This window comes from Pelophylax lessonae (assembly GCF_965119305.1).
Source record: "Pelophylax lessonae genome assembly, chromosome: 6".
Classification (NCBI taxonomy): domain Eukaryota; kingdom Metazoa; phylum Chordata; class Amphibia; order Anura; family Ranidae; genus Pelophylax; species Pelophylax lessonae.
The window spans coordinates 232,847,616-233,348,241 of NC_138773.1; the positions used below are offsets into that span (position 1 = coordinate 232,847,616).

Below are 500,626 nucleotides of genomic sequence, written 5' to 3' on the forward strand. Positions count from 1 at the left end.
TACGTGTGCTGGGGATCTTTGGCAGCCGTAGGTCTGGGGGGCAAGTCCAGTTAAGTGGCCCATTGAACCATTCGCCAGTGCAGCCCAATCAGTGCCTGCCATTGCAGCCCATTTAGTGCCCATGGGATGTAGGGGTCATCTGGTGTGTCAGGATCTGTCTCACCTCCGTCTTGATTGAACAACCTCTTCGGGGGGGATGATGCCAACCTCCTCCAAGCTGCCTCTGCTCTGTGCTCTGTCCCGTCTCCCGCTCTCTCTCTCCCACGAGCCAGCGCCTGACGTTCACTGCCCATAAGTCACCACGCAAGTCATGTCCAGCCGCCGGCCCCTCCCACATGCCCTGGCTGCCTCTGAGTCCTGGGAGGTGGGAGTGGTAGTCCGGCTGCACTGTTCGGTTCCTCTCACCGCCAGGAGCTTGATTGCGGCCGGACTAGAATTCCCATGATCCAGCGCTTCAGCCGGCCAGCCAATCGGCGGCCGCCGCCCCCTCTCCCTCTTCATCCAATGATAGGCCGGCTGCCGAACCGTGCGTCTCTTATGTTGGAAAAAAAAGAAGTAACGGACGGACAGCGGCAAAAACACCCGGCGGGCCAGGATAAATGTCCTTGGCGGGCCGTATGTGGCCCGCGGGCCGTATTTTGAGCACCCCTGGTTTATGTAGTAAAGCCGTCCATTCATGAATCGAAGTTCGACCAGTTTGTAAGAGACCAGTAGGGATCCATGTATGGACACCCTGGTGTACATAGCTGGCAACACTAATCATTATATTCTGCCAGCAGGGAAGGCTCCGTGCCTGCAGCCTGTTAGGTCCTGAATTATTAGTGCCGCCAGCTATAGCTGGCAACACTAATCATTGTACTCTGCCAGCAGGGAAGGCTCCCCGTCTGCAGAACACAGTAGCGCTTCATGGTGGAAGGAAAGAAAATTGCACAATCTTTGGCCTGCAAAAAGGAGCAGATATCGGTGTTTTTAAACACTGAATGAGTGGTGGCTCTGAGAATTAAAGTCCTGCTGCTGCCTATTTAATCACAATTGGGTTATTTTTATTATTTTTTGCTATATAAAAAGGCTGAAAATTTGGGGGGGGGGGGGTGGGAGAGAAAAAAAAAATTTTTTTCTTACTTTGTTATAACATTTTGCAAATAAATGATCTTTCTTCATAAATTTCTTTCCTAAAAATAACCCAGTTCAGTGTATATTATTTAGACTGTGTGAAAGTTATATGTGTATATACGAGGGGCCTTCATGTCAAACCAGACTTTTAAATTTACAGGTATAAAAAGGGATGGCAGTGTGGCAGCACTACAGGATGTAGTAAGTGGCAAGTGTGTCCTATTACTGATAGGCGGCGCACATGTAGCGGGCCAGTTCAGAGAATGTTAATCAAGATGGCAGACAACCAGGGGTCAAGTCCTGGGAAAAAAAGTGTGGGAACTCACCCAGGATCCCCCCTCGACATTGCAAAAAAAGTACCTAAAATGCCCGTATTCTGTGGTAAACAGTGCAAATAACAATATTTTAAATTATAAACATGCAGATAGTACTATTAGCAATGTGTTTAAGTTAAACAAAACTCAAAAGCCTTATTTCTCCATTTACAAGAAGGTCAGGTTAATATAACTCAGCCAACAAAGAACATCAGAGTCTGCAGGATTCCCCCTTACAATGCAAGGGAACTCTGACATAAAGAGGAATTCTGCAGATCATGCTCTAAAAGGGAACTCTGGTACAAGGGGGGAGGGGGGGATCTGGTGACCAGAGACCACCTTATATCAGAGTCCACTGCATTCCCCTTTACATTAGAGTTCCCACTTACATCAGGGTCTGCAGCATTGCCCTTCACATCAGCGTCCACAGAGTTCCCCCTTGCACTGTAAGGGGGAATCCTGCAGACTGATGTAAAGGGGAATACCGGGAACTCTGATGTAGGGGGGGGCTCTGGTGACCAGAGAACACCTTCCGCAGAGCGAATGCACTAAGGAAGGGGGGTGGGTCCTGATATAAGGAGGAACCTTTGTAGGTGGTGCAGGTTTTTAAGGATTAAATTAGATGGTGAGGAGGCATCATAACGCTTCCTTGCCACCTAGCAAACACCCTCTGAAAAGTGATCCATTGTGGTTCACTCTTCAGAGGGCAACACTAGTGTACCCTAATTTACAGCAATGCCCCTCAGATGTGTCACTCCAAATGTGCTTGGTATTAGTCCCAGTTCACATATATGCAATGCGGGAACCCTGCAAATCTACTGCGGGGTCCCGCATCGCATTCAACTCGCAGGCAGTTCACACTGCCATATACAAATTGCTGGGGCTGTCAATACAAAGTTAACCACACCCCCAGATCAGTTCGCATATCACAGTGCGAACTGTCAGTTCCAACATGAATCGGATCGCATGGGTGTGAACACCCATGCGATCCGATCCTGGTGCGGACTCAAAAAAGGGTCCTGTGCGAGTTGTGTCCCAATGCGATGCAAATTCAGCCATGCAATCTGTATGGCTGAATTTGCATCGCACACACATCACAAGCGATTTGCACAGCAGTGCACTGCACATCACATGTGAGGTCTGTCATTGCATATATGTGATATGTCAGAGACTGATGATGTGAAACAAAAGATGGCCAGAGACTGCAGACATGATAGAAGATAGAGGAGCACAAGGGGGCCAGGGAAAGCAGAGAACACTGGAGGAGCTGAAGGGCACAGGAGGGGGGGGGGCTGGAGAGAATTAAGGGGGTTTGGAAAGCATTGCAGGGGGGTTGGAAGGTGCAGGGAGTGGAGAGCACTGGGGGGGGGGGGGCAGGGAAAACCAGGGGGATGGAGAGCACTTTGGGAGGGGGGGAACTGGAGAGCACTGGGGGGGACTGGAGGAGCCAGAGAGCATGGGGGGAGATGAAAAGCACTGGGGAGGTTAATGAGCACTGGGGTGGTTAAGAGCACTGAGGAATTGATCTTTCCATATTCCTCCTGCAGCCGCCAAATGCCTGCAGGAGGGAGAAGAGGAGAATCAGGCATTCAACGGCTGCTGGAGGAATATGGAAAGATCAATTCCTCTTTATGCAGCTGCCCCATCCCCCTCCTATCCAGCACACAGGAGGCTGCACAGCATGACAGCAGGCACTTACCTTCTTTCCGCCGCATACCCCCACCCCCAGCGTGGACTGAAGGAGCTGTCACAGTGGCACTGCAGCTTCCTTCACACAGAGAGGCGGCCTGGCGCCGCCGTGCATGGCACCGGCCTGACACACGCCACCCCCCCCCCCCCCCCGCCGCCGCTGGTACGCCACTGCCAACAGCGCCGGCCAGGCTCCCCTGTGTTCCATGGGAGCTGGTAAAGTCAGTGGACTATATTATCAGTTTCGGGTAGGCGGATTTATGCGCCACAGCTTTCCCAGCCTGTCACCATCTATTCACATTGAAGGCAGGTGACCAGGCTGGAGTTGAACAGCGCGCTGCGGCAGATTAATCCGCCTACCGGGAACTGATAAAATAGTCCACTGACTTTACCCGCTCCCGTGGAACGCAGGGGGCCCGGAGACATTTTTTTCTACATAGCTGCAGAGTGGGGGATTGTGGTTCCCCCTTGACAGCGGCCCTGCCTGCAGGACGCTGCTGGCAATGGGAACAGCGTTCCTGCTGTGAAAAAAGTACGGGGACGCCGTTCCCATGCGTTCTGTAGGACTCGAGCCCTGCAGACAACCGTGTTAGTGCGTGCATGGAACAGCGCGTAGTGATGTTACTTGTGAAAAAAGACTTAAAACCTGCGGATATCTACAGAAGACTTCAAGCACAGTATTGTAATAAGACGCTCAGCCGCAGTAAGACATTTGAATGGTGTAAATGTTTCAAAGATAGCCGTACGTCTGTCAGGGAGTGGTTCCCAGCCCACAGCCATCATTCCTGTGAACATTCAGCACGTGGATCACCTGTTCCTGGATATTTGACACCTGTGGTGAATCTTTCGGAGGTCAGCATTTCAGCACTGATGAAGAAGTAAAGCAGGTTGCCCTAGAATGGATCAGGCATACAGACAAATCTTTCTGTGCTGAAGCTGTCCAGGCATTAAACGCTAAGATAAGTGTATAAAAGTAGCAGGGGAGCATGTCAGTAAATAAATGCAGTTTCCACTCCTTGAAATTTTGTTTGTTTTATTCTATAAACTCAACAGTCCCAGTTTGACTTAAACGCCCCTCGTATATTTAAAAATTGAACAGTGCTGACTGATTATCTTATTTCTTGAGGTGCTAAAATGCCAGGAGAGTACAAATACCCCAAATGACCCCTTTTTTGGAAAGTGGACAGTCCGAGGTATTCAGAAAGAGGCATGGGGTTTTTTTTTTGTCACTTTTTAGGGGAAAATTAAGAAATTAAAGTTGCAATTTTAAGTTATTTCTCTTACACCGCATAGGCATACTTTCATATTACGGGTAGAAGAGAAAAGGTGCTTCAGCCTAGCGTTTTATGTGTGCCACATCCCTAATAGTGTTAGGCAAGAAATGGGGGTCCCCTTGTGGGATTTTTCAGGCACATAAAATATAATATATATGAAAATATATGATAGAGGTAATAGAAAAAATTATTTTATTATAAACACAAAAATATAATAATTAAAAACAGTACAGGCAAAGAAGAGGAACAGGTAAATCAACCACAGTAGTCTGAACAGACACCCAACATGTTTCGAAGCCAAAGAGAAATTTTGCTTCTTCTTCAGGGGATGGTTCAAACGGTACTCTAATGAATAAGAAAATATGAAAAATATATAAAAACCAAAGAATTCTTTATGGTCTTTTAGGAAAAAAACATTCCAAAATAACTCTTTAGAGTTTTACATAGTAATTTTTGATGACATTTAGCGAGTACTCACAGGGTTGAAAAAATAGCTGTGCTCAGGTAGCCTGCACGATTAAAACCATCTGGTGGGTACGAGTGTCCTTGCGACCAAATGCAGTAGATAAGATGGTAGATGAGTGTACTGGTCAGTAAACCGACAGCTGTTCAGCTCAGGTGTGTGGCCCACAATCAGTGGACGTCTGAAGTCCTTATTTAGGAGAAGCCAGGAACAGCCTTAAACACAATGATAAATGGCAAGGATGTAAGTAATGCCGATCTGAAGAGTAGACAGATCAGGACTAAATACATTAATATATCTAATCAAAAAAGCAAAGGGAAAGAAATGTATAATGATGGATGTCGACATGTGAAATAGCCACATGTTTGTATATATTATAGTGAATATGTAAAAAACACTATATCAAAAAATGTGCCAAAAAAGGTAGCCCAACAAAAGGGGGCAATAGGGTCACATAAAATATGTCACTGCATATACATATACAAGGCCGATCAAAAAAGGATTTTTTTATCTTTTAAAAGGAATAGGCAGGAAATTGGATGGAAGATAAATACCTGGATGTTAAATGATGGTAGAGCCAAACGGCGACCTCTCAGCACCACGGCCAGCAAACAAATGCGCTGGCTGCGTGTTGCGAGAGGTGCACTATAAGAGTGCTGGCCGATTAGCACAAGACGTGTATCAGCTGGCTTCAGGGAAGGGCTTCCCGGAACGCCGGTGCCGAGCCCGCCCCCAACCAACATGCGTCACACATGACGCAACGTGGGCGGGATCGGCGTCTGCGCTCCACCGACACGGGGGTCAGAGCCAGAAGTGCGGGTGCACTACGGCTACTGATTGGTCCGGGCTGAACCGCAAGGGGACAGAGGATGGAAATAGGACCAAGTTACCACGCAAGCGCGGTATATGTCTCCCCGTGCCGGGACGCCCACTGGAGGAGGGGCACCACCCGGAGTAAACATGGACAGCTGAAAGGGGTTTACAAAAACCAAATTAAAAAAATATAATGCAAGAGGAATATGAAAAATATCATTGTATCAATCAAAGATAATTTAAGATTGTAATTGTTGCATATGGATATCAGCAAGGACACGACCCACAGATGTAACGATTGCAGACACTGGAATACAAAAATGACAAGGTCAACATACAGGGAACAGAAAAAATATACAATGTATGACAATAACAATGCAATATACATCAACATATGCATATATAATTATACAAAATATTTCCAACACATATAATTTTGGTATTAGAGAGAATTGCATGTTAGCACAGTGTGGTACAATATACTTGAGGCCAAAACAATAGAATATGTAAATATATGGACACTGAGAATGTTGTATGGGAGCCATAGATATAACTAAAGGTAGATGGCCATCTGGTTAAGGCGGAGAGGATTAGATCTCCATTCCTCCAGAATTAAAGCCCTCAAGAAAGGGCTTGAACGACAGGGATCCATTAAGTCCTGGGGGCTCGGTGGCCTTAAGCAAAAAGATCCACCTTAGTTCGAGTTGGAGGAGGGACTTATTCCAGTCCCCTCCTCTAGGGGCGGGGTGAACTCGGTCAAGGATCAGAAACTTAACCTTAGGCATTTTTCCGGCGTGTACAGTAGCCACATGTCTACCCAAGGGTAGCTCGGGGTCTGCTTTCCTCATACTTAAAAGATGGCGGTATGCGCGCTGCCAAAACTCCTGCTTGGTCTTGCCAATGTAAAAACACTGGCAAGAACAAAGCAGGAGATAAACCACGCCTATCGTGCGGCAATTGGCAAAATGCCTAGGTTGATAGACATCTCCATTAGGCAATATGGGAGATCTTTGTGTGAACATGTAGCCACAATATTTGCAATTGCCGCACATGTATGTCCCTCTATATTTGCAACAGGTGGACATATCAGTGTCGCGAAACTCGCTACGAACTATTTTGTCTCTCAATGCTGGGGCCCTTTTGTAGGTGAAGTTAGGTGTATCTGACACATATTGGCCCAATACAGGATCCGAGGCCAATAGGTGCCAGTGTTTAGAGACAATGCGTCTAATTTTTTGATGCTGTTGGTTATAAGGAGTTATAATCCTTATTGTATCTTCCTTTTTGGGACCCGCTGATGTTTTTGGAGCCAATAGTGTATCTCTATCACTCTTAAGGGCTCGTTGATAAGCCTGTTTTAGAGATTTCTTAGAATAACCCCTACGTAATAGGCGTTTTTGGAGGGCGTCAGCAGCCGCTTGGAATAGTTTGAGGTCTGAACAATTTCGTCTTAACCTTAAGTACTGACTCGTGGGAATTGATCTAAGTAGGGGAGTAGGGTGAAAACTTGATCCATGCAATATTGTGTTTCCCGCGGTGGGTAAAGTCAGTGGACTATATTATCAGTTTCGGGTAGGCGGATTTATGCGCCACAGCTTTCCCAGCCTGTCACCATCTATTCACATTGAAGGCAGGTGACCAGGCTGGAGTTGAACAGCGCGCTGCGGCAGATTAATCCGCCTACCGGGAACTGATAAAATAGTCCACTGACTTTACCCGCTCCCGTGGAACGCAGGGGGCCCGGAGACATTTTTTTCTACATAGCTGCAGAGTGGGGGATTGTGGTTCCCCCTTGACAGCGGCCCTGCCTGCAGGACGCTGCTGGCAATGGGAACAGCGTTCCTGCTGTGAAAAAAGTACGGGGACGCCGTTCCCATGCGTTCTGTAGGACTCGAGCCCTGCAGACAACCGTGTTAGTGCGTGCATGGAACAGCGCGTAGTGATGTTACTTGTGAACAAAGACTTAAAACCTGCGGATATCTACAGAAGACTTCAAGCACAGTATTGTAATAAGACGCTCAGCCGCAGTAAGACATTTGAATGGTGTAAATGTTTCAAAGATAGCCGTACGTCTGTCAGGGAGTGGTTCCCAGCCCACAGCCATCATTCCTGTGAACATTCAGCACGTGGATCACCTGTTCCTGGATATTTGACACCTGTGGTGAATCTTTCGGAGGTCAGCATTTCAGCACTGATGAAGAAGTAAAGCAGGTTGCCCTAGAATGGATCAGGCATACAGACAAATCTTTCTGTGCTGAAGCTGTCCAGGCATTAAACGCTAAGATAAGTGTATAAAAGTAGCAGGGGAGCATGTCAGTAAATAAATGCAGTTTCCACTCCTTGAAATTTTGTTTGTTTTATTCTATAAACTCAACAGTCCCAGTTTGACTTAAACGCCCCTCGTATATTTAAAAATTGAACAGTGCTGACTGATTATCTTATTTCTTGAGGTGCTAAAATGCCAGGAGAGTACAAATACCCCAAATGACCCCTTTTTTGGAAAGTGGACAGTCCGAGGTATTCAGAAAGAGGCATGGGGTTTTTTTTTTGTCACTTTTTAGGGGAAAATTAAGAAATTAAAGTTGCAATTTTAAGTTATTTCTCTTACACCGCATAGGCATACTTTCATATTACACCACAAAAAATATACTGCTATGCCTCCCAAGTATGGGGAATACCAAGTTTGAGACTTTCACAGCATAGCCACACAGAGGGACTAATTTTATTGACTACCTATTACAGTTTTGCAAACACCCACAAAAAAAACCCCATTTGGAAAGCATGGTATTTTCTGAAAGGCATAATGAAACTTTTGACAGTTGTCATTCTTGCCACAAGTTTTTTGGAAAATGCAGGAGAAAAAAAAAAAAAAAGCATTTTTATTTTTTTTTAATAAGATATTTCTAACCCACGTCATAGGCATACTTAGAATTACACCCCAAAACACTTTCTGCTACTTCTCCCAAGTATGGTGACACCACATGCTTGGTACTTTTACACCCTAGCCACATAGTGGAGCACCTTCATGCTTTCTAGGGGCATAAATTACGAATCAAATTTCCTGACTACCCATCACATTTTTGGAGGCCCTGGAGCACAGTGGAAGCACCCACATTTTGGAGAGTAAACACCCCAAGGTATGTTTTCGTTTTTTGAAGACCTTTTTTTTTTTTTTTTTACACAAGTTTTTGGAAAACATGGAAAGGAAATGGAAATTTAATTTTCTGTTCTGTTCATTGACGGACACAGTGCTCCATATTCAGAACCATAGGGTTATATTGCCCCCTACAGAAGTAGGACATGGCAGAAAAAGACTTGGCTATGCCTACAGGCAGTCCTAGCTGGTATACACCCCCCTCTCAGCTGTAGGCCTTCAGTTTTTTTTTTCTACCTAGTCAGGAGTAAGAATCTGAGTCCCTGTTGGGATCTTTGGTTCTGGGAATTATTTCCTTTTTAAATGGCATTTTTTTCACCTGTTTTTTTTTTTTTTTGCCTGTGAGATCTAAAATCAACTGCTGGGCTGGGCGACAGGCTAGATAGCTAGATCTGGGGGTCCCCCCAGTCTCTCCAGCCAGCGCGCACAGCCCCACTGGACTAGGGGCTTGCCTACAAGTTTAACGCCTTGTGATCTTGCTTACGACCGGATCTTGGCCCGAGTCGCAGTGTTTCTCCTGGCTGCCACCTCTTCTCTATTTCGATGGTGAGGGGTTCTGTCTGGAGGTGGTGCCTGCCTGGTTCCGTGGGATGGTAAGATGTCTCCCCTCTTCCCCTGGATTTGCTGTGGGGTGGACGTGGGCACTCCCCTGTGACGGTTGGACCTGCGGGATCCCAAGGCCCCCCCTCTGTTTTGTGTGGTCCCTGTGGGCCATCTTTGTACCCCCCCTTCGGGATAGCGTGGCAGGTTTTCAGGTGGATGGGGCTGGTGTGCAGCACTGTACCGGTGCGGGGGGCATGCCGCCGGCAGGACAGATTTTCCTGCTGGGGTGGGCGCTGACGGTCTTTTGTGGTACTGTGCTAGGGTCCCCCCCTTCCACTGTAGATGTGGCGTGGGGTCTCTTCTGGTTCCTGGGAGCCATTTTGCTGTGGTCAGCACTATTGCTTTGGGGCCTGTGTTTTTCTCGATACCGACGGCCATGTTTGGTTGGTCCGGCGTGCAGAGAACGCGGCAGCCATGATAGTGGAGCCTCTGGGCAGTAATTATGGCTGTGGGGACTCCTCCCTTCCCTCATGGGTTTCCTTTTCCCCTGGACACCACATGTGGATGCTGGCTATCTCTGGTGTAGACTGGCGCTCCTTTGGTGGGGTGGTAAGTTCTGGTGGGGTCCCTCCCTCTCTCCTGCAGGCTGTGGAGTGCTCTGCTTTCGGATGCCCTTGTGGTGATACAGTAGAGGTGCCTTTTGTGGGTAGTCCCCTAGCGATGCTAGACATTCTTTGCTAGTGGGTTAAACTTTTAACTTATGGAGTCTTAGGAGCATGTTTCCTCACCTGACCAACCTCTCTGAGGCAGCAGGTCCCTCTGGGTCCCAGCCATCTATTGATTCACGGACGGCGGTCCTAGAGTCCTTGGTTTCCCTGGTGGGGGTGGCCTCTGAGCTGCAGGCTAACAGAAAGCGGCCCCTTGCCCTCCCCTGCCTTATCTGTCTCGCCAGATCCTAAAACTGGCTCTGCCGCCGCGGACGTGGCCCACCCTGCGGGGTTTGTAGCCATGCACCCTGATCTCTGATTACATCCATGCGGGAGACTTTCAAGATGGAGGATGCAGCTGAAGCTGGTGCGGAAGTGGCCGTCCCTTTTGGCACTCTCAAACCATCTCGCACGGCAAAAGTGTTCCCTTATCCCTCCTTGACAAGTTTGTCTACAAAGATTGGGAGCGGCCAGATTGTCCCTTTTGTGGTTCCTAAACGCTTTACGGTGAGGTACCCCTTTGAACAGTCACTCCTCAAGAAGTGGACTGTCCCACCAGTGGTGGACCCTCCTGTCTCCAGATTAAACAAGGCAACCATGATTCGGGTAGAGGAATCCCCCGTCTTTATGGATCCTGCTGACAAAGTCTGTGGCCTGCAATATGTTCACTATTGCTGGTTCGGCGCTGAGGCCTGTCCTGGTCCTGGCCCCTGCCTTGGTGTCGCAAACACTAACTGAATGGGCTAAAATTTTGTGCCATGATCTGGGGGGTGAGCAGATTCCCCCTGCCTTTTTGTTGAGTTGGTGGACCAGTTGGTCCAGGGGCTGCAATTTGTCTGTGATGTCTGTCTGTCTGGACGCATCTCCCTTGATTTCTAAGCTATTGGTTTCAGCAGTGGTGCTTAGATATGTGTTGTGCTTAGATGTTAATCTGCGGACCAGACTTCTAAAAAATCTCTGACGGATTTACCCTTTCAAAGGGATCGCCTGTTTGGGGCTACCCTGAATGACATCCTTTAAGAGTCTCACAAGGGGAGGAAGAGCAACTTTCTTCCACAGTCTGGGTAGCAAAAAAGAACCTTGTCCCTCAGGGTCCACTGACAAAGGGTTCAAAACCTTTCAAGTTGCCCTCGGGAGGTTCCAGGCGGTGCTGGTCTGGCAAGCTGAGTGGGATTCTCTAGACCCATGGGCAAGGCTCCTTCAGCATGCCTGGGATGGGGGGGGACGTCTTAGTTGGCTTTTGGGCCAGTGAACCTCCTTGGTAAACGACAAAGGGGTCCATGAAGTGATTCTGTCCGGTTACAAGATAAGTTTCATTCTTGCCCTCCGGAAAGGTTCTTTCCTTCCAATGTACGTCTGTCCCCGAATTGCTTGCAAGCTCTCTTCGGGGAGGTGCAGGACCTGTTACTTCAGGGAGTAATTGTCCCTGTTTCGGTATCGGAACGGTTTTAAGGTTTTTATTCAAACCTGTTTACTGTCCCCAAGAAGGAGGGCAAGGTTCATCCGATCTGGACCTCAAGGCCCTGAACTGCTTTGTGCAGGTACAGAAATTAGGAATGGAGTCCATTCGCACGGTGGTGGCATCCCTACATCATGGGGGATTTTCTTGCCTCTATCGACATAAAAGATACTTACTTGCACATTCTAATATGTGCCCGTCGCCAGCGTTTCCTCAGTTTTTGCTGTGGGAGAGGAGCACTACCAGTTCGTGGCATTACCTTTTGGTCTCTCCTCCACTATTCGGGTTTTCACGAAAGTGTTGGCCCCGGTTCTGGCATTGCTATGTCAGCGTGGGATTGCTGTACTGGGCTACCTGGACAACTTCCTCTTGCGAGTGGAGTCCTCTTCTACTTTGGACGACGTGGAGACCACTATACAGACTTTGAAGGAGTTTGGTTGGCTTCTAAACTACCAGACATCTGCCCTGATTCCCTCCAGAAGATTGGATTATCTGGGTCTGACTCTGAGTTCAGCTTTAGCCAGAGTGTTCTTTCCTCTGGACAAACTCCAGAAGTTGCATTCTGCGATTCATCTATTGCTGTCCAGCAGGTGATTCTTCCTCTGGACTTGCATGCGGGTGCTGGGCCTGATGGTGTCCACTTCGAGGTGGTTCCGTTTGCACAGCTCCATATGAGGTCCCTCCAAAGGGAGATCCTGAGGAAATGGGACAAGTGTCCAATGTCTCTGGACAATCAGATTTGGCTGAGCCAGGACACCAGGGGTTCCCTGGGCTGGTGGCTTCGCTCTCCCGACTCTTCGACATGGCAAATCTTTTCTCCCCTTGTATTGGACAGTGGTCACGATGGATGCGAGTCTGTCCGGGTGGGGAGTTCAGCTCAGGTTTGTTGGATGCTGGAGGAATCCAGACTATGCGATCAGGCTGTGCCTGGATCCCTGGACAGATCTGCTCCGGGGGCTCCTGGTACAGGTCCAGTAGGACAATGCCACAGTGGTAGCTTATGTCAATCACCAGGGCGGAACAAAAAGTGTGTTGGCGGCTCTGGAAGTAGCCGGCATTCTCCAGTGGGCAGAATGCTTCGTACCAGCCCTCTCCGCTGTACACATTCCAGGAGTGGGAAATTTGCAGGCAGACTATCACAGTCGGCAGGCATTGGACCAAGGGGAGTGGTCCCTTCATCCGGACGTGTTTCATCTGATATGTCTGCAGTCCCCCCTGAGGTGGATCTGTTGGCTTCTAGGCTCAACAGAGAGGTACCAAGGTTTGTGGCAATGTCACAGGATCCTCTTGCAGATACCTCCAGATGCTCTGGTAGCCCAAGCTCCTTCTGTGGCTCCTGCGAAGGATTGCGACTGAAGGGGGTTCCGGTCATTCTGGTGGCCCGGATTGGCCCTACCAGTCTTTGTACCCTGACCTGGTGCGGTTGGTCTCCGACGTCCCTTGGAGACTGCCTCTCAGGGGGGACCTGCTGTCCCAAGGGCCGATCTTCCATCCTGCTTTACTATCGCTGGCTTTGACGGCCTGGCTGTTGAAAGCCAGGTGCTTAAGAATAGAGGTGTGCTTGGGTCAGTGCTTATGACACTGCTGAAGGCTAGGAACTTTACCCCCTAGAAAGATTTACTATCGTATGTGGAAAGCGTACATTTTGTGGTGTGAGTCGATCGGTGTTCACCCTTGTGTTTTTTTTTCCGGTGGCTCGGATTTTGACCTTCCTTCAATGAGGTGTTGAGCAGAAGTTGGCTTGGAGTACCATCAAGGTCCAGGTGTCTGCCTTGGCGGTGTTCTTTCAATGACCCTTGGCCACGCATCCATTGATGCGTACTTTTATTCAAGGGGTTCGACACCTGACTCCACCAGTGTGGTCTCCTCTACCGCTGTGCGATTTGAACTTGGTGCTCTCAGTTCTCCAGAAGCCCTCCTTTGAAAATATTCAGGAGATTCCCCTGTCTCAGAAGTTGGCCTTTTTTGGTGGCTTCGTCCATGTCCATCGTTCCTACCTAAGGTGGTCTCTAACTTCCAATTGAATGAAGACGTGTTTCCTTCTTTGTGTCCCAGGCCCGCTCATCCAAAGGAATTTGCGTTACATGCCCTGGATGTGGATCAGGCGATTCGGGTGTATCTGACAGCCATGGAGTCTTTTCAGAGATCAGACTCACTGTTTGTGCTCACGGATGGGGCCAAGAAAAGGGCTAAGTACCTCTTCTGTGTCCATTTCCAGATAAAACAGACAGACGGTGACTCCTTTCCCTGTATCGGTGCACTCTACTTGGGTGCTTAGTTCTTCTTGGGCATTCCGTCTTTAGGCATCAGTGCCACAGGTTTGCAAGGCGGCCACATGGTCGCTGTGCACAGTTTCACTAAATTCTACAAAGTGGATGTTTTGGAGGATGCTTCCCTTGTTGGCAAGGTTTTGCAGGCTGCTGTTTAGAGGGTCTGTTCCCTCTTTGGGGGTGTGCTGTTCAGGTGGGCTACAGTTGTTTTTTTGTTGAGCTCCTGTTACCTGGTTGGCTTCTTGTGTTTAGGCTTGGGATTTTTTTTTGTTGTCCCACCCCTCATGTTTTGCACTGCTTGGGGACGTCCCTATGGTTCTGAATATGGAGTGCTGTGTCCGTCAATGAATGAAAGGAGAAAATAGGATTTTTATGCTTGCCGTAAAATCCCTTTCTCTTAGTTCATTGACAGACACAACACCAAATAACAAATCCACCAATTGTGTCAAAACCAATGTACTGTAATGTACTCCCCTGTATGAGTGGTTAGGTAATATAGCTTGGTGTTGCATCACCTATGGCAGTCTCTGTTCCTATAAGCCTAGCCTACTTTTACTTGGCTGCCGCCAGGAATGTCATGTTTGTTGGTCAGAAAGTACAGGAACTTGAAGAAAGGAAGAACAAAAGCATTCTGTTCCCTGAATGCAGTAGTTGGCAGGGGATGGCTGGGAACTAGTGTCTTGCAAAAATGTAGGTAGTGGAATGTGTAAATGGGTCAGTTCTGGTCATGGGCAGAGATATGGTCAGCAAACAGGCAAAGGATTGATTCAGGCAGCAGGCAGAAATGTGGTCAATAAACAGGCTAGGGTCAGTACAGGCAGCAGGCGGAGGCAACACTGCACTGGTATTATGGTAAACAGGAACACTGTTGCTGCCTGCACTGGTCTGGAGACTAGTGTGGCAGCAATCGGGAATACTGCTACAGACTTGCACTGGGATTGGTGTGGCGACAATCTGAGACACTTGCTGGCTTACACTGAACTGGACTGCACTATTAGGGCTCGTTCACATGAGCTCAGATGGGTGGTAAAACCTTGCAGTTGAACCTCCCCTCAAGCGCTATCCATTTAGCTGCAGAGGCAGTGGCCCACCAATCATGACTTATTCAAGTGAACGGGAGCACTTGTGCAGGGTCCAAGGGATTAAAGCAGGTGGTAAGGAGATGATACAACGCTTTCTCACAGCCTGTCAAATGCTTTTTGAAGAGTGATCTGAACAGATGGATCTTCAGAGAGCATTGCGCATGTGAACAAGTACTTATTGCAACACTATGACTTGTGGCAGTGCACAGGGACACTGGGCCTGGTATGGCAGTGACTAAGGACATTGTGAGTGGGTGGTGGGGATTGGGGATACTGACTGGCAGCACTGGTTTGGTGACATTGTGGCGGTGATCAGAGACAGTGGCTGGCGGCACTCATAAACCGTCATATCAGAGCAGCCAGCCATGATCAGTTCCACAGTAGTACAATGTCACTATAGTGACTGTATTTGCTGTTGTGACAGCATGCACCAGAGCAGTGCAATGTCACCATACTGCATTGGGGGGGGGTGAGCAGGTTTTTTTTTTTTTTTTTTTTTACATGGAGCAGCCACGATCACTGTATCATTTCTTGGCATGTTTGGTATCATTCATTTGCCCTGTACCATGTGATCACTGTTCACACACAGTAATCCTAGTCAGCAGTAGTAAACAAGGAAGTAATTCAGCAGTAGTAAACAAGGAAGTCATTCATAATTTCATTGTTTACTACTGTGATAGCTGTGATTGGTTACAGCTATCTCATGCCCCCTTAATGCAGACATGAGAAATGAGGATCAGGAGGAACAGACAGTATTACGCTATGTGCCTTGTCTATCTATCATCCCTTGGTATACGGCTATGAGCTATATCTGGCGGACCTCTCGGACCATCCCCAGCCTATAGGAGAATAGTAGGATCCACTAATACCCCAGGGATACCTCCAGCTAGGACCCCAGGGACCACTTCAGGGACCCATCGACCCAGGAGGAGGGGAGACACCGAGACCCTTGATCCTTATACACCCGCCTTATACCCCTGTGTGGGGTGGGTGCTTCTGGTAAGCGAGCTTTGTTCACCAGAAAGGACCACGCAGCACCCTACCACACGGCACGGGGTCACCCTTTTGAATACAGTGATTGTCACCTACCACCCATATATAAAAAATTTTTTTTCCTGCACAATATACTCAGTCACTGGACTACAAAAATTCCATCATTGGGACTATTCACATATTGGTTGCACACCAGCACTATTTGGATTGTGTTGGGACTATTCACAGATTGGTTGCACACCAGCACCATTTGGATTGTGTTTCCTTTTAGTATATTCTATTTGTACACCAACACCATTCTGATTGTGTTTTCATTTTATTATATTTCTTTGGTATTTGTATACTTATCCTTTGTATATTAGTTCTTTCTCCAGCTCTTTACAGCACTTTCCATATACTATATGATATAGTTGGGATTTCTTTGCACGTGCACTACAACACTTTATTTGATAAGCACTTTATCTGCTAAGCATTTTTATTTAGATTAGCACTCATTTGTATTGAGTTATGTTTTAGCATGCAATATTTACGCTAAATTATTTGTCACTGTCACTTTATTGCATTTACAGTTTGTACATTTCTACTGTTTTTTAAATAGGCAGCGCCAACACCCTATCTTTTATCCATTTTATATTTAGTCCCCGGACTAATATTCAGGGAGGCTGCAGCCTACACTTATACACATTATCTATATATTATATTTACCCCACACACTTGTCACTGGGACATATTTTCTTTGCAGAATTTCTGGGCATATCCCACTAGAGTCCTTTTGCGCGGAGTTTTATATATCTCACACAGTAATCCTAGTCAGCAGTAGTAAACAAGGAAGTAATTCAGCAGTAGTAAACAAGGAAGTCATTCATAATTTCATTGTTTACTACTGTGATAGCTGTGATTGGTTACAGCTATCTCATGCCACAGGGCTGTGATTGGCCCTGTAAAATGTGAGCGCTGTGACAAATTACAGAGATCACATAGTAGAAAACAATGGTGTCATGAATGACAGCCTTGTTTACTACTGCTATAATTGCTGTGATTGGTCACCGGGATCACATGATACAGAGAAAAATCACAATGGCCCTGTTTCCAGATCTGTGATTTGCTTTGTCTGGTGAACAAAACATCACGGATTGCGCAGCTGAACGGCTCTGACATTGTGCATGAGCACCCATTTTGGGAGGATGTACGGGTCCTCACAGAACTATGCTTGTCCCGCCTGCCCATATATTTGCAGTGGCTGGGCAGGAAGCGGTTAAAGGACAGCTTGGACTTCCTTGTGCAAGGGGCACTTGGCTACAGCTGTGAATTCCAGGAGCTGTGTCATCACCCATAGGCTCCCATGGCCCAGCCATTGATTGCGCTCCTTCCACTCACCTGCAGCAGCTGCTCACAGACACAGGGGAGCCAGAGCTGCAGGATTGTGTAACCAGAGTGGTAAATGCACAGATCTTTTTTTTACATAGGGTATACAGGATAGGAGGGGGAGGGAATGTTTTTTTATAAATCGTAATAAGGTTTTCTTCCACTTTCAGCTACCTGTAGAACTCTGTAGGGTGATTGGTACAGGAGCTATCCAGCTGCTAACACATAATTTTATTAACAATGTTTCTATAATGGACATTTTTAAATCTACATATTCATGCCAAGGGAATGGGAAGGGGGTTGAAGGACTTCTTAACGTTAAGAGGGAAGAGACAAGAAAGTGTTTGCAAAAGTTGCTGAGTATCCATTGACCAATGATATTATATTCAATACCTTATGTCTGGGGCATGTTGGACAGACTTCTGGACTTATATGTGCACCTAATATAGGGTGGCAGTTATAATTTATTATTTCTAGTTGTATATTCATTCTACTGTTGTTTTTTTTATTTTTTTCCCCTCCAAAAGGCACTGTAATGGTATACCCCAGACTTTGGGCATTACTGCAGGATTTTATTCTGGTGTGGAGTGCCCCATGCAGCCCCCTTCTGCTTTTTTTTTTTTTTCCCCTCCTCTTTATTATTGGCTATTGCTAACTCCCCAAAGTTGCTACTTTTCCTTGGAGGGTGAGGGAGTCAGTAAAGCAAGCCATGTTATGGTTTAATATTTAGCTCATCTTGTCAGATTTATGTAAGTTTAATTCTGAAACTTGGTGTAAAGGGAGGAAAGCACCTAAAGCAACTTAACCTGCATCTTGAACAATCATACGTTTTAATGTAGTTCTCAGGATCCATCCAATACACTCTTTATTCGACAACACTAAGCCCTGATGATGGGAGGGACCTTTGAAACCCTGAAACATGTTGGTTAAATCTGGGCATCCTATTTTCTGCTTTTGGCACTTTCCATCTTGCACACCTAGGGGGAGAATTTTTGAAACTGGAGTGTGCAAAATCTGGTGCAGCTCTGCATAGAAACCAATCAGCTTCCAGGTTTTATTCTCAAAACCTAATTTGAACAAGCTGAAGTTAGTTGATTGGGTACCATGCACAGCTGCACCAGATTCTGAGTGCTCCAGTTTTAGTAAATCTCCCCCAAGTCCCTGCATGATTTAAGAGCTGACTTGGTTACCACTCCAGTGACAGCTGCTTAACCACTTCTGGACCGGAAGATTTTCCCCCTTAATGACCAGGTCATATTTTGTGATTTGGCACTGCGTTACAACTATATAACATTCTCAAAAAAAAAATGTAAAAATCAAAATTTTTTAACATTTTAGGCCAATTTGTTTTCTGCTACATATTTTTGGTAAAAAAAAAATCGCAATAAGCTTATTTTGATTGGTTTGCGCAAAAGTTATCGCGTCTACTAACGACGGGAAAGATTTGTCATTTTTATTGTTTTTTTTTCACTAGTAATGGGGGCGATCTGCGATTTATTTATTTATTTTTTTTTTTTAATGGGACTGCAACATTGCGGCGGACAGATTGGATCCCTATCTGACATTTTTTTACACTTTTGGGGAGACCAGTGACATTACTACATTAATCAGTGCTAAAAATATGCACTGTTATTGTAATAATGACACTGGCAGGGAAGGGGGTAACCCTATGGGTGATCAAGGGGTTAAATGTGAGCCTAGGGTAGTGATTCTAACTGTGTGGGGGGGGCGTGGCTTCTTAAACGACCTTAGAGACCTGTGATCATTCCAGAGAGAAGAACGGTCAGCTGTGTTTACAACAGCTGACCGTTCTTCTCTCTCAGCGGGGAGCGATCGCGGGTGTTAGGTGGCAATTGAAGTTGCCTGCCCCGTGCATTGGAGTCCCTGCTGCCGAGTGAGGGCGGGAGTGCGCCGTTGGCGGCTCGCACTTGCCCCCTAGCTGCAAGCGCACGACCGACGTATGTCTACGTAGTTTCGCGCAGGAGGGCTGCCCTCTTGCAGGCGGTCTGGAAGAGGTTAATCATTACCTCTACACTGCTTAAGCTCTGACTAAAAATACCCAGTGCTCTAAGAGATTCCCACACCAAATGCTGAATCTTTATCTGCTCCTTGGACGCATGCCCTACTGCTTTATCTGCCCCTTGGATGCATGCCCTACTGCTTTATCTGCCCCTTGGACGCATGCCCTACTCTTTATCTGCCCCTTGGACGCATGCCCTACTGCTGCTCTTAGAAGCAACCCTGCCATTTTTTGTTTCCTGTGTCTCCCTATTTGTGGACCCCCTGCGGGTTTACCTTGGAAATTTGTTAGCTGCATTAAATTGGATTTGTTTGCACAACGCTGAATTCGAGTTGTCAGATTCTTGTAGTCATAGCTCTTGTTTTCCTTGCATGGAATGCACAGAGAGAATCTCAGTGACACTTAAAGTAGATCTAAAGGCAAAAACAATTTTCTCTTACTTTCACTTCCAAATGATAATTTGTATTATTAACCACTTAAGCCCCGGAAGATTTTACCCCCATTCCGACCAGGGTATATTATGCGATTCGGCACTGCGTGACTTTAACGGACAATTGCGCGGTCGTGCGACGCTGTACCAAAACGAATTTGGCGTCCTTTTTTTCCCACAAACAGAGATTTCTTTTGGTGGTATTTGATCACCTGTGCGATTTTTTTGATCACGCGCTATAAACAAAAAAAGAGCGTCAATTTTGCAAAAATAGCAATATTTTTCACATTTTTTTATATGAAATTCCCCAAAAAAAAATTTAAAAATCAAAATTTTTTTACTTTTTCGGCCAATTTGTTTTATGCTACCTATGTTTGGTAAAAAAAATCGCAAAAAGCGTATTTTGATTGGTTTGCGCAAAAGTTATCGCGTTTACTAACAAAGGGAAAGATTTCTGTCATTTTTGTTGTTTTTTTTTTTTTTAACGTGTAATGGCGGCGATCTGCGATTTTTTTTTTTGCGGTACTGCGACATTGGGGCGGACAGATCGGACCCTTGACTGACATTTTTGACACTTTTGGGGTTACCAGTGACATTTCTACAGTAATCAGTGCTATATATATGCACTGTTACTGTAAAAATACACTGGTAGTGAAGGGGTTAACTTTATTTGGGAGGGAGGGGCTGTGTGTATCCCTAGGGGCGTGCTTTCTACTGTGATTGGCTGGGGCTTGAGCTGTATGGACACTGATCAACGGATCTACATACTAGGTCTGAGTGATCAGTATCCTAACAGCAAGGAGAATGACAGGTGGCTTGTTTACACAAGCTGCCTGACATTCTCCCTCTCCCCCGCCGATCGCCGAGTGACCGGCGGACATCGGGTCCGCCGGTCACACGCGCGGGGGGGTCCGTGACCACGCGGGAGCGCGCCTCCGGGGGCGCGCGCTCGCTCCCTACACCCTCACAAGCTAGTGACGTAGCCCTACGTCACTTTGCCTGTGAGGGGCTGACTGCCGACGTAGATCGGCGTTAGGCAGTCGGCAAGTGGTTAATATGTAGTCACAACCCTTTAGCACCTGATAGTTTAAATACATGTACAAGCTATTAGGATTTGAGCACAGGTATATCTTTTCTCTGTTCACCGGTTCAGGTTTGATTCAGGTCCCAATCCCAATGTTTGCCTGAAATCGCACCCGAGCAGGACCCAAACACGCACAGGAGCTTTTTCAATCTGCTCCGTGGCCTCCCCAGATCTGTGTGAATCATCTCCATTGAGAGCAGGTCACACTCGCCTGTCCTGCAAATTGGATGCATCCAATTTGCATATAAATGCGAACCCAGCCTCAAGGTGGATGGAGGAATCCTCCCTGCTGCGCTATTATAGTGGGGAGACTCCTCTGCTGTCAGAATACACAGATCAGAACTACACCCTCTAATCAAGCAGCCTTTATCCGACAGGGCAAGTGAACAGAAATCAATTGGTAGATTGACTTCTGTTCGACTACAGCGGTCACATATGAATCAAAAATCGTCTGGTCCCTGCTTGACCAGCTGAATTTTGATCTATCTGTGGCCACATTTACATCAAGAAATGTTGGGGCTGGCCAACTATTGGTGATGGAGGGGTTTGAAGATCCTCTTGCGGCCTCACCACAACCACAATCTCCGTTCATTTACCACATCACTCCATGGGGAAACATGACTGGTTACACAAACTATTGTTTTTATGTGGATTGGTCAATGAACTAGAATCTCTAAATTCTGCACCAAATTATGTGTAGTGACATAGCCATTATTAATGTCTGAAGATAAACAAGTACTGTTATATTAGAAATACTAAGTGCCGGTTCACACTGAAGCGGCACGACTTCGGGGGCGACCTGTGAAGTTGCGTGCACCGCGACTTCGGCGCGACTTGCACGGACTTCATATAATGAATGTCTATGCAAGTCACTCCAGGTTGCCCCGAAGTAGTACAGGAACCTTTTTCTAAGTCGGAGCGACTTGTGTCGCTCCTATTAGAACGGTTCCTGTAGCACACAACGGACCGCGACTTGTCAGGCTGACAAGTCGCGGTAGTGTAAATGGACACTAAAAGTAATGTTTTAACTATACAAAATTTACACTTTAAAATAAGCTTTCTGAAATGATGGTAAAAAAACAACAACAAAAAAAAACAATTCTGCACGCCCCACCATTGTAACCATCTTAAAATATATGATGTGGTAATGGTGACTCAGTTCAGTTATCATTTGCCTGTTTTTAAATGTACAGAATCTAATAGCAAAAAGTGTTTCCTACTGCTGGCACTGATTAGCAGGGAAAAGGAAGTCTGAAGCATGAATAGTGAATTAGATAACCTTTCTATATTACCTCATTGAAAAAATTATGATAAGTTGGGTTTTATGACTCTTAATAAATAGGGATTTTGTGGTATGAACAAAGCAGGCCTGGTGATATGATGTTGCCTCCTGCTTGCAAATGCTGTGTAAAGTAAGTTCATAGTGTTGCTTTAAAATGTTAATTTAAAGCCAGCCATAGACGGTACGTTTTTTTTTTTCGTGCAAACACAGTTGATGGAGGAATCCTTCCATGGAGCTATTGTGTTCTCCTGGCAGGGAGAACACAGTGATAACCACTGGCAATAATCTCATGAAAAATCCAATAGGCTGTATTAAAGGGGTTGTAAAGGCAGTTGTTTTTTTTTTTTTATCTTAATACACTCTTTGCATTGATAAAAAGCCTTCTGTGTGCAGCAGCCCCCCTCAGACGCCCTAACACTTACCTGAGGTCCCTCTCTGTCCAGCGATGCCCACGAGTGTCTCAGCAGACTGAGATTGTCCTTTTTAATTCTCTGAGACACAGCAGTGGTGCCATTGGCTTCCGGTGCTGTCAAAGTCTGCTAGCCATTCAGGGAAGAAAGGGGGCGGGCCGGATTGGCTCCTTGTCTGAATGGACACAGGGAGCTGTGACTCGGCTCGGGTGCCCCCATAGTAAGCGGCTTGCTGTGGTAGCACTGAACAGGAGGGAGGGGACAGAAGATGGATCCGAGAAGAGGAGGATCTGGGCTGGTATGTTCAAATCCACTGCAACAGAGCAGGTAAGTATAACATGTTTAATATTTTTATAGGAAAAAAAAAAACTAGACTTTACAATCACTTTAATCAACTTGGGTACAACCAACCTGCCCATACATGGTTCAAATATTGGGTGGTTACTGCTGAACTGGCCAAAATTCAAACCATGGCCAGATTAAGGCTGTAGATAGACAGTTTTTCTGTAATCGTCCTAATCTCTATAGTGCTACTAGGATACCTCAAGGTTCCTAAGCACCTACTTATTGTCTATAGGTCCGTATTTCTCTATACACATTCCAATATATCAGTGCTTGGTCTTGATGATAAATCCCTCTGATCCTAGCATGGTAGGATGGGATGTTGAGCTGCCATATAATAGATATAGGATTCCTGCAACATAACAGCCTTTAATCACTTTAAAGGTTCATGTTAAATTGTATCAGTTTTTGCCACATATATGGTGACTTGTGTGCTTTTCAAGTCTGTAGGAAGTTAAGGTTGGCCTGTATGTTGGCCATGCACATTTTTTCATGCAATCTACGGATCATTTTATTCAACTGGATAACAAGCCCAAAAATCAGATTGTTTTCAAAAAGCCCCGTTACACGCACAGATTGTTGGCCAACTGATCGGCCAACTTTTGTCCAGTGTTGTTTGTTGGTTGAAATGTGCTCTAGACTTGCACTGGACTTTTTTTGGCCAACAAAAACCAACTTCAGAAGTGATGTCATGTTCTGGTTGACTTTCCCTGTGTTTTTTCTTCTCTGAGCATGCCCAGTCTTGCTCATCTGATTTTTGTCTGCCGAAATCTGTACTGACTGAGGAACAATCGGCCGTTCTTTGTTGGCCAACAAAAATTTTATAGCATGCACACCAGATTTTTTTTGGCCGAAAATTCGCAGTTGGTTGTCGGAAGCATCATACTAACAAGCCTACAATCGGCAGATCGGACGTTGGCCAACAATTTACGGCCAACAATCTGTGCGTGTGTACGGGGCTTAAGTAAAGAAAAAAACAGAGCCAATCATTTCAGAATCCGTTGCTCTATAAACACAACTGGCTTAAAAACAGTCTGAATTTTTCATCTCATCCAGACTTTCATCTGCAAGTCAGCCTTTTAGAAATGGTCTAAAAGAAAGCCAAAAGGCAGAGGAAATAGACTATTAATTTGATGGACTTTTCCAATTATCAATCAGTTTATTAAACTATTAATTTGATGGACTTTTCCAATTATCAATCAGTTTATTAAACTATCGGGATGCTTGGAAATATCCTGGTGTACACAGATGCTGCTGGTCTGTATGAAAGCCAGGGCACATTTTCTTTTCTTTTTAATTATTTGTGAGCTCCAAAGGTCATTGTACCGTCCTAATCAACTCCTTCTGGCTGTGCAAGAAGCATGTGAAGATTAGGAAATCTCCCTGTTAATTCCATTCTCTTATCGTCTACTTGTGTTTATAAAGTCCAAATGGTGTTGCAGCCATGCTTTGGCTAAAGCTATTGGAAGTGCTTCTTTTTTATGTTTTTCTAAAGCCAAGAGAAGTAAATAGAGATTCGTATTGCAGGTCTACCAGAAGGTTTTTATCTTGTTCACTCCTCTATGAAATGCATTCCAATGATGGAGCTAATTATTGGTTCTGGATACAATTGGCTGACTTAAGCGTATGCTTTTCCCAATTGCCCTCGCTATAAAGAAAGACCACGCCACACATTAATCCTAGGAAGTATTTATAGACATGAACTTGAAACATCCACAGGCTTGATTTTCTTCTTTAAAATACAAAGATTATGGTAGACGACTTCCATCTGTTTCCTGTCTTAAAATATTCTAAAAGCATTTAAAAAAATAAAGATTTTTTAGCACCTTTTAGACAAATGAGGGATATGCATGTTCACTGGTGACTTACTAGCATCAAACACCTATGTGCATTCCCAGCTGCACAAGACTTACAATTAATGCGTACACTGCTAAGGCACTCTAACAACCAGATTGCAGCCCTTAAACACATACAGTACATACAGCCAACAGCAAAGAGGTCTTGAAATGCAGCACCTTGCTTTAAATACAGGTAACAATGCATTTTAAAGGCTAGGTTCACTCTATTATAAAAACCTAGATGTGGGAGGAAGTCAACAGAAAAAAATGAATGAATTCTTCATTCTTAAAGGTTCTTTACCAACCAAACAACCTGGGTTATGCCATTGTTTTTTTAGGGTTGTCACGGCCCCTCCCCTTACCTGACTGTAAACAGCAAAACCTTCATGGCCCTAAATATGGTCTATCTTACAGAGATGGCTTTTGCGAACACTAGATGTATCACAATAACCATAGGTCTTATACAGGTAAATTTAAACATAATGCAGGATAAATGAGAATCCATTAAGGTTCAAAAGAATCTGCTCATCAGAGAAACACAGAGGCTGCAATTGCTGCCTCCTCAATTTGAAAATGCAAGTTGCCTGGCTCACTCTTCTTGCCTCCATACTTTTAGTCCACCCAAAATAAGTATTGAGATAAAGACTTCTGACTTTCTTGATCTTCATACTTTTTCTTGATCAGTTACTTAACATATTGAAATCAGTAGGTCAGGTTAACAGCCAGGTAACTATCATTTTCAGAAAGAGTAATGGAAGCTCTTAGATTCTTTGTAGACATTTTAATGATAAGTTCACCTTTCATAACATGTTATGTGTTACACCCATATTCAGGGTGTAACATGTTACGAAAGGACCAGCCCCCGCTCCCGCTTTGACAGCTAGCAGGGGATCTTCTCTACCCACTAGCTGTCGCAATTTTTAAAATGCACAGACTCGGGGGATCAGCACACCTTGCCGCTTCACTCATTTACAGTACTCTGTAAATTGGAAAATACAGGCTTGTAGTTCTTAATGAACTACCATGGCACTGTTGAGTGCTCTGCTAGTTCATTCATTCTCCCTGTCAGTGTGTATCTGCCTGACCGTACGAGGTACGACCAGACAGATACACTTGACAGGTCTGCAGGAGTCCTGCATACAATTTTTTTTCCAGACTCCTAAAACAAAAAATAATGAATGAACCCTTTTTTATCTGCAAAAAAGGTAAACTAATCCTTTAAACTTGTTTTCTGACAGACCTTAAAGGGCAACACCTCACAAACCTAATCTCTGCTATTCTATGTACCTTTTAGAATCTATGTCTTTTTCTAGCCTTGTCGGAGAGTAGAAGGCATTAAAATAATTGGTGTGGCATTGTTTTATTACAGCTGGTTATCTGCAGGTGTACTAATGCAGTCACCTTGTAAACAGTGACAGCACTGATAGTTGGTCTTGCTCTGTAATGGAAAGAAAGTAATTGAACTGGTTTAGTGCACACAATAAAGGGCATGTACTCATGGGTGCTTTACCTGGACTAGTGTTACTTTTGCACTGGAAAGGTTTTAGCAAAACTGACCTAAAAATTAAAGTGTTACTTGCAGCTAACGCCAGCAGTGTTACTTGCAGCTAACGGCAGGATTATTGAGGTATGATGGCTCCTCCTAGTGGTTAAATGTGGTAGTGCAGCAAAAGTTTGTTTCAGAAATTAGGCTCAATGCACAAAATGAGGGCAGAACGATAGGTATAGCAGAATATGCAAAGTCTATGGGGCCTGGATGCACACAAGGGCCCAGACCTAGCTGGCTACAGAGTGATGTATGCGGGTAGCATTAGCACCTGGGAAATTAATTTGGATAAAATGATTGTTTCTATTCTAAAACTACTATGTAAGCTATTAGTAGTGTGAATCACAGCAGACTGTGCCTTTGAGGTGCAGGGAGGCCCCTTTTGCCATGAGGTCCCATAGCACAGCTTTGGCCAAAACATTCTTTGTTTTTTTACAATTATCATCAGCGATGACAGCTGAAGCTAACAGTCCCAGTTATTATGGCAAATAACACCTATGGGGTATAGCTTAGTGAATTGAGCCTAATTTGCAAAATACTACCTAATTTTATTAAGGGGCCAAGTATATGTAAACTCATATTTTTTTCCTGGTTTGGATAGAGTAGAGAAAGTAATAAGAACCAGATAGAGGTTCTACCCTGTTTGTGTCTCCACTAGAGAGAGTAAACCCTATTTTTTTGGTAACCACTGGGAAAGAAAATGGTGGGAATCCAAAATTTTGGCTTGCCAATGGAACAGTAATAGAAGGGAATCTTCCAGTGGGGACACTTATGATGTCTGAGAGGGGATTGCTCTTGCATCAGAGAGATTTCCCTTCACTTCCTGCTGTGGCTACAGGACAGGAAGTGAGGAAAGACCTCCCCAATGGAACAGATGACAAAAAAAAATAAAAAAATACAGGGGTTTTAACTAATCCCTGCTCTATCCATACCAATTGTTTTTTTTCCTTGTAGAGCTGGGAAATCTCAGGCTAACGTGCTTCTCTTTCTATTCATCTCATTCTGAAACATGTTTAAGAAAATATATATAACAGTGATTTCCAACACATACATCCTGAATAACAAATAGAAAGGTCCAAAGTACCCTCATCGGGCTACATAGGTCAAGTATAGAGCAGCCTCCGTATAGTTAAAACAGCATTTACTGCCATAACCAACCTAAAGACAACACTCTGAAGCACTTTTATGTCTGAAGGCTGCTCAGTAAATACTGGGTCCTGTAGGTACACAACCATAAAAGTTTTCCTAGGAAGCTGTACTCTAATAAATATAGTGGTAATCACCAGATGTTCGACATAGTGAGCCCTAGGAAACAGACATTCACAAGAGATTAATGAAGGGATATGCATGTGTCTCTGTAACTACAAGTGGTTAAATATTACAGAATAAAATAAAGGCTATTCCAACATGGATGCGTCAATGAGCTCTGCATCCGTTATATGTATGCTCTCAGGCCGGTTCTTCTTAGGACAGTTTTTTTACAGGCCGCCACTGGCTCTGGGCAAGATGGGGCTTTCAGTAGAAAGGGCACAGATAGGGTCAATGTTTTATCAGCTGTTTTGGATTTGCAGCCTCTTTCAGGATGAAAAAACTGGAAATTTCTTAAAAGTTCTGTTGTCAAGCTGAGGCAGGGAATAGCTCAGACAGTGTATCCTAGTGATGTGGCCTCATGAAGCCAGGGGACAGTAACGCTGCACATAAATGTTCACAGAAGAGCAGCTTCACACACTCTTTGGTCTCTGGACGCAAGAAGGAATCTCAGGAAGTCCGCGTGCAGCCTCTGTCAGCATCAGCACCACTCTGACTGCTCAGCGTGCTCCTACTTCTGGCCGGCGGGCATGAAGCTGTTTTCAATGCACAAGACAATGAAGTTCTTAGTGCAGCTCTGAGGACGCTGCTCTAGGAGTTTCCCGTTTGTGACAGAGGAAGCCTGACCAGTGACTATGCCTTCATCTGTGCGCCAGGTCTCACAGTAGCTCTCTGTTAGACGCCGACCCTTGGCGTCGGATCCATGCCAGATCATCTTCTGTGGCCTAGTGTTTAAGAACAAGAAATTTGATACTTAATGTAGATGCAAATCCTAAGTAAATGACATATAGCATGTGTAACATAAACCATAGCTGTTTTTTTTTTTTTTTTTTTAAATAAAATACTTGTTTTCATTAAGTTTCTATCCTATGTCAGTTCAGCTGATCTCCTGCATTTGTAGCCAATTTCTGTCTACAAGCACTCCAGCGATAACTCCATGACCTATTTCAGAGTGGTTTTCCTAAAGGTGATAACGGTGGATTATGCCTGCTTAATGTATATTAAGATGGCCACTTGTAGTCTTTATCAGAAGACTCAGTGACAACACACAGAGGCAGGGCACTGGCACCTCATTACAGGAAGTGCCTGCTTTATGGCAGGATCATTAGGTATTAAAGTCTGGAGATTTAAAACATTTTGAAAATTACTCTTGAAAAAGCATCAACATATGAACGCCTATCTGAGATGTAATGCTTGATTTTACAAATACATGAATGCCTAGAAGCAAGGAACATGAAATGATAGAACATCTATTAATGACTGCAAGTTAACTTACACTAAGTAAAATCAACAATTAATTGAATTGTGTCCGCCCTTTGCCCTTGAAACAGCATCAGCTCTGCTAGGTAAACCTGCACACAGCTTTTTTAATAGCTTGATGGGTAGGTTGTTATATTGTTGCATAGTTTATAAGGTTAAAAAAAAATGCATCCTGAGGAAGACATTTAAATGTTTTTTTTGTCTACGCTTTCAGCTAGTACCCCTTACTGTATAGAAGGGAGTTCCGCATTTCTACTGCATTACCGGGAAATAACCTTTTCGCCAATCTAAGGTTAAACCTCCTTTCTTCTAACCCCAAATAGTGGCCGTATGTCCTCTTCAGGAAACTTTAGAGCAAACAGCTACAGAATTAATTGATATATATATATATTTTTTTAATTAATTGATATATTTGTAAATTGTAATAATATCCCCTCTTAATGCCTCTTTCCTTTCCATCACCAATTTTGTCAAGGTCTTCCTGTAATGATGTTATATCCTGTGCTGAAGTCATTTCCTGGCATATTTTGTGAAATACTGAAACTGAGATCTTGATTTCAACCTCTACATATTAAAAGAGAAGTAAGGGTTCTTTAAAAAAAAGAATTAAGTTCACCTAGGAGGATGCAGCACCAATCCGATCCTACATCTGTCCCCCCTCTGAGAGGTTGAGCCAGCTGTACTAGTATCTGGGTATATCCCAACTGTAAAGTTGGGATCAATCCAGAGCCTGGAGCCGCTGAGCGATGTCAGCCAACAGCGGGCTTTAGCCTGGGATCCATTGAGAAAGTAGGGCCAAAAAAGCTTTGGTCATACTTCTCCTAATAAACACAATATTAACCTCAAAACTGAACCCTGGAGCAGAGAATGTGTTATTTACCACTACTCTCTAACCCTGTTCATGTAACCAGTTTCCTAATAACCACATTTTTTTTCTGGACTATAGATGGATGTACCAGGGTCCCACTGGTTTCTGCCAAGTCTAAGTTGATGGCACCACTTGACATCCTCCAATTGTGAAGAAAGGTTAGCATGATGTGTCCTTCATCTGCTGCACTGTTTCCTGTGCTTTAGGTCATCAACATTGCATGTTTTTTATGTTTCTGAAAAAGAGCTTAGACATTACATGTGAAAGCACCCATCTTCCTTGACATTTCTGCCTGTGAAAGACCTTGTTGATGCACCAGGACTACCCTGTGTCTTGTTGCTGTGCTCAGTCATTGTGTAAGATGCTGAACTGTCTTTAGTGAACCTCAATTTGTAAGTAGAGCATGGCTTTTCCTCATGCAGTTTCGATCCTCCTACACAGCTGATTTGATTTAACGACTGAATTTGTTATCTTGTTGATGTTTAGCACCTGTTTGGTGTAATTGTTTAATCATGCACTGGACTATGTGCCTGCACAACCCTTAGGCTCCATTGGCTCCTGAGCATATGGATTTACTTGCATTTTTTAAAGCTTTTTTTGCAGCTTTTTGTAAAGCTTTTCGTATTAGAAGTGTATCACAAGGGGGCCAAAAACTTAAAATCTGCCAAAAAGAAGTTCGTGTACTTTTTTGAGCTTCAAGTGTTTTGCCTCAGCCAACAGAATGTTCAGATGTGAACAGGGGCTATTGAAAAAAATGGGATTTGGTTTGTTGAGGTGTGAACGGGGCCTTCTAAAGTGCTTGAAAAAAGCTGAAAAAAAGCTTAAAAAATGCCAGATAAACACCAGTAAGTTGATACACTCAGATGTGAATGAAGCCTTACGGCCCCTTGCACTTGGGACCATCTAGCTACTGTGCATCCCTCTTGGCATTTTAGTGTACCGGGATGGGACAGGGGCAGCATCCAGCCCCACGGCCCGCGACCTGTCCAAGTCTATGGCAGGCTGTGACTGGATGGGGCTAAACACAGTACCAAGTGCCACTTGCACCTTCAGGAACGAATGCCCAGAACACAGGTATTTTGCGTTAGGAAATAGGTGTTTGACTTACCAAGTAGAATCTGTTGCAACATCCCTTCCTTCAAATGAGTAAATGCGAGCTCCAGGATTCATCTGTCCCTCTGAGCCAGAGAAAAGGGCCTCCCAGTTGTCAAATAGAGGTTCATCCTAAATTAAACAAACATGGGTCACATAATATTAAAAAAAGGGTATGTAGACAAGTAAATGTTTCACGTAAAGGAAAGCAATATAGAGAATACAAACTGAAGTCTATGTCAGGCCCAGAAAGAAATATTCTTACATCTCTGCAATATATGCACATTTCCTCAAGCTTTATCCCTTTAAAATACTGCAAGTACAAACGACCTGCTGATTTGCCAGGAAATGAGTGTGCGCCTAACTTCTTATTTGGCCTGAAACCCCCTACAGAAACGACATCCTACCGGGCCAACACTCAGCCCCACGAGAGCCTTACAACATTTCAATACACGTTTTGCATTCCCATCATTTTTTATAGTGTATGTATAAGCTTTATTTTTTTATTTGATTTTTTTACTGTTACGGCCTGAGAGGTTTTGGATAAATTTAACAGGCCTTGGTCTCAAAAAGGTTGAGAACCATGGCTCTAGAAAAAGAGAGAGGAAGTTTTAAGTAATACCTGGGCATTCCCTTTAATTATCCTCCCTTGTCTTTTAATGTGAAATTTAGAGAGGTACAGTTATGCTTGAGCTGTCACTACATAAAAAAGTTTGCTTTGCTACCATGAAATTCATGGGCTGCAACCACGTACAGCCAGACTTACCCTGAGATTAACGATTGGCACAGACAGCCTGTCAGCTTTGCGAACAATACTGTACAGATCCTGAAGACGCGAAGAAAGGAACGCTCGGAATGTCCCGTGAAGTCCAGCTTTGCGGGCTTGTTCAAAGCACTGGAAGTCCACGCCGCGTATGGAGCGCATGCTACCAGTTAGCGGTGCATTCAGAGCCACTAAGTGTAGCTGCAATGGGAAATAAGACATGTAAATATGCAAACCAAAAAAAAAAAGAACTGAATAGAATGTGATAGTTTCCAGCTTGTGCTTACCGCTGCCTGGTACTCCTGGTGTGTATGTACAGGAGCAATGCCTTCAGGCTCTGGCTTGGGGAACACTGGAGGTGGTGGCTGCGGAGGACGGGGATTAACTGGTGGTGGTCTTTCATTCCTGGAAGGCTCATACTCATCTGTAGACTGATAGGATCCTGAGTCTCTGTTACCAGAAGGATAAATGACCACAGGAGGCTCTTTCACAGCAATTTCATTACCCTGTAAGAAAAACCTTTTACTCACTAACCAATCACAGATAACTAAAGAATGAGCAACTAACATGAAAGGAGTGAGACCTACCTGACCATTGCCGGTTACATATTCTCCAAGCTAGAAAAGACAAATTTAAATGTTAATATTAACGTCTAAAATACCATATTCATATTCCCAGAATAAATAAAAATGCATATTTCCAAATACTGTACTGTAATTCATGTACAGACAAGAAAGTGGTTTACACAAGATACATGTTCTTGGAATCAAAGAAATGCATGAAATTGCTGGTCTGTTTAGAAAACCTGAATTGACTTCACATTATAGACAATTACCAATTGCATCAAGAAAGTAAGAAACTCCACGACCCCTAATAGCAGAAATCCTCTGGCTGTGTATTATTTACTCAAAAGTACATTTTTACCTGCATTAGCTTTTTTATATATATATTTGTGTCTAGTCAGATTATATTTGGAGTAAATGGCAGTTTACAGTGGATTTTCCATATTGTCACAAAAGAGAGCTGCTTTTGTTGGCCCTAACAGCCAATCAGATTCTTTTTAATTCTCCCATAATACACTGGAACAATGAAGATTTCTATAGGCAATAAGCGCAGTTCCTTCTCAAACCATTGTTTAATATCTATGGGCGGGTTTACCTGAAAGTGGCTTTTCTGGCACTATTAATATCTGTGTGTTGTAGTAACATGCAGTTATATGTCTGTTTTACCGCATGTTGCTGTAAAGAATGTAACTTTGTGTGGTGCCCTTAATTTTGACCACACTGTTGATAGTGGGGCAGTGCATTAAAAGAAAAGAAGATGCAGGCTCATTAAAAATCCCATTGCAGTGTGTTGACAGCCTATTCAAAATTAATTGGGTTCCTTAACGAAATTCACATTAGCATGCAAATATGTGTCTGGCAATATATCACAAGTATGTGAATATTTAAGCATTTACATTTTTCAAAAACTAGAGAGAAATTATTGCCAATTGGTCTCTGTTTCTTCAGAATGTCTATACTTCAATTCAACATAGATAGGATTTGGTTAAAGGATGGTAAATAAACACTCCCAACATTTGATTTTAACACAGAACGTTAATACTTACAAGAATCTTTCTGAAGCCATCTCTGACCCGTACATACAAGTCTGCTTGTTCTAGCACTAGTACAATGGTTCCTTCCTGCAAGGACTGCCGCAGATTAATCATTGTCTGATACGTCTGCAATACTGTGGCCTAATGGAACAAGAAAGAGGGCATTTAAAAACAAATAGCACATCGTTATTTCTATATATTAGACATAGCTCAATATGTAGGCATTGGGTGTTAATGTCTTAACAATTGTGGCACATATAGATGCGGATTAAAGGGCTGTGTTCAATCAGTTCCAAAGCTCCAAATGTCATCTTACCAACACAATAGGCCATAATTGGTGTGCGAGTAACAAGAACTACCGATCAATGGGATTAAAGGGCTGTCTGTCAAAACAGGTAACAAGATATTTTATATCCTGTGCAGTGGAGAATAAATCCTTTTGCCAAGACAGTCTGACTATGCCCGCCCTTTCTGCCCAGCTGCTATAAATGGACCCTATAAATGGAGGACGGGAGGATGATTTATAAGTCAACCCCCTCTATTCATAGATCACATTTCATTCATAAAAACTGTAGTACAGGTTCAATGAATGGTGGAACTATGCAAAAAACGTGGGCATGGTCAGGCTAATTTGATGAGGACCTGTGACAGCCCCTTAGTTGTATTAACCCCTGTTTCACTGGAAAATTATGGTGGTAGGGGGGTTTATATCAACTAAAATAAAAGACATCAGCACCAAGGAGCCCATCCTACTGACTGTAATTTATATCCCTTGTGATGATTTTTTGTTTTTTTGTTTTGGCTACTCTTAGGCTTTCATTTCACACATAGAAATGATCTTTGTATAAACTAATGACTGACTGATTGCTATTTGCTTTCAATAGGTTACAACACTTTTTCTACCATAACTGATGTCAAATATAAAATTTCCATTTTAAGTCAAATAACTGTTTTATGAGATCAATGGTGATGCAGTTTTTAATTCTCACCGAAGAATATCCTCCTGATCCTCCTGGGGGTCCGGGTGGCCCAGGGGGTCCTTGTGGGCCCGGAACGCTTAGAACTGCAATAAATGAAAACAATATTTTGCATTACTGCGCTAATTTGTGTTGCTTGTAAAGTTACAGTTCCTCATCCGTAAATCAAATAGCCAAAGTTTTATTGTACTTGTTCAATACTAACCTGGTCTATTGGGTCCAGGTCCAGGGTATACCTGTTGTGCAGGAGGACCTGGAGGTCCTGGTGGCCCAGGTGGTCCTTGTCTTCCTTCATATCCTGTGCCAGGAGCTCCTGGTGGGCCACGTGGGCCAGGAGGACCTTGAATGCTGTCTCCTTTAGCACCCTGCACAGAGAATGTGTGAGAAATAATGAATACAGTGAAATCATGCTAGATATATGAAATGTAACATACCACATACATAAAAACACAAACTGTGATAATGTATTTGATGAATGTGGATGTTAATATGCTGCTGCGAACATCTTTCAAATCTAAAATTGAAATATTATAATTTATATTCCAGAAGCATCCATATTTAGCCATTATCTGCCCATAATATTGCCAAAGCTACAACTGCTTGTGTGAATTCTCCTTTTTGGGACTGTCTGCCAAATCAGGGGCATATGGCAAGTATAGGTAACACATAATAGAGTCCACACTGTTCACTTACTGGCAGTCCAGGATATCCAGGGTTGCCGGGAGGTCCTTGAACTCCTCGTCCATCGCCAGCGCCAGGTTCTCCTTTTTGTCCTTTCTCCGCCTTAGTAAAGGAAGCAAAAATATTTTATAACAGAGGCCAAAATACACATTTACTTGCTATAGGGCCTCTAAAATGACTATTCAGCCATTTAATAAAGCTACAACAAAGCAGTAAATTAAAGTTCTCCTCAAACATCAAATAAGGTCAAATAGAAGTAAAAAACCACAGACAGTCCAACTGACTGGATGAAACAAACACACATTACTTTGCAAAAATATATTAATAGATTCATTTATGCACAAAACCTACACTAGTAGCTGAATAATGAAATGCAATGTCTACTAGAGTTATTGCCTTTTTGATAGGGTATCCCATTTTAACAAGCAATATGTACCCCTTAGTTCCAATTAGATACTAACCATTTCACAAATGCCAACAGCTAATACTCAAAATCAAGACCCTTCATCCAAGCTGCATTAATAGATTGTTCTAGACAGGTATTTACTAACACATACTCCAACTATACTCACCCTTCCAAAAGTGCTGAAATCATACGGGAATGTTCCTGAAAACAAAGATTTAATTTTGGTGAGTGAAATCCAAATTTTTTTCCATCACATCTTATAAAGACATTTCAGTAAAAAATATTCACAATGGCCACTTCCTATGACAAAGATCTGCTTTTGTGTAGCTAGTCTTTGCGACCCATAGGGGTGACTATGGGTCCCAAATGCAGTATGGGTGCTTTGCTGTGAAGTTCAAGAATCAGGTTCCCATAAGTTATTGCTCTTAGGCTGGAGAATCTGAAATGAACCTTCACACATGTACCTAAAGTTGTCTTGACTATATCTGGGTTCTGTAATAATATACTACCAGAGTTGCAAACACAAAACACTGCAGGTCTAATTTGTTTCAACTGCTCCTTTTCTGATCTTTTTTTCTCCTTTCAACAGAAAAATCAGGGGTCCTTCTAGCAGTCTGATCTGAAATTTCAACTGGTGTGCAGATAATAAGGGAAATGTTACCATTACAAAATAAACATATACAATATAAGGACTGAGTGGACATTTTATACATTCACCTGTAATTTTTTCAAAAAAATTCAGTAGTTCTGATTCAATGACACTGATATTCCATACCGTGCTTGTCCCCAAGTTGTTGGTAAAGTATAACTTAAGGCAAAACATTTTTTCAGTTTTGGACAGAGATTAGAACATCTGTCAGGTTTTATAGCTGTCTTTGCCTGCGTTAGGGAGGTTCACCCGCTCTATTTGTCCTGTTTATCATTATCATCAAAAGTAAAAGAAAATCCCAAATTGTGGGGTATCCCCAGAACCGCAATAGAAGGGAAAACCTCCAATGTAGACACTAGGTCTGGTGACCTGGGAGGAGGATTCCCTTAATTTGCAGGATTTCCTATAATTTCCTGTTTTGGCTATGGGACAGGAAGTGAAGGCAAATTTACCCAATGAGACACAGATTGGAAAAAAACTCTATCCAAAATGGAAAAAAAGTTTAACGTATAGCTCTACTTTTTTTGTTTCCTAGTTACAGGAATAAACTTCTAAGGGAACCTGTGGTCTCAACACTGCAAGCCAAGTAACACAGACATTGTACTGCAGGCACTATAAGGCACCTGATCCTAACATAATAGCATCACTGCCATCTCAAATCAGAAAACGTCTACATTCCTAATGCACGACGTGTGGCCTTTCACACAGCCCTCAAGAACCTTACATACATTAATGTTTTCCAAATGCGTAAAAAAGCAGTGATCTCTATCAGTCTCATGTGTTTCCAGTCTATGACAACTTCCTGAAGCATGTCCCCAGTTTCCAACAACTAATATAGCATGTTCATAGTCTCTACAGGCCCTTTAGCACGCTAGCGCACCCAAAGCCGCCTATATCAAGAACGTTGACCAACACTATTATACACTGCTACATACATGTACAAAATGTACAAGGCAATTCATGGTGTTTGGGCCACCTTCTGAAACAGGCCCAATCACTATCACTTTGCGGGTTGAGCAAGGTGCATATATAGCCCTATATGCAAAGGAATCTGGGATGTTAGATATGGGCTATTGCGAAGGCAAAAGTGGATACATTGGTGTTTTATTTACTAAAGCTGTAGAGTGCAAAATCTGGTGCAGCTGTGCATAGTAGCCAATCAGCTTTTTACCTTTGACAAAAAAAAAAAAAAACTGGAAACTGATTGGTTTCTATGCAAAGCTGCACCAGCTTTTGTGTGCACCAGTTTTAGTAAATCAACCCCAAAGTCTGTAATTTTGCCTCCTAGGATGATAGTATTGTATATTTTAAGCTGGCAAATTTTAACAAAAAAAAGTGACATTATATTTCACACCAATTTATCCATGCCCAGTTGCCATAGAAGTAATCAATCACAGCTTTTTTTTTAAGATACGTCTAATGAGACTTTAAAATTACACAGCTAAAACAAACTTTTTTTTTTTTTTATCCCCATCCCCATGGTAAAGCGAATTGAAAAATCTTCTCATCTTGAAGAATAATCATTCTCCACACTCCATTCATCAACTGATGCCTTGTTGCTGCTTACTTCAGGTGTCTCACTACACCTTTGTTTTATTTGAATTTATGTACCCTGTACGGTTTCTCATTGTGTATTGCTATGCTAGTTTTAATCCTGCTCTGCTGATCTCAATGTACCATCAGCCTAAGTCTGTCTTGCACAGCTTGGTCTAATATGGACATTGGCTTTTTCCTCTTTGCTTAAAAAAAACAGATTTTATTCAGTGTTTTGCTAAGATTTTACTTTATTTAAACTCTTCCATCCAGCTGCTCAGTGCCTTTGCCAACTCATATTCCTAGCATAAAAATCAACCCCCTTTTTTCACACTAGTATCACAATCCAGACAAAGGGATTGGGAAATGGCATAGAGGAATCCATCGTTCTGTACACTTAGTACATTGCCCAATGACACCAGAAGAGTAGAAAAAGTGACTAGGAAAAACATAATCCTTGCTTGCAGACCACAGTTTGAGAATCACTGGTCAACACTAGTCTAGAAAACAATAAGCTTGTGTTTAAAAAAACACCATTCTCTCACTGTTAAAGCAGGGGAATCACTTGAATGTCATCTATGATCACTTTTCACTAAGAATGCTTTAGCTCCAATACGATGCCATTGTTCATTTTTTTACAGCTTCCATGGGCTGAAATTTAAGATTCTGTCTTTCTCACAGTTGTTAATACTGTTTGTTATTACCTGGTGGTCCAGCAGGGCCAACATCTCCTTGATCACCTTTTGATCCTGGAAGTCCTCTTTCGCCTTTCTGACCTATAATAACAACAATTAACTCTATTAAATAAAGGTTAACGCTTTAAAAGAAGGAATTAACCTGTAGTAACACAATGCAGTAATGTCAGGTACAGTAAATGTAAAATGACAAACCTGGATATCCTTGAGGCCCAACAGCACGTGGATCACCATACACCTGCAAAAAAGTTTTAATAATGAAAATTAATGTACATGTATACTATATATTTAGCAACTGGTTCAAGGCTTGTCTGTGCTGCAGATGTCACAAACAAATCAACCTATGCATTGATAGTTTTATTAAAACTTCAGAGATAATTGAAGGGGGCTTAGATTTAGCTCAAAACCTTGAGGTGTCATTATATAGAATGGACAGCCACTTTAAAGAGATTCATAACAAGACACTAAACCATATTCCCTTCCTATGTTTCATATTGTATTGGGCTTATAATATATGTATTACTACCAAAATGATATTATTGTGCAACCATATAATATTACATATTCCTGTGAGAACCATCACAATTCAACGATCAGACTTTTGAGCATCATACATTATAAATAACAGCAAGCAAAGTCAAAGGCTGGGATAGGCAATTTACATGTTTCTTGGAAATTCCCTCTAACTCTGGATGTCTTACAATATAGTAGGGTAACATAATACCAAAACTTACCGCTTGCCCTGGAGGACCAGGCGGGCCGGGAGGACCTGGTGGCCCCTAAATTTAAAAAAAAAAAAGGAATTTTTTATGAAAAATGAAACTGGTTCAAGTAAATCAAATAGTCTTTATTAATTGCCTCATCAATATAGAAAACTTACCCTAACTCCATAGCCAGTAGGATCAGGAGCTTCTCCCTTCTCTCCCTTAAGTCCATTCACACCCGGACGACCCTTAAAAACAAAAAGCATAAATAACTTGTGTCTTTTTTTTGTCTGTATTAGACAGTAGGAGGACAATACCATATAAGAAAGCATAAAGTGCAAACACAGACACTTAGTAAATCAGCGCATAAGAAATATTCAAAAGCATTATTTTAGTGGAGATGGGGCAATTATTTGTTTTGTCCGTTGGTCTAATCCGGGGACATGCTCCAGAAGTATATCTTATAAAATCCATTTGGAATTGTTATTACTTAGGGTTGAGTTTATGTTGAGGCTTTTTCTAATGCTTTATGAACTTTAAGAGGTTGGTCTAACATTCTTAAAAGACATAAGCTGGCAACTCAATAGTTTCTTAATGAAAAAGTTTCTTAATGCACTACAGCAACATCAGAATTTGAACAGATGCTAGTAGTGCATCAATACACTTTTTAATTTGGAAGCTATTGAATTGCCGGCTTATGTCTCTTATGGATCTGCAGTGAATGCCCCAGCACCGACACTCTGCTCATATACTCTTCAACACAGTGGTAGAGCTTGGGTAAGTCTTTGTGTTTTCATTGGTCGAACATTAACTTTAATAACTATCTTAAGCTTATATTTAACTACTTGCCTTCTGTGCACTTAAACACCCTTCCCATCCAGGCCAATTTTCAGCTTTCAGCGCTCTCACACTTTGACTGACAATTGCGCGGTCATGCTACACTGTACCCATATGAAATTTTTATCATTTTTTTCACACAAATAGAGCTTTCTATTGGTGGTATGTAATCACCTCTGCGATTTTTATTTTTTACAAAAAAAAAGAATAAATACAGAAAATTTTGAAAAAAAAAAAAGTTTTTCTTATTTTCTGCGAGTAAATTTTGAAAATAAATGTTTCTCCTTCACTGATGTGCGCTGATGAGGCGGCACTGATGGGCACTGATAGGCTGCACTGATGGGCACTTATGAGGTGGCACTTATGGGCACTGATGAGGTGGCACTTATGGGCACTGATGAGGTGGCACTTATGGGCACTGATGAGGAGGTACTAATATGCCGCACTAATGAGCACTGATAGGCGGCACTGATAGGCGGCACTGATGAGCACTGATAGGCGGCACTGATGAGCACTGAGAGGTGGCACTGCTGGGCACTGATAAGTGGCACTGCTGGGCACTGAGAGGTGGCACTGCTGGGCACTGAGAGGTGGCACTGCTGGGCACTGACAGGTGGCACTGCTGGGCACTGAGAGGCGGCACTGAGAGGCGGAACTGACGGGCGGCACTGATGGGCACTGATAGGCGGCACTGATGGGCACTGGCGGATGGCACTGGACACTGACGGGTGGCACTGATGAGCGGCACTGATGGGCAGCACCATCAGTGCCCACACTCAGTGCCCATAGTGCTGCCAGTCAGTGCTCATCAGTGCCTAGATGAGCAGGCACTGATGGGCACTGACTAGCAGCACTATGGGCACTGATTGTGGGCATTGATGGGGGGCACTGATGGCGGGCACTGTGGGCACTGATGGGGGGGCACTGTGTGTGTATTTTTACCTTTAGTAATCAGGGCACTGGTGATCTGTGCCCTGATTACATTCTCCTGTGTCCCCGGCGCTGTGAGGCTCCCCCTCCTTCCTCACACTGCAGGCTCCGTGTGAGGAAGGAGCGCCGGCGATGAGAGATGATCTCATATGTTTACATATGAGATCATCGCTCATTGGACGGCCCGATCACGTGGTGAATGGCCGCTGTGATTGGCCATTCACCACGATCTGTGATCGGCCGTGTCCAAGGGACACGGCCGACACAGATTTTCCCCGCAGCGCGCTCGCGGGAGCGCGCTGGGGGCGTGTCACTGGGATGCCTCCCGAAAATTCAAGTCCGCGCTGCAGTCGTATATAGGCTGTAGCGCGGATGGGGGGTGGTTAATGACAATAGCTTTTAACTAACATTTGTAAAAAGGGGATTGATTAAAGAATGTGTAAAGAGGGAACAAAAGAGGATAAGCAAATAAATAAGCAGCAGAACTAGAGAAAATTTGGTGTAGAAGATATAATGAAGAGCATTAAAAAAATAGAGTAGCTAGGAAAATTGACAGCAGAAAAAAGGAATTACGGGTGGAAAAGGAGAACGGAGAAAGGAATAAAAAACAGAGGTGATGGACTGAAAAAACAGAAATGAGAGGCCAAGGGCTACAAAAAGGGTGTAAGCAAAACAGAAAGGAAATTAAGGCAGAATAGAGATTGTGGAGTAAGGTGGACCATGTGATAGAAAAAAAGATAATCATTAAGAGAGGGTAACTATGTTTTTATTGAATTAAAGAACATTATTGATATGAAAAGTTAATGAAAGAAAAAATATATAGGCATTAGAAAAGGAAAGTTGAAAACATATGCTTGGCAAGAACCAAGACTAAAAGGTATAAATACTGTGTTGCATATTATACTCACAGGTCTTCCGGGTAATCCAATTTCTCCTTTCTTTCCAGCAGGTCCCTGGTGACACAAGAATGTTTTATAGAGATTATGAGCCTACTGTTTCTTCTTCCAACCACCACTCTTTTTCCTATGTTTAGGATATATGCACTTACCACTGGTCCCATAGGTCCAACAGGGCCTCTTGGTCCCATATCACCCTGGAATACAAGCACAAGTTTATATATTAAAGTATGGGCTAACTTGTGTTATTACTGTACATATATTCAGAGCATCTATTTGGATATATACTGCAAACAGATATTATGCACGTGAATAATTTAAAAACATTGAAGAAATCAAGCATATAAATATCCTAATGTGTGACTGTAGAAGAGACATTACACTGTAAGTTTCACTGGGATTGCAATAAATGACTAATGTCTCTGAAATTTGCCATGACATTTAACAGTCTCCAGATAATTTGCCTTATTTGCACTGAAGGCCAAGGGAGAAACTCTTAGATCACGTGATTGCTATGAACCCCAGAAGGCCAGGGGGTACAGAACTGTTTGGATACACAGTGATTTATACAGGAAGCAATAGCACTTTGCAAACAATTTTGTATAAAATGAATATATAACTAAGGGTTTTGTTTTGAGGCCTTGATCACACACAGTTCGGACCTCGCTTAAGGCTGTCTTTACCTACTCTCACTTTTGTTCCCTTTTCTATAATGCATAACTCTCTGGCTTACACAATCCAACTCCATCTTACCTTCTCTCCTCCAGTAAGTAGTGTACCATCAGGGCCCAGGATCTTTCCCGCCTCTCCCTTCTCTCCCTAGAGTAAAAGGATTAGTTTAATATTTCTTTTCCAACTAATACCATCTATTACCATGACTGCAACATGATAAAAACACAACATTTATTTGGAAAGTAGTAGTAAAAATGTTGCATAAGTTACACCAACCGCATGCGCTTCTTGATATGAGAAATGTATTTTGTATTATTTGTTACAAGATTTCCATTGAATGCATTGTTTTTAGTTTTTTGGGGGTACCATTTCATTAGAAATTACTGTTTAATGATGGCCACCCACAATCTCATTTTGTGTATTGTATTAACTTTTATAAAACAAATAACAGGGTGTTAGTTTGTATTGACTTGGATGAGCTATTTCCACACATAACTTTATTTTTGTCTTTTTATGCAACTATGGTAGGTTTACCGATCACCCTTTTCGATCTGGGTTGAATATGGAGTTCATTCTGGTTCTGCCCGTGGCAGACTGAATTTAGAAAGATGATGAACAGAGATATACATTTTATATTTTAGGCTGTTTCCAATCACTCAGCTCTATAATCTACCGTACATAAATCAAGTGTCTTTGATTAGAGGCATAGTACAAACAGTTATATATTAAAATTAAGGTACTACACAAAAACCCAGGCACTTAGCTTCAGCTAGTTCCAACATCTGACCAGAGTCATGGCAATGTTTACATCCCCCACTCTGGCTTGCCCCAGCATCTGCCATAGAGCCTAATTTGCTAGGGCAAATTTGGAGAATTCAGTTGTAGGCTGTCATTTTTTGCTTTTTCTTAATTAGCAAATTTTTGCTCAATCATGTATAAAAAGAAAATTGCCTATTCTTAAATAAATGCTCACCTTCAGTCCAGGCAGTCCTGGGTAACCTTGTTCTCCTGGCTCTCCTTTGTATGCTCTACCACCCTGCAAACATAGTAAATCCACAATCAGAAGAGATATGATCAATGGATATTGTGTAACATGCATAATGGATGTGTATGAAATCTATCTGAAACTAAGTTGGCTTGCTGTCTCGTTCCTGAAACTGCAGAAACAGAATTTACGATAAGAAATGTAGACTCTCGCAACTGTTTCTACTGTGTAGCATAAATGTGTTACTTTTAATTAAATGTTTTTGTTTTAGGCCAATCTAGACCAGAGTACCAGGGTATCCCAGGGGTTACTTCTAATGGCGTTCAGAAGGTACGTCTGCTTTTAGAGTAAATGTATCATAAAAGTTGTGTTAGCTAATATAAATCATCCAATAGAGGAAACTAAAACCCAATTCCAGGAAACCTTAATATTATCCCTTGCAGTGGGGATGTTTAGGTCTCAGGGATAGAAAAAAAATATATATATATTTCCCGATGCTCTACTAGACTGGTCCCAACAGTTTCTTCTCTCTCACACTCCAGCGATCTAGGGTCCTGATGTCATCAAGACCAAAGCGGGGCCTATAGTCCTGCATTAGATGAGATGACTCCAAGGGACAGTCCACTGCCGGAGTGGGGGGGGGGGGAGGGGGTGCCATCAGCTGGGTGCTCTCCCCTAGACAAAACGAGCAGTGAGCCCTTGCAGTGTGGATGCAGCCCCACTGCTAGGGATAATTTTAGTTTCCCAGACTTGGGCTTTAGGTATTTCAATTATTTAAAAACATATTGGAGTGTTTGGAACACATCTATGTGGCTTTGGTATGATCTGTTTTGCCACTAAAATTCCAAAGGCCACACACTTGAAGTTAATTTTTGTTTTAAATTTTTTACGCCACTTCATGTAAATGGAATGAAACCACTTAATGTGGCTTAGTAGTATGTACTCCTCCCTATGTACCATGCAAAAGTTACATTTCAGAAATCCTTACCTGTCCTATTCCACCAATGATATCCTGGAATGGAAGACAGAACATGAAGTCACTTGATAAACATATACATTAGTAGTACAAACATAACTATAAGTAGGTAGAAACAAGATACGTGCATATTATACATTATAAATCACAATGTAATCAAACAAATCTGCTTACTGTGCCTTCAGATGATCTATAAATGATTTGTCCAGGAGGTCCAGGTGGTCCAGGAATTCCAATTCCATCACGGCCTGGCTCTCCCTACAACAAGCATTGTAACAAGTTAGTGTAACCAAAACCTTCCAGTCATCTGAAAAAGATAACACTAAATTCTACTGCATTTGCACTATGGGGGACAATGAAGGTTACTCCCATTTTCATTCTTCTGTAGTAGTCATCAAGCTGTGGCTCAAAGCTCTTGGATCCCTATAATGTTGCTCTGTTGCAACCAGTCTGAACACTTGCGTCTTTAGACATCTCCAATAACCATGGAGCGTTCTATAAATCCATTCAAATATTTAGGTATTATTAACAAAGACATTCCAGTGTCCCAAATACACTTAATGCAGTTTATCATTTCATCGTGACCCAGGAGCACAGTAATTAAGGATCTCTTTTCTACAGCTGGAAGATGTATGCATCCTACTGCTTCTTATGTGTATTGCCCACATTTGCTGCACACTAAACTTTAAAGTATAACTAAAGACAATTTTTTTTTTAGTTTTGGATAAAGTGGAGGGGTATTAGGACACTGGTCAGTTTTTATGGCGGTCTGTGCAAACATTATGGTGATTTACCCTCTGTTTACCAATAGCATTGAAAGATTTTGGGTTTGGTATCAGAAAAGTAATAGAGAGGAAATCTTCCAATGGGGACACTAGTTCTAGTGGTTTCCAAGGGATTCCCTTAATTTAAGGGATTTCCTCTCACTTCCTGTTTTGGCTATGACACAGGAAGTGAAGGAAAATTTCCCCAGTGGCACACAGATGCCAAAAAATAAACCAGACGAAATGAAAAAAGTAAGTTTTGCCTATAATTCTAATTTAAAGCTAAAGTCTAATATTAAACTGTGAGCAGGCAGGCAATGTCTCTTCTGCAATAAAATATACCTGTCTGCCTACTCACAGTCTTCTATAGAATGTACACTGAGATGAGCATGCTTAGTTTACATTCTGGAACAGTGCCTTTGTTCCAGAATGACTGCACTTCTGCTCCTGCATGGGAGTGATGTCATCCTGCACTGGCCAATGAAAGTGGCCAAAGACTGGCACCCACAAGAAGCTGGTGTCAGAAGGGGGTTGTCAGGCATCAGCCAGCTGAAGTAAAGGTAAGTATTGAGTAGTTTAGTTACGCCTTAAAATGAACCCATACTCGAAAAGTGAAGATTTGCTGTCTTATGTCTAATATCTAGTAAGGGTAATTGTGACACTGTCTCAGCACTGCTCTTCCCCTACCCTCATAGCTGTATATCTATAGTATGAGCTCATCTAAGGCATACATAACCTGCCCACTTCTGCCTCTTAATATTACTGTTCATGGGATTTGGAGTGTCTGTCGGTTGGTCATGTCACCAATATCATTCAGTTCTTCTGAATTGAAGACCTGCTGGAGAGTAAACTCCAGTGCAAACATCCCCCTGCCCTCTACCTCATTCATTTTGTGGATCTGTTTTTCCTCCATCACTCCTGCTGCCTGTCAATGCTACTGCTGTTTGTGGATCCTCCACTTCTTCTGCCATCAGATGATGCTTTCCACCACCACCATCAGTTCATCAATCATTGGGATGGGGTGGGGGTGGTCTGACATGAAGATGAAGAGGCGAACCCATCTTCGCTGCCAATATGGCTACTACCACTTGCAAAATGCGGCTCAAACCGTCCTGCATGGATCCCATAGGCAACATTGGTTATTAGCCCCTATCTTGACTTTTTGTGGACAGTTTCCACTTTACAGACCCGCTTTAAGAACCCCTATTTTTGTTACTTGTTTAGCTAGGCTTAAAAGAAAATAGATCTGCTGATCCTTACCCGTTCTCCTTGATCACCTTTGTCTCCCCTTTGACCCTATGAAGAAATAATATGTTATTGAAATTGAAGTTCTTTAAGTAGTTAATAGGTTTAAATTGGTGAATTTAACTAATGCCTCGTTTCCACTGAGTGGTACGGTACAGTTCGGTACGGTTCGGAACGGTACACCTTGCGTTTCCACTGCCAAGAGTACCCTTTCATGATAGGCGTGGTGTAGCAGGAAAGCTTTGATAGACAATTCTCTGTCAACCAATCAAAGTTCTGCAGGGTGTAGCTCCACCCTGTTGGTACGGTACTAATGTGCTTGGTACCCCAAAGAAAGGGTCCCAAAAAAGTGGTACGGTACAGTTCGGAATTAGGGTACCATTCACAATGGAAACGGCATAAATAGCGTACCGAACCGTACCTGAAAGCTCAGTGGAAACGAGCCATAAGACTGGGGATATAACATTCCAAGGAGGAAATAGCAAATCTACATTTATTGATATGATACAAATGAAGAAGAAATGTCTGTAGCAGACAACATGAAAGTTTGTAAGAAAATTAATGCAAGAGGAAAAGGCAGGTATGAGCACGTGAAAACCCAAGAATAAATAAAATAAAAAAATAAAATAAAATAGGAGATAGAAAATGAACTGAGGAATAGAATGTGATGAGCAGCAGCATATATGTCCTTTTGATTCTTGGCATCTTTTTTACATTAATGTTACAAAGAGACAAATTACTTTCACAAAGGTCTCCACTGTGACAGAATCACCGCTGATAAAGATACTGAAGAACATAGAAAAGGAGGTAGATTTCGGTAATGATATTTTAGCATTTACCTCCGGACCAGGGAATCCATCCAATCCAGGTCTTCCATCCAAACCAGGTATTCCTCGATCCCCCTGATACAAGCAAGAGTTACACCTCATTAAAAGCAAGCACCAATACATTACTTATTATCATATGACTCCATTTCTCATCAACTTCCATACAATGGCCATGCTAATAAAGCCCTGAACCATCAGGAAAGGATGACACAAATGACATTGCTCTATTGATTAATGATTTAGAATTATTCACTCAGATTTTGATGCGTTCACTACTTTTCCCCAATAACACCAGCCTGGAATGAGCATTTTAAAGCAAAACTCCAGCCAAAGGTATAAAGATAAAAATAAATAGCCCAATAAAGATAAAATAACACAACCAGCTTTTGCTGCAATATTCAGTACAAACCAGAAATATCTGCCAAAGTACCTTTTGCTGCCACTAGATGTCCTCAGTCAGACAGACAGCATCATTCAACTCATGTCCAGTAAGCTCAGGTCATCCTGGCTGGATGTACACTTTAGGACAGGGGTTTTCAAACTATGGCACCCCAGTTGTTCAGGAACTACAATTCCCATCATGCCTAGTAATGTCTGTGAATGTCAGAGTTTTACAATGCCTCATGGGATGTGTAGTTCCACAACAGATGGAGGGCCGTAGTTTGAGAATCCATGCTTTAGAACCTTACCTTCAGCCTTTTACTGCACAATGTGAGCTCTGCATAGTGTGCATTAAAAGCTTCAGTTTGTCAGACAGAGCTTGACTCATTTCCTGACTGCAGAATCCCTAGCATCATCTAGCTCTTTCCTCCCCAGGATTTCAGTTCTTTCAACCATTGAGGATCAGCATCACATGTGGGCATTATCTATGGCTGTCTGTATGCAAATACAGTCTGCCTAGAATGCCCGCTCCTCCAGACTGACATGCACCCATTAAGGCATTTTGATATTTGCATAACTCTTCTCAAGAGCCTGCCCAATGCTTGCATCAGGACCAGGGCTGAGACAAGGGGTGGGCAGGAGGGACAGCTGCCCTGGGCGCAGTGAAACAAGGGGGCAAAGAATGGACGTAGGGTGGTACAGCATGTATTTACAGTAGGGGAAGGGGGCTCAATTCTGAATCCTTGCCCTGGGTGCTGGAAAACCCTGTCCTAGTACTGCTCAGGGCTTCATGGGATCAGAACTGTGGTAGGATGCTGTGATGTTTTCAGGAAGCTACCTACAGCACGTTGCCCGCCAGCCATAATCTGCCTGCATTGCATATGGAAGCACAGTGACCCATTGATGGCAACACTAAGGCCTCTTTCACACTTGTGTGACCTTAAAGTTGCATGATTTTACCGCAATTTTTTTGTTGCGATTTTAATTGGACTTGAAGCAATACCTATTTTTTTGGACCTCAAAACGCATTACAATCGGCCCAAAGCAATGCAGGGACTACTTTGAAGTCGTTGTGACTTGAAGTCGTACAGATATGAGCGGTACTCATTGGAAATCATGGAGTACGACTTATCATGCGACTTTGCAGTCCCAAATCGCACAAGTGTGAAGGAAGCCTAAAGCAGGCCATAAATGAGTTGTTTTTCTTTCCTTCTGCCATCGATTTCCCCACCAAAACATTCAGTGCTGATGGAGGAATGCCTCCCGCAACACTATGGTGTTCTGTCGGCAGGGGGCGCAGAGAGCCTTACCGGCATGCAGAACACATTGATTACTGCCAAGAATCCAACAGGCTGATCGATCGATGGACCAACTTGGGTACAATAAGCCTGCCCATACATAGATTTCAGTTCAGTACAGGCTGAATTTCTATGCAAGTATGGCCGATTTGCGTCTAGAAAAAGGTATGTAAAAAATGTCATTGGCAGAGTAATGAAGAGGGACGGAGGAACCCGGGAGGGCAAATATAAGCAGAATAAACCGGAGCTTTAACAGTTTATATGTATGACAAAAACAAAACAGAAATAGTCACTATCTTCTAATAATATGTTGTGATAATGAGCTACCTTTGGTCCTGGAAGTCCTGGAAATCCTGCATCTCCCTGTGGGAAAAAGAGCATAAGAATGACTCCCTTATTATGTATTTTCCCAATAAAGATCATTGCTATGAATCGCGTATCACGCTCACGTCACCCTGCCCTGCGGATTCGGCCTTGATCAATAGTAAACATATTGAACTTTGAAAAAGCAGCTGTGTGCAGTCAAATTTAACACGGACAGGCCAAATCACTCCCCGCAATGTTCACACATTCCTTACACACTGAGTAATGAGAAAATAATTCTGACCTTTTCCCCAGGAATTCCAGGCCTTCCCTGATAAATGAAAGTTAGAGAAGCGTGTTAGATCATATGAAGAATAAAACACGGCTTATCAAAAAATTGTATCATCATTTTCCAACATATCTTCATCAAAGTGGAATTCCACTCAATGCAAAAAGTTGAATTTAAATTGAAAGAAAACCTATCCTGGGATATATACAGGGCCTGCCACTGCTGACAGCTTCTCCTGAAAATGCTAGCTGCCTGACTGTATTTGATTTCAGTCCATTCTGTGTCACCAAACTCGGAGCAAGCATGCAGCCAGGAGTGAAAACTCCTTATATGTTTTCCAGTTCCAGGTTAGTGTCCTAGAAAGTAATGTGGATAGGGAATCAGTATCAAAGCCAAGGGGCAACAGGAACATTCAGGGCCAGTTCACAGCACATGCGGTCCAGTGCGATTTTTTATGCACCAAATACGCATGGATAGGAGGTTTTTAATAGCATAGTTCACAAAAGTGCGGTCAGTTCCACTGCGTTCCTGTTCCAGAAAAAAAAAGTATAACATGCTGCATTTTTTCTGCACTGAACTGTACTGGAACGCAGTAAAACGCATCAAAAACGCACCTAAATGCACCAAAAGTACCCACATGTCCTTATTTAACCACTTGCCAACCGCCCCACGCAGTTACTGCGGCAGGGGGGCTTGGCTGCGCATAATAACGTAGATCTACGTGATTATGTGCACGCGGATTTGGCGGCGCGCGCGCTTCCGCTGTGATTAGACATAGTGGGAGGCAGACCGCGAGAAGAGCGGGCTAGACTGCCGCCAGCCTACCGCAATATTCTGCAAAACTGACAGGAGATCCGTCTGGAATGTAAACAATGCAAGACGGCTCTCCTGTCAGAGAAGAAGGGAAAGATTGTGTGATTCACCTAAGCTAAGCTGAATCAATGATCTCTCTGTGCCTCTGTTCAATCCATCCCCCACACAGTTAGTAAGCACATCTAGGGAACAAATTTAACCCCTTGATCACCTCTAGTGTTACCCCTTACCTGCCAGTGTCATTTTATAGTAACAGAGCATATTATTTAGCACTGATCACTGTATTAATGTCACTGGTCCCCAAAAAGTGTCACTTAGTGTCAGATTTGTCCGCCGCAATGTCGCAGTCCCGATAAAAATTGCTGATCATCGCCATTAATATTAAAAGATAAAAAGTCCATAAATCTATCCCGTAGTTTGTAAATGCTATAACTTTTGTGCAAACCAATTATTATACGCTTTTTGGGATTTTTTTTTTTTTTACCAAAAATATGAAGCAGAATACAAATTGGCCTAAACTGATAAAAAAATTAGATTTTTTAAATTTTTTTACTGGGAATGTTTTATAGCAGAAAGTAGAAAATATTGGTGTTTTTTCAAAATTGACGTTCTTTTTATTGTTTATAGCGCAAAAACGAAAAACTGCAGAGGTGATCAAATACCATCAAAAGAAAGCTCTATTTGTGGAAAAAAAAGGACATCAATTGTCTTTGGGTACGGCTTTGCACGACCGCGCAATTGCCAGTTAAAGCAACGCAATGCCGAATTGTAAAAAATGGCCTGGTTATTAAGGGGGTAAAACCTTCCGGGGCTGAAGTGGTTAAGGTGAAGAAAAAAAAGAGGGAAAAAACACACCGGAATGCATCAAAAACTAACCGGAATGCATCAAAAACGCACCAGAATGCATGCAAAAAAGCCTCCAGAGACGCACCCGGAATGCATTTCTGTGGTGTGAACTGGCCCTAAGAAGGAAAGGTTAGCTATGGCAGATCCCCATATTTCTCAACAACAGACAAAATAAAAGTTGCACTAGAAAATAGAAGTCAAGTATTCAAAATAATTTCTGCTGCTGACAACAGCCAGTCAGATAGCAGCTCTCATTTTTCCACTGCAGCTTAGGAAATGATAAGAAAGATGTGAATGGGCATTAAAGATGTTTTCCTTTTAGACGCTTTGGACATGCAAGGCCTACATGCAGTAAACAATCATATACAAAATCTTATTAGGTCAAATAAATTCTTAGTAGGTCTAAGGAAATAAATTGCGACAGTTGCCCAATCTTTAGAACCCCTGTCCGTATTTATTGCTGTCTGTGTCTCCATTAGGGCGGTTCACCCTCTCTATGACTTGGTGACCATTATCACCAAGAGTGAAAGTGAACAAAAAATCTAAATTTGGACTTGTCACCAGAACAGGGATAAAGGGGAAATCTTCTGATGGGGACAACCAGGAAGTCCCTCACTTTTGAGGGATTTTCTCTCATTTCCCGCTGTGGCTATAGGACATGAAATGAAGGGAAATCTCCCCAACAGAACACAGATGGCAAGAAAATGACAGGGGTTATAACCTCTTTCACTCAATTCAAAAAAAGTTTGGCTTTATTCCTACTTTAAACATTTTTTATTGTTTTTAAGTCTTTATGAATCTGCAGATTCCATATCACTTTCCCTTCTAATAATATTATAGCATTTAGATTCAATTACAATCTCTCTAAAGCATTCATTATGCATGAAAGGCAGGAGCAATGAGGACAATCTGGCCTGCAAATAATACCAATTAGCGATGGAAGCTAATAAATAGATAATATGCACTGAGGACGCACCCATTTACTAAGCATATTTATATGGCTGTTAATCTGACATTCCCCATACATTCTCTGCAGGTGAATCTTCCAGGCGCATGCATTTTAAAGTGGTTGCAAACCTCTGAAATTAAAATGAACTGAGCATATCCCTCTATGGTGTGAACTTGCCTCAATTTAAAGCACCAAGTGCGATCTCTGTCTTTTCCCTTTTCACTATGAGACTGTGTAGAGGGGTCCTCTCTGCTCAGGTCTCAGATTACACTAAGCTCCTGCTCTATGAAGTGCAGTGTGTGACATCAAATTCCCACACCCCTGCCTTGTGTAGCTGAGATAAAGCCTTTGATCTCTGTGTATTTGGAGGCTGGAGAGAAGAGAATGCTGCAGATAAACAGGTACAACTTATGTAGGAGGATTTGTTTTATCTATGTGTATCATCTGATTTTTGTTACTTCAGTGGGTTTATGTGAGTGTTTACAACCACTTTAAATTACACTGATTAATTCACCACCCTTGGGATTAAAGTATTCTGAATCTGAATGTTTTCTGAAAGTCACTTCCACTGCTTAGGGTCTAGTTATAAAGACGCAGACTGTACCTCCATTTATAGATGTCCAATTCCTAAAGGTACCACCTTTAAAATTTGCAGCTGGCAATCCTAGTCCTGAAATTGCCACATTAGGGTGTACGTTTATGAAAGGGTGAATTTTTTTCTCTGTTCGCTTCTCTGCAGTTCTCCAGGGAAAATTATCTCCTCTGGCACCCTTTTTATAAAGCGGAGAACCTCAGTTCTCCCAGGGTGATCAGAGGAGAAGTGTTTTCTCTGAGAACTGCAGAGATCTGTATAGAAGTGAATGGGAGCGCCTGTAATCTCGTGAGACAAAGCGAGATTACCGTAGTATGAAAATCACTGGCGCTCTTTAACAAGCAGTACACGATCCCCACTAATGTTAATAAATAATAGTCCCTTTACATAAATATATATACAGTATATATACACTGAATACGCACACGCATACATTTTATATATATACACATTAAATATATATCTACATGTATGTGTGTATATATATACATGTATATATATATACATAAATATGGCAGGGGGACATGATTACTGTGTTGGGGGGTCTGAACGAGGAAGAAGGAAGTCGATAATCTTCGTTTTTCCCCCTCAGTTCTCCCCCGATTCTGTCTTCACTTCCCGATTCACAAGCTCCAGGCTGGTGAATCTGGGAGTGTGAATTCTGGCACAGATCGCCAGTGAAGTGCGGAGATCGCAGCTTCATAGCCTGGCTGTTTCTGTGTCAGGCAATGACAGATTCTCCATGTGTAGAGATGATCAGCGGAGAGTTCTCCCCCGATCATTTCTGTTTCATAAACTGAGAATGATCGGAAATGAGCTGTGATCAGCAGGATCACTGCTCATCTCCGTTTCATAAAAGGACACCTAGATTGTGAGAGTTTTTGTTGTAAGATACAACTAGTTTAGTATATGTTGTGCAATGTATCAGGGAAATTAGACACCACTGGTGCCCAAAGTGATCAGTATGATAAAGCATTCTCAGATAATGAAAGACCTAGTCCAAAAAGAAATACTGGAAGTAAGCCTCTCACTTTTTTGAGGTGTTTAAAGTGTATATTCAGACAATTTTGTTTTTTTTTTCGATTTGAGGTATAGTAGAGAAAAATTTCAGCTGCTTTTATGTTTTTATTGCTGTCTATGTCCCTGCAGGGTATATTAATCTTTCTATTTGTCCTGGTGATCATTCTTAATGAAAAAGACAAGTAGATATCCCCTGCGCTCAAAAAGTGCATGTAGGCCAGAGAGGCATTGGCTGTATCATAAGCATCAAAGGTCCTGCTGCCCTCTCGGGATGATGGGTATCCACAGAAACTAAAAGCAAAAAGACAAGAGAAGGGTGCAATACCATAAGATATTTATTGACAAATAGTTAAAACAACATATATTCTCAGAGCCGGCTCTGAGGAAGAGGGTTCTCCCTCGAAACCCATTAGCCATATGGACATCTTCAAGCTTGTCGGTCACAACTAAGCATCACAGGCCTGTGGTCTATGGACAGCTGAAGGGACTCTTTCTTTTTCGCTTGTTTATAGCGTACTCGTGTGAGTAGAATATATGTTGTTTTAACTATTTGTCAATGAATATCTTATGGTGTTGCACTAGGTCGTGCGCCCTTCTCTTGTCTGATCATTCTCAATGAGGCAGAAAGCCATTGAACAACCAAAATGTTAGGGTTGTCACCAGAACAAGAGGTGGGGGTAAATCCTTCACACCAGATCCAGTGCCAACTGTCTAAAGCTGGACATCCATGGATCAAAATTTGTTTGTTTCAGCAAAGACTGGACAAAGTTTGTTCCATGAATGGGTAGGGTGTTTGTACAGAAGTCAATCTATAAATCCACGAGATGTCTGGATGGCTGCACTCCAAAAAATCACTTTAATTTTAATACAAGAAGCATAAAAAAACGACATACAGCAAGCAAGGGAATAATATACAGCAGGCAATACAGCTAACGCATTTCACACAATTCTTGTTGTTTAATCATAGCCCTGTCGGGTTTTTGCTGCTCGATTAGCACCACCGGCTGTAGCTGGGAGTGCTGATGAGTGTATTCTGAAGGCACTTTCTATTTTTTCTGTAGTGTTCCCAATTACAACTGCATCTGGCCCTTTCTAGTGTTCATTGAACTTTATAAGAGGATTACTTAATGCCATTAACAACTATAGAGATTGGATTACCTGTATGGCTCGGCCACTGAAAACAATACCTGAACCTTCCATGTCATCCTAGACAAAAGATAAGTAACAAGGCTAAGTAAGGCAAGAAAAGAAGTACTACAAAATGGTAAAAGTCAATACAACTTACAATTACAATATAATGCCAAATAAAGAAAAAAAATTCCAAAAGATTTGGAGGAGCTCAGCCCGGTATCGCACAGATAAAATCTTTGCACGTAATTTTGTCCAAGCCCCAGATAATAATATTATATTATGATGTTATTTGATCATGGGTGCAATGCGTTGCAGGCTCCTGGGGGGAAAACATTTTTTTCTGCAAAAATATGTGCATTCATTATTTGTTCTTCAAATGTGAAATTGGTCTTTTACATAATTTACAGATGTACAGCACAAATCTTTGCATCAATAACAAAGCACTTAAACAAAAAAAAAAACTTACAAATCCATCAGCAGTTCCACGTCCAGAAGGACCAGGTGGACCTGGGGGTCCAGGCAATCCACGGGGTCCGACTGGTCCAGGAAGTCCAGCTAATCCAGTTTCTCCAGGAATTCCAGGAATACCAGCATCTCCCGTGCTTCCCTGTAGTTAGGAGAAATCAAATATAATACATTATATTCTTATGAAGTCCAAGCTCGGACACAAGTTATGTTATGGTGGTAATTGTATACACATAAAAGTGGACTAGGGCACCAAATCCAAAAAGAATATACAGGACGTATTTCTCCACAACCCTCTTTATGTTGCATTTATCACTTCTTAGGTTGATGACTAAAAAGAAAATTCATATTTTTATAACTGATGCTCTTGTATACAGACTGTAAAATAGTTTTATTTAGTGCTATATTTACCTGGCATCCTAAACATTTAATGTAACAATTAAAGTGGCAGGAGGAACCAAGGCTCCTTTGCAAATATCCACCATTCCCCAATACCAATTCAACACTGGGGATTGGTGTTTGAAAGGGCTAAATTACTAATATCATATAAGGTCTACTGTGTAAATAATGGGATTCTTGAAGCTACTTATAAATTAATATTATTGGATGCTTTATACATATTTATAGCTTCAAAAGTTACAACTTTATTAGACATGACATAGACAGATGAATTTAGATAATCACAAAAATAATTTATTATGTTGTGATCTGGGTCAGCTTTAGTATACCTAAAGAGGAGTTCTGCCTAGGGAAAAAAAATTTAGAGTCAGCAGCTACAAATACTGTAGCTGCTGACTTTTAATATATAGACACTTACCTGTCCAGGGAATCGGCAATGTCGGATTTTCAGGTTAAGTGCAGTCATATATATACCTTAGTTTATATAACACTTGGTGAAATAAATGGATCCACTAGCCCAATGTAGATGAGACACTGTATGCTAAGAGGCTGTAGTACATAGTGGAGAGTGCTGTATTTAATTATTTTATTGTATTAATTGATTTGGGTTAATTTTTTAGAATTTAAATGTTTACATGTTTCTACACAGATGTTTTATCAGCTGTTTTACTGTAGGTTTTAGAGCCCATTCACATTGAGGCGACACGACTTCGGGGGGCGACCTGTGAAGTCGCGTGCACCGCGACTTCAGCGCGACTTGCAGAGACTTCACATAATGGAAGTCAATGCAAGTCACTCCGAGGTCGCCCCAAAGTAGTACAGGACCCTTTTTCTAAGTCGGAGCGACTATTAGAACGGGTCCTGTATTACTCAATGGACCGCGACATACCACGTCTTGTCAGGCTGACAAGTCGCCTGACAAGTCGCGCTAATGTGAATGGGCTCTTAAGGGTTTTTTTAACCAAAAAAATACTTTAAAGCCTCGTACGCATGATGAGAATATCTGACGAATAATAAATATATTATTATATAGGAATAATAAAAGGTCTGTTTTATTTTTTGTTTTTTTTTGCATGCTAGTCTCATATTTGACAGCCAAATGGATCAGTGAGGAATGGAAGGAAAGGTAATTGTAATCAGCTGGTGGGGCCACTAATTAAGAGAACGTTACTACCCAGTATGAGCAGAGCACGGGTTTGCTGTAAACTCTGGAAATTACAACTTTTTTTTTCTTTAAATTAAGCCTTATGCCCCATACACACGTGCAGATTATCTGCAGACTTTTGTCTGCAGACTTACCTTTTCTATGTAGTGCAAGGGCCTGCCGGATTGCATACAAATTGAAAGTGTTTAGGTTTGACCTCATATTATATGGTTTTGGTAAGTCTGCAGACAAAAGTCTGCAGATAATCTGCATGTGTGTATGGGGCATAAAGCTTCACCTTCTGGCTGACAAAATGCAAAACATCCATTTGCAATATTCCATATTCACCTGACTAAATAAAAATATAGGTTTCTACTGTATCATACATGCATACATCATGCACACATCTGCCATGAAAAAAGGCATGAATCCAAAAATAAGTAAACCTTTTGGAGAGATGTCATGATTGAGTCCTGGACAGCGGGAACGTGTCCCCCCCCCCCTCCCATTTTGGTTGTGGTCCCTTTAAGGATGGGGGGGGCATGGGAACACATGTTTGAGTACTTAAGGGTTCTCATCCATGCAGGGTGAGAGGTTTCAAGATAGTCTGGTTGGAAAGGAGAGGACTGACTTTACAGTGCTCACAGGGTTAGTAAAGCCCCGTACACACGTACGGATCGTCGTCATACAAACGTCGGCGGACGAAAGATCTGCCGATTGTACGCGTGTTAGTATGGTGCCTCCGACAGCTGTCTGCGCACAATCCGCGGACAAGAGTCTTTCTTGCAAACATGAAAATTTTTGTCTGCGGACACCAGAACGGACAATTGTTCGCCTGTCAGTACAGAAATCAGCCGACAGACCGCAGATTTGCAAGACTGGGCATGCTCAGAAAATAAAAAACACAGGGAAAGTTAACCATTACATGACATCACTTCTGCAGTCAGCTGAAGTCTGCGGACAAAATTCTTGTGCTGTCCTTGTGCTGTCTTTGCACTTTTCAACAGACACCGACATCCCGGGGAGAAAAGACGAACATTTGTATGACGACGATCCGTACGTGTGTACGGGGCTTAAGTCCTCATGTGGGACTCAGAATTTCGTGGCTCAGAGAGACGTTGGTTGGGAAAGAGCTTCCCACCCTGATTACAGAGACTTTCATCCCAAAAAAGTTAACCTGCTTGCATTGGAGTCCTGAAAAAGGTCAGGAAGGATTCAGTACCTGTCTAAGAGGTGGACTGTGAGGTAGATCACAGCAGCTGTGAGAAAGTGTTGACTGTCTGACGGCTGTTTGCTGAGCTCATGCAGTCTTTGTGGCCCCCCCTGAAGCAGACGGGAACCCTAAAACCCTGGTGTAGGACGGGTTAACTGATGGTGAGCCAATGTGTTCTTTTTCAGTATTTGGACTGTTTGATGTTGATCAAAATTTGGACTGTTTGTTGTTGATGTACTAAAGGCAAATAGACACTTTGCGCTCCAGAGCTTAGTAAAGAAATTAAAGCTTCACTTTGCAAAAATACCAAATCATGTGCAAGGAAAATAAAAAACAAAAAAAACAAAAACAGCTTTTTTGCTTGCAAGTGATTGGATGATGGAAATCAGCAGAGCTTCTGCTCGTTTTCTAAGCTCTGGAGCAACTGCTTTTGCAGAGTGCAACTGCAGTTTGAAAGGGCACAGTGTATTTGCCTTTAGTAAATCAAGGCATTTATGTTCACTTTAGCTAAAGAAAGCTGTTTGCCTGATTTAGGAAAACAAGACTATTTTACCATTACAAGTGTCTGGCTGGTGATCTAAGGCTTCCCATATTACAATCTATAACCATCTATTTCTAACTAGTTCCTAACCACTTAAAATAAGAGCCCAACAATAAAAACCTGTCATATACATACATTTTTTTTTTTTTTTTAAGTATTTTACAACATGGGAAGGAGGATGTACTTTGCTATAAATTATACACTTTCTAGACTTCCTTGTAGGAAATATCTTTCATCTTTTTAACTATTTTATGAGACCTTTTCATCAGAAATGGTTTATTTTTCCCCATGGCTAGCACTAGCATGCAATGCATTGTGTAAAGTGTTTCTGCATAAGAAAATATTAGAAGTCCAATTGGACATTACTTTTCCAATCCATGCTGTAAAAACATATAACCACTCCCTCTGTATCACACACAAATACAGGCCATTCCTGAAGGGACCACATTACAAACAACAATATACAGTACTGCACTACATATTATGGAAGACAAAGACTGCACTGCACTCCTTTTCAACGCATGCTTTGTGACAGACTTATTCATTAAATACTAAAGAATAGTGATGATGTACAACATGCATAACCAATCAGAAATCACTGCTTAACTGATCTGATTGCAGTGAAGTACAACTGGATTGGCTGCTAAAGGTCATCACAGTTTGCACATCATACAGTATTTGTCCTTTGTGACTCTCAATTGTATAAGTCTGTCTTTGTCATACTTAAAATGGAACTAAAGGCTAACATAAAAAAAAAAAAAAAATTGTGAACAAGCATACTCTTTATTGCAGATTTGTTTTTATTTTTGTTTCCTGTTCACAATCCTCTGTAGAGTGTACATGGAGCTGTGCATGGGCAGCTCCATTTACAGTATCTCACAAAAGTGAGTACACCCCTCACATTTTTGTAAATATTTTATTATATCTTTGCATGTGACAACACTGAAGAAATTACACTTTGCTACAATGTAAAGTAGTGTATGTACAGCTTGTATAACAGTGTAAATTTGCTGTCCCCTCAAAATAACTCAACACACAGCCATTAATGTCTAATGTGGGATACTGTACATTTCCAGCACAGAGCCAGTGTACTGGGATGAATGTGTAATGTGAATGCACAGAAGTGACATCATCCCAAACTGGCCAATCTAGGTGGCCAAAGCCCGACACCCGGAAGAAGCTGGGAAGAAGATCCCAGAACCAACGAGGGACCTAGTGGGCATCCAACCATTGTAGCAAAGGTGAGTATTCCTGCCTTTAGTTCCACTTTAACACAGTAACAACACTGGTCTTTAGCAATGTACACCAGAGGTTTTTTTTTTTTTTACATGCTCGGTAAGCATTGAGTTCAGTTTCCTACACTACATGCTGGTACAGCCAAACACAGCATCATTTTCCAATGCATGCTGGGAGTTTGCCAGTTGTTACCTGCGATACTACATCATAGGAGATACGAGACAGAATCTCCCTCAAATAGGAGGGGATTGGAGATAAAGTGCTCTGCGAGACAGTGAAATTATTTCTGAGAACATGTTTTAAAGAAACATTATTAATAGAAAAAACAAAAGTTTAACTTACTTTAGGCCCAGGAGCTCCTGGAAGTCCGATATCACCATCAGTACCCTAAACAATGGAAATTGAAATCAGTAAGGCATGCGTTTCATTCCTTCTGTGAGTATGTCTGATACTTTTTGATAAAAATTATATTTAGCGTTGGACAAAAGGCGAAGAGTTACAACCTCCGTATTATTTTTTTATTACTATCTATGTTCCTAATAATGAGATTTTCCTTAATTTCCTGCAAGGAGAGGAAGTGATGGGAAATCTCTCCAATTGGACATCAAGAAAAACAACAAAACATTTTTAGCAGAAAAGAGAAACGTTAATATTTTATTGCTATTTATGCCATCCCTTCCCAATAACTTCCCTATGTGCTTCCATTTGTCTTCTGTATGAAAGGAATTATATTTATATTTGACTCTGCCTGTCTACCTAATGCAACTGTCATTTTTGACATGTGTAACCCTCCCCTTTTTTCCCTTTCTGTACACTTCTCCTGCACTTCAAATGTTAAAGAATTTACCAAAAAATACAAAATAATGTTAATGATTTACCTTGCAACTAGGCTTTAAAGGTGTACTCAAAATATGTATGTTTTAGGTAGACGTAAGAAGACTATCCACCAGTTTATTGTCTCTTAAAAAATAATATGGCATAAAAATGTACTAAAATTGAAGATTTTATCAAAAATATATTTCTCACCCTCTCTCCTGGGAGTCCAGAGGTCCCTGGGTTTCCATCTTTTCCAGAGGGACCCTGCAGAAAAAAAGTTAATGCTTTCAAACATTCTTTTAAAATAAGCTCCTAAATTACAGATAAGCTAGTAAATGAGTAAAAATGTATCATTTTTGCATTTGTAAATTGAATTTCAAGTTTTAAAAATAAAAATGATTATTTATTCTAAAATATAACCTCCGGTAATGGGCTGCCCATAGGTAATTTGAGAACTAAATTATGAAAACACTAATGAATTTATTTATTAAACTTGTAAACAGTAAGGACTGCACAAAGTGTAGAAAACCGATTTCTGTTTAATGTCAAATCAGCAAAAGATGAATTGTTCTGGGTTACTACACTTTGCTTGTTTCACTAAATCCAACTAAATAATCAATCAGAATGGCAACAATCTAAGTATGATATAACCTATATAGGTTTAATAAAAGGAAATAGACTGTTTATTTTGCAAGGAAAGTTAGACTTTGCAATTATCCCCAGAGCTTAATGAACGTGGAGGAATTTCACTTTGCAGAATACCCAATTATGTGCAAGGAAAATCAAAGAAAAAAGTTTTTTGCTTGCACATGATTGGATGAAGGAAGTCAGCAGAGCTTCCATAGTGAAAAGCATATTTGCCTAGTAAACAAACTCTTATGTTTCAGTCTGGAACAATGTAGAACATGCAAATCTGAAAGTGGTTAAAATGCACCTGTTGGAACAAACAGAAAAAAAGCCGCTCAGGTGCAAGTTCCGAGCCTGGTGCAGGTCAGATCTGTCATCCAAAGTAGTAGAAATCCAAAGTTTGAGACCGCACTCAAGGCAATTAGTTGAAATCAATTAATTATTTTATTCTTTATAGATGAAACATACAGACAGTGCACAAACAGACGTGTCGGGTTGACGCGTTTCACGATACAACAGATCGCTTACTCATAACCACACCTTATGGTTATGGGTGGTTTGAGTAAGCGATCTGTTGTATCGTGAAACGCATCAACCCGACACGTCTGTTTGTGCACTGTCTGTATGTTTCATCTATGAGAAATAAAAGAATTCATTGATTTCAACTAATTGCCTTGAGTGCAGTCTCAAACTTTGGATTTCTAAAGTGCACTTGTTACCCTTGTTACTACCGTTAGCTAGGCCTCCATGTCAAGGGGTACAGCTTAACAGTATACTAGGAACTAGGGATATCACAATGTTGTCAGTAACTGCCAGAAAAACAAATAGCTTTATATTGGTCTAGTCCAAAAATGGGTATCAAATTAAGTATCAAGCTTGTGTTTCTTTTCATTGTTGCCTTATGTATGAATAATAGCTACTCAGCCACAAATCAGCTGATTTGCTCTATGTGATAGCTGTTTAAGACCCTCCTGTCTCCATTTGGCTCAATTAAACTCTATTTACAATGTACACTTTTTCAAGTCCCGTGCCTCATTCTTAAGAAATGCAGACTGCCCTATAACAACAGGGTCATTTAGAAGATTTACCTGATGCCCACACAAAGGGCAAACATCTGCCCAGCTGTACAGACCACAACACAACCAGCAAAATATCAAAACATTATATAACCTTACCGGTGGGCCAGGGGGTCCAGCCTGTCCATCTTGTCCAGGCCTACCAGGCAGACCAGGGGGTCCTGGGATTCCAGTGCTGTTTCCACCAAAGGTTCCTGGTACTCCTGGTAATCCAGGTACTCCAGGAGGGCCAGGTGGACCAGGCAAACCAGGTGGTCCCTGTGCATCAGATATAAAAGAAGATATGTTTAGGACCATTTCAGGACTTGCTTTTAGTTGTTTTCAACTTACATAGACATAACATATATTTAAAAATTTTCATATGGCTACATGCTAACTCAAAATCAGATATCTATGACTTTGTCCAACAAACTTAGGGTAGCCATAGATATGAGTTGACAGCATGATTTTCAGTCATTTTTTATTATTGATGCATAAGCCTACATGTTCACACTGGCTGAGTGTGGATGTTTACGCACTGTGCACATGTTTAAAGTATTGGTCTTATCTTGGGATAAAAACAGCTCTGACACTCTGCAAGCCTTCACAAGTCTGTAGGCTACTCTCTATCTTTGACTTCCATAGGGGGGTAACTGAATGTCTGGAGGAGTCCTACAATGCCTGTCACTTTTTGGGTGGAGATAATAAGGTGTGTTTTAGTGCTTGTTAAACTTTGTGGGGTGTGATTATATTCTGTCCTGTACTGTACTCTGTTTTGTAGCTAGCAAAGATGAATGAGAGTCTGATTGGTGGAACAGTTTAACCTTGCAGCCATACCTAGAGTGACGAAGATTACGAATATTACATGGAACAAAACAGCCAGATAACTAGAAATTGTGGATATCAGCAATGGTAAGATCCATGTTTCTCATAGTCATTTTTTTGTGTTATTACAAACAGCAATGATCACATAAAAAATAACAACCAATCTGTTTTCAGGCTACTGTACTAGTAGCACCGAATGATTATTTCTGATTGGCCGCTATGCATTACTTTGATTTGAATGTTTTTTTTTACCTTTCTAAATAAGCCTCTTAGCATTCACATGGAAATACAAATTGATTTGTTGTGACCTGAATGATAACTTACTCTTAAGTTTTCCAAATCTGGGCCATAGCCAGAACCCTCCATATCAATGAATGTCTGAAATACAAGAAAAAGATCATTCAGATACACACATATAAATAGAAAACATGTATGACATTTCAAAACTATATTTTATGAAAACTAATAAATTAATTAATAAAAAAAAACAATTATTCATGAAGTCTTTTCTTATCAAGTTGTGTGACAGTTTAGTTTTATGGCAAAGTAATGGCTGTTAAAGGAAAAACCTTTATACACTGCTCAACAAAATTAACTAACAATTTGAAAACACATCAGATCCGAATGGGGAAAAATCTCATGCTGGATATCTATACTGATCTGGACTGGGTAATGTGTTGGGAATGAAAGGATGCCACATCTTTTGATGAAAATTAAAATGATCAACTCACAGAGGGCTGACTTCAAAGACACCCGAAAATCAAAGTGAAAAAACAATGCAGAAGGCTAGTCCATTTTGCTGAAATTTCATTGCCACAACTCAAAATGGTACTCAATAGTACTTGTATGCAGGGCTGGTGCTTCCACTAGGCAAACTAGGCAGCCGCCTAAGGCGCATTGACACCTAGGGGAGCAGCCACGAGTCGGCACTCTCCTTTATTAATGATCTCTGTGAGCTGAGGGGAGGGGCAGCAGTGGGGGAGGAAGAAGGGTCAGAGGAAGATGCTAGGTGTCTGGGGCAGTGGCGGAACTACCAAGCCTTGGCTTTCCACCAATGTTGGGGGGGGCCCCAAGAGGCAGGAAGGGAGCCCACCGGAGTGCTGCCTGCATGATAATCCTCTTCGGCTGGAGCTGTAGTGAGCACTGTGGTCCAGGAGAGGAGTGTCCTAGGAAAAGGAATCACAGTGAAGGAGGACAGAGCTCGGGCCACTCTCTTCATACCACTCAGTGAGCATCCCCAGAACAGGGGATCGGGGTCCCTGGGTGTGACATGGAGGATCCCTGGTGTGAAAGGGAATCGGGGTCACCAGGTGTGTCATGGGGAATCGGAGTCACCAGGTGTGACATGGGGGATAGGGGTCACCGGGTGTAACAGGGATTCGGGGTCACAGGGGGGCCATGAGGAATTAGGGTTCCTGGGTGTGCCATGGAGGATTGAGGTCCCCAGGTGTGACATGGAGGAACATCAGGGTCCCCAGGTGTGACATGAAGGAACATCAGGGTCCCCAGGTGTGACATGGAAAAACATCAGGGTCTCTCCAGGTATGACATGGAGGAACATCAGGGACCCCTGGTGTGACATATAGGAACATTGGGGTCACTGGGTATGACAGCATGACATGGAGGAACATGGGGTTCCCTGGGTGTGACATGGAGGAACATCGGGGTCAGTAGGTATGACAGCAAAACATGAAGGAATATTTGGGTCCCAGAATGTGACATGGAAAAACATCAGGGTCCCTGGGTGTGACATAGAATGACATCAGGGTCCCCAGGTGTGACATGGAGGAATATGGGGGTCACTGGGTACGACAGCATAACATGGAGGAACCATCAGATCAGGGTCACTGGGTATGACATAGAGAAGTTTTTAACCCCTACCCTTTTTTTTTTTGGGGGGGGGGGGGCGCAAATAGCTGGTCTTGCCTAGGGCATAAAATAGTCTAGCACCGGTCCTGCTTGTATGCATGCCTGATGCATGTATGCATGACCAATGTCGTGGCATGCTCCTAATGAGACGACGGATGGTGTCTGAGCCCCTGAACAGAATGAGGTGCAACCTGGCGGCGTCCAATGGACGGAAACCTAATGTCCCAGAGGTGTTCTATTGGATTTAAGTCAGGCGAGCGTGGGGGCCATTCAATGGTATCAATTTCCTCATTATCCAGGAACTGGCTGCATACTCTCATCACTTTAAGCCTGGCATTGTTGTGCACCAAGAGAAACCCAGGACCTACTGCACTAGTGTAGAGTCTGACAATGGATCCAAAGGCTTCATCCCAATACCTAATGGCAGTCAGAGTGCCGTTGTCTAGCCTGTAGAGGTCTGTGCGTCCCTCTATGAATATGCCTCTCCAGACCATCACTGACCCACCAACAAACCGGTCATGCTGAACGATGTTACAGGCAGCATAACGTTCTCCTGGGCTTTTTCAGACCCTTTCATGTCTGTCACATGTGCTCACAGTGAACCTGGTCTCATCTGTGAAAAGCACAGGGTGCCAATGACAGACCTGCCAATTCTGGTGTTCAATGGCAAATGCCAATTGAGCTCCATGGTGCCAGTCAGTGAGCACGAGGCCCACTAGAGGACGTTGGGCCCTCAGGCCACCATCATGAAGTCTGTTTCTGATTGTTTCACACCATGATGGAGGTCATTTTGTAGGGCTCTGGCAGTGCTCATCCTGTTCCTCCTTGCACAAAGGAGCAGATACCGATCCTCCTGATAGGTTAAGGACCTTCTTTGGCCCTGTCCAGCTGTCCTAGAGTAACTGCCTGTCTCCTGGAATCTTCTCTATGCTCTTGAGACTGAGGTGGAAGACACAGCAAACCTTCTGGCAATCGTACGTATTGATGTGCCATCCTGAAAGAGTTGGACTGGTTGTGCAACCTCTATAGGGTCCAGGTATTGCCTCATGCTACCAGTAGTGACACTGACCCTAACAAAATGCAAAACTAGTGAAAAACAGTCAGAAAAGATGAGAAGGGAAAATAAATATTAGTGGCCTCCACATGTAAACCCATTCTGTTTTGGAGATTGTCTCACTGTTGCCCATCTTGTGCCCCCCTGTTGTAAATTTCATTAACACCAGAGCAGCTGAAACTGATTAACAACTCCCTCTGCTATCAACCTGACCAGATTAATATTCCAGGAGTTTAATTGACTTTAAGCTATTCTCTGATTAAAAAGTGTTCCTTTAATTTTTTTGGAGCAGTATATATATATATATATATATATATATATATATATATATATATAAATAGAACAAGCTTAAATGTCTAAACATGCCATTGTGAAATTCGATGTTACTAACATCTAATGATAATATGATAATATATAATTACCTTTTCCCTAGAGTAATAATATAAATAATAATAATATAATAATATAAATATCTATAGACCAGAAGCAGGAAAGTTGACATGGTTGCCGTAGCAGGGTTTAGCCACCCCAAAATAGTAGCATTACTTAAAATGAAAGGATGTAGAAATTGACCTAAAACATTCATATATGTAGATAGGGAACATGTGTCTGTCGTGCTCCTTACCAATTTGTCCATTTTGGTACCTGGGCCAGGTGGGCCTGGGGGTCCAGGTAGGCCTGGAGGTCCTCTAAGTCCAACTCCTGGATCACCCTGAGAAAAAGAGGAACACATATGTTTATTATTGCTTGTACTTCTTAGGATTATTCGCAGATCAAAGAAGATGGGTATAGTGCAATAATCTATGCCAGTCTTTTATTGGGTTGGAACTGACAAAAAATGCAAGGTGGTTTCTTACTGGTTGTTAATTTTACCTTTTGCAAAAAAATAATAAATGAACCCATATTGATTAATAAAAAGTGGTGCAATGCTGATGGATCCTGCAGAGCAGCTGCAGGTTTGTACCAAGGTATGGACATTTAGTTACAGGGCTTAAAGAAGGATCAATGGACTTGCAAGTGCGGTGGTGTCATCCCACTTTTGTTCAATTAGGAACTATGAATCCCTCTGCTGAAGAGGCAGATGAGAGTTAATAGCTTTTTGTTATTCACAGATTCCTGTGTGGGCGGATTGTGACCATGTGAAAATATGGGTGTAACACAAAACATGGTGAGAAATATGGATTTACCATTTAAGGATTTAAATGCTATGCTTTTCACCAAGAAAATTCACGGTCAAGGAAAATGCTGATGGCAAAACTAGAAAAGTAATGCAAAATGCTTTTTTCAGCAATATATAATAAAGTTTTCTATAAGCACGATTGCTGTGCAGAAACAAATCCCCCTGGCACTGACAAAAAAGAAGCCCACTCTTTTCACATAAATGAGCAAATAAATTGGCTTTCGTCCCATCTAATGTATTTGCATTTATAAGAATGTATTCAGCTAGATGTATTATATTCTTTAAAACCTACATTTAGACAAATAAAAAAAAAAAAAAACAAAAAAAAAAAAAAAACAGCGGGGCGGGGGAGGGGCTTTCTAAGAAAAACACCATCCTGCCTGCATGTCTGAGCTAAGGGCAGATGGATTCCAGAAAGTAAATGCTACATGAATCATCTGCCCTTACTCAAGATGGCTGAAGCTAGATATTATACAAGATGTTTTTCTCAACAAAATAAAGTATGGTGACATAGAGGGATGGGTGAATTTATTTTGAATATTAAAAATGAATTAAATAGTGTTTTCAGTTTGTGGTGATCAGATACAGTTTAGTTCTATTTAAGCACCAGTGTGGGCCAAACGAAACTCAGAGCATATGTATCCTATGCAAAAAGAAAAGGCCTGTGTGTAAAGTACAATTATAATCATCACACTTTCAAATGACACACGTGCGGGGAATATACTATAAAGTCTAAGTAGTGTTACAAAATAACCCGTGTTTACTTTGACGTATTTTGCTGGAATAAACCTGCGAATAATTCCTGCAAATAATGTCCTGATTAAAGCAGCACAAAAATGAAAATACCTTATCTCCTTTCTGTCCTGGATCACCGGGGGTTCCTGGAAATCCTTGAGGTCCAACGTCCCCCTGAAGGTAACAGTTAGAAAATGATTAAGCCAGTATTGCATAAACATATTTTAAGATACACCATTACCATCTGTTTATCAGTTATGGGAAGAAGACATATAAAGATTGGAAATGAATATAAAAAAACTAAACAAAAAAAGTAGTGCTATTTTATGGACAGCTCATGGAATGCTATATACTTTATATTGTAATATATATATATATATATATATATATATATATATATATATATATATATATATATATAAGCAAATAATGCCTGCTGTTGACTTAATGTTTGTGCATATAACTATAGTATTCTATAAAAAAAAAGAATAAATTCTCAGATAAGTTCCTGGAATAGCTTGGTAGGCCTGGTAGGCCTTGCTTGGGCGTTATGTCATCTAATTGGCCAGAATTGTTTGGTAGGCCTGGTAGGCCTTGCTTGGGCGTTATGTCATCTAATTGGCCAGAATTGTTTGGTAGGCCTGGTAGACCTTGCTTGGGCGTTATATCATCTTCACACGTCTACACTTTTTTTTCTGCCAAAACAAGATTCTCGGCTGCCCGGGACTCTCCTTCTTTATTGGGAGAAACAGCAGGGCGGCACCATTGGCTCCCGTCAATCAAAGTCAGTGAGCCAATGAGGAGAGTGACGGGGCGGGGCCGAACCGCAGCTCCATGTCTGAATGGATACAAAGAGCAGTGGCTCAGCTCGGGTGCCCCCATAGCAAGCTGCTTGTTGTGGAGGCACGCAACAGGAGGGAGGGGCCAGGAGCAGGGAAGAGGGATCTGAGAAGAGGAGGATCTGCTCTGTGCAAAACCATTGTAAGTATTATATATAATGTTTGTTATTTTTAAAGAAAAAAAAAAAAACCTGAGATCACTTTAACTTTTAGTGAGTAGAGTAGATGTGTGAAAGGAAGTAGCAAGCTATTCTTTGTATAAAAAAAAAAAAAGCAACAGGTATAGATAAAATATATAGAGAAACATTATAGACTTACAGCTTTGCCATCTTCACCAGGATCACCCTGAAATAAAAAAGAACTGGTAATACGAAGCCTGTGATGGTAAGAATATGGAATTACATGGTTTTCTAACTATCAAACAGCGACTTATAAACCTAAAATATTCTTTACTAAAAGTTATACAAATATACATGATATACTGCGATGTCTAATATAATTGGTTGGGCAGTTATAAAAAAAAAAAAGATTATCATTATATTAAAGTGGAGTTCCAGCCTCAAAATTAACTTTGGCCCATCCGCTTGCTCTAAATTACCTGAAAAAGAATTGGATGATCACAATTTTTTTTTTTTTATTCACTTACCTTGTTTTTAAAGAAAAGATACTTACCTTTCTTCCTCTTCCTCCCTCTGCGGCCGGGCCCGCTCCGTCACTTCCTGCTTGCATTGACTCCTGGGAGATGAACGTCATCACTCCCAGGAGTCAATGCGCCTGCACCAACCCTGCTCGTTACTTCCGGTGCAGGCGCGTTATTCCCTGCTGATTGCTGAACAGCTTCTGGGCATGCCCGATGCGTTGCGATTTTTTGAATATATAATATTTGTATATCTGTGATCTGTTTGTGATTTGTTTTTCACTTCTGTTGAATTACACATGGGATTCATTTATCACTGTGCTCATTTTGCATGATATGCACTTTATATATATATATATATATATATATATATATATATATATATATCATTGTATGTTCACATTTGAACATTTTATGCATTTCTTACATTTCACATTGGTTTTGATTTTTATGCTATAGTGCCGATTTATTATTTTACTAATTAATCACTGTTTTTTTTGTATGTGGTGACCCTACAGAGATTGGCTGCTTATGCTTGTTTTACCCTAATATTTTTAGGGATTTGTGCTTTTTTCCCCTTTATACCTGCTTACATTGGTAGCACATTGGTCCTTATATACTACTGTTTACCAGGCCATACATTATGCAACTATGAGATGAAGAAAAGAAAATTGTTCAATTCCCCCATCAACACACATCCCTTTCACTACGCCTCACTACACCAATGTATTCTTACAATAGGAGGTTTCCCAGCTGTCCAAATACAATGATCACTGCCGGCAGCTGTAGCTGCCAGCTGCGATTAACCAAAAAACTCTACAGGCTGGTTATATTGAAGTCGATTGATAGATCGACTTTCAAACAGTTAGTCTTCCCATAGATAAATTGGAATTTGTCAAGTTCAAGTGGCCTTTTATGGCCACCTTTAGAGAGATGAATCCTGCCCTAAGCTATCCAAAATTAATAGTTTTGGCTGAAGTTGGGTTCTTGTCTTTTATCCTATTTTTTACAATATTTTTTAACCTTATATTTTATTTAACCTCCCAAAATGTCTTGCTACTCAAAGCATCTAAGGCCAGTTTAATACCAGTTCATTGCATCTATTACTTACAGGCTCTCCTTCTTTTCCTGGGGGCCCTTCAGGACCTGGGGGGCCCCGTGGTCCTGTAACCTGCTGCACAGTTGTGCCATCAGCTTTCTGGACAACAGATGGCCCAGAGGGTCCAGGTGGTCCTGGTGGTCCAAGTAATCCTTGTTCTCCTTTCTGTCCTTTAGGACCAGTATATCCAAACCCAGTACTGCCCTAAAGAGACATTGATATGTATTACATGTAGAGTGGACAACCAATCTGCAGAATTTAAATCACAAGCACATCCAACAATATGTATACAGCTGTTACTCACTTTGTCTCCAACCTCTCCTTTCTGGCCCTAAGTTAATATAAATTAAAAGCACAGATATTAATAATAATGTCAAACAAATGGAATCACAAAATAGTCCAAAAGGTAGAAAGCCAATTTATGCAAAGGTGTAAAAAACGACAACAGTTAAATACACAACTAAAACACCTACATGGGTAGTAATAGTAATGCTAAACAGTATCGGTGGTAATGCCCCAGATGATGTCATTTATAACGAAATGCGTTTGGTTGAGTCCATGTCCGTGAGGTACAACGCACACCACTGTATACTGGTCAATCGACTTCTAAGATGTCTTGGATCTATATGTTAATTTTATACTGGATTTCTGTAAGTGTTTAGCACTGATTTCTTTTAATAACCTGTCAAGCAGTTTTACACTATGTTTTATCTTTCCTTCATAGGCCCTAGTATGGAGTAAACTTTACCATCAGCCTTGATAGTACCACTACCTGAAATACAATATAGGCAGCTCATTGGATCTTCTGTACTTTTATATCATGCTTGTCTAGGCTCTTATAATTTGGAGTCTGGACCTCTGGTAAGGCGGCAGTTTATATCAATATCAATGGAGGTGCACTTGGGTGATCAAAACCAACGTCAATTATACTCACTGTTACTGGTTGTTTATCAAGGAATTCACCTGCATTATTTGGAAGAGCACCAGTTGTTCACACTTTACGAACACTTGTTTATTTATTATCTATGTTTAACGTGGCAATTTTTTTATTGTTAGTACCGCTGGTAAGCCTCCGCTGCTCCAGGTGCTGGTCCTCTCCACGAGCATGTGCCACTCCACACATGAATATGTTCAAATGACCAAATAAGCCTTATCGGGTGAAATGCGTAAAAGGATGGGACCAATGGGAAGGGACTGAGCTGAAGCCAGATCCTATTCTTTGTTTAACCACTTGCCGACCGCCGCACGACTACTTACTGCGGCGGTCAGCCCCTCACAGGCAAAGCGACGTAGGGCTACGTCGCTAGCCTGTGAGGCTCTAGGGAGCGAGCGGGCGCCGCCGGAGGCGCGCTCCCGCTCGGTCACGGACCCCCCCGCGTGTGTGCCCGGCGGACCCGATGTCCGCTGGGCACTCGCGATCGTCCGTTACACCGGAAGAAAGGCAGGCGGCTAATGTAAACAAAGCCACCTGTCATTCTTCCTTGTGTAAGAATGGAGATCATACGGTTCTGCTATGTAGAACCGTTGATCTCTGTTCTTACACATCAAGCCACATCCAATCACAGTAAGCAACACACCCCTAGGGACACACTTAACCCTTCCCTCTCAAAAAAGTTAACCCCTTCACTGCCAGTGTCATTTTTACAGTAACAGCGCATATGTATAGCACTGATTACTGTAGTAATGTCACTGGTAAAAAAAATCGCAGATCGCCACCATTACTCGTTAAAAAAAAAACAACAAAAATGACAAAAATCTTTCCCTTAGTTAGTAAACGCAATAACTTTTGCGCAAACCAATCAAAATACGTTTTTTGCGATTTTTTTTACCAAACATATGTAGCATAAAACAAATTGACCTAAAATGTTAAAAAATTTTGATTTTTACATTTTTGTTTTTGTGAATTTCATATAAAAAAATGTGAAAAATATTGTTATTTTTGCAAAATTGACGCTCTTTTTTTGTTTATAGCGCATGATCAAAAAATCGTACAGGTGATCAAATACCACCAAAAGAAAGCTCTGTTTGTGGGGAAAAAAAGGACGTCAAATTAGTTTAGGTACAGCGTCGCACGACCACGCAATTGTCCGTTAAAGTCACGCAGTCTATGCCAGTGTGTGGCTTCCTACATGTATAGAGTTTACCAGCCAAACTATCTGAATTTCTGTTCAGCTAGCCTTGTAATTTTAGCCAGTCACACTGTATAGACAGGTGTGGACACCACTAGTCACTACTGCAGCTCTGCAACTTTCTGCATCCCCTTTTACTCTCACTGTAAGTCTGGTTACACACCTTCACTCCCGGCAATACTGGCTAAAGCAAGCTGGGAGGCCGGCTGACTAACACATACCCTCTGACTGCTGTGAAATATAGGAAGCTAAATAAAGGCATTAGAATGTAATTGTTAAATTGTAAAGATGTGAGATTGTAAGCTCTCTTGAGCAGGGCCCCCCTAACCCTCGTGTTGTGAATCGCATTGTATCTGTACTGTCTCTCTTTATTTCTAAAATTCTGTGCAAACTGTTGCCTCTATATAAATCCTGTAATATAGTAATAATAATAGCTCATTTTGTTAAAGAATATGTTTTTTTGATTTCTGAATGAATGTCTAACCAAACTGAAGGATAGTATTTTAATTATGCCCAAAGTTCCACTTTTTTTTTTAACATATTAGAATGAGTTTTAAAAGTAGATTATCTTTATATCAGCGAGAGAGAGAGAGAGAACACAGCGCCTTCTAAGTGCAGCAGAAAGTTAATTTATTGGAGGTATATAAAAAAACTTACTCACAAGGGTAAGCTTGTTAAAAGAATGTAGTTTAAATTGAGTCCTGGGGGTCCTTGGTGGCGGTTTACCCAGGTCTTAGGCCTGAAGAAGGAGCGCATGCTCCACAATGCGTTGCTGTTTACGTCCCCACATCGCGACCAGGAATTGACGTCACAGTCTGCTGGAACTGACTCCCCGTGCGTTCCACGGACCCAAGAAACTGCGGCAACCACCGAGAAATCCCCACATTGTGAGAGCCAGAAGGGATACCGCCAGCAAGGACCCCCAGGATTGCGATATCCAACGACCCAATTTAAACAACGTACTTTTAAGAAGCTTACCCTTGTAAGTAAGTTTTTTTTATACCTCCATTAAATTACCTTTCTGCTGCACTTAGAAGGCGCTGTGCTCTCTCTCTCTCCTTGTTCCTCCAGAGCTACTTCTACCTCCTCCACTAGCAGCCACTACAGTGAGCAGAATCCACACTGACTGGCTGTATCTCCCTATGCAGTTGTCCCCTTTTATCCACAGCCTGTTGAAGTGAGAACAGTGAACTCTCTTTGCACCAATCGCCTTGTTTATCTTTATATCAGCTCCTACCATGTGCCCTGTAGTCCGACTGCAGACCATCACACTGTTTATAATTTTAGATTAGTGTAGCCACCCCCCTTTGACAAAGTTGGAAGTGACGAAACGCGTCATGGCTACACGGCAGATCGGAACAGGTGATCGGGTGAGCGGCAGCGGGGTTCGCAGGTCTGACATACCGCCGCGGAGGTAGAGAAGACTGGGTGAGCATACCGAACCCTCGCAATGCGTGATTTTAAGCATCTGTTTTTTTTAAATATGTGAGTGCAATCATGATGGGAGCTGTACTTTGTAGCATCCAATAAAATGTTTAAAAACGTTATTGCACTAGTGGGCTGTTTTTCTCTCTTACATGTGGAGGAGGAGCTGACAAAGGAGTGCATATGGGAGGCAGAATTTGTTTACAGCGCTGTTTGCCTTAACCATATTTATGGTGGGCCATATTGTGGGGTGAGTTTCCTGGCTGAAGGGGAGTGAATAACAGTGGTGGTGGAACCCCCAGGTGACCCTTTACACAGCACAGAAGTTATTAACACAGGATCACTGATTTATGTTTCCAAGCACATGTTATGTATTATGGACTTGATTTATATGTGTGCACTTTTTATGTGATATTGATTATTACCATAGTTTATGCACATTTATTGATTTGATAATTTAGTAATCTTCATTGATTTATTTATCTGGCTATTATTCATTTTGCACCTGGTGCACAGGGTGTGCGCAGTTGGTGTGGCTTGATTTACACTTTACTTATATTGATTTATTTATACAACTGCAGCAATATTTGAGTGGGATTTTTTATTTTTTCACTTAAAATTTTTATTATTTATTTTTTATTATTTTCATATGCACTAAGCGCGAGAGCTTCTTCTTAATATCTATAATTTTAGATTGTCACAAAACAGGGTTTAAAGCGATCGTTCTTGCCGTAGGTCCCAAAACATTTATGCATCAACAGGACCATTTATAAAATGTATAAGTACAGAGAATGCTGAATTAAATGTTGTCATGGATGGCACTCTTGTCAAGCTTATCTCATCAGAAGCTGTTCCCCCTAATCAGAGTAGAATCTCAGTTCTAAAGTTATTAAAGATAAATATAAGCATGATGTTATCTGTGACACCTTATTAAAATTTATGTGAATGTATTAAGGTATTAAGGTAAAAAAAAAGAATGTATTAAGGTAAAAAAACCTTTAGTATGCCGTACCCCAACCCAACCCCCCCCCCCAGCCCCCCTTATACTTACCTGAGTCCAATCACATCCAGGCTCCCTCTCCCTCCTCATTGGCTCAGACACAGCAGCAGGTCAGTCACAGCCAGTGAGCGGGGGGCAGAGAGCCGGCTCAGGAGCGAGCATGCATGAGTGTCCCCTTCAGCAAGCGACTTGCTATGGGGGCACTCTGTGGGGGGGAGGAGCCAGGAGTGCTGGCGGGGGACCCAATAAGAGGAGGATTGGGGCTGCTCTGTGCAAAACCACCGCACAGAGTAAGGTAAGTATGAAATGTTTGTTTTTGTTTTTAATTTGAACATTTACAATCACTTTAACTTCAGTTTATGAAAGGAATAGCTTAAAGGGCTCCGATAGAGGAACTCTCCAGACTGTAAATACTGGCAGATTTTACAAGACCAATCTTGCTACACTGCAGTTCAATAGTGGTTTTTGAGTGGACAATGATGGTTTGAAGCTGAACTAACAGCTAAATATACAGAATATTTACACTATATTACCAAAAGTATTGAGACACCTGCTTTTACACACACATGAACTTTAATGGCATCCCAGTCTTAGTCCATAGGGTTCAATATTGAGTTTGCCCACCCTTTGCAGTGAGAACAGCTTCAACTCTTCTGGGAAGGCTGCCCACAAGGTTTAGGAGTGTGTCTATGGGAATGTTAGACCATTCTTGCAGAAAGGCATTTGTGAGGTCAGGCACTGATGTTGGATGAGAAGGTCTGGCTCACAGGCTCTGCGCTAATTCATCCCAAAGGTGTTCTATCAGGTTAAGGTCAGGACTCTGTGCAGGTCAGTCAAGTTCCTCCACCCAAAACTCACTTATCCATGTCTTTATGGCCCTTGCTTTGTGCACTCGTCCAAATCATTTGGTGGAGGGGGGATTATGGTGTGGGGTTGTTTTTCAGGGGTTGGGCTTGGCCCCTTAATTGCAGTGAAGGGAACATTTAAGGCTTAAGCATACCAAGACATTTTGGACAATTTAATGCTCACAACTTTGTGGGAACAGTTTGGGGACGGTCCCTTCCTGTTCCAACATGACTGCGCACCAGTGCACAAACAAGGTCCATAAAGACATGGATGAGTCCAGTTTGGGGTGGAGGAACTTAACCGGTCTGCCCAGAGTCCTGACCTCAACCCAATAGAACACCTTTGGGATGAATTAGAGCGGAGACTGCGAGCCAGGGCGTCTCATCCAACGTCAGTGCCTGACCTCACAAATGCGCATCTAGAAGAATGGTCAAACATTCCCATAGACACACTCCTAAACCTTGTGGACAGCCTTCCCAGAAGAGTTGAAGCTGTTATAGCTGCAAAGTGTGGGCCAACTCAATATTGAACCCTACAGACTAAGACTGGGATGCCATTAAAGTTTATGTGCGTGTAAAGACAGGCGCCCCAATACTTTTGACAATATAGTGTGTGTGTACAAATATATATATATACACAGTATATATATATATATATATATGTATTGTTATATTCACACACACATATATATTATTGAATACAGAGTAAAAGCTCCATCCAATCCAATAACCTGTGTCTTTTAAATCTGCCCGGAGCTCTTTAAATCACCCAATCACGCTCTGGTATCTCTTTCAGAGCCACTAATAAGATTTTATCTTTTGCTCTTGAGCTATAATTATTTGTTTGCTCTACATATGAGAAAAAGAATCAGGTAAAGACCTTTGTCATCATTATATGGCTTTGAAATGGTTATGACAGTTAGGTGAAAACAGACATTGTGATGGCGATACCTAGTCACTTAGGTTCCTGGCAGGTATAGGACCATAGGTTTGTGCACAGGGTGTGCCAGGTGTGCCTGGGCACACCCTAATCACTTAGTGCGCATTAGCATTATCACTCTTTGTAGCAGCGCGGAGATGGGAAAGATCTCCCTTTTACTGGCTCTGCTCTAAGAGAAGTGCTTACACACGTGTGCCAGGGCCATGTATATAGACACACAAACACACACATGTGTGTTTGAGCTCCGGGGTGCACAATGCAATAGGCTGCACACACCTATGTATAGGACAAAAATCATTCAAACCCGAATAATCTATTTCAGGCTGTGTTAAATTGTAACGGTCATTGGACTTACCTTATCACCTTTAGGGCCAATGCCCGCACTATTACTGTCACCAGAGTCTCCTTTAGGCCCAGCTGGTCCGATTACACCCTTCTGACCAGAATCGCCTCTGTCTCCTTTCTCTCCTTTCTGTCCGGGCTTGCCTGTAACAAGAGGTTCTACAATGATTTAGGGCTGTGACCCATTTCCGGTGATCTTAAAGAAAAACTGCATTGAGGAAGTATATATCCAGCTAAAACAGACCTTTCCTTCTAAAAATGCCCATTACCTGGCTATCAAACGGGTCTAGTGGCTTCAGTGCTTTCCGAGTCACTGGCCCAGAACAAGTATACAGAATAAAAATTCTGACTCAGAATTCCCACATCTGTAGGTTTGTTACAGGATAGCCACAAAAAATACTTTGTAGCTTTTTATGAATCTGCTTTTCAACTGCTTTTTGCTCCAGTATAATACCATATTGTATATTATATATATATATATATATATATATATATATATATATATATATAGCAGTATTATTTTTTTTTTATTCTAACTTTATTTAATTTTTTGTTTCTAATACAGATAGAAGTGTTCCTATTTGGGAACTCAAGATCATAAAGTGATTTACAAGGCCACATATACCGTGACATAAAATACAACAGTGTTAGGGAACATCCGCAGTATTGATTGTATATAACAGCTTTCTTTTATATATGACAGTCCCACCTCTATAGTAATTTCTGTAGTAAACATTAGGTTACTATGATTTATTTAGTAATTTGTGAAGGAAGCCAAGAAAGCCTGAACTACTAAACGTAACTGATAGGATGAGGGTTCAAAGCAAAGACAATCAATCCATCTACGGTATGTCCTCTCTAGTCCAGCCTCGCTTCCACTAAACACAACTGTCATTACACCAGTTGACCAGCAGGGGTCCCCTTTACTGTGAAGTTGAATGACAGCTGAATGGCACCCCTCTTATTGCAGGTACCAGGAAATCTCCTCCATGGCTTTCCAGTTTTATGCTACCTAAGCTTTGCTTCGTTCTTATAGAAATGTGCATTGGAGCAGAAAAATAGGCACAATTTTAACATAAACAAATCTGCAGCAAAAAATAAAAAATAAAACATTTTGAAAACAGTATTCTTGTATGTGATTTTGTACAAGGCAATGTATCCTTTTCTATACCTGAAACTTCAACTCTCTGTATAGTCTCTTGAACCTCCTTTATGATCACAGGCTCATTTTCCACAGATGGTCTCTGTATGGGGGGTACTGTAATAGGAGCCAGTTTCATTACTTTTGGAGCTCGAGTCACCTGAATAATAGAATAGAAGCCATTATTAAACATATGCAAATCTTCAGAAACCCCACTAGTGCCAACAGAGTGTCTGAAATAGTTTTCGCAGAGCAGCTACTCGACCATGTGATATCACCATAGTAATTGCAAATACAAAACAACAAAGCCGCGCTTGTGCAATGTAAAAAATAAGTTAAATAAACATTCAGTAAAATAAAATATGGATATAGAAGAAATGTGCAGCGCTCATAGATAACTGACATGTTATCTATGAGTGCCCTTTTCGTGAATACTAAGGTGAATCGACTGACGGCTATAATTCCTAGAAGGCCAGCTAGAACATCGCCTCTCTGGGGGTCTTCCAAACAACGTGGGAGGTGAAGGTGGACCCTAACAAGGCTCTCGAAGACGTGCAACTGGCAGCTTTGCAGGTCTTTCTTCACAGAAACAAAGTTAAATGTGTGAAATAGTTTAAGTTCTTAAAAAGTTGAAGTTATTATTGTTGGCCATGTTGTGGACCCTTTTTTTTTTTGAAGATTCTCTTCGACCTTTATGAAGATTTCTAGTCTATTCTTATCATTGTGACCCGTCATGTGACCATGTCCTATCCTGAAGCTTCCTCTCTCGACAGTTACGATTATTCATCTTGAGGGCTGCATTCTCTGCATTCATTTGGATTACTGATGGTTAATGGGATTTTTCCAACTCAAGAAAATGTAAAGGTGATTGGTGTGAAGGGCCACTCGTTGTCTTCCCTGGCATATTGGGTGTATATTACACCAACGTATAAAACAATTCTCCTGTGCTCGAGTGATGTATGATGGGGGGAAGAAAAATGCTTCAGGTGGACTTAGGTAGATATGACTTATGGTCTTGCTGCCCCCTCAGGATCAAGGGTATCCGAAACACACTGGAAGACAAAAACAAGGAGACGGGCGCACCGACCTAGTGCATTACCACTGTTGACCTTCCCCCTTGTGGGGCAGGCCGGGTGCGGGTGGAGCCAGCCTCCATCAATTTTTAATCTAACCCATGCAAACTGTGGGTACAGACACACCAGAGTCCCCTAGTGTGCTGCAGGAGCCACTAAACTAGGGGGATCCTAAAATGCAAATATAGACAATGAATAAAAAGGCATGGAATGCCCCCTGGGCTCCTTATTGGCCCATCCATAAGAAGGGATGCCTAACTGAGATATATAGAAAGAAACTAGGGGTGTAGGGCTAAATATGTAAGTGAATGATTTCACTCACCTATATGCATCAACAACGAATATATTCATGTTGCGTGACCCATTGTGAAGCCAGGAATACAACAAAAAATCAAGTTGAGAGAAGAAAACACTACACTACACTGTACTATAATACAGAATATGTAACTTTATAGCAATGACAGATGCTTTCTTCATCGGTTTCACAATTATATAATAGTCTAGTTGTGATGCAAAAGTGGCACTAGCAAAAAAAAAAAAAGGAAGGAATGGCTCCCGTAACAGTGAAAAAGAGGCAGTAAGACGCCCATAGAATAAATGCAGTCCTGGGTTCAATTCCCAGCAGGTGCATTGTTCCAGGTCTCTGTAAGTTCTGCAATCCATGAACACGCTGGTTATTTTATAATCATAGATCTACCTGACACTGGTCCTTGAGAACACACATACTTGTAAGATTGATAATAGTGAATTATATAGTGAACCTGTCACTCATGCAATGCAATGGAAACTCTGAGGTTTGGATCTTTAATTTAAATCTTTAATACATTCACAAAGAGAATTTAAGGTTAAATTGTAACATTAAAGGGTTACTAAACCCAGAATAGTAATATCAGTCTGTATATGCAGTAAAGCATGCTTGTTATACTCATTGTGAAAAAAGGCTGTTTGAACCTGGCTCTGTTCCTCCCCTTCTTTCACTGCCCAGAATCCATCTCCTGATAAGACAGAGCCTTTGGAGTCATTCTGCTCATGCTCAGTTTTGTGTGTATTGCTAGAGGTTTTTTTTTTTTTTTTTGGGAGAGTGCATGTGATCAGCACAGGGCCAATCAGCACTGTCCAGACAGAGGGTCAGGGAGTCCTGCAGCCTTATAGGACAGTCAGAGGAGAATGGAAACTCCTGCAAGCTTTAACCAGACACTGATAAATGATAGACTGCTCTAACTGCTGATGAGAAAAGGTATTTAGCAGTTTATATTTACTAAAACTATTGCATTTCCATGTTCTATGTACTGTGGGAGAACAAATATAGTGAATGCAGGCTCCTGGGTTTAGTAACACTTTAAGACCAATGCCACACTAGTCACTGGTGGTAGTTAACTAGTGACAAGATCATTAGGACAGCACTCACTTGATGCTATAGTGCCATTTCTTTACTGCACCCTTACTGGTGAAGGAGATTATGCAGCTTTTCAACCAGTGAAAAAGCAATGCCATAGCAGTAGATGTGTACATTCTTTAGCCATCCTTTTACTGGTAGGTTTCCTCCAGAGCCAGGATGACTAATGTATCATGGTGCTAGAAGTGTAAGTATATGGGGCTGCTGTCTTCTTGAGATCAGGTTCACTACCTGCTGACCTGGAGCAAATATGAAACCAATAAAGTCTGATGCTTGTTCCACATTGTGACTCCAATATTTCTATAACAAAGAAATACACTTTACATTGTTTGATTATTGAACAGATGCAACACAAAGTGGCCTTTATCTTGGTCTATTCTTATCTATTCCATTTTGGACATTTTTATATGTGTTCCTCAAATGATTAATGTAATCTGTAAAATCCAACCAAATCTTTTGGTGTTATACCAAAAACTCACTAATCGCGATTCTCTATTTATAGCCCTGTTACCCATCAATTTGTTAGATGCTCCAATCTGTGCCTTACCTCAACTACTTCCTCTTCTGGAAGGCCGCTGCCAAAGTCTCCAGATGACTGTATCAATAAAAAACAATATATATATAAAATTACAAAAAGAAAGACATTCAGCTTCTAAAAGTTCAATATAACAGCTTGTTGGTTCAGCAGCATCAAGCTGCCACTAGGTGGTGCTATCACAGGATATTCTTTATATATATAAATGTATAAAGAATATCCTGACATTTACTTTGCATATTTTCTAAATGCTGAACACTACCACCAGATGGCAGCATTGTACAATACACATTCATTTCCATTTATCACATACTGTAAATTTCAAGATTCTTTATGTGAGTTTATTGCTTGTACTATGTACCTTTATATGTCTTATCATTATAATATGAATTTGGTTTATTACTATATGAAACTATTCCTACGTCAGCTCTTTTTTTTTTAACATATGTCTGTATTATATTTGGAAATTTATTGAATATACTTATGTAAATCATGGAATGTGTTACTTTTACTACTTTTAATAAATTTGTACTTTAATAAGTGACCTGCCTCATTTAAAGTCCCATTACCATTACATGACTTTTAATATTAGGACACTTACATGTCCTGGAGTCCAGCGATGTCGGCACCGCAGCGGATGTTTCCATCGGGTGTCGGGTGCTGCCACCGCCATTGCTGGTAAGGGAACCCGGCAGTTAAGCCTTGCAGCTTCATGGGCGGGTCCCTACTGCGCATACGCAAAGCGCGCTGCACATTCGGATTGGCACAGCGGCGGGGGTAGAAGGAGGGGGCCAAACTTCCATGGGACAGCGCCGCGGTGCCGTCTTCCGGAAGTGGGGAAGGGTACCTGTCAAAAATAGGTACCAGTTTCCCCCTCCCCCCTATAAGGTGCCAAATGTGGCACCAGAGGGGGGGGGGAGGAAGCAAATGAGCCGAAGTTCCACTTTTGGGTGAAAACTCCGCTTTAACCTAACCTCTATTGGTAACTTTAAAGTGAACCTGTGCTTTGCCCATAAAGGACAAAGGGTTATTGTAATGATGTCCCGCTAGCTGCGCTTACTTTCTCCAGCAGTCCACTCAACCACCAGAGGTCAAAAGTGGAAGCCTCATGTAAGTCGTGACACTTTACAATCACCCGCCAAAGATATACTGCGTCAGGGCAGCCGCTCTGCGCCAGATCATGTACCTAGTACATAATCTGACAGTTCCGGGTCTGGGGCGCGCACGCACGCAGCTGGCAACCTGCTCCTGCTGTGATCACACACAGCGGGAGCCCAGCGGTGGGTGCCATGGACTGGATGTCCACCAGCACCTGCCGATTGTTGAGCACAGAGGCAGAACGGAGATCTGCCTATATAAATGAGGCAAAGTGCCGTTCTGCCAGTAGGAAAGGCACTGATCTTGTGTCTCTGCAAAGCAGGAACATGAATCAATGCCTTCCCATAGTAAAAGCACCTCCCCCACAGTAACCAAGCATAGGCTAGGCATACAGTTAACCAGGGCTTTTCTTCTCAGAGAATAGGTTCAGGAACTCTTCTCTTTTAAGTCACCCTTCGCCTCTGCCCCTTACCCACCTCCAAGAACCGTTCCTTGGTTCCACCCCTTACCCACCTCCCAATACCGCCCCTTTTAGACAATATAGACCCAAGTATTATTTTGTGCAGCTAAGTATTTTGTATGGAATTTGTTAATGATAACAAGAAAGACAGAAAAATAGATCTAGCAACAATGGACACTCCAACGACAATAGATCCACCCCAGCAACAATAGACTCCCAACAGCCATCATTAATAGACCCTCCAGCTGCAAGCAACAAAGACCCCTCCCTCAACAGTACGTCCCTCCCAGCAACAATTGACCCCCTGCAACATAAGATTCACCCCCAGCAACAATAGATCCCTACCAGCAGCAATAGACCCCCACTTCAAAAATAGATCCCTTCCAGCAACAAAAGGTTCCTCAGTAGCCAGCTACAATAGACCCCTTCCTCTACAGTACCTCCCTCCCAGCAACATAACATTATATACATACATTCAGTTCTAGAGGTGCCGGAACTGCGTTCCCCCGCGTTCCCGCTGAAAAAAAGCCCTGCAGTTAACCCTTTGCTTGTAACTGGTGTTAACCCCTTCACAGCCAGTGTCATTAGTACAGTGACAGTGCATATTTTTTTTAGCACTGATCACTGTATTAGTGTCACTGGTCCCCAAAAAGTGTCAAAAGTGTTAGTGTCAGATTTGTCCGCTGCAATATCGCAGTCCCGCTATAAGTCGCTGATCGCCGCCATTACTAGTAAAATAAAATAAATAAATACAAACAACTCTTAGTATGCAGACGCTATAACGTTTGCGCAAACCAATCAGTATGCGCTTATTGGAATTTTTTTTAACCTAAAATATGTAGCAGAATACAAATTGGCCTAAACTGATGAAGAAATTTGATCTTTTACATTTTTTTTATTGGATGTGTTTTATAGCAGAATGTAAAAATTATTGTTTTTTTTTTTTTCAAATCTGTCAGTTTTGTTTTGTTTATAGCGCAAAAAATAAAAACTGCAGAGGTGATCAGATATCACCGAAGAAAACCTCTATTTGTGGGGAAAAAATACATAAATTGTATTTGGGTACAGTGTCACATTCTCAGTTAAATTAACGCAGTGCCGTATCGCAAAAAATGGCCTGATCATGAAGGGGGGTAAATCTTCTGGAGCTGAAGTGGTTGAAGCATGATCAGCCAATTATCAAGCACAAGGGCTGTCATGTGGGAAGTAGGGAAGTGAATTGTGTGATCCACAAACCCAACGGCGCCAAACAGAGTGGAGGGAGAATGCAGTTGCAGGGTGTTTGTGATGTTTCCCCATTCACTTGAAGGGGTCACATTCGGCAGACTTACTGCCCCCTGAATGAGTCAGATGCAATAATATTTGTGCAGGCGGGAATCAAAGTATTGTGATTGCGGCATGTGAAAACTCCAATACGCTGCCTTTGCAGCCTACGAGGGTGCAGTTGGGGGGGGGGGCGATAAAAAGGTGGCTCATTTTCACACTTTTAATGCTCCCTCAACTGTAAGTATAAACGAGCCCTAATTTTATTCAGTTGTAAAAGGGTGTGAATTCTTGGTGAAAGTTATATGAATCCTATGTTATAAATGTTTATAAATACAGCTCTTAAAGGAGAGGTCGAGCCACAAAATTCGTGTTATATTAGGTAGAAGGGAATGGGTTTGAACCCCTGTCCATAGAAAATCTCTTATTTGACCTGTTCTTGTGACTAGTGAAATTCAAAGAAAGACAAAAAAAGACAAAAATGACCAAAGAGAGACAAAAAAACATTAAAAAACAGTAAATCATGGGCAGAGGTTCTAACCCCTGGTGCCCATCCTGTGGCCTGAGGGCAAAATGGGGCACCCTTGGCACTCACTGAATGGCCCTCAGAGCTGCTGCAGATTAATCAGAAAATTACTCTTTTGAGTAGTTATCAGTTTTGTTTCATATTATTTATCTTTTTCTGTGCTGTCCATTGCATTTTCCTTTTATGTTTTTTTTGTGTTATCCCTCTGATCTTGTATAACAGATTTTGCTAAGAGAGACTTCAAATGTGAAAGTCATTTTTAGTAGAGAGAATGGAAAGGGAGGGATTGGACCCAGTATTAAAATTGTATACTTTATTAAAGGATTCACAAGAGCATATAAGACAAAATACACAAAAGAAAAAGGTAAAAAGGCCAACATATAATGTACATATAATGCAATGAGGCGATAAAGCCTAAAAACAGTATACAAATCGCATAGCCTTTCAAATATTAATGTATGTAACAACAGTCACATATAATAATCACAAATGTTACAAAATACCCTATGTTCATAAGGCGGCCAAAGAGAGGAATGGTACCCGTCTCTAACGGTCGTCTTGTACAGAGTAGATAAATATTAGATTGAATCCCAGCTGCCCTACATGTTTCGCTTAGTTTAATAAGCTTCTTCTGGGGCATGTGGTGAGAAAGGACATCTGAGAAGAATTTTCAGGTCATCAGACCTTGTAAAAAACCAAGCCTGGTAAGTTAAAATGATAACGAGGGGGTCGGTACGCTGTAGTAGGAGCAGACTGCCTAACACAATTACCGGTGTAAGCATGAGACAAAGTAATTTAATATAACATGGGTACAAGGCCTAACAAGGGCTCAATGTCATGGAATTCCAGTCGTTTCAAAATCGTTTAAGTAGGGAGGCCGGAGAGATGGAGAGCCCCGACCTGAAAAACCAACCAGGGGCAGGCGAGGTAAGTATACCTCATATGCCTAAGACCCAGGTGTGTTAGGTGTAGGTGTGCTGCCGACAGAGCGACCAGATGAAACCCCCCCCGGATGGGGATACCGCCATGGCGGGGGGGGTTTCATCTGGTCGCTCTGTCGGCAGCACACCTACACCTAACACACCTGGGTCTTAGGCATATGAGGTATACTTACCTCGCCTGCCCCTGGTTGGTTTTTCAGGTCGGGGCTCTCCATCTCTCCGGCCTCCCTACTTAAACGATTTTGAAACGACTGGAATTCCATGACATTGAGCCCTTGTTAGGCCTTGTACCCATGTTATATGAATTACTTTGTCTCATGCTTACACCGGTAATTGTGTTAGGCAGTCTGCTCCTACTACAGCGTACCGACCCCCTCGTTATCATTTTAACTTACCAGGCTTGGTTTTTTACAAGGTCTGATGACCTGAAAATTCTTCTCAGATGTCCTTTCTCACCACATGCCCCAGAAGAAGCTTATTAAACTAAGCGAAACATGTAGGGCAGCTGGGATTCAATCTAATATTTATCTACTCTGTACAAGACGACCGTTAAAGACGGGTACCATTCCTCTCTTTGGCCGCCTTATGAACATAGGGTATTTTGTAACATTTGTAATTATTATATGTGACTGTTGTTACATACATTAATATTTGAAAGGCTATGCGATTTGTATACTGTTTTTAGGCTTTATCGCCTCATTGCATTATATGTACATTATATGTTGGCCTTTTTACCTTTTTCTTTTGTGTATTTTGTCTTATATGCTCTTGTGAATCCTTTAATAAAGTATACAATTTTAATACTGGTGCCTATAAAGTCCAATCCCTCCCTTTCCATTCTCTCTACTACTAATTTAGGATGTGGCACCCTTAACTCTACTTTCCCCCCCCCTTTTGTGCGCCTGGACATCCTGCGACCCAGGAGCGCACATACCAAACATTTGAAAGTCATTTTTAAGCATGCTGTAGAAAGCACTAAATTGGAAGCGTTGACTTGTCAATGGGCTGTAATAGCAGCGATCTCATGGAACATGTCTGTGAATGAATATTTGGGTTAGAATGCATTTCCTTTAAAGTAGAACTATAGGCAAAACTTTTTTCGTTTTTTGGATAGAGTAAGAAAGGGTTATAACCCCTGTAAGATTTACTTTTGCCATCTTTGTCCCATTGGGGACATTTACCTTCACTTCCTGTCTCAGTCAAACAGGAAGTGAGGTAAAATCCCAGAAAATTAAGGGAATTCCTTGAAGACCCCCAGATCACCAGAACTAGTGTCCCCACTGGAAGATTTCCCCTGTATTAATTTTCTGGGGACCACCCAAAATGTGAGATTTTCATTAATTTCCCTTTCAATGATAATGGTAAACAGGACAAATAGAGAGGGTGAATCTCCCTAATGGGGACACAGACAGCAATAAAAACCTGACAGAGGTTCTAATCCCTCTCCACTCTGTCCAAAACTAAACAAAATAGATTTTGCCTTTAGTTATACTTTAAAGTAGAGCTTTAGGCAAAACTTTTTTTAATTTTTTGATGAGTAAGGAAGGGTTATAACTTATAACCCCTGTAAGGTAAATTTTTGCCATCTTTGTCCCAAAGGGGAGATTTCCCTTTACTTCCTGTCTCATCGTCAAACAGGAAGATCACCAGAACTAGTGTCCCCACTGGAAGATTTCCCCTCTATTACTTTTCTGGGGACAAACTAAAATCTGGGATTTTCTTTACTTTTACTTTCAGTAATAATGGTAAACAGGACAAATAGAGAGGATGAATCTCCTTAACGAGGGCACAGACAGCAATAAAAACTGACAGATGTTCTACTCCCCCTCTACTCTATCCAAAACTAAAAAAAAAGTTTTACCTTCAGTTATACTTTAACATAATGGCACACTCAGTACCAGGCAGGAAAGGTTTTAAAGAGGTTGTAAACCCATTCATATCTTTTTTTTTTTTCACCCTGAAAGAGAAAGACATAATGAGCTGGAATGCATCGCATACTAGCTCATTATAAAGTACTTACCTTAGAATGAGCCCCCGCCGTGCCGCCCGCTTACCTGTATGATGGGCGACATGTTCAGTTGCCCGTCTTCCGGGATCGCGCCATCCGGCCATCTGATTGGCTGGAGCCGCGATGACGTCACTCCCGCGCGCGGGAGCCGACGGTCACGGCACGGGACTCTGAAGGAACGGCACCAGCGGCCGTTCCTTCAGAGCGCATGAGCCAGTGATGTCACTGGCTGCACTTAAGGTAAATATCTCCTAAATGGTACATGTTTAGGAGATATTTACAGTACCTATAGGTAAGCCTTATCATAGGCTTACCTATAGGTACAACTTGCAGAGGAGGGTTTACTTCCTCTTTAAGCCATGCTTAGTAACACTGGGGTAGAGACAATTGAGTGCTATCCATGATACTTTTTTTATTTGCACTAACGTACAATTTTTCAAGACATGCTTTTGGGGAATGTCCCCTTCATTAAGGTCCAAGCTAACACTGGGATGGAAATATGTGATAACCCAGTCAATGGTAAACTTACCCCATCAGAATCGTCCCCTTCCTCTTCACACTGAAGCTCTGCAGCTCTGGGGTCGCTCTTAACTTTTAATTCTGCTATTACACCCTGAAAGAGAAATATATAAAATATTACATAACATTATCTTTCCATATAACATACTGAGACAGATTTAAAAGAAATGTACAGAATAAAAGTTATTTCTGATTATAACCTATCAGCGAGGGTAATTGTTACAAACTTTTCAGGTCTGAATTGGCTTTTTGGCCATTTATAGATATAAAAAAAACTGTTATAACTGTCTAAACACCCAAAACTGGACAGACATGAGGAATGATGGCAACAAATTATCCTCTTGTACATTATAAAGAATTTTTATATAGCGCCAACAGTTTACACAGTGCTTTACAATATAAAGGGGGACAGTATGATTACAATACAGTTCAATGCAGAAGGAATAGGAGGGCCCTGTTCATGGAGCTTACAATCTAAAGGGAGGGGGAGGTGGTACAAAAGGTAATAGCTGCATGGGATGATCTGATGTAGGTGACTCAGGTACTATTCTTAGGTGGAGGTGGGATATGCTTCCCTGAATAAATGAGTTTTCAAGGATCGCCTAAAGGCGGACAGGGTAGGAGCTGACCAGACATACTGGGGCAGGGAGTTCCAGAGGATGGGAGAGGCTCTTGAGAAGTCCTAGAGGTGAGCATGGGAGGAGGTAACAAGGAACCTAGAAAGCAGGAGGTCTTGAGAGGAGCGGGGAGGATGATTTGAGCGATATCTGCAGATGAGGTTGGTGATGTAGCTGGGAGCGATGTTGTGGATGGCCTTGTATGTTGTGGTTAGTATTTTGAATTTTATACAGCGGGATAGGGAAAAATTAGTGAAGAGATTGGCAGAGAGGGGCAGCAGTCATGGATGCTGGAATGAGTTCCCTGCATCCCATAACTGGCCATACATTAGACTGTTATATAAGCTTTCTATCCACTTTTACAGGATTTTTTTGCTTTAGAATAAAAAAAGATATTGTACTTACCTTCTCTGTGCAATGATATTTCACAGAGTGGTCCCTTACCTCTTCTTTGGACTCCTCCGCTGGTGCTGTCAGCTCCTCCCTCCTCCAAGAGCCTCTTCAGCAAGCCGTGTGCTAAGGGGGCAACATGTGGGCACGCTTTCGAGCTGGGCTATGTGCGTCCATAGACACACACAGCGCCAGTAAGCCCCGCCCCAACTCTCTCCTCACAGGAGTTTGACCGACCGCAGCAGGAGCCTATGGTTGCCATTGCTCTTAGTTATGTGGGACTAGGAAGAAAGGAGAGTGGTGCTGCAGATGGGACAGCTGGGGAGCATTTTTTACCGTATACAGAGAATGCATTAAGGTAAAAAATGTTTTTGTTTTTTTTTATTTTAGAACCATTCTACCCACATCATTCTAGTACCTGATTAACAATCTACAGATGGATCAAAGCAAATGCAATGCCAAATAAAAGTAATTTTTCACTGAATTTTGCCCCAATTTTGATCATTTGCAGCTCGAAACTAAGAAACAGCTGAAAATGTTAGAAGTATATTTATGCGAATTCTCCAATTTCAGGAAGTTGAGTTTTCAAATAAAAACGAATATGAAGATCCCAACGTTGGTAAGTGTATGGTTGTGACAAGTATTGAATACCCGGTACAGGGGAAAATTTGCTGCTAGATATTTCCATGCTTGGCTTCTTACAGGAAACCCTATTTACTGCTAAAAAAAAATAAATAAACTACTATATATTGCATAAAAGGACACCTTTATACCAAGGAAATATGGAATGCGCTATCCCTGAAAAAAAAAGTTGGTCTGGATCTTTGCAGTTTAGGTGATACTTTTGGTTGGCTATTTCATGTTATTATTTCCTGAGGATAGAACCCAATGAGTTCAAAAACCTTGCATCTGTAAGTAAGTCAATAATGCGTATCACTTAAATTCCAAACATTCTGCATTAATTAATAGCTAACACAGGACAAAGCTCTACTACTGCTAAAAAGTTATCTAAGAACATAAAAGCACGCCTCTAAATTCCAAAACATGGAAGAGATGACCTGAAGTGACGCGCCAATATCATATCTACTAACCCACAGCAGTCACACTTTCCCCTTTCCTGCATGGTTTAATTCTAGTATTAACTTGCCTATTTGAAAATATTTCACTGCATGATGACTGCTTTTTAATATTTGTTTATGATACATGTGACCCACATAATTCATAATTCATGCAGAAAAGCAGTTTGGAAAATATGAGCGGTAATTATTTTGATGGACACCAGAGGGCAGTGTTGAGTTCATATTTTGCCTGGTAACTGCTGAAGAAAGTTAGTACAGTAAATGAATGGACGGCATTTTACGTTCATTTTTGTACTGCTGAATACACTGTCATACTAAAAGTGATGCATGATCTAAAGCATTAAAAATTACACATATTCATTGTGAATAATGCCCAATTCCAATCTACCCAAAACAGTTTTTGGGTAGTAGGGAAGAGTTAGAAACGTTGCCAGGTTTTTTACTGCTCTCTGCACCTCATTTCTGTCTTTATGACATCTTGTGTGTGTCTTGTTGTAACAATGTCACATGGACAGCAAGTGATGGGGAAACTCTGCAGGACGGACACAAGCAGTCGTAAAATTCCATTATTACCCTTCCCTGATCTATCTAAAATGAAAAAAATATTTTGGCTTGAGGTGTGGTGTTCTTGGTGGGACTTACTTCTAAAAAATAAAAATACATGAGCCTAAACCCTATTATCAATTTAGGAGTGGGGGTATTCCAATCACCGCTTCATCCATATAGGACTGGGTACCTCCACAACCTGAGTAACGTCTTGTGGAAAAAGAAGCACCGGAAGAACCCCAAGAGAAAAAAAGGGGGGGGTGACTCAGAGAAGATAGTTGGACCAACAGCAGTGTAAAAATGCAAAAAATGCTAATCTTTATTGAAAAAATAGGTAGCACAGATTTGAAGGAAATATCATTACCCAGACACCCAAAGTTAAAAACACCCAAGCAGCGTTATCACAGAAGGCACATACCCCAGGGCCACATTCACTCCAACTGACATTGTTGTTCTTGGTGGGGTCTTGGGAGACCCAGGCATCATGCTATTTGGTTTCCCTTACGCTCGGACCTGGCTGTCCTATCACCCATGCTAAGGTGGTTATGATATCCCATTCCCGGTGTTGCTTGAGCTATCAGACCTCAGACCTTCTGCCTTGTAGCCAGGAGTTTGTTTTAGATTCTCCCAGCTAGGCAGAACCTTTTGGGAACCTGAGGCATCGGATGCACACTTTTTATGGTCTCCCCTTACCTGGGACACATCCAATGATGTTTGTTCTTTGCTTTTCCCCCATGCTTATTACATTGGTGAAACACATGCGGCAGTAAAGCCCTGAGGAAGCTGAATGGTCCTACCGTGAAACATGTTGGCTTATTTATCTGCTGAATTATCTCTTTTTGATGTATCAATGCTACAGAGATTCTCTTACCACTGTGACCCTACTTTGGATTAGGTCATGTATATGTTTTTTATATGTTCATTAAAAATATAAAGGTTTGTACTTGTTAATCAATATATTTGTATTGGTCTTATATACCATTTGGGAGTTACCTTTTAAAGGCCCATTTTTCGAGGGGATATGGGGAGAAAGGGAACAAAGCTTTCCCTTTCTTTCTATTCTTCCCCTCTTTTTCTTCACAGTTTACATATTTAGGGCTGGAATAAAAACAAATTTATGCAGCGCTAGCTATAAATAATTTATTCATTTATTCTAAGAATTTTCTTAGTGTTTGCAGCAGCTGCACACTTTCACAGTTCATCACTAATAATTTATCACTATTTTGCAGCGCGGGTTTAAATTTGCTTTTTTATATTTAGGGCTGGGTTTCTCCCAAAAATGTTTTGACTCATATTTCTATACCGAAAAAAATATATATATATATATTGTGGTTGTAATTTGCCTTAATAAAATAAAATACAAATTGTAAAAATATAAATTTTATTAAAGGCAAGATAGTAAAAACATCATACGAGAATACAGTATCTAAAAGGTGTATTGTAGCACATCCTGTAATCTACGCGTTTCGCCCACACTTTGGGCTTCTTTAGGATCCAGATGTGTCGCAGGCTTTCTCAAAGTATATTCTATCTATCTATCTATCTATCTATCTATCTATCTATCTATCTATCTATCTATCTATCTATCTATCTATCTATCTATCTATCTATCTATCTATCTATCTATCTATCTATCTATCTATCTATCTATCTATACACCCTCAATAGAAACACCAAACTAAAATTCAACGGCCATGCCATACAGCCTATATTGATATTGTCAAAAATGTACACAGCGTATGCGCAGGGAGAAGGAGCTCACAGGCCCCCAAATGAAAATAAATACCAATAGACCATAAGTGCATAAGAGCTACCAAGAATCATCTCTGGTTAGAGCTAGATGTCAAATAGAAGGAATATGTTCATATAAAGGAAACACACTGTTCAGCATCCATGCTGACAGCAAGCTGGCCAAGAATCCCTCGAAAACAAATACAAATAGCTGTTGACCCTGCCAGTGAACTCCACCTAATACAGCTTCCTATGATGGTGTGGCAACAATGCTGCACCACTCATGAATTCCAAGCCGAGTTGCCACCCTCATATAGACTGTGCCTGCTTGCACTACAGTGGGATGCAATGTTACAGGAGGCGTGGTTAGCAGCATTGTCTCTGCTGATCCATAAGCTTGTAGCTTGTCAATTGGCATCCGAACACACCTAGTCCTGCCCACCGCTTTCTGGATTGACAACAGTGCCTCACCCCTCCCACTGTGAGCTGCAGTATCTTGGAGGGGAGCGTCTGAGATGCCAGCGAATGATTTGGCTCAGTCAGGGAAGGTAAATGTTTACTCTTTGAGGCTTGCACATCACAAAGTTATGGATTTGGTATCTGTTAAGGCCGTCATACAGAAAAATGTAGTTGTAATCCCCCCACCTCGATTGATTGTTGTGACGTGTGTGCTGAGGTCTTCATGAATTAAAAACTATCATTCTATCCTACTTAAAACTGGCAGGATCGGGCAAGGATGACATAATGCCTACGGGTACCTTTAATCAGGACATACTGATTTAATTTCAGACCTTATGTTTGTCGTTCAGTTAATTTGTAAACCTGTATTCTTGCCAAAAGCGTGGATCTCTCTTGCAGAATGTTAAGAAAATAAGGCTTAGCTCCAAATTCCGCTTGGACAACAAAGATATAACAAGGGTGAATAACGCAGCTGTTACACAAAAACAGGATCTATTAATTAAATGCAGAGGTTCAAAAGACAATCTGCTTATTATCTTGTAATTAGACTTATTAAAGAAAAGTCCGGATACAAAAAATCCAAGGAGAACTCTTCAAGACCAGAGACTCATTTAACCTCTTGCCGACCAGCCGTCGCACTTTTACTGTGGCAGGTCGGATCTATTGCGCAAAACAACGTACCTGTACGTCGTTTCATGTAACAGCCAGTGGGGGCGCGCGTGCGCTGATTGGCCAGAGGGGGAGCCAATCAGTGGGTCTTGTGGATGTGATGTCTGCTGGCCACCCGCGATCGCTCCCCATAGAGACAGAACAGCGGTCTGCCGATGTAAACAAGACAGACCACCATTCTGTCACAGATAAACAGACCTTGTGTTCCTGCTATTTAGAAACATGGATCTTTGTGTTCATCTAATCAGTCCATCCCCCACACAGTTAGAAAGCACCCTCTAGGCACACACTTATCTCTTTGACCGCCCCTGATGTTAACCCCTTCCCTGCCAGTGTCATTAGTAGAATAACAGTGCATATTTTTAGCATTGATCACTGTAGTAATGTCACTGGTCCCTTCAAAAGTGTCAGTTAGGTGTCCGATCTGTCCAGCGCAATGTCGCAGTCCCGCTAAAAATCGCAGATTGCCGCCATTACTAGTAAAAAAAATAAATAAAAATTGTAGACTCTATAACTTTTGCGCAAACCAATCAATATACACTTATTGGGATTTTTTTTACCAAAAATATGTGGCAGAATACAAATTGGCCAAAATTGATGAAAAAAATTAGGATTTTTTTTTTAATCTGTGTTTTATAGCAGAAAGATTAAAAATACTGTGGTTTTTTTTTTTTTTTTTCAGAGTTGTCGCTCTTTTTTTGTTTATAGTGCAAAAAAAACCCCAAAAAAAGCAGAGGTAAATAAATACCACCAAAAGAAAGCTCTATTTGTGGTAAAAAATGGACATCAATTTTATTTGGGTACAGCGTCGCACGACTGCGCAACTGTCAGTAAAATTATTGCAGTGACGTATCGCAAAAAATGGACCTGGTCATTAAGCGGGTAAAACCTTCTGCTCCTTAAGTGGTTAAAGGGAAAGAAGAACATATTTCTAGTAAACGCATATTTTATATAAATAAAGTATTTACCTCAAAGTAACTTTTATATGACTTTCTCATTGACATGCCTGCTCTTTTATTTTTTGTTATTGCTTGGTACTAAGCTGGTCATATACAGTTAGATTCCTCTTGTTCAGCCCAGTGGAGTGCCAACAGGGCCAACCTCTGATTGAAATCAACTCAATGTATGGCCAGCTCAGTCTACCTCTCTGCCTAACAACTAAAGATGAAACAACAGCACACAGGGAGAGTATTATACACTATACATTCCCTTTAAATAAAAGAGAGCTGGCAATTCTACATTTAGACTGTAACAGGTTTCTTTACTAAGCTAACACACAATGAGCAAAGAGAAGCAACCCATAACAACCCGCCATTGCTGAGCATCTGAAAGGAGCACAATGTCGCTTTCTATGGGGCAAGGATGAAAAGCCAAAGAGATTGTAAAGCTATAGGCTAAACTGAACTATAAAAATGATTCAATTAGACTCTTATAAAACAACAGAAACAAGTGGAGTTCCTTTAATCCAAACCCTTAGCTAGTATAAACCCAGTTCTAATAAAGTTCTGCACAGATGGCCCTGATTGTACACCCCTGAAGGATACACACCCTCACACACCTACACAACTTAAATATACATTTTTTTGGGGGAAAAACCTTTGGGTCTCCGCTCAGGCTCTGACAGTCCTGTTCAATAAATCACACTGTGGGTGAAAGCTAGATGGAAGTCCATCCTAAGTGCCGGTTCACACATATGCGATGCGGGAACCCTGCAAATCAACTGTAGGTTCCCGCATCGCTCCCGACTTGCAGGCAGTTCACACTGCCATATGCAAACTACTGGGAGTGTCAATACAAAGTTAATGACACCCCCAGATCAGATCGCATATCGCAGTGAGAACTGTCAGTTCGGACATGAGTCAGACCGCGTAGGTGTGAACACTCGTGCGACCCAATTCTGGTGCGGACCAAAAAAAGGGTCCTGCACAACTTTGGTCTGAATGCAATGCAAATTCAGCCATACAATCTATATGGCTATATTCGCACCGCACAGACACCGCATCCGATTTGTACAGCAGTGCGCTGGGAATCACATGTGATGCCTGACATCGCTATAATGTGAACCACCACTTAAAGCGGAGTTCCACCCTAAAATTATACTTACCTCCATCTTCTTGCTCCGGGTCACCTGAAAAACAAATGGATAATCGCAATTTTTTTTTTTTCACTTACCTTGTTTAGAAGAAAATATACTTACCTTACTTCCTCTTCCTCCCCTCGGCGGCCACGACGATTTGTCACTTCCTGGCTTGCAATGATTCCTGGGAGCTGAATGTCATCGCTCCCAGGAATCAATGCGCCTGCACCGGCCCCGACGTCAGTTCCGGTGCAGGCGCCGTCATGCCTTGCTAAACAGCTTCTGGGCATGCCCAGAAGCTGTGCAGGGATGACGCTGTGGCACCAGAAGTGATGGCGGGGCCGGTGCAGTGCATCGTGGGACCGAAGAAGACAGAAGAAGACGCAGAAGAGGATCGCGCTGGCTTCAAGCTGCCCACACCTGAGATGGCAGCGCTGGACAATACATTTTCAAGGTATGTATTTCTTCTAAAAGGTGAGTGCAACCCGGGACAGATCAGAGGCTATCCATTGTGGAATGCACTAGCCCTGACTGTCCCGGGGGTATTTTTATTAAAAAAAACTTTCCCAGGGCGGAACTCCACTTTAAGGATAATAGCAGCCTCAGCAAATAGCAAGCCACACCCCAAGGCGTTTTTTCACGCCTCAGGGCTTACTTATGGAGGTCATGATTAAGCCCCGAGTCATGGTAAAACATGTTGGGGGCGTGGCTTTGATGGAGTTTGTTGAGACTGCTATTATCCTTACAACATGGTGTGCGGCAATTGAAACACTTTAAATGATCTTACATTAAAAAAATTCTTATTGGTCTACATTTTTTATAAATCATTTTCAATTAAAAGTTTAAATAAACTCAATATTTTAAAATAATAATGTAATAAATTTAATAATTTGAGTATTTTTTTTATCATTTTAGATATTATTTGGTTTTAAATTATTTATTTTTGACCTGAATTGTCTTCTGCACAGTCATTCAATACCATATGTGATTTGACAATTTTTTTTATCATTTTAGATATTATTTGGTTTTAAATTATTTATTTTTGACCTGAATTGTCTTCTGCACAGTCATTCAATACCATATGTGATTTGACAAATTTTAATGGTTGTTGGTTGAGCCATTCTAGATTTTAACTAGATAGCAGTTTTGAATGCTAGAAGAACTCATTGTCACACAAAATATTTCTGTAGTATTACTACTGGAAAACCTCTTTGTGACCAGATATCAAACATTTTCTTTTCTACGAAAAGTTGGAAAACCAGCTTTTACTGTACTTGTGTGCCTGTTGGCCATGTCAGAAATGGAGAGGAGGTTGACCAGTGGGTGTGAGAACCAGATTGTGACGAGAGTCACTTTGGGTGGGGGGCTTGTGGAACCCAGATTACCTTAGAGAGGTTGAGAAACTCCTTATCCAGTTCCCCCGGCCCCTTCTATGTGTAAGTCACCCTTTGTCTATTAGGGGCACAGGGTGACCAAGAACAACAGTTGGGTCTGCACCAATCAGACTCACTGTACAACCACACCGGACTCAGCATTTCTTTTTACCCCTGTTATCTTGTATGTGTGGTTTGGGTTGAAAGAATATTGTCTCATAGACCATGACTATTTTGAGGTGGGGTGGGGTTTGTTATTGTTAAGTGCCTGTATCCCATTGCTCTATTGTTTCTGTCTGCATTGGGATCAACCTATTATGGGATGTATATGTATGTGGATTAGCTGCTAAAGGGGAGGGGGGATTGTCCCAGAGTGTATATCTCTTGTGCCTGTGTTTGAATAGACAGTCTTATGCTTCTTACCACCCTACACTGATGTTTCCACAAGTGACTGGGTGGGCTAAGGTATCTTATATTGTGCTGGTATCAGGCAAGGGAAGCTTATACGGCAGACATACCCTTCTTGAGTAAGGCCGTTCCGTTACACAGATGACGCGACCTCTTGTTGGGTATCTACAGCCAACTAGAAAAGTGTTGAGTTCCGCTTCAACAGTACAGGTTCCTCAACACATAGATGTTCTAGCAGGAAGATTCTCTAATGTAGTGGTTACGAGAGGAAGAAATCTCTTCCTAATTGTGACAGCACGGGATTAGAACATTAGATATATGTAAAACTATCCTTCCTTAAAAGCTTTTTTAAGTGACTTTTAAAACTCCATTATTTATCTGAGGTTTATCTAATGCTATTATAAGGGATTATTATATTTCCTAAATCTATCAAGACCAATAAATTTCATCCTTGCTACATCCACAAGGTTTGTATGTTCTTGCCGACCCTCTTTGTACTGTGCAGCTTGCCAGGGCAGGAACACTGACCTCCCTTATCCTGTTGGCAAAGACATCTCCCTACATGAAGTCACACACAACCATCCGACTTGTCATTCCTTCAGCTGTTCTACATCCCATCACTAGCTCCCACCCCCCCACCCGTACAGTAATCATCATTTATCACACACATATCCTTCCATTCTCAGCACTCAATTTCCCCTTTGTCTCAGCATCCCCTCAATTTCCAGGGGAAGAAAACGCCTGCTTTGTTCACACACTGCGGACAGCAGATTCCAAGCATATTACTCAGATCTGGTCTATGTACACCCCCAGGACAACAGTCTGAAAACCAACATAGCAGACAGAAGGACAGAAAGCCAGTCAGTAATAGAAAATGATGACAGGGAAGAAGGAACAAAAAAAGGAATTCGGAATCTGCAGTATACAGATACTGTCTGTGAATGTCACTATTCTCTGCCTTTGATCTAATATGCAGTAATTATGCTATTATCTTACTGATGCATATCTGCCAAGTGTTACCGATATCTAAGGACCATCCCACCCACACGTTTAAAGTTTTTTTCTACTTCCATAAATGCTTTTTTCCTTTATATTAGATTGATTTTCCTTAAAAAGAGTCAAGTAAATAACAGTTAAAGCATAGCGGACATTTCCCAAATTACATCTTAACGTGTATCTTGAGTCAAAACTTTTTCTTTAGTGTAGATATTCTGAGCGGGGCCCTCTTAATCCTTTTGTATTTTATTGTATTCTAACTGTATTGTCTCCCTTTTATATTGTAAAGCACTAAGTAAACTTTTGGCACTATATAAATCTCGAAATAAGAAACAACTGCGCTAGTATACAATATAAATCTCGTATTATAATAATAGTAATAATAATAATAATAATAGATTTGGGAATAGTCAGAACATGTCAGGTTTCTTTTAGCAACGTTGTCACCAGGACAGGGAGGGAGGGGAAATAGGGACAAAACATAATGAAATATTTTTTATCTGTAGGATAAGGGGAAGGCGAGAACTTCAACTTTTTTTTCCTGTCCCTATTGGAGATTCTGCACAGTGACAACACTGTCAACAGTACAGGAAGTGAAGAGAATTTTCCCAATGGAACATAGACTGAAAAAAAGAATGGTGGTTTCTTATATAAGCAAAGAAATTAAAAAGAAATACATTCTATACACCTTGGGATGGCGTCAATCATAATTGCAGCTGTAAGACCACAAATCAACTAAACAAAAAATGAAAGTAGGCACTGTTACACAATATTAGTAATCATCAGTGATGCTCACCATTCCTGTGAGCATGTTAAAAAATAATAAATAGGTATCATACTCCATAAGCGTTAAATGACAGATGTATCTTATTATGCCATAGATACACCTTCCCAATATGGTGAATAATGCAGATATGACAGCTTCCTCCCCTCAGATATACAAAGTCAATAGGAATGGAAGACAAATAACAAAATAAAAGCGCAGAACCATTTATTAAAGAGGAAGTAAACCCTCCTCTGACACTTTTACCTATAGGTAAGCCTATGATAAGGCTTACCTATAGGTACTGTAAATATCTCCTAAACATGTACCGTTTAGGAGATATTTACCTTACATGCAGCCAGCGTGCGCGGGAGTGACGTCACCGCGGCTCCGGCCAATCAGATGGCCGGATGCCGCGATCCCGGAAGACGGGCGACTGGACATGTCGCCCGTCATAGAGGTGAGCGGACGGCACGGCGGGGGCTCGTTCTAAGGTAAGTATTTCATAATGAGCTAGTATGCGATGCATACTAGCTCATTATGTGCTTCTCTTTCAGCTTGTAGAAAAAAAAAAAATTGAAATGAGTTTACAACCTCTTTAAAACCCGTCAGATAAAAAATAACTCCGCAATAGTTGCCCCTACATTAAAAAGTGCCCCGACCGGCACCAGCTCTGTGCCTTGACCGGGACTGACTTTCTGATGATGACAGATAGGCATCATCAGGAAATCCCTGATGATGCCTATCTGGCGAAAACATAGAAATCGAGTTGCTGCCTCTAGCTTCTGTGGATAACCATTGGACATCACTTCCGGGAGCGGTGGAACGCACGCCAGCTGAGGAGCTGCAGTCTGGTGCGGGAAAGAGTGAGTTCCCAATACATCCCACAGTGGCCTTAGGGCATTTATAAGCTCATAGAGCTGGTGCAGGTCGGGGGACTTTTTAATGTAAGGGAAACTACTGCAGAGTTGTTTTTATCGGACGAGTTTTAATAAACGGTGTTGCGCTATTATTTTGTTATTTGTCTTCCATTCCTATTGATATCGTATATCTGAAGGGAGGAAGCTGTCATATCTGCATTATTCACCATATTGGGAAGGTGTATCTATGGCATTTAACACGATATGGTCCCAGGGGCTCTGCTGAGTGCATTACTTTTTATTTGGAAAAAGCACGTTTTTCGTACGGATATGGATACATGGATCTAGATACCATCACTATTTTTTTCCTTTTTGGACTGTCACTCTATATACTGGACTACTACTCACAAATTTAATCGGTTTTACTGATATAGATATTTATGTTATAATATATTTTATATGTTTAGTATTCACATAGATACATAATTGAGATATTATTTTGGCACACAAACCACTGGCACATGTGTGTTTATAAGAAAATATTTGTTGTTATTTATGGTATTTTTAGCACATTGTATATGATTGTGTGGAGTATGATTTAAATTTATTATTTTTTAGTATGCTCAATGGAATGGTGAGGATCACTGATGGTTACTAATATTGTGTAACAGCGCCTACTTTCATTTTTTGTTTTAATGGAAAAACATTTAATGAGAAAAAGGAAGCATGTTCTTCACTCACTGACTATTCATACTGTACAAGAGGTCCTTTCTCCCACAGATGTATGGGATCACTTACACCAACTTCCAATATAAGAAGGCACTTTCCACTGACCACTAATGTGAGTGGCACTACAATTTTCACCATTGCTTTTACTTCTCTGGCCATTATTATTGTTTGTTCCATTTCTTGATTGTTAGGCCCTTTTCACACCTGAGCATTTTTCAGCTCGTAAAACTCTCATCTCTAAAGTCTCAAAACGCCCAATAATCCTATTAATTTCAATGGCCCCTGTTCACATATGAGCGTTTTGTCGCCTGAAGCTCAAAAAAATACATGAGCTTCTTTTTTGGCAGATTGCAAGCGTTTTATCTCAATGCCTGCCTCCAAACACCTGCAAAAAACACCTGAAAAAAGCCCAAAAAAAGCCTGAACAAACGCCTGAAAAAAGCCCAAAAAAAAACGCCTGAAAAAAGCCCCAAAAAAACACCTGAAAACGATACACAATAAAATAACTTTCTGCTCTAGGTGTCGAACATGCTAGACATACGTTCTACTACAGTCTTTGTTCTTTTATTTATTATTATAGTTACAATTTTCTGACCACACAAATGTGCCGTTAGCTAGAGGTGTAATATTTAGCAGGAGTTCCCCGAGAAATGAAAATCATTATAAGGGTTCCTTTGTATAAAAAATTGTAAAATGCTGCACTGCATACTTGATAGTAGATCTAGAGAGAATTGTGGTATCAGATCCTATAGTGTACGGTCTCCTTTACAGTGCACACCATGTTTTAGGTGTTCCTCTCTGCAGGTAATCAGTGGGTAAGCATGAAAATATCTCAAGGGGTTTGATTTGACTATTACTGGTGCTTTTCAGTTTGGTACAAATGAAATGCAAATAGAGTTCATAAAAGATACCTGGTTTATAGCCATGAAAAAGAAGCTCTTATGGTTGAGCCATTTTTTCCACCCAACTATCATCATACTGTACATGTAAGCATAACTTCAGGCAATAAAAAAATATATCCAGTACTTTAACATTAACACTTTATAACTATCTCCTTTCCTGCAACACATTAACATTCTACACATAGTAAAAACATGGCCATGCATCAAGAATTCTTGGCTTTACTAACTACAAATGATTAGTTCATAAACACCCTGGCACAACCACTGTTGCAATCTGACAAGTAATCTACCATACATAATTCTGCTGTTAACAGATGACCGCCTCATGACCTTATTCTAAAAAGACTTTTACCTGGTAACGGTCGGGATCAGCCCCTCCAGCCTGAGCCACGAAAAGCCCAGATCCATCCTCCAGCTCCATCTCATCAGGTGATCTCTCAAAACGGACCCTCTTTAGTTCATTACACTCCATGTACAGGGCAACCTCCTCTTCTTCCACACTAAGGGCAAAGCGTGTCCATTGGTTTGTCAGTGCTGGGACGCTGAAGGTGGCGGCAGGGAAGGACACCGTGGACCCAGGCTCGGTGTAGAAGAAAATGATCTGCTGCTTACCATCTTTGACTTCTGACAGCTTCACTCCAATGTACACAATAGACTGTGAAGCATCTGTGATGGAGAACAGCATTCCGGCCTTGGTAGTGGTAGGCTGTATGTGGAACAGAATAGAAAAGTCCCTAAACATGGGGCTAGGAAGGTGGTACTGTGCCACCTGTCCAGTGTTGGCATCTTCTCCAAATACATAGCCAGGAGTCTTATCAGGGCCGAATATTTTAGTGATCTGTTCTGGCGGTGGATCTCCAATGAGCTGAAGGAGGCCAACCTCTACATTTACCCGATCTGTGAAAATGACAAAAAGAAGAAAAAGAGAGACCTGTTAGCAATCAAAAGACACTGGCAATGGGCATACAATTTAATTCACACTATAATAAATATCAATTTCAAAGCAAAGCATGATCACAAGTAGATAAACAGCATCTTTATTTTACAAAAAAAATGTCCCTCGCTTTTGTTGGCTGTTGATTAATAATCTAAAGAGTATTCATTACCTATCATGTTCCAATATGTTTGCATAGGATCATGAAGTATAAATTGTACCCATGGGAAGCTTTCACACTTGTGCCAACTGCAGACACACAAAGATGTTGTATTTATTCAAACACTTCAAAGTCAGCTGTAGTTACCTAAAGACAAATCTCCATCACAGCAGATAAAATTTGCACATTTTCTACACAAGCATACTTGGACACAATTAGAATAATTAGACAGTCAGGGCCGTCTTTTCCACTGGGCATGCCCGGCGGTTGCCCGGGGGCCCCACTTGCCAAGGGGCCCCACATAGATGGTGGCATGTCCCTGGTGGTCTAGGGCCCCCCCTGTTCCATTGTCCGCCGGCCCGGGCACCCCCCCTTGTTGTTTTCCGCCCGCCGGCGGCGGCTGTGGCTCGAGTCTGCACTGCACAGACACTGGTTGCTAAGGCCAGCCCGATTAGCATCTAGCAACCAGTGACGTTAGCAGAGCAGACCCATGATGCACAGCGCCGCAGCGGAGGACTCGGAGGAGGATCCTCCTCCTCGTCGGCTCGTCCTCCTCTCCTCTCCGTCGGTCTCCGCGCCTAGAAAGACTTTCTACGCCTCCGCCTCCACCCACCTCCTCCCATGTGCAGCCGTTGTAAAGGTAAGGCAGCCAGCCCAGCTGCCAGGCTGCTTGATTATTGATATTCTTTTTTTAACTCTCTCATGGCATGATGATGATCGACGACACAAGAGACAGACAACTACCTGTCCTGGAGGATATACCTTACTATATATTGGTCCCTGTAATATGTATATAGTAAGGTATATATCCTCCAGGTAGTAGTTGTACTCTCTTGTAGTATAGTGTTCCCTGTAATGTGTATATAGTCTATATACACATTACAGGGAACACTATATACTACAAGAGAGTACAATTACTACCTGGAGTATATACCTTACTATATACATATTACAGGGACCAATATATACAACAAGAGACAACTACCTGGAGGATATACCTTACTATATACATATTACATGGAACACAATATACTACAAGAGGTTTCCTGCAACCTGTTTCTTCCTTTGTCTATAGGCCGGCTAGTGATGGTGCAACTCCTGTGCATGTGATATGAAATCGCACCATCTTGGCACTCGGGAACATACATTGCAATACGCCTACAGGAATTAAAAACGAAATAGTAAAAAGGAAAAGGGTTTTTTTGTTGCAGAAGCGACACGCAAACCTCTACAAAAAACCTTCACCCACTAGCAAATTTTTATTTCTAGTCTACCATTTTTCTTTAATAATATTCGATTATTGTCTTATTAATAAATATCACCTTGCTAGAGAGATCTTCCCAAGACATCCCCCCCCCCCTCTCCCTCCTGTTGAATCTGGGTGCATTTAAAGAATAACTGCACTAAAAGCACAATTCTCTGATAACTTTTTTCAAATTACAAGTCTCTGATGTTATACTTCTATATTGCTAAGCTTATACAAAATATAGACGGATCATGCACACTTTTCAGAGTCCACTATTCATCAGTTCACAGTGTGAACAGTGCAGATTGGGTGCTGGTTGGTTGCTATGAGTTATAGAGATTTGCACGCTACTCTTTGCCTTGGTAAGTAAGTCCATGTGTCTGGCAGCTTTATTATATGGGCAGCCCCCAGCCAACAAAAACTGACATGGCACAACTGTTAGAAATTAAGCCATTTGTTACAACCATGAATGTATGTCTTCTGGAGTGTTCAAATATGTTTTCCGTTAGGTATAGTGTCTCAAGCAATTCTAATCAGGAATGAAAATGGCAGCAGAAAAATGTCTACAGATGCTTCTTTTCCCAGTACGATTTTTCCTCGACTTCTTTCCATTTGTCCCAGGAGATATGCCATTTATGGGGTCTTCATGGGAAAATTCCCTAGCAAGAGGAACAGCTGACGCTTTAGGGGCTCTTAGAACTCAATGCAACTTAAGTTGCATATAAAGGGCCCTTTAGTTAGGCAGATGTGCTTTTTATGGTACATCCGCAGCTAATCGTAATATGCTCTCTGTAATCACTTAGTAATTTACTAATCACTGCCAAATCCCTCACTGCTCACCAGTACTTGTTTCTTCTCAGGGAATTAATGTCATGTCTGTAAGCTTAAAGATGTAAGCTCACTCGAAACTCACCTTTCAATTCTGGATGGTGGTTGGTGTATTGAACTCATGGGGTCTCCTTGGGGAAATACATACACCTTGATTTTTAGCATGCTGACTTGCCTATTCAGGAGACTCACACCCACCTTCAGGTTTTCTATTTATTTGAGATTGTGGACAGTTCAGCTAGAGGGGTGAGACTATCCTCACCCCTCTAGCAAGGGCAACACAAATAATTAGGGGAATGGAGGACATCAGCTACCAGGAAAGACTACAAGCATTGAACTTATTCTCTCTGGAGAAGAGACCCTTGAGAGGGGATATGATATCAATGTACAAATACTGTACTGGTGACCCTAGCATAAGGAACAAATTTTTCAGAGAAAAGGAATACAATAAGACATGTGGCCACTCACTAAAACTAGAGGAAAGGCGGTTTAACCTTAAACTGCGTAAGGGGTACTTTACTGTCAGAGCAGTAAGGATGTGGAATTCTCTTCCACAAGCAGTGGTATCTGCAGGGAGCATCGATAGTTTCAAAAAACTATTAGATGGGCACCTTAAAGACCACAACATAAAGGGGTATACAATGTATGGTTAACAGCAAACAGACACATTATGGGTTGAACTGGATGGACTGATGTCTTTTTTCAACCTCATTATGTAACTATATCCTGATGTAGCAGTAGATGTAATACTCCACGGTGGCTGAGAGTAGGATATCAGCAGGGAGGTCTCCCCACAGAAGTCCTTTAAATATTGGTTAAGTTGGTGAGTGACTCAGCACATACCAGTCAGTCCACCCACAAGTAAAATAAAAAAAATTCAGGTAGTGTGACTTTTGATCCAGAGGGCTTTTGGGTGTCAACATGGCTATTTTGTTAGAACAATTGTTCCCAAGCCCTCTACTTCCTCCAATGACTTCCTTTCATCTCACAATGCTGACAGCAAGAAGTATGAGTGGAACTACAGGACTTTGTACACCCAATGATGTATAACACAACAACATGCATGCACATAAGACATTATTTGGTTTTCAATAGAGGTGATCACCAATGGGGTGCTTAGCGGTACTCCATTATATTAATCACTAACTGAAATAAAATCCTTAATACATATAAAGTGCACAAGTCAATGTGACCTTTACATGGGGCTTCAAAAGTAAATACACTGGCTGTTTCACCTCTACTCACAAATAAATAAGTCAACTACCTGGCCTTCTTCCTTCCAGTTTCTAAAGCTAGCTAGAATTTTTTTTAGAAAATATTCATTTTCTAAACGTTCAATTTTCTAATGGTAAATTAGGACAAATCAAAAGTTGTTTCTCACTGTAGTGTTGAGAAAAATAGAAGGCGAAGAATGGAAATTTGTTTTTTATCTGAATGAAAAAAATTCCAATGTGGTCCCCGTTGGTGGAAAGCATACTTATTTTAGCGTGCCTGTGCTAGAAAAAAGTTTAATCCAGAATCATAACGTTCATGGTCACTAATATTTAATCTTTTAAATGAATATGTATGGTATAAGGTTGTATGACAGAACAATACAAACAAAAGTTTATGTATAGTGTTTTTATTGGATTTATAGGTAGACTCTACCTACAACCCCATTGACTAATGAACATATAATGTACTGTATATATAAATATACTTCTAAATATGCTATATGGCCCTCTGATTCCTCCTGTTTTGAATTGTTCTGTAACTGTATTGTCTTCCCCCACACTGTAAAGCGCTGCACAAACTGTTGGCGCTATATAAATCCTGTATAATAATAATAATAATATACTTAAGCATTTAAATAAACTTTGCTTTACATTATTTTTCCTTGATTTCAGCAAAAAGAAACCTGTTTAATACATCTGGGAATCCATTCAAGTAGCAGGTCTATCGCAAATTTTTAAAGAAGAACTGCTAGTTTTTGTCTATGGGGATTGCAGAGCGGAAATATAATTACCTAATCCGCCGATCTTCCGAGCACAAGACTGGTCCCTGCTGCTCCTGTCCTTCCCCCACCCCCGGAACCTAACCGTTTTGTTAATGGACTGTTCCTGATATCATCACGCCCATAGGCTGGTTCTGGACATGAGGAAGCCAGGAACAGTCCACCCCTGGACGCAGGGAGCACCGTTTTCTAGGGGATCGAAGGATCGGGTAAGTATAGCCTTTTGGTTCACCCCTAGACAAAACAAGCAGTTAACGCATGCAGTGCAGACACAGCCCCACTGCATGAGAGAAACATTTTATTTTCATGGAATTTTGCTTTAAGGGCTTTTGAATGAAATTAGTTGATTGAATGATGGAATTATCATTATGTATGGTTAGCTTAAGCCTTAGAATTGGTATGTCACTGGAATAGGCACCCTCACTCACCAATAGGAGCTTGGAGGGGTGCGGACAAGCTCTGAACCAGGGAGGTTGGGTCCAAATTTATATACCAGAGCACCCAAAGATATGGGCCATCCAGGTCATCATTAGGACAACTGTCCTGACATACAGGCACCCTGAGGTACTAGTACAGCTCTGGGTACTTTCTATGAAAACAAAAGAAAAGAAAACTCTCCAGTAAAAGTGTCCATAGTACCCAATCTTATGTCTTATTTTCTTCCCTGAGAAAATAAAATATCTAACGGATATTGGAAAATGTGACTTCTGACTCAGATTCGCATCATTTTATTGAATCTGGCAATCAGTGGCCAACAGAGACTTTTTATTACACAAACAAGACAGTTCTGCCAATAATTCAGGATGTATGCTAAGCAGCACAGAGCATGACTCTGTCAGAACATACCCTCCGCTGGATAATAGATCACACGGTATGCCCATCTACATGACTGAAATAGTATAGTGATGGAAAACATCTGGAGATGGAGCAGGTACATGTTGACAGCTAAAGCATCAAGTAAATCATACTACCCCATCCTCCACACATACCATCTATATGTGCTCCTATCCTTTCCCACAAGATAAATTGAACAGATTTCACATCATAAATCACAGTAATGGAAAATATATACCATATTGAGGAAATATTTTAATTTGCTTTTTCTCTATATACAACTCACCAATATCGAGCCCTATGTTGACAGAATCTTAGTGAATTTATATTACACTTAGACCTTGGAATCTATAAGTTATGCCGTTATGTCTAGAAGAAAGTTTGGTGTAAACCTAAACCATAGTTCAAGTCTGGAAGACACAAATAAAGTGCTATTTGTATCTTCCATTTTTGCTATAGCTCAGGTATTGGCTAAAATTGTGTTTGCCAGCTGTTTGAGGGCATATAGATTGCTATTGAAGATAGCGTGAGAGTTTTACATTACACCATAGTTCAAGTCTAATATTTAAAGAGCAGCTCCAAACTCTAAACTGATATTTTGGGTTAAATCACCTGCCTGATCTTTACATCTTGCAGGGACTCCACCGGCATTTGTCTTTCTGCATCTGTATTCCACTGAAAACAATGGACACTATAAGAGCCTATGTCACTGGGATTTTGTTCACATAACATGGGTTTTGCATTTCTATACAAGTCTATGGAAATACAAAACCCACTTGAAGTAGGTTAATTGCAGAAAAGAAGGAGGTCCACACAGGTCAAATGCACCTGTTAATGAATTCTGAATGATCTTAGAAGTACCTCAAACTGACACCATTAATACAAAACCAAAGGCCCAAGGTGTTACCATCTTGATGCTGGATTCCCTATTACCGCTTTAAAGGGGTGCTATCACAGAATATAGCTTTTTTTTTTTTTTTGGCAGCTCTGCACCATTTAAGAAAAATGATCTTACTTCTTGTCCTTTGAACACAACAGAAAGTGGGAGAAAAAATCTCCAAAGTGAGGTAAATCTCCGAAAATAGAACACATGCCTGCATTGCAAGATTTCCCTTATATTTTCTCTATATCTGCTCTGGAAACTCAATTTTTTATCTTCTCCCTTACTATCAATCAGTCTCAATATCAGGGCTAAAAAGGACAAAAGCAAGAACATAGACAGCATTAAAAACCTGACAGATATTCTAACCCCTAACCACCCTGTCCACAAAAAAAAAAAAACACACACACACAAAAATAATTTAGGTTTACTTTGTTATCTTCTGAGCTGCTCAGGATCCACTAAATCTGTCTTCACTAGGTAACAAGGAAGCCTTAATTCAGGATCTTTGGTAATCCCCCTTACTAATAATGGTCTCTAGTGTCCTTTACCAGTGCATACTTGCCAACTGTCCCATTTTTGCAGGGACAGTCCCGGCAAATAGGAGCCTGTCCTGGGTAATTTACATTATCCCGGCAATGTACTTATTTACACTTTGCACTTTCTTAGGCTGCATTCACATGTCAGCTTATAATCGCGGGCAGAACCGCCGCGGTTCCCGCCCGCGATTCGGAGATTTATTGCAAATCGCGGGACGCCTAGAGTTGCCCGTTGATTTGCAATAGCCCCCAAACGCCAAGCGATGTTGCCGCGATTTACGCCCGCCGAATCGCGGCAACATCGCGCAAACAAAATCGCGGGACGCAATACGCTCCAAAAAAGTACAAGAGCTTCTTTGGAGCGTATTGCGTCCCGCGATTTTGTTTACGCGATGTTGCCGCGATTCGGCGGGCGTAAATTGCGGCAACATCGCTCGGCGTTTGGGGGGCTATTGCAAATCAACGGGCAACGCTAGGCGTCCCGCGATTTGCAATAAATCTCCGAATCGCGGGCGGAACCGCGGCGGTTCTGCCCGCGATTATAAGCTGACATGTGAATGCAGCCTTAATGTACTTATTTACACTTTGCACTTTATTTATATTTACATAATAAATTTTTTGTATTGTCACACCTCAGCACATTTGACACTTTAGAATTGCAGGGAATTGTGATGAGAATTTAGGCAGAAGTAGTGCAGCTGAATGGGAGAATTATTCCAACTCTGCTACTTTGGCCTCAAGTTTAAAATTCCTTTTTCAATTTCCTGTAATTCTCTCTTTATTGAGTAGACCCTATAATCTGATGATAAATAGGCGGAGATTAATTATGTGGAGTGGGCGTAGCTTCAGGGAAGTGGGTGTGGTAAGTAATTGATAGCTGTGCTGCAAAGTGTCCCTGGAAATTTTTTTCAAATGTTGGCAACTATGCCAGTGTGATGACATATGGTGTGCAAAAACCTTAATTTACACGAAATTGAGTCCTGCTTCTTACTGAATGTAGTGGGTTCAGGGCAACCTGGGCTGCAGAGAATTTCATTCAGACCCAGTTACAGGTACAAGGGGGCATTATAAGGTGGTTGCACTCAATCTGACCTTGTCTAGGATGTTTCTCAAGTAAAAACAGTACTGGAGTGCAGAAACATTGTGGTACCTGCAACACCTATACATCCATCAGAATGATCCCTGTGCCCATGTTGGATTTTTTTATCTGGGCTGTACAGGGGGCCTTAACTTCGGCCTAAGTTGAGAATCCTTTTGGTAATAAGCTCCTGCCAGTCAACTGCCAAATGCCAGAGACTTGACTGTTTATTGAAGCTGCCTTAAAGAGGAAGTAAACCCTCCTCTGCAACTTGTACCTATAGGTAAGCCTATGTTAAGGCTTACCTATAGGTACTGTAAATATCTCCTAAACATGTACCGTTTAGGAGATATTTACCTTACATGCAGCCAGTGACGTCACTGGCGCATGCGCTCTGAAGGAACGGCCGCTGGTGCCGTTCCTTCCGAGCCCCGTGCCGTGAACGTCGGCTCCTGCGCGCGTGCGCGGGAGTGACGTCACCGCGGCTCCGGCCAATCAGATGGTCGGATGCCGCGATCCCGGAAGATGGGCGACTGGACATGTCGCCCGTCATACTGCGCTAAAGCATCAACTCATTTTACCTTCACCTGCTGTATTCCACTGCAGAAAGAATCCTGAAATCACCTTACAGAGTATTAGAGAAGGCACCTAATAAAGGCCTGTTCTTTGTAACTTGCTCTGTCTGTGCTTATTGTATCACCAATTGACTTCTAAGGAAGCTTTAAATACAATCAGTGCCTGTGAGAAACTTCTTACTTGATTTATTTTGCACTAGGCTTTCTATGTGGAAGAAACAGCAAGGAGTCTGTGGTGGGCGTGTTTGGGAATAACTCTCCTGCATTACAAGAGGGGTTCTCAGAACACCAGATTACAGGCAGGACTGAGATGGACAAAAGTGCTAGAACTAAAGACTGAAATACAGAACAAGTTGTGGTCACTGCAAGCCTTTCAAGTGTTAATGTCCAATTTTGGAAATTTAACTTTAATTGACCTTTTTCTGACGACCGATATCAAAGCATATAACAAAAATGTGGTTATTGTAACATTTATGGTGTTAACTTGAGTGCAAAGTGGTCTGATTTGACCATACCCCCCCCCCCCCCTGCCCTGATTTAACCCTATATGAATGTCATCAGCAGCGGCAACTGTGCATGGAAATGTTTAGAACTAATTTGCATGATTTTGCATGCATTAACAAAAAAAGAAAAAAATTAGACATAAAAGACAAGCAGCTTGTATTCATAATCCTCAATTTAAATTCTGTGATGCTTCTATATTCACTTGATAATGACTCATCTTCTAGGAGAGTATCACATCACCCTGCATCTGTATAAATTCAGCAACGCGGCTGAGAAAGCCCTTATCATTCCCTGGCTGAGCGCTCAGAATTCACACTCTTCAATGTAGATCAACAGATTTCAGACCACAATGCTGCTCTGTCCAACCTGGTGTACTGTACACATGGCATCAGCACAAGATGGCTATTCCCAGAGGAAGAACTCCCAGCACATACCAGCCATATCACTAACTCAACTAATTTGCCATGGATAGGAAAGACAGCTGCCCTGGATGGGAGGACAAAGATGCTTAGCATGGAAACAAGTGTTCGCAACTGGATGGAGTCTATCTACAGCCAGCGATTGAGGACCTGAATAGTGCATGGTTCCAAATGAGAGGTACAGTATGAGCGTGTGAGACTGACGAGCCAGCCAGGCAGGCCGGTTCTCATGCCAGTATGTGGTAGTTGGAGGAATATTTGTGAAGCATTTTTTCCACTTTCCAGCCTCCAGCTGTTGCTAAATGTCAACCATCAGAATACTGATAAATGTAGGAACAGATGAAGCAGCTCCGAAATCACTGTAAATATGATACTGTATATCAGAGGTCCCCAACTTTCCATAGCGCAAAAGCCATATCAAAAAACAAACAGGAAAAAGAAAAAATAGCATGTACATTTCTATTTAGTTTGCTACAAAAAAGTGCATTATAAGCAACTGCCGATTTAGAATGAAATACTTGCTTTCATCTCTTATTCATCTATTATTTTAGCTCTATGCTCTATGTAGACTCTTCGAGTCTACAATGATGCACTACAGACTCTGGAGTCCAGAGATGGTTGGTTCCCTGATGATGACTAGTGATGGGCCGAACACCTCCTTGTTCGATTCACACCAGAACATTTCGAACAGGGAAAAAGATCTAGCAAACATGCAAACTCTATTAAAGTCTATGGGACACGAACATAAAAAATCAAAGGTCCTCATTTTGAAGGCTTATATGCAAGTTATTGCCATAAAAAGTGTATTGAGACCCGGGTACTGCCCTGGGGGACATGTATCAATGCAAAAAAAACTTTTTTAAAATTATTGTTTTTGATGCTTAAAGTGAAACAATAAAAATGAAACATTCCTTTAATTCCTACCTGCCGTCTGCCTTATCCTCAGCTTTGACAGTTCTTTTATAGGCAACGGGCAGGGCCAACCTGTTACGTCACCTGATGGTACAGCCCCTTCTGACATCACGTGACGTCATGTGACGCCAGATGAGGTGGTGCCACCGGGTGACATAACCGGGCGACCCCGCCCCTTGCCTATAAAAGAACTGTCAAAGCTGAGGATCAGGCAGGTAGCCTCTTAAGAGGCGGAAGAATTTTTGTATTTATTTCTATTTTTCGGGTCCGGCTGGCAACGTGATTGATGATAGATTTACATCGAGGGACACTATTTTTTTTTCTTTTTAATAAAGGACTTTTGTTCTGTGTTTTTTACTTTTTTACACTTTTTTGGTGAATGAGTAGGGGTACGATGTACCCATTCACATGGGGGGGCCAGGATCTGGGGGCCCCCTTGTTAAAGGGGGCTTCCAGATTCCAATAAGCCCCCCACCCAAAGACCCAGACAACCACAGTAAAGGGTTGTTGGGAAGAGGCCCTTGTCCCCATCAACATGTGGACAAGGTGCTTTGGGGAGCATCCCAAAGTACCCTCCCCATGTTGAGGGGAAGCGGCTAGGTATGGTTAAGGAGGGGGGCCCTCGCTCATCCCCCTCTTTCCTGGCCTGACAGGCTGAATGCTCGGATAAGGGTCATAGGATTCCCTAACCACTCATTGCTCATTGGCATCTGTGGGAAATCTTGGTCAGCTTGACATGGCACTGCTCCCTGTCTTTAACATTTGTGTCTATGGGAAATCTTGGTCAGCTTGGCATGACATTGCTCCCTGTCTTTAACATTGGCATCTATGAGAAATCTTGGTCAGCTTGGCGTGACACTGCTCCCGAACTATAAGTGACAGAGACACAAAACTTGGGGAGCAACGAGAGGGTACCCAGGACTACAACATATCCATACATTTTAAAAGTGGAGTATGCCTGTACACTACACTGACTGCACTAAACTATCTGCACTCACTATCCACTAATTAATCTATTGCCAAACACTATACAGGTCTGCCGTGTAAGCAGCCTTATATAGTGTGGGGCATGGAGTTTGGTCAATCATGGCTCTGACAGTACATTATGCTGTGACTGGCCAAAGCATACAGGTCAACCATCAGCAATCAATGCACTGCAACAGCGCAGTGAATTTTGGAGTGCTCATCGGCGAACACACGAACGGCTGATGTTTGAGTCTAACTAACATTAGACTCGAACACAGAGTGCGTCCCTAATGGTGACAACAATGGACCATACCTGCATAATGTGTGTACAGATAGTGCCTTGCAGGCCCATCAGAAGACCCTGTGACGGGATGATAATAATGGAGCCCAATCCATAGTCAGAACAAAGGCCTTCATGCCAGGATCACCAAGTATTAATTCCCCATGATCTTAACTACGTGGATGTTTCCTGGGCTTCCCATTCATGTAATCACTGTGACTGGCTGTTACAGTAGTCACACGATTGAAAGTTTGCCCTACTGACTTCCAGTTGAAAACAGTGACCAGGCGCTGTCAGTGACAGCACACTGCAGTGACGCCAGTTTTACACATTTATGTGGCAGCACGATGTTAAAGCCCACAACTGTGCTGCAACATATATGTGTACAGCCTGGTGGAAAGGAGTTAAAGGATGCAGATTTAAAAAATACTAAAATTATTTCTGAAATGACATTAACATGTTAAAGCTTATATGTGATTTTAGTGATTCGCTTTAAGCAGTATATACTTTAAAAATTACAATATCTTCACTCTGCAGGTAAAACTTAAAGCAGAACTGGAAGGGAAGTTCTGTTTTAACGTCTCCTTCCCCTCTCCTCTTCCAATTTTGGTGGATCTCTTTGTGGGGGGGTTACCTAGTTTTAGTTTAACTTCTCTCACTCCCGCTCCAACCGTCCAGGCAATCGGAGCAGAAGTTCTTCCCCCACCCTCCCGCTTGCCGCAACCTTCTGGGTCAGGTCATGGGTCCCATTGAAAAAGTGCAGCACGGCCCTCTTATTCGCTGGGGAAGCCGGATGTGAAGCTGCAATTAGTCACAGCTGGCTTCCCTTTCAGCAGGGGTGTCCAAACTATGGCCCTCCAGCTGTTCAGGAACTACAATTCCCACGAGGCATTGTAAATCTCTGACATTCACAGACCTAACTAGGCATGACGGGAATTGTAGTTCCTGAACAGCTGGAGGGCCATAGTTTGGACATAGCTGCTAGTGGATATGTCGGTGCTGGGGATCCAAAGACAGGTGAAGAACAGAACCATGTGAAGACAGCGCTGGATCCTTGGACCGGTAAGTGTCCTTTTTTTTTTTTAAATGTCAGCAGCTACAGTATTACAGTAGTAGCTAATTTTTTTTTTGTTAAGACCGAAGATCCTCTTTAACTGCATCAGCAAAGTGTATTGTAGCATATAGATTGATAATGAATTTCCTGAAGCAATTGATTAGAAGACAGTCGATGACCTTTGAAAATAAGCTTTGAGATTGATTTGCAGTTACGCATAATTAACAATTCTAATAATTTAAAGACAACTTTATTAGTCTGATTATGGTAAGCTTTTAAAACGTAGTGCTTCCTATAGATTATTACATAACTCTCCTCTTACCAAAATTTTGTAAAGTCAACAAATGAGTAGCACTGACAAATATAGTGTGTGTTTCTGAAGGCGATGCTTTTTACTGGGCTACATTGTACATCAGCCTAACTTGGGTTTCACACTTACCTTATGGTCACATATTGCCTCTTGTAGCATTTTCTGAAAGGGGTGAGTATAATGGGGAGAAAACTTTTTTTTTTATTGAGATACAATTTTAAATTAAAATGCAGAATTAAAATTTCATATGTGACAATGGCTATAGACTTGAAGATTGTTCCCCTATATGAGAGGGAGATGACATCTCTGCTTACCCAAAACTCTATATCTATCTTTCAGCAATCAAAATTCTAAGCAGCTAAAATTATCACATGCTTGTTCGTCAATGCTAGCCCTGCAAGTGATGTTCAGAGCTGTCATATCACTTGCAAACTCGGGCCATAAATGGTCAACCTGTGTCTAGAAGAATACTTTTGTTTTTCTGCCAAAGCACATTAATACTGTACATGAGCTACACAATTTTTGAATAAAACTTGAGAACAAGTGTATGCCGTAAGGAACCAAGGAACACAGATGTACAGTACTTGTAACAACCAATCAGTTTTCACTTCTGGGCCATTTCCAGCAGTCTGAGCAAAGAAAGTAGATAGGGTTTGGGTTAATGCACTTCCCACGCCCCAGGTTTACAGCATTTTCCACATAAATCTATTTACCATTCAATAGGGAGAGACATATTGAATCAAAAGCAAGTATTTAATTAAAAGAGTCCTTAAGTCACACAAGATATTGTTTGCTTTTCGGTCTTTTTTTTTTTTTTTTACTTTTTCACCTGGCGATCCTACCAGCAACACACTTCTGGTCCTAGGGTGACAACCAGTGGCGGCCGGTGTATATGGGGCGCAGTGGCGCGCCCCCCCCCCATCCATGCGTCCGGCCCCCTAATCTGCATGCAGGGGCGCCGGACGCATGGAGCTTAATGGGGATTTTTTTTTTTACATCACCTGATTAGAGCCAGAGGCTCTAATAGGGCGATGCAAAGGGTGGAGCCGGGGCGCAGAGCAGTGCGTCCCGACTCCACCCATTGTGTGACAATAGCGAATGCAAATTCGCTATTGCCACACTGATCCTCCTCCTGGCCAATCAGGAAGCGCGTCCAATACACGCTTCCTGATTGGCCGCAAGGCAAACCCCTTGCCATTGGCCGAGGAGGAGGCGGGATCGGAAGTGAGGAAAAGCCGCCGCCGAGACTGAAGAGAAGCTGCCGCCAGGTAAGTGCATTGGTCTGGGGGGGGGGGGGAAGCCTACACTGCATTGAGGGAGGCACGCTGTGGTGCTCTGCAATGATTGGGGACAATGCTGTGGCGCTCTGCAATGATTGGGGACAATGCTGTGGCACTCTGCAATGATTGGGGACAATGCTGTGGCGCTCTGCAATGATTGGGGACAATGCTGTGGCGCTCTGCAATGATTGGGACAATGCTGTGGTGCTCTGCAATGATTGTTGACAATGCTGTGGCGCTCTGCAATGATTGGGGACAATGCTGTGGTGCTCTGCAATGATTAGGGACAATGCTGTGGCGCTCTGCAATGATTGGGGACAATGCTGTGGCGCTCTGCCTTGATTGGGGACAATGCTGTGGAGCTCTGCAATGATTGGGGACAATGCTGTGGAGCTCTGCAATGATTGGGGACAATGCTGTGGCGCTCTGCATTGATTGGGGACAATGCTGTGGTGCTCTGCAATGATTAGGGACAATGCTGTGGCGCTCTGCAATGATTGGGGACAATGCTGTGGCGCTCTGCCTTGATTGGGGACAATGCTGTGGAACTCTGCAATGATTGGGGACAATGCTGTGGCGCTCTGCATTGATTGGGGGGCATGCTGTGGCACTCTGCATTGATTGGGGGGCATGCTGTGGCGCTCTGCATTGATTGGGGGGGCACGCTGTGGCGCTCTGCATTGATTGGGGGGCACGCTGTGGCAATCTGCATTAATTGGGGGCACGCTGTGGCACCCTGCATTGATTGGGGGCACGCTGGTCACTCATTTTTCTGTTTGCGCCCCCCGAAAAATGTTGAGCACCAGCCACCACTGGTGACAACCCTCACTCCTAGCCTGGTATCTATGGCGTATCAGCATTGTAATTTTTTAACAAATGAGCTTGCTTCTTGTGAGCTTCCTGTGCTGATCACATGCACTCTCCCAAGAAAAAAATAAAACTCTCTAGCAATACACATCAAACACCAAACTTGTACTTTATGCTCTATACCAGCCTTTCTCGACCTTTTCAACACAGAAAAGGTCCCCCCCACACCCCGCAAAAAAAAGACTATATCTACAACTCATGATACATGAGTAGTGTGATGATCAATGAGAAGGCTGCTCCCTACACTTGTCGTCATTGGAAAGAATTACCCCTTTACAAATAGCTTAAAAGATTAATGGTGTCAGTGGGAACTTATCGGAGAGGCAGAAATTACTCATTGCTCAAGGAACCCCTAGCAACCTCTGGAGGAACCCTAGAATTCCATGAAAGTCCGGTTGAGAAACCCTACTCTATACAGTAAACTGAACCAGTTAGTTTGCCCAGTATGAGCAAAGCACGGGTTAACTATTATAGAAGCACACTGTATGGCTAGCAAACAATACTAAATCATGGATGCCAAAAGAAGTAAGATAAGCCAGATAAGAAAACGTCAGTAGTACATTATATCATCATATTGTAATATCCTATGTTCTACCGTGTTTGCCAGTTTTTCCTTCTGTTTAATTTTTTTTTTTTTTTGTTTAAAAAGTGTTGGCACACAATGTATGAGTGATTTCTCAACCCATCACCACCGCCTTTTACTAAAGCAGAGCAAACAGCCATTACTTTGATGTATAATCTCATGTTCCCTGGTTATCAGCCTCCAGGGTGGGCACAAAAGCAAGAACACCTCCACATTTACAAAAAAAAAAGATCTGCCAGCGATCAATCCCACTCTTTTTAATCTTGTGCCAATAAAAACATAATAACAAAATATAGGACACTGAAACAATATCAACTGGCATAGCAGATTCAGTTTAAGCCCTGTTGTATTAATACAAACTTTCTTTTAAGTTTTCAACATATCTCCCATAGGGGAGATTTGTCCTTATTGTATTTGTGATCAACTGGACAGGACATTAGGAGGAAATTTCTCTGAATGTTAAAGAAAACAATAAATGTGTTAACTGCATAGAACCTGTGTTTGTTTTTTACTACTGCCTATGTCCCTTTGGGAGGATTTGATTTCCTTTGTGACCACCAGGACAGGAAGTGAGAGAGAATCTCCCCAATAGGTACAAAGACATCAGCAAATAATGAGACACTCCCTACTCTATATAAGCTAATGCTTGGCTGGAGTTTCACTTTAATAAGCCTAAAGCTGAAACAAAATAATTTTACTTTTTTTTTACTGCAAAAGTTTTAAAGCTGATGTTTGGGGGGGGGGGGGGCTTCTTTTTGGCCACAGGTTTAGTCAAATACCTTACCTCCAACAACAAATATCCAACGTCCTGCTGATCGCTCCTTGGTGAAGAAATCTAGTCTCCAATGGTGGCAGGTCCTCTTCACATCACTGAACTTCTGGTGCTGTATTGGTTATTTGCCCTGAGTCTCATATTGTAAAACATTGAAAAAGTCCAGACGCCCCCCCTCCTTTTACTGTTATCTCCTTTATTCATGAAAGACTTGCATTGGTTTCACGGAATTGCAACATGCAGGGATTGATTTACTAAAACTGGAGAGCGCCACTTTTGGAGCTGCACCGCGTAGAAAACATTTTCCAACTTGTTTTGTCAAAGCCTAATTGAACAAGCTGAGGTTCAATATACAGTAGGTACTGAGGAATATCTGATTGCCTCTCAGTAAGGATTTTTTTTCCCCTGCTGTAGCAAATTGGATCATGCTTTGCTGGGGTTTTTTTTGGCCTTCCTCTGGATCAACTGCGGGCATAGGATTGTGTGTATGGGATTATTTGGTTTGGTTTTCATTACTGTTTTTTGTTTTTTTATTGGTTGAGCCAGATGGACTTGTGTCTTTTTTCAACCTGACTAACTATGTAACTATGTAAGAAGCTGATTGGCTACCAGGCACAGCTTCACCAGAATTTGCACTCTCCAGTTTCAGTAAATCAACTCCTTTCTTTGAATGAGGTGGGTAAATTAGGGAGTGGGTGAATTATAGGATCCTCATTGGATCATCACTGGATTACCAACGATCCAGTATTTTTTATGAATAAAAGGCATTGCAAACTGATTATATGGTGAAAAAATGCAAACAAGTGCAGGTTATCTTCTCCACAAAGACTAGAATACAAATACATACAAATTTGGATATCTCCCATATACCAAGCTTTCTTGTTATTTCTTCAAAGTCGACCTGTGATTTGCCAATTCATGGCAAAGTAACTATTTTTTTTTTCCACAACCCTCCTTCCCCAGCAAATACTTACCTTTATTTTGCTCCACTGCTGCTATATTCAATGGTTATAGCCAATGAAGATAGTGGATGCTTCTGGGTCCGGGACTCATTCTGTATCAAACAAGTAGCCCTGTTTAAAGTGTATGTCCAGGAAAAATATATGTTTTTACACTGTAAAGCTGTAGACTTTCACATTATTCTTAGCACTTTATTCCCCTTCCATAACCAACTTCTAACCTGTTAATCCTGCCAGTATGTCTCTTTCTAGGTTACTACCTTTAGCTGGCTGACAATTCTGCAGGAGAACATTTCAATTTGCAGCAGAGTTGTCACCCTCCCTCAATACGATTTCCCATTGAACATTGTAAAGTCATAGTCACTTTAGTGATTTAATATGAAGAAAGTTCTGACAGGTCTACCATAGTCCCTCAATGCCAGAGCTGTAGGTCTAGCAGGGAGGAAAGCGCCTCCTTCTGCTATGTGCGCGCTATGGGTGCCCGGGAACCAGCTCTACAGGAGAGGATAAAAAAGTGAAGGCTGAATACATACCCAATAAAACCTGGGGGTATCTGCTGTTATTAAATGTACCACTGCACTTCCTTGACATATATTCACTTTAAGACCAGGTCTTTTCTGAAACTTTTTGTTTACAAGTTTAGATTAGTATTTTTTGCTAGAAAATTACTTAGAACCCCAAACATTGAATATTTTTTTTAGCAGAGACCCTAGAGAATGAAATGGTATTGCAGCAATATTTTATGTCACACGGTATTTGCGCAGCGGTCTTATAAACACAAAAAACAAACAAACAAAAAAACACTTTTTTTAATAAAAAAAGAAAAAAAAAAACAGTAAAGTTAGCCTAATTTTTTGTGAAAGATGATGTGACACAGAGTAAATAGATACCCAACATGTCATGCTCTAAAATTGCGCATGCTTGTGGAATGGCGACAAACTATGATACCTAAAAATCTCCACAGGCGATACTTTAAATTTGTTTACAGGTTACCTGTTTAGAGTTGCAGAGGAGGTCTGGTGCTAAAATTATTGCTCTAGCTCTAACGATTATGACGATACCTCACAGGTGTGGAACGAACACCGTTTACATATGTGGTCGCAACTTACGTATGATTTCGCAGAGGGACGGGGCGCTTTAAATTTTTTTTTCCTTATTTATTTTACTTTTTATTTTTTACACTGTCCCTTTTTTTTTCATCACTTTTATTCCTATTACAAGGAATGTAAACATCGCTGGTAATAGAAATGAGCTTGACAGGTCCTCTTTATTGAGAAATCTGGGGTCAAAAAGACCCCAGATCTCTCAATTAAATTTAAAAGCAAAAAAAAAAAAGGTAAATTTAATCTTTAAGGTTTAAGGCCAAAAGGTGGAAGTGACATTGGACGTCACTCCGGTCCTCCAAGGGCATAGAACCGAGTGAGGCCTATCTTGCCCTCACTCGGCTTCCTGCCCAGGTACCCAACAGATCAGATCGGCTCTGGGCTAACTGACAGGTCTGGTATGCACCAGAGACGACCAGGAAGCCTTTAAAGTGATCCCTTGGCGGATCCGCAAAATCGGCCGCAGTACAAAAAAAATACCGGGGTTATGGCAGCTAGCTGCTGCCATAACAACGGTATTTAAAGTCAAAGTAATGACGTAAATGGAATGTGGGCCTTCGTTAAGTGGTTAAGCTGTGTGTTGTTGGAGCGGGCTATATTAAAGTGGACCTGTTTTCCTGAGTGGGCAAAGCACAGGTTTGCTTGGCCCCACTGCCAAGTGTAAAGCTTAGACATGGGCAGGACATAGCTAGCCAAGATTTGCATACAACCGAAAACTGTTAAGAGCTTTTGCAATCCTTATGAGCAGAAGGCAGTCTTTGCTTATGTATTTTTTTGCATCATATACTTATGTGCAAAATACTCAGGTTTGTAATTTGTTCAATTTAAAGCAGATCTACACTCCAAAAATGAATTGCCAGCTTCCCCCCTCCACTATTTAACACTAACTGATTTTTTTTTTCCCTCTGACCCAACCCTAGGTAAGAATGAGGTGTCCCTGCTTCTGAAGCCTCATGGGATATCCTAATTCCATATCCTAGGGGGTTGCAGTAGCAGGGACACAGTGGCTGGAGGCCAACCTGGCTCATCGAGGACCAGCTACAAGAAACCCAGAAAAGACAGCTGGCTCCAATGATGTAGAAGGAGAAGATGATGGCACAGGGTCTGGCTCTTATCAGCGGAGCAGAGGGTGGCAACAGGGCAGCACTGGCTTTCCTGGGTATGCAAGTTTGTTTTTAAAAGATAATCCTGCAAAAATGTAAGAGGGGATAAAAAAACAAAACAAAAAAAAAAAAAAAAAACATATTGAGAGGGGGGTACTTTTCCATTTTAAAGAGTTTAAAAATGAAAGCAGAGCTAAAGGATTTTTTTTGTTTTTTGTTTTTGGTAGGGTAAGGCTGCACTTATTGGCGTTTTGTGGGGTGTAAAATCACACCACATTTCTTTTGTGTTTGTGTGGATTTTTGAGCTACCTGCATATGGCAGGTATTGATTTCAAGCATTGAGGCTGGAGAGCACTGAGGGGGTCAGAGAGCATAGGGGGCTGAGAGCACTGGGGGGCGGAGAGCATGGAGGATTGAGAGCATAGGGGGGCCTAAGAGCGCTGGGGAAGCTCAAGAGCATGGGGGGAAGGAGAGCACTGGGGGGGGGGGGGAGTCAGAGAGCACTGGGGGGATCAAAGAGCACTTGGGGGGCTGTAGAGCCCTGGGGGGGTGGAGAGCACTGAGGGGGGTAGCTAACATGGGGGGGTGAAGAGAAAAGGAGGGGTGGAGAGCACAGGGGGGACTGAGAGCACAGGGGGGCTGTAGAGCACAGGGGGAGCTAAGAGCACAGGGGGAGCTAAGAGCACAGGGGGAGCCCAAGAGCACGGGGGGCCCGGAGAACACTTAGGGGGGCCCAGAAAGCACTGGAGGGCTGGAGAGCAGTGGGGGGGGGGCTGAGATTACGGGGGGACCTGAGAGCACAGTGGGGGGGCAGAGAGCACTGGGGGTAGCCTGAGAGCACAGGGGGGGGAGAGCACCGTGGGCAGGAGAGCACTGGGGGAGGGGGCCGAAGAGCACTGGAGGGCTGGAGAACAGTTAGAGGCCAGAGAGCACAGGGGGCCTGAGAGCACAGTGGGAGGAAAACACTGGAGAGCAAAGCAATGGGGGGGGGGGGGGGGTTGGAGAGCAGGGGGGGCTGGAGAGCCCTGAGGGGGGGGGCGGTGAACATGGGGTGGGGGCCTGGAGATCACAGGAGGGCTGGAGACCAGGGGGTCTGAGAGCACAGGGGGGGCACTGTGGGCTGGAGAGCACTGGGGGGAACCTGAGAGCACAGGGGAGGAGAGCACTGGGGGGGAGGCAGAGACACTGGAGGGCTGGAGAGAAGTTGGGGCCAGAGAGCAGTGGGGGGGGGGGCCTGAAAGCACAGTGGGGGGGGAGCATGGGGGGCTGGAGAGCAATGGAAGTGGCCTGAGAACATGGGGGGGCAAAAGAAGGAGCTCCATATACAGTAGAAGAATCAATTTCTCTCCTGCAGCCTCTAAATGCCTGCAGGAGGGAGAGAAGAAAAAGGCTTTCAGAGGCTGCAGGAGAAAAAAAGAGAGATTGATTCTTCTACTGTATATGCAGCTGGTCCTCCTATCCAGGCGCACACACGGGGAGCTGCACTTACTTTCCCTCCTGTCCGGCGTCTCCTCCAGATCCCTTCCCTCTTCATGGTCACAGATCACCTGACCTGTAGTTTCCGCCCTCTGGCCAAGCTGAATTGGTGGCAAGCCGGCCACGGAGAGGTGGAGTGAGTGGCATGGGCTCAAGGAGCAGCCCAGCTGCCTTGGCCCCACAAGGACAGGTCTCGGTTCACACTTATGCGATGCGGGAACCAGTGTGATTCCTGTGAGGATGTATAACAGAGGGGATGGCATGATCATAGTATAGATATGGAAGCAGCAGGAGGGGAGGATCGTGGAGTGGATGGAACTGACAGGCAAGGAGGGGAGGAGGACAGAGGAGACACAGGAAAGCAGAGAGAGCTGCGGGTGACAGAGGCACGTTAACTGACCACGGTGTCAGGGCTCAGCAGCCATGATAAACTGTGGTCAGTATACAGGGGGGAGGGTATAGCCAGGCAGGATCAGCCAGGTATTTCAGGTGACACAGGGGGTGAAATGACACAGCACAATCACTGTGCTGTATAACACGCTTTAAGGCAGGGGGTCTTCAAACTATGGCCCTCCAGTTGTTCAGAAACTACAATTCCCATCATGCCTAGTCATGTCTGTGAATGTCAGAGTTTTACAATGCCTCATGGGATGTGTAGTTCTGCAACAGCTGGAAGGCCATAGTTTGAGGATCCCTGCTTTAAGGTAACAGGATCCTTTTTTTTTTTTTTTTTTTGTAGGGTAACAAACACTTAAACACTTTAGGCAGCACACTGTCCCTGGAAGTTCATAGCTATGATGTCACTGTCCCCACATGGCGGTTTGTTTCTAGTGGTCGGATTCACAGAGTAGATGGATAGACTCACTGACTAGATCTGAGAAGCGTCTGACTCCTCCGTTATTACCAGCCATTGAACCTTTATATACTATGTTTTCGGGCTTTGAGGTTTCTGTGCATATGGCGTATTTTTATATTTAGAGGTGTTAGATTATCATTACATGACCGTTTTGGATGTGCATGAGAATAAAACACAAGGGTCTCAAATCAGCAGGGAAACGAATGTTGTAAATAGTTCAGCCATAATGACAGAATGGCGTTCAGCATTATATTTTACAGTGTGTGTAAAGTGGCAACATGCTTTTATGTGGGGGGATAGGAATGAACCACAGCCCCCGCCCCAAAACCCCAAAAAATGAGTTCCACATTACAAAGTCACCATCTGAGGTCTCATTCTTCCCGTTGCAGTGAAAATCGGATGCCTATGTACTGAAAGGGAATCTCTCCCTGAGCAAAGCGCCTGTGTGATTAGGCTCTGATAGACGCTAATATTCCCAGAATTTCGCTTCACAAGCAAAAGCAATGAAAGCACGGCAGACTAATGAAAACGTATTTGTGAGAAGGAATAATATAGTTATTAAAGTGAAATTCCTATCAAAAAGAGAGGGGTGAGTTTCATCAGTTTATATTGCTACCTACGTGAGAAGACTCTACCTCCTGTATTGGGGACTGGTGGTCATCAGAACAGGAAGAGGAAATCTCGAAATCTCTAAAATGGGGAAACACCATTAAAATCTTTTTTTTTTTATGGAACCTCTGTCAGGTTTTTACTGTTGTCTAAGTGTTTCTGGGTTTTTGTTTGCTTCAAGCAGGTTTTGCATTTTTATAAATGTCTATAGGAATGTAATCCTGCTTAAAGCGGGGCAAATGCACCTCTCAATTCATTTTGAAAGTTCTCAGAATTGTCCTAAAGTGCTTGTAAACCTAAGTCATGAAATATGAACAAAGCATATCCCTATAGCACATATGTCAAACACATATGGGCCAAATTTGGTCCTCCAGGCAATTTCATGTAGCCCTCGCCCCTCTCTTGCAGTTGTGGTACACCCCTCGTCTTTGCCCCCAGTTTGTCTCAGCAGTACAGAACTCTTCCTATAGATCCTGCGCCCCTCTGTGCATCCACAGCACCCCTTGTCTCTGCCTCCTCTAGTCTCAGTATTCAGCAGCTGACTCCAGCCCTGGTCCTCCTCCAGACCCTGCACTTTCTACTTCCTAGCTTCTTCCCACAAACAGCACAAGGGGCATGCACTGTGATGTAAGGGAGGGTGAAGGACTCTTGAGATCTGATTCAAGGGGGTAGGGTGGGGTGCTCTGGACATCTGCCTATAATTATATTGATAATAATACAGTTGTATGCCAGTTGAAAAGGAGGGTCGCACACCTCTGGTATCATCCACAAGAAACTTTATTGGAGACTGCTTAGACAGAACATCATGGCAGAACTGTGTGAGCAGTCTCCAAAAAAATTTGCTTGTGGATGATACCAGAGGTATGCGACCCTCCTTTTCAGACTTGCATCCTCTACTACAAGAATGTGAGTGGGCTCTGTACAAGAGTGTGAGTGGGCTCTGTACAAGAGTGTGAGTGGGCTCCATACAAGAGTGTGAGTGGGCTCCGTACAAGAATGTGAGTGGGCTCCGTACAAGAATGTGAGTGGGATCTGTACAAGAGTGTGAGTGGGCTCCGTACAAGAGTGTGAGTGGGCTCCGTACAAGAGTGTGAGTGGGCTCCATACAAGAGTGTGAGTGGGCTCCGTACAAGAGTGTGAGTGGGCTCCGTACAAGAGTGTGAGTGGGCTCCGTACAAGAGTGTGAGTGGGCTCCGTACAAGAATGTGAGTGGGCTCTGTACAAGAGTGTGAGTGGGCTCCGTACAAGAGTGTGAGTGGGCTCTGTACAAGAGTGTGAGTGGGCTCCGTACAAGAGTGTGAGTGGGCTCCGTACAAGAGTGTGAGTGGGCTCCGTACAAGAGTGTGAGTGGGCTCTGTACAAGAGTGTGAGTGGGCTCCGTACAAGAATGTGAGTGGGCTCTGTACAAGAGTGTGAGTGGGCTCTGTACAAGAGTGTGAGTGGGCTCTGTACAAGAGTGTGAGTGGGCTCCGTACAAGAATGTGAGTGGGCTCCGTACAAGAGTGTGAGTGGGCTCCGTACAAGAGTGTGAGTGGGCTCCGTACAAGAGTGTGAGTGGGCTCCGTACAAGAGTGTGAGTGGGCTCTGTACAAGAGTGTGAGTGGGCTCCGTACAAGAATGTGAGTGGGCTCTGTACAAGAGTGTGAGTGGGCTCCGTACAAGAGTGTGAGTGGGCTCCGTACAAGAGTGTGAGTGGGCTCCGTACAAGAGTGTGAGTGGGCTCCGTACAAGAATGTGAGTGGGCTCTGTACAAGAGTGTGAGTGGGCTCCGTACAAGAGTGTGAGTGGGCTCTGTACAAGAGTGTGAGTGGGCTCCGTACAAGAGTGTGAGTGGGCTCCGTACAAGAGTGTGAGTGGGCTCCGTACAAAAGTGTGAGTGGGCTCTGTACAAGAGTGTGAGTGGGCTCCGTACAAGAATGTGAGTGGGCTCTGTACAAGAGTGTGAGTGGGCTCTGTACAAGAGTGTGAGTGGGCTCTGTACAAGAGTGTGAGTGGGCTCCGTACAAGAATGTGAGTGGGCTCCGTACAAGAGTGTGAGTGGGCTCCGTACAAGAGTGTGAGTGGGCTCCGTACAAGAGTGTGAGTGGGCTCCGTACAAGAGTGTGAGTGGGCTCTGTACAAGAGTGTGAGTGGGCTCCGTACAAGAATGTGAGTGGGCTCCGTACAAGAGTGTGAGTGGGCTCTGTACAAGAGTGTGAGTGGGCTCCGTACAAGAGTGTGAGTGGGCTCCGTACAAGAGTGTGAGTGGGCTCCGTACAAGAATGTGAGTGGGCTCTGTACAAGAGTGTGAGTGGGCTCCGTACAAGAGTGTGAGTGGGCTCTGTACAAGAGTGTGAGTGGGCTCTGTACAAGAGTGTGAGTGGGCTCCGTACAAGAGTGTGAGTGGGCTCCGTACAAGAGTGTGAGTGGGCTCCGTACAAGAGTGTGAGTGGGCTCTGTACAAGAGTGTGAGTGGGCTCCGTACAAGAATGTGAGTGGGCTCTGTACAAGAGTGTGAGTGGGCTCTGTACAAGAGTGTGAGTGGGCTCTGTACAAGAGTGTGAGTGGGCTCCGTACAAGAATGTGAGTGGGCTCTGTACAAGAGTGTGAGTGGGCTCCGTACAAGAGTGTGAGTGGGCTCCGTACAAGAGTGTGAGTGGGCTCCGTACAAGAGTGTGAGTGGGCTCTGTACAAGAGTGTGAGTGGGCTCCGTACAAGAATGTGAGTGGGCTCTGTACAAGAGTGTGAGTGGGCTCTGTACAAGAGTGTGAGTGGGCTCCGTACAAGAGTGTGAGTGGGCTCCGTACAAGAGTGTGAGTGGGCTCCGTGCTGGTCTGCACCTGCCCCTCAAAGCTGAAGTCTTAAGTCATTACTAAAACCAGTGATAATCAAATGCAGAGGCAATTATTTCATATGATAAAGAGTAGATACATTTATATAGTCTTACAGATACAACCGGCCCTTTTTAGGCAACCATGAAGTTGATGTGGCCCTTGATGAATTTGAGTTTGACACCCCTGCTCTATAATGTGTACTTTAAGAGCACTAAGTGTCATTTCTGTCCGCTACTTCGTTCCTCTGCTATCAGCATGAATCACTTCTGACAAGTTTTCCTGACACCAGGAAAAATATGGTGACAGGGGAGGGACCTCTAGCAGAGTGACAGCCTAAGCTCTGTTCCTGTGAGCTGTGTGAAGGGGGTTGTGTCTCTTCCCTTCAATCAGTCCTCATAACTCTCCCCACTGAATTATGCAGGGTGTAATCTCAGCTCCCCGCCCCCTTTCTTCTGAACGGTCAAACAAGCTTTATAAATCTGGCATTTTGAAGGGATGTAGAGAGGAGAATAATGCAGATAAACAGGTACAACCTATGTAGGAGGATTTGCTTCATCTCTGTGTATCACCTGAGGCCAGTCATTTTAATAAGTATATGTAAGGGTTTACATCCACTTTAGGGTCAGGTCACAGACACTAAACCAAAAGCCTGTCAATACAGGCCGCTATGGAGATTTCCCCTGACTTCCTGCTCCAGTGACAAGTGACCTCCAGGACAGGAAGTGAGGAAAATCATCTCAATGGGGTCATTAACACCTACAAAAATTGAACAGAGTGTTAACCCTTCCCCATTCAATTCAAAAGACAAAAAAAGATTTTAACTGGAGTTCTACTTTAAGAACCAGTGACATCCCTTAAAGCGTTTGTTACCCTAACACTTCATATTACTGATATTTGCCTGCCGTACTATGTACTTATATGAGAAAATATCCTGTTCTCCTTGTATTGCTTCCTTTGTGTGAAATCCCTGGTGTTCCTGCTAGTCCCCTTGCTTCCCTAATAAAAACTGACCACACTAAGCAGGAGAGCACACCGTGGTCAATTCTCTAGCTATGCTGGGAGCTCCATGTGCTCTCTTCCAATGTTCAGATTTGTCCTGAGACCCCCCCCCCCCCCCCCTGCACAGCAATTCGCTGGGAAGCTCAGTGTGCTGCTTCTTCTCCCCCCAAGCTTTCAAGGTGATAATGTGGCTGTCAATGTAATACGTAGTTTTGCTCAGGTATGGACATTCCGAAACACATAGGGGATGATTTACATTTACTTTAAAGTGTATGTATACTGCAGTGCAGCGCACAGATGTGAGCAGATCCTATCTATAACATTAAGTTTTGATGACAATTGTGTTAGAATGCTCCAATGCATGTGTTAAAACTTGAATGTCTGAACGGGGCTCCAAGTGTCCCAATTACAATATTTCCCTTTATCTTGTTCTGATGACATCTCTAATATATCCTCTTACTTTTTATCTAGATGACCATGGTGACCAGCACAACCTGAAGGGTGAGTCTACCCAATGGGGACACAGATAACAATAACAACTGGCCAGAGGGTCTAACCCTTTCCCAATAGATTCAATACTAAACAAAGTTTTGCTTAGAAATATACTTGGAGCCCACCATTCAAGGAGAAAATGAGAGCTCAAGATAGTGAGTGAGAGGGAGAGTGAGAGAACGAGATAAAGAGAGCGAGAGAGCGAGAGTGAGAGCGATAGAGAGCGAGAGAGAGACAGAGAGAAAGCGAGAGTGAGAGAAGGAGCGCGAGAGAGAGTGCGAGAGAGAGAACGAGAAAGCGATCGAGAGAGAGCGAGAGAACGAGAGAGAGAGAGCGAGAGAGAGAACGAGAGAGAGAGAGAGAAGACGATAGAGAGAGAGTGATAGAGAGAGAGCGAGAGAGAGACAGAGAGAGAGCGAGAGTGAGAGAAGGAGCGAGAGAGAGAGTGCGAGAGAGAGAGCGAGAAAGCGATCGAGAGAGAGCGAGAGAACGAGAGAGAGAGCGAGAGAGAGAACGAGAGAGAGAGAAGACGATAGAGAGAGAGTGATAGAGAGAGAGCGAGAGAGAGACAGAGAGAGAGCGAGAGTGAGAGAAGGAGCGAGAGAGAGAGAGTGCGAGAGAGAGAGAGAGAGAGTGAGAGAACGAGAGAGAGAGCCAGAGAGAACGAGAGAGAGAGAGAGAGAGGACGATAGAGAGAGAGTGATAGAGAGAGAGCGAGAGAGAGGACGAGAGAGAGAGAGGACGATAGAGAGAGAGTGATAGAGAGGGAGCGAGAGAGAGGACGAGAGAGAGAGAGGACGATAGAGAGAGAGAGTGATAGAGAGCAAGAGAGAGAGAGTGAGCGAGCGAGGGAGAGCAGAGAGAGAGAACGAGAGAGAGAGAGAGCAAGAGAGAGAGAGCGAGCGAGGGAGAGCAGAGAGAGAACGAGAGAGAGAGAGCAAGAGAGAGAGAGCGAGCGAGAGAGACGGCAGAGAGAGTGAGAGAGAGTGAGCGAGCGAGGGAGAGCAGAGAGAGAGAACGAGAGAGAGAGAGAGCAAGAGAGAGAGAGAGAGAGCGAGCGAGGGAGAGCAGAGAGAGAACGAGAGAGAGAGAGCGAGAGAGAGCGAGCGAGGGAGAGCAGAGAGAGAACGAGAGAGAGAGAGCAAGAGAGAGAGAACGAGAGAGAACGAGAGAGAGATAGAGATAACATAAGACAATGGGGGATTGATTTACTAAAACTGGAGAGTGTATAATCTGGTGCAGTTCTGCACAGAAACCAATCAGCTTCCAGGTTTTTTTTTATCAAAGTTTAATTGAACAAGCTGAAGTTAGAAGCTGATTGGCTACCATGCACAGCTGCACCAGATTTTGCACTCTCCATTTTAAGTAAATCTACCCCTAATGCTGGCTATACACTATACGAAAAATCGTTCAAACTCATCTTTGAAAAACGAACACTCGGCCATGAGAGCAGACGATCGTGCTATCATGTAATGACCGAATTTTGATCGATAAATCGTTCAATTTACATAAATGAATCAGTTTTTCATTCATTTTATCACATACGCCTAGTGCAAACAGTTCGGGCGAGAAACACAATAACCTTCAATTTATCGTTCGTTTGGCAGAATTTTCCAAACTGTTCCTTTGATTTTTCAGCTCTGAAAAGTTCAAACCGATCTTCTATTTGTGCCCATTAACGAATGAAAAACGAACGAACGGACCAAATGACAGATTTTTGAACGATTTTTCAGGCTAGTGTATGGTCTTCGTTCTCACCTTGTAGGTGCGATGGTGTACTTTTTTTTGTGTGTTTCTGCGTGTTCCCACACCACGTTTGCGGCAGCCCAATCATTCAATCATTTTGATGGGCTGCCTTTCATGCAAGAAACGCACAAAAAAAGTGCCAGACCCATTTCAAAAATCCCCCCGCAACAAAACCCATAGTAAGATACATGGGGGTGCCAATAAGAATAACATGAGTCTGTAAAAGAGCAGCGGGTTTTGTGTGTTGTGGGAAAGCATGTGACTTTGCATGCACTTCCGCAACGCCCAGGTGTAAATGAAGCGTAACTCCCATAGCTGTGAAGACAGATGTTTTCCAACACACATCGGACTTCCTATCTAATATCCCATCAGGTTTCTTTTTTTACTTTTTTCTGCTAGTAAGCCTCCGTATGTCTAATGTGGCTGTCAATGTAATAGTTTTGCTCAGATATGGACATTCTGAAACACATAGGGGATGATTTACTAAGAATGGAGAATGCAAAATCTAGTGCAGCTGTGCATGGTAGCCAATCAGCTTCCAGGTGTTTTTTATTGAACAAGCTGTAATGCCTCGTACACACGATCAGATAATCAGACGACTTATCATTCGCATTTTCTTGCATGATACTAATATCGAATTCAACAATGCGTTCTAAACATATGATTTTTTTCGTGCGATTCTGGAAAAAGCTTCTTGGTTGTGTAGCTACGTATCGGATAGTGCAAAACAAAAACAATGGCAGCCAGGCTTTTTCCGCTTTATTTTAGTGTTTCTGATCATGCATGATCTTTGTCTATCGATTTTTAGGGGACGCATACTGTACTGATTAAATGATTGTCGTTCGCTAGGCTATCACACGACAAAAGTTTTCCTGTTTGTCCCTTCGGATTTTGTTGGACGAAATGTCGTGATCGGCTGTTGAAAGCTGTCTTCTAACGATCAGATTATCGTGCGATCAATTCCAAAGCGATTTGTTTTGTACTATTATCTGATCGTGTATACGAGGCATTACAAGCTGATTGGCTACCATGCACAGCTGACCAGAGTTTGTACTCTCCAATTTTAGTAATTCCCCTCCCCATATTGTTACTGGTAGCTTTTTACATAACAATTACCTTTTAAAAGATTGTGTTCTACTGACATTTAACAGTTGACACTTCACTTACCTTCCCATTCTGTAGGATTGGAAACCTCAGGGGTCTCCGAACCTGTGAAAAAATGAATATACACACAAGAATCCCCCGAATCGTCCTCAGGGAGAGCATCACATGATACGGGGAGACCTGCTCCCTTAAAAAGGTCCCAGCAGGCATCCTGTAGGGCCTTACAGTACCCCCGGCATGGCACCGGTGGTGGCACTGAGGAGGAAGTATTACACCTTGGCACCAGTAACAAACAAAAAAACCACTCCAGGTAGCGGTGACAATGAGATTTAAGAAGCCCCTCCCAATCATGCAAAGCAGCCTCAACTTCCAGCACACTGGTATGATTCAGATAATTGGGCAGCATAAAAGTTTCAATTCCCAATTTGTGGCAGAAAGGCAGATTGGTGGGCACAGGCAAGCAATGAGTGTTTGTTGGAGTCAATTTAGGTAAAACTAAAGCAGTCTCTGCGCGATTATTTCTAGAAGCTTTAGTGCTGGTTAGTAAATCAAGCTCTGATTGATTGGCATTATGATGTCCCTCTGTATAGCTTACATGTGTATTAGGAGCAGGAGCAATGACAGCAGTGGCAGCTATCCCAGAATGTTTAGGGAGCCCAATTCTCTCATCATTAGATTGATCTGACTTAGCTATTGGATTACTCACAGCTTTCTTATGTAACAGCAAATCTGAGGAATTTATCACATAATGGGATAGGCCACTGGCAAGAGAATCTGTCATTTCCATTGAAACGGCACTGCGCATGCTGCCTGTGTGACCCGTGTGCGTAGTCAGTGAGTCCAGTAGGGTTGGGGGGGAGGATGGTCCTTTTAATTCCAGATTGCTAGTCTTGGGTAAAGACTCTGAATTCTGGACTCCCTCCTTGAGGTTTCCTGAAAAAGACTGGTTGGGTAATGGTGTAGGCCCAGCCTCCACTGCAGGGAAGACTGGATAAGAAGCAATACCTGGTTGAGCAGACGTAACGTTTCTTGAAGGCACCTGGGTGACGTTTAAGGTCTGGTTATTGGAAGGGGACGATTGACTATGTGCATGTGTTTCTGTGGTCTTGCCCTGCCCCATGCCATAATGACTTAAGTTGCCACTTTGATTTGTAGGAAGCGTTACATTGATGATTTCCCCTAACTCTTGTTCAGCAGGTGGATGGTCAGTAGAAGTCAGCAAGTCCTTCTCTTTCTCTTCCCAAACATTCATAAAATTTCGAATATTTTCAGCCACGTTTAAGATCTCAGCACCCACGCCAGCAATATTTTTATCTTCTGTCTTCTGAGTGGTTGAGGCCTCAGGCGTAGAGGTGGGTTCATTCTTTGATGTAGGTGTTGCAGACTGAACATCAGAACCCCCGCTTAGCTCCTCTTCCTGAATAATACTGAATATCGCATTTTCTGGGGGCTTTCTAATAGTCTCAAGGGGTTCTGGAATCCGCAGCTGATGGTTCAAAGAGGCTTCTGTAGTCCCAGGCTGTTTCTGTGTGGTTAATGTGTTTGGATTTGTCGTTGCAGCTGCAGGGATGGAAGTTTGGTTAGATGAAGACGACCCATCTGCAGATAAAGATGCTGTAGCTGCAGGCTGTGAAGATGGAGAATTTGCAGGTGTGAGGTCCTTTTCATCCTGCCCTGTAAAAGAGCTCTCGTTGCCTACAACTGTCACTTCTGTAGGAAGGCTGCTTTCTTCGGGAGATGATGTAGCAGAGGAATTAGGTGCTGCAGTTGTAGCCAAAATTGCAGACTCTGAGGTTATCCTCACCACAGAGGTAGCAGGAACCGTTGGCTTTGCACCCCAGCCGAGCCAGTTTAGGAACTGTGCATGAGACAGTGCAGGTAAAATCACCAGAAGGACAGCCAGCACTGGCCAAAGCCGTGTCAAAGCCATGGCAGAAAGGCTGTGAACCCTTACACAAAGTTTGCCTGTTCACATTGATTTGTCCTCTACAGCTAGCAAACTACACATTTACCCTTCACACGAGAGCTGAACTAGTAGAGGTGTGGTTATACAAATACCAAAACCATGCCTCCTTATCACAAGCCAGCCCCACAGCGTGTGGAAAAGCTGAAACAACTGCAAAATGCTACACAACTGACTTCGCTCTTGACGGACAAAAAAAAAAAAAAAAAGTTTCAAAGGATGACAAAAGGCACATTGTTGGGAAAATAAGTGCACAGCTGTAAGGAGTGTCCGTACACAGCTTCCAGTTTATCATCAGCCTGCAGTTTTCAAATCCTTCAGCAACTTGCTGCTGGACAGATGCTGAGAACTGAGTGGCACTATTAGTTCCACAGCAGCTGCAAGTTAAACCTCTTAAAGTCTAGGGAACCCTTAGATCTTGTTTGATACTTTGGGGTTGATCTACTAAAGGCAAATAGACTGTGACCTTTGCAAAGTGCAGTTGCACTCTACAAGAGCATTTGCTCCAGAGCTTAGTAAATGAGCAGAAGCTCTGCTGACTTTTATCATCCAATCATGTGCAAGCAAAAATGCGTTTTTTTAAATTTTCCTTGCATGTGTATGGAAATTCTTTACATAGTAAAGCTTCTACTCATTTACTAAACTCTGGAGCAACTGCACTTTGCAAAGTGAACAGTCTATTTGTCTTTAGTAAATCAAGCCCTAAGGGCGAAGGTTCGAAGGTTGAGCTACAGGTGTTTGGATGCTCAAATGTGAACAGAGACCCAGGGCTGGCCCTACCATGGGTCCCACTGGGTCCATTGGACCCAGGCAGCACTTGGAGAGGGGCAGCAAATTTACTCCCAAGATTTTTTTTTCCAGCAGTTGTGTGTCATCAGTTTGCGCCGTGTTACGGGTGGCATTTCCCCATCTCATACTGCCGCCTATAGTGCAAACTGATGAGTATGAGGAGGTGGAGCATCTCCTCCGGGAGAACGTCCCTCATGTGGTCGTAGTGTGCGCAATGACATCAGACATCAGCGCAATCATCTCTAGCAGGGCAGGCTGGGTCTTATAGGGAGGTGGGCACAGCAGACACAGGAGTGACAGGAGGACTAAGGACAGACAGTGGGTGTTTGGTGGACCGGTCCGATGGTGAGTTATGGAAAAAGATAACGGTATATATAATATTTTCCAAATGTTAGGCTTATATAAAATAATGGATGTGGGGGCCTTTTGTTGGGCGTGATTTTTTTTTTTGGGGGGGGGGGGCGGCATTTTATTCTTGGACCTAGGCAGCACAATCTCTTGGGCCAGTCCTGCAGAGACCACTGGAAAGAATGGGGTTTTGCTTGTTGTATGTTTTGCGCATGGATAGGGGCTAAAGCCGGCCCTAAATGTATTAATTTCAAGTACTTGTATAGTGCCGTCGATTTACATATAGTATACATTCACATCAGTCTCTGCCCTCAAGGAGCAATCTAAGGTCCCTAACTCACATTCAAAAACAAATACTAGGGACAATTTAGACAGGAACCAATTAACCTACCAGCATGTCTTTGGAGTGTGGGGAAAAAACCCATAAAGGCACAGAAAGAACATACAAACTCCAGGCAGGGAGTGCCGTGGTTGGGATTCATACCAACGGCCCAAGTTCTGCTAGGCATGTTCCTTTCTGAGATTCAGGGGTTGAGCTCCAGGCGTTTGGAGGCTCAAATGTGAACAGAGACAACTGGAAAGAATGGAGTTTTGCTTGTTGTATGTTTTGCGCATGGATACGGGCTAAAGCCGGCCATAAATGTATTAATTTCAAGTACTTATATAGCGCCGTCGATTTTACATATAGTATACATTCACATCAGTCTCTGCCCTCAAGGAGCAATCTAAGGTCCCTAACTCACATTCATAAACAAATACTAGGGACAATTTAGACAGGAACCAATTAACCTACCAGCATGTCTTGGGAGTGTGGAGAAAAAACCCATGAAGGCACAGGGAGAACATACAAACTCCAGGCAGGGAGTGCCGTGGTTGGGATTCAAACCAATGGCCCAAGTTCTGCTAGGCATGTTCCTTTCTGAGCTTCAGGGGTTGAGCTCCAGGCGTTTGGAGGCTCAAATGTGAACAGAACAAATTGAAAAGCATTGGGGGGTTGCTTATTGTGCGTTTTGGAGCTTTAAGCTACAAAACGCTCAAGTGTACATGGGGGCCAAAGCTAGCCATAAATGGATCGAAATTCAGCAAGGATTGGCCAAATTTTGATTCATGTATCAGCAGGGAGTTTGTACAGAAGTTGATCTACCAAACAACTTCTGTACACCTGCCCTATCAGTATTTTATCTATCGATTAGCTCCTCAGGCTATAGCCAGCAGCGCTGATCAGTGTATTCTAATGGTGGGGAAGTCTCCCCGCTGTCGTAATATAATAGCTCACCATTAGGATTCCCCATTCCACATTGTATGGATGGGGTAATTAAGTTTGTTTTTTTTTTTCATTCAACCCACTGGTTGAACTAAGTTAAATAACTGCCTAGTATCTCTGCTTTTACCTTATAATAAACACAGGAAAAAATAATCTGATGAAGGAGGAACACCCTGAAACGCGTAAGCGTTTTTTTTGAGGTCTACATCCTTCCACGGCCTGCGGCAGTTGAGGATGCCCAGTGGAGACCCCTGGTGGCCCCTCATTGCTTATTGCCCGTGTTTCATAATCGTTTTGTCTGTATAATATGTATACATGTCTATTACAATAAATTGTTTTAAAGATAATGCGCTAGGCTGGTGCGCCCTCTGTCCATTTCTCTTTTCCAAAAAATAATCTGGGATCTGATTGGTTGCAATAGGGAACACACAAGATTTTATCCCAAGTTTTTATAAAATCTTTTTGTCCGTGGCAGACATTGATGTCAGATTCTGAGCTACTGAATATAAATGGAATGAAGTTTGAGAATCTCAGCAGTCAGATTTGGTCGCAAATTAAAAATAGATTAGATCTGAAGTAAAAGTTAACAAGCGGAGAGAGGGAGGTAGTGTCTGGGTCAAAGGTCTCTTCTGCTCCACTGACCACAAAGTCTTATGCTGAGCCCCCATCTAACACAGGAGGGGAAGGATGAGGGTGCTGACTCCTAACACATGACCCTTCCAATTACTTCTTACTGGAAACAACTCAGAAAACTGAAATTTCCGAAAAAGAGGTAATGATTGGAGGAAGAATGTGACATATGCATTGTTACACCTTTTGTTTTGACTAGATCGCTTTTTGATTTTGATTTTTATTGATTTGCTAGTCAATGTGAGTATTTGAGCACAATAAGGTCCACTATAGCGAAAAATATGATATTCTAGTATTGGTTATTCTAATAGTCATCATATGAATATAATAGTACCTCGTATATGAATTCCTTTTTTTGTGCTTTTCTCCTTACAGTGGTCAGTTTTATACATTTTATACACAAAAAAAATATCCTGCTTTAATGTGTTAGCCAGAGTGACAACAAGTTTACTGCAGAACGAAAGAAGTTGTCACCCTGTGAAGGAAGTGTAGAAATAAAGGTTCTACTGGAAGGTTCAACAGGTAATAAAATCATATTATTGGGAGACTCAGGCAAACAAAAACAGGCAAGTTAATGCTAATTATAGACTAACTAACCATCTCTCTCTCTCTCTCTATATATATATACGGACTAAGACTGGAATGCCATTAAAGTTTATGTACGTGTTCTATCTATCTATCTATCTATCTATCTATCTATCTATCTATCTATCTATCTATCTATCTATCTATCTATCTATCTATCTATCTATCTATCTATCTATCTATCTATCTATCTATCTAATACTTTTGGTATTATAGTATATGTATATATATATATATATATATATATATATATATACACACATACATACTATAATACCAAAAGTATTGGGATGCCTGCCTTTACACCCACATGAACTTTAATGGCATTCCAGTCTTAGTCTGTAGGGTCTAATATTGAGTTGGGCCACCCTTTGCAGTTATAACAGCTTCAACTCCTCTGGGAAGGCTGTCCACGAGGTTTAGGATTGTGTCTATGGGAATGTTTGACCATTCTTCCAGAAGCACATTTGTGAGGTCAGGCACTGATGTGGACAAGAGAGCCTGGCTCGCAGTCTCCGCTCTAATTCATCCCAAAGGTGTTGTATCGGGTTGAGGTCAACCCCACACTATAATTCCCCCTCCACCAAATGATTTGGACCAGTGCACAAAGCAAGGTCAATAAAGACATAGATGAGCGAGTTTGGGATGGAGGAACTTGACTGGCCTGCACAGAGTCCTGACCTCAACCTGATAGAACACCTTTTGGATGAATTAGAGCGAAGACTGTGAGCCAGGCCTTCTCATTCAGCATCAGTGCCTGACCTCACAAATGCGCTTTTGGAAGAATGGTCAAACATTCCCATAGACACACTCCTAAACCTTATGGACAGCCTTCCCATAAGAGTTGAAGCTGTTGTAGCTGCAAAGGGTGGGGCAACTCAATATTGAACTCTACAGAGCCATTAAAGTTCAGTAAAGCTGAGAGTGACTATAGCTTCAGTCTCTGATATTTTTATCCTGCAGGAAAACCTCTGCAACAAATACTACTGCTGTTTAGATATAGAAAGGAATACAAAGATTTGTGGGATTTGCAGAAGCTTGACGATCGAGTGTTTTAGCAGCCTTTGGTTGTTAAAGAGAAAAATCGCAACAAGTTTGATCGGGTTGTGTAGGGTTTGACTAGGGACCAATGGCAAGAAATTGCAAGCATCCGACGCACTGATTATCAAACACAGAGACTTTTCTAACATATTGGGAAATATCCAACTGCCAGTCAAATATTCCCTTCTGCCCGCAGAAAGTACACATTTTACTGCATGTGTGCCATGCTAGAACAATGGAGACCGTTGTGATGAGTGCCCTAACAATGGTAAGCAGAGAGGAACCCACCCGTCTATGGCCACCCTGTAGCTGCTCATAGACTTCATAGGCTACTTATTCTTCCACTGATGTCAGTCAAATCGCATAGCCCCCAAAAAATATGACTATGTTTTAAATAGACACCATTGTGTGGAATTTATTTTTTCATTGCAATGAGTGTTTTCAGATTGAAGGGCTTTAATTTATCAACACTTTTAAAACCAAAAGTGGCCATAGGCTGGTCATACACTACACTATCTGATTGTACAATTTTTTATAAATCTCCCATTAACTATGCAGTGCCTGCTTGGATAAAAACGGAATGGACTGTTTAGGTGTGCCCTGTTATTACAAAGCTTTAGCTAGCCATACATGCTTCAGTATTTATTTTTTTGTTCAGCCAGCGGTCTTAACAAAAAAACTCAATCGATTCCCCCATCCACACATTCAAGGTGAAGCCAAGTTCATGTCCATTTTGAATCCAGGTACTGCTGTAGTGCACCATTCCACCTTGTCATCTTTTGTTGGGAATCTGGTGATTTGAGAACCCCTGTTTGTATTGCAGGATAGTTATTCTCAAACACACCCACTGCAACATCCTTGCTCTCTCCCTCCCATAAAGAATACTTTATGGAGAAAGAAAGAAGAGAGATAAGGAAGGAAGGAAGGAAGGAAGGAAGGAAGGAAGGAAGGAAGGAAGGAAGGAAGGAAGGAAGGAAGGAAGGAAGGAAGGAAGGAAGGAAGGAAGGAAGGAAGGAAGGAAGGGAGAGGGAGAGGGAGAGAGAGAGAAAGAAAGAAAGAAAGAAAGAAAGAAAGAAAGAAAGAAAGAAAGAAAGAAAGAAAGAAAGAAAGAAAGAAAGAAAGAAAGAAAGAAAGAAAGAAAGAAAGAAAGAAAGAAAGAAAGAAAGAAAGGAAGGAAGGAAGGAAGGAAGGAAGGAAGGGAGAGAGAGAGAGAGGGAGAGAAAGAAAGAAAGAAAGAAAGAAAGAAAGAAAGAAAGAAAGAAAGACATAGAAGGAGAGAGAGGGAGAGGCACAGACAGACAAAGAGAGATTCAGGCATAGAAATAGAAAGATAGACAGACAGAAAAAGACATAGAATAAGAGGGAGACAGAGAAACATAGAAAGAGTGAGAGAGTGAGAGAGACACAGAGACAGACTGAGAAAGAGAGAGAGAGAAAGAAAGAAAGAGAGGGATAGACATAGAACAAGACAGACAGAAAAAAGACATAGAGAGGGAGACAGAGACACTTAGAAAGAAAGAGAGAGAGGGAGAGAGAGACAGGGAGAGAGACGTAGTAGAAGAAAGAGAGACAGAGCGAGTGACAGAGAGATACACAGAGACAGACATAGAAAGCTAAGGAGACAGACAAAGAAAGAGAGCCAGACATAGAAAGAGAGAAAGACAATCAGAGAAAAAGAGTGAGAGAGAGGCAAACATAGAAATAGAGAGAGGCAGAGACAGACAGAGAAACTCATAGAAAGAGAGGGGGAGAGAGAGAAACTTAGAAAGAAAGACAGACAGACAGACAGAGAAAGAGTGTCGCAAACATAGAAAGAGAGAAAGCAAGACAGGGAAAGTGAGACAAGAGAAAGACACAAAAAGAGACATAGAGACAGAGGTGGAAAGAGAGAAAAAGAAATACAGAGATCAAGCGAAAAAGAGACAGAGGCAGAAAGAGAGCAAGAGGGAGGCAGACAGAGACAGAGAGAAATGAAGAAAGAGAAGGAAAGAGACACACTCCCAACGATTTTCTATAGACCTGCATAAAAGCTGGCTTCAGTTTTAGCACAGCTGCAGAATTTGCTGGACAGCATTAGTAGCTCACTGTGTAGTCTCACTTATTTTCTGCAACTGCTCTTTAAAATTATTTCCCACGACTCTGCTATTGAGCCAAGAGATCTCAGCCAAATGATCGTCCCAAAAGAGGATGGATTGTTCCATTACTTATTATATCAATGTTGATTGTTTGTTTTATTTAACTTGTAAAATAGCGGTACACAGAATTATAGGAACTGAATTTAATTTGGTAAAAAGAGAAGCTGCTTTCTGGTGGTCTTCAAAATAAGAGGGATGCTTTTAGAGATGAAACAAATAACAAATGACAAATGACTAAAATGTGACACTTCCCCTACAGATCAGATTGCTTTAACTATAAAGAAGTTTAATATTCCCTTCCATACAAAAGATCATATTCAGCTTCAGCTGTAACACTGAGAAGCATTTTTCTATCTGCTATCTAGTATGCATGTCTATACTCCTCTCTCAGTTATACTTCTTACTGACAAGCAAGTACAATATAGTATTGGCAAAAATGTTCCAGCCTGGCCAGCTGAACGGACCCCAACACTGGAGTAGACTGGACCCCTCTTGTGTACACCCAGACATTGTCCAGCAGTTATCTGGTCCTGGCTCAGTGACGGGCAACCAGTAGTCCTCCAGCTGCTGCAGAACTACAAGTACCAGAAAACCTTGTCACCTTGTTGGTTGACTTATGTATGGGCTTTCTAGTATGTCATGCTGAGACCTGTAGTTCATCAAGTGGAAATCTGCTGGCTGCCTATTACTGCCATAACTTGTTGAAACAGTTGAGTAATGTTCCCCTTCTCGGTTATCAATAAAAATGATCAGTATTTAGCACTAATCACCTTAATGTAGAGCCCCTGGTCCTGTGTAACATCTGGCATGTAATAACTGTCATTCAAGGTATCTATTCACAGTCTTCTTGCACGTAAAGAAACATCTTGAATTCTCTCCTTCTTAGATAAGACTCAAGTCAGAGTTCAGACAAACTTTTCCTTTCTTTATTATTCTTTGTCAAACTCGATATTACCTGCTTCCCTCTTTTGTGTTTTCTAATGAAAGTTTGGGAAAACTTGCCGTAACAAGACTACAACAGATGCCAGGAATTCCCAGTGTTTGTTCTTGTTTTTAGGGTTTGACCACAAGCCAATCAAATAAAAAGGATGACTGCAAGAGGTTGGCACGTGGAAGCAGAAGACATGTAAAGATAGGAGCTAGCAGCTATGGCGGATTCATTTCACATAGCTCGGTGCCGGTTACCAAATCCAATTTAAAGTGAACCTGTCACAAGCCAAACCACTAGAAAGCTTGGGATGTGGTCAAAGCAGCCACACCCTCACTCATGTAGCAACATAGCAACTCAATGGAAGTGCTTAAAAATGTTGCTGTCTCAAAAGTATACATTTCTTTTGTATACTATCAAAGCAGCAAATATTTTCTTCTATAAATCAGCATTATCATTTTATATAAAAGAAATCCTGTGTTTAGGAAGTATAAACACTGCCAACGTTGAAATAAATAAATAGTGTCCGCTTACCAGATATGATGTCTTTGAAAACGCCCAGTAGGCGGACGAAACGCGTTGACGCACTTCCGGTACGGCTCTGACGCATCGTCACTTCCGGTTACACTTCCTGGATCGGCTGTGGAACGCATGCCAACAGCAGTGTCCACTACAACCTGTCACCTTACACATTGCGAATTGTATATCTATGTTTGTGAGTATGTTTTTAACTTCTTTTTGGAAATAAATTGTTCAAAACATACTTCACTATATGCGGTCCTTCTATTTTTTATTTGGGGTCTATGGAGGATACTCGGATCTGTTTTATCTAAGGAAATACTAGATGCCATATGGCATTCCATAGGAGAAGGCTTGAAGTTGCGGTGAGTGGGGAACCGAGAGGGGTCACCGTCACCTGGAGCACTTTATATAGTTTTTTCTGCACTGGAGCACTTTGGAATTTGATCACCAATGAAAGGACTTGTTATTTATATATTTATGTGATTTAATTTTTTACTTCACTTTATGTATGTTGATTTGTATTTCATGCTAGCGCTGTTTTAAATTTGATTACATACTGCCAATGTTGGCCTTCCTCCAGAAAGCACTAGATTCCTGGCGGACATGCCAATCCCATGGCCATAGTACCCACCTAGGCTAGGTTTCTCTGCTTTAGCCCGGAGAGGCCTCTAATATATTCTTCCATGCACACTAAAAAGCATGGATAGAGGAATCCCCTCTGTCGGCTATTGTATTCAGACAACCAGCATCCACAGCTATCTGGATACCCAAACAATAACTGCATCTGATTGGGTCCAGTCACTGTTTGCCCAACCATTTTTCACCCGGCTCCTTCTATTTTTCAGTCTGCAAGGGAAAGTGATATGCTTGGTAAAGTGATTGTAAAGTCTATTTTTTTGAATAAGAAACATGATATACTTGCCTACTCTGTACAATTCTATTGGCCTCCAAATCTCCTCTTTTCAAATCCCCCATCAGCGATATTGGCTCCTCCTCTACTGAGTGTGCCCCCATAGCAAGCTACTTGCTATGAAGGCACACCTGCAGGCTTCCTCCTGAGCCACACCACCTGCATCCTTAGACAGTGCAGCTCGGCCCCGTCCCCTGCTCCCTTGTCACCTGACTTGACTGACAGCATCAGTAGCCAATAGCTCCCACTGCCTCAGCAAAGCTTGTGAGATGGGGAAATCAGGAGAGAGCTGCTAGACGGGCACAGCACTGGATCGAGTGACTACCTTAATGCATTAAGGTAAAAAATGTTTATGCTTTAGCTCAAGGGGATACTGAATGAGCTGTAATACTTGCCTTATTCCTTGCTCTGGAAGGCTCTGGCACTCTCCTGTGCCCTAGCTTGTGGTTGGTCCCTTTCCATCCTCACGTACGACTCCGGACTATTGGCCCTGCATTGTACTTGATGACGTCATTGTGCGACCGCCGGCTGCAGGGGCCAGTTACACAGAGTGAGGGAAACTACGGGATGGGAAATAAGGTACGTACTACCCCTTTTTTTATTCTCTGTAATAAATCATTTTCAACCAGTGCAGGGGGGTGTCAAACTACCAGGGTATATATTTGTAGTTCCCGTAGGTTGGTCTTTAAAGGGTTAGTTCACCTTTACCAAATAAACTACCTAAGCAGGTAAGGGGCGCTTGTAGATGAAAACAAACTGTGCAGCTAAATAATGCCCTAGCTTTAAATGTAGGCCATCATCCTGTCCTGCCTTGTCGCTAGGACATTGCTAAGACACTCCCAGCTGATATAAACCCATTCGTATACACTCTCTCTCCTCCATAGCAGTAGCTCCGGTCAGCGATGCTGCAATGGAGGAGATAGTGGACCACACGTGTGGTGGTTTGAGGGCTCACTTTTATTGTCTTAGCAATGTCCTAGCTACAAGGCAGGATGGGATGATGCTGTCTTTGGGAGTTTTTCCCCTAGTCCTCGGGAACTATGTCAATGGCCTACACCTAGAGCAAGGGCATTATCCAACTTTAGTTAAAGCGCACTGTGTTTCTACAGACACCCCTTCCTGCATAGGTAGTTTTTTTGGTAAGGCTACGTTCACATCTTGGCGTTGCTATTACAGGCGTTTTTATGGGCATTTTTTTCAGGCGTTTTTATGGGCGTATTTGCATGGGTTTTACAGGCGTTTTTTGTGCAGGCGTTTTTAGATTGAATAGAGACCAATAGAAAACGCCTGTAATCTGCCCAAAAAGAAGCTCATGTACTTTTTTGAGCGTTGGGCGTTTTGCTCACGGCGTTAAAACGCTCACATGTGAACAAGGGCCATTAAAATGAATAGGATTTGTCTTGTTGGGCGTTTTGAGAGCTGATCCTAGAGCAGAAAAACGCCCCCAAAACACCCCAAAACGCCTACATGTGAACGGAGCCTAAAGGTGAGCTAGCCCTTTAGGTGCTCATTCACTTTGTTACAGAATAATTTTTTCTCCTTTACTACAACCCCATGGAATACTCCATAAATAATATGAAGTATATAAAGTTTGGTATAGATTGTATGAATAACGTTCTACACATAACAAAGAAAAGTGCAGCGCTAAAATTGAAAGTCCAACAGATCTAATGAGATCAGATGTAATCAAAGAAGCAAGTGCGAGGGCTGATTAAGTAGGGATCCAAGGAAAGTCACCACCAACACCGAAAACAGTGCCTCTTACCCCAAGATGTGGACCTCCTGCACAGAAGGTCAAAAAAGCATAACACTATCCTTAGCAGTTGGGAGACAGACACCATTCGTTCCCCAAGGGTCCTTAGCATATGACACTACATCCTCTGGAAGCTTCTCCAAAGGCACGTGTGGCTCAAAAAAAAAAAAAAAAGGGACACCTCTTGGGGTAGTACGTTCAAATAAAATTAAATTTATTCAAGTAATCGAATCGCGCACCCGGACGTGGCGGCCATCTTTTAGGTTGGAAACAATTGGTTTCCAGGAGACAATTGGGATTTTAAATGTGATAAATGTGAGTTGAATTATTTGAATAAATTTAATTTTATTTGAACGTACTGCCCCATGAGGTGTCCCTCTTTGTATTTATGAGCCACACAAGCCTTTGGAGAAGTTTGAAGAGGATAGTGTTATATGCTAAGGATCCTTGGGGAATAAATGGTGTCTGTGTCCCAACTGCTAAGGATAGTGTTATCTTTTTTTGACCTTCTGTGCAGGAGGTCCACATCTTGGGGTAAGAGCAGGGCTTTTTTTCAGCGGGAACTCAGTTCCGGCACCTCCAGAACTGAATGTATGCAATGGCAAAGGGTGCTGGGGTGTGATGGAAGGTCTACTGATGCTGGCTTCTGGGGGATCTATTGTTGCTGGAGGGGATCTATTTTTGCATGGCAATCTATTGTTGCGGGTGGGGGTCTTTAGTTACTGGAGGGCCAATTGTTGCTGGAAGGGATCTACTGTTTAGGGAGGGGTCTACTGTTGCTGGCTGCTGAAGAGTCTATTGATACTGGCTGCTGGGAGATCTGTTGTTGCTGGGGTGAGGTCTATTTCTGCTGGCTGCGAGGAAAGTATTTTATTGTCATCAATACTAACCATACAAATTACTTAGTACTACAAAAATATACCTGGCTCTATATTCTCTAAAAGGGGACGTACAGGGAGTTGGGTAGGGTCTGGAACCAAGGGTCGGTGCTCGGAGGTGGGTAGGGGGCGGAGACACAAAGTGACTTAGAAGGAGGGAGTTCCTACACCTATTCTCTGAGAAAAAAAGCCCTGGGTAAGAGGCAGTGTGTTTGGTGTTGGTGGTGGCTTTCCTTGGACCTCGACTTAATCAGCCCTCGCACTTGCTTCTTTGATAGCATCTGATCTCATTAGATCTGTTGGACTTTAAATTTTAGCGCTGCACTTTTCTTTGTTCTTGTTCATTTTTATGTTGTTATTCCTGCATACATGTGCCAGCAGCTTGACTTTAGTGATCATATGTTATATGTACAATTCACGTTATCCTAGCGCAACTTTTTGATATTTTATATAACGTTCTACACATATTTGTGAATGGGATAAATGACGTCTTTAGATTTTAGGTATCAAATCTGTTGGAATGTATGGTCATTTCCGGCACTCCCTATGCATTATAATCAGTGCCTGTGTAGGACAATTTGCTTATTCCAGCCCTGATCGGAGTTGTACTATAATTGCGTTCATCTGATGAGAAGGAATTTGGAGTATTGGGAAAGCTTTACAAAGCAGGAAGACCAAATCCCTAGATTACAAAGTGGTTTGGATGCAAGCGCTCAAAGGAAATGGAAATTGATATCCAGCGTTTAGATTTACACTGTCAGCAGGATTATACTACAGAGAATTGTGTGATCATGTAATACGGCCACTCCGGAGTCGGGTATCCCCACTGTCAAACTTCATTTTCCAACTGGGAAACTCAAGTCGAACAAATCCCACATGCTGAACCTTCTCAGAGCCATCCTCTGGGTACTGGGAGACTCAAGTTTCCTGGGAAAATAAGCCACAATGCAAATCATCCAGATGCTTTGGCAACTCCCAATGGAACGGACACAGATTGCCCCATTGTCATTACAGCCTATAACTGACATTCTCTAGGTTTTTACAAGTTCCCAGCTGACTTTTCCAGAGCAAGGAGCAGAAAAATGTCACAATTTGTATAGACATTCGGTTAGATCCCGCATGTCCTATTTATCAGAAATAGAGATAGATCTATGTTTAGATATATGAGAGTTTTCTTCCATGAGAAACCTCCGACATGGTTTCATCAGTACAGCTGTATATACCAACACCCGTCACTGACAAGTTTAATCTTTGTAATATGGTTCCACTTTAGAAGTCACATTTCACTTTAATTCTTGACGCGGGACACTAAAAGCCAATTAGAGTAATGGTCAACAAACAAAGACGTTCTCATCATCTTTGGTTTATTATTTCAATAGAAAATCCGGGGAAAAGGTTAAAATAATACAAGAATTAAACAAACGGGGCAATAAATCGAAATCAGCAAATGACTTGACTTTATAGTCCTTGGCATCAGAGAAGCTCAGGTTCTCTTAAAGAATATGTTACCCCAGCATTTCATATTCCTGATACTGTATGTGCCTGCTGTACCATGATTGTATTGCTTCCTTTGTGTGAAATCCCTGATGTTCCTGTCAGTTCCTCTGCTTTCCTTTTCAAAACTGGCCACACTAGGCATGGAAGCACAGCATGGTCAGTTTTCTAGCTTTACTGGGAACTCAGCCTGCTCTCCTCCAATGATCAGACTTTTGGTGACACACCCCCCCTCCCATGCAGCCATTCACTGGGAAGACCAGAACTGCTGTTTCTCTTCCCCTAGCTCTCTGAGCTCCTTATGCAACTGATAACAGAAGGTATGTGATCACTTATGAGAAAGAAGAGAGTTTTTTATGTGTATACACAGATGTATTGCCTTTCATTTCCATTTCAACTAAATGGGTTGTTTTACTAGGTGAGGATTCACATATACTTTAACCACTTAAGGACCTGAAGGATTTACCCCCTTGATGACCAGGCCAATTTTTGCGATTCGGCACTGTGTTACTTTAACTGACAATTGTACAGTTGTGCGACGCTGTACCCAAATAAAATTGATGTCCTTTTTCTCCCACAAATATAGCTTTTGGTGGTATTTGATCACCTCTGCAGTTTTTATGTTTTGCGCTATAAACAAAAAGAGCGACAATTCTTGGAGAAAAAAAAATATATATTTTTTACTTTCTGCTATAAAGCATTCCCAATAAAAACAATGTAAAATCTAATTTTTTCATCATTTTAGGCCAATATGTATTCTGCTACATGTTTTTGGTAAAGAAAAATCCCAATAAGTGTATACTGATTGCTCTGCGCAAAAGTTATTGCGTCTACAATCTAGGAGAAAGATTTATGTCATTTTTATTAATTTGTTTTTTCTTTTACTAGTAATGGTGGCGATCAGTGATTTTTAGCGTGACTGCGACATTGCGGCGGACAGATCGGACACCTAACTGACATTTTTTACTTTTTGTGGGGACCAGTGACATTACTACAGTAATCAGTGCTAAAAAATATGCACTGTTACTGTACTAATGACAATGGCAGGGAAGGGGTTAACACCAGGGGCAATCAGAGGATTAAATGTATGCCTAGGAGGTGCTTTTTAACTTTGAGGGGGATAGGCTTATGGAATCAACACAGGGACCTGTGTTCCTAAATAGGAGGAACACAGGAGCTCTGTGTTGATTGCTGACAGAACAATGGTCTGCCGTGTTTATAGCAGCAGACAGCCGTTCTGTCTCCCCAGGGAGTGATCGCAGGTGCCCGGTGGCAATCGTGGCCGCCGGCCCCACAGATCAGATTCCCCCTCTTGCAAATCGGCATTTGTGTGCCCCCATGCTCGTTACAGAGGTGCAACGTATGGGTACAGTAATTTGCGCAGCCAAGCCACCTTGCACTATATGTGCTGCGGGTGGTCGCCAAGAGGTTAATGTGGCTGTAAAGTGGCGCATCTGTAGCATGCATGGAACAAGTCCCATTTAAAATGACTTGCGGTTACATTTGCCGCAACTCAGTTTAAAAAAAAAAAAAATAAAGAATAAAATAGCCTTCGGGTCTTCGGGTCTGATATGGATTTTAGGGGAAACCCCTTACCAAAATAAAAAAAAAAAAACGGCGTGGGGTCCCCCTCAAAATCCATACCAGACCCTTATCCGGGCATGCAGCCCAGAAAAGGGGGGGGGGGGCGATATTAGTAGAAATAAAATATTTCGTTAGCAAACTCCAAATATTTCACATGCAAGATTGATTAATTAATGAATGGGGGACAATAAAAATACTTCTCATACTTGGAAGAAAATTATTTAATTCCTTTATTTCAGAAAATTTCCATCATGCTTGATAATTTGTTTTCCAAAGATGACATTTCTGTTACTCAGTCTGCATCCAGTACACCATACAATTAGTGGCAGTGGGAATTGTAGATGGGAGATTGTAGTGGGGGGGATTTACTTAAACTTGAACACTCAGAATTTGGAGCAGCTGTGCATGGTAGCCAATCAGCTTCTAACTTCAGCTTGTTCAACTAAGCATTAACAATAAAACCTGGAAGCTGATTGGCTTCTGTGCAGAGCTGCACCCGATTTTTCTCCCTCCAGTTTTAGTAGATCCCCCCACGAGTTACACAACTAGTAGGAATAAAGCTGTTTATGGGAACCAGCAATGAACGTTTCCTGAAAATAACATGTGAACTAATTAGCATTCATGTAAAAGAAAAGCAACAACCCAAAGCATGTGATATAGTAAAGTTGATGACAGATCACTTTGACTGGCCTGCACATTAGTGTTGCCAACATTCCTACTTCAAAGCAAATTACAGGAATGGCGGAGAATGGACCATCGGTTCACAACCTCAAAATGTCACTGCAGCCAAACTTTTTCTTTTTCCAGCAATTCATAGGAGAGTTAGGGCCTCTGAAAAGTTCTTATTCCTGTCCGTGTCGTTGTTTACTTCCTGTACTTATTAGGGGTGTCACCAGAACAGGAAGTGAGAAGAAATGCCCCCATGAGGGTCACATACATCAGTAAAAACCCTTTTGGGCTTGTAACCCCCTGGTGCGGAACATGCACCCATTGGGTACTTTTTAGGAGGTGTTCAGGCCCCAGCAGGAATTGGTGTTATCATTGCCTCAGTGCTAATTTACTTCCAGCAAAGGAAAATATGCATAAATGACTTTTACTAGTTAAAATCAAATTATTGTTCAAAAGTTTTTATTATTTTAGGTGACGTAGGGAAGGGTTAAGCCCCTGCCAGCTTATTGTTTGCTGTCTGTATATCATTGGGGAAATTTCCTTTCACTTCACATCTTAGAGATGCAAAAAGTAGTGAGGGGAGATAGATGTCCCCAATAGGGATCTTCTGATGGGGACACCTCTCCCTCTTAGACAGTTGTCCCCGGTACAGCTGTCCCCATTGGAAGTTTTTCTCTTACCTTTTGTTCTGGGAAAAACCCTGTAGTGGTCACCAGTACAAATAATGAGCCAATCTCTCCAATGGGGACACAACAAAAATGGCTTGATAGAGGGTCTAACCCTTTCCCACTCTATCCCTTTTCTCTATCTTTTATGTATCTTTGATAATAGATCTTGGCAGCAGGGATATGAAATGGGGTTGTTAGTAATTTTACAGGGCATTGAAAGCAGCATAAACGTGCAAGCATTCATTTGTAAAGGGACTTTACTGACAGATTTCTCTAGCTTTCCCCAAAAAAACAGGTCCTCAGTCTTTTTTAGCCAAATTCACCCATATTTATTGCAATAACCCACCACCAGGCAACATTGCTGTGTAAATGCAGTCTCCTGGTAGGTCTGCAGTATCGGACCATAAACTGTAGCATGCCCAAAGTCTCTGGCCATCTTCTATAGAATGCTCACAGTCTCTGACCATCTCCTGTAGCATGCCCACTGTCTCTGACCATCTCCTGTAGCATGCCCGCAGTCTCTGACCATCTCCTTTAGCATGCCCACTGTCTCTGACCATCGACAGAATGTTTCCAGTCTCTGACCATCTCCTGTAGCATGCCCGCATTCTCTGACCATCTCCTGTAGCATGCCCGCATTCTCTGACCATCTCCTGTAGCATGCCCGCAGTCTCTGACCATCTCCTGTAGCATGCCTGCAGTCTATAACTACCTCTTATATGATTCTCACAGTCTCTTACCATCTCCTGTAGGATGCCCACAATCTATGACCATCTCCTGTAGCATGCCCACAGTCTCTGACCATCTCCAGTAGCATGCCCACAGTCTCTGACCATCTTCTGTAGCATGCCTGCAGTCTCTGACCATCTCCTATAGAATGTTCACAGTCTCTGACCATGTCCTGTAGCATGCCCACTGTCTCTGACCATCTACAGAATGTTTCTAGTCTCTGACCATCTCCTGTAGCATGCCTGCAGTCTCTGACCATCTCCTGAAGCATGCCCATAGTCTCTGACCATCTCCTGTAGCATGCCCACAGTCTCTGACCATGTCTTGTAGCATGCCCACAATCTATGACCATCTCCTGTAGCATGCCCACAGTCTCTGACCATCTCCTGTAGCATGCCCTCAGTCTCTGACCATCAATAGAATGTTTCCAGTCTCAGAACATCTCCTATAGCATGCCCACAGTCCCTGACCATCTCCTGTAGCATGCCCGCAGTCTCAGAACATCTCCTATAGCATGCCCATAGTCCCTGACCATCTCCTGTAGCATGCCCGCAGTCTCAGAACATCTCCTATAGCATGCCCACAGTCTCTGACCATTTCCTGTAGCATGCCCACAGTCTCTGACCATTTCCTGTAGCATGCTTACAGTCCCTGACCATCTCCTGTAGCATGCCCGCGGTCTCAGAACATCTCCTATAGCATGCCCACAGTCCCTGACCATCTCCTGTAGCATGCCCACAGTCTCTGACCATTTCCTGTATCATGCCCATAGTCTCTGACCATCTCTTGTAGCCTGCTTGCAGTCTCTGACCATCTCCTATAGCATGCCCACAGTCTTTCACCAGCTACTATAGCATGCCTGCAATCTTCAACCGCCCCTGTTGTATGCCTCCCATCTCTGACCATCTCCTGTCCCATGCCCGCAGTCTCTGATCATCTACTAAACTATTTACACCGTTACTAACAATCTTCTGTTGCCCTGCATTATTTCTACTGAATATTATGTGCCACTCTTTAGTTATCACAGGTAAGTTGACCACCACTGTTCTCAACCCACAACTCTCCATCCAAAACTTTTTTTGGCAAAGTCAATTTTTGTTTAGCTCAAGGAATAATGTAAAACTGCTGATTTCTATCTTCAAATCATATGCAGCAAAAATCCTTGTATATATGAAATTGTTCTTGCACATGGTTGGCACTTTTGCAAAGTGCATTTTCAGTGCGATTCGCTTGATTCAATGAGCTAGGTGAAATTTAAATTGTGAAGTGAACACACCCTACTCCTTTAGTGAATCCTCGCCTTTGACAATAAGTCAAGTGCACCAGAAAGACAAAGCTGAAGCTGTGATGGGACATTGTGAGCCATGTCCACAAATGGACAGGGATAGCTAAGTGGGGAGATAAAGCTGTACTTATAATCTAGGGATGAATTCCTCCATAGAAGTGTGTCTGTTGTCAGCACTATAAGCAGTAAGAGAGAAGAGAAGCAGACACGCAACACATTAATAGGGTCTTTCTTCTAGGACCACACATAATGTAGTAAAAAATCGTTTTACTACATTAGACATTTTTGGCAGCAGAGATATCACTGGCTGCATTGTGAAACGTTTGTTCCCTGATGATGGTCTCCTACATACAACATACCAGTGGAAGCATTGAAAATATGGTGTCAGCACAAAACCATTTACCAGAAGCGGCTTCGCCTTTTGGAGGACTTTTTTTTTTTTTTCAATCAAAAATCACAAACTGCAGAGATCCCAGTGTAACTTTACATAAAGAGACTATTGTGGTGTACCCACTATAGGTGTATGAACCATGCCCAAGCACGCTTCACCCCCAAAGTCTGATTGGTTTCTATAGCCTGAATGCTATGTACCACTTGGAAGGGGTGGTCTAGGACGAGATTTAGTTGGGCTCCCGAATGGTACCCATAGATGTGATCACTGACCGTCCCTGGCCTAGAACACTCATAGATCATTGGGCACTCACAGAGCACAGAGGCAAAGATAACTGGGGTCAGGCTGGCACAGGGGATGACATAACCATGCTTGTGCTGGAACAACGCAAGTGCAGACCAGTGGGGGGGGGGGGGGGTGGATTCAATCATACTCAGGCACTGTACAAGGCAACCATGCCTAGTGTGAGTATACCCTTACTCTTTTAAACTGCAAAACTCATTGACCCTGATTTACTAAATAACAAGAGTGGTTGTAAACCCTTAAATATACCTAGTGAAGGGACTGGCCTCAGGTGATATACAGAGATTAAGCAAATCCTCCTACATAAGTTGTACCTGTTTATCTGCAGTATTCCCCCCTCTACATCTGTACAAAGTGCAGAATTGAAAACGCTTGTCTGAGCTTTCACAAAACAGGGGGCCAAGAGATGAAGTTACACACTGCAGAGCTCAGTAAGAAGAGCTCTGAGAGCTGATTGGAGGCAAGAGCCACACTCCCCTTCACACAGCATACAGTAACAGAGCTGAGGCTGTCAATTAGCTGGAGCTCCCACCCATGTCACTGTTTTTCTCTTGGTGTCAGGAAGACTTGTCAGAAGTGATACACACATGCTGTCAGTATCCAGTCCTTTTCTCTCAACCCGAACCAGCAACTGTAAGTTTAGGAAGAGACTTCTGTATTTCTCTTACCAACCATTACGTGGTTTTTACTGCCACCTGAAGTGTTATTTAAATACAGCAAATACTCAAATTATGGAGTATCATTTATTTTCAGTGATAACTTAATAAGAGATTTTTTCTCTCATTTACCACTATGAAACTTTATGTTTGAATCTTGAACACTGTCAGAAATATATTACCCAATCAGCATTAAGAATCATTTTTACTCTCTGAAACAAATCTACCCTGCAGATTTCTGTCGGATTGATTGCAGTCACAAAAGGTCCTGTATTACAAAGGAACCACCTTGGACCCCCAGGCTAAACGATTACGGTCTAGCCAAAGTACATATACATGCCATTTACATACATCAATACATGTAACCTGCATCCTTTTGTTACCTACAAACAAATTAAATTTTTCCTCCATAATGGAGGTGCAACCAACTCTCACTATAATATTCCCGTCTAGAAGCAGCACAAGTTCCTGTAGCATCCTGGAATCCCGGGGAAGGCATACATGCATGAAGTGGACAAAAAACACGAATGTAAGACACCAAAATCCTGAATATATTGCATGATTCCAGATTGAGTTATGCAAGATTTATCATTTATATTATTTGTTACCCATAGAAATAGTGATACATCCTTGAAAAAGGCCGTGTACGTCCGAAACGCGTCGAAAACCGATTGGACATCTCCTCTGAATCCAGTTCCCTAAGATATATGGAACAACAGAGTAGAAATGTCCTACTAAATGTCACCTATTTACTCACCTTCTATACTTTCGTCACTACTCACACAATGGGTCTCTACCCATTCACGAAATGTTATACAATTTTGTAAATAATATCTTAATTTTGTAAATAAATTGTTTGACCAAACTACTATTTACCCTACCTTACTCTTGCCCATAAAGTCCCAACTTCCTGGTATGAGGCACCAAAAACTACAAACATAATTTCAGGGACGGTGGCAAAAACTGCTATAGGATTCCACTGAGATCCAACCCCCTTTTTCTCCAGGAGGAATGAAGCAGCAGACAGAAATTACACTTAGGATTTACTAAAACTGGTACACACACAATCTGGTGCAGCTGTGCATAGTAACCAATTAGCTTCTAATTTTAGCTTATTAAATTAGGCTTTAACAATAAGCCCCTGTTCACATCGGGGCGATTTGACATGTCAAATCGCATGCCAAATCGCAGCTTATTGCCGGGAACAGCACTGTCCCAATCGGTGCAATGCCAACTTTGCGGTGCCACACTGATCTCCAAAAGTAGTTCTTGCACTACTTTTGTCGACTTCAGGGTGATTTCAATAGACATCTGTGCAGAAACCCGCACAGATGTCTTTCAAATTGCCACCAAACTCGCACTGAAATGCGGGTTTGAAATTGTGCGAGTTCAAACCTGTGTCCAGTGTAAACGTACAGTAAAACCTAGATGCTGATTTGTTACTATGCACAGCTGCACCACATTCTCTGTGTACTAGTTTTAGTAAATCTCCCCCCCCCCCCCCTTAGTGCTCTGGACTGAGACAAGTACACACTATAGAGGGATATGCTTTGTTGATATTTCAAGTCTGAGGTTTAAAACTACTTTAATGCTCCAAAGTGATTTTTTTAAGTTCCAAAGTAAAAAAATCGACTTTGCAAAGAATAACCAATAATATGCAAGAAAAGTTTAAAAAAAAAAAATTGATTTTTTTCTTGCACAGGATTAGATAATTGAAATTAGCACAACTTCATCTCATTTACTAAGCAAAGTGAATTTTATCTTTGCAAAAGTGAATTGTCACCCAGCTCAGTAAATTAAGTTAAAGTTTGTTGACTTCAATTATCCAATCACGTGCAAGCAAAAAATAAACTTTTCCTTGTACAAGATGGGGTATTTTCTTACAAAGTAAAATTCCACTTTGTTTCACCATATTCACTAAGATAAATATAAAGGAGTAGAGTGTAATCGCTCTAAATCAACCCCACCTCATGTATATAACATGATTACTCCACATCCCTATTGATCATGATCAAACCGTGAATGCAGCTTAACCTCCATCTAAATAACTCCAATGGTTACTCCAGTATATAGTAATGTGATTAGCAACACTCAACACACCAAGCATGAATATACTCTGGTCTGTGTGATCTAAATTTGTATACAATGTATGTCACTAAAAGAATTTTAGATACATAAATATAGTTATATGTATAGTGCAGTCACTGCTTGGTGAACACATGGTAATGGCAGAGCCACACACAAGGGTGCCTGCCAGTTGACATTCCCATTACACTGCCACGTGCTATGAACTGCAGTACACAAAACACAGTATTATAACACCTGATGCCCAACCAGCAGCCCTAGGGCCACATGCAGAACTTTGGTACATACCATGCTGCTCTTGGACCCCAGCATTATGCCTCGTACACATGATCAGATAATCGCACGAAAAAAATCGCTTTTGAATTGATCGCACGATAATCTGATCGTTAGTAAACAGCTTTCAACAGTTGATCAGCACATTTCATCCAACAAAATTCGAAGGGACAAACATGAAAACGTTTGTTGAATGATAGCCTAGCGAATGACAATCGTTTAATCAGTACAGTATGCGTTCGCTAAAAATCGATAGACAAAGACCACGCATGATCAGAAACACAAAATTAACCCGGAAAAAGCCTGGCTGCCATTGTTTTTGTTTTGCACTATCCGATACGTAGCTACGCAACCAGGAAGCTTTTCCTAAATTGTATGAAAAAAATCATATGTTTATTACGCATTGTTGAATTCCATACTAGTATCATGCAACAAAATGCAAACAATAAGTCGTCCAATTATCTGATCATGTGTATGAGGCATTAGGTAGGCTGTCTTTTCTGATCCATTGGGAAGGGTTAATACTTGTTTAGTCTATGGGTAAAGGAATTAGTAGTAGTATTTACCTTATTCTTCACTTTTGCACTCTTCCTCCAAGCTGCAAGACTGCTCCCATGAAGCCGATTCCCTTCTTCTATGCTCCACCAGTTGCAGGCTTTCTGATGTCATCACGTACCTTGCAGGACAACCAGTCTTGCAGTGTAAGGCTGGCCATACATTATACAATTTAGCCAATAAATTGTGTGATAAGCCAATCACACAAACAGAAAATTAGGTTTATGGGGTGTGGTCAGTAAACATTCTGTATATAGAATGCCTCCAGGGAGAAATATTACATTGCATTTCACAGAAAAATTACAGAGCTGCAGATTGAAAAGGAAAAGTCATTTTTAGGAACATTCAAGTACAATATGACGTAATAACTGTGATCAAGGCTCATCGCTGAAACGCGTTAGCCACCTTGTCTTTTTACTCACTGAGGCGTGACAATAAAGAATTGGACGATTTACAGAGTTGCCGACTGTCCTTTGCTTGATACAATATGACTTGTGTCGCTGGATTTTTTTTTTTATTTGCTATTTTTTTCCCATGAAAATGGAGTTACCTTTTAAAGCGGAGTTTCGGCCTCAAAATCGACATAATCGATTTTGGGCCATCCGCTTGCTTTAGGTCACCTGAAAAACAAATGGATAGTTACGATTTTGTTTTTGTTTATTACCTTGTTATTGAATAAAATATACTTACCTTTCTTCCACTTCCTCCCTCTGCGGCCGCGGCCCGCGCCGGCACTGCCTCCTTGCATTGATTCCTGGGAGCTGAACATCATCGCTCCCAGGAATCAATGCGCCTGCACCGGCCCTGCTCGTCACTTCCGGTGCGGGCGCCTCATTCCCTGCTTAACAGCTTCTGGGCATGCCCAGAAGCTGTGGAGGGATGACGCGCCCGCACTGGAAGTGACGAGTGGGGCCGGTGCAGGCGCATTATGGGAGAAGAGGACACGGAAGAGGACGCAGAAGAGGACGCGCTGGCTTCAGCTGCCCACATCTGAGATGGCAGCGCTGGAGAAGAAATTTTCAAGGTAAGTATTTCTTCTAAAAGGTAAGTGCGACCCGGGACAGTATAGAGGCTATCCATTGTGGAATGTACTAGCCCTGACTGTCCTGGGGGTATTTTAAGCTAAATTTCACCCCTGAGGCCGGAACTCCGCTTTAAGTATTTTCCATTTAGCTGTTCTTAGAAAAATACTTTTTACCATGCTGGGAATCTACTAAAAGCTTTCGTTTTTGTTTTTTTTTCAGCCACCGTTATCTGTACATTTCTGTAAATACAACCAAAAGAGCAACTATTCTGACATCTACTCACTTAAGTCTCCAGGAATCATCAATAGGAAAAAAATGGCTATACTTAAAAAAAAAAAAAAAAAGATTACTTCTATTGACAAATCAATAAAATATGTACAGAATATCCCATGGTTTTTACAGATTCGGGGAACAAGAGGCTGCAGGGTGACAAAGATGACAAAAAATCGATACTTGGGTGGCACACATAAAACCTTTTGTGAGTGGGGGGAAAAAAGGGGGTTGTATTTACTTGCCAATTGTTTTGTCCCAATGGTTTACGTTAAAATTTTTTGTTAGGAAATTATTGGGAAAAGGAGACAGCTGTTGTATGACTTTACAACACTCATCAAGAAACAGCAACATCGCTCCAATGGTCCTGCCATAATGAGAGGAAACCCATTCAAATTTAGGAAATCACATTTACTATGAAGCAAAAGACATTTTCCCCCTCTGTAAATTATAAATATACTTCCTATTTTCTTAATGGATTACAATGGAGTGGTATAAATAGCATATATTTCCTATTAGATAAAGCACTTCCTTCTGCAAGCAGAAAACCGTGTGGCAGAGGAAAGCTGATGAAATAGGGGGCATTCTCGTAATTTACTTGCTAACCAATCCAATACTTTTTCACATGCCAGCCATCTCTGGTAACAAGGGAGAACAGAACACATTTTTTTCAATCTAACCAATTTATTAACCTAACTTTGATGTCCCAAGCGTATTTTCTGCAATCTTCATACAAACTGTCCAATTATACAAAGACACCAATACCATTTGTCCCAAACAGCAGTCTTGCTTTGACAATGACAATTAATACATTTTAATAACTGGATTACTTAGTGAATGTGCCAATGGCCTTGAAAGTTCAATACTAGCTTTAAGCTGGGTACACACAATCAGAATATCGCACAAAAAAGTTCATTTTCAAAGCGATCGTACGATAATCTGATCGTTAGTACACAGCTTTTGTCCGAAATTTTCCAAAGAGACAAACACGAAAAATGTTCTCGTACAATACAAATACATTACATCACTTCCCAATTTTTATTCTTTCATACGAGAATTTTCTTACTTTAATAGCCTATTCGTTTTCGATATGGAGACTAGCATACAAAAAAAAAAAAAAAACGGATGATCAATTGTCCGATAATCTCATCGTTAGTACTAGGCTTTATAAACGTATAAAGCCATCCACAACTCGGCCCCCAGCTACATCACTAACCTAGTCTCAAAATACTAACCTACTTGTTGTCTTCTTTCCTCCCAAGACTTCCTGCTCTCTAGCTCCCTGCACCGCCTCAACTTGCTTATCTCCAGGACTTTTCCTAATCCTCTCTTATCCTATGGAACTCCCTAACCCAATCTGTCTGACTAGCTCCTACTCTGTTTGCTTTTAGACAATCCCTGAAAACCCTCCTCTTCATAGAAGCCTGTTCTGTCCACACCAACAACTGTACCTTTATTTTCTCAATCAGATTACCCCCACAGTTACTACCTTTTGTATTACTTACTCCTAGATTGTAAGCTCTAACAAGCAGGGCTCTCTGATTCCTCCTTTATTGGATTGTATTTTAACTGTACTGTCTGCTCTCATATTGTAAAGCGCTGTACAAACTGTTGGTGCTATATAAAACCAGGATAGTAATAAGGGGCCGACACCAATCAACAGTGGTTGAGACTTTAGATTTTTTGGATCTTGGTGGGATAAATAGTTATCCATATTCCCATCACACACGTTCCTGAAAAAGGCTCTAAGATACTGGGTGCTGCAGCAACCACCAGCTGGAGACTGGATCTTACGTGACACAGTGTAGGTGCCAGCACACCACGGATCACATCACAACCAAGAGAGAGCAACGTTTAGGAGTAACGCATGACCCCTTCGTTAGGCATGTGATCACATGCTCTACCTATGGATCTGTGGTGTGTTGGCAAAAATCTACACTTGGTGGAATAAAGGTTCTTGTGTCCTGCTTTTTATTCGCTATAGATACACTTTAAATATTAGTATAGGATCTGTATACAACACTGGTCTGTCTGTTAGTCCAGGATAGGGATGGTACATCAGCTAAGGTGGTATGGCACAACATCACTGGTGACCTAGCAATTACATTTTATGGAACTGTCTAATGCTCTGTGAAGTTCTGATGAACACGGAAAAGTATTTTAATAGCTTTGTTTAATAAATTTGTTTCCATAATACAACTTTTGATGTGTCTAGTTCTGTCTTTGTAATTTATCATTTTAATCTTGCAGAATTTTTTTACACATCATAGGTGATCATTTCTGAGAGGAGATGGCTCACAAGGCCATAACACAGATCTACTCTGTCATAGCTGGTCTCTCCAGTTATGCCATTTATTTGAAGATTTCATTAAGGGAATGTGACTCCAACATACAGTTTTGTAATGCCTGTCATGGTTGGATGCAACTGGAAATTCTGGCATGATTATTGAAGATTCTGGAGCTTCCACAAGGTATAAAAAGGCAAAAAGCACTTCAACCTGCCAACCAACCCAAAACATGGTCTACGTGTATTTAAACCTAAAAAAAAAAAATAAAAAAATCTAATTTATTGCAGCTTACCAGTAGGGATGATCGAACGGTTCGGGTCCACCATCGGTTCGGCCCGAACATTGGGTGTTCGAGGTTCGGCCGAATTTAGAACTTTTTGCCCAAAAAGTTCGGAATTCGGCAACCAGAACCGCCCAAAATGCAATGCTTCAGGAAATGGGCTTTAAAAGCCCGTGATTGGACCAGAACCATTAGCAAAAGCCAATTGAGGGGGCAGGAGAATGCTAGGAATGTGATTGGAGTGACTAGGGGGTCCCTAGACCAATCATTAGTGAATACGCCCCCCCAGTATATAAGATCGCCCCCGCCATATTCCTAGCATTGTTATACTGGACATGGAAGAGAGTGGAAGCAGTTCTGTGAATTTTACTTTAAAAGTGTCATTTAGCATTTATTAGTGTGAGGAAAGGGATATCTAGTGTAGTTAGAGTGCTCCTTTACACTTTAGTTAGCTTCAAAAATTGAGTTTCTGTAGGGAAAGTGTTAAGTGTCAGGGGACCGTAGTGTAGTGTAGGGTTAACTGGCAGTGACTGCTATGGCAGGGTGACAAAACCCTTCCATAGCAGGGTGACCGCTATAGAGAAATGATCATTTCTCTGAATAGCTTCATCACACCCATATGGCTTCTCACCAGCCAAGCATTTTTTATGCTGCAGGGGCTGCCACTGTCAGTGCTTTTTTGAGGACATGTTTGATGTCAGACATGACATCTGAACATGTGTATAGGGGGTATATATAGACATATATGTCTGAATATATACCCCTAGACATATATAGGTGTGATAGTAGCAGAAATAAATGCTTGCGCTAATGAAATCATTTACAGTAATATATTTCTGCTACTATCACACCTATATATGTCTAGGGGTATATATTCAGACATATATGTCTATATATACCCCCTATACACATGTTCAGATGTTTTGCCTGCCTCAAAAGAACCCAAAAAAATGCCAAAAAAACGCTAACGTCAAAAAAAAAAATGCCCAGGTGTGTTTTTGCTGGCATTTTTTGGGGGTTTTTGGAGGCAGGCAAAACATCTGAACTTGTGCACAGTACCACTATACACAAGTTCAGATGTTTTTCCTGACTGCAAAGATCCCAAAAAAATGCCTTCTATTAAACCGGCAAGGTGTTACAGGAGCGAAGCTAACCCCCTGTCAGAAAGTTTTCTAATACAAACAATCCTTTTTTTTCTGGTTCTGGACATGCTACAGAGCTGAAACTTCACAGGTACACCTTTTAGACCCCCCCCAGACACAAAATAACACAAAAAAAGTTCTTAAAAATTGTCATTTTTGATAAAAAAGCCAATTATTGAAAAAAATAAAAAAAAAAAGAGATTTTTTGATTTCTACTTTGGATTTCAGATCTGGGGATTCTAAAAGGTGTACATGTGAAGTTTCAGCTCTGTAGCATGTCCAGAACCAGAAAAAAAAGATGGTTTGTATTAGAAAACTTTTTGACAGGAATATGGCTTCGCTGCTGTAACACCTTGCCGGCTTAATAGAAAACATTTTTTTTGAGTTCTTTGCAGTCAGGAAAAACATCTGAACTTGTGTATAGTGGTACTGTGCACAAGTTCTGATGTTTTGCCTGCCTCCAAAACCCCCCAAAAAATGCCAGCAAAAACACACCTGGGCATTTTTTTTTTTTTGACGCTAGCGTTTTTTTTTGGCATTTTTTGGGGTTCTTTTGAGGCAGGCAAAACATCTGAACTTGTGTATAGTGGTGTAAAAACACACATCCATATATTTATATACACACCTAGACATATATAGGTGTGACAGTAGCAGAAATATATTACTGTAAATGATTTCATTAGCGCAAGCATATATTTCTGCTACTATCACACCTATATATGTCTAGGTGTGTATATAAATATATGGATGTGTGTTTTTACACCACTATACACAAGTTCAGATGTTTTGCCTGCCTCAAAAGAACCCCAAAAAATGCCAAAAAAAACGCTAGCGTCAAAAAAAAAAAAAATGCCCAGGTGTGTTTTTGCTGGCATTTTTTGGGGGGGTTTGGAAACAGGCAAAACATCAGAACTTGTGCACAGTACCACTATACACAAGTTCAGATGTTTTTCCTGACTGCAAAGAACTCAAAAAAATGCCTTCTAAACCGGCAAGGTGTTACAGCAGCGAAGCGAAGCCATATTCCTGTCAGAAAGTTTTCTAATACAAACAATCTTTTTTTTTTTTCATGGTTCTGGACATGCTACAGAGCTGAAACTTCACATGCACACCTTTTAGACCCACCAGATCTGAAATCCAAAGTAAAAATCAAAAAATCTCTTTTTTTTTTAATTTTTTCAATAATTGGCTTTTTTATCAAAAATGACAATTTTTAAGAACTTTTTTTTGTGTGATTTTGTGCCTGGGGGGTCTAAAAGGTGTACCTGTGAAGTTTCAGCTCTGTAGCATGTCCAGAACAAGAAAAAAAGATCATATAGGTGTTAAAGTTAAAGGAGGGTCCCGACCCACATCCCTGTTCTACTGAAAAATTATCTTTTTTTTTTTTCATGGTTCTGGACATGCTACAGAGCTGAAACTTCACATGCACATCTTTTAGACCCCCCCCCAGATACTAAATCCAAATTCAAAAAATCTCTTTTTTTTTTTTTTTTCAATAATTGGCTTTTTTATCAAAAATGAAAATTTTTAAGAACTTTTTTTTGTGTGATTAATAGTTAATGGGGCATGACCCAGAACCGTAGGCACTTTTTAGGGGCATTTATTGGGTTTTAGGGCTTCAAAATGGTGTTTTTTGATTACCGAAGTTCGGGTCCCATTGATTTCAATGGGGTTCTGAAATCCGGGCCGAACTTTTGGAAAATTCGGGTGTTCTGGTCGAACCGAACTTTTCAAAAGTTCGATCATCCTTACCAGTCCTTAGACGGTGTTCCTTTGTTTTTACCTTGAACAACTTACTATCGCATGTTACCTATTGTCTATGCTGTGTGTATGGAGGGAGCTTTTGTTGCCACCCAAGCTGGACCTAGGCAGATGCGTCTGCCTTTGTTCATCATTATTACATGTCAGTTGATGGGATTAATAGTTTAGACAAGAAAGATAATATTGTTTTTTCTTCCAGTTCATCTCACAAGAAGTGACAAGGACTCTGCATTTCTGGCAAGATCAACATGTATTTTCTGTTCTTAGCCTGGAATTGAAAACAAAAGTAGCCACCAAGTCTAAGGACTGGTGAGCTGCAAAGTATTCATTTTTTTATTATTGGGTTTAGTCATGCTTTAAGCTGGCCCTTTTCTTCTTCCTGAGCACATAACGCATATATACAATTGCAGGTGGTGTGGGCCTTAATGCCCAGCCACTGCACATATACATCCACAGTCGTATCATCGCACACTGACTGAGCTGTCCCCATCGAGTCTTGGTCACATCTTCGGAACAGGAGCCAGTGGGATTAGCTCCCGATCATGTGATTGCTGTGAGAACCATTCACAACGGTCCCATGATTGGGAATCTGCACAGCCTCCCTGCATTTAAGCCCATTTAAATGGCTGCTGGGAGGTGGTGTGAAAAGGTTAACAAGGTTAATGTCCAACTTAACAAAAAAAAAACAAAAACATTGGTTCCAATTTGCCTGAGAGATCTCCAACTATGGACCACTTTCCTAGACCCTTCTGTATGGTTATTACTATATATTATAAGATATAAGTCTTCTCTTTTCAAGTTACACCACTTGCCAAGCACTTAACCTTAACTGTTAATAAAATGTTTGTGCCTATTACATGTCCTCTTTAGTATGCTGGGTGTGTGCAGTCGCACACCAGTGAGCAAAGTTAAAACAGAAATAGGCAACTTAATTTTACTGGTCTCTCAGCCCAAAAGTGCAAATTCTTTCCCAAGTCTCCAAGGCAAGTTATCCCACACCGGTTCACTGGCACTAATGAAATTCCAAAAGAGGAGATCATTTACATTTGACAGTTTACCAAGTGGAACACATGCAATAAATCTGCAGTTCTTCAGCTCTTTACGGCTGAGAATTTACTGGGCTCTGCCCATTGAATGCTGACAATGTCCCCCAGGGTATGTGTTAACGTTTTCCATCAATGGACCTTTTAACTGGGTCATTCACGGTCAATATAAAAAAAAAAAAATTTTTTTGCAATGTGCACCTAAAGCAATGAGGACAAAACTAATTTTGTTTTTTCTTTATAAAGAAACTTTTTTTTTTTTTTAATCTTCATGGTTTGACACTTTTTAATAGGTTTGATATTATTTTAGTTTAAAAGTCTTTATTAAAGCCTAATTGAAGTCACAATACAAATGCAGCAAGATAGATTTTGTACTAATAGCCTCTATTTTCATAATTTATCCTTCACTTTTCTGGTACAGCAGCAAGGCAAGGTGTTTAAATAAGACTGCAATGGTCCATAGGCACCAGAATTCAGCTGGCCATACACTATAAGATTTCTCTCATTCAGCACCACAGGCTAAACAAAAGGAACCTTTTGATTTTCCTGTCTACATTAAACAGCTTTGAAGAAGGAATCTCTCTCCTGCCAGCTATTGTATTGTTACAGCCACCACCTATGGCTGTCAGAATACCCCAATAGGGACTGCATCTGATTGATTGTGGATGCTGTTTGGCCAACAATTTTCTGCTGTCTTTTGATTTTCACATTAAAGGACATCAGGTGTCAGTGTCGACAGGGCCACCCACTAATTGAGTTTTGAACCAGCCAATATTCATCAGGTTTTTTAACCAGCCAGGTTCATCAGGAGCCAGGCAATTTTTGCTCTGTGTATAGCAAGCTATAGGTGCACTCAGTTACCATGCCTTGTGGTACACTGCAACACATGTGAATTTGAGTTGTGTTGCCTTACAGCATTGGGAAGCCATTCAAAATGAATGGCACTTTAGTGCACTAAGTCAAGAGAGATTCCTCCTTCCATTTAAACCTAAAGGCATCACAACCCATGTAACAATACTTTCACACACTGCAATTCAGCCTTTGACTTCAATTAGGCTTGCCATTACAAAAAATAGCCATTCTTCAAAACTGCAACATTTATATCCAAGATGAGATATTTTCCTAATCCTAATTTTTAATTCCTTTAACCGCATTCACACTGGTACAACTTGGACCGCGACTTGTCAGCCTGACAAGTCGCGGTCCTCACGCTCCCATTGTGTAGTACAGGAGTCGTTCTAATAGAAGCGACACAAGTCGCTCCGACTTAGAAAAAGGGTCCTGTACTACTTCGGGGAAACCTGGAGGCGACTTGCATTGACTTCCATTATGTGAAGTCCGTGCAAGTCGCGCCGAAGTCGCGCTGCACACGACTTCACAGGTCGCCCCCTAAGTCGGAGCGACCTAATGTGAAGGGAGGCTTAGGTAAAGGTTTTAAAGAGCCTTTATGTGCAACAGCTTTCTAGAATCTGTTCTGGATTTTTGACAGTTTAATTTGGCCGACTGTCACCTAGGGTTTGTCACCTACCAAAGAAAAACTGTGATGTTTACCAAACCGCCAACTCACCATTTCAGTGAGTTGAATCTCTTTCCTATTTCCTTTCATGGCAAGATCATTGCCATAACTGACCAACACAGCCAACTCAGGCTGTGGATGCGGCCATAAACTGAAGGTTAAAAAGGCCTGTTACACTACATGTGTGAGTTATCCTTTGATTCCAGTGGATATTGGTGTCACACTTTTTTCCTCTACTGCACAAAAGTGTCCATCTGCTTCCACATCTAGCTTTTGTGCTCTAACTGCTCTTACATTGGTGGAGGAAGTGCATGCAGATATCAGAAGATTCATCTGACCATAATTCCATAAGATTCATGGACTATAAGGACAGAAGATTCATGGGCCATAAGACCAGAAGATTCATTGACCACAAGACCAAAACCCATAGGTCATAAGACCAGAAGATTCTTGGACCATAAGACCAGAAGATTCATGCACCATAAGGCTGGAAGATTCATGGATCATAAGACCAGAAGATTCACTGACCACAAGACCAAAACCCATAGGTCATAAGACCAGAAGATTCATGGACCATAAGACCAGAAGATTCATTGACCATTAGACTGGAAGATTCATGGACCATGAGATGAGAAGATTCATGGGCCATAAGATCAGAAGATTTATGGATCACAAGACCAGAAGATTCATGGACAACAAGACCAGAAGATTCATGGACAAAAAGACCAGAAGATTCATGGACCATATAACTAATGAAAGGAATTCCGTTAAATTCCCCTATAATTTGTTTGATGGTTCATACTTCAGAATTACATTTTCTCAGTAGTTTTAAATGAATACCTAAGGTTCACACCAAATGCAAGGCAAGGCATAAAAACATGGGTTTTATAGTCAGCCTGATCCTGATGTAAAATCCCAAGTAATATGATCTCCATAATAAATCCAATATTCTGGTTTAAAAGAATAATAAAACAGTAATCTTATTATCTTCATAACGTTTGAACAGTTGTATTATGTTTTCTGTCAATATAAGTGAAGTCGTCGAGATAGACATCCCAAGTTGCATGTTAACTTTGGCCAAAAATGCCAGATGCTGCAGATGTACTCTTAAGCAAAACCACATCATTTATTGAAACATCCTGATGTTGCACAAACAAATTAACCAAAGAAAAATAATGTGTTAAAAGCCGTAGACAAGACGGCATCAGAGCTGTGTGTCCTTTTCCAATGGCAAAACAAACACATGGGATGTGTATTTAACGTGCAGCGTTCTGTGATGTACACCATCAGATAATTGTGGACGTCAGTAACATGCATTTGCTTTCTCAGACACATAGACAGTAAAAGTTCATTAACTTTAGTCAATATATATTCATTGTGCAAAAAAGTTACAATTACAGACTAGCTGGATCCAAAATGCTAGCCATATACTGATAGCATCAAAAGACTTCTTAAAGAGTGTATAAACCCAAGATTGCACCTTACTAATCTTTAGATGTAGTAGTTGATTTGTTTTTTTTTCTCAAGTTCATTTCCTGGCCTAGGGTGACAACTCTACTTCACTGTACAGTATATATGGAGAAGCAGTGTTGTCACTCTAGGACAGGAAGTGTGTTAAGACTATAGAACACTTCCCACTGTTCCCATCTCTATAACACTGGAGGGATGTTTTCTGTAGTTAGAAGGACCCTGGCAACATAGCTAACTGATAACCAATGCCACATATGAAAAGTGCACAGAAAATGATCATCCCACAAGATTTCTGACAGGTTTACCTGGTATTTTTGTACCTATTAAGCAGATAGAACAAAACTCTTTCAATGGTTTAATAAAAAGACCAAAAAGGAGCAGACAAGAAAAGTTTGTTAGGGTTTTTACACTTTAACTGCCCGCTCCACAGTATAAAGAAAGCACCATGCTTGCACAATGCACAATGCTTATATAGGTTCTTTTCTTAGAAAGACTTCACATTCAGATGTTAGGAATTTGCAATGTTCTAGAAAACGTTTGTTATAGGTTTTATTGCCTAGTAAAGCTCAACATTGGCATTTTTATCTAAGGTTGTTCATATATTGTACATGTACGACCAAGTTTACTCACAGATTGTAAAAATGTTCCATTTCACTGCATGCTGCAGACTATCTGTGAATTAGCAAACCTGAACTTCAGTGACCCTAGAGATACAAAACATTTACCTGGTGGTCTCAGATAGATTTCCATCTCATATGTACTGCCACCTGTTGGTCAAATCTGGCATTACATGGCACTCAAACAGAATGGTGGAACTTCAGCCCTCACAGCAGTGTACTCAACAGCGGCAAGTTGGTACCCATCCTTGCTGGTGAGAGGACTGTATTAGAGGAGAACCCTTTAGGCCTCATGTGCACAGACCTCTCCTGGCAGAAGAAAAGCTGCGTCAAAAACGCGCCCACAGCAAACATGTTTAGGTGCGTTTAGGAGCTTCATGTACTTGTGCGGGTATTCATTTCAATGGACACAAAAATTAATGAAAGGCCAAGAGCTTGATACTTCTAGCTCCTATGTGTGTTAACAGGCGTTTAGGCGTGGTAGGCGTTTTTTTCTGCCAAAACCCTGCTGCTCCTGAACGCACCGGCAGTGTTTGTTTATGCAGCCTCTAAGTGTCCCTTTTCCACTACCGCGACTTGTCAGGCGACTTGTCAGCCTGACAAGTCGCGGTCCGTCGCGGTCCATGCAGTGCTACAGGACCTGTTCTAATAGGAGCGACACAAGTCGCTCCGACTTAGAAAAAGGGTCCTGTACTAATTTGGGGGCCTCGGAGCGACTTGCATAGACATTCATTATATGAAGTCCCTGCAAGTCGCGGTGCACGCGACTTCACAGGTCGACCCCGAAGTCGGAGCGACCTAGTGTGAACCGAGACTAAATGCCTGCAAGCACCCTAGGTGTGCATGGACACATAAGCGAACATTGAGAGATATTTAGAAGCAGAAAAGGAAATGCAAGACGCCTCTTAAAGCGGCATTTAAAATATCCAGTGTGAATGAGGACTTATTGTTAATACAGCTTTACAAGTTGGAAAGAGTCATTTTATTTCAACTCGAAACCCTCCTTCGAGCACACAATGGCTCCCTAACAATTCCAGCAAGTTTAGCTCAGTGTTCACAAAAAAATATTTGGCCCAGAAAGACCAATACTGCCTCTCCCAATGAGGATCTGCTGCCAGAAATATCAGACCATTGTTCTGATGGACCCTTTCATTAAAATGGTATTGTATGTAATATTTCCTATATCACAGGCTACGATATGCTTGTGTGATTTCACATTCCTAAGGCTGATAAACAGCTCTATTGTTCTCCTATTCTCTGAGGGTTTACTTGGCTTCTTTCCTTATAGTGTACCCTCAATTTCCAGACTTGAAACAGAGCGGACATGAATACAATCCAAGTATATTATTTTAATAGAGTATTAATTAAAAATAATGACCAACTTTATAGGATTTGGTTTACAGACAATTTGGTTAGCTTTCAAGTGCGAACAAGCTATACCATGCAACAGGAGCTATGCTATAATATAACATGATTGAAAGTATTGAAAAATATATATAAAAAAAAATATATATATATATATATATATATATATATATATATTTTTTTTTTTTTTAATTAATACAAAGATTAATTATTGTTTCCCTTAAAGTTGAATTATTTCAGCGTACCAATCCTTGAATGCGGTGGCCACATTTTTTTTTCTTTATTTTAGTCTTTTTTTTCCCATTTATTTTCACCCGGTGATCAGACCAGTACCACATTTCCTGTCTCCACTCTGGATGGAGAAGCAACAGAGACACCTTTGGACAGCAGCAAATGTTTACCTTTGGGATAAAGGTTTACATAAATGAATAAAAGCTGACCATTGTAAGCAGTCAGTGTTAAATGGTTTGTCTCCACCTTCTAACTGCCATGTTTGATGGACAGTCCAATGAACAAAGTTAAAAAATCAGACTTACAGGCTGAGGATCAGGTGAAAATAAAAAATGAAAAAGCCTAAATTTTTTTTTAAAAAACGAAGGCAGCCACCACATCTACAAATTGGTAAACTGCAATACAACACATTTTTGCTTTTTGGTTTAATACCTCTTTACAGCTAAACTAAGCTAACTTAGCCCCCCCCCCCCCCCCCCCAATTTAAATGTTGGCATGCCATAAATGATAATGATAACTATCACAGGTGCTTGTGCTTTCAACTGAACTGTCAAACCATGAAATTGCTGGCGTTATAACTGATCACATGTGCAGCACTATGGCAACTGCATATCACACAGAAGAAAAGATGGCAACTTCCTTGGGTGTAAAAGATAAGAGGGTTTAGTTCCACTTTAGGTTCTAAGTTTTGGCTCGGCCAGTTTCAAGGGAAAAGGGAGGGGGGGAGGGAATGTAAGCTTGGACCTACCTGGAAGTGGGTGTGGCTAAACTGTTAGAGGGTGTGGTTTACAAACATGGTTCAACTCTCTGTGTCTGCACAGTACCACATCTTTTGTTCTGTATGCGAAGTCTAATTATCTGTGTCACAATGGGGGAGATTTACTAAAACTGGTGCACACAGAATCTGGTGAAGCTATGTGCATTGTAACCAATCAGCTTCTAGGTTTTATTGTCAAAGCTTAATTGAGCAAGCTGAATTTAGAAGCTGATTGGTTACTATGCATAGTAAATCCCCCCCCCCCCCAAGTCTTGCTCAGCTGCCCATGGACTGTTCAGACTTATGCTACCCACAGTCATGATATTACATAGTTACATAGTTACGTAGTTAGTCAGGTTGAAAAAAGACACAAGTCCATCTGGCTCAAACAATAAAAAACAGTAACGAAAACCCAATCATACAATCCCATATAGACAATCCTATACCCGCAGTTGATCCAGAGGAAGGCGAAAAAACCCCAGCAAAACATGACCCAGGTTGCTACAGCAGGGGAAAAAATTCCTTCATGATCCCCCGAGAGGCAATCAGATATTCCCTGGATCAACTTTACCTATAAATATAAGTACCCATTTATATTATGTACACCTAGGAAAGAATCCAGGCCTTTTTTAAAGCAATCTAGTGAGCTGGCCAGAACCACCTCTGGAGGGAGTCTATTTCACATTTTCACAGCTCTTACGGTGAAGAAACCTTTCCATTTTTGGAAACGAAAAGAGCACCTCTAGACGTAAAGAGTGCCCCCTTGTCCTCTGTGATGACCTTAAAGTGAATAACTCAACACCAACTTCACTATATGGACCCCTAATATATTTATACATGTTGATCATATCCCCCCTTAATCTCCTCTTCTCAAGAGAGAATACATTCAGTTCCTCTAATCTTTTCTTATAGCTGAGCTCCTCCATGCCTCTTTTCAGTTTCGTTGACCTTCTCTGTACTTTCTCCAGTTCCCCGATATCCTTTTTAAGAACTGGTGCCCAAAACTGAACTACATATTCCAGATGAGGTCTTACTAATGATTTGTACAAAGGCAAAATTATATCTCTCTCTCTGGAGTCCATGCCTCTGTTAAAAGAAGAAAGGACTTTGCTTGCTTTTGAAATCGCAGCTTGGCATTGCATGCTATTATTATGCTTAGGATCTACCAGAAGACCCAGATCCTTCTCAAGATTCTTTGCATCTTTACAAAAGAATGCAGTACCATACAAAGAGCTATGTAATACACAATTAGGATACAGCCATTCCTACTCCAGGTATGGCAACACCACCTTAGAAGAGATAGGCCCATACCTCCCAACTTTTTGAGATGGGAACAAGGGACACCTATTAGCAAAAGTATGTAAGCATAGGACACACCCTCTGCCGCATCCCCTTAAAGGAGAATTATACAAAAAAAATGATTGGTTAAACCCACAAGTGCTTTTTTTATTTTATTTTATTTACCACTACTATAACTTTATATTGGCTCTTGGAATTTATAAATGCAGCAATTTAGAAATTGGATGAAAGGTTTAGCAGTGGGAAACACTTTTTGAAAGATAAAAAATGCATTTTATATACAATTATATGGATCAGACCAAAATGAGGGACAAATGAGGAGGAAAGAGGGACAGAGGGACTTTGTTCCAAATCAGAGACAGCCCCTCGAAATCAGGGACACTTAGGAGCTATGTAGGCCAGACAGGGACTGCCTAATGAGAGAGTGCTCTGTTAGGGAATTTTTCAATGAGCAGTCCCTATAGGAAAGAGAAAGAACCAAGTGACAACTATTCTGTTTGTGAATGATTACCCATCCACAGACTGCTCTGTCATTGGGACCGATATCACTGTCTGTTAGTGGTTACATAGAGAAGATTACTGCTTACACTTCCAAAGCTACACTGGGAGTTTCTCATTAGCTGACCTTCCCAGCTGTTCCCTGGCTTTAATATATGATTTCTAATGTCACATCTGGGGGGTGACCAGGAACGCCAGCTCAAAGATGGGATCCCTGTTTGCTTTGTTAAAGTAAAAGTCATTAACATTAACGTGCAGAACAATGCAGAAGATTCACTGAAAAAGTTGAATTCTCAGCTCCAATTTTTAGTTTGTGGCATAAACACAAATAGGAAGCACGCAACCCCACCTGCATGCCATCCAAATCTGAAATCTAAAACCAGGACAATTTTAGAAGGGCTGTTTAACTACTAAGCATGGCTCCTTGTGGCTTCATCCAGACTAGAAGTTAATCCTAGCTTTAGATGTTGGTCAAATTTAGCATTGCAGCATGGCCATAGAACTCAATGATCTGTAAAAATAACTATAATTCACTTTTGGCTGGACTGGGCAACCATCTCAGGCCTGTTGGCCCTTAATTAAAATATAGCTAAAGGCAAAACTTTTTTTTTTTTAATTTTGGCCAGAGTGGAAGATGGGTCAGGTTTTTAGTGCCATCTGTGTTCCTAGTAAAGAATTTCACCCTTTCTATTTGTCCTGTTTACCATTATCATTGAAAGTGAAAGTTAAAGAAAAATTCCAAATTTTGGGTTGAAAAATAATACAGGGGAAATCTTCCACTAGGGGCACTCGTTCTGATGACCTTGGGGTCACCAAAAGAATTCCCTTAATTTGTAGGGATTTCCTCTTACTTCCTGTTTTGGCTATGGGACAGGAAGTGATGGTGATTCTCCCCAATAAGACGTAGATGGCGAAAAAAAAATCTGACAGGGGTTATAACCATCCCTTACTCTATTCAAAATGAAAAAAGTTTTGCCTATACAGAAATACCTTGGATTGGGAGCATAATTCTTTCCCGAAACATGCTTGTAATCCAAAGCACCTGTATATCAAAGCAAATTTCCCCAGAAGAAATATATATATTATATACCAATAATGGACCAATGGTCCATTATTGGTCCATAATAACCAATGGAAAGATGATTCGTTCATCTTTCAGCAATACATAATACAGTACAGTATAAAGTGTATGGTGTATACAGTACATGGCCAGAGGTCCAGGGGCAATACGAGCAGTAGAAGGATCACAGTATTAAGGTAAAAAAAAAAAAAAAAATGGAATTACACTCACAATGTTAAAAACAATATCCCGTATTAAGGAGTCTGGTGCCCATCCATGTAAAGGCACTGGTGTATACAGTAAAGCTGCTGGTGTATACATTACTGTATGTGGCCAGAGGGCCGGGGGCGCTGGTGACTCCCAGCGCTTCCTGGAGAACTCGGAGACACTCGGGAACTGTTGACACTTCCGGGTGCTATGAACACACATTACACCTGCCCCACCCAGCTGGGAGTGTCACTGAAATCTCCAGGAAGCGCTGGGAGCCACCAGCGCCCCCGGACCTCTGGCCACATACAGTACTGTATACACCAGCGGCTTTACATGGATGAGCACCAGACGCCTTAATGCGGAATATACATTATGAGTGTAATTCCACTTTTCTTTTTTTACATTAAAACTGTGAAACTGTGATCCTTCTACTGATCATCTTGTAAGACAGCTCTCACATTTCAAGTTACAATTTTTTTTAAAATGTTGCACGTCTTGCAAAACGCTCGCAAACCAAAGTATTACCGTAGTTCTATTTTAACTTTTCTACATTAAAAAAAAAGCATTCTCCACCATCCTTAGTTTAGCCCAAGATATTATACTTATCTAATATAAAGAAAAATGTATGAATTCTCCATTTTCTTAGGTCCAGTTGGATGGTGTTCTACCTTATGCATACATCAACTGTGCCATAGATATGACGTTTATGTCCGTATAGACAGCATGCAGCTTTTTTACATATATACTTGGATTTGTTCCAGTTAATGGCATTATCTTAGTATTTTATTACACCTTTTTTTTCCCAAATCTGTGAAATTTTTACAGTAAAAGGATATCCTAATTTTTTTTTATTATAAGGTTAAGCTTAAATCCAGGAAACATGCACGGTCTTGTCTGTGACCATTATAAGAGTGCATATTCGCCATTTGTCTGGCTTCCCAGGCCTGAGCTCTACAATTAGAATGTACATTCCAGTCCTCCTCTATAATCACTCTTCAATTAAGTACAGGTCTCTGAAAACATTCCACTTCCTAACCTGACATGTACATTACTAAAGTAGGAAGGACGCAGTATTCCCTTGTGCTTATTCACTGTTGGAATCTCTGAGATTTTACAATTAAACTGCCCATTTTGTGGAAGAAAAAGATATGTTGTAGAGGTGGATAGGTTACATACCACACCTTATTTATAGTAAGTCGAAACATTGGAACCAGATACAAATAATGATGCTCAGGAAAGTTATGCAGGGAAATTCAGATACAAGTAGTTGTCAAAAATTTGTTTTACTTTACCCTGCCATTGGAATCAATTATTCCCTGGTATCTGATAGTGTTTACAGTCATTAACATCTATATAAGGCTCAGTTCACACCAGTGCAACCTGAAAGTTTTGCGACTTACGGTGAGATTTTGCCAGGCGACTTGCTGGTGACTTGAGTACTACTTTGATGCGACTTGATGTGACTTTGGAAGCAACTTTTTAGAATGCCTGGGTAATCTTTTTGTAATGTCCGATCCAAATCATATCAATATAGATGAGGATCCGACTTGGAGGAAACTTACAATTAAAGTCTATGGGCACAAGTCGGATAGAAGTCGCCTTGAAGTAGTACAGGAACCTTTTCTAAAGTTGGAGAGACTTCAGTAGTGCTAATTAAACTGGTTCTAAAGGCAAACATTTTTTTTTTTTTATCTTAATGCATTGTATTGGTTTATGATCAGCATTTTGTGTTGTTTTTATAGTATGTTGGTATTGTGTTGGTTATTATTTGGGGTGGTGTTAGAGAAAGTGGTGTATTATTTGCATCTGGTAGTTTGATTGTCTGTTTTGATCGGTGTTATTTATTCTATGTTGTATTTTAATTGTATAGATGTTTTATTTATAGTGTAGTTTTAATTTGTTTTATTTGGCGCTAATGGCTGTTATTGGTAATTTTGTTGTGTTTTTGTTTGTTGTTCAGTTTATTGTTGTGATCTTGTGTTGTCTTCATTAAGTGTGTCTGTGTTGCAACAATTTCCCAATTTCCCTTTGGGATTAATAAAGTATTTATTCTGTGTTAAGATAAAAAACCTTCTGTGTGCAGCAGCCCCCCTCATACTTACCTGAGCCCCCTCTCGATCAAGCGATGTTGCACAAGAGACTCCACTGTCTGGGACTCTCCCTCCTGATTGGCACAGCAGCGGTCATCATTGGCTCCCCCTGCTGTCAATCAAATTCAATGAGCCAGTAAGGAGAGAGAGGGGGCAGGGATGAGCCACAGCTCTGTGTCTGAATGGACTCACAGAGCAGCAGTTCGGGTGCCCCCATAGCAAGCTGCTTGCTGTGGGGGCACTTGGCTGGAGGGAGTGGCCAGGAGCGCCGGCAGGGGACCCGAGAAGAGGAGGATCTGGGTTGAGTAGGTAAGTATATGTTTCTTATTTAAAAAAAAAAAAAAGACTTTAGTAACACTTTAACCACTTCCGGACTGTCAGCAGTTTTACATTGGTACTTTGACTTTAAATACCAGTGTCATAGCTGCCACAACCCCAGTATTTTCTTACAGGGTGGGCAGTCCTCTTTCACATAAAAGTGGTCCTGGCGGCAGACTCGCCGCGGGATCACTTTTATGGGCGGCAGGAGAAGTGACCCAGCCCCTCCCCTCCCTCTTCCCGGTAGTTTTCCCCGCTTACCGGAGCCGCCAATAGTGGGGAAAATGATCCGGTTGGTCCATGTCCCAGGCAGGAAGTCGAGTGAGGACAAGATGGCCCCCCACTCCACTCTATGGCCTTGGAGGACCGGAGCGACGTCATACATCGCTTCCTCCCAACAGCCTTATAGGGCTAATTTTTTTTTCTTGAAGAAATAAATGAATTTTCTTTTTTTTTGCTTTTAAGGGTAGATATGAGATCTGGGGTCTTTCTGACCCCAGCTCTCACATTAAAGAGAACCTGTCCTGCTTATTGCTATTACAAGGGCTGTTTACATTTTAATTTAGGTATGGTGAAGGCAATTTTATGCTCTTGCATTTTATCCTAATTGGTAATTTTCAATGAAGCTGTTTTTATCACTGTAGTGTTCTGCAGACTGACTTAGGCCCCTTTCACACTTATGGACTGTTCAGATCCGCCTGTCAGTTTTCAGGCGGATCTGAACGGATGCCCCATGCATCTCTATGGGGCATCGGATGTCAGCGGAGACATGTCCGCCGACATCTAATCCGATCCGATCCGTCAAATCTGGACGGATGGAAACCCTATTTTCCATTTGTCCAGCGGATCGGATGAGAACGGACAGGCGGTCTGTTCTCATCTGATTCCCCAATAGAGAGCAGCGGGGACTTGACAGCTATGTCTCCGCACACAGCATGGAGACAGAGCTGCCATCCGCCTGCTCAGCGGGGGATCGCTGATGGACTCCTAGTGTGAAAGGGGCCTTACTTAGTGGATCTCTTTCCCCTTTGTCTCAGATAGGTAAGAGTGGTGTTAACCTCTAGCTTGGAAAAAATTCTATCCAAACATTGGGGCATTTTAAAACAGGACCCTCATCTCAATTCTGTCATCTTAGAGAAACCAAAAGTGACATACAGGAGGGCCACTACTCTAAAAAACAAGATTGCGCCAAGCAAATTGAAAAACATCAAGGCTACCAATCACCTGCCCTGGATGATCCCTCTGAAAGGCATGTACGCATGCAAGAAAAAACTATGCAAAATGTGCACCTTTGTGAGACATGGCCAAAAAGACTTCACACATAATGGAAAAACCTATGTCTTGGATAACTTCTACAACTGCTCTACTGAGTATGTTGTCTATTGTTTAATATGCCCGTGTCAGTTTCTTTATGTGGGTCGCACCATCAGACCGGTAAGACAGCGGTTTGGAAAACACCGCCGTCTCATTGAAGGTGGGAGTGACCTTCATAGTGTCCCGCGACACTTCTCAGAAGTCCATGGAAAATCGACTGAGGGACTTGAAATTTGGGTCACTGAATCCATTTCGAAAGATTTGCCAGAAGGAGAACGTTTTTCCAAATTATGTATGCGTGAAACCTTTTGGATATACACGCTAGACGTTCTCGCCCCTCGAGGATTGAACGAGGAACTAGATGTACACACTATTCTATAATTGAGGTTCCTTTCTTCCTCCTCTTCCTCTTTTGTCCCAAATAGCACAATAGGTTATTCTCTTTCCCCCCCCCCCCCCTTTTTTTGATAACCTTATATATATATATATACACATCTTCCATTTTGACATATCTATTTGTCAACAATCACATACAGACTTGGGTCCCTTGTATGATATGTCGCCTTTATTAGTTTTCTTTTTCCCTTTATCCATCTACACACATGGATCTTTTAATTTGAGCCGTTTATACCCTTTCAACCAGATAGTTTTCTCATAGATGTATGTATTCACATTTTATATATATATATATATATATATATATATATATATATATTTTTATATATTTTTATATTTTTATATATTTATATATTTTTTTTATATTTTTTTTTTTTTTTTTTACATACCTTACATTTATAGGTTGTTATAGATTTATATAGATCCTTTACGATACTTTTTGTGTATTGTGCTGCTTGATGCATGTTCCATCATGTCATAACAATTTATTATGTTACATGATGTCTCCTTGGACTATTAGTCATAAATACATTAATATCACAATTTTTTTGTCCCCCTTTTCCCCTTCCACATACCTAGTGTCCATAGGTTTAGAGTGTATTTCACCTCTAAAACATTCATAATTTCATTAAAGTCATGATTTTTCATGTACATATATATTTGTAATTTTATCTTTATTATCATGTTTAGGAGTCATGATCAGTTCATGCTCATTTGTCTAACTTTGAATATTATCACTGATTATCTCCTATCATCCATTTTTGATATATATCTGATTCTTATGAGAAATTATTGTTTCAGCCCCATACATGTGAATTTGTGGCCAGCCAATCGAGTACAATCCACCTTTAACATATGCTTTTAATTGTTTATGTTTTTAATGCTGTACATTCAAGTATAATTGATTTTAAAGTTGTTGTCCTTCCATGAACTGGTTGCTTTCAGCTCTGGTTCCAAATCCTTTTTATCCCGAGGCATTCCCCTTTTGTTCCAGCTGCGGTGAATCACTAATTAACTGAGCTAGATATAAACCTTGTAGAGTCCACGGCTCTCCAGCACCTGAGGAAAGAGCGCGCCGGGTACATCGACCCCGCGCATGCTCAGAAACGCGTCGTGCCTGCCGTTCCTTTGCTGTTTGAACTCATCACCCCTGGTGACGGGAGAGCGTCCATCCATCCACGGAACCTTGCAGCCGTCGGTCACTTCCATCTGACCGCTCATCGTACACTGAGGCGGGAGGCTGCCGGCTTTATTTCCTCCCATTAAACATCTACTCAGCCACGGACGGCGCTTTGGATTGGACATCACCACCTCCCTCCCCCCAGAGGATGCTTTAAAGATCTGATGATGTTACACAGCCTGACTTTCACTTATGTCTTGTGAGTTACTACACACATTGCTTCTTATGTATTATTAAACTGTCTACACTTAGAGCGCTTCTCCTTTTTGTTTTTTTGTTTTTTTGTTTTTTTAACCTCTAGCTTAGAAGTGCTGCAAGGTTGTACAAATTGCATGCGTGTTTAAAAGAATTAGGAATCATATCACATCTATGTGTTTTAGCTGGAGCTTGGCTGTAGTTCCATTTACGTAACCGGCAATATCATACATTGTCTTATACCATCCTTTATGTTCCCAGCTATGTCCCAATACCACAGTGACGAGTAAAGTGTTAACATGAACATCTGTAAAATAGGAATTATGCATTTCTCATGCTGGAAACAATGTATCACAAGCAGGAACTTGTACATAGGGTAAGGCCTGACATGATCATTCAACAAAATATGTGAAAACTGCAAGCATGGTGTTAAAATGTAATGTCTGGAATCTGTAGGAAGATTATAGGGTCATATTTACTTAAAGAGCGCCGCAGGGTGCCTAGATATGGTAGAGCAGGGCTAACGTCACTGCACCACATTACCACTTCATTATTGACGCTATGGATTCATTTTACATAACGTACGGCTTGAGCCATCAGAATGCAGCACTCTTATTACAGATACCCTCTGGCAATGTTAACCTTTGTGTCTGAGATCAGAGATCATTTTTACTATAGAAAAGGCATGCTTTCTGCAGTGATAAGGGAAGCGATCCATGATACCGGGGCACAACAAGAGAAGATGCTACGTTACAGGTACGCCCGGCCCAGTGAAAGAGCTACAACCCTTTAATTCATGGGTGTCCAACCTTTTGGCTTCTCTGGGCCACATTGAGTGTAGAGAAATTTTCTAGGGCCGCATATAAAATATACACTATAGTTAAGGTATATAAGTAATAAAACGCTGCTGCGCCCTTGCCGTGCTGCCGCACCCCCCCCAGCCCTAATTTAACACAACTAGTGGATGATCCCCTCCGAGGCAGCCACTGCCTACAGTTAGTTGGAAACCTCTGTGGCCATGCCCCCGACTCGACTTCCTTCCTCCCCAGCAAAAAAAAAAAAATTTTCAGGGGGCAGTGGGCCGCATTGCCTGTGGCTCTGGGCCACATGCGGCCCCCGGGCCGCAGGCTGGATATGCCTGCTTTAACTCCTTGTTCTTTTGGTTAGTCTTTCCCAAGATAGAGAGAAGAGCTGGAAAACGTAAAACGGCATGATGGTCTCAGTACCGATGGACAGACATTTTATACCCCATCTTTCAAAAGATCAGTCCTTCCATAGACTGTGCACTTACGTTTTATCCTATAAAGAACCTTAAAGTGGAACTCCAGGTAAATAAATATATACATACAGTTGTTAATATATTGTTTTACCTATCTGTAGGATTCATTTTGGCCAGCCATACTTGTAATACATAGACCTTTGCTAATCAGTAAAATTACAGACTCAACATAACTGCTTCCTAGGTCAGCAGCTGCCAACAATGAAAAAAGGTAATGATGCTGATCTTCTGTCCCATGGGAAGACCAGAGGGGTGACAAAAGGAGCAGAATTGCTGAAATCGGGATTTAATTAACATGGGTGTGTTGTGTAGTGGGTAAATAATGTGTGTAAATCCCAAGACTGGCTGTACAGAATAAAAAAAATAAATAAATATAGAAATACATAAATTATACACACGCTATATACTGTATACATTTTTCTTTCAACTGTTTGCCATTTGCTTAGTGTTTCCATTCACCTTTCACAAGTGGAATGTGAGGGCAGATAGGGGATCTATGTGAGCTAACCCCATAGTGATAACTATACACAGGTGGATCCTGCAGCTGGCCATGTGAGCTAAATATCAGTTAAATTATACCTATTGTAGTTGACGAGATGGGGATATGCTGATCAGGAACCTAAATTTACAGTCTTACTTCATGTTATCATGCATAAACAAAATGAACATAGCTAGATTTAAAGCAGAACTATAGGATATCTTTTTTTTACATTTTGGATGGAGTAAGGGAGAGTTATAATCTCGTCAGATTTTTTTTTATTTTTTTGCCATCTGTGTCCCATTGAAGACATTTCCTTTCACTTCCTGTCCCCTAACCAAAACAGGAAGAGGGAGGAAATCCTTCCACAGTGAGGGAATTGCTTGTTGTCACCAGGATTACTTATTACCAAGTTTGTACAAACTCTACAACCAGAGTACAACTTATCTATTGCTGTAGATCTACACACACATGGAGTATAGGAGTTATTTACTGAAGGCAAAGAGACTGTGCACTTTGCAAAGTGCAGTTGCTCCAGAGCTTAGTAAATGAACAGAAGCTCTGCTGACTTCCATCATCCAATCACGTGCAAGCAAAAATGCTGTTTTTTTTCCCCCCTGCATTTGATTGGGTACTTTTTTGCAAAGTAAAGCCTTACCTCATTTACTGGAGCAACTGCTCTTGTAGAGTGTAAATGCAATTTACAAAGTGCACAGTCTATTTGCCTTTAGTAAATCAACCCCAAAGTATCTGGGGAATTTCCAAAGAAAACAACACACGAGTGTAGACAACAGCCTACTTTTTTCCACAATGGCGTATAGGAAACTAGCAAAATGATAAATACATAGGAGCTTGCATGCTGTGCAAGGGCTTTTATAAATATGCTTTTTATCAAAGAGTAGGGAATGGTTAAAGCCTGTTAGCAAAAAAACAAAAACACTATCTGTGTCCCACTGGGGAGATTTCCATCCATTTCCTGCTCTGTAGAAAAAACAGAAAAGACAGAAAGTTCACACATATGCGATGTCAGACATCACATGTGATTCGGAGTGCACTGCTCTGCAAATCACATGCGATGTCTGTGAGTTGCGAATTCAGCCACACAGATTGTACGGCTGAATTTGCATCGCATTTGGAGCAAAGTCGCAGAGGACCCTTTTTTTGGTCCCTACCAGAATCTCATCACATGGGTGTTCACACCTATGCGATCCGATTCATGTCCGAATTGACAGTTCGCACTGCGATATACAAACTGCTCTGGGGGTGCTGTTAACTATGTATTGACACCCCCAGCGATTCGCATATGGCAGTGTGAACTAGGGATCGACCGATTATCGGCAAAGCCGATATGTCGAGGTCCGATGTGCACTTTCCCCGATATATCGGAATCGGCCCCTGAGGTTACCGATATTGGCGATATTTCGGGAAAGTGCTGTACAGGAATCATGCCTGCAGCTAGAGGCATCACCCCGGTACCGGCATCCATAGCCGACGGTCGGCTGTCTTGTGGGACGGGAGACCCGGGCAACCAGCCTGCACGGCTACCGAAGGAAAGACCCGATCAACTGCGGGTTCCCGCATCGCACTTGACTATGCGATGCATACTAGCTCATTATGCCTTTGTCCTGCAGGGTTTGTTTTCTGTTTTTTTCATGAGTATACAACCGCTTTAAATCTCCCTAATGAGGACACAAAGACAATTAAAACTCGACACAGGTTCTAACCCCTCATCACTATCCAAGACAAAAAGTAATTAATGTAATGGTACATTTACTGTATTAGCTTATATTCTTAGATTGTAAGCTCTAACGAGCAGGGCCCTCAGATTTCTACCGTATTAAAGTGTAATATATTTATACCGTCTACCCTTAAGTTGTAAAGCGCTGCGTAAACTGTCGGCGCTATATAAATCCTATATAATAATAATAATGATAGCCATATACTGTTCACAAATATGTTGAAGACACTGTAGGTTCAATTCACACAGCTAACACACAAGGATGAGTATCCTTGTTTTTAAAAAGAACAATTGAGTTCTGTCTGGGATGCTTTTTTTTTGTATTTGCAATTGCATTACCACAGCTACAATCACCCTGATGGTAAAAAAGTGACAGTTTATTTCAGTTTAGTCCAATGAAATGTAAAATGGCACTCAGGAGGCCTAAGATAGAGTGCCTCAGATTTGCGGTAACACTTTGTGATTTGAATAAAGATTGTTGATGACGGGCAGTGGTGTGCTGGAAAAGTCATTGCTTCTGTGTGGCAGTACTGACAGCAGTAAATAAGTCTGCAGGGTGCGGCTGGGCTGTATAGCGGATTTTTTCTGCAGGTTTTAGTTCATACAATTTGGCTTCCTGGAGGCTGCCTGCGTTGTCATTCCCCATCATTCACATGAGGGTCCAGCTGTGCACCTGGGTCATCTCTGCTGACCCTCTCGCCTTGTTTTTGATGTTCTAATTCCCTCTCTGTCAGAATTCAGACTGTCACATGATCGCCACTCGCCTCCGTCTGTCAGCGCGTAATTGTGTGCAATTTCTTACTAATTCAGCACGGACATCCTGGGTTAGTTGTCAGAGAGAAAAGGGAATTATTTTGTGTGAATAGGAAATTTATTCTGTATAGGAAGGCTTCTAATCTCTCCATGGAGTGAACATACGACTGCTGGAGCAAAGTGAAAATAAGGCAATGGCTTATAAAAAAAACAAACAGGTTTAATATTATATTCACTACACTTCACAGAGAAAACCAGAGTCTGATTCATGGGGGGAACCCAACTGAAGCCTCCTTCATAGCAGGGACCAGATGTAGCTGTCAGTCATCGTGGCATTAAAGCACCCTCTTATGACATGGATTTCTAAAAAAATCGCAGTAGTAGCTTCTATGGGATCAAAAACAGACAGGCACTCCGCAATGGCACAGGAAACTCTATATTACACTAACCAGGGCTTTTCCCCCCAGAGAATAGGTGCAGGAACTCTCCTTTTCAGAGTTACCCCTTGTCTCCGCCCCCTACCCACCTCCGAGCACCGCTCCTTGGTTCCACCTCCTACCCACCTCCCAGGACAGCCCCTGCACACCCCCTAATCACCCTGTGCAGCACAGATTCCCCCTGCTGATATTTCACCAAAGCTTCCCAACGGTGCTTTTAAAAAAATTGTAAAAAAATAAATAAATAACATTATAAAATTTAAGGCTCCGTTCACATGTAGGCGTTTTGGGGCATTTTTGGGGAGTTTTTCTGCTCTAGGATCAGCTCTCAAAACGCCCAACAAGACAAATCCTATTCATTTCAATGGCCCCTGTTCACATCTGAGCATTTTGACGCTGTGAGCAAAACGCCCAACGCTCAAAAAAGTACATGAACTTCTTTTTGGGCAGATTACAGGCGTTTTCCATTGGTCTCTATTCAATCTAAAAACGCCTGCACAAAAAAACACCTGTAAATCGCGGTAAAAATCGCTGTAAAAATGCACAAAAACGCTACGCTCAGGTGTGAATGTAGCCTAAATTGTAAAACAAATAATAATAATAAAAAAAAAAAAAACGGGCACCGTCCACTTCCCTACTGACAAAAAACCTCTGCCCAACTGACACGTCCACTGGTCTACTGACACCATCCACTGCCCTACTCTTTTTTACATTTATTTATAAGAGTATGTGTGTATGTATGCATGTATATATACATATACAGTATCTCACAAAAGTGAGTACACCCCTCACATTTTTGTAAACATTTTATTACATCTTTTAATAAGACAACAATGAAGAAATGACACTTTGCTACAATGTAAAGTGGTGAGTGTACAGCTTGTATATGAGTGTACATTTGCTGTCCCCTCAAAATAACTCAACACACAGCCATTAACGTCTAAGCCACTGGCAATAAAAGTGAGTACACCCCTAAGTAAAAATGTTAAAATTGGGCCCAAAGTGTCAATATTTTGTGTGGGCACCATTATTTTCCAGCACTGCCTTAACTCTCTTGGGCATGGAGTTCACCAGAGCTTCACAGGTTGCCACTGGAGTCCTCTTCTACTCCTCCATGACAACATCACGGAGCTGGTGGATGTTAGAGACCTTGCGCTCCTCCACCTTCCATTTGAGGATGCCCCACAGGTGCTCAATAGGGTTTAGGTCTGGAGACATGTTTGACCAGTCCATCACGTCTATGTTCGCTTCTTTAGCAAGGCAAGGTGTGTTTGGGGTCATTTTCTTAAAAAAAGAATTGTTGCTCTATATTAAGATGGCCTAGGCTATAAGAAGATTGCCAAGACCCTAAAACTGAGCTGCAGCACGGTGGCCAAGACAGCAGTTTAACAGGACAGGTTCCTCTCAAATCAGAGTCACATGACCCCTAAAATATTTACAAAAATGTGAGGGGTATACTCACTTTTGTGAGATACTGTATATATATATAAAATATGCATACCTGGAATTCTTCTTTAACCGCTTAAGGACTGCCCTATGTACATATACTGCGGCAGGGCGGCCCTTAAGCGCAAAATCACATACCTGTACTTAATTTTCTTCATCGGCTCCTGGACACAGCAGGAGCCAATCAGCGGGTCCGGCGGATGCGATGTTCACGAAACCCGGCGATCGTTCGGAGAGAGGCAGAACGGCGGTCTGCCTATGTAAACAAGGGAGACCACCATTCTGCCACAGAGGAAAATGGAGATCTTGTGTTTCTGCTAAGCAGGAACATGGATCTCTGCTTTCCTTTAGTCAAAGCATCCCCCACAGTTAGAAAGCACTCATAGGGAACACATTTAACCCTTTGAATTCCTGTGATGGTAACCTCTTCCCTGTCAGTATCGTTTATATAGTGACAGTGCATTTTTTAGCACTGATCACTGGATTGGTGTCACTGGTCCCCAAAAAGTGTCACTTCGTTTCAGGCTAATTCTTTTGAAAATGTTATGTGTAATGAAACGCGTTAGGATTGTCAAGAGTGCCGAATTGTATTGAATGCTTCTTACCAATTGACCCATTGTAAGTGCATTACTTTGCTTTAATAAACCATTTAAACGGTATCATGCTATGGTGTCTTTTCGATTTATCCCACATACACCTTTCTGAGTGGGGATTTCCAGATATCCATACGTGTACCATCCTTGAGTGACCTTCTTATATCCACCATTTGGAGGAGAATTTGTGGAAGCCTCTGCCATCTGTTCCAAGGAGATCATCACTTTCAGCCTGCATGACCACAATTTTGATATCACTTAGTTTCAGGTCTGTCCACCACAATGTTGTAGTCTCGCTAAAAATCACTGATCGCCGCCATTACTAGTAAAAAATATAAACAAAATAAAAAAGTCCCTAAGTCCCGGTTCACACTTGTGCGATGTGGAAGGCTGCGAATTCGCAGCCTGTTCCCACATCGCAAACGCATATCTGGCAGTTCACACTGCCATATGCGATACGCAGGGGGTGTCAATTAAATGTTAACGACACCCCCAGTTTGATCGCATATCGCAGTGCGATCTGACAGTTCGCACAGGATCGGATCGCACAAGTGTGAACCACTGTGCGATCCGATCCTGATGCGGCTGGAAAAAAGGGTCATGTGCGAGTTTGGTGCGGATACAGTGCGAATTCAGCCATACAAAGTGTATGACTGAATTTGCATCCGCACATCCGATCGCATGTAATGAAGGAGCACTGCGCTCCAAATTACATGCGATCGCCGCACTAGCACTCAGTAAGTAATGTGAACCGGCCCTAAATCTATCCCATTGTTTGTAGACGCTCTACATTTTGTGCAAACCAATCAATACATCCCTATTGGGATTTTTTTTTTTTTTTACCAAAATTATATAGCAGAATACATATTGGCCTAAATTGATGAAGAAATTCGATTTTTTACATTTTGTTTTTGGATTTGTTTTATAGCAGAAAGTAAAAAAAAAAAAAATATATATATATTTTTTTTTAATTGTCTTTTTTTTTGTTTATAACGCAAAAAATAAAAACCTCAGAAGTGATCAAATACCACCAAAAGAAAGCTCTCTTTGTGGGGAATTTTTTTTTTTTTTTTTTGGGTACAGAGTCGCACAACTGTCAGTTAAAGTAACAATGGTCTGGTTAGGAAGGGGATAAAATCTTCCGGAGCTAAAAGTAGTAAAGCATGCACAGGTGTTATAGATGTCTTCCTTCTTGCCCACAATATGCCTCTGTGTGGCACATAAAACAAAGCAGAAGTGTTGGGTGTGGGCACAGGCTCCTTTTCCAGCCAAAACCTGAGAGTTAGAAAGTAGAGGTATAAAACAGCCCCAAATCGCACTTCAAGGTCATTCATGTCTCAGCAAGCAGCTGTGCTGATTAAAGAGAAACAAGTTCTACCTTGCAATCCTATGAATGGAAACCTTTCTGCATCTCCCCGGCTTTGCTGAATAACTACTCCCATTGTGTTGAGCTTTTGTACAAGAAAACATTTGCATTGCTGTGATCACCGGCGTATTTTGATGGAGCGCCAATCCTAAGGAATGTTTAAAAGCTGAGGACACCAAATTACCTCTCATAAAAGTAAAAAAAAAAAATATAGAAACACAATACTGTACTCAAAACGAATGAAAAATCAACAAATCAGCTTTAGTTGTTTTTTTTTTTTTAATGAAATGGTGCAAGTTTAACCACTTCTGGACCGGAAGGTTTTACCCCCTTTAATGACCAGGCCATTTTTTGCGATTCAGCATTGCGTTACTTTTAACTGACAATTGCGCGATTGTGCGACGCTGTACCCATATAAAATTGATGTCCTTTTTTCCCACAAATAGAGCTTTCTTTTGATGGTATTTGATCACCTCTGCAATTTTAATTTTTATAGCGCTATAAACAAAAAAAGAGCATCAATTCTGAAAAAGAAAAAAATATATAATTTTTTTACTTTCTACTATATAACATTCCCAATAAAAACAATTTAAAAATCTATTTTTTTCATCATTTTAGCCCAATATGTATTCTGCTAACAAAAATCCCAATAAGTGTAAATTGATTGGTTTGCGCAAAAGTTATCGCATCTACAAACTAGGGGAAAGATTTGTCATTTTCATTTATTTATTTATTTTCTTACTAGTAATGGCGGCGATCAGCGATTTTTAGCAGTAATGCGACCGTGCGGCGGACAGATCAGACACCTAACTGATATTTTTTACACTTTTTGGGGACCAGTGACATTAATACAGTAATCAGTGCTAAAAAAATATGCACTGTTACTGTACTAATGACACTGGCAGAGAAGGGGTTAACACCAGGGGTAATCAAAGGTTTAAATGTGTCCCTATGGAGTGCTTTCTAACTGTGTGGGGATTGTATTCACTGATTGAACACAGTGACCTGTGTTCCTAAATAAGAGGAACACAGGAGCCCTGTGTTCATTACTGACAGAACAGCGGTCTGTTCTGTCTCCATGGGGAGCAATCGCGGGTGCCCCGACAGCAATCGTGGCCACCGGACCCGTTGATTGGCTCCCGCCGTGGTCAATGGGAGCGTGCGTTTGCCCCCACTAGCGATCCCGTGTAGCGACGTACAGTTACGTTGTTTCGTGGGACAGAGCCGACCTGCCGCAGTACTGATGGCGGTTAAAGCGTTTTTTACCCCCAACAGTTCATATTCCTGATAGGTGGCTGCTGTACCATGTACTGGTATGAGAAAGTATCGTGTACTCTTTGTATTGCTTCCTTTATGTGAAATTACTGCTGTTCCTGCTAGTCCCCTTTGCTTTCCTATTAGAAACTGACCACACTAAGCAGGACAGCACACTGTGGTCAGTTCTCTAGATATGCTGGGAAGTCAGTGTACTCTCATCCAATGATTAGACTTGTTCTGACACGCCCCCCGCTGCACAGCCATTCACTGGGAAGCTCAGTGTGCTGCTGCTCCCCCCCCCCCCCAAAGCTCTTATGCAGCTGACAACAGGGGAATATGATCACTTAAAAAAAGGAAAACAATAAGTATTTATAATGTTTTTTTTTTTATATCTATACAAAAATGTTTTGTCTTTCATTTCTATTTTAAAATGAACAGGTTGTTTTACAAGGTGATCATTTACAATCACATTAATCCCCACAAAGTGTTTGCCTATCTATATTTTCAGCTACATTGGGTTTTTTTTCTGCAGGATCATCCCAGCATATGTCTGAATCATAGACTTAGCCACATATGCTCAGGAGAACTTTGTTAGGAGGAAGGTAAGAAGCTTTTATTGCAGAAGAGACCTAGCAAATGTAGTATTTTTATTATTGTTGACTGATATGAATACCAGCACATCAGTTTTGCAGAGAGGCATTCCACTGCCACTCACATCATCCAACAAGGGAAAAGAAAGTAAGTCATGATTTAGAGCTTACACAGGATGGCCACTAGGTGACAGTGTTAAGTGCCTGATCTGGCCAATCAAAAAGATCTCGTACTGTATTGTGGGAGGAGACATGCGTTTCATACCCAGAATTACTTGGTATTACAGTGGTATCCAGCGGCAGCCAGGAAGCAAAGGATCGGTACGTATACGCTGCTAGTTGGGCTGATATTACCACTTAACGGGATTGGAAAGTCAGAAGGTATTTTTATGTTAATGCATTCTATACATTCTATGCATTAAGAATAAAAGCCTTCTGTGTGCAGCAGCCCCCCTAATACTTAGCTGAGCCCCATCTCTCTCCAGCGATGTCCAAAAGTTCTCAGCCATCTGGGACTCTCCTCCTGATTGGATGAGACACAGCAGCGGTGCCATTGGCTCCCTCTGCTGTCAATCAAACTCAGCCAATCAGGAGAGAGAGGGTGCGGGACCAAAACAGGGATCCGTATCTGAATGGGCACACAAACCTGCAGCTCGGCTCGGGTGTCCCCATAGCAAGCTGCTTGCTGTCGGGGCACATGATAGGTGGGAGGGGCCAAGAGAACCGAAAAGGAATCCGAGAAGAGGAGGATCCGAGCTGCTCTGTGCAAAACCAACTGCATAGAGGAGGTAAGTTTAACATGTTTGTTATTTTTAGAGAAAAAAAAAACAGACTTTACAATCCAGGACTAAGGCTCCGTTTCCACTATTGCAAATTGTTGTGCGACTTGACACATGTCAAGTCGCACAACAAGTCAAAAGCCATTCATTTCAATTTGGCCCGTTCTAACTGCTGCGACTTGAGTCGCAGCGACTTGAAAAATAGTTTTTGCACTACTTTTGGGCCGACTTCAGTGCATCTTGTCCCGCATAGAAGGAAGGTCGCACTGAAGTCCCCAGAAGTAGCCGCAAACAAGTCACACTACAAAATCGCGCTAGAAGTAGTGCGACTTTGTAGCCGCAATAGTGAAAACGGAGCCTAAGCCTATTTCTGACACTTGTTGCATTATAAGTTAAAATCAGTATTTTTTGCTAGAAAATTACTTAGAACCCCCAAACATTATATATATATATACTGTATATTAGCAGCGATCCTAGAGAATAAAATGGCAGTCATTGCTGTATTTTATGTCACACGGTATTTGCACAGCGGTCTTTCAAATGCAATTTTTTTTTGGAAAAAATACACTTCACTGAATTAAAAAAAAACTAAACAGTAAAGTTCGCCCCCACAATTTTTTTGTATATTATGAAAGATGATGTTACGCCGAGTAAATAGATACCTAACATGTTACGTTTAAAATTGCACACATTCGTGGAATGTCAACAAACGACGGAACCTAATAATCTCAATAGGCGACGCTTTAAAAAAATTTTAACGGTTACCAGTTTAGAGTTACAGAGGAGGTCTTTGATAGAATTTGTGCTCTCGCCTTTGACGGTTGCGGCAATACCCCACATGTGTGGTTTGAACACTAATTACATTTGCGGGCGCAACTTACATATGCGTTTTCATTGGTGTGCGAGTATGCAGAGACGAGGGCGCTTTAAAATTGTTTTTCTTTTCCTATTTATTGTATTTTTTTTATTCACTGTCCCTTTTAAAAAAAATAAAAAATAAAATCTTATGACTTTTACTGCTGTCACAAGGAACGTAATCATCCCGAGTGACAGTAATTGGCAGTGACAGCCTGGCGCTCTTTATGGAGGGATCTGGGAGGGACCCCAAACTCCTCCATTGCACTTCAAAGTATTAAAAACATCAAAATTTGTGTTTTTGATTACTTTGGATTTTTTCAAAATTGGCGCTGTGTAAAGCAGAAGTGACATTGTGACTATTTAGCCGCATCAGTTATCACCTGAAAGCAGCTGCTGGCATCACCCGGTACAATCGCTTCAACAAAGTGACGCACAGGTACGCCATTTTGCAGGAAGTGGTTAAAGCAAACCATTTGCAGATTCACTTTAAAACGCTTTTCCACTTTTGCAGTCAAATTTGAGAATACCCCACTATAATTGCTTGTTATGTGTTCCCATTTACACAGAATGCCAACATTTTTATTTATTTTTTTATATTTCTTATCTTAGCATGTTACCTGTCAAGGGGAGCCTGTTCCAAGTCTGTCCTCATTACAATACAGTGCAAGAAGCCCAGCCTTTACACCTTTTACCCATTCTTAGTACAGACAGTTTTCAAATCTAATTACAAATAATAATGAGGATCTGTCTGACAGTACAGACAGGGTTAATTATGGCGAACACAACTGCCAAGCCCCCGCATAAACAAAGAACACCACCTAGGATTTTCCCTCCTGGAGTAATGCTATGTCAATGGGGACATTTAACAAATCTAAAGTAGGTGTGATCCCAATTTGGCTGTAAACGTGAAAATTTACTTTAAATGACTGTTGAATAAAGGCTAAGACTACACAGGTAATTTTTAACCTAACTAAAATATTACATTTCTAAAATACTGTAGCTATAATTTAATTATTAGTAGTAGTAGAGCATTACCTAGAGGAACAAATGTCCTGCTATGGTTTATAACACATCATCATCACAAAATCCCACATTTGGCCAATAGATGTCACTATGTATCATTGGAATTTCATATTATACCTTGCATCATCTAGTGGCCAAATGTGGTATTTTCCAGTTTAAATGAATGAAAAACATTTATCCAGCACAGGACATTGACTACCAACCGTTGCTTTTTTTTTTTTTTTTGTCCCATTCACACAGATTGAATGTATTTTCGCTGGGAATATTGCAAAGCAATTTTTTTTAATAAATAGAACTCTATGTATAGGGGCAGCAAAAAAAAAAAAAAATTGAGCTTTTAAAGTTCAGGTATTTCCCTCTAAAGTATTTTTTGCTGCTTGATATAACAAAACTCTTATCACTTGCCCCCAAAATAAATGAAGTAACAGCAATATTAGTAAACTGTATCGGCACATACAAATACTGTATGACTCGTGCTTTATGTGCCAGGGCTGCTTTTTTGTTCCAATGATATGAAAAGTAAAGCCCGTCCATTGTAACAGACCAGTTAATAATACATCATTTAAAAGGACTACAAAATCAGTCACTGTTTTATAATGCTAAAAATCACTATAAAATTACAAAAGATAAAATGAGAAAAAGTCAAAACTTCAACCAATTGCTCTAGGTAATGTTATGAAATGAAATGCCTATTTGGCTTATCTAAAGCTTTATTATAACACTAAATTGCTTTAATAGGTTTTCTGAGCCTGAGGCACAGTCAAACTGAGCAGAGATAAAGAAAGAAACAGTTGTGTGTTTTTTGCTACTTTACTGCCACCTAGTGGTACAGAACAGAACTAACATGAAATGTGTCACCATTGAGATCTAATGCTGGAGCCTGTTACCCCAACATTTGGTATTCCTGATATGTTCCTATTGTACTGTGTACTTGTGTTAAAAAAAAGTATCCCGTTCTCTTTGTATTTCTATTCCTTTGTGTGAATTACCTGGTGATCCTGCCAGCCCTCCTTGTTTCCTATCTTAAACTGACCACACGAAGCACATCCATTCCAGTGTGATCAGTTTTCTGGCTGTGCTGGAAGCACAGCCTGCCTGTACATCAATGGTCAGACTTGTGCTGTCACACCCCCTGTACAGCCACTCACTGGGGTGATCAGTGTATTGCCCTTTCTCTGCCTCCTGCTGACACAGGACCACATTATGTGATCATTTATAAAGAAAAAGAACAAAAGGGATATAAAATGTTTTTGAAATATATACACAGATGTACTCCCTTTCATTTCTAGTTTAAACTGAATGGGTTGTTTTACAAGGTGGGGAATTCCCCTAAAAATGTAGTGTGAGAGAATGCAAAATGCCATACCTGACTTCTGAAAATGCTAGTTCCCTGGCTGTCGCGCATTGAGTGCACTCTCAGCACAGAAACCTTGGCTGTCCAGCAACAAGTGTGTGAAGTGTGTATTAAAGTCCACCCTCCTCCAGTTGCATACATACATTATGTGGGTGGCGGATATTTAAAAATATATACGTATTTTAAACATTTTATGATTACCTGATAAAATAAAAATTGGGAGCTTAACTCCAGCTAAAAAGTTATAGGCAGTAACGGCAAACAGTTTTATTTTTAGGAATAAAGGTTTTACATGAATAAATAAAAGCTGACCATTGTAAGCACCCCTGGCAGTGGTAAATGGTTAGTCTCAAACTTCTAACTGCTACATCTGCAGGGCAATTTTTTCTGCTGAAAAAAAAACAGACTTACTGACTGGACCTCCAAGTGAAAATAAAGGGAAAAACAAGCCTAAAAAAGCTAACTAATGCAGCCAGTACATATAAGAATTAGTGAGCTGTAGTATAATAATTTTATGCTTTTGGGTTTTAATACCACTTTAAAATGGTTGTAAACCTCTGACATGAACAAAGCATATCCCCCTACAGCGTGTACTTGTCTCAATCTAGAACACTAAGTGCCGGTTCACACTATTGCGATGACAGACATTGCATGTGATTCAGAGCACACTGCTCCTAAAATCACATGCAATGTCTGTGCAGTGCGAATTCAGCCATACAGTTTGTATGGCTGAATTCGCACCGCAATCACAGTGAACTCGCACAGGACCCTTTTTTTGGTCCGCAGCAGAGTCGGATCGCATGGTGGTTCACACTAGTGCAATCCAAGTCTGTGCGAACTGTCAGATCGCACTGCGATATGCGATCTGATCTGGGGGTGTCGTTAACTTTGAATTGACACCCCCAACGATTCGCATATGTCAGTGTGAACTGCCTGTGCTGCGAATGTGATGCGGGAACATGCTGTAGATTTGCAGTGTTCCCGCATGGCAATAGTGTGAACCGGGACTGAGGGGTTGATTTACTAATGACAAATAGACTGTGCATTTTGCAAAGTGCAGTTGCTCCAGAACTTAGTAAATGAGGGAGAGCTCTGCTGACTTCCGTCATCCAATCATGTGCAAGCAAAAATGCTGTTTTTTTTTTTTACTTTCCTTGCGCGTGATTGGGTATTCTTTGCAAAGTGAAGCTTTACATCATTTACTAAGCTCTGGAGCAACTGCACTTGCAAAGTCTATTTGTCTTTAGTAAATCAATCCCTAAGTGCCATTTCTGTCTGCTGCCTCATTCTTCTGCTATCTGCATGAGTCACTTCTGACAAGTTGAGGCGGCACTGAGGAGGCACTGATTAGGCTGCACTGATAGGTGGCACTAATGAGAAGGCACTAATAGGCAGCACTGATAGGCACTGATGATCAGTGCCCTGAATATCTGTGTACATGCCCTCTGTCACACTTGTCGGTTACTGGCTCTGCTTTCCTCCCGCTGTGACAGCGCATGAGTAAAGTACTGCCAATAACCTGCAAGTCTGTTTATTTTGTGATCAGCTGTGACTGGACACAGCTGATCACATGGTAAAGGGTCTCTGTGATTGGCCCTTTACTTCAGACACAGCGATCACAGAGCGTGGCGGATGCGCTCCCCAGGGGGCGTGGTTCCAGGGGGCCATCCATCAATGCCCTCCTGGAACACCAGAGCCACGCTGTAGCCATCTTTCAGCTACAGAACAATAATGAAGAGGACAGCAAACAATTATGAGGACGGCTGACAAAAGCCCAGGCACCAGGACACAATTTCTAGTCGCCATGGCGACCTAGCACCTGGGATTTGTCAAGCCCTGAATTAAGGCACTAACATTTGTTCAACATTTTCAGCATTTACTAGTCGAGAGTTTGCTAAAGAAAAAAAAACTTATTGTGTTAGATGATAATAATATTAATAATGTGGAAATAGAATCTGGTGGTGACTTTGATGTTGCGGCCACTTTGCACACATTTCCATGGCGGTGTTTATATAGTTAATGGTATCCAATCAATGTGGACACAGCTTTGCCAAATGAATAACCAAGACCCCCCTCAAGTGCCTGTTTCTTCTATCTTTCATATGTATATATAACATTTCTGATTCAGCAGTTACATTTCCAGAGACACATTCTGACATTGATATGGATTCCGAAATTTAAACAACTCTTCATTTACTTAAGAAAAATGGAGGATTTTTGTTCCTATAGATTAAACATTTGCTTTCCATTAGCCAAGTCTACACGTATTTTCCCATAGCTCGCTATCAATGATTAATGTCCTTCTCTACCAGTTAGACAAATAATAAACATAAAACTTTAGAAAGGGCAGACAGAAGTGTCCATGGTGAAAAGGAGGATTAGAGCCTGGAGGGATCACCTCCCCTCCGATGGGCTCTCTGTGCCCCGCACTGCTGAATGGTCACGTTGGCCTTCTCATTCTTCTCAATGATATGCTTTTCATCTCAGAGGTTTGGCTCTGTCAATATCAGCGGCCCGCTCTGCTGTCCTCTAATAGGCTGAGGTTTGTTCTACGTCAATTACAGATTATACACTGCGCCCTTCTCCCCCCCCATTCTGAAAAGTCATAATTCACCTAGAGAATTCCGCTATTGTTCGAGTGTCAGGATTGCATTTCAAAGTATTTTCAAATGAATATTCAGTCTTAGAGGGGAGAAATATATTAAAGAGGAGTTCCAGCCTGGGGAAAAAAAACAACTAAAAGTCAGCAGCTACAATTACTGAAGGTGCTGACTTTTAATATAAAGACACTTACCTGTCCAGGGAGCCCGCGACGTTGGCGTTACATCAGAATACTGCAACCTATCAGATTCTCCAACCAGAAGTGACGTTCGGACGAGAAAAACTGTCTGCGTTCCAACATGGCCACTATGCAGGGCCATCTTAAAGAATGGGGACTCTGGGCAGTTGCCCGGTGGCCCCACTTGCCCGGGGGGCCTCACCTGCCCAGTGACCCAGCCCCAGCCAATCATTGGTCCCGATTCCTGTGTGCATCTTACCGCCAAACTTAGCAGGTGGCAAGCGCCTGTCGGCCCTGCACTGCACGGGAACAGGCACACACAGGACAGTTGAGTCTGACTCCCATCCGTGTGTGTGTTCACCGGACCCAGCCACCGAACTTGGAAGCTGTCATTAGCCTGGCACTGCGATACCAATAAATATCCCCTTATCGATAATTTGCATTTTTATTCTCGTGGGTGATTGTGTAGGCAGGCCCTTTAATGCCCGGGGCCCTTTAATGCTCTTAAGATGGCACTGCCGCTATGCGTTCCAATAGCTTTCCTAATGTGACAGAACATGAAGCAGCAGACATGTTGTTACACCCACGCAACTCTTGAATTTCACACTAAATTTAGCAGTAAACTCACCTTATATACAGTACTGAAATAGACTATTTCACCCCGACCGAGTGAAATAATCCGTTTCACTATATAATTAGTTTGTCGCTGTGCGGGGTGAACCAAGATGGACGTCGCCACCTTCTACCTACAGGTTTTTCCGCTATATTTACTATATTACCAAAATAATATCTACTGAATAACAGTATTACATTTCTAAGGTGAGTTTACTGTTATAATAAATGTAAAATTCAAGTCTTGCGTGGGTATAAGAAGATGTTCACCGCTGCTTGGTGTTCTGTCACATTAGGAAACCTATTAGAACCCATAGCAGCCATGTTGGAACGCATGGCACATGCGCAGTAACTCTTTCACATCCGACCGTCACTTCCGGTTGCAGAATCTGATAGGTAGCGGTATTCTGATAGAACATCGGCACCCCAAGCTGATCCTTCTATTGGCTTCAGGTTCAGGTGCCAGCATTTCATGTAAGGGAAACTGGCAGTGAATCATTCAAGCTTCACAGCTGGTTTCCTACTGCGCATGTGCGAGTCATGCATTGCTTTATGAATTGTACCGACATCTTCTGGGAAACACACAGGTCCCAGAAGGTAGCAGGGGGAAGGAGGAAAAGAGGATACATATATATATATAGATATATATATATATATATATATATATATATATATACACAAAAACGAGGGAGGGTGGTGTGGTCAATTGTTGAAGACCAAGTTGTCTTTTTTGCCTAATGTGTATCTAGAGCCCAAACCCTTATTTTTTAGTTTTGGAAAGCGGGGAATGGTTAAAACCCTTTTTTAGTGGCTGAACCATAGAGGTAAGATTTCCCTTTACTCCATGCACAATAGGAAATCAGGGGAAATCCCTCTTAGACAGTTGTCAGCGGTACATGTGTCCTCACTGGGTGAGGTTACTATGACAACAGTAAGAATTTTAGATTATTCATCACTTTTGTTCCTGTAGTCCCCAGGACAAATAGAGAGGGTGATTTTCATCAGTAGGGCTCTATCTGTTTCATCCAACACGAAAAAAAAAAAAAAAAATGGATTAAAAAAAGGTACACATTTAGGCTTCGTTCACACGCCTGTAAAAAACGCATATATTTACTGCATCTGAGCACCACAAACCAAAATCTCAGGCTTAAATTATTGTATCAAGCCCAAAATTGTATAGAACATAGCACTTTCCAACCACAAAGCATAAAGACTCATGCATACGGGGCGTACAATGTAAAACTCTGGGGTCTTTTTTTGTGCCAGGAAAGCTCAGGTGCTGCGTACAATCACCCACAGACTGGAGTGGATGTGTGCGGTTGGTTTATGCCAGTACACACATACAACCCATGTATAGAATACGGACATATTTCCAGAACTCAGAAAGTACATTTGCACACTTTAAGCAGGTTGCAGGTTCACGTGAGTATCAGTATATACCTGCATACAACAACGTACAGCCATTCATGATTGTGGCAGGCTGTATGTCGCACTTGGGCATCCCTGGTGTGAAAAAAAAAGACAAAAAAGTTTACATCGTTCGCCCTTACAGCTCATTTACACTTGCGGTTAGGGGTTGGTAAAACCCTTCAGTTGAGCTGTTTTTTACTGCCCTTACACCTCTTCCTCCTTAGCTGCAGAGACAGTGGCTCATGGTATACACATGCTATGGCCATGATGCTTTGCTTCAGGCCATAGCAGGTATTATACTCCCTGTCAGGCACGCAAATTGGCCCATTCAAGTGAATGGGGCCGAGCTGCAACTACTACAAAACTGTGCACCATGCACACGGTTGTAGCACGGTAGTTCAACATTTAGGGGTTAAAATAGGCAGCAAGGAGGTGACACAATGCCCCCTCACCACCTTTCAAATGTTTTCTGAAGAATTATCTGAACGTGGACTGCTCCTCAAGAGTAAACGAGGCCTTCATATGGCCGTGTGTATAAGGCCTAAAGCTGATGCAGTTTACTATATTTATTTATGACTAAATTATGTTTTCTTAACACATGCTTTAAATATGTGGTAGTTATACTTTATGTCTACTTTGATGGCTCTTGTCTAAAGCAGGAAGATGACATTTCCGTGTATCCAGCCCACCTGTATTCGGTGACATAGTATACACAGACCGCCCTGAGAAACAGTTGTTCACCTCCACATGAAAGCTGCCCTCAAGTTTACGATTTTTCCCAGGCATGTTCCATCCTATCACTGCTTTATAATTCTAGACCGGTCTGTGGGAAAAATATATAAACTAAAGATAATAAGTAAAAGGCCTATTGGCCTCAATTCGCTCCGGGCCTTCACAAACACTATGCAATTGTCAGGGTGCAAGATAAAAGAGAGGAGATAGAGCTGGAATGTAACCTTTCAGTCCCTCGCCATAAATACCTCTGGAATCCTCTCACTGACACCTTTTATATGAAAGCCCTGGTAATGAGGAGCCTCAAAACTACCATCAGGATTGAAGTCTATTATGAGATCCAGTCATTAGGTTTACCTGGAAGATGAATACAGTCACATGGAAGAAAAATACAGGTACAAGGAGGATGAATACAGGCACATGGAAGAGGAATACAGGCACATGGAAGAGGAATACAGGCACATGGAGGATGAATACAGGCACATGGAGGATGAATACAGGCACATGGAGGATGAATACAGGCACATGGAGGATGAATACAGGCACATGGAGGATGAATACAGGCACATGGAAGAGGAATACAGGCACATGGAAGAGGAATACAGGCACATGGAAGAGGAATACAGGCACATGGAAGGAATACAGGCACATGGAATAGGAATACAGGCACATAGAGTATGAATACAGGCACATGGAAGAGGAATAAAGGCACATGGAGGAGGAATACAGGCACATGGAAGCAAAATTCAGGCACATGGAGGATGAATACAGGCACATGGAAGAGGAATAAAGGCACATGGAGGAGGAATACAGGCACATGGAAGCAAAATTCAGGCACATGGAGGATGAATACAGGCACATGGAAGAGGAATACAGGCACATGGAGGATGAATACAACCACATGGAAGATGTATACAGCTAACTGCACTTTGTTTTTTTTTAAGCCCGTTGCGTGTGAAACACACTCAAAAGACTTACACCCGGTGCATAAAAAAGTGCACACACGCAAAACGTGAGACACACAAAAAGTGCACAAGGTGTACACATAGCCCTCCTCCGAAGAGGAAGGGCCTTTACCCTGATCCCCCGGGGCGCAAGGCTCCTGACAGGGACTGAGGTACTCACTATGGCCTGCCCAGCCGAAGCCAGACAGACCCTGTTCTCCAGGGGGACTGCCAAAACAGCTCACCCCAAGTACTTGGTGGGGCTCCCCCTAAGGGAGACCCCATGAGAGAGGGCGAACTCAGCCAGAAGGCCGTATCTACCCCCTCCCAAGACGTTCAGGGCAGGCCCGAGGACCTATGCCATACTGGTCGTGCAGTGATCAACAAAAATGGGACAAACGTGAACACACAACAAAGAAAAAAAGAGTGGGGAAAAGGGAAGTGGAGAAGTGCTGGGTAGTGTCAAAGTGCAAGACCTTGACAGACCCCTTTGTAAGCAACTTACTAGAAACAGTAAGGGCTTTTCTCCACCGGTGTTCTGCCGAAAACTACAAAACTCACCAAAATCGCCAACCACTTAACTTCTGGAGACTCCACGGCAGGAATAATTGGAGTTTTCCATGAGTTGGTGTTTTCACAGACCACTGGCAGCCACTACACTACGGTACACGACTAGTTGCCTCTTTTCACAGAAAACCGGGTAAAGAGAAAAAAAGTTGTCGTTGCCCAAGTTGCTGGTTAGTAGCGGATGGACTAACAATGTTCCCTCATTATATAGTGAACCATAGTGTAGTGGCTGCCAGTGGTCTGTGAAAACAGCAACTCATGGAAATCTCCAATTATTGCTGCTGTAAAGTCACCGGAAGTGACGTGGTTGGAGATTTTGGCGAGTTGGAGTTTTCGGCAGAACACCGGTAGTAAAAATCCACAGCTTGCAGACAATATCAAATTGCGTCACACATGTACATGCATTTTTAAGCATCGTGTGGCTATATACATTATTTCAATACTTCACAGTGCTTGAGTTGGGACTCTTATAAGAGAAAGTACGGTAAGCGGAAACCGCTTTTAAAGCAATTGATAATCGTTTAATGCAAACCCAATGGATGCGTTGCCATCTGCATCCTTGTTCTTGAACACTGATTTGCACAGGGGTCCCACACAAACTATACACTGAACAGCCATACCTCTATGACTACTGACAAATTAAGTGAAAAACATTGATTATATTGTTACAATTGCATCTAAAAGTCGGTGGGATCTATTAGGCCAGTCATACACGCTTCCAATCTCCGTCGAGATTCTAACCATTAATGGGCAGGCTGAATGTACCAAGTTAATAGATCAATCAACTTGCCTGCTGGATTCTCTTGCGATTATCATGAGTGGTTGCTGTAGCCACTAGCGATAAACACTGTCTTCTCCTGGCGGGGATGGCTTCCCCCGTCCGCCTCCACCGGGAGAAGACAATGGCATGGCAGGAGAAAATTCCTGCATATGCACTGTCCGGCTGCATGAAAGAAATTTCATGCAGCCAGTGGTTGCCAGAAAGAAATTCACTCCATGTATAACCAGCCTTAGGCAGCAAGTAAACATGTTGTCCATGAAGTTAATGTGTTGAAAGCAGTAAAATTGGGCATCGCAGTTTGTTGTGTATGTGGCTGAGTAGCCGCAGAGTGGTCAGGATGCCCATAATGACTCGTGTCCACAGCCAAAAGTGTCTACAATGGGTATGTAAGCATCAGAACAGGACCACGAAGTAATGGAAGAAGGTGGCCTGGTCTGATGAATCATGCTTTCTTTTACATCATGGGCCAGACATATTTGCATGCGTTAAATTGCTTACCTGGGGGAGAGATGGCACTAGGATGCACTATGGGAAGTAGGCAAGCCAGCGGAGGCAGTGTAATGCTTTGGGCAATGTTCTGCTGGGAAACCCTGGGTTCTAACATGTAGATGTTACTTGACAGGTACCAACTACCTAAACATTGTTGACCAAGCACACCCTTCGTGGAAATGGTATTCCCTGATGCCAGTGGCCTCTTACAGCAGAATAATGCATCTTGCCACACTGCGAAAATGGTTCCAGATTGGCTTGAGGAACAAAATAACGAGGTTGAAATGTTGGCTTAGCCTTCAAATTCTCCAAATCTCAATCCATCAAGCATCTGAGGGATGTGCTGAATAAACAAGTCCGATCCATGGAGGCCCAACCTTGCAACTTACAGGACTTACAGGATCTGCTACTGACAGCTTGGTGCCAGATACCACAGCATACCTTTAGAAGTCTAGTGGCATCCATGCCTTAATGGGCCAGGGCTTTTTCGGTGACAAAAGGGGGACCTACTCAATAATAGGTGGGTGGTCATATGTTATGGCTGATTGGTGTATATTTCATGGAAATCCCAGGTATTCTTCCAATTTACTGCACTTGCCCGGCATTCTGCATGGATTCTGAAAAATAAACTTCCCTTAATAAAGAGTATTCAAAGTTTTTTTTATATCTGAGAATATTGCCATCCACCTGGTTGTTTAGATATACTGTATGTGATCACAGGCCTGTCATTATCATGCCTGACACAGAACTATGCACTTATAATGCTCTACAATTAGGATTTACACAAACTCTTATTTGTTTTACAAACTGCTTTAACTGCCACTTCAATCCAAGTAATAACCATACCTCCAGCAAGCATACCTAGAATTAATATAAATGACACCCTAATGAACTCTGTCTTGTCATCAGCACATATGCTGTGAAAGATGTCCATATTTCATTCATAAAGGAGAACCATCATCATCGCCGTCACTAAAAAGGTTATTACAATCTCTAGTTCGCTGTGTCGTATAATTGTAATTACTTTTAGATTGTAAGCTCTAACGAGCAGGGCCCTCTGATTTCTTTTGTTCCAAATTGTAGTGTAACTGTAATGTCTGCCCTCATTTTGTTAAGCGCTGCGCAAACTGTTGGCGCTATATAAATCCTGTATAATAATAATAATAATTTCATATACAGATGTGTAAGGTCTCCCTCTAGTGGCTATTTGTATGTTACACAATCTGGACCTCACCCTTGCTCAATAACTGCAGAACAACACTTTTTCTACAGTAAGCAGCTTCCATTCATTCAGCCCTTCAACTGTAACCCTCTGAAAAGGACTAAATCTAGACTCATAGTCACATACTGAACCCTATTTTATAAGTCCAGTCCAGTAAACGGTGGATGAATTGAACCTTGACCCAGGACTGCTTTTCACTTATAGGTCCCCCCACTAGTGTAAACGGGCTCACGAATAAGGGTCACAGTTTTTGACATGGTTTAGTAAAACATTTTTTGCAGAATTTGGAAGAAGTGCTGAAATGTTGAATTGAACACAGTTCCTGTCTTAGGGTGAAAACGCTCACTCCCTGCACTTTATCTATGGAGAAGCAGCGTTGTCACTCAATGACAGGAAGTGTTTTAGAACTATTAGACACCTCCTCTTTCCTCTTATCCATAACATAGGGGGAGAGGTTCTTTAAATCAAATGAAGAGAGCTGGAAATAAAATTTTGGTTCATTCATACGGGCACTGACACCCGTTCTGCGTGCAGGCCGCGTTTGTTATTGTGCCTGCATCCACCCCAGCTGCAAGCAGCCTATAGAGGTTAGTACAGATGCAGCAGCTGCATGGACACAGCTGCATGTCAAAATTTGACATGCGTGCAGGAATGGGGACATGGAACCGAGTGCAGGCAGTGCGCGTTTGGATTTGTGCACGTGCTCCGGCAGTAAAGTGTCCTAGCTGATAAAAATGAAAAAAGCAAGGAAGCCCAGGATTTTATCATCCAACAAGATTTTTGGCAGAACCAACAGTTATTTTTGGACTTATCAAGCAAATATAATGTAGCAATACTCCCATGGGAGCCACTGAGTGTGGGTTCCCCTGGTTTACCATTAGCAACAGTAGGACGTATAAGCATGTTTCCATGTGTGATTACCTCAGACAAGAACCAGTCCAGTTTCTTTGGTTTTTAGGGTTTATTGAGAACTTGGATAGGAGAAGGTATGAGTGGGATACTCCAACAACTGAACTATGCACAAAATAGACAGGGACTCTACAGAATTGCTGGTTGACGCTGGTTAGCGCTGACTGACGCTGGTCATGGCTATGCCGCTTACTTTAGCTTCACCTTTGACTGTGAAAAGTCCTTTAAGCCCCCTAAGGTACTCTTTCCTGAGGTAGCTGACTTGTAGTGTAGACTGTACTGCTGAGACACTTCAGGGCCCTTCCTGGTGCCCCCTTTACTCCATATTCTTCAGGGCTTCACAACTTGGCACCCCCTTTACTGCAACATCCCGGGTTTGCTGGCTCTCTGATCCCCTTGACCTCTCTGGAGTGGTCCCCTCTCTTAGGCAGACCCCTGGGCAGATCTTGAGTACTCACAACCACTGGTTTTCCAGAAGAATCCTGCCCCAAAGCTCCACTTGGTCAGCACACACTGGATCCTCCACAGCAAAGCTCTTCCCCTGGTTCCTAGGCCGACTGCCTGGACCACTTTCCTTAGCAAAAGTAGGAGAGACAGCTGTCACCCTCCTCCTGGGACATGGCTTCCCGCCCCAAAGACACCCTGTCACATGCTCCCCTCCTATTTATGTGCAATCCCAGGATGCATTGCAGGAATGCCCTCCCACTGGAACTGACATAAAACAGAGTGCATCACTGGCTAGGTTTCCTCCACTGTCCAATGAGCTCCCTCATTGGCTGCAGTCGGGACACTCCCTCAGACCCAGTGAATTACACCTGGAAACATGTGACAGGCTAACTAACAGATCAGACCCTCCTGATAAGCAGAACAGGGCCATAACTATGCTTTACCTAGCACCTACCTAGGAGGGTTCTACGTCAACAAAATATTTCAGTTCTATATTAAACAGGTCGAAAGAAATGAAATAAGTGAAGTCAATGTTATGGTTTAACTACACTTCAAAGCAGAACTAAATCTTCCTATCCTTTTTAGCAAAGGAGGCTACCATAGTCTGTCTCTTCTTCAGGCTCTGTTTGATCTACAACTGCCATGGTGCTGCACATGTGATCAGATATGACTCAAGCCATTTGATGGTTTGACAGTGTGGTTGAAAGCACAAGCAAATGTGACGGTTAGCAATTCCCGGTATTCCAGGAATGTAACAGTTTTTTTTTTAAATCGATGGGTTTAGTTCCACTTTAATGAAAAATATAACTGCGATTGCTGACCTACTTCTGAAAATCATAGTTGCCTGGCTGCTATGCTGATCCTCCTCCTTCTATACTTTGAGTGGAACAGGTAAGTTGAATTGGGAAAGGCTAATGCCTCGTACACACAATCAGACAATCGGACGACTTATCGTTCTCATTTTGTTGCATAATACTAATATCGAATTCGACAATGCGTACTGAACATATGATTTGTTTCGAATGATTCTGGAAAAGATTCCTGTTTGCATTGCTACATATTAGAAGTGATGTCATATATGTGTGATTATATGATTGTGTGTACGAGGCATTGGCATCATGCGTGGTCTTTGTCTATCGATTTTTAGCGAACGTATACTGTACTGATTAAACGATTGTCGTTTGCCAGCCTATTATACAAGAAAAGTTTTCGCGTTTGTCCCTTTGGATATTGCTGGACAAACTGTCATGATCGGCTGTCGAAAGCTGTGTACTAACGATCAGATTTGAAAACTTTTTTTTTTCCTTCCGATTATCTGATCGTGTGTACGAGGCATAAAGCTCTTATCTGCATACTTGTTCCAGGTCATTGCTTACAGCACAGCGCCAGCATAACAGACAGACAACCAGCATTTTAGGCTGGCCAAAGATGCCTTGTTTTTTAAATTGTTTTTGATTAGAGGACTGATCGATAAAAAAAAAAAAAACCCAAGGATTCCCTCATCCACACAAGCGAGGTGGATAGAGGGTTCCTCTCTGCTGTGCTATTGTATTCTGACAGTGGGTCTCCTCTGCTGTCAGAATACATTGAACAGCAGCTGCAGCCGTGCAGGCTGCAGCCAGCTGTTTTTCCAACAGTCTCGTTCAACAAAGTTTGATCACTGAATTGACTTCTGTGGAGCAGGAACAGTCCATAGATGGATCAAAAATTGGCCAGTCCTTGCTGAACCGGACGAATTTCAATGCCCATCTATGGGCAGCTTTAGAAGTAGAGAACAGCAAAGGCATCCTCTGCTTTCCTCTTTAATGGCATCTGTTAGTGGGAATGTATCGGCTAGTCGATTTCACTCTAAATTCAACTGGAACATAGGCAGGCAGACCCACCAAGGGTACAGCCATTGGAAAAGTGTTAGCAGCCTTTTGAACCCACTTTAACCCTTTGCAGCCTTTTTCTGAATAATGCAGAGAACCTTCAGATTTATGCTGGTTATGTCATTATTTCGCCATTCTACATTTATGGTCCTATGGATATTTCTGCAGTCTATAAAATCATAGCGGCACAAGACATGTATTTATTACTTACGGCAAGCCCTATTATTTGTCAGTCCCATCTTACAATACCACATTCAATGACAAGGTGCAATTACACTTTAAGTACTCCTTCTCAGACAGCAGGGTCTCCGGTATAGAGAGAACAAATATACCTGGTGTGTTATATATTTTTAGCGAAGTTACAAGTACAAGTTCAGCTTTTCATCCGTACAATAAAATCTCTGGAAAAAAAATCAGTATAATTATGGAAACATAAAAAAAAAAAACATTTCTGCTTGCAGTTTTATTCAGAGCCAATACCCCTCTCACTGAACAATGAGTCTATTACACAAGCCTCCCTGATTACTTTGTCAGATGAAGAGTATTACCATTGTAAGGCTTCCAAGCAGGCAAGTGAAGGCTTGTGTAGGCTGCAGCCACATCCGTGCAGTAACGTGATACAACGGCCCACATAACCCAAGAGAAACCACAGAAAAGACAGAAATAACAAGGGTATATGATAGCCGATCATTAGTATGAATATAGATTACATTGCACCTATCTATATCTATGTTTAAAACATGGATATCAAATGACGATTATACGAGTCAGCATATAAATCCTGGATTTTATTACAGATTTTCATCACTGATTTCAGTACTGGTCTTTTACCACTAGAGGGCCTCCGTTTTGCAGTAGACCAATAAGTACGTTCTGGAAGAAGGCCTCAATGTATCGTTTGTAAAGATCCGACCTCTACTTTTGCCCATAAAGCACCTATTTATTGTTTGCTTGTACATGTTTGAGTTGCCTGTAAAAGTTATACAGTACAGGAAAAAAAATTCTATACAACAGGGTGAAACTAGATGATCTTTTAGCAGTAAATGATGAAAACCAGAGATGTAAAAAAAAAAAAAAAAAATATATTATATATATATATATATATATATATATATATACACAATCATCAGTAAAATATATAAAGATATACGTATAATGTTTCTGCAAACCAAAAAAATATGCAACCCATGTGAGTGCATTTAATATTTTTTTTTTGGCAACAGTATTTTTTTTTATTTTTTTGCAAATAGTTGGAATCAGCTTTCAACCCAGTGACAGGGTCACTTTAATGCCAAAATGCTGCAACAGAGATTAAATACATACACAGAAACTATTTTACCTGCCAAAGCATTTCTAATTTTTTCAACATGTCTTGAAATCCTTGACAACCATGTCAGCCAGGAAAAAGCCAGGTCATGGACCTATCTGCAGACTACTCTGCAGCTGAGCAATACAACCTGGTCCAGCCAGCCAATTGGACAATGAAAGATCAGCAGCACACTGGTAACACCATACCATTCCCTTACTGTTCACTACCTAGCTATCCCTCTCTCTTCTATACTAAGTGTTACTGTACAGGAGATTATATGTGGTGAATATCAAGTAAAATTAGGGCATTTATGCCATTTTTTGTAAAAATATTTATGCTTTTAATAAATATATATTGGGATTTAGGCGCGGTTCACACTATTGTGATGCAATTTTGACTCGATTTGCAGTGCAATTATGTAGCACTACTTTGATGAGACTTTGGTTGTGTTTTGGATGTGGTTTTTATATTCTATGGGGCCAAATTGCACTGTAAATTGCACTAAAGTAGCACAGGACCCTTTCCCAAATTATCCCAAACAATTGTTTATCCCAAACAATGCTACACTGCATTGATGTAAACAGGTACCATGTTATTTCCATTGTCATGCAATCCATTAAGACTCAAGCCGCATCTGAAATTGCATCAGTGTATACTGGGCCTAAATGATGTTAAACATATTATAAAACTTGTATAGTTAAATGTAGACTTTTGAAAAGGTTCTATACGGTTGCCTAAAGCTGAACTCCAGGAAACCTCAACAATCAATTTTAAAGGCTGCGAGCAGGTAGACTCTTTATGTAACCACTTCTGGACCAGAAGCATTTGTCCCCTTAATGACCAGGCCATTTTTTGTGATTCGGCACTGTGTTAGTTTACCGGAAAATTACATGGTCGTGCAATGCTGTACCGAAATAAAATTGATGTGCTTTTTCCCCCACAAATAGAGCTTTCTTTTGGTGGTATTTGATCACTAGTGCGATTTTTATTTTTTGCACTATAAACAGAAAAAGTGCGACATTTCTGGGAAAAAAACCCAATACTTTTCACATTCTGCTCTATAACATTCCCCAAAAAAATGTAAAAATCTAAATTTTTCATCCTTTTAGGCCAATTTGTATTCTGCTACATATTTTTGGTAAAAAAAAAAAATCTCAATAAGCATATTTTGATTGGTTTGCTCAAAAGTTATCACGTCTACAAACAAAAGGGAAAGATTTATGAAATTTTTATTTATTTTTTATTTTTTTAACTAGTAATGGTAGCGATCTGCAATTTTTAGCAGGACTGCGACATTGAGGCCGACAGATTGGACCCCTAACTGACATTTTTGACACTTTAGGGGGTACCAGTGACATTACTACAGTAATCAGTGATAAAGATATGCACTGTTACTGTAATAATGACATTGGTTGGGCTTTTGAAATGATCATAGAGACCTGTGATCCTATATAGCAGGATCACAGGTGCTCTGTGATCATTTCAGAGAGAAGAACGGTCAGCTGTGTTTACAACAGCTGATCGTCCTTCTCTCTTAGTGGGGAGCGATCGCAGGTGCCCGGTGGCAGTCAGTGCCGCTGGTCCCGCGCATCGCCATCCCTGCTGCCTAGTAGGGGCGGGAGGGCGTGCTCGCCCCCCAGCACTACGTGCGCGACCAGCGTAGGGCTACATCGGTTTGCGCAGGAGAGGCTGCCTGCCGCAGTAAATCTGCGGCGGGCAGTATTAGAGCGGAGTTCCAGCCTTTTCTGCGTTTATTAAAAGTCAGCAGCTACAAAAAGTGTAGCTGCTGACTTTTAAAAAACACACACTCACCTGTCCCACAGTCCAGCGATGTGGCCACCCGAAGCCTCAATCCTCTCCCTCTGGTCTCGGCGGCACCGGCATCACTGGTGTGGGCACCCGGCTGTGACAGTTTGCGGCTTCACAGCCGGGTACGCACTGCGCATGCACGAGTTGTGCTGTGCGTCTTGATTGGCCGGCAATCTTCTGGGACCTCTGACATGTCCCAGAAGATTGCAGGGAGGGAGGGGGAGAGGAAAACTTCCGCTCAGGGTGCTGCGGCGCTCCGAGTGGAAGTGGGATCGGGTACCTGTCAAAACTAGGTACCCGCTCCCCCCCCCAAAAAAAATGACATGCCAAATTTGGCATGTCAGGGGGTTAGGACTACCTAAAGCGGAAGTTCCACTTCTGGGTGTAACTCTGCTATAATGTGATTAAGAAGAGACATTTGTTTTCTCTTCTTTAAAAAAATTACCCACCTGCCTACTCGCAGTCATGGAGCTGCGCAAATGTGCCGGGATGACCGAACCCACGCGCGTGTGCAGGAGTGATGTCATTCCACCCTGGGCAATGAAAGCTGCCACACTGGAGGAAGCCCGGGAGGAGATGCCAGCACGGGTGAGGGACGTTGGACCGATGAAGGAAAGGTGAGTATCATGAATTTTACTTCCCCTCTTAATGAGCAGTTAACCCCCGCAATGGGGGTGCAGACCCAGTGCAAGGGAGGGCTTTTAGGTTTCCAGGAATTGGGCCAACTAATATTAATCCAATACATTCCTACATTCCAATGATTGTTATATATTGTTTTCATCGTGTTTCCTTATACATTGAGTAAACAAGATCCAGTTACGGCGGGGGAAAAGGCTACGCATGCAGTGACAGATTTAGTAACAAAATCTGTATTTTATTGCCTGTGACATTTCTATGTTATGTCTATCCAGAATTTTCGCCGATGCCCTTTTTTGAAATAGCCCAAATAAAATAAACTTCTGAGAACTTGAAGAAAAAAGCTTGTTCCAAGCCGGCAGCTCCCCTTGTCAATTCATTTCTTCTATTTGTGGCTGTTACTGGGCTCTCTGTGTAGCTGAAGAAAGACGTTAATTGCCTTTGCATAGCAACTCCGCTATACGTTGCCAAGCAGGGCTGCTCCATGAAACAATACAGTTGTGTAATGTACACATGGAGAAGCAGATGTCTGTCCCCAGTCCTTCCTCTGTCACTACCACTCAATTCCTTCCTAATTAAATGCCATTTACTATTCTTCTTTATGAAAAGACCAGGTTTGTTCGGGGATGTTCCAGTTGCCTCTAAATTTATGGCAAACACAGATGCTGAGTGCACATGCTCTGCTCCATCTGACAACCACACCGCACTTTCATATTTGGACTGTGCTGCTGTTATTTCATTTTCTCGTCTCGCCCGTCAGCAAGTTTTCTTAGTTCAATTCATTAGAGCGTCTGGTCTGCCATTAAGGAACAGGCCTGCTCTGATGGCCCAGGGAGGGGGAAACCTGTGCTTTCTTCCGAAGTGGCTTTCTATTCACAAATTTGTAAAACAGAAGCCATTGAGCACAGAGCAAACATCTCCGAAGTTGTTAGATAGTTTGCGGCCTCGGAGGATAGGCTGGATGTGTGCGCATATTCAGAATACTAATCGCCATCAGAGCTGGGAAACGTATTCATCTAGGGGCCATTAATCTCTTTGGATCACTAATTAACAGGTAATTAACGGTCCGCGTCGCTAAGCAATAAGCTTAGGCATGTAAGCTAGACCAAAGCACTAAGATTGCATAAGAACAAATTGGAATTTGTAATGACAACTAAACTTGATTTGTTTTCTCTTTTGACATGATAGAAATCTTATCAATTTTTGGGACCATGAGATATGCCTTTCCTGGAAACATTTACTGCTAATTGCTGCAACAATTCTTTAAGGTCTGCTTCATGCAGAGAACAATCACATAATTAATTGCAAAGATCAGTTTTGTTGGGCAAGCCTTACACCAGCTATCATCCCCTTCAGTCTATCAATAACGCTGCTGCTGGGCTCATCCACCTTACCAACCACTCAGAGTCTGCCATTCCTTACATTGACTTTTGTTCTCCCAATAAATACAATTAAGAGCTGGTTCACACTGGGGCGACTTGTCAGGCGACCTGGTCGCTGACAAGTCCCCGTGGGTCGCTTGCCATAGATTAGCACAGGACCTGTTCTAATAGGAGAGACACAAGTCGCTCCGACTTAGAAAAAGGGTCCTGTACTACTTTGGGGCGACCTGGAGCGACCTGCATTGACTTCAATGATATGAAGTCCGTGCATGCCGCTCCGAGGTCGCGGTGCGAGCTGCGCACCACGACTTCACAGGTCGCCCCGGCAAGTCGGGTCGTGCCCATGTGAACCGGATCTAAAAATACTAACAACAATTTGGAAAAAAATAAATAAATACTAACAACAAACAAAGCCATCCACAACTCTGTCCAAAGCTACATCGCCAACCTCATCTCAAAATATCACCCAATGTCCTCTTCTCTCCTCGAAAGATTTCCTGCTCTCTCTCCTTCTCACCTCCTCCCATGCTCACCTCTAGGACTTCTCCAGAGCCTCTCCTATTTTCTACAACTTTTTTTACCCAAATCTGTTCAGCTGTCTCGTACTCTGTCTGTCTTTAGGTGATCACTGAACACTCATCTCCTAATGGAAGCCTTTCCAGCCTTGCCCCACTAAACTGTATTTTTACTTTCTCAGTGATTTCATCCCTGATTCCCAATCTTTAGTAGGAGACCCCAAGCTCTCAGTGAGTCTCTGTGCAGTGCATTTGCTGGATTTACATCATACCAGGTCGGCCAAGTGTGTGGAGTGGAGAACGCGGGGGAATGCAAGGAGAGGCAGTGGATGCGGTATACTAGCCAGACACAACTGCCAAAGCGGGATACCCCTGATATAAGGGGAAAAGACATCTGAAAATAGAGGCTGTGGATGCCGGAAAACAAAGCCAGGCACAACTGTTAAAGTGAGATACCCCTGTTGCAAGGGGAAAGTCATCTGGTGAGTGTGATATCAGGAGGGGGGCATGAGTGGAAACACTGGGCACACTGCATGTCGTGGCTGGCGCCACCCTGATTGTAACAGCACCATTTAAGGTCCCTGTGCCGAGGGCACCATAAGGATCAGCAAGATCACGAGGAGAGAGGAATTTAAAGGCCACTTGCACATTATTTATGAACTGTTTATTAAGCACAGAAAACTGTGCTTTATGTGTATTAGTTAAGAAGGTCAATTTACTATAGATCATTTTATTTTTCATGTAGTAATTATTTACAAATTTGTGCGTTTGGAGGTTTTACTGAATGTAGCACTTGCACTTTTTGTTGGTGGATTTTGCACAATAATTTTATTTTCACCCTTTGCCAGGTTTGCACAATAACTTACAATACTTACTTTCGCCTTTTGCCAAGTTTGCACAATAAATTACAATACATATTTTTTTGCACAACAGAAGCAGTTTTTGCACCAAATTTGCATATGTTGCACATGTCTGATATAAGCATACTGATCTCTATAGTGCATACAGAGCAGCGCCACAAACCAATATTTACACTTATCTCCTTCCATAGACACTGCCTAGGTAGGAGTCTCATTGGGGGCAGCAGATCACACCATTTCAGATTGTTAGATTATCCATAACGCAGATTGCACCTACATTTTTCACATTTCCTAGTTCTGCATGGTTAATAAAAATTCTTTTATGGACAGCCATTCAGCCTAAGGCCACTCTCTGCCAGCAGATTCACCTGCTCAGCGAGGGAATCTCTCCGCTAATCCCCGCTAAGCAGGTGGATAGTTATCCTGTGGCAGAGCGGACACGGACACAGCCCACTTTCCTGTATGAGGCGGTCACATGTAAACAGACCACCTGTCCGTTTCCATCTGACTGTCATCCAATACAATCCACCAAACATGAGGAACAGATCCCCCAGCCGTCTGTTTTTAGTGGACAGGATTAGATCAGATGTCGCGGGGTGTCAGCAGACATATGTCCCCCATAAAGGGCGATGGATGGTCAGATCAGGTCCAGCTAAAAAAACGAAAAGCAGACCTAAACTATCCACCTGTGTAAAAGGAGCCTAAAGGATCTCTCAAAGATCTGCCTATACATGTGTGGATATAAAAACCACTGAAAACCTACCACTACTTTGATCATGACTCAGGCAACCTACACTTACAGGTCTATCTATGAATGTTTTCAAGATTTACACAATCTTCACACATTTTTCTAATAAATCTTATGTGAAAATGTGTGAATTTTGGTAAAATTTGTGTGAACTGTGGGTGAAAATACTGATAAATAGACCAATAAGTGAATTAAATATTTTCCTTTTTGGAGAAGATAAAAGTGCTTTGGCAACCTCAGAAAGTTTCCAAAATTTTTAGTTACATAGAGCCTTTGAATCTTCATATTGAAAAAAGTATAAGTGCAAATTCATATGTGTTTGTTCAATCAAGGAATGGCTCTCTCATTGTGGTAGAAGTGCTGTTCAGAAGTCCACAGAATCATCGCAGGCTCCTTAAAGTGACACAAAGTACACATTCATGTGTGTGTCTATATTGTGGCTGGAAAGAGAGGTAGGTGCAATCATCTCAAAGAATTCACCTGGTCCTTTGGCTATACAGTATGTTACTATGCAGATGCCATTGTCATAAATGCTTTAGATAAATTGGCTGTCACCAACATTATACCTAGACCCTGGACTGACCCAGCATGGAAACAAAGCTGCAGTCTATTTGGAATGAGAGTGTTCAGTGGGGGGCATGCATAGGACAGGTCGGCACCCTTTAGTGCATTGATATGTACTAAGATACAAGTTGTTGCAAGGTACAACAGAGCTCACTTTACTGTCTGGCCATGCATGACTATAGAGAAAAAATGTTGCTATATTGTAAAAGGAATGAAACCTTCATTGCCTCAAGGTCTGAGCGATTCCAAACATTTTGCTGTTTTTTTTCTTTACTGGCAGCTGGCAAATTGCTGGGACATGAGAAAACTCATTATTTTCAGTACAGTTTGTTCACACCAAGATACAATTTGTAGTATTTGTATGTTCTACCCACATTTTTGTAGGTTTTCTACCAGGTGCTGTGGTTTCCTCCTACAACCCAAATGCAAAATGGGAGGTTTACTTGGCTTCCAACCAGATTTGTCCCTAATGTTTGCATGACTGCAGAATGGAAGTAAGCTTCTAAACTTCTTCAGGCGCAAGGGCTGATTTAAATAGTTCTACACTTTCTCTAAAGTACCAAATAATTTATTGTCACTGTATAAGAAAGTAAAATAAAGTTAATAAAATAAATAAGATTAAAGCTGAACTCCAGGTAAGATCTTAATGGCATACTTAAATTGGTCCAGCTAACTACAGTGATAGCCGTGATCTTCTGGGTCCTGTGCCAAGTGGTTTTCCCTTTGTAGCCTGATCACAAGGGTTCGTTCGCTTGTTGCTGCCACCATTCACAGACCACCTTGTATTTTTTAATAAAATAATACAAGGAATTCTCTGATTGGACAAGGTGGAGCAGAGGGACGGTGGCATCTCAATCTCTGCCTCCTCAATCAAACTACGCCTGGACCTGTGAATGACAGCAGTCCTGAATTAGTGATGCTTGGTGGTCAGTGTGCAGAGGGAAAACCACTTGGCACAGGGCCTGGAAGATCATGGATATCACTGTAGTAGCACCGATTACTACATTGATTCCAAACTTCCCCAGCATCCCCTAGGGGATGAGATATGCATATTTACATTGGTCAGCGCTGCTGGATCAATGCAGCTACACAATATTATGTCTGTTCCCTTGCTCGGAAAGATTCTTCCTCTCTATTTGTCCTGGTGACTGTTACTAGACAAACTGTGATGACACATACAAAATGTTACTACTGTCACAGGAGGTAAGGGAGACACCTGTTTGGCAACAACGGTCTAAATAGGGATATCCCTGCACTTTGGGGAGATTTTCTCTCACTTCCTATTGTTTTGCTGGGGCAGGAAGTAAAGGGAAATCTCCCCAATGGGACATAGGCTGCAAAATAAGAGCCTGATCATAACTATTAATTATTAACTAGTTTCCAAAACTAGTAAAAAAAAGTTTTGGCTTTGCATAAACTTTAATACTGATCTTTTCTGATCAGCTGTGACTTGTATGGGGTTACATAACTATCAGAAGTGATTCTTGGCTGCAGTGGTGTTACCTGTGCCAGTTTCCTAATGCATAGATTGTCCTGTTTATATATGGGTACCTAGTTCTACATGTGTTCACCTGGCAGATTTACAAATGACATCCTCAGCAAAATATCAAAGTGCTAAAGTTGTGAAAGGCAGTTAGCTCTTGGCCTGAATTACTCTGTTTACTGGGTGTGGCGGCAAAGAATATACCTTAAGGCACGTCTTTTCCAACCGGAATGTTCAGTCATTGTTAGAAAGACACAGCCCTGAGCTGCTGTTCTGCTTAGTATATGTTACCTGATCCTTCTGTATGAAAGAACTGCACATCTGAGATTTACATGCCACTTGCAGAGGTTTGTTATTAACATACCTGTCTGTAAGTTACCAATCAACTGAATGCCGATTTGGCTTTTGGGCCATATAGACTGACACCTGACAGGCCATTTGCTGGAATGCAAGCACCATGACAGTAGTCCACAGGAGTGATGTCTAGCTAGAACATAATTATAAATCTGGCCTATTTTGGGCCTTAGGTTAACCTAGTACAGTGATGGCGAACCTTTTCAAGCCAGAGTGCCCAAACTGCAACACAAAACCAACTTATCTGTTTCAAAGTGCCAGAGAGTTAATATATATGTGATATATCACCTCCCAGCCACCTGCCAACTGGCATCTGAAAAATGATCCACTGTGGATTGCGTCTCAGAAGAGCAGCAAGGGATGCTGCATATGTAAATGCACCCCAACCCAGCTGCTCACCTCTGCATCCCAAAGCCCCCCTCTTTGCTTACTTTTATATGCCCTGCTCACTATTGCACCCCCACAAAGCTGCTGACCTTGTAAAGGTTAGCCGGTCAGCGGTGTGCACTCTGCTTCCTCGCGTGCCCACAGAGAGGGTTCTGCGTGCCACCTGTGGCACGCGTGCCATGGGTTCGCCAGCACTGACCTAGTAGATACTTTAAATTCCCTAAAGCGGACCTTCATTCAAAAATATGCCTTTGCCTTATTGTATTTAATTTTTTTCTGTTTCCAGTTCAGCTTTATCCTCGCAAGCCAAGTATGTTTTGGGAAATGTTCTTCAGATGATTTTTGTTCTTCAGCTTTTATTTAGTGTTGTTTATTTGTGGGGTGGGTGCTCCAGATAAGTAGAAAGGTACTCAGATGGCCTTGTAGAGGGAAAGAGCTCAAGGTCAGCGTTACCAGCGTGGTAATGTTCACTAACAGAGAGGAGTCAAACCTTACCAAAAATAACAATACAACTCAGCAAATAAAGAACATTATAATACAGATGACAGTCAACAATGGTATATTTTACTTTGACAGGAGCAATAGTGTGGAGCTGTCATTTGTACAAGTATTTGTAATGTAATTGTTAATGAATGTGTTGTGGCAAAGGGTCTAGTAGTGACCTCCATTAACCCTTCTCATACTCTAAATCTGCTTTGTTCGGCAAATCGGAGCCATGTATAAATCTGTGTTCAGCCTGACCCTCCGAGTTACTTCCTGCCTGGTGATACCTTATACACTGCACTAAGCCCCCACACAGCCCCGAAATGTGCTTTCCAGACACCACAGCCAACCTTCTTATAAATGGGTCAAGCGTGAAAGCAATACATTAATATTGTGACTACTGTGACTAAACGAATGACAGAAAAGACTAAGTACCAAAAAAAATAGTTTATATGAACTGTATACAGAGAGAGAGAGAGAGAGAGAGAGAGAGGAAGTAGTAGAGGTACTGATGAGACTTAAACAGGAATTTGTGTCCAAACAAGAGGGGTTTATTCTGTCCAATGTTTTGATGGATCACGGTTCATCTTTGTCAAAGCAATGAGGCAAATGAATATGCAAAAATATATACATCTAAATCCCAACCAATTTATTCATTTGCCCTTTTGCCTGTACAAAAATGGACTGCAATCCACTGAAATATTGGACAAAATAAACCTTGTGGACGTGTACTCCTGTTTAGGACCCATGAGTGTCTCTACTACTGTCTATTTATCTGCAGTGTGGCTTCCAATGGATTATAGCACATATATCATTTTTATAGACAAGTTTTGTTCTGCAAATGCCCATGCACTATAAGGTCTCATCCACACTGGATGGTAAAAAATCCACTTTTGACATTTTTTTTAATGATAGCTTATGTGTCCATGCACACATAGGCCTTTACAAGCGTTTAGGCAGGGGCATTTAAGTCGGCCATAGACGGTTTAAGTCTTGGCTGGTTCAGCAGGAACTAGCCGAGATTTGAACCATGTATGTGCAGGCTGAACGTACCCAAGTTTTTCGATCGATCAACTTAGCTACAACCAGCATTCCGGATTTACATAAGGTTATCGCTAGCGGCTGTTATAGTCGTTGGCAATAAGCACTGTGAGAACCCGCCCCCGCCAGGAGAAGACAATGGCTCTACTGAAGGGATTGCCCTGTCAACACTGTCTGTGTTAATGGGGGGAATATAGCAATTTTCTTTCCTGCAACCCCTCTTTTTTTGGCCAGCCTTAGAGGCAGCAAAAAAAAAAACACTGCCAGTGCATTCAGGAGCAGCAGCGTTTGGCAAAAAAATGCTTGACGCATCTAAACATGTGTTAAAGCTAGGCGTGTTTAGCTCGAGCATTAATTCATTTCAATAGGCAGAATTTATTATTACTTAGGCCCCTTAAATGCATCTAAACACATTTACAAAAATGTGGCTTTAGGTGTGTTTTTGATGCTGCTTTTTTCCTGCCAGGAGAAAGACGTTCAAGACAGCTGGAAAAACGGCCAGTGTGCATGAGGCCTAATGGTGTTCTAATGGCCATTTTTTTAATCACATGTTCTTAGATCTGATGCAGCCAGTTCCTACATCTCTGGCTGCACTAAATACATTGCCTCTTGCTAATTGTTCCATAAAGGAGTCACGTGCAATCAGTACAATCTTCTTTTTGAAGTTAATCAACATCTGCAAGTGCTGCATTTTTTTGGATATTGCAGGAAGTTTCTGTGGTCAACAAAACTTGGACTTCATTCTGCTTGTTCAGGGCTCCTCTTGTCCTTGAACCCTGCATTAGCCATATAGGCTGCTAGTTTGTTGCTTTTTTCACTGCACATTAAAAGTCTAAAATAACAATCTTTTGAGCTTTTTGGGCTGTTCTAATTTTTAGTAACTGCTGTAATTACCCAGCGTTCTTGCCCAATTGCACGAGCATGAGGTTGATCAAAAAACCTTCAACCTTCACAACCTTTACATAAAGACACCAATCGTCACCAGCCACAGACGCTGTTTCATGGAAGGTGTTATATTAACTGAAAGTTATTGGTTAATTTTGTTAAACATGCACTATAACTAACAATGACTGCCTATTGTGGCCATGCTGTATCTCAGGTATGTTGACTCCTACAGTATATGTTCCCATGGCAATGACCAGAACATGTATAACCTTTGCATGGTGCACAATAGAATGTCATGAGCTTTGGACTTCATTCCTATGAATACACCATTCTTCATGCACTGACAACTGTGGTAGGAGTATATTACACATATTTTAGGAATGCAGGGTGGTGAAGATATTTCACAAGGGACAAGACAGGATCTGTGCCTGACCAATTCTGCGTTCATGGTTATATATTTCACCCAACAGCAATCTGGTATGCAAACACAGTCCATTTGTTTTGCCCTGATGGGCATATAGTGAGTAAACTGACAAGAGCTCTGAAAAGACTAATGCATCAGTGTATTGTTTAGAGGCCGGGATGTGAAGATGCATATTCAGAGCCCCTAGCAGACACAAGCGCAGTCACATAGATCTGTCACACAGACAAGCCAGTGGGGACACAAAGGATTAGGCAGAGGCTAAATGACACTGCCAGGACAACAATTCACAGGGAGGGGTGGGAAGAGTTGCTTAGAGGGGGGAAATTAACACCTCAAAGTGTTTTCTTTTTCCAAAGAGAAAGTATTTTCTAACACTCCAGCACAGGACTTAAAAAGTTTAGCTTTTGTTCACATTCTTTGGCTTAATTGCAAGAACGAGGCTCCGAATCTCAGTCTGTGCTGCCTACAAGTCCCACCTGTCGTGAACGAGGGGCTCCATTCATCCTTGGTCTGGCAATACATGGGTCGAATTCTGAAAGAATTTTCTTTCGAAAATCATAACTAAGAATTTTTGTTCTAATTTCGCACCATTAGTGGGCAGCAGCAACGGACGATTTTTGTGCTGCCATCGAATTAGAGTGATCGGGCATGTTGGAAATGTTTTGAAAAATTAACAATTTGCTATTCAATGATGGGAGAGTTGTGCGAGAAACATAATCAAAAAAGAAATGCGCATGAACGCAAGGAAAGAATATTCCCAGAAAGAAAAGAAGATTCCTGGTCACAAAAATTATTTTCTGTAACAACATGAGATAAAATTGAAGGCTTGATTAGTCGAATTTCAAAATCAATGGTGGCTTCATCAGATCACAAAATGCACAAGATTTCTGATTTTCGAAAGTAAATTTGTTCAGAATTTGACCCATATATGGCCTGCATTACACCAATAACTTGCATTAGGCTAATTGCCACTTAGCCCCTTTCACACTAATGTGGTACGATTTGACCGCACTGCGGGTGTAGCGCATTGAACCCACGGGTTAGCTGCGCTTTTCCATAGAGCTCTAGTATGTCCCCTGTAATCGTGGGAAATAATAGAACTCTATAGGAAAGCACAGCTAACCCACAGGTACACTGGGCTATATCCATGATGCAGTCAAAACCGAACCACATAAGTGTGAAAGGGGTCTTATTGACAAGAGAACACTACACCCTTACGGTAATCAGTCACAAAAACGTTGACTTACTAGTGGTAGGATGTGCCGTGAGTGTGCTGAATTTACTACTGCAAGCACTACTTTTTTTCAGTGCAGCATATTGTGATGCAAACTCCTGCATTGCAAGGACACAGTGAATAAAACTGAATAAAATGTCACACGTGACGTTTCAATTAAGTTCTAACAAGAAAACAAAAGATAACAATGCAATGTGCCAGGATTGGCACTGTTCCCCACCCCCACCGCATACCAGTGTATGTCCATGTACAGCCTCACACAGCCATTTATGTATAAGGGCAGTTGTAAGCAGCACCCGATGCTTCACAGAACCAGAAAAAAAAGCCAAAGTTTGACTTTGTATGCCACTAACATGCCTGTGATCATTGGGCCAAAGACTGATCTATCTGTAGTCTCAAGATAAGACATGGGAGGGCTAATTACTCCATTTGAGATAACACAGGAAGTGTGTACTGGACAAAGGACAGCTCTGAATTTCTCACATCGCCAACAGGTATTCTTTTGCACTTTTTTGAACAGATATAACAAAATAGTGTCAATGGTATATATTTGATTTACCATAAGAAAGGAATACGAGAAGTTAATTGTTAAGGTTTTCATATACCTTAACTACTAAATGACTGAATTGGCCAGGTGACCTTACTGCAGTAGCATATCTCTGCCTATGCCACTTGAGTGGGGTAGGGTGAAGGGTAGGGTGACGTTCTGGCAAAAACCCAGGATTAAAGTGGTCAAACACAGAAGAATCTGATTGGTAATAAATCATTGTCCCAGATGAACCTCCTTTTCCCTGACATGTACATCTATTGTTAAGCAAATCCAGGGGCATCTTTCCACTAGAGCCTTTGAAGCAGTAACTTGGAGTTTCAGGTTTTTTTCTACTCATCTCTGCCTTATCAGCAAAGGTGAGTGGATTATATGACAAAAATGCTACCCGTCTGGCCTGCCAGTAGCATGATACTCCATAAACAAAGAGGACATAACACAAGGTAAAATGTATGTAATGGGTATAAGCATCTAATAGCCTATAAACCTAAGCCACAATGTCAATATCCAGCACCCAGAGCTTCAGCTCATGTTTCTCTTTCAATATCTCTTTTATTGTAATTTTCCAAAAAAATAATAATACACATACACAAAAGAAAAAAAAACAGCAAAATATCAACATAAAATGTTGCAATAAAATTATTGATCATAACATTTTACCTAAAAAAAAAAGGGGGGGGGGAAGGGGGAGAAGAGGAAAGAAGGAAAGGACAGGGAGAGAAATAGGAAAGGGAAACCTTACATCCAACTCAGTTTAACCGTCAAACAATGGGGTTCCCATATGCTCATGTTTCATATGCTCCACTGACGTTACGCTTTCCTCCTCTTCCAATCAGGGAATGCTTTGCATTCATTAAGTAAAAAACAAAAACAAACAAACAGTCTCTGATTGGAGCCTGTGCAGAGCTGCCAACCTCAGCAGGGCACAGGAACCGGAAGCTAGTGGAAATCACTGTAAAAGTGGTGCCTACTACAGGAATTTCCAGCTTCTAGAGGGATCCCAAAAGGTATGGTATATGCATAGTTACATTTATCTGGACCAGGGGTCTACAAAACTTTTGAAGCAAAGGGCCAATTTACTACCCTTCAAACTTTAGGGGAGGCGGGAGTAGAAAATGCCCTGGCATCAGTGGCAGTAAACATTGCCACAGGCTTTGTGGTCAGTGGGAGTAAACAAATTACATCATTGGTGTCAGTGGGAGGAAAAATGTATCATAGTTAGTGTCAGTGGGAGAATTAGCTCCCTATCTCTGGTGTCAGTGGGAGGAATAGTACCCCATTGTTGGTGTTAGGGGGAGGAATAGAGCCCTGTGTTTGGTGTTAGTGGAAGGAATAGTTACTCAAGGACAGAATAAAGGCAAGCAAAGGGCCATATCCAGCCTAACGGCCACACTTTGGTGACCATTAGTCTGGACCAACATAACTATTTAAAAAAAAAATGTCATACCAGGAATTCTTCTAAGTGCGGCTATCTTTTAATGTATTTAATATTATAAAATAAGAAATGGGAGAATCCAATGCTTCAAGGCAGGTGGGAACAGAGACGGAAACAGCAGCACAAAGATCTGGCTACTCAACACAGATATATAGGAAGCCAGCAGGTGACCTAGTCTCCACCAGATACCACCTGTAACTGAAATATTATTTGGTAGACTGACTCTATTTTTTTCCTTTTTCAGAATTGACACATACTGTAAACTGTGTATAGCTATATATATATATAATTTTATCCGGTATGCACTATTTATATTTTAGATATCCTCTTAGCATACTCCACATTGTCTATGAGCTACGTCGACAGAAGTATACAGTTGATATACTGGATGCCAGCAGTGACAGACTGCAGGGAGTCACTGTGTCTAGCATATGAATTCTGTATAATGTTACATTGTAACCTCAGAGCATGCAGCACATGTGCAGTAGTAAGCACAATGTGTGGGGGCAACCATGCACCCGCCTCTCTCTGGTTTCTTCTTCTTTCATTTTTTTTACCTACCGGTAGTTCTCTTCCATTGTTCAAAGGGTGCACTAAAGCTGACCTTTGCCTTACATCTGAAAATCAAGCAGTGCTTGACTCAGGAAGGGGATCAGGTTGTTGCCATTATAGACTATTTATGTAGTGCAAACATTTCTCAATGCTTGCTTTTAAAACACAGTGCTAACAATAGAGAAACATGCAGTCGGGGATTATAGACACCAATCTTTATTACATTTGAACAGCAATGTTTTTAAAGCGGAGAAACAAGGTACCATAATGCCAAACGTTTGCTATAATGCTGTTTATACTACCTTTTATGTCTTAAAAATACATTAGAAAACATAGTTGGCCAAATATTTACACTTTAAAGAATCTCACTGAAAAATTACAGTGTTGGAAATATATTCTACAAAAAAAAAAACAGCATAAGGCTCCGTTCACATGTTAGCGTATGGATCGCGGGCAGAACCGCCGCGATTCCGCCCGCGATCCGGAGATTATTGCAAATCGCGGGACGCCTGTGCGTTGCTCGTTGATTTGCAATAGCCCCCCAAACGCTGAGCGATGTTGCCGCGATTTCCGCCTGCCGAATCGCTGTAACATCGCGCAAAAAAAAATCGCGGGACGCATTACGCCCAAAAAAGTACAAGAGCTTCTTTGGAGCATATTGCGTCCCGCGATTTTTTTTGCGCGATGTTACCGCGATTCGGCAGGTGGAAATCGCAGCAACATCGCTCAGCGTTTGGGGGGCTATTGCGAATCAACGGGCAACGCACAGGCGTCCCGCGATTTGCAATAATTTCCGGATCGCGGGCGGAATCGCAGCGGTTCTGCCCGCGATCCATACGCTAACATGTGAACGGAGCCTAAAAGTCAAAAACTAAATAACCTAATAAACTAAATAAAAATATTTTCAATGCGAACAACTTAATTTATCAGATTTATTTGGTTTAACTCTAGTGGCATAGTTTGCATATCCTAATAAAAAAAATATTAAACTTTTGCCATCTTTTTGGGTTGGCAGCCTCAAATTATAGAGGTTGTGATGCTTGCGGAGAAGGGTTGTAAAGGGCATGACAGTTCACAATTAGGCTGGTTTCAAACTGGACTCAACCAGCTGTAATGCATGTGCGTTATCAGATACAACATACACAGTATTTCTAAAATTAATAAAACTTAGGTTGCTTGTCCGTTGATTGTCCTCAGCGGGGGTTTTTTTCTCAGAGAATAGGTGCAGGAACTCCCCCCTTCTGAGTCACCCCTTGTCTCCACCCACTACCCACCTCTGAGCACTGTCCCTTGGTTCCAACCCTACCCACCTCCCACACACAACAAAATACCTCACCCAGCAACAAAAGATCCACCCCAGCAACATTAGACCCCCTCCAGTAGCAACAATGGCTCTCCCAGCAACCAGTATAAATAGATCAACCAACAATAGACCTCTACCTCAACAGGAGATCCCTACCAACAACAAGAGACCGTCCAGCAACAATAGATCCACAAGCAGCAAAATAGACCCTCACACAATAACAGATCCTTACCAGTGACAATAGACCCCAAAGCAGCAAGCATCAAGAGACCCTCCAACACACCCCCACCCATTGCTTTTACATACATTCAGTGCTGGACCTGCCGGTACTGCGTTCCCCCTGAAAAAAAGCCCTGGTCCTCAGCAAAGAAACATAAAACCTAATACAAAGCCTAGTCTGTCCTGCTCTAACTGTACAACCAAGAGCCCTATCTAACAGGAAAATACAACTTATGTTCACATCCTCTAAAACAGAAGTTCTTACTTGTCAAGTTGCCACCACTCAGTATCTCTCTGCAGAGAAACATGCTCTGACTCCCCAAAGTTTGGAAAAAAAACTTAATGAGTCCTGTAAGGGCAGCTGCCTCTTCTAGTTAGAACAATCATAGCAGTAGAATTCTGGATCTGATTACTTCAGCTTCTCAAGTGAAACAAAGAAAACCTACAGGACTTTAAAGGTACATCATCTTTAATATGACAACTTCTATATGTTATTATAATTATTTGATTATGATTTTGTATAGCGCCAACAGTTTCCACTGCACTTTACAACATGAGGGCAGACAGTACAGTTACAATACATTTCAATACAGGAGGAATCAGAAGGCCCTGCTCGTTAGAGTTTACAAACTATAAATACTTGGGATTTAACTATATATTAGCTACAAAAAAGAGCATATCATTTAAGTTATACATTTTCAGTGTGTATTAGTTTGTACACAGTCCATAACACATAGGGATAGAAATGATGCATGCTTGAATTGTTATAACCCACTAGGTAAGACATGATCACAACTATCACCCAGGTCCACCAGGCAGGAGAAGTTTCTCAAAGTATTTTGTGAACAAAAGAGAATTTTATCAGGAGCAGATATAATTGATCAGCCAGAACTAAAAGACATATAAACATTAAAAAAGGCAATAGCAAAGGAGGTCTAACCCAGGGACCCTAGGGAACTGGAAACAAGGGGAGGCGGGCCAATTGATAGATAGTTTCAAAACTGTAGTCATTAGTGCTCTCTTTAAAGCAGAGTTCCGGCCACAGAATTGTTTTTTTTTATCAATACCTCCCAAACTGTCACCCCCCCCCCCTCTTCATACATCAACTAATCCTGTTTTTTACAGTACAATAATCGATTGGCAATTAGAAAATCTTACTTTATAAAAAGTCTCCTGAGCGCCGCCATCTTTGTCCGGGTTCCCTTGAAGCCGCTGTATTAATGAATGCCCTGCTTCCTGGTTCGAGAAGGAGAGGGGCCGGTGAATGCAGCGCGAAATCTCGCGCATGCCCAGTACTATGCGATCGGCATAATATAGGGATGCCTATCATCACGTTATTTCCTGTTTGGAAATAACACGATGAGAGGAGCGGCTGGCCGCCTACGTCACTGCCCATTGCATCCTGGGAGCGACGAGAAAGGACGCATAGCGGGACAGGAAGTGACGACGCGGGCCGCGGCCGAGGAAGGAGGAAGTGAATGTAAAGGTGAGTATATTATCCTCTGTAATAAGGTAAGTTTAAAAAAAAAAAACTCGGGGATATCCAATTCTAGCTCAGGTAAGGATAAGGAAGCGGATGCCATAAAATCTAAAGGCATGATTTTGTGGCCGGAACTCCGTTTTAATCACCAGTTCCCACTGATCTTCTCACTTTGGTCTCTTATTGAACCAATTTCTCAGGTACACAATGCATTCCCATCCTGGCCAAACTTGCCTTCCCAGTGCTATCAAGACACATGAGAGGTCATTCTGGGGAATCACTTCTATGATCCTCTAAATGCCTTTCTCACAATATAAATAATCCCAAGCACCAAAATATAGACATGTCCTGTACATTCTTGGGACATTCTGGGGAATCACAGTCCCAATGCCATTCTCACAATATCACAGTGAACTCATGCACCAAAATATTGACATGTCCTGCCCATCCTACAAATCATAATTTCCCTGATCACATCTTCTTTTAAATAAATCTTTAAATACATGTTTAGTTATCGTTGCTTCTTTACTTATAAATTTGTCTGTAATAAGATGAATGACTGTATTTCTCCACAGATGTTGTTTTATTTCATTAACAAGTAGGTTGATAAGGCCAATGGTGCTTAGAGTAGTTTGCAGTAATGCAGGCCATACATGGGTCGAATTCCGAACCAATGTTCTTTCGAAAATCAGAAATTTTGTGCGTTTATTGATCAGATGGTGCCACCATTGATTTCGAAATTCAAAAAAACAAGCCTTCAATTTCACCTCATGTTGATACAGAAAATAATTTTCGTGGCCGGAAATCTTCTTTTCTTTCCCAGAATTTTCTTTTCTTGCACTCATGCTCCTTCAAATTCAATGGCCGCATAAAAAAACAGCCATTGCTGAGAAGATACCTATGTACTACGCCTGCACGTTTATTTTACCCTAAATGTTTGTCTTTATCCTGTATGTTTGAAAAATCCAATAAAAACAATTGAAAGAGAAAAAAAAAAATTACCATAAGTTAAACCCATAGGGATGAAACATTATCCCCATTGGTCGGGATATTCTATACCTTAACTGGTGAGGTCATAGTCACACCTCTCCTAATAATTAACCCAATGTTTTGTATAATAAAATTAAAGGATGATTTCTCTATGTTCAAAATTAACTATAAATCACAACATAAAACTTTGTCCAACATAAAAGAAAAAAAAACAGCCATTGCTGCAGCCCGCTAAAAGTGCAAAATTCAAATGAAAATTATTAGTTAAGATTTTTGAAAGAAAATTCTTTTGGAATTCGACCCATGTGTGGCCGGCCTTACTTATAATGATCAACCAGATTCAGATTTCAACAGCACCATGCAATGGGAATAGTTGAGATGATTTCTGACTAGATGGCTTTAAATCTTTAAGAAATGTAGGTCCCCTTTATGTTTCTAACAAAGCCAACAGCTGTACTTCTTGAGCAAATACAGAGTTCAAAGCTGAACAAGTACAATATATTATTCCAAAATGACAGACGGAACAAACACTGACTGTACATGCACTTTTAAATGACTGCATCTTACACAATGCCATTGTACTCTCAAGGGGCTTTAGCTGGCTGTGAAGGGAGTTCATATTTAACTGATAACTTTGGTGCTGAGTGAAGTGTATTATATGTATTCTGTATTGTTAATGTAAGCAGCCAGTCTATTACCATTTGTTTTACAGTATATAAAATGAACTAGAGGCATAATAGACAAGTCTTATGGGGACTGGCAGAGCCTAGTATTAGTTTTATTTATATTTTACAAACTTAGGTTAAAATCCTCCTTCAGCAGCATCCAGCATAGGCTGCAGGTTTTATCCTTTATACATGAAGGGTAAGACATAGGTAAAATAATACACACATGCATGCAAATTGGAGCTTTGTGCAACAGGTTCACTTTAGGGGTGGCCCCCTCAGCAGCACTTTCCCTTTGCTCCCCACTTGCTCCATTCAACCACTTGGGCGAAAAAAAAAAAAAATAGCTGGCACTTCCAGGGTTGGGGAACTCTTTGACCCAATCCTCATCTTCCCATGTGACAATGCTGGTGCTTGGCGACTGGCTGTACAGGCACCCAGCTCTGTCACAGGGGGATAGGAGAAGAATCATCTGCACTGTATAAACCACAAGTTCTGGCTTACACTGGTCTTGCACAGGGCTTTACCTACTGGTGACAGAAACAAGTGGTAGGGGAGAGAAGGAAAGAAAGACTAGTCAACTTTATTTCACCTATTTATTTAGTTCCAACATGGTATATAATGCTTTGCAAACTACCTAAAAATATGACAGTCCCTGCCCCTGTAGAAGCTTACAGTCTACTTTAGCCTTGGAGCACAGTCCCAAACACAAGGTAAACCACATCTATGCTTTTGGAATTGCAAACACAAGGCATGTACTCTGACAGCTTGGAAGATGCTTGTTGACATTGGGGGAGGGGGGTGGGTGGCTCCACCCTTACCTGTTTTGCCCCAGAGGCAGGGCTTTATCAGAATGGGAAAGTGTCTACAAATCTTATGGTATTTATTGGTACATTGATGTAACACTGTTAAGCGTTACACAATTTATATATTTCTTGGAATACCTTGGAATATAAGTTCCTAAACAAAAGCTAGGCAGCACAGAAAAACATACAAATAACATGCAGACAGAACCAGTGGTAAGATTTTAAATCCAGTTGCAAAACTGAAACACAATGTGCTCAATTTCCTAAAAAGAAAAGGGGAAGGGAAAACAAATCACAGTGACTGTTGTGTTTTGAGTTTGCATTAGGTTGGTAAAATCCACGGGCCCTACAAATGCAATCCCTTAAAGCAATGTTTATGAAATCAATGGATCAGTGGCAAGTAACATAGCACACTAACAGCACAGACACATATCGGGAACTATAGTATGTGTGAGGCTATGTGGGGGGGGGGATTCTGCAGACAAGGTCTGAGTTCTTCTGTACAAGGATTGAAAGAGGCTGATGCCAAGCAGAGTTTAGATACTTACACTGCCTGCAATATATTATTTCTATTATTGCTGCCTGAAGATCCACCCTAAATAATGTTTTAGAGATATTGTTATGACTCGGTAGGTGGAAGGAAAATATAAAGGTACCACATTCCTCTAAAAGTGAAGTATGAAGCAAAAAAGGAATAGGATTTTACATGTGCCAAAGAGTGACCTGGATTGGCACAGTTAACGTATCCAACATTTCTTTAAATCCATATTAAAATGTATAAAAACAAGAGGAAATGTTTATGTTTGTAGACATAATATACAATGGGTGTTGTTACAATGCATTTAAATTCCAGTTGCTTGTATTTACAGTACTTGCTCCTACATGTTTCGCCAATGTTGGCTTCTTCAGGATATATTCAAGTGCACAAATACAACAAACACATTCATAAACCCAACCTCACAGAGGCAATGGATAGAGTATGGCCAAGGATCAATGCCCCAAACGGGCTAAAAGATGGTGAAGAATGGACCCACAGGTCTACTCTGGCTGCCTATACCCCATACTGGGTCAGCAGTAGAGGAGGCATAATGACTCAGGGCAAAACAATTAAAAGCATTATGTAGACAGATCCTTTGAGGGGAACATATGCACTGCGGGTACAATTGAGTCATCCACTAATTGGGTGTCAAAAATCAGAGTCTTTTACTTCCGCAACACAGAGATTCCTCCAAAAGGCTCTGGCTGCACATGCTCCCCTCAAAGAATCAGTCTACACAGTGCTTTTAAACATTTTGCCATGAGTCATTATGCCTCCTCTACGGTTGACCCAGTACAGGATGTAGGCCGCCGGCACAGACCTGTGGATTCATTCTTTACCATCTTTTAGTCTCTTTGGGACTGTGCTCCTAGGCCATACTCCATCTGTTTTCTCTGTGAAGCTGGGTTTTTTGGGTGCATTTGTTGTTTTCCTGCACTTGAATATTTCCTGAAGAAGCCAACATTGGCAAAACATGTAGAAGCAAGTGCATACAAGGAATGAGAATCTAAATGCATTGTAACAATGTCCATTATATGTTATGTATTATATTATTATAATTATATATATTATGTCTTTTAACTGTATTTTTTCCAGGTCACTCTTAGGCAACTGTAAAATCCCATTTCTTTTTTGCTTGTTTCTTTTCTAAATAATTTTTGTATATGTATGAGCATCCACATTGGAATGACCTTTAGGAATCTATTTTTGGTTTGAAGTCATAGCTATTGTTTATTAACAATATTACTTTTTCTGAAATACAAATGAGAAAACATTAACAGCTATACTTGAATGGAAACAAAAAAGAGATTTCTCTAAAGCGAGGGAAATTCCCCTTTTAGACAGTATTCATCAGAACAGGATTTATTTATTGAAAGATTTCCCCACTCCTCCTGGATTTACATACACTTTATTCGCTGATGAATACACTAATGTTCAGTTCATATCTTGCAGTCCCAATTTAGAGCGAGTATAAAACATTGTAATAATGTTTTTGATGCCTTTTAACCAACTGCTATCTCTTGCATGCTTTTAAAAAAGACTATACAGAAGCAATAAAAGACTGAAATGGTGGCACCATGTTCTGAACATAATGACCCATTCCACACTTTGTCAGCATTTGTGCCTATATTATAATGGTGGTTTTGTTGTCCTTGAAATGTATAGACAATATACTGTATGAGTGGGAGGATTTTGGAACTAAATGTGAAAGGAATGCGGTATTGAAGGAAGAATCAACCTCATCAGCTGTTAACTCCTGTAAATATGCACTTCATACCAAGATGTAATGAACGTCTAGCTTTGTCCATAACTGTGGCAGTCCTAATAACCAAGACATAGTTACACCTGTTAGAACCCACCAAAATAGAATGAAAATGACTTTCTCGGTTTATAGGCTTTAGAACACATCTCAAAGCTTTGACAGTTACGCAGTTCTCTAACACAAAAGCGCTCTTATTTAAATACGCATCTGTTTTTGATAAATCAAAGCTAAAATCAGAATCACTATTAGCTTTTAGTTATGGAGAGAGTGAAAAAGTATTAGACCCTTTTATGGTTGTTTGCTCTTTGGGGAGATTTCTCTTGACTTCATGTTGTGTGACAGAGACAAAAAATTAGAATCAATGGGATAGAAGATGGAAGCCAGGAAGCATCTGTCTGTTCTGCTTATCTCAGGGAGGGTAAAAGTAAAGTAAGTAAAGTGGAGCTGGTTTTCTATTCTGTCCAGTCAATGTTTGCCCTAAGAATGGTCATCCAGTGGGGCATCAGCCTCTACCAAGAGACTCAAGATCTCCTGATCCAGCCAAAAACAGTCAGATTGGACAACTGCCATCTAATGCTATGAGCATCTCAAGGTAAAATTAAGTATAGAAATAGGAAAGGCAGCAATTAGTATTATCATGGCCACACCAATCTACACATGCTTCTACAAGAATAACAACTGTGAAATATAATTGTCAGTCGTGTTGCTAGGTTAAATATTAGGAAGGTTTATAAAAGTTTAACTCAACACATGTGTTTTTCATCAGGGTAAAACAACTCAAATTTCACATAATTATATTATTCAACAGACCGGATGTAGAGACCTTTAATATCTGTTGACCCATGGGAGGCAGTGGTGGATAATATCTTTTGCTGAGTGTTTCTATGTCTGTGAAATATGTATCTCAGCTGAAAAAGCAAGTTTCTTAAACTATTTCACATTCATGTATCTTCTGACAGATCTACCCTGAAATCCCATATCTTAAAAGCATCCATATAGAATATGGGATATACTCATTTATCACGGACAATCAATATCTGTTTCAAATGAAGGGGTCTTGATGGAAAATCTTCTCTTATCCAGCTTGCAATGGCTAGAATTTATACAGTCCATTTCAGAAATGCATCTTAGCTACCAATAGTCCATAACCCTCAAACTCAGTCATTTGAATGTATAGTCAGATCTGCTAATGATTCAATTTCTTGAACTGGGTTAGATGGTTTTAGCTTGTATTTTATGAGCATTTAGGGCTAGCATATACCCCTAGGATGAGCTTTTTTCATTAGTCAAAAGGCAAATGTTAAATTATTTTAGTTGTCCTCTAGTTTTTTAGTTCCTAGCCCCTCTAGCACTGGTCATGTGGTCTCTCCCAAGGAGAGGGTTCGTTTTCAGACAAAGCCTCCCATTGGTCCTTTTGTGCCTAAGCACCAGCTTCCAATCCCCTTTGTTTAGACATGAGATGTCAGATAGGTGAAGAATTGGAAGGAGTAAAGGACAAAGGTCCTCCCATCCTTCTTTTCCTGTCACAAAGGATGAACATTGGGCTGAATTATAAAAATAAAGTAAATAGGAATAGCCACCCATAGAAATATCGCAAGCCATATTAATAAAGGAAGAATGTTAGAATGGTTGTAAACCCTTACATTTACCCAGTGAAGTGACTGGCGTCAGGTGATACAACAAGATGAAACGAATCCTCCTATATAAGTTGTGCCTGTCTATCTACAGTCTTCTCTCCTCTACAGCCATTCAAAGTTCAGAATTTATAAAGCTTGTCTGAGCTTCCAGAAAGTAGGGGGCAGAGAGCTGAAGTTACACAAAGTTAAACATGAGGTTTACAGCCACTTTAAATTCTGATTGCTTCCAGCAAACCTTTTTTTCTTACTTCAAGCTTTGATAAAAAGCCTATTACTATACAGTTTTACTGGGAACATTTGAATACACCTGTTCTAATCTGTTTGAAGGTAAAATAAAAATTGGTACCTGCTGTTTTCGGCAGCTGGCATTCAAGTGGTTAATCAGATGATAACACATTGTGAACAGTAATATATCACTTCAACATAAGAGGCTCTTCAGAGAACACTTCGCTCAGCCCAAAGTACAGCACATATTGTACCTTGAGTATTTAACTTTGTAGGAAGTAGAAAAAAGTATGACGATCATATACAAAGAAATGTTTCAAATATAAAAGGAGCTTTGAAGAAGTTCAAGGGTCTGTCTGTGACTAGTTCCATGACCTTCCTATTGCATACAAAGGTTTCTAAAGTTTGCAGTTTTTATTTGTATTACAGTACTGTGCTGAACAGCATAAAAAAAATAAAAAAATATATATATATATATTTAAGGTTACACACACTGTACATAACAGACTGTACTTTACACAAGGGTCATGAACAACCATAACTGTACCCTTGCTTAGATGCTGTACAATGCATTTTAATACATTGTATGCAATGTGGATACAGACTGCAATCTTCTGTACCAATCAGCCTGCCAAAAGCTGATAACACTCACTATTGCTCCTCCATATATCTATATCTAGATGGCTCAATGTCATATATATATATATATATATATATATATATATATATATATATACATACATAGTATATGACAGTGAGCCATCTGGCTAAGCTGCATCTGTCAAAAATTCACTGCACTTACTTCCTATAGGACCTACATGACCTTCCTATTGCATACAAAGGTTTCTAAAGTTTGCAGTTTTTATTTGTATTACTGTGCTGAACAGCATAAAAAAAAAAACAAACATATATATATATATATATATATATATATATATATATATTTTTTTTTTTTTTTTTAACGTTACACACACTGTACATAACAGACTATACTTTACGCAAGGGTCATGAACAACCATATAACTGTACCCTTGCTTAGATGCTGTACAATGCATTTTAATACTGACTGCAATCTTTTGTACCAATCAGCCTGCCAAAAGCTGTTAAAACTCACTATTGCTCCTCTCTCTCTCTCTCTCTCTCTCTCTCTGTATATATATATATATACACACACACATATATATATATATATATATATATATATATATATATGTGACATTGGGCCATCTGGCTAAGCTGCACTTGCTTCATATAGGACTTACTGGGGTTGGTTTGCTAAAGACAAATAGGCTGTTCACTTTGCAAGGGAAGTTGCACTGAGCAAATGAAGCTTCTCCATAGCTTAGTTAATGTTGTGAAATTTCTCATTGCAAAGAATACCCAAATCGCATGCAAGGAAAATAAAAACACAACATTTTGCATGCACATGATTGGATGATGGAAGTCAGCTTCACCTTGGTCACTAGGTTCTGGGGCGAGTTCTCTTGCAAAGTAAACCGACTATTTACCCTTAGTAAATCAATTCTCATGTCTGCAAGCGCTTTCTAGTCACAGCTACCCATATCCTGGCACAGTGTATTATTCACTATACCTTGTACTTGAGCTGTGCACCAGTAGAATTGCCTTCTGTGATAACTCCACCATTGGACCAACTTCCCTAAACAATAGAGCATTAGGAGTGGGGTTTGGTCTCCATAAGGTTCCTTGTGATTGATTTGCTATGCAACAGTATGTGTTTTTGGATCCTGATCACCTGGCCTAATGTGGGCAGGGGCAGGGACAGGTGTAGCTATATAGACTTTTAGATGTAAAATGATGCCCTTATTAATTATGTTTTTTCTTTTTTAATAGTTTGGGGGATATAAAATATAACCTAAATGCTTAAAATTAAGGCCAGAGACACGACTAGAGTTTGTATTTATAAAACTCTTTCTGCCTGTTGGCTTCCAGGTTCAAAGCCTGTTTTTCTCATCATAGGCAATAATGTAATGTAGTGCTGTCACAGGAAAAAGTAAGAGAAAATGTAGAAAGACTGCAGTCTATGAAGTGAATCACACAGATACCAGACAACTGTGTATAAACTGGGGTGGGATTAGATGACATCCAGTGTAGTCTAAAGCCTCGTACACACGCACCGATTGTTGGCCGACCGATCGGCCGTCTTTTGTCCAGTGTTGGTATGTTGGTTGAAATGTGCTCTAGACTGCACACGAATTTTGTCGGCCAACAACAACCAACTGCAGAAGTGATGTCATGTGCTGGTTTACAAAAATTTTATAGCATGCACACCAGATTTTGTTCGGCCGAAAAGTCGCAGTCGGTTGTAGGAAGCATCATACTAACAAGCCGGCAATCGGCTGATCGGGCGGCGGCCGAAAATTCACGGCCAACAATCGGTACGTGTGTACCGGGCTTAAGGCCCCTTTTACATGGGCACCCTTGATTCTGTCTCATTTTGGATTTCTAGGCTGATGCCCTATGTGACATCCATGTCTGTTCCGATTTTATCACCATTTTGTGATGGAGGAAAAATGAACCTATGTAACCACTATGGGTAGCCGGACATAAGTGGATGTGCACCCCATCCGGTCAGGTCAGTAAAAGTGGACTTGGATGCAAACCTTTTCCATTCAGTCTTATGAACCTGAATGAACCCACATGTCAACAGATATAGGTGGACACACGTGCGCTTACATCAAGCCACCAATAGGCATACATTGCAGTCTATTTTGATGTGTAATCATGACAGAACAGGCCTAGGTCTGACCCTGCTAGAGCTCCCTCGAGCAAAATTTATATTATGTCTCTGTAGGAAAGCCATTAAAAAGGAGTATTCTGTTTTTGCAAGATGTCCTATATTCTCTACATTCACTTGAACCCAATCACTGAAATCACACAAGCTTTAACACATGAATTTCAAAAGTTATCCTAAAAATTTCATTTAAATTAGAACAGGCAAGTTTGGGGATATGGGGTGATTGCGATGTTGCCAAGTGTAGTGGTGAAAGCAGAGGGTTGTTGGGATGGTGGCAGTGGAGAAGCAGGGGATCTACATGTTGGCAGGTGTGGTAATGAAAGTGAGAATGGAACAGGGGTTAAAGTGTTACTAAACCCACAACGGTAAAATCAAGTCTGTATATACAGTATATATAAAGCATGCTTGTTTTACTCAATGTGGAACCTAAGGGTTTAATCCTCTGCATTGTGTAAAAAGGCTATTTAATCCTGCGATTCTCCCCTTCTTCCACAGTCCCCAATCCACCTCCTGATAGTAGAGCCCACCCTCAGTTTGATGCTCAGTTTGGTGTGTATTAGTACAGAAATTTTTTTTTTTTCTTGGAAAGATGCATGTGATCAGCACAAGGCCAATCAGCACTGTCCAGAAATAGGGTCATGGGTCCTGCAGCCTCATAGGACAATCAGAGGAGAATGAAAATTACTAAAAGCTTTAACCAGACACATGTCTTGCTATATACCGCTGATGAGGAAAGGTATTTAGGAATTTTATATTTACTAAAATTATTGCATTTCCATGTTCTGTGTACTGTGGGAGACCACATATACTGGATGCAGACTCCTGGGTTTAGTAACACTCTGAGTGTGGCAGTTACAATGGCCGGCAAGAAGGTGCAGTCATTGGGATCAAGCACAGGGGTATGCAGAGTGGGTGAGGGGGGTCAGTGTGCAGGTGGGGTGGTAAGAGTGGGGGAGGGATGATGGTGGTCAGGTGAGTGCATGCATGGAATCTCATCGCCATATTGCTGACAACATTGAGCATGTGCATGGAGTTCTACACCATTCTGCATATCTAAGATGATTGAACCCTGCGGCACATTGCTGCTGCGCTTTCAAGGGATTTTACATTCAATATATACATAGAATTTTGGGCACATTCGTAATGACAGCTCACCTGCCATTGTTACAGACTCCTGATGCCATCTAGCGGATGTTCAGGGAGTACACTTTTTTTCAAATTTGGCTTTTATATACAAGAATTTTGACCTTAATTGCCAAAACATGACTTGTTAGTAACCAGCAAATAGAAAGCTTAGGCCCCTTGCACACTGGGTGTCTGCCATTTTGGTGTGCCCAGGAGGAACAGGTGCAGCATCCAGCCCCACTACTTGCAGCCTGTCAAAGTCTATGGCAGGCTAAAGTATACTGCAGGTGAATAGGGCTAAAAACGCTCTACCAAGTGGTACTCATGTTTAGGGCCCAATATGTTCAGAGACGCATGCCCAGAATGCAGAATGCCTGTGTTCAAGGGGCCCTATACTCTATTACTACATTGGTCATTAAATCTCAATTTCAACCCAAAATGGAGAAACTAAAATGTAATTTTTCTTTGTGTATTCTTTTCTTAATAACCATAGGATAATAGCTGGTAATCCTTTCATAAAAGGTCCTTGTGCAGGCCATTCCTGTTATAGGGTGACAGTGGTCTGATCATCTCTTCAGATTATTCTGTACTGTTGTCATGTTACAAGCTCTTCCAATGGAAACTACAAGTGGCCATGCCGACACCTATTGCACAGGCATAGCCTATTGTTGTTAATATAAAGAAACATGCCCTGAGAAATGCCCTGCAGCTATCACTGGAGTGCATGCACGCAGAAAAGAAGTAGCTGCAGAGGCTGCAAGAGATCAGCAGCACTGAGATGCAACAAGAGTACATGAAGGCAATGTAAAATACTACTTAGAGAGCGGCTATGAATGCCATATTTATAGCTCAAAAAATAAAGTCAAATATAGTTTCCTGATTTTTTTCCCTTCTGCATCTAAGGAACCGGTTGGAACATGTGAACACTTGTAGGTATATAGTAAGCACAAGGCTTCCTTAATGCTTACTTCAGCAATTTTCCTAACTCACAAAGTTAACAAGCATTCCTTCTCTGCTCCCATGTCAAGCTAATCAAGAGAAAAATGCTATTTGTTATCTCACCGCACCATTGCCTAAGAAACATACCAGGACACAATGACTCATCGGTGAAGTTTTCCACGCCAGACTGGTAACCACTTAAAAGAAAAAATCTGATGCAAGGTGCAAAGGTGCGATTTATACAAGGAAACTGAACTGTGCTTGTAAATTCTTACAGTAGTTATCCTAATGTACTATAACATAAAAAATTAGATTAGTACGTTTAGTTACAAGAAAATCCCACATTTTTGGGGAAGGGAAAGGAAAGGGAGGGTAATATAAAAAACAAACAAACAAACAAACAATCAATCACCCTTGCCCCCATGTCTCTGCTATAACTATTCACTGATCTGAAAGTCTTGGGTGAAGCTTTTCTCTTCTAAAGCTCACCAAGCTTCTATTCATCTCAACCCGCATGCTAAAAATATTAGAAAAAAAAAATGAGTTATGTTTCTCATAATTTGGCATTCCCTGGCTGCAGGACTGGCCCGAGACATTCTGCTGCCTGGGTCCAAGAATTAAATCCTGCCCCCCCCCCAAAAAAAAAAATCACACCCATTAAAGGGCGTGAGCAGAAAAGCAGAAAAGGTCAGGCCGTGCCTGAGGCCAGCCGCATCTACTTCTCCAGCTCCACCCAATAGAAATGCAAGCTGAGCCCAAACATCGGCTGCTGGCGGAGCCGGTGGGAAAGGTATCTTTGCTCTCTGTCTCCCGTGGGTAACCCGCCTCAGCAGTAAACACACCTGAGCTCTTCATGTGTGCTCGGGTGTTTAACAGCCGGTGTTAGACTGTGTGTGAGCACCCCCGCGCCCTGCAACTATGAGTATGTGTGTTGAAGGCAGCAGGGCCGCCTTTTTACAGGGCAGTGGAGCGGCCCCGGGGCAGCTGTCACACACAAAACTGATGGGAAAAAAATCTTGGGCGTCAGTTTGCTGCCCCTCTCAAAGTTCTGCCTGGGTCCAATGGACCCAGTGGGACCCATGGTAGGGCCGGCCCTGCCTGGCTGTTATGCTTATCCTATGGCTTTGGTTACTTAGGGAGTTACTGGCCCAGAACAAGCATGCAGGTCAAGACTTCTAACGCTACTGGCTGCATGCTTGTACCACGCCAGTACCAGATGGTATAAGAAAATAATTTGTTTCCCCATTGGTTTCAGGTTGAAAATGAGATCTAATGCTCAAAATAAAATCAAAGAATTAGCATCACATTAGGTGCTTAGAGGAGTATAACATTTTGAAGATTGAATTGAAAAATTGTTACTAAAAAATGCAGAATTATAAAAGATTAATTTTACCCCTTTGCTTTTTAAATATGTCATCTGGGTTCCTTCTTAAAGAGGAAGTAAACCTCCCTCTAATGTTTGTACTTATAGGTAAGCCTGTAATAAGGCTTACCTATAGGTACTGTAAACATCTCCTAAACTTGCACCGTTTAGGAGATATTTACTGTATACTGCGCCAATGACATCATCAGTGCATGCGCTCTGAAGGAACTAATTCAGTTTCTTCAGAGCCTGTGCTGTGACCGGCGGCTCCCGCTTGCACGCATGGGAGTGACGTCACGCTGCTCCAGCCAGCCACACAGTCGGAGTCCGCGGACCCAGAAGGAAGACGGGCAAAGATGGATGGGACGGGGACGGCGAGGGCTTTGTTTACAGGTGAGTGTTACATAATTTACTAGCACATTATGCCTTAACTTTTCAGGTAAGAAAATAGAAAAAAAAAAAAAGCAGAGTCAATTCCTCCCTAAAAGGGTAGGTAGCAGAGCATGCACAATAAATAAATGTTCCTTTTAGATGTGGGATCTCAATGCCATAATTAAGGACAGTACATGTATTACTGTGCGTGCGCAGTGGAAAGTGGCAGTCATGAAAAATGTCAACGATGATACATGCATGTGCAGTAACAATGTGCCGGCTGCTTTCCTGACTACATACTGATATGCATGCTGTGACAGCCGCCATGATCAATGAAGGAAAATATAAATCTTGCAACAGCTGAATGGGAAAGGAGCCCAGCATTTTTGTACAGGCTGTGTGGCTGAAGGGCAGTATGATTTGATCCTCCATATACACTTTTGTGGGTGGCTGGTTGTGCTAATTAGGGTTGATTTACTAAAACTGGGGAGTGCAAAATCTAGTGCAGCTGTGCATGCTAGCCAATCAGCTTCTAACCTCAGCTTGTTGACAAAAAAACCCTGGAAGCGGATTGGTTTCTAGTTTCTACACAGTGCTGCACCAGATTTTAGGCTCTCAAGTTTTAGTAATCAAACCCATTGTGTCTTTATCACTCCAGTAGGGCGCTACCCTGTCAGCCACTTTACCCATGTAACATATGATTCCCTTCCAGCCACTTCACCCTGCTACTTGACAGATGTGCAATACTGCACTCACTGCCACTACACCAACACCCAATACTGCACTCACTGCCACTACACCAACACACAACACTGCACTCACTGCCACTACATCAACACCCAATACTGCACTCACTGCCACTACACCAACACACAACACTGCACTCACTGCCACTACATCAACACCCAATACTGCACTCACTGCCACTACACCAACACACAACACTGTACTTACTGCCACTACATCAACACCCAATACTGCACTCACTGCCACTACACCAACACCCAATACTGCACTCACTGCCACTACACCAACACCCAATACTGCACTCACTGCCACTACACCAACACCCAATACTGCACTCACTGCCACTACACCAACACACAACGCTGCACTCACTGCCACTATATCAGCACCCAATACTGCACTCACTGCCACTACACCAACACACAACACTGTACTTACTGCCACTACACCAACACCCAATACTGCACTCACTGCCACTACACCAACACCCAATACTGCACTCACTGCCACTACACCAACACACAACACTGCACTCACTGCCACTACATCAACACCCAATACTGCACTCACTGCCACTACACCAACACACAACACTGTACTTACTGCCACTACACCAACACACAATACTGCACTCACTGACACTACACCAACACCCAATACTGCATTTACTGCCACTACACCAACACACAACACTGCAATCACTGCCACTACATCAACACCCAATACTGTACTCACTGCCACTACATCAACACCCAATACTGTACTCACTGACACTACACCAACACCCAAAATTGCACTCACTGACACTACACCAACACCCAATATTGCACTCACTGCCACTACACCAACACACAACACTGCAATCACTGCCACTACATCAACACCCAATACTGCACTCACTGCCACTACACCAACACACAACACTGCACTCACAGCCACTACACCAACACACAACACTGCACTCACTGCCACTACACCAACACCCAATACTGCACTCACTGCCACTACCCCAACACACAATAATGCACTCACTGCCACTACACCAACACACAACACTGCACTCACAGCCACTACACCAACACACAATATTGCACTCACTGACACTACACCAACACACAATACCCCACATCGACATTCTGCAGTTGCATCAACTATATCAATGTACACTTGTGCACTCACTTTCAATACATCAACATAACCTTCTACAGTCACCCGCACTGCAGCTACACATATTTCTGTAAATGCTGCCACTGCATCAACACACTCTTCTGCTCTTGCTGTCATTCCAGTAATACACTTCTGCACTTGGCACCATGGAACCAACTGAACTTGGTTTTAATGCACTAACGTTCACTTTGCACCATTCTCCCTCTGTACCTCTCTACACTCACTCTGCAGTCACCAGCAGTACATAGACACACACTTCTGCATTCGCCACCACTGCATCTGAGTCCATCCTCCCCTGATCTCACCTTCTCTCTTGCCAGCCTACACTATAATGCACCAAAGTGCACCAAAGTGCATCCCAGAACTGGCCGCAATTCCATCAATGTGGCCTTCTGTATTCAGCCAATACAATCACAGGACACACTTTTTGCTAGTATTTTTATTAAACAAAAATGATCTAATACTCAGGTTTTTTTTTTTTTTTATCAATTGAAATGTGGTTGAAGTTGAACACAGGTGTGCATTGCCAGCATTAAGTATCTGACAATGTCATTCATCTCCGAGGTTCCTCCTTTCCTTTAAGGGTATACAAGTTTAAAAGACATATTTGGTTTGCTTTTTATCCAGTACCAATATTATGACATTGTTACTGCGAAATCGGCCAAACTAGCAGAGCCCTGCATTCCTGTGCACCTGCATGAACTGATGGTGTGACTGTCTTGTGTATATTCTATCTGTGTGCGTAAGTCCTTACAACTGTAACACTAATAAAGGTTAACCAGAGGAAGCGCAGACATTCACATGCCAACAGTGAAAGTTCCTCACCAGCAAATCGAGCAACAATAATATAAGCTGTTAACAAGATTATCCTGGGGCCCTAGATAGTTTCATTGTAAAGTGTGGCTGCAAAACTGAACTAAAAATTCCATGCAGTCAAAGATTGAAAAAACTATACACATGGGTTCTTTGCTTTATCAGAGCAGTCTGATATTTTATTGCAATTAACTCAGGTAGTTTACTAACTTTGTAATAGTGGGCACAAACATACTGATCCTATGTGTTCCTATGGTCCACTTTATAACACAGATGCAGCCTTTAAGTGTAATAACTGTATATGTTAATCTTTTTTTTGGTGTTGGATAGAGTAGGAAAGGGTTAAAACTCTTGCCCTGTTATTTTTTTGTTTTCTGTGTACCATAAATAAAATTTCCCTTCACTTCCAGGTCCCAGAGACACAACAGGAAGTTAGAGAAAATCCCCCCCCCCCCCCAAAAAGAGGGGAACTCCCCTCTTAGCCTGTCCTCCACGGAAACATAAGTTGAAAATATTCTTCCTACCTTTTGCTTTGGGGAACCTCTCAAAAAATTTGGATTAAACCTCACTTTCCTTCTCATAGACAATGACTACCCAATGGACAGCAATAAACATTTGACAGAGAACCTAGGAGATCCTGTCTCAATCCAAAGCAAAGCAAATGTTTTCCTAGAGATACATTTTTATCATACAGCCATTTGGCTGATAAGCCCTTGTTAGCATTAAAGTACAGAAACCAAGGAAGAAGCTATGGAATAAGCATTGTATGACAATACTATTACCATGGACTACCACTAAACTGCAAATCTGAAATGTATAGATCCATGAAGATCTTCAGTCTAGTTTCTTGAGCTACACCACCACCACTAACCTTGACTCTAAGTAGAAACTCACTATGCACCTGTTAGCACCGCACCAAAGTATAGAAACAAAGGCTGTTAGGCAAGAGGCCTTAAATGGTTGTACTTTAAACACTTAGGCCCCTTTCACACATGCTGTCCGTTTGTCCGTTTTTCATCTATCCTAACGGACATCAATGTATCTCTATGTAAAAACGGATGACAACGGATGATCAGTTAACATCCGTTTTCATCTGCTTCCGTCAATGTCCGTTTTTCTGAACGGATGAATTCCCTATTTTTCATCCGTCAAAAAAAAAACAGATCGGACGAAAAACAGATGACAACAGATGAAAAACGGATAACAACGGATGAAAAACGGATGACAACGGATGAAAACGGATGAAAAACGGATGAAAAACGGATGACAACGGATGAAAAACGGATGACAACGGATGAAAAACGGATGACAACGGAGGGAAAACGGATAAAAAACGGATGACAATGGATTAAAAACGGATGACAACGGATGAAAAACAGATAACAACTGACGGAAAAACGGATGAAAAGCGGATAACAACTGACGAAAAATGGATGAAAAACAGATGAAAAACGGATGAAAAATTGATGAAAAACGGATGGAAAACTGATACATTTTGACGTGTTGAATTGATGAACTGAACGGACCGTTTGTGTGAAAGGGGCCTTACTAAAACTGGAGAGTGCAAAATCTGGTGCAGCTGTGCATGGTAGCCAATCAGCTTCTAACTTCAGCTTGTTCAATTAAGGCCCCTTTCACACAGGCGGACCGTTCAGATCCGCCTGTCCGTTTTTTTGGCGGATCTGAACGGTCGCCCCATGCATTCCTATGGGGCATGGGATGGCAGCGGAGACATGTCCGCTGACATCTGACCCGATCCGATCTGTCAAATCTGGACGGATGGAAACCCTATTTTCCATCTGTCCAGCGGATCGGATGGGATTGGATGAGAACGGACCGACGGTCCATTCCCATCCGATTTCCCCCTTAGAGATGCATGGGGAACTGACAGCTGTGTCTCCGCACACAGCGTGGAGACACAGCTGTCATCCTCCTGCTCAGCGGGGGATCGGCGGCTCGATCCCCTGCTGAGAAAAACGGAGTCCGTCCGACGGACGGATAGTGTGAAAGGAGCCTAAGCTTTGACAAAAAAAAAAAAAACCCTGGAAGCTGATTGGTTTCTATGCACAGCCGCACCAGATCTTGCACTTTTCAGTTTTAAGTAAATCAACCCTCCGTAATGCCCGTACACACGATAAGAAAATGGTACAAACATGTCCATATGTCAAACAATCCACCGTCTATCTGATCGATAGTGTAGTGCTTTTGACTGCCAATTCTGACTGTTCGGATGACAAAAACTGAAGGTGCAGGCTAGAAAAGTTTTAAAGCAAAATAGCAGAAATGGAGGAACTAATTCATATATTACGAAAATCACCCACAAAATTTAGAATTAAATGGGCATGCTGGACACACTTTCAATCGACCCCGGAATTTTCCAGATTAAATAGCTCTCCTACCTAACTTCGGAAATACCATAGCCCAAGACCTACCCCCCTTCAATCGGAATGCATACACTTAAAATCCTGGCATCCGATCTGTTGTCTCTTCCCCCATAATGGCCACCCCCTCCACAAACTATTTATACTTCTATAGGAGATGCAAACTTTTCTAAGAATACCTAGTAGGGAGGCAAGAGATGGCAACCCTCCCCCCCCACCATTATCCCCCTCTTGAACCCCCCTTCCCTACTCCCCCCCCCCTGCTACACATGAAGAGGTTAACTATGCATTTACCACAAAGTCCTCTTAGATCAGAGATCACTCCTTTCCAAGACTCCAAAGAGAAACCCCAAAACTGCAAGACTTTTCCCGTACCTCCCATCACCCAACTTTCTTACATTCTGAACACCAAATTCTGACAACTCTACCCCTGTACCCAACATGGGAACACCTATAGGTGGTCCATACCCTCCTATTGCTTCAAACCACCCATACCACTACTATAACAACCGGATAACCCACATAAACGTATGCCCCACATCAATGTTTAGAACGAGTTCTCTAGCTTGATTCGCATGTTGACACACTTCTCAGGTTCACCCTTCTCCCTGTTGAGATGGAAGTGCCCCCACTTTTGTTGGTTTATGAATGGTCAACTTATCATCTGCTGTTTTATTTTGTTTTACGATTCTCAAAGTACACGTAATGTCCCTGCTGATTGAACACTTCATTTTTTCTTAAATAAAATGTATTATGGAAAAAAAAAGTTTTATCGTGCGTGAACACAACATCCGATTTTCATGCAAAAAAAAAAAAATCAGAAGAGCAAGACTGCACATGCTCGGAAATGAAAGAATACATTACAATACAATTCAACACACTAAGTTGAATAACCTCTTCATTTTCAATATGAGACTAGCATGCAACAAAAAATGGACGATCATTTTTCTGATATTCTCTTTGTGTGTACGAGGCTTTAGAGTACCACTAAACTGCAAATCTGAAATATATAGAACCATAAACATCCTTAGGTGTCAGTCTTTTGAATTACTGTGCCACCACTACCCCCAACGCTATCTGGAAACTCACCAACACCTGTCTGTACCAAGGTATGCCAACCAAGGCTGCACAGAACAGGCCTTGATTGGAGGTACAATATACCTGGAGTACAACGAAACTGTTAATATGTAATGTACAGAAAAATGAAATGCCAGTCTCTTGAGCTGCTGTGCCACCTCAACTGGCATTTTCTGAAGGACAGGTCCACAGCAGCATCCCGAAACAATTCTCATAATGGGTTTCAGCACTATTTGCTCCAAAGCTATTATTGCACTCAAATATAATTCTCTGCTAGGAAAGAGTTGGAAATTATGATTTCCTGTTATTGTTAAAGGATATATTTTTTCCGACTGAGGCCTATAGCCCAAAGCACCACAAATCATCATGACACCCGACAATCAACTCTTAATGTTACAGAATTGCTGGGTAATTACACTACATTTTGAGATACACTGTCATGACATCTCTGAATGTGAATTCCTCATCTACATGACTAAAAATCAAATTAGAATTACAGTCCTGCCAGCTGCATTTTTAGGAATTAGTTAACTCTGAGGTGCCTTGTTATAAGGTTAAACATTATTTTATTTTTACAGTTTGTTGGGGGGAGGGGGGGGGGTGGAATATTTTTTATACATTTTAGATGATCGGATCCTCCCAATTGGACCCTCTCCTCTATGGAGCGGCGGGTGTCAACGGACATTTGTCAGTTGACACCCGCCGACATCTGATCCAATGCTACCTGCAAAAAACAGACAGATGGGGATCTGTCCATTGGCAGTGGGGTGCAAATGGACAGGAGGAGCTGGATGTGTCTGTTCAGATTCACTACTGAGCAGGAGGACTGCAAGAGAGCCCGCCCCATGTGTAAGGGGCCTAATGCATATGGCAAGCCTAAATGTTTTTTTTTTTGTCTGGGTCCCTGTTGAAGAGATTTCCCAGCACTTCCTGCCCTGACAGGAAGTGATGTGCATTCCCCCATGTAGGACCACAGACAGCAATAATAAAAAAAAATAAACTCACAAAGCTCTAATCTACTCCTGGACTAATAAAAATAAAATAAAACATTCTGACTGGAGTTGGGCTTAAAAAAATAAATAAATACATAAAAAAATCATTCAATGGGGTTGATTTACTAAAACTAGAGCGTGCAAAACCTGGTGCAATGCTACATGGTAGCCAATCAACTTTTAAATTCAGCTTGTTTAATTAAGCTTTGACAAAATAAAAAAAATGGAAGCTGATTGGTTTCTATGCCGAGCTGCACCACATTTTGGACTCACCAGTTTTAGTAAATCTAAGTATTTGAAATACTGCTGAAATAATGACTTCAGCAGGGGCTAATGACTTTAAAGAACGCTCAGTGTTTCTGATTTGCACCTCAGATAACTGATATTTGGTTCAGTCCATAAACAAAGGCCTCAGTGCTATGTAGCTGTTGATACAGATTAATTAGGCCTTCATACATCTAACTGGGTCAGGATGTTGAACAGTACAATAGCATTTTGTAAGTCCTGCTAGGCCTTATTAATGTGATATACTTGACGCTGCTTGTTACCCAAAGTTAACTCTACAGTCCCGACCCTCACCCTCATTTCCAAGAAAATGAAATCTGTTGTAAAGGAATTCGCTGAGACTAGTAGGGTCATATCACCTGCTTTAATAAACCATTGTGAGAAGGACCAGACAGACTTGTGATTTACCCAGCAACCAAATAAACAAAGGATCCATTCATCCCAAGGACAATGTCAGCCTTTTCCATCATGTAGAAAGTAGCTGAATGAAGATTATTAGCACAGTGTTGCTCATTGGGATAGATGAACACTTCAAATTTTATTTAACTCTCACTCACCAGAGACAAATGACTCAGAGAGGAGCAAGGAATAGAAAGAACAGATTGTATGACTCCAGTTTGAAGAAAATGAGCTTTTTTTCCCATTAGGTATTCTTGTCAGTTTTCAAAAGGCAAATGGAAGAGCTGAAACATCAATGCACTGCATCATAGCTATGCAGGAAATTAAATTACAGATTTTAAAATACTGTTGGCCGATCGTGTTGTGACTTTAGGTCGCTCTGGATTTTCCTGTCCTGTCGTAGATAGATGCATTACTGTGATAATAATTTAGAAGATATTTTTCATGGTCCCTTGGCAGTGATCATGCTTTGGGATTTCACTGGAGTTCCATCAACTTTCTCGAATAAATCACCTGCTAAGCATCCGAACACGGAGCTATGGAGGCCAGGAACAACCTCTGGCCAAATCATGGCCTCAACTGGCCCAAATAGGCTGCTAAGGCCAGTCAGAATGGAGAATATTCATACTGTCATTATCCACTATATTTTTGGAAAATGAGTTCTTCAATTTTTTTGTAGATGTGCAAGTAATAAACCCAAAGCCAAAAATGTAATATATTGCAGCTTACCAATAATTAGATATGGTGGCTGCATTCGTTTTCTGTTTTTAGGCTTTCTCCCATTGTTTTCACCTGGCAATCTGGCCAGTAGCACACCTCGTGTTTTAGAGTGCCTATACTCTGGACAAAGGAGCACAGACACCTCTAAACAGCAGCATCGTCAGTGTGGGGGGGAGGGGAGTGTAAGATGTACTAGCAGATTTAGATCCACTGACAAATTGAAGCTGAACACCAGCTAACGCTTTTTAGGCTTCATGTACACATAGTCTATTATGACTGTTGGCTGCAGGAAAACGCAAAATGGTGGTATAACTGCGGTTTTGCCATGATTTTGCAGCCAAAACGTTCCTATCCTGAATGCAATTTTTCCACATTTAGGAGAAGGAGGTTGAGGGAAGTTGACCTCCCCTAACTGCAGCAGCTCCTAAATGATTCTAAAAGCCTATGTGTACATTGACATATAGGCTTTTATTGAGTTGAGTTTAGGAGCTTTGGCAAAGAAAACGCCAAAAGCTCCTAAACTTAAAGTTTAAGAGCTGTAGTGTACATGAAGCCTTATAAGGAGTTAAAGCATTTGTATACCCCGTTATGATGTCACTTCCGCACGTGCGTGCTGGAGCCACCGTTCACAGCACAGGGCTCCAAAGGAATGGCACAGGTGGCTGTCTCTTCAGAGCGTATGTGCCAGTGATGTCACTGGCTGCAAGTAATGTAAATATTTCCTAAAAGGTTCCTGTTTAGGAGATATTTACACTACCTATAGGTAAGCTTTATTATAGGCTTACCTGTAGGTAAAAGGCAGTAAAGTTGACTTCCTCTTTAAACAGCTTTTTCCCTTTTGGTAAAGCGCCTCATGCACACTGGACGTTAGAAAAACGCCCCTGTGACGAAGTCGGAAATTATGAAACGCGTTGGGGCGTGGCTATACGGCGTCCACATTCTGTAATCCAAACTAGGGACAGGATTGTTGGGAGACCGCTCGGTCCGGCGTTCACCGCAGACTACACAATCAGGTTTACCAGCACCCTCATCCCTATTGATTGAGCAATGCTATATATGTTTTGTGAAAAAGTGAGTGTGATACTTTAGGTTATTTGAATAAATCTTGCATTTTAAACGGTATCACGCTATGGAAGTGTTTCTGTTTTTGTCTTCCACACAAAATATCTGAGAGGAGTGTTTGCAGCACAGGGCAGAGATCTGGATGAAGCTTGCTTTTTGTCATATGCTGTGGTTGCCTAGTCCATGAGAGCGGATAGGCATTGGCTTCTGGTGAGTTTGAATTTTAGACATCTGTCACGGCACTGGAAGGTGGTGGCAAGCAAGTGTGTCCCTATAACTCACACCATTGATCCTGCATGAATGCACTTTATATCGACTCCTCATGAATGCACCTTATATTGCTCTATGCCCTTTATACTAATGGACTTCATGGACTCCTATTGATGTGATTTTATGTATTTATCTCATGTTATTTATGCATCTTATCAGATCTATTTATTTGGAGGAATCACATTGTATTTGCAGTGTATTATAGTGGGAGGTTATCACCATCCCTGCGCTACTGAAATTCCAGAAAGAGCCAGAACTATAAGGCTCCATTCACATCTAGGCATTTTTGGGCTATTTTCTGCTCTAAGCCTCAGCTCTAAAAATATCCAACAAGACAAATCCCATTCATTTAAATGACCCTGTTTACATCTGAGTGTTCTGTCACCTCAAGCAAAACGCCCGTTGCTTAAAAAAGTACATGAGCTTCATTTTTGGTAGATTACAGCTGTTTTTATTATTTTTTCATTGGTCACTTGTCAACCTAAAAACACCTGCACAAAAATGCTGCAAAAACACCTGTAAAACGCCCGAAAAAACGCCTGAACGCGTGAACGGAGCCTCACTTGCATATGATAAAATGTTATATTTTGGAACATTTTGAATGGTTACAGCAGTTTTCATCCATTAACAGCTTAGAGCAGGGGTGTCAAACTAAATTTCATTGTGGGCCGCATCAGCATTAGGGTTGTCCTCATAGGGCGGTTGTATCTGTAAGATGATAAACCTACTTAGATACTGAGGAGTACGCAGTGTACATAGTTCGCAAGTGCGCTACATACAGATTGCAGAGTTCAGGGGTGCGCTATGACAGACTGCAGAGTTGATGAGTGTATGACATGCAAAGTGCAGGTTTTATGGGTGCGCTATTTACAGAGTGCAGAGATAAGAAGTATGTGGTGTGCAGAGTTCAGGAATGTGCGGAGTACAGAATGCCCCCCAACCCCCCAAAAAGCTTCCTCACATCTCATCTGCCTAGCTCTAGTACCTCCCGGCAGTGTAGGTGGCTCCACATCTCGATCACTTGTAGGGAGAGCATTGGTTGGCATTGCTGTGCCCCGCGGTGTGTGCATGCAGTGAAGGTGGGGACCTGCAAGAGCCGGAGTTGACAGAACAAAGTTCTATCACGTTCCAATTGAAAAAAATCCCTGTGTGCGAGGGCCACATGAAATGGCCTAGTGAGCCGGATTCGGTCCGCGGGCCTTGTGTTTGACACCTGTGGCTTAGAGTGTTTTATGTGGGCAAAGGTGTGATATAAATGATGACAAAATGGTTACAAATGTAGAAATATTTCATGAAAGGATGTGCCTAGATGAGCAAACAATTATTTTACACCTCGGATGCCAATTCTGCTAATTCTGACAACCAACCTTTTTAAATGCATGTTTGTGCTTGAGGTAGTATGAAATCACCCTCTAAAATATTTACCAAATAAAAAGCTTTTTGACATCTGCTGAGGCTTTGAAGGGTGTTGCCCACCACAAAAACACATCTTAGCTTATCTTTGCCTCAAGTCAAATCAGTAACTAAATATATGGTGGCCTAAACGATATCGGACATATTGTGAAGAACAAAAAGCTTTGAGCTCAACATTCTTTGACATGAGAACACATAGCTGTCTCTTCCCAGACTGAAAAACATTTAGCCAATTATGGAGGATAGAAATCCAACACCTTTCAGAACATTCTGCCTGTCACTTGACCTACTCTAATCTCTTCTTTGTGATACATTCTGGGAGGGTTCAGGCTGCCAGAGAGATATGGAGAACACCATTGTTATTGTTAGCTTTCAGTACATCCCTTTATTGAATAGCACCTGCATATCTGTAAATTGTATAGAGATAGCCCAAGATCTCTTTTCCATTAGATTGTTATCACAAACTTCAAAAACAAGGCCATATATCAGAGGAAAAATAAATGACATGAATTGTTTGGACATATGGTTAATGCACTGGAGCACCAAGAAGGACAAGAAGAACCATCAAGGACAGAGATACCATGTTTCGAACCAATTCTGGAAGAACGTGGGGAACCGGATTCGCTGCAAAAGAAGAATGGGGTGTGCCCTGTCTGCAGTACATACCAGCCTACGGGCCATGGCACATTAGTGATGGTGATGCTAGGCAAGGCAAGAGGATCGCTTTACGGGGCAGGGAAATATACTTCTGCTTCTACATAACGCAGTGATAATTTGGTTGACAAAAATATTTTCATTAACTAAATCAACACTATTTCAGTCGACTAAACTAGAACTAAGGGCCCAATTACCCCAGAAACTGCACATAACTGCGTTTTTGACGGCATTTTTGCATGCATTTGAAGCGTGTTTGACGTGAATTTGACGTGCGCTTGCATGCATTTTGCGCTGCGCATTTACGTATTTTGCACTGCACAGCTATACGTTTTGAGCTTGGCTTTTTTGGCTTAAAGGGTTACAGTGTGGTGCATTTGAAGCATGTTTGTAGCACGTTTGTAGCGTTTTCCCTGCATTTGCAGTGCAGAAAAAATGCAGCATGCTCTACTTTTTTTTAACTGCGCTGAACTGCAATGATGTGAACTTTGCCAATAGGATTACCTTCATTATTGGCTGTCTATGCAGTTGGAGTGCAGTTCAAAATTTATCAAGCTGCAGCCAACTGCATCTAAATGCGTTCGGTGTGAAATGGCCCTAAAACTAAAACAATACAGATGACTAAACTATGACTAAAACTAAAATGGCATTTTAGTCAATAGACCATGACTAAAACTAAATTGAAATTTGTGTCTGGTTATATATTAACACTGGTTATATATCAGGACTTAATCTGTGTCTGTAGTGCATGTTCAAACCACAATAAACAATAACATGTTATTAGATTTTTACTTCAGAAGTATATAAAGTTTGGAAATTCTACAGAAATGCATTACAAATTAACTAAACCCACTAGATTTTAGTAGACTAAAATTATTTTAGTTGACTAAAATGTACTGGAGATTTTAGTCAACTAAAATGTACAGGCAGTCTCCGAGTTACAAACAAGATAGGGTCCACCCAAAAGTGGAACTTCCGCTTTAAGTAGTCCTAATCCCCTGACATGCCACATTTGGCATGTCATTTTTTTTGGGGGGGGGGGGAGCGGGTACCTAGTTTTGACAGGTACCCGCTCCCACTTCTGCTCGGAGCGCCGCGGCACCCTGAGCGGAAGTTCTTTTCTCCCCCTCCCTGCAATCTTCTCGGACATGTCAGAGGTCCCAGAAGATTGCCGGCCAATCAGGACGCGCAGCGCAATTCACGCATGCGCAGTGCGTACTCGGCTGTGAAGCCGCAAACTGTCACAGCCGGGTGCCCACACCAGTGATGCCGGCGCCGCCAAGAGCAGAGGGAGAGGATCGAGGCTTCAGGCGGCCGCATCGCTGGGCCGTAGGACAGGTGAGTGTGTGTTTATTAAAAGTCAGCAGCTACACTTTTTGTAGTTGCTGACTTTTAATACACACAGAAAAGGCTGGAACTCCGGAGTTCCGCCCCTCCCATGAAAAAATTAAAAGTCAGCAGCTACAAATACTGTAGCTGCTGACTTTTAATACTATGTCAGCACCCCAGCCAGTTTTTGGATCGGCTCTTGGGTGCTGCCGCCATTCGTAGTAAGGGAAACCAGCAGTGAAGCCTTTCGACTTCACAGCCGGTTCCCTACTGCACATATAAGCGAAGCCCGCTGTGCTTACTAACTGGCCCGGTGGCTGAGGAAGCAGAAGGGGGGCCGAACGTCCGAGGTACCTCGCCAGGGTGGGTTCTCACGGAAGTGGGGATGCGTACCTGTGAAAAACAGGTACTCGTTCGCCCGTCCCGCCTTAAAGGTGCCAAATGTGACACTGGAGAGGGAGAGGAAGCAGATAAGCGGAGCTTCCACTTTTGGGTGGAACTCTGCTTTAATTTGAATTTGTATGTAATTTTTTAAGTGAAGCTGCAGCCAAAAAAAACATTTTTTTTTTATTTTTTTGGATAGCATAGGGAATGGTTAACACTCCTGTAACATTTGTTTTGCTGTCTGTACCCCTGTTCAGAAGATTTCACCTCACCTTTTAGTCTCTGTGACAATTGGATTTTGAAAATTTTGGGTTGTTGTGAAAACAAGAATTAGTGATAAAGCTTCAGTGGAGACATCTTTTTCCCATGATAACTTACAGGAGTGAATTTCCCTTCCTAGGAGAAGATTTCCTCTCACTTCCTGTTGTCTTTCTCCGTTTGCAAGTAGGAGTTGTTTGTAAGTCAGATGTTTGTAACCCAGGGGCCGCTTGTTCTGGAGATTTTAGCTGACTAAAATACGACTAAAACTAAAACAATTCAGATGACTAAAATACGGCTGAAACTAAAATTACATATGACTAAAACTAAATCGAAATTTGATGCCAAAATAACACTGCTACCTGGCCCAGATGAGCAAGGCATCACTTTGTACTGTTGATTGACATTTTACAGTATTTCCATCATGGATGGAATGATGACTCGCTAATCCATCCAATGAGCGAGCAATACATGCAAAACAGTATCACCAGCGCATCATGGACCTAAAGCTGCAACAGATTTGTTGGTACAAATTAAAGGCCAGATCTAACCAATTTGAACATCTGGCAGTCATAATAAATGCCCATAAACATAGGAAGGGCAATAAAGAGTTCATTCATTAACCACTTAAGCCCCGGAAGATTTTACCCCCTTCCTGACCAGGGCCTATTTTGCGATTCGGCACTGCGTGACTTTAACAGACAATTGCGCGGTCGTGCGACGCTGTACCTAAACGAATTTGGCGTCCTTTTTTTCCCACAAACAGAGCTTTCTTTTGGTGGTATTTGATCACCTGTGCGATTTTTTGATCATGCGCTATAAACAAAAAAAGAGCGTCAATTTTGCAAAAATAACATTTTTCACATGTTTTTATATGAAATTCCCCCAAAAAATATGTAAAAATCTAAATTTTTTAACATTTTAGGCCAATTTTTTTTTTTACCATGTTTGGTAAAAAAAAAAAAAATCGCAAAAAGCGTATTTTGATTGGTTTGCGCAAAAGTTATTGCGTTTAAGGGAAAGATTTTTGTCATTTCTGTTGTTTTTTTTTTTAACGCGTAATCTGCGATTTTTTTTGCGGGACTACGACATCGGGGCGGACAGATCGGACCCTTGACTGACATTTTTTACACTTTTGGGGTTACCAGTGACATTACTACAGTAATCAATGCTATACATATGCACTGTTACTGTAAAAATTACACTGGCAGTGAAGGAGATAACTGTATTGAAGAGGGAGGGGTTAAGTGTGTCCTAGGGGCATGATTCTAACTGTGATTGGCTGTGGCTGTGTGTGTAAGAACAGTGATCAACAGTCCTACATAGTAGAACCGTTTGATCACCATTCTTACACAGGGGAGACTGACAGGCGGCTTTGTTTACATTAGCCGCCTGCCTTTCTCCCACTGTCACGGACGATCGCGAGTGCCCGGCGGACATCGGGTCCGCCGGGCACACGCGCGGGGGGGTCTGTGACCGAGCGGCAGTGGGAGCGTGCATCTGGCGGCGTGCGCTCGCTCCCAAAACCCTTACAGGCTAGCAAAGTAGCCCTACGTCGCTTTGCCTGTGAGGGGCTGACTGCCGGCGTAAATAGTCGTGTGGCAGTCGGAAAGTGGTTAAAGCATATACTAGATGTACCAATGAGGTCCTTACACAACCACATAGTTCTCCACAGGTGCTTACTATCGAAGAACATATCTGTCAATCTTGATAGACCAACTAGAATCTTACACTATATTATTTTTCAGTCAAATGCCCCATGGAAATTACTCTTCATGTGGAATTGTTCAGTAGTAACACTGCCCTAAAACATTTCTTGGGAATAATATAGGAATGTGTAATCTGTTTGGCATTTCTAATCGTAAAACAAAATGTGAAATTCTGAAAGGTCTCTAATGGGGTTATATGTCAATCATGAGGGCCTCACAAGGTTCTTATCAGAAAACAAAGAAAGATAAGACATAATATAGGATAAAACAGAATATGGGATGGTGGAAAAGGAAGAGAATTTGCAGAGTTCTCAATGACTTAACAGAAAGTAGGCAAAAAATGACAAATGAAAATGACTAATATTCAGTTCCCAAGCAATAAATTCAATAGTTTAACGGACATTTGTAATGTGAAAGACTATGCTGATATACTAAGAACACAAAGACATGGAAACCTATTTTTATTACATTACTGTACTTGTTACTTGTACTACAATTGGAATCCTTGTTTTTTGGTACTGTAGTATGTTGCTCTTGGCAATGAAAGGATTAAATGTGTTTGGTCTGGGACTGTGCCCTAATAACTCATAAAAAGTGAATGATTTTTGTATTCTCACCAGACATGAGGACTCTTGGTACAATTGGTGAGATTAAACACTTTGACAAAAATACAGACTAAAACTTTATGATTTTTTGTGTTTTAGTCTTTTGGAGAAACAAGTAAAAAGATTTGCTTAAAATGCATACCAGCCCATGTGCTAAATAGATGGTGTAGGTGACACTAAGATGCTAGTTTATAAGCGTTGTGCTCTCACAACTGAATTCCTTGTATTTTTTTATACTAGAGTGTGTTGCTGTTGGTCATCAAAAGGGTCACCTAGGTCCCGGGACTATGCAAAGGTAGCCCTCAAAAAGTGTTTGTTTTTTGTTACCTCTAGTATATCTTTATATTAACTTCACGTCCCTGAACAGCAGCTGGAATTCCAGCTAGGAATCAGATTTTGTATCCCATATCTGCATATAAAACAATATAAACCATGTGCTATAGGTTTAGGAGAGGGGGGGGGGGGAGGGGTTGTTCTGGCAGCCTTAGGATACAGCCGCAGGTCAAAACATTGCAGATCTAAGATGCCTTCTCTTCCCCTAGTAGCCCTGAATGACCTTTCTCAGGGGTCAAACTGATTAGAAAAGTTAGGACTGCCAAACACATCAGAGGAAAGTCGACATGCACCCACAAGCATCTTCTAGTGGGTTCCTGTTAAGAGAGGCATGGGAGATATGCTGAAGACACCTCCAGCAGAAAGAAAAAAATGACAGAGTGTCTGATCACTTCTCCTACCAACAAGCTTCCTTCAAAAACTTCTTCACAGATACTTTACAAACGAGATTGGACAATCAGGCCATCTTTCACATTGGACATCTGACATCCTACATCTGGCTACCTCTAGATGACTTTGCCTGATTCTATTACTTCTGCTTCTCCCTGGAGAAGCTACTCCCTAGATTCCCATGTTTGCATTTCCCTCCCAACCTCCTCCATATCCTAAACAGGTATTCTGCAATCAGAGAGTTCCTGCTTAGGACAAAGGACATTGTGAGACAGCTGGATCGTGCATGCATGTTGGAACGTTCACTGATGTATTCTCTGGATATAGTAATGTAATGGCCAAGTACTTTTTTCTTGGGGACAGTGGCGGCCGGCCAATAGGGGGCACAGGGGCGTCGCCCCCCCCCCCCAAAAAAAAGATTACATTTAAAAAAAAATTGTCAATTTTTGCCCACTAGGGGCGCCGGACTTAGTGCTGGGTATGGGGTGTAGTATGGTAAGCAACGGGTTAAGTTGCTGTCTGCAAAATGTTACAATTATGTATATGTCTGGGAGCTGGGTGTGGCTGAAGTTAGTTGCATGCTGATGTGCAGTGAATAAAGAAGCAACCTGTACAGCTTGTCTGTGTTAATACACTACATTTTGGCGACGAGGATGGCTAGCTTTCTGGATTTACCGGCTATCGGACCGTTTGATGTGTCTGGAGACCACACTAGTCTCTCACAGCGCTGGGACAAGTGGAAGAAGGGATTTCAGCTCTATGTTATAGCCACAGGAGTGACTGCACCTGCTCAGAAGAGAGCCATGCTGCTGCATCTAGCTGGACCTCAAGTTCAGGACATTTTTGAAACCCTGGGAGCAACAGGGGAAGATTCAGACTATGAGACAGCCATGAATAGACTGAGTGAGTACTTTGAGCCAAAGAAAAATATTCCCTATGAAAGATATAAGTTTAGACAGGCTGTGCAAGAACTGGGAGAAACCACAGACAGTTATGTGACTAGGCTGAAATATCTGGCAAAGTCTTGTGATTTTGGGACTGTAACTGAGGAGATAATCAGAGATCAGGTCATAGAGAAATGCACATCTGTGCACCTCAGGAGGAGACTATTGAGAGAACCTAGTCTCACACTTACTAGTCTGCAGGAGATTGCAAGAGCCATTGAACTGTCTGAGCTCCAGGCTCTGCATATTGAAACCAAGAACACTGCATCTGTCAATACAGTCTCCAAACCTACCTATAATAATAGGAATATCTGGAGTAGGAAAGAGAGTTTTCCAAAGAGGACTTTACATATCACCTGCAATAAATGTGGCAGGGCGGGACACACAAGTCAGGACTGCACTGTGGTACAGAATAAAATGTGCTATGCTTGTGGAAAGACAGGTCATTTTGCAGCTGTGTGTAGAAGTACAACTAGAGATAACAAAACCAAAGGACAATCTGCACAAGTAAATGTTATAGCTGAGGATAAAGAGAGTGCTCCTGACTGTGAATTTATATTCTCCCTGTGTTCTCTGCAAGCTGGGACATTAACCATTAAGATTGGAAATACAGATGTGTCAGTGTTGATTGACTCTGGAGCTACATGCAATGTTATGGACTTGGCTTCTTGGCACAGTCTTAATGGCAGAGAAAATCACCTTAAATTGTGTAACACCACTAAACAGATTTATACTTATGGCTCCAGTACACCACTGCAACTTAAAGGCAAATTTTATACCTCTGTTCAAACACATGAGACTGGTCCTCCATTGCAGACCGAATTCTATGTTGTATATGGCACAGGGTCGCCTCTGCTTGGTCGTCAAACCGCAATGGCACTAGGGGTGTTACAGATTGGCCGTGATGTAGGCAGCGCAAGAGTGAATATGGTGTCTCCTGCTATTTCTGCATTGAAAGAGGAATTTAAAGATTGCTTCTCTGGGTTTGGAAAATTAAAGGATTTTCAGTTGGAGCTTCACATTGATCCACATGTAAAGCCTATTGCACAGCCAGTACGCAGACTTCCTTATAGCCTGAGATCACCTGTTGAGCACAAACTGGCAGAGCTGCTAGACCTTGACATTATTGAACCTGTGGAAGGGCCCACTCCGTGGGTATCGCCGTTAGTTGTTGTACCAAAGGGCACAGATATTCGGATTTGTGTGGACATGAGATGTGCTAACCAAGCTGTGCAGAGAGAGAGACATCCAATTCCCACTATTGAAGATGTTCTACATGCAATGAATGGGGCAAGTGTCTTCAGTAAACTGGATTTGAAATGGGGTTATCATCAGATTGAATTGACCCCAGCATCTAGAGTCATCACTACATTTGCAAGCCATAAAGGTCTTTTTAGATACAAGAGGTTGATGTTTGGCGTATCGTCTGCACCGGAGGCCTATCAACATGTGATTCAGCAAGTGCTACATGGTTGTGAAGGCACGCATAACATTTCTGATGATATAATTGTGTGGGGAACAAACACACAGGAGCACGACGAACGTCTCCGTGCAGTGCTAAATCGCTTGAAGGAGAAAGGGTTAACATTAAATGAGAAGAAATGCACATTTCAAATTAATAAAATGACTTTTATGGGCCATGTGCTGTCTGACAGGGGCATTGGTCCGGAGGACTGTAAAATTAAAGCTGTGTCTGATGCCAGAAATCCTGAAAACCCTGCAGAAGTACACAGTTTTCTTGGGCTAGTGAATTACTGTGCCAAGTTTATTCCAGATATGGCGACTGTCAGTGAACCTTTGAGAGTGTTGACTCGCAAAGCAGTCCCGTGGAAGTGGGGCTTTTTGGAACAAGGTGCATTTGATGAACTTAAGAGACGGCTGACTTGCGCCACAACTTTGGCTTATTTCAATCCTACTGCACACACCCAAGTTATTGTCGATGCTAGCCCTGTGGGGTTAGGCGCCATCTTGGTTCAGAGACAATGCACAGGCGATTACAGGCCTATTCAGTATGCAAGCAGATCCCTCACTGATGTAGAGAGACGTTATTCTCAGACCGAGAAAGAAGCTTTGGCTGTTGTTTGGGGATGTGAAAGGTTTCACACCTATCTCTACGGCCTTGATTTTGAAATCATCACAGACCACAAGCCTCTGGAAGTGATATATTCGCCACGCTCAAAACCATCCGCCAGAATTGAGAGATGGGTTCTCAGATTGTTACCATATCGCTTTACAGTGCGGTACAGACCTGGACCGACTAATGCGGCAGATGCACTTTCCAGATTGCCTCAGTCTTCTGCACCTGTTCATAACCTGGCAGAAGAGTACATTCGTTTTGTGGCTACTAACGCCATGCCTCAGGCATTGACACCGCGGGAGGTTGAAGAATTGTCATCTGTGGATCCGGAAATTGCTCGGTTGAGAAAATGTGTAAGACAAGGGGTTTGGGTGGATTGTGACCCAAGCTATCACAGAATCAAACAAGAGCTGAGTATTGCAGGACAACTAGTTCTACGTGGCAATCGTATTGTGATGCCTAAAGATTTACGGAAACGTACATTACATTTAGCCCATGAGGGCCATCAAGGCATTGTACGCACCAAACAAAGATTACGTGAGAAAGTCTGGTGGCCAGGAATTGACAAGGATGTGGAACCGGTTGGAGTAGCCTCTTACCAAACAGAAAAAATAATGACACAGTGAAGAAAACGTTGAAAAAAAGGTAATCGTGCTGAACCACCACCAGCTGAATTCGCCTCTTACCCTGGATAGATATAGATTAGCCAAAGTGCACTAAACAAATCCAGTGTAACACTCAGGATCCAGCAATTTCACACCTGTGAGAGTTGCCTCTTACCACATATGAAGTTGTATCAAGCCTGTAGGGTAAACCAAGTGGCCAAAGACCGACCCCAAATTGAATCCAAGCCTGTGTGTATACGAATAACCAGGGGATCCGACCAGAGGTGTAGGTAACTGGGTCTCAGAAGTTTCAGCAATATAGGATATCACCACCATAAGAAGAAAGAAAGGGCTCCCATAGCGTAAAACCATAAAAACATTTTATTCCATATAAGCAAAAAAACTTACAAAGACCAGGAATGGGTGAGCAATGGAGGTTGCCGCCGGCCGGACGGCTCCGCTCGTCCGCACTCGTGGGTCGCAGTCAGATGACGTCAGTACGCCGTTGCCCTGACGACGTTTCGTCACAGATGACGTTATCAAAGGTGGTCACCTTTGATAACGTCATCTGTGACGAAACGTCGTCAGGGCAACGGCGTACTGACGTCATCTGACTGCGACCCACGAGTGCGGACGAGCGGAGCCGTCCGGCCGGCGGCAACCTCCATTGCTCACCCATTCCTGGTCTTTGTAAGTTTTTTTGCTTATATGGAATAAAATGTTTTTATGGTTTTACGCTATGGGAGCCCTTTCTTTCTTCTTATGGTGGTGATATCCTATATTGCTGAAACTTCTGAGACCCAGTTACCTACACCTCTGGTCGGATCCCCTGGTTATTCGTATACACACAGGCTTGGATTCAATTTGGGGTCGGTCTTTGGCCACTTGGTTTACCCTACAGGCTTGATACAACTTCATATGTGGTAAGAGGCAACTCTCACAGGTGTGAAATTGCTGGATCCTGAGTGTTACACTGGATTTGTTTAGTGCACTTTGGCTAATCTATATCTATCCAGGGTAAGAGGCGAATTCAGCTGGTGGTGGTTCAGCACGATTACCTTTTTTTCAACGTTTTCTTCACTGTGTCATTATTTTTTCTGTTTGGTAAGAGGCTACTCCAACCGATACACATTAATCACTTAAGGCGTCAACCCTCAACCTCTCTGGTAGGGGTTATTCACCCTAAGTTCCCTATATTTTTGCATGATTTATTCATTCCATTATTGTGGTGGAGGTCATATCACATCACAATTTTCATTTACCCACACCTATGGTGATAGTCACAATTTGTTTGTTGGGTTTTACGCTATTGCGGCATTTTTTGCTTTTCATGATCCCATGTCCACTGAGTTGATCGATCATAGAAGCTTGGATCTACTGTCAAGGTGACAAGTTTCTACGCAGCGAGACTGCCTTTTCCTTACCTTCATCTGGTAAGCACATACCCTTAAGGGAGCTTGGTCCTGGAATTTATCAATAATATTATTTTGGACTTTTATGGACTTCACATCTCCATCTAATATATTTAGCGCGACTTATATGTATAATATTTATTAGGGTGTGGTCACACTTGAAGTTGCTGCTGTTTTAATTTATCTGTTCCTTTAGCGCGGTTATTATTCCCTTATTCCACAAGGATGTGGAACGTTTGGTTTCTTCATGTCGAGCATGTCAGTTGGTGGGCAGCAAACCTAAACCAGAACCAGTAACTCACACTGTTCTACCTGAGGGACCATGGGAAGATTTAGCCATTGATCTGTGCGACATTCCATCTGGACACCATCTTTTAGTTGTTGTGGACTATTATTCAAGGTGGCAAGAGGTGGTAGTTCTCACTAAAGCTACATCATCAACTGTAATTGAGGGGTTGGAGAGCATTTTTGCATCTCATGGGTTGCCTAAACGGATTGTGAGTGATAATGGTGCCCAATTTACTTCTCAGGAATTTCAGGATTATCTGAAATCAAATGCTATTGAACATCATCGTACAACTCCATACTGGCCACAGGCTAACGGGGAAGTGGAACGCCAGAATCGAACCTTGCTGAAAGCTTTGCGGATTGCTCATTTAGAGAGAAGAGACTGGAAAAAGGAACTGTGGCGTTTTCTTTTGGCTTATCGCACAACTCCGCATACTGTCACTGGCGTTAGTCCTGCGGAACTTCTTTGTGGTCGCAAATTCAGGACAAAATTGCCAGACATTGGGGGTCCTCCTACAAGTCAGAAACCTTTTCGGTATATTGATGAGGAAAGGAAGATCCGGGCTGAACAGTATGCAAACCACCGCCGCCATTGTCAACCTAGTGGCCTTCAACAGGGTGATAAGGTGTTGCTTCAAAATGATCGGTTTAACAAACTGGCTCCGTCCTTTGAACCTGAGCCTTATGTTGTAAAGGAGAAAAGAGGTACTCAAGTGGTTTTAGAGGATTTAGATGGACACACAAAAGTGCGTAATTCCTCATTTGTGAAGAAATTTATTGAGTCAGAAGGTCAAGTATCGGAAGATGGCGAACAGGCAAAGAGTAGTGATGATACTGCCAGTGATCCAGACTTCAATCCACAACCATCCACATCGGAATGGCCAAGAGAAAAACGAGCAACAAATCCACCGGCCTACCTTAAGGACTATGTGTATAGTCAGGAGTTTATAGGTTAAATTTTTAGTTGTTCATCCATGCATTTTGTTAATCTTATTAATACGTTGTGCATGTTATGTTTTATTCAAAGAGAGGAGGGAATGTAGTATGGTAAGCAACGGGTTAAGTTGCTGTCTGCAAAATGTTACAATTATGTATATGTCTGGGAGCTGGGTGTGGCTGAAGTTAGTTGCATGCTGATGTGCAGTGAATAAAGAAGCAACCTGTACAGCTTGTCTGTGTTAATACACTACATGGGGGGGGGGGGTGGGGTTTTTGAAACCCACGTGCTGCAAACAGAGGCGCCGATTGGCGCTCTTCTGGGGGGTCATCGGGGAGAAGAGCAATGCGCCCCGACACTCCCCACTTTACTGATGTCCGGTCTGTGATTGGTCCAGACTCCAGCCTGGACCAATCACAGGAGCACATGGACCCGGTGACGTGACGCGTGGGGGCGGTGCACTGCCGCGGTGTCACGATCACCTTCCGTTCCCGCCCGGCACAGAGAGAGGACACAGGACAGTAGAGCGAGCGAGAGCCGCCGCCGAGGAAGAAGCCGGGAGGACCGAGGACGAGGAGTCGCCAGCCGCCGCTGCTTGGGGATATTTTTTTTTCATATTAGATGCTTTGTTGCAGCAATAATTATATTCATATGCTCAAATTAGATATGCATATATGTGTTTAACCTTCATGAGGAGGTTATAAAAGAACCTACACCCGCAGGATTTTAATGGGTGGTCAAAATGAAGGTTTTGTATGTAAAGCTGTACAGTATGAACATATATACAGACAATAATTCCTATATCTGTTTCCAAGTGAAATAATAAAAGAATGCTGAAGTGACTGAGCACAGATCACACATACTCTATATCCACAGTTTTCTCCTTCTAGATAAAAGCACTTGAGAGTTCTCAGTGACTCAGAGGGATGTCGAGGAATCTGTTTGACTGTATCGTTCCATCAATCCGGGATGTTGCATAATTCTACAAATGTACCTTTCTTCCATCCTTCTAAGTCTACACCTCCCACATAGATAACTGAAAACTTCCGCAACTCCTTCTATTATGTTGCAATTATGCTCTGCTTTCAAGTATAAGCTCATACAAGAACAATGCAGTTTCATTAGAATGTGTTTTGTAGATCAGTAACCATGCCAATGATTTGCTCACATCCACCTGTTTCCGCTGGTCCTACTTTAGGATGAGTATTTCAAAGTGAATCTAACAGCAAATATAATATTCCTATTTAGGCTATGTAATGTGTAAATCTGGCCAAAAACAGAGAGAATTTGAAGATGTGGGTGGCCCAATGGGCATAATCAGGCCCAACATCCTTTGATTTTAAATTTATAGGCCCCATGCACACGGGGCGTTAGAAAAAACGTACGTCAAAGTTAGTTCTGACGCCGGAAAAAGCAGCTGTAAAAACGTGCTTTCAGTAGCTTTTTCCATTGGCGTTATTGTACGTTTTGCCACGTTGCTTTTAGCAGCGTTTTTTTTTTCTTCCATTCAAAATCAATGGTTCTCTATGGGAGCCTATTGATTTGAATGGAGGTCGCACCGCAACTCCGCAAGTCGGATCCGACTTGCGGGGTGACTTGTGCTGTGAGAATCTTGAGGGGGAACTCCACGCCAAAATGGGAAAAAAACGGCGTGGGGGCCCCCCCCAAGGTTCCAAACCAGGCCCTTCGGGTCTGGTATGGAATTTGAGGGTAGCCCCGTGCCGAAAAAACGGCGTGGGGTCCCCACCAAAATCCATACCAGACCCTTATCTGAGCATGCAGCCCGGCAGGCCAGGAAAGGGGAGGGGACGAGCGAGCGGCCCCACCCCCCCTGGACCACACCAGGCCACATACCCTCAACATGGGGGGGGGGTGTTGGTGCTTTGGGGCAGGGGGAGCTCTGCACCCCCCACCTCAAAGCAACTTGCCCCCATGTTGATGAGGACAAGGGCCTCATCCCCACAACCCTGGCCGGTGGTTGTGGGGGTCTGCGGGCAGGGGGCTCATCGGAATCTGGAAGCCCCCTTTAACAAGGGGGCCCCCCAGATCCCGGACCCCCTCCCTATGTGAATGGGTAGGGGTACACTGTACCCCTACCCATTCACCCCATAAAAGGCAGTGTGTGTAAATAACGACAGGAGACGTTTTGGAAAGTTTATTTAAAATCTTCATCCGACTCTTCTTGTCTTCTCTCCGGGGTCTTCTGCTCTTTTGCTGTCCCCTCTTCTTGTGTTCTTCTCTCCGGAAGAGCAGAAGACCTGAGAGGAGAAGAAAAGAAGAGAGGACAGCAGGAGAGGGGACAGCAAAAGAGCAGAAGACCCCGGAGAGAAGAACACAAGAAGAGGGGACAGCAAAAGAGCAGAAGACCCCCGGAGAGAAGAACACAAGAAGAGGGGACAGCAAAAGAGCAGAAGACCCCGGAGAGAAGAACACAAGAAGAGGGGACAGCAAAAGAGCAGAAGACCCCGGAGAGGAGAAGACAAGAAGAGTCGGATGAAGATTTTTAATAAACTTTCCAAAACGTCTCCTGTCGTTATTTCCATATACTTCCTTTTATGTGGTGAATGAGTAGGGGTACAGTGTACCCCATACCCATTCACATAGGGAGGGGGTCCGGGATCTGGGGGGCCCCCTTGTTAAAGGGGGCTTCCAGATTCCGATGAGCCCCCTGCCCGCAGACACCCACAACCACCGGCCAGGGTTGTGGGGATGAGGCCCTTGTCCTCATCAACATGGGGGCAAGGTGCTTTGAGGTGGGGGGTGCAGAGCTCCCCCTGCCCCAAAGCACCAACACCCCCCCATGTTGAGGGCATGTGGCCTGGTGTGGTCCAGGGGGGGTGGGGCCGCTCGCTCGTCCCCTCCCCTTTCCTGGCCTGCTGGGCTGCATGCTCGGATAAGGGTCTGGTATGGATTTTGGGGGGGACCCCACGCCGTTTTTTCGGCATGGGGCTACCCTCAAATTCCATACCAGACCGAAGGGCCTGGTTTGGAACCTTGGGGGGGACCCCCACTCCGTTTTTTTCCCATTTTGGCGTGGAGTTCCCCCTCAAGATTCCCACAGCGCAAGTCACCCCGCAAGTCGGATCCGACTTGCGGTGTTGCGGTGCGACCTCCATTCAAATCAATAGACTCCCATAGGGAACCATTGATTTTGAATGGAAGAAAAAAAATCGTATAACGTGGCTTAACGCACGTTAAGCAACGTTATTCAGCTTTTAGCAGCGTCAGACGTTTTTACAGCTGTAACGCTGGTCCTCAGAACGCACAGGTCGTGGGTTCTTCTTGCAGCTTAAAAATGCCTAGGCCACTTACAGCTCAAAAACGTCTGAGTGTGCATGAGGCCATAGAATAACATGGAGGGGCGTTTTTAGGCTGCAAAAAGAAAACGCCTGACGCTGCTTACAGCGGCGTTAAAAACGCCCCGTGTGCATGGGGCCAAAGGAGCAGGGCAAAAATTGTTGGCTAAACAGTAGCTTTATGTAATCAGATTCAGCCACTGTTCAGGTAATCTGACAGCTATGGATGTAGGCAGAAAGGAAAACAATACAAGCAGAAAATACCCAAGCTCAACCACACAAATGGAAAATACTTGCTGAGATTCCGTGCTCAGGTTGGGGGATTCCCATTCCCCTGTTCAAACATCCAAAGCAGAAATGAAGTCGATAACTCCTTGGTATTATCCTTTATTTGGCTACATCGTACATTTACACACGTAGTCAAAATTATGTTCATTCAAGAAAAATGTTCCATCCTGCTCCTTCAGGTTTTCTTGTTACTGCGGTCGAAAACTGCTGATTTTACATCACTAACAATTAGGAAAATCAAACAAACATTATTAAAACTGAAAATTTCAAACCCAATTTTATTAGTGTATGGCTGACTTAGGAAAACACATTTTGGCTGAACCTAGGCTTTAAAAGTCATGATATATTTTTTAGACCAATTCTACAACAGCTTATGGAAGAAATGCCCAATTTTAAATTGTCATGAGACACTAAATAGTTGGTTACCCCAACATCTCCATAGATCCAACAACTCCTTAGAAGAAGATAATTCAAGACATCCCATCCCAGATGACACTGCAGTTTTGTTATACTGTACTCTGTGAGAAACATCACTGGATTAAAGATGCTTTCTGCAATCAACATCTGTATTTGTGCTCAGCACAAAAGGCTGACAATGTGTGTGGTCTCCAATTAAACATCATTCTCATGCTAACTTCAAATGTAAAGTAGTATTTCTTTTGTTAATATTAAATTCAGTTGCTCCAAGAGTTATTTGTGAGATGTCCCTCAGGCATTCATCTGATCAATCAAGAAAATCCCATCAATAAACACAGGAGGATTTGTTATCCTAGTTGCATCACGAAATGACGCAAAGGTTTTTTTTTTTTTTTTTTGTCTGTGCGTACTGCGGCTTCATACCCTGAATGGCAAGAGCTACAGTATTTGTAACCTGACAGTAGAAGTATTTCTAGATACAGTTCTCTTTATGGTTAATCATCTGACAAGCCTTTATCAAACATGAATGAGTACCGCCAATAATCTCATAACAGACAGGAAACATTTCATCAAGCAATTCAAGCCATTTAATAAATCATACATTTATTGCAGTATAAAAAACATTGATAGTTCATTCTAAAGTACAAAAAATAAAAGAAATGTAAAAAGCAATTAAAGTGTCAGCTTAGTAGCGGGAAACAACGTACCTGCTTCTCTTTGCTTCCTCAACCAACCATAGCCTAGAACAGTGGTTCTCAACTCCGCTCCCCAGGACCCACTAACAGGCCAGGTTTGCAAGATAACTGAAATACATCACAGGTGATATAATTTGCTGCTCAGTGATTGCAGTACTCTAGTCTGCATCTCCCCAAGGCAATACTTAAAATCTGGCCTGTTAGAGGGTCCTGAGGACTGTAATTAAGAGCCACTGGCCTAGGTGAATATAGGCGCTTTTCCTCTGCATGGTATGGCTAGGTTTTGTGCGCTTTGGCACTTTTCCACTGCATGGTACCGCATTGGTACGTGTTAGAATGGTTCGGTACGGTTTGGTACGGCAGCGCTTTTCCACTACATGGTACGGCTCCCTTAAACAGAACAACCTCGGTTGGGGTTCCAAGCGTTCCGTACCTATACCTAATCCCACCCACTTACTACTTTAGTGGAAAAGCAAACTGGGCCGAGTAGAGCCTATACAGTGCCGAAAGGTGCCGACTCGTACCATGTAGTGGAAAAGCAAACTGAACCGAGCAGGGCCTAGCAGTGCTGAGTGGAGCCGAGCCGGTACTCGCAGTGGAAAAGTGCCATATGACTCTCCAAAAGTCAGAATTTGCATATGGCTAGAAACAACCCCGAAATCATAACTTCCCACTTAGACACCAAGCATTGCATTGTGGATAGCAGAAGCAGGATGGATGTCATGTGTGCCCCATACCCAACAGAAAAACTGTTTTTTCCCAGAAAAATTTTTCCCAGAACTCTGGTGGTAGCTCAGGGTAGGGAAGAAGAATAGAGAAGGCACCTTATGAGGTCTGCTATAACTTTCATTTGCTTGGGAATAGAAGCGCTTGTTATGGTACACATGCAGAAAACAGAAAAGTAGGATGTTAGAATTTAGATCGAGGAGCCAATCCAGTAAAGTCTGACACTAGGTTCAAACCTATGCGTTTTTGCGGGCCGCATTTGCATGGACACAGCAGCCCGATCAAAATAGGCTGCCGTGCCTGCAGTTGTGCAAAACAAAGGTTTTCGCAGAAGAGTGCGATTTCACTGCGGGTGTGGAAATCGCTGTGATTCCAGCACCCACAGCCACACGCAGAAGTGTGAACCTAGCCATAGTCACTAGCTATCTGGTGACTATCACTAGTACCAAAGACTATGCATAGTTAGATCTCTAATCCAGATGGCCTCCGTTTACTCTGACAAAACACAAGACATCCAATAAAGGGCCATTATTGGCGGACAAAATTTCTTGTCTGATTATCCACCAATCCTGGCCAAATCACGGGGGAACGCAGTTCCGGCACCTCTAGCACTGAATGCATGCATACCTGAGTGAGGTGTGCTGGAGTGTCTATTGACACTGGCTGTTGAAGGATCTATTGTCACTAGTGGGGATCTCTTTTTGTGAGGGTCTTATGTTGCTGGTGGGGGGATCTATTGTTGCTAGTGGGTCTTATGATGCTGGTAGGGATCCACTGTTGGGGGAGATGTCTATCACTGATGGGAGCTTTGCTGTTGTTGTTGCTGGGGGGGGGGGGGATCTTTTGTTGTGGGTGGTCCATTGTTGCTGCAGGGAATCCATTTTTGTGTTGGTGGGATCCATTGTTGGGGAGGGGGTCCAATGTTGATGGCTGCAGGGGATCTATTTTACTGCTTTTCTTGTTGTTAACAAATTCCATACAAATTATTTAGCACCACAAAATGATACTTGGTTCTGTATTCTCTAAAAGGGGACAGTACTTGGAGAAGGGTATGGGTGGAACCATGGGACAGTGCTCAGAGGTGGGTAGGGGGAGAGACAAGGGGGGAGTTCCTGCACCTATTCTCTGAGAAAAAAAGCCCTGCCTACAAGTAAAAACAGAAGACAGTTTGCATGTATGTAAGAAAAATTTATGGTGACTATGCTGAAAATTATTTGGTCATTGGCAAAAATTTAATTCATAAATTATTAACAATAAATATTATTACCTAATAAAAGTGTTATTGTGGCACAAGCCTGTATGATCGCTTTGGGCATCTCATAGTTTGCTGCTGGTATTTGGCAATCTGGCCAATCTGTACTTGTTATTAACATTATAGTATCATTTACATTAATAGCATCTGGCTCTCTTCCAATGAAAAGGGCGCCTTGAAAAATATCATGACATATTATCTAAATATATCACTGTTCTCTGTCTTTTTTTTTAAGTTTTAGTGTCAAGAAAAAGTACTATTTACTTTGATGACAATTTATGTAGTTTCCTTCAAATGATGGGAAACTGTTTGCTAAAAATAATATTAAACAAATAAATTTTCCGCATCCATGGGAACATGCAATTCCAAAAGAATAAAAATTCCCCCGGTCTGTTAACTATAAATACAATAATGACTGGGACCATCCTGTGAGTGACTCATCTATCTCAGGGGCTCCTAACCTATCTTGGCTGTGGCCCAGATTATGGCTGTGAATCAGCTTTACTTGCTGTCTAAAGAATAATGGACTTCTTTTAGCTGTACAAAGAAGCATTGCAGTGAAAAGCTGTAAATGGAGTGGCTGGGCAAGCCAAAGAACTCATCTAATCCCTTACCTTCACAGCCTGTGTAACATGTCCAAACCTAAGAAGGTCAGGAGGAATGACCGAGGAGCCATTCTGTATTTGGATTGAACTGCTGGATCCAACGGACCAGAACAGAAACTGTTTTCAGGACCAGATGTGCCTCGAGGTTCAATATTTTAAGTCAGAAAAACTAAAGCAAAGTATGCATATAAAAGCCAAAAGGTGGTTTGCCTACAGCAGGGGTGTCCAAACTTTTTTCAAAAAGGGCCAGATTTCATGAAGCCATTCAAATTAAATACAAACTACCGTATATACTCGAGTATAAGCCAATCCGAGTATAAGCCGAGGCCCCTACTTTTACCACAAAAAGATGGGAAAAATGATTGACTCGAGTAGAAGCCTAGGTTGAGAATGCAGGGCAGCGGGCATGGTACAGGAGAATGCAGGGCGGCGGGCATGGTACAGGAGAATGCAGGGTACTGGCATGGTACAGGAGAATGAAGGGTGACTGGCATGGTACAAGAGGATCCGGTGTTGTGGGCATACTACAGGAGATGCAGTGCTGTGGGCATGGTACAGGTGGACCATGCCCGCAGCACTGCATCCCTTGTAGTATGCCCTCAGCCCTGCATAATGGCAGGTAGTGCAGCTGTTTCACTTGCCTGTTCCAGAGGCGCCTTCATTTTAAAAATGGAGCCGCCCGGCGCCGACACGTCATTGCGCACGCACCGCCGCTTGTATACTTTCGGCTATTCCCGGCCTCTCCCGAGCGGCGGTGGCGCGTGCGCAATGACATGTACGCGCCGGGCAGCGCCATTTTTAAAGCTTAAGCAAGTCGGATCGGCCTGGGACTTTTTTTTTTTTTCTTGACTCGAGTATAAGCCGAGGGGGACGTTTTCAGCACAAAAAAATGTGCTGAAAAACTCGGCTTATACTCGAGTATATACGGTAACTATTTTATGCAAAGTTTATTGCAAACGGCATACTTTTCCTTTCATTACATGGATGACAATCCTAAACGGATGTTAAATCGCTCTGCCTTTCATATCTGAAGGCCAGATGAAAAAAAAATCCAGAAAGCTGAAATATATGTCAGGAACATTGTAAAGTACATTACATATTATTGGTAATAAAGGTTGTCTGTCAACTTTTAAGTTAAAAAAAAATATGAACAGGAACATAACACAGAGTATACATGTTGTGTTCAAATATATTGATAACTGATTTAGACCAACTGACATTAACTGAGATTTTACAATGTATTCATCTCAATCCGGAGCATTCGTGCTCCCTAATCAGTCACACAAGGGTTAACCACATATAAGCGCTATATGAACCCAGCGATGATGATTAATGATGGCAGCAAAAAAATTCATGAATGATGCCAATGTATTTTTCCAAATTACCTGTGGGGCCGTATTAAAGCAGCCCGGGGGCCGCATTTGGCCCACGGGCCGGACTTTGGACATGCCTGGCCTACAGGCTTCAGTGATAGAACATCATTCTTCCGTGGTTGTATGACAACAAAAAAGCCCTCATATGACTCTCATAAATAAAAACCTGATAGGGGTTCTATTCCTTCCCTACTCAATCTAAAACAAAGCAAAAAAAATAAAAAATTACAATAAACATGTGTAGATTTTAAAGTATTAATAAACCCAGAAACCTGCATTCACTGTATCTGGTCTCCCACAGTACACACATCTTTTTAGTAAATATAAACTGCTAAATACCTTTTCTCATCAGCAGTATATAGCAGTCTTGTGACTTCTAATAGTATCTGGTTTAAGATTGTAGGAGGAGTTTTGAGGCTACATTACCACTGACCCTCTGTCTGGACAGTGCTGATTGGTCATGTCCTGATCACATGCACTCTCCCAAGAAAAGAAAAACTCTCTAGAAATAAACCAAACTGAGCATGTGCAGAGTGACTCCAAAGGCTCTGTACTATTAGGAGATGAAGTGGGGACAGTGGAAGAAGGGAAGGATCAGAGAAGTCAGGATCAAACAGCCTTTTTAACAATGCAGAGGATTAACCCCTTTAGGTTCCACAGTGAGTATAACAAGCATGCTTTACTGTATATACAGCCTGATTTTACTGCTGTGGGTTTAGTAACACTTTAAGTACATTACTTGAAGAACCTGTTTAATGCATTAAAAAAAAAAAAACATTTTTTTTTTCATTTTGCTACATTAATCTTTTACTGCCCGCAAGTTTTAATTATAGGGGAAAAATCAGGACAACATTAAAATAAAACATTGTTCACATATAACGATCCACTGCTGCCTCATATGGTTTCTTGGTGATATCTTCTGGCTCGATGGTATGATCTATATTGTATACTTCTCCCTTCTGGATGGAAGGGACAGGTTTACAATTCTTGACATTCTTTACTCCCTGGGCCTTGTCACAGCCTGTACCTCTAGGAATGCTTACTCAGGAATCTGACTTGATAATTGCAGATTAACAAAAAAGGAAAAACCACATCAAAAGAAGAGGGATTCTCAAGTGAGCATATCTATGTGTGGACTCAATCACTTCCGAAACCTTTTACCCTCACCCACCAATCACACAGAGCTATTGTGGCAAATAAATGGAGGACAAAACATTACTCAGCACGGGGTATACCAAAAACAATCAGCCTGAGATTAGTACGGGCCTGGGAACACGTTGATGTGTTTGGTTTTATTATACAGCTGTGTAGCTGGCAGACATAATGCAAAACAACTACTGGGAATTAATTAATGCTAATTCAGGGCTTACAAGGCCGCAGCCTGTCTGTACTGGGTACAGATCTTCTACATACAATAGAATAGAGTCTTTCTGTGATGTGAACTAATAATCTTCACAATGCCATAGACTTAAAACCGGATCTTTAACAAGTGGGTGAAATGAAAATGTCTGTGCTGATCATAGCAAGGACATTGGCGCTGGCATCCACTACAAGTTAGAGACTATAATGAAGCATTTTTATTGATTGCCACATCTACAGATACTCAAATGTTATTGAGATTATCAACTTAGAGAGGAAGTAAACCCTCCTCTGCAACTTGTACCTATAGGTAAGCCTATGAGAAGGCTTACCTATAGGCAGGGCTTTTTTTCAGCAGGAACGCGGGGGAACACAGTTCCGGCACCTCCAGTCTGAATGTATGCAATGGCAAAGGGGTGCTGGGGTCAGTGGGGTGAGCTGAATGGCCTGTAGATGCTGGCTACTGGGGGATCTATTGTTGCTGGGAAGAATCTATTGTTGCTGGAGAGCATTTTGTTTTGGGAGGGGGGCTATTGTTGCGGTGGAGGATTTATTGTTGTTTGGGGAACTATTGTTGCTGGGGGGCTATTTTTGTTGGGGGGGTCTATTGTTGCAGGGGAGGATTTATTAGGGGGGGGCGATTGTTGCAGGGGAGGATTTATTGTTGCTGGGGGGCTATTGTTGAGCGTCTGTTGTTGCTTAATGCGGGGGATCTATTTGACTGATTTTTCTATTGTTGCAGGGGAAGATTTATTGTTGCTGGGAGGGAGCTATCGTTGCTTATTCCAGATCTATTTTACTGCTTTTCTAATTATTAACAAACTCTATACAAATTACCTAGAACCACAACATGATACTTGGTTCTGTATTCTCTAAAAAGGGGGGAGGGGGTACTGGGAGGTGGGTAGAGGGTGGAACCAAAGGACAGTGCTCAGAGGTGGTTAGGGGGTGGAGACAAGGGGTGACTCAGAAGAAGGGAGTACCTGCACCTATTCTCTGAGAAAAAAAGCCCTGCCTATAGGTACTGTAAATATCTCCTAAACATGTACCATTTAGGGGATATTTAGCTTGCATGCAGCCAGTGACATCACTGGCGCATGCGCTCTGAAGGACTGGCTGCTCGTGCCGTTCCTTCAGAGCCAAGTGCCTTGAAAGTCGGCTCCTGCGGGCATGAGTGACATCATCGTGGCTCCAGACAATCAGATGGCCGGATGCCGCAAAGCAGGAAGAAGAGTGACCGAACATGTCGCCCGTGAGGGAGGTGAGCGTGCTGCACTGCGGAGCTTTGTTCTAAGGTAAGTATTTCATAATGAGCTAGTATGCGATGCATACTAGCTCATTATGTGTTTGTCTTTTTTTCTTTTTTTTTAAATTCTAAGGTTTACAACCTCTTTAAAGTTAGTTAAGATCACAAGATACCTATCTCTTTTGGGGATATATACAATAAACACTGAGCGCCTCTTTTAGTCATTCCTTGGATTGTCACCTGGATGGGATTTTACCGGCTTGGCCAATAAACATGGTGCTTGTTGCCGATGTTATTATTAGAAAAAAAGACAGTAAGACTGACATTTTTTTTCCAAAAAAAACTTGGGGCAACCTTAGTCTTCTCATACACACATCTACTATTATCTACTACTCTAAAGCCAAAACCTTTTTCTTTATAAGTTTTGAAAAGAGTGGGAAATTGATAAAACCTTATTGGGGAATTTCCCTATTCCTTTTGTGTCAACAAAATGAATGGGCTGCAATGCATGAAAAAAAACTGCAGGCTACATTTTTTCACACTCCATGCCACCATACAGGACACTGTGTGTTGCTGTGCACTGAGGTGCATTGGGGTGTCTTTCAAAATGAATGGCGCTACAGTGTACCAATGCATGTAATATACAGCACCACAACATGGGTGATTTGCATGGACGCAGAGATGACTGGAAGAAACAGGGGTCCACACTGGAACATTTTTCATCACCTTCTATTCTGGGGACATGGCCAACATTTTTGATATAACATCACTTTCTGTCTAGTTATAATACTCACAAGGACAAAGACAAAGGATGGCACAGATAATAATAAAAACATGAAAAGTGTTAAACCTTCCAAACTCTTTCTAAAACTAGGAACAAATTGGCTAGAGATGTATTTCAAAGCTAACAGGTTGAGGCAGAAGTACAATGGCAATTTTTGCTTCCAGCAAAAGTGCTACTGTGGAATGTCCCCAGTGTATCCCACAATGCAATGCAGTGTGTTTCTCAATAGGATTTTGAGGTCCTTTGCATTGTGGGAGCCACTGGGGGTTTTCTCAGCACTGATTTTTTTTGCATATTTGGAGGGCTTCCAGTGTGCCATACAGTAAGGTATCTTCCAAAAAATGTATGTTAAATCACATTTCCCTATATTCACATGTGGGCTAATTTATACCCGACACTGATATGTGTGTAATAATGTATGCAAATGTGCGATTGGACCCGTAGGGAAACCTGCCATGAAAGAAAAATACTACTTTGCCTCTAAAGATCTCCTAGTGAAAATACTGAATACCTGCACACAGATCCAAGGGCATCAATACTTTAACCTGGAACAAGTATGCAGTTCTGACCTCTTTCTGACTCCACTGGCTTTATACGTGCCTTCAGGGTGGTCATTCAGCAAGTATCTGATGTTTGAGAATCAGAAAACAACATTTAGCTAATTTTTAAGAGAAAGCCAACAAAGGACATCTGCCTATTTCTCCCATGCCAAGTTTCCTTATCACTCTACCCAAAAACTCCACCTGGTGCTAGTAGTCCTTCTAATTGCAATTGCGAAAACCTGTCAGATAGGAAAAAGCTACAGATCTTCCCCAGTCCTTTATTAATGTCTACTATGGTAATGCTTCCACCTATGTCTAAATAGGCACATTTGCATCAGAACAGTATTCTGCAACAAATATGGGCACAGCAGTACAAACCGGATAGCCATCCATAGCTATCACAATTACAAAAGTGAACAAACTCAAAAAAACAGATAGCCAATTCTGCATTGGTCACTCCTTAATCACCAGAAGGTTTGACTATTACTGCCAGATGACTTGCTCGATGAGTAAGACACTAAAGATGTTTGTGCTCCCAATGCCCCAAAGGTTCTAAATCAGACAAAATTACTGCTGATAAATCATGATCCGTGGGTGGTACTGCAAGTCCTTTCTTCATTCTTCTGCTAATTGTATATCCATTCAACCGTTTTATGGACCAATTTTGAACACTGAACTGTTTTATGCCGCCAGTTTAAATCTACCTGTAAAAATCAATAAGTCTTGCCGAGTTGTGCAATTACTATGCTGGTTGCCCATTTAAGCAGAAATGATCAGTGTGTTTATTTGTAAAGTGAAAGCTGTAGAATATATATGCTACAACAATATCACCAAGGAGTCTCCAGTAGACCAGGAACTAAAAGGTCTTCTTACTGTTTTCTTTATTTTTAAATTTATCAAATAGCCAAAACAATATTTCCAAAATACTGAATTTACAATTTACGTGAACATAATTAAGTAATTAAGCCATGGGCGCACCCTTCTTTGTAAAGTGCCCCTCCTCACCACAGTCTATAGAGCAGACAGCACAAAGTGCCTGCCCGCACGATTGCATTATCTTTAGATGCTGAAAATGCCTAATTATATTCATGAAGTGGCCTTCCTGGCTACTACTTCTTTTTCATGCCCACATATGGCAGGTTCTGTTTGAGCCTGGTGGGCTACAAAGGCAAACAATTGGCTGCCTTGGCCACAGTGGCAATGCAGAAGTGAGGATAATATTATGGGTGTAACAAGGTGGACCAATGGACCCTAAGTTATTTCTTTGACTTTAAGTTACTTTTATTATATATATAGTGATTTCAACAACTCTTGTAGTACTCACTTGCAAAGTCATCTGGATCAGGAAATTTATGGAGACCACCAGCCACCAAACAACAGATTGGATTTCTTTTATGGAGAAGGGCATAGACAGATGAGATAACAGTTCAGGAATAATTGTAGGGAGATTTAATTTAGCAAGGAATGTTTGAATGTCCAGTGTATTGGGAGATAGAGTTTTAAAATGAGAAGAAAGGTTGTATAATTTAGCATAATATTGTACAGACTGATTTGCTATGTGTTGAGGATTGATAGTTTTAGTGCCATTGCTATCAAATAAATAAGTACTTTTAGATCTAGATAAATTATGCTTAAAACGTTAGGCTGAATGTGCTTCCAATTTCAACAACTTTGATTTAAAGCAAGAACTTATTACTACATGAAATGGATCAGGAGCTGGTAAATCCAACAGGTACTGGAAAGGCAATAGACCATAAATATTTCAATCTCACTTCTAAATGCAATGTTTTAATTAATGTATCTAAACACAAGAACAACAGTGGGATGCTTAGCTGCTTACCAGTTCTTAGATGTGGTGGCTGATTTATTGTTCAGGTCCTAGGGTGGCAATACTCACTCACTATATGTATGCAATGTTACAACACCAGGACAGGAAGTGTGGATCACAAACACATCAACCAGTAGGGAGTAAATATGTTTTTATTGTTAGGATTTACATACCCTTTAACTACTTGCTGCTACTAGGGTACCACGGCACAAGGACACTATCCCTACAACCTTCCTACTGTTCCTACTAAGATAGCCAATTAATATTTTTCCCCAGAACTCTATAGCCCTCTTTGTCCCTAATGCAACCAACTGCACCAATATTAGAGCAATTTGCCCAATTCTGATATAAGGCATGTCTAACTTTAGAAATCCACTATCAAAGGATTGCAGCTCCAAGTACTGATTAGCAGATGTCTGAATAACCTTTCCTCACTGGTGCACAAGCAAAGGGTTTTCACTCACTTAGGACAGGGAAAAATCATTTTAAAATGACAGTACAAAATATTTCACCCTGTCAAGTCAATTTACAAACTTAAGCATACGGCCATCAGACTGTCTAATGAAAACACGTTCTACCTATTTTAGTCAATTTTACACGGACACTTTAATTTACAAGTCAACAAAACCCTCCAGATTGTATCTTACACTGCAAGAAACATTAAACGTCAGCCATTGTGACAATCTAGTCGCACATCTTTCAGCCCTCATTCTCTACCTGAAACCTACACTAATGTTCTTCTGTAGTAACTGAGGGTAATGGTTTAGCAATACGAAGCAGCACTTTTTTTTTCATTTTGGCAAAGTGAAAACCTGTGAAAATGTGATTGCCATTACTTGCTACTTGTTTATATGCACAATCAGTGTTGGGGGTAACGAGTTACAAAGTAACGGATTACAGTAACTACATTACTTTTTTTGGTAATGAAGTAACGTAACTAGTTACAATACTAATATTGGTAACTACACTACTTTACTAGGCTATAGGAGGTAACTACACTACTTTACTAGGATATAGCAACGCACTTTCCTGCGTTACCCAAGCCGTGCGATACAATCGTTATTTCGAAGAATAGAGAGAGATGAAGTTTATGACTTTTTGTTGCACTTTATGTTTTATTCTGTTTTTTCAGGTTTTGTTCTCATGTTTCCCAAAGCCTGTGTTTATACAATAAACTCTATGCAGAAAGAGTGTCATGTATCTTCTTCTACACAGTCAATTAAGAAAGAGGAAAGTAAAGTAATAAGTAGTGAAGTTACTTTTCAAATGCAGTAACTAGTAAAGTAATCCCGTTACAATTTACAGAAGTAACTAGTAACTAATTACATTTTTTTAGTAACTACCCCAACACTGTGCACAATAAATTACAACTGACTTAGAGTGGCCTTCTATTCCAAGGGTTCTCAATCTTTTTGAGACCAGGGCCCAGTAAAATCTTTCAAAACCTTCCATGCCCCTACAGTGAAGAAAAAAGCTTATACTCACAGAAAAAGTATGGGAATGTAAAACATGCATTGAAATTATGAAAGGCTATGGATGGGGCTGGGTGCATCTGTTGGGGACAGTGACGGTGGGTGTGGAGGGGTATCTGCAGCTGACTTGGTGGTCCTGCAGGGGATGAGGTTTCTGGAGGGGCTGGGGAGCACTGTGGGGGTTGAGGGACACTATGAAAGGCTAAAGGCTTTTCAGCAAATGGGGGTTGGCACTGTAAGATGCTGGGTGGCACTTTGGGAGGTTGAGGGACACTCTGGGTGTGGACTGACTGCTCTCAGGAGGCTTGGGAACACTTTGGGCCAGTATGAGAGGTTTGGGGGCATTATGGGAGCTGGGAGGCGCATAATACTGTAAAGTACTAATGGGCAGAAAACAAACCCTGTGTATGTAATAAGAATATATGGTTTCCCCATGTATATAAACAATTACAAAATATACATAGAAACCTATTTCTTTTTACACCATGAACACACGCTAATAAAATGATTCACATTAGCCCCTATCTAAAATAAAAACAAACTAAAATTTCCCTTAAAAGCATAAATCGTTTTAAATTCGAACTCCAGCCAAAGCTTTTTTCTTATTGAGAACAGATTCCTCAATCAATGCTAACAATGCAGATGAATGAATCCCCTCTACTGGGCTATTGTATGCCGACCAGACGAAGCTGATGATTGGCCAAAAGTTTCTTCAATTTTTTTATTGAATGATGGGGGGCAGGAGGGGTTAGACAGGGCAACCCATGCGAATTGATAAACTAGCTGAAATTTGCACAATGTATGGCCAGCTCGTCAGCCTTCGTCTGGTTTTGATCACTATCCGTATCCCGGTCTGGGAGGTTTTCCCTCACTTTCTAACCTACAACAGTTGCCATGTGAAGAAGGTATTCTCAGTGGAAGATATTCCCTTTTCTCCTGTTCCAGGGGCAAATGGAAAATGTTGGATTTCCCCGCTCTTTCTTTCCTGGTGACAAATAATGAGGGTGGACACAAATAGCAATTAAATCCCAAACGAGGTTTCAACCTTTCCACTCTATATAAAACAAGAGGATAACGTTTTGGCTGGAGTAATAATTTAATTAATCCAAACAGAACCAGCATTTATGTGCCCATTCTACTCCGTCCTTTGAGGGCAAGACACAGCAACAGTCATCATTCTGATTGATCTACACTGGTGAATGGTAAAATACAACTAGCTTATGGGTCACTGCAATTACTATGATGCCATTGCTCAGTCTAAAGTATTTTTTCATAAGCCAGACTTACAACTGGAGAAAGATGTCTGTGTGGTCCATTGCACCCGTAGAAAACATGACTGTTACCACAAACATCATGAAGTAATAGAAAAAACATCACTGTTCTATGTCAAATATAGATATTTCATGTTAACATATACCATTAAAGGGTGAGGACAAAAGAAGAATAAGGATAAATAAGCCCTGCTTTGTAAGGGGTTTTCCAGGTTCAAGAGAAAAGCTGGGAACCACCCACTACCAGTCCGAAAATGAACTCACTTTGGCCCACAATATACATTAGTTCCAACATATACCCTCTTGAATTTCTCTTGTTGAGCCCCATGGTCTGTATGAGAGAAACTTATACAGTAGAATACCCCATTCACACAGTTTCTTGCCTGCATTAGGCTGATCATACAGGGCTTTAATTTTGTCTGATTTCTTTGAATCTTTCAAAAGTCAAACTGTGGGTGGCCCTGCAGACACCACCTGGCTCAGTAAACTTCAGTTGATCAAACAAAGTAGCTGGAAGGAAAAAAGTCAACCGAACAGTGACTGCAGCCAATTGAAATCACTGTTTTTTGTATTCCAACATCCACAGGTGCTGACTGTCAGAAAATAAATGGTTAGATTCATCCAACCACAATGTTCATGCTTAACATGTTCAGCTTAACATGTATGGCGAGCTTTACTCAACTAAAAAGGGAAGTTTCCCTTTATGTCCCCTCTCCCACTTCTATTTTTGCAACATTTTTTTAGGGCAGCAGGTACCTAGTTTTGTCAGATACCCTTTACCACTTCCACTGAAATTGCATGGGCAATTCCACTGAAAGTTCTTCACCGCCCCCCCGCCTGTAACCTCTTGGAACATGTCACAGGTCCCAGGAGGCTGCGGGTCCATTCACAAAGTACAGCGTGGCTTGCGCATGCGATGTGGGGATCTGGCTGTGTAGCTGCAAGGAGTCAAAGCCAGCTTCCCACAGTAAGCATATTGGCGCCATAGAAAAGAAGACCGGTGTTCCGTGAAAAAACCCTACCTGTGAAAATTTCCTACCCTCGTCACTTCCCGTGCACCTACGTCATGGAACAGCTGAGCAGCTTACCAGTGTGTATGCTCACAGCTCCGGAGGGTAGGGAATTCTCACGGGGTAGGGTTTTTTAATGTTACACCGCATCAGCTCTTCCCGCGGGTACATGAAACCATCTCCGCTGCAACATGTAATCATCTCCGCTCCTACCCCTGTCACTTCCCTGATCTTGGCTCCTAAATGTAAAAGCGGCGGTGGGTATATGAATATATAAATCACGGAGCCGAGATCTCCGTGATTTATATTTTCTTCCACCGCCGCTTTTAAATTTATTAGCCGAGTTCAGGGAAGTCACAGGGGTAGGAGCGGAGATGATTACATGTTGCAGCGGAGATGTTTTAATGTACCCGTGGTGCCCAGCTGATGCGGTGTAACGTTACACATCCCTACCCCGTGAAAATTCCCTACCCCCTGGAGCTGTGAGCATGCGCAGTGGTAAGCTGCTCAGCTGTTCCATGATATATGTAAACAGGAAGTGACGAGGGTAGGGAATTTTCACGAGGTAGGGTTTTTTAACGTTACACCGGCAAAGAACCGGCCCATGTGAGAACAGCGCTGGATCCCTGGGCAGGTAAGTGTCCTTTTATTAAAAGTCAGCATCTACAGTATTTGCAGCTTCTGACTTTTCATTTTTTTTTTTTTATAACTGAAGAACCTATTTAACCTCTTGTTTGTCTACTAAAGCTGGCCATACACTGATCATAATTCTGCCAGTGAAACTTCAATCAGCTTGTGGCCGTTCGTGCTCGACAGAAGTCGATCGCTTGATCAACTTCTGTTTAAGGAAGATGTTAGAAATTTTTCCTTGCTGATCAGAGCATTCTGATAATGGCCAGTGCAATGTCCAATGTACAATGTCCTTGCACTGGCTGGACACAAAAAAAAAAAAAAAAAGACTGGGTATGGCCAGCTTCGCTTGTTTTGCATTAGAATTCTCTGCACCATTGACCAACCCTTCTTGTGCCAAATGATAACACTGAGACCCCCACACTACAATAAACAGTTTACTGATTGCATATGAATTGAAGAGACTAACGGTTGGATCTAACAGTGATTGTACAACTGGCTTTTAGTGTGTGTGTGCCTAGATCTATCATAACTGTGACACTGATACTTTTATGGTATTTTATGCAGGGACTGGCTGAATTCCGATCCGTGAATGAGCAGTGTGGTTGCACAGAAGTCGATCCACTTCTAAACAACTGCCATGCTGGAAAATTTCTGCTCAATCAGTATATTCTGACAGCGGGGAACTCACCCCACTGTCCGAATACAAAGGCTCACTGGGGAGGATTTTTATTTTTAACCAGTGGGTTGAACGAAAATAATGATTAGATCCCCCCATCTACACACTTGATGTGAATGGGAGAATTGAGTCATTATTTTAATTCAACCTGCTGGTTGAAAAAAAATGACTAAAATGTAGGCTGCTTAAAGCCCCATTCACATCTAACCGTACCGCAGCAATAGCTGCAGGACCGCTTTTTTTGAGCAGTTTTAGAGCGGCACCATTTATTTTAATGGGCCTCCCTCCACTCCAAAAATGCGCCAAAGAAGCTCATGAACCACAATACAGCACAGAGCCACGCACATTTGGTGTTGTGTTTTTTTTTTGCTGCAATTTTTGTGCGTTTTGGTGCATGACAATCGTAGTAAAATCACCCTGCATTTGGGGTGCCATTAAAATAAATAATAGCATCGCAAACTTGTCCCACGTTTTTCTGCGATTCTGGATTTACAGTTATAATCGCACAATTTTATCCCCGATTCCAAAACGCTCAAATGTGAATAGAGCCTTAAATCTACAAACAATGCTGTCCTCAGCCAACAAAGGTGTCATACCAATTTCCAGATCTTGGACATTTTGGTCTGAACGTATTTGCAAAAACACCTTTTTATAAGTGTGTAAAGCCCGCGGACATTGTAGTTGAATGAGAGATGGAAAGCCATAAATCACCAACAGTCTGGCCATACAGCAAAATTCTCCATTACTGCTCAGAGAAAAGCTCGTAATATCAGATCTACAGGGGCTGTTCACAAACTCCGATCTTGGCTTTGCAGATGGAATATCAAGTTTAACACATTTTGGGAGCAAGACTAAGCATGTTTGAAACACACAGGCTATAACTAAATTATGTCAGTCTTATGGATGTGGTTTGGTAACTAATTCATACAGAAGTCATGCTGATACGTAAAAGCTGAAATAAAAATGTATACTATCAAATGGTTTTGGACAAAATGTAAGGGACTTGAAGATGATTCTACTTAGGTCACTAAGCATAATACAATCATACAATGAATAATAGCAGGAGAACAGCAAGTACATACAAACATTTCGAATAATTAAAAAGTAAATTCTGCAAAAAATGTTCTGTTAATATATAAAAACATCTTCAATAAGCAACCCCTCCCCACCCAAAAAAAACACTAAGGCTAAGGTTACACTAGATTCAAGAGCAGGCGTTTCAATGGCGTTTTCAAAGCTCCACGAATGCCATATTGTTGCATTTGCGCTGCGCCAAAATGGACCCAATACCTGTTGTTTGGCAGGCGTTACTGCTCTCCGAATGTAAACGCACTGCGAATACGCCACAAATGTCCCAATGGCAGTGCGATTGAGATACGTTTAGAAAGCAATACGAGCCAAGATGATAGTATAAAAATCAAATCAATAGAAAACCAACACAGGAGGAGGTATCTAGAAACCTTCATTTAATGCGACACAAATTAGTTTAAAACACGTCATAAACGCATAAAAAAAATGCATCTTAACGCAATAGGTGTGTAAAGGGCGTTCAAACTTCAAGGGATGTCTAAATGAGGCCTTACTAAATGAAAAATACAGTAACCCTTTACTCTTTAACCCTTTACTAATCTGCGGCACTTAGTGAACTGACAAAAGCAAATGTGCACCAAAGACCTGAAAGGGATTATTGTTGGCGTCTTTTGGCTTTTTTTGAGTTTTGCTGCTGTTACCAGTAGGAATTTATGTTCCCTTGCCCCTTCTTGCTGACTTTAAGTCTGAAGGTTACTATTGCTGACTTCCTTAGGAAATGCTAGATGGTTGGCCGTCATGCTGATCCTCTGGCATCAATGCTGTCTACAGTACTGCCTAAAATGGAATACATCGAAATGCTGTTCGGATTTCACTTGTTGCATACTTGATGTGGGTCCAGCAACTCAAAGTACTAAAACCTCTAGCAATCAACATGACAATCAGAGAAAAATCGAATCAACATGACAACCAGAAAACTAGTATTTTCAAAGGAAAGCCAGCAGTGAAAGCCAATACATTTAACTCACAACATATTTCCTTTAATTTATACTTTTGATGACTGTGCTTTTTTTTTCTACCTAGTTTACCCTAAGTGATACAAGCTTTAGTCTGATTGGCTACTTTGGATTACTGCATCCTGCTGTGCTTTGCCTGTAAAAAAAAAAAATCCTGGGAGAAATACAGAGGATGTCCTTGCTTAAAAATACTGATTGTCTGGCTACCCTTTCAGTACTTTTTAAGTCCCTAGGCCAAGTACAAGTGTAAAGGTAGAAAGTCAAATAGAGGTCAGAATTCCTGGCCAGGTCTGTACCTCAAAAATGTTGAAGATAGACTCAGTATTTCGGGGTGCTAGAATTTTTAAGACAGGTCAGTAATGGCAGCCTCCATATTCTCTTACTGTATTATTGTGTAGTAATAACAATGTGCTAATAATAATTATCCTAAAGGCTTGGTTTCTATTGCAATGTGTATAGGTCTTTGTGAACACCACAGTTAAAAAAAAAATGTGATTGTAGTCTCTACAACAGCCATCCTCAACCAGCGTTTCATGCAACCCTAGGATTCCAATAAAGCAGCCTTTCTCAACCTTTTCAACACAGAAGAACCCTTGAAATAACTTTCCGGGAACCTGTGCTAAAAATTATCTACGACTCAGGATACATTAGTGTGATGGTCATTGGGAAGAATGATCCTTACACTTGTGGTCACTGCCTGGGAATTACCCGCTTACTGATGGTTAAAAAGATTACTGATGTCAATGGGAACCTATCTGAGAGGCAGAAATTACTTAAAGGAACCCCTAGCAATTTCCCAAGGGTTGGCATTGAACCCTGGTTGAGAAACTCTACTCTAGAGGTAGCCAGAGGTTCCTTGAGCTTTGGCTAATTGAACTCCCATTCAATGGTACCTGCATAGTTCCAGGTTCAACAATGTCATGACTTTATTGGTCTTTTTAGCTGACTGGAAAGGTGACATTTTGGCAACCACTGTAAGGGGGCATTTGTTCAACTGGCCACTAATGTAAGGGGAATTTTCTTGAAGCCATGTACAGAAGGGGGAAAATCAGCTGATATCGGCAAGTTTAAAAGAAACTGGCCAACATTCGGCCTGTGTGTACCACCGCCTGTCCAACAGAAGGCAGCCGAACGTCCGTCTTCTGTCGAAAAGGCATGCCAGAAAACATCTGCTGATCGGGATTCCGATCAGTGCTCTCAGCCAATCGCTGCGAGCACCGATTGGTGAGTTCTGGCAAGGGGGCAGTCCCATTGTCAAAACACAATATCTCATTGGAGAAGTCGCTGCACTAAAAATCTGAGTTATTAGGGCGAGCTCCTCTCGAGCTCCTTCGTTTTTTTTTCTTTCAGCCCGCTGGGTTGAATAAAATAAAACTGATTGTGTGTTCCAGCAGTGCCAGGACAAGGTCATCCTGACCCCAGGACAAAGATACCAAATTGCATCCCCCCCCCATTCCCTAAGAGTTTGGGTCAGGGTACCCCTGTCCCTGCAATAAACCATTGCGCCCAGGACAGCCACCTCTCCTGCCCACCCTCTGTCCTGGCCCTGTGTACCAGACCTAATTCTCCAGATGATCTACTCTTAGCAAGGGTCTCCTGAGGCCTAAACATGATTTCAGCAGTTCTTCTGGAGTAAAAAGGTTGAAAAAGGCTGGTGTACACGGTCTACACATGGTCACTTTGTAAACTTTGGTAACATAAACATGTAAGGGCTGTATGTATGTATTATGTATTTATTCTTCAACTCCTTCCCCTCTCTATCCAAAAAAAAAAAAAGAGTTCACTTGACATAGACTTTCATTCTTGAACACAAAGAATTAACACATTCTACAGATTTCCTCTTCTTTCTTTCCCATAAATAACTCCCAACTACTCCAGAAAAAGAACCTGACCATAGAAACCATCAACCATCCTCCTGGTCATGAAAACCCCTAGCTCCTGCTGAGGGTCATGAAAACCCCTAGCTCCTGCTCAGGGTCACGAACAACCCTAGCTCCTGCTCAGGGTCACGAACACCCCTAGCTCCTGCTCAGGGTCACGAACACCCCTAGCTCCTGCTCAGGGTCACGAACACCCCTAGCTCCTGCTCAGGGTCACGACGAACACCCCTATCTCCTGCTCAGGGTCACGAACACCCCTATCTCCTGCTCAGGGTCACGAACACCCCTAGCTCCTGCTCAGGGTCACGAACACCCCTATCTCCTGCTCAGGGTCACTAACACCCCTAGCTCCTGCTCAGGGTCACTAACACCCCTAGCTCCTGCTCAGGGTCATGAACACCCCTAGCTCCTGCTCAGGGTCACGAACGCCCCTAGCTCCTGCTCAGGGTCACGAACACCCCTAGCTCCTGCTCAGGGTCACGAACACCCCTAGCTCCTGCTCAGGGTCACGAACACCCCTAGCTCCTGCTCAGGGTCACGAACACTCCTAGCTCCTGCTCAGGGTCACGAACACCCCTAGCTCCTGCTCAGGGTCACGAACACCCCTATCTCCTGCTCAGGGTCACGAACACCCCTATCTTCTGCTCAGGGTCTCGAACACCCCTAGCTCCTGCTCAGGGTCACGAACACCCCTATCTCCTGCTCAGGGTCACGAACACCCCTATCTCCTGCTCAGGGTCATGAACACCCCTATCTCCTGCTCAGGGTCACGAACACCCCTATCTCCTGCTCAGGGTCACGAACACCCTTAGCTCCTGCTCAGGGTCACGAACACCCCTATCTCCTGCTCAGGGTCACGAACACCCCTATCTCCTGCTCAGGGTCACGAACACCCCTATCTCCTGCTCAGGGTCACGAACACCCTTAGCTCCTGCTCAGGGTCACGAACACCCCTATCTCCTGCTCAGGGTCACGAACACCCCTATCTCCTGCTCAGGGTCACGAACACCCCTATCTCCTGCTCAGGGTCATGAACACCCTTAGCTCCTGCTCAGGGTCACGAACACCCCTAGCTCCTGCTCAGGGTCACTAACACCCCTAGCTCCTGCTCAGGGTCACGAACACCCCTATCTCCTGCTCAGGGTCACGACGAACACCCCTAGCTCCTGCTCAGGGTCACGAACACCCTTAGCTCCTGCTCAGGGTCACGAACACAGACATATACAATCCATAAATGTTAATGTTTGCTAACACTGAACATGTTGAAGTTGCACAGAACAAATAAAAACTCCAGCCAGCACAACAGGTGAAGGGGAGAGCATAGCTGGGAGAGTGCAGCAAAGGAAGGGGCATCACATGAGTGTCACCCCACCCCCACCACTCTTTTCAGTGTCCCACACCATCACCTCCCTTAATCCCTAAATAACTCCTTGAAGTTTCAATGTACTTCAGCAGCAGAAGGGAACAAAAAAAATGAAAGCAGCAAGTGAATGAGACTTATTCTGAGGCCGGGAGAGCTGGATCCTCTTACCTTTCTCTTGGCAGTAGGCAGTAAGGGTGAGATAGGAAACATAGAGCAGCAAGATCCCTCTATACCTGTAACAACATTATATAGTAAAAAGGAGTCAAATAATATGTATATAATAATAATATGCATGATACATAATATAGTACACAAAATGATACAGAATATTTACATAATATACATGATACATAATAAAATACACAAAATGATACATTATATTTACATAATATACAGGATACAACACATAACATAATACCTAATACATATAATGCTTAATATACATAATACACAATATACAGTACATAATATAATACATATTGTACATAAATCATACCTTATACACATTATAAATGATACATACTATGCACAAAACATAATCCATAACGAACATGATGCATAATATACATAACACATAATATGTAATACAACACATAACTAACATGAAACATAATATACAAAACATATAATATGTAATGCAACACATAACTAATATGATACATAATATAGTAAAAACATATAATATGTAAAACAACACATAACTAACGAAACATATAATATGTAAAACAACACATAACTAACAAAACGTATAATATGTAATACAACACATAACTAACATGAAACATAATATACTAAACATATAATATGTAATACAACACATAACTATCATGAAACATAACATACATAAAACATGCTATAATGAAGTTCAATCAAAACGTTTAAATTGGCAAATAATCAAATAGCAATGACACCCCTTCCGATTGATATAGACTCAATTTCAATCAGATCTGATCAAACTGAGTGGATTGACCACTGTTGAATATTATCAATCATTTTGGATCAATAGGCAGCAACGGTATACTTTGTTCATGAATGTGATCGTATATTGATCGATCAGATTATAAGATTACGTGGCTTGCCATCAAAAAACCTAGTCGTACATTCCAACTGTATCCAAACTATTGATCGAACTCCACTTTCCTGTGTGTAGCAGATCAATTGAATGGGCTGTCTGCTATAGATTGAATATTCCTACCAGAAGAGACTGATCAGAAAAGTAATCAATCATTTATCAAAGTGTGTATAGCTGCCACAAGACATGATATGAACAACATCTACAGTATAAAACAAGTCCTGCACTCAGTGCACCCTACTAATACAATGAAGAGGGGAGGGGAGCAGACAAAAGAGCCAGGCGATCGGATTAGGTAAATCGCTGCACTTTTCAGCAGAACCTGCGAATGTGTCGCAGAAATCTGCGCAAGAGCTTGCAAGATACAGAAACTTTAACAAGCGATCGTTCCCATGAGTTGAAAAACTTTTCTTTGCAGCAGAATAAGTAAAACACAAAAGTTTTAAAGGTAGAGACCAAACTTTTAGGAGTAGATCTCTTGATCCCAGGTCACCATGCAGAAGTGGGAGGCAGAGATCCATAGTAAAGTGAAGGGAATGGTCTTACCTGAGAATCATGTCCAGCCTGGGTCTGATCAGAGCTCTGTGCACACACTCACACACTATTAGCAGTGCACAGTCACACTCACACCCGGCTCTTCTCTGCTTTGTGATAAGAAGTCTGCAGAGGGTGCTGGGCGCTCCGCTACGGCTCCGCAGGGTCCTAGTGCACACCTCACGCGTCCCTGCTCACTCCTTATCTGACGCCTTTAGCGATCGGTAAAGTTCACAGCGCTGTCAGAAAATTGCACAACTGTGTTTCGGGCTGATGTGTCAGGCCAGCAATCAGAGCTTAGTCCAGACTAAACAGGATATGATCTGGACAAAGTGACAAGAAGTGACTATTGTGAGCACCTGCCAGGAGCATGACCCTTCCCTGCCGGGAGAGTACACCCCGGATGGGGGGGGGGGGGGGTAATACAATGGAGAAATGTTCACTCCTTGTACAGATCACTAAGTGTATGGTGCATTGTACAACCACAGCCGTTTGCCCTATAAAGCCTCATGCCCATGGGTGTTAAAAAAAAAAAAAAAATGAGCAGGAAAAACGCATTTTTAGGAGCGTTGCAATGTTATTATAATTATTATATAGGATTTATATAGCGTCGACAGTTTACGCAGCGCTTTACAACTTGAGGGTAGACAGTATAAATACAATACACTTTAATACAGTAGGAATCAGAGGGCCCTGCTCGTTAGAGCTTACAGTCTAAGAGATTGGCGTTAATGCGCGTTTAGCTGCGTTTCTCTGCCCTCTTCTATTTTCCACTCCCAAATCCAACTACTGCAGCTTAACCACTACTGGACCAGAAGATTTTCCCCCCTTAACCTCCCTGGCGGTATGATTGTGTCAGGAATTATGTACCAAAAGAGGTACAATTTTTTGCATGGAAATTTGGCGTTATGTATTATAGGCCTACAATTCTTAGTAATTACTGACTTAAACCTGACCAAAACAAGAGTCTAGTAGACATCCCAGATGTGATCAATTTGAAACACAAACGCATGAATTATAATCGAATCAATAATATAATTTTATTATATATATATATATATATATATATATATATATATATATATATATATATATAAAAAATACAATTATGTAATTGATTAGATTATAATTCATGCATTATATATATATATATATATATATATATATATATATATATATGTGTGTGTATATATAAATATATATGTGTGTGTATATATATATATATATATATATATATGCATATATATATATATATATATATATATATATATATATATATATATATATATATGTGTGTATATATATATATATATATATATATATATATATAATATAAATGTTATGTGTTTGTGTTTTGTGCAACGTTTGAATTTCCCTCCCAGTTCCGCTCCCATGCAGCATTGCTGCTGCAGGGAACGGAACCAGGAAGCCATCAGAGCGACGGACGAGCGGCGGGGATCTCGGCTAGCGATCACAGCAATGGGAGATCATCGCTGGATCGCCAGAAAAAGGTAAGGGACAGCGCTGCAGGCTCTGCACATCTACCCCGAGCGTGACTCGGGGATACCGATAATAGCATGGAAAATGCACCCCGAGTCACGCTCGGGGATACCGCTAAGGGGAGTTAATGACCAGGCCATTTTATGCGATTCGGCACTGCATTACTTTAACTGACAATTGCGCGGTCATGCGACGCTGTACCCAAATAAAATTTATGTCCTTTTTTCCCACAAATAGAGCTTTCTTTTGGTGGTATTTGATCGCCTCTGCGATTTCCTCGCAGTAAAAAATGCACTGCATCGCGCAGGTGTGAATGGGTCCTAACTGTTTTGCTCATTGCGACAAAGTACACAAAACATGTAGCGAAATGCAAAATGCGCTTGGCTCAGTGCCACTAAATGGTAATTGAGCTACTTTGCCACGTTTCTTGCATATAGGGAAGCCCATTCAAGTGATTGGGCTTCCCTATGCTGTCATGTAACAAACGCAGCAAAAAACGCACTGCATCGCGCAGGTGTGAATGGGTCCTAACTGTACCTGTTCACACTCAGTTGCCCTATGCTTTAGGCCGGTCATACATGGTTTGAATCAGGGCCAGTTCAGCAGAAACCGGCTGAGATTTGAACTGTTAATGGGCAGGCTGAATGCAATGTACCAAGTTGATCAATCGATCAACTTGGGTACATCCAGCCTGCCGGATCCTCTTGTGATTAAAATTGCGATAATAACTGTCTTCTCCTGGCGGGGATGGCTTCATCTGCCCACACTGGGAGAAGGCAATGACCCAGCAGGAGGGATTCTTGCATCATCGCTGCCTGTGTTGATGGGGGAATCGAGCAAAGGAAAGAAATTTGCTCTGTGTATGGCAAATAATACTCAAGCTTTTGTTTGTAGCTTATTTAGGCGATTTTTATTCCATAGACTTCCATTGGATTGTCTGTAAATGCACGATATGCATGTTTTCATGTCATTTACACCTGCAGGTTTTTCTGGACCGGAAGAGTTTCCCCCTTAATGACCAGGCCATTTTTCGGCACTGCGCTATTTTAACTGACAATTGCGCGGTCGTGCAACACTGTACCCAAATACAATTGATTTCCTTTTTCCCCACAAACAGAGCTTTCTTTTGTTGGTATTTGATCACCTGTGCGATTTTTATTTTTTGCGCTATAAACAAAAACATGCGACAATTCTGAAAAAAAAAAAAGATGGTGGTCTGGTCAGAGGCTGCAAACATGGTGCAGGGGGTAGTCAGAGGCTGTGGAGTGGTCCGGGGTCTGGACCTGCTGATGTGACAAAGAGGCGCCGTTGCTGCGCCGAGACCGAGTCCCTCACTTTCAAAAATGGTGCCAGGTGGCGCCATTACGTCACTGCGCATGCTCCAGCTCTGCCGAGCATGTACAAGCTTTTCCGAGCCCGGCAGGCTTCAGAAATGGCGCATGTGCAGTTGCACTGTTGACCTGCAGCCATACTGTTTATGGGTGGCGCTGCAGAAATTTTGCCTTGGCAAAAGGGCACTTTGGCCATCAAGGGGCAAAGAGGCAGGTTCTCAGGCACCCTCCGCCCCCTCTGCACATGCCTGATGCTCCCTGTATGCACCATAATTTATTTTTTCTCACTTTGTAAGAACCTTTAAAGCAATATTAAACCCAAAACCATAAATTAAATGTATTGCAGTTTACTAATCTGTAGATGTAGTGGCTGCATTTGTTTTCTTTTTTAGGCTTTTTTTCCCTCTATTTTCACTTGTTGATCTGGCCAGTAATGCACCGCCTTTATTAGAGTACCCCTACTCTGGATTAAGGAGCACAGGGGGAACCTTTGGACAGTAGCATTGTCAGTCCGGGGGAAGGAGAGTGTTCGATGAACTAGCAATCATAGGCTCTCCTCCAGCACCGCTATCCTCCATCATAGGCTCTCCTCCAGCACCGCTATCCATCATAGGCTCTCCTCCACCACCACTATTTTTCCCCATAGACTCTTCTCCACCACCTCTATTCTTCATTAATAGGCTCTCCTATGGATAGTGGTGCTGGAGGAGAGCCTATGATGAAGAATAGAGGTGGGGGAGGAGAGCCTATGATGGATAGCGGTGAGGGAGGAGAGCCTCTGATGAAGGATAAAGACCTAAGACAATCTTGCTGCCGAATACAAACAGGGAGCACAGGATTTTCCCCCACATTCACTAAACTAAGGGAAAAGGCTATTTTTCTTATCCAAGAGGTAACAATATTTTTTCCCCTAATAACAACACACAGTATATGATTAAAGAAAGAAAAATTTCCCTTCATATTGTAATTCTCTTTTCACATCGTGGGCCGAGCATATGGGGGGGCGGCAATTTTTATTTTGCCTAGGGCGCCAAAAATCCTTGCACCGGCCCTGCTAAGGCCCCTTTCACACAGGCGCCTCCATAAAGCGAGATTTGCTTGCTCAGCAGGGGATCTCTCTGCTAATCCCCGCTGAGCAGGCGAATGACAGGTCCGTGTCTGCTCCAGTATGCAGAATGGACACAGACACAGCCTGCTCCCGTCTTTGGAGCAATCAGATAGAAAATGACCGCCTTTCCGTTTCCATCCGATGCCATTTGATCCGATCCGCCAGGTATATGGTGAATAGGTCTTCCATCCGTCTGTTTTTGGCAGACAAGATCAGATAGGATGGCGGTAGGTGTCAGCAGACATGTGCCAATCCATAGAAGAGATTGGAGGATCAGATCAGCTCTGCCTGAAAAACTGACAGGTGGACCTGATTGGACAGCCCGTGTGAAAGGAGCCTAAAAAAAGAAAACGAATGCAGCCATTAAATCTAAGAATTGGTAAACTGCAATTTTCCTGGCCCACCGACAATAAACGAGTATTAACCCATACAGTGCGGGGACAGATTTTAAGAGTATCTATGGAGGAGGGAATTGTTAAAATCTTGGTAAGGGTTTTTTTTTTTTAGTATTTGTGTCCTATTGAAGATATTCCCTTTACTATGTCACCAAAACAAGTGTTGCTAGATCTGTTTAGCAAAAAGGCACAGAGAGGAAACTAATGGTGCCCATAGATGGGCAGACTTTCCCCGAGTATTTCAAGGTAAGAGATATCTGCTTACCCTTGAGCAAGACATCAGAACTCTAGGGCTCGCTGTGACTCTCATGATGGTGAAAGCAGCACAAAGGCACTATTGTCTTCCTTCGCTCTTTTGCACAGAAAATAGATCAGACCCACTGATTGGAGATTAGCTGTGCGAGGAGTACCTGCGATCACCACCTAGGAAATACCAGATTCTTTAAAGCGATGTTCAAAATCAGGAATAATGCTTGCTATTAATGTATAGATTGTGAGCAGAAAGGTTTATATCCACTGAACAAAATTATAAACGCAACACTTTTGTTTTTGCAAAATATATCAAAAAGTACAGCTACTTATGCATAATTAATCATATGGGAATGAAAAGCACTCGCGCCAATAATTGATGAAAAAAATGGATTGCTGCTGTGATTAACCTCTAAGGGTGAAAAGCTGGAAATGTATGTACTATTGGATATTACGTCAACAGCGCATATCCTGTAGCAGGGTGGTATGGGAAAAATTGCTGTATATGATGGTATATGGATATCAAATGTGTTAGTATTGACACCAACAAAGTCTACCTATGACTTAGGGGTTGCTGCTGCCAACAGCCCTAAAAGTGTACGTATAGTACTAGGTAGTATAATAAATGTTACCTACAGCGTATACCTAAATATAGGGAGTGTCTGATACCACCTATATGTTATTCCCATGTGTTTAATAAACCGCAAAAAAAATATTATAAAATAAATTGTGCATATACTGTGCTAAATTTGACTTTGTAGTCATAAACAATAAAAATGCACACGCTAAGTCCCGTGTGCTTGCTTAACCAAATAGAATTGTATAAAGTGCATAAGCTGTGCTTATTTTGGTTATTACAAACAAAATAGTATATACGTTATATAAATAAATATTCATAAGACAGTGATAAAAAGTTCATTAAAAAGTCCAATGGAACAGAGGAAAAGTGCTTAGTGCAAAAAGATAGTGTCCATATATTCCAAAAAAAATTAGTAATTCCAAGTGACTGTTCTAAATTCAGTGTTGGTGTTTGTTCAAATCAACAGTGCAATAGTGGTGTCACCCTCCGTGCTCCTGTATACATGAGGTAGGCAATGCAAACTCACCAGATGTTGTTGACCCCCAATGTCATACGGCAAGTGGGTCAAATCGGTTTATGTGGTGAGTGTCCAGCGGGGTCCCAGCCGTCCGTGCTCGGGTGGTCCTGGATCCTATTGGTTGGTGTATTGAGACAAAAGTATCGCACTCCTCATGGTGTAGTATAAAACTCCTTATTTATTTTTTTAAAAGAACAAAAAAGTGCAATAGTGCTTAAAAATAGTTCATATAAAACGTTGATGGTACAGTTTAAGATGACAGTGGAATACAGCAAAAAACCTGAGTGATTGGAAGCCTTGCGGGACGCCGGTGAGGGTTCGCCCGCTCTCTACACGGAGCTTCCGGGTGTGACTCGGCTTGCGTTCCACGTACCACAGTGAGAACGAGGCTACGTGCGGTTAAACTTGACGCGTTTCGTCATCAATGCGTGACGTCCTCGCAAGAAAAGCACATAAAGCTGTGCGGGCTTTGATCGTGTATCTGTGTCAGTATCAGGAGCTGGCTGCCGAGTCTCCGTGGGAGACTTTTGCACCTTTGGATGTGAAGAAATATTTAGGAACCATTGATGCAGTTTATATGGACATTTACCAATTTGTGCACTTTATGAGTGATTTGTTTACACTTTTTTGCACAATTTTGTGAATATATTGCACATTTTAAGCACTTTAATATACTGCATGCACAGATATGCGATCAAAGCCCGCAGAGCTTTATGTGCTTTTCTTGCGAGTGAGCCCTTTTATCTCTATTATCAATAAATTGATTATATACAGAGAGCACTAGATATCTCCCTCTTTTTTTAAGCACATATGAATGTGGTGATAGCCATATGATTAGCCCGTAATTCCAAGTGGCTTTGTGGCTTAAAAGAAAGGATTCCAGATACAGTGGTGTGGTTTATATTATCACCTCAGGGGAACAGCTGATGAGACCTTTTAAGCACCTTTTTAGCCAGGTTTTGCACCTTTGGATGTGAAGAAATATTTAGGAACTGTTGATGCACTTTATATAGACATTTACCAATTTGTGCACTTTATGATTGATTCATTTACTCTTTTTTTGCACAATTTTTTGAATATATTGCACATTTTAAGCACTTTAATATACTGCATGCACTTTATATTTTGGCTGATTTTGCACATGTGTATGATTAATTATGCATAAGTAGTACTGTACTTTTTGATATATTTTACTTTGTGGATATGCAGAGATAAGCATAGGTTGTCATAGCAGCTGCTTTTAATTATTTATATATATATATATATATATATATATATATATATATATATATATATATATATATTCGATTTTTCACTTAAGGCGACATATTTAGTTGCGCAGATTTTATATTTCCTTACTATTTTTTTTGCCCCCATTTTTTGAGCTGAACTCAAAGATCTAAGACTTTTTCTATGTATACAAAAGGCCTATTTCTCTCAAATATTGTTCACAAATCTGTCTTAGGCCCCTTTCACACATACAGACCGTTCATTTCATCAGTTCAGTCACGTCAAAATGGATGAAGTATTCATCAGTTTTTCATCCATTTTTCATCCGTTTTTTATCTGTTTTTTTTTACATCCACTACCAATGCAAAAACTGATAAAAAACAAACCATTTGTCAGTTTACATCTGTTTTTTGTCCAATCCGTTTTTTTTAACGATAGAAAAAAAGGGCTTTCATCTGTTTAAAGAAACAGATATTGACAGAAGCGGATGAAAACAGATGTAAATGGATGATCCTCCGTTGTCATCCGTTCTTCCATAGGAATGCATTGATGTCCGTTTTTCATCCGTCAATGGGTGGGTGAAAAACGGTGTGTGAAAGGGGCCTTAAGGGCCATACACACTATAAGATTTTCTGAAGACTTTTTCCTTCAGATTTACCTTTTCTATGTAGTGCAAGGGCCTGCCAGATTGCATACAAATTGAAAGTGTTTAGGTTTGACCTCATATTATCTGGTTTTGGTAAATCTAAAGGAAAAAGTCTTCAGAAAATCTTATAGTGTGTATGGCCCATTAGTTTGTGTTAGTGAGCACTACCCCTTTGCCAAGATAATCCATCCACCTCACAGGATGCTGATTAGACAGCATGATTATTGCACAGGTGTGCCTTAGACTGGCCACAATAAAGGCCACTCTAAAATGGGCAGTTTTACTGTATTGGTGGGGGGGGTCTGAAAACCAGTTAGTATCTGGTGTGGCCACCATTTGCCTCACGCAGTGCAACACATCTCCTTCTCATAGAGTTGATCAGGTTGTTGATTGTGGCCTGTGGAATGTTGGTCCACTCCTCTTCAATGGTTGTGCCCACAAACAATCCAGCAGCTTCATTCAGTGCTATTGAACTCTATCATTTTATTCTCCTTTATCAGGAGGAAGGAACAGAAAATTGAAGAAAAATATCCACAACCGGTCAGATGGTATGTGATAGCAATATCAGTCTTTCAATGTGGATAGACACATTTATGTATCAGAGGTAGAAGGATTGTCATACAGTAAGCTTTATTGTGCTTAAATTGCTTCCCTCCTCTCTCACCAACTGCTTTGGAGGATGTTTCAGGATGGAGAGTGGGGGAAGGGTATCTCATTTACCATCCCCTTCCTTTTCTGAATGAAAACAGTGAGTGATCTCTGCCGGTCACTCCTGTGTTCATTCTTAAGTGAGACATCAGGGACCTGTTTAGACCCTTAATATTTCAACAAAGCCCCCCAAAGGGGCTCCATAAAAAATAAAAAACAATATTGTAAAAAATAAATAAGAAACCAAAATTGTACAAAAAATACAAATTACTGACACCAATCGGCCGACTCCATGTGTGAAAGAGCCCTAATCCAATAGGCTGTGCACGCCAATGCAGATATCGCTTGTTATGTGAACCACATGCAGTGTCTGCATCGCACCTGTGTGAACCCAGGCTGAGGGTCCTTCCACATGAATGGCCCAATCAGATCCACCTGTCAATTTTTTAGGTAGATCTGATCAGAATCTCAGTGACTGTCTATGAGCAGAATGGTTGTAATTGGACATGCGCCTGTTTGCATCCAATTACATGAGTCTTGGTCCAAAAAAAAAAATGAAAAGGTTTGTGTCCTTTTCAGTTTGTTTGGACCTAAATGTGATGGATCAGAGGTAGAAGGATGTAAACAGACACACGTCAGTTTACATCTGCCTGCCCATAGACCTAGCATAGGTCCGCTCACAAGCTGGAGGAAACAAAATGTTCCATTCAGATTCGATTCAGCAGGGGATCTGTTCGTGAATCCCCTGCTGATCGGAAGTGGAAATACCTTCTAATAGAGGCTTTAGGCTACCTATACAGAAGCAGACTAGTTAGATTCTATTAGGTAAGTAATTCAGCCTTGCTATAGGAAGAGTGTCAGAGCTGACCGCTCAAGTTGGCTAAAATTCTGTTTTAAATTCTCCTGCAAATAGCCTTTTATTGTGTTTTTAGAAATGTGTAAGTCACAGTGTTTAAAATCATATAATTCATCTCTATGATTCCCAAGCACTAAAAGGATTAGCTTTGACAGAAGCTGAATACAAGATGGATGGTTGTAGATATAGTCTAAGATCCAGAGCTGTGGAAGACCCGGTAATCCTCGGCTTAACCATTGTTCTATAAGATCCCTCTATGTCATTTGGACTGATGTGGCTTTTAACAGTATCCAAAATTGCTTAAAACTGATTCAAACTTAGTATTTCTGAGTGCGTTGTTGTAGGGAGCCTCTGTTTTAATGGTGCATTCTGTTCAGGTAGATTCTGCTTATAGCTCATACTTAAAGTGATTGTAAAGCTTCTTTTTTATTGTTATTAAAATAACAAACATGTTATACTCACCTGCTCTGTGCAGTGGTTTTTGCACAGAGCAGCCTGGAACCTCCATTTTTTGGGTCCCACACTGGCACTCCTGGGCGCTCCCACTTGTTGAGTGCCCCCACAGCAAGTAGCTTTCTATGGGGGAACCCAAGCTGCGCCGCAGCTCTCTGTGTCCATTCAAGCACAGAGCCACGGCCTGGCCCGGCCCTGCCCTTTCTCTCTCCTCATTGGCTCGCTGGCTGTGATTGACAGCAGTGGAAGCCACTTTAAAAGTATATATATATATATATATATATATATATATATATATATATATATATACTTTTAAATATATATACTATATATATATATATGTGTGTTATATATATTTAAAAGGATGACAAATGGGAAAACAAGTATGTATTGCAATAATGTACTGCATATGTTTTTTTTGTTGTAACACACAATTTAAGGGTTTATTTATAAAGGGTCCAATACCAGATTTTTTGTCTTTCAAAATGTTATATATTATGGCTTAAATTAGGAAAACAGCAAATAACTGATTCATAGTTTGTGGGAAAGTATGTCCAACATTTTTATGATGAAGAGACATTGGGGTTGATTTACTAAAGGCAAATAAACTCTGCAAAGTGCAGTTGCTCCAGAGCTTAGTAAATGAGGTAAAGTTTCACTTTGCAAAGAATGCCCAATCACGTGCAAGCAGCTTTTTTGCTTGCATATGATTGAATGCTGGAAGTCAGCAGAGCCTCTGCTCATTTGCTAAGCTCTGGAGTACCTGCTCCTGCAGAGTGCAACTGCACACTTTTCAAAGTGCACATTCTATTTGACTTTAGTAAATGAACCCCTTTACTAACATCTGGATCTCAGTTAACAATGATTATGACTCTTCAAGTATTGAAACCATTGGATTGACCGCCAGACAGCATTTCCAAAAGCTGAGGTCAGAAATGGTGGCCAATTGTTTTTTTCTCAGTAGGTTTTCCTTTAATGAGCAAAGAGACCATATTGGAAGAATATACGAGGGTCTTCAAAAGATTTCCACACTTTTTTATTTAAAAAAACAAAAAGTTACAAAAAGTGCAGAAACTTTTTGAAGAACCCTTATACATTTTGAGGCCTTCTCAGAACTAAAAGAAAATAGAAAATTTTCTCCTGTTCCAGTGTGCTCCAAGCATTTAATAAATGATACCCTATCTGATCTTTTTAGTGAGCTCTACTCTCAGAGTAATGAAGAGAATTCCGCATTGTCATGCCATGGAACAGGAAAAAGCTCCTGCATAAGCTCTAACTTCTGTCTGTCCTAGCTTTGTTCTTCTGAGTCCTATTCAACATCTTAATGAACTGATTGGTTTAGGAGAATAGGATAAAATGGGTGCAGCCTGGTGTGTTCAGACAGTGATCATAGTATAAAGCTGTCCTGAATGTGAATGGTGGCTCATTGCTAATATGACCAAGAACAAAGATGGTGTTAATCTTTAGAGCTGAACTCCAGGCATACCGCACAACTAACAAGAAATACAGGAAGTCTAACAAGTAAATAAAATAAAATGTTAAATACTTGTTAAACTTGGTTCTCATGATTCTTTAGTCCATCAGCTGATGTAGAAAAGTCAGTATTGTTACCACGTGACTGCTTTCAAACGACATCTACCAACGCGCATTATTCCCGTACTATGTCGTGAGATATGCAGAGTGCCGTGGCTGGGATTCAAACTGATGGCTCTAGTGTTAATCATCGCCTAAAGCAAATCTTCACTGTACCAGAGAACCAAAAACACAATTTAATTCATTTTTAATATTGAAAGTAAACTTACCCATCCATCCATGTCTGTAGGCTTTTTTTTGTTGAGAAATCACTTTGAAAATTACCTCCCTAACATTTCTTGCCATTGCTATTTTGAGTAAGGGCAAGTGATTCATGTAGCATTTACTTCCTGGAATCCATCTGCACTTAGCATAGGCAAAGGCGCTGACTGGAGAATAGTGGTTACGTCATTACGCCTGCCCAGAATACTGGCGGTGCAGTTTTAAATGCTATTAATGCTCTTTTGTTTGTTTTTTTTTTTATTTCATTATCTATTTGCTCTTTTGTTTGTGAGTACCTTTACTTGGTTTTTAATAAATTGGTATACAGTACTTCACTATGAGATATTATTATTCTTTCCTTGGTTTTTTCCATCGTGGTGAGGTCGGATTTAGTGAGCGGTTTTTGATCATCCTGTGGCACATCTCTTTGAGAGAGATTTGAGGCATTGTTGACTGAGAGGCTAAGCAGATTGGAGCCACCCATCCAAAGAGAGTTTAGACCTCTATTATGTGGGGTCTAAGCTTTTGATAAGCAGCCTCTTTTTTCACGTGGTGTCTGGTGCATGTTTGGATTTATCAAGTTTGCTCATTCATGGTGGACTTTTTTTAGTTAATATTTAAACATTATTTATTTTTTTATTTTGTTTCATTTTTTGTCACTGTGGAATTTTTAGTAACAGTGCAACACTTTCAGGACTTAGCATAGGTATGCATACAGGAGAGTGTGCTTAGCTAAGAAAACCCTTCCTCCCCTCCTGAAGCCTTCTGGGATGTATGACATCATTTGCCTAGGCAAGAAACCAGACAGTAACTGAAGAAATTTAAAAACAAAATTTAAAACAAGTAAATATGATAAAACTTTCCTGTATAGCTAGCAGCGTGAGGATTAAAATATTCAATGTTGATTGGAAGAGTGAAGTTCCACTTTAACCATTGTGAATCCGAAGAAAACCATAGTTATTTAATATACCCAAAAGCTTAACAAACCAGTACATCTCGCATACCTGTAGGAACGATTATGACTTAGTAATACGTAAGTAAAAGTGAATGTATCTGTGCAAATCAAAAATGATTAAGCACTACATTTAGGCGGACCATAGACGATTCTAATCTGGGCTGGTTCAGCAGGAACCGCCCAAGGTTCGAAATGTGTATGGGCATGCTGAATGTACCAAGTTGATCAATTGATCAACTTGGGTAAAACCAGCCTGCCGGATTTTACGTGTGGTTATCACTAGTGGCTGCTAGAGCCGCTAGCAATAATCACTGTCTTCTCCCAAAAGGGACAGCTCCCCCCCAACTCCTCCCTCTCGCCGGGAGAATACAATGCCTCAGCAGGAGGAATTCCTCTGTCAGCACTGTCTGTGTTTATGGGGGAATCGTGTGAAATTTGCACAGTCTATGGTCTGCCTTAGACTAGCCATTTGGCTTAGGTTATTCCTCGATCCAAAAAAAGTCTTGATTGAAGAACAGCTCTCTACCAATTGGTAAACAGAACCCTGCTAGTATAACTATAAGGCCGGCCATAGACGGTCCGAATCTCAGCCGGTTTGGCAGGAACCGGCTGAGATTTGTACCATGTATAGGCAGACTAAATGTACCAAGTGGATCAATCGATCAGCTTGGGTACTTCAGCCTGCTGGAATGTCTCTGCAGGAAGGATTCTCTTATCAGCACTGCCTGTGTTGATGGGGGAATCATGCAGATTTCTTTTCTGCAACCCGTTGTTGCAGGAAAGACATTTTTACCTTCTATGGCCTGCCTTAGACTAGCCATTAAGCTTAGGCTATCCAAAGGATAATCTAAAGACAATGATAGGTTACCAGCCTTCCTTGATCCAAAAAAATGTCTTGATTGAAGAACAGCTCTCTACCAATCAGTAAACAGAACCCTGTTAGTATAACTATAAGGCCGGCGATAGAGGATTCGCATCTCAGCCGGTTCAGCAGAAACCGCCTGAAATTTGAACCATGTATAGGCAGACTTAATGTACCAAGTTGATCGATCGATCAGCTTGGGTACAACCAGCCGGCCAGAATGTCTCGGCAGGAGGGATTCCCCTATCAGCGCTGTCTGTGTTGATGGGGGAATCGTGCAAATTTCTTTCCTGTAACCTCTGGTTGCAGGAAAGAAATTTGCACTGTCTATGGCTTGCCTTACAGATAAAACAGACAAAAGTTTTAAAGGCCTTTTGCAGGCTACTCTAAGAAGAATATCTGCATTATAGTGCATTTATTCTTTGAAAAAATGCCATACCCTTACTATTTGTGATTTTCAGGCAGTGTAAGGTTAAAACTTCGGCAACAAAGAACACTTTCAAACATCAGGAATGCTTGTTGTTGCTTGCTAAAATATTCACAATATCCAATTTGTTAACATCCCTGTGACAGATGAACAAGAAAGTTTTTGTAGAATTTAGGAGTCTGCCCTTTATTCCATGATAGCAATGAAAAGAAAACATTTTTTTTTTTTTTATCATTGCAGCTCTGCAGCTAATGTGAGGAAAATGGGAATTAAGATTTCAAGGCCCCCCTTTTCCTCATGGGATCACAGCAGCAGAAGTTTCTAGTCTCCCCTCATGTAAGGGGCTCGTAGCTTTGGGGAGCCTAGTGACTGCTGGAGAGGGGAGTCTTGAAAACTCTTAGAAGGTTCTGGAACCCCTTTGGGGTCCTATATAAAGGGGATAGGGTTTTAGTGCCAGTCGCCGGTGGACAGTATTGCTGTGGAGCTCAGGCAAAAGAGCTTCCCCTTTGAGCCCGCAGAATATTACCTCCTAAGGCAGCATGAAGACTTTGCTTCGGCAGCCTCTTGAGCGGGCCGTAGGCGGAGAGGGATGGATCTGGAGATGCCTTGCCCTACCTGCAGTGAGCAGAATGTGGAGGATGGCAGTGGGAGACCTATCTTGAAGCAAGCAGCAGCCGAAGATAGAGAAAAAGATGCAGGCAGCATGGCGGAGTCCCTCCGGGAGGAAGAGGAGGAAGAGACGCCAGGGTTCCCAGGTCGGCGCGGAGGAAGAACTTCTAGAGGAGGAGCTGCCGAGGTCACGAGGAGGGATCAAAGAAGAAGGAATAGTCAGTACAGTCCACCGGCTCTTCCTAGGAGAAGGGGAAGGAGTGAAGATGCGGCTGCCTCCGCCTGCCAGAGGAGGGTCAGCAGGGAGAAGGCAGAGCAAGGTCAGAGCCGGTCCTGCCCAGCAACATGGATTGGATGATCGTCAGGACAACCAGAGATGCCGACAACACTGTACGAAGCTCCCAGAGTAGCCATGGGTTCTACCCCAGGTTTGGGCGAAGTAGCAAATTCAATGTCCTTTAAAGCCCCAGCATATCTTCAACAACCGGTCTGTATGTTTACTTCCGGTGTCCACAGGAAGCTGGGCGGGTTCCTGGCAGGGAGGTGGAGAGCTTGTATCTTTCCCTCTCTTCCTGGATTTAGTATAGCATCATGTTGCTAAGCGACGACTACTTATAGGAGCTGGTGCGGTCTTTCCCCTTACCCGTCTGACGAAGTCACGCCCACTGACGTAACGCGTACGGGGGAGGAGTCTGACGTCACCCGCGGCACTCCGATGTATGCAAGCCACCATTACACGCCAGCATTGAGCACTGTGACAGTGCCATTCATGTGAGTGGAATTATGTATGCCTTTTAATAAAATGTTGTGGTTAAATGGAGAGCATTAGATCTCTTTTTATATATTTTATGGGATGATCGTCCAATGTCCTTCTGTGGTTGTGGAAAGTTTGTGCTGACCGTGATCCTCTGGCTGTCTTCATTAATACCATAAGGCGTAGTCACCCCTAGTGGTTGGTTAATGGAGGGGAGAGGCTTGAATACACTATGGTGAAGGAATCACAATTTTAGTGGTGTGTTACACTCATCTTTCCTGCACTGGATATCTGCCAACCCTTGTGGACTTTAATGGACTTTTATTAATTTTTATTGAACATTGCAATTGTTAATTATATATGTTCATGTATCATTTTAGCGCTGCACCATTTTTTGTATTATTGTTAAGTTCTAGGTATTGATAGGTTTGACCTATTTCGGTGTTTAGCTGCTTCTCCTCTATACTGATCTTAGCGCTGAATAATTTTTCTGTTGTACTTTCCATTCACCCAGATAGCTTCCTAGGTTTCCAGATGAAAACCTTTGAAAAGATATAATAAAATATTTACACAAATGTGAGGGGTGTACTCAGTTTTGTGAGATACTGTATTACACTACCTGGATGAATTTCTATTTTTAGGTTCAGCAAATTCTGCTGATTGTGGAAATTTGTTTTATACCTTTTTTGATATATGCAAGAATTTTGGCATCCTATTAGCACACGACAAAACAGTTTTTCCCACTACTTGTCTAGAATTTTTAGATATAACAATTGATACCATGTCTATGGAGTTTAGACTTCCTCATGAGAAGAATGAGAAGATCTGCACATTCATATTGCGTATTCTCCGCTTAAGGAAAGTCTCTTTGAAAACTTTGCAGAACTTATTAGGCCTTCTCTCCTTTGCAACTAGGGTGCTTTCCATGGGTCGTATATTTTCACGAAGATTATATTTAGCTATTTCTGGTTTCAAAAATCCATAGTCGCAATTAAAAGGTGTCTCATGATATCAAGGAAGATCTATTGGTACGGCAATTATTTTTAATGGATTTTAATGGGAAATCAGTTTGGCAAGAAGATTTCATTTTGGACCAGGATTTTCAACTGTTTACGGATTCTGCGGGATCTTTGGGTTTCGCTGCAATTTGGCAAACACACTGGTGTGCAGAGAAATGGCCTTTAGATTGGAAAATTAAGGACTTACTTAAAAATGTAGTTTTATTGGAACTTTTCCCCATAATTGTAGCTATTGAAATTTGGGGGGGTCCATTTTCAAAATAAGAGATTCTTATGCAGTGCGGTCAATGAGGGTGTTTTAAATGCAATTAATTGAATCTCTTCCAAATCTAGACCAGTCATAGTTTTATTATGCTATTTAGTATATAAATGCTTGTGTTTGAATTTGTGGGTTAAAGCATGTTATGTAACGGTTAGAGACAATTTGATAATGGATGCTCTTTCTACATTTCAAATGATTTGTTTTTTTCCAGCTATTCCTAGAGGCATATGTGAGAGGAACTTCATGCCCCCCAGCAGCTTTGGAAAATAGTTTCACAATTTTTATCAATATTATCAATTCTCTGGCACCCTCTACGTGGTCGGATTATACTTCATCATGGTGGCTATGGTTATCTTTTCTTAACGCACACAACCAGAGTTTATTTGAGTTTTCAGAGCATTTAGTCTTATTATTTCTGAATGATTTTTATTAGTCAAAAACTGATCAGTTAGGAATGGGCTCTTGGATCACGCTTGCAGCATGTTCCAACAAGCTAATATGTTCAGTTTTTTTTTTTTACTTAATTCATATGTTGAGAATTGACTGCGGATAGGTGCGTTTTTGTTCTCACATCATAATGGTTTTCCTCTGACAGTTTTTCAATTCAGGCTGTTCTTCTTAAATCTTTGTGTCACCTTAATTTAGGTGATTTTACTATATCAACCCATTCTTTCCGCATTGCAGCTGCCAGAATGGGTTGGATACGGGTGTCATTAACCACTTCAATTCAGGGCACTTTCACCCCCTTCCTGCCCACGCCAATTTTCAGCTTTTAGCGCTGTTGCATTTTGAATGACAATTGCGCAGTCATGCAACACTGTACATAAACAAAATTTATGTCATTTTTTTCCCACAAATAGAGCATTCTTTTGGTGGTATTTGATCACCGCAAGTTTTTTTCTTTTTTTCTAAACAAATAAAAAAAGACAGAAAAGTTTGAAAAAAAAAAGTTTTTTTGTTTATGTTATACAATTTTTTTAGTTTTTTCCTGCACTGATGAGCACTGATGAGGCTGCACTGACAGGCACTAATGAGAAGGCACTGATGGGGTGGCACTAATATGCGGCACTGATAGGCAGCACTGATGGGCACTGATATGTGGCACTGATAGGTAGCACTGATATGCAGCATTGGTGGGCACTGATAGGCGGCACTGCTGGGCACTGATAGGTGGCACTGCTGGGCACTGATAGGCAGCATTGATGGGCACTGATAGGTGACACTGATGGGCACTGATGGGCACTGATAGGTGGCACTGATAGGCAGCACTGATCTGCACTGATGGGCGGCACTGATGGGCACTAATGGGCACTGAGAGGCGGCACTGGTGGGCAATAATGGGCACTGGTGGGCAGCACTGATAGATGGCAATGATGGGCACTAGTGGGCAGCACTGATTGGGAGGGCACTGGCGGGCAGCACTGATAGGGAGGGCACTGGTGGGCTTCCTGAGCCCTGATTGCCATCCCTGGTGGCCATGGTGGGCATCCCTGGGGTCATGGGTGGGCATCCCTGGGGTCATGGGTGGGCATCCCTGGTGGTTCTAGTGGCACCCCCCGAGGGTCTGCACTGGTAATTATTGATCTGATTACCAGTGCAGACCCCCCCCCCCGTCAGGAGAGTCGCAGATCGGCTCTCCTCTACTCATGCCTGTCAGGCACGAACTAAGAAAAGTCGATCAACGGCTCTTCCTGTGTACTATGTGACCAGCTGTGATTGGACACAGCTGGTCACATGGTAAAGAGCCTACGTCAGATGCGACATGGTAAAGAGCCTATGTCAGTAGGCTCTTTACCGAGATCGGAGATGCGGTGTGTCAGAGTGACAAGCTGCATCACCGATCGCCGCTCTGCGCGCCCCCGGGGGACGAGCAGAGCGCATTATCCTGCCACCATCATATGAAGTCTGGTCAGGATAATGCAACCACTTTCCCGCCATCAATCGCCTATAGGGCGGGCGGGAAGTGGTTAAGCAGTTGGAAAGGTGGAAGTCCGATGCTTTTACGTTATATGTGAGACCTAACAATGTTTTTTTTTAATTACTTAGGTAAATATTGAATAGTGCGGATAATCGGACACTCCTTTATCTTTTGGGCACACAGAAGAGCATCATCCCGGATTTATATGGCGTCTCTTGACCAGAATCCTAGCCTTTTTACAGTTTATTGGCACAGTAAAAGAGGTATGGTTTGAGGGGGATCTTTTGACCGAGCTGGGTATAATGGCATATGGTTATCCCCACCCAGATATTTTGTAACCTGGCTGGAAATGACATAACCAGAAAACTTTAAATTACATTTTTCAAAATAAACATTACATTCGACCTAGTAAAGCATTGTATCCCAGTTCGGTTATTATTTTCTCCAAAATCATTCCTAGATTTAAATGGTTGAGCTCCGTATTCTTTCGCCATTTTGAGAAAATTAGAAAACATATAAATAGGGTTATTGAAATGTTTATGGCCTTTGGGTATGGTGTCTCCTTTCGGCATATGGAATTGGTGGATGGTATCCATCACCTTTTTTAGAAAGGATGGGATTTACTTGTCCGATATTGGTTTAGATGGACTGAATAATAATCTCCAGACATGTATTGAGCAGGCTGCGGTTTAGGTGTAGACAGGTGGGCTTGCAGCCCTCCTGTCAATTTGGGGACAGTTTAATAAATACTGATGTTGTTTGTAATTCAGCTTGAGCTGTAATAGCTGAGCTGAATAAATGGTTATTGTATGTTAAAGTTGTTTTAAGTATCTATGGTGATTTTGTGTGAATCATTTTTACAAACTACATTAAAACCAATAATAAAGGCCACTGACAATTTTTGTTCCAAAATTTGAGTAGTTTCTTTATTCAACATGTGTGGTGATTATTTAAACTTATATGCTGCTTGTGATCCCATGTTGATTGCCCTTTTAGATAGCACAAGCTTCTTGCTTTTCAAATACGTGTTATAATAATCCACACAGGTATATGCCAAGACGGTACTGTGAAAGCCAGGCATACAGTCAGATATTTCTGACCCTCGACATACTAATGAATTGTACACATTTGTTGTACAAGGGGAAGAGAGGAGGGTTTAATAAACAATGCAGAGAAGGAGGTAATGAGAGAAATCAAAAGGGGGGTGAGCCAGTGGGGAGGAGAAGACATGGTCCAGTGCACACTCCAACACTGAAGATCAAATGTAACCTTAGCCAACATGAACTGATGTAAATTTCCAGCCTGGAAACAAGTGCAGAATGAAGTGGAATTCAGTGCACAATGAATAAATGTCAGGATCCAACCCAACTGTGAAAAAAAACACAGAAACAAAAGCGCTGTACTATATTGTTCTGCCGGTTTAGGGTTCAAGCAGCACTAATTCATATGGTCCATGGTTACAACATTGTTGTACGGTTGTTGTTAAAGCTGAACCCTAGATAATAAAGACTGTCATTTATTCAAGTTACATAATTCCTATGATTTATTTCTTATTATATGCACACAGAGTAGTTCTAGTTGTCTTCATATTACCTTCATGTAATCCCTTGCATCAAAATGTAGACTGAACCCACTCACTTTAAAAGAGCATAGTGCCACTAATTTAAGACTTGTGAGATTGACAGAAGACCGGAGTGTGCAGGTTGATGACTTCATCAGCATGGCAGTGAGGGAGATTTACTAAAACTGGAGCATCAGATTCTGGTACAGCTGGGTATGGTAGCCAATCAGCTTCTAACTTCAGCTTGTTCAAGAAAGCTTTGGCAATAAAACCTGGGAGCTGATTGGTTTCTTTGCAGATTTGAACCAGATTTTGCACTCTCCAGCTTTAACAAATAACCCTCAGTGTTTCTTCATTTAAATAAATGAATAAATAATAAAACAGCACTAGCATGAACAAATATGAAATGTGAATTGCACTTTTCAGCCTATTTACATTATCATATAAACCTCAAAAAAACATAATACAATAAAGTTTCCAGTGTACAAAAGTGACAATGCAGTGCAAGCAATAATACAATGAAATTGACACATGCTTTCAACAAATTTCATACTCCATTTCTTCGCCCACATAAAGTGTCTAGTGCAAAAATATAGTTATTTTTATATATAAATATATTAAAGTGCCCAGTGTCAAAAAATATATATAAAATATGCAGGAAGACCTTTAATCGCCAGCTTCACCACAACCAGATGACTGCTGACACCACTGCAAACCAGGTGTCCACCACCGCTATTCATACTACCCACTCCCCTCACAGAGGTATTTGCTGATAACTTAAAAACCAGCCACAAGTGCATCATTTGCTTTAAGCGGAGTTCCAACCAAAAGCGGAACTTCCGCTTATATGCTTCCTCCATCCTCTGGTGCCACATTTGGCACCTTTCAGGGGGCAGGGGGGAAAGGGTACCTGTTTTTGACAGGTACCCCTCCCCACTTCCGTTAGACAGCGCCGTCCCTTGGAAGTTCAGCCCCCTCCTCCTTCCTCTGCTGCTGGGCCCATTAGAAAGCGCAGCATGCTTTGCGCATGTGCAGTAGGGAACAAGCTGTGAAGCCGAAAGGCTTCACTGCCGATTTTTCCTTACCTTAAACGGTGGCGGCAGCACCTGGGAGCCGATCCGAAAATCGGCTGCGGGGGTTGACATTTCGGGAACCATGGACAGGTAAGTGTCCTAATATTTAAAGTCAGCAGCTACAGTATTTGTAGCTGTGACTTTTATTTTTTTCCGTGGGGGGGGCGGGACTCCATTTTTATTATCATCTAGCGGAATCATTCAGTTGGTCCCCTAAGCTCTCCTGGCAACTCCCAGCAGCAGGTCCGGACAGGGAAAAAAAAACAGGCTGAGCATTTTAGACTAAACAAAGTTTTTTTTTTAAATCAAAACCTTAGTATGAAAGGAGGACCAAGACACCTGCAGGCTTATTTGAGGGCGGCAGACCAGCACAGCACCAGGAAAGACAGTATCTGGCTATGCCATAGTGTATCCTAAGCTTTTTGCGTATCATACTTAATGTGCATAGCCTGATATATCTTTATTCCTCCTCTGACGGGTTGCCTAGGCTACCAGCCTAATATCCCTCCCTGAAAATGGTGTGAACCAGCCCTGTGACCTGGAGCCCTGTGCCAGAATTTGGCTCCACTAACTTGCCAAGCAGTGGGGGACTAGTTTGGGCACCTGGGGCAATTGCCCCGCATCTCTTACCTATACCTGGGGTCATGCCCTCTGTGGCAGCCAGCATCTCTTTGATTTGGGGGGGAGGTGTCACATCCTCAGCTCTGAGAGGTTCATGCTGGGACTTGTAGTCCTTCACTTGGGGGGGGGGGTCACATCCCCAAAATTGAAGGACTATAAGTCCCAGTATGAAACCCTGAGATCTGAGGATGTGACCCCCCCAAAAGTGAAGAACTACAAGTCCCAGAATAATCCCCTGAGATCTAAGGATGTGACTCCTTAGATCTCAGGGGTTCATGCTCGAACTTGTAGTCCTTCACTAGTTGGGGGTTGTTACATCCTCAGCTCTTAAGGGGTTCATGCTGGGACTTGTAGTCCTTGGACTTGGATGTAACCCTCCCCTAAAAGTGAAGGACCACAAGTCCCAGCATGAAACCAAGATTTAAGAATGTTACCTCCTCCTCCCCTTTCTATCCTTCCGAGGGTGTCATCTGTCATCCAGCACCAGCTCAGCTGCCATCCTCTCTGTCCCTGCATCTCAGCCCAGGTCCATCATGGCAGCCCAACAGGTTCCATCACTGGCCTCACCTCAGACTCTAAAATCCACTTCCCTTCCCTTTTGGAGCAGAGGGCTTCCCCTGCAGAGGCTGGAGGTGGTGGAGCTGAGCACTAGGAGAAGGAGGAGGAAGTTACATCCTCCTCTGCCCTAAATGCTGGGGATTTTCTCTCCATTATGTGATGCCACTGATTTCTAAACATTAGGTGGTCCTAGCAACCAGACAGTGGGCAGTGGCAGCCAGCAGTGGAACCGGGTCTCAACCGGGACTAGTACCGTGAAGGAAGTGAAAGACTTTTTTGGAGCATGGGAGCGGCCCGAGGGGCTATTGCCACTCTGCCCCCCGGCCCAGTCTGCCTCTGACATGTGCCCTGGTATGCCATATAACCAGTCCAGGCCTGCCTGGCAGTATCACTTGGCTCGTATAGTAGAAAATAGAATGCTCATACCATCAACCAGCGAAAAGCAAGAGAGAAGAAAACCGTCATAGTGTAAAACTGTTTATTTAATAAAAAACCCACCAAACACGTACAATCATCAGTGCTGCTAATGGCATTAGAAAGCAGCATGATCTGTACCTGATCCAACTGCTACTCCTGGCTGCGAGCATTGATACGGATAGCAAGGTGAGGTCACGTCCACAGCCCAGCCCAGGAAGACATCAGTAGATGAAACATGTAGGGCGGGCTGTGGATGTGACGTCACCATGCTATCCGTGTCCGTTCTTGCAGCTTTCATTGTACAATAATCAGGCTGGGAACAAGTCAGTGACTAAGCTGTATTCCTCAAGAACAGTGCACAAAACTCACTCCATAGACCTGGGTATGCTGTCTGCTAGGGCTGTCTAGATCACAAGCTTAGCTGAACAGAATCTTTTGACTGTGAATTTAGCTGTTGGCCTGCAGTTCAGCTTTCACAATACAGCCAAACACGCACTAAAATATTCAAAATGATCCTAACCTACACTCTTTTTTGGCTGTGTAATGACTTTAGCTTTAAAGTAAACCTATAATGGGAAAAAAAAAGGATAGATGACATGAAGCAGCCAGAGAATGGGCACACCCTTCAATGTGACATGGCTCTAGCTTCTAGAGTGAACAATGGATTGTGGGATGTAGAGTGGGACCGGGCTATTCTAAGGAAGCTGGAAGGACAGCTTTAAAGTTTAGCTTTAAGGAGCTTCTATAGGGCAGTTATAGACAGATATCATAAATATTGGCAGCATATGGTGCCTATTCTTATATTACACATTTTTTATTCTTATTATTTATTTTTCCATATTTTCTTTAAAAGTGAAATCTATTTTATTCATATTATCTGAGTCCACCTTTTAGTAAAATAGTTATTTTTATCTGCGATTTAAATGTCTCCTCTTGGTCTGGTTGACCACCAGCATCCACAGATCCCACAAAACCTATCATGCTCTACTACAAACAGTTATCCAAGCAAAACAAGATACTGGTCCCAGGAGAATGGCCCTATAAAAACAGATGCCTGGCTAATGAGGATTTTATAGACTTTGAAACTCGTCTCTATTCTTTTGATAATCTGGGAAAGGTTTGTTTAATAAACAAGCCCAATGAAATACTTTAGAGTCCCATCTTTTATCCTTTCAGCAATAAAAGTTTGCAGAAAACAGTTCTTTTTAAATTATTCTATTTACCATGATAAAGAGATGTTCCACTGCAGCAAGACACCGCAAATGTGATGCAAATGTGCTTTGCATAATGATTAACTGTGGTGTTAGACATCCAAAATACCGCTTTTACATTTTATGACTGTTGTAGCTCAGGATCTCATTAAGTCTACTGGATAACATAGTACATGCTAACCTGTGTCATATTTAACATGGATATTATAGGCTTACATTTCTACAGCTATGACAAATAGTTATTACATGAGAGGAATCAGAACAAAGCCCTGACGTTGTCACAGACATAGCTAACAGCAGTCTCTGGGGTTCATTTTCTAAAGGCATATAGGATGTTCACTTTGCAAGGGAAGATGTATTTTGCAAGGGTTTTTTTCCCAGAGTTTAGTGAATGTGGTAAAGTTTCAGTTTGCAAAAAATACCCAATCACATAAAAAGAAAACAAAAACAGCATTTTGCTCGCACATGATTGGACGATGAAAGCCAACAGAACCTCACCACATTCACTAAACTCTAGGGAAATGCCCTTGCAAAGTACATCTTTCAAAGTGAACAGTCTGTTTGCCTTCAACCCACAGTGCTGCATTATTCTTTTTGTGAAATAATCTTGATGTATCCAACCCAGATTAACTTCCAGGGAAATTAGTAACTAATGTGTTCTGGGCCAAAATATGAGGCTTTTAGTGGAGTTTCCTTTTAAGTGCATGTTTAATAGGGGGGGGGGGGGCAACATATAAAATACATGCACATTTCCCCATGTTTTGTCTCTTTAAAAATGTTGCAAGTACCTGCTGATTTTTTTTTAAGCAGGTGCAGTCTAATATTTCCACAGCAGGTGGTACTCAACTGCAGGGGAGAGGAAGTCAGTAGGAACATGGTTCCTCTATGGTTTCCAGGGTCACTGAGGAAGCTATCCAATTGGATGCTGCCACCCCATGTGACTCTATCAGCCATCTTGGGTCAGGCAGAGCCTATTTAAGGACAAAAGTACATAAGGAAGGCAGTGCATGAACCACACCGGGATTCAATGGATAAAGGAGTCAAGTGAACATCCAGTATATAAAGCGTTAACAGTTTATTGGTATTGTTAACCGGAAAAAAAAGTACATAAATTGCTTACATTCCCTTGGGCCGGAATGGACAAGGGCACCTGGCAGCAAGCCTTTCTATACTGGATGTTTACCTGACTCCTTTATCCATTGCATCCCGGTATGGTTCATGTGCTACCTTCCTCATGTACTTTTGTCCATATCAGCACTCTTCCTATGCTCATTGGCTAGCAGCAGAACAACCGCTGGGGAACCTCACAGGCTTACTTCTATCCCTCCCCCCTACAGGCACCCCAGGAGTGCCTGGTTTGTGAGTGTTGCTTAGAGCCTATTTAAGGCCCTGGCTCCCAGGTTTTGTGCACATTCACAAGTGGGTAGTGTAGGGACAGGCCACCCGTCTGTCAGGGATAGTGATTAGTGGCAGGGAACAGTTTAAGGCAAGAAGGGGAAAGCTTAGGGCTCGCAATCTCCTTAGACATCTTCCCATTTGGATATGAGACGGCCAGGCCACATTCAGCACCTTCAGACAGACGCTGTCACTTTAGCTGATACCTGCTCTGTTACACTATGGTGGCACTCATGAGTGTTCCCGGTTGGGCCTTCTCCCACTGGGTTTGTTGTGAACTGTTTTGCCTTTACTACGATACAAGTTCTTCCAATTGCACTGGGACTGTGTAAGAAATATTGGCCTGCACCACGCTACACCCAGCCACAATCATAACCTTATGTAATGAGTTGACAGCACTGCTTCGGCTGCACATAAATCCCACGCAGGGATGTCAGCCCTGTCTGTGTTTTTCCTTGCTGGACTTCAGAACACCTCCCTCTTCCTCATCTCAGGAACGTATGTTGTACAGCAAGGGAACGCTATACAACCGGTTCAGTAAATTTTTTTCACCCATTCATTCAATCAAAAGCTTATCCATGCTTAAAGACCGCCTTTCTTTGGCATGTTTCACTGTAATGCACTTGAGCAGCTCAGGCATGCTTCATTTTTTTTCTGTTCAACTTGCAGGTTGAACAGAAAAAAAAATGACCTGATTCCTCCATCCACACACTTGGCATTGATGGGGAATCACTCCTGCTGAGTTAGGCCTCTTTCACATGGCCGCTCCGATTTTTTCTTCCGCTCTGGCACTTTTTTTTTCACGGACACGGATGACACTTGTGTAATCCGCTCCGTATGTCCGCATATCATCCCATCCGTTTGCGGATGATATGCGGACATAATGTATGTCTATGGGGATGACACCGCTGACATCCGATTTTGCATCCGTTCCGTTTTTTTAACAGAAGAAAAATAGGGTTCTGTTCCGTTCCAAAAAACAGAACAGAACTGAAAGGACACAAATCGGATGTTAGCGGATGGTCATCCGCTGACATACGCAATCCCATAGACATTCATTATGTCGGTATATCACCCGCAAACGGATGGGGTGATATATACGGACATACGGAGCGGCCGTGTGAAAGAGGCCTTATTGTGTTCTGACAATAGGGAGATTTCCCCGCCATCAGAACACACAGATCAGTGCTGCCAGCTACAACATACGGCCCTGATTGATCAGAAAAACATGACAGGCTGGTTGTACACAAGTCAATCGATAAAATTGTATTGTAACTGTACTGTCTCCCTAAATTTTGCGCAAAATGTTGACACTATATAAATTCTGCATATTAATAATAATCATATTGCACAAAACAAAATTATTTTTTATCAAATTGTTCCCCAAGCTAGTTAAATATCTAGATGCGATTATTTCTATATTGCCATGAATATGCTCACTTGGTAGACCTGTGTCTGCATGTTTATGGAAAGATCCTAAAAGGAAGCTCTATGAGCACACATTGCGTGCCCACACATCTAAGCACCCTCTGATGTCAATGGCAGCTTTAAACTTAGCTTTGCTACGATGCAAAATGAATGCACTGTATATACTTGGTGATGTACAGCAGAAGCTATTTACATTTTTTCAGCCAGCTATGTCCCTATAACTTGTACAAACTGATATCTCTGGCTGGGATTTACTCTTCAAACACATTCAGTGCATCAAATAAGTAGCATGTTGATTTTTCTTTGATAGTGTGCAGAACATGATTGTCATTATTATAGGAAAGAAAACAAGAGCTAGTTTTGGCTGATCTTAGCTCTGTGCATGATAAGGGCAGGATCAGACAGAGCTGCTTTATGCATAGAGACCATCTGTCTGTGTGGATTCCTATAAATACTGTCTCTCAAGAATATTCTTCCCTGAGCTCATGGCTAGATATAGATTACTTCCGCATGGAATCTTTACTGTACATCGGATGTAAATGAGTTCCTTATAGATTTCTTTGTCCTATCCATGATTTTTAGGCTGTTCAGAAATGAAATCCATATTTATATAAGTTTAAAGTGAAATTAAACCATCCGTTTTCATAAGCACTTTCAGCAGCTGATTTAATCACTTACTGAGTATACATCTTCTTTATCTTTTAATCCTTGCCAATGTTCCTTTTTAAGCTGGTGCCATGATCACTGTCCCAAGTTTCCTGTTTCAGGACGGCTCCTTTCTCTTGCAGCATCCTATGGACAGGCTTGCATGCAAAGACTAGAGCTGTGTCTCTCTACCAAGAATGGGACAAGGAGGGGGCAGGAAGGGTAACTGCCCCAGGTGCTGTGGTATCACATGAGGTGGGGGGGAGGGGGTGCCATATTGTAAGTTCCTGCCACTAAAAGCTACAGCAAAATCACTACTCCTATCAGCTCAGTGCTTTTAGTGCTGGAACTGGCAAGTAAAAACTTTGTGTTTGAGGGAAGAAGGGGGAGTTTTGCTAGGTACACAATTTGGGGAAGGGTGGGGTGAGATTAACAAACATTTGTGCAGGGGATGAGAGTGTGTAAGGAGGTGGAAGAGAGAAATGGATTAGTGCTAGGAGAGGGTGTTGGCAAGGGGAGATAGGGGGGATTTGTGCTGGAAGAGGGGATTGGGGGAAGCAGATGGGAGGTGGGGAATTTGTGCTAGGAGGGTAGATTAGGAGGAAGAGGATTTATGCTGGGTAGAGAAATTGGGGGGAGGATTTCTGCTAAGAGAAGGCATGTGTGTGCGGGGGGGGGGGGGAGATTTGTGCTTGGAGGGGGAGTGGAGGAAGATAATTTGTGTTTGGAGGGGGCATGGTGGGAAGCAAATTTGTGCTAGGAGGGAGGATTTTGTGTATATGTGTGTGTGTAGGAAGGAGGGATTCGGGTTCCTGGAGAACTGGGCTGACTTCTCAGTCGGTTACTGGCTCTTTAGTAGAGACAGGCTGCACCTTAATGGCGAGGGTGCAGCTCTACTGGCAAGAAAGATGGCCACGAAGATGGAGGGGCAGGATCTGTGAGTTAGGCCTGCTCAATATGTTCAGTATGTGATTCATTGCATCTAGAAAGTGTTTTCACACTGGTCCAATAGGGAGGTATGTTAAACAGTGGGAGAAAACCTGACCAATGAGTACACAGGCATTGATACAGTCCCAGTGATTGGTAGAAACTGGATGTCTTGGTGCATTATGGGATACTGTATAAAAGCCAGGAGCACATGTTCTGCAGGGTCTTTGACTGGTGAGCAGAGTCCTGGAGGGAGGGTGGCGGCTGCCTCCTCCTCTGTAGCAGTCGCACGTGGTGACAGGCAGTCGGCCTGGGGACAAGAGCAAAGGAACATAGGGATTGTGTCTAGGGGCCTGACCTGAGGGGGGCCCCCCTGGTGTAGGATAGTCAGAGGACGGGTGTCAGTCTGTGGAGTGAAAGGGGATACTAGGCAGGTATCCTGAAGATAATCCACCCAACTAAGTCATCTGAGACTTGACCTTAATTCATCTAGTGGCAAGGTGAATCTGCAGCCTGGCTGCATCACCAGACAGGAGTCCTCATCCATTGTGAATAGTTCAATTTGGAGTATCCCACTCTTCCCTTCTCCCATCCCTATTTAAAATAAAGCACCAAAGACAACTACATACCCCTGGACTGATCATTGACTGAGCCAAAGAAGTAAAGTGTAAATATGTGAATGCCAATGTTGCTAACAGTAACCCAGGGGGACCCGAGAGTGTATTATCCAGCAGTCCTCAAGAGGGCAGTGCTACATTTTTAAAGGACTCTTGGACTTGTATCTCGAAGAACACAACATACAGGGAAATGGGAAAGGATTATTGTCACTGACACACGTACACCTGTATGTTTGTTGGGGGGGTTGCTAGGAGGGAACATTATGGGAGGGGGTGGATTTGTGCTATAAGTGGGAAATTGGCAGGGGGAGGATTTGTGCTTGATGGGGAAAGTTTGGGGGAAGAAGGCCTAAGGGGTTGTACTAGTGATGGAGGGGGGGGGGTTTAAGGAGCTAGGAGGGTAAATTGGGGGGCAAATATTTGTGCTGGAAGATTTGTAATAGGAGGAGGGGGAATTTTCATCTGGAGAGGGGTGAGCATGCAGATTATTACTCGATTTTTTTGGGGGGGAGAGGGAGGGAATTTTTGCTGACACATGATGCTCACACATCTTGGAAGGAAGGGGGCCAGTTTGGCATCTTTGCCTCTGGGTTCTAGATGACCTTGTTCCAGCATGCTCCCTACACTGTAAGCATCAATAGCCATCTTGCCCTCACTCGACTTCCTGCCTGGGACATGGACGGACCAGATAGTTTTCCCCACTACCGACATCTTCGGTAAGCGGGGAAAATGACCGGGAAGCGGTTCAAGGGGGGTGGGGGAGCACCTCTCCCACCGCCCATAAAAGTGACTACTACTACATAAAAGTGACCACTTTTATGTGAAAGAGGACGACCCACCCTGAAAGAAAATACCGGGATTATGGCAGCTATCTGCCATAACCCTGGTATTTAACGTCAAAGTATCGACGTAAAACTGCGTCGGGCGGTCCAGAAGTAGTTAAAGTGTTACTAAATCCAGGACCCTGGGACCCTCCCACAGAACACATAACATGGGAAAGCAAATTATTTTAGTAAATATAAACTATTTAATACCTTTTGTCATCAGCAGTATATAGCAGTCTTGTAACTTCTATCATTGTCTGTTTAAAGCTTGTGGGAGGAGTTTCATTCCACTCTGACTGTCCTCTAAGGCTGCAGGACCCCTGACCCTGTGTCTGGACAGTGCTGATTGGCCATGTGCTGATAACATGCACCCTCCCAAAAAAAAAAAAAAAAAAAAAAAAACTTTCTACAAATACAGACCAAAATGAGCATGTGCAGAGTGACTCCAAAGGCTCTGTCTTATCAGTAGATAGATTGGGGACAGTGGAAGAAGGGGAGGATCAGAGAAGACAGGATCAAACAACCTTTTTCCACATGTGGATGATTAACCACTTAGGTTCCACGGTGAGTATTACTGCATATACAGACTTATTTTACTGTTTGTGGGTTTAGTAAGACTGTAAAGTTATTGTAAATGAACACCTTGTAAAACAACCTATTCAGTTTAAAATAAAATTAAAGTCAAAACTTTTTTGCATAGATATAAAAAAAAAAAAAAAAACATTATAAATAATTTTTTTCCTTTTTTTTTATAAGTGAGCACATTACCTCTCTCAGCTGCATAAGAGGTAGGGGGAGGAGAGGCAGCAGCACACTGATCTTCCCAGTGAATGGCTGTGCAGAGGGGGGGGGGGGGTCAGAACAAGTCTGATCATTTTGGGAGAGCAGACTTGAGTTCCTGGCACATCTAGAGAGCTGATCACGGTGTGCTCTCCTGCTTAGTGTGGTCAGCTTTTAATAGGAAAGCAGAGGGACTGGCAGGATCCCCATGCGTTTCACAGAAAGGCAGCAATACAATGGGAGCAGGATACTTTCTCATACAAGTACATGGTACAGCAGACACATATCAGGAATATGAATTGTTGAGGTAACAATTGCTTTAAGGACTATCTTCAGGGTAAAGGAGAACAAGGAATCCTGGAAGTGATGATTTGGCACCCACAGAGCCCTGATCTCAATATCATTGAGTCTGTCTGGGAGCACATGCAGAGACAGAAGGATTTGCAGCAGCCTACATTCACAGAAGATCTATGGTTAGTTCTCCAAGATGTTTGGAACAACCTACCTGCAAAGTTCCTTCAAAAACTTCTCCTCATAATCTCAGAGACAGTAATGGTAGCCATTGGCTCCCACTGCTGACAGTCCAAGCCAGTGAGCAGGGAGTGGGGCTATAGACACACAGGTCTGGCTCGGGAGCAAGCCCGCGCTTCTGCCCCCCCATAGCGAGCACTTTCTATGGGGGCAGACACTGAAGAGGAGGAATGAAGATCACTGGAGGGGGCTCCAGAAGAGGAAGATTGGGGCTTCTCTGTGCAAAACAATTAAATAGGGCAGACAGGCAGGGCTGCTAATAGAAGTCACAGGGCCCCATACAGCCTACCTGACAGCCAATCCCCCTGGTCAAAGTAACTGAGTACATATATTTATCAGTCTCTTACTCTGCAGACTCAGCTGATGAGATGGATGAATAGGAAGCACTCTGAAGCTTCCTGCACATTAACAAATTGAAGCATAGTAAACACAGTTTACTATGCTTCATTGATGAATAGGCACAGGAGTGATTGGTACCGATTGCTCACTGTGTTCATTCAGTTAAGGAAGGGGCCAGCAAATTAAATATTTACCAGTTCTTGCCCCCGCTCTCCCTCCTGAAACATCCCCATATGTGTCCATAGCAGCTCCTGGCAGGAGAGGAGGGAAGCCGGAAGCTCTGTAGGAGATAGGGAGAACATGGGGGTCCAGACAGCAGGTGGAAGGGGCACATGTACTAGGACCAATCCCCCTGCAATGCAGTCAGGGGGAGAAAGACTAGAAAAAGCTGGCAGATGGAGGCAGAAGAGAATTGGTGTCTGCAATAAGACAGTACAGTCGGCCCTCCTGCTTAACAGGTGCCTGTGACCCCCTTTTGAACTGATGGGGCCTGGGCCCAGTACAAGAGGGCTGGCTGTACTGCCTTAACAGCGGCCCTGAAGACAGGCATGACATATGTGCTATTAAAAAAACAAAAAAACAAAACAAAACCTTTACAATCATTGTAATTACTTTTTTTTTTTTAAGATGAGTAAACCTTTGCCAAAGCAGGGAATAAATATAGAAAATAAAATCTATTTTAAAAGAGTCTGGGAAACCAGACAAAATAATCTAAAACACTTTGCAAGATTCCCATCACAGTTACTCAGTTATTTTATCTTCCATTTTTTGTTGACATTCAGCAACCTAAAGTGCCATGCCCAAGACCAACTCTTTGTGGGCACAGCAAATCTTTTTTTGTCCCTTTTGCAGATATAAAACTAGGTTGTGTTCTGACCCCCAAGTCTCCTTCCATCTAAAAGCAAATGGAAAAACCAAATCTACAGTCTCCAGGGACTGTCCAATGTAAGATGCCCAACCAATGTTAAATAGCTTTCCTAAATAGTTGGAATGTTGGTTTTAGGCCAGAATTCTCATTAGTTAACAAACCTGCCACTCATCCCACCCCCCTCACCTCCACCACTGCCACTCATCCCATCCCACCACAGCTGCCACTGATCGCATCCAACCACAACTACTGCCACTGATCCCATCCCATTACCACCATTGCTGCCACTCATCCCATCCCACCACCACTGCCAGTAATCCTATCCCCCAACCACTACCACCACCCCCCTCACCACCACCACCACTGCCACTGATCCCACCCCCTCACCACTACCGCTGCCGCTGATCTCACCCCCCTCACCACCACCACCACTGCCACTGATCCCACCCCCTCACCACTACCGCTGCCGCTGATCTCATCCCCCTCACCACCACCACTGCTGCCACTGATCCCACCCCCTCACCCCCACCACTGCTGCCACCGATCCCACCACCTTCACCACCACCACCGCTGGTACCAATCCCACCCTCCTCACCACCACCACCGCTGCCACTGATCCCACCCCACTCACCACCACCACTGATGCCACTAATCCCACCCCCTCTCCACCACCACTGCCACTGATCCCACCCTTCTCAGCACCATTGCTGACACTGATCCCACCCACTTCACCACCATCGCTGCCACTGATCCCACCCCCTTCACCACCACCACTGCTGCCACTGATCCCACCCCCTTCCCCACCACCACTGCCACTGATCCCACCCCTTCACCACCACTGCTGCCACTAATTCTATCCCCTCATTACCACCACTGCCACTAATCCCTCCCCCCTCACCACCACCATCGCTGCCATTGATCCTACCCCCTTCACCAACACTGCTGCCACATATCCCACCCTCCTCACCACTATGGCTGCCACTGATCCCACCCCCTTAACCACCACCGCTGCCCCTGATCCTACCCCCCTCACCACCACCACCACTGCCACTAATCCCACCCCCCTCACCTCCACCACTGCCACTCATCCCACCCCCCTCACCTCCACCACTGCCACTCATCCCATCCCACCACAGCTCCCACTGATCGCATCCAACCACAACTGCTGCCACTGATCCCATCCCATTACCACCATTGCTGCCACTCATCCCATCCCACCACCACTGCCACTAATCCTATCCCCCAACCACTACCACCACCACTCATCCCATCCCCCCCACCTCTACCACCACCACTGCCACTCATCCCATCCCACTGCTGTTACTGATCCCATTCCCCCACCACCGCTGCCACTCATCCCATTCCATACCCCCATCACTGCCACCACTGCTAGCACTCATTTCAACCCCATGCTCCAGGGGGCCCATGCCTCACCCCTGTACACCTGGATGGGGGGGAGGGGGGCAGCAGGGCGCCATATAGAAGAACCTATCCCTTCTCAGCTACAGAAAGAAAATTGAGGGGATCAGTTCCTCTATATGCCGCCACCCCTTCTATCCAGGTGTACAGGGGTGAAGCATTGGGCTGGGTCACCCCAGGGGTCAGAGGGGCCTTTCACAGTTTCTTGCAACAGGCCCTAAAGGTTCTAGCTAAGCTTTTGGCCTAGTAGCTTTTTTTTGTTTTTGGGAATGCATTACATTTCTTAACATATGTATAAAATTTAGGAGAATGCCTATGTGTAATCATCTCCCATTCCTATTTATGATAATTCTGTCAACACAGTAATACTAAAATAAACTACATACACAGATTATATACTGTACATATAGGGAAGCTGTTTTACCTTATTTGTATTTCTGTCTATCTATTTCAGAGATTTACAGAATTCTACCACACAGTCTAGCCAGGCCAATGACAGCACTTTTTTTTCTGTAACACTTAAAGCATAACTTTACCCATAACAGTTTAAAAACATTTAATGTTCTTTATCAAAAGATCATACATTTCACATCAACTATTATGCTACCAAAATGAATGTGTCTAGTATTACGCCTGTTTCTTCTTGCTGGAGACCGCCATTTTGCTAAAGCCCAGAGTAGTGACTTTCTTACTGAGAACTCTCCCCTTCTCCTTGGTCTCAAAAATTATATATCACTTTCTTCAATTAAAATATGTACAATTCCAGCCTTAATTGTATGTGTCGGCTTAGCTAGTGAGGAAGGATTACTGATTATTAGTTGTCAGCAGATCTGTCTCTAGTGGCTCTGATTTTAGGTACAATGCCAAGAATAGAGAACAAATGAGCATGTGCAGAGCAGGGTGACACTGTGCATTACTGGATTTTACCCAGCATAGGCACTTATTTTTAAAGTTTTACATAACTACCTGCAAAATAAACCTGCCTGAAGTAACCTATTAGGACTTAATTTTCAGACTAAAGTTCCACTTTAAGGAATACAGAGGCGTAATTTCTCCACCCCTGTTGACTAGACAGTAAAAAAGACTGATGAGGTCAACATTCTGTACACTCTGCTTTCTCCTCCTGTCCTAATGCTCATTGTCAGCTTATTTGCATGTAGCACTCGACTGTCTGCTTGTGCTGCCTCTCCCTCACTTAGTCTGAGTTCTGTTCTACAAGCGATTTCAAAATGCTGACATCAAGCCAGATTTAGGTATTAACAATAGTTGCTTTTAAAAACTATATTTAATGACTTATGAATGCATAGAGAGCTGCATTATTGTATGTCTTAACTTTCTGGTGTTCAGAATTATATGTGACCTCCTTCAGAATTTTTCTGCCTGCTGCTTTTGCATGCCATGGTATGGACATCTACTTATATTGTTGTAAAACAGTGGTTCTTTACTGTATTAAAACCAAGTACTGGTAATTGTCTTCCAAAATGTTCCATGCATCAACAGTAAGTGTCTATTTACTGTATTAACATGCATTTATTTGTGCATTGACATACATTGCCTTGAGGTAGTCTTGGTCTCTGGGCCACTCCTGTAATCCCTGTGATTTACTCTGCTGCCACTGGTGAAGAGGGGACACCAACAGTCCAAAACTCAGCTTCCAAGACACCATGAGCATGAAGCCCCAGCACCTTGGATTTACCCCCACACCCTCTTCACCTCTCATCCAAATTCCCTCTTTAACCCTCTTCCAATTCTGTTTATCCCTGCACCTCCATAACAACCCCAGCACTTGGGTTCAACCCTGCATTCACCTAAACCTTCTTCCAACACTGTTCATATTTGCAACCCTCTTCCAATACTCCTCACTTCTGCACCCTCTGCACCCTTTGTCACCCTCTTCACCCACTATTCAGCTCTGCATGTCATGCCATCCTCTGCCGACACTGCTCACCTCTGCATCCCCTGTCACCTTTTTCCAAATTTGTTCACCCCCTGCAAGCTCTCTTTTAACACTGCTTACAACTGCAACCTTTGCAGACAATAGCTCTCTTTCCCCATTGCTTACAGCTTGCCTGAAGTGTTAAGGCTCGTACACACTTGACGAAAATTGGACGAAATATCCTCCGATTTTTCTCTCCCATGCTCAGCGGTCATAACCGTTTTTACTTGATAGTGCATAATGTTTATGAAATTTCTCGTCCGATTTTTTTTTTTTTTTGGGACATTTGTTCCTAGACTTCCGGGTCGTCAGCAACTTCAGATCATGCGCGGTCTTTCGTATCCAATTTTTCGCGGACGTACTGCATACACATTAAACGAAAATTGGTCATCTGGGGACGGACAATAAAAATTTTGGTGTTTGTCCCTCCGTTTTTTTCCGTTGAAAATGTCGGCATCGGCTGCTGAAAGTTGTGTACACACTAGCCGAAAATCGTACGATTTTACCTCGGACGGGAATTTTCGGCAGATTTTCTACTAGTGTGTACCCCACTTTAGTGACTTAAAGCAGGACTCCTACTCCTGCTAGCAGAGGTACTAGCAGCTATGGGTGGTACTGGGGCAGAGCCAAATGACATGGCTGTTATCCACAACCATCCACAGCCTGTAGTTCCAGGCTAGAAAATTTGCTGGAAAGGCAATGATGGTGGACATGTGGGGCAAGTTAGATGCAAATTTGGAAAAAATAATGTGGAGCAGTAACGGCCATTAAAGGCCCGTACACACGCACCGATTGTTGGCCGTAAATAGTCGGCCAACGTCCGATCGGCCGATTATCGGCTTGTTAGTATGATGCTTCCGACAACCGACTGCGACTTTTCGGCCGAACAAAATCTGGTGTGCAGGCTATAAAATTTTTGTTGGCCAACAAAGAACGGCCGATTGTTCGTCAGTCAGTACAGATTTCGGCCGACAAAAATGTGATGATCAAGACTGGGCATGCTCAGTGAAGAAAAAACACACGAAAAGTAGACCAGAACATGACATCACTTCTGCAGTTGGTTGTTGTTTGCCGACAAAATTCGTGTGCAGTCTTGAGCACTTTTCAACCAACAAAACAGCACCGGACAAAAGACGGCCGAACGGTACATGTGTACGGGGCTTTAGTTGTGCCCAAGGTTTCCAGCACTACTCACGCTCATGTTTTGGACTATTCCAGCTGTAGCAGAAGGAGGCAGCAGACGAGCAGGAGACTGTGATCAGAAATTGGGCTGGTCCGGTAGTTTAGAAGCACTTTAGTAGAAAACCTTGAATAGTATGAAGATTTATTTTTGAGATATTTTTTGTAATTGGCTTACTTGTCAGAGGCAGCTGCACATCTTCTCTGAATTTCTGCCTCCAGTTTTCTTTGGTGGAGGCAAAAGATTCCTGCTGATCCTTGTGAGCTTCATTGCTTAATCAGTGATCATGATTTCTGTTGTATGTCTTTCTTCCACCTGCTTTGACTTTCCGACTGTAATAAGATATTGCCCGTCTTCACCTTCTACCTGTGATAAAATCTGGTTTATTGGTTGTACTTATTTCTGCTTCTTTATAGGCTTCGCGCTTATAAGACAATTCAAGGGTACATTATAAACCCTAACAATCTTCTCGTCTTTGATCTCTTTGGTCTGTTAATTATACCATAAATATCTGTTTGATAAGTAAAAAAATGACCTGCTGGTCCTGCTAGAAATATTGTGAGCTGAAACCATGCCTCACTATGTTATTTGTGGAGGTGAGGAAAGGAGTGGAGACCTGTCCTGTTTCTGTTGACCTGATACAGAATCGCCTGTGAATGTTGTCACCCTAGAACTGGAAGTGGGTTGCTGTCAGAATCACTAGGTGAGGGTAATCATGAAAAAATAAAATGAATGCAGCCAGTATATCTAAGGACCCAAACCTCCTTGATTAGATCTCTGCCAAAAACTCCTTAGACCCTTGCCACTGGTGACAGAAAGGATAAGGCTGTGATTGAGAATTAATTGACACAAAAGATGCCCAGCTAACATAGATTAGAAATTCCCAGCAGTGGTTGTGAGGGGGTTAATGGAAAGTTCAACAGTAATAATGTCATGCCACTGGAATTCCTGGCAATAACTAGACCTATATTAAAAATATGTCAAGGAATATAAATAGTCCAGTTTTCAAGAGAAAACAACTCTTCTTTTGTAATTATGCTGTCTCTTGCTGAGAATGTCATGGGCATAATAGATTGCCAACCATCCTCTGCAATATGGGAATCTCTCTTCAAACCAATTCCTTCCATGGCATCACTTTGACAGTTCTGGCTATAGCCCTGACGATTCAAATGGAGATGGAAAATTTGAGGCACCAGTTGATTAACCTTTAAGTACATACATATGGGAGATGATTGTGCTAGATTCAGGATTCATTGCTGCCATCTTTATCTCAGGTTCACTACTAGACAGCTACTGACCTGGAACAGCATAAAACTTTAAAAGGATGTCAAAACCCAAAACATTTTTCTTTAATTTTGGATGGAAAATAGAAAGGGTTCAAACCTTGTTGACGATATGACACTCGCCCTTCTTTCTAACCCACCAGGGTCCATTGCCTCAGCCAAGAAAGACCTTCTCAGGTTCTTCCTCATTTCCACCTGGGCAGTCATATCCAGACACAATGGAAGTTCATCCCTGATGGAATGGGTGGAATAAATACGATATTTGTGCCGTATGGATATCCTTAAATGATTGCCATACATAATACTTCAATGTACGGAGCATCCTGTGGCATTTTTACACTACAGTAACTTTTTAACATTAACAGCCATGTAACATGGTGATTTAATTCCACTTGAACAACTGTCATCATAACAATGAAGGTGCCCTCCCACACAGTGGTTAACCCCCCTCCCCTTCACCCCCTTTGCCTTTCTTCTTCTCCTCACCCCACACTTTGTTCCACCTGAAACCTATCCAATGGCCTCATCTGTCTATTTTTCTTTCTACTAGAGTAGGAGTGACTGCCTTGTCAGTATCCAACTCTATATCAAGCCATGAAACCACCAAGCTACTCATTCACTCCCTTGTTATCTCTCACCTTGACTGTTGCAACTCCTTTCTCATAGGCCTACCTCTCCATAGGCTATCCACCTTACCAACCTCTCAGTGTCCACCACCCATCTCTACCAATCCCTCAATTGGCTTCCAATTGCCCAGTTAATTAAATTCAAAATACTAACAACAACATACAAAGCCATTCACAACTCTGCCCTGAGCTACATCACCAATCTCCACTTAAAACCTCCTGCTCTCAAGCTCCCTTGTCCCCTCCTCCCATGCTCACCCCCAGGACTTCTCCAGAGCCTCTCCCTTCCTCTGGAACTCTCTACCTCAATCTGCCTGGCTATCTCATACTCTGGCTGCCTTTAGACGATCCCTGAAAACTCATCTCTTCAGGGAAGCCTATCACGCCTCCAACTTACTGAACGTTTATCACAGCCATCAGCTCACCCTCTTCCCCTCCAGTTATAACCTTTTGTATCACTTGCCCCACTCCTTTAGATTGTAAGCTCTTATTAGCAGCTCATCAACAAGAATGAATGGGGCATTTTATAGGTGCCAGGTAAGTCTGCCAAATAGGTAAAGTTTAAAAACGTGTAAATTTTATTAGCCACTTCCCGCCCGCCATATAACAGAATGAGGGCCGCAAAGGGGTTAAACAATCCTGACTGGGCGTCATATGACATCCAGCAGGATGCACCACTAATGCGTGCCCCCCGGGGGTGCGCACCGTGGCATTCGGGGATGACACGTGTCCCTCAGACACAGCCCATCCCCGATCAGGGTGAACAGCCAATGATATTGGCTGTTTACCATGTGATCGGATGTATCCAATCACAGCAGGTCACAAATGTAAACAGAAAAGCCGTTACCAGCGATCTCGGCTTCTTCTCCTCACACACCGATCATGTGAGGGGGAGAGCAGGGATCAGTGAGTTACTGCTATTCTGTTACATTTTTACACCTTAATGTGCACCACACGGCCCCCCCAATAAAGAAAACCTGTCACCAGGGATCTGTCAAACAGCCCATCTGGATCTGTCACAGCCCATCTGGATCTGTCACAACACATCTGGATCTGTCTGGATCTCTCACACAGCACATCTTTATCTGTCACAGCCCATCTGGATCTGTCATAAAGCACATCTGGATCTGTCTGAATCTGTCACACAGCCCATCTGTCAAACAGGCCATCTGTCACACAGTCCATCTGGATCTGTCATACAGGCCTGCCATCAGTGACCTGTCACACAGGCTTTCGGTACTGCCAGCAGAACCACCATCAGTGACCTGTCACACAGGCCTTCATTACTGCCATCTGTACCATCTTTAGTGACCTATCACACAGGCCTTCAGTACTGCCATACCCCTAAGGCCATCAGTGACCTGTCACACAGGCCCGCCATCAGTACCCCCATCAGTGACCTGTCCAACAGGCCATCAGTACAGGCATTAAGTCCAAAAGATTTTTTAAATCTGAGGAGGCATATGCAATGCTTCTATGTCGGATGATGAGAGCAGTGGGGAGCTGGGATCTTTCGATTCTGGTCCAGAATTAAAGCCAGTAGAGAGTAGTGGATCAGAGACTGAATCAGAGGAGGAAACAGTCCCTCCCAAATCCCAAAAAAATAAGGAGAACAACACACCCCAACGACACCAACACAGACAGAGCTAGACCCCAGGAAGAGGAGCCCAATACCAGCACTGGAATAACAACCCAAACCCGAAAAATCTGGGTCCAAACCTACCTTGCTGATGCCCTGGGAAACCCCTTATGGTTACCTGTTACTTACCAGCTCAGCATCAGCTGTAATCCCCCCATTCAGCGCACAGCTAGGTGTGTAGCCCAAAACTAGAAATTTTTCACTATTAGATTATTTTTATTTGCTTTTCTCACAAGATGTTTACATCATGTCCACCATCCACAATGACACCTTGGTGGAGATTCAAAGAAGATGCGGCCCCATTGTAAAGCCTGAATGTATCCACAATTATAATCAGTTCATGGGGTGGGGTGGATTTAAACAACCAGATGCTACAACCATGCTTATCAACCCGAAAGTCCCATTAGTGGTATAAAAAAGTTGCATTTTATCTCTTTCAAATGGCCATGTTTAATTCCTATGTCTGCTATCAAAAGTCACCAGAAAACGAACCAAGCACCTACCGCAAAGATATTAAAGACATTGTCACTGCCCAAATTTACCAGTAAGAACTGGCCCCAGGAAGCATTACCTCTGATAGTGTGAGTCGACTTCATGAGCAACATTTTCCCTATAACATTCCCCCCACAGAATCAGGAAGAAGACGCCAAAAGAAATGTTGTGTGTGCAGCAGAGGAGGAGTCAGAAGAGACACTAGCTATTATTGTCCCCAATGTCCCTCCCAACCTGGCTTATGCATCGGAGAATGCTTCAGAATTTATAACACATCCGTAAGATATTAGTTCCCCTTATTTTTAACAGACTGCCATTTCCCAGTTTCAAATACCTGTCCAGATCATTTGCCTGCTACCACATTTCTACCTTCCGCATTACCTGACCCTGGCCTGTTTACCGACGATGCATTTGCCTGTCGTTTTAAACCACATTTCTGACTTCCACGTGCACCGACCTCAACCTGTTTATATGGATATGGATGTGTCAGTGTGAACCTAGTTTGGGTTGGATATCCGCATCCCATGACCCTTCTCGCTTCCGTTACTGAACTTATGGTACATCTGTACACTCATTAATGGTCAATAATTTTACAACCTTGTTATGTAATTTTGTCACTTTTTATTATGTAAAATAAATTTATTGATTTTATACTGTCATTACTCTACTCTTTTTCTGCCTATAAAGTCCCACCTGGGGGGTCCCTCTCTTTGTGTTCCAAGAAATGATATAGGCCTTTAGTACATTAGGTGTGATCAATTTTCAATGATTGGCACCATAGCTTGTAGACTCTATAACTTTCACACACACTAAATAATATACACTAATTTAGGCTATTTTTATCAAAGATATGTAGCAGTATAAATTTTGGCCAAACTTATGAAGAAAAATTACTTATTGTAAAAATAATAAATAAAAAACCCAGCAACAAGAAATGTTGTTTGGGTACAGTGTAGCATGACTGAATAATTGCCATTCAAAGTGTGAGAGCGCTGAAAGCTGAAAATTGATCTGGGCAGGAAGGGGGTATAAGTTCCCTGCATTGAAGTGGTTAAAAAAATGAATTAAGATTCATAAGCACATACAAAATTACAAATACATAGAAAGATGGGCGAACTGATAGCGTTGCATTGTACTGGATTCCAAAAATGCACTTAGATCTTCTACATGTTTCGCCAAATAGGCTTCTTCAGGAATCATTAAGGTTCAACAGTACAAACTATGTAAAGAAATAAAAAGAAATTATACATACACAAGGAAAATTCATATATATATTAGTGATCGACCGATATTGTTTTTTCATTGCCGATATCGATACCGATATTTTGCCGATCGCTTGCAGGAACACTGTGGTGGGTGGCTGACTTGGTGTCACCCTGTTATGGGTAACTGGTTTGCAGGAACAGTCTGTGGTGGCTGGCTGGTTGGCTGGTTGGCTAGGTGTCACCCTGTTATGGATGGCTGGCTTGCAGGAACACTGTGGTGGGTGGCTGGCTTGGTGTCATCCTGTTATGGGTGGCTGATTTGAAGGAACAGTCTGTGGTGGGTGGCTGGTTTGGTATCACCCTTTTCTGGGTGGCTGGCTTGCAGGAACACTGTGGCAGGTGGCTGGCTGGCCTGGTGTCACCCTGTCATGCGTGGCTGGCTTGCATGAACACTGTGGTGGGTAGCTGGCTTGGTGTCTCCCTGTTATGGGTGGCTGGCTTGCAGGAACACTGTGGTGAGTGGCTGGCTTGGTGTTACCCTGTTATGGGTGGCTGGCTTGCAGGAACAGTCTGTGGTGGCTGGCTGGCTGGCTTGGTGTCACCCTGTTATGGGTGGCTGGCTTGTAGGAACACTGTGGTGGGTGGCTGGCTTGGTGCCACCCTGTTATGGTTGGCTGGCTTGCAGGAACACTGTGGTGGGTGGCTGGCTTGGTGTCACCCTGTTATGGGTGGCTGACTTGAAGGAACAGTCTGTGGTGGCTGACTGGCTTGGTGTCACCCTTTTATGGGTAGCTGGCTTGCAGGAACACTGTGGTAGGTGGCTGGCTGGCTTGGTGTCATCCTGTTATGGGTGGCTGGCTTGCAGGAACACTGTGGTGGGTGGCTGGCTTGGTGTCACCCTGTTATGGGTGGCTGGCTTGCAGGAACAGTCTGTGGTGGCTGTCTGGCTGGCTGGCTGGCTTGGTGTCACTCTGTTATGGGTGGCTGGCTTGCAGGAACACTGTGGTGGGTGGCTGGTTTGGTGTCGCCCTGTTATGGGTGGCTGGCTTGCAGGAACACTGTGGTGGGTGGCTGGCTTGGTGCTACACTGTTATGGGTGGCTGGCTTGCAGGAACAGTCTGTGGTGGCTGGCTGGCTTGGTGTCACCCTGTTATGGGTGGCTGGCTTGCAGGAACACTGTGGTGGGGGGCTGGCTTGGTGTCACCCTGTTATGGGTGGCTGACTTGAAGGAACAGTCTGTGGTGGCTGACTGCTTGGTGTCACCCTTTTCTGGGTAGCTGGCTTGCAGGAACACTGTGGTAGGTGGCTGGCGGGCTTGGTGTCACCCTGTTATGGGTGGCTGGCTTGCAGGAACACTGTGGTGGGTGGCTGGCTTGGTGTCAACCTGTTATGGGTGGCTGGCTTGCAGGAACAGTCTTTGGTGGCTGGCTGGCGGGCTTGGTGTCACCCTGTTATGTGTGGCTGGCTTGCAGGAACACTGTGGTGGCTGGCTGGCGGGCTTGGTGTCACCCTGTTATGGGTGCCTGGCTTGCAGGAACACTGTGGTGGGTGGCTGGCTTGGTGCTAACCTGTTATGGGTGGCTGGCTTGCAGGAACAGTCTGTGGTGGCTGGCTGGCTTGGTGTCACCCTGTTATGGGTGGCTGACTTGCAGGAACAGTCTGTGGTGGCTGGCTGGCTTGGGGTCACCATGTTATGGGTAGCTGGCTTGCAGGAACACTGTGGTGGGTGGCTGGCTTGCTGGAACACTGTGGTGGGTGGCTGGCTTGGGGTCACCGTGTTGTGTGGGTGGCTGGCTTGGTGTCACTCACTCACTCACTCACCCTGGCCTGTTGTGGGTAGCTGGCTTGCTGGAACACTGTATGGTCACTGGTCACGGTGGCGGATGGCTAGCGTGGTGTCATCTGGGTGGCTGGTTTGCTTGCTGGAACCCTGTTGTGGAGTGGGTGGCTGGATGCTGGCCTGCTGGCACCCTGTTCTGTTGTTGTAGGTCGGATGGCTGGCGGCTGGCAACCTGTGGGTGGATGGATTGCTGGCACCGTGACCGGACCAGACTGCAGCTGGCTGTAGCACGAGGCTGTGTAAGGCGTGGGAGGCGGTCTTAAGGCAGAGAATGTGTGCAGCGTGCGGTGAAATAGCCGTATGGGCCGCGCAGGCGTGGGAGACGGTGTTAGAAGGCAGAACGTGTGCGCACAACATACGCAATGACGTCGCAAAAATATCGGCAATACTGGTAAATCCAAAGGCCAATACAGATATATCAGGGAAAGTGCATATCGGTCCCCGATATATTGGTGTTGCCGATAATCGTTCGATCTCTAATATATATACTGTATATATATATATATATATATATACACACACACATATACACAGCATATAAACCTTTCTTTCATCTCAAGATGGAGCAAGAGGCCGGAGGTATAAGGGGGCAAATACCGGAAGGCCGTGAAGGGCAAGGACCCCCTCTGGTCTGAAATGGGCCCTCCCCACTCAACCAAAAGGGGTTAACCACAGTTGGGGACACAATAGCGTAGGGCTGCTTCAAACTACAATAAGATATTGTTGCAGGTAAATCCATTTTCTAAGCCTATGGCTTTCATAAACTACATTTAGCATTCGGGATACTTTTGTATTCCACACCAATTGCCTTTTTGTCCATCCGCTGTCAATGAAGTGGCATGTACTGTAAGAATCATTAGTGACTCTGACTTTGTTTGTGACCAGCAGTTTGTCGTGAATGAGAGCGAGTTGCCAGCATTCTCTGGTTGCAGCATAGCCTTTACTTTGTCAACAACCTTTTGGTGAAGCTTTGCCAGCATTTCGGTTCGATAATACTTCTCACTCTTCAGTGTGTAGCTTGGCTCAAGTATGGATATCAACTGCTGAAATCCTGAGTCAGACACCATTGTATATGGCTGGTTATCAGTGACAATCATCTCTGTGATTACTCTGTCCAACAGTTGGGATCTTCCATCTGAATCTTGACAGTGACATGTGTTTTTTTTTTCACAAACATATCTGTTATTGTTGCCTGGGATAGTGGAGTAGGTATTGAATCAAAATCACATTGATATTCATTTTCTTTTTTCTGTGCTGCATGATACAATTCAATATGACAAACTCTTAGATGGGCCCAAAGATTTGATGTATTTTTGTTTTTTGCAGTTACTGATCCCATGCTTATGTTGTTTGTACATGTGTTGCACACTGCTGCATTTCCTGGAGAAGGTTGAGATGAGAAATAGTCCCAGACCACACTTTTACTTTTTCTCTCCTCATCCATCTCCATTTTAATTTGAAAGACACATAAAAGATTAAAAAAATGGATTGCTGAAGTTGCTGCTGCTGCTGCTATCATTGGCACCCTGTTGTGGGTTGGTGGCTGATGCCTGGCAGTGTAGGTTGCTTGCTGGCACCCAGTTGTGGGTTGGTGGCTGACGCCTGGCAGTGCGGGTTGCTTGCTGGCACCCTGTTGTGGATTGGTGTCTGACGCCTGGCAGTGTGGGTTGCTTGCTGGCACCCTGTTGTGTGTTGGTGGCTGACGCCTGGCAGTTTGAGTTGGTGGCTGATGCCTGGCAGTGTGGATGGCTTGCTGGTACCCTGTTGTGGGTTGGTGGCTGAAGCCTGGCAGTGTGGGTGGCTTGCTGGCACCCTGTTGTGGGTTGGTGGCTGATGCCTGGCAGTGTGGGTTGGTGGCTGATGCCTGGCAGTGTGGATGGCTTGCTGGTACCCTGTTGTGGGTTGGTGGCTGATGCCTGGCAGTGTGGGTTGGTGGCTGACGCCTGGCAGTGTGGGTGGCTTGCTGGCACCCTGTTGTGGGTTGGTGGCTGACGCCTGGCAGTGTGGTTTGGTGGCTGAAACCTGGCAGTAAGGGTGGCTTGGTGTCACCCTGTTGTGGGTGGCTTGCTTGCTGGAACACTGTTGTGGCTGGCTGGCCTGGTGTCACCCTGTTATGGGTAGCTGGCTTGCAGGAACACTGTGGTGGGTGGCTGGCTTGGGGTCACCGTGTTATAGGTGGCTGGCTTGCAGAAACTCTGTGGTGGGTGGCTGGCTTGGTGTTACCCTGTTATGGGTGGCTGGCTTGCAGAAAAACTGTGGTAGGTGGCTGGCTTGGTGTCACCCTGTTAGGGGTGGCTGGCTTGCAGGAACAGTCTGTGGTGGCTGGCTGGCTTGGTGTCATCCTCTTATGGGTGGCTGGCTTGCAGAAACACTGTGGTGGGTGGCTGGCTTTGTGTCACCCTGTTATGGGTGGCTGGCTTGCAGAAAAACTGTGCTGGGTGGCTGGCTTGGTGTCACCCTGTTATGGGTGGCTGGCTTGCAGGAACAGTCTGTGGTGGCTGGCTGGCTGGCTTGCTGTCACCCTGTTATGGGTGGCTGGCTTGCAGGAACACTGTGGTGGGTGGCTGGCTTGGTGTCACCCTTTTCTGGGTGGCTGGCTTGCAGGAACTCTGTGGTGGGTGGCTGGCTGGCCTGGTGTCAACCTGTTATGCGTGGCTGGCTTGCAGGAACAGTGTGGTGGGTGGCTGGCTTGGTGTCACCCTGTTATGGGTGGCTGGCTTGCAGGAAAAGTCTGTGGTGGGCGGCTTGCTGGCTTGGTGTCACCCTGTTATTGGTGGCTGGCTTGCAGGAACACTGTGGTGGGTGGTTGGCTTGGTGTCACCCTGTTATGGGTGGCTGGCTTGAAGGAACACTGTGGTGGGTGGCTGGTTTGGTGTTACACTTTTCTGGGTGGCTGGCTTGCAGGTGTCACCCTGTTATGGATGGCTGGCTTGCAGGAACACTGTGGTTGGTGGCTGGTTTGGTGTCACCCTGTTATGTGGTGGCTGGCTGGCTGGCTTGGTGTTACCCTGTTATGGGTGGCTGGCCTGCAGGAACACTGTGGTTGGTGGCTGGTTTGGTGTCACCCTGTTATGGGTGGCTGGCTTGCAGGAACACTGTGGTGGGTGGCTGGCTTGGTGTCGCCCTGTTATGGATGGGTGGCTTGCAGGAACTGTCTTTGCTGGCTGGCTGGCTTGGTGTTACCCTGTTATGGGTGGCTGGCTTGCAGGAACACTGTGGTGGGAGGCTGGCTTGGTGTCACCCTGTTATGGGTGGCTGGCTTGCAGGAACACTGTGGTGGCTGGCTGGCTTGGTGGCACCCTGTTATGGGTGGCTGGCTTGCAGGAACAGTCTGTGGGGGCTGGCTTGGTGTCACCATGTTATGGGTGGCAGGCTTGCAGGAACATTGTGGTGGGTGGCTGGCTTGCTGGAACACTGTGGTGGGTGGCTGGCTTGGGGTCACCGTGTTGTGTGGGTGGCTGGCTTGGTGTTACTCACTCACCCTGGCCTGTTGTGGGTAGCTGGGTTGCTGGAACACTGTGTGGTCACTGGTTATGGTGGCGGGTGGCTGGCTTGGTGTCATCTGGGTGACTGCTTTGCTTGCTGGAACCCTGTTGTGGAGTGGGCTGACTTGAAGGAACAGTCTGTGTTGGCTGGCTGGCTGGCTGGCTTGGTGTTACCCTGTTATGGGTGGCTGGCTTGCAGGAACACTGTGGTGGGTGGCTGGCTTGGTTTCACCCTGTTATGGGTGGCTGGCTTGCAGGAACATTGTGGTGGCTGGCTGGCTGGCTTGGTGTCACCTTGTTATGGCTGGTTGGCTTGCAGGAACAGTCTGTGGTGGCTGGCTTGGTGTCACCATGTTATGGGTGGCTGGCTTGCAGGAACACTGTGGTGGGTGGCTGCTTGCTGGAACACTGTGGTGGGTGGCTGGCTTGGGGTCACCGTGTTGTGTGGGTGGCTGGCTTGGTGTCACTCACCCTGGCCTGTTGTGGGTAGCTGGCTTGCTGGAACACTGTGTGGTCACTGGTCATGGTGGCGGTGACTGGCTTGGTGTCATCTGGGTGGCTGCTTTGCTTGCTGGAACCCTGTTTTGGAGTGGGTGGCTGGATGCTGGCCTGCTGGCACCCTGCTCTGTTATTGTAGGTTGGATGGCTGGCGGCTGGCAACCTGTGGTGGGTGGCTGGGGCCAGGGCCTGTGGGTGGATGGATAGCTGGCACTGTGACCGGTCCGGACTGCAGCTGGCTGTAGCACGAGGCTGTGTGAGGCGGTATTAAGGCAGAGAATGTGTGCAGCGTGCGGTGAGATGGCCGTATAGGCCGTGCAGGCGTGGGAGGCGGTGTTAGAAGCCAGAATGTGTGCGCGCAACATACGCAATGACATCACGAAAATATCGGCAACACAATATCGGGTCCCCGATATATTGGTGTTGCCGATAATTTTTCGATCTCTAATATATATATATATATATATATATATATATATATATAAATATACACACACACACACACATATACACAGCATATAAACCTTTCTTTCATCTCAAGATGGAGCAAAAGACCGGAGGTATACAGTAAATAAGGCGGCAAATTTCCCTTAAGGCAGTGAAGGGCAAGGACCCCCTCTGGTCTGAAATGGGTCCCCCCACTCAACTAAGAGGGGTTAACCCCAGTTGGGGACACAATAGCCTAGGACTGCTTTGAACTACAATAAGATATTGTTGCAGGTAAATTAATTTCCTAAGCCTATGGCTGTCATAAACTACATTTAGCATTCGGGATGGTTAATATAATTATACCTTACTAAAAACAGTACTATAATGAAGCAAAGGTGCCAGGGAACAGAAAACCGTCCTAATTAGATATAGTTCAGTTATCCACCGTTGGTCCAACTTCCAATTTAACGTGTGGGCACTCTAATGTGTTCTTATAATCAGGGCCTTCTCAATCCTCTCATATTTTATTGTATTGTAACTGCACTGTCTCCCTTTATATTTTAAAGCTCTGAGCAAACTGGTGGCGGTATATAAATCCTGTATTATATTAATAATAATAATATCTTATCAGTGCCTTGTCTGTAGAAAACCATGCTCATTTTTAAAATCAATCAGATTAAAGTTGAACTGCAGGAATATTAGAAATAGCTATGGTTAAATGCTTTTTTTTTTTGCTTAAGTGCCAAAAAAACCTACATTTATATATACCTTATCCCTCTCTTCACTAGCAGTCAGCATTCACCTCTTCTCTTATACGCTCCAGCTGGTGGGTGGGTCCTCAGTGTCCTCACTTACAATATAGGACTGATGGTTCTGCACTGTGCGTGATGATGTCACAGATGTGACCACTGGCCGGAGCACCAAAGAGGCTGTGGGGCTTTTATGGAAGGAGGAGCCTGCGAGAGTAGGGATATGGTTAGTAAATGTGCTTTTCAATGGTAGGCCCTAGACAAATGTGAGAATTTAACCCTTGTAGTTCAGGTGGAGACCCACTGCAAGGATATTTTTCATTCCATTGTTATTTAGCTTAACCTCCCTGGCGGTATGATTCTGTCAGGAATTACATACCAAAAGCGGTACAATTCTTTTCATGGAAATTTGGCGTTATGTATTATAGGCCTACAATTCTTAGTAATTACTGATTTAAACCTGACCAAAACAAGAGTCTAGTAGACATCCCAGATGTGATAAATTTGAAGCACAAACACGTGAATTATAATCGAATCACTAATATTATTTTATTATTTAATATATAATATATATAATAAAATTATATTATTGATTAGATTATAATTCATGCATTATATATTATATATAGATATATGTGTGTGTGCATATATATATATATATATATATATACATATATATATATATATATGCATACATATATATATGTATATATGCATATATATATATATACCGGTGTATATATATATATATATATATATATATATATATATATATATATATATGCATGCATGCATATATATATATATATATATTTACATATATATATATGCATATATATATATATATATATATATATATATGCATATATATATATATATATATATATATATGTATATATATATATGCATATATAATATAAAATGTGTTTTGTGTTTTGTGCAACGTTTTTTTTTTTTTTTTTTTGAATTTCCCTCCCTAGTTTCGCTCCCATGCAGCATTGCTGCTGCAGGGAATGGAACTAGGAAGTGATCAGAGCGACGGAGACCGACGGAGGAGCGGCGGGACTCTCGGCTGGCGATCACAGCAATGAGAGATCATCGCTGGATCGCCAGGATAAGGTAAGAGAACACCGCTGCGCTCTCTGCAATCCACCCCGAGTGTGACTCGGGGTTACCGCTCCTGATATGAAAAACCAACCCCGAGTCACGCTCGGGATTACCGCTAAGGCGGTTAAAAACTTCAGTTTATTTTTTTGTTTTTGCTCTTTTACTTCCTGTTTCTCAAAACCAAACAAAACCCAATATTAGGGCTCATGTGAACAGGGCAATTTAAAACCTCTTCTGAATGCTGGAAACTGATGGTGAAAAATGTCTGTTTTACAGCTTTTACACACTGAGTTTATGCAAGTTTAGCAGCAGTTATGAGCATTTCAGATTAGAAAAGTTTTTAAAAATAACCTCAGGAGACCCTCCAAAATGCTCACAATGCATGAAAGACAAGTAAATTAGAGAAGAGTTTTCACTATGGATCCCATCATGAGCATGTGTGAGGAAATGCTCCTGATGTTACTGAGGCTCCAAAGACGTAGAAAATTGCATGAAAGGACCAGAGTTAATCATTGCTACTGGAGTCATCCATTAATGCAGGCAACAGCATGTGGTGAAATTTGTGTTTTTTCAACATTTTTATATGTTCATAAATTATCAGAAATGTTTTCCCCTTTAAAAAGGCTTATAAACGTAAACACGCATAAAAGTGGGTTACTGCATTTACAAGTGTAGTACTACCCCTGTAGGGGCCACTTAGTGTGGATCTATTTTGGGTCTCTCTCTGAATATCCTGTTGGCAGATACTAGGTATTTTCACACACTGCCAGGTGCACACACGCTCTTTTGCTCGTTGTCTCCAATGAGCAGTCTAGGGGCTTTGTTTTTGGTGTTTTATTTGGAGAACTTGGATAGGAGAAAGGATTAGTGGGATACTCCAAATTCCACTTTGTACAGGTGAAGACAACTCTCATTTGGCCTCACTTAGTGGAACCGAAAAGCAGATCTTCTGCTGAACCATACAGCACTTGCATGGGAAGAATAGGTCCTTTGCTTGTGTTAGCAGCAGACTTAAGGAACTCTGTTACTTCAGGACACTAACAAGTATCCCCATTAGCTTACCCCCCAGCACGCTGACTTTCTAGCACCAAGAGTGGGACTTCAATGGCAACAGTCTCTAGGATCCCTGATGGAAGTCTGTACTCACAAGGCCATGTCCGCAGGTCACCTTCCCCTGCAATACTAGATGAGAACCATGGACATCCTCCCTTGGTCAGCTCTCAAAAGAATCCCTGGGTTTCAGCATCTCTATTTCTGGCCCTCAGGTCGACCATCTGAGGCCACATGGCAGCCTGTACTGGGGAGAGGCAGCAGCCCCCTCCCCAACTGGACTCCGCTCTCCTGCCAAAGACCAGGAGCCCCATGTGCACCTCAGATATAAGTACAGTCACCCAGCATGCACGTTGGCACCTCCCATGCCTATTGGTCAGGGCTGTAGAGATATTCCTTGCTCTCATCTACATGGTTTCCTCCCACTGTCCAATACACTGTATAATTATTGGATAAGTGTAAAAAATCAAGCCAGGATGAGCAGTATCAGAGCACGCTTGAAATACCGGTAAACTATAGTCTTGAACGTTCCAGTAACCTCAACTGCCTCTAAAATTCTATAAATGACTGAGTGTACACATAAGGTAACATAGAAAATAGCGCAGGGGCTGCTGAAAAGATACACCCTACTGCTCCTAAACGTCCGTTTAGAAGCTGCAGTGTACATGAGGCCTTAGACAGTCCACAGCAAGTGTTCTCAGTAGCAGAACTCTCCCCAATTCCTGTTGTAACAACAACTTAAAATTTTGGATTTTGCCTCACTTTCAGCCCCACTGTCAATATTAGTCACTAGGACAAATAAAGAGGCTGACACAGACAGCAATAAAAACTTGACATGTTTGCTAACCCTTCCCTTCTTTGTCCTGAAAAAAAAAGTGTAGGCTTTAAGACCGCAATCTAGTGAATTAGGATTGTGATGACAGTACCAGAACTTGCACCCTTTAGAAACAAACCAGCAATGGCAGCTTCCGTGTTACCTTTCTCTCAATTTCACTTTACTGAAGAGAATAATAAAGAATGTCTTTGTTAGTTCAGGTAACAGACATCTACAGACTACCAGATCAATACTATTCTCCTATTTAACTTTTCTAGGAGAGCACCACAGCATTCTTTATCTGATAATTGGCTATTTCAGCGGGATTGGATTACAAATTGGTTGAATACATAGCTAGGAGATAGCAAACCTCTAACCCATCCTTGTGAGTAATTTGCAGTGTAAAAAAGCTGTTAGTCACATTGTTAATTCATATCCAATAACCTTTTTCTTATGTAAGAAACAAGGACATGTTGCTAGCCATAACCATAGCCAGGGCTGCAGTTAGAAATTACGGATCCCCGTACAGAAAGCAAAGAAGGGGGGGAGGCGCCACTAAGTGTAGTATTAGATACTAACATTTAATGCACGGGATTAAAAACTCTTACAAAAGTGAAGAATAAAATAGGCCCGTCATGATTGGTGTGGTCTAATGTCTGTGGTGGACATGTTGGCTTCGCAATCCCCAAAACGCCAAAGGAGGTTACTTCTGGATGTCCTGCAGAGTACCTCCCGGCTAACCAGTGTTGAACGCAGAAGCAGATATGAAGTCAACGGTGCGGTTGTGTTCGTACAGCCACTGCATCCCCATAGTCTAGCAGGCAGCTCCATCCGCATGCACAAACCACTCAGTCACATGGCCAGAGTACAGTTGTGATGTGCTTTTAACAATCCTTCCACAGACCTCTATCCCCTTTCCCTGCAGAGGCAGCGTCTGGGGGTGTATACATGCCACATCTGTGATGCACTGCTTCACAGCCGCAGTGTGAATTATTCCCGCCATCGAATGCGACCTATATAAGAGGATGACACTACTCTGTAAATGCCTCACAACAGTGTGCAATGCAATGGGGGATTATTGATGGGGTTCAAGCATGTGGTGAGGAGGTGATACGATGCCTCCTTGCTGTCTGTCAGAGATCAAAGCATGTGTAAACAAACCCTTAATTATTATTTTTAAAATATTTTTTTCTATTTTATTTTTACAGTTTTTAGAATTCTCTTTATTTATTTTTTACATTTTTAATAGCCCTGTTGGGTCACATACGGCGGCAGTTCGGCTCTGTTACGAGAAAATGACATACATGTACATCGTTTCATGTAGCAGTTAATGGGGGCGCGTGCGAGTGCAGATTGGCTAGAGGAGGAGCCAATCAGCGGGTCCAGCGTACGCAATGTCCACCGGGCACCCGCGATCGCTCCCCATAGAGACAGAATTCCGGTACCGCTAAGAATCGCTGATCGCCGCCAATACTAGTAAAATAAATAAATAAAAATTACATAAATCTTTCCCCTAGTTTGTAGACGCTATAACTTTTGCACAAACCAATCAATATACACTTATAGGACATCAATTTTATATGGGAACAACGTCGCACAACCATGCAGTTGTCAGTTACAGTAACGCAGTGCCGTGACGCAAACAATGGCCAGGTCATTAAGGGGGTAAAACCTTCCGGTCCTTAAGTGGTTAAACCGAACCCTGATGTCTCAATTTTAAGACAGAGAAAGGGACTGAAGACATAAATTACTCAGTCCCTTTCTCTACATCCTCACCTGCACTGGAGAGTGAATGAACAGAAAATGCTCCGTACAAAATGGCTTCCTGTTTATTCACATCACTCACTGTTTTCAATCGGGGAAGGAAGGGGCCAGTATATATGATTCGTCTACGTGCAATGCAGCAGCTGGCGGGAGCAGAGGAGGGAATCCGGCATCACTGTGGGGAGCACACAGGGGGAATCTGAGCTGCAGCCTGCAAGAGTAAGGGGTCAGAATGTGAAGAGGGGTGGCACAACAGAAACCAATCCCCCTGTGTGGCTCTCCCTGCAGTAACTGCAGCCAGAGGAAGGTAGAAGAGGGGAGCTGGCAGCTCTGTTGGTGGTGGGGGGGAAGGAGCACACCGGGGAGTTGGGGGGGGGGAGTGGCAGACTGATCATAATCAGAGAGGCAGTGGAGGAGGCTGGGTGCAGAAACTGGAACCCCTGCAGTGCATCCATTGGAAGGGAGAAAGGCCGGCTGTGCTGCAGGGGGATTGGTGGAGCTCCAGGATCTGAGCAAAGGGATTAGTGGAGCCAGATGCTGAAAAGATTTTGGAAATGGGTTTCAGGATTCAGCCTGAATTGGGGGGGGGGGGGGGGGTGCAGGGATTGCAATGAAATCCCAGCAAAGTCCGGCAAATTCTGGAATGGTTGGGAGGTAGGGGATAGGAGAGAGATTAGCAGGGTTATGCAGGCTAGGGGGCGATGGTGGGCTGGAATTTAGGGCAGGACATAGAGACTATTCTGACTGTCAAGCTGATTAGAGAAGCAGGAAGCGGAGGTCAGTTAACAGAAGCAGAAACCACTGTCTACACGTGCAGAGAGGTAGGCAATGTTATGTCTATCTGGGGAGTCGGCCTACCAATATCATTTTTGCTGCTGACACCCACTTCATGCCCTGGGCTAGTAGTACAACATCTTTCTCGCAGTCACAGTACGGTGCACTATGAAACAGGAGGCAGGTCTAGCAGCTCAGCTTCCAGCCATCTCCTACAATACATGGAATAACCCCGTGATGTGTTCTATATCGGTACCTCTACCTTGTCTGGGCCCTGTGAGTCCCCTCCCCTTATGGAGTGGGAGCTGCTGGATGCCAGGAAGTCAGGGTTGAGGGCAGAGTTAGGAGGTGGAGCTGTGCACACCTGCAAAGTACCATTGGTTGCTAGGACACTGGCGGTCCTAGCAACCAATGACTAAAAAGAAGAGGAAGGGGGGCTGGGAAAGAGCCAAAGAGCTTAGGCTTACCCTACCGACCAGAGTCCTTACAGAATGCAGTGTGTGAGAGCACCCATTAATGATACCCCCGCTCACTGGAGCTCGGCACACAGATACATAAATTAATCTCTTTCAGTGCAGCAAGAGGGAGAGGAGGAGAACCAGCAGTGCTGCAGAGGGTGCCACAGGAGGAACAAAAAGACAATACAGTCGTCTCTCCTGCTTGGCAGATGCCTGGGCCCCCTTTGGAACTGATGAAGCCGGGCCCAGTCCAGGAGGGCCGGCTGTACTGCCTTATTAATGGTCCTGGCCATAGCAGACCATAAAGGTGCAATGGGACCCCAAAGTTCCTACAATTTCTAGTGGTAGCTACTGCAGGTAAAAATAGCTTTTATGATGATATATACAGTATTTCACAAAAGTGAGTACACCCCTCACATTTTTGTAAATATTTTATTATATCTTTTCATGTGACAACACTGAAGAAATTACACTTGGCTACAATGTAAATTTGTGAGGGTGCAGCTTGTATAACAGTGTAAATTTGCTGTCCCCTCAAAATAACTCAACACACAGCCATTAATGTCTAAACCGCTGGAAACAAAAGTGAGTACACCCCTAAGTGAAAATGTCCATATTGGGCCCAAAGTGACAATATTTTGTGTGGCCACCATTATTTCTCAGCACTGCCTTAACCCTATTGGGCATGGAGTTCACCAGAGCTTCACAGGTTGCCACTGGAATACTCTTGATGATGGCATCACAGAGCTGGTGGATGTTAGAGACCTTGCGCTCCTCCACCTTCTGTTTGAGGATGGCCCACAGATGCTCAATAGGGTTTAAGTCTGCAGACATGCTTTACCCTCAGATTCTTTAGCAAAGCAGTGGTCGTCTTGGAGGTGTGTTTAGGGTTGTTGTTATTATGTTGGAATACTGCACTGCAGCACAGTCTCCGAAGGGAGGGGATCATGCTCTGCTTCAGTATGTCACAGTACATGTTGGCATTCATGTTTCCCTCAATGAACTGTAGCTCCCCAGTGCCAGCAGCCCTCATGCAGCCCCAGACCATGACACTCCCACCACCATGCTTGACTGTAGACAAGACACACTTGACTTTGTACTCCTCACATGCTTGCCACCACACATGCTTGACACCATCTAAACCAAATAAGTTTATCTTGGTCTCATCAGACGACAGGACATGGTTCCAGTAATCAATGTCTTTAGTCTGCTTGTCTTCAGCAAACTGTTTGCGGGCTTTCTTGTTCATCATCTTTTAAGATTTTATTTCTATATTCTTTCCCTGCTTCAGTAAAGGTTTATTTGTCTTTAAAAGGTGATTAAATACACAAAATTTGACACTAAATAAGTATTATTTATTTATTTATTTCTCTTCCATGCAGGTAGTTGGAGAAGTGAGTCTTTAAAGAATATGCAAATCCAACTTTTCATATTCCTGATATGTGCCTGCTGAACCATGTATATATATATATATATATATATATATATATATATATATATATATATATATATAAAGTATCCTGTCTTCTTTGTATTGCTTTCTTTGTGTGAAATACTTGGTGTTCCCACCATTCCCTGCGCTTTCTCCTTAAAACTAACCACATTAGGCATGAGAGCACAGCATGGTCAGTTTTCTAGCTATGCCTGCTCTCCTCCAATGATCAGACTTTTGCTGATACACCCTGTCTGCACAGCTACTCACTGGTATGGCCAGTGTGCTGCTGTTTGTCCTCCCCTGGCTCTCCGAGCTTCTTATGCAGAGATTACCTAAATAAAAGGGGAAAAAAGGTATATACACAAATGTTTGCCTTTCACTTCTATTTTAAACTTAATGGGTTGTTTTACAAGGTTGATTTACAAAAAGAGTAAAACATTTTTATTTTGTAAACTGATTTTTCACTAAGCTTCAGCTTAGTAAATGAAGTGAAGCTAAGTGAAAATGCACTTTGCAAAGGATATCCAATCATCTGCAAGGAAAATTAAAAACTATGTATTTGTTCGCACATGATTGGATGATGGAAGTCTGTACAACTTTAACTTATTCAATAAGCTATTTGAAAATTCACTTTGCGACGTGAACATGCTTTGCTACTTACTAAATCATTCAGATTCTCCTCTTCGCAGGGACCCTGAAGATCAGAGCAGCTGATGCATTAATATGTTATGTAATAAATATGTACTGAATACACGAATATGTAGAACAATGTAGGAGAATTCAAGAAAAAAACCCTTAAGGCACCCAGGGTGCATTCTTAAAAATTTCCAAGACAATTTGTATATTAATTACAGTAATCATAATGTGTTGAGCAACAGAAAGAATAGCTATAGAAAAAGCAATGCTTATATAAGGATGCTGGAAGCTGTATAAAGACAGAAAATGTAGAACAATAAAAGGAACAATGAAAAGTTGTAGAATGTGCATCAACCCGCACATCAAATTCTACCCAGAAAGACAGACTTTATTAGACAAATGCAGCAAGTAACACTTACATGTTTTAGACGAACTTGTCCTTAGTCATAGGGTAAGCAATGATTTAAAAACAGGTTAAATAAATACATCTGGTGTCCAGGCTCACCCATTTAATGGAATTTGTCACTCTTCTATCTTTACTACTAACTTGGATTCTGGCTATCCTTGTTGAGCTCCTAATGAGCTTGATGTATGTATGCATGTATACAGTATGTATATACAGTAAATATACAGTATGTATACATACAGTATAGTGTATATACAATATAAATATACTGTATACTGTAGATATAGGTGCATCTCCTAAAATGAGAATATCATCAAAAAGTTAATTTATTTCAGTAATTCAATTCAAAAAGAAAAAGTGAAACACATATTTTATATAGATGCGTTACACACACAGTGATATATTTCAAGCATTTCTTTTTTTTTTTAATTTTGATGATTATGGCTTACAACTAGTGAAAACCCAAAATTCAGTATCTCAGAGAATTAGAATAATAGAACCAAAATAAAAAGAATTTTTTAATAAAGAAATGTTATCTTACTGAAAAGTATGTCCATGTACAGTATAGTATGCACTCAGTACTTGGTCAGGGCTCTTTTCGCATGAATTACTGCATCAATGCAGCGTGGCATGGAGGCGATCAGCCTGTGGCACTGCTGAGGTGTTATGGAAGCCCAGGTTTCTTTAAAAGCGGCCTTCATTTGATTGTGTTGTCTATTAAATGTCATTGTTCTATTTATGTATATTATTTTTTATAGAAAAAGAGAAATTGGCCACATATCACCATGGAACTGATGCAAAATAACTCCTTTAATGTCTACACAGTCAGGAAAGCAAAACAGGACAAACTGTTGACGCGTTTCACACTTAGATCCTATGCATAAGCATGTGATTAAGCGTGTGATCTAAGTGTAAAACACGTCAACAGTTTGTCCTGTTTTGCTTTCCTGACTGTGTAGACAATAAAGGAATTATTTTGCATCAGTTCCGTGGGTGTGCGGACAATTTCTCTTTATTTCTGATGTCTGCGGTGGTGAGACGGGGAAGGCACCCACACTGAATTGTAATTAAGCACTCGCCTGAGTGGTATACACACCTCACTTGGATATTATTTTATATAGCTAGGATTGTTTTTAAAGTATTTCAGATTTTAAAGATTTTTTTATCATCTGTATCATATTGTTGATTCACTACATATTTTCCAAATATTTTGTTGTGTCTGTTAGTAACATTGCTTGTTCACCAAACTAGTTACTTACACTTAAAGTGGTTCTAAAGGCTGAAGGTCTTTTACCTTCATGCACTCTATGCTTGGAGGTAAAAAAAAACCTTCAATGTTAGCTGCCCCCTCAGCCCCCCCTAATACTTAGCTAAGACCGATCCTGAGCCAGTGATATGCACGAGAGCATCGGCTCTCCCGGGTCACTCCTCCCTCATTGGCCAAGATGCAGCAGCAGGAGCCAATGACTCTCGCTGCTGTCAAAACACAGCCGGTAAGGAGGGAGTGGGGGCGGGGCTGAGCCAGCTTGGGAGACGAGACAGACAAGCGGCTTGCTATAAGGGCACTTGAAAAGGAGGAGGGGCCCAGAGCACTGGCAGAGGACCCAAGAAGATGAGGATGTATGGTAGAAAATAGGGGCTTTAGATACTCTATGCCTCATAGCTCAAATGATGTTTGCAGCCCAGATTGTACTGCAAGACTTTCGGTGTGAAGCAAACAAAACAAAAACAAATGAAAAAAAAAAAAATGAATAAGAAAGAAGACAGAATGGTACAGAGCATAGAAAGATTATCTGGTCATTCATCATTTCAGAGAAAAAAAGACCAACTGTGAAGTCAAAGGATGCAATGGATATATGACCTCTGATTACTTATCTTCTAAGTGATGCCATGGCTCCCCAATCACGTTGTGTTTGTCTAGGGTGTTATGTATGCATGCTGTTAAGGCTGGCACACACTATAAGAATGATTGTTCGATTTTCCTCGTTTCACAGCAAGTCAGGACCGAGGAAGGAAATAATGTACGAAATTTCTCGTACGACAAAGGCTTCTTTTTTTATAGCTAAGCTTAGTGCTGCTCTAATTGTGTAGAGAGCCAACTTTTTGGCAGTTTTGGAGAGGGGAGGGGGAGAGGGAGCAGGCCCAAGAGGAACAGATTAGAGGTGAAGGGAACAGTTGTGTTAAGCAACCGTTGCAGCAAATTAGTGACCGGTTGACAGTATGGAACAATAGGCTGGCAGTTATAGTATATATGGATAAGAGAGCCGCATTTCTGTCAACATCTCCAACAATGGACCACTCGAAGTGGGATAAATAGCGTGGAGGATTGCTGGCACAAGGTACCAAAAATAAAGGATATTATAAGAATTTTCCTTAGAAAGTGTACATATTGAACTTTTTGCGGCCTGAGAACAGACAACCTGCCATGCCTCTGGGGTCAGCTCCTCACCCTAAGCCGACTCTGAATTCCATGACACAGTGGTGCCTACTCACAGGGCATAGTAAATACGTGTCACAGAATTAAAGGAAATGAATGTGTGGTCAGGGCCGGCCCTACAATGGGTCCTGCTGAGTCCTTTGGACTCAGGCAGTACTTTGAGAGGGGCAGCAAACTGACTCCCAAGTTTTTTTCCAGCAGTTTTGTGTGTCATCACTTTGCAGGGCATTATGGGAGGCATTTCCCCAGCTCATACTGCCACACGTAGGGCAAACTGATGAGTATGAGGAGGTGAAGCGTTTCTCACGTAATCATGGTGTGCGCAATGACATCAGACATCAGGGCACTCCACCTCACACAGGGCAGACTGAATCTTCTAGGGTGGTGGGTGCGGCAGACACAGAAATGGCAGGGGTGACAGGAGGACAGACAGTGGGTGTTTGGTGGACCGGTCTGGTGGTGAGTTATGGAAGCAGAAAACAGTATATAAAATATTTTCAAGATTTTATATATAATGGATGTGGGGGCCTTTTGGTGGGCCTGGTTTTTTTTTGGAGGGGGGGCAGCATTTCATTCTTGGACCCAGGCAGCACAATGTCTTGGGCCAGCTCTGTGTTTGGGGATCTTCACAAAGTAAGTTACAAATGTCAAGACTGTTCAGATTAATAGGAATAGGCTAGAAAAAATTGCAAAACAATGTGAAAAAAAATCTATTTTTATTAAGACCATAGATACGCTTTAATGAAATGAATATAACTAATTTGAGAAATTATATTTTGCAATCAGAATCTTGACAAACATTTCAACACCTGTCCAAACGTATGGGGACTATAGGACCAACTATCTAGGAAAATGATAAAATATCTTTGTAAATTTTCATAGTTAACAAACTCACACCATGATCTGGCAGGCTGACAAGCCTAGGCTTGGGTTGCTTGGATTACTCAGATGACCTTGATTAAAGTCTACTCCAGTACATTTAAGGTTTATAAGATTTCTTTGAAATTAATTTTACAGCTAGAGACAGATGCATATCTAGAAATTTGATTTATTTTTTGAGACATGAAGGAGTGCATTTCAGGTTCTTCAGACTCACTTATTATAAATTCTGGCAGGAGTCCATGTTGACTTTTTTTTTCATATCCCCGTAAAACCTCTGCTGATTTTTATTGTACTATATTTTATAATTAAAATTTAAAAGTAATCTAGAACAAAGCAGCATACCTGTGTCTGAAGTCCAGGTTGGAAGATGCCACTCCTTTACTTGTGAAATGCATATTAGATGCAGGCAATGGCCTCACTTTCATAAAAATGCTTCTATGCCTAGGTAATGCACAATACATTTTTACATATCCCTAACATGCAGTATATTAACTTCTAAATGAGCTCTCACTTGTCTTTCTAGCTGTATGTACTGTGAACTAATGAATTATTAAAAAGCATAACAAAGGTACTAAATTCAGTTTCTAACAGTTTAGAAATGTTTAAATGAATGGGCCAAAACTCTGTATCCAGAGAATGTAGAGGGGTAAAAATTTTATTTCAGTGCCTCTGTTTTGAACTTTGAAGATGAATTTCACCACAATACTTATAGCTGCAGGGTGAATGCAGGTTTGTTTGGAATATGTAATTACTTAAGGTTTTACCCCCTTAATGACCAGGCCATTTTTTGCAACTTGCCACTGTGTGACTTTAACTGGTAATTGTGCAGTCATGCAATGTTGTACCCAAAGGAATTCAAGTCCTTTTTTTCCCACAAATAGAGCTTTCTTTTGGTGTTATTTGATCACATCTGTGGTTTTTATTTTTTGTGCTATAAACAAAAAATTTGAGAAAAAATAAAATTTTCTAATTTTTCTTATAAAAAATATCTAATAAACTAAATTTTTGTCATACATTTAGGTCAAAATGTATTTAGCTACATGTCTTTGATAAAAAAAATTTCAATAAGCGTATATTTATTGGTTTGCGCAAAAGTTATAGAGTCTACAAACTATGGTGTATATACTGGAATTTACACAGCTTTTACTTTCTGACTGCCTATCTCATTTCTTAAAGTGCTAAAATGGCAGGGCAGTACAAAACACTCCCCCAAATTACCCCTTTCTGGAAGGTAGACACCCTAAGGAATTTTCTGAGAGGCATGTTGAGCCCATTGAATATTTAATTTTTTTGTCACAGGTGTTTGAAAAATGACAAAAAAATAAATAGTTGTCATTGAATTGTCATTGAAATGATATATTGCTCACGCATGCCATGGGTGTATGTGGAATTGCACCCCAAAATACATTCTGCTGCTTCTCCTGATACGACCACTAAAAGTCCAGCGACGTACCAGTACATTGCTGGTCCTTGTTGGGCATATATTGTAAGGTTCTTTTTTTTTTCATGCAGCCTGTGGGCTCAACGAAAAAAGAGAACCTAACAGATTCCTATATTCACATCGATCGATGTGGATGAAGAAATCTCTGCCAGAAAGTGTGTGTTATGCCCACCATTAGACCTACTAGCATCCACCTACTTCTAATTAAGGGCATACATGCAATGTTCTTTTTTTCATTCAGTCCATGGGCTGAATGAAAAAAAAAAAAGAAGATAGCAGATTCCTCCATTTGCATCGATCGATGTGGATGAAGAAATCTCTGCCAAGAAAAGAGTTAAAAAATAACGAAGGATAGGGGAGATCTGCCCTCTGAGTCCACCCCATCCCCTATGGTTCGCCATATATGCTCACCTCCTACAGCGCTGCAATCATTGATTTACGTATATGCTGAGAGCAAATGCTGTTGCTGCCAGGATAAACAAATCAGTGCTGCAGCTAATGGGCATACCTGCAAAGCAAACAATGGTTAACAATAAAACACAGTAACAATAAAACATTACAACATAATAGTATACAATGCAGTAATACAGTAGAATGGCAGTATCTGCAAAGCAAACTATGATACAATGAAAAACAGTAACAATAAAACATTACAGTATAGCAGTATATTATAAAGTACAGTAAAACAGTAAGAACAGAAAATTAACTCAATAAAATGACAACTATTTTTGGCTTTTTTATTTATTAATTTTTAAAAAAAAAATTATTACTATTTTTTTTGTGTGACTTTTTTACACTTTTTTTGTATATATAAGAAAACTTTAAATGTTCCAGGCTAGGGTCTCTCAAAATGTGATAGCCATCTAACATCTTTCAAGACCCTGTGCAAAAGTGTGCCCTAGACTGTGCCATGCTGTACACTATACTAATACTCCACTGGAGTGTGGTAGCGACGGAAACAGTCCCTGAGACCAGGTTGGCCAGGACAGAAGGTATAAAAAAAAGCAGGTGTCACGCCCTATCTGCATTTTCTATAGACACAACATTTTCTTTGGGGTGCTCTTTGGGTAGAGGTACCAGGGAGGACACCCGAAAAATGCCTCTCATGCAGCCAGCTCACTGCATCTGGATTGTACATTTGGACCACAGCACCTTCTGGATACAGAAGGGCTTTGATGATCTCTTCCTGGAATTTTAGGAAGGATCCACTTCTTGACGCTTTGTATAGCACATAAGCGTTCAGTAGAGCCAATTGGATGAAGTTAGTATATAGACACTTGCTTGTACTAGCATCTGGCCTTACGGGCAATTAAGTACGGTGCCATCATCTGGTCAAAAAGTCCACCCCTCCCATGTTAAGGTTGTATTTGTGGACACAGATGGACTTCTCAACAACTTCGGTTGCTGTTGTAATTTGGACAGTCGTATCTGCGTGAATGTATGACAGAATGAAAACATTCCGTATGTCCCTCCACTTCATTGCAAGCAATTTATCACACTTCAAGCAGGCTCTCTGCCCCCGTCTAAGTTGGGAATCTACAAGCCGTTGGGGGAAGCCTCTGGGATTAGGTCGCATGGTGCCACATACGCCAATTCCAAAATCAAAAAGGTGACCAAAAAGTGGTATAATTGTCCACGTATAAATGGTATCCCTTTCTAAATAAGGGTGACACCAAGTCCCAAACAATCTTGCCGCTGCTCCCTATGTAGTTTTTGCAGTCAGGGGGCTCCACATTGCTAGCTTTTCCCTCGTAAATCCGGAAACTTCAGGTATAGCCTGTTGCCCTGTCACAGAGCTTATGCATCTTGACCCCATATCTGGCACGCTTGCTGGGGAGAAACTGTTTGAACTAAGGTGGCCAGAAAATTTAATCAGAGACTCATCAACGCAGACAGCTTGTTGGGGTGTATAAAAAGCTGAACATTTTTGGATGAAGTGATTTACGAGGGGCAGAATTTGGAGAAGACCATCTTATCCAGGGTCACCCTGAGGACGACAGAGTTGATTGTCATTAAAATGCAAGAACCGCAAGATTTGCTCGAATCTAGTCCTGGCCATGGCATCAGAGAACACGGGCATATGATGAATTGGGTCAGTGGACCAAAATGACCGCAACTCACTCTTTTTAGTAATGCCCATGATGAGGGATAGGTCCAGAAAGGTTTTAAATTCTCTGGCAAGGGTCAAATTTGGATTTGCGGCGATAAATTGATCGGCATATAAATTGCTTTGGTCCACAATAGATCTGTACAGATCTTCCGTGAAAACAACTCATAAAAACCAAGGGGAGTAAAATCAGCTGTTTCCACCTGAATTCCAGGTTGGCCAGTGAAAAGGGGAAGTACGGGCGCGACAGAAGTGGTGGGCTCCCAATCAGGTTTTGCAAGCGCATCATAAGGACATTATGGCATCTACGGGCCTGTCTTTGAATTCTTGGTGGCTGCGGGACACTATGAATTGCACTTATGGGACTCGTCACATCCCCAAGTGATACTGCAGTGCTGGTTTGTCTACGACCAGGATGTACTAGGCCACTGGTGCACCAGGAGGTTGAGCGGAACTAGTACCGACACTCTGCTACACATGAGAACCATGCGATTGTTGCACCTCAGCAACAGAAGAATAGGGCCGGGTACACCTGACCTTAGCAGTCGTTAGAGCTATCTGTCAGGATACCGCTGCTCTCTACAGGTTTGAATACTGAGCCTGATTTTGACTGTGAGGCTTCTCCATCGTTCTCATCTGTCATGCTCAGTATCGTGTAGGTCTCTTCACTAGTGTACCTCTGTTTGGACATTTTGGCCAACGAATTTAGAGGTACCTAGTGTGACTCACAGGTAAAAAAAGCACCTGGTTGTCGAGAACTGTTTGAACTGCTACCAAAAAATGTAACTGCTATCGCTAGCAGAAATCAGGCCTGATTCTGTTAACGCTGCAGTTTTGTGTGCTGTGTATCGAAAGTGACAGTAATCTCCTGATACTGCACTTCTTGGGGGATGGGCGGAGGGGCTAAATGCAGGTGCTGGCAGGTGTCGGGGCTGATCTTGTTAATGCTGCGTTTTACTATACTATTGGGGACGCTAGTATAGTTCTGATCTGATCAAAGATATTAATCCGTTCAGACACTATACTAGTAATGGAGGTGTTTAGTGTGTGTCTCACTTACAATCAAATGGTTATTACTAAATATGTGGCGGGCAATCTGGCGCTATCCTGGATTGACGCTAACTAACATTAACGCTAACTGGCGTCACCTGTGACACTAATACTGTGATCAGAAAAAAGATCTGTACACTATAATAGTGACACTGGGCCTAATTCATAGTACGGCGAATTGGCGTTTCGGCGGGATTTTGCGAACCGGCGATTATTTAAGTCTGAAATTGGCATTCAAAGAACGGCGGGCGGAAAATAGCGCCTAGTGTGAGATTCATTAAGATGCAATATGGTCAGAGCGCGACTTAAAACCACGCCAGCTAAAAGCTCGACTAAAGTTTAGCCAAATTTTCCCCTGTACCCCCAAAAATCCCAAATCACTGTGGAAGGTGTGGAAGTCAATTTGGAGATGACTTGCGTTTAAAAAATGTCAAAAACTGACTTAGAAAGAGAGATATCTGCGAAAGTGTAGAAAGGTTAAACAGCTCCTCCAGCCTCGAGCTGCGAACGCGCGAATGTGCGCATGCGCAACGCCAAATAGGCTCCAAAAATTTCGCCAGCGCGATTTTGGGTCAAATTTTTTTTGAATACCGCTTGGAAATCCGCTGTCTCGCCCATAGAAAATGGCAAAAACCGGCGGAATTGGAAAAACATGCACACTTCCAACAAGGGATCCCTTAGTAAACACCATCACATTCCATACACCTTTCCTGCTAACTCAGAAATCATAGCAGTCAAATCTACAGTGTTTATATAGAACCTCCACATTATCGGAAAAAACCCACAAAATATTACATTGGGGAATTGGTCGTCAGATATAAAAAAAATAGATGGAAAACATATTTCAAAGAAAGATTATTAGCATTTCACACATATCAAGGAAATGTCACAATTTTGACAATATTTTATGTGTTTCCAAAGAATTTTTTTAGAAATATATTGCAAATACTACATTTTCTTCCATATGGGTATGGCCAAGTGTTACCATTTTAATACACATTTAACTGAAGGTATATATATATATATCTCATACTTGGCTAATTAGCAAAGTATGCCCAACAAACAAATAGAGCTTTAGCTCACGATATTGCTACATATTGACTGGCATCTTTTGTATTTTGTTCATGTCTTTAGATTAAAAGTTTGCTGATACACATGCCTTTTTCAAACATGAACAAAATTATTGATGTCAACATTTGGAGAATTGGAGATATCCAAGTGTTGCCCATACAGAGGGCTCCTTCCGGATTCGAACTTACAAACCTACAGCAGGAAGGCAGACTCCCTAATCATTGTGCTATTTCTCAGTGAGCGTTGGGTGTTTTCCTCATGCCGGCAAAATGCTCACATGGGAAAAGGGGCCATTGAACTGAATAGGATTGGATTTTTTGCCTGTTTTGGGAGTTGATCCTTGAGCTGGACAAATCCCCCTCAAACGCCCCCAAACGGGCTACGTTCACATGTAGGTGTTTGTGGTCTGTTTTTGGGGCTTTTTTAGGTGATTTCATATAACAATGCCTGCCAAAAAAATGCATGTCAAAACGCCTGTGAAAACGCCAGCCAAAACGCACATAAGAACGCCTGATATAATTGCCACGCCAAATTTAGGGATGTTCATGAGTGATGAGTCAGATTGTTGGCTTACATATCTGTTCAATCGTCACAATCTCACTTCCCAAATCCCAAAAGGTGTGTTTCAATTGTTTCCCTAAATATATATTTCTCTCTCTCTCTCGCTCTCTCATGTAATTGTATATATATGTATGTATTCGCTTATCTAGCGGGTGTGCAAGAAACTTTTGGTCTGCTGATCTGCGCATGCACTTTCTGCCTATTAGACGTGATCTAGAAGCTTCCTGTTATAGAAACTTCCTAGATGTGAACCTGTTCCCTATATATATATATATATATATAATATATATATATATATATATATATATATATAATGTATGTATGTGTGTATATATATATATATATATATATATATATATATATATATATATATGTATATATATGTATATGTATGTGTATGTGTATGTGTATGTGTATGTGTATATATGTGTATGTGTATATATATATATATATATATATATATATATATATATATATATATATATATATATACACAAAATATATATTATAGAAAATATATATATTCGAGACAATATATATACTATGTATATATTATATACAATATATACATTATATACAATATATACATTATAGAATATGTTATATACCATATATTAGTGTATATAATAGGGAACAGGTTCACATCTCTGATCTTTCTATATAGATATAGATAGGCATACCCTGCTTTAAGTACACTCACTTTATATACAATCGTGAGTAAGGACACAGCTTGTTCAGCTTGCCATGACACTGCTCACAAACCATAAGTGACAGGGATAACAAACTTAGGGAGCAACGAGAGGGTACCCAGGACTACACCATATCCATTTTGTGGCTGGGCAGCTTGCCTAGGTAATCTATCATGTCATAGTCCTGGATCCCCTTAACATGCTCCCACATGGTTTCGGAGTAAGGCTATGTCAATGTGGCCAAAATTTACAATGGAGCTGGTGTATTTTCATGCATTGAGAAAAGAAAAAAGGGATTGCTTCACTTTAAGTACATTTTCAGTTTACATACATGCCCTGGTCCCATTGTGTACTTAAAGTGGGCTATGCCTGTATATAGATAGATTTGATTAGTTTCAACGTTTACACAAAATGAAACCCAATTATCTGTGACAGATTGCTCTGACGCTTTGGAATCTATCTAGATAAAGACAAATGTATTGACCCTTTTCATATATGCAAGATTAGAAACATTATTATATTCCCTAAATGCATAATGCCAAAAATTATTGCCTTACATACATCCATACACACTGCAAGCTCGGCCCCGTTTGGCTTGTCTGACACTCTTACTATCATAAGCTGGATCTGCACACAGCAGCTAATTGGTTCACCTGAGATGGAATCAGTGATCCCAAAAATCTGGAATGGTCATGTCTTCAAAGGATTGCCTTGAACAAATCACCTCTAAAAGAAACACATGAGTGTATAATCACTTGTCTCAATGGATCACATTCCCAACACACCCATCTCACACTGCCATATGATAATGAATGGGGGTGTCCATTGCAAGTTAAATACACCCCCAGATCACATTGCTTTGTTAATTTACAGATCTAACTGGAATTTGATGGCACTGCTGTGAACCACTATGCCATCAAATTCTGCTGGGGACCTTTAAAAAGGATTATGTGTGATTGTGTGGATAATTATGCCACCTTAAATTCGCATCTCCCACATACCATGTGCAACTCTTGCAGGAATTGCGAATCAAGGATAATTCAGCACAGCATAATGAACAGACACATTGAGGAGTGTAGGAGCACAGCGTCAGATTCCCCAATCACACTATGGGGTTTTAACTCCTCCATAATTTTGCCACTTTGGAAACCAAGTGCTTACTTTATGTATACTTTTTAGACGGAACTCCAATTTCTAATAGGGTGATATCATTGCATGAGATTTCCCCTCACTTCCTGTCTTAGTGTCACCAAGACAGGAAGTGAGGGGAATATCACTGTGGGGAAATAGCTTGCAATTGTTGCCTTATAATGTCCATAGTATATATAAAAGGAAAGAATTGCTGGCTATATCCCCACGGGAGATTCCCTCATTTCCTGTCGTGGTGACACCAAGACAGGAAGTGAGGGGAAATCTCATGCAATGATATAACACTGTTACATGTTCTAGTTATGTAGCAAACTTAAGAATATACAAAGCAAACCTCTTTTTTTTCCATTTTGGCAAAATCGTGGATTAATTACAAAACTATCTTTGTTTGTCCCGTGGCTTGCAGGAAAAACATTTTGCCTTGATTCCACCATCAACACAGACAGGGGAAACCCTCCTGCGGAGCCATTGTGTTCACCCGGTGCTGCCCCTGCCAGGAAAACACAGTGATTATTGCTAGTGGCTACAAGAGATGCTAGCGATAAGTGTGTGTAAAATCTGACAGACTGGTTGTACGTTGTCCTCCAGGTGATCGAGCAATCCACTTGGGTACCTTCAGCCTGGCCATACATAGTTTAAATCTGCATCTCAAATGAAGCAATCCCATTTACATATAACACTCCATAAAGGAGAATTGAGGGGCTTATCAGGTCTGCGTCAAAAATTAACAGCCACACCCAATCAGACAGCTCATGTTAAAAGGGACCTGAAAAGCAATCTGCATGGCTTGCTTTTCCAAGCATTGGCTAGTTTAGTGAGCCTGGACTAATAACAGTCACTGTAATGCTACCCATACTGCTGTCCTTTTAACATGGTGACAAAAGTTGATACCTATGCTACATGTGTGTAAAGTTACTTTCACCCTGCTAAATGGACAGCAATAAGGTTGTAAATACAGTGACTGCCTGTCCCCCCCTGATGGCGGCCCTGGGTGTGTCATGAAAGGCCAATTGAGAAAATGGCTATATCATGTAGAGGAAATCACCAGTGTGGGGCAACCTATGTCATGGAGGTAGATTTGGACATCGATGTATATGTATCACCAGAAATGGAATTCTTTGTTCTACAATATCTCAAAGACGACCTAGCATGTTATTTGAAGACTGTACTATTTTGGACATACTTGGACTCAAACATACACTGCTCTTTCCACAGCTCCTCCTCCTCTGGGGGTATGATAAGGTGAACATGCATCTTCACCAAAAGCACAAGATGATGTGTCGTGTCCGGATGAGGCTGCAGCGGAGATTTCAGTTCCAGGCTGATATGGTGGATCTGCAGCGGGCCTGGAGTGATGCCAAAAGGCGCTCACCCAGGCTCCTGCTAAAGGGTGTGGAGCAAATCTCCGGTAAGTAAAAATATACATTACATGTGACCAGATAGGTTACAATTTTTTGGGTAGGTGGACATGTGTTTAGCTATGCAACAACACTAACACCAACACACCCCCCCCCCCCCCTCCCTCTCGCTCCTACCTTTCCTACCTCCATCAAGTGTCTCTTCACAACCTTTAATACTACTATGTACATTCGTATTTTTTATGTTTTTTTTTTTTCTTCTGCTTCTAGCCAAAGCGGACGGCCGGCACCCTCTTGTGCTTTTGGTGAAGAAGGGGAGGAGGAGGACGGCCACACTCCAATATGCCTTCAGAGACAGCGAGCCATTTGAGCAGCTGAAAATTGTGGATCGTAAGTAGAAAATAAAAATGGTAGAAATTTCAAATCTCTAATCACATTTTACAGAGCCCCCTTTACATCGGAGTCTCCAGACTTACTACACTGTAAGAGGGAAGTGTGAAGACTCTGATGTAATGAGAGTTCTGGGAACCATTATTTGAGGGGGGAAGCTGTGGACTCTGGTGTAAAAGGGAACTCTGTGGTCCCCAAAACTCCCCCATAAATCTGAGCTTACAGAGACCCTCTTACACTTCCCTTCCTCAGTCCACCACAGTCAAGGGCACAACAAGTCCCACTGCAGAAGGCTACCTGCTTGGACTTGTAATGCTCTCTGTAGGGGAATGAGGAACTACTGCCTGCTATGCTAAGACTTGTAGTGCCCTCTGTTAGTGACTAAGGATTCCTCAGTCCTCAACATTCTAGGGCACTATAAGTCTCAGCATAGTGGGCTGTCATACCTCAGTCCCTCACAGCTCGGGTCAAAAACAACACAGTTAAACATCTAAAGGACAACTCCAAACAAAACTACCAATAATGGACAGAGTCCATATGCTCTATAATGTCAAATACCCGCTACCACTCACCTTCCACCTCCGGTGCTGTCATTGTGTAGGGCAAAGGGCTCCATCTACACCATGTTTGGCTTTCATGTCAGATAGGCAGGACTTGCTCAGCTCCACTCTCTTCCTTGGCAATTGACTCTGGCGTCATTGTGGATCTTTCCTCCTCTAGAAAACCCCCAGGGGCCCTCTCCTTGTCCCCCAGCCACCCAGGGCCTTCTTCTCCTCCTCCTCCACCAACCATTTTCAGACTCTTCCAACTTCCCTGGGGCTACTCAACCACTTTGCATAGTGGACACAACAAATCTATGACCAGCCTGCAAAATATCAAGTCTGGGCCTGGTTACTTGTATGTTCCGGGTCCAGGGCGGAGCTCTCCTCCCAGAGCAACAACTGATGATAGCAGAGTGAGTTGACCGGCCAGTCACTTCCTACTGGTGCAGGTACACACCTACCGATTCCTCCACATCTTAGGATAACATGATCAGACGGCCAATCCCCAGGCAGAGAAGGAGGAGTAAGTGTCAGCGGACAACAGACACCTGGCAGACGCAGTGAAGGGACTGCAGCACACTGCTGCAACTTTTTGATCCGAGGATTGAAAGCAATCTTTTACTTGGGAGATTTCCCTGACTGCGCCCTTCGAAATGTTGGTGCTCCGCCACTGGCCGCAAGGCCCCTGTAGGTGCGAGGCCTTAGGCGCCCGCTTAATTTGCATGGTGCCCTCCTGTTTTAAAACATGGTCAATGCATCTCATTGGTGTAAGTGCACTTCTATGTTCTGAATTGTAGGGGCATTGAGTATGGTGCTAGCATGATGAGAGGTTACTGCCTATTTGTGTCCATAAATAATATATAATGTTTTTCTTTTATTTTAGAAACCAGTGATCAGGATGTGGAGGCTCAGCCTTCTCAGGCCCCCTGTAAGTAATGTGGATGTGCTGGTGTGTTGTGTATTAGGTCGAACTTGGAGGAATGATTGTTTGTTTTGTTTTCTTTTGTGGTTGATGTAACTTCAGCAAGAGAGGAGCCTCAGGCAGGGCCAAGTCGCCTGGATCCGGGCCAGGAACACATTGGTGCCCAAGAAGAGGCCAATTGGTCTGAACCGGATGAGGACCTGGGCTCTCCTCAAATGGGAAGTAAGTATTCTACATGTGTTTGTGTGTTCAATGTGTCCTGGGAAATCTAAGGGCTGTAATATCTATATTTTGCCATTGGGGTTATGTAGCAGCTGACATTGAGGATGTTAGTTGTGGAGGACTGGTGAAGAGGGGCTGCTGCTTACCCAGTCCAAAGTAACTACTACCTTCAATGTTTCCCAACTACTTTCTGTGTGCCTTTATCAAATAGCTTTGGTTCAAGGATTGTATTTGTGTCTTTGTGTTTCTAGGAGATACGACGCCATCCCCCCATGAAGGGACACCATCCCCCCATGTAGGGTCTCCCCCATCCTCCCCCACTCCAGGCTCCCCTGAACTAGTCTGTAAGTACCTAAAATTAGATTCTCACATGAATTGTGTGTGCTAGGATGATGTGTATCTAGGATAATCTAAGTTGGAGTCTAAGCAAGTGTAGTTTTGCTATATGTGACAGGAAGGTTGGTCATGAAACACTCTTGCTTAACCTTCATGTTTGAAAGGTGGTTTTGGGGAGCTTTACAGGACATGTTATCTTTTGTAAGTTATCTCAAGCCACCCTATTCTAAATTGGTGTTAGTTTCTCTACATTGGAAATGGTGTGCTTTGTACTTGTAAATTTTTTGTGGACATTGTAATTTAATCATGTCCTGATTTAGTCAACACTGAAAATGTGTGTTTGTCAATCTTTCATAAATACTCTTCCTCGGTAATGTAACACATTCCAGTTCACAATTTGTGTTCTTTTTGTGCAGTTTCTCCAGAGCCAGCCACGCCAGCCACGCCATCCACTTCAGGGGCCCAAAAAAAACCTGATGATGGTAAGTTGTGTGCTTTTCCAGTAATGTGTCTACTTAGTAAGTGGAGAAATGCTAACTGTGTATGTCCCCGCTCAGGCTTCAAGTTGTTCTAAAGGCAGCAGGTTCTTTATGTGAATGCATTCTATGCATTAGTATTCCAAGTGATAGGTGTGCATATTCCCCCTAAGACTTACTGGGACCATTTTTTACGGTCCAAATTTTTGCACTAATACTTGTCTGGAACAGACTCCCCCTCCTCCTTAACTGAGGTGACAGCATGCCAATATTGCCTCCTGATGCTGTCACTCCTAATCATTGAGACCATTGGAAGGGAGGGGGGCAAGGCTGGCTCACAGCCTAGTGCCTGAACAGGCACAGGGTGCTTGGCTTCATCTCATGTGCCTCCATAGCAAGCTGCCTGCTGTGGGGTCAAACAACAGGAGGGAGGTGCCTAGAGGTGTGTACAGGGGCCATGTAAAAAGGAGGATTGTTATTTCTCTTGTCCCCAAAAACCTAGAGAGTGTAAGTCTAACCTGATTAGTTTTCCGCAGCCCTCCCAAAATGATATGTTTCCAACACTTAGAACAGGCAGGGCTGAGGCACCAAAAACATCAGAAAAACACAATCAGCACAAAAGCAGGGAGTACGTATCCTTAACGCTACAAGCTTCACCCAGAAGAATGACGCTTAACCTGTACAAATCTGCATCACCACCATATCAATGTCTAAATAAAACGTTCAGGGAAGTGTGGAGGGGTAAGGAGTGGGTGTTAGAGCGTTTTCATGACTGCGTAACCTACAGTTAGCGTGAGTACATTTGTTGAGAAACTTTTTCTTCTCTCTTAACACAGCTGGGATGGCGGAAAATAAAACGGTGGAGCAGACACATGTACTCCGGCCACAACTGGCCCTCCGAATTCCAAAGGGTAAGTCTCTACTATGTGTCAGGTTCAATCTATAGACAGTAAGAGGGAGAGAGAACACTACACAAACTCCAATGGTGATAGAGATAAATGTGTGCACATGTATCGTGTTGACCAATTGAACCCAAAACACCTTACATTCTTCTAAATGATTGCTTGTGTTGACATGAAGAAAAGCCTTTTACTTAGCTTTGGTGGAACTGCTACTAACATTCCAAGCCATCTTATGTAACCTTTTGAACAATTTGCTGTGAAAGTTTGAGTTTAAGGTTTACACCAGCAATTTAGCATATTTGCTTCAGAGTGTTGATAAAAGCCAACCAATAGACTCCTAAGCATATTTGTTGAGGCACATTAATTACAATCGTTGTTTGGATCATTTTGCATAAAACTAATTGTCATGTCTTTTTCTACCCAGGACACACCCACCTCACCTATGAGGTCCTTTTGGAATATGTTACGTGGTGCATAGAACGAATTTTAGTTTTGGAACACACTTATGGGGCGGATCCAGACCCTCAGGAGCCATTTGTGAGGAATGTGTCACCCTTAAAAAGATTGTAGTTTTTATTTTTTAATTTGTTGTGTTAATTTTCCAATGTTTTTTAAATGTCACATTTCTACATTCTAAAAAAAAATATACCAAAAAAAGAAAAAAATTAAAAACCCTTTTTTTTGGGACCCAAAAAAACAAAAAAAACAAAAAAAGCCTTGTTTTTGGCAACCAAAAAAAATATAAAAAGTTAAAAAAAACCCTTTTTTTGGGACCCAAAAAAACAAAAAAAACAAAAAAAGCCTTGTTTTTGGCAACCAAAAAAAATATAAAAAGTTAAAAAAAAGCCTTTTTTTGGGACCCAAAAAAACAAAAAAAAACAAAAAAAGCCTTGTTTTTGGCAACCAAAAAAAATATAAAAAGTTAAAAAAAAGCCTTTTTTTGGGACCCAAAAAAACAAAAAAAAACAAAAAAAGCCTTGTTTTTGGCAACCAAAAAAAATATAAAAAGTTAAAAAAAGCCTTTTTTTGGGACCCAAAAAAACAAAAAAAAACAAAAAAAGCCTTGTTTTTGGCAACCAAAAAAAATATAAAAAGTTAAAAAAAACCCTTTTTTTGGGACCCAAAAAAACAAAAAAAAACAAAAAAAGCCTTGTTTTTGGCAACCAAAAAAAATATAAAAAGTTAAAAAAAAACCTTTTTTTGGGACCCAAAAAAACAAAAAAAAACAAAAAAAGCCTTGTTTTTGGCAACCAAAAAAAATATAAAAAGTTAAAAAAAACCCTTTTTTTGGGACCCAAAAAAACAAAAAAAGCCTTGTTTTTGGCAACCAAAAAAAATATAAAAAGTTAAAAAAAACCCTTTTTTTGGGACCCAAAAAAACAAAAAAAAGCCTTGTTTTTGGCAACCAAAAAAAATATAAAAAGTTAAAAAAAACCCTTTTTTTGGGACCCAAAAAAACAAAAAAAAAACAAAAAAAGCCTTGTTTTTGGCAACCAAAAAAAAAAAAATGTTTACAAAAAAGCCTTGTTGTTTTTGGCAACGGAAAAAAACAAAAATGTTTACAAAAAAGCCTTGTTGTTTTTGGTAACAAACTAAACCAAAAATGTTTACAAAAAAGCCTTGTTGTTTTTGGTAACAAACTAAACCAAAAATGTTTACAAAAAAGCCTTGTTGTTTTTGGTAACAAACTAAACCAAAAATGTTTACAAAAAAGCCTTGTTGTTTTTGGTAACAAACTAAACCAAAAATGTTTACAAAAAAGACTTGTTGTTTTTGGCAACGGAAAAAACCAAAAATGTTTACAAAAAAGACTTGTTTTAGTGAAAACCTCAAAAAAAAATTTGGAACACAAAATATGTTTATCTAAATAAAATTAAAGTATGTTGCTCTTTGCAACACAAATGTTACATTGGCAATTTAGTTCATTCTATTATATATTGTAATATATTTTTTGTACGCTACAGTTGGTAGACACCCACATGTGTTATTAAAAAATTTATTTTATTACCCAAGTTTTCTTTTTGGTGTACACATCGAATGTCTTTTGTGTTGTATTTGTTTAGTCGAGTGGTGTGGTCTGTAATTGTTAGTATGTTGGCTTTGGTTTATGTTAGCCTTGAGACTTGTTTTGAAGCTACATTTGAAGGGAGACCTTTTCTTGGGTCGTTATGTGAACATTGAGTTATCTAAATTTACATGAAATCATATGTTTGGAGATCGAGAAGCACGTGTGTATAAATGCCTACATTAACCAGGGCCATTACTTGGCCACCAACACTCCTAAAAAACCAAAGAGCAAACACAAACTAATCATTTTGCATAAAATTTTATTTCATCCCCAAAAGAAGCACTATAATAAATCATATTGTGCCACCCTCAAATTAAAAAAAAAAATGGCCCAACAAATTGGCCAATGTAACAATCATTAACAAAACTAAACCAAATTAAACAAAAAAACAAAAAATTAAGTTGGTGGTGGTGCCTGAAGCAGTGTGGTGAGCACTGTTAAGGTTCCTGCCATCAAATGGTGGGCCAATAGTTCCATCTGGTCTGGGGTTAGCTGTAGAGTTGTGGTCAAGTGGCCCATTAGGATCATATCTTGTGTCTGAGGCTGCTGATGATGCAGGGTGTTGAACCTTGGAAATGTCCCAGACAGAAGATGTTGTGCCAATAGTCTCATCTGCTCTGGGGTCAGCCTAAGAATTTGGGCAACGTGTGCCATTAACATGAGATGGGATCGTTGCTGCTCCAAGGCTATTTGATGCTGCTGGTGGTGCAAGGGTTGTGAAGATGTGTGGGGAGTGGTGGTTGATTGGTTGTTGTGGTCCACGGTGCGGGGGCAAACGACATGTCGCATTGGTGACAAAAAAGAAGAACGGCCTGGGGAGGAGTGAAGTGATAAAGGTGTGGAGGGAATGTAGTCAGGTGGAAGGGGTACTGTGGAACCAGTGCGCATTGAGGTTGTGCAGGAGGATTGCTCATTGAGGGGTGTGGGAGTCCGAACGGAGTGTGAAGTGCTAGGAGTGGCTACAGGAGGAATTGTCCCATCCCCAGCTGCCTGACAAGTGGCCAACACTGGCATTACCCTCCCACTACCACAACCTGCAGTGGCAGGTGAGTGAGATGTTTGGGAGGGCTCTGCCAATGGGGTATCTTCAGATCCAAACAGGCATTGGCGTGTGGCCAGCACCTGAGTGTCAACACTTTGCCGATCCCGTTGATGCTGGTCTGCTAAACTTACCAAGCTGTTACGCATATCCTGTTGAACCTGTAACATATCCTGGTGAACCTGTACCATTGTTGCTACAGATTCCTGTATGAGCCCGAGCAGACGTACTGCCTCAGTAGATTGCTGAGTACGCCTCCTTAACTCATTTTGGACCTGATACTCATCAAGCAGCCTCTCGGCTACATCCAGCATAGATGGACGAAGTTGGGTAGGTGACAATCCCTCTGCATCTAAGGCTACCTGAAAGCAGAAGAAATAGACCAAATCATTATCAAACATCATGACTAAATATTTCAGATTAGTTTGACAACTTAACACCCCAAGCAGAACGTTGAAAAGTTTGATGTGCTTCTAATGAGTACTTGTTCATTGTAAGATTATCCAAGCTAGCAACACTTCTGATAATGGGTACATATTATATTGGTAGGACTAATATGACAAAGGCAAAAAAGATTCAACATGAAGGTGTTCCCAATTAACCCTGGTGTGGTAGGTTGTTTATGCTTTTGGTAAATCTGTTACTACACCAATGACTTTATACATCTACGTATGTTGTCTAAAATCTTGCCATCAATCGGCTAGAGGACAACCCAACCAAACGATACCCATGAATTTGGACCTGGAAAATCAAAGACGAGCCGGACTTTAAAGATCCTGGATGTTTTTGGAACATTAGTGGCACACCAAATTATAACATAATTCCCTGATGTTCAAGATAGAACTCTTGTTGTGCTGGTGCATCGTCAGAATGTCATAGCACTAATTTAACACACAATGTAAGCCACATCTAGTCCAAAATCAATGCTACCATTGAAATGTTACATGTGCACCTTGTTCCCTTATATCACATACCACAGCACTGGATGCAGAATCGTCGCCAGCTTCTGATCCAACTCCAGCTGCAACGTCAAGAGGGGCCTGATGTTCTTTTAAAAACAAAAAAAAAAACATGTTTAGTACATAACCTTAGTCAGTAATGATTATGGCCAGATTGCCCTCCTAGCTTCATGAATGAAGCATTGAGGCCAAACATTCAAAAGTGCTTTCCTGGGCTCATAGGACACTTGCTAAACCCTCCCAAAGGTTAAGAAGGCTTGGTCTGCCTACTAATGACGGCACCCATTAATGCTGTCAACTGTGTTTTGCAGGGTAAACATCTAAAAGGCAACACTCTTTCATAAGAAAAAACATGTGTGTTAATGGGGTTAATAAGATTCCAAAAAACATTATTTGGCTAGACATACCAACACCTTCCTCCAGGCCTAGCTGCACTGGGTGTGTTCCCTGCTGCGGATCTTCTGTAAAGGACATAGCAATATAAGCTATTTTGGAAAAAAAAAAACATCTACATTGTTTGGCACAGTATGATATTGGACCTACCAGGAGGAGGGTCAGCACTGATGTCAACACCTGTGAGTCCGTCTGGTTCGCCAAGCTGCATGGGCTGTGGAGGGGCTGAGATCCGTGCTACAGATGAACAAATTGCAGGTTGGGGAAAACAAAAAAAGGACAATTGGAAGGGCAAGTATCACATTCTATTAATGTCACACATAGGATAGTAGTTAATCTTTTCCAAACAACTCACACAATTGACATCCAAGATAATATCCTACCTCGGTGCAAAGCATCCGAATCTAAGTCCTCTCTGGTAAAGATGGTATCAGGTCCTATGATGTTCAAGAAAGGTAATTGATAATCCCAGAGAGAACTTCGTGCACGTTCATCCAGCCGACCTTGTCGGTCATAAAGACCCTCCGCAGCCCATGCAATTAGCTTCTTCCGAACGGACCCACAGATGTCGTTGACCTTCTTCCGCACACTGTCACGGTGGCGAGGTGCTTCACCCAGTGCATTTACAGCATCCCGGATTTCATCCCACAATCTGTTCTTCTCTGTTACTGAGTAAGACGCGGCCCTGGTCCCATGTATCGCCTGATATCTGGCCATATAGGCGTGGACCAGGGCACAGCACTGATTGTGGGTGAAACGGGGAAGCCGGGATAATGTGGACAAGCTGACTCTGGTGGACGGACCCGCTCCAGGACTACTGTCAGAAGAGCCAGCTTGTCCACTTGGTGTGTTACCACCTCCCCCGGCTTCCTCCTCCGGGATGGGGATGGTGGACTCCCTCATGGATACAGCTGGAGCCTCCCTCACACCAGAGCCAGACGATCTGCCCACCCTGCCCCCCCTGCCCCCCCTGGCCACCCTGGCCACCCTGGCCACCCTGGCCACCCTGCCCCTTCTCATCCTTCCAGTGGGTGGGGCCATGGGAGCACGAGGTGGGCAGAGAATCTGGCTGTCCAGCAGCAGCAAAGAGCCCCAAACTCCTAAATCTGAAATGACAAAAGAGAAAACAGAAAAAACAGGATTTGCAGATTGCTCTTCATATACAGTATAATTAGTGAACAGTTACAGAACACACTTACCTAATGGCACAAACAGACTTGGTGGTGGTGGTGGTGGTGGTGGTAGTAGTGGGCAAAGAGCAGAAGAGGCTGCAAAGAAATGGAAAAAAAAAACACATAAGAAAACGCATATGGGTACAAATCACACGAGGCCCTCCAAACACTTACCTAATGGCACAAACACGGTGGTGGTGGTGGTGGTGGCAAAGAGCAGAAGAGGCTGCAAAGAAATAGAAAAAAAAAACACATAAGAAAACGCATATGGGTACAAATCACACGAGGCCCTCCAAACACTTACCTAATGGCACAAACACGGTGGTGGTGGTGGTGGCAAAAAAAGCAGAAGAGGTTGCAAAGAAATGTAAAACAAAAAATAAGAAAACGCATATGGGTACAAATCACACGAGGCCCTCCAAACACTTACCTAATGGCACAAACACGGTGGTGGTGGTGGTGGCAAAAAAAGCAGAAGAGGTTGCAAAGAAATGTAAAACAAAAAATAAGAAAACGCATATGGGTACAAATCACACGAGGCCCTCCAAACACTTACCTAATGGCACAAACACGGTGGTGGTGGTGGTGGTGGTGGCAAAAAAAACAGAAGAGGCTGCAAAGAAATAGAAAAAAAAAACACATAAGAAAACGCATATGGGTACAAATCACACGAGGCCCTCCAAACACTTACCTAATGGCACAAACACGGTGGTGGTGGTGGCAAAAAAAGCAGAAGAGGCTGCAAAGAAATGGAAAAAAAAAACACATAAGAAAACGCATATGGGTACAAATCACACGAGGCCCTCCAAACACTTACCTAATGGCACAAACACGGTGGTGGTGGTGGTGGCAAAAAAAGCAGAAGAGGTTGCAAAGAAATGGAAAAAAAACACATAAGAAAACGCATATGGGTACAAATCACACGAGGCCCTCCAAACACTTACCTAATGGCACAAACACGGTGGTGGTGGTGGTGGTGGCAAAAAAAGCAGAAGAGGCTGCAAAGAAATGGAAAAAAAAAACACATAAGAAAACGCATATGGGTACAAATCACACAAGGCCCTCCAAACACTTACCTAATGGCACAAACAGACTTGGTGGAGGGGGGGTGGTGTAATCCTTTATAGGCAAAAGGAGGCTGCAAACATTAAACATACATGAGAAATCGCATGACCTACATACGTGCACATAATAAATTACAGTTATCAGGAAAGCAAAAATGGTGTCTTTGGAAGCTGGGAAGGTAAGGGGGCAGGTTTAGATGCCAAATCTAGACTGCACACCTTTAACAAACATGAGAAAACACATGTCCAAACCACATAACCACATGCACATGGGGCCAACTGCCAATGATTAAAAGACACTTGAAGGGTTCCCAAGCTATTGTGGGTTGGAGGGGATTCACCATAGACAACTTAAGCACACCCAAGATAAGTACAAATTCTCTCCTTCCTTTTTTTTGGGAGAGAGAGATACAATTGTCTTACCTCCAGATAATGTAGGTTGTGGGTCACAGGGTCTTGCTAGCACATAAGAAACATCGATCTATAACATCCAGCAGCCATATTGGCCATGTGCTCCTTTTATAGCTGGCTCACAGGTGTGATAATTAGCGGCCGTTTCTATATATATCTGCGCATTCGCGAATTTGCGCGTTCAAAATGGAGGACGATATCCCAGACGCATTAGATGGTGCAATGCTGGCATTTATCGGTGCCTTGTTTGAGGAGGCCCTGGCACAGGAGGCAGCAGAAGGTGGGGAAGCTGCAGCAGAAGGTGGGGAAGCTGCAGCAGCAGCAGCAGCACCTCCAGCAGCAGCACCTCCAGTCCGTGTGCCCTTACCTCGCCAGCCACGCATTTTTGCTCCAAGGATCTATTTGGACAAGCTGCGGGATTCTGATGTCAGGAGGAAGTTCCGGCTCGAGCGAGGAACTATTCTACACCTCTACCAGCTCATAGCAGACAAAATTGACCCGGACACACAGCGCGGCCATGCGGTGCCCGGCATGGCCAGATTGCTGGCCACTTTGTATATTTTAGGGCGTGGCAGCTTCCAAGCCACTTCGGGAAGTATCATGGGCATTAGCCAGCCCACAGTTTCAAGGGTGTTCATGTTGGTCATTAATGCCATAGTGGATATAGTGCCCAATTTTATCCACTGGCCACAGAATGAAAATGAGTGGAATGAAGTCAAGTTGGGTTTCTACCTGCGGGCACACATGCCGCAAATCCTAGGGGCAATCGATGGCACCCACATAGCCATTAGGACCACCAAGGAGCCACGAAAGTGAGTACCGGAACCGCAAGCAGTACCACTCTGTGAACGTCCAATTAGTGTGTGACGCCAAACAGCGCATCATGAGTGTCAACACTGGTCACCCAGGGTCGTGCCATGATTCCAGTATGTTAAGAACCAGTACTCTGTACGAGGTGTTTGAAAGTGGACAAATGCCCGAAGGGTGGCTTATTGGTAAAGTATTTTGTCTTAACAACATAAACTGTAAGATTACATAGACATAGGAATAAGCTACATCGGTGTACACCCTGATTTAAGCAAAGCCTACCTAAAATGGATGTGTTAGGAGTTGTCAGGCTGTTCACACACAACCAGATCAGCAGCTTAGCAGCTCACAAAAGAAAGATTTGCAAAGTTGTCTTTGAGTCCAATGAAGGTGGTTAACCAATGTGTAAATGGTGTCCTCTAGCCACCCAAAGAAAACCTACAAATGATTCCAATGGTATTGCCATATCCCCAAAGTACTTTGCATAAGTGAGTCAATATTGGTTTCCTCACTCTAGTTGCAGATATATTCCAGAAGTAAGACCTAGGCTAATGTAATAGGAACAAAATAGGGGCCAAGTTGGAACTTGCAAGAGAAACCCACCACTTTGTGTGTCCTTTTTCCCATTTGTATTAGTGATTTAGGCAGTTAGACAGAGTTGAGATGTTTCATATGATTTTTTGCAAACAGACGAGCAGGTTGTTTAGTAAAATGCCTAATTGTCTCCCATTTTGAGGAGTCATCTAAAGTCACATGATAGGAAGAACTAATGTATATTTTTCTTATTTTTCAGGGGATGCTGGTTACCCGCAGCTGACGTGGCTGATGGCTCCAATCAGGTACCCCCAGGGCCCAGCAGAGAGGAATTACAACAGGGCCTTGCGGAGAAGCCGGAGTATCATTGAGTTGACCATAGGTCTTCTCAAGTCCCGGTTTCTCTGCTTGGCCCGGCCTGGGGGTGAACTCCTGTACTCTCCTACAAAGGCTTCCAAGATCATCCTGGCGTGCTGCGTGTTGCACAACATGTGCGTTGCCTGGGATGAATCTTGGGAGCTGACGGAGGAGAGGGAGCCAGAGGTCCGGCGGCCCCCAGGCGGCGGAGCACCGCTGCCGGTATGGCCACCCGGAATACCCTGGTTGCTAGCCACTTTACATGTAAGTACTGTAACCGGTCAAGATAGGGCATGTGTATTAATTAGCTAGTTAGCAGAGGTGCCACTCACAGGGAGACAGAGGGTCATTATCATCTGCCAATGACACTTGCCATTGTAGATAAAGTGTAGTCAACATTGGTAAAATTGTGTTACTTGAGCAAAAACATGCACCTCTAACCATAAACATGTTGGTATTGTGAATAGTGTAAAGGGCTGAGAAGAGCTGGCAGGTGTTTATTTGTGTCTATGCCACCTGTGTAGTTATTGATAACATGAACGGCTGCTTGGTATCTTATGGTGTTGTAATTTTCCAGAACATCAACATCTTGGAATCATGGCACGTACCATGGGAAGCCTGTGGTGATGGGCTGTCTGGCGTCACAGGTGTGTATTCAAATGTTTACATTAATGATTTCTGGTTTGTGTAAGTTGGCATAAAATGTGTTATTTCACTCGTGATGTCGAAATTAAATGAAGTTCAGAATGAAGCAAACAGGCATTAAGATGTGATTTTCATAATGAAATGTCTTATCCTTTGTTTTATTTTTCCAGGAGTGGTACTGCTTGCGGGTGTAGGTGGTAGAAACCCACCTTGATGGACTCCACTCATCTTCTTTTGTGGTCAGTGGATATTTGGTAAGGCACATGGCCAATGACCAACATGAACACCCTGGAACTTCGAAAGTGGCTTGGAAGCTGACCAGCAACCTTGCCATGCCTGTCCCCTATGAGCTGGTAGAGGTGCAGAATGGATTCTGAACTCTGCCTGAAGTTGTGGAAGACATCAGAATCCCGTAGCCATGGAGCAAAGATCGTGGTCTGGCGCTGTAAAGGCACACGGACTGGAGAGTGACAATATTATTTTGCTGCATCCCTCCTTCTGCTGTCATTCTCAAATAAATAAAGACTTTAGAATTGAACATGTGTTTTTTTGTTTTGTGTGGGTGCCTACAGACAAAAGGGCCATCCACACTGTAAGATTTAGAGAAGACTTTATCCTTCAGATTGACATTTTCTATGTAGTGCAAGGGCCTGCCTGATTGCATCCAAATTGAAAGTGTTGAGGTTTGAGCTTATATTATATGGTTTGGTTAAGTCTACAGGAAAAAGTCTAGACAAATTGTTAGTGTATGGCCCATTAAGCTGCCAAGGCCGGAGTTTTGCACTTTGCATGCTGCTTGTACTGGTGATGTGAGGGGTTGTAATGTAGAGTAGGGATGTGACAGTGTTGTGTTGAGGTGTGAGGCAAATGTAGTGTTGGACTATGAGGGTCTGTGTTGTTGAAATATGGAGAGAGTCCAATATCAGACACCTATGTTTATTGGTCAAGAAATTGTAAGAACCATGGTAAATATGTAAAGAATTGCATCTCGATAAAACTAGGACCACACTCATAAAATCAAAATTGTGTTGTTTCCATTGATGTGCTTGAAATTTGGGTAGGACACCCCCCCCCCCCAAATTCAAGATAGTTAAAAAAAACTGTTAAAAAAAATGAGAGTGAAAAGAGATCCCAAGTGTAGTGATGTGGTTTGAACCCATGACGTTGTTAACTGCAGTGAAGTTGCAAAGCACTTAGCTATTGTGCAGAATAAAGCTGTATGGTGGAAAAAAAGGAGTGTGTTAAGGCTAAAAAGCACATATAGCTAAAGAACTAAACATTGTATGGAATGTGGGAAGAAGACCATGGTAAAATTGTGAGGTTTCATCTTGCCCTGAAGTAGGGTAGGGGTTTGGTCACTTGCCTTTGGTACTTTCAATCATAAGATCGATTTGACACACAGACAAGATCAAAAAAACACTTAAAATGGTGTAAGCTTGCAAGCGCTTCTGAGTGTAACATTATTTAGCAATATATATGATGTAATCCGTTACATTTTAGCAATATAAACAAAAAAGAAAATAAAAAAAGTAGGTGGAGATGGTAAGCCTCGAACCTACAGCAGAGGGAGATGAATTACAGACGTGTGATGCGTGCACTAATCCACTAGCCCACATCGCTATGTGAAACTGCTATAAGCACGAAGACATAAGTTTGCGAATTGGCGAAGCCGCGATCGTAAGTGAATCCCGCTGACGGCGGAATTCATTATTGCTGTTTCACTAGCCAATTCGCCGCAGCGCCAGTTAATTGATTTGAACGCGGCGAAACTGAAACACGTCATAGATGTTTGAAGCTGCAGTTTCTTTAAATCCGGCCCACTGTGACAGGGCAGGGGTTAACTGGGGTGATCAGGTGGTTAAATATTTATTAGGGGATATATGGCCGGTACCCTAAACCTATCTGGGAAAGACACTAACTGCCGCTAACTGCTGCTCACACTAACTGGCGTCACCAATGATACTAATACAGTGATCAGTAAACTATCGGTATACTGTATATGGTGACAATGTGGCAGGGAGTGAAATGGTTAACTGGGGGTGATCAGGGAGTTAAATATGTGCCTATGTGTACTGGTGTTAGTGTAGTGCTTGTGTCCTCACAGTTGATGCTCTCTCCTCTCAGGCTGGAACCGAAAAGGGTTCCAGGAGAGAAGATTGCATCATTTCCTGTGCCTCTGTTTACATTACACAGACACAGGAAGTTCTGCCATTGGTCACAATTAATCACCATGTCCAGGCCATAAATCATTGGCCTGGACCTGATAACTGATCAGTTCTGAACCGAATCAGATCATCGCGAGACAGCGGGTGCGCATGTGCCCCCTACCTCCACGCGCGGCTGATGTACAGTTACATCCATTCGAGCAGCCGAGCCACCTTGCCACAGTAAAACTGTGGCAGTTGGTGGGCAACTGGTAAAAGCTGACGTAAACCCTAAATTAATGGCATTTAGTTTGCTAAAGTACTGTGCATCATAAACAATTGACATTTTAAATGAAATTCAGTTTTCACCTTTCACCTTTTAAAGCAACTTAAGGTTACAATTTACAACCTACAACTTACAACTTAAGGTTATACATGGGTCCGTTTTTTTTTTTTATTTGATCAGCCAGCAGGCCAGTCTCTGCTGAACCAGATGAATTTCGATCCAACTATTGCCAGCTTTAGTGATGTTGATCTCCTACAGCCTCTTTTTAGTTACCTCTTCTCTATATGCACTTCAGAAAAAGCTGCAATGCTTTTCTTAAACACAGGAAGACAGAACCTTGTCATGCTCTAAAAAAGTTGCCTAAACAAAAATCTTTATAAAGGTTCCCCCGTTTTTTTTTTTTTTTTAACACAAAACAGAGAAAAAAACTCATTGCCATAATACCTATTAAATACACATAAAGTAAAGAACAAAATCGGACTATACTGGCCAGACAAGGTGTACACAAAGTATTTATCAAATATAATTTTATTACAAATTTACTTTAAAATTCATACAATAATGTACGACATTGCCATAAAACATTGGTAAATATTGCTGACAGGCAGGACCAACTGCAAATTTTCCTTATGGACATATTTATAATATATTATACTTACACACCCAAAACAAGTGTATATTAGATTCTTCATGAGTCAACGCATTTCACCTAAATTTGCTTCATCATGATGCATGGAAGATAATAGCAGTTGTCTATAACAGAAAACATATTGTGATTAAACATAAAGGTAGATACTCAAGCATTACCATCTCAATAAGTAGCACAAAAGGGCACTCACTGCCATCATTGGTATCATTTTTGTTTTTTTAAATCTGCAGATTAACAAATATTCAAAAGGATATAAAAATTACTATAACACATTAAAGCGTATATGAGATTTTAATAATAGGATTTATATACTTTTACTACCAATAATTACTATGAAACTCATGAATTGGAAAATGGCTGCTTTCATCAGGGGCTCATGAGACAACAATTTTATTTCAGTAATTTGCATGTTTGCATTAGGAGGGATGTTCTGAGTCTGCCCCCCACTCCATCAATCCAGTGTACCTCTGTTACCTCACCCCAAGTAACAGAATCGGTTCCCGCCGAGCACCTAGTACGGACCTCATGGTTGCTTGTACCTTGTTTCTGAATACTTATAGCAACTACACTCCTCTTCTTGTCCTTGCCGAGTTAACCCTCTGTAGCAGTGTTACTTCATACCATACATGTGCTTTACAGACCCATGTTCTTGGAAATACACCAGAACCAACATTCACCTCTTTAACCACTTTACCTCCGCTTACATGGAGGCTACTGCGGCAAAGTGCCGCGATCCCGTCCAGCGACGTAGACCTACGTTGCTGGACTCCGCCCCTTGTTCATTCACAGCGGGAGTCGGGCCAGCGGAGGAGCAGCGGCGATTGCCGCTGCTCTGCCCCGATCGTCGGGGATCGAGTCTGGAGATCCGCCCACTGTATGTAAACACAGCAGGCGGATCTCCATAGTGACAGGGACTGACAGATCGGAGTGTTCAGCATAGCTGGACATCCGATCTGTCCTTCTGTCACACAGTCACCTCCCCCCCTACACGTCAGTAAGCACCAGGCATACATTAACCCCTCCCTCTCCAATAAAATTAACCCCTTCCCTGCCAGTGTCATTTTTACAGTAACAGTGCATATATATAGCACTGATTACTGTAGAAATGTCACTGGTACCCCCAAAAGTGTCAAAAATGTCAGTCAAGGGTCCGATCTGTCCGCCGCAATGTCGCAGTCCCGCAAAAAAAATCGCAGATCACCGCCATTACGCGTTAAAAAAAAAACACCAAAAATGACAGAAATCTTTCCCTTAGTTAGTAAACGCAATAACTTTTGCGCAAAGCAATCAAAATACGCTTATTGCGATTTTTTTTACTAAACATAGGTAGCAGAAAACAAATTGGCCAAAAATTTAAAAAAAATTTGATTTTTACATTTTTTTTGGGGGGAATTTCATATAAAAAAATGTGAAAAATATTGTTATTTTTTCAAAATAAACGCTCTTTTTTTGTTTATAGCGCAAAAAGTAAAAATCGCACAGGTGATCAAATACCACCAAAAGAAAGCTCTGTTTGTGGGAAAAAAAGGACATAAATTTCGTTTGGGTACGGCGTCGCACGACCGCGCAATTGTCAGTTAAAGTCGCACAGTGCCGAATCGCAAAAAGTGGCCTGGACGGAAGACAGCAAAATCCTCCGGTGGTAAAGTGGTTAAATAACTTCAGACCAGGCTCATAACGGTTAATATAAGATGACGCTGCATATAGTTAAATATAAAAAACGTCCTGTCCATAATCCTAATTAGAATAATGTAGTGGCCTAGACACACCTCCATGAGGTGAGAGTACAGTATTGCATTGTCCATGACTTGAATGTTCTTCGCCAATCCCGGTTTTTCTGTAGCGCCAATAACCACGCTTATAAGTGATGCTGTATTTCCTGGACCCATTGCAACCTGTTTTTTTTTTCGGACCTCAGCTGTTCCCCTTTTTATAGCATAGGTGGACTGGCTAGGATCAAAAGCCCTGGGACTAAGCAGGAGACAACAAAGCCTCGTACACACAACTAGCTTTTTTTCGTTGAACCCTGGTTTAGTGTAAAAAAACTGACAGCTCAGTTCTGAGCCGCTGTACTAACTATGCAATGTTAGTACAGAAATTTCCCTTGCTGAGCTATTGTGCTCTGACAGGGGAACAGCCCCCCTGCCAGAACACTCCAGTCAGTGCCCTTAGCCATTGGGAGCCAGTCTGCAGGTATTTTTTGGTCATGAGCTGTTGACAGAAACCGAACGCATGGCCAGCTTCTGTTGGACCGGCTGCCGTACAAATGGGCAGAATGTTGCACAGTTTCTTGTGAACTGGCTGATGCTGGCCGACATTTGGCCTGTGTGTACTAAGCTTTACCCTTTTCCCAGCCTCAGCCGACTGCTGGACAGCTAAGTATGTACATTTTTCAACCTGCCTATGCAATTGTGTTGGGACTACAAGCAACTGTGCCAACACATATATTATGTAGGCATGGTCTGCCATTTTCATCATAAGTAAACCAGTCCAGGGCAATAAAGTGCAGCCAATGAAGCAAATGAATGTAGACAGGAAGTAGCTGAAAAGGACTGGCAGAGATCTCAAGTGTTAGGATCCATGAAAGGATGAACAAACAGTTTAAACTGTATTTATGGGAAAAAATAACGATTATTTATGATACAGCATGATTTATGAAGACGAAATGTAATTTAAGTAGGGTTTAGATCTGCTTGACGTTTTTCTAGATGGTGTAATAATTTGCCGTTTATAGCAAGACAAAGAGGGAATTCTTCTCCTCTCATTTCCTGATGAGATGACAAATAGTTGTTACCCTTCAATATGCCTCAAATGAACTATGACGGCAGTTTCACTCAACACACTGACTAATAATTATTCACTTTTACAAACATAGGTTAAGAGCAGGTAGCATTGGGTGAAATTGTGGTTAGGTCTTGCTAAGCTGCATGGACTACAAGTTAACATAGTTTAAGGGTGAGATAATGGAAGGTTAGTAGTAATTCCTAACTTGAGGATAAGAAGGTTTATGATTAATGAAGTATGATGTAGGTAGGGATGACTGACCTAAGATGGTTTGAGTATATCTAACTATTAGTAGATGAGTTTACACTAAGAGTTGAATTCCCATAATATCTCTGCTTAGTCAACCTCTCCCCTGCATGTATTGCTCTTGTTTCAGCAGGTGCTCTTATTAAATTAAAGTGGAATACCTAATCTTTGTTACAGAATATTGTTATTAGAGAAGTTCCGGGGTTATATTTATTATTATTATAATATAGGATTTATATAGCGCCGATGGTTTACGCAGCACTTCACAACTTGAGGGTAGACCGTACAAATATAATACACTTTAATACAGTAGGATTTAGAGGGTCCTGCCCGTTACAGCTTACAATCTAAGAGGGAGGGTCAAGAGATACAAGAGGTAATAACTGTGAGGGATGGGCTGATGGAGAAAATAAAAGTACAGTTGTTAGGTGGTGTTCTCTAAATTGAGCCCAAACCGAGTAAGCAACCTCCTGGGTTCAGTAAACAGCAGAGCAGCCACTTGGCATGGAACCTGGAATCTAGTGGAGATCAATGTAGTAGCAGCACCTACTGAAATGATTTCCAGCCTTCATGGGGATCCTACAGGTATGTCACATACATACTTACAATGGTCAAGCTGAACCACTTATTGTTATTATTCAGGATTTACATAGCGCCAGCCATTTGTGTAGTGCTTCCTAAGCAGGGCCATCTTACCAAATGGGCACACTGGGCATTTGCCCGGGGGCCCCACTTGCCCGGGGGGCCCCACCTGCACTTAGCAGGTGGCAGGCGCCTGTCAGCTCTGCACTGCTGTCAGGCCACTTGGGCCGTGAAGAGGGAGCCCACAACTGCAGGAATGCCTGTCTGCCTCTATGGGAATGCTCACACACAGGACAGTCAAGTCTGACTCCCGTCCGTGTGTGTGTGTTCACCGGACCCAGCTTGGAAGCTGTCATTAGGCTGGCACTGCTGTGCCAATAAATATAGCCGTATCGATAATTTGCATTTTTATTTTCGTGGGTGATTGTTGTAGGTGGGGCCCCAGTGCACTGCATTGCCCAGGTCCCTTTAATGCTCTAAAGATGGCACTGAACATAAGGGGAGGCAGTACAGTTACAGCACAATTCAGTAAAGGAGGGTTGCAACCCAATAATGTAACTGTAAAAATTGCCAAACCTAAACTTCAACTTTAATGTGGTTGTAAGCCCTTACATATACCCAATGACATTGCTGGCCTCATGTGATACACAGATATTAAACAAATCCTCCTACATACATTGTACCTGTTTATCTGCAGTATTCTCTTCTCTACATCCATTCAAAGTCCAGAATTTATAAAGCTTGTCACAAAGCAGGAGACAGAAATGACACTTAGTGCTTCTAACCGAGACAAGCACACGCTATAGAGGGATATGCTTTGTTCATATTTAATGTCTGAGGTTTACAACCACTTTAAAAGTATGAACTCCAAAAACTGTAACCATACTCAAAGAATCTGTGTTTTGCTTAACAGCCAAAAGACTCATACTGCTGTTTTTTTTCTGTATGTAATTAGTGAAGCTTATAGTTGTCCCCAGAGTGCCCCAAAATTGGGCTACTTCTATAACTCTTACTCAGAGGGGTTGATTTACTAAAGGATTGCACTGTTTAGTATGCTAAGTGAATGTTCACACATCTGTAAAAAAGCAAGTGCACCCCACTGTGGGAGGCCCCAATCTCCTGGCAGATTGCAGGCACTCTGGGACAGAATGTTTTTTTGCCTAATGGTGTCTGCATAGTTCCATTGATGACATTAGGGAGCCTTTCCTGTGCCAAATAAGTAAACACTGATGCCAAAATAATGGGATACTTCATCACTGACACCATAGTAAAGGATACTTACCATTGATGACCAATATAATGAAAAACAGTACATTGATCACCAATGTAACAGGGGCACTAAACTGAACTCCATGGTAACAGTGGGCATTTCATTGGCCATCAATGAATCAAGGAGCACAACATTGGCCTCCAAAGTAATGGAGGCACTACAGTGAGCTCTAATTTAATGAGGGGCACATCACTAGCCACCAATGTAATGGGGGAACTACAATGGCTAACAATGCAATGAGGACTCTTCACTGGCAGACAATGCAATGGCGGCAGCATGCTAAACACTGATGTAATAGGGGGCACTACACTGACCATTTATGTACAGGGGGCACTATAGCAGAGAGAAGAACTATTGGGAACTTACATGTACAAATATCATTTAAATGCAGATTGCATTTCCTGACAAGTTTCCACTTCTGGGGCAATGTCCACACGTATGGTTCAGTGTAACCTTAGAAATGCCATGCAGCCATCACTGGAATGCTTTTATTTAGAAATGAAATAGCTGCAAAGATGCTGCAGGAGATCATCAGCACTGAGATAAACAATGAAAAAAAGGTAAGAAAAAAAGGTAAAAAAAAGGCAACTGTTTATGATATACAGTGCTTTAATAAACTAAACTAGGTTCAGTAAAAGGGTTCACATTGACCTTAACTCCCTTATAGCTTAACAAAATGACCAAAATGTGTACAATCCTGTCCTATACCTATGGCACCTGCCTCCTCATTTATACCTTTTAACGTTTCATCAGCCCATCAGGAACTATTCGTTTCAGTTTTAATTAACAGAGGCAGCCATTTTCTATGTTTACCTTTTTTGTATCAAGAATGTAATTTATGAACACATTAGAACTGTGTGAAGTAAGATTGTTTTAAAAAGTTGCACTTTTGTCTCCGCATTTGAAATGGAGAGACTGGAGGTGGGTAGTACTTTATAATACAGAATGAGGATATTATGGCTGAAGACATGGCAGCTAGGGTCAATGCTATAGATGGAACGCCACATGATAAGCAATGGAATGGGAAAATATTGATTTATTCACTTGGTTACTGAATATTTCTCTCTCAATAAACATTATTTTATTTTTTTTAAATCACAGTATCATAAGTACATATTTTCTTTTGCTGAGTGGTATTTAGCAAGTATGATGAATGATGACTGTCAGCTAATGGATGTGAAGCTTGAGAATTCCCATGATTGGCTTTCATGCTGTACAACTCCCTTCAGTACCACCTCCACAAACATTAAGGTATCTGGAACCATTAGCATTACTTGACAGGTCTCTGGAGGGTACACTGAAAGAGCTCAGTAATCAGAAAATATATTTGCTAAATTATTTTATTGTGGGAGTGTGAGAATGAAACCAGAATCTCTACTTAATCTCCCTCAAACCCTCTCTGCCATGACACCGTTTAAAAAAGAATGAAGGAAGATATTGCATGCCAAAATAAAAATTCAGAATTTCTGTAAAAGAGCTCCCAATAGCAATCCTTGTAATTCCCATCCCAAAAAGCTCTAATGTTATCATTATGCAACTTTTCTGTGCAGGACAATCCATAATCAATTTAACTACATTCCAGAAGCTTTCTCATATTTATCCAGGTATGGTAATGCGGATGTATACAAAGTTTTAAATTATCTTTAATCACCTTTTAATTCTTTGAAATTTCACAATATTCAAAAAAAATACACCCATTAAAAAACTTGTGCTAGCAATCCCCTTACCAATCCTTAGGTTTTGGTTTTAAGTGAGTCACTGACCAGAAACAAGAATGGATCAAATGAAGCTGCATATTTATTATGTTAATGACCCATAAAGCAGTGGAAGTGGAGGAGTAGGATGACAGGCAGGCAATTAGCATATTTGGAAGGTAGATAGAGATGGGAAGTGAACAGGGGTTTTAGTCCTTCCCTACTCTACTGAAAAAAAAAAATCTATCTGTGTTGCTGTTGGAGAATTTCCCAGTTTATATTTCAAAACAGGCTGTAAGTGAAGGGAAACCTCTTATAACAGAGCCTTGGATAACAGTAAAATTAGATAACCAGATTTTCTAAATACAATTCGGGGACACCTGATTGACCAAAAAACACGCCCAAAACCACACATCTCCATTTGTAGCCACACCAACAAAAGCATGCCCCTATTTTTAACACTAAAATAACTGGTCACAGACTTTTGGAACAAGAGGCAAGACGTTCAAGACAAGAAGACAAAATGCCTTGGGCACAATGAACAGAGGAGTTTTGCACCTCAATTGCAAATTGTGGATGTGGCCAGATTGCAGTGGCAGTTGAAAAAGCTCAAAAGGATATGGTTAAATAAAACCTAATATTATGCTACTATGGGCCATGAATGTGTAATGTACAGAATGCAGGGTCGGGTATAGGTAGCACATAGTATGCAGAGGTCAGCAGTGAAGAATGCATAAAGTTAAGAGGTCAAGAGTAAGAAACACACAGATTGCATGAAGTTGGAGTGAGTAACATATAGATTGCAGGGGTTGGAAGTGCAGAGCTCAGGAGCAAGTAGCACGCAGAGTTCAGAGCTCAGAAGTGAGTATTGCATAGACTACAGAGGTCAGGAGTACATAATGCACACATTGCAGGAGTTAGGAGTAAGTCACAGAGTGCAGGGGTCAGAAGTAAGTAACACCCATACTGCAGAGGTCAGGAGTAAGTAATTCAGAGAATGCAGAGCTCCGGAGTAAGTCATGCACAGATTGCAGTGGGCAGACATAACACGAGAGCAGATGTCATAAATAAATAACACACGGAGCAGGGGTCAGAAGCAAGTAACACAAGTCAAGAGTAAATAATGCACAGAGTGCAGGGGGCAAGAGCATGTGACACACAGAGTTCTTGGGTTTGGAGGAAGCAATGCACAGAGTGCAGAGGTCAAGAGTAAGTAACGCACAGTTTGAAGCAGTCAGACATAAGTAAGACACAGAAAGCACAGGTCAAGAGTGAGTAGCACAGAAAGTGCAGAGGTCAGGAGTAAGTAACACACAGAGAGCAGAGATCAGGAGCAAAAATGAACAGACAGAGGAGTAAGAATTAATATAAAAAATGCTTGGAGAGCCGAGATCAGCAGCAAGTAATGTAGAGTGCAGGGGTCAGGGCTATGTAACAATTACAGAGTACAAGATAAGTGCAGTTGCAATACATCTAAATGTACTGCACCTCTTCATTTGGCTTGCTGGTTTTCCCCACTGAAAGCCCAGTGTCCATCCATTACCTTCCCCCTGTATTGAAACTTACAGTGTGCAGGCATCAAGTCATTAGTGGCACCACACAAGTGTAAATTGAAAATATTTGTTGGCGCCCCTACATGAGTGGAAACATAGATTGTCACTCATCCTTTTCAACATAACCACTTCAACATGAAAACTTGTGAGAAGCGTCATACATCCCAGATTGCCTGCACTTCTTCAATGCAAATAGAATCAAGAGTTACCTTGTGTGGAACATCCACAATGTCAGACTATGATGCCTACCTACCAATCCACTACTTGCAGCCTCCGGTGTTTACAGAATTGTGGCAGGTGAAGAACACTTGCCTGCCATGCAATATATAGGCAGCAAGTGTTGTAATATCTACCTCCACTCATTAAGCCGTTCCATACATCTGCCTCCACACAATTATTGCTCCCCGTGTTTGGAATCCCTTGAGTTCAATGACAACCTTAGTTGCATAAGGAAGATGTGTAAACCAACATTTAGCACAGTAGAGCCTTCCTAGAACAGGAGGTATTTACAAGTCTCATTTCATCACATATCCCCAAAGGATTATTCCTCATTTCAGAAAAGTGAATGGACCCATCAAAATAATTTCTTATGCCTTTCCAGAAAAATGCACATCAGGAACGATTGGTGTATAATGCAACTATTATAATATTATAAAGCCCTCTATTACTACTGCATACAGCTGTTTTGACCAACATCAGCGCAGAGTATGGAAACTATACCTCTTTGGAATAGGGCTTGGGACCCAATGAGATAGTATTACCATACCGACAAACAAACAAAAATTATAAACTAACGTCAACACTCAACAGTGCTTCAAGTCTATGTCTGCCAAAGTTTAAAATATAGGGACCGGGTCTCTTTCCTCATGTATGTTGTAGTAGAAAAAACATCCACTACTTTTTAGCTCTTTGCATTCCAGGGAATCCTCTGAAAAACTATAAATGAAACAGAGAATGCACTGGCCTAATGTAAGATCCTCAAAAAATCCTTTATTGTTAAAATAAATATATTGTTCGCAAAGTTTTTGAATCTGTGGTGTGGTGGGAAAAAAAACTAAACACCAAAAGTGTTCTATATATATATATCATAGTGTGATATACGATAGAGAATATGGAACTCTTCTATGTTTGACATAAATACTGCGTATCCTATTAGCTATGACATATACCTCATGATAATGGAAATTGTGTAATCTAAAATCATATGTTTTGTGTGTGTTTCCGGTCTTTCCATGAACATGGTCTTTCCATAAACACTCCAGGTTGCGCTTGGAAATCAGTTCAACCTGTATTTATAGCTAATATGCTATGCTGTACCTTGACAGCTGCAATAATACATGTTGTCTGCCAACCTGTGTGTCTTCAGCTGATGTGAAACTATAACACATTCCTTTAAATTTAGAGATTAGAGCAGGTCTGTTTACCCAAACCATAAGTGACCTATACAGATTCTCTAAAAGAACATTCAACTTGCTTTTAATCCTCTCTAGAGTTTACTTAAATCTGGGGGTCAGATTTAGCATGAAGCAGAACAGAATGGGGCAGCTTGGTAAAAGAGTTGGAGTTTTTTCTTGCACAGCTCCTAACTCTCTAACAAGATGAGGAATCTGCTCAGGCAGCATCAAAGAAATAATGTATCTCAGTGTACTCCATACAGTGTGCAGACTTGAAACTTTGGGGGGTACTGAACTGGGGAATAGATATATGGCAATGTTATCCATAAACTTTAAGAGTATACTTTAAAGCAGCCCTTCTCAACCTTTTTGCTCTAGAGAACCCTTAAAGTTATTTTCAGGTCTCAGAAAACCCCTATTAAAACAAATTCCTTTTGAAATTAATTGGGAATGTCCACTTGCAAACATGTATAAAAAAATTATCATTGGTATCATACCGCAGGTTTTGCCGAGTGGCATTGTCCTCTAACTTTTGCAAGTACCATCAGATGGGAGGTCAGTCAGCCACAGCTCAAGGAACCCTTAACAACCTCTGGAGGAACCCTAGGTTTCCATAGATCCATGGTTGAGAATGTCTACTTTAATTCATCATCAGCACATCATAGCGAGTCAAAGGGAAAACATTTATTCTGGTCACAAGGAAAAAGTGTGATGTTTCAAGACCTCAAGGGACCCCTTCATCATGATACAAGTCACTTTTCCATTATCATTTACTGCAGACATTTGGAGAATGGCCTTATTCAAGTATATAGGGAGAGAAAAGACTGGTGCTGGAAAGGATTTCATCCTAAAGGAGATAATCACTGTAGGAAATAGTTGGATGCCATGCTTTAGGCCATTAAAATGTATCTATGACTAAAACTTTTTGTATTTGCTTTGGATAGAATGGGGAAGGATTAAAATTAGTGTAAGGTTTTACTATTGTCAGAGGCTCTGTTAGATTCCTTCACTTCCTGTCTAGTAAAAACATTGTCAGAACAGGAAATTAAAGGAAATATCTCTCATCAGGGGCTTAATAGCTGGTGTTGATCCAGGACTTATTCACTTTGATAAATGTCAGCCAGTCAACGGAGTCTGTGGACAGACACGCTCTTTTATCCATCACAGAACCTCCAGCAGCACTGAATTTCCATTCAGAAACCATGCTGGAAGCAGGACAGGCCAGTAGCTTGATTGCATATTGGGCAAGTTCTGGCCAGTGGTCCATCTTCAAGCCCCAGTATTCCAGTGGATGCTCAATTGGAAAAGTCTCCAAGTCTGCTCTTGCCCTTAGATAATCCTGCACCATTTGCTGAAGATGCTGCAGATGGTTGCTTAAACCTAACAGTCCTGGGCGCTGAGGACTAAAGAATTGTTTAAAGGCATCGGTCAGCTGGCCGCCTTCTCCACTGCTCCTCCTTTGACCGAACAAAGTATCAGAAACACGTTGTCCAGGAAATGATAACCTCCCAGTGTCTGGAAAGGTGTTACACACATTTTTCTTCAAGGTGTCCTCAAGATGTTTCATCCTCTGCTCCCTCTGCGAAGGAAAGATGAGCTCTGCAACTTTACCCTTGTAATGTGGATCAAGAAGGGTTGCAAACCAGTAATGATCCCTCTCCTTGATACCACAAATCCTCTGGTCCTTTGGCAGGCATTGCAGCATCAGGGAGCCCATGCAGCATAAGTTTGAGGAGGCATGAGATTCTGAGCCCTCTGGGTCACTAAGAATGACATTGTCAGGAGCAACCTCTCCCCAGCCACATACAACTCCGGGGGTTTCTGGGGAATGAAAACCATCTCTTGAAGACTGCTGTATGTTATGTTATCCTCTATATCCATGCTTACACAATCCTCCTCCTGTGTGTTTTGTGGCCCCACAAGAATGGTATCTGCATAAAGAGGACCTTGTGAAGAAAGGAAGTCCTCCTCTTCCTTCCGCTGTTCTGTCTCAAATGCCCTGTCCATGATTCCACGAAGCATGTGCTCCAGCAGAAAGACTAGAGGGACAGTGTCACTAATGCATGTATCGTTGCGGCTCACCATCCTTGTGGCCTCCTCAAATAGTGACAGGACAGTGCATAGATCCTTTATCAGCAGCCACTGGTGTGGAGAAAAGAAGCCAAGCTCCCCTGAGCCTGTCCTTGTGCCATACTCACACAGAGACTCAGTGATGGCCCTCTGCTGCGTGTGCAGCTGCTGCATCATTGCCAATGTTGAGTTCCACCTGGTGGGCATGTTACAAATGAGGCGGTTGGTGGGCAGGTTGAATTCCCATTGAATGTCAGCCAGGCAAGTATTGGCATTGTAGGACCGCCGGAAATGCCCACAGACTTTTCTGGCCTGCCTCAGAAGATCTTGTAAGCCTGAGTACCTGTTCAAGAAACGCTGCATCACCAAATTCAGGACATGTGCCAAGCATGGAACATGTGTCAAGTGTCCCTGTTGGAGGACGGAGAGAAGGTTGGTGCCATTGTCGCATACAACTATTCCTGGCTCAAGCTGCTGTGGCGTCAACCACATCTGAGCCTGCTCCTGCAGAGCTGACAGAATCTCTGGCCTGACATGGCTCCTGTCCCCTAGACAGACCAACTGAAGCACTGTATGACATCTTTCAGCCTAACTGCTTGCGTAGTCTCTTGAACGCTAAGGGAGCACTGCTGGTTCAGAGGACAATTCAGCAGAATAGGCAATAGAGAAAGAAGAAGAAGAAGAAGAGGGGGTGGAGCAGACAGATGTGGCAGAATCACCACCAATACTTTGGAGGCGTGGTGGCGGAACAAGCTCCAGCACTGAAACTTGTCCTGCATACTTTCCCAGCTGCCTGTAGAGTTACCCAGTGCACCGTGAAGGAAATGTAACGTCCCTGACCGTGCCTGCTGGACCATGAATCAGCAGTAATGTGAATCTTCCTGCTGACCGCTCTGTCCAACAAGGCCACAACATTGCCTTCCACATGATGGTACAAAGCTGGAATGGCCTTACATGAAAATACATTTCTTTTTGGAACCCCCCACTGGTGTAAAGCACATTCCGCAAATTCACGAAAGGGGGAAGAGTCTACCAGATGAAAAGGCAGCAGGTGTAGTGCTAGCAATTTGGCCAAGCTAACATTTAGACACTGAGCATGCGGATGTCTGGGACAGTATTTTATTTTTACGGTTCAGCAACTGGGGTAGCGAAATTTGCCTGCTGGTCCAATCAACAGGTGGTGTACTGCTAGCAGATTGGGTGCAAGTACCTGTGGCAATCATTGCTATACCATCATCCCTCTTAGTGCAGGTTTTTGAGAGGACTTGAGGTATAGTAGGGGTAGAAACCCCCAGATGAGGAGCAAGGAGAAGTCTGCTTTTTTTATGATGTGGGTCTTGCAGGTGCTGTTGCCAATGGACTGCATGGCAGGTCGTCATATGTCTTTTTAAGCATGTGGTGCCCAAGTGGCTGGTACTCTGGCCTCGCTTGATCCGCTTTAGACAGAGATTGCAAACAGCAACACTGCGGTCTGCTACGCATGTGTTAAAAAAAGCCCACACCAATGAACTTTTGGAAGTTGGCGGGGATTTAGCAGCACCCTGCACCTGTGGAGCTCTGTGATGGGATGCAATAGGGCAGCTTCCCTTAAGCAGGCCGCTGGTGGACATCCTGCCTCATTGGATTTGTACCGCCTCCTCCACTTCCTCACTTTCCTCCTCTATTCTCTCAAGCACCCATGTACAGTCAGTGACCTCATCATCCCCTCAAGGAGCCTGTGGAATAGGCCGCTTTGGCAGTTGCTGTGGAAGTCAGTGGGTGACAGAGGATAAGGAGGATGAGAACAGCTTAGTTATCCACTCCACCAACTCTTCTGCATGCTGTGTCCCAATAACACGGCCAGCACAGGAAAAAAAAGGACAAGCATGCCCTGCCTGCAGAGATTGCACCATGTCCTCGACCACCACTTTTCACTGTGGACACAGAGGCTGCTTGCCCTCTTTTAGTGGCCTGTGAGCATCTGCCTCTCTATGTTGGCCATTCCGACATGATGGGGATTTTTGGAGGGGTTTTTATAACTTTTTATTATAGAATGTGGAGTGGAAATATAATGCTTGGGTGCAATACTTTTGTGATTGGTGCTGCGACACAAAAGGGGGGACAGCAATTATGCCCTAAATAAAATTAGTGCTGCTGTGCCACAAAAAAACCCCCACTGCTGATGCAGAAGGAATAGCACCTGCGACACAAAAGGGGGATAGCAATTATGCCCTAAATACAATTACTGCTGCTGCACCACAAAAAAAAAAACTACTGCTGGCACAGAAGGAATAGCACCTGCAACACAAAAGGGGGGACAGCAATTATGCCCTAAATACAATTAGTGCTGCTGCCCCACAAAAAAAAACATTGCTGCCGCAGAAGGAATAGCACATGCGACACAAAGGGGAGGACAGAAAATATGATCTAAATACAATTAGTGCTGCTGCGTCACAAAAAAAAAAACTACTGGTGACGCAGAAGGAATAGCACCTGCTACACAAAGGGGAGGACAGCAATTATGCCCTAAATACAATTAGTGCTGCTGCACCACAAAAACCCCCACTGCTGACGCAGAAGAAATAGCACCTGCGACACAAAAGGGGGGACAGCAATGATGCCCTAAATACAATTAGTGCTGTGGCGCAACAAAAAAAAACCCCACTGCTAACGCAGAAGGAATAGCACCTGCGACACAAAAGGGAGGAAAGCAATTATGCCCTAAATACAATTAGTGCTGCTGCGCCACAAAAAATAAAAAAAAACACTGCTGAAGGAATAGCACCTGCAAGACAAAAGGGGGGACAGCAATTGCGCGGTAATTAAAATAAGTGCTGTTGCGCCACAAAAGAAAAAAACCACTGCTGATACAGAACTAATAGCACATGCAACTTAGAAGGGGGGGTACTAATATTGCAGCAACAGAACCTAAGGCTGCAAAAAAAAATATCAATGAAAAAAAAATGGGATCAGTGGGGTAACACAGATGTGTTGTATGCACCAACACTTCAGTGGCCCCACTACACTGATACATAAGAATCACAGCACAGCACTACACTGACTAGACTACAGTGTGTTATACAAAAATTAGCCCTGCACTGCAGTACACTGTGTCACACAAGATGAATCAGCACAGCACAGCACTACACTACACTGACTGGCCTACATGCAAGAATCAGCACAGCACTACACTACACTGACTGCAGTACACTGTGTTATACAAGAATCAGCCCTACACTACACTACACTACACTACACTGACTAAATTAAATATGAAAGCACAACCCACAAACTACCTGCCTAATCTCCACCCCTATTCTCCACTAACACACCACACACGACTGCCTTGTAAGCAGGCTTATATAGTGTGGGGCGTGGACTAAGCCCCTGAGCCACGCTGCCTTTGGCCAATCATGGCTCTGACTGGACATTGTGCTGTGATTAGCTGAAGCATACAGGATACAGGTCAGGTGCATGCTTTGGCCAATCACAAGCACTTAACGCACTGCAATCGTGCAGTGCATTATGGGGCACTCATCGACGGGCGAACTTCCCGCCAAGCTCCACATTTGTTTGTGTATTTGGCGAACACACAAACACCCAATGTTCAAGTCAAATTTACATTCAACTCAGTAGCGGAACTATCAGGGTCGCAGCTGCGACCGGGCCCTGGAGTTCCGCTACCTGAGGGGGGGCCCGCCAGCCCCTTGTTTTCTTACAGCGGCCGCAGCGTGAGGGGGCCCGTCCGTCCGCCTGATGACTGTTCGCTAGTGGTGGCTGAGCTGAGTGAGAGGCTAGTCTGGGCTGGATGCCGCCTTCCCCGATCGTTGTGCGGGGGGGGGCGGAGAGGTACAGCGGTATGTCATGTGTGTGCAGTGTAAAGCAATCTACGAGTACCTGCAATCCTGCCTTCTGCTGCTGTGCTGCCTGCACCGCCCTCAGCCCTGCCGATCCTCCAATCCGAGAGATGGCTGATGCAGTGAGGCAGCAGGGGTGGACAGTCACTGAAAGTCAGCGGACCAGCTGACACCAATAGAGTGCAGGGGGAGGAGGAGTTCTCCCCTCTGCCAGACGAGTGCGAGGAGACCACATGCTGTGTCTACCTGGCTGGAGTTGCTGAGCCTGAGTGAGGGGGAAATCCATCGTCTCGACGCTGACTGACTGCTAATCGTAAGTGAACTTCAACTTGCCTTTTTGATCCCAAACTCCACCCTTGCTGGCTTACTGGAATGCTGCCTCTTAATGATCCCATCCCATGCCTGGCACAGAACAGATCTCATCCTATACAACAGAGCTTTTGGGGGTGTAGGGATGAGATCTGCGGTGGTGGGGGGATGGGATCAGTAAGACAGAGGTAGTGGTGACACCACATCCCCCCCTCCTCCACCCCCCCACCATCGCCCCCACTGATCCCTCTCCACCATCACCCCTTCACCACCGCCATTGATCCCACCCCCCTCCCAACCATCACACCCCTCAGCACCGCCATTGATCCCACCCCACCATCCACCCCCCCCTCACCACCGCCACTGATCCCACCCCCCCTCACCATTGCCGCCACTAATCTCACCCCCCCCTCACCACCATCACCACCTCTGATCACACCCCCCTCCCCACCACCGCCGCCCCTGATCCCACACCCCTCAACACCATTACCGCTCCTGATCCCACACCCCTCAACACCATTACCGCTCCTGATCCCACACCCCTCCCCACCATCGCCGCCCCTGATCCCACACCCCTCACCACCATTACCGCCCCTGATCCCACCCCCCGCACCACCATTACCGCTCCTGACCCCACACCCCTTCCCACCACCGCCGCTCCTGATCCCACACCCCTCACCACCGCCCCTGATCCCACACCCCTCACCACCATTACCGCCCCTGATCCCACACCCCTCCCCCCCAAAAAAAGTGTCAAAAACATGGTTTTTCGGGGGGGGGGCCTTCATGATTTCTTGCACCGGGGCCCTGAGAAATCTAGCTACGCCTCTGATTCAACTCGAGCGTTCAGCCCATCCCTACTTAGGATCAAAGCTGAGGATCACTACACTGCACTAAGCAACCTAATCCAGAACTTCACCTTCTTGTACTTCCACTCTGACAGTCAGCAGGCTCAGAAACTGAACTGAAGCACTTGCTGTATTGGGGGAGATAAAAAAAATGCTTATTAGATTTGCAATATCCTTTAATCTGGGGCATACTCAGCAAGGAGAGGAGTAGCCCATTCAACTTTATATCTATGGTGCAAAAGCAGTTGTGGACAGGGCACTAACAGGATGGAACCTCAAATTCCTGCTTGAACATGCATTTTTCAGGCAGCTTCAACAGGGTGATAAGTTTGCATCTGTGTTTCAATATAATACTGTATGAAATTCACAATGGGGTGTCATCATGTGGGTGGAACAGATAAAAGTGCAGTTATCCTTTAAGGCCTCTTTCACACGAGCATTCCGATCCGGTCCGCCTGTCAGTTTTTCAGGCAGACCTGATCGGATGTTCCATGCAGCCCTATGGAGCAGTGGATGTCAGTGGAGACATCTCCGCTGACACTCGCTGCCATCCGATCTGATCCTGTCCGTGAAATCCAGACGGATGGAAACCCTATTTTCCATCCGTCTGGAGGATCGGATCAGATAAGATTGGATGAAAACAGACAGGCTGTCTGTTCTCATCCAATCTCCCGTAGAGGAGAGCGGGGATCTGATAGCTCAGTCTCTGCAAAGTAAGCGGAGACGGAGCTGTCATCCGCCTACTCAGCGGGGATCGGCGGATCGATCCCCACTGAGCAAAACAGAGCCCACCAGGCGTACTGCCTGTGTGAAAGGGGCCTAAGGCCATGTTTATTGTATTTCATGTTGGCTATTACTGATAAAGTCCTCTCTTGACTCTCTGCAAAGGGCAAAATAACATATTATGAGAACTGTAAAACATTATTTGTCTGTTTCTCATTTCAGAACTATTTAAATACACATTACCTAGAATGCCAAGTTTTGACATCAGTAAAATATAAGTATAATACTAGCACAAGCACCATTAGTTGTATAAAAACAAACCTCCTATGCTCAGAAGACATACTGACAGCGTCTGACGTGTGAATTAATATTATATGTCTCTAGAGTCTGTAAGTGTATGGATGCTTTGAGGAAATATAATGAAAGTTTCTGATGTTACTGAATACATAGCATAACAATCTGATCTAAAGACATATAGATGTTGGAGTTCTGCTAACCCTGGGGGGGGGGGCTACACATTATCATGAAGGAGCAGAATTCATGAGAGTAAAGAGAGCATGAACTGCACACTTATATTGGCTAAGCATGCATTATTAAATAACGTGTGGACACCCCTAGTGATGACCTTCTACAGGAAAAATGTAGTTTAGTTCATCAGTTCTTCCTGTGAGGTTGGTTAACCGTACATGCAGGGCCGTAGATAATTGTTCTGGGGGGGGGGGGGGGGGGAGAGTTCAGCAGCAGGTACTAAGTAAAAGTCTTTTTAAATAAAAAAAAATGCGCCAAATCCATAAAGACTAGAAAAAGGAAAAACAATGTGTTGCTCATAGTAAGCAATCACATCCTTAATTCTATTTTCTCAGAGCCTCCTTAAAATTTAACCTGATTTCAGTTTTTCCTTCTTCTAGTTATTATGAACATTGCCCTGTGAGGTTGGCTATTGTCCAGTCTAAGTCCTGGGACATACTGTCAGACATGCAGTGTTAGTACAGTTATCTCCCCCACTGTGCTATTGTGTTCTCACAGGGGGGTGCCCCCCCACCAGAAAACAGTGCTCTTAGCCATTGGAGTGTCTATCACGGGGTGGTGCACTGTACTAGCCAATCTTACAGGGCAGGTGCAAAGGGCACCATCTTGTGGAAGGAAGCACACTAACTGATTTTTTGTTAACTGAGCACACCAGACATACAGAAGATACCTCTAAACTCCTAAACTTGAGACTGAGGGGTATGCCAGGGAGAAAATGACCTGCTGCCTATGTAGCCCTCTGCAAAAAAGTAGGTGTGGTCAAACATGATCATGGGAGGGCATTGGGGAGAAATGGAGATGGATTACAGCAGATAATTAAAGACTGCGGATGCATTACAGGAGATAACCAGAGACTGCGGACCAGAGACTGCGGACAGATTACAGGAGATAAACAGAGACTGCGGACAGAATACAAGAGATAATCAGAGTGTAATGTTCCGGTACCTTTGGTACCCTAAATTACACTTTCCACAAGTGTATGCGCCCTACCATTTACTTTTGGAAAGGTGCACATACACCTTTAAGACTGGAGCTGTCATCACTCAGCGCCGGACTAGATGGCTATTTAAGGCGTCGGCTCTCACTCACATGTGTTCGTTCAAACACCCTTATCTGGATGCTAACCTTGCTTGAAGCTTCCATGCTTGCAAGCTTACTTCGCTGACGGAACCTCGCTGCGCTGATCCCTGTATCCCGCTGCTGGATCATCCGCCTCTCCTGAACCACCCTTCGGCTGTATCGCTAATAGTGCTAAGTACCCCGCAGGGGAATTCTCTATAAACTTATACTAAGCTTACACTATCTAGCTCTGCATAGTAGAGACTGTTTATCACATCTGCATAAACTAGATTGCTAGCTCTTGAGACTACTGCTACTTTTCTGCACTGGGTTGATCTCTTTTGTATGTCCACCTGCTATTCTATCATCTGCTATCATACAACATTGCTAAACCTTCCTGCATCCATCTGCTACTGTCTCACCTTCAAGTGTCTATCACCTACCACCTCCACTCAACCTATCCCTCAAACCTTCATCATTGTGTTACCACATATATAAAGTCACTCTAGGAACCAGCTTGCTAATTGTGTGTATTTACTGGCTGAAATAAGACCTTCCACACATGATGAGTCATTGAGGTTGGGAATGGTATCTCAGCATATCTCTTACATGACAACTGACGTGGAACTATTTCTGCAGCTGAAAATCCACACCATATAAGAAACGCAGGAGCGTTACACAGAGACTGTGGACGGATTACAGGAGATAAACAGAGACTGCAGGCAGATTACAGGAGATACTGTAAACAGAGACTGCAGGCGGATTACAGGAGATAAACAGAGACTGCGGACAGATTACAGGAGATAACCAGAGACTGCGGATGGATTAACGGAGATAATCAGAGACTGTGGATGGATTAAAGGAGATAATCAGAGACTGCAGAAGGATTACAGGAGATAACCAGAGACTGCAAATGGATTACAGGAGATAACCAGAGACTGCGGATGGATTACAGGAGATAATCGGAGACTGCTGATGAATTATGAGAGATAACCAGAGACAGCGGACGGATTACAGGAGATAATCTGAGACTGCGGATGAATTACAGGAGATAACAAGAGACTGCAGATGGATTACAGGAGATAAACAGAAAATTACCCCACCCCACCTTACACACTTATTTTCAATTGATTTAGATGTACTGCCCTTGAACCCTCAGTTTCTAAAGTAATTTTTTCAAATTAAAATAAGAAACATGTTATACTTAACTGCTTTTTACAATGATATTGCACAGAGCAGCCCTGAACCTCCTCTTCTGGGGTTCTCTGCAAACTCTGCCCCACTCCCCGCTCCCTTCTCACTTGATTGACAGCAGCAGCAGCCAAAGGCTCTCTCTGCTGCTTTGGCCCCAGAGGGACAGAGAAGAGATGCAGCCTTGCAAAGTGTATTTAGGGAGGTGGGGGAGCACAGCAAGTTGTAAAATGTTTTTTGTTCACCTTAATGCAGGGAATGCATTAAGGTAAAAACACATTATCGCTTTAGAACCACAATAATGACTTTCAGCAGCAGGTTTAATCACTTACTGAGTATGCTGCTTCTTGATCTTTCAATCCTTGCCCATGCTCCAGTTTAAGCTGATGTTATGAGCATTGCCCCAGGTTTCCTGTTTCAGGGGGGTACTTTTCTCTTGCAATTTTCTTTGGAGCCGTCCTTGCATGCAGGGACGCTAGCTTGTGTGCATTAATAGAAAAACCCAATCCAAAGGTAATCTCCTGCTCCTCACTCCTCCTCCCTCTCCCTTCTCCAAACTAACAGACTGCACTGACCTCTCTTTCCTATGAAGACAGGAAGTTCACGGAAGCAGTACCATGAGAGCAGGAGTCAGCAGCACTGAATGTTGAAGAAAAGTGTGTGGGTAAGATTGTAAAAAATAGTTTATTTTAATATTTTTTTTTTTTTATTCTAAAATAAAAAAAAATATATTGGTTACATACAGCCCAAAACAACACAGCCAACCACATACACTGTATTTTATACAAACATAAACCAAATGCATGCTTACAGTGACCACAGAATGTATAGAGCGAAAAGCAAACAACACAAATACAATGCAGCATACACAAAGAAAGTACATGATGACCTTGTCAACACTATTCCCATATTAAATTCACATTTAATAATTATCCAGCATTAAAGCCAAGGAGCCTGTTTATGATCCAACCTCTCCAACTATCCTTTCCCTCTCTCTGATCACTACCTTATAAGTTTCACTCTCTCCCTCTCCTCCACCTCCTCTCCCTTTACCCGCCTACCTGTTACCCGTAGAAACCTTCGCCATCTCAACCCTTCTCTTTTCTACTCTGCTACCGACCACCTCTATGACAAAATTTCATCCCTATTCTGCACCAACCTAGCCACTTCTGTCTACAACACTTCACTGTTAGCCTCATTGGACATATTCGTCCCCCTCACTACACACAGATTCAGGTTCCAATCCCTTCAACCTTGGCAAACAGATATCACTAGAAGTCTGAAAAAGCATAGCCATGCTCTTGAGCACCCATGGCATAAGACTAGGTCTCAGAAAGATTTCAACCAATATTAATCTGCCCTTCATAAATAAAATTCCATCCTCCACACTGCCAAGCAGACCTATTTTATTATCATCCCGCCCCTGTCAACTCTTCTCTATCTTCAACTCTCTACTTCATCCTCCACTGCCTCCACCCACTAACTCACTCACTGCCCAGGAGTTCGCCAATCACTCACTTCAAACAGAAGATTGATACAATTCATGAGGAGATCTCTGCTGTACAGATACCCTCCATACTTCACACTTCATGCCCACAGGTACAATCATTACTTCCCTCATTCAACCCTACCACTATAGACGAAGTTGCTAAACTACTTGCTAACATCCAGCTAACCACCTGCCCTCTGGATCCTGTTCCCTTGCTAATTCTTCATTCCACCTCTGCCTATATTCTAGACGCTCTAACACACATCTTCAATCTCCCTCTTTCTTCAGGCATCTTTCCCATTTCTCTAAAATATGCGCTACTCAGCCCATACTTAAAAAGCCCTCACTGGACCCAACCAATTTTAACAACCTATGCCCCATTTCCTTGCTCCCCTTTTTATCCAAACTCCTTGAACGCCTGGTTTACAACCGACTTAGCGACCTCCCTGCCTAGAATAACCTTCTTGATCCCCTTCAGTCTGGATCTACTAACGGTCAAATCCAATGGACACTATTCTGTACTCTTACTCCTGGACCTTTCTGCTGCCTTTTATACAGTTAACCACCCCCTCCTCCTCAAAAAACTCCATGCCTTTGTTCTCTGTGACTGTACTCTTCGCTGGTTCTCTCCCTACTCATCCAACCGCACCTTTAGTGTTACTAATGATGCTGCTTCCTCCTCTCCTCTTCCTTTCTCTGTTGGGGTCCCCCAAGGTTCTGTTCTTGGACCTCTCCTATTTTCAATCTACACCTCCTCTCTGGGTCAGCTGATAGCTTCCCATGGCTTCCATTACCATCTCTACGTTGACAACACCCAAATCTATTTCTCTACCCCTCAGCTCACTCCCTCTGTCTCCTCACGTATCACTAATTTACTAGCAGATATATCAGTCTGTATGTCACACCACTTCCTCAAACTCAATCTTTCCTCCACCATGTGCCCCTTTCCCAGATATCTCTGTCAAAATTGATGGCACAACTATCACCCTATCCCTGCATGCCAAGGTCCTAGGTGTAGTCCTGGATTCTGAACTCTCCTTTAAGCCCCACGTCCAATCACTGTCCAAATCTTGCCCCCTCAACCTCTGCAACATCTCCAAAATACACCCCTTTCTAACCAATGACACAAAAAAACTCTCTTAACTCTACTCTACTGCAACTCCCTTCTAATTGGCTTACCTTTACATAGGCTACCCCCCTTCAACCCATTGTGAATGCTGCTGCCAGACTCATCCACCTTACCAATCGCTTAGTGTCTGCTACTCCTCTCTGTCAATCCCTCCACTGGCTTCCACTCACCCAACAAATAAAATTCAAAATACTAACAACCTACAAAGCCATCCACAACTTAGCCTTCAGCTACATCACTAGCCTAGTCTTAAATTACCAACCTAATCCTTCTCTTCATTCCTCTTAAGACCTCCTGCTCTCTAGCTCCCTCGTCACCTCCTCTTATGCTCGCCTGCAGGACTTTTCCAGAGCCTTTTGTTAGCTATTTGTTCCAAATTCATAATCGGCACTTATTGGAATTATATTATATTCACGGCAAACTTGCAAAATATATATGTGTGAATGACCTTGATCAGGTGATTAGTGATGTTCTTCAATTGAGGCTGTAATATGTCAGATATTTTTGGTGTATCTAGCTAGTTGGAGGATGACATATAAGGTATCTGGTATAGAATGTCATGGGAAGTCAAGACATAGACAGGATCTATGTAATACAAGGAATAATACATATATTTGTTTAAATACTGTTAGTTGGGATTGGTGTAATCTCAGTCATATGTAATAGTAATTGTATGTATTAACTTAATGTTGTATAAAACATTATATTCAATGCCAAACTCTAATGCCAATAAACCAAGCAAATTGACACCACATCCCTAGTAAATCTAGACAATAAAAAGAAAAGCGGGTGTTACCAAGGCTATGGACTCTATGTTAGCCCCAACGAGTCCATGCATAGATTGGGAACTACCCAGAGGATGGGACTTTGAAGGCGAAGTTCACTTGGTATATATAGATAAATAATAAATATTAATTAATGCTGTATAAGTTGGTAATATGTGCTACTTAAGTAGCTCATTGGTTATATGACATAACATATAAATATAGGTTTCTTTGTATAAAATTAGGTGTCAAAAAATTTAAATATAAGTGCAAATATAAAATCCATATAAACATGTGTCATATGACAATTTTCTTCAGTGATATTTCTCTGTGCAATGCCAGTACAGACAATAAAGTGCTGATGCAAAAATACACATGAATAACGTGCTCTCAAACTGCTCATCTTAACATCTGACTAATGTTTTAGCAATGAGTCAAATAAAGCTGTTCCCCTCTGGGGATATCAATCAGGGATATTGCTCACTCCTCTCCTCCTTCCTCTTGCTCCCAAACAAGTACTTCCAAAACCGCTCCACGGTATATATAGGGTCATAAAACACACCCTCTAGTGCTCTCTGTCTTAATGTTTATTTACCATAAGATACAAAGAAATGCACTTACAAACCAGGCACTAAAGCAGCAGACAAGCTCCTCGGATGAAACTTCCACTGGAATGGCCAAGATGTGACGTCCGTGCGCAGGCTCCGCCCCCCATACGCGTTACGTCTAACCATAGACTTTGTCAGTAGTCTAACGTTGTTTTTAAGTCAGTCTGGCTATCTATACTAATCATCCTTAAATGCCGAAGGATACTAAAATATTAGATATCTTCAATATTTTTCCCCTCTCCAATTCTATGGAACTCCTTACCCCAATCTGTCCAACTATTTCCTACTCTTTTAGCCGATTACTGAAAACCCTCCTCTTCAGAGAAGCCTATCCCACCCACACCTAACAACTGTGTTTTCATTTTCTCCATCAGCTCATCCCCCACAGTTATTACCTTTTGTTTCTCCCTTCTAAACTGTAAGCTCTAACGAGCAGGGCCATCTGATTCCTCCTGTGTTGAATTGTATTGTAACTGTTTTGTCTGCCTTCATGTTGTAAAGCTCTTCGCAAACTGTTGTCGCTATATAAATTCTGAATAATAATAAAAATAATAATAATAATAATAATGGGGTAAGCCCAGGTACATCTAACCATGAGTCCCAGAGTTTTCATGCTTGCGCATGACACCCCCCTATGCTGGTCAAAGAGCTTTTCCATTCAAATTGTGTTCCCCACAGCAGCCACCCACTCTTTAACCGTGGGTGGATTCGCAGATTTCAGATGTATCATTTAGTAATGTTTATTTTATTGTGCTCAGTGTGTTAAGCCAGTGTTTCTCAGCCTTTTTTTAGTCAAGGCACCCTTTAAAATTATGGACAATCTCGAGGCACTCTCCAAAATTATGGACAGTCTTGAGGCACCCTATTCTAAAATGTAAAAACTATTCTGATAGTTTTATATAATGCAGCAAGATCAATACACCTAGGACACCCAAAGTTAAAGGTGATTTATTCTTCCAAAGCAAATACACTTTTGCAAACTGGTACTGACTAGTATTCCAATGTTTCTCTTCTCTCAGTGTTTCTCTATCACTTAGCTAATGGGACCCCAAAGCTGATAGGGAGAGGCAAGGGAGGGTCAAACAAGGATGATATGCAGGCAACTGACATCCTCCTTATTAAATGATGATGTCATTGGTCATTAGGAGGTTGGCAGCTTGAAGAGTGTAATGGTATACAATGAAAATCGGTGGCTTTGTGTAACTAAAAGGTAGGTTTTATCCACCCACCAGCTTGTATACAATTTTGAGGCAATTTTTAGGCATTTTGCCAAGGCACCCCTGAAGAAACCGCAAGGTACTCCAGGGTGCCTAGGCACCCTGGTTGAAAAAGGCTGTGTTAAGCTAAAAACTGCTGAGGGTTTAATACTACTTTAATATAATCCTGAAGCCCTAGTATCTATATGGTTATTATAGGAGAAGTAGAAAATGCATTACCTATTTTCTCATACATATTAGGGATTGAAAAAAAATTCTAGTGGGGTCCCTAGTTTATGCAGTGAGGCCATTAAAGTTTATGCTGTGGGACCAATAAGACTTTTTTCTCCTTTCTTTAAACTTGAAGAATTCTGAGGCGTTCCCTCCTCTTTGGTCTACTGATGCTTTACATTTTTGAAATACTGTGCAATTATATGGTAAAGTATCAAGAAAAACGTTGCTTGTCAGTGTAATTCCTTCAAATAAAAACGTCAGGATGGTTGGCAACTTAGAGATAGATTAGCAGGTCACCTTTCTGAAAGAACACGTAAATCAATCTGTGGATATATGTTCCTTTTTATCATGTGTGCCAGGTGCTCCAAAAAGATTAATGTGGGTGATTGATGAGGCCAGGTTGAACGTAAAGAATTTCTTTTCCTCCAGGGCTTCCAGCAACCGTCCAACAATTCGTACTAGGTGGCACATTATGTCATATATAAATAACAGCCCAAACTATCCTATTTTTGCACTTTGGTACTTTCTTGATGTGCAAAGTACATTAACTTATATAGAACACTCAAATTTAGGTGATCAGATACTTGTCACGGATGGTTTAAAGATTACCATTTTACAATAACTGAATTACTTAAAGCAACTAACATAAAACTAAATTAGACTTTAGTAAAAGATAGTTAATAATACAATTGAATTATTTTGTTTCACTAAATGCTTAAAAGAGAAGTATGGGATTTTTTAAAATTGTAGAATTATACTTACCTAGGTGGATGCAGCATCACCCCGATTGCCATAATTTTGCCTTTCTGCCAGGCAACTATTTCTCCAGTCTGCAGCTTCTTATTGCCAAACGTTGGTGGCATGTCACGCCGGTTTGCCCTAACGGTTTCCATAGGCATCTGTTTTGTTTTGCAGAAGAAACTCATAAAGATCAGGAGACGTATAAAAGTTGTTGGTTGTTACACAATAGCCCTCATTTAGCAATGGCTCAATCAAGTGAAAGAACGGAAGATGTAGCCGGTTCATAGTTGCTGTATTTTGGATTGAATTTTGTTCCTTTTCCAGTGTATATGACTGAGTTCCAAATGTAGCCAGTTGACAAATCGCATAGCATGTAGGATTTTACGCCAAATCGTGCCCTCTTTGATGCAATGTTTTTTTCCCAGCTGAGCATTCCCATTAGACTTTCATCTATGCTGATATATCTGTCTGGCACATAGCTCTGTTGGAAATTCTGTAGAATCATTTGAGATACTTCCCAAATTCCCCACCACTCCCTGAAGTATCATTAGGCCCAGAAATTTCCAAATGTCCTCTGGTCACTGGTTTCCACTTTCTGCTTCCTGAAAACTTCAGATGCAGAGTAGCTAATTGTTGCTCCTTGTACCGGTTTGTCTCAGTAACTATTTTTTCAAAAACCTCATTGGTCAGAAATAATTGTAAGTAAGCCAAGGGGTTATCGTGTTCAATGTCTACATTCATGCCAGGTGCTCCAGTGAATGGGAATCTTGGGGGCGCTGCCTGATCCATACCACAGTCAATAGAGCACCAAGTTTGCACATCACTGAGCTCAGTCGCAGAATCGTCGCTGTCATCACTTTCAGTGTCCGATGACAAATGTCCCCAAGAAACACAATCGCTCAATTCTTTTGAGACGCCATCGACATTTTCAAGTTTCCAGGCAGAAAGAACACTAAAAGTGTAGGCAGGGCACTGGTCAAATCCCTAGGGACAAAACTAAGGTGAAATGGTTTCACACAGTAATGTAATCCTAACAGATTACAATGAATTACAATGTGTATGTGTCATGTTTTTTTTTATTTTTTTTAATTTCCCGCCGGATTCCACCCCCCTGCGTAGCGGCGCTCGCAGGCAAGGGAACCTGGAAGACAGATGCTGGCATCTGCCAAAGGACACAGCAGGAGGACATCAGGGGATCGCAGGGACAAGATAAATTTCACTACAGAGTAATCCCGAGTGTGGCTCGAGGTTACCGCTTTTGGTACTGAAAATCAACCCCGAACCACAGTCAGGATTACCACCAGGGAGGTTAAAGTACAAATAAAGGCAAAACTTTTTTTTTAAGTTTTGGATAGAGTGAAGAGGAATTAGAACACCTGTCAGGTTTTTATTGCTGTCTGTGTCCCCAATAGGGAGACTTACCCTCTCTGTTTGTCCTATTTACCATTATCATTAAAAAGGGAAAATAAAAGAAAATCGCACATTTTGGGTTGTCCCCAGAAAAATACCAAAGGAAAATTTCCCAATAGAGACACTTGTTCTTGTGACTTGGGGGTCCCCTAGAGATTCCCTTAAAGGAGAAGTACAGCCAAAGCTCATTTGGCTGTACTTCCCTTGTGGATGACAGGACTGCAGTTTATTCTAGATTCCTGTGACCCATTTTCAGCAGACAGCAGGCTAAAGCCTCACTTCAACCAAAACTGAAACATAAACTAATAATAAAAATAAAAGTGTAATTAAAGTTAGACCTTTGCATTAAGGTTGGCTGAAGTCCCAATTGATATAAATTATAAAAACATCATGCTTAACCGATGCTAAATAAATACATGCGGTGGTCAATTAAAATGAAAATAAAATTAGAATAGAAATAAAAAATAATATAAAAATAGTCCACAACAGTGTAGTTTATAATAACTGTGAAAAATATCCCAGTCACCAGTTTTCTTCTTTAATCAAAAATGCTCAATCCTTCTCCCTTTGTGGGTGTTCCAATATAACAAATCCGTGTTTCACCACAAACTTTTGGTGGACTATTTTAATATTATTTTTTATTTCTATTTTAATTTTTTTTTTTTTTCATTTTAATTGATCACTGCATGTATTTATTTAGCACCAGGTTAAGCATGATGTTTTTATGATTTATATCAATTGGGATTGCAGTCAACCTCAATGCAAAGGTCTAACTTTAATTACACTTTTATTTTTATTATTAGATTATGTTTCAGTTTTGGTTGAAGCGCAGCACAACTGTAATTTGGTATTTACATAGCACTTCTATATGAGATTGTGATTAGTGTCTGCAGCTTTATATCGTTAATTTAACTATTCATAGTAGCTCGCAGGACCCTTTGTTGTTTTGAAAGGACTAAAGCCTGCTGTCAACTGATTTCACAGAGCTGATTCAGGCTCGGGAAAGATGGCGACCATATGGTTGGGATCCATCCACATGCCTGAACGGGCACCTAGCTCAGGCTCTCAGCGAGCCACTGAGAGCTCAAGGAGGCTGCTCCCGCCTCCTCCACAGCCCAGCCCTCCAGTGAGCACGGAGAGAGGGCAGAGCAGAGAGTCGGTGACTGACAGTCACAAGCTCTCTGCTCAGGGAGCTTTGAGAACTGAGCGATCGGCAGTGTTTGATCATTCAGTTCTCAGTCTTAGAGCCAGTGGGGGACCGATGCTGCATGCACCTAGGAAAGTATGATTCCAAAAAAAAAAGCATTCACATACTTCTCATTTAAAGAGGTTGTAAACTCATTAAAACATTTTTTTTTTCAACCTGAAAGAGAAACACATAATGAGCTAGTATGCATCGCATACTAGCTCTTTATGAAATACTTACCTTAGAATGAGCCCCCGCCGTCCAACCCGTTCACCTGTATGATGGGCGACATGTTCAGTCGCCTGTCTTCCGGGATCGCGGTTATGTCACTCCCTCACATGCGCGCGGGAGCTGACGGTCACAGCACGGGGCTCTGAAGGAATGGCACCAGTGGCCGTTCCTTCAGAGCGCATGTGCCAGTGATGTCACTGGCTGCATTTAAGGTTAATATCTCCTAAACGGTACATGTTTAGGAGATATTTATAGTACCTATAGGTAAGCCTTATCATAGGCTTACCTATAGGTAAAAGTTGCAGAGGAGGGTTTAATTTCTCTTTCATTTGTAGGCATTTCCCCTCACTTCCTGTTTTGGCTATAAGACAGGAAGTGAAGGAAATTCTCTCCAATGGGACACAGAGGGCAAAAAATTTAACTGACAGGGGTTATGAACTTCCCTTACTCTATCCAAAATGAGAAAAAAACCTTTTGCCCTTTAGTTCTACTTTAAATTTAATCAGTGAAATTGCATTGAATGATAATATGGATGCATGTGTGACCATAATTAGAGGGTGACCCACCTTCAACAGCCCCTCACAATTTTCTGTTGGATCCCATATTATTATGGGCAGGCCTACAAGAAAGGGCAGGAGGCATTTGTAATGGCCAGCCCTGGACTCTGCTTGAAATTTACATGATAGTGTTCTGTGATTTGGGACTCCCTGGATACACCATTTAAAGGTTTGCTAAAGCGATTTTATCAGGTTTTAGAAGCAGGAATACTTTAACTACTATCTTGTATCTTCCAGTGTTCAGAAAAAACATCAGTCAGTTAACTTGGGTGCGGTTAATTTTCTGTTTCCCCCTCCTGTGATGAGAAGCCTGAGGACAAGTTCCAGGTGCCTGTGATTTAAAAATCACTCTAAACTGGAAAGAAGGTTTCGACTTTCTGTATTGGAAAAGACCTGGAGGCTAGAGTTCCACGTGTAGACAGAACGAGTTCCAGGGATGAGGTCAGATCTTCGCCTGGACATGCCTTGTCAATGAAGGTGCTTCTTCTTCCTGCCTTCTATAGTCTACTGTGAATGACAACATTAACTGATCAACCCTGTCTGAAATGTATAAAGCAAATATAAGGGTTTAGAGCTGACAAGTAAGTCGCTTCTGTAGCCTTCGGAATTTTCTTGGAAGTGGATTGTTACTTCTGGTTGAATAGGCCCTTCTTTACATAACAAAGAGGATTATGGTCAGTGACCCTCAGCTGATCCCACAGTGCTAGCTCATTGAAAGAGAACTCTCAGCATTAGCTAAGCTAATAATAAAGTCCATCCTATATGGCCCCACACACGCTTTCTTTACCTATTTCCTTTTCCACTAGAAAATATCAGGCTTCAAAGAAGAAAGGGTCAAAGACTAAGACGATATGGCATAAAGAGCTGTTGTTTTTCTCAGACTTGTTTATGAGATGGAAATCCTGACACTCCGGAAGTAGAATATTGTATAGTCATACTTTTATCTAAGCATCTTTATTTACATTCAAATAAAAGCTTGTTTGAAGCCTCATGAAACTGGAAATTTGATGGATTTAACTCCTTTTATGAAATGCATTTTGATAAGACTTGCATGCACGGCTTTGTTGACAGATCTGCACATTTGTACTGTATTTGATTCATTTGTTCTTGGCACCTGGATTCTGGTATTGGTAGTTTTTATCTAAATACTGCTGGCAGTAGGAGCAAATGAAAAAAATTGCAGCAACCCCAATCTCAAAAGTCCCTTGTCCATTAAAGTTTATCTAAACCCTAAAAACTAAAATGTAATATATTGCAGGTTATCACTCCTTAGATATGTTAGCTATATTCATTTTCTTTATTTAGGCTTTTTTCGCTTTATGTTCACCTGGCAATTCTACCAGTAAAACACTTTCAGTCCTAAGATGACAATGTTCATTCACTCTGCTCTATAAAGACAACAAAGAAGATGGGGCTATGGAACTCCACTCCTCTTCTACTCCCCATAACATAGAGGCAGGGTTCTGTAGCCTCAAAGATAGCATAGGCCAATGTAACTGAAATCAGTCAGCATAGGCAAAGAACACAAAACGTTATCAGCTCGCAAGTTTTCCTGCAAGATCAACAGATTTTTTTTAAAATCATCAAACAGATAAACCAAAGCCGTTTCAATTACATATTTAACAGGCCAAAAGGGACTGAAAAAAATAAGTTTATTTCTAGTTTCTTGTAAGTTTCCTTGTAAGTTTCTTGTAAGCTTGTTGTTAAGATTTACGTACATACCCTTTAAGCCAAACACAACTCCAGACAAACTTTTAATCTTTTAATAAGAAGAATAGTTGGGTATTTACACCATTGTAAGCAGGGGTCAGTGGTAAATGGTTTGTTTCAACCCTCTAACTGCCACTTTTGTTGGACAGTTTGGTCTGTTAATAAAGGAAGTTAAAAAAATTGCATACTTATTGATCGGATCAGCAGATGAAAATAAAGAAAGATTTTGCTTAAGGCACAGAAATGTGCTATCTACAGGCTCCAGTGAAAAATCAGCTCTTACCTTTGCCATCTTTCCCTAAAACCTAAACCTTAACTTATTAATACTTAACAACCCCACCCTAAAAATATAACCTTAAAGTTTAACCATCCTAACAGCACTGAATAAACTTAACTCAACCAAACCACAAATCTAACGATGGCCATACACTGAGCAAAATTCAAGCCACGGTTGGTCAAGTTAGCACACTCATGCCTGACATCTTTTGACTTGAAAATTGAAGGAGCTGGGTGAAAAATTGTTGGTCCGAACAGTGGCTGCATCCACTTAGATGCAGCTACTGACTGTGTGGATACTCTGACAGCTGCTGTTAAAAATAATAGCTGGCTGTAGAGACTAGTCAATCTCTGCTGTTTAGTGTGGATGGGAAAAATTAGAGACTTTTATCATTCAGCACCATGTCTTAAGACTAATCAACCTTTACTCTGCATCTACCTTGTCCTGAGCTGGGACCATCTGCACTGATAGCATGCAGATAGAAAAAATAAGCAGCACTGACATCACAGCACCAGAAGAAAGCACACAAACACCTGTAGAGAGCAAAAACATTGGCTCCACGCACACTGGGCTTTAAAAAAAAAAAAAAGGCCAGTTCTCTGGGGCACTCACGAGCAGCGTACTTAGATGGCTGCACGTTGATCTCGCCCCTCCACTGCCAGCTACATCAGCTTTAAATAATCCCAGCACCTCCCATAGGTCTAATGGGGCACAGAACTGCTGCGACTTGGGCTTCCACCGCCAGATCCACCGAGCCTTCAGACTCTGGGGCCTACCCACCAGCCGCCCAGCCAGAAGCCCTGGCATCCAGCATGGAACCCTCACCCCTGTTATCAGGCGAGCTGGATCTCTGCTCAGACACAGAAAGCCTGTTTGAGGCACAACTGCCCTGACAGTCATGAGCTCTGAGGGATGCTAACCTGCTGGCACGGTTCAAGACCATGCTCTAGAGCGAGCAGTCAGTGGCCACTTCTAAACTGGCGGTTCATGTAACAAAATAAATCCGGGAGCTGGGAAACCGCACTAATGCTCTGGAAGACAAAATGGATACTGTGGTGACAGTCATAGACCACCATGAGCAGTATCTGCAAGACCTGCGTAAGGAATTGGACGAGGCTTTATTAAAGTTAACGGGCTTTGAAAATAGGTCCCGCCGGAGGAATCCTCATGTACACGGCCTTCTGTAATCCATCATCTACTTCACCTCCACAGCCACAGGTCTGTTCCAGGAACTAGCCCCGGCGATCCCTATTGAACGCATGGAATTCGACCGCATCCATAGGGAACCCTGGGGTCGAGTAGAGAGGTGGGTCCTCCTAGGGATAATAATATCAAATTCCCATACTACCGTACCAAAGAAACCCTTCTCAGGGTGGCACATAACAAGCCTTACCTGTGCTTCCAGAGACACAAGTATCAAATCTTTGCAGATCTTGCTCCTTCCGCAGTGCAAAAACATTGGCAGATGAATCCTTACACTTCAGTCCTATTAAAACTTCAAATCTAATATGCTTGGGGCTTCCCTTTTCACCTCACATTCACCTAGTAAGGCCAGAGCCATATTATCTGCAACGTTAAGAAAGCTAAAGCAACCTTTGAGGCACTTCATCTAATGTTACTCCAGGATGCCACCAATAGCCAGACACAGGCCTCAGGTTCCTAACCTCCTCCTTAGCAATTGGGTCGCCTATGGGAGTTAGCAGGAAGCCAGAAGCACTCCCTCCCTAGCACCCCGCCGCCACCAAGATCCCCTCGCTCCGACCGCAGATGAACAGTGGAACAGGTGAGCCTGTTTAATACATGCTTCGAGAGAATTTGAGACTTGCTCTTATTTTTGCCGCTACCCAGCCTTCAACGGGTGACCGGTTCTGGTTTAATTATGACTGTCCATTATTGTTTGCTAACAAAGCCTATTTCTTGCATCTGTTTGCCGGTTGGCAAGGCCTTCCCGGATGACCAGTTTCTTATGGCCTGTAATTGACTTCTGCTTTGGACTTCGCCGAATGGGATTATGGTCCTGGGTTGGACCACACCGTCTGCCCAGAGACCTGGCCTTAGACACCGAGGCAGGAGCAAAGGAGATGCAAGGTTTACTTAATACCAGACTCCTTTCTCTGCCTGATACTTGGGACTGTAACTATTGTGAACACAGCCCTAGCTGGAGGCCACATCTACCAGCTGGCAGATTTCTTGATTCCTTCTCCCCCATTTCCTTACCCTTTCTCCCACCCTTGAATCGTTTTTTTTCCTCTCCCCCATCCATTTCCCCCCCATCCCTTCCCTCCCTCACCACCCCTTCGCTTCCTCACCTCCCCTTCGCTTCCTCACCTCCCCTTCCCTTCCTCCCCCCTCCCCCTCTCCCTCCCCCTTTTCCCTCCTTTCAGCTGCTGTATTACAAGTTATTAGCAAATGTTTTCATTGGGTCTCTTTGGGGGTTACCCCCACTAGTCCGCTTGTCTCATGGCCCGGCCTCTCTCCCCTTCTTTGGAGGCTATAATGGGTCTGTGGCTGGGCCTCGCTGCAGATGGACTATGGTTTCTATGGGGGCCTCTCGGGGTCACCTCTCTTTCTCGACCCTTACTCCAGAGAAGTTTAACCGAGGAAGCTTTAGCATGTTCCACATTTTCTGTTTTGTTTTAAATATGTTATGTATTTTTACACTGTTACCAGATCATCGTTTCTACCCCCTCTCCAAGGGCTTATAAATTATGCTACGCTTAAGCCATGTGGCTGGTGGTAGAGCCACCCCCACTTCAAGTGGCAGTATTGTGTAATGCACATTTTGTCTTGTTTTCTTCTTCTCCTTTTCCTACGTTCTCTCCTTCCACCTTTCTCCTTCTCTCGGACTCGGAGATCTCCGTTGGGTGGCATCGGAGGATATCTGGCTTGCGCAACCCCTTCAGAGAGAGCAGTCCTCTCTCTTCTCCCCATAATGTCTCGCATCGCGCTGACATTTTTTTCACAAAAGGTTCATGGGTTTAATTCCCCCACCAAACGGTCCAAGGTCTTCCATCACCTAAAGTCCCAGGCCGTGGATATCATTTTTTTGCAGAAAACCAGGTTTGCACAGTCCTCTTCCCCCCGGTATCTGTCTTCGTACTACTTCGTACTACCCAGTGTTCAATACAGCCTCTGCCCCATAGAAGCATAGAAGGGTGCTAAAGGCGTTCTGGCAAAATCTCCCCTTTGCTTGCTCATTAGATATAACAGACCCTACAGGGATATACAGTATCTCACAAAAGTCAGTACATCAAATTTATGTAAATATTTTATTATATCTTTTCATGTGACAACACTTAAGAAATTACATTTTGCTACAACGTAAAGTAGTGAGTTTACAGCTTGTATAACAGTGTAAATTTGCTGTCCCCTCAAAATAATCGAACACACAGCCATTAATGTCTAAACTGCTGGCCACAAAAGTGAGTACACCCGTAAGTGACAATGTCCAAATTGGGCCCAAAGTATCAATATTTTGTGTGGCCACCATTATTAGTTCACCAGAGTTTCACAGGGTTGCCACTGGAGTCCTCTTCCACTTTTCCATGATGACATCACAGAGCTAGTGGATGTTAGAGACCTTGAGCTCCTCCACCTTCCATTTGAGGATGCCCCACAGATGCTTATTAAGGTTTAGGTCTGGAGACATGCTTGGCCAGTCCATCACCTTTCCCCTCAGCTTCTTTAGCAAGGCAATGGTTGTTTTGGAGGTGTGTTTGGGGTCGTTATCATGTTGGAATACTGCCCTGCAGCCCAGTCTCCGAGGGGAGGGGATCATGCTCTGCTTCAGTATGTCACAGTACATGTTGGCATTCATGGTTCCCTCAATGAACTGTAGCTCCCCAGTTCTGGCAGCACTCATGCAGCCCCAGACCATGACGCTCCCATCACCATGCTTGACTGTAGGCAAGATACACTTGTCTTTGTACTCCTCACCTGGTTGCTGCCACAGACATTAAAAGATAGTAATAAAATATTTACAAAAATGTGAGGGGTGTACTCACTTTTGTGATATACTGTATTTGCTCCTGCAGGGTTCCTTGTGGGACCAGGAAATCACCCTGGTGGGATATTATGCCCCAAACATACATTGGCAGAGATTATTTTCACATCTATTACAGGTGGTGACTAGAAACCAAAGGCAAAGAAAACAAAGAAAGGGCGCACCGACCTAGCGCATTATCCTCAATAACAGGCTTTATTCGTGTAACATTTAAAAATGGCTACTCACAGACATAGATGAAAATATATCATATCGAGCAAGATTGCTCAAATGTCCGGGTTAGTCCATATAATCGTCCATAACCGATGAGATGACGGCTGACGCGTTTCGAGGCCTAGCCTCTTCCTCAGAGCCACTGTTTCATGACTTACTCCTTGGTTGAAATAGCAATGTAGTGATCAAGTCCCCTCCCTCAGGGATGAGAGTCCCCTCCATCAGGGGAGTGGCCAGAACACCACCCAAGAAACCAGAAGGGCTTGTTCATTCTGATGGGAGACTCAAATACTGTTCTCAAGTCCTCTCTTGACAGACAATACTCTAAGGATGCACCTCCCTCCCATGATGCCTCCCAAGAACCATCAATGTGCACCCTCTTGCAGTCACATGGCTTGGTGGACGTGTGGTGTAAGTGGCTCCCCTCTGCCTCTCGAATCCACACCAGAGTTTTTGTAGGATAGACCACATTTTTATGCATCTTCCCTCGGTTCCCCAAGTGGATAAGATCATTATCCCAACTTCCGTGTGGTCGGACCACGATCCCTTGGTCTCTAGAGTCTTTCTCACCGCGCTGTCTCAGCCTTTCTATCATTGGCGTATCAACAAATCTCTCTTGACCACCCATGATACATGTGTACAGATTCAGACACATGTTCAAGCCTTTTTTACTGATAATGTTGGCTCCATTTAGTCCCCTCTATCCTTGTGGGAGGCCCATAAGGCTATGGTAAGGGGCCACCTGATACAAATTGCATCCTCTAGAAAACATGCTAGGGAGAAGAGGGCTCGAGAGCTCTCCTCCCTTCTGACAGCCGTGGATGCTGCCTGGAAAGCGCACCCTGCAGTGGCTACTAGAAAGGTCCGTGATGACCTTGCCACTGAGCTAGACCCTTTTGCTAGGCAGAAAAGGGCCTGCGTTGGAGCAAACATAATTTTTTTTTACCAGTGCGAAAAAAACCTGGCCCCCGTGTTAGCCAGAAAACTCAACTCTGTGGGTCGTACGCATGGGCCGGTTCAGCTGTGGGTGCAGGGAGGTGGGCTCACTTCTGATCCCTCAAAGATCACTTCCATTTTCGCCATTTCCTTTCTTCCTTATACAGTAAACCCCTCCATTTGACCTGGACAAAGCCGATAACTTCTTCCAAACACTGAGTCTTCCCCCACTGTCTTTAACAGCTCCGGATACCCTGAATGCACCTATTACTGAGCTGGAAGTCATGCGAGCTATAGAATTGCTGAAGTCTTCAAAACCTCCAGGTCTGGACGGCTTTACTCTACTTTATTATAAAAAGTTTGCTGCTGTTCTCATCCCACATTTAATTTCCTTCTTCAACTAATTCCATGGGGGCGAACAGCCTTCTCGGATTCTCTCAAAGCCCACATCACTATGATCCTGAAATCAGCCAAGGAGGCTTTTGACCCTCAGTCCTTTCGCCCTATCTCCCTGTTGAATGCGGACCTGAAGGTCTTGGGGAAAATCTTAAGCTCTCGTGTTAATAAATATCTTCAGGCCCTCGTCCACAGGGACCAGGTGGACTTCGCCAAGCGAGCGATAACGTATGTAAAGTGATCCACTTTATCCATATTCTTCGCCAAGGTAAAATCCCAGGTTTTTTGCTTTCTTTGGTTATTTATAAAGCCTTTGATTCGCTTTCCTGGGGTTACCTTCAATTTGCTCTATTCAGATGAGGCTTTGGATCTCACTTTTTTTCCTGGATCCCAGCCCTTTATTCATCCCTGTCAGCCTCTGTGAAGTATGCAGAATGCCCCCTGTCCCCGACACTTTTATTCTTGTGTTGGAACCGCTGTCGGCAGCAATCAGGGCCAATGTGGACATATCAGGAGTGTCCTACGTGGGGACTCAATATAAGACTAACTTTTTTGCAGATGATGCTCTCTTGGTCCTGACCAACCAGCTTATCTCTCTCCCCAACTTGCAGCTCACGCTTGATCGTTTCTCTGCCTTCTCGGGTCTCAGGATCAATTTTGATAAGATAACGACACTGAATGTAACTCTCTCCACCGAAGTTGGGGAACAACTTCAAGAGCACTTCCCGGCGCTAGGCAGCCCACTCGATCGATTATCTAGGGATCAAATTGACAGCTTCCTTGTTCTCTGCTAACTATTACTCTTTGTTGCGCACTTTAACCTCCCTCATGCATTCCTGGCAATATCCTTCTCTCTTCTGGATTGGGAGGATCTCTGAGGTCAAAATGACGATCCTACCTAAGGCTCTATACTTTTTTCACATATTACCAGTGTGAGTGCCCTCCTTTTTCCTTCGCCTCCTTTAAATTTAGATTCTCTCATTTATTTGAGCCCAGAGATCCTAGAGTTTCTAGATCCACCCTTTATGTTAATAGGCTACAAGGGGGCATAGGGGTCCCTAACGTTTCTGGATACTATGCAGTGGTGCAGATCTCTCCGATGCTTCACGTGGTCTCTGATGTCTCTTTTTGGTTGTTGTTTGAACTTCCCAACTGTGACCCATATTCAATACAGGGCTTGCTTTGGCTACCCCATAAGTCACACCCTCCCTCCTTGAACCCCCTTGATGTTGCATAGCCTAAGGGTATGGGACTCCACTACTCGGGCAATTTGATGTCTTCCTTTTTGCCGCTGCTGCCTATCACACTTAACCCCCTCTTTCCCCTTGGTTTGTCGGAACCACGGGCGTTCTCCTGGTGGCTTCACGTGGGTCCAAGATTTCCTTTCATCCTGCTCCTTTCAGTCCTGGGAGACCATTCGGTAGATGCATGAGACCCCAGCCGGGGAGCACTTTCACATTCTCCAACTAAAACATTGGATTGCTGCCCTGCGCTGGACGTCCACCTACCAATATTGAAAAATCTTCTTTGAGTGTGCGTGCCAGCAGGCCCCTGGCCTCATCTCAGCCATCTATGCTTCTTTGAATGGATGCCCATCATCAGCATCCCACTCCTTCATGTTTCAATGGGAGCGATAGAGCTAGAGGACTGGAGTAAGAATTGGAAAACAGTTGCAAAATTTTCCTTTACCACAAATAAACTTCAAGTCGCGTATAAGGATCTTTTCAGGGGGTACTAGGTCCCTGTTCGGGTTTCAAATGCTTACATGGGGAGTAGTGACAGATGTTTTGTTAACTGTGGACAAAGGGGAGATGTCCTGCATACCTAATGGTTCTGCCCGAGACTGGTTCTGGTCCAGGGTTTTCAGCCTACTTCAGACCCTCTTCTAAATAACAGTCTGCAGGGACGCAAAGTTGGCCTTATTACACTGCCCGATTCCTAACCTATACACACCCCAGCAGAAGCTGGCTATTTATCTTTTTATTTCTGCTAAACGTACCATAGCCCAGGCCTTGAAGACCCTGCGTGTTGCCTTTCAAGGGGTGAAGTCATGTATGACTGCCTTGATGCTCCATGAGCAGATGTCTAGCATCATGAATTACTCACATCTTAAATTTCTCAAAGTCTGGGAACCATGGATTTCCCATGAGTTTCCCTCACTTCAACTGGCTTTTTTCGTGCTTACTCTGACTGCTTCCGTTGGCGTATCTGAGTTCTTTTTTCCCTTCCTTTTTCTCCTTCTTTCTCTAAACTCTGTCTTTCCCTCACTCCTTCCTACTTTCTCTCTGGTTCTTCCTTTTTTCTCGCTTTTCTTTTTTCTTGTTCTTACAGAGGCCTTTGGGGTTGGCCTCAGGGGTTAGGTCACCCTGGAATGACTGTGAGTAGGCTGTGGCGTATGGCCTTCCCTCCCCATTTTCTTTCCAGTTTGCATTAATAATTCTTCAATATCATCCCAATTGCATGAAGGTTTTCAATTATGATTGTTCTGTCTGTATTCCTTTTGGATTCCTCTGTAATACCTGATCATTCTTTAGCCCATGCCCGAGCGACTTATATGCTTGCTTCTGATTTATTATGTTGTGTCATAAAACCAATAAATACATTGAAACAGAAAAAAATGCCCGTTCTCTTGGCATAAAAAAAACGCTCATATGGAGTGTTTTTGTACACAGCTTAAGCGAGTTTAGGAGAGTTTAGCGTTTTTTTCTGCCAGAAAGCTCTAATCTGAAACGCAAACCAGAAGGGTTTTTCCCTGCGTCTAAACGTTGAGCTCAAAATATGCCTATAATCATCCTAATGTGCATGGACACATAGGATAACATTAGCTATAGGCAAGTTTTTTTAGGCCAGTGTGCATGGGACCAAAGAGACAGAAATGGAGAAGATGTACAAATGCAAAAATCGTAAAATCTTATTATTGAGGGTTAATGTTTAGGTAACCATGTTTCTATAATTAACGCGTAAACATGTATATTGGGCAACCATGTTTGCTTACTACATGTGTGGGCAGTTCTTCTTGTTTTTAGTGTTCACAGTGATTTGTTCTCTACTGTTCCTCTGTCTTTCAGGGCAAGGTAATCAATCTAATCAGAAAACAATAGATTCTTCTATGAGGCAGGTTGAGGGAAGCTGAAAAAAATTAGAACAATACTGGAGAGTCCATGGCAACCTACCAGGTTTGAGCAGACATAGGAAGAAGGACTCAAACATTGCACCTAGATAAAGAAAATTACAGATTCCAACAATTACTTTGGAGATGAAAGAGAGGTGATATATTGTGCAGTGTTAGTGCACACATACAAACGGATACTGGAAATTATGTTAACTTGCAGAACAAGACAGGTTCTTCTCTGCAGCATCTGTACATACACATAGGTACAGACGGTGAGAATTACACCCAGCACCAGGACCACCAATAGGAGGGATACAGCCAGCCTCCTGTACAGACAGGCCCAGGGCCTCAGTTGATGCTGTGCAGTGCATGGTTGTCTAGTTACTCCAGGAAGTGGCAGGAATTGGGAAGTCCTACATTGTATCTGTCAATTGGACCCTATAGTATCCAGAGATACTTGAGCTCTGCCTCTGACCAATGGGAGCATGATGAGCATTACTGGAGGGAGCAAGTAGCTCACACGAGGGTCCATGTGGAAAGCAGTCTGAGGAGACCAGGGGAGCTGAGTACTATTCTGCTGAAAGTGGATGAAAAGGCATGGGGGGGGGGATGCATGGGGGGGGGGGGTGTTGCATCAGGATGCACAAGGATGTTGACTCTAAAGATGGGTCCTCAGTGCTGGACCAGCAGTGCTATAGAGGGGCTGGCATCTTTTGACTTCTATAATGTAGATGTGTGTGTGTGTGTGTGTATTTCTGGCCTCTAAATGATATACTATTTTATCTGCATAAGTAAGAACAAATACTGAGAATTACACCCAGTATATAGAAGATGTAAATTAGTACTGTGTCATATGTACAAAAAATGCAAAACCTGAGTATAGCATTCAGTGCATAATTCAGTGACATCAGGAGGGGGGCTGGCCTGGGCTATAGCCCTAAGTGGGCCCCCAAAAGCCCCAGGTCTCGTTTGGTTATTGACAATTATTAGCCCTGAGTCCCAAGGCCTGGGGTTGGCTGGGAACTCGGGGTTATGCAGGGCCAAGAATATAATGACGTTATGCTATAGGGCTGGTATGAACTTATTTCCAGGGCTGGTTCTTATTCTGGCCCTGAGGCTATAGTATGCAGTTTGCACACATTACGGCTCACTCACCAGGTAGTTCCCAGAACGAGAATGGCAGAAACCAAATGAATCATTTATTGGGGGGAGGGGGGCTTGTTAGACTGGCTTTAGTGTGGCCTCTATCCAGTTTCGATTCCGGCTTCGGGGTCTGTTTTAAAGCCCTCCCCTGTGCATCTGCTGTGATGCTCTCCATAGCCAACTCAAGTGAGCTCTCAGCCAAGACTTGATGTGCTGTCACTGAGGCCCGCCGGACAGCACTGGAATAGGCTGCAGCCCAGCCCAGCCCAGCCAGGAGGCAACCAGAAAGTGAGCCTAACCCCCCCATGATGCCAGGCTTGGGCTGGACTTACTTCAAAATGTGGGAGGGGTTATCAAATTTATCTTTGGGCTGAAGCCCTTGGGCTTTTTCCCACCTAGCAACACATCTGTTACACATAATAAAAGTAATACTTTGCATTGCACATAGTAACTAAACCAGAAATATACACATATACTGCATTTTAAACCTATGAAAATACCGGGAGTGTCTTGCAAAAAGTGAGACATCTGAGCACTATGCAGGGACAAGGGCTGGTCAGACTTGTACAATATGCAGGGAGACCAAGTGAATAGTGTAGGATACAGGGTGGTTTCAGGGTTGACAAAACCTGGCAAGAGGTTGGTTACGTGTCTGATTTTTTTTTTTTACCTATCTGAGGTACAGTATCTAATTGCTTTTTTATTATTTATATCCCCATAGTTTTCCAATATGCCCTTCTTCTTCCTTGTGTGTTTGTCCTACTATGAAGTTTACTGAAGTGACTGCCCTGACCTAATCTATGAAGCAATTGGGGTTATTTACTCTAAAGACTTTTCACGCTGGTGTTATTTATCCTGTGGATAGTAATCAGTATGTTTACTTTTGCAGGGAAGTAAGGAATGTGGTCACAAAACAAATCCGAGGATCAAAGCTTCTCCAAAGATGTGCCATCTCCTGCCCTTCCATCCACTAAGATGCCATCATCTTACACTAAAGGACTTTGTTAAAGTCCAACTTCAGGCAAAGAGCTTCTGTTGACAGAATACATGGTTCACAGAATGGCTCACAAAATACAAGTCTGCGTCCAGAGCCGATCATTGCAGGTGATCGCTGCATGATCGATTACATGCTGCGATGTCAGCCTCCCATAGATTTCAATGTGGCTGCTGCCCACAGCTAATCACTAGGAACCCCCTCTGGGTCTCAGGCATTTAATTGGTAAAGGCCCCATTTGCAAGTCTGAATGGGGCTTAATGAATAACACACAAAAAAGGGAAAGCTTCAGGTGTCTGTCAAAACTACAACTCAAACAATGTTGCAATTGAAATATTTTTGAAGTTGTAGTTTAGACAGAGACCTGAAGCTTTCCCTTTTTGTGTGTAATCTATTAGGCCCCATTCAGACTTGCGAGCAGATATAAGACTTAAATGAATGTAGTTCTGTGATTATTGATGTAGCACCCTCCTAGTGGGTTCTTGGAAAAGTATATGGGTGACCCTGCCTACTTATCAGGGGGGCCTTGATTGTCCAGTTAGGCTGTCATGTGCTGTCAGGTGTGCCTGTTGAGCTTGGGGAGTCTCCCCACTGTACTCAATGAGGGCTCTCATTGGGCAGTGGAGGAAACCTGACCAATAGCACACCAAGGCTTGTATCTATTTCAGAGAGGGCAGAATATGCCGCAATGCATCCTGGGAGGGGGATATAAGTCAGAGGGGAGCACGTGACAGGGCGTCTTTGGCGGGAAGCAGAGTCCCAGGAGGGGGGTGACGGCTGTCTCTCCTCCTGTCAGTGTGAGGAAAGTGTCCTGGGTGGTTGGCCTAGAGGACAGAAGGTTGAGCTGAGCTGCAGAGAAGGATCCAGTGTGCTGAGCACCGTGCGGAGCTGTTGGGGCTGGAGTTTCCAGGAAAGCAGAGTCGTGAGTACTGTAAACTGCCCCGGGGTATGCCTAGGATAGGGAACCACTCCGGAAGGTCAGAGGGATCCAGGAGCCAGCTAACCAGGAGGAAGCTTAGAAAAGGGGGTGCCAGAGTCTAAGCCCTGAAGAGAAGTATAAGAGTAAAGAAGGTGCCTGTGCGGGACCTGAAGTGTTAAGAGCTGCAGCAGTATTTCAAGTAGCTCCCTTAGCCAGGAGGGCTAAAGGGAGCAGTGCAAAGGACTTTGTGTCACCGGGGAGTGTCAAAGTCAGTACAGAGTTAACAGGACAGCAAGTCAGCGTTAACAAGCGCCAACCGGCGTTAACCGGCATTCAGCCGGCATCAAGTCAGCATCAAGAGACATTTTTCTCAGTTGTCCCATTACAGTGTATAGTCGGGCCAGAGGAGTATCCCGCTCATTCCCTTTTCCCATCCAAGTTCCTAAAATAAATACAAAACCCAAAGATGCTGGACTGTTTCTTGTCTCAGTGCTTACATGTGCTGTTGTTACTAGCGGTAACCCTGGCAGACCCACATCTGGCACAAATTCTGCTACATTAATATACAATATCCTTACATTTATTTCTTGCAATGCAGGTGAGGAAAGTGACTGACTATAACTTTGTATCAGCCTTTTGCAAACCCTGTACAGCAATCCCTGTACAGCAGAGCTCAGAGAGGGAGAAGGAGAAGCAACACAATTAATATGAGCTCATCAATGTACTGCTTTTCCTTTCACTGTCGGGTGGGGAAGAGGCCTGTAAGAGAAAGTGAAACTGCAACAGAGAAAGTTTGGGTGCCAGTCCCTGCCAAGAAGGACTGTGTTGTGTGGCAAAGCTGTTTTAATCTCAGGACTGGATGGACACAAATTCTAACCTTTTTGGCAAGTAATGAAGCCCTTATACATGTTTTTTATTTGTAGATTTACAGTATCTCACAAAAGTGAGTACACCCCTCACATTTTTGTAAATATTTTATTATATCTTTTCATGGGACAACACTGAAGAAATTACACTTTGCTACAATGTAAAGTAGTGAGTGTACAGCTTGTATAACAGTGTAAATTTGCTATTCCCTCAAAATAACTCAACACACAGCCATTAATGTCTAAACCGCTAGCAACAAAAGTTAGTACACCCCTAAGTAAAAATGTCATAATTGGGCCCAAAGTGTCAATATTTTGTGTGGCCACCATTATTTTCCAGCACCGCCTGATTGCCACCGGAGTCCTCTTCCACTCCTCCATGAGACATCACAGAGTTGGTGGATGTTATTGACCTAGCGCTCCTTCACCTTCCATATGAGGATGCCCCACAGATGCTCAATAAGATTTAGGTCTGGAGACATGCTTGGCCAGTCCATCACCATTACCCTCAGCTTCTTTAGCAAGGCAGTGGTCATCTTGGAGGTGTGCTTGAGGTCGTTATCATGTTGGAATACTGCCCTGCAGCCCAGTCTCCGAAGGGAGGGGATCATGCTCTGCTTCACTATGTCACAGTACATGTTGGCATTCATGGTTCCCTCAATGAACTGTAGCTCCCCAGTTCTGGCAGCATTCATGCAGCCCCAGACCATGACACTCCCACCACCATGCTTGACTATAGGCAAGACACATTTTTCTTTGTATTCCTCACATGGTTGCCGCCACACATGCTTGACACCATCTGAACCAAATAATCTTGGTCTCATCAGACCACAGGACATGGTTCCAGTAATCCATGTCTTTAGTCTGCTTGTCTTCAGCAAACTGTTTGCCTTGGCGATCTTCTTATAGCCTAGGCCATCTTTATGTAGAGCAACAATTATTTTTTTCAGATCCTCAGAGAGTTCTTTGCCATGAGGTGCCATGTTGAACTTGCAGTGACCAGCATGAGAGAGTGAGAGTGATAAAACCAAATTTAACACACCTGCTCCCCATTCAGACCTGACGAGTCACATGACACCAGGGAGGGAAAACGGCTAATTGGGCCCAATTTTGACATTTTCACTTAGGGGTGTACCCACTTTTGTTGCCAGTGGTTTAGACATGAATGTCTGTGTGTTGAGTTATTTTGAGGGGACAGCAAATTTACACTGTTATGCAAGCTGTACACTCACTACTTTACATTGTAGAAAAGTGTCATTTCTTCAGTGTTGTCACGTGAAAAGATATAATAAAATATTTACAAAAATGTGAGGGGTGTACTCACTTTTGTGAGATACTGCAGCTTTCTGATTGATAACTAAGCTTAAACATGAATTGTTTGTCCTATTTTGTTTTTCCAGTTAGGAAAGAAAATAACCAAAATATGTTCTAAACCTAGTTCTTGGGTAATACATAATGGAACTGGATTCCTATCCACCTACAAGTTTGTATTTATTTGCCCTCAATAAATCTCTCTGTTAAAAAGGCCAGGGAATCAGCGATCTGAGTCATAATGTCATCCTTCCATTGCAGAGGAGGAAACAGGAAAGGTCATTCTCAGAATCCCAGCAAATTATTAATCTAAAAGCCAGAACAATTTGGACTCCTACTGCAAGAGCAAAATGTAGACAAAACTCAACTGTTAACATTCTGACTTTTTCCTTTCCATAGGAAACAAGCTTATCCCTAAACAAGCGCTGTGCAAACGGTTGGCGCTGTATAAATCCTGTATAATAATAATAAATCCCTATTGGTCAAAACTATTTAATGAGTTTCAAGATGTACTATTTCCAGATGGTAGACTTATTTTTCAGTGGTTTGGCTGGAGCTGTGATTTTACTAACTGTTCACCTTTCATATTTACTTATAAATTGCTCTGCATATGAATTCTTTGTAAAGACGTAAGTAAGCAGAGTAGATATCTTCTCTTAAAGCTGTTTTTGAATCACAAAGCCAGAAATATAGGATGTGACTGAAAACAGATAAAGGAACAAGTTTGAATCATTGTTGGCTTCTGCTGAAAGCTGAAAACATGACGATAAAGCAGAACGAAGGCAGGCTGAGGGAAATGTACACAGAGGCTTTGAGGACAACATGAGTCTACTGCCTCAGGTACCATAAATGTAAGGAATTCCCCTGGAGCTTCTAATAAAGTAAATTAAATGAACATAAATAGAGTGTGATGAGTTTATGTGGAATGTAATTTCCATGCCTAGCACAGGATTTGTCTACAAGGACAGGTAGAAGGCCATTTCCTACCTTGGCAAGCCTTAAATCAACGCTCAACTAAGCACTTTTTGTATATGTAATACCAGGGATTTTTTTTCTCAGAGAATAGGTGCAGGAACTCCTCCCTTCTGAGTCACCCCTTAACTCTGTCCCCTACTCACCCCCAAACACCATTCCTTGGTTTCACCTCCTACCCACCTCCCAGTACCACCCCTTTAAGAATTAACGATAACAAGAAAGGCAATATAATAGATCTAGAAACAATGGACACCCCAGCGACAATAGATCAGCATCAATAGACTCTCCAGCAGCATTGAGCCCCTCCCTTAACAGTAGATCCCTCCCAGCAATGATTGATTCCCTGCAACATGATACCCCACCAGCAACAACAGATTTCCCCAGCAACAATAGACCCTCTGCACAAATAGATCCCCTCCAGCAGCAAATAGATCCCCTCCAGCAACAAATAGATCCCCTCCAGCAACACTAAATTCCCCAGTAGCCAGCATCAATAGACCCTCCAGCAGCCAGCAACAAAGACCCCTCCCTCAACAATAAATCCCTCCCAGCAAAAACTGACCCACCAGGGCAACAATAAATCCCTATGAGCAACAGAAGACCTCCCCAGCAAAAATAGACCCCCATCCTCTGCAGCAATAGATTCCCTATTAGCCAGCATCAATAGACCCTCCAGCACACCCCAGCACCCCTTACCATTACATACATTCAGCTCTGGAGGTGCCAGAACTGCGTTCCCCCGCGTTCCGGCTGAAAAAAAGCCCTGTGTAATACTCTGTTCACCCAAATTTACCTATAGAGCAAAATGTTTTATTTCATTTGGGAAAGAGTGAAGATCGATTACAACACTTGTCAGGTTGTTATTGCTGTCTGTGCCCCCATTAGTGAGATGCATAACGGCCCAGGTGACCATTATCATCGAGAGTGAAAGTAAATCCCAAATTTTGAGTTGTCACCAGAACAGGAAAAGAGGGGAAATGTTTTTTTGGGGACAGCAGTTTTTGTGACAATTAGGGATTTCCTCACATTGGAGGCATTTCCTCTCACTTCCTATTTTGGCTAAGGGATAGGAAGTAAACACAGATGGCCAAAATAAATTAAAAAACCGATAGGGGTCATAACTAGGGTTGAGCGGACACCTAGATGTCCGTGTTCGACGGGTTCGGCCGAACTTTAAAAAAAAGTCCGGGTCCGTGTCCCGGACTTTTACCGAACTTTTCCCGGACACCGAACCCCATTGAAGTCAATGGGGACCCGAACTTTAAGGCACTAAAATGGCTCTAAAACACCAAAGGAAAGGGCTAGAGTGCTGCAAATGGCAGCAAAACGTAATTAAGAGCATGGCAAGTGCTCTGCAAACAAATGTGGATAGGGAAATAACTTAAAACAACAAAAAAAAACAGAAAAATAAAACAATGTTCTTCTTCATCTCTGAAGGACGAGGCCCATATGGAGTAGGAGGGAGGTTGAGGTGGTGGTGGATGTGGCGGTGACATAGGCGTGCGCACAGGGTGTGCTGGGTGTGCCTGGGCACACCCTAATCACCTAGGGCACATAGCATTGCCAGTGAGGAGATGGGAAAGATCTCCCTGGGACCTGCTCTGCTCTATTTCTCCTTGCCTACAGGTACATGGCCCCGATACATTACTCTCCCTGCTGGCAAACACATGCATGTGTATTTCAACTTTGGGGTGCACACCTTAATGCAATAGGCTGCGCACACCTATGGGCGGTGTAGGTGGAAGCGGCGGTGGAGGAGGACCAGGGCCGGATTAACAGCATCATGGGCTTGGTGCTGAGGATTTTGAAGGGCCTTAGGGCCGTGCCTTGCCATGCACCCAGAGGAGGAAGGGTGCAGCCATGCATGCCTAATTCAACATGGGATGCTGTCTCTGAAGCCCATAAACACATCCATGCATCGCCAACTGTCCCTCCTTGTCCGGCCTTCACGCTGTGTGGGGAGGTTCTGAGGGTGCTGCCTGGGGAAGCGAGCATAGAAGCCAGACTTCTGTGTTTACAAGTGACAGAAGAGCGGTAACAGTGAATATGGCCAACCCGGGGCCTATATAAAAGGTAGGGGCCTGGAGCTGCAGCTCCAATAGCCCCTACATTAATCTGGCCCTGAGGAGGAGGACGAGGTAGCCAACACTGCTTCTTTTCACAAATTTTAAATGAGGGTACACCCCAAAAGAGTGAGAAAGAGCAAAAATGGAACAATGGGTGGGTAAGGTCGGTATCCATTGCTATTCTGCATAAGGTACGGAAAAGTCCCGTGGGATCCATGCCTGGTTCATTTTAATGAACGTGAGCTTGTCCACATTGTCTCTGGACAGGCGGCTGCGCTTGTCTGTTATAACGCCCCCAGCCGTGCTAAATACCCGTTCAGATAATACACTGGCTGCAGGGCACGCCAGCACCTCCAAGGCGTAAAGGGCAAGCTCAGGCCATGTGCCCAATTTGGAGACCCAGAAGTTGAAGGGGGCAGACCCGTCATTCACTACATGTAGGCGTGTGCACACATACTGCTCCACCATGTTGGTAAAATGCTGCCTCCTGCTAAGACGTTCCATCTGAGCTGCTGGTGCTGCTGTTTGTTGTGGCGTGCTGACAAAGCTTTTCCACATTTCGGCCATGCTAACCCTGCCTTCTGAGGTGCTGGCGGTGCCCTGGTTGCGTTGGCGACCTCCTCCTCCTCCTCCTCTGCCTTGTGCTTCCACTGTGGCCCCGCTGTCAGATGGGAATGCCAGCAGCATGGCGTCTACCAGCGTGCGCTTGTACTCGCGCATCTTGCGATCGCGCTCCAGTGAGTGAATTAAGGACGGTACGTTGTCCTTGTAACGGGGATCCAGCAGCGTGGCCACCCAGTAATCAGCACAAGTTAGAATGTGGGCAACTCGGCGGTCGTTGTGGAGACACTGCAGCATGTAATCGCTCATGTGTGCCAGGCTGCCCAGAGGCAACGAAAGGCTGTCCTCTGTGGGAGGTGTATGGTCCGTGTCCTCTGTATCCCCCCAGCCACGCACCAGTGATGGCCATGAGCTGGCCTGGGTGCCACCCTGCTGTGAACATGGTTCCATCTCCTCCTCCAGCTCCTCCTCCTCCTCATCCTCCTCATCCTCCAGAACTGTGCCCCTGCTGGACAATTGCGTCCCTGGCGTTTGCGTGTGCAGGAACCCACCCTCGGAGCCCCTTGCGAATGACTGCCCTGAAAGCCTTGGAAATGTTACCTCTTCATCCTCCTCCTCCTCCTCATCCTGTGCCACATCCTCTTCCATCATCGCCCGAATTGTTTTTTCAAGGAGGCATAGAAGTGGGATAGTTAAGCTGAGAACGGCGTCATTGCCACTGGCCATGTTGGTGGAGTACTCAAAACAGCGCAACAAGGCACACAGGTCTCGCATGGAGGCCCAGTTATTGGTGGTGAAGTGGTGCTGTTCCGCAGAGCGACTCACGCGTGCGTGCTGCAGCTGAAACTCCACTATGGCCTGCTGCTGCTCGCACAGTCTTTCCAGCATGTGCAAGGTGGAGTTCCACCTTGTGGGCACGTCACATATGAGGCGGTGAGCGGGAAGGCCGAAGTTACGCTGCAGCGCTGCCAGGCGAGCAGCAGCAGGGTGAGAACGCCGAAAGTGCGCACAAACGGCCCGCACTTTCTGCAGCAGCTCTGACATATCGGGGTAGTTTTTAAGGAACCTCTGCACCACCAAATTCAGCACATGCGCCAGGCAAGGGATGTGCGTCAAACCGGCTAGGCCCAGAGCTGCTATGAGATTTCGCCCGTTATCGCACACCACCAGGCCGGGCTTGAGGCTCGCTGGCAGCAACCACTCATTTGTCTGCTGTTCCATGCTCCTCCACAACTCCTGCGCGGTGTGTGGTTTGTCCCCCAAACAGGCAAGTTGTAAAACTGCCTGCTGTCGTTTACCCCTGGCCGTGCTGAAGTTGGTGGTGAAGGTGTTACGCTGTCCGGATGAGGAGGCGGTAGAGGATGAGGAAGCGGAGTAGGAGGAGTTAGGAACAGGAGGCAAACTGAAGCGCCCTGCAATCCTCGGTGGTGGAAGGACATGCGCCAAATTGCTATCCGCCTCAGGCCCATCCGCCACTGTTTTTACCCAGTGTGCCGTTAGGGAGATATAACGCCCCTGACCGTGCTTACTGGTCCACGTATCCGTAGTTAGGTGGACCTTGGCACAGATGGCGTTGCGCAGTGCACACCTGATTTTTTCCCCCACTTGGTTGTGCAGGGAAGGGATGGCTTGCCTGGAAAAGTAGTGGCGGCTGGGCACGACGTACTGTGGGACAGCCACCGACATAAGGTTTTTAAAACTGTGCGTCTCCACCAGACGGAATGACAGCATTTCAAAGGCCAATAATTTTGAAATGCTGGCATTCAGGGCCAGGGATCGCGGGTGGGTAGGGGGGTACTTCCTCTTCCTCTCAAGTGTTTGGGAGATGGAAAGCTGAACGCTTCCACGGGACATTGTGGAGATGGTTGTTGGTGACCCAGGTGGTGGTGTTGCTGACAGATCGTCTGTTTGCGGGGTGGCAGGTGCCGGTATCACTACAGATGTGGCTGGAGCGGCCGAGACTGCAGCAGAAGAGGAAGCAGGATGAGCCAGAGACGTTTCTTGGTTTTGAAGGTGTGTACTCCACTGCAGCTCGTGCTTTGCACTTAGATGCCTGATCATGCAGGTTGTGCTCAGGTTGAGAAGGTTCATGCCTCGCTTCAAGCTCTGATTGCACAGGGTGCAAACCACTCGTGTCCTGTCATCAGCACATTTTCTAAAGAACTTCCACGCTAGAGAACTCCTTTGAGCTGACTTTGGTGCGCTCGTTCCCTTGCTGCGTTGGGCAGTAGCGGGCGTAGTGTCTAGGGCACGGCCGCTCCGCTTCTGCACCCTGCTCCCTCTTCTGCTGTGCTGGTGGCTCTGTGCGACCACCGCCTCTTCCTCCAAACTACTCAGTTCACCTGCATGACGTTCATTCCATGTGGGGTCGAGGACCTCATCGTCCTCCACATCATCTTCCACCCAGTCTTCACCCCTGCCCTCCTTGTCGGTCTCCACAATGCTGAACGCCGCAGCAGTTGGCACCTGCGTTTCGTCATCATCGGAGACGTGCTGCGATGATCCTTGCATGTACTCATCTTGAGAAATAAGTGGTTGGGCATCGCTGCACTCAATCTCTTCCACTTCTGGGGCAGGGCTAGGTGGATGGCCCTGGGAAACCCTGCTGACAGAGTCCTCAAAAAGAATAAGAGACTGCTGTATGGCTTGGGGCTCAGACTGCTGGCCTGATTTGCAAGGGGGTGAGGTGAAAGACGGTTGGACATTGGCTGCAGGTGCCAACTCTGACCTTTCTGCAGTAGACTGGGTGGGAGACAATGTGAAGGAACTGGAGGCACTGTCAGCAGCAAACCAATCTACTATCGCCTCAACTTGTTCTGGCCTCATCACTTCTAGGGGCGTTTGATGCCCTACCAAATACTGATGCAGGTTCTGTCGCCTACTCACACTTGAGGAAGGTGTTTCACTTGTGCGTGTAGCTGGCACAGATCGACCATGTCCTCTCCTTGCAACAGGAGCTCTACCAGCAGCACCACGACCCAGGCCACGGCCCTTATTTGACGGTCTCCTCATATTTCTGTAATTTAAGATCTTGCCCTAGAAAGGTTTTTATTGAATAGCGGAATAGAAAATATGATCCAAAAAAAGTGTATGTATATCACACGTACACAACCACACTAGGCCCCAATTACTATTGTTTGTACCCCTAAAAGGCTAGATGAGGAGTAGGGGGAGTATGGAACAGGCAGCACCCTCAAACCTTCAGAAGTATGAGATGAACCCCAACAACTTGGAAAGGTGGATCTCTCTCACACGTACCGACACAGACTATCCCGCAATTCAATTGATCCTCAAAGGTTTTTATTGAATAGCGGAATAGGAAATATGATCAAAAAAAGTGTATGTATCTCGCACGTACACAACCACACTAGGCCCCAATTACTATTGTTTGTACCCCTAAAAGGCTAGATGAGGAGTAGGGGGGGTATGGAACAGGCAGCACCCTCAAACCTTCAGAAGTATGAGATGAACCCCAACAACTTGGAAAGGTGGATCTCTCTCACACGTACCGACACAGACTATCCCGCAATTCAATTGATCCTCAAAGGTTTTTATTGAATAGCGGAATAGGAAATATGATCAAAAAAAGTGTATGTATCTCGCACGTACACAACCACACTAGGCCCCAATTACTATTGTTTGTACCCCTAAAAGGCTAGATGAGGAGTAGGGGGGGTATGGAACAGGCAGCACCCTCAAACCTTCAGAAGTATGAGATGAACCCCAACAACTTGGAAAGGTGGATCTCTCTCACACGTACCGACACAGACTATCCCGCAATTCAATTGATCCTCAAAGGTTTTTATTGAATAGCGGAATAGGAAATATGATCAAAAAAAGTGTATGTATCTCGCACGTACACAACCACACTAGGCCCCAATTACTATTGTTTGTACCCCTAAAAGGCTAGATGAGGAGTAGGGGGGGTATGGAACAGGCAGCACCCTCAAACCTTCAGAAGTATGAGATGAACCCCAACAACTTGGAAAGGTGGATCTCTCTCACACGTACCGACACAGACTATCCCGCAATTCAATTGATCCTCAAAGGTTTTTATTGAATAGCGGAATAGGAAATATGATCAAAAAAAGTGTATGTATCTCGCACGTACACAACCACACTAGGCCCCAATTACTATTGTTTGTACCCCTAAAAGGCTAGATGAGGAGTAGGGGGGGTATGGAACAGGCAGCACCCTCAAACCTTCAGAAGTATGAGATGAACCCCAACAACTTGGAAAGGTGGATCTCTCTCACACGTACCGACACAGACTATCCCGCAATTCAATTGATCCTCAAAGGTTTTTATTGAATAGCGGAATAGGAAATATGATCAAAAAAAGTGTATGTATCTCGCACGTACACAACCACACTAGGCCCCAATTACTATTGTTTGTACCCCTAAAAGGCTAGATGAGGAGTAGGGGGGGTATGGAACAGGCAGCACCCTCAAACCTTCAGAAGTATGAGATGAACCCCAACAACTTGGAAAGGTGGATCTCTCTCACACGTACCGACACAGACTATCCCGCAATTCAATTGATCCTCAAAGGTTTTTATTGAATAGCGGAATAGGAAATATGATCAAAAAAAGTGTATGTATCTCGCACGTACACAACCACACTAGGCCCCAATTACTATTGTTTGTACCCCTAAAAGGCTAGATGAGGAGTAGGGGGGGTATGGAACAGGCAGCACCCTCAAACCTTCAGAAGTATGAGATGAACCCCAACAACTTGGAAAGGTGGATCTCTCTCACACGTACCGACACAGACTATCCCGCAATTCAATTGATCCTCAAAGGTTTTTATTGAATAGCGGAATAGGAAATATGATCAAAAAAAGTGTATGTATCTCGCACGTACACAACCACACTAGGCCCCAATTACTATTGTTTGTACCCCTAAAAGGCTAGATGAGGAGTAGGGGGGGTATGGAACAGGCAGCACCCTCAAACCTTCAGAAGTATGAGATGAACCCCAACAACTTGGAAAGGTGGATCTCTCTCACACGTACCGACACAGACTATCCCGCAATTCAATTGATCCTCAAAGGTTTTTATTGAATAGCGGAATAGGAAATATGATCAAAAAAAGTGTATGTATCTCGCACGTACACAACCACACTAGGCCCCAATTACTATTGTTTGTACCCCTAAAAGGCTAGGAGTAGGGGGAGTATGGAACAGGCAGCACCCTCAAACCTTCAGAAGTATGAGATGAACCCCAACAACTTGGAAAGGTGGATCTCTCTCACACGTACCAACACAGACTATCCCCCAATTTAACTGATCCCCAAAGGTTTTTGATTAAATAGCGGAATAGAAAATATGATCCCAAAAAAGTGTATGTATATCACACGTACACAACCACACTAGGCCCCAATTACTATTGTTTGTACCCCTAAAAGGCTAGGAGTAGGGGGAGTATGGAGCAGGCAGCACCCTCAAACCTTCAGAAGTATGAGATGAACCTCAACAACTTGGAAAGGTGGATCTCTCTCACACGTACCAACACAGACTATCCCCCAATTTAACTGATCCCCAAAGGTTTTTGATTAAATAGCGGAATAGAAAATATGATCCCAAAAAAGTGTATGTATATCACACGTACACAACCACACTAGGCCCCAATTACTATTGTTTGTACCCCTAAAAGGCTAGGAGTAGGGGGAGTATGGAACAGGCAGCACCCTCAAACCTTCAGAAGTATGAGATGAACCCCAACAACTTGGAAAGGTGGATCTCTCTCACACGTACCAACACAGACTATCCCCCAATTTAACTGATCCCCAAAGGTTTTTGATTAAATAGCGGAATAGAAAATATGATCCCAAAAAAGTGTATGTATATCACACGTACACAACCACACTAGGCCCCAATTACTATTGTTTGTACCCCTAAAAGGCTAGGAGTAGGGGGAGTATGGAACAGGCAGCACCCTCAAACCTTCAGAAGTATGAGATGAACCTCAACAACTTGGAAAGGTGGATCTCTCTCACACGTACCAACACAGACTATCCCCCAATTTAACTGATCCCCAAAGGTTTTTGATTAAATAGCGGAATAGAAAATATGATCCCAAAAAAGTGTATGTATATCACACGTACACAACCACACTAGGCCCCAATTACTATTGTTTGTACCCCTAAAAGGCTAGGAGTAGGGGGAGTATGGAACAGGCAGCACCCTCAAACCTTCAGAAGTATGAGATGAACCCCAACAACTTGGAAAGGTGGATCTCTCTCACACGTACCAACACAGACTATCCCCCAATTTAACTGATCCCCAAAGGTTTTTGATTAAATAGCGGAATAGAAAATATGATCCCAAAAAAGTGTATGTATATCACACGTACACAACCACACTAGGCCCCAATTACTATTGTTTGTACCCCTAAAAGGCTAGGAGTAGGGGGAGTATGGAACAGGCAGCACCCTCAAACCTTCAGAAGTATGAGATGAACCCCAACAACTTGGAAAGGTGGATCTCTCTCACACGTACCAACACAGACTATCCCCCAATTTAACTGATCCCCAAAGGTTTTTGATTAAATAGCGGAATAGAAAATATGATCCCAAAAAAGTGTATGTATATCACACGTACACAACCACACTAGGCCCCAATTACTATTGTTTGTACCCCTAAAAGGCTAGGAGTAGGGGGAGTATGGAACAGGCAGCACCCTCAAACCTTCAGAAGTATGAGATGAACCCCAACAACTTGGAAAGGTGGATCTCTCTCACACGTACCAACACAGACTATCCCCCAATTTAACTGATCCCCAAAGGTTTTTGATTAAATAGCGGAATAGAAAATATGATCCCAAAAAAGTGTATGTATATCACACGTACACAACCACACTAGGCCCCAATTACTATTGTTTGTACCCCTAAAAGGCTAGGAGTAGGGGGAGTATGGAACAGGCAGCACCCTCAAACCTTCAGAAGTATGAGATGAACCCCAACAACTTGGAAAGGTGGATCTCTCTCACACGTACCAACACAGACTATCCCCCAATTTAACTGATCCCCAAAGGTTTTTGATTAAATAGCGGAATAGAAAATATGATCCCAAAAAAGTGTATGTATATCACACGTACACAACCACACTAGGCCCCAATTACTATTGTTTGTACCCCTAAAAGGCTAGGAGTAGGGGGAGTATGGAACAGGCAGCACCCTCAAACCTTCAGAAGTATGAGATGAACCTCAACAACTTGGAAAGGTGGATCTCTCTCACACGTACCAACACAGACTATCCCCCAATTTAACTGATCCCCAAAGGTTTTTGATTAAATAGCGGAATAGAAAATATGATCCCAAAAAAGTGTATGTATATCACACGTACACAACCACACTAGGCCCCAATTACTATTGTTTGTACCCCTAAAAGGCTAGGAGTAGGGGGAGTATGGAACAGGCAGCACCCTCAAACCTTCAGAAGTATGAGATGAACCCCAACAACTTGGAAAGGTGGATCTCTCTCACACGTACCAACACAGACTATCCCCCAATTTAACTGATCCCCAAAGGTTTTTGATTAAATAGCGGAATAGAAAATATGATCCCAAAAAAGTGTATGTATATCACACGTACACAACCACACTAGGCCCCAATTACTATTGTTTGTACCCCTAAAAGGCTAGGAGTAGGGGGAGTATGGAACAGGCAGCACCCTCAAACCTTCAGAAGTATGAGATGAACCTCAACAACTTGGAAAGGTGGATCTCTCTCACACGTACCAACACAGACTATCCCCCAATTTAACTGATCCCCAAAGGTTTTTGATTAAATAGCGGAATAGAAAATATGATCCCAAAAAAGTGTATGTATATCACACGTACACAACCACACTAGGCCCCAATTACTATTGTTTGTACCCCTAAAAGGCTAGGAGTAGGGGGAGTATGGAACAGGCAGCACCCTCAAACCTTCAGAAGTATGAGATGAACCCCAACAACTTGGAAAGGTGGATCTCTCTCACACGTACCAACACAGACTATCCCCCAATTTAACTGATCCCCAAAGGTTTTTGATTAAATAGCGGAATAGAAAATATGATCCCAAAAAAGTGTATGTATATCACACGTACACAACCACACTAGGCCCCAATTACTATTGTTTGTACCCCTAAAAGGCTAGGAGTAGGGGGAGTATGGAACAGGCAGCACCCTCAAACCTTCAGAAGTATGAGATGAACCCCAACAACTTGGAAAGGTGGATCTCTCTCACACGTACCAACACAGACTATCCCCCAATTTAACTGATCCCCAAAGGTTTTTGATTAAATAGCGGAATAGAAAATATGATCCCAAAAAAGTGTATGTATATCACACGTACACAACCACACTAGGCCCCAATTACTATTGTTTGTACCCCTAAAAGGCTAGGAGTAGGGGGAGTATGGAACAGGCAGCACCCTCAAACCTTCAGAAGTATGAGATGAACCCCAACAACTTGGAAAGGTGGATCTCTCTCACACGTACCAACACAGACTATCCCCCAATTTAACTGATCCCCAAAGGTTTTTGATTAAATAGCGGAATAGAAAATATGATCCCAAAAAAGTGTATGTATATCACACGTACACAACCACACTAGGCCCCAATTACTATTGTTTGTACCCCTAAAAGGCTAGGAGTAGGGGGAGTATGGAACAGGCAGCACCCTCAAACCTTCAGAAGTATGAGATGAACCTCAACAACTTGGAAAGGTGGATCTCTCTCACACGTACCAACACAGACTATCCCCCAATTTAACTGATCCCCAAAGGTTTTTGATTAAATAGCGGAATAGAAAATATGATCCCAAAAAAGTGTATGTATATCACACGTACACAACCACACTAGGCCCCAATTACTATTGTTTGTACCCCTAAAAGGCTAGGAGTAGGGGGAGTATGGAACAGGCAGCACCCTCAAACCTTCAGAAGTATGAGATGAACCCCAACAACTTGGAAAGGTGGATCTCTCTCACACGTACCAACACAGACTATCCCCCAATTTAACTGATCCCCAAAGGTTTTTGATTAAATAGCGGAATAGAAAATATGATCCCAAAAAAGTGTATGTATATCACACGTACACAACCACACTAGGCCCCAATTACTATTGTTTGTACCCCTAAAAGGCTAGGAGTAGGGGGAGTATGGAACAGGCAGCACCCTCAAACCTTCAGAAGTATGAGATGAACCCCAACAACTTGGAAAGGTGGATCTCTCTCACACGTACCAACACAGACTATCCCCCAATTTAACTGATCCCCAAAGGTTTTTGATTAAATAGCGGAATAGAAAATATGATCCCAAAAAAGTGTATGTATATCACACGTACACAACCACACTAGGCCCCAATTACTATTGTTTGTACCCCTAAAAGGCTAGGAGTAGGGGGAGTATGGAACAGGCAGCACCCTCAAACCTTCAGAAGTATGAGATGAACCCCAACAACTTGGAAAGGTGGATCTCTCTCACACGTACCAACACAGACTATCCCCCAATTTAACTGATCCCCAAAGGTTTTTGATTAAATAGCGGAATAGAAAATATGATCCCAAAAAAGTGTATGTATATCACACGTACACAACCACACTAGGCCCCAATTACTATTGTTTGTACCCCTAAAAGGCTAGGAGTAGGGGGAGTATGGAACAGGCAGCACCCTCAAACCTTCAGAAGTATGAGATGAACCCCAACAACTTGGAAAGGTGGATCTCTCTCACACGTACCAACACAGACTATCCCCCAATTTAACTGATCCCCAAAGGTTTTTGATTAAATAGCGGAATAGAAAATATGATCCCAAAAAAGTGTATGTATATCACACGTACACAACCACACTAGGCCCCAATTACTATTGTTTGTACCCCTAAAAGGCTAGGAGTAGGGGGAGTATGGAACAGGCAGCACCCTCAAACCTTCAGAAGTATGAGATGAACCCCAACAACTTGGAAAGGTGGATCTCTCTCACACGTACCAACACAGACTATCCCCCAATTTAACTGATCCCCAAAGGTTTTTGATTAAATAGCGGAATAGAAAATATGATCCCAAAAAAGTGTATGTATATCACACGTACACAACCACACTAGGCCCCAATTACTATTGTTTGTACCCCTAAAAGGCTAGGAGTAGGGGGAGTATGGAACAGGCAGCACCCTCAAACCTTCAGAAGTATGAGATGAACCCCAACAACTTGGAAAGGTGGATCTCTCTCACACGTACCAACACAGACTATCCCCCAATTTAACTGATCCCCAAAGGTTTTTGATTAAATAGCGGAATAGAAAATATGATCCCAAAAAAGTGTATGTATATCACACGTACACAACCACACTAGGCCCCAATTACTATTGTTTGTACCCCTAAAAGGCTAGGAGTAGGGGGAGTATGGAACAGGCAGCACCCTCAAACCTTCAGAAGTATGAGATGAACCTCAACAACTTGGAAAGGTGGATCTCTCTCACACGTACCAACACAGACTATCCCCCAATTTAACTGATCCCCAAAGGTTTTTGATTAAATAGCGGAATAGAAAATATGATCCCAAAAAAGTGTATGTATATCACACGTACACAACCACACTAGGCCCCAATTACTATTGTTTGTACCCCTAAAAGGCTAGGAGTAGGGGGAGTATGGAACAGGCAGCACCCTCAAACCTTCAGAAGTATGAGATGAACCCCAACAACTTGGAAAGGTGGATCTCTCTCACACGTACCAACACAGACTATCCCCCAATTTAACTGATCCCCAAAGGTTTTTGATTAAATAGCGGAATAGAAAATATGATCCCAAAAAAGTGTATGTATATCACACGTACACAACCACACTAGGCCCCAATTACTATTGTTTGTACCCCTAAAAGGCTAGGAGTAGGGGGAGTATGGAACAGGCAGCACCCTCAAACCTTCAGAAGTATGAGATGAACCTCAACAACTTGGAAAGGTGGATCTCTCTCACACGTACCAACACAGACTATCCCCCAATTTAACTGATCCCCAAAGGTTTTTGATTAAATAGCGGAATAGAAAATATGATCCCAAAAAAGTGTATGTATATCACACGTACACAACCACACTAGGCCCCAATTACTATTGTTTGTACCCCTAAAAGGCTAGGAGTAGGGGGAGTATGGAACAGGCAGCACCCTCAAACCTTCAGAAGTATGAGATGAACCCCAACAACTTGGAAAGGTGGATCTCTCTCACACGTACCAACACAGACTATCCCCCAATTTAACTGATCCCCAAAGGTTTTTGATTAAATAGCGGAATAGAAAATATGATCCCAAAAAAGTGTATGTATATCACACGTACACAACCACACTAGGCCCCAATTACTATTGTTTGTACCCCTAAAAGGCTAGGAGTAGGGGGAGTATGGAACAGGCAGCACCCTCAAACCTTCAGAAGTATGAGATGAACCCCAACAACTTGGAAAGGTGGATCTCTCTCACACGTACCAACACAGACTATCCCCCAATTTAACTGATCCCCAAAGGTTTTTGATTAAATAGCGGAATAGAAAATATGATCCCAAAAAAGTGTATGTATATCACACGTACACAACCACACTAGGCCCCAATTACTATTGTTTGTACCCCTAAAAGGCTAGGAGTAGGGGGAGTATGGAACAGGCAGCACCCTCAAACCTTCAGAAGTATGAGATGAACCCCAACAACTTGGAAAGGTGGATCTCTCTCACACGTACCAACACAGACTATCCCCCAATTTAACTGATCCCCAAAGGTTTTTGATTAAATAGCGGAATAGAAAATATGATCCCAAAAAAGTGTATGTATATCACACGTACACAACCACACTAGGCCCCAATTACTATTGTTTGTACCCCTAAAAGGCTAGGAGTAGGGGGAGTATGGAACAGGCAGCACCCTCAAACCTTCAGAAGTATGAGATGAACCTCAACAACTTGGAAAGGTGGATCTCTCTCACACGTACCAACACAGACTATCCCCCAATTTAACTGATCCCCAAAGGTTTTTGATTAAATAGCGGAATAGAAAATATGATCCCAAAAAAGTGTATGTATATCACACGTACACAACCACACTAGGCCCCAATTACTATTGTTTGTACCCCTAAAAGGCTAGGAGTAGGGGGAGTATGGAACAGGCAGCACCCTCAAACCTTCAGAAGTATGAGATGAACCCCAACAACTTGGAAAGGTGGATCTCTCTCACACGTACCAACACAGACTATCCCCCAATTTAACTGATCCCCAAAGGTTTTTGATTAAATAGCGGAATAGAAAATATGATCCCAAAAAAGTGTATGTATATCACACGTACACAACCACACTAGGCCCCAATTACTATTGTTTGTACCCCTAAAAGGCTAGGAGTAGGGGGAGTATGGAACAGGCAGCACCCTCAAACCTTCAGAAGTATGAGATGAACCCCAACAACTTGGAAAGGTGGATCTCTCTCACACGTACCAACACAGACTATCCCCCAATTTAACTGATCCCCAAAGGTTTTTGATTAAATAGCGGAATAGAAAATATGATCCCAAAAAAGTGTATGTATATCACACGTACACAACCACACTAGGCCCCAATTACTATTGTTTGTACCCCTAAAAGGCTAGGAGTAGGGGGAGTATGGAACAGGCAGCACCCTCAAACCTTCAGAAGTATGAGATGAACCCCAACAACTTGGAAAGGTGGATCTCTCTCACACGTACCAACACAGACTATCCCCCAATTTAACTGATCCCCAAAGGTTTTTGATTAAATAGCGGAATAGAAAATATGATCCCAAAAAAGTGTATGTATATCACACGTACACAACCACACTAGGCCCCAATTACTATTGTTTGTACCCCTAAAAGGCTAGGAGTAGGGGGAGTATGGAACAGGCAGCACCCTCAAACCTTCAGAAGTATGAGATGAACCCCAACAACTTGGAAAGGTGGATCTCTCTCACACGTACCAACACAGACTATCCCCCAATTTAACTGATCCCCAAAGGTTTTTGATTAAATAGCGGAATAGAAAATATGATCCCAAAAAAGTGTATGTATATCACACGTACACAACCACACTAGGCCCCAATTACTATTGTTTGTACCCCTAAAAGGCTAGGAGTAGGGGGAGTATGGAACAGGCAGCACCCTCAAACCTTCAGAAGTATGAGATGAACCTCAACAACTTGGAAAGGTGGATCTCTCTCACACGTACCAACACAGACTATCCCCCAATTTAACTGATCCCCAAAGGTTTTTGATTAAATAGCGGAATAGAAAATATGATCCCAAAAAAGTGTATGTATATCACACGTACACAACCACACTAGGCCCCAATTACTATTGTTTGTACCCCTAAAAGGCTAGGAGTAGGGGGAGTATGGAACAGGCAGCACCCTCAAACCTTCAGAAGTATGAGATGAACCCCAACAACTTGGAAAGGTGGATCTCTCTCACACGTACCAACACAGACTATCCCCCAATTTAACTGATCCCCAAAGGTTTTTGATTAAATAGCGGAATAGAAAATATGATCCCAAAAAAGTGTATGTATATCACACGTACACAACCACACTAGGCCCCAATTACTATTGTTTGTACCCCTAAAAGGCTAGGAGTAGGGGGAGTATGGAACAGGCAGCACCCTCAAACCTTCAGAAGTATGAGATGAACCTCAACAACTTGGAAAGGTGGATCTCTCTCACACGTACCAACACAGACTATCCCCCAATTTAACTGATCCCCAAAGGTTTTTGATTAAATAGCGGAATAGAAAATATGATCCCAAAAAAGTGTATGTATATCACACGTACACAACCACACTAGGCCCCAATTACTATTGTTTGTACCCCTAAAAGGCTAGGAGTAGGGGGAGTATGGAACAGGCAGCACCCTCAAACCTTCAGAAGTATGAGATGAACCCCAACAACTTGGAAAGGTGGATCTCTCTCACACGTACCAACACAGACTATCCCCCAATTTAACTGATCCCCAAAGGTTTTTGATTAAATAGCGGAATAGAAAATATGATCCCAAAAAAGTGTATGTATATCACACGTACACAACCACACTAGGCCCCAATTACTATTGTTTGTACCCCTAAAAGGCTAGGAGTAGGGGGAGTATGGAACAGGCAGCACCCTCAAACCTTCAGAAGTATGAGATGAACCCCAACAACTTGGAAAGGTGGATCTCTCTCACACGTACCAACACAGACTATCCCCCAATTTAACTGATCCCCAAAGGTTTTTGATTAAATAGCGGAATAGAAAATATGATCCCAAAAAAGTGTATGTATATCACACGTACACAACCACACTAGGCCCCAATTACTATTGTTTGTACCCCTAAAAGGCTAGGAGTAGGGGGAGTATGGAACAGGCAGCACCCTCAAACCTTCAGAAGTATGAGATGAACCCCAACAACTTGGAAAGGTGGATCTCTCTCACACGTACCAACACAGACTATCCCCCAATTTAACTGATCCCCAAAGGTTTTTGATTAAATAGCGGAATAGAAAATATGATCCCAAAAAAGTGTATGTATATCACACGTACACAACCACACTAGGCCCCAATTACTATTGTTTGTACCCCTAAAAGGCTAGGAGTAGGGGGAGTATGGAACAGGCAGCACCCTCAAACCTTCAGAAGTATGAGATGAACCTCAACAACTTGGAAAGGTGGATCTCTCTCACACGTACCAACACAGACTATCCCCCAATTTAACTGATCCCCAAAGGTTTTTGATTAAATAGCGGAATAGAAAATATGATCCCAAAAAAGTGTATGTATATCACACGTACACAACCACACTAGGCCCCAATTACTATTGTTTGTACCCCTAAAAGGCTAGGAGTAGGGGGAGTATGGAACAGGCAGCACCCTCAAACCTTCAGAAGTATGAGATGAACCCCAACAACTTGGAAAGGTGGATCTCTCTCACACGTACCAACACAGACTATCCCCCAATTTAACTGATCCCCAAAGGTTTTTGATTAAATAGCGGAATAGAAAATATGATCCCAAAAAAGTGTATGTATATCACACGTACACAACCACACTAGGCCCCAATTACTATTGTTTGTACCCCTAAAAGGCTAGGAGTAGGGGGAGTATGGAACAGGCAGCACCCTCAAACCTTCAGAAGTATGAGATGAACCTCAACAACTTGGAAAGGTGGATCTCTCTCACACGTACCAACACAGACTATCCCCCAATTTAACTGATCCCCAAAGGTTTTTGATTAAATAGCGGAATAGAAAATATGATCCCAAAAAAGTGTATGTATATCACACGTACACAACCACACTAGGCCCCAATTACTATTGTTTGTACCCCTAAAAGGCTAGGAGTAGGGGGAGTATGGAACAGGCAGCACCCTCAAACCTTCAGAAGTATGAGATGAACCCCAACAACTTGGAAAGGTGGATCTCTCTCACACGTACCAACACAGACTATCCCCCAATTTAACTGATCCCCAAAGGTTTTTGATTAAATAGCGGAATAGAAAATATGATCCCAAAAAAGTATATGTATATCACACGTACACAACCACACTAGGCCCCAATTACTATTGTTTGTACCCCTAAAAGGCTAGGAGTAGGGGGAGTATGGAACAGGCAGCACCCTCAAACCTTCAGAAGTATGAGATGAACCCCAACAACTTGGAAAGGTGGATCTCTCTCACACGTACCAACACAGACTATCCCCCAATTTAACTGATCCCCAAAGGTTTTTGATTAAATAGCGGAATAGAAAATATGATCCCAAAAAAGTGTATGTATATCACACGTACACAACCACACTAGGCCCCAATTACTATTGTTTGTACCCCTAAAAGGCTAGGAGTAGGGGGAGTATGGAACAGGCAGCACCCTCAAACCTTCAGAAGTATGAGATGAACCCCAACAACTTGGAAAGGTGGATCTCTCTCACACGTACCAACACAGACTATCCCCCAATTTAACTGATCCCCAAAGGTTTTTGATTAAATAGCGGAATAGAAAATATGATCCCAAAAAAGTGTATGTATATCACACGTACACAACCACACTAGGCCCCAATTACTATTGTTTGTACCCCTAAAAGGCTAGATGAGGAGTAGGGGGAGTATGGAACAGGCAGCACCCTCAAACCTTCAGTATGAGATTGTGTTCACTGTACCCCACAAAGATTGAGTTCACTGCACCCCACAATGATTGTGTTCACTGCACCCCACAAAGATTGTGTTCACTGCACCTCACAAAGATTGTGTTCACTGTACCCCCCAAAGATTGTGTTCACTGCACCCCACAAAGATTCTGTTCACTGTACCCCACAAAGATTGTGTTCACTGCACCCCAAAAAGATTGTGTTCACTGCACCCCAAAAAGGATGTTGTTCACTGCACCCCAAAAAGGATGTTGTTCACTCCACCCCAAAAAGATTGTGTTCACTGCACCCCACAAAGATTGTGTTCACTGCACCCCAAAAAGATTGTGTTCACTGCACCCCAAAAATGATTTTGTTCACTGCACCCCAAAAAGGATTTTGTTCACTGCACCCCAAAAAGGATGTTGTTCACTCCACCCCAAAAAGATTGTGTTCACTGCACCCCAAAAAGATTGTGTTCACTGCACCCCACAAAGGATTTTGTTCACTGCACCCCAAAAAGATTGTGTTCACTGCACCCCAAAAAGGATGTTGTTCACTGCACCCCAAAAAGGATTTTGTTCACTGCACCCCAAAAAGATTGTGTTCACTGCACCCCACAAAGGATTTTGTTCACTGCACCCCACAAAGATTGTGTTCACTGCACACCAAAAAGGATTGTGTTCACTGCACCCCAAAAAGATTTTGTTCACTGCACCCCAAAAAGATTGTGTTCACTGCAGCCCAAAAAGATTGTGTTCACTGCAGCCCAAAAAGATTGTGTTCACTGCAGCCCAAAAAGATTGTGTTCACTGCAGCCCAAAAAGATTGTGTTCACTGCAGCTCACACACAGAAAAATGGATGTGGATCACTGACACCTGCCTATCTCCAATCCCACACCACACAGCAATATCGATTGTAGTTTGTAGAACACAGTTTCCCTAAAATTCAGCAGACTCTGTCCCTAACAGGATTGAGAAGAGATCGTAGATCAGGATTGAGTGCAGACCCCACCCCCCACACAGCAATATCGATTGTAGTTTGTAGAAGACACTGACCCTATATAATTCAGCAGACTCTATCCCTAAAATGCCTACAACTCGCCCTGCCTAAACACTCCGACCTGTCCCTCAATTCTATCCGGACACAAATGGTTTTTTCCTGCCTATCTTTCCCTAATCAGCAGCCAGCACGTTGATGTGTGCTCTGTCCCTGAATCTAAGCAGCATAATGACGCCGCTGCGGCTGCCTCGAACTTATAAAGACTTGGTCACATGCTTCAGACGGCCAATCACAGCTACTGAGACATTTGCAGGCATGGCTGGGATGGCTTAAGGCACACCAGTTAAACGATTGTTGATTGGCTGTTGAAAGCCCGCCATGAAAAGAGCGCCAAAGCATGCAAAACCCGGAAATAAAACGACCGAACACGGATTTTTACCCGAACATACAGTAAAGTGTCCGTGTCCGTGTTCGGGTACAAAAAATCCAATTATTCGGTACGAACACGAATAATACAGTCCGTGTTCGCTCAACACTAGTCATAACCCTTCCTTACTCTATTCAAAATTAAATAAAAAGTTTAGCCTTAAGTTTTACTTTAAAGGGGAGCCCCAAAAGAGGACGTTCCGCTTGTTTGCTTCCACCCCCCTCCCGCTGCCATATTTGGCACATTTCGGGGGGGTAGGTCAGAGCTCCAATTCCAGGAGACCTCGTTGCAACCGTTCAGCCCCCTTCTCCTTCCCCCGCCAGGCCATTCAGAAAGTTGGGAATTTCTCTAACAAGGAATGGTAGTGGCAGCACCCGAGAGCCGATTGAAAAATTTGCTAGGGTGCCGACATTGCAAGATCCCTGGACAGGTAAGTGTTGTGATATTAAAAGTCAGCAGCTACAGTATTTGTAGCTGCTGACTTTAAATTTTTGGAGGGGGGGGGGGGCTGGAGCTCCACTTTAAACCTCCATCTTTTCTACAGTATATCAGCATTATTGTTTCTTTTAATTGCTCCAGTATGGAGAAACAACACATTATTGCTGGGACAGCTGCAAAAAGAAAGAATTAGTAGGTTCCCCTATGTCAGTCCCTGATAACATATGAATGCCCTCAAAACTGCATCTCCTAAGAGACCTTTTTTCTACACGCAGTGTGTGGGCATGCTCTCAGGAGTCAAGGCATCAGGATTGTTTTGCCTGCAAAGAAAGCAATGTGTGCATGTGGAGAGGGACAAAAAGAGCCTGAGATGGGTACATTGTTACATAGTTAGGTCAGCCATACACAGAGTACATTTCTTTCCTGCAACCACAGACAGTGTTGATGCGGGAATCCCTCCTGCTGGGCCATTGTCTTCTCCTAGCGGGGGGGGGGGGGGGGGGGGTGGGGAAAGCTATCCTTGCTGGGAGAAGACAGTGATTATTGCTAGTGGCTATAGCAGTGATAGTGATAACCGCAAGAGAATACGGCAGGCTGGTTGTACCCAAGTTGATAGATCGGTCAACTTGTTACATTCAGGCTGCCCATTAATGGTTCGAATCTCGGCCGGGTCAGCAGGGATTCAAACAGTGTATTGCCGGCCTTAGTCTGGTTGAAAAAAAGACATAAGTCCATCTAGTTCAACGAACAGAAAAAAAAAAAATTGCCAACCTCCATATACACAATCCTATACCCACAATTGATCCAAGGAAAAAAAATTGTTATGAAGCACGATCCAATTTGCTCCAGCAGGGGAAATAAATTCCCTCCTGATCCCCCCGGAGGCATTGGATACTCCCAGGATCAACAATCTATGGTGTTATTACCTATAAATATTATTATTCAGTTCTATTTTGTTAATTTAGGAATGCATTCAGCTCTTTTTTTTAAAAAAAAAAAAGCTCTACTGAGCTGGATAGGCAGAGCTCTGTAGTCCAGCCAGCGAAGCCGACAACACTGATATTCCAATTCAGCTCTGGTAGCGTTGTCAACCAGCAACAGAAAGTTTGCTTACTGTGTTACTGGTAAGATCAACGGTGTGTGGTGGCCACTCCTCATTTTTGGTTCGGAGTAGGTTCGGAGTAGGATTGCTAAGCTCCCTTGATATAATAATACATTTCTTATTTGCCCTATGTAAAGAGGGCCTTGTGTCATATATATGTTTTCTTATTAAAACATAACTAAACTGTATTTGAGCACCACAAACTAAAAAAGCAATTTAATTCATTTTTAATATTCAGGATAAATTCACTGATCCATCCATGTCCCCGTGCTCTAATTTGTTTGAAAATAAATTATTTTGAAAAACACCAGCTAGCCTTTCTTGGCTAAGGGCAGATTATTTGTGTAGTATTTACTTCCTGGATTCCCTCAGCCCTTAGCTAAGGCATGCAAGCAAGAGGGTATTCTTGGTTGATAAATCTCCTCCTTCCCTCCTACAGATGAAATAAAATAAAAAAAATACCATGAAGACTTTTGGAATGTATGACATAATTATGGCCTAGGCCAGAAACTAGGAAGCAACTAAAACAATGTAAAAAAGAAAAAGTTTAAAACAAATAAATATAATATTTTAGGCAGGGTAAAAAGTGTGCACAGTTTATTTGCTCAGCAGTCGGTCCAGGCTGGGGAAGAGGTTAAGTGTTTTAGCTTAGTTTCCTGGCATTTGGTCCTAGCAGACCCACTTGCGCTGTAAAAAGAGGGAACAGTTAAAGTGGTTGTAACCCTGAAAAATAACAAAAAAAGCTCCTGTCCCTACAAGTCACGAAGGTCCTTTTGTCAATTGCCCCTTTCTATGTTCTACAATACATGGCTGTTCCTGCCTGTTCCTGTCTTCCCCTCCGTGAACTGGCCATATTTATCATGTCTGCTGATCTCTGATAGTGTGTTCAGTTTATGTGCCTCCATCATCCAGCTATCTCCTCAGCATCTCTGCATCTCCCCCTCCCTCCCTTCCTATATCTTCCATGGTCTGTGTGAGAGCTGATCTCCTCCCTGCCCCTCTCATCCTCTCCGTTCTCATACCTGTTTAATTGGATTCCCTGCCGCTGCTCCAGTGCTTGTAAAGTAAAGAAGCATGTATTAATTACTTTGATCCTCTCTGTTTTAGGTCCCTGTTCAGTACAGCGTGTGTGTTTTCCTAAAATTATAATGCTAAATACCTTCTTTCCAGAGCCCTGGTGTGCAGACATGTGACCTCCCTCTGCCAGCTTGCATTCATCAGAGGGAAATCTCAGCCCCTCCCACTGTGCTCTTAGATCAGGAAGGAAAGCAGAAGGATGTCACTGGACAGCACAGCAGGGCTCTGCAAAGAAGGTATTTAGCATTAAAATTTTAGGAAAACACACACGCTGTACTGAACCAGGCTGATGGAGCTTGAAGGAGAATGCGACTATCGATGAGTCCAAGTGTTGAAGGCTCTTTGTGGCTCTGCTGAAAGAACTGGGAATTGTGGAGGACATCCAAGCCATGGACAATGCCAAAATAGACTCTCACCTCATGGAGATATACCTGGGCCACTACATTATTCTAGTTAGGATCAGGGAAAGAACATTGTTCACATTGAACTGTATGCAGCATCATGTTCAGTAAAGTTAAATTAACCGTTATGAGCCTGGTCTGAAGTTACTCAAAGAGGTGCACATTGATTCTGGCCCATTCCAATAAACCTGGGTCTATAAAGCACTATGGGGTATGAAGTAACACTACTACAAAAGGGTAACTTAGCAAGACAAAAAAGGAGTGTAGCTTTTAGGGGCAACCAAGTGAAGGAAAAAGCTACAAGCAACCAGTCCTTAAGCATGGTACCTGGTAAGATGACAGGTCCTCCGGTAATGAAGGGGTTGATACACTGGCTCTCTTCCTAGTGGTCAGTCATGAGGTACAGGAAGGAAAGAGCTAAATAGCTTGCTAGGGGTTTTGGGGGACCATATTCTGTTACTGTGAGTGAGATAACTGGGCTGGTGGAGTGGGTGCAGGCTCGGCATGTCCCTCCTAACATACAAGCTACAGTGTGTAGTGACAGGGGAACTTCTGCATGAGAGGTACTCCCATGTGCACTGGCGCACATGAACCTGCTCACTATATACCTTCCTATCTATTTACTATTTAGGCTAGCAGTATCAAAATTAAAAATAGTTATTGTTAATTTTCAGAGTTTACTTCTGCTTAGGATAACTAAACCAAACAACAAAATGTTTAAAATATTCAATATATTACATTTTTGTTTTGGAGTGTAGGTACACTTTAAGTGAATGCACATAGTACATGAATAACTGTGATTATTACCTCTCATAGCGATTACTGTACTGCTTGTGACATGGCTGTTATCTGATTTTAATCTCTTCAAGTATGAAGCCATCGTTTTTCAGGCAATGTCTAGGGTTCGCAAGTACTACTGGGACTGACACAATCACATACTGTAAATAATTGTGCCTGGGCATTACTTGGCTTTTGCCTACAATGTCTGACATAGATCAGCACCTTACTTTTGCAGTCATTCGCCTTGTAATTTGGTACAATGTTGCAGTCTAATCTTTGGGGAGAGGTGAGAGGAGACCTTGTCTCCTCTTTGTGATATAGTAGGATTTATGCTTTTGAAATTAATCTACTTTTGAAAATATTTTATCTTTTGTGAACGCATACTTATCAATAAAGGTGATATGGATACATTTTAAAATCTTTTGGTACACCTTGTCTGTGGAAAAAAAAAAATTAGGAGAAAAATGCACCCAGGACCCTTGGGGGTTTGGGGATGCCGCAACTTAATGAAATGTTGGCCCAGCTAGAGGGTAAAGCCTCATACACACTGCTATTTGTTTTTTCCATTCAACCCAGCGGTCAGAAAGGAAAAAAATATTTGACGGCTCAAGACTGAGCCGATGTACTAACAATCCGATGTTAGTACAGTGACCTCCCCTGCTGTTCTATTGTGTACTGACAGGGGGACACCCCCTCCCCCCCGCCAGAACACTCCGGCCATTGAGAGTGCTGATAGGGAGGTGGTCAGCAGACCTTTTTCGGTACACACAAGCCGAATGTCGGCTGGTTTCTATTGACATTCCACCTGTGTGTTTGGGGCTTAACTTGCCTAAAATTAATGTTTCTCAATGGCTCAACATGAAAATATATGCTAGCCAAACCAGCCAAGCCAGATCTTTACAAAGGCCGATTTGGTAGGTAACCAGGTGTAGCAGGATTTCCAGGCATTGAGCCTGATGAGGGTCTGCCATTGTTACCAGAAACGCCAGCAACCCCTTTAAGCTGAATACCCAAGTGTGAGATTGGAGTCAGAGACCAGTCCGGCATCTTTGATTTGTTTTGTTTATTTGATATTGGGGATGGGAGAAGGGAATGAGTGGGATACTCCTCTGGCTCAACTAGGTACAAATGGGACTCTTTGAAGAAAAATGTCTTTCAGCGCTGTTTTGACGCCGGCTGAATGCCGGCCAACGCTTGCTGGCGCTTGAAAAACGCTGACTTGCTGAACTGTACTTGAATTTGACTTCTGACACTCTGGTTAGCTCAAAAGTCCCAAACACTGCTCCCTCCAGTCCTTGCTGACTGAGGTAGCCTCTGTATTCTGCTTCTGCTGCTGCAACTCTCAACACTGTACACTGCACACTGCACGCTGTACACTTTAACACTTCTGGGCCCAACCGCTGGCGCCCCCTCTGTACTTCAGGGTCCTCTCACTAGGCACCCCCTCTACACTTCAGGGTCCTCTCACTAGGCTCCCCCTCTACACTTCAGGGTCCACACACTGGCACCCTCTTTACACTTCTCTTCAGGGTCAACACTGGCACCCCCTTTACTCTTGCTCCTGCATCGGCTAACTAGCTCCTGGATCCCCACGACCTTCACCGGAGTGGTCCCCTCTCTCTCTAGGCAGACCCCCATGGGGAAGTTTGCAGTATTCGTGAACTGGGAATGCTTTCCTGAAACTGGACCCCTCTCTCTCCACTGGTCCTCAGCACCGGATCCTCTCTGCAGCTCAGCTCAGCCTTCTGTCCCCTCTCACTAGGCAAGTCGCCTGAGACACCTGATTCCTCTGACAGGAGGAGAGACAGCCGTACTCTCCCTCCTGGGACTCTGCTTCCCACCAAAGATGCTGCGTCATGTGCTCCCCTCAAACTTATACCCACTCACAGAATGCTGTGCAGCAGAATCTGCCTTTCTGGGGTAGATACAGGCCTGAGTGTGCCATTGGCTGGGTTTCCTCCACTGCCCAATGAGAACCCTCTTATGGAGTACAGTGGGGAGACTCCCCAGACTCTACAGCCACACCTGGGAGACATGACAGCCCAGTTGAAAATCTTAGGCAGCCAAGGCCCACCATGCTTTACCTAGCACCTACCTTGTAGGGTGCTAGACACAAAGAGAGAAAACAGGCGCCTCTGAGTAAAGACTGTGACATTTAATGAGCAAGGTACATTTAAAAACTTACATCAGAGTAAGTAAATGTGGGTGAATGGGTCCTCCGGCATCCATGTTTGGCATGGGGCCACCGCTGATGGTCAGTAATCCTCTGTGTCCTTCCAGGTTCCTGTCCCCTGCGGTTCTAGCCTCAGTCTGACTTCAGACACACCACCCCACTTCCTGCAGGACAGGAACCGGAAGGACACAGAGGATTACTGACCATCAGCGGTGGCCCCATGCCAAACATGGATGCCAGAGGACCCATCCACCCACATTTACTTACTCTGATGTAAGTTTTTAAATGTACCTTGCTCATTAAATGTCACAGTCTTTACTCAGAGGCGCCTGTTTTCTCACTTTGTGTCTTGCATGTCTGGAGATTGCTTCCGCTCCCCACTAGGCTGGCCCTGAGTCCATGGACTGTTTCTCTTCCCACATCAAAGACTATTAGGGCAGCCTACATGGCTACCCCACGGACTACCATTTAGTGTTAATGCTATCTGCTTGCGCCACCGTGTATACTGTATACTTTTTATCTTGAAGGGTGCTACACAGGTATAGAGGATTAGTTCTGTATCTGAATACTAAATGTGGTTTATGCTCACCATCACCACCACTAGGTCCAATCTTTCCTCCAGGACTTAGGATTTAGTCCTTTTAAATGTGGATTATTAGAGGCTTACAAAAATAGGTGATTTTCTATCCTATAATATATATTCTATGGATTTATACAAATCCCAGAATCACCTACCTTCTACAAAAATATTTTGTTTTACCCAAAAGTCAATCATTTCTGCTTCATTGCCTCTTCATAAATCTGATCCTGGTTATTCTTAATTTAAAACATTGTGCAAAAATATTGACACTGTTAAAGGTCATATTACTAGTATATTTAATACATTACATTTGAATCCCTTGAAATTGCCCTATATGAATCAATAGAAACTGATCTTGTCAAGCAATTGAATCTCTTGAAATGGCAAGTATCTCAAAAATACATAATTGACCGAAGCCGTCTAAAAGATGATGCTCAGGTGGTATCCTGTCCCCTTTTAGAGTTTTCCAATTTGCACCATTAGCTTCCTCAAAGTGTTATAGGGGGTTCCAATGTGAAGGCACCATGATGCACACAGTATATTTCCAGATGTTCCCAAAAGTAGACTTATTATGAATCATGACAAATAAATGAGTATCTTAAATGGCACTCAAAACTGTTGGAACAAACATGGCACCCCTGGATACAATATAACCTGAATGACCTACAGTATTTATCAGGGATTTGACTATGGAGATCTTTAACTCCTTTCCTTCTTTCTATTATTTTCCTTTTCCACTGTTCTTGTTTTTAATTTAATTGAGTACTTGTTTACAAGTGAATTGCCTAAAAATTAAATAGCTTGAGCTGATATGTAAGCTCACCACTTGTGTTTGGCTCTACCTACGCAATGTTTCTTGTTTGAATCAGAGATTTGGGTTGTCAGGCTGGTGACAGCTAAGTAGCTATGGCAAATATGACTTAATATTTGCCATGACAACACCCAATTCTAATCTACTAGTTTGAGAACTAGGACTGGGTCTTCAAACAGCAATGTTTTTATAACCATAGTTTGTCAGTCAAAACATTATTCTATATTTTAAAAATTATGAGATCATATTGTCTGTATTTCTCTTCATTGTGCATTGATAGCTCGCTGATTCATGTATTCTTATGCATACACTGTTTCAATATGACCTCTTATTTCTATCCTAAAATGAATAAAAAAGATTGCAATCTAAAGTAGATGTAAACACAGTAACTTAAATCTCATATAATCCCCCTGTGAATGTATTCAAAAGTCACTTTCAGTCTTTTTAAATCTACTGCTTTCTGTTTTTAAATAAGACCTGGTGATCTTGCTATTAAGGTTCTTGCCCAGGTAACTTTGGTTTTAGGGTCACAATTGGGGCGATTTACAAAAAAACTGGTGGACTCAGAAACAGGGTGCAGCTGCACCTGGTAACCAATCAGTTTCTAACTTCAGGTTGTTCAATTAAGCTTTGACAATAAACCCTGGAAGCTGATTGGTTTCTATGCGGAGCTGCACCTGATTTTGCACGATCCCATTTTTGTATATAACCCCCAATATTCTGTCTCTGTCTGGTAATTATGCTTCTCTGCTGTCAAGATGTTACATGGGCTTCAAGTAAAGACTATAGGCAGGCATGCCAGGTATGGTCCACTGGTGTCACTATCAGGAAACCTGCCAAAATCAGTGACATGCAGCTATGTTTATGTAGACACAAAGAGTTTGTTTTACTGAAAGCAAATAGGCTTTTCACTTTGCAAGGGGATTTTCCCAAGGCTTAGTGAATGTAGTGAGGCTTCATTTTGCAAGGAATACCCAATCACTTGCATTTTTGCTTGCATATTATTGGTTGATGGAAGTCAGTGGAGCTTCACTTCATTCATTAAGCTAAGGTTAAATTCCCTTGCAAAGTAAATAGCCTATTTTCCTTAGTAAATCAACCCCAAAGTTTTTTGCAGAGAGGCTACACTGAGCTGCATTGGAATGCAGCGCTACCACCACAGGAGCTGTTGGCAATTTTGGGGCCTCTGCTGTTTTCCAGCCCTCTGCGAGGCCTCACCCTCACTGACACCACCAGAACACCTTGTATGAGAACAGCTGGCAGTGTACAGGTTAGTACATATAAAATCAGTGCACATAAACACAACAGTGAAGGGTACTATCAGGTATCAAGTGCTGGAGGCCAATGGAGAGAGGGCTTCCCTTGCAGCTAAGTGCCAAACTCCCCTGGAGATGAGACAGGAGGAGTTAGGCCCAAAGTCGCACAGGTCGCCTGCAGAGTTGCTTGCAGAAAAGGGTTCAGGGATACCGCTGTGGTGCTGCGGGGTTACTGCAGGCAGGTGGCACCTGTGAGATGAAGCAGGTACTTAGGATCGCTGAGACAGAGGGTGGTTGATTCAAGCCGAGGTTCGATGCCAGGTGGGTAGCGGAGGAGACAAGGTCAAGTGGTAGCCAAGGTCTGGACAGGTAGCAGGCAGAGGAGATCCGTTAAACAAGCCGAGGTCAAAGTCAGGAAGCAAGCTGGAGATGGAGGTGTAACAAGCCGAGTCAGGAACCAGGAATCACAGGAAACAGGAAACAGGATGTTGTAGAAGCTGAAGATCAAACAGCACTGAGAGAAGGGCTGGCTTCCTTATAAAGGCCCAGGTAAGGGGCTGACAGAGTTGCTGGGCCCTAGAGCCCTTCTCCTATTCTGACGGATACTGGGTCCCAGAGCCCTCCTGCTATTGGTACCCTGACAGTGCCCCCCCCCCAATGGGCAGCCTCCGGATGCCCAACCGGGCCATCTTCCTCGGAAATCTGGCATGAAATTCCTGAAGGAGTCTAGGGGCATGGATGTTGATCTTTGGTTCCCAAGAGCTTTCTTCGGGTGGATACCCCTTCCATTTGATCAGATATTGGATTTGCCTGCCTTGTTTCCTGCAATCCAATATTGACTCCACCTTATATTCTGTTTCTTCACCAACAGTTACTGATGGTGGAGGAAGTTCCACTCTCCCAGGAAATGGATCAGGAATGGCCGTTTTTAGGAGAGAGGCATGAAAAACTAGGTGAATCCTATAAGAATCTGGCAGGGATAATTCAAAAGCCACTGGGTTTACCTCTCGTTTAATTGGAAACGGACCAATGTATTTAGGCCCCAGCTTCTTCGATGGGCAAGGCAGTTTCAGATTGGCCGTAGACAGCCATACCTCATCCCCAATTTTAAAGGAGGGATTCCCCCTGCGTTTCTTGTCAAAAAATTTCTTGTAGTCGGTTTGAGCCATCAGTATGCATTCTTGAAGGGTTTGATAGTTTTGCTGTATAAAAGCAAGTCTGTCCTGGACCGCAGGTACTGCAGATTCGAATATAGTGTCAGGCAATGCAAGTGGGTGGAATCCATAGTTGGCCCAGAATGGAGACTGGTTTGTGGCTGAGTGTAGTGAATTGTTATAAGCAAACTCCGCAAATGGAAGCAACGAGGCCCAGTCATCCTGTGAAAAGGCTGAGAAACAGCGGAGGTACTGCTCCAAGGTTTGATTCGTACGCTCTGTTTGTCCATTGCTCTGAGGATGGTATGCTGATGAGAGGCAAAGTTCTATTTTCATGGCGTTACACAGAGCTCTCCAAAACTTGGAGGTAAATTGTACCCCCCGATCAGAAACAATGCTTCTGGGAAAGCCGTGTAAAATCCATCGAGATACCTTCCCATGGACGGTTAGGAATAGGTAAGGGTCTCAGTAGTCCCCAGGGCCTTGTCTTGTCACCCTTGCTACGTAGGCACACAGAGCAGGATTTAACATAGGCTCTACAGTCTCGACTAAGGTTGGGCCACCAGAAGGACCGTTGGATGAGCTCACTTGTTTTACGAACTCCAAAGTGGCCGGCTAACTGGTGGTCGTGGTACGTCTTGAAGACCTGAAGCCTTGCCTCCTGAGGCACGAAGACCTTATCCTGGTGCCAGAGTAATCCATCTTGTTTCCTTAACGAGACCTGCTCAGATTCAGGGCATGAAGCAGAGGCTCGTTCAATGACCGATTTCAAGCTAGGTTGAATCAATAAAACGTTCTGGGCCGAAAGAATAGTGCTCAGTGGAGCAGGTTCCTGGGATTCAGGGAACATCCGGGACAAGGCGTCTGCCTTCCCGTTCTTGGATCCTGGTCTATAGGTTAAATGGAAGTTAAATCGTGAGAGGAATAATGCCCATCTAGCTTGTCGGGGTCTTAGACATTTGGCGGACCTCAGATACTCTAAGTTTTTGTGGTCCGTAAAAATCATGATCGGTGATTGGCGCCCTCCAATAGATATCTCCACTCTTCAAAGGCCACTTTAATAGCCAGAAGCTCTCGGTCACCTACGTCATAGTTTCTCTCAGCCTGGTTTAATTTCTTAGAGCAGAAGGCTACTGGGTGTAATAGAGCTTTTGGGCCCATCCGCTGAGAAAGCACGGCTCCCGTCGTCACTTCAGAAGCATCTACTTCAAGAACGAAAGGGAGCGCTGGGTCTGGGTGTTGCAGCACCGGAGCAGAGGTAAATAAGGTTTTAAGTTTTTCAAAGGCTACTTGGGCTTCCTGATTCCAGAGGAAACGGGTGTGGAGACGTGTGAGTTGAGTAATTGGGGCGATGATAGTGGAGAAGTCCTTAATAAATCTCCGGTAGAAATTGGCAGATCCTACGAATCTTTGGACTCCCTTTCGGTCTGTAGGTGCAGGCCAGTCTAGGATTGCTGTGACCTTCTGGGGATCCATAGAGATTCCCCCAACGGAGATTACGAGGCCCAAAAATTGAATAGATTGTTTTTCAAAATCGCATTTCTCGGCCTTGGCATACAAACCATGTCTGCGGAGGGTACTCAATACCTTCTTGACGTGGATTCGGTGGAGCTCGAGAGAGGGGGAGAAGATCAGGATATCATCCAGGTAGACGATCAGAAATAAGTCAAGGTACTCTCAGAATATATCATTGACCAGGTGTTGAAATGTTGTGGGGGCGTTGCATAACCCAAATGGCATTACGAGGTATTCGAAGTGGCCAAGGCGTGTTCTGAAGGCCGTTTTCCACTCGTCCCCCTCTCTGATGCGGACTAGATTATAAGCCCCTCTTAAGTCCAGTTTTGTAAATACCCGGGCCGCTCGAAACCTCTGGAACAACTCCGGAACGAGGGGAAGAGGGTACCTATTCCTGATGGTAATTTTGTTGAGCTCCCGGTAGTCGATGCAGGGTCTGAGGGAGTGGTCTTTTTTTTCAACAAAGAAGATGCCTGCGCCAGCAGGTGAGGAAGAGGGACGAATGAAACCTTTGGCTAGGTTCTCATCTATGTATTGTCTGAGAGCCTCCAATTCCACCTCGGACAAAGGGAAGATGCGCCCAAAGGGAATTTCCGCTCCAGGGAGCAATTCAATAGGACAGTCATATGATCGGTGTGGAGGCAAGGTTTCGGCTTTCTTTTTGTCGAAGACGTCAAGGTAGTCATGGTAGACTGAAGGGACTACTAGACTGGTGTCTATTGCTGGTTGTATGGTCAGGCAGGTATGGGGGTTGGTTAGCGTGGGGATACCGCAATGCTGGCGGCAGTAGCTGGATGAGAAGGTGACCTCCCCTCGGGACCAGTCTACTGATGGGTTGTGGGCTTGTAGCCACGGGATTCCAAGAATAGCTGGAAAAATTGGAGAACTGATCACATCAAAACAGAGAAGTTCCTGGTGCCCTGTGTCTGTGGTTGTGAGAATAGGGACTGTTTCTTGGGTAACAGGTCCTGAACTAGGTTGACTTCCATCAGCTAGGTGTATGTCTAGTCTTTGATCCTTGGTAGTCAGAGGAATGTGCAGGTCTTTAGCCAGGTTGATGTCCAGGAAGCAGCTGCAAGCTCCAGAGTCAATTATTGCCCGCAGTTTGACCTCCCTTCCAGCCACCTGCAGAGAGATGGGGAGAATAATGTGAGTAGATAGTGATCCGGACAGCTGAAGATATGTAGGGAACAGGTGCCTGGACTTACTTGGCCGAATCGAACAGTTGCGAAGGTAGTGTCCTGATGCTCCACAGTAGAGACAGAGATTGTTTTCCCGCCTGCGTCCTCTTTCTTCTGGGGTTAAAGCGGGTCGAAGCAGACCAATCTGCATTGGTTCTATATTGGAGGTGTTTAGAGGAGCAGCGGCAGGAAGTGTTGGAGCCGGGACCTTGGGCAGTCCCCAGGTTGGCCGAAAGGTCTGAGAACGCTCAAAGCGTCGCTCCCGCAGACGCCTATCTAGCTGGATGGAAGTTTGGATCAGAGTCTCTAGTGTGGCGGGAGCTTCAGACCTGGCCAGCTCATCCATGATTGTTTCGGATAGGCCTAAACGGAATTGATACTTCAAAGCTGCATCATTCCATCCGGTATCAGCTGCCCATCTACGGAACTCCCCAATGTAATCCTCTACTGGTCGTCTTCCCTGCACCAGGGAGTGAAGGGCATACTCTGCGGTGACAGTTTTCTGTGGGTCATCATATAAAGTAGCCATGGCTTCAAAAAACATGGAGACTGAGTTCAGCACCTCATCCTTTCGTTCAAGGAGGTTATGGGCCCAGGATTGTGGTTCATCAGATAGAAGGGAGATGATGAACCCCACTCGGACAGTTTCTGAAGCGAAGGTCCTAGGTTGCAGGGCAAAGTAAAGTTCGCAGGCATTCCTGAAAGCTCTGAACCTCCGCCGGTCCCCTGAAAAAAGCTCAGGAGTGGGAACTCTGGGCTCTGGAGGAGGCAGTACCACAGCGGGTGGAGCGGCAACAGCTGATGTGGAGGACGCTGATGTAGAGGCGGGGCTAGAGGCTTGGTTGGATTCGGTGGAAGTCATGGAACCTGTGAGGGCATGGAACCGCCCCTCAAGTTGGAAGTAACCTTCCTGCAGATTTTTGACTGCTTGTGTCAGAGCCGCCATCTGCTGACATAGCGTTTCAAGTGCAGAAGCACCTCTCTCGGCCTCAGACATCCTGGCTGTTTGAAGGGGAGTTGCTGGTTGAAGCCTATCTGTGAGCAGTACATAGTCCGCTTTGGGAACTTTGTGGTGTTGCTTCGGTCCAGTGTGAGGTCTCTTGGAGGTGAAGTACAAGAAGGAGTACATCCCATCCATCAAGGGGAGATCGCTATAAGAGTTTTTGAGTCATATGCTTATATCCAATAAGCCTAAGGTGAGAGGCCATTTCACTCGGTGGTGGATTCTAACACTTAGAGCACCTGTTGATCCTGCCAGAAAGTGTGTTCACTTCTCATCACGGGCTTTGTGCATGGACTCTGATTTTCTCCCTAATGATTTTATGTTGTTATTAGTGTTTTTTAGCGCTGCTTATTGTACCACATATCATTTACACAGGAATTGTATTTTGACCTGAGGAGTGCAGCTGCTTTTCGATTTATTATTGTCCTTCTGCGCCGATATTATTTTCTCTCATAATCCTGGCTGTTTGATACTATCAGGTATCAAGTGCTGGAGGCCAATGCAGAGAGGGTTTCCCTTGCAGCTAAGTGCCAAACTCCCCTGGAGATGAGACAGGAGGAGTTAGGCCCAAAGTCGCACAGGTCGCCTGCAGAGTTGCTTGCAGAAAAGGGTTCAGGGATACCGCTGTGGTGCTGCGGGGTTACTGCAGGCAGGTGGCACCTGTGAGATGAAGCAGGTACTTAGGATCGCTGAGACAGAGGGTGGTTGATTCAAGCCGAGGTTCGATGCCAGGTGGGTAGCGGAGGAGACAAGGTCAAGTGGTAGCCAAGGTCTGGACAGGTAGCAGGCAGAGGAGATCCGTTAAACAAGCCGAGGTCAAAGTCAGGAAGCAAGCTGGAGATGGAGGTGTAACAAGCCGAGTCAGGAACCAGGAATCACAGGAAACAGGAAACAGGATGTTGTAGAAGCTGAAGATCAAACAGCACTGAGAGAAGGTCTGGCTTCCTTATAAAGGCCCAGGTAAGGGGCTGACAGAGTTGCTGGGTCCTAGAGCCCTTCTCCTATTCTGACGGATACTGGGTCCCAGAGCCCTCCTGCTATTGGTACCCTGACAGGTGCAGTGTATTCCACAGAGGTACCTCTGAAGTCAAACCCAGCATATACTGTTGTATAGGGAGCATAAACAGTAGCTCTCTGTGTGAAAGATTTCACCTCAAATGAGCAAACAGAATTAAAAAAAGGTGAAGTAGGCTAAGTCACTTGAAAACTCTCAGACCAAGGGTCTAAGCTTAATTAATTAATTGTAAACTTTGGCTCAGCATACCAGTTCTGCCCCCAGGAAAGGAGTGAATTTATGTCTTTATGGAGAACTTCTGATTATGTTGGGACCCTTTAAAACAGAGGGATGGCCTTGCGGTTCGCCCGGCGGTCGGTTCACGGCAAATTTTGCTTGTTCGCAGCCCGCCAATTTTGCGAACACATGGCGTTGTTCGCGGCGGCCATATTAGTTTACATTGGGGAGAACTTTGACCCATGACACAGCCGTCAGGTGGAACGGGACTCAAGCCAATTGAAACATTTCATCACATGGACATGCCCCCTACCTTATAAATAGACCAGAGCTGGTGTCCATTTCACATTCTGCTTTTTGTCAGTGTAGGGAGAGGTTGGCGAGTGCATCAGGGACAGATTACCAGTGACACAAATAGCTCTGTTAAGATCCACAAAAGTCCTTTTCAGGGCTGGTATTTGGTATAGGTCTACAGTCTCTTTTCAGTGTAGGGACAGGTATGCTGTGGGCATCAGGGACAGATCGTCAGTGACACAAATCGCTCTGTTAAGATCCACAAAAGTCCTTTTCAGGGCTGGTATTTGGTATAGGTCTACAGTCTCTTTTCAGTGTAGGGACAGGTATGCTGTGTGCATCAGGGACAGATCGTCAGTGACACAAATCGCTCTGTTAAGGTCCACAAAAGTCATTTTAAGGGCTGCTATTTGGTATATTATTATTATTATTATACAGGATTTATATAGCGCCAACAGTTTGAGCAGCGCTTAACAAAATGAAGGCAGACATTACAGTTACAATACAATTTGGAGCAAAAGGAATCAGAGGGCCCTGCTCGTTAGAGCTTACAATCTAAAAGGGAGGGTCAATTGATACAAAAGGCAATAGCTGTGGGGGATGGGCTGGTGGAGCAAGTGAAACAGTGTTATTAGTTAGTAGCCGGGTAGGCTTCTTTAAAGAGAAGGGTTTTCAGGGATCGTCTAAAGATGGATAGATTAGGGGACAGTCGGACAGATTGGGGTAGAGAGTTCCAAAGAATGGAAGAAGCTCTGGAGAAATCCTGGAGGCGAGCATGGGAAGAGGTGACAAGGGAGCTAGAGAGCAGGAGGTCTTGGGAGGACCAAATATAGGTGTGCAGTCTTTTGTCAGTGTAGGGACAGGTATGCTGTGTGCACCAGGGACAGATCATCAGTGACACAAATCGCTCTGTTAAGGTCCACAAAAGTAATTTTAAGGGCTTCTATTTGGTATAGGTGTGCAGTGCACTCTATAGGGGTGTAATCCACGTATAATATACTTTGTAATATAGAAAGCATAGTATAGTGGATTTGTATTGTGCACTGTGCAGCATTGTGACTGGTGTGTTGAGCGTTGCTGCAGCAATACTACAAACAGTGACAAAAGCACTTTTAATGTATTATAACTGGTGTGATAGACCAGTGCCCCCCCCCCATACCACATATAGAAGTTGGGTGTTATCTGAGTATACTTTTATAAATGTATTTGTGTCCTGCAACAATATTGCATCTTTTGCTGCATTAACTCTGATACACACAGTGCCAAACTCACTGGCCAATTTTTTGAACAACTAGTGTGATAAACCAGTGGCCCCCCAATACCACATATTGAAGTGGGGTTTTATTTAACAGTATACTAATATGTAAAAGTTCGGAATTCGGCAACCAGAACCGACCAAAATGCAATGGGACAGGAAATGGGCTTTAAAAGCCCATGATTGGACCAGAACCATTAGTAAAAGCCAATTGAGGGGGCAGGAGAATGCTAGGAATGTGAGTGGAGTGACTAGGGGGTCCAGAGGCCAATCATTAGTGAATACGCCCCCCAGTATATAAGATAGCCCCGCCAAATTCCTAGCATTTTAATACAGGGATGTGGAAAAGAGTGGAAGCAGTTCTGTTACTTCTGCTTCAAAAGTGTCATTTAGCAATTATTAGTGTGAGGAAAGGGATATCTAGTGTAGTTAAGGTGCTATTTTCCACTATAGTTAGCTTCAAAAATCTAGTTTCTGTAGGGAAAGTGTTAAGTGCCAGGGTGACCGTAGTGTAGTGTAGGGTGAACTGACACTGACTGCTATGGCAGGGTGACCAAACCCTTCCATTTCAGGGTGACCGCTATAGAGAAAAGATCGTTTCTCTTAGGTTACTTACAGAACAGCGATATGGCTTCTCGCCGGTCAGCCTGCTTTTTGCTGCAGGCGTTTATTGGGCTTTTTTGAGGACATGTTTGGAGTCAGACATGACATCTGAACTTGTGTATAGGGGTATATATACACACACACATGTATGTATATATACACCTACACACATATAGGTGTGAAAAAAGCAGAACACTATGCTTGCGCTAATGAAATAATTAACAGGTATATGGCTCCGCTCCTATCACACCTATATGTGTGTATGTGTATAATACATATAAGTATGTGTGTATATATACCCCTATACAGAAGTTCAGATGTTTTGCCTGCCTCCAAAGACCCCCAAAAGATGCCCAAAAAAAACGCCTGCGCCAAAAAAAAACGCCCAGGTGTGTTATTGCAGGCGTTTTTTTGGGGCATTTTTTTGGGGTCTTTGGAGGCAGGCAAAACGTTTGAACTTCTGTATAGGGGTATATATACACACACATGTATGTATATATACACATACACATATATAGGTGTGATAGGAGCGGAGCCATATGCCTGTTAATTATTTCATTAGTGCAAGCATAGTGTTCTGCTCTTTTCACACCTATATATGTGTAGGTGTATATATACATACATGTGTGTGTATATATACCCCTATACACAAGTTCAGATGTCATGCCTGACTCCAAAGACCCCCAAAAAATGCCCAAAAAAAACGCCTGCAATAACACACCTGGGCGTTTTTTTTTTGGCGCAGGCGTTTTTTTGGGCATTTTTTCGGGGTCTTTGGAGGCAGGCAAAACATCTGAACTTCTGTATAGTGGTATATATACACACAAACATGTATGTATATATACACCTACACATATATAGGTGTGAAAATAGCAGAACACTATGCTTGCGCTAATGAAATAATTAACAGGCATATGGCTCCGCTCCTATCACACCTATATATGTGTATGTGTATAAATACATATACATGTGTGGGTATATATACCCCTATACAGAAGTTCAGATGTTTTGCCTGCCTCCAAAGACCCACAAAAAATGCCCAAAAAAAAAACGCCCAGGTGTGTTATTGCAGGCGTTTTTTTGGGCAATTTTTAAGAACTTTTTTTGTGTGATTAATAGTCTCTGGGGCATGACCCAGAACCCTAGGCACTTTTTAGGGGCATTTATTGGGTTTTAGGGCTTCAAAATTGGGTTTTTTGATTACCGAAGTTCAGGTCCAATTTATTTCAATGGGGTTCTGAAATCCGGGCCGAACTTTCTGGAAGTTCTGGTGTTCTGGTCGAACCGAACTTTTGCAGAGTTTGATCATCCCTACCTGTGGCCCCCCAATACCACAGATTGAAGCGGGGTGTTATATACCTTTTTCCAGATATACTGCGATTCTCTAGAGACTTTTGTCACAGGGTAATTTAAGAAATGACAGGCAGAGGAAGAGGTAGGCCCTTACCCAGGGGTGGTAGGGGAAGGGCAGGAGCAGTAGGCCGGAGCCAAAGTGTGAAGTTTCAGAAGGTGCGTTTGATTACGTCAAAGGACGCACCACACTTGGTTGAGTGGCTCACTCAGCCTTCCTCTTCTGCGCCCTCCTCATCCTCTCTATCTGCACCCTCTTTACTCTCTGCTATGTGCACCCCCAAAGACACCACCGCCAACACCACCACCATATACCCTCCGCTTGAGTCACTGGAATTATTTTCCAATCCATCACAAGACATTTGCAATGCGCAGCCATTGTTGGCATCGGATCAGGAAGAGGAGGTAGCAACAGCTGCCACTTAGCAGTCTGACAACAGTACCCAGATCAGCCCAAGGAGGTTGGTCCCCGCTGTTGCTGCCTACTCCGAGATCTCGAATGTTAGTGGTGAGGAAGGTGACGTGGATGATGACGTGTCTATGGACGTCATGTGGGTGGCCACAAGAGAGGAAGAGGAGGGGAGTTCAGAGGGAGAGACGGACCAGCAGATAGGGAGAAGAGGCAGGCGGAACTTACATTGCACAAGAGGTACAAAGCAGACTGCAAATGTATTAGGAGTGAGCCATCAACCATGTACAGTCACATCTGGCGCTCCCAGGACGCCGACACATGGCTCTGCAGTGTGGGCTTTTTTTAATGTGTCCGCATAAGTCGACGCATAAGTCGCGGTAAGCCCAACACTCGCCTAGGGACAACCGCCTTAAGAAGGCACCTGAACTCCCATCACCGAGCCCAGCGGGAGCAACACCGTCAGAACCCACAAAGCCACAATCCAGGCTCTCACCGTCCAGCCTCTTCTCCTTCTCCTCTCTCCTTACAATTGTCCTTCACTCCAACTTCCATGATGCCGTCATCACGTTGTTCTGGAAAAAGGCAGGCTTCTGTGGCCCAAATGTTGGAGCGGAGAAAAATTATGACGCCGGATAACTCTCTTGCCCAACGTTTGACTGCTGGCTTGTCGGAATTGATAGCCCACCAACTACTGCCATATCAACTGGTGGACTCGGAGGCCTTTCGTAAATTTGTGGCCACTGGAACACCACAATGGAAGGTCCCAGGCAGGAAATATTTCTCGCAGAAGGGCATTCCTGAGCTGTATGGCCATGTTCAGCGGCAAGTGAATATATCTCTGGCACACAGTGTTGGTGCCAAGATACATCTGACCACAGACACATGGTCTAGCAAACAAAGGGCAGGGAAGATTTATCACTTTTACTGCCCACTGGGTGAACCTTCTGACGGCCGTCAAGCATGTAACCCGTGGCAACCATGTAGATTTGGTTGTACCGCCACGGATTGCATGCAGGCCTGCCTCTTCCTCTCCTCCTCCTCCTCCATCCTCCCTGTCCTCCTCGGCTGACTCCTCCTTTTCCGCTGCTACGTCTCTTCCGGTGCGCCGCCCAAGATCCCCAGAACCTATTCCACATGCCAGGTGAGACGTTGCTGTGCTGCGTCTGTTGTGCCTGGAAGCCAAGAGCCACACTGGTCTTGCACTCCTTTCTGCTTTGCGTTCACAGGCAGATCAGTGGCTGACACCGCTCAATTTGACAGTTGGTAAAGTGGTGTGCGACAACGGTGCCGATCTGCTGAGCGCGCTGAAACAGGGCAAAATAACATACGTGCCATGCATGGCACACGTCCTGAACTTGGTTGTGAAGCGATTCGTTGCCAAATACCCTGGGGTCCAGGACGTCTTGCGGCAGGCCAGGAAAATCTCAGGCCATTTCAAAAGATCTTACACAGCCATGGCTCGCCTCGCTAACATTCAGCGGCGACACAACCTGCCCGTCAGGCGTCTTATTTGTGACAGCCCGACGCGATGGAACTCAACGTTGCATATGCTTGATAGGCTGCTCCAGCAGAAACGTGCAGTTAATGACTACCTGTACGAACTCTGCGGCAGGACAGGTTCTGGGGAGCTTGGGTTTTTTTCACCTCGCCAGTGGCTGCTCATGTGGGATGCATGCAGACTTCTGCGGTCATTCGATGAGATCACCAAACTGGTCAGTCACGGCCAGGGCGCCATAAGTGACATCGTACCTTGTGCCTTCTTTCTGGAGCGTGCATTGCGTCATGTCATTGATCAAGCCGTCGAGGGGCAGGAGCAGGAAGATGAGGAAGTCGCAATGATGTTAGATGAATTCCCAGGGGGTGCTACTCCATCTGAGACAATTTAACAACAGGAGTCTGAAGAAGAGGAGTCAGAGGAGGATGGCGCTGGGGCAGATGAGGAAGAGAAAGAAGAGCATGCTTTAAACCTTTCTGGGATCCCTGGTGTTATCCGTGGATGGGGGAGGAGAACGAGGACGACATTATCCTGGATGATGAGCTGGAGCCAGGCCACTACACCTCTTCCGGTTTAGTGCGAATTGGGGCCTTCATGCTCCAGTGTTTTAAGGGGGACCCCCGTATAAAAAGCATAAAGGGCAAGGACCAGTACTGGGTGGCAACGTACTTCGACCCCCGGTACAAACAAAAAATGGTGGAAATGTTACCACCATCACAGAGGGCATTCAGAATGCAGCACTTCCAGGCCTTGCTGTCAGAAACGCTGCATTCTGCTTTTGCGTGCGCTGGCGGAGGAATTTCCAGTCACAGAGAGACAGTTGCGGGTAGCAATCCAACAGCGCCTGCAAGAAGAGGGTGGTTTGAAGATGTCTTGGTCACTTCAGATATGAGATCCTTCTTTCAGCTGACCCATCGACAGCTGTACTCCGGATCCAGCATCAGGGAACGCCTAGACCAACAGGTGTCCGACTACATTGGGTTAATGGGGAGTGATGAACCCCTGGACTACTGGGTGGGCAGGCTTGACCTCTGGCCAGAGCTTGCACAGTTTGCAATGGAACTGTTGTCTTGCCCCACGTCCAGTGTCCTGTCCGAAAGGACTTTCAGTGCAGCAGGGGGGATCGTGACCGATATGTGCACTCGCCTAGCTCATGACAGTGTAGATTACCTCACATTTATAAAAATGAATGAGGCATGGATCTCTGAGGAATTCAACACATGTGACCAGTAGACCATGTTTCATTGAAATTCCTCATGACAGGCCACAAATATCCGCCAGACCACCATCCACCCACAACAATTCCTGGCCCTTGTCTTGGCTAAATACAGCAGCATAAAAGGCATTTCATGTCCATTGAATGTCTAATTTTTGGGGCCTTTCATGGCCGACAATTATTTTTTCTGTCAATGCCTATTGAACCTTCAGCCACAGAATACTATGTTCTTAGCTGTCAGGTAAACCCATGTGGGCTAATTTTTGGGGCCTATACTGGCCAACACTTACTTTTATATCCTGGGAATGCCTAATGTACCTCCAGCCTCCAAATACTACGTTCTTAGCTGTCAGGTAAACCCATGTGGGCTAATTTTTGGGGCCTATACTGGCCGACACTTACTTCTGTATCCTGTGAATGCCTAATGAACCTTCAGCCACAGAATACTACGTTCTTAGCTGTCAGGTAAACCCATGTGGGCTAATTTTTGGGGCCTATAGTAGCCGACACTTCTGTATCCTGTGAATGCCTAATGAACCTTCAGCCACAGAATACTACCTTCTTAGCTGTCAGGTAAACCCATGTGGGCTAATTTTTGGGGCCTATACTGGCCGACACTTACTTCTTTACCCTGTGAATGCCTAATGTACCTCCAGTCACAGAATACAACGTTCTTTGCTGTCAGGTAAACCCATGTGGGCTAATGATTGGGGCCTATACTGGCCGACACTTACTTCTTTATCCTGTGAATGCCTAATGTACCTCCAGCCACAGAATACAATGTTCTTAGCTGTCAGGTAAACGCATGTGGGCTAATATTTGGGGCCTATACTGGCCGACACTTACTACTTTATCCTGTGAATGCCTAATGTACCTCCAGCCACCAAATACTACGTTCTTAGCTGTCAAGTAAACCCATGTGGGCTAATTTTTGGGGCCTATACTGGCCGACACTTACTTCTTTACCCTGTGAATGCCTAATGTACCTCCAGTCACAGAATACAACGTTCTTTGCTGTCAGGTAAACCCATGTGGGCTAATTTTTGGGGCCTTTTATGGCCGACACTTACTTATTTATCCTGTGAATGCCTAATGTACCTTCAGCCACAGAATACAACATTCTTAGCTGTCAGGTAAACCCATGTGGGCTAATTTTTGGGGCCTTTCATGGCCGACACTTATTTATTTATCCTGTGAATGCCTAATTTTTCAGACTGGAATTGAAAATCAATGGGTCTGTAAAGGTTCCGCCAAATTGTGGAATGGATGCGGACCCATTTTACAGATGTGTGAATGGACCCAATATGTATTTGACATGTATATACCGTCTGCTGTCAGTTCTGGCTGATTTGTGAAAAAAAAAAAAATTTTTTTGCTGTAAAAAAAAAAAAAAAAGATTTTTAGCGCAACTTTTCCAATTGCAATACTTCTTTTATGACATTGTCCATGTGGTAGGACTATTTGTGCACAGCTAGTAAGTCTTATGTGGCTGCAAATATGACCTAAAGGTTTTTAAAGTTCGCCTCCCACTAAAGTCAATGGGGCCTGCCGCGAACTTGCGGTTTGCGGACATTTGAGAAAATTTGCGGCTGACGTTCTCGAACCGCCCCGGCCGATGTTCGTCCATCACTATTAAAACAGTTGGTGGACAAGGTGATAAAGATAGATCAAAGAGTGGCGTTCAACAGCAGTCTAGTATACAGGTTCAGTAGATACATAAACTCCTTTTTTGCAGCAATGCAGAAAGTAGGGCAAGCCCAAAGGTAGCAGTTAGGGTATAGCAGGCTAAAATATTGGGCAGCAATGGGAGTCAGGTGGAAAGCAGAGAAAGGTCAGTGTTCTGGAGTGCTAATGGCCTTTTGCTCTATGTATGGCTTTGATGGCTGTGGTTTAGTGATGGATGCAGCAACAGATGTGATAAATTGCTTGATGAAGAATGTCAGTGGAAAGGAAATGGCTCATAAGTCTGGGCTGGAGAAAAGGTTAACAGGTGGTTATAACTGAAATGCAGGTCAGAGACCCTCTCACCATATTCTTCTTTAAGGAGTCCTCTGGTGGCAACAAGTGTTCACTATGGTAGGAGCGCTCCCTTATTCATCGGTACAGCAAATGGCAGCCGATGTGTTGGTGACTCCGATGCAGATGTCCCGAGTCACCAGTATTGCTACAGTCCCTGATCGGATCAGCCTCCTGGTTCCAGCATCCGGCACAGTAACCCACCCTTCCTCTGGCACTGCACAGCTTGACACAGCACACCTCAGTACAGCACAGTTTGGCACAGCACAGCCTGGCACTGCACAACTCACTCTCTTCCCGGGGCTTTGCTTTTATCTCACCCTCCTGCTCCCAGGTGCTTGTGGGCCTTGTAGTTGCAGCCCAGGGACAGCTATAATTGGAATGCTTTATGTCTACATCTCCCAGACTGCTCCTGTGCAACCTGTAAAAGCCAGTTATAGCTAGGCAAGGCATAGTTGGCAACTCCATCTTGTGGATAAAAAAAGTTAAGCAATTCAGTAATATGGCCCATTGTTACATGTAAAACAGTATTCTCTAAAAGAAATAAAAATGGAAATATTTTATGATTTAGCAAAGTAAACTGTGTTATAAATTGTCAAGAAGACTAAAGATGGCATTTAAATGTACAATCACCCCCTCATATTTGCTGGCGGTAGATTATTTAGAATTTCTCCTATTGTTGTTTACTAGGGATGGGCTGTGTGTTGGAGTCCCTGAACACACGAACAATTGAGGCGCTCACTAATGCACTGTGCTCTTGCAGTGCATTTATTGCTGATGATTGGCCAAAGCATGCATGCTTTGGCCAATCACAGTACAATGTAGTGTGAGAGCCATGTTTGGCCAAAGGCGCAGTGTCTTTGGACTATCATGGCTCAGGAGCTAAGTCCACGCCCCACACTATATAAGGCTGCTTACACGGCAGCCGTGTATAGTTTGTGGCAATGAACATTAGGCAGGTAGTGGTTGGTGTGTTCAGTCAGTTTAGTACAGTCAGTGTAGTTTACAGGCATACCCCACTTTTAACCACTTAAGCCCCGGAAGATTTTACCCCCTTCCTGACCAGGGTGTATTTTGCGATTTGGCCCTGCGTGACTTTAACGGACAATTGCGCGGTCATGCGACGCTGTACCTAAACGAATTTGACGTCCTTTTTTTCCCACAAACAGAGCTTTCTTTTGGTGGTATTTGATCACCTGTGCGATTTTTTGATCATGCGCTATAAACAAAAAAATAGCGTCAATTTTGCAAAAATAACAATATTTTTCACATTTTTTTATATGAAATTCCCCCCAAAAAAAAAGTAAAAATCAAAATTTTTTAAAATTTTCGGCCAATTTGTTTTATGCTACATATGTTTGGTAAAAAAAAATCGCAAAAAGCGTATTTTGATTGGTTTTCGCAAAAGTTATCGCGTTTACTAACAAAGGGAAAGATTTTTGTCATTTTTGTTGTTTTTTTTTTTTAACGCGTAATGGCGGCGATATGCAATTTTTTTTGTGGTACTGCGACATTGGGGCGGACAGATCGGACCCTTGACTGACATTTGTGACACTTTTGGGGTTACCAGTGACATTTCTACAGTAATCAGTGCTATACATATGCACTGTTACTGTAGAAATACACTGGTTGTGAAGGGGTTAACTTTATTTGGAAGGGAGGGGCTGTGTGTATCCCTAGGGGCGTGCTTTCTACTGTGATTGGCTGTGGCTTGAGCTGTAAGGACACTGATCAACGGATCTACATACTAGATCCGTTTTATCAGTGTCTTTACAGCGAGGAGAATGACAGGCAGCTTGTTTACACAAGCTGCCTGACATTCTCCCTCTCCCCCGCCGATCGCCGAGTGACCGGCGGACATCGGGTCCACTGGTCACACGCGCGGGGGGGTCCGTGACCACGCGGGAGTGGGAGCGCGCCTCCGGGGGCGCGCGCTCGCTCCCTAGACCCTCACAAGCTAGTGACGTAGCCCTACGTCACTTTGCCTGTGAGGGGCTGACTGCCGACGTAGATCGGCGTTAGGCAGTCGGCAAGTGGTTAAAATGCCAATGAGCACTGTAAGCTGAAAATTGGTCTGGGCAGGAAGAGGTGAAAGTGTCCTGTATTTAAGTGGTCCCAAGAAGCGTTTTTTGTTCATTTCTATTTTTTGGGTTCAGCAGACGTCATGATTGATGATGGATTTACATCGAGGGACACAATTTTTTTATTTTTTAATAAAGGACTTGTCAAAAAAGGTATCCTGTGTTTCTTTCTTTTTAAAACTTACCCAATGTACCCGATACCTATTCACATAGGAGGGGCTGGGATCTGGGGGTGGAGGGCTTATCATAGCCCCCCTACCCCAAAGCACCCACCCCCCCCATGTTGAGGATATGTAGCCTGGTATGGTTCAGGAGGAGGGGTGCCCGCTCCCCCCCCTTTCCTGACCTGCCAGGCTGCATGCTCAGATAAGGTCTGGTATGGATTTTGGTGGGGACCCTACGCCGTTGTTTTTTTTTTTTTAATTTTGGCATTTTTTTTTTCATTTTTTTAATCTGTATTGCCGGGAGTGGACAATACATTACAGCCGCGAGCAAGTTTAAATGACATTTTTTCCTTTAGAAATGTCAGTATTGCTGTAGCAGGCTCCATACATCGTACAGATGCTCCACTTTACAGGCAGACTAAGGGGACCCATCCGGCATGATATTTAAAGGAATTTTTCATTTTTTTATTTTCACTTTAAGCATCATTAAAATCACTGCTCCTTTAAAAGCGATTGTTTAAAAAAAAAAAAAAAATGTTTTGCATTGATACATGTCCTGCAGGGCAGTACCCAATGACTTGCATATAAGCCTTTAAAATTAGGGCTTTTCATGTTCCTGTCCCATAGACTTTAATAGAGTTTGCATGTTCGCTAGAACTTTTTTAATGTTCTGGTGTGAACTGAACAGAGGGGTGTTCAGCCCATCCCTATTGTTTACCAGTTACATTCATCATCATTGGTGAGGCGCAATGTCACTAGGCCACTTATAACTGGTGAATATCTCAGTAGGTTTTATAATTGACAGCAGACTGTTAGCTAAGAATAAACTGGCTAAGTGGTCCTGATGACTGCAGGCTGCTTTTCCATGTCCCACACTTAGGACAAACATGGGTCCCAGTTAAAATTGAATGTAATCATATTTGCTGGTTCTTATTACTACTTCTTCCCCTTATTCATAGTCATGCCTTCTGCCAGTGCTATCCAATTTCATCAACATCTGTTGTCAACTGCATTTTCTTCTCTGACATAAGAAAGAGTCTAGCTGGGACACTAGTTCATGTTCAGTTATTATGATATCACAATTACAATTACACCTTATTGGTCTATTGTAAAAATGATCATTAGATCTTCTCAGGATTGTTAACTCTTACACATATTTTTATCTTCTGTGACATATCCTTAATCGTTGTATGTTCATTTTCTGACTTCCTGAAAAGTGAAACAATGTAGCATATATAAACCCTTTGTAAATAATAATAGTAATAATAATTTCACATGCAGCGCTATCCCAGGAGCTACAATTGTCTTGTAATTTCTCTGCACACCTGGTTAAACCTCTGCAGTATTCTGACTAACAGTAATTAATATAACTTATAGAAATAAATATTAAGACAGATCTGACTTGCTATATCAGTCCCTGTTTTATCCCACTGGCCAGTGAATGAGGAAGAAAAATTTGGTTGGCAAAGTTGAGACCCTTGAAGAAAGCACAACAGTTTCCAGCAGAAAAAAATAACTCGTGCAATCCTATTTTCATACCAGACCCAGGACACTCTCTTCTGGGTCTCTTCAAGGCCTCAGACAGAAATAGGAGGTTGCTTTGATTTATCTCTTTTCCTTCTCTTCAATCAATCCTGCTGAGACAGTCTCTCTTTTCCTTCCTTACAAGCGGCAGGAATTCTCTTTAGTACAGTCTGATCTCACCAGGCATTCAAATCACACCTCACACCTTCACAGGGAGAAAGTTACCATCTCAGAAACAAGGGCCCTTGTGATGAGCAGTCTCTCTGATATCCCACACAACTGTGGTCACCCGTGCAGGGTTTCGTTGAGCCAGCAGTCTGATCTCTCCATTCAGCCAGCAGTTTTTTCTCACCCCGTCTCCTTTAAGACTGTCCTTGCTGTTCCTTTCAGCAACCTGCCGACCCACCTCTTCTTGTTTTGCTACAACAGGTAATCACCATTCTAAACCCACCAAGATGGTTGCCCCCTGCACAGGAGGCACTCCATAGACGAACATTGCAAAGTGGTCTTCTGAAAGATGGCTGCTGCACTTCTGCATTGATGAATATTCAGTTTAACCCTGTCCGCAATCCAGACGGATAATACAGCAGCAGTAAAGGAAATAGTTCCTCGGTAGTTATCAATTATAGTCCAGCTTACACACAAAACCTAGAAAATTCTCAGCCTTTGTTATCTGGCACCATTAGCATCCCTGTCATACACTATATTACCAAAAGTATAGGGACGACTGCCTTTACACGCACTTGAACTTTAATGGCATCCCAGTCTTAGTCTGTAGGGTTCAGTATTGAGTTGGCCTGGCTTGCAGTCTCTGTTCTAATTTATCCCAAAGGTGTTCTACAAGTTTGAGATTAGGACTCTGTGCAGGACAGTCAAGTTCCTCCACCCCAAACTCGCTCATCTATGACTTTATGGACCTTGCTTTTTGTACTGGTGTGCAGTAATGTTGGAACAGGAAGGGACCATTCCCAAACTATTCCCACAAAGTTGGGAGCAGCACATTGTCCAAAATGTCTTGGTATGCTGGCATTTTAAAAGTTACCTTCACTGGAACTAAGGGGCCAAACCCAACCTTTGAAAAACAACCCCACACCATAATCCTCCCTCCACCAAATGATTTAGACCAGTGCACAAAGCAAGATTCATAAAGACATGGCTGAGCGAGTTTGGAGTGGAGGAACTTGACTTGCCTGCACAAAGTCCTGACCTCAACACGATAGAACACCTTTTGGATGAATTAGAGTGGACTCTACGAGCCAGACCTTCTTGTCCAAATCAGTTCCTAACCTCACAAATGCGCTTCTGGAAGAATGGTCAAACATTCCCATAGACACACTCCTAAACCTTGTGGACAGCCTTCCCAGAAGAGTTGAAGCTGTTTTAGCTGCAAAGGGCGGGCTAACTCAATATTGTACCCTACAGACTAAGACTGGGATGCCATTAAAGTTCATGTGCGTGTAAAGGAAGGCATCCCAATACTTTTGGTAATATAGTGTATATGACATTAACTAATAGCTAATAAAGATTATAATTATTTGGGGATTTAATAATCACAGAAGATGGAGGAAAGAATTTTTCATAAAAGGGCTAGATTCTATATGAATGGGTTTATCATGTAGGCCTGCCCAAGGAAATATGATATTTTGCTAAAACTTGCATAGTTAGAGTGCAAGCTCTCTGGAAGAGACTGAAATGCAAATGTGTGCCTAATAAATGTAGGACATGGAAAAAAAATCCCACAGGTGTAAGCAGGCATTTTCCTAAACAGAAAAGAATACCTCCTAACGTTTTAAAATGATAAAGCAAGAAAACTTTTAGCACACAGTATGTAGACTAAGGACAAGTCCCTGCCAAGGCCACAGTTACTAGTGATCGACCAATATTGTTTTTTTTATTGCCGATACCGATATTTTGGTCATCGGATATCGATATCGGCCGATATTGGCTGAAATTTGTGGACATTTACATTTTTTTTCCACAGGTACTCAGGTGGAGGGATCTGGGGGTCAAAAAGACCCCAAACCCCTCCTCTGCACTTAAAAGCATTCAAAACGCCAAGTTTGGCTTTTTTGAATGCTTGCATTTTTTTTAATTTTCCCGCCAAGTACCCGGAAGTGATGTCATGACATCACTTCCGGGTTTTTTACATGGAGACCCGATCAGAGCCGGATGCAGCTTTGATCGGGTCTTCTCTTCGGTGGCCGCGCAGGTAGGATGCCGGGGATGGCGAGACGCGGAAAGCGGCGAGAGGGGGGAGATGTCCCCTCCTGCTCCTTGTAATGACAGCTGAGTGGCTTCAGGCATCACTCTGGTACAGCACTTTCCCGAAATATCAGCAATATCGGTAACCTCAGGGGGCGATTCCAATATATCGGGGAAAGTGCATTTCGGCCCCCAATATATCGACATTGCCAATAATCGGTCGATCCCTAACAGTTACACAATCCACAAAGATCTAATATACAAAAAATGATTGGCTAAACCACACAAATGCTTTTTTTCTCTTTGTATTGGCTTTTCAAAATAGCAAATATCATAATATAGGGGTTGGATACAAAGTTTAGTGCAGCAGTTTAGTACATTTTATACACATCAGACCAAAAAGAAGGACAACTGAGGCTGTGAAATGGAGAGGGATTTGGTCTCAAAAGAGAAAGCCCTTCCAAATGAGTGACAGTTAGAATCTATGTTAAAAAAAAAGCATTTTAATCACTTGTCGCCAGTATGACATACTTATACTGCTGCAAGGTGGCACTTCTGCACCGGATAACGTACCTACGGGATCTACCATGTACTCAATGTTTCCCGGCACCTACCGATCCTTAAGTAGAGGGAGAATGGCGATGTGAACAAGGCAGTGAGGAAGTCATGGATCCTGTGTTTCCCTAATAAAAGTGCCTCCTACAGAACACAAACACACTAGGTAGCTAGGCACACAGTTAACCCTTTTATCACCCCTGATGTTTAACCCCTTCCCAGCCAGTGTTGTTAGTACAATGACAGTGCATATTTTTAGCACTGATCACTGTATTAGTGTCACTGGTCCCCAAAAAGTGTCAGAAGTGTCAGTTAGTGTCTGAGTGTCAGCCGCAATATCACAGTTCTGCTATTAGTCGCTGATCGTCACCATTACTAGTAAAAAAATAAAATAAATAAAAAGATCCCAGAGTTTGTAGACGCTATAACTTTTGCTTAAACCAATAAATATACGCGTATTATGTAGCAGAATACATATTGGCCTAAATTTATGAAGAAATGTGATTTTTTAAATTTTTTATTGGATATGTTTTATAGTTTTTTGTTTTTTTTTAAATTGTGTCCCTGTTTATAGCGCAAAAAATAAAAACCGCAGAGGTGATAAAATACCACCAAAGGAAAGCTCTATTTGTAGGGAAAAAAAGGACAATAATTGTATTTGGGTACAGCATCACACAACTTGCAATAGTTAGAGTCAGCTCACCTAGAACTGATATTTCAGTTATAGGGGGCCTTTGCTGGACTGAGTTCTTCCCTTACCTCTCATATCTTTATATAATATATTTATATTTATATAATATCCAGCAGTGTTGTCTCCCTGCCATAGTTTCTGACTCTATTCCCAACACCCTTGCAATTTTGGATAGTCTCACCTCTACTAGTAAAGATAAAAAAAATGTACCACTCATAGTTCTCATAGTTATGAAAGGAGTACAGATCATTTACAAGATCACAGATCCCACCTTTGAAGATCCTGAGCAATATAAAGAAACTCTAAGTTGGTTTAATTCCCAGCATCCAAAAACTGAAATTTCAGTCTTTGTTAAACAAATACTTTAAAGTAGAACGCTGGCAAACAGATAGTTATACGGTTAAAGAAAACACCTATCCCACATACCAGTGGATTTGTAATTCAGTTCAACCATTCTTGGAATTTATAATTCTCAGCCATATTTTACAGCCAGGAAGGTGACACCACCTAGTTCAACATTACCCATGTCATCAGTCTGTTTATGGGACTGGGGTGACAGAGCTGGTTTGCTGCCTAATAAGAAACTGAGGAATAGGATGTCACCTGATTGGCTGCTAAATGTGAATCACAAGAATTGCTGCACAGATTTGGAAATCTTTTTGCAGATAAGACGTTCATGCATGTATTTCAACTTTGTTTTTGGTTGTTTGCCAGCAGTTCCCTGTTAATATACAACCATATCAGTGTTTTGCACATTGAGTCATAAGTGTGATATACATAGTAACTGAAATGAAAAGGAAAAATCTGTTCTAATGTGAACACAGTCTATTACAACTAACATTGCTTTTATTAAGTGCTATAAACACGTATTATCAAAATACATTCTTGGAATTCCTTTGACATCACTTGCAGCATGTCTTTATTGCCTGAGGATGCCTGGAGTCTAAACCCTTTTGAGTGTGGCGTGCATTGCAACATTTCTATTACAACGGTTGGAAAAATAATTGCATTTTATTTGTTACAGCACTGCGTGCTATTTTGCTGCTGTTTTTTTCTATGTTTTCTTTAGGTCCTAAATGTCTGTTGTGAAAAGTTGTGATACCAAAAAGCAGAATTCAAAGTGGTAAAAGGTAGAACAATTGGCTAGAAGACAAAAAAAAAAAAAAACAGAAGATAACCAAAAAATGCCTCCTGGGGTAAGTCTCTTTTCTAGCTTCTATCCACTTTAAATAACAGATCAGGGTGGCATAAACCATGCGTACAATCTAACTACAAAAGTAAGAAAAAAAGGCAAGAATGAATAATAATATCAATTTTAAACCTCCTAAGCTGCCTGCCTATTATGTGTCTGGATGGAAGAAAAAAGCTGCAGTGGCAGTGATATAGAATGAAGACTCTGCCATCTAGAGGCTAATTCGCTAAGCACTCATGCCGTGTATATAATGTGATGAAAATGAAAATTTGGAAGTGATGTTTGAATGGCGATCAGTATTTACTTAACAACTTATTTAGGGATGTGCAAAAATCAATATATTTCAAGCGGAGTTTATATGCCATCATTTCCAGGGAGAGTTTCCTAATGATCCACAGTATCTAAGCTCATTGTCTTCAACATTGTAGGTTGACCATGAAACATTCAGTATATTTAAATGAATCTGACATACTTTACTGTGCTTTAGAGACTATATACAACTATATACAACTAAAACAGTTAAGAATTTTTTTTTTATTTAGTTCTTGTGCCGCTAGTTGATTTACTTCTTGGGGGGGGGGGGGGCAGGGGGATCAGCCAGAGAAAACACCCAAAAGCATTTGAGGAACTCTCAAACGTCATGTTGATCATCCTCATGGTCAGAATCCAGCCTCAGTGCTGCAAGGCAAAAGGGCAAATCATTTATCAAAACTGTAATTTATTCAATCAATTAATCAATTAAAGTGTATATACTGTATAGCACCAATGTGTTGTTAGTTTAGGATACAATAGGGAAGGAGTAAAATCAGTGCCAGTTTATGTATTGCGGTCTATGGCCCTTTGGGGGGGACCAATTCCTGTTCCAGACACACAATAGAAAGTGAAAGGAAATCTCTGCAAAGTAAAAGAAATTCCCCTCATAGACAGAGCTGTCACCCGAATATACAGTATGTCTCCACTTAAAGATTTCCCCTTACCTCTTGTTCTGGGGACACCTCTAAAATCTGGGATTTTGCATCATTTTATTGCTCAGTGACAATGGTGACCAGGACAAAGAAAAAAGAGAGTAAAATCTACCAAGCAGGGACACAATAAAAATGTGGCAGGGGTTCTAATTCTTGCCCACTTCATCTAAAACTACAAAAAGTTTTGATGCTGGAGAGATGAGTCACCTGACAACTTCTAATATATACAACTCTATTGATTAGACTCCTGTGCTTAAATTCCCAGGTCTGCACACCTACTGTTGCCATTGTGAGTTGTTTCCTGTTCTCCCAGTTGGGTTATTTTTATTTATGGGGAATGCAACAGGAAATGCTTAAACACACAAAGTTGAGGGAAAACACCCAAATTCCAAATGGACAGGAACAGTGTTGGGATTTTATGGCAGGGAGACCCTTGCTACCAAAATATCCAGCCCTTTAAAAAGCCAGAAAGAAATCCCCGGGCTCCACCTATACCTAACCACTTCTGGACCGGAAGGATTTGCCCCCTTAATGACCAGGCCATTTTTTGCGATTCTGCACTGTGTTATTTTAACTGACAACTGCACGGTCGTGCAATGCTTTACCCAAATAAAATTGACGTCCTTTTTTTCCCCCCATTTTTTGCTTTCTTTTGGTGGTATTTGATCACTTCTGCGGTTTTTTGATTATGCGCTACGTTCTGCTATATAACATTGCCAATAAAAAAAAAATCAAAAATAACATTTTTTCATAATTTTTGGCCATTTTGTATTTTGCCACATATTTTTGGTTAAACAAAATCCCAATAAGAGTATATTGATTGGTTTGTGCAAAAGTTATCGTTTCTGCAAACTAGGGGAAAGATTTATGCCATTTTTATTTATATTTTTTACTAGTAATGGCGGCAATGTGCAATTTTTAGTGGGACTGTGACATTGCGGCGGACAGATCGCACCCCTAACTGACATTTCTGACACTTTTGGGGGGACCAGTGACATTACTACAGTAATCAGTGCTAAAAAATATGCACTGTTACTGTAATAATGACACTGGCAGAGAAGGAGTTAACACCAGGGACAATCAAAGGGTTAATTGTGTACCTAGGGAGTGATTCTAACTGTGTGGGGGCCAGACTTGGTGGATGGAAACAGCGCTTATGTGTCAAACAGTGTTCATGTTTCAATCAGTGACAGATGAGCGGTGTGCCGTGTTTACAACGGCACACCGCCTTCTGCCAGTCCCTGCATCGATCACCGGGTTCTCGGCAGCCATCGCAGCTGCCGGACCCATTGCTTAGCTGCAGGGCTAGAGAGCGGGCACGCCTGCCACAGTATATCTGCGGCGGCTGGTCTTTAAGTGGTTAAAGATGGGTCGCATATCCCAGGAGGCTTCAGGACAGTCTTTTCGCAGGCAAAGATCTTGCACATGCACAGTGGAGAGCCAGCTGTTAGTCATCAGGAAGTGACAGCATTCGCCTAAATACAAGATGGCAGGTGCAAGAAAGTCAGCGCTGGTCTTCACAGGTTGGTAAATATGTATTGCATAGGTGTGCAGAGCCTATTGTATTAGGGTGTGCACCTCGAAGCTCCAGCACATATGTGACATATTTACCAGACTCTTCCCCGCTCTCCATCCTGAAACAATGAGGGGAGGGGAGGGGAGAACAAGGGAACACACAGGGGAACCTGGACAGCAGAAAGAAGAGGGACAGGGACAGGAGTGGTGGCGGGGGTTGGCATATATTGGTATCGGTCCCCTGTATTTACCTCCTGTGGCAGCTGAATGTCAGCGAAAGGGAGAGGAGGAGAAGCCTACTTTCAGCTAAATTCCACCTCCGCTGCCTTTTCAGGTTCTGGAGGTCGGCAAGGAAGGATCACGGTTTAGTTATTACCTGCCCGCGATCGACAGGTAGATCACGATTGACGGGTTGCCAACCTCAGGATTAGAGTGTGCCCAGGCACACCCCTTGCCCATACCTATGATGTATTTCAGCAGCTGTTGTATTTATGGTTTTGTAAAAGTAAGGTGACGTTCCTTTTTCAAAGATCTCTTTTATGCAGAACTGTAGTCTGATAAGTAAAAACGTATTTCAGTTGCTTTGTGTGAACTACTGTGTTAGGTGCTTTTCATTATACAGCAGATGCTAAGAAATCTGATTAACACATGCTAAACATTTGGAAATTAATAACATTTTTCTTCTCAAAATAATTACTGTTGCCTTTATTTGCTAATGATGAGACATAATGTTTTACAGCAATTTAGCAACTTTTCTGAAGTCATTGAGAATAATTTGAATAAAATTTACACTTTTCAGTATTCAATTAAACCTCTCTGATTGCCTCAAAACTAACATAATGCCTGAGAACTCTCCATAGCCCCAACATGTTGCTTAATGGCATTGTATGATTGTAGGGTTCCCTGGTACTCCAGCTTTATTCTTACGATCTTGGTGTAAGTTTAAAGTAATGTCAGATAAATACCCCAGAAATGAATGTGACCTAACCATTGGCATTTTAATATTGGTGCAGGGTTATGGAATTCAAATATATATTATTCCTTTGTGTATATACTGTATTTTTCCTGTTATGAAAAAAATATTTTTTTTTTGTTCTGCATTTTTCCCCATCTGTAACCTTGTGACCTCCTTTTTAGGCCATATTAGTTATTTAGTTAGGAGGACAACATCCTAGCGGATGAGTCCGTCAGAGCTAATATAGGGGTGAGATGTTCCTGAACAACTTTTTATAGTTAGTGTAGCTGGGTGTAGGCTACCAAGAAAGGGAGAAGAGGAGACAATAAAAAAGGAACCCCAAAGACTGTTTATACCCCTTGTGCCCAAGGTCATTACATAATTTCCTGCCTCTAGATGGAGATCACCCCCCCCCGTCTTGAAGTAGAGGATCCTGGGACTGGTAGTCCCATAGTTAACATTTACCGAAGCCTGAAATCTCTTTAGAACTTCAAATCCCAGCAATCTAATGCAACAAGGGATGCTGTGATAGTCTATAAAGTTGACTGTAACTGGCCGGCTCACTCTCTTGGCACAGGGACACCTAAGAGATCGGTCATGTGTCACTGTTCTGCCTGCAGCTGCCTTGAAATACAGCAATTCAGCCTCACACAAGCAGTGGCCCACAAATAGTTCTGCACCAGAGGTTCAGTGGCGCCATGCATCTCACTATCAGACACTCAGTTATACAGCTTTCCTCAGTGGCCAGGGGGCATAGTGACATCTGCATTTAAAGCCATCCACAGTTTCCCATTGACACTACTGCAGCCTGCTGTGCATTCACCACGCAATCCTACAGAAGATCCAAAGCTTGCTCATCCCGCTTTCTTGCACTGGAGTCCTGCCTTCAATCTGGATTGGTGAGCGGGCAGTTTGCCCAGCCTCTGCTCTGTTCTTCTTCATACATGGACACTGCTAGCAGGAATCTTTACCCATCTCAGTTAAGGAGACCTTGCTACCTTATTCTCAGTGTATGCAGATCTGACTCTAACATCAGCACCTATACTTCAAGTGTTAAAGGGCCCCAACAGCTGCCTGCAGAAGGTTCAGCCTGAAACGCAAACTGACTTTTCCCTACACAGATATCTTTCACCCACTCAGCAATGCCTCTCCTCTTCCCATATAGAACTATTGCCTTCCTTTCCAACACTTTACCGGTGTCTGTGTGGAGCCTGAATGTGTTGGCGGCATTTCTCCTTTGCACAGCCAGTGCTGCACCCTTTGAAATCAATGCTATTTTATATACCACCTCACCCAGTAGTTCATTATTATCTGTTTTAGTCTGCCTATTCATCCTTACCTGTATTAAATCTGTTTACTTTCTAATTTATTATTTCTTTATTAAAATTTTTCTATATAAAATGCTTAAAAAAATCAGATATTACAAACATTTTTCCAACAATCATCCCAAGATTCCCTCAACCCACCCCCACCCCACTCTTTTTCCTCAACCCCGCTCTTTGATTTAATTTCCCTCTCCTTCCCCTCCATCTCTCTCCTTCCTCTCCTCTTCTCCTATGCACCCCATATTTCAGTATATTTCCTTGTGTTCCTAAACTCTACCCAGCATTTCCAGATGTTAGTACATTTTTATTCTCTACTACACTGCAAGTGTTCCTTTATGTATATATATTCCACTCGTTTTACCCAATCTCTTATTGCAGAACTCTCTGGTTCTTGCCAAAATCTAGGTATCAATCCTTTTACTGCATACATCAAGTAAGGTATCACTGTTCTCCCATATTGTTTGATTGTGCTACTCGCATTGTGAAAAATACAGAACCACAGGTCATCAGGGATGTCTATACCCATAATCTCCCGTATCTGTGGCAATACCTTCTGCCAATATTCCTGTATTTTTGGGCATTCCCACCATAAATAGGCCAGAGTGGTGATTTTTCTGGTTGGTATTTGTGTGCTTTGACAGGTGTTATGTACCATCTTGCAAGACATTTATAATTATTTCTATCGTGTTTATATATACTGCCGAGCTATGTACCATTCTCTGAATTTATCCCAGTTGCTGCGCATTCAAACGTTCCTAATTTCTTTTCACATCTTTCCATATATATCAGTATTTTAGGTTCAGTCATCGCTGTAAGTATCTTTTAAATCTGGGATACAGTGTTTTGGATTCGTCTGTGAGTTACACAGTTTAAATGGAAATAAGTTTTCCTCAGCTCTTATTGGCTGTGGCAGTGTTGTCACAAAATCTGTTTACTTTTGATGCCATCTAACTGTGTATAACTTTAAGCTGATTGTTTCTATAACAGTGATCAATACTCAATACAACAGAGCTATTGAAATCCGTGTTCATCACCTTTACTTTGTGCTGAGAATTGTTGTGACAAGGATACTGAGTAGTATTGCTGAATGCATGTCTAAACCTAGAGTATCAGAAGAGTCTAGGTGTTAGCAAGTAAGGGCTCTTTCACATGGTCCGCCTCCGTAGGCGGATCCGTGTTGCTCAGCGGGGATCGATCCGCGATCCCCGCTGAGCCGGGCGGATGACAGCTCCGTCTCCGCTCGCAGAGCGGAGAGGGAGGTGTCTCAGCACCTGCTGCCCTCTATGGGGGATCAGATGAGAGCGGACCGCTTGTCCGCTCTCATCAGATCCGATCTGATCCGATTACTGAACGGATGGAAAAATAGGGTTTCCATCCGTCCAGATTTCAAGCACAGGATCGGATGCGGATGGCAGCGGGTGTCAGCGGAGGTGTCTCCGTTGACACCCGTTGCCCCATAGAGCTGCATGGAGGATCCGATCAGATCCGCCTAAAAAACTGACAGGCGGATCTGATCGGATCGCCCATGTGAAAGAGCCCTAAGGGATTTTTTTTTAGCTCTGTTTTTTAAATACCCTTGACAGTTTTCTTCATTTTTTTTTTCACTTACATGAAAAGCCACCAGAACCCACAATAGCACTGGTGGCTAGGACCTCTGGCATGTAATACTGCTCTACGGCCGTTTCGCGTGAAAATGCTTCCTTTATTTTCATGTGAAACGGCCGTAGAGCAATATTACATGCCAGAGGTCCTAGCCACCAGTGCCATTGTAGGTTATGATGGCTTTTCATGTTAGTGATGTTCTGAAGATTGGACTTTTGTGTTTGGCTTTTTCTTGTTTTTAGTTGTCTTTTAATAAATACAGTACTACACTATGGAAGGCATTTTCTCTCTTGCATATCTATTGATATAACGTCCTGCTGGTTGGAGTACTTGAAGGAATTTTCTCTGATGTCATCCTTTCTTCTGATTTGCTTTCTGGCTCAAGACCTGCTGTATAATATACAAAAACATATTAGCTGTCCTAATAAGACAGCAACATGGTCTGGTGAGTGCGCATTTCTGTTTTTGGGTGAAGGACCACTGGTGGAGGATTGACCTTGTTTACACTGACACTGATTATCCATATGGACTTTTTTTTCAGTTTTATGGACTGAGTTCATTATTTTTGATCATATGCACTATATGTTCACTAATTTTATGTTTTAGCGCTACAACCTATTTTTTCACATGTTTTTTATGTTTGTATATTCATATCGTTTGCAAGCTGCTGATTAAATATTTTATTTTAAGGCGCCGCTGACTTCACTTTTATGTTTAGTTTCCTTCATCTGTTCTTCTTGGATTAGATATTTTGAATATGTTTCAAAAGGAGTCTAACCCCTGCATCCATTTTTGGCTTAAAGTATATGTAAATCACTAAAATCTCATGGCTATGTAGTTTTAAATATTCTATCCCAACTGGCCCAGCCAAAATTTTTAAAGGATATCTAAACCCAAGAACACATATAATATATTGCAGCCTTCGAGTCATTAGATGTTGTGTCTGCACTAATTTTCATTTTTCAGGCTAAGAATATTTTCAGCTGGTACAGAAAATAACTTGCCAATCTTACTGCAGTAATGCAGTGCCCTCACATAGCAGCTTGCTATGGGGGCACCTGAGCTAAGCCGCAGCTCTCTGTGTCCATTCAGACATGCAGCTGCGGCCCAGTCCCACCCCTTCTCTCTCCTCATTGACTCATTGATTTTGATTAACAGCAGCAGGAGCCAATGGCGTTTTGCTACTGTATCAGCCAATGAGGAGGGAGAGTCCCGGGCAGCCAAATCTCGCATGCAACATCGCTGGATCGAGATGGGGCTCAGGTAAGTATTAGGGTGGCTGAGGGGTTGAGGGCATTAAGATTAAAAAAAACTTCTGTCATTACAACCACTTTAAAATTGCTTGCGTCCGTGAAACGACGATAAAATTTGGTACCCCTAAATTTTCTTTAAGCAACTCTTTAAAAGTCCTTACAGGTCATCAGTTGAGGTAATCATGAGTAATGGGCCCAGAATTACTGCCCTCACTCCGGTGTTCGCAAAAATATTTAACATGTGTAGCTCGATCAATGTTTTCGCACATTGGCACACCTGACGCATGCATTTACGTTCATACATGCGTATATGTGGGGGTAGGGGTTTTAAAAATTTGGGGGGTTTAAAGTGCTTAGGTGTAACTTTAATTGTTTTGCTAAACTTTTTTTCGTTACGTATTCATCATGATTCTTTTTTGGTAACAGGTTCTCTTTAATAGAGGGTCTTTTTGGCCTCTGATGTTTTACCTGTCCCCCAGGCTCTACATTAGCTTCTTTCCTATCTAGAATGACACCAGGACCCAGAAATTACACTTTATACATCGCTATCAGGTCATTAGCAGGAAGGGGAGATCAGCAAACAGATGTTCACTGATTTCTCTCGCCTCTCTCTGGCAGCACCTGCCATGTTGGTCTCAGGACCGCCAATGGGTGTGCGGGATGAGGACTCACAGTTACAGGGGTGTGTGGAAGCAATCCAGGTTTAGTTGCCAGATTGATTCCATCTGACAGCTGACAGTCGGATTGTCAGATTTACACACAAATAGAGTAAAATAGTATAGGACTGGCCAGAGACGGATTACTCTGACACAGTTGGCCAGCTTAACCACTTCCCGCCCGCCCTATTACAAAATGACGGCGGGAATGTGGTTGTGTTATCCTGACCGGACGTCATATGACGGCGGCAGGATAACACAGCTCTGGGCGCCCCCCGGGGGCGCGCAGAGCGGCGATCTGTGATGCGAGGTGTCAGTCTGACACCCTGCATCTCCGATCTCGGTAAAGAGCCTCTGATGGAGGCTCTTTACCATGTGATCAACCGTGTCCAATCACGGCTGGTCACATAGTAAATAGGAACAGCCGTTGATCGGCTTTCCTTAGTTCGTGCCTGACAGGCACGAGTAAAGGAGCGCCGATCGGCGGCTCCCCTGACAGGGGGGGGGGGTCGGCACTGGTAATCAGATCATTGATTACCAGTGCAGACCCTCGGGGGGGGGATGCCACTAGATCCACCAGGGATGCCCACTATGACCCCAGGGATGCCCACTATGACCCCAGGGATGCCACTATGGCCACCAGGGATGGCAATCAGGGCTCAGGGAGCCCCCCATTGCCCTCCCCATCAGTGCTGCCCACCAGTGCCCTCCCTGTCAGTGCTGCCCACAAGTGCACATCATTGCCATCCTTTAGTGTCGCCCACCAGTGCCTATTATTGCCCACCAGTGCCGCCTATCAGTGCCCATTAGTGCCCATCAGTGCCGCCCGTCAGTGCCGATCAGTGCCGCCCATCAGTGCCCACCAGTGCCGCCTATCAGTGCCCATTAGTGCCCATCAGTGCCACCTATCAGTGCCCATCAGTGCCACCTATCAGTGCCCATCAATGCCGCCTATCAGTGCCTAGCAGTGCCGCCTATCAGTGCCCACCAATGCTGCATATCTGTGCTACCTATCAGTGCCACATATTAGTGCCTATCAGTGCCGCCTATCAGTGCTGCCTATCAGTGCCGCCTATCAGTGCCACCCCATCAGTGCCACCCCATCAGTGCCACCCCATCAGTGCCTCCTCATCAGTGCCTGTCAGTGCAGTCTCATCAGTGCTCATCAGTGCAGGAAAAAACTTATTTATTTACAAAATTGTATAACATAAACAAAAAAACTTTTTTTTTTTTTTTCAAACTTTTCGGTCTTTTTTTATTTGTTTAGCAAAAAGGAAAAAACCCAGAGGTGATCAAATACCACCAAAAGAAAGCTCTATTTGTGGGGGGAAAATTACATAAATTTGGTGTAGGTACAGTGTTGCATGACCGCGCAATTGTCATTCAAAATGCAACAGCGCTAAAAGGGGAAAATTGGCCTGGGCAGGAAGGGAGGGAAGTGCCCTGTATTGAAGTGGTTAAACATGCATCGCAATGCATGTAAACTAAAAATCCCCCTTTTTATGAAAAGTTTGCTAGAAGGGGTTTGCTAAAAGCAGTGTACAGAGGGCTCTTTCTGGATTTTTACTCTGCTACAAAGACATTCCATTGAAACCACCAGGTGTATTGTATCCTGATTTACAGAAACGTTCTTTTGATAAAAATATCTATTGCAGACTTTCTGGAAATCGAAGGAATTGGATTATGAAATAAAACTTGTCTTTCCACAAACCTTCACTTCTCCCTTTCTGTTCTTTAACAATCACCAGTTACCTGTGTGGCTGCATAAATACTGGGGTATTTTTGGACACTCATCGGCAGTGAATAATCAGTTATGATAAGCTATGGAATGTCTTCATCCTTACAATTAGGAAGGAGCTCAGGTGTGTTCAGATCTGAGTCCCAACCCATCTCAACGAGCCCGCCAGGAAGTTGTCCCTGTACTGGGCAAATCATAAGCAACCAAGGCAATCCCTGCTCTACAGCCATGCATATACACGTCAATTTTAAATGTGTAGCTGTGGGGCAGGTATTGCACCGGCCACAGTGACAGATTCTTGGTGGGCTTGCTCAGGTGGGTTCAGACTAGGATTCAAACATTCCTATGCTCATCACTAATTGCAGAATAAATCCCGAATGTGACTAACTACTACTAGATATATCATGACCTGGATAAATAGATAAAAGTTTCAATTTGAAAGTGCGCTTCTCATTATTTAAGTAACCCTTTTCTGCCATCTTGTGGTATTATTTCAGATACTACAAACCAAACCAAATGAGGCAGCTGGATCAGTACAATGTTGGCCTTTTTCACAACATAATGACCCATTATGTTACAAACATACGGGGGGAAAGATAGGGAAATTATTATCGGGCTTACTGGCTATCCAACCTCCATGTTAAAAGATAACTGTCACTACATTTAAAGCTTAAACACATTTTCTTGGAGAAAAATGTTCCATTCTGAAGTCATTATCTTTCCAGCCTTCCAATACTTGGCACCAGTGAAATAAAAACAATAACTACAATAGTTAATGCTGCACCACACTAATTTCTATTACAGGAGTCTGATGAAGGTCACTCAAAAGAACCTGCACGGAGGTTGGAGTGATGGAGGTTTCTAATGCTCACAGGGCTGTTATGCTGATCCAGTGGATTTAAGATTTTCCAAGGCACTGGTGTCAAACAAATATTTATATCCAGAGTCCTGAATTATGTGCTTTTTTTTGCTTAGTGACCTAAGGAGGACTAAAACAGGACAATCCAATTTTTTTAACATGCGAGCTCCATTGAAGTCTATGGGACTCAAACATGAAAAATCAAAAGTGCTAATTTAAAAGACTTAAATGCAAGTTATTGCCCAAAAAAAGTGTATGGGGGTCTGGGTACTGCCCTGGGGGGACATGTACCAATGCAAACCTTTTTTTTAAAACAATTGTTTTTACAGGAGAAGTGATTTTTAATGATGCTTAAAGTGAAACAACAAAAATGAAAATTCCTTTAACGATCGTGCCTGGGGGGGTCCCCTTAATGTGCCTGTAAAGTGGTGCATTTGTGCAATGTATGTAGCCTGCTGCAGCATTTAAACTTGCTCGCGGCTGTATTGTTGGCTCCCAACAAAACAGATAAGAAACATGAAAAAAAAAACGGAGTGGGGTCCATACCAGGCCCTTTGTCAAATACTGGCTTTTGTCTTTATTTTTTTGTACACTTTTTTGGTGAATGGGTAGGGGTACGATGTACCTGATATCTATTCACATGGGGGCGGGATCTGGGGGCCCCCTTGTTAAAGGGGGCTTCCAGATTGAGATACGCCACCCCACCCGCAGACCCCGACAACCACAGCCCAGGGTTGTCCAGGTAGAGGCCCTTGTCCCCATCAACATAGAGACAAGGTGCATTGGGGAACACCCCAAAGCACCCTCCCCATGTTGAGGGCAAGTGGCCTGGTTTGGTTCAGGAGGAGGGTCTGGTATGGATTTTGGAGGGGGGGGACCCCATGCCATTTTTGTTTCAATTTTCGAGTGGGGTTCCCCTTAAAATCCGTACCAGACCCAAAGGGACTGGTATGGACTGGGGGGGGGACCCCACACCGTTTTTTTCATGTTTTTTATCTGTATTGCTGAGAGCCGACAGTACATTACAGCCACAAGCAAGTTTAAATGTCATAAGAATCAGCCCTACACTACACTGCACTGCTTTTTTTAAAATTTTTCTTTATTCATTTCTAACCATTACATAGAAACACAAAACCAACGACAACAACAAAAACCACACAAGAAAAATGATCCTGCAATAACTGATATATATATATATATATATATACAGTGGGTACGGAAAGTATTCAGACCCCCTTAAATTTTCCACTCTTTGTTATATTGCAGCCATTTGCTAAAATCATTTAGGTTCATTCTTCTTCCTCATGAATGTACACATAGCACCCCATACTGACAGAAAAACATAGAATTGTTGACATTGTTGCAGATTTATTAAAAAAGAAAAACTGAAATATCACATGGTCCTAAGTATTCAGACCCTTTGCTCAGTATTTAGTAGAAGCCCCCTTTTGATCTAATACAGCCAGGAGTCTTTTTGGGAAAGATGCAACAAGTCTTTCACACCTGGATTTGGAGATCCTCTGCCATTCCTCCTTGCAGATCCTCTCCAGTTCTGTCAGGTTGGATGGTAAACGTTGGTGGACAGCCATTTTTAGGTCTCTCCAGAGATGCTCAATTGGGTTTAAGTCAGGGCTCTGGCTGGGCCATTCAAGAACAGTCACAGAGTTGTCGTGAAGCCACTCCTTCGTTATTTTAGCTGTGTGCTTAGGGTCATTGTCTTGTTGGAAGGTAAACCTCCGGCCCAGTCTGAGGTCCAGAGCACTCTGGAGAAGGTTTTTGTCCAGGATATCCCTGTACTTGGCCGCATTCATCTTTCCCTCGATTGCAACCAGTCGTCCTGTCCCTGCAGCTGAAAAACACCCCCACAGCATGATGCTGCCACCACCATGCTTCACTGTTGGGACTGTATTGGACAGGTGATGAGCAGTGCCTGGTTTTCTCCACAATTACCGCTTAGAATTAAGGCCAAAAAGTTCTATTTTGGTCTCATCAGACCAGAGAATCTTATTTCTCACCATCTTGGAGTCCTTCAGGTGTTTTTTAGCAAACTCCATGCGGGCTATCATGTGTCTTACACTGAGGAGAGGCTTCCGTCGGGCCACTCTGCCATAAAGCCCCGACTGGTGGAGGGCTGCAGTGATGGTTGACTTTCTACAACTTTCTCCCATCTCCTGACTGCATCTCTGGAGCTCAGCCACAGTGATCTTTGGGTTCTTCTTTACCTCTCTCACCAAGGCTCTTCTCCCCCGATAGCTCAGTTTGGCCGGACGGCCAGCTCTAGGGAGGGTTCTGGTCGTCCCAAACATCTTCCATTTGAGGATTATGGAGGCCACTGTGCTCTTAGGAACCTTAAGTGCAGCAGAAATCTTTTTGTAACCTTGGCCAGATCTGTGCCTTGCCACAATTCTGTCTCTGAGCTCTTCAGGCAGTTCCTTTGACCTCATGATTTTCATTTGCTCTGACATGCATTGTGATCTGGAAGGTCTTATATAGACAGGTGTGTGGCTTTCCTAATCAAGTCCAATCAGTATAATCAAACACAGCTGGACTCAAATGAAGGTGTAGAACCATCTCAAGGATGATCAGAAGAAATGGAAAGCACCTGAGTTAAATATATGAGTGTCACAGCAAAGGGTCTGAATACTTAGGACCATGTGATATTTCAGTTTTTCTTTTTTAATAAATCTGCAACAATGTCAACAATTCTGTGTTTTTCTGTCAGTATGGGGTGCTATGTGTACATTCATGAGGAAGAAGAATGAACTTAAATGATTTTAGCAAATGGCTGCAATATAACAAAGAGTGAAAAATTTAAGGGGGTCTGAATACTTTCCGTACCCACTGTATATATATATATATATATATATATATATATATATATATATATATATGTATATATCTATATACTACACTGCCTGATCTATTAATAGATACAATGCACAAACCATTAACTACCTGCCTAATCTCACTGCTATCTCACCTAACACACTATACAGGGCTGCCGTATAAGCAGCAGCTTTATATAGTGTGGGGCGTGGACTTAGCCCCTGAACCATGATTGGCTAAAGGCACCCTGCCTTTGACCAATCACGGACATTGTGCTGTTATTGGCCAAAGCACACAGGTCATGTGCATGCTTTGGTCAATCATCAGACAATCAGTAATTTATTCACTGCACCAGCGCAGTGCATTATGGGGCACTCATCAGCGGGCGAACTTCCTGCCGAGCGCCCCATTTGTTCGTGTGTTCAGTGAACACACTAACGCCCGATGTTCGAGTCAAACTTACGTTCGACTTGAAATCAAAGCTCGTCCTTAGACAGACGTGAAGGTAAATCTCCCCAGTGAAGCAAAGAGGACAAATAAACCTTACAAGGGTTATAACCCTTCCTTACTGTATCCAAAATGAAAAAAATAAGTTTTGCCTATAGTTCTACTTTAACTTTCTGCTGCTTGAGAGAATGAGACCTTTAGAAACTAACCACACAGCCACCTAGAGGCTTTATTGCTGCCTACAGGCTTGCCAGGGACTATTCTCATGTGCACCAATGGTACAAGTGGGCCCGAACACTAGCTGCCTGAAGAGTTAGGACTAAAGACTATCCATTTGCAGCTGTTACACAAAGACCTTTAGCTAATGCTAATACTAAGAGGGACCTCTCAGGAGGTATTGTACCATATCCTAGCCATTCTCCTAGAGTGCACTCTAGACTAGTTTTAGAATTATTAATCACATTTTAGTTAAGACCTATATGCACTGTTTAATGTTGACTTTGCTGATTCATGAGTTAATCCCAGTCTAGTGGTACAAAACTCTATTCTAAGTTACCTTAGCATGGTGATTATACTGTCTAGCAGGCAGTGCATGGACCTACCTTCTGTATGCTCATTTACACTCAAACCACCACTTATTCTAACCCATGCCAATACACTCAGTTACTGTAATTTACCACTAAACGGTCTTGAGTCTATTTCCTGAAACAAATTCATAGTCGAGTTAAAAGGTATCCCTACTTGTGTTCCAATAAGTTCTTGTGGTAACTTTCACTCAACCAGGGGTATCAGAGGGGCTGAGGTTGTCCCTGGAGTCGAGGCACAGAAAACAGAACCCAAATTACCAAGCAGCTCCTTCTGGGTAGCGCTACATTAGTCCACCAAAAAAAGAAAGAAAAAACTTTCCAAAGACTGAAACAATGAGTGTCCAGCTGCAAAGCCCTGTCAGGCATGGTAGAAGGCTGAAACCTTTTATATTAGGGATGGTAGTATAAAATAACATCTCCAAACTACATCTTTAGTTAATTAGAACTGAAAAAGGAGGTTGATGGAGCTATAAAATGTTTTAACATTACAGAACACATCCAGTTGAATGTGACTAACTACTACTGGATATACAATGACCTGGATTCATGAGAACTTTCACAAACATACATGGGAATGTATTACTGGTTATCAGCAACATGTGTGGCATCCCTGGCAGCCATGTCACCCCAGGCTGTGGCATATGTTAGCTATCCAGAAGTCCAGTCCTGATTCTACCGGCTCCAGACAGGGTGATCTTGTGGTGCGAGCAGCTCAGCTTGTCAATAGTCACCCAGTGTTACGCTATTATTCCAGAAATTGTTATTTTCAGCCTAGGTGAAAGCTTTGAGAAAGTCAGGAACTGTCCCAGCTGGGGAGAGATTGATTTGTCTGTTTCTGAAGAAGCAATCCTATCCATAATTATCAGATAAAAGGTGGGATTGGAGGACATATGTTTCTGGGGCCTAAGTTGGCAGTGAATTCTGTACCAGCCTGCATGAGCTGTCACACTTATTGCGTTATAAAATTTTCAGCTGTGTACTGTATTCTCTGCATTTACATTTATATCCTTATTTAGTTGTGTGAACAAAAAATAAAAAAGATGTCAAGAGACTGCTAAAGGTTCACAGACAGAGAGATACATGTTTTAGTGATTGTTACTCATATTTACACTGTATAGACTTTGCTTCACACTTGTCAATCAATTTACTTATTTACTACTTTTCCTGCTGGTGGAAGTGACACATTTAAACACAATCACAAGAGAGAGAATGGAAAAACTTAAGTAAGATCATGACATTTATGGGGAAAAGTAAAGCTGGCCAAAAATCACCATAATTTTGTTCATATGGAAGTTCAGAAAAATAGTTCACCAAACAATCAATAGTATCTTTATGGACTCAACAAATTTCATACGAAAATCCTGAAAATTTATGTTTGATTACCAATCCAATGTTCTAAATTCTAGGTTTGATTCCTGGATGTACTATGACAATAAATATGATTTTTCCAAATGAAAAACCACATTTGCACTTAGAATTTTGTGTGACTGAAACCTTTTCATCTTTCACCTTTGAAAGACTATTGTCAAAAATTATTGTATATTTGACCCTTTTATCTAAAACTGAACGAACATTACAAAAACAAATGTTTAAAAAAAAAATTCTACTGGTGTATGGCCAGGACTAGACACACAAAGCAGTTGTGAGCTGGGATCATGTGATCTCTCGGTTGGTACAATCTAGTACACTATAGGACGCAGAAAACTGCATCATATGGCACATGGAAACATACCTACAATGTTTTTTTTTTTTTCTGATAACATTTTAGCTTTTTCTCTAATAATGTAAGACTTTTTATTGATGCTCAGAAACGGAAATGATTTTAGATAAATTCTACCAATTGATCCTCAGGTGTTTTCTGGCACTTTTTTTTTACATTTTTTGCTGGAATATTTCTTAGAATCCCAAAACATTGTATATATAATTTTTAAAGCAGATGCTCTAGAGAATAAATTGGTGGGTGTTGCAAATTTTTTTTTTGTGTCACACAGTATTTTAAAGCGCAATTTTTGAGGAAAAAATATAATTTTTTTAATATTAATGCAAAAAAAAAAAACCTCCACAATACATAACCATTTTTTTTTTTTTGTAAAATATAAAGGATGAAGTTAGGCCGAGTAAAAAGATACTAAACATGTCATGCTTTAAAATTGCACATTCCTGTACTGTGGATTAAAGTTTACTATTTATAGGTAACGCTTTAAAACTCTTTACAAATTACCACTTTAGATTTACACAGGAGGTCTGGTGCTAAAATTATTGTCCCTGATCTGACATTCACAGTGATACCTCACATGTTTGGGACGATCACTATTTGCATGAGTGTGGGATAGAAACGTGCATTCCCATTTGCGCGATTCTGGAGGAAACAAGGCACTTTAAAAAATGTTTTCTTATTTATTTATATATTTTATTTTTACACTGTCGTTTTAATGTATTTTTTAATCACTTTTATCTCTGTCACAAGGAATGTAAACATTCCTTGTGATAGCACTAGGCATGTGACAGGAGCTCTTAATGGAGTACCCTCCTCTGCCCCATTTGATCACCCCAAGAATGATGTGATCAAATGGCTTAGTTTACATCCGGGTGAACCGGAAGTGATGTGCGGTCATCACTTCTAGTTCCCTATATCATAGAGACGAACCAAGCCATTCTGGTCTCTATGATCAGCCAACAGAAGCGCTGGTTGGTCGATCGGGTGTCCAGGTAGGACAGTGGCAGCCTGATGAAGCTGCAGAAGGTGTCGGGGGACATTCCCTCCCACTGCTTGTAATAGCAATCCAGCGGCTAATTAGCTGCTAGGATTGCTTTCAAAAGAAAGCTGAACGCCGGTTCTAAATAACCGGTACCAGGATGGTGCCTGCAGTTGGAGGCATCATCCCAGTATAACTACTTAAAGTCCTGTGACATACCGGTACGTTGCTGGTCATCAAGCAGTTTAAAAAATGTTAGCCTCAACAGTTCTGGATGCAACACTTACCTCCTCTATGGAGCAGTATAGATAGCCGACCCCCCCACCACCCCCCACTCCAGCACTGTTTATTATCCAGGATTAATGACATCCTGCATGATCCACAGATTTAGAACCTTTCGTTTAGCAGATTCTTTCTCTGTAATGCAATTTATTTTCTGGTTGCATCAGTAGGATTGTGGAGAATGTTTTTTGAGGCTGGCTCCAATGGTATTGTAATGTAAACATGTATTTGGTATTGATGTGAACTGTACATCTATGATCCTCATCTTGGTAATATTAAAGTGTTACTAAACCCAGGAGCCTGCATTCACAATATTTGGTTTCCCACAATACATGGAACAGAACATGGAAATGCAATTATTTTAGTAAATATAAAATGCTAAATACCTTTCCTCATCAGCACTATAAGTAACATTGTGACTTCTATCAGTGTCTGGTTAAAGATTGCAGCAGGAGTTTTCATTCTCCGTGACTGTCCTATGAGGCTACAGGATCCTTGACTTTCTGTCCGGAAAGTGCTGATTGGTCATGGGCTGATCACGTTCACTCACCCAAGGAAAAAAAAACACCAAACTGAGCATGTGCAGAGTGACTCCAAAGGCTCTGTTTTATCGGGAAATGGATTGGGGACAGTGGAAGAAGAGAGGATCAGAGAAGACAGGATCAAACAGTCTTTTTACACAATGCGGAGGATTAACCCCTTAGGTTCCAGAATAAATATAATAAGCATTCTTTACTGCATATACTGTTGTGGGTTTAGTAACACTTTAAGACTAAGAACAGCCATAACAGAAATTACTTTTGTAAGATGCAATGTCGCTGAACAATTGTTCTGTAGAGTGACCATCACATAAACATGCTTTCAGGACTATGTGCATGTTTATCCAGTGATTGGGTACCACTATGATTGGCCTTAAACAATAGCTCAGGGGAACACAGAACAGTTGACTATAGGAGGAAGGCAGCATAGTTGGCTAAAGGGGGCAGAATATATAAACGTGGCCATGATTTCAGGCAAAATAAATCCACACCACCCATATAGTAAATCAAAACGTTTTACTTGTCGACATATTTTAGTACATAACACTTAATCTTGCAAGATGTATTAACAATAAATATCCAGGTTCATAAGAATATAGTACAAAATGTAGTGCAAGTTTCTAAGGACAAAATAAGTGCACATTTGTTAACAAAATGAAAGGCATGTATATCTTTAAAATAAGTAGGTCTTTCTGTGTACATTTTCAATATTAATATTTTAATACACTTTTATTTATGCCTATTACATGTGTCTGCCATCTCAAAGCGCACAACATATCTATACTGTATCCATCCGGTAGTATTAACATTTTTAACACCATCAATAGATAGCTATTATACAGAGTACAAAGTTCAGTAAAACTTCTTGGGCTCCATGCAGTTTGCTTCCATTACTTTTTAGTTCTGACTTAATCACAATCCCACAGTCTTTGACTGTCCTCTGAATTACAGAATACTTTCAGTGAGAGTTTCAGGCCACAATAATAGTGGCAGCTATAAGTAGGATAACTTGGGAACATTACAGCCAGTAGTTCTCTGTGTTGGAATTACCAAGGAGAATTAGACACTGGTAAGTGCTATAAAGTGGATGTAACCCCTCACATATACCCAGTGAAGTGAACAGCCTCAGATGATACACAGAGATGAAACAAATCTCCCTACATACGTTTTACATGCATATCTGCTGTCTTCAGCTATATATATTATTTAGAAATTGCACATCGTGTTAGAGATTTTCTTTTCCTGTTCAGCACTGGGAGTGGATTCTTGTCATAGAGCAAAGTTGATTGGAGGAAAGGCACACACCCCCACTCCACATAGGCAGAGACTTGCAGAGCTGTGCTGTGACAAGATAAGCTCTCTGCTAATCTATTTATAGCAACCTCCCACGACACAAATTTCAGCCTGGTTTTAACTCAGTTGTCGGAGAACTTGTCAGAAGTTATGCTGATAAAAGAGCAAGGAAACAAGAGAAAGACAAGGGACTCAGGGCTTTGGAGAGAGATAGGAAAACACTACAGATATATGCGCTTAGGTCAAATTTCATGAATCAGGTTAACATCCACTTTAACTAAAAAAAATTTAACTTATATTGGAGAGGTAACGTGCCATTCAGTAGCTCCAACCCTGATTGTACCTACCCCATTCCCCCCACTGCAGTCTAGCAACCAAAAACTTTGACTGTGTGCATGGTCATAACTTCACTGCTTTCTGTCACCTGACTCCCTGACTGTGCCTGGGCCCACCCTTCCACTGTAATCCAGCACAAAAAACCCTAACTTTGTCTGTCCAATCTCTTTACTGTTATCCAATACCTGGCACTATGACAGTGTGCCTTCCCATCTCTTTACTGCTATCCAGTACCTGAAACCCTGGCTGTGTGTGGACCACCCCTTTCCCACAATGCAATACCTCACCCACTGACTGTGTCCGTCCCAACCCTGTATTGCTATCCATTTCCTTACACCCAAATGGCATCTAACTGTGTCTGTCCCATCTTTTTACTGTTATCCAATACTTGGCACCCTGACAATGTCCATGTCTATTCCTTCAATGGTGTGCAGCAGGCCCGGATTGGCTAATCAGGAGCACTGGGAGAATTCCCGGTGGGCTGGTTGTTTTTTTTGGCCACGAGGGCCGTTGTCATGGCTTTGTCCCAGTGTTCTCTGGCTGGGCAAGCTGTCAGGACACTGATAGACAATGTTTCCGGGTGTGAAAACATGCTGTGGGATCTCCCTCTGGCTAGCAGGTCACTTCCTTGTGTACAGTGGAGGGGCCTCTGACCCAAGCAGCTAATCAGCTTCTTTCTTCAGTGTACAAGCAAAGCAATTCACTTAAACACTGAAGCCGATTAGCTGCCGGGGTCAGAGGTCCCTCCCCTCTCTACTGTACACAAGGAAGTGATCTGCTAGCTGGAGGGAGATCCCACGTGGCCATCAGAGCTGCATGTAAGTCTGAGCTTGCAGCAATTTCCCCTCCCTCCTCTGTAGTAGAAGGAAAGGCAGTAGCGCCGCTCTCCCCATTCATGGCTCAGGTAGTGAAAAAACCCGCAGCACACTCAGTGCTGCACCCAGTCTAGTCACCTGAAGTAAAAAAAAAACTTTGAATCTGCTGTCAAGTTTATAGTGCATGATTGTGTGCATGGGGGGTTTGGGCATACAGCGGGTAACAGATGTGCAGGGGGGAGTGTTGGGGGGTACAGAGGGTACAGAGGGGAACAGATGTGCAGAAGGGGGTACAGAGGGGAACAGATGTTCAGGGGGGGTTGAGGGTACAGAGGAGAACAGATTTGTGGGAGGGTACAGATGTGCAGAAGGGGGTTTGGGGGTACAGAGGGGAACATATGTGGGGGGTGGGCTTGGGGGTACAGAGGGGAACAGATGTGTAGGGGGAGTTGGTGGTACAGAGGAGAACAGATTTGTGGGGGGTACAGAGGGGAACAGATGTGGGGGGGGGGGCTTGGGGGTACAGAGGGGAACAGATGTGCAGGGGGGGTTGGTGGTACAGAGTAGAACAGATTTGTGGGGGGGGGGGGTACAGAGGGGAACAGATGTGCAGGGGGTTTGAGGGTACAGAGGAGAACAGATGTGTAGGAGGGTACAGAGGGGAAAAGATGTAGGCTACTGTATTTGCACTAAATTGGAAATTATATTTTTTGAAAAATGCAATGAATTACAAGGCTGTAGAGGACAATGCGCCATTGCAAACTTATATTCTGAGGTTTTAATTACATTATTTTAATATAGTCAGTCATGTACTAAAGAGGGCCGGGCTAAGGCATGAAACTCCAGGGCTGAAAATGAGTCCCACTCCGGCCCTGCCAGTACCTAAAACTCAGACTGTGCTCTGGCAATCCCTTTGCCACAATCCAATAGCTGACCCCCTGACCATGTCTGTCCTATCCCTCCATTGTTATCCATTTCCTTGAACCCTGATGGTTTCTGAGACCTTTTGTTTACTACATTCCAGTATCTGACTACCTGACTGTGTCTGTGCCTATCCCTTCACTATTCAGTACCCAATATCCTGACTATTTCAGCACACATTCCTCCATTGCAATTCAGCACCTGAAATCCTGATGACTTTATCTGAGCCCATCCCTCCATTGCAATCCAGTGCCTTACACCCTGACTGCGTCTGAGCCAATCCTTTCACTGTTATTGAGTAACTGTTATCCTGACTTTCTCTGTGCCTATCCCTCCAATGCTATAGTACCTTATACCCTGAAAGTGTCTGATCCTACCCATTCATTGCTGTCCAGTACCTGACATCCTGAATGCATGCATACGCATCCCTACATTGTAACCCAGGACCTGAAAAACTAATAATCGTGTTTTTGGTCACCCTATGGATTGTACCATTATCTAATATTCTGACTGTGTCTATGACTATCCCACAATTGTTATTCAATACCTAAAACCTTGACTGTGTCTGTGCTCATCTCTCTACTGTAATTTAGTACCTTAATCCCCGACTGTGTCTGTGGCCACCCCTTCTTTACAATATAGCACCTGGCATCCTGACTTTTTCTGTGACCACCACTGCTTTATAATTCAGCACCTGAAACCCTGACTGTGCCTGTCTCATTCCTTCAGTGCAGTCCAAAAACTGAAGGATCAACTGTGTATGGGTCCATCCCTTTACTGCTATCGAGAAGCTGGACCCTGACCTTATCTGTAGCATCCCTTCACTGTAATTCAGAAACTGAAAGACTGTCTGTGCTCATTTCTTCACTGCAGCTTAGTGCCAGCCACCCAAAGTGGTTGGTGACCACCCTTCCATTGCACTCCAGTACCTGATGCACCATTTCAAAATGTTAACTGCTGAAACAACTTGCACAAAGTACACCAGAAAAAGATTTCTCCAAGGTGAAAGAAGCTCATGGGGAATCATCCTTCAGTAAATCCAATAAAATATGTTTATTTGCAGGATTTCAAATCAGCACAATGTCAGGTCATAATAGATGGACAAACACATCTTCCTAAACACATAACTTAACATTGTGCTATTGTAATTTTTTCTACAAATAAACAGATTTTGGAAGATTTTGTTAGGGATATTCCCTGTGTGCTGATTTAATTTAAAGTTATTATTTGGCCATAGACTGCTGAGACTTCTGTATTGGATGACATAATCTATCACAGTTGATTTATGTTGTCTGCAGTCTTACTTTAAGAAAGGCTCCAGTTGCATCATACAAGTTATATTTTTTGCTGATTCAGGCTAGTATTAAGTGAATATGTTATTATTTGCTTTGCTGAGTGGATATTGTCAATATGCTCGGCATACAGTACAGTAAACTAGTAAAAGGTTCCACAAGACTTCTTACTAATGTACCCCCAGGAACCTATCCATTGTAGTCCTTTATTTTCTTGCAGAGGACTTAATGAAGTATGCATTGGATTCAGAGCCTTCTGTGATGTAACAGTCCTAATACGGAAATACTATACTTGGTTTTGCCTGGTGTTGAATTGGTAATCAGTGGCAAACATCCACTTGCTGCAGGTTAGACCAGTTTCTTGTTTAGGTTAGTATGCAGATCTGACACAGCTATGACATGCTTGGATGGAAGAGTGGACCTGCATACAGGAGCGATGGTTTAAAATACTTCCACGTGGCCCAGAGAGCAGCAGGAATGGAGACACCATAAAAAGTATTTTTTTTTGCAGAAAGGGCTGTAGATTGTAAAGTGGTTATGCTATGTTGACAATTGAATATATGTACTTCTTAAAATGCACCTGTACTAAAATGCATGCAACCTATCAATGCTTACCTCTCTATGAAGGTGTTAGCTGCCTGGCAATCTGGGTACAATATTTGAGCAACTTAAGCTGGCCCTAGAAAAAAGCTAATTAATTTCCTTATCTGAACATTCGAGATGGATAAAGGAATCCTCCCCACTGCGCTATTGTATTCTGAAGGTGAGACTCCTCCTTTGTCAGAACACACTGATCAGCACTACAGATAATTGGCTGCAGGTGCTGATTGAACACACATTTTCCAACAGTCCTATTTGAGAGGAGTTGATCACTAGGCCAACTCCTCTCAAACGGGAATGGCGATACAATGGTCAAGATATTGATTTCGATCCATCTATGGGCCACCTTAATTCAGAACAAGAGGGTCAAGTCAGACTCAAAGCAAGTCAAAGCAAAGTCAAAACTCTTAATATGTATATTTGTTCCAGGTCGCTCAAGCAGGAATCATTGAAGCCTCCGGTTCAGTATAGGAGCAAGGCAACATTTGGCATTTTCAGAAGGGTAGGTCAGCAATGGCAGCCTCCATGTTCCTTCAGTGCTCCTTTCCTCTAAAGCCCCGTATACACGTACTGATTGTCGGCCAAACGATCGGCTGTCTTTTGTCCAGTGCTGTCGTGTTGGTTGAAAAGTGCTCAAGACTGCACACGAATTTTGTCGGCCAACAACAACCAACTTCAGAAGTGATTTCATGTGATGGTTAACTTTCCGTGTGTTTTTCTTCTCTGAGCATGCCCAGTCTTGCTCATCTGCTTTTTGTCGGCCGAAATCTGTACTGACTGACGAACAATCGGCCGTTCTTTGTTGGCCTACAAAAATTTTATAGCCTGCACACCAGATTTTGTTCGGCCGAAAAGTCGCAGTCGGTTGTCGGAAGCATCATACTAACAAGCCAACAATCGGCTAATCGGACGTTGGCCGAATATTTACGGCCGACAATTGGTACGTGTGTACGGGCCATTTGGATTCATTTGAGAACAGTGTAATTACCATGTATCCAAAAAAGTGTTTTTTTTTTTTTCTGAATTAGCAAGAGCCATGAAAAAATATAGGTAAACAACTGGAGGTCAGTGTAGAAACATGATCTGTATATAAAACAACTAACCAAGGTTGTAAATTACAAGAAATAATAGGAAAAAAGATGCAAAGATAACAGAGGCTAAAGAATATAATGTATAACATGCTTTGGTTTTTTATGTAATGGAGTTTCTTATGTTTCAATTTCCGAACTCATTAGATACAAATGTGCTGTTCATTTAATAAGGCAGACAGCATTGTATGAAATGCAGTAACCCTTAGCAGCTAATCAACAATCATATGGATTTTTTCCCCTAAAATAAAAAAAAACAAAAAATGTTTATGTTTACCTACTCTATGAAAGGATATTACACAGAGCAGTCTCTTATCTCCTTTTCTTGGGTCCCCTGCTAGCACTGTCCACTCCCCCTCTTCTCTGTGCGCCCCATACACAAGCGGCCTGCTAAGGGGGCACATGTACAGATGAGCTCCCAAGCTGGGCTGTGTGCGTCCATAGACACACCCAGCATAGCATGGCCATGTCATTGATCCCACCTCACATGCTCCTGTTGCTTTCAGTCTGTCTTTTGAGAGCAGCGAGAAAGGCCAGTGCTGCTGCAGATGGGCACAGCACTGGATACAGGACTCAGGTAAGTATTTAGAGAAAAGGGAGAGGGGGTGCTTAGGGGTAAAAAACAAATTTGCTTTAGAACCACTATAAACTATCTATTGGTTGTATCACTGCTGTTTTCACTGCCTTGTTAGCCAGTTATTTTAAATGAGCTTCGGTTAAAATATAAAATAATAGAATAGCTGCCTCCTGCAAAGAATGGAATTCATACAGTATTTACCTATTTTCCTGCCCGTTATTTTGATCTTTGCTCTCTGGAAGAACCAAGCTGCTGAAGAATCTTCAGAATCTGACACTTCTGGGTGTGTCAAATGCCTGGTCCCCCTCTGCTGTATGTGGTACAATCCACTACCCCTTATGCTGGTATCTGATACAGTTGTAAAGCTAAGGTTGAAGGAAAAAACCACATCATGCACTGGGTGACCTGGCAATCAATACACTTTGATATGTGCCAGATGTTGAAGATTCTTCAAGAAGCTTAGCTCTTCAAGAAAGCAAAGACTGGCAGTGTAGACAGCGGGGCAGGTAAGTATTAACTCTTTTTTTGCAGCGAGAAACTTTATAGTTTTTTTTATAGCAACAGAGTCACTTTAAATGAAACATGTATTGATTGTCAGAAAAGTATAATCTCTTATTGATTACTTTTCTTTAATAGGTGCTAGCTCCCTGGCTGCCTTGCTGATCCTGTGACTTTCTGAGCCAGCAGCTGGGAACAAATATGCAGATAGGGAGTTCTGCTTTCCTTGCTCTGCCATCTCATGTACTCAAAGTAGAGCACAGCAATTGCAACCTACATATTTCTGCAATGATTGGGTTTCTTAAAATATTCCTACATTAATATCAATCATTACTGATATATGGGGGCTGTTTCTGAAGTGTAAAGGAGGTCGAGAACTTCTGAACTCCTTCAAATAAACCACAAACGTGAGTGAAGAATAACATATGAAAGAAAAGGATGAATTTGATTTTGGTATTGGCTCCTGTATTTGCAGCAGGACTATACAATCTGTGGGGTGAGATACTAGCCTTATTTGTGGACTAAAGGCCCACAAACACGATAAAAAAATCAGTAAAGTAAAGTAAAATTTCATATGACGAACGATCTGCCGATTTTCTGATTGTTAGTATAGTGCTTTTGATAGCCGATTCCAAAGTTTCGGATGACAAAACCTGAAGGTGCAGGCTATAAAATTATTATTATTCGATAAAATAATGCCCGCTCTTCCTTTCATTAGTACAGTTTTCGTCCAAAAAAAATATTCTGATCATGTGTACCAGGCTTAAGTCTGCCATATTTTCAGCACAATGTATTAGCAGTGGTAGCCGAAAACTATAGTTTGTGGTCTTGGAACAAAAGCAAAAGCATCTTTGGGTTCTGTGCACATACAGTATGTTCACAATCTATTTCATTTTACCTTTGGTGACTTAAAGATTCTCATATAAATCACAGAGTTCTCTTATTTATACTGCCATACATGCTACAGAAAGGTAGTTGCACCTGCATAAATGGAAGAAACAGTTCTTTATTTTCTTCACCATCTTTCAATACTTGCTGGCTGTGCAGGTCAATGCAAATGCTTATAAATGATTACTTCAATGCAAGACTTAAACTAAGACCAAAGAACATTGATAAACAAAGGAAAAGGAAAGGAATAAAGGACGAAGTACAGACAGCTAACCCTTAGGCTGGATTCACACTAGCCATGGCCACAGCTCACAGCAGGGGGTCTGGTGCATCCCTGTTCTCTGTTTCAAGTGCGAATCAGGTCTTAATTTTTGCCTGAATTTTAACCTGAAACTAACCAGAAGATGCACAGGACCCTTTTCCAGTGGGACCACGGCCGCCCCGGGGTTTGTGAACCTCTCCAGGCATGTGCATTGGATCGGGGAAACCCACATCCAATTCCCATAAATGTGAACCCAGCCTAATGGGCACAGAAACTTGAAGGCTGAGAGCAATAGACAACACACCTATTAAAAGGAAAATATGAGCACCAAATCTGAATTTCAGCAAATTAGTACTATGTCCTGCTTTAGTTTTTTGCTTTACTCGTCTTCTTGGCTTGCCTCTTAAGTCAATGTATAATACCATAGGACCATTTTACTATTGTCCTACCTAGTGTATGTGGGTAAAAATGTTAATATCTATGTAAGCTTACCCATTAAAGATTTATATTTGCCCAATCATTTAGCTTTATGCACTTGCCCATGCCTAATTCTTTAGCTTGGTTGAGTAAGGGGAGAAAAGTCAATAAAGTCTGCCAGTTGTTACCTTGTCAAATGCTTTGCCTCGGATGGGGCACACCTTTAAAGCCTGAGGTCAGGCACAAGCTCTGGAGGGACCTTTTGCTATTTTTCACTCAAAATGTATTCCACAGGCTCAGGAATAAATCTAAATAACGGAACAATGTATATTTATTATTTATGTCTGAACATTTTGAACTGTCCTTTAGCTCTGTTTTGACTGGTTCACTTCAAGCCTGCACTTAAGCCCCGTTCAGACCCTGTAGTGGAAATGAGTATTCCCGCTTGTGATTTTTAAAGAATGATTTACATGCAGAAATGTGTGTTGCTTATAGGGCAGTCTAGTCACTTCAGTGGGTTGCTCTGTGCATGTCTGTTGCCCAAAAGAAGCTCTTTTTTGGCAGACAAGCTCAGCAGGATTTTTACCATGCATTTTGCTGTGTCTGCCGAGCGATTCTGTTGAGCGACAATTTACAGAATCATACCATGTTTGGGCATTAAGAATAATGCCACCTCAATGCTGTGATTTAGAATTGCAGGCAAATTCGCAGTAATTATGGCCGCAATTTCAAATTGTTTTGAAATGTTAATGGGGCCTTATTGGAAATTCTATGTACCTGGTTCATTCCTAGTGTTAGTTATACTCAGGTGGCATGATCTCTTCATCTTCTATGGTATTAACCTTTGGCTAATGCTACATATTTATTTAAGGAAATATATGGAGGCTGCCAGTGCTGACTGCACATGCTGGTTGCCTGCTTATCATGCTGATCTTCTTGCATCAATAATCTAAGTCGATGACCTAGAACGAGTATGTAGATAAGTACTTATGATTTTAACATGAAATTTTTAAGCCCAGAAGGTTAGCATAACAGCCAGGCACCTACCACATTTCAAAAGGAGGTCAGCAATGGAAGCTTCCGTATACAGGAAAGGGTTACAATTAAAGCCCAACTCCAGCCAAAACATTTTCTATTTCA

At 42.7% G+C, this 500,626-nt stretch overlaps 1 protein-coding gene across 3 annotated transcripts; it reads right to left on the reverse strand.

Moving 5' to 3' along the window:
• Window positions 1–27,797: 27,797 nt before the first annotated feature.
• On the reverse strand, window positions 27,798–287,688 carry COL18A1 (collagen type XVIII alpha 1 chain). Of its 3 annotated transcripts, XM_082261324.1 has the most exons (42): window positions 287,661–287,688; window positions 286,211–286,275; window positions 101,805–102,349; window positions 87,864–87,947; window positions 81,051–81,098; window positions 78,065–78,194; window positions 76,907–77,037; window positions 70,517–70,543; window positions 70,225–70,416; window positions 68,795–68,821; window positions 67,749–67,811; window positions 66,348–66,434; window positions 63,124–63,177; window positions 62,095–62,253; window positions 60,503–60,556; window positions 59,819–59,863; window positions 54,945–55,085; window positions 54,506–54,553; window positions 49,143–49,169; window positions 48,863–48,898; window positions 46,869–46,931; window positions 46,045–46,080; window positions 44,195–44,278; window positions 44,033–44,056; window positions 43,033–43,095; window positions 42,141–42,206; window positions 41,540–41,584; window positions 41,400–41,444; window positions 38,901–38,972; window positions 38,755–38,799; window positions 38,216–38,258; window positions 38,030–38,101; window positions 35,310–35,344; window positions 34,750–34,839; window positions 34,262–34,421; window positions 34,069–34,142; window positions 33,092–33,220; window positions 32,070–32,099; window positions 31,770–31,988; window positions 31,486–31,683; window positions 30,736–30,851; window positions 27,798–28,224 (listed from the first exon to the last, which is right to left on the reverse strand). In XM_082261324.1, the coding sequence occupies exons 1-42, from the start codon at window positions 287,669–287,671 to the stop codon at window positions 28,011–28,013; spliced, it is 3,897 nt and encodes a 1,298-aa protein (XP_082117450.1). In that variant the 5' UTR covers window positions 287,672–287,688; the 3' UTR covers window positions 27,798–28,010. The 3 variants fall into 3 exon arrangements, with proteins under 3 accessions (XP_082117450.1, XP_082117448.1, XP_082117449.1); XM_082261322.1 differs by lacking the exons at window positions 286,211–286,275; window positions 287,661–287,688 and adding an exon at window positions 132,732–133,742; XM_082261323.1 differs by lacking the exons at window positions 286,211–286,275; window positions 287,661–287,688 and adding an exon at window positions 131,790–132,712.
• Window positions 287,689–500,626: the final 212,938 nt, after the last annotated feature.

Bases quoted from the DNA above. Each gene is read 5' to 3' on its own strand.
- COL18A1 (XM_082261322.1), bottom strand. From the start codon at position 133,656: ATGGCTTTGACACGGCTTTGGCCAGTGCTGGCTGTCCTTCTGGTGATT. The intron at 67,812-68,794 runs GTAAGTCTATAA...TGTTACCTTCAG, and splicing joins CTGGTGAAGATGGCAAAGCT to GGGGACGTTGGACCTCAAGG. The intron at 44,279-46,044 runs GTAAGGATCAGC...TGCTTGTTGTAG, and splicing joins AAGGTGATCAAGGAGAACGG to GGAGAGCCAGGCCGTGATGG.